The 550649-nt window shown below is 44.1% G+C and overlaps 2 protein-coding genes and 1 pseudogene across 2 annotated transcripts; 1 reads left to right on the forward strand and 2 right to left on the reverse strand.

Moving 5' to 3' along the window:
- Positions 1–46116: 46116 nt before the first annotated feature.
- Positions 46117–348391, reverse strand: ANO2 (anoctamin 2). Its single transcript, XM_090275378.1, has 26 exons — positions 348371–348391; positions 347541–347867; positions 287566–287664; positions 264192–264343; positions 261377–261431; positions 258831–258882; positions 247966–248021; positions 246771–246812; positions 239654–239718; positions 202460–202594; positions 197708–197868; positions 193082–193164; positions 190607–190618; positions 190283–190382; positions 183469–183473; positions 123672–123749; positions 116344–116539; positions 99078–99189; positions 96182–96239; positions 95912–96012; positions 83942–84087; positions 62569–62721; positions 62171–62223; positions 60042–60223; positions 49621–49726; positions 46117–47477 (listed from the first exon to the last, which is right to left on the reverse strand). The coding sequence occupies exons 1-26, from the start codon at positions 348389–348391 to the stop codon at positions 47205–47207; spliced, it is 2823 nt and encodes a 940-aa protein (XP_090131504.1). The 3' UTR covers positions 46117–47204.
- A 20665-nt stretch (positions 348392–369056) lies between these two features.
- On the reverse strand, positions 369057–493587 carry VWF (von Willebrand factor). The gene is made up of 52 exons (XM_090272686.1): positions 493529–493587; positions 492306–492360; positions 490911–491075; positions 482668–482770; positions 482165–482373; positions 478011–478132; positions 465397–465613; positions 463561–463683; positions 462554–462665; positions 461486–461532; positions 452982–453118; positions 452356–452494; positions 450554–450654; positions 446323–446518; positions 445498–445713; positions 441494–441734; positions 438447–438544; positions 435946–436106; positions 427863–427966; positions 426533–426671; positions 424940–425074; positions 422849–422995; positions 421547–421687; positions 421295–421408; positions 419454–419610; positions 418690–418848; positions 417919–418054; positions 414503–415881; positions 412992–413108; positions 412757–412897; positions 412310–412453; positions 409808–409972; positions 408826–408869; positions 408355–408532; positions 403272–403492; positions 401989–402181; positions 401451–401792; positions 400934–401133; positions 394653–394755; positions 394162–394236; positions 391411–391515; positions 390121–390326; positions 388916–389065; positions 384460–384570; positions 382033–382213; positions 381794–381834; positions 381148–381264; positions 373232–373330; positions 372457–372585; positions 371890–371929; positions 369883–369980; positions 369057–369380 (listed from the first exon to the last, which is right to left on the reverse strand). Exons 2-52 carry the CDS (start codon positions 492358–492360, stop codon positions 369192–369194), a joined length of 8442 nt encoding a protein of 2813 aa, XP_090128812.1. The 5' UTR covers positions 493529–493587; the 3' UTR covers positions 369057–369191.
- A 46166-nt stretch (positions 493588–539753) lies between these two features.
- Positions 539754–540255, forward strand: LOC150011247 (large ribosomal subunit protein eL6 pseudogene; annotated as a pseudogene).
- The last annotated feature ends 10394 nt before the right edge of the window (positions 540256–550649 follow it).

Genomic DNA, 550649 nt, shown 5'->3' on the forward strand with positions numbered 1-550649 from the left:
AGAACCCAACCAATTCTTACAATCTCCACTCCATCATCCTAGCACAAGCGATCAACACCTCTCATCTGGACTTTTGCAGAAATCTCATAACTGTTCTTCCTCCTTCTATCCTTCTCCCCTGCATTCTTTTCTCCTCAGCTCACAAGCCTCCGGTGGCTTTCTATCACACTTACAATAAAATCCATACTTCTCATTAGAGCCCACCAGACCACAAATGACCAGGCTGCAAATGACCTGCCTTCACCATCTCTCGAATCCCATCTTCCAGAAGTCTCTCCCTCACAACCCTGTTCAAGTTATATGGGTGGTTCCTTAACCCCACCAAACAGTCCCTTGCACTTGCTCTTCCCTCTGCCTGTGACCCTCCTGACCCTTCTCGTGGGTCATTTTCTCATGACATTTCAATCTCTACTCAAATGCTAACTCTTCAGAAGGAACTTCCTTGACCCCCTAGAGCTAAAATAACCCCCATCACCACTACCCCACCCCTCCTCCGCAATGTCCTTCCCTCGATCCTTTTACCCTGCTCACCACTACCCTATAGTATGTTATGTACATTGCTGAATGTGAGTGTCTGAGTACTGAGGTCTCAGCTGTCTTGTGTGTCATCATATATCCAGCACTTTGAACAGTCCCTTGGTCTTCCCAACAGTGTAATAAATGTTTGTGGAACAAGTGGCTGTGCTCACATTAATTCTAATATTTCTAAATGTTTCACTTTGTAATCAGTAAGTGAATTAGTAATCGCTAATGGGCGAGTTTATAATATAGCTCAATCATGACTCTTAGAGATCAGCAGGTATGAATTAAATCCCATTGCTTCTCTATTAAAACAAAACAAAATAAACAAGCATTTGATTTTCCTTCTTCAAATCATGCCTTCCCCCCTTCCAACCTAAGAGGTACTATAGTCATTTCCATTTTACCAATGAGGAAACTGAGGCACAGAGGAGGGAAGTCAGCTTCAGTCTTTGCTGTTTCGCCAAGAGGTCCGACATCTAGGATGCAAATTCTCTCCAGGAATTGTGGCCAGAGGCAGTGATCTGTGCATCACTTTTGAGGCAAAACCTCTTCACTTTGTGTTCTCAACTCCAGTAACAAGGGAGCGAAGTACCCCTTCCCCAGCCCGCCTCTGTCCCGCCTGTCCCTCACCTCCTAGGGCAGGCTGGGACTTGCCTCTGTCTATGAACAGTCACTGTGCATGCGGGTCTCTGGTTACTAGGAACAATGCCAGCCTCCAGGAGCCCAAGGCTGCACTCTCCAGCACCTTCCTGTCAGGTGCAAATAAACAGTTGTTAATGTCTTCCTGGGCGTATGTGCTTGATGTCATCACAACAAGGATCTCTGCACTTGGCACAGGCCAGGGTGTAGACACCCAAAGCCTCCAGGCTGACAGCTGCATGGGGTCATTTTCAATTAGAGGATGTCTTGGAAAAGAAAAAAAAAAAAAATAAAATCCAACATTGCAGCCTCTCCTGAAGCCTGCTTGCCCAAGGGCTGGGGACTCGCAGGTGCAGCTGCCCGCCACTCCTCTGCTTGCAGGGAGAACAGTCAGCAGTGTGCTCAGCTGGGGGCAGCTTGTAGAATCTTGCCCTGCTCAGGCTGCACTTCCAGACAGGAGGAGAAAGCAGAGGGGCCTCAATAGGCTGGTAACCTCCTGGAGAGTCTCATTTTTTGCAAGTCCTTGTTATCACAAGGGAGAGGCCACACAGCACAGAGGAGGGGGCAAGAACTCTGGAGTCGTACAGAATTAGATCTGAACCCAGGTTTTGCTGCATGCTAGCTGTGTGACCTTGGACAAATTCTTTGACCTTGTTGTACTAGTGAGGACTCCAACAGGAAGCAGAGGTACAGTCAGATTGGGTCATTTGAGGGGAGGTGTATGAAGGGACTATTTACAAAAGTGTGGGCATGAAGAGTCTTGAGCAACCTGGGACTAGTAAGAGCAGGGCACCCTCCAGGGAGGACCAAGATGGGAGTGAGCAGAAGGGGAGATGCCACAAAACTCAGCAATCCAGATCAAGAATATTGTTCAAAAATATTTTTAAAATTAATATTAATGTAAGACATCCATGGTGAATAAAATATCAAAATTATAAATGAAAACAAAGCCATGTCCAGCCATGTTGGAGCCTGAGGCAAAAGGGGAAAATAGGCTTTCCTATATAAAATACATGTGCATTTTTAATGGTTAATTTTTTCACAGAACACTCAAGGAGTTTTTAATTTTTTATCACTTTTTATTATATTTTATTGATTATGCTATTATAGTTGTCCCCACTTTTTCTCCCCTTTGCTCACCCCTACCCAGTCCCCTCTCAGGCAAGCACCACACCATTGTCAAGGAGTTTTTAAATATGGAAAATTAAAAGTAATTATATAGAATTCACACTATTTAAAGTATTTTATTCATATCAAAACCAGAGTGTATTGTAATTTTGATTTTCTGGCTTAAAATGAAAGCAAAATCATCAATAATGTTTTTAGAATCTTCTTGTTGATATATGTCATTTTCAGTTGAGAGAATTGCTATGTTTGACAATATCTGTTGACCAAGTGGCTATCTTAAATAATTTTTAATTAACTTCAAGTCAATAAAACTTATTTCACACAATAACACCAACAAGTATTATTAAAAAAATCCTCAAGCCCCATTCTAAATTTGGAAAAATTGCACTGAGCAAAATGTGTGAATCTGTTTTAGAAGATCCAAATACAATATTATTTTACATTATAAATGGTTACAACTATTTCAGATGAAATTTCTACACTGCTTAAACTGTCAGTATATTTAAGATTTATTTATCTTAAATAACTTTTACAGCTAAAAATTCAAAATCCAAAATTTGTTTAATTTGTTAATCTCCATTTTATCATATTTATTTATTTTTAAATAATTTATTTGTTTGTTTGTTTATGTTTAGAGAGGTGTGGTTACCTCTCACTTGTACCACCAACTGGGGACCTGACGTGCAACCTAGTAATGTGCCCTGACTGGGAATCAAACCAGCGACACTTGGTTTGCAGGCTGACGCTCAATCCACTGAGCCACAGCAGCCAGGGCTCCTATCTCCATTTTAAATGTAAAATTAGAACATTTAAACTCTTAATTTCTGTGTGATATGTATTAGAGGCACCCTAATTCATATCATTATTCATGGTTCAGGCATTTCCAGTTTTTTTACTTATTCTTTTATTTCTTTCTAAATTCAGAAAGTGTATTCATATCTCTTGATAAAGTTTTGCATTCATCAAATATTTTCAAAGTTATTTCCTCTTAGTTGTTATAGCTCACTACTTTCAGTAAAAAATAAGATAAGTGAAGAAATAGATTTTGAAAATATTAATGATGATTTGCTTCTATTAAAGCCAGGAAAATAAAATTATATCACATTTAGTTTAGAGTATACATAAGACATGTACACCTAAAATATTATGTTGTGAGTTTTAAAACACCTACTTTTCTGTTTTTCAGTATTTTTTCAACTAATGTTCTGGAAAAAATAACCATTAAAAATAATATATTAAAGCAATGTAAAAAAAGGGGGGGGCACTCAGTTTTCCTGTTGCCTCAGGCTCCAGTTTCACTCTGTAGGACACAAGCATGACCCCTGCTTCTTGGCCTGCAGGGGAAGGGGAAGAGCTGCTTACAGGAACCTGCAGACAGAGAGACTAATATGGAAAGGGCTGATTGACGGGAGCTGAGACATCTGCAAGGAGCAGCCAGGAGAGCATTCTGACCTCCCTCTCCTCCCCCTCACAACTCCTGCCAGTGTTCTCATGGATTGGACCCAACTGCATGCCAGCAGGCTTGGGAGCCCATTGGTGTGGTCCATGTGGGTCTATGTGAGTCACTGTTGCACATGGAGAAGGGTGGAGGACAGATCTGGAGAAACAAGTGGAAAATCTGCAGGACATTGTCTCATGTGCATATACTCAAAAATGGAAGATAACTTCCTTGCACGGTTTTCATATGGGGAAAGTAGGGCATTGCATGTAAATGCCCAAGATAAAACAGACACCCTCAACACTTGATCCAATATTAAGCTGAAATGAAAGTAACCAGCAACAGAGAGAGGAGAACAGGGGACTTACTGGGCAGGAAGGGGCCAGCCATGGTCCTATGGCCACATGTGATCACTTTGGCAAACTGACCCCAGAAGCGCCAGCTCCGCCTTCTGAGAAACAATGGAAGGATAGAAGAAGCTTTAACTCCAGAGCCTAAGTTTCCTTGTCTGCACCAAGAGTCTGATGGTGATAGAACAATGCCTACCTCGCAGGATTTTGAGGACTGAGAGATAATGCATGCGAAAATGCTTTGTGAACTATGAAACGTGTTCATTTTTGACTTGGGGTAGGAGAGCTGGTGCTTCTTTCACCCTCAAAACAGAAAACTACACAAAAGCTACAGGAACATATTGTCTCCTTTACTATGAAGTCAAATGTGGAAAGTAATTGCCATACTTTAGAAGGCCATGTGAATTGTCTTTGTCTGACAGACTAGTACCCTGCAGAAGTAAGGAATAAAGAGAATCAAATACCAACGTTCTCCTGTTTTGCTGAGATGTTTTACATCCATGTCCTCCTATTGTTTCTTGGTGTCCTTGGATTCAAAACATAGACTATAATACTCAGTTAAGGTCTTTATGCTTTGGAGAAGAGAAAGGAGTCACTTTAAGAATTCAAGGTTTTAAAGTCTGTTTTGTCAGATATAAGTACTGCTACCGCAGCTTTTTTTTTCTTTTCCATTTGCATGAAATATCTTTTTCCAACCCTTTTCTTTTAGTCTCTTCCTCCTCCTTCTCTTCCTCCTCCTCCTTCTTCTTTTCTTCTTCTTCTTTCTTCTTCTTTCTTTTAGCAAGCCCTTCAACATTTGTTGCAGTACTGACTTGGTATTAACAAACTCCTTTAGCTTTCTCTTGTCTAGGAACCTCCTTATTTCTCCTTCAATTTTAAAAGATAATCTTGCTGGGTAAGGAAACATTGGATGTAGGTCCTTGATTTTCATCACCTTGAGATTTCATGCCACTCCTTTCTGGCCTAAAATGTTTCTGTTGAGTAATCAGATGCCAGTCTACTCAGTGCTCCCTTGTAAGTAACTACCTGCTTTTATCTTGCAGCTTTTAGGATTCTCTCTTTGTCTTTAAGCCTTGTCATTTTAATTATTATGTGTCTTGGTGTAGACCTCTTTGGGTCCAACTTGTTTGGGACTCTCTGAGTTTCCTGGACTATGTGTCTTTTTTCTTCACCAGATTAGGAAAGTTTTTGGTCATTATTTCTTCAAATAGGTTCTCGATCCCTTGCTCATTCTCTCATCTTTCTGATATTCCCATGATGCAGGTGTTGTTCTGCTTCATGTTGTCAAAAACATTTCTTAAGCTCTCCTCATTTTTTGATGAGTGGATAAGACAACTATGGGACATATACACAATGGAATACTACTCAGCTATAAAAAATAAGAAAATTTTATCCTTTGCAACAGTATGGATGGACCTGGAGAACATTATGCTAAGTGAAGCCAATCAGATAAAGACAAATATCATACGATTTCACTCATATGTGGAATCTAATGAACAAACTGAACTAACATGGAAAATGGGGACAGACTCATAGACAGAGAGCAGGATGACAGCTAGTGGTGGGGGAGGTTAGGGGGTGGAGGGATTGAGCAAAAAGGAAAAAGGATGCATAGATAACAGTGTGGTGATTGCTGAGGGAAGGGGGGTTTAAAGGGACTAAAACATAATGTAAAAAAATACAATATAAATAAAAAGAACAATCCAAGGTTTTATTGAACTGAAACACCTGTCCCAAGAGAAATATGTATTCTACAATAGAATTAAAAAATATAGGAGAGAGGACTTCCAGCCAAGATGGAGGCCTAGACTGATACACTCCATCTCCCTCCACAACTAAGAAGGAATGCAACTACCGCGAAATCAGAAATAACCAGAAGTTCCAGAAAATAAAGCTACATGAAGTCCAACGTATGAAGTTATAAAGAAGTAGTGCTTGTCTGGATGGGTAGCAGGGGCAAAGCCGGGGTGGAGCAGTCAAGTGGTGCGGGCAGCAGCAGCTGCAGTGATGGCGGCGGGATGACAGTTAGCACAAACACCCATATTTAAGGGGAGGTGAGAAGCGCCTGGGGAGCACCCCCGGCTGCAGACCAAACCATCAGCTCTCAATTCCAATGCCAGGGAGGGCAGACCCCCATTGCCTCGGACTGTGAGGGCCAGAGAGTGTGGGGACAGAGAAGGAGATTCCCGGTCTCTCAGTGGAGAGTGAACAGCAATAATCCATCTTAGACCCCCGCCCCCACACAAAGCACCGCAGTGTGGTGAGAAGGGTCACCCAGTAGTGATGAGTGCATGCGGCTCTGCCCCCTATAGCATAGGAGGTATGACAGCCCCACCCAGGAGGAAAAGGTAAACACAAAACTGTCAGAATGGCACAGATCATGATAGAGATTCCAGTGATGCAACTGACCAGACAGCAAATATCTAGTCTAACAAAGCAGCAGATAGGAAATCTTTCTGAGGCACAGTTCAGAGCTTTGGTTATATGAATGCTTACAGACCTAACAGCAGATCTTAAACAAGACGGGGAAGAAATGAAGACTAGTCTGTTGAAATGAACAAAAATACATATGAAACTAGTGGTAAGGGCAAGAAAACTAGGGATCAAATCAACTAATTGGAGACTTCCAGCCAACATGGAGGCATAGACAGACATGCTGTATTTCCCTCCATAACTAAGAAGGAATACAACTACCTCAAAACTAGAAACAACCAGAAGTTCCAGAAAATCAAGCTGCATGGAAGTCCAGCAAACAAAGATATAAAGAAGAAATACTCATCCAGACAGGTAGGAGGGGTGGAGAGGATACAGTGTGATGGCAGCAGCAGTGGCAGCAGCAGCAGGCCAGCAGAAAGCAGAATCACACATTTTAAAGTCAGGAGCGACACCTGGGGAGCATTCCCAGCTCCTCACTGGAACTAGCAGCTCAGGTCCCAGCACCAGGGAAAATCAAGCCTCGTTGCTTCTGACTGTGCAGACCAGTGGGCATTGGGGTGGAGACAGAAACTGCTGGTCTTAGCAGAGTTCGCTTATTTAAAGGGCCCCCATGGTCTTAGAATGTCGGCAGACCCACCCACTCTGAGAAGAATGGCCAGGGCAGCAGCTAGAGGGGCGTCAGTCTGGTGCGGAAGTGGGAGAGGTTCCTGGAAAAGGGGCAAGTGCTGGGCAGGCAGCATTGTTCCCTGTTGGACCCCTCCTCCACATACAGCACCACAATGTAGTGAAACAGGTCGCCCTGTACTAATGAATCTCTAAGGCTCCACCCCTTACAACATAAAAGGAGCGATAGCTCTACCTGGGACATGGAGGCAAACAAACACAGAATCCTGTCAGAATGAGGAGACAGAGAAGTATGGCCCAAAAGGGGGAATGGATCAAGGTTCCAGTGGGAGAACTAAGCAATGAGGAGATAGCCAACCTGACAGATGAGGAGATAGACAACCTAACAGATGCGGGATTCAAAACACTGGTGATAAAGATGCTCACAGGCTTGACAGATATGCTTGAGTATGGCAAACACATAACGGAAGAAGTGAAGGCTATGCTAAGTGAAACGAAGGAAAACCACACAAAACTAATGGTGAAGGGAAGAAAACCAGGGTTCAAATCAATGATTTGGAACATAAGAAATAAAAAAACAGTCAACCAGTGAAGAATGAGAAAGCAAGAATTGAAAAAAATGAGGAAAACTTCCCAAATTTTGTGAAGGAGATAGACATACAGGCCTGGGAAGCACGGAGGGTCCCAGGTGAGCTGGACCCAGAGGGGACCACACCATGATCTGTCATGATTGAGATGCCAAAGGTGGAAGATAAAGACAGAGTCCTGGGGGCAGCAATAGAGAGGTGAAGAGTTGCCTACAGTGGGGTGCCTATAGGACTATCAGCTGATTTCTCAGAGGACACTTTGCAGACAGAAAGGTACTGGCAAGCAATATTCAATGTGATAAAAGGCAACTTGCAACCAGGACTGCTCTATCCAGCAAGGCTATCATTTGGAATGGTATGGCGGAGGTGCCTCACACACCCTAGGCTCGGTTGGAAGTTGCTCTGTCCAGCAGAGGCTTCGTGACCACGACAGAACAAACTTTTACCCAGGACATTTCATTATGTCTGGGGGAAGGAAGGTGACTGCCTCTATAGTGAGAACGGCAATTAGACCTTCTTCCCTTATGCCTTTTATTGAGGAGGATACACATGAGAGATACAAGGTCAAGATTCATGAATCATCAATAGTTTGGAGGCACTAGGGTTACAGCTAACAATAACAGATTACATGTATGAGTACAGGGGGCACAGTGACCAGTCTGTGTCAGGGTCTATCAAACATCTTGACGCCACACTGGCATTAGGTGCAAGGTTTCATACATTCCTATCTAGAGACTGTTTATGTTATACTACAGATTAAGAAAGCAGAGCAAGTTCTAAAGCATAAAAGCATAATAAATATTTTTCAAATCTAATTCCCACGGAAACCCTCTTAGTGGCTTTCGGGTATGTCTCACACGCAGCCTTATGTTGAGACTTAAAGACAGGCATGGCCAGAATGCTGGCAGCAGTCATGCTCTGGTCAGGACTACAATTCCCTAAATCACGAGGAGCGGTTCCCTACAGAATGGAAGGGCAGATGAAGTGCTTCCCAGACAAGGTGAAGCTAAAGGAGTTCATCATCACCAAGCCATTATTATAAGAAATGTCAAAGGGACTTAATTAAGAAAAAGAAGATCAAAACTATGAACACTAAAATGACAAAAAGCTCACAACTATCAACAATTGAATCTAAAAAATAAAAACAAAATCCAACTAAGCAAACCAGAATAGGAGCAGAATCATAGGTATGGGGATCATTTGGAGGGTTATCAGCTGGGAGGGAGGAGGCGGAGAAATGGGGATATGGTGCAGGGATTAAGAAGCATAATTGGTTGGTACAAAATAGACAGGGAGAAGTTAAGAATAATAGGAAATGGTGAAGCCAAAGAACTTACATGCATGCCCCATGGACATGAACTAAGGGGGGTGGGATTGCTGGAGGGAAGAGGGGTACTGGGCAGAGGGGAGCAAAAGGGGAAAAATTGGAACTACTGTAACAACATAATCAATAAAATATACTTTTTAAAAAATCAACAAATTGGAACATAGGGAAGGAACAAATAGTCAACCAGAGCAGAAAGAGGAAACGAAAAGTGAGGAAAATGAGGAGAAGCTCAGAAACCTCTGGGACAGCTATAAGCAGGCCAACATCCGGATCATAGGGTTGCCAGAAAGTGAAGAAGAAGATCTAAAAATTGAAAAATTATGTGAAAAAAATAATGAAGCAGAACTTCCCGAACTTGGGGAAGGAAATAGACTTACAGGTCCAGGAAGCATAAAGAGCTCCAAAAAAATGAGACCTGGGGAGAACCACACCAAGACACATTGTAATCAAAATGTCAAAAGTTAAGGATAAAGAGAGAATCTTAAAAGCAGCAAGAGAGAAGACAAGAATTACGTACAAAGGGGTCCCAATAAAACTATCAGCTGATTTCTCAAAAGAAACTCTGCAGGCAAGAAGGGACTGGCAAGAAATATTAAAAGTAATGAAAAGCAAAAACCTACAACCACGATTACTCTATCCAGTGAAGCTGTCATTCAGAATAGAAGGGCAGAGAAGGTACTTCCAGGACAAAGTAAAACTGAAGGAGTTCATCAGATCCAACCCACTGTTATATGAAATGTTAAAGGGACTTGTTTAGGAGAAAGAAGATCAAAACTATGAACATTAAAATGAAAACTGTAACACAACCAACAACAGAAGGTAGGGAATCTAAACAAAGACAAACTAAGTAGGCAATGAGAGTGGGAAAAGAATTATGGGTATGGGGAACATTTGGGGGGGGGAAGGTCAGTAGGGAGGGGGAAGCAGGGAAAGGGAGGGAGATGGTACAGGAATTAAGCATAGTAGGAGGGAGTGGAGTAGACAGGAAGATGTCGAGAAGAACTATATGCACAACCAATGGGCATGGACTGGGGCCGGTGGACAACTGGAGGGAGGGATGTCACTGGGTGGAGGGGAACAAAGAGAAAAGAATTTGGGACAACTGTAACAGTATGATCAATAAAGCACATAAAAAAATGTAGGAGAATGTAGACATATCTCAAATGTTCCAAAAATTGGAATGATGCAGAGAATTCTTTTCAATGGCTTGTTTTCCTGGAGGAAAATATTATTTGGAAAGATGCCAGAATTGGATCTCATGGGCAGAGCACAGCCCCAAGCTCCCTGAGCAGAATCAGAGAAAAGTAGAAACTGTATGGCTTCCCCAGTGTATGGATGAAAAATGGGACTTAGAGCTGCGATGTGATCTCAGAGGCCAACTGTGGTGGCCAGAGGCATACCTGTCATACCTGGAAGCCAAGAAGTGACTAGCTGCAGCGCAACAAGGATCATGTGTCAGTCAGGGGACCCCACTAAAGGTTTGTTTAGTTCTGCTATGCTTGGCTTTGACCCCGAGCCAGCCACATCACCCCTCAGCCCTCATTTCTCACCTGGGTGATGAGGTGATTAGGCTGGTCCAAGGGTTCTACAATCTGGGCGTTCAGGAGAATGACCTTGGAGTTTTAAAAAATCTACTTTTCTGGGCTTTTACCCCTAGAGATTCTGAGTTTGGACTTGGAGCACCACCCCAGAATTTGCATTTTTTGCAGGTATAGCCATATTTGGGAACCCCAAGTCTAGATGGCCTTTTGAGTCCTAGCAGCCCTCCTCCAGCACCCTCTGGAGTTTTATGGGTAGAGGATCCAGAGATAGTGGGTTTGGAGCAGAACTCCATGGAAGGACAGGGAGGTGAGAGAGTTTCTTCAGCACAGGGATGGAGCAGGGATGGCTGTGGTAGGCAAAGGTTTAGACTTTTTTTTTTTTTTTTCAGCTTATTCTGAGTCCTGGTTGGTTTTTATTGCTATCATCTTCTGATACTATTACACTGTCCTGACCATTTCCACACCTCATTAAGCCCAGTAAAATCCAACCTTAATTGATCAAAAGAGGTTATAATAATATCAACACCCAAAACATTATGTATCTCCTCTCAATCTGCTGATGATTTCTCTGTGGCCTGAAAACAATTTGTAAGGCACTTGCATTCAGCTCCAGGCTCCTCCTCAGATCGGCTATTTTGCAGACAAGCAGGTGACTCCAGAGCCTGCGTCTTCACATGAGGAGTGGTCAACCGGCCCAAGGGAGCCTGTAAGAGCTGAGGGTGGAAAGAGCCAATAGGAGATGGGGCAAAGTGACAGGCATGAGAGGAAAAGCTGAGGCCCAGAGCATGGATCTGGATGCTGGGGGTATGACACAGCCCTACTGGATAGGTCAGGCCACAGACCTAATCCAGGATGAGACTGGGTACTGCAGAGGCTGGCCCTTCAGGGGCATTAGGATGACTTACACACGAGGCCCGAGGCATACATCAGCTGGGCTCCATCCTGGAAGAAAGGAAGGTGGACAGGGCTCTAGACAGCAGGCAGTGCTGGGGGTCAGCTGCCCCATGAGTTCCATTCAGAGCCTCAGGGTCCAGCCTCAGGCACAAGAACTGGTGTGCTAGCTCTGGGGCAGAGTGATGGGGGAGACCAGGAAGGGGAGCTTCTCATAACCAGTCCTATCTTATGCCAGCTACTGCGCTGTGCTCCTCATTCCTTATGACACTCTGAAGTCATAGGGAAGAAATAGGGGACTGTGCCCCAAGACTGGAGTTGGTGTGGGAGACGAAGACCACATGGGTGCTCACTGGATCCCATAATCTTCTAAAATCTGGGTAGTGTTGGTTACAGAGAAAGCCATGAGGTTGGGTGAGGGGGCACAGGCTGGTGCTGGCTCTCTAGTCTCTCTCCATCGAGCTTGGTGGGTAGGCCTGAGTGGGGCAGTGGCAAAGATAGCAGGACCCTAGATTTGTCCAACCCCAACAGTTTGCAGATGAAAAAACTAAGGACCGAGACCTGCCCAGGGCTCCACCTAGCATCAGTCAACATTAACCCAGTGTCTGCAGGGAATTTTACCATAAAGGCAAGTTGCAGTCTGGAATAAACCCAGATATAAGGAGACTGCTGGAAAAGAGTGATCGTGATGAGGTTGGTGGGGGGTGATCAAGGCTGGGAAGGTGGAGAAGGACATGCCTAGCAGAGACCAGGGGAGATGTTTCGGGTTGGGGCAAGAATGGAGTGTGGGGTGGCTCAGAGATGGAGGTGAGTGAGAGGCAGGTGCTGGAGTCATGCCAATTCAGGTTCACATCCCAGCTGCCACTTGATGAGCTGGGTGATCACCGGCCAATCCATGACTTAGCTGAGTCTCTCTCTCTCTCTCTCTCTCTCTCTCTCTCTCTCTCTCTCTCTCTCTCTCTCTCTCTCTCTCTCTCTCTCTTTTTAACCTGTGAAAAAGGGAGGACTGACACAAATCTCTCAGGGTTGAGTCGGGAGGAATAAGTTACATCACATGTGTAAAGCATTTGGCACAGCGCTCGCCATGTGCTAGGTCTCTGGAACACAGCTATGATCGGGTAATTGCCGATGGTGCTGAGGTTCCTGGTAACCAAGGTGGGAGGAGAGACAAGGTGCAAGGATGCTGAGTGGGAGTTGATGAAAGGTCCTTTCGCAGAGCAGGAGACCATAAACAACATCACAAACGAGGTGCTTGGGGGCTGCCCCACCCGAGCAGGGGGAGCAGAGCATAGGGCTTGCAGCCAGCTTTACGGAGGTGGGCTTTCCATCCAGAGCACATGCTGACGGTCCTGCCTGGGCTGGTGTCTGCTCCGCTCTGAGAGGCTTGGGCTACCTACCTGCCTAGGCTTCTTGAACCGTCTCCAGAATGCCAGGCAGCAAGACGTGAGGTCATGTATTTACTATAGGGACCCATGCACCTGGGAGTGGGGGGACAGAGAGGCAGGGCTCATCTTGTTCCCAGCATTCCTGTTGAGGCTCAGGCTGCTCAGAGAAACTTGATCAGATGTCCTCAAGCAAAGCGTGCATTAAGTGCAGGGGTGAGAAGAAAGGGTTCTGCACCTCTGCCCTCCCTTCCCCTTCCCTTGTTTTCTTCTCACTGTCCTGGGTCAGGTGCCCCACCCCACCCCCACCTAAATGGAGCTCCTGAGCTTGGTGGCAGGTGTTGGCATGGACACAGATGACAGGTCTGACCCGTACCACATGAGAGCACCATCTGCTCAAGTTGCCTTTTAGTCACTGCTCCAACACCTCAGGCAATTGACACCCCCCAAGAAATAGCCCAGGGGAGGAAAATGTGTCCCCCACCTGCAGACATGGCCTCCAAGACTGAGAGGGGAGGCAGATCCATATGCCTGAAACAGGCAAGAGGCCAGGGAAAGGCCATCCCAGCAGACTGGGTCATGGGGCAAAGTGATTGAAGTCAAGGCATTGGAAGCGTTTCAGAAGCCACCAGACCCAGCCCTCACACTTCATCAGTGGGGAAACTGAGGCCCAGAGAGGGGAAGTAAATTTCTCAAATATCATGAGGAGTGAATGGCTGTAGAACACTGAAAACAGACCCCCCAAAGATATCCACACTCTAATATCTGGAACCTGTGACTATTATCTTATATGATGGGAAAGAAGTCTTTGCAGATGTCATCAAATTAAGGGTTTTGAGATAGGGAAACTATTCTGGGTTATGGGCTTAGGTGCTAAGTGCAATCCCATGTATTCTTATAAGAGGGAGGCAGGGAAAGGCTTGACACACAGAAGAGAAGGTCATGTGAAGGTGAGCAGACAGCAGTCTGAAGGTGCTAACCTTGAAGATTGGAGTGATGCAACCACAAATCACCAGGCCCTAGAAGAAGCAAGAACCCATTCTGGAGGGAGTGTGGTCCTGCCAACACCTTGATTTTGCTACAATGGCTCTGACTTCAGACTTCTGGACCCTAGAACTGTGAGAGAATAAACTTCTGTTGTTTTAAGCTACCAAGGTTGTGCTGATTTGTTATAGCAGCTGCGGGAATCTGATACAGTGGTTTACCAGGACCAGGTCCCACCCCTGGAGCCATGCTTTTTTATCATTACTGGCCGGACTGGTAGGAGGACGTGATGATGGGTGCCAGGAAAGCAGGAATCCTGATTTTCATTACCCGTTCTTTCTACCAGCACTGCTATGTCCCAAGGGATAAGAACAGAGATACACTATTTGGGTAAAGTGGGGTGGGCCTGTGAGAGAGGAGCCACAGGAAATAAATGGCAAACATGCGTTCATTCTGTCCTGTGTGTGCAAGGGAGAACTAGCAAGACCAGGCTGGAGGCAGGGTCTTAGACCAGCATCCTGCTGCTAACTGAGCCTTTAATGCTGTCTAAACACAATTTGGGGTATTTACAGTTGAAGTTGCTACTGTGTGGCATGAGCATTTTGGGTGGCTCAGCCAGCATCTTCCTGCAGGCCCAGGAGGAGTTCCTGGGGTTGATTAAGAACAAAGCTGTTTGGGGAAAAAATTGCTGGAGCTGTTTAGCATTTCCTCCCTCCTGGCTGAAGTCGCTCTGAAGGAGCCCTGCTTCTGCTGAGCAGGACAAGCTAGAAGCCCAGGCCCAAACTCTAGGGCACAGGCAAGGTGTGCTCCACCCACAAGCAAAAGGCAGAGATTGTTCATCCTTGGCTTATCTGGAGGTGGATAAAAAGATAGGAAATCCAACCAGCCCCTACAGCTGTGTGGCTTTGGGTGAGGCACTGGGCCTTCCGAAGTTGTAACGGTGATTGCGCATGTGTGTTGTGAAAGGGCTCTTGTAAGCTGTAGACAGCCAAGCTTGCAGGGCTGTTATTTCTATGCCATTAGCTTTGTTGGTTTTCCTAATAAGTTCCTATTACACCATGGTCAGGTAAGTTAGATAGGAGGGTGGGCAGGCTGCGATGCCAAGGCATGCCCAACTCAGAGCCAATCTATCCCACTAGCAAAAAAATTACAGAACATATTATCCTAGGGCACATATACACACATTTCCAAGGAACTGGAGAGGCGGGGGACAGCCTTATTCCTGAGAGCTATCAGGCTAGCAGGAGACACTGAATGCATACACGGGAAATGATCTTATTAGAAAGCAACAGATCTAAAAGTTCCAAATGACACAGGCCAGACAGACATGGAAATGCTGAAATGCCACACAGCTGGGGCAAGGCTAGGCTAAGCCAAAATTCTCTGCACTCTCCTGAAGTGTGGCACTGAGAAAGGCAAGGCCCCAGGCTGTGTGTATGCCAGGGCATGGGGGCAGGGTAGGGCTCTCTGGGAGGAGTGTCACTCATCAGCCTCAGGGCAAGGAGCAGGAAGGTCATCTCGTGCTGTGATCAGGGTGGTCAAGGTAAAAGGAGGTTCTGGGTCAGGGGCACTGAAGTCCCCTGAGGAGTAATAGGAGGCACGCATTCTGGTGGGAGGACCTTGTTGAGCTTAGCATTGGGTGGGTGGGATGGAGCAGGGTGGGCCTTAGTGAGAATGAGACTTGTCCCCCTGAAGCACCATGCTGGCTGGGACAGAGCTCATGTCACACCAGCCACTGAGTATCAGGTACCCAGCTTCAGGCAGGTGGCCTTGGACAGGATCAAAATTCCATGTTCTAGGAATTCCACAGCAGAGAGAAGCCAGCGTCTCCCAGACCAAGCCTGAGTTCTGCTCCTCACTGGGGACCTGTGTTTTAGTTGCTAATTTGTGTTTGTTAAACATCCTAAATACTAATCCTATGCTTATTTTTTATTATTGCAGATATGTTCTCTCAATATGTTGCTGGTGTATTATCTTTGACAGTGATGACTTTTGTTAAAAAGTTCTGAAAAAGTCATGGCCCTGGCTGCTGTGGCTCAGTAGATTGAGTGTGGGCCTGCGAACCAAGTGTTGCTGGTTCGATTCCCGTCAGGGCACTTGACTAGGTTGCACATCAGGTCCCCAGTTGGGGGCGTGAGTGAGAGGCAACCACACAGTGATGTTTCTCTCCCTCTCTTTCTCCTTTCCCCTCTCTCTAAAAATAAATAAATAAACAAACAAACAAATAAATAATAAATTTTTAAAATTCTGAAAAAGTCAAATCTATCCATTTTTTTATTTCCTTGTGATTTGTATTTTGGAGTGTTATTTAACAAATTCTTTTCTACCCCAAATTACAAATATGTTATCTATTTCTTTCATGATCTTACAATTTTACTCATCATTTATAGATCATGAATCTTCCAAAAGTTCATATTACTTTTGGTGAGGTCAGTATACAGTTTTATTTTTCTTTAATATAATTCTTCATGATTTTGTGGTGATTTATTCATATGTATTTAGAAAAGAAATATATAATGTTAATATAATCAGGGTTTTTTAAGCACTGGATTCTATTGCATTGGTCTCTTAGCCTATCCCTGTATCAAAACTACATTACTTTTATTGCTACATTAATACAGATATGTCCTATTGATTAAGATGACTATCTTGACTTATTTTTCTATTAAAAAATTTAATTAGACTTCCGGCTAAGATGGATGTGTAGACAGACAAGCTGGGTCTCCCTCCATAACTAAGAAGGAATACAACTACCTCAAAACTAGAGACAATCAGAAGTTCCAGAAAATCAAGCTGCATGGAAGTCCAACAAACAAAGATATAAAAAAGAAATACTCATCCAGACAGGTAGAAGGGGCAGAGCCTGGGCGGAGAGGACATGATATGGTGGCGGTGGTGGTGGTGGTGGCAGTGGCAGCAACAGGCTGGCGGGAACTGCAGTCACACATTTTAAAAAGTGGAGAGGAACACCTGGGGAGCATTCCCAGCTTCTGACCAGACCTCGCAGCTCACAGTGCTAGTGCCAGTGGAAATCAAGCCTCATTGCTTCTGACTGTGAAAACCAGTGGGGGCTGAGGTGGAGGAAGAAACTGTTGGTCTCTCAGCAGAGTACGCTTGTTTAAAGGGCCCCCATGGTCCTAGAACATCTGCAGACCCACACACTCTGGGAACGATGTCCAGGGCAACAGCTAGAGAGGCTCCAGTCCCATATGAAAGTGGGAGAAGTGCCTGGAAAAGGGGCAAGTGCTGAGCAAGTGGCACTGTTCCTTCTCTGACCCCTCCCCCACATACAGAACCACAACGTGGTGATATGGGTCACCCTGTACTGACAAATACCTAAGGCTCTGCCCTTTACAACATAACAGGTGCGACACCTCTACCTAAGATACAGAGGCAAACAAACACAGGAGTCAGTCAAGATGAGGAGACAGAGAAAATCAAGGTTCCAGTGGGAGAAGTAAGTGACGAGGAGATAGCCAACCTAACAGATGCAGAATTTAAAAAAAAAAAAATGGTGATAAAGTTGCTCACAGGCTTGAGTGATATGCTTGAGTACGGCAAATGCATAAGGGAAGAAGTGAAGGCTATGCTAAGTGAAACAAAGGAAAATCCACACAAAACCAATGGTGAAGGTAAGGAAACTGGTTTTCAAATAAAGGATTTGGAATGTAAGGAAGAAAAAAATAGTCAACCAGTACAGGATGAGGAAACAGAAATCGAAAAAAAATGAGGAGAGGCTTAGGAACCTCTGGGACAACTTTAAACATGCCAACATTCGAATCATAGGGGTGCCAGAAGGAGAAGAGGAAGAGGAAGAAATTGAAAGCTTATGTGAAAAAATAATGAAGGAAAATTCCCCAAATTTTGCAAAGGAAATAGACATACAAGTCCAGGAAGTACAGAGAGTTCCAAACAAGCTAGACCCAAGGAGGACCACACCAAGACACATCATCATTAAAATGCAAAGGTGAAAGATAAAGAGAAAATCTTAAAAGCAGCAAGAGAAAAGCAGAGAGTTACCTACAAAGGGATGCCTATAAGATATCAGCTGATTTCTCAAAAGAAACTTTGCAGGCAAGAAGGAACTGGAAAGAAGTATTCAATGTGACAAGATGCAAGGACCTACAACCAAGATTACTCTATCCAGCAAAGCGATCATTTAGAATGGAAGGCAGATGAAGTGATTCTCAGACAAGGTAAAGCTAAAGGAGTTCATTTTCACCAAGCCATTATTATACAAAATGTTAAAGGGACATATTTAAGAAAAAGAAGATAGACACTATGAACATCAGAATGACAACAAACTCACAACTATCAACAACTGAATCTAAAAAATAAAAACAAAATCCAACTAAGCAAACCAGAATTGGAGCAGAATCATGGTATAGGGATCATTTGGATGGTTATCAGCTGGGAGGGGGAAGAGGGTGAAATGGGGAAATGGTGCAGGGATTAAGAAGCATAACTATTTGGTACAAAATAGACAGGGGGAGGTTAAGAATAATATAGGAAAGGCTGAAGCCAAAGAACTTATATGCACGACCCATGGACATGAACTAAGAGGGGTGGGATTGCTGGGGGAAGGGGGGTATTGGGCAGAGGGGAGCAAAGGGGGAAAAATTGGAACTACTGTAACAACATAATCAATAAAATATACTTAAAATATTTAATTAGCTATTTATGAATCTATATTGTTTGTTACACATTTAGAATAAGTTTATGTTCATCAAAAATCCTTGAGATTTAAATTGGAATTGCAATAAACTTATAGATTACTTTGGAGAAAATTGACATTTACAATCTTAGGTTGACCATTCATGAATAAAATACATTTCTTAATTTACTTATATATTTCTTATTCACTCTAATTGAGCTTTTAACTTATTTTAATAAAGATCTTATATATCTTGTATAAAGCTAATTCTAGTTTTTGTTGTTATTTTATAAAGTCTTAATTTATTTTTATATTTCTAATATATAAAAATGTATGCAATATAAAAATGTTTTTTCAAAAATAAAGTAATGTTACTAATTTTTATAAACTAATCTTACATCTGTCAGTGTAGGTAAATTCATGTTAGTTCTGACAGCCTGGATGATGGTTCCATTGGTTTCTCTATGTGGATAGTTCTACCATTTGCAAATAAGTTAGATTTTTTTCTTCCCCTTCTATCATTATTTCTAATGTTTTTCTTGCCTTATTGCATTGGCCAGTCTTTCAGTATTGTGTTAAAAGGTAATGGTCATGCCTTGGCTGGTGTGGCTTAATTGCTTGGAGCATTGTCCCATAGACCAGAGGGTTATAGGTTTGATTTCTGGTTATGGCACACACCTAGGTTGCAGGTTTGGTCCTGGTTGGAAATCGATGTTTCTCTCCCCTTCTCTCCCCTCCCTTTCACTATCTCTGAAATCAATAAACATGTCTTCAGGTGAGAATAAAAAGAAAAGAGTAGTGGTCTTCAGGTGAGAATAAAAAGAAAAGAGTAGTGGTCATAATGAGCATTTCTTGTACTGAGCCCCAACTTAAACAGAACATGTCTAAAATTTCTCTTGAGAATAATGTTCACTGTGGGATTTTGACATATATTTTTAATCAAGTAAAGAGAATTATTTTCCTGGTCTTGTGAGAATTATTACTATTTTTGCTATTACTCTAAAAAGACATTGAGATTTATTCAATATGTTTTCTAAATCTATCAAGATAAATTATACATATTATTCTTCTGTGGTCCATTATTTTAGTGAAATACTTTGAATTTTTATATTAATTATTCCTAAAATATTCACTTCGATTATAATGTATTATTTTAAATACACAGATGGATTCATTTAACAAATAATTTTTTGTTGTTTGGTTAATCATATATATTTAAAATGAAATAAATATTTTGAATTGTTATTTGTTGGCTTTGGAATTAAGGTTATAGTAGCCTCATAAAAAAATTGGGCAGCTTTTCTCTCTCTCTCTCTCTCTCTCTCTCTCTCTCTCTCTCTCTCTCTCTCTCTCTCTCAATCTCTCTTGGAAAAATTTGCGTAAGACAGATTATTTATATATAGCTTGAAAGCTTAATAACACTCTCCTATAAAACTTTATGTGTTTAGGGATTTGTTGGCACACATGTGAATTTGGAGGGAACATTTAATGTTTAAATTTTTACACTTGATCTTAGCCAAAAGGCCGAGAAATGATAATGTTTAAAATAATGACTGCTTATTCAATTTTTCTAAGATTTTTTTTCTGCTGCTTTTACTTTTTCAGAATTTTATTCCATATACCTATGTTTTTAAATATTTTTCTAAAACAGTCCATGGTAGTTCTTTTGTTGTTTAAAATTCTCTGTTGTATCTCTAGTAATTTTTTATTCTTTCTGTATTCTTAAATTTGCATTTTTCCTCCTTTCTTAAAATATTGATGTCTTGCCAGAGATTTATCATAAATATAAACTTTTTCACAAAACCAGACTTTAGTCTTGTTAATTTTTCTTCTTTTCTGAGTTCATCATTTTGTTGATTTCTGCCCTCATCTTTATTTTCTATTTCCTTCTTAGTTCTTTGGGTTTACTCAATTGCTCTTTTTCTAACTTCTTGAGTTAGAAGCTTAGCTCATTTGTTTTTGTTCTTTCTTGTTTTGTGATAAATGTATTTGAAGCTGTAAATTTTTCTCAAAGAAGTGATTTTGTTGTGTTCCACATATTTTGACATGTGGTGTTTTCATTTTGTTCAGTTTTAAATATTACATACTTTCCCCTGTGATTTCCTCTTTAATCAAAGGGTTATTCAGTAGTATGCTTTTTAGTTTCTAGAAACATGGGATTTTTATAAACTACCTTTTTTGTTACCAAGTCCTGATTTTATAGCATTATGGTAATGTTTGTCCTTTGAAATTTATTGAGGCTTCCTTTGTAACCCAAATTTAATATTGACTTTTGTGAATATTTCATGTGTTCTTGAAAAGAGCATGCATTCTATATTTATTAGGTATAAACTACGTTAGTTAAGTCTTTTTAATGAATAGTGTAATTCAAATTTCCCATATCTTCCACTTCCCTCTTTTTTTTTTTTTTTTGATTGGTTTGCTTGATTAGGTTCATGGAAGAATGTGTTAAAATCACCAATTGCAACAAATTATTTATCTATTTATTTCAATAGTTTCAGTTTTTTATTTACATATCTCAGGGGTTTATCATTAGGTATATATTTGTTAGTGATTATTGTATTTCTCTGTTCTTCATTTCATTGATGTACATAGTATCTCTTTTTGGGTTTTTTTTTGGATGAAGCTTACCTCAAAATCCATTTTGTCTGATAAAACTGACACCTTGGCTAGGTTTGGGTACATATTTATTTGATATATTTTCCACACCTTTATTTTTGTATACTGAGTATATACAAAGGATATTTCTAACACAAAAAGAAGAGTGTAGAAATCAATAAAATATACTCATGAAGCCACTACCAAGCTCATGGTAGAACATTAATCCCTGTGTGCTTCTTCTAGATCTCATCGTGCTCCCTTAATTCCAAAGGTAACCTGAATTTTTGTCTATCATTTCTTCACTTTTCTTTGTTTTTCACATACTCATGTATCTCTACACAGTAAATACTTTTTCAGAAGCTCCATTTGATTTCATTTTCATATCTAGTTGGCTTATTTTATAGTCTTTGGTTCTTACTAATTTTTTCAAACCTTGATTTTATCTCTTTCATAGCATAGCAAACAGTTTATATTCTATACCTGATTTTTCTAATATCTAAGACATTTGCAGATGTAACTCTGATTTCTTTTTCTGGAGCTAGAGATTAATAAAAGAAGAGGCAGCTTTGTGAGATTACTTCAGAGGAATAGGCTTATTCCTGGAATTTTATTCATGCTATGGATCTGGAGGAGCTAATCTTAGGAGCCAGGCCTAAACAGAAGATACCAGGCCCTAAGGCAGGACTTCCCATACATCTCTCTTCCTATCTAATCCTCTTCTACAATCTACATTTAAAAACACAAAATGAACAGGCTAAGACTCTGCAATCCTCTGAAGAAAAACCCAGAAAGAAATGAGATCAATATAGTGTAGGATTACAATCCTTTTCTGCCCTGACCAGTGTGGCTCAGTTGGTTGTGTGTCATCCCACAAAGCAAAAGATCACAGGTTCAATTCCCAGTCAGGGCACATACCTAGGTGTGGGTTTGGTCCCCAGTAGAGACAACTGATCAATGTTTCTCTGTCACATTGATAAATCAATGTTTCTCCCCCTCTCATTCTTTCTTCCTCTAAATAAATAAATAAATAAATAAATAAATAAATAAATAAAATTTCAAAATATATTATATTGATTATGCCATTAGAGTTGTCCCAATTTTTTCCCTTTGCTCTCCTACATCCGATACCCCCATTCCCTCCAGCAATTTCCCCCCCTTTAGTTCATGTCCATGGGTCATGTATATAAGTTCTTTGGCTACTCCATTACCTATACTGTTCTTAACATTCCCCTATTTTGTATGTACCAGTTTCTGCTTCTTAATTCCTGCACCTTTCCCCCCATTTTCCTCCTTCCCTCTACCAACTGACAACCCTCCAAATGATCTCCATATCTATGATTCTGTTCCTGTTCCACTTGTTTGCTTAGTTTGTTATTTGGATTCAATTATTGGTAGTTGTGAATGTATTGTCATTTTAATGTTCATCATTTTGATCTTATTCTTTTTCTTATATAATTACCTTCAGCATTTCATATAATAACGGCTTGGTGATGATGAACTCCTTTAGCTTTACCTTGTCTGGGAACCACTTTATCTGACCTTCCATTCTAAATGATAGCTTTTCTGGATAGAGTAATCTAGGTTATAGGTCCTTGCTTTTCATCACTTTGAATACTTCTCACTAGTCCCTTCTAGCCTGCAAAGTTTCTTTTGAGAAATCAGCTAACAGTCTTATGGGAACTTCTTTGGAAGTAGCTCTCTGCTTTTTTCTTGTTCCTTTTAAAATTCTCTCTTTATATTTAGCCTTTGGCATTTTAATTATGATGTGTCTTGGTGTGGTCCTCTTTGGATTCATCTTGTTTGAGACTCTCTGTGCTTTCTGGACTTGTATGTCTATTTCCCTCACCAAATTAGGGACATTTTCTTTCATTATTTTTTCGAATCAGTTTTCAATTTGTTGCCCTTCATCTTCTCCTTCTGGCACCCCTGTGATTCGGATGTTGGTACATTTAAAGGTGTCTCAGAGATTTGTAAGCATATTCTTGGCTTTTTGAACTATTTTTTCTTCCTGTTTTTCTAATTAAATGCTTTTTCCTTTCTTCTGTTCCAAATTGTTGATTTGATTCATGTGTTCATCCCCTCCACTGTTGGTTCCTGTACATTTTTATTTATTTCACTTAATGCAACCTGAATTTCTACCTGGGTCTTTTTTATGCCATTGAAGTACCCAGTGAGTTCATGGAGTATCCTGATAACCAGTGTTTTGAACTCTTCATCTGATAGGTTGCTTATCTCCATTTTATTTAGTTCTTTTTCTGGAGTTCTCTTCTTTTATTTGGGCCATATTTCTTTGTCTCCTCATTTTGGCAGCTCCCCTGTGTTTATTTCTGTGTACTAAGTAGTTAAGTTGTATGGGGCAGAGCCTTCAGTAATTGCTAGGGCAGGGCAACATGTTTCACTACTCTGTTGTTCTGTGTGGGAGAGGGCTCACAGAGGGAACAATGCTGCCACCTGGCATCTGATATTTTTCCTAGGGGGAAGCTGTCCCTTGGTGATGAATCCCACAGTGAGTGGGCCTATGTGAGTCCTAAGTCTGCTGTGGGTCCTTTAAGAGGACAGTTTCCTGCCAGTATCTTTAGAGCTATGATAGAGAAATATCATATTCCTCACCTCTGCTAGGCAGGCAGCACAAAGAATCAGGGCTGGGAGAAAAGAGTTTTTTTAGGGGGAGCCAATCCTAAATGGAAATTGCAAGCAAACCTCATTTATTACCTATTCAACAATCACTTCTCCTTGGTACTTCTAATAGAACCTTAATATTTCTCAGGTATCCATCTCCCAAAAGCCTGTTCTTTGGGGGAGTCTGAGTTGGTTTCTTCATTCTTAATGAGAGATACAAGAAAGAGCTGCTTCTGCTCTTCTGCTGAATATTGTCATGTCATAATGAGATACCAGGAACTGCGGCAGCCAACTTGTGCCCACGAGAGGAGTCAGTCTGAGGATGAAGCCAGCTATTGGGAGAAGACAGCCAGGATAACTATAGGGTGAGGAACCAGAACCCCCCATACTGAGCTGTCTCTGCTTGAGACTTCTCATGTGAGAAATAAATTTTCTTACCCCTTAAACTCTCAAGTCAAGGCTGTCTGTAACTTCTAGCCAAAATACCCCAACTGAATCAGAGGTAGGAGAGAGTATTCAAAGTCACAGTCACAGAATGGAAGAGAGTTAAGAGTGTGTCCCGTGTTCTCCTTAACTTCCTACATAAGGAAACTGAGACCTGGGTCCATGCTAATTCCTGTCAGAGCAACAATGAATCCAGGTCTTCTGGTCCTAAATCATTCATATTTTCCGTGACTGATTGACTAACCAGCATTTGCTACAGTTCCCTAGTAGTCAACACCTGCTACTTTTTCTCTGCCCCAAGTTCCTTCTTTTTGTGATTTGCTCCTCACCCGACTCCATGTGATTCTGATGAGGCTGACAGTCAAGGGACACCACTAGAGTGGTTATCATGTGACCCATGCTGGCCAATGAGACAGCATTCTTACTCTGACTAGTTTGTTTTAGGATAAGCATGTGACCCAAATCTGGACAGTCAGAATCCTTTTCAGGAATTGTTACATCTGATAGGAGGGGTGGAGTCAAACACTTGCCTCCACCACAGGATTGTAGGAAAGTTCTAGGGTTCTTTACCTAAGTCTTTCCTTTAATTTTGATCTGATTTTAAATGTCACCTTCTCAAAATGGTCATGGGGATGTAAAGTACAGCATAGGGAATATAGTCAATAATATTCTAGTAATTAAGCATGGTGCCAAGGGGGTACTAGACTTATTGGAGGGATCACTTCTTAAATTATGTAAATGTATAACCATTATGCTATACACCTGAAGCTAATATAAAATAATATTGATTGCCAACTGCAATTGAAATAAATAAATATCACTTTCTCTGACAAGTCAAGCTAAAGTAGCCCACCAAGCGCTGTGTCTCATCATATTGCTTAATTTTCTTCATGATACTTACTATAATCTGATTCCTTTTGCTTATTATTGGTCTCTTTTTACATCCTTTTACACCTCCCACCATCAACAAGAATTTGGTAACTCCAAGAAACCATGAACCTTGTTTGTATTGTTCACTGCTGTATCTTCATTGCCTGACACAAAATAGATGATCAATAAAAGTACATTATGTCAGATGGTAGTATTGTCTCAAATATTTGCTGGCCTTCAGTACTCGGCCTTCTCTTACAGGTTTCTCCATTAAGTTCTTCCTTATAGGAAAGTATAATATCCCACCATCAGTGATAACAGCCAGATGTGACCATATGAGTATTTTGACCAATAGAAGCCATTGTAAGCATTTGATCAATGAAAGCTGAAGTGATATATGCTGCTACTGAACAGAATTTTGATGAACTAATAACTGCATGCTTCAAGGATGCTTTTTAGCTCTTTCACAAGACCAAGAGGCTACTTTCTCAATCTGGTCCAATAGTAAAGACTGATATAGAACAGAGAAGCAGCCTTCTTACCCTATGAAGGATGTATAACATGAGTAAGAAATAAACCTTTGTAGATGTAAGACACTGAGATTTTGAGTGTGGTTGTTACTTCAGCAAAACCTAGGAGAAGTTGATTATATATTGGTTACGTTAATTGATAAACCAACAAATCATTTTTTCCTTGAACTAGTTTGAACTGGGTTTCTGTCATTTGCAACTAAAAGGCTGTCATTAATGTATTATCTTATGTTGTTCTCTTTCCATTTGTTTATATTTCATCTCCCACTCCAGAATGTGAGGAAAGACATCATCTTACTCACCATTGAATCCTCAGAGCCAAAGATAGTATTTGCTCATTCCGTGTCTGTATTTTGATTACTTGGTCTCTGCCTCTACAGTCAAGCCATTCAAGACAGAGCCTGGGAAGGGAACTTTCTGGCCTTGAGTCATTCCAAATTAAGGGTATCCTTGGCCATCTTTATCTCTTATCTCCTATCCCATTAAAGTGAAGAAATAGCAAAAGTGGCTATTCAGGTGGTCTCAGGCCAAGGAGTCCTGCCAGTGGAACCAGAGAAGTCGAGGTGAAAAGAAATGACCTGGAGCAAATGTCTGGGATCTTCTGAAGTTTCCATCCGTCTCTTTATATGGGGACTCGACAATTTACTCATGTTCAGCTGAGGTACCATATTTTGTTTTTCTAAGTAAAGTTTTTTGGATCTAAAAAGAGGCTCAGACCTTCTGTGAATAACAGATGGGGATAGATGAGAAAGCTCATGAGGGTAATCAGTGCCAATGTAGTCCTGGGTGGATGACTGATGACAGGGCTGGGAAAATAGGCCCAGGAATAAGAAGTCCATTGACCCAGCCAGTTACTTGTGAGAGGAGATGGCTCCTGGTCACTACGTTACAGTATGGAGAAGACTAGTACATGATGGGTAACTATCTTCCAGAACTGCTGACACCAGGCAACCTGGTTTGGGGACAGAAAGAAAGGATCAAAGTTTAACCTGAAGGATAATATTCATGAAATTGATTTATGGCTTACTTCTGAGTCAGGAACACAAACATATCTACATGCATGTCTGGTACATACATGCACATGCACACACAAGACACAATGCAACATACATCTGTCTCTCCCAGATGGTTCAGAGAGGATTTGAGTGAGATGGTTTAAAGAAGGGTTTTAAGCCGCAGATCATTCTGACAGTCTGTTGAATCCCATAGACACTGTTACCAGACTAAAAGGGTTTGTTTACCTCCATGCATCAAAACCCAATAAGACACCAACAGGAGCTTGCAGCAAAGAAAGTAAGGGTTTATATTTAGGAAGTGGCCCATGCCTGTAGACACAGGTGAGCTAATGCTCAAAGACTTGGGTCCCTAATGGCTTCCAGAAGATGGATTATGTAGGAAAAACTTATTAATCATGGTGAGTAAGGGAGGTAAGATCATGGTCAGGGTTGTGGTCTCTACTGAGTGGTCAGTGGTAGGGAAGGGGGTAGCTGATCAGTACATCTGGTCCTGATGTGAGCCATGGCATTGCTTCATCTGGTTTCACTGTTTTTCTGTGTCTGTAGCTGAAACACAACTGAGGCCTAGATGTTATCGCTAGTTTGACCCAAACTCTGTCTCTGTGGTCAACAGACTGGAGGGTTTATTCCTAAGATTATTTGATGCTGACCAGAACCTCATTGTCCTGAAGGCTTAATGATTAAGGGAGTGATTGTGCAAGGGAAAAGACAGATGAGTCAGGATGCTGGATAAAGCCAGTTTGATTCAAAAAGAAAGTAGAAAAGGTCCTATTAAAGAAATGAAGTTTCTATGCAGTTATAATACTTCTCAGAATAATGTTTTTAAGACCCACATAACATAATGAAACACACAGGATTACAAAAAAACCAATGAGATTAAAACACAGTTATCAAAATATGATGACAAAATATAATTTAAAATATCAGTAGTATATTTAATAATAAGATATCACTGGTTTGGCTCAGTGGATTGAGCGTCGGCCTGCGAGCTAAGTGTCGCTGGTTCGATCTTCCAGTCAGGGCACATCAGAGAAGGAAAACTCTGACTCCAAAAAACCTCCGCTGCCTTGCGGCATACCTCTTCAGGGGAAGGGCTAAGGGAGTAAACCCCGACAGAAAATCCGGAGCCGGAGTCCCTAAGGCGGTTTGACGTTGTAGTCAACACCGGCAACTCCTGCGGCGCACCTGAAGCCAAGCTGTATTGACTCCGTCTTTCCCTTGGACCCTTCAGCTGCGAAGATGGGGGGGGGGGTCTGCTGCATGGGCAACAGCAGACCCCCCATATCACCCTGCCCAGGCTCTGTAGCTTCAGCTTCACTGGAGAGGTCACTCCAGCGTCATCGCAAGATGTTGATTCAACACGGGAGGAGACAGATACCGTGTCACTCCCGAGTCAGACTGCACAGCCATTCTCGGCGGTGCAGATAGACTCTTAAGAAGCTACACCATCGTCTCTCGAGACGGACGGCTGCCGACGACGACGAAGATATCACAAAAGTTCTAAAAACCCATATTTCAAAGTAGTGATGAGTATAGATATTTTGTGACATCTGCAATAACATGAATATGGTATGAATCTGTGAATTCTGTTGGTGACAATGTCCTCACTACCACTAATAGTAATGTGATTTGGTGCGTATGCTCAAAATAGAAGGACATGCTACACTTGTTAGAGGTTAGTTAAATAGAGTTGTGTTTTTTTCCATCCAAGGTCTTAGATAGGTTCTATCTAAACATACCTTGGGAGTCATGGAAACTGAGGTAAAAACCCTTCATTTAGAGATAGTTCACTTGAATTCAAAGAAAAAGATATAGTATTTTCTTGGGACCCCATCATGCCCTATCAATTTAGACCTAAACAACCTAGTTAGTGTTTGACTCAAGGAGGCAAGCTGTTGCTAGTTTTGTTGTTCGGGACCATTGTGCCAGGAAGCCAGACTGGGCTTTGAATATGTATGATCTGGGTTAGTGCTTGTCATCCTCCCAGAGAATCACAGAAGGCCTGGTGGCACAGATGGGGCTTGCTCTGTGCCCTGCAACTCAGCAGGCCTGGGAGCCATCCCAGAAGGAGCCATGGCTCCAAGCCTTCCCCCAACCCCCATCTTCGGGCTCTGCCTGAATCTATGTCCCTATCCACTCTTGTGTTCTTGAAGCTATGTGTCCATCTAGGACCAGCACATCCCGATGGGGGTAAGAGAAAGAAGGGGAAATGAACCAAGTCTAACTATGCACCAGATGTATGTGGGGCATTATGATCAGCACTTCACGTACACTGTCGCCACACCCTGTGACACAAGTGATATTATCTCATCTCACAGATGAGGATACAGAGGCCCTGAGCAGTTGTGTGAGTGACATCAGCTGAAGCTCAGATTCCTAGAGCCCATATTTCGCAACGTAATGCACAGATACCCAAAACTGAGAGCACACCATCTCTTTGAAATAGCTCGTTCAACCTGTGGGTAGTTCTGACAAAAAGTTCTTCCTTATTCTGTAAGGAATGGTTGGTTCTAACCATTAATTTTATTTAATAACAGAGTGTTAATTTATTCACTCAATAAGTTCATTGAGCACCTACGAGGTGCAGAGTAAAGCAAAGCCTTTTCCTTCTTGTGGAGAAGACAGGAAATAAAAAACAAATAAGTGAAATATAGGGTGTATTAGATAGTACAGACAACTCTGGAGAACAATACCAACAGGGAAGATATGCGTGTTAGGGATGCTCCTGTGGTCGGGATGGGCTTCTGAGAAGGCAAAATTTGAGCAGAGGTCTGGAGGAGTGAGAGGGTGAGCTTGTGGAGAAGAGCACCCACACAGAGGAAGCAGGAATGGTTGGCACATGGCAGTAAGGAAGCTAGTGTGGAAGGAGCAGAGTAAACAGGAGGAAAATGGTAGAAAGAAGGCTGTTCAGCCAATATGCACCTATATGGAAGTACTGATCATGAAATACTGAAAACCTTCCAAGCTGGTTGGTAAATAGGCACCGTTCCAAGCGCTCAAGTGCCACCCACTGCACCCTGGCCACACCAGCCCTCACCCTGGGAACTCCTCATATCCAGCAACCACAGGGGTAATGCCCAGCACAGCAGAACGCCATCACAACTTTCCTGCAGCCCTGTAGTGGGCACCCATTCAGACTAATCGGCACCCACGCTGACCCTTTTGTGCCATTTAACATTTTGAATATTGCCTTGTGTAACAGATGAAGTCGGAGAGGAAGTAGGAATTCAGATCAGGTGGTAAGGAGTTTATCGTGTTTTGTTTGTGAATGAGAAAGGAAGTCCCTTGCTCAGGGGAAAGGCATGGGCAGCTTCCAGGCTTAAATGGCTCCTCTGGCTGGGATGTGGAGAAGGCTGAAAAAAGACTATAAGGAAGCAAAACTGAAGCAGGGAGCCCAGCAGGCTATTGTCATAATCCTGCGGAGGTTGCAGTGGTTTGGCAGTGGTAGAGCTGGTAAGAAGTGGTCAGATTCTGGATATATTTTGAAAGTAGAGCTGACAGTATTTGCTGATGGCAAAAATACGGGTCATGGAAAAAGGTGAGGAGGCATGGATGATGCCAAAATTTTTGATCTGAGCAACTGGAGAGATGGAGTTTCCATCAACAGAGGTGAGAAAGATTGCGGGTGGCCTTTCAGTCCTGGCATGTGGATAGAAGAATGACCCTTTGAGTATGGCGCTGGAGGGGTGAGATGATGAAAGGTTCTTATTGACTAAATGATCGGAAAGCATAGTCGCTATATACTGTGTTGGGAAGCCTGCAGAAGGAATCTGGTTTGGGAGATATTAAAATTGAGATTAAAGTAGATATTCACATAATGTCCAATAGGCAGTTAGAGAGAAAAGCCTGGAGTTTGTACTTAAAACCCTGTTACTGGAGTAAGAGCAGGGAGAGGAAATAAAAGATGCCCTGGGGCAGATGTAAAAAAACAAACAAACAACAAAACCCAAAAACCTAGAAAAGGAGGCAGAGCAAGAACAAACAGTGAAGAAGGAGGAAAATCGAGGGGGAGGAATGCCCTGCAACCAGATGAGACTGTATATCAAGGAAGAGGGGGCTGCAACCAACTCTACGCTACTGGCTATCAAGTAAGATAAAGACTGAGACAGGTCGTGGACAGAGCTGCATAGAGGTCTTTGGTGGTCTCGCCAAGGAATGGGGACAGAAGTCAGATGATGAGGGTTCAAGAGAGAATAGGGGAAAAGTCCTCCTAGTGGATACAATTGAGACTTAGAACTCTTTTAAGGAAATTTGCTCTACAAGAGAACAAATAGACGGGACAATTGTCAGCAGGAGAAGTTCCCTTCACTTTTATTTATTTTTTTAATATTTTTAAAAATTTATTTTTAGAGAGAGGGGTAGGGAGGGAGAAAGAGAGGGAAGGAAACATCAGTGTTCGAGAGATACATCCATCGGTTGCCTCTCTCGTGCACCCCAACTGGGGACCTGGCCCACAACCCAGGCATGTGCCCTGACTGACAATCAAACCGGTAACCTTTCAGTTCACAGGCCGACACTCAGTCCACTGAGCCACACCAGCCAGGGCTTCATTTTTATTTTTAAGATGAGAGATATTTCAGCTTGTTTGTATGTTGATGGGGATGATCTACGAGGAACCGTGGTAATGCAGGAAGGGCTGGCTACCTATCTGAGAAGAAGAGAGAGTGTGGTCTGGGATGAAGGAAAGCGGCCGAGGTAGGAGCAGTGGGAGTACTCAGTGCCGGAGGCCAGGTATGCAGGCTCAGGAGCCATAGGTGGAGAGTGTGGGGACAGGAGTGGGTAGAGATTGTTATCTAATGGCTCCAGTGCTAAGAGTGAGCGAGAGGAAGATGACTTCTTCTCCAATTATTCTATGTTTTAGTATCAGGACCCAGGCTATGTCTTATATTTCTGAACCACCTGCACCTAGTACAAGGTGGGAACTCTGTAAATGATGATTGATTGATTGATGATAGCCTTTCCTCAGAATTTCTTTTCTAGAGCTTTACAAAGAACCAAGCCCTAATTCGTAATGTATTCATTGACTACCTACACTCTGCTTCATATACTGGCACTCACCGCTCAATCTAGCCTACCTATCTACTTCCTGGAAACCTGTAACCTCCCCACCCTGTTTTTCATCTGTAGAAAATCCAGTCATCCTTCTTGGCTCACTTCAAATGGCACCCCAACAGCTAACTCTTCCCTGTCCACCAAAAAGAATGCATTCACTAATTTGGCATTTGAAGTTGTTTTCTGAGCATGTTGTCTTTTCCAGTTCATCTGTGTAATTGCCCATTTAAATCGCAGTGTGGTCATGTCTCTGCATCTCTCTTAACACTTTGTTCCAAAGAAGGAAAAGATAAAATGCTCTGTGCAAACTTGACAACTAATGGTTTAGCAAGATTTGATACTGACGCAGAAAAATAACCACTGGACCAACCTATCTTCTGCCCTGTGTCCCTGGCCCAGGTACCAGCATGTAACTCAATAATAAGTGGAAGTCTTCTGACACATTCAGGCAGCACAGACAATAAGATTAGAATGTCGTTTTGTCTCCACCCCACTCACCTTATCTTTCCCTTGTCATCACATGTGAAACTCACAAAAGAACATCTGAGCAGAGAGAGAAGTTGGAAGACGGGATTAGACGATCTCCATGGCATGAGCTAAAATGTGTGTAGGGCGGGGGGGGGGGGGCAGGGGGGCCTGAAGGAAAAGCACTCATTCCACACTCACTCTGATGAGTGTCAGATGAAATCAGCTGGCTCCAGGATCAGAGGTTGGGAAGAGGGCAGAGAGCACACCAGACCTGAACTCCCTCTCCAGGGATCTTATCTAGGCAAACACAGTCCTTCGCTGGGTGCCGCAGCCACCTGGCTAAGAGCATGAGCCAGTTGTGCTGGAAGGGAGGCGGGTAACACTGGATGTGTGGTCTAGCAGGCAAGCCCCCACTTACACCTCATCTGTAAAACAGAGATGATAACTGTTTGCTATCATTGCATCCAGAGAGGCATGGAGGGCTAGTCCCTGATCTGGTGATCTGGCTTGCCAACTAGGGGTTTTATACTAAGTATATTCCAAACAAATGCCCAGAAATTATTGTAATCAGCTCTCTTGAGACTTCAGAATCCTGAACCCACCAATCGTGAATGTCGGCAAGACCTGAAAATTTCATCTAGATCCACGCTCTCATTTTGTAGATGAGACATGTTTCATTTCTGAGCACCCAGGTCATGTGCTACAGTTCCAGAGGGCCTTGCTGCATCTCTGCCTGGGGAACTCTGGGCTATCAGGGTAGGCTGCCAGGAACCAAGCTTACATGAGACTCTCAGACCACCTGGGAGAAATGGCAAAGGTTGGGAACTACATGCCAGCGTCCTGTGGGCCAGGTTGAACCTCTCTGTGATGAGATCTGGCTCATGTAGTAGATGATGCCCAAGACTACTGCAGGTGGCCTAGAAAAGGGCTTGTCGCCCCTCCCCCTTCCTTCTGCAGTCACAAATCAGCTATCCTCAGTCATACCCTCCTGACCTCACCCCACAGAAATAGAGAGAAGCAAAGAGAGAGGAGAGAAGGGAGGCGGGGGGAGAAAGGGGAGGAGAGAGGGAGGGAAGAAGACTTGGTTAAGTGTTTATGGTTCCTCAGCTCAACTTTATTCCTAAACTTCCCAGCTACACAAGTAAGGTTTCTGTCACTTGCAGTTTTGAGTAAAATATACTTATATAAGATTTTATATTTAGTGAATCCCTGATTAACTTGATTCTTGATTTTCTGGTCTTAGAGAATTAAAGGATGGGTCTCTGTCTATGCAGTCATAGCTGTGGCTCAAGGTAACAGAGGACAATGAGCGCCAAGCCTCTGGCTAAGGAGCCTGTCACAGCTGAGACACGTAGTTGGTACAAGCCGCGATTCCTCAGGGGGTTGCCAGGGATTCTTGGGGAAAAGAACTCTGTACAATGGAGTTGGAGCCTGATCTAGGCATTGAAGTTTCAAGTGCCCTGTAGGTTGCAGACATCTGGAGTCAAGCTTATTGCTTCCTTCTCTCCCGTCTCTCTTCCCCTCCTTCCATCCTCCCCATCTCCCCTGCAAAAGGTGTCTTTCATGGAGTGAGGTCAGGCAGCGTACGCCTGACTGAAGACCTGGTGACTGCAGAAGGAAGGTGGCATCACTCTCCTGATATCTACACACACACGCACTGAGTCCACAGCACTTCAGTCCATTTCTTTGCTTGCTGGATCTTAGAAGCACTCACCATGGGGTGGAGGTGGGGGATGTGGGGATGTGGTTGGAAGTTTGCAATATAACCTCTCCCCATCAGGCCTTGGAAGTGCTCACGGGGCCAGGCTGCCCATACTTCACAAGGTGCAGGGAGCCGAGCCTTCCTGTCCTCTCCACATCATCAACATCAGCATTCTTTCTGGCACGACTGTGGAATCTGACTGGGCTGGAGGATGTAGCCAGCCTCCAACCCTGACAGGCAGGCTTCTAAGACTGCTGTTGATAGCAAGAGGGCTGCTGTAGAGAACTCAGAAAAGGAAGAGACCTTTCTGGGGAAAGGAACAGGAGAGGTGGTGGTGAGAGAGGTGAAAGACCAGGGTGAGGATGGAGGATCTGGGGAACGACTGCAGAGCCCAGAGGTGGTTGCAGGTGGATAAGACCGTGTGTTTTAGAATCAAATGCAGATAGGAAGAAGGCTAGGCTTCACTACTTTCAATGTGACAAGACACATTCACAGCCTTAAGCTCTTCATCTGTAAAATGGAAACCATAAAATACACCTCATGGCACTGTTATTAGGATGAGATGAAATCATGTCTATAAAAGCATTTGGTTTCATGCCCAGCACATAGTGAGCTCACACATTGGAAACCATCACTGCCTAAGGCTTTATGAGCCACACCTAGAATCTCTCCATTACTCTTAGTTTGACATTCAAGGCTGGTTGTGATCTGACTCCTTCTTGTACGAGCAGCATCACCTTCCCTAATGCTTCTGTGTCATTCACTCTGAACTTTAAGCTGGACCTTCCTTTTTCCTCATTTTAAGGTCCAAGAGGGACATTCAGAAGGATGAGTGCAGAGAGTAATAACTGCCTATGAAAAATCTATTTTCCTCTTTTCCCTCACCAATAGAACCCTAACTTTGTTGAGAGATGGGACAATGTGCCCAGAAAAGAAAACTACATTTTCCAGGCTCCCTTTCAGATAGGGTGGCCATGTGACCGTGTCCTGGACAATAGTGTGTTAATGGAAGTTATAGGGTGGGGCTTCCAGAAAGCTCCTAAGGAGAGGAGACTACCTTAACTGGAAGTTTTTTTTTTTTCTTTTTAATCTTCCCCTTTACTCTTTCTTATTCCCCAGAATAAAGTAATGGCTGGAACAGAGGCCATCTTGCAGCTCTGAGGTCACCCTTGAGGAGCTCAGCAGCACCAACCCTCTTGATCCTGCAGGATAAGTCTTGCGTTTGCTTCCTGTGTCTCCCAGCCATGCCCCTCTCTACCCAGTGAAGAGTACACCCTTCTAGACTGCTTTGCAGATATGTAGGATCCCAGAATTTTCTGACTAAAGGGCCCCAAGACATTCTTATGTTGTCTGCTTTCTTCTCTGTGTTTGTCTTCCCAAGACTGGTCCATGTTACCAGTCTGTGCTAAGTTCTGGGTGGTCAGGGAAAGCCTCTCTGAGGAAATCATAGTTGAACAGAGAGACCTGAATGAAGTCAGGGTTAGGGTTAGGGTCAGGCATAGGACTGCAAGCACAGAGACCTTAGGTGAGAAAAGGTTGGTGTGTTTCTGGAAGCTGTGGGGCCACCCACCTCTGGGATATTGGCACAACAGCACTGGTCTCAGAACCTGCTCCTCCTGGTTCCTACCATGGCCACCCCATGCCGCTAAAGCATACTTCCTGTTGGCTATGGAACTCCATTTCCAAAAAAACAAGTTGAATCAGATAAATTCTGATTTTAAGTTCTACATAATGAGCCTTTGGCTCCCTCTCAAATGCTGTCTACACCATTCTTGCCCTTACCAAGGTTATAACAATACTGGCCTTGTGGCTAGACCTTTGGTCATGGGTAATGCGGTGTCTGAAGGCTGGTATGTATTATCTGTTCCAATTGTCATTCTCTCTTATGGAACATGGTTTCCTTTCATCTTGAGCTAATTTATTGCAGGCCCTGGGCTCCTTTTCCCATTTGGTCTTTGGAATACCAGTCTGGGATGAGTTTGACATGGTTCCTGGTCTGGGAGTGGGTGGATGAGCGAGGTGACTTCCAGAGGAATCCATAAGCCATGGGAATTATCAGTGTGTCTCTGAGTCATGTCACCACCAACCAGGCCAGAGTTTGGCACATTTTAGCATCTTGGAGGAAGAGAGGGGATAGAAATTAATTAAGTGTAGGCAGGCAAAATAGTTTGAATCTTGTCTTCTCTCTCCTGGAAAAGATTTATTACATGGAGAAGATAGCAGGTGTTCATTAAAATAGGGTTCTTTGTGTTTAAATCCATTATATACTGCTGAGAAAAGATAAGTTGCCTTGAATGCAGATGGATCTCAGTCACATAACTGCCCTTGGATAGGACTCCGGTTGGCTCAGAATATATTAACTAAAACTTGATAAAGGCAGCAGATCTCCAGGGCTTTGGGAATGTGATTAAAGGCTGGCTGTGATTAATACATTTCCTTGGGATCAGATTAGAAATGATAATTACCTCTTCCTTTAGGAAGAGACTGGCATTTGGGGAGGTCATGGAGGGGAAGAAGGGGGGACAAGAGAAACTGAAGACTTACAAACCTTTGCCTTTGCTTCAGTCTTGTCAGGAAAACTGGAAGGTCCAAACGTTTTGATAAGATTCCCATAGAGAAGCCAATTTGACAGGTGTGAAAGGTGTTCTTACCTTGGGTCTCACTTATGTTCTGGAATCAAGACAAAGGTAGGCAGCTACTCTGCTTGGCTTGTTTCTTTTGGAATGAACTCAGGCAAATTCCTTCCAGGTTGGCTTAGGTTGGCCACCTGCAGTGACTTAAGAACCTTGAGACAAGAGGGAACAACCTCTACCCAGAAGTTCTGAGCTAATTCTGATGACTTAAAGCTACTAAAGGGGAGTTTCTGAGGATAGGCTAGAAGGCAAGCAGAAATTGATGAATCCCAGGATTAGGCATCCAGAAATTGGTACTTCTAGGCAGAGATGTTTAAACACTTTGCAGTTGGTACAGCATGGACACCTACTGTTTAAAGGGTGTTGAAGTCTTGTGCTGTGACAAGCATGACTCCTTTATTAGTGTCAGGGTCATAGGAAGGACCAAAGGGCCTTCAGGGTGTAGCTGGAGTGGCCTGGGAGTATACTTGGGGAGCTTAGTGGGGGTGCGGAGGCTATTTATAATCTAATACAAAATTGTTTCAATGTTTTACTCTTTGGTATGACCCTGCTGGTATGTCAGTGAAATATGAGCTCTCATTCTTTATAATATAGGTATGGACAGTGAAGTATAGAAAGGGGAGGGCATTGGCAGGTCATTGCTGCTTTCCAAAAGAAGCCTTATTAATGACCCGCCTCCTAAATACAGCAGTGGGGACTCCAGTCCACATTGCTTCTTACTTCCCTTCCTCAGTTCCTGGTTTCCTTCCTTGTAAATGTCAATCTTTATTGAGGACAGACTATGTTCCAGCGACTGTACTAGATTTTGGGTCCTAAAGATAATTAACATGAGCCCATTTTCCTTATGAGAAGTCAAGCCCATGAGTGAGTCATATGTTCCTTTGCACAGGCTGAGTGCTCTAATGTTAAGGCTGCATATTTACAGGCATGATTGCAGTTTGGCAATAGAAGAATGAGGAGCGGAGGTTGGAGAGAGGACTGGCTCTATGAAATACAGTGGAAAGAAAAGGCCAGCAATTCAAGGTCTGCAGCCTCGGTGGGAACCAAGGGTGGGGTGTTAAGACCATGGGTTATCTGGCAGCAAACTAGAAATAAGCATTCCAGTTTTAGCAAAAGCCCAGGAAGGTAAGATGGGAATATATAAGAGATGAAAAGAGATGGATTTGGCCAAAGTTGAGGGTTTATGTAACTAAATCTTTGGGGGAAAATGATGGCAGGCTGGCATAAAGAAAATAGTACAGCCTCCAAGACAGACTTAGATTTCATTTTTGGCTCATGAACATATTAGTTAGGTGGCCTTGAGTAAGTTAGAGAATGTCTTAGAGCACAGATTTTCATTCATAAAATGGAGTTATTGTTACAGGTCATGTGAGGATTACAGATAATGACTATGATGAACCTGGTTCAAAACAGGCCCTAATGAGTGGTTGTTACATCCGTACATACTCATCCCCATCACGCTCCCTATCCATTCCCAGACCCACACTTTATATGTAGTTATGAAAATAATTGGGAGAGTGTTTATGAAGGGAGTTGGTAGAACTCTAAGCCTGAGCCCAGTGGGCATGACCACAATGGACCAGGAGTCTCCCTACCTGCCCTAAGAAGGGCAGGCTTTGGGGCAGGAGAGAGGCCGACATAAGCTTACAGGAGGAGACTTGGGCATGAGAATGAAGGATGGGCACAGATCTCAGCCAAGTGGGGATGGTGCAGGCAAAGAAAGGGGTCATGCTAGGGCTCGGAACAACATGAAACATAAGCAGTGTGAAAGGTTAGGCAGCTGGGAGCCACAGACAGCCTGAAGCAATGCTCCTGCTCAAACAGTCAAGAGTCATGTAACTCAACGGGTCAAGTTAGCCGCTTAGTGAAGCTATGTAGCCTCTGCTGTTTTAATAATTCAATGATTGATAATCCTTTAGTTGTCCATTCCTTGACACACTTTGCATATAGTTTCTGCTCTCTTTCTCCCTCTTGAGTAGTTGAACTAACTTATGTTTTATAACAGCAATTTCAAATCTCTTTTGAGAGTGGGTGATAGATAAAGAAACAGAAATATCTTCTGTTTTTAAAAAATCTTTACCAGTGAGACATGCTTTTATCTGACCCCTTGCTTTCCAAACCATATTCTACCACCCACATTCCCCACCAATAAGGGACAGATAAATGCTTACATAATATCCTTCCAATATAAATCCTCATCTGAGTCGGTGTTTCTCGGTATGCATCTGATTCTTCATTTTTGTCCTTGATGGAAATAAATTTGAATTGAAAAATTGCCACCAATAGATGGAAGACACTTTTCAGAAAGCCTAGTCTTGGTTGCCTGCTCTGAAAGGTGCTTTGACATTTTCTGGTTTAGTGGTCCTGGTACATAATTGCCTCCATGTGGCATCCTGAACAGGAGGTAATTTAACCAGAGCCGCCATCTTGGATTCTAAAGGAGCTGTGACACTGAGAAGTAATCATCCAAGGATCAGTAGAAAAGCCAGCTTCTTCTGAGGAAATTTCAATCTTGATGATGAAGCATTTCAATCTGGAGTCTCCCCTGCTCTCACAATAAACTCTTTTCTTTAGTAGACATTTATAAGGAACCACTTAAGGAAGCCACAATAACCATGAAAAATTAGTTTAGATTAATGCATTTTCTGAAAATCATGGTCTAGAGACTGAAACTTATACTTGGGCATCACTTGATACGTTTTTGATGGAGCTGATGCAATGTTTTTAAAAAACCGCGACGTACTTACTCGACGTCAAAGCAAGGAAGGTATTTCTTTTAAAAGCCAAGGCACATTAAAAGGATTGGGGGGCGTGGGAGAAGACAATACTTACTTAGCGAATCCTGGGCAATGACATCTCATCTGAGGTCCTCCTCCACAGTTTGCTCATCTGGAAGTGCAGCCCCAAATGGAATTTAGCAAACATGTTGATGTCGAGAGCTATAACCAGGCAGTGCCAGGTACTCTGCCAGCCCTCCATTTCCAGGCATCTGGGAATTGCCCCACCTGGACTTTAGGTTTACTGTTGGCAACAACAGTCTCTAGCAGTAGATCTCATACTGGGCCTACATTTCTCATAGCCATTGATGATAATTTCATCTTCTTAGAAACATAGGTGTTCATAATAACATCACTTCTTCATACCAATCTTGCGCTCTGGGGCTTCCCAGGGACAACCAGAGGAGGAAGCAGGGCAGAGGAGTATCGTTTTCTTGTTGGAGATGGAATAGCTCAGAGAAGGTATGGGGCTTGCCCTCCTGGGAGAGTGGGCACTAAAACTCAAGTCCAGCTGCAAAACAGAGCGCATTTTCCATTCGGGTAAGCTCCCTCAGCACTACCTGAAAGATTCTGTTTCCACAAGCACTTTACATGAGCATGGACTGCTGAGAAAAGCACCTCTCCTCTTTCTCCAATGTGCTCTGGGAAGAGGCTGACTACAGTCTCTCTCCAACTCGGTGATGTCCTCACTTTGGACTCGAGCAGAAGCCCCAAGTGCTTTCACTGTGTATGACACAATGTTAGTGTCCTCTGCCATCATCCCACACACCACCTCTGCCAGGCCAAATGAAAGGCTCTGGATTCAGGGAAGGCTGACACAGAGGTTTCCTTTTATGTAATGAAGGATTGCATTGCCCAGGGTGGAGAGAGAATGGATACTTTCATTGCTTAAGAGGCAAACCCTTCCATTCAGATTGGTTTGGAAGGAAGAAAATGGACTGATTCTTTTTGACTCTCTGAGACCCTCAACCCATAGTCCAAGGTAGGCATTTATCAGAGTAGATCAGTATGGCGGGAAAGACCACCAGGGCTCTGGAGATGATGTCCCTGTGTGGAAGGGGAATCGAGACTGGTGAACCTAGCTTAGTACAAATATTTTGGAGTTCTTAGGTTAGGGCTGGATTAGGCACATATGTGGTGAGGCTGAAAGAGCTTGGAGACATTCAGGGACCCAGGGCCTGTAGCATGATGGGAAGATACAACAGTGGGCAATAAATCTAGGCAAGGAGAAAAGAATCAAAGGAGACAGGTGGAGTACAGTGAAGTTAGGGGCTGGCGGTTAAGAAAACTAAGTTTGAAGTTAATAAGGCAGACAGAGAAAAATTTCTGAGAATGTAGTATGAATGAAGCTCATGGAAAAGGGTTGAAGAGGCCTATTTTAGAGGCCTCAACTGTTTCTCAACTAGCAACCTCACTCAGATCAAGCAGATATGGTTCTTGCTAGAAGTTGACATATACTTTCTGAAGAATTACATGCAGTACATCATGCTGGAAAAAAAGTTAGGAGCAGGTTATGATGTGGGATCCATGTCAAAAGCTTGCCTCTATCCTTTAGGATGTGTGGCTTCAGTCTTTTCATTGAGGAAGACATCCTGGCTTGGAAGCCTCAGTCCTCCACTCCTTGTCCTGTTAAGGACAACAGGAAGTGAGCGAAACATGGAGCAATAAAACATGAAGTCTCTCGAACTCATACAGAAAGCTGTGTTTTTCAGTTCCCATCAGACTTTTGCCCTGCACTTCCTTTCTGCAGATAAAGCTGCATGAGACATGGGGAGGTCAGAAGAATAAGTGGGTTCCACCGTGACTAGGTGAGAGTCCTGGTGAGAACATCTCTGAAGGAACAGGGTTCTGGGGGCACTGCCATTCACCGTTGTGCAGGAGAACAGGGAAGAAAGGGGAGGGGAGCAGGAGGCTAACCCAATAGGCAAATAGGCACTCTCAGGAAATCTGCTGTTTTCCACAATGTGTGGCTAAGCCTTGGAGGGGTGGGCATGGGGGTCTTCTGCTCTCTGGTGCCCTCTACTGTGGATGAGCAGATCGGATACCACTGGGGTGGGGGCAAGTATGGAAATTTGGACAATGCTTACATGGACAGAATTGGGTTAAGATACCCAAGACACAGATGTTCAGGGCCTGGGCTGTGAGAGGTGAGCAGAATGGTAACACAGAGCCATCAACACTCACCCATACTCTTTTTTTTTTTTTTTTTTTTTTTTTTTTTGCTTCCCTGTATCCTGCCCCTCCCTTCCCCCACATTCAGTCCCCACTCAGTTGCCCATGTCTGTGGGTCATTTATACATGTTCTTTGATTTTACACTTCCCCTTCTTACCCCCTTTTCTCCCTCCCCCCTCCCCCCTTGTTACTGTTAGTCTACTCCTTGTTTACATACCTCTGGTTCAATTTTGCTCATTTGTTTGTATTTTTCATTAGTTTCCTGTAATAGGTGACAGCATAACGTATTTTTCTTTCGTTGCCTGGCTTATTTCGCTAAGCATAATTCTCTCTAGTTCCATCCATGTTGTTGCAAATGGTAGAAGTTCCTTCTTTCTTTCTGCTACATAGAACTCCATTGTGTAAATGTACCACAGTTTTTTGATCCACTCATCTACAGATGGGCATTTAGGTTGTTTCCAGCACTTGGCTATTGTAAATAGTGCTGCTATGAACATTGGAGTGCATAGGTTCTTTTGAATTGGTGTTTCAGGATTTTTCGGATATAATCCCAGTAATGGAATTGCTGGTTCAAAAGGCAGTTCCATTTTTAGTTTTTTGAGGAAATTCCAAACTGTTTTCCATAGTGGCTGCACCAGTCTGCGTTCCCACCAGCAATGCACCAGGGTTCCCGTTTCTCCGCATCCTCTCCAGCACAAGTTGTTTGTTGATTTGTTGATTATGGCCATTCTGACTGGTGTGAGGTGGTATCTCATTGTGGTTTTTATTTGCATCTCTCTGATGGCTAGTGATGTTGAGCATATTTTCATATGTCTATGGGCCCTCTGTATGTCTTCTTTGGAGAAGTGTTTGTTCAGGTCCTTTGCCCATTTTTTAATTGGGTTGTCTGTCTTCTTGGTGTTGAGTCATATGAGTTCTTTATATATTTTGGAGATCCATCCCTTGTCTGAGATGTCATTGGCGAATATATTTTCCCATATGGTTGGTTTCCTTTTCATCTTACTGATGTTTTCTTTAGCTGAGCAGAAACTTTTTAGTTTGATGTAGTCCCATTTGTTTATTCTTTCCTTTATTTCCCTTGCCTTAGGAGATATATCAGTGAAAATGTTGCTACGTGGGATATCTGAAATTTTCCTGCCTATTTTTTCCTCTAGGACTTTTATGGTATCGTAGACAGCATATATGTGGGTCATTCTTTCTAATCCATTCAGCTACCCTATGTCTTTTAATTGGAGCATTTAATCCATTTACATTTAAGGTTATTACCGATAAGTACTTATTCATTGTCATTTTTCCCCTTTGTACTCGTGTTCTTCTCTGTCTCTCTCTATTTCTTTATCTTCTTAGAGCAGACCTTTTAGCATCTCTTGCATTGCTGGTTTGGTGGAGATGTATTCTTTTAGCCTTCTTTTGTCTTGGAAGCTCCTTATTTCACCCTCCATTTTGAATGAGAGCTTTGCTGGGTATAGTATTCTAGGTTGTAGGCCTTTGTTTTTCATTGCTTGGAATACTTTTTGCCATTCCCTTCTGGCTTGTAGTGTTTCTGCTGAGAAATCTGATGATAGCCTTATTGGAGCTCCCTTGTATGTTATTAGTTGTTTTTCTCTTGCTGCTTTTAGGATCCTCTCTTTGTCTTTGAATGTTGCCATTTTAATTATGATGTGTCTTGAGGTGGGCCTGTTGGGGTTCATCTTCATTGGGACCCTCTGTGCTTCCTGGACTTGCGTGACTCTTTCTCTCGTCATGTTAGGAAAGTTTTCTGTCATTAGTTTTTCAAAGAGGTTTTCTATCCCTTGCTCTTCTTCTTCTCCTTCTGGAATTCCTATGATACGGATATTATTACGTTTCATGTTGTCCTGCAGCTGTCTTAGAACCTCTTCAGTCTTGTTCAGTCTTTTTTCATTTTGTTGCATTGTCTGGGAGTTTTTGTGTAGGTTGTCCTCCAGCTCGCTGATCCGATCTTCTGCTTCCTCTAGCCTGCTTTTAATTCCTTCTACTGTGTTCTTCAATTCAGAGATCGTATTTTTCATTTCCTCCTGGCTCTTATTGATAGCTTCTATGTCCTTTTTCATGCTCACGTAATTTTCTGTGAGTTCCTTGTAGTTTTTCTGGAGTTCTTTGAAGCTTCCGCTGAGCTCATTCAGCTTCTCCATAATCCATGTTTTGAATTCCATATCTGATAGTTCGCTCCCCTCTATTTCATTTAGCACTCTTTCTGGGGATTCTACCTTTCCTTTTGATGGGAGGTTGTTTCTCTGTCTCCCCATTTTTTTGACTCCTATTGTTTGTTGGTGCTTCTTGGAATGATCTGCACTTCCTGAACACTCACCCATACTCTTCATTTTTGCTATGCTGTGGTGAACCTGTAGAATCGTACATGTCAGGACAGGAATGGAAGTTAGCGTCTGGCAAGTTCAACCTCTTCATTTACTAGCAAGGAATGTATCTGGGTAAACACATACTACAGGCAAAGGTAAGGCCAGCAGGAAGTTCAGAAGAGTAGGGTTATGAGGAGTTTAGAGGAAATCACTTCTCTTCCAGATTATCCATGAAGAATTCATACAAATGAGAGCTTAGAAGCTGCTGGAATGATATATTGGAGATTATACAGTAAGGCTTCACTTCAATAGTTCTTGGATAACGTGCCTTTAAGTGAAATGACATACATATAACGAAACCAGTTTTATCATAAGCTAATTGATATAATTTCAGAATATTTTTGGTCACAGAAGCATCACCAAACTTCTGAGTAAAGACCTAAGTATTTTTAATATTAACATTTGAAATACATGTGAGCTATACATACATTTAAGAAAGAATAATAAAAACAAGTAAGATCATCCTTTTCCAATCAGCTGATTCCATTTCAGGGTCACAGGTGGCCAGAGCCTATTTCAGCAGCTCAGGGCACAAGATGGACACCCACCCTGGACAGGACACCCTTCCATTGTGGGGTCACTCACACCCACACTTACTCAAACTGGGGCAATTTAGACATAGCAATTAACCTAACACATACATGTTTGAAATGTGGGAGGAAAACAGAGTCCCTGGAGAAAACCCACACAGACATGGGCACAACATACAAACTCCACACAGACAGTGGCCACAGGTGGGAATCGATTTTTTTTTTCTCTCAACATATCAAAACGACATTGAATGAAATAACATTATTTGAGGACCTGCTATAGATGGATTAATTCTGGTGGGAGGGGTATTTTGGAATGGGTGTGATCCTGAAGGATAGAACTAAAAAGTTGAAAAAGAAGAGGTGGACATGAAGATTTCAAAAACTGGAAAACCAATCTAAACCTCGTGGTTTCTTAAAGTAACCAAAACAGTTGGAATGGATACCCTGGAATCCATTCCTGTATTGGAAGAACACTTTTCAGAAGTGAATATGCAGATTGAAGCATCCCATTTCAGGCATATTATATAAAAGACAGTCCTATCAAGACATATTCCAGCGAAATTTTTGAATTACAAGAATAAATTTCAATATCCTATTAGCATCAAGCCAGGAGAAAACAAAAAGGCATGGTGGGGTCTTGAACCAGCCACGGGCAGCCAGTGGGCTTGGGTGTGGCTCACTCACTGCAAAGTGGGTACCCAGGTGATGGAGGCACCTCCTGACTGTGGACCATCCCTGGTTCCTGGAAATATCAGTCCTGTATATGCTAGCAGGAGTCACTGGAAGGGATATCTTCATTTTTATGGGCCTGGAATCTCCATGTCATTAATGTCCCTTGAAATGAAATTTTCCTTGGGCTGGCCACTTCATTCTCCCCAGATTAACAGAAGCCCATTGTAAGGTGATGCAATGTTTTTATACTACTGTAATTTGACTCTAGGCTCAAATGGCCAGTTTGAATATTAAGGTGTGATGTAATTAAAATGTATTATGGGGTTTCTTTTGTATGAGTGGCCAGGGACATGAGTGCCTATTACTCTTACTAATAACTCTATCTGTGCCCTGGTATCCCTTTAAAGGAAGGTCCCACTTTCCAAAGCAGGGGTTGGCAGCAGTGTGATCCTGCGTGTAGCCAGGAGGAAACAAGAAGCCATGGGGAGCAGCAATGATGACCAACTTAAGCACCCATGGGCCCTTACATCATGGGATGTGTTGAAATAGCAGAACAACTCTTATTTCTCTTCTGGAGCATGGGCCTCTTTGCTGCTGCCTTTCAGGCACTGAGTTAGACTCTAGTTAGATTCACCTGCAATACTGGGGCCAGGTCCAGAGGAAGAGGACTGTGCAGTTGGTTTCTGGGTAGCAGGTGGGGTTGAAGTGTGTGAAAGGCAATGATGAATGATGTTTGGCCCTTGGTTTTAAGTATAGTTGAGAGTCTTCTCATCACCAATCTCTGGGAGACTGGTACCAATCAATGATGTTAGCATTGCAAGATTAAGCTCTTAATCATCTTGGGTTTGAAATAAATTCATATATAACATGCTAAGGCCCTCACCTCCTGTGTTGTCCTCACACTTCCTGTATCTCTTATCCCTGTTGTTTCTCCATAGCTCCTATTAGCATACATTTATCAGCTTATTGTCTGTCTCTCCCCAGCACATAAGTTCCACGAGGCAAGGATTTTTGTCTCGCAGATCTCTAGTCTGAGAAAAATGCCTGGCACACAGGTGCTCAACAAATATTGGTTGGGGGAGGGGAGAGCGGGGAGAGAGAGAGAAAACCAAAGGCAGGAAGAAGCACCTTTATAAAGAATGTTTCAATTTATTTTATAATTTTAAATCTGAATCTCCATAAAATGATGGTCAGTTGCATTTAGCTCAAAGCATCCCTGTGACATGAACTGAAGACAAGCTCAGGTTTGAAACTTTGCAACTCCCCATCAGGTCCAGTGGCCACAGTAATCAGCCCTGTATCTTAATTTGCATCCACTGAAGCTCTGACAGTGACTCAGGATTTTCTCAGAGTGATGGTGGAAGAGGGGGAAAATGATTGCTCATGATGAGTGCTAGAACAGGGCCCTGACTATGCCTCTGTCATAACCTACAGCTAGCCAACATGAGAGCGTTCCCGCGGAAACATAGGGAAGGATCATGGTGATGTTACCAGAAACTCATGTTTCTCCTTGAGTCTACCTGCCTGCATGCACTGGCCCAAAGAAATGCATAAACAGAAATTTGCAGTATAGAAAGAAAAAAATAGTTTAATCTTGAATTGGCCAAATGGAGGTGGTGAGTTTTTTTTTGATGTCCCTTCGTCTAATCTCATGGGAGGGTAGTCAGGGGGTCAGTCCACCTAGGGCTTAAAAACTGAAGCATAACTTAGGTCAACATGTTATCTTTAGCCTGCAAGAGGTCCAGACCTTGTGACCATTAGTCAGGTCCTGGCCAGCGTCTTCTGCTGCCTTGGGAGTTGCTGATTATGGGGTTGTGGAGCTAGGTCTCCAAGAGTATGTATATATAGAGAGAGGGATATGATTTTTAGAGCTAGAATTTAAAACTAAATTTAATCAAAGTCATGAGACTCTTGGTTTCAGTGCCTGGGAACCTTAGGGTAGGGACTCAATTCTTTTCATAGATAACCTCGAAATGGTACCAATCTCCCAAAAGGCTATGTGGCTCAAAAGAGGACCTAAAAGAAACTTCATCTTGAAGTTTCTAAGAAGCAGCATCATTTCTCTTCCTCCCTGAGCATATTCATTCTCTCTCATTTTACACACACATCTTCTTCAAGACCCCCTCATGCCAGATCTGGGCAGATGACAGACACCACACAGTGCAGATGCACAGAAATGCTTGTGTGTGGTCCCTTGCTGCTGCAGCGCCCCTCGGGAATGGGGCTGGCTCACTCACACATTGGTGTGCTGAGAACCGGAAGATGCGATGCTGCCAGGCTGGCTCCGGCTGGAGGGTGCTGAGCTGGCCGCCCGGCTCCTCCTGCTCTGATGCCCCCCTCCCTGGCTGCTGGGGGCTGGTTCATCCATCAGCTTGAGCTTCTCATGCTCCTCTTTCAGGAAGAAGTCCACCAACAAGCTCTTCTCTTTTTTGATCTGGTCGCTGATGTCCGTGGGGATATCTGGGATCATCCAGTCCACAAGGACACTCAAGAACATCACAAGGTTCTGTTGAAAGCAAGGGACAGGGGTTGAGAGGGGAGGCTTGGCCTGGGAACACTAGTGCACCACTGTCTGCCCTTGATCGTCAGAGTGACCGTCTCAGCAGTGGGGCAGGCAGTAGCATGCAGCAGTAAAGAGCACAGACCCAAGAGTAGATACCTCTGTGTTATTCTGGCTCCACTACTAACTAATGAGTGATCTTAGCCATCAAGCCTAACTGTCCCTTAGTGTCCCCTTGTAGAAAGTGGCATAGTAATAGTACCTACCTCCTGGGGTTGTCTGAGGATTAAATGAGTCAATATCTCACACTGAGCGGGGCTCCAAAAATGTTAGCCATGGCTTCTCCCCCTCCTCCAGCCCATCTCACGTGTCTTCCTCTGGCTTCTTGGCCTCAAAGCCTCCAGGCTCCCTGCTCCAGAGCTCCTGGGAAGTGGCCACAAGGCCCAGTGGCCTCTCCAGGGCTTTACCTGGGCCAGTTTCCTCTCTCTTTCTTGCATCTGGCCCTCTGTCCTCCAGATCAGAGATGGACCTTTGGTTTCTGCTGGCCTCAACCGACCCCCACCCACTACTCACATCCACTGTATCCTCTTCTCCATTCCATTCCAGCCACTCTAGTCACACTGGTCTGTCTGGGGCCCCCTGCTTCTTCCTTCCTTCCTTCCTTCCTTCCTTCCTTCCTTCCTTCCTTCCTTCCTTTTTTCTTTCTTTCTTTCTTTCTTTCTTTCTTTCTTTCTTTCTTTCTTTCTTTCTTTCTCTCTTTCTTTCTTTCTTTCTTTCTTTTCCATCACTACTGACCCCTTGCCTCTTTTGTGGCCACTTGTAATTGGCTTCATCTTTCTGTCTGCTAAGCCACACCCCCTCCATTGTAAATACAGGTGGGTTAAGACTGTCTTTCCCTGGGAGTATTTTCTGTTCAGGTTGGTGAATATGTTATAACAGTGTCATCATGGCCCAATAACTGTCTGCTAGTTTGATAATCTGGTTCCCATCTATTTCCCAACCATGCCCTAACCCATACACTCCTCCAATTGTTGTGTTCTGTGCCTGACCATTATATGCTAATATGTCTTCTCCTCTCTGAGATACAGAGGACAGTGACAAAGGCCAGAATGAGATAACAGTGCTGCTGTCTTCCATGCTCTAAACCTATTCCCAGCTTGACCTTGAACCCTGTGTGCTCCTAGGATCCCAGGGGAAGACCTTGGGAACCAACTGCTGCTTCCAGAGGCTCCTGGATGCCTTAAGCAATCTAGAGTTGCTTCAAGTCATACACTCTCTTCTTTTAAACCAACCCCTTACAGTGTGAGTGAATGTTACATGTGACATATGGTAAAGTGAGGTGACTACTGCGGGTGGGGCAGCAGGGGGATGTCTGAGCAATTTTTCAAATATATCGGCCCATCTCTCCAGAGGAAGAATAGCTGTCTTCTTTAAGTGAAAGACTAGCCAGTGGGCTTCTCCACTTCCTGGGCTGGGGTCAGGGGCAGGATATTTTAGAGCCCTCCAGAGATCTGCCTTCAGGGAATACAAAAGCCTGAGGGAGCTAATGAGAAAAGGATCTGGGCCTGTGCTCCAGCCTTGCTTGAAGACCAGCAGGACCCCAAATGGGAAAGGGGGCCTTGTGCTCAGAGAACCTCAGCAGTGCAATTGGAGCTGCTGCTATTGTCAGAGATAGGGATCACTGGGTTCAAGTTTGCTATTCATTCAGGGATGGCGGGATGGCTCTGGCGGCCCTTCCCACCAGATGTCTCAGGGGCTAAAACAACACTAACAAAGGAGGGAGCCAGCCGAGAAGGCCAGAAGAAAGGTTCAGATGGGGCTGTTTGTCAGCATGAGAGTTGAGACTCTGGTTTCCACGACTCTCCTCACTTCCTTTTGTTGTCTTAGGTTGAAACAGGAATCTGTCTCCACCCTGCAACTTACTCCACATTTGTCTTGTAACCCTACTCTGTGTTTTAGTCTCTTTCTGCAAATCCATCCATTTATGAAAGCCCAGGGCAGGGAGCACTCACTGCTGGTCACATGCAAAGGCCCCTTGTATCACACTGTGCCATGAGAACCTGGAGATGAGGGGCAGGCACGGAGACATGGCTGTCTTTATTCTTGAAGCTTGGATTCTAGTTGACAATTCCTTATTCAAATAACTCACCTGGAAGATGATGACAAAAGCCAGACGGGCAGACAGAACAGACCAGTACTGTTTAGAAAACTCATATGGGTTCGGGGCCCATGGCGGTTCTCGATAATCCTTAAACCTGTCCAAAGAGAAATATGGTGTTAAGATGGAGGAGAGGTGGACGAAAGGGAGTATTGCTCTAGATCAAAGCAGCAGGCAAGGCCTTGGCTCTCCAGCTTGGGAAATAGGGCGTAGAGAGAGAAATCTATGGCCCAACCAACAGGTGTCCATGGAATAGAAAGACCAATGTCCAAAAAGCCAATGTCAGACTAGAAATCTTTTCCTACTCTCTCCAACAATCCCAAAAGTTTCCTCTGGTGTCTGGATTCTCCTCCCAGAGGAGCCCGGCAATTATGAGAGGACCCAGACCAGTGTATCCACCCTGGTTCCCACTAGCTTATGGGTCCTGGAGGAGAAAGGTGACCCCCACACCCGACCGTGGGCTCAGCGAAGGTAGAGGTATCAGCAGACAATCCCAGGTTTCATGCCCAGGCATTTTCTTTGGAACTATGACCCTGAGAGGGGCTGGCCTCGCTTGATGATGGCATTCTTGAACCCAAAGGAAAGTGATTGTGACCAAGTTGAAGACTCAGTGAATCTAGTGAGGGATGGCTGATGGTAATAGTCATGGTTGGTCAGCATCATCCTCTAGCCATCTTTATAAGTTGTTTATGTGGTTTAAGAAACAAAATGTCAGTGTCCTGACATGACCTCATGCCTCTTTCTCAGACCCATAAAGAGGTCCAGGAATTTTTCTCACTGTTGCATTTTCATCCTGGGATGACTAATGTTAAAAATGGCTCATTTTCTCAGGCTCACTTCTTTCCAAGTCTGGAAAAATGACAGAAGATGGTACAAGAAGACTTATGAATCTTCATGAAACTGTTTCCTCCATGGCATTCAAGAAAACTTTGATGCTCAGTAAAATCAAAGCAAGCCCTGGGCTGGAAGACGAGGTGGAATGGCATCAGGCCACAGTGCAGGGTATATGGATGTTGAGGAGGGGCTGGAAAGGGAATCAGGTAGTATGTGTCAATCCCTGAGCAGGGAGCTTTTCTGGAAGTTTTCTCATTTAACCTTCACAACCACATTCTCAAACGGGCATCGGTATCCCCAGGTAACACAGGAAAAAACTGAGCCTCAGAGGCGTTCAAGTACTTGGCCAAGGTCTCAGAGCCAACAAGAGGTGGAGTCAAGGCAAGAATCTAAGTCTGGCTGAATTCAGGCTTTTCTCCTATCTTCACAGAGCACCTTACCACCAGTAGCAGGTTGGAGGTGGGGGATTCAGAAGTGGGTGCTCTCTGTGGCATCCCCTACCCTGAATGTACCAACTGTTCTGAAAGATTCATGTCAAAGCATGGTGACTTCTAATTGTCCAAGGAGAGATGAAGGAAGAAAATTTTTAAAAACCTGAAAAGAGATGCAGATGAAAAGATAGGGAAAAAGAAAAAAAAAAAAAAAAAAAGCCTAGCGACGGAGTCAGCAACAGAAAGAGGCAAACTGAGAGGTGGACACGAAGCCTTCGACTAGGGCCGGGCAGAAGGCCAGAATCTGCCCCCTCCTCATTCAACTCCAGCAGCTGATCACAGCTGTTACAGGCTTGGTTTGACATTCGGATGAAAAGCAAAGCTAACTGCAGCCCAGCAAAACACCAAGGCATTCATCACATCCATCCGTGGCTGAGGACAGAAACACGGCCAGCTCCAATTATGCTTGCTAATGGGAGAGAGTGAGAGCGTGGCTAAAGGAATAAGGACATCTTGGGATGGGAAAAACTCAGCTCCCCACCCTCCTGCTGCACCCCCAAAGGACCCCATGGCAGAAGGGAATTGATCATACTCTTTCTTCTCAAGACCTCTGAGGAGGGGTATTACACACAGACGCCTACTCCTTACCACAGGGAAATCCTTCCCCAGGTCTAGTCTGATCCCTTCCGTTTCTCTTGTTCTCTAGCTCCATCTCTGAAGGAACAGATGTTCACTGACCTCAGTATGAGAGCCATTGCTCACCCTGCTTTTTTCCAGTCTGGAAAGAATCCATAAATAATCAAATTCTGGTCCCACCTCTGCTACTAACTCACCACAGCTTTTGAAAATGTCACTTTGTCCTCCCTGAGTGTCCATAACATGTTTGAATCTAACAGGCATATCCATCTAATCAAGGATCTGGGGAAATATTAGCATATAGATATGTCCAGAAAGCTCTACTTGAAATATGCCTAGGCCAATGGGCTAATGGTGCTCTGAGGAACTACAGGACAGGCTATCCATAGAAAAAAACAGTACGCAATTTAATGAATTATACATCTGTTCACATTTCTCTTTCCAAAGCTAACTTTTTAAAAACTGTGACCTACAATAGTAATACATTTTAAATTAATGCACACATAAATATATGTCACTGAAATTAAAATTACACAAAAGACACTCTTGCTGTGTTCAATGTACTGATATTTTTCTATTCTATTCTATTCTATCCTATCTTATTCTATTATATTCTTTGAAATGCTGATCATGACTCACTAGATTGATTTCATAACCTACTAATGAACCATGACTCATAGTTTGAAAAACATTGATTCCAGTTAGCCTCTACTACCAGGTAAATGATTGGTTATTTACATCGCAATATAAGGTTCAGATATCATAATTAAAAAATAAACTTTATCCTAAGAAGTTAAGCTTATCAAATGTTTTCACTGAATAGCTAGAAGACACTAATTAAACAAGAGATAATTAGTTTTGAGACTAGAAATGTCCACAAAAGACTAAGTGGTTAATAAACTTAAATACATCCACCATGGTGATGGTTGTCTGCTTTGTCTGTTTTGCTTCTAAGCCCAGAGCACAGAATTGGCAAAGGCATGGGCTTTGGAGTCAGGTGTCTTGATGCTACCTCCACCACTGCAGTTCCATGCCTTCTACAAAGTGGTCTAATGCTCTGATGGCCAAGGCCTCCGCCTATGAAATGGGCCTCGACTTTCACCATCTCACAGAGGTGTAAGGAAAATGAAATGTCAAGGAAGAGCACTCAGCACACCCCCTGATCTATCAGGTGTATATACCCAGTAAACAGTAGCTATTTATTCTCCTTTGACTGAAAGTAACCTATGAACTACACTCCTTCTGTCAAAAGAGGACAGAACACATGCATCCTTGCTCCCAGTTCCTCCTGGCTTTCTAGGAGGATTGCTGAGCACTCAAGCACAGATGCTTCAAGTTTCCCGTGATGTTGATATGGACCAAAAAGAGTCAGCCAATGCCACAACTGCAAGCGGCTTCTCTCAGCCTCAGGCTGGTGGGAATTAACTTCTTCTCCATTCCCATCAGCTCAAGTGCTTTTGGAAACCAGATCCTTTCCCCTGATTTAAGGAGCTTGGTTCTTCTGCAGCCCCACTAAGCAGCCAAGTCATGGGGTCCCCACCCCATATCTGGTCACTTCCTGAATCTGCTGGCTGGGATTTAAGCTCAGGGACATAATTTTAGGAACTGTTTCTAGATCTCACCCTCACCACCCTCAGTCCTTCATTTTCTTTGAGATTTAACTGCAATTTTGAGACTTCTCTTTAGTCTTCTAATAAGGAGAATCTTTCATAATGAAACAACTAGAGTGTCTAAAAAGCAAGCAAACACTTGGAGTGACTATGTCACTTACTAGCTGTAAGACCCTGAGGGAGTTATTTCACATCTCTGATCTTCAGCACTCTAATCCATAAAGAGGAGCTAACAAAATGTGTGTTGTAGTGCTGAATCCACAGCCGGTACACACTCCAGCTCTCTCATCCTAACCATGAATTAACAGATACATACATGTGTGTATGTGTGTACATTGAACATCAAAAATAGTCAGTGAGAATTAAATAAGGTAACACGTGTGAATATGATTTCTGGAGACTTCCACAGAAAATAGATACAATGGTTTCTTTTGGGCAAGAATGACCAGGGTAGGGGCTGAAAAGAGAGTCTATTCATTATATTTATATAAGTATATAATATATACATTAAAAATATATTTAAATTATATAATTTATATAATGTGTATTATATATACATACATGTATACATACATATATACATATATACACATACAGAATTAAGGGGCTGAGAAGAGAGCCTTTATATATACACATACATGTATGCATATATATATACACACACACACGTACAGTATTAGGGGTCTGAGAAGAGAATCTTTATATATACACTAACATATATACAGAGAAAATTACTTGTATAGTAAAAGAAGTTCATAATTTCACAAAAAGAATGTAATTAATAGTAATATTCAGTTGACTCAAGTACATTTTTATACTAAGCTTTCAGGAACAAAATTATAGTGTTAATTGAGACAGAGTCGCATATAATAAGTAAAACTGGTACAAAAATCAACATTATATTTTCACTTGAAGATTACATTAAGAATTTATCTGGATCTAACACTAAGAAAAATTACATTGAGTGAGTGGAATATACATATACTACCAAAAAAAATAAGGTTCCTATTAACTAAAAACATATTACAATTATTATAAAACAAACCCATGAAACAATACCTTAAAGGTTCTACTAGTTCCATTTAATGTAAATGCACGGGAAAATGTCTGAGAAAGATTCACACAAATGTATTACCCTGGTTACTGTTGGGATCAAGCAGGGGTCAGGGTAGAGGTGGGACAGAGTTGCAAAGGTTACCTGTAATGTTTAAATTGTTAGAGGAATCAATTAATATACTACATGTGTCATTAAATACTTTATTTTAAGCTGAGAAGAATCTTTGGATACTATTTATTTTAAGTCCTCATTTTTACAGGTGGGGAAACTGAGGTTTAGAGAGGGAAGAAAGACTCCTGGCTCAGGTGACCCCCTCCCATCCTCACTTACAAGGGTGACCAGTGACAGTGATATCTGCCACAGTTCACAATAACAAATCACTGTGGGCAGGAAGGTACCTGAATAGCAAACTGAGGAGTTGGTTATCAACAATCAGTAATTTTTTTTAATGAGGTTTTAGTTACATTACAAATTAGTTAGTAACTGCATTACTCAACTCCAAACACTGGAATGTAAAACTTTTTTATAGTCCCAATGGAAATTAGTGTTATATTAATGCTGAATACAATTATATATAATATTTCCATACCATCTGAGCTACTTAAAATTGCCTTCTGAAATTGGCCTTTAACAAGGGAAAACAGTACAGCCAATTAGGAACTAATGAGAACCATGTCAATCCAGTGGTTGATAAAGATCAGGAAAGGCAACACCCGGAAAAGCTGACTTTACCTCTAGTTTCAGCAAGAAGCAGATGAGAGGCAGCCATGGGCTGGAAGGAAACTCACCTCTTCAAAGAATTTTACAGGACCTCGGGATATGAAAGAACTTAGGCCTTTGCAGAAAAACCCAGCAGGAGCTACCCAAGAATGCAGTTTCTTCAGGCTCAGCAGCTCCAAATAGACCCATTGGGTTAAGCCTGCCCAGGTCAGCTCCTCCAGCTCTGGGACCCAGATCCCCAACCAGGCCCTGCCCTGCTGATCTCTCTGCTCCCTTCCAGCTGAGCCAGGAGCCCAAGCCATCATCCATCCTCCAGGACACAGTGGTCCTTCAACCTTGTCAAATGGGCGCTAATCATGCCTGCAGATTGACGTCACAGGACTGTTTACGGAGCAGCCCTGCCAGAGTGGTTAGATGGTTCCAGCCAACATTGCTCCAAAAATCCTGGGAATGCATCTCAAATGGGCAGTCGGAGACTTGCCTTAACTTTTATTGCTATTTTTAAGATACCTCTTCCCTGGCAAGGCTGGGTTGGAGCCAGAGACCTCAGTTTTATTTGACCACATTTATCTCCAGAGGTCACTGAAAGCTAAGAATAAGAAGGGTCATTGAGTTCCCAACGCTATTTGCCAGAAAATCAGGGCAAACTTCATTTCCCACCACAGAAGCAGTTTTAAATACAGGCTTCAGGGCTAACTATGGAATTCTCTCTCTCTCTCTCTCTCTCTCTCTCTCTCTCTCTCTCTCTCTCTCCACCCCCCCCCTTCTCTCCCCACCTCCCTCTTTCTCTCCCTTCTTCTCTCTCCCTCTCCCTCTTTTATTTCTATTTTTAGGCACTGACAATTCCTATCTTACAAAGACATCAGTAGGTTATGCCTCCACATCCTAAATGTCCTGAGAATTTGATGACCCAGACAAGTTCATATAGCGTACATTGAGTAGGACCCATCTGACATAGAGATTTCTATCAAAAATTCTCACCCATCTAGGACAGGTAGCCAGCAAAATATACCTATTTGGTAGGGTTTATCTAGATGATATGTTGACCCTGCTCTCTAGACATCTGCTCACACTTTATAGACTAGGACATCTCTTTATTTCTAATGTAACCTTCTAGTCTTTACACTGTAGTCAGAGATAACACCAAGGAAAGTGTGAGCTCATCACTGCTCCCTTAAACCTCCTCAGTGATTTCATGCTGCCCCAGCAGGGAATCTGTACACCTCCAAATGACCATCATACTCTTCTTGCTCTGTATTTTGTGCCTCCTTCCAGCCTCATCTCTTAGCTGACCTCTCTCACTCCAGCCCCAACCACTGAGCACAAACTCGCCCCTCCACCTGGAAACCACTGCTCTCCCCAGACCTCCTTCTCCATTTGACACCCTCTTTACCATCCACCATTTTTCTTCCCACTCTGCTCACCACCTAGGCCAGCCTGGTCATGTGAATGAGCAGTTTCAACAAGATGACCCTTCTGGCCATTCTTGTACTGATCATTCTTCAGGTTCCACCTGAACACTTAAGTCTGAGCCAGGTGCATGGCCTCTGTCCTCAGGGATCTCAGAGTTCCCTATATTGACACTATTGTAAAAGATTAAAGCTATATTTTAGCTGCTTACTTAGCTGCTCCTCTATTTAGACTCCTTGGGGGAGGCACTTTGTCATATTCCCTATCATATAACCAATGTCAAGCCTATAGTAAAGTCTCACAACCAGTTGTATTAGTGAACTTATAATCTCCACTAGTACAGAATAAAGAAAAAATAATCAGATGTTCCAAAAATTATTTTTGTTTGATTGTGGAATGATCTATTTTCTGTGAATAAATTTTCTTGGCATAAATATAAAATACACTTCCCAGGTATGCACCCATTGATAATTCTGCCACTCAGTCACAGAATTTTTTAAAAATAGGCCACAGATAAGCCATGATCCCATCTACTCCCATGGAAACAATGGAGGGAAGAGTTACTGGAGTTTCACAACTGGTTAAAAAATACAGTGATTCTGAAGGCAGATACAAGAAAGTTTGATCTGATCCATGGGTGCTAATACCTGATGTCCTGAGCACTTTTTGTTTTAGCTGAGTGATATCCATTCCTGTGTCTTCTCACTAGGGAACTACCTCCAACTCAGAGATCATGTGCTTCAGCTGGAGATGATTTCACCCCAAACCCGGTCCCAGTGGCCCCAATGCCATGCAGAGCATCACATATCTCTGGCTACAGTGATGGGTTCCAGTTAGGGCATGCATACTAATCCTAGTCAATTAGCTGCAATGAGACTTTCAGGGATCATTGGGAGGGAGGTATGGGCTTTTATCCCACTGGCAGTCTTACAGATCTTGAAACTATAGTCAGCATCAATTGGAATGGACTTGGAAAATGGAGAAAGATTTGGTTGGAGCAGACTTGATTGAATCAAACTTTGCCTAAACTTAGGCCTACCCTCAACTTTCGATATAGGGGTCATTAAAGTCCCTTTGTATTTAAGGCAGTTTAGGCCACTGATATATCTGGAAATCATATTCCTGGAAGGTCTGATGATCAAGGGCAATGTCGGAGAACCTCAGTGCTCTGGACCAACATGTGCTTCTAGACTAACTAAAGAAGCAGATAGTGTTAGCCTTGCTTCCCCACATGATAAGTCACACAAGTGTTGATCCCCCACTGCACATAGGGATGGAGGCTTTTGTTCTTGGATAGACATGAACTTTAGTTCAGGATCTGTCACTAGAAATCTCTGTTATCTTGTAGAACTCTTCAACTTTCTAAGCCTCAGTTTATTCTTATGTAGAATGAGGAGTTTCAGCAAGATGATTTCTGTGGTACCTCCCAGTTATTAAAACAATTGTATAATTCTCACCTTTCAGTGCCTGCTTGTTTAATATAAACCTGTTGACTGATTCCATGGACCCTGCTGGAGCAGATCTAAATGCTACCAGAAAAGGCCTAGAGTTGGTAGAGACCTTCTCTGAACAGAAGAGCTATATCTGTTGGATCCACAGACCAAATTCCAGCACCATGGACAGTCTGGAACTCCAGACATACAAAGGAGTGGCCCCTGGGTACCACTTTATTCTAAGAACCAGAGTCTTCAGAGGCCTGGATGTGAAAATTCCTAAAACATTGAGACTGCTATAAATTGATATTTATGAATAAATTTACTCTTCTGTTCTTAGATCTGGTCTCTGATATTGAGTCTTTTCTTGACTGGCTGGAGTCGAACCCTAAACTTAATGATCCTGGGTCTAGAATACCCTCCTATTTAAATCACAAATTAGTAAGGGTGTTTAACTGAGTCATCTGGGTCGGAAGCCCAATTTTTTTCCTCTCTTTTGTGGTCTCAGACTGTGAATCTGAACTGAAGCAGCCATCTCACAAATGGCTGATCTTGAATACCAAGGTGTTCCTGTGGGAAAGCATGACAGACATGCCCAGGGCCACCACTGCTGCAAACACAGCTGATACAGTGGCATCATCGACAGCTTTGACACCAGATACCACTGGGGATGCTCCAGGAGAGTCCTGTATTTTCCTAACAATATATTTTCCTAGGTTTTAATTTTTGTTGTAGTTATTCTTCTATCTTTTAAATTTTACTTATGAGATGTGATACTTGATTAAGACTTTCATTTTACCAGATACAAAAGTGTTAAATAATTTAGTCTTCTGATCTTCTCTTCATCTGCCCTTCTTGGGTAAACAGTGTAGAGTTTTCTATTTTTTTAACTTTCATGATCCCAGTATTAATGGTTTTTAATCATAACTCTAATCTGGACCTCTCTGGAGTTCCAACTTAGTGTGTCTAGGAGTTAGGTGAAAATTTCCCCTTAGATTTTCTACCATTATTTTCAATGCAATATGATTGAAATAAAATTTATCATATGTACCATAAAATCAGATTCACTTAGCATCTTCCCCATCTCTGTGAATGGACCTAGAATTTTCTAGTCCTCTGACTTTAGTCCAAACTTTGGAGATATCCTTGACTAAGACTTTGTTTCTTGTCATTAACTTTGCAATCTGTTAATAAAATAGCTCATTTTCTCTCTTCCTTCTCCACCACCCTGGTCTGTGCCCACCATGGTTCATATTTGAATGACGCAGCAGCTCAGCTGCCCTCCCTGAGTTCCCCCAATTCTAGTTTATCTTCCTCTCTAAGACCAGATCAATTTTCCTAAGCCTACCTTTATCCTATCATTCCTTGGCACTAAAAAGGTCAGTATCTTTCTATTACATCACATTAAAATTCTTGTAAGATTTCTGCCCTGGCTGATGTGGCTCAATGGCTTGAGCGCTGACCTGTGAACCAAAAGTTTGTCAGTTTGATTCCCAGTCAGGGCACAGGCCTGGGTTGCGGGCAGTGTGGGGGAGGCAACCACACATTGATGTTTCTCTCCTCTTCCTTCCTTTCCCTTCTTTCTAAAAAGAAATAAATAGAACACTTAAAAAAATAAAAAATAAATAAAATTCATGTGAGATTTCAAAATTTCACATTAACTACTTCATCATATCTATTCTAGTTCAACATTTTTGTCTTTTATTATCCTAAGAGTGTATATATACATATATATATTTCCTATATTATTCCCTATTGTTATCTCTTAAGCATTCTCTTTGCTAACTACGTCACCTAATTCCTAAATATTTATCTAACACCCCAGATTCATCCCCACCCCCATGATTTGCCCTTGCTGACTCCCCATCTAGGATATTCTTTTGCTGTCCTAGAATCTCTCTTGGCCCCTCTAGGAAGCCTTCTCTCTCCATTCTAGCCAGCATTGATCTCCCTCCCTGAATACTCACAATGTTTATGGTCCATACTAGATATAATCATTGAATAACCTGCTGTTTCCTATCTGTCCTGCTTGTTTTCTTCCCAACCAGACCATAAACCCCTTGATGGTAAAGATGAGGCTATATACTTCTTTGTCTGTTCCACAGTATCTAGCAAAAGGCACTCAATACTCAATAAGTATTTGTTGATTCATGGAAAGAGATTTATAGTAATTAGGGGTGGGGTAGGAGACAGAGGGAAAGGAGAATGATCTAAGTCTAGGTCATCCAGATAATTACTTGGATCTTGTAGCTTGTTTCCCTCCTCTTCATGATTACTTTACCTGCAGAACTGAACTTCCTGGTCAAACAGTGAGTTTTCAGGTTGCGTTCCCTCCTTCAGCTGGCTGATGTTGAAAAAGGAGAGGGTATGGTTGACAAAGCCGTGCAGAGTCCCATTGTGACTATAGGCATACTGGTACACAAGGCGGGGGATAAAGTCGGAGGTGATGGCAATGACAAAAGCCTGAGGAACAGAACCAAAAGTGCTTGATGAGAGGCCAGGACAGATACTGTCCAGTTGGCTCAGGGTTCACCTGGCTGAGAGATTGTCCCCTCTTGGGCTTCCCCTTCAGAGGTGCTGCTCTGATTGATACAGAAATCCTTATCTCTGAGCTCACATAGCTGACTTACCTGGCTTTTCCATCTTTGTTATGTGTAATTCATTCCACAAGACAGTGGCTAAGAGAGTAAGCTACAACTACTATGGCAAAAGATGCCAAGCCATTTTGAACTATTTGATGCTGGAGGGAATGAATCACCTCTGAGATATTTGGCATTGGCCAAGCCAAAGCAGAATGGAAGATTTTGTGAGAAAATTACCAATAGTGATGAAAACGCCACATAGGCACAATAGGCAAGGACTCTGAATGACCAGGTACATCTGCTCCTGAGTGACACCAGAAAGCCAGAAAGCCAGGAATACCAAGGATATGGTTCCTCAATTCCCTCAGTTTGACCATTACCTCTTGGCACTTTTGGCGCATTCTGTAATGGAAGTGATTCTTTCACTCATTTTACTTAGACAAAGTGAGACACAGAGGGGAAGTAAGTGGGTGCTGCTGGATGGAACCACACATAGCCAGCACAGTGTCTGGCATATCTAAACACTCTATAAATGCCTATGGAGCAAGCCAAATGACAAATGAATGATTACATGTTTGAACATGGAGGTGCTTTCTGCAAAGAAAATCTTAAATCTTTTTGGCAAGTGTTTATACTATATTCCACGCCCACAATTAAAGCCCTTTTTTAAAATGTAGTTTAGGTTTTGTTTTCTAAATGTATATATGAGTGTGAATGGCCATAACCATATTTGAGAATGAGTAACATACTTATATTAATCACAGCGACAACTACTGTGCACTGGATAGCTATCCTTTCATCATCCCATCTAACTTCCAGAATGATACTATCTGGTGGTACTCTTATTCTCTCCCATTTTTGCAGATAAGTGAAAAAGTCTTAGAGAGGCCAAGGAAGTATAATTTCTTTCCTTCTAATGTATAGATGGAAAGTGCTTAGTACTCAGGGCCTTTTTTTTAGTAGACACAACTCCCAATTAGTTATTGATCTAAATATTTTCCATATTGTACTTTCTTTCTTAAAATGTGTGTTTTTTACATCAAATGTTTAAAAACGCAATGAGCTGGTTCTCTCTGCCTTCCCTTACACCTCTCCAGCCATTTGTGTGTTCTTACTAGGGAACCAGGTCCCAACTAGAGTTAGCGTTTCTCTCCCAAGGGAAAATAGGCTGTGGATTTCTTGGTGTTTACTGAGCTGGCTGATATATTCTTGGGAGACTGGAAGATGAGGCCCTGCCTGGCCACCATCCGTACAGAAGGCAGAAGCAAAAGGAGCAGTTGGCTTGGACCCAGTAGCATTTCCTTTGAAATGTGGACATGTCTGGCAAGGCAGTTAAGGAGGTCACAACAGGTAGAACCCTTCTTCTTCCATGTCTCATCTTCACCTTGAGTCTGTGGGGATAATTAAGACTTCACAGTGACAATTTGGAGGAACTGTAATTAGGAATTGCAGCCTGGGCAATACTCCAGGTATTGTTTAGCTGAGGAATAGAAAAGAAAGAGATGGACAGATATGAGGAATTCCTTTCTCATTACACTTGGCTCTGAGCAAAGATCTGATTTTGACTTTTTAAGGCAAAGTTTTGCATTCTCGTGGGTAATTACCTTTCTTTCTCTTAGTGAAATTAACAATTAAGTGGCATAGCTCTGGCAACAGCATGATGAGTTAGAAAGGCTTGTATGCACTATTAACTGGGAGGCTGTCTTAAATAAAGCCCCAAATGGAAAAGGCTGAGAGGTAACAAGGGCTAGATTCCTGCTTGGAAGACCTCAACTCCTCAGGAAAGCCCTTCCCCTGGAGCTAGAGCATCATGAATGTAAGCACTTACATTGCTGATAACAGAAAACTTGCCGATTCCGGAGAGAATGTCAAACCAAATCCCTGTAAGACAGAAAGGAGAGCATCTGGCTCACTCCCACCCTTGGCCCAGTGATGACAACCTTACAGCTCAGGGTGATGCTTTGCAGGCATGTTACCAGGAAGGGTTTGCTGGGCTTCCCAGGAGTGGACTTGTCTGGAGATGCTCAGGTGCTTCCCTGTCTAGAAACCAGGGGACAGCTGAGAGTGAATAACGTAGCCTCTGAAGGCCTCCCAGTACCTGAAGATCTGAGTATGTGGAGCTCAGAGGGGTGAAAAGGCAAGGGTTTCCTCAACCCTCTGGATTTCTGACAGTGTGAGGGTGATGGAAGGGATGGGTCTTCCATCACCTCTAAGCAGGGGACATACCAATATCTTTGGTTCTCACAGCATCTGGCCGTCTCAGCTCTGTGACAAACTTCTTTGCATCAAGCCGCACCTCAATGACATTGTTGAGGAGGGCAAACACGGGTGCCAGAGGAAAGGAGGCCACAAAGAGGGTGACAAAGCCAAACTGGATGACTGAAAGAGAGCACAGGCATGAGAAGCTTCACCAAGAAGAAGTAGGACTTAGATCAATTCAGCCTTGTAGCTTAGAGCCCTGGTGTCTGCATTTTTAAAATTTGTTTGTTTTTTATCCTCACCTGAAGACATTTTTTTTCATTGCTTTTAGTGAGAGAGGAAGGGAAAGAGAGAGAGAAACATCAACTGGTTGCCTTCTCGTATGTGTCATGCCCTGACCGGAGATCAAACCCACAACCTATGTATGTGCCCTGACTGGGAATCAAACCCACAACATTTTGGTCTATGGAACAACTTCCAACCAACTACACCACATTAACCAGGGCCCTGGTCTCTTCTTATGGGGTCTCTTTTCCACCGCAGTCCCTTAGGCTCCCTTTTCTTCCTGCCCCACAGTCACGGGCATTTCTCAGTCCTTGAAGGCCTATGGGTCAATGCCATCATTTGGGAGCAAAGTGTAGTATTAGGCACAGTGAGGAGATAAGAGAAAAGGAAGTCTTGTCTCTTTCCTTTCCATTACTCTTTATCTCCAGTCACTAATCCTGGTCACCTAACCCAGACATCGACAAACTTTATCAGCAAAGGTCCAGAGAATAAACATTTTTGCATTTGCAGGCCATCTGATCTTGTCACAAAGAATTAACTCTGCCATTGGAGCATGAAAGCAGCTACAGATAAAACATAGGCAAATCGGGTTGGTTGGGTTCCAACAAAACTTTATTTACAAAAGCAGGAGAGAAGTAGGCTGGATTTGGCCTGTGGGCCGTGGTTTTCCAACCCCTGATGTAACTTAAAAATATCATCTCCAAAACTTGGCCTCTTCTCTCCATATCCATTGTCACCACCTTTATTTAGAACGCTTATTTATTCATCTCACATTTATTGAGAACTCACTGGCTATCAGGCATTGTGCCAAGTATTTAAAGAGGCAAAGGTCTGGTTCTGCCTTCAAGGAGCTGAGTGTAAGCAGAAAAGAGAAATGTACATAAAGATGTGCAACACAATTTTATGTGTGCCAAGGGAGAAAGAAGAATGTACCAGAGACTGCAGAGTGCCAAAGGAGGGAGAGCACAAGCCTCTTCAGGGTGGGCACTAAGGAGTATCTGTATCAGACACCTACACTTAGTCTGGAAAGATGGGCCTGTAGTCCCAGCAAGACTGGATTAAAGAGAGCATTCCAAGCGATGGAAGCAGTGGGAAGATCCAAGGGTATGCAGCCTGGGCCAATCAGATGGCTGTTAGAAGTCCAGGCCCTTATTTCCACCTGGACAGCTGCAAAAACTTCCTCACTGGTTTCCCTTTCCCCAGTCTTCCCAAGCTTCTGCCATCATTTTGGTCCTGATTCTGTCACTTCCTCACTCATAAAAGTTTCTGTTGGAGCCCCTCTGTTTACTGGATATAATCCAAATTCCTTATCTTGGGGTTTTATAGTCTGCTCCCTACCTGCCTCTCTCTAGCTCCATCTGCCAATATCACCCCCACCGCCATCATGCTTCTGCCTTCTAGCACTCTGAACTTCTTACCCTCCTGATTTTTCCCTGCATGCATTAGGTCCTTCCATCCACTTGTGCACAAGCACTCACTCCCCAGCTAGCAAACTTCTAGGCATGCTCAAGGTCATTCAAATGCCACCTTCTTGGTGAAGTCCATTACCCCGCCCCCTTTGCCTCCCACCATGTTTTGTGCATGCCTCTTGCAGCCATCACTGAGTGCAGTTATGACCATCTACTCACTTGTCTTTATTTACCACTAGAAAGGCAGTGGCTTCATCCATTGCAGAGGCTCAGTACATATTTGCTGATGCAAACACAGTCCCAAATCCCAGGAAGGTTACAATTTAATAGGACTTCCCCAGTTCTGACCAGTGTGATTCAGTTGGTCAGGTATGATTTGCAAAGCAAAAGGTCATGGGTTCGATTCCTGGTCAGGGCACATTCCTGGATTGCAGGTTTGGTCCCCAGTCAGGGCTCATATGAGAGGCAACTGGTTGATGTTTGTCTCCCTTTTTTTCTCCCTCCCTTCCCCATCTCTAAATAAATAAATAATACTAAGGACAAGTTATTTAACCTATCATTCGTCTCAGGTATTTCAACTGTGAGTTGATGATAATGATATGACCCATCTAATAGGGTTATCATAAGGACAAATGTTATTGCATATATAAAGTGCTTAGAACAGTGTCTGCCACTTAATAATTGTTCAATAATGTTACCTGTTATGTGTAATTTTACTCTTATTGGAATAAATATCAACACATACAGATGGCTGCAATGTACAAGGTCTGTCTGGAAAAATGTCAAACCATTGTTATTATAATGAGAATGGTTTGTGTAACATCGATGTAACCTGGCAGCCAAGGAGAGTGGGCTGGAATGAGCATGCGTGAACAATGACGACTTCATTGTACTAATCATCTGGGACAGTGGATGCTGTTAAGTGAGCACATGTACTGTGCAGCCATGGCATTCAAAATAACTGAGCAAGTAGAGCAATGAATCTGCATCAACTTTTGTGTTAAGCTTGAACATTCCTCTCTGGAAACTAATTGGATGATTCAGAAGTCCGCAGCTATGGGCAACTGGTGATTGGCAGCCTCATCAGGACAATGCACCTGTTCACGCATCACGTCTTCTAAAGAGTTTTTGGCAAAACATCAAGTCACCCAGGTGACTCAGCCACCCTGCAGCCTAGATTTGGTGCCCTGTAACTTCTGGCTTTTCCCAAAACTAAAATCACCTTTGAAAGGGAAGAGATTTCAGACCATTGATGAGATTCAGGAAAATATGATGGGGCAGCTGATGGAGATTGGGAGAACTGTGTGAGGTCCCAAGGAGCCTACTTTGAAGGGGACTGAGGCATCATTGTCCTATGTACAATGTTTCTTATATCTTGTATCTTTCCTCAATAAATGTCACTATTCTTCCTATTGTGTGGCTGGATACTTCCTGGACAGACCTCATATACTCCATATTTATGCTAAACAAACACCAATTTAAGGTGAAAGTACTGGACAAGAGTCAGGAGGCCTGACAGCTAGTCCTGGATAACACTGGCCACATGTCCTTGGGCAATTCTCTCTGCTTCCATGGGCTTCAGCATCCTCACTGATAAACTGAAGAAAAAGGGTAAATTCCCTTCAGCTCTGATTTGTTATGCCATGATTCTCATTCTCTTGGACAAGAATCAAGGTTTTAGAACACTGTGATGTTCAACCTTTTTCATCTCATGGCACACCAAAAAAGTATATTATTTTTTTTGCCAATCTGACAAAAAAATGTTTTAATTTTGATTCATTCACACCAGACAGCTGTCATTGTGTTGGCTGCTCTCACTTTTTTACTTGACACTCTAAGGGAAAAGAGGTCAGTGCCCCTGACTAAATGGTCAGATATTGCGTGTTTTAAAAATTCTTGTGGCACACTAGTTGAAAATCACTGCTCTAGAATATTCAAACAAAGAATGAAAAACCAGGATCCAAAACTAAAGTAATAAAATAAAAAAATAAAAGGTCACAGAAAGATAGCCCTAATCATAGTAGAAGTTTCATGAAAGAGAACACCCAGGGGAGCTTTACACACTGCTTTTGACCTGGCAGTTTGCTTGGGCCCACAGCTGTGTGTTATTTCTCTGGTACACCCCTGTCACTGCCATCGTCCTTGATGCCCAGTGAATGCTCAGCAGGCCCTAAGAGATTGACAGGTGCCAGCTGGTGGCAAGATGCACCAAAAGGCACAGATTTGTCAAGGTTGGGCCGTGGGATGATGGCCTGGCTAACTGAAAGGCCAAAGGGGATTCGGATGGGGTTGGGGAGGAGAAATCTTCAAAATCAAGCTCTGGGAGCCAGTTCAACATGCAGAATCTATAGCATCTTTTAAATGAGTCTTTGCCAAGGAATTTACTTTAAAGTTGGGGGTGGGGGTGTGGGCAGAGGGGGTGGAGGAGGATGAAATTAACAAGGAAAGCAAAACAGATGTTAGACTGCTTTTCTAAAACCTGTAAAATGCATGTCTATGTTTATGCATATGTATATGGCTATATCTTTATTTATAGAGTTCTAAGTGGATCTTGATTCTATGAGCTAGGTCTGTAGTGTAAATGTTCTTCCCATAAGTAACTTCCTCCAGCAAAATGCAAACTCTTCAAAATCCCAGCAAGGGCTTGGCAAGGTGACTGATGGGAGTGGGGAAGGGGAAGGTTACTTATGAGCAACTATAAATACATACAGCATGCCCTCATCCCACTCGTGCAAATGTCTCTAAGAAATCCAATGTCCTTCCAGGATTATAGGAAATATGGGACTCTCCACTCCTCTCTTTTCTTCCACTTAAAATGCAGAGGCAGACATGAGCCCTCTCCCCTGGGCTTGCCATGATGGTTTGTTTTCTTTTCTACCTTCATAAACTCTCCAGACACAGGCTTTCTTGATCCCTCTTCTGTTGACACAAACAATTTCTAGTGATGGTTCAATGCTAATAGTGTCCGTAAATTATCTCAACCCCACAGCACAATATCTCATCTCTTTCCCCGGCCATGTAAGTCTATGTGTTCAGGACTGGACAGCCTTATGGAAGGTGGCTCAGCAAAGGCCAGAGGTGCTGAGCCTGGAGTGACAGAACACTGCTGTCCCATCTTCTGAGGTCATTCCCTGGTCTTCTGGGTCAAGAGAAGCCACTCTCTGAAGATGTCCCATTGTTGTGGGTTTTGCCTTTTTGAACTGGATACCCTGAGCATTTCCATGAATCAACCCAAAGAGGCAGAAACAAATAAGTTTTGTTGTATCTTAGGAAGAAAAAAATAAAAAATAAAAACAAAACATAACCTTGTAGCATATAAATGCCAAATCCAAGACTCGCTCTTTGTACTCAAAGGTCTAAATATCATATCAGATGGGCGTCCTTCTGAGTTCACTTCAGAGGACACAATGATTCCGGCCTTCACCAACACCAAGATTTGCTTCTAAAAACAGCCAGCCTCCATTAGGATAAGAGCAACACCAGAAATCCTCAGTGCATTGCATAATGGAAGCCAGCTTGGCTTGACCAATAACAGGTTAAACCCGGCCAAGTCAGTTAAGGCAGAATCCATAGTTGATTTTCAACTAAATCTTTACAAAGTTGGCTGTAAAGTGCCCAAGAAATGCTGAGCTGGAAGTACAAGGACTGGAAATACTCCTGGGCACAAACCCCATTGGTTTTCTCTTCTCACTCCCAGCAGCCAGGGACTTTTTAAAATAACTACCAGCCCTATGTTGCCTGATGCTGGAGACAATTAAAATCTTGGCCTTGATTACCTGGACTTAGGTTAAAACAACAAAGAAGAGTGGATTAAACTAAACAAGATGGCATCCAGCAAGGATATTCCAGGACCATCTAGTTAAAGGGGGCGGTGGGGCAGGGGGGTAGTATATTAGGTGGAATAGAGCTAGGCCAGGACTGGTGGAAAAACTCTTGATAGAACACAATTCTGATTATTTATTTATTATTTAAAATTCCTCAATGAAAATATCTACCTTTCCATCTCTCACACACACACACACACACTCACTCATACAACACATGAGGAAGTTCAGATCCTTGATCTGGGATTCAAGACTCTTTGTGATCTGACCCTAACTTAGTTTTCCAGACACATTTCCTTTCACCTATGCTCTGGTTTCAGGGCTAATATCTAGCTGCTATGCTTGGAGATCATTTCAAAACCATTTGTACTTCCACAAACTCACCATGTTTTCCATATTTTTGAGCCTTTGTACATACTACTACTGTCTGTAATTTTCCTTCTCTTCTTGTCTGTTTGATGAATTTCTATTTATCTTGCAGGTTCAACTCAAACCTAACCTTCTCTAAAAAGAATGTCCTCTACCCTAGTCCCTACCACCTCACCCAGTGGGCACCATGGCCATCTCTTCTCCTCACTCCCATAATGCCTTGCACATGTCACTCTATTTGGTTATTTTACTTGCTTCCTGGACAAGTAAGCCCCTTGAAACCATGAACATATGTGATTCTTTTCTGAATCCTCTCCATTTAGTGTGGCCCCCATCCCAGTAGCAGATGCTCAGAGGTTATCTGTTTCATAAATACAAACTTATTTTCACCAGTTGTAAATACAAAATAAGTGCAGTAAGAAGCAGGCAACTAAACTGTATGAATGGAAAGCATTGCATTAGTGATGGTGAGGCAAGATGGAGACATGAAGTATAAATACCTCCCATCCACACAGCAGTACTCAGTGTAGGAATCTGCACAGAAGACTTTGAAGAAACTTGGAGTAAATACAGTCAGGAGAGTCTAATTCTAATGAAAATAACTATAACTTTGTTTTTAACTTTCTATAGTTTAGTAAAAGCAACATAGTCTGTTTAAGGAGATTTAAAACTAGTAAGCAATACAAGGGCATAATTGAGGGACATATTGCTGTGAGTTTGTCTTCTAACCCAGAAGGCAGATACTCAAAAGATTCAGCTAGAAATGACCCATTAATATAAACACTTGTGTAAAAATACAGCCAGGGAAAGTCATCACTGTTTATTTCATTAGCCCATATTTCAAGGCTGTGTCCAGTGTAAAAAAAAAAAAAAAATTGCAAGTGTTGATTGCATAAGATAATGAGAAGAAAGGCATGAGCTGGTTCTTCAGCATGATCCTCTGTTGCTTAGGAAAACAGTAGAAGTCTTGACAGAAATATAAGAGGGTTCTCAATATCCATCATTCATTCATTCATTCATTCATGCAGTCATTTATTCAACAAGTATTTATTGAGCACATTCTATATCCTGGACACCATGCTCATTGCTAGAAAACAAAGATCACTAGACTACTGGATCATCCTTCTAAGAGCTCAGAGTATGCAGTGGGAAAGATGGACATGTAAACAAACCCTGCCTGTGTCATGGAGTTAGAAATCTAAGGGCAGCATTAACAGTGTGCAGCAGACCACTAGGGCAGGAGTAACTCACTCTCACCATGGGTCCTTGAAGGCTTCACAGATTCTCCACTGTTGGGCTTGACTTGACAAACAAGTAAAAGAGGCATCTGAAGGTTTGCTATATGGTTTATCTTTCTTGAAAATTCACTGATCCAGGTTCATAAACTACTTAGGAAATAAAGACAATAAGTGAAATTCCCTTTCAGTCTCAAGTCCCCTGGGATGTATAAAATAGATCAGGCTCAATTCAGAAACCGTGAAAGTCATAACAGAAAGGAATATGCTTGAGGTTAACAGACTAAGTATTAAGAGTTTACTGCATATAGATCAATGTAACACTGGGACAGATCAGCATGACACATTTTCTTCAGTTCTTGGTGATTAAAGGAAACTTAGTCCTCACTTTTTCCTCATCCTCACTCACATCAATGATAAAATACTAGCTTCTTTAGAAGTAGAGAGGACAAATGACTTATAGAGAGTCCTGCTACTCAAGACATCAAAGTCTAGTTGTAACAGTGAATCTCAGGTTGACAGTGTGATACAGACCTGTCCATGAGAAGCCCTCTTCTCTGCCTTGGGAACAAGGCTAGAGTTATGGGAGCCATCAGAGATAAACCCTGCTGATGGCCAAAGAAAAGGGCAGGAGAATGTGGACAGGGAGCACTTAAAGACGTGGACACTACAGTCTTCTAGAAAAATCTGCCCATTATTCCCCTTCCAAGTCCTCTAAGCAAAACTCCAAACCTCAGAAATTATGGCGCTTCTTCCATCATGCAGAAGCTGCATTCTCTCAGGTTTATGAATAACCTTCAGTGTCAACTATTATTATCTCCATTTTAAAAGTGAGAAAACTGAGTATCAAAGAGATGAAATAATTTTCCCAGGGTCAAATACCTACCAATCGATGAAGCTGGGAAACAAAATAGTTTGTGATGCCAATCAAATTCAGTGTCCTTTGACCACAAAAGAATGTAAATATTCAACTCTAATGCAACAGTGTCCCGGCTCCTTCCTTCATTATTCTCACACATCTGAGGTTTCCTTATTGGATCTTCTATAATACAATCTGATTTTTAATCTTATTGTACAGATACTTTCATTCTCCAAACTGTCTTTATTTACATATATATGTCTTTCACCCCTACTATTATATTTTCTGCATCATTGCTCCCATCTGGCCTGCACTTACAACACCTCAAAAATCTTACCTCCATGCACCTAGGTTAGCTTCTTAAAACTAGAGAGAACTGAGTTGATAAACTCTACAGTTACATCTCTGATTTCCAGAGAACAGCATGATGAATTTCCAGTAAATGTTTATTGAGTGAACCAATTAATGACCTGGCTTACTCACTCTAGTTTACTTTGTCCACCCCCAAAATGGGAATGTGAGGGCCAGTAATTCATTCATCCTTTTCATCCATCCATCCACCCTCCCATTTACTTATTTGGCCTGTGGTCACACAGTCAGTAAGGTGAAAGGTCAATGAAAATAGTCATAATTGGAAAGATGTTCCCAAGCAACAAATCATAACTGAGCAGTTTTATTTGCCTTATTCCTTTGCCCTTACATCTTCCCAAAAGGCTATGAAAAAGTCAAACAAAAGAACACACAATTAGATTTATGAAATTTTAGTAAAAAGGAAATAAAGTACAGAGAAAGGAGGGAGAAACAAATATACAAACTCTAAGGACCATAATAGGGCTATAGTTGAGCAACAAAATTCACTCTGAGCTTCCTAGTTGTTAAAACAAGAAGAGGAATTGGAAAATGATGGAGTTTTCATTAAGTTTTAACTTAAAAGACTGCCTCTCATTCATTCATTCAACTCTCAAGCACTTACGGGGCATCTCCTGTGTCTCAGGAGCTTTCCATGGTACACTGAGCGGTGTGGTATCCAGATATACTCTTTCCTTTTCTTTTAAGTGTTTATGAGGAGAGGGACTCCCGAACTCCTATCACAGATAATGGCAGGCAATGTACACTTCAGAAGCAAAAGGACAGGGATGGCCTGTGACTCACACTACTTCCCAGAAATACTGGAATGCACCCTGGGATACTGCCTGAACTGCATTTAGGTGCCATTTGGAGAAGATGGCAGGTGCCTGATTATCCAGTGGGATGACTCAGTTTGTATAAACAGGATGACCCAGGGAAAGGAATTTCCTGGTTCTTGGAGCCATTGCCTTATAGCACAAACACTTGGAGTTCTGTGACAGAACATGCAGGCTTCAGTGCTGATGGTTGGGTAGATATTCTGGAATATTTTACCACCTACAGCTAAGGCACTGTTGGGACTAGTTTTATATATTCAGCTTCTGTGGGAAACTTGAAAATTACCCAGTGTGATCCCTACCACCCATGACCAAAGAATATCAGAATTAGAAGGAATCTCGGGTGTCACCTAAGTCATCACTCTATCTGAAGCCTCAGGCCCTTCTGTTCTTTCTGTAATAAGAGGCCACTTTTACCTGGTCATTTCCAGGGTGGGGTACTTAGTGATGTCTGGAGCCAGTTTTTCCATTGTTCTTTATTCTCTGTCTCAGTTGTATGTCACTGAGACTTTAGGGGTATTTGTTATAAAGTGTTACCATAGCAGTAGTTGACTATTACATGGGGTATTTTGCCAGAACTACCTAGACAATAAGTGCATTATTTTGTGTTGTTGTAGGAGAACTGCCCTCGTTTAAGAGGATAGCATTCCCTAATTACAAGCTCTTCAACATAAGAAATTTTGGCCACTGGAGGCCAGAAGGGGTGGAGGTGGAGCATAGTCTGTCCAGCTAAATCAGTACAGTCAGAATATCTGGAGAGTTCTGATAAACAACAATATCTATAAAGTCCAACTACTTCATATTCAAGGTCCTCACAAAACATGATCTTTTTCATTCTTTCTTTGCCTTCCTTCACCATTTATTGAGCACCTACTATGCCAGGGCCTGCGGTTAAGTGCTGTGAATAAATAAGACACAAACCTTGCCCTCAGAAGCTCCCATCACAATTGAGTGCTCTTAGTGAGCAGATGAGAAAAACTGGCAATCACATCACTGATTTATCTGATAAAATGCTGATAAAACTTTATCAGGAGAGTGTTTTGGAACTTGTCACTAAACTCTTAGAGGATTAAATTCAGGCTTATGTTTTTATACCAATTCCGCTCTATAAAAATCAAACTGCTGCAAGCGTCCAGATAACTTCACTTGCAGCTCTTAAAGCGACTGAAGCATTTCCTCTCATCAGGCCCCGAGGAAAACTCCGCAACTTTGAAGCCCCATTTTGGGGTTGGGGACAGTGATGATTAATGTCAAGGCTTGCTCCCGGGCCAGCATTCTTTCCTCCCCTCAGAGGTGGGGGATGGGGAACTACCCTTGAAGTCCTTCTTAGTAAGCTCTTCAGGAAAAGGGTTTGATATTGGAGATTCCCTCGAAAGCTTGCTGCTCCCCTCACAGGTTTTTCCAGCTTAATCCCTCACTCTCAGGTTTCTCTTTGTCTGGAGCCAGCCCATCCCCACCACGGATCCTGCCCAGAGGTAGTTCCCTCCCCGCAAAGCCCCCAACCAGCCTTACCCTCATTCCCAGCTTCCCCCTCCACCTCAGGGCCCCTCCCCCATGCCCATGGGCCCTGGGCCCCGGTTCCAGCACCATTTAGAAAAACGTAAATATAATACATCTCTCCCTGCTGCCTCCCTCAACTGATGACCCGCCTCACCATTACAACTGACAGGCTCCGAGTGGGCTCAGTGCACTTCCTGTCTGCGTGGGTGGTCCCGGGGATCAGGGGGAAGGAAGCTGACAGCTGAGAGCTGAGGGCCAGGGATCACCATGTGAGGCACACCGGAGGGAGTGGGCCACTTTGGTTTCACTGCTCTCATTTTTGCTCAAAGCCCAAGACAAGGGCCTTTCTGGAATTGGGGAGGTCTAGCTTGTTAGGAAGGAAGGAGAAAACCCCACTCTACCCTATCCCTTCAGTGAAGCCTAAGCTCCCACAGGTCCTGAATAGTCTGGAAAGGGGCTGTAGATTCAGTTCCACTGAGTCCTTGGGGTGACCTTGTTACAGAGTAGGGTCCCCCAAATCCCCAGAGCCTGCGGTTTGGGAGCCAGAGAAGGGGACAGCTTTCAAGAGGCCTTTGCATATTTATGGCTGGTAGCTAGTGTCTTTGTTATGCAAATGGATTTGGTATTTCCAAGGCCCCAAGGATATGGGAGGGGTTTTGACAGTAGAATGGTAAGGAAAGAGCAAACAGGCCTGCGCAAGGTTCTGCAAATGGTCAGAACCAGTTACCCTGCCCATTGTGTCACTGGCCATGGTCAGGGACTTAAAAATAAGGTGGCAGCCATTTTGCAGAGAGAGCACCATGTGGTTTTAGAAGGAAAGAGAGATCCGTGCGGCTTTGAAAGCTAAGAGGAGAGAGGAGAGAACCATGCGTGATCCAGTGCAACATGGCACATGTTTTGCTGGACCGTTATAAGGAAGCTGATGACATTGTACCCCAGATCCCAAAGGAGAAAGCTGGAAGATGACGGATGGGGGGTTATTGGGCCTGATTTTGGTTTATAGCCTTTTGGGGAGCAAGGGAAGTGCTGGGTCCCATGGGAGAACAGGGCCCTGAGCTGAAGGGCTCACTGCCCTCCTCAGGTTGGAATATTGTAAATAAAGACCTGTTTTCCTCAATACTAGTTGTTGGGTTTTATACCAAGGCACCACGTGAAAGAACCCCCTTTCGCTCAGTAACAACCTTAAGCAACTGGCATCATCTGTTAGGCCACTTGGCTTCCAGGAATTGTCCAGTCAGAACGTATAAACTAAGATACCAACACCAGAAGAGATCCTGGGGGTCACCTGGTGCAGTAGTTTGAAACATTTCTTTCTTGTCAAGACAGGCAATGAAAAGTGATTATGCATACCACTCACTTATATTGGTGTAGCCAGGTTTTGAAATTCCCCTTGCTCTCTCACTTAAAAATAATTTAGGAACGTGAGAATGTGAGGGTGATATTGACTGTCTTACTTTATATTTTTTAAATATATTATTATTAGTAGCACATTACTTGTGACTCATTACACAATTGATTATGACCTCAGTACAGTGGGTTGTATCTCTGCAAGGAAAAACTCATCATCTGGTCTAATTTCCTATACACTTGACACTTGAATAACACAGTTTGAACTGCACAGACTTTGAAAAAACTTAGTGGTACCAATAAATGCAGTATGGTACTCTAACTGTATTTTCTCAATGATTTTCTTAATAACATTTTCTTTTCTCTAACTTAGTTGATTGTAAAAACACAGTAGATAATGCATATAACATACAAAATAGGTGTTAATCTATTGCTTATGTTATCGGTAAGGCATTTGATCCACAGTAGGCTATTAGTAAAGTTTTGGGGGAGTCAAAAATTATGTGTAGATTTTTTACTGTGTTGGGGGTGGGTACCTCTAACCCCTGCATTGTTCAAGGGTCAACTGTAATGTCGAGGAGAAAAGTGAGGCCCAGAGTGGTGATTTGACATGCCTAAGGTCACACTGCTAGATAAAAGCAGAGCTGGATTAGCACCCAAGAACACCGTGGGAAAATAGGAAGAAGAGATTCTGCTCTCTGACCTCCAGTGATCAACTGAAGGTAAAAGGGACTTTCCCTTTGAAGACAAGGGGGCAGAGAAGTCGGAAGTTGTTCTCGTTGGCAGCCGTCCGTCTCGAGAGACGATGGTGTAGCTTCTTAAGAGTCTATCTGCACCGCCGAGAATGGCTGTGCAGTCCAACTCGGGAGTGACACGGTATCTGTCTCCTCCCGTGTTGAATCGACATCTTGCGATGACGCTGGAGTGTCCTCTCCAGTGAAGCTGAAGCTACAGAGCCTGGGCAGGGTGATATGGAGGGTCTGCTGTTGCCCATGCAGCAGACCCCCCCTCTCTTCGCAGCTGAAGGGTCCAAGGGAAAGACGGAGTCAATACAGCTTGGCTTCAGGTGCGCCGCAGGAGTTGCCGGTGTTGACTACAACGTCGAACCGCCTTAGGGACTCCGGCTCCGGATTTTCTGTCGGGGTTTACTCCCTTAGCCTTTCCCCTGAAGAGGTATGCCGCAAGGCAGCGGAGGTTTTTTGGAGTCAGAGTTTTCCTTCTCTGATGTGCCCTGACTGGAAGATCGAACCAGCGACACTTAGCTCGCAGGCCGACGCTCAATCCACTGAGCCAAACCAGCCAGGGCCGAAGTCGGAAGTAGTGGTATGATTACTGATGGGGGACTCAAATGTTGGAAAATTTTAGTTTCAGACAACAGCTAATAAGCTCAGTAATCAATATATGTAGGAAGGTATTGTTTCAGGAACTGGAGGTATGACCCACTTTGACTCCAGGAGACCATAAGCAGTTCCACCTTTATGCCTCAGGAGGACTGCAAGCAATCAGGATGGTATCTGAGCCTTTGTGCTCCAGGGTGAGATGACCACCGCCCAGGACACAAAGACCACCGCCCAGTACACAGATGAAAGAATGCTGCAGCTTTTATCCGATTAACTTTTCCTCTGAATTCCAAACCCCTTGCCTACACTTTTCGTCTCCTTATAAAAGAGGTCCGTTTATAATGGAATCGAAGACAGTCTATTTGGGTACAAACCCGCTATCTTCTCAAATCGCCGACCACCTGAATAAAGCGCCCGTAAAGATTCAATCTCTGTCTCTGCTTATTAGGTCGGGTGGATGACAAGCAGCATGAACACTGGCTTTTCGGGTTTCATTACTATCACCAAGTCTTATTTATCCTTGAGGATAGCAGAAACAATTGCCTCCAACTAAGTTTTGACATGTGTGGACTTCGGTCTTCTCTCCCACCAAGCTGTTTCCGAGAGCTGCTACCTATGAGCAGTGTGGATGGGTTCACATTACACCTTCTCTTATTTCCCTGGTTTCCTCACTGGAAAGGAGTTCATAATAGGCCTGGGATGGGGGAAGGGAGAAGGCAGCCGTGAAGGGAAAGAGGGTGAGGGGGAAGAAAGGAAGGGAGGAGGAGGCAGAGAAAGAGAAACAAGGATAACCACCATTCTTGGTAATCCCCTCCCTGGATTAGCAGCCCATTAAATGAGAAGTGATATCAGCATTACTAGAAGTGGGATGGTTTCAGCCTAGATAAGATAAAGGATGCTTGATAAACTATTGCCTCATTTTTTCAGTCATTCAGTGACTCCTTTACTGGTTTACCCAGTATGTTTCCAGTGCCCAGGTTGTGGTGGGTGCCATGCAAGGTCCTGCAAATGGGGAAACATGCCCTTGGGAAATTAATTACCAACAGGCATCACTGATTTAGGAAGCAGCTTGCCTGAAATAATGTGGGGGAGGGGCTGAAATAGTGAGGATCAGGGGAGCAGTGAGGTTAGGGAAGGGAAGGCACTCTGGGGAGGTGACCCAGAGCTGGTTTTGGTCATGTGAATGGAAGACACAGGGAATGCCAGGGCAAGGGGAATATGCAAGGTCAGGCAAGAAAAGAGTGAAATGTAGGCTGTGGGTGAGAAATGGGCTGCGGGGTTCACTGGGACTGGACCTAAGACACGTAAAAGGGTCAAGGGATAAGTACATTGACAAGATGTCCTGTGAAGGCCTTGTTAAGGCTATGGGACCCTGGGGGTTTCTGAACAATGGAGAAGACCAACACGCTGTCCCTCAGAAAGAATAAACAGGGCAGCAGTGGGATGGTGATGCAAGCAGCTGTGCTGAGGGTATAGTGGAAAAGGCAGCAAGTGTAGGAGGCTAAGAGGCTACCTGCAGGAGCAGCTTTCAGAGATATTCCAGGGGAGAGACCCACCTGCTGGACAGGACTGCGTGGAGACAGAAGGGCGAAGGCACAGAAATGCGGGAGTTTCTCAGCCCGGGGCCTAAAGGATGGTGGGGCCACATATGTGGCAGAGAACCCAGAAAATAGTCCCGGAAACTAAGTCTCCAGTCAGGAGGGCTGAGAAATGTTTTCCCGGAGATGGATTCTCTTCTTGGCCTTGTCTGAAGTCCCAAAACAAACCTGAAACAGTGGCTGGGAAATGAGCCTCTCCTTTCCAGTCCTGCGTTTGTGCTGCCTCAGTAGGAAGCTGCTAAAATCCAAGGGTGTTCAGTGAGTGGGCAATCACGGGCCAAAGGAACACGAGAGCAGACAGTTCTCTTTAACCCACCTCTGCTCGGTCAAACGAAAGCTGCAAAGACCTAACCTCTCTGACGCACGCAGTCAGCTGTACTTTTTCTACGACAATGAGATCCTTTCCGATAACTGTTCGCCCCTTTCCCTCTGCCACTAGATCCTTAGGACCTGCACAGCGTGGGCCCATTTGTTGCCTCTGTGTCCCCCGTGCTTGGCACAGGTCCTGACACCTGATTACCCTCAGGGATGGCTTGGAGAGGGGGGTGGTACAGAGAAAAAGACTTGAAATTGGAGTTGAGCTTAAATCCAAGTCTGAGTGAGAGCATTCCACTCTGTCCACTTTCGATAATGACTTGATCCCTGAAGGCAAAGGAGAAAATTAAAACCAGAAGTAACTTTTCTTTGAGGGAAACCCTGATAATAAACAGGGTTTACTTTGGTCTTGGGAGATGAAAATTGCTGCATATTAAAAATATATAAATTTATGTTCATGGTGAAAAGGGAGGCTGGCCCAAATATCATAGAATAAAGAGAAGTGGGGTCTCTATTTCCTGATGCTGAAGGAAGGGGATTTAAAGAGCCATTCATTCAAGAAATATTTTATTGAGCTTTTACTATGTTCGATGAACTGTGCTGAGTGTTGTGACTGCAGAGGAATAAGGCTCAGCCTCTGCCCCCAAAGCACTCACATTTTCTCCTATGAAAGAGAGGAACTGAGGATGGCTGAACCAAAAATGCTTCCAAGAGGTATGTTTCAGCTTGCACAGCTAAGTAAGAAGTTGTTGTGGGTAGATAGGCAAAATCAGACCTGGTAGCAGGAGAAAACCAGATGCAAATACGTGGCACCATGAAGGACCTGCAACAGGGGAGCCAGCTCATGGATGCCCTTATATACTAGGGGATTTACATTTTATCTTAAAGGAAGTCAGTAATATTGAGGATTTTAAACAGAAAAAATAACATGCTTTGGGTTACATTTTAGAAAACCCATTTTTAAAAGTGAGAAGGTAAGAGGGGAGAGGAAGCCAGGAGACAAGCTAGGAGGCATTTGCAGTAGAGCAGGGAAAAGTGGCAAGGGCTTCAATGGGAATCCAAAGTGCTTAGTAGAGGCAGAGACAGGGAGGTAAGGAGCCATAAGTCAAAAGACTCAGGATCATACTGAGGAGGGCCCTCCCCAACTAAAGGTGAGGCAGTCAGAGAGGAGGCATGGAGAAGGGCACAGGGTCTCTGTCAACTCATGGACGTTCCTCCTGAACTCAGGAGGTCAAGCTTACAATATCATGAGACAATCTGGATGCAGCTGCAGGGGTGTTGAGGTGGACCTGCCCATGCATTTCCATCAGCTGGGCAATTCTTACAGGTCTTGGTGTACACACCCAGAGAGCAGGGAGACTGAGAACCCCTGGCCCTTCAGAGTAGTCATCTGGCTTTCACTCCAAGTAAGTGAATATGTAGTCATCAACACACCTCCCTTTCTATTGCAGTTTGACAGGATGAAAACTCAGGACTGAGAAAAATGTGAATAACAGAAGAAATTCATCTCATTGCCCACATTAATGGCCCAAGGGCCCCACAGCTTGTGCTGCATTTAAGACGTTGGAGGAAGACTCTAAGGAGAATAACTGAATTCCTGAGGAAGACAATAGTGATCTATTTTTATGATAAGCAGAACAAAAGTTTGTGGATTTTGGATTAAAAGATGACAAAAGGAGTGCATTTGAGAAGGCAGACTTGTCACATAAGGGCTTGGGGTTCTCTGAAGGGACAAGCATCTTGGAATGTTTGTATCTCAGTCTTCTGAGGGTAAGTCAGATTTGCTTCGAGGTCAGGTACCCTCGATCTTTAATCATTACTGCCCTACCTCACACTCATGTGCTGGGAAGACCCTCCAGTCCTCACTACATTCAAGGGCTCCAAACCGTGTTTAGTCCATTTCTAGATTAAAGAGAAAGAAATTGGACTCCTGACAATAACAATGGTGGTTAATATTCATTGAGAGCCTATGTGCATCAAGCACATCTTTTTTAACCTACTTTATATACATCACTTATTTCTCAGAACCATCCTAATAAAGTAGGTGTTTGTTGTGGGCAGATAGGCAAATTCCCCTGGTAACAGGGGAAAACCAGATCTGAAATGTGGAAATTGGGCCCGGCTGACTTTAAACATCAAGCTCAGCATCTTGTAACTAGCAGGCTTACGATTCAAAGGCTCGTGGTTTGACTCCAGAACCCTCCTCTAACCACACTTAGTCTACCTACACTGCTATATGAAGTTGTTATTTGGTAAAGATTATTCTGCAGCCTTTGATTGTACATGGAAACACATACTCCCTTAAACGGTGAAGAGGATAATCCAGAGATGAAAGAAAAAAAAAAGAAAAAGAAAAAGAAAGGACTCTAACTCAGAACCATTGTCCTTGTGCTTATATAAAATATGAAATAAAATAGTCATGTCTCTAAAATGATTAACATCAAAATGGCCTACAGAATTCTGTGAGTGACTTTCCATGAACCCCAGCTTGGAAAACCCTGTGTGATCAGACTTCTTCCTCCAGACAAGACTGAATCAATATCAGTTAGATTGTTGACTAAATCAACATCAACTTGAGTTGTTGAAGAGACTATTCTGGTCTCCAAACTTGTTCCTCTAGGTGCTTAATAAATGTTGATGAATGAATAAATGAATAAGTCCATCTGTGTTTCCTCATTCCTTCCTTAGTCTTACTATCTCTCTTCTACACTTGCTGCCCAAGACAAACAGTTTGTCACAGCATTGACCAAGGTTTTGTAACTGTTCCCTATGACCTGGTGTGAAATGCAAACTTGTCTGGTCTTCAGGGTTCTCTGTTAATCCCAGGTCTTAACATGAACTCTCCCTACCCCAAAACCAAATATTTGCACTTGCTAGCTCTTTCCCTTGAAATGCTCTACCTTCCTCTTATTATTGATATGTAAATTCTCAGAACCAGAAAGAAACTTGGAGATCAAGTCCAACCTTCTACCTAGAGCTAGAAAACCCTTCAGAACATCATTGACCCACCAACAACGAAGCCCTGCTTTGAAAATGATCCTTTGTTTGCCACTTAAAGTTATAAGAAACTTACTTCTGTTGAGAAATCTTCCCTTATTAATTAATAAATTTATTCATTTATTTACCCACTTTTGTTTTTGTTTATCAGACATATTACCTGCCTTGTTATGTGCCAGGAAATATACAGGCTCTGGAGGATATGAAGATAAATAAGCCTTAGTCCCTGTTTACTCATCTCTGGAATCTAATAGACTGGGTTTGCTGATGAACAGATATGTGAGCACTATACCATGATTCTGCAAGATACACCATCAGTGTGTGTATCGAATGCAATACTGGGACAGAACAAATAATTAATGATTCCTCTCAGGAGAAACAGAGCTTCATCTAAGAAGACTTCACAGACAAAGCACTGTGAAAAGCTTAAAGATGAGTTTGAGATATTCAGGCCAACAAAGTGGAATGAGTTCGGCATAGGGCCTGGGAATCTCAAGCTTACTGCACACTGATAAGTCTTCCATGACACATGACTTCTGGTCACTGAATAATGTGTACTCACTGGAAGCGTGTTTTGTATATTGTCTGTGGGTAGGTGAATTAATCATTCAGAAAGCAATTTGGTAAAATAAATCAAGAACCATAGAGTGGCCATATGTTAAATCTAGTGATTACGTCTGTGGGAGTCTATCTTGAGGAAATAATACTATTTCCTATGTGCAAAAGATTATATGTATGAAGATAGCATATATTAGATCATTAAAATGGCGGAAGACTTGGAAAATGAGCCTACAAGGTACTTCATTGAAAGATAGGGAATAAACTATGGTACATTTATGAGAGGGATTATTTATTATGCAGCTATTTATTTTGAATATTATGTGACAACTTGGAAACAGTTATTCATAGAATGCTAAAAATAAGAGAAACAAATGTGTGAGTATGATCACAACTTTAGTTTTAAAATCATATATGTAAGAAAAAAGGGTCTAAGAAATAGCACCAAAATGTTAATAAAAGCTGTACTTGAATGAGGGAAGTTTTGGGAAATGATCCCTCCTTTTTTTTCTATTCTCAAACTTTCTCCTATATAATTGTTTTGTTCCCTTACGTTCTTATTCTGTAAGTGGTGTGTGTGTGTGTGTGTGTGTGTGTGTGTGTGTATGTGTGTGTGTGTGTGTGTGTTTATAGAATGAATTTCACTCTCTATACTCTTGGTGTGAATTTCTTCCAGAAATCACAAAGTCTTATAGAATTTGCTTTTTCTTATTATTATTAATTTGTAAGTACCCAAGTTCAAACACAGAGTGACTGTCTATTCGATGACATGATAGCTGACAAAGGGGAGCATATTTCCCTGCTCTCTGCCTTCCTAGGACCCAGGACATAAAGAGAAACAATACTTGACATTTAACATAATTTTAAGTGCTAGACACTCTTCTAAGAACTTCACAGACATGAATTCATTAAATACAATCCCATTAGGTAGATTTTTTTTTCAGCTAAAGCAAACTGAGACACAAAGGTTAGCCACTTACCCAAAGCTGCCCAGCTAGTTGGTAATAATGCCAGAATTTGAACCCAGGAAGAATGGCTAAAGGGTCTCTGCTCTTAATCATTCAAAATAGGAAGCTTTGAAATAGCCAACTATCTGGACAGACAACATGTAAAACCTACACAGATAACTGGGTGTTGGGGGTAGAGGACTGGAGTTGGAGGGTGGAGGTTGAGAGACAGAGCTCAAGGATTTCTCAAGTAAGCCCTTTCCCAGATGGAAGCCTCAATCTCTGGCAGCAGTTCCTTTCTGAGAGGATGGCAGGCACAGAATAGCATCTGAAATACCAGTAATCATCTCTGTGTAAATATTCGGCTGGAGAGGGATTAGAGGTAGCACTTAACTAAAAGTGAAAAGAATAAGAGAGCTATGTGTTTACATATACTGGGTCTTGATATTTTCTTTGCCTATTGTTCCTGAAGCAGACACAATGAAAGTTTCTTCTCTGGTGAGTTTATTTAGAATACAAAGCTCAGTCTTTGCCTGCAATTTTAGATCCCCAGGGCTACAGCAGAACTTTTGAGGTCATGTAATGTAGAACCTGTCTTCTCTACCCTTAACATACATACACACATTTTTACAAACAAAAGAGAATAAATATCCATTAGAAATAACAAGTGAAGTACTTGGTACCCAGAGAGGCATTGGTGACCCCCTATTAAAAGTGATTAACCAAAGGAGGCAGGAGTCATTATGGAAATACAATGATATTAAGTATTGAGTGATTATTTTATTGGATGTGACTGATGTTTCTCCAACACTCCAGACTAAGTAAATGTTAAGGTGATATATTTGACTTCTTGGGCCTATGTTTTTAATTCATTAGTCCCAAGTCTTATAAAGAGGCTTCTCAAATATCCACCTCGATAAAAGATCAGGATTATTCACAAGTAGCCAAGAGTCTGAAGGCAGTTGGTCTAAATTGGGACACTTTTCATAATGGAAAACTCGTGACTTCTGAACCACAAGTAAAACAGCCATGTTCTATCAGTCTATACTACATGCACCCATTTTAAAGCCTTATCCAAGAACAAGCAGAGGCTCAGTAACTAGAAATCTACTTCTCACCCGCTACACAAAACATCCCCAAGTTTTTTAGGGAAAAGTTAACACCTTACCCAGCCCTGCCTAATCAGAGTGGAGGACTCTTCTATATTCTCCATGTTGAAGATGTATATACCCTTGCCCCAAGTGTCATAGGACTACCTTACTTTTTCTTAATGGAAACTCTATCCTTAAATTTCAGACTTCACTATTTCTCTTTCAGTCTTATGAATTATAGAAGCCATGGGAAGGGGCTTGAGAGACCAAACGTCTCATTTCAAGATGTGGAGAAAAAGCCCAAGAAGAAGACATCATCCTAGTATCAACTTGGTAATAAGAGTTGCTCCTGGTTCTCATTCTAGGGTTCTTTCTGCTTCACACTCCTCAACTTTTATGTGGCACTGAGGGTGACTTTGTGTAACCAGGAAGCCCAGGAAGGTGCAGTGGCAGCCCTAGTCATTTCTCTAACCTCCTCCTCACCCCTCTCCCAGACTGCTTGTCTGCACCTGCACCAGGAAGGAAAGATCACATGCTCTTACTCATTTCCATGTACTCTGGAGTAAGTCCAGTGTATGGTTCCAAGCTGTAGTCTAGATCCCACTGTTCTGGATGCTTTGAATGGGCAGAGTCCACTTCTCCAGGTTCGGTCTCATCTTTCAACTTCCGAAATAGTTTTTTTAGCTTCCTGGAAAAGAAATGGACCAGTCACCAAAAGTTTCTGGAGGACAGAGTTAGTTCTGCAGACAGAAAGGAGAAGCAAAGTAAGTGTTGACTCTGAAGCCGTCCCTGATCCTAGAACAGATAGTGGGATACTAAGGAGCCTACTCTTCTCTTAAAAACAACCTGAGGAGGTCCCTTATCAGGATAATGAGAGACTCCCCCCAGAAAGGATTGGGAAAAAAACTGAATTCTTGTTGCTTTTTAATAAGCAACAAGAGAGTTAGCCCTTCCTGCCAATACAGACACAGTCTTATTATTTAATAGATGATTCATCCCCTCTCTTCATGGGGAAGAGACGGTGTCCAGAAAATAGTAGAAACATGCTCTTATCCAAACTCAAATATTTTCATGTCTTAATAACATAAACAGCATCATCTTTCCATTAAAGCCAAGCTAAACACCATCTACCACTACTATGAGTTGAAAAAATCCTCCTCTACAAATTTATATGTCAAAGCTCTAACCACCCCCCTCAAGTGACTGTATTTAGAGATACAACTTTGGGGAGGGAATTAGGTTAAATGAGATTATATAAGTAGGGTCCCAATCCAATAGGATTGGTAGTCTTATGGGACAAAGAAGAGACAGTGATTTCTCCATCTCTGCCATGTGACGACACAGTGAAGAGGTGGTCATCTGCAAGCCAGAAAGAAGGCCCTCACTAGGAACCAAACTTTGCCGGTTCTCCAGAACTCTGAGAAAATAAATTTCTCTTGTTTAAGTCACACAGTCTGTGACATTTTGTTATGCAGCCCTAGTAGGCTAAGTCAATCAGATGCAGGACATTTTTTGGTCTAGAATGATAACAAGACAATAATGGCCCAGCCTCTCGGGGTTGGTCTGAGGATTAAGTGAAAAAATGTTTACACAATTTTTAGCACAATATCTGGACATGGTAAGCATTCAATAGATGGTAGCTATTATTATTTTAATATTAAATGTTAAAATATATGCAAGGGTTATAGTCTTTTCATACTTCCCATTGATACACAATACATAGAGAATGAAATTAGGTGAAGGAGAAGGCTACCAATTCTGTTAACCATTCTATAAGAAAGTTTCTAGGAGATAGTTATGAGGAGAACTAACAGCAGAACAGACAGAATCATAGACTTGAAAAATTTAAAGGGATTTTGAAGTTCATGTTCCACTAAATGCAAGAAACTACCCCCACCTTCCACATTCCTCGCACAAGATCATCCAACCTCTGTGTAGCTGTTTATAGACTGTCACTCCTGTTAGCATGAGGCATCTCATTCTGTTGTTAGAAAGTGCTTCTGCTAGTTAATGAAAATCTTATCATTCAAAATTATGTTCTAATCAATGTCTGTCTAATACCAAGAAGACACAGTATAGTGTAACAGGTAAAGTCTGATCTTTGAGGTAAGGAAATAGTTTTTTAAAACCCAGTTTTACAACTCACCAGCTATAGTTTCTTGGACCAGTTATTAAAACTCCATAAGCTTTATTTTCTTATTCAATGAGAAAATGTCAACTAGCCCATAGTGCTAGTCAAAGGAGATAATCTATGTAATATGCTTCACTTAGGGCTTGGTACATGCTAAGAGCTCACTAAATATATCTGTCATTGCCCCTATTATCATTATCATCATCAAAGGAGGATTTAAAGAATGAGTTATGATTCATAGAAGCAGCAGTAAAATAAGATATTTTATAATAAATTAGCAAACAATAATTCTGTGATAAGAAATTGAGAAAAACTCGGATGGAGCCTGATGATTCTGAAGCCAACTAGTGTGTAGACCAGTTGAGACCATATCTGAGAGAAAAAGAAAAAAAGTTAAAAGAGAGGGGAAGAGAAGAAAAGAAGAAAATAATGGAGGGAGGGAAAGTGGAAAGGAGGCCTAGAACCAGAATTTAAATTGAGACTTTTTCTCCAGGTACCAGTAATCAGAAAACTTGGCTAAATCTTTAGCAAAAAATAATTAGTGGTTTTAATTAAACATGGAAAATTGAACTCATGTGTAAATCCCTATCTACTTCTGAAATGCTACAAAAATTACAGTGAATGAATTTTAAAATGTATAAAACCACAGGCTAAAGGAAATAGTCATGAATACAGTAGTCTATGAGAGTTGTAATGAATATCTTGGCAGATGAACAGTGGATGAAGGAGTTAGCAAAGCTGTTATGGTTGAATACCAAGTACCTATAGTGAAAGACAGCAGAGAAAAGCAAGTCAACTTGTACTGCAAAATCTCAGAAAGGCTCAGGCACCAGCTATCACCAAATGCAGCAGGTAATGACTGGTGAATGCCCTGTTCAAGGAATAGTAAGCCCTAATGTGTCTGTCCACCCATATCGCCTAAGTGACTACCACTTCCTAACACCATTAGGAGCATAAAGTTTATTTGAAGGAGAAAATGAACCAGGAAAATGCAAGAGTTGAAAGATAAATCCAATAAAATTTTATTTATCCAATAAAACGATAAGAAGTTAAAAATCAATTAACTCTCAGGAAAAACATATAGTACAAAAGACAAATAAATGGACAATAGAAAAGAAAATATAAAAAATTAATCACATCTATGAACTCAAACATCTAATAAGAAAGAGAAGACCAAGAAAATGGTGGGGAAGAAAATACAAAACAAATATGAGGAAATGTCCCAGAGGTGAAGGACATGCATTTTCTGATGGGAAAAACCTATTCAGTATGATGATAAAGTAAAAAAGGGACCTTCACCAAAGCACTTCACCATGAGATTTTAGAATTCTAAGAATGATGAAAAGGTTTCTAAAAGCCTCCCAGTCCAGAGGGACAAACATAGATTCTCTAAAAATTATTTGGAATCAAAACAGTTTTAAAATTCTCAACATCAGCCTTTGACACTAGAAAATTTTAGGGAAACGTATTAACAGTAAGGAGGCAAATGAGTTTAGCACAGGATTCTATACCTAGCCAAAGTATACATCAAGTGCAAAGGGAGAATAAAGATATTTTCACACATGTAAGTTTTCATAAAACGTATCCTTCTATGCGTCCATTCTCATGATATTCCAGAAGGATGAATTTTACCAACCAAGGATATAAAGCAAGAAAGAAAACAATATATAGTCCAGCAAACAGATAATACATCAACAAATGGAGGCATTAGATCAAACTCAGATTGACAGCTTTATAGGAGGTTTAGTGAACAAACAGTTCCAATTCAAACAGGAGAATGGGGGTTCTGAGCATATGCTTTCCATGAAAAAATAAATGAAACGAATAAGACATCTGATGTATTTAGTGAGGTAGTCCAGCTGGAAAAGTAACACTTGAACAAGTGTTACTAATAATGTGTAATGAGTATTATGAAGGACGGAGTTTAGGTAATTATGTGACCATAACAAAGAAACCTAACCTGGCCTAAAGCAGAGGAAGATTTCTCTCTGAAGGAAGAGATGTATAAACCAACTAAATGATGAGAGTTGATAGAAGAATGGGAAAAGGGGAGAGTGATATGACAGGTGAAGGTATGTTTCTGGCCCAGAAAATTATTTGTGCAACAGCGAAAGGCAAATGTGAGGATGGTTCATAGAAGGGACTGAAGGGATTTCAAAATGTTTGGAGCATAGAGTAGAAGAGAGAAGTGCCAAAAGAGAAGACTTAAAGGATAAGGCAAGTTCATGGCATTGAAGGCTATGTATGCCATCTTACACGGGGCTTCAGGTAAAAGATTATAGTAGCAAAGTCTATGGTGTTGCAATGGTTGTGAACAGACCTAGGAAGATTGAGACATGCTTAGGAGGTAGAGTTAAGAAGCTGGTGGTGAACCGTATGTGGGAAGGGAAGGAGGCTGAGGGTTGAAGGGTCTTTGGGCATTTGTGTGTAAGGTGACACAGTTTGCTAAGATAGGAAACACTAGAGAAGAGGCAGTTTTGATGAAGTGGAGGAGGAGTTGTTGAGGTGGAGGACACCATGAGACAACTAAGTAGGGATGTCTAGTAAGCAATTTTGTATATGGGTCTAGAGCTCTTAAAACAGGTCTGGGTTGGAGCTCAAGATCTGAGAATCATCATGGAGAGAACAGTTGAAACCCTACAATGAGTACCATGAGTGGATGGAGCAGAGAGGGGAAACTATCTACAGTTAAGGGACAGATGCAGGGAAAGGGGCCGTCAAAGGGCAAGGAAGGAGCTGTCATAGGAACAGAAGGCCGTCTGGAAGACCACGTGGTGTGGAAGAGGGCAGCAGAAGAGCCTCAACAAGAACTTTGTGTCAGTTGTGTAATACACCAGGGGTATGTCAAAAGCAATGAGGAGAAAAACCCACAAATAGTTCTTATGAACCCATCCTTCCCAGAAGTTTCCCTCCTTGAGATCTCAGTGACCATTAGAAAAATTAATGCAAAAAGTCCCTCAAGAGCAAGACTTAACAGGCATCCTGCAAGTTGTATAATACACAGATGGGACATTTGGAAAACTTCAGATTATGATTCCGACCGTATGATGCACTCGCTCGTTAAAATAACTCCTTTGATGTTACCCCCTTACCCTTTTCATCTGCTATTTTTCTGTCCCTTTTTAAATGACAAGTCTGAGAAATTCTGTCTGGAAGGCACAGAGCTTTTCCTTTGCTTGTGCCCCATGGGCTCAATCCAAGACCACGGGAGTGTCTCTCTCACCTGGGGCCTCCTGCCACAGGAATCTGGGCCACAGCCTGTGGTCCACAGACCCTGGCTCCACAGCCGCCACAAACCTCATTAAAGAAGGCACAGCCAAGCCCTGATTGGCCAAAGAAGAGAAACAAAACCCATCAACCTCTGAGCTATGTGTTCCTTTTCCTGACACCTGACAAGGTTCAAATTTGTTCCTTAGACTCCAGATTCATAGCCAGATTCCACTGTATTTGAGGAGAACACAGATGTCTTCTGCCTCTGATGGCTTTAAAGAGAGACTGTTCTATGTCTTGAAATGTAGTATTTATCACATTTACCCAAAAAGAGCAGAAAGTTTATAAAATTTTACTGGCTTTGTCTAGGGTTATAGTTTATATTCCAGCTATTTTGGGATGTGATCTTGTCTTTTTAGTAAAAATAGGGATGAAGGATGTTTTACCAGTGGAAGTATTGCTCTATCTGCTCTGTCCATCTCAAGCTGTGCCCAGGAAAGAATCTGGAACTTGGAAAAAAAAGTACCATTTACCCCTTCTCTCTATCTCTCTCTGTCTCTCTGTCTCTCTCTCTGTATCTCTCTCTGTCTCTCTCTGTCTCTCTCTGTCTCTCTCTCTCTCTCTGTCTCTGTCTCTCTCTGTCTCTCTCTGTCTCTGTCTCTCTCTCTGTATCTCTCTCTCTGTCTCTCTCTCTGTCTCTCTCTGTCTCTCTCTGTCTCTGTCTCTCTCTCTGTATCTCTCTCTCTGTCTCTCTCTCTGTCTCTCTCTGTCTCTCTCTGTCTCTGTCTCTGTCTCTCTCTCTGTATCTCTCTCTCTGTCTCTCTCTCTGTCTCTGTCTCTCTCTGTCTCTCTCTGTCTCTCTCTCTGTCTCTCTCTCTCTCTCTCTCTCTCTCTCTCTCTCTGTGCCTGTCTCTCTCTCTCTCTCATACACACACACACACACACACACACACACATACACACACATCTTTCTGGATGATACAAGGCCCATTTTCAATTCTGCTTCAAGGAATACTGGACCTACCTTGAGATAAAATTATAGCAAGGGGTCGGGATGTCATGTGGCATGTTTTAGAGACACCACACAGTTCAGCTCCAAACACACAGGAAGAAGAAAAGTGGGGTGAGGATGAGGGGGCTGGGGATGAGGGAAACCCCCCACAGTGGACTTGGATAACAAACAGCATTAAGTCAGACTCTGCCTTGCTGCTCACCATGACTCAAGTCATCCCAGAAGTCCCTGCATGATTCTGAGGCCCAGTGCTGGACCACTCAGCTCCTCTCCATAAAGCGCCTGCCACAACCCTGTCAGGCTTCGGGAGCCTGGCAGTGTGCGTGAGAATAGTCTGACGCCAGACCACACAACCCAGTTTTATCTGTGATCATGTCCTCAATAGTCCCAGAGCTGCCTTTAAAGCTCCTGGTGCCCATGGTTTTACTGCCTCCTTCGGAAGCACTTTGTTTTTCTATTTCCAGGGTCTCTGAATGAGGCTTAGCAAAAGTGAGACGTGCCGCTGCCTGCTGGCAGGTGCCTGCACAGAGTTGAGCTTCCACAGTGGCTCATCTGGACACCTGCCACATTCAGAGAGTTGGAGAAGCTTATCCAAGGTCCCAAAGGGCTCTGTGCAGGACTTGGACATGCCTGCTACCGGTGCCAGCCTCATGGAGACCTATGGGATTAAGAAGTGATAATATTCCTCTAAACCAATGATTCCAGCAAAGGATACAGTCCACTAGCTGTGCATGTGACAGACACCTTTGGAAGGTCTCCACACTTTGCCTTGCATCTCATTAGAGAATCCGGGAAAGTCATTTTCTTTTCTGCTCTCATTCAGTCCCACTGACTACAGTCAAAGAGAAAACCCCAGACTGCTGGCGGCATGTCATTAACATCTCCCTACATTTGTTCATCTTTCTTTAAAATAGAGAATGCAGCTCTTAGGCTAATGCCATTGGTGAATGATGCTCTGTTTTTATTGTATTTCTTTCTATTGTTATTTGTGGTAACTGATAGCACTTATTTTTCTACTTTCAGAAATATTATGGAATTAAGTAAAAATGAATTGGTTTAGAGAGAGTTAATATACAAATAGCTATCCATGTAGATATGAGAAAAAAGTTTTAAAGTTGGTTCATAAATGACTGAAGATTGGGAAACAATGTTCTAATCCAAGAAGCCTGCTGGACTGTAAGATTCTCAAAGGCATCAAAATTTTAGTTGTGGTACTTTCTGCAACACACACACACAGAACCTAATGAAAATTCTGTACCCTCAAGGGGAGAATAAACTATAGCAGACTATTTGAGCTACAATAAAGGTCAATTAGATAGTCTTCCACTTTTTAAAATTTTCTTGGGAAGAATGTTAAAAAATTGCTCTTAGAAGTAGGTGATAAATACTATAGACCAGTGATTTTCAACATTTTTCAAATCATGGCACACATAAACTAATTACTAAAATTCAGCAGCACAAAAACTAGGTATATCATGGACAACAGGGAGGGATATCATTGTGGGAGAAGGGGTGGGCTGGGTAGTGGGGAGCAATGGGGGGAAAAATGGGACAACTGTAATTGAAAAACCAAAAAATAAAATTAAAAAAGAAAACAACCTAGGTGTAATTTTGATTCACTCACACTAGGCGGCTATTATTCTGTTGGCTGTTGTCATTTTTTAATTTGGCAGTCTAAGGGAAAAGAGGTCAGTGCTCCTGAATAGTCAGGTATCATATGTTTTAAAAATCCTGTGGCACACTGGTTGAAAATCAATGATATTAACAGTCAATCTTATATTTTTTGCCCCAAATATTCTTATCTAGCATGATCACCTACCTAACTCCTCAGACTTGCTTATTTATATAAAAACCAGGTGTTGTCTCTAAGATTCATATTTATTTCCTTTGGGGAAAAACTTTGAAGCAGGCTCTGAAGGTACATGAGAGCTCCATTTTGAACCAAAAGCCACTGGGCCCAGAACAGAAGAGGAAAATCATGTTCCTGAGTTGCTCTTTTCAGCCTACTCCCTGGACTTGAAACACTTACAAAGCATCACTTGGAAACATATAAGTCAATAAAACTCAGCAACACCTTAGCCACCTGAACCCCTCAAGAATGTTTCTTCTTTTCTCAGATGTCCATATTTCCACTTCCTAGATAGCTGAGCATAGTATATCCAAACTGCATTTTCACATAACCATAGTGGATGAAAATCCTTCTAGAATAACTTGCCCAATGTCACACAGTAAGTATATTGTAAGGCCTGGATTTGAACCTAGATCTGTTGGATCACCCAATCTCTACCCTACAGTGACTTGCCACCTCCACCAAAGAACTAATGACCACTGAGTCTAATTTTCATAATTTACACTGCTCTTTCCTCACTGTCATGCTCAATTGTCATTTCTCTTCAAACTATAACAGACTCTTTTTTTTCCCCCATTGGTTATTTCAACTGCATCACATATAAGGATATTGCCAGGTGCTGAAGGCTGGATTGGATGGGTCTAATTTATTGAGAACAGATTCTGAGAGTGGAAAATACCAAATCATAATCATAGTGATTTCATGTGCCCAAACTCTAAAATACAACCTGTAGAACTATAAAGATCTTTGAAGATAAAGGCCCCTAGGGTTTGATGAAAGAACCTCTGTTCTACATCCCTGAATTTAACTTCATAATTATGTTGTGCGTACCCTTTAGGATAATGGAAACTGGAATGAGGAAAAATGTTTTGAAACAGAAACTTGTGTTTGGAATCATCGGTGACTAGAGGAGACAGGTTCATAGGATGTCTGAGCTGAAGTGGAAGCACCTTAGAGATGGTTATAATGCCATCATTCTCATCACGTGATGAGGACAGTGAAACTTAGAGAAGTGACTTGCCCACAGCTGTATGAGTTACTATGCAATTACCGTCAATTAACTGTGAAATATTAACCACACATCAAGCATAACACCAGAAAGTTTAGCCTTCAAGGCAAACAGCCGTGTGTTAGCTTCATCTGTTATGGAGCTGACGGAGTTGATGAACGGGGAACATGCCAACACACTGTCCCAACATATGCCTGTGTTCTTGCCTCTCTTACACTCTATAAAAAGCTTCTGGGTCCATAGTGAAAGAGCTAAATGGTACAGCAGATGTCCAGAAATTTAAAAATGGGTGTATGATGCCCACAAGCTATATACTATTCCATCCTGAGCAGAACAACAATATCCTGAAAGGGCAGATATCTTCCCCAGATGTTGAGGGGGAATGTAGACTTTCTACTGTAGTGGTGGTGGAGGGGCTAGTTTCATAGCATCACAGGGGCTAGGTGCTTCCTTGGTCTCTCTTTTTTTGGTCTGTATATTTTCTGGGTGTTTGTCCATAACAACTGTGGTCTCCCTGAGATGACAAACTAGAGGACAGGAACCATGTGTTTCACCAACTTCACTTGATGACTGTCACTGAGTGACTCTCAATCAGAGAGCTGGGAAACAGGGCCCAGCTTCAGAAGGTTCGGGTTCTCCATAATTATGATTTCCTGACTGAGAAGCAGAGACTATAGCCTAAGCAGGGAGGTGGAACCAAGATGCCCAGCTCAATGCTTTCACCAATCCTCCTCCAAGATAAGCACATGCTCAAGTGCCACCTGAGGTTGTCCCAGTGCGGGGACAGAAGACCATCCTAAGCATTCAGCCTAATTAATGGTGGCCAATGCTGAGATCTGTTCTGAGGACTGGCATGGCAAAGTTTTAAGAGGGATTGTTGAAGATTCTCATCCCTTTAAGTAGGGCTCTCATAAAAAAGGGTTTTCTTTCCAGGTTAACTACATTTTCTTCATTATAACTTTAGCTCTGTAAGTGTGTTTCTGAGGAAGACCAACGGTCTGGAGACCTTTCAGACAGTTATAGCCTCCCTATGGAAGCAGGACACTGGTGCAGTTTCCCATAGAGAAAGCAAGTGGATCATATATACTATAATGGTTCTATTCAGCCCAACCAGCCCAGGACTCAGGAAACTTTCAAGAGATTTGGAGAGATTCTGAGCTCTTGCCATGACCCTGACATGCCCTAAGACTTTGATCGGGGATATGTCATGTCCATGAGACTTACTTTTCTCCATTGGTAGCACCACCTAGGTCAGGGGGTGATTTTGATAAGCCTGAGCCAATCTGTTGTTTGTTTAGATAAGATAGCAACACCCAAGAGAAATCGTTTCTTTGAACAACATAATTGCAGGCCATCTTATTACACTTGATGATGGCAGCCTTCTTTCAAGAGTTAGACACAGCCTGGAAAATCCCTCAGCTTGGGAAGCCTTCTTTGACTGCTTGCTCCTAAATCCCTGACCTTTACTCACTCTGAATTCTGACTGAGTTTGCACCACATAGAGAAGACCATGTCACATACTATCTGTTTTGTCTCCCAAACTTAAAATATAAGCTCTGAGAAGACATGGATCATTTCATATATGCATTTTTAAATTTTTTTAATTTAATTATATATAAATCTTGTACTTAGTTTAAAAGAAAAGAAAAGAAAAACCAGCCAGGCTGTTGTTATAGATTGAATAATGGTATCTCCTCCAAAATTCATATGTTGAAGTCTTAACTTCCAACATGGTGGTAGTAGGAGGTGAAGCCTTTGACAGGTAATTAGGTTTAGGTGAGGTGAGGATGAAGGAGACCCCATGATGGAATTAGGACCCTTATATGAAGAGGAGGAGACACCAGAGCTCTCTATCTCTCCACATGCACCCAAAGAGGTCACATGAGCATACAGCAATATAGCTGCCATCTGCAAGCCAGAATATGGGCCCTCATCAAGAACCAGATCTGCTGGCACCTCAAGCTTGGATTTCACAGATTCCAGAACTATGAGAAATACATGTGTGTTGTGTAAGCCACCAAGTCAGTATTCCTCTGTTATAACAGCCCAAGGTTATGAAGACAGCCAGTTAAGTTCAAACTACAGTGTTTCTATATAATTCTCATTTTTGGTATACAATTCTCATCTTTTAATATCTGAGTCATGTGAGCCAAGAAATAAAGGCTGTGGTATTCCCTGAAAGCCCTCCTGCAGTGTGGACATTGTTATTCCTGTTATGTATCTCAGAGCCTGGCTCTCTGACCCTTAAAGAATATTCTGTTAGCTACTTATTGTTCTTAAATTCCTTTGCTTCTTGAACTACCCAGAGTGTATCCCAACGTCCATAACTAAGATGGCCAGATGGAAGAACTCAAACAAGTTTCTTTCTAGCGGGATTTCTCAGAACCATTACTACAGTGAAAGACAGTGTGGCAGTATCTTCAGCTAACCCATGGGGACTGACTATTGTATTCCAGAATAGTTAATTTTGCAAGGGGTTTGCAAAGAACTCTAGGCCTGATACAAATTGTCCATTCTGTCTTCCTAAACAGAACTGGCCCAGCCTGTAAGTACTGCCTCAGTCATCTTTAGCTCTCTGATGCTGGATTGCCTGAAAATATCACTTGAAACAGATTCTTTAATGCCATGAGCAATAGAAATGAAAGGCAGAATGGGTTACATTTTCTTTGACCTGAAGGTAGATTTTCACTTGCTTCATTCTTTTTTCTTTAGGTCTTGTGCCTGTGAGTCAGTGTTTGTTTTCATCACTATTTCAATGCAAAACTTCATTGACAGTCATCCTCCTATAAAACTGGTATAAACCCACCCAGAAGAGGAGAGAGAATCCATGTGAAAATCCATTCTGTGTTTCACCAGCTATGAGTTCTTCTCCTCCTAAGATCATATATTCCAGACTTTCTTAGAGACTTTTCTAAACAGTTATATTTGAAACTTTCATATTCACATATCCACCTTACCGAAAATCTCTTTTAATTTTGATCACTGGGAGAACAGATAGCATTAAAAATATTAGACACATTGAGGTCAGAGATACCTGATTCCTAGCTTTGACACTTACTGGTTATGTGTACTTAATGAAGTGCTTAATCTTTGTGAGCCTCAAACAGCCCAAATCAGATTGGCAAACCAGGCTTATGGGAGGAGCCCTGCTTTATGGGGAAAGTTATTGGCAAGTAGACAAAGGACTAAATAGCCAAGCTATCTGAGAAGAGGGGAGGCCATGAAAATCCTGCTGAAAGCCAGGCCCTGCTGAGCTAGGCCCTGGCTGCAAGGAGAGAGATAAGGAGCATTCAGTACATACGGGACTCCGATCTCAAAGATGTTGTTCTGGATCAACTGCTTCCCCAACATGATGATGCTGAGCTGAATGCAGAGCTCCATGAGGCAGCCCCCGGGAGCACACTGCAGAGGAAGAGACAAAGGAAGAGGCTGTTAGACCAAGTCAGCCCAGAGAAGCAAAGGCAGGAATTCATAGCCATGGTGCAAGGGGGACAAGGATGGGGCTGGGGATGGCAGGTGCCCATACAAATCACTAGCCAGGCAGGAAACACCAGTGGCTAAGCACACTTACCTCTTCCATGCGGTAACTGTTGAACACATAAACATAGCTTCCAGGTCTGCCCACAAACCTAAAATTGAGAAGTGTGGGAAGTGAGAGAAAGTCAGAGCTCTTGAGGGCATGCCTTCAGAGGAATAGCCACTGCTCAATGTCTTTCTTGAAAGTACTGTCCAGGGCAGGTGATAAATCACCCAGGGACAATTTATACCCCATTTTCAGCTAACAATCATCTATAACACCTGGGGTTCATCTTCAGGGGTTAGGGGGTGAGGCTAGTGTGGGGCTGGGAAGTTCCCACAAGGGAGAGAGAGTGAGAGAGAGAGATAAGAAAGAGAGAGGGGTGACTTCTGAGCCTAAACACAACAGAGTTTGGATTATCTGTAAGAGTACTGTGTGTGCATCTTCTTCTCTCAACTAGTTTCAAGAACTGAGTGTTTCTGATTTTGCAAGAAATGAAGGGTGAGACAGACTAAAGTTGTAAGTGGAGATTCCTGGGAACAGAAAAGAAAAACTTAGACATCCTACTGAAAGCATTTAAAGGAATGGAAGGCCGTTGACCGGAGACAGCCAACTGACCTGGAGTCTGCACGATCCTTCCCCATGTGGGAAGGCCACCCTCCCCTCCACACCCCCACTCTTATTAGGGTTTTCTGGACCCAAGGGTAGGTAGGACGACGACCATGTCCAGCTTGAAGCAGCTAGAGGAGCTTGAGACCTTCGCCCATTGTCCTTTACAAGATTACAAAGGGTCCTAATATTTGAGAGGGGGGGGGATAGTTAATTTTTACGAACCAGGGGTATGGACTTGGGGGGGGATTGCTGGGGGAGGGGGATGCTGGGTGGAGGGGAGCAAGGGGGAGAAAATTGGAACTGTCTTAACAATATAATCAATAAAAAACATTTAAAAAATAAATAAATAAAGGAATGGAAGAAGCCTACTTCATTCCTCTTCAAAGTGACATCAATTTTATTGTGGAATAAGAAGACTAGGCAGGTGGGAGAAACACAGAGGTAGAAGCTAATCATGGATCTAGACAGGTAATCAGAAGAATCCTACTTATCTGGAATGTCAATCCTGGATCCACCTGTTAAAATCCTATTCATCTGTTTAAGGCTCTGCTTAAACCTTTGCTTCTCTGTGCAGTCCCCTTGTGTCTCTTTTCATTTTATACCTCTTATTACAGCATTTTTTGCAGACTACAATGTGCTATTGCCAAGACTACTCTTTCAATATACCACAAAGTTTATCTAAGGTCAGGAGCCTATTTACAGTAGTCCCTCCCTGTATCGCAGTTCACTTATCATGGCCTCACTGTATCGCAGGATTTTTAAAAATATTATATTTAATTATTTATCGTGGATTTTTCACTATATCATGGGATTTTGCAGTACTGTATACGTATGTTGTTAATGTTACGCAGGTTTAAGAGTGCAGAATAAATGTAAGGTTCCTACTTCACAGGGGGGTCTAGAACATAATACCCATGATAAATGAGGGGATACTGTATTTTTCACCTAGAAGATCATATATAAGTATACCACTTGTTATTCATAGTAAATCCAGATGAAAAACACCCATGAAGAATATACTCATTAATATGAATAGTTACTCTGCTATTATAATTTCATAACAGTCAAGGACAGAGGTCCCGGGAAGGGGTTGTGGTTTGGGCCTGGGAAGGGGTTGTGGTTTGGGCCATAAACACATTTATAAGAAATTATCAAATATGGATGATGGCAGTTCTTGCTACCAATGTCTATTTGATGAGCATTTAGCTCTAGGGAAGCTTTCCTGACACAGCTGATGCTTACTGGGAAATCTCCTTGCAGGTAGTCAATTGATCTGACCACAAAATTATTTATCAAAAGTGACTTTACATCCAGATCTATTATATAATGAAGAATTTGACTGGCCTTTGTTGCTGGTTCCTGGAAGGAGCCTCTAAATCATTGGAATTTCCTGATAGGAGTGTCATTATTATTCTTGGTAGGCCCTTGGGACTATGCCTAAATTTATGCTAATGAGATCACTCAGGATGAAGGAAACTATGCCAGAAAGGCCAACCATGTGATTGGAGGGTTGGGGCTTTGAGCCAGGTAACAGCAGCCTGACCTCAGGGGAGGACAGAGGGACTGGAGATAGAGTTCAATCACATGGCAAATCAATCATACCTACATAATGAAACCTCAATAAAAACTTTGGACCCTGAAGCTTGAATGAGCTTCCAGATTGCTGGCACACATCAATGTGCCAGGAATCTGACATGTCTTGAGAACATCAAAGTTTTGTTTAGGACCCACCTAGACCTCACCCTAGTGCCTCTCCCATTTGCTGATTTGGATTTATATCCCTTTGCTATAATAAAACTGTAATTTTAAGTACAGTGCATTCCTGAGTTATGTAATCTGTTCTTGTGAATTACTGAACCTGAATGGTTAGTGATTGTAGGGGCTAGTTGTCCAAATCATGAGTGGCCTGGAAACCCCATAGCTGGTGGCTTAGTGTCTGAAGTGAAGATAGTGTTGTGGAAGACTGTGCCCTTAATCTATGAAGTTTACACTAACTCTGGGTAGTTAGCATCAGAATTGCATTGCAAAACCTAAGAGCCACTGGCTAGACCAGAAATTCTCTTCTGCCATATCCTCAAAGCTGGGAGACACAAATTCTTCTAAGACTCACTCTTCACAGCCTGGAGCCAGGTCCCTGTGAAGTTTCCCTACTTATCAGAATCGTAGTTGTTAATACTAAATGGTCCAGTGTTAATGCCCCTGCTTCAACAGCTGGGTGAGAGTGGGGATGGGGAATAGGGCTGAGGATGTGAACTGACAATGGGGACAGGCTGATTCTAGTGGAAGACCCAGCCTTAGTGACCAACTTCTCTCCTATATATGACACCAATATACTCACCTCCCCTTGAAAAAGGCCACATAGAAGATGGGTGAATAGGCATTGACAAACTTTAGCAAGAAAGCTTTCAGTATCAGGCGTTCTTCAAAAGTCTGTTCTGTTTTTGGAACCTCTGAAAGAGAAGAGCAAAGCTGATAAGACTGAGAGAGATTTCTCACCTCTCCGAGTTTTGACCTTGTGACATGAGCCATTGTCTCTCAGCTTACTCCTTCAGAGCAGAACCCAAGAGATTCTGTTCTGGCACATCGAAATTGAATTCATCTGGAAGGTCCCAAATGGCTTGTCAGGTAATATGTGGCTAAAAAAGGAGGCCCAGGGTACATAAGATCATCACCTTCCTCCTTCTGCTTCCTTCCTTTTATCTGCTCAAGCAATGGTTTCACATTGTGCTCCTCCAAGAGGGGTCTGGGCAAGCAGAACTTCCTCTTACCACCTTGACTCAAGGAAATTCAGCTTTTACCTGTGTAATTAAGATTTTACTTAAACAGAAGTTTCTGACCAAAGAAAGGGCTTATTAAAAACTGAACTAATGTGAAGAGGCAGCAAAGATTTCTCTTAAGCAAATCCTCAGCTATTGTTCCTCCTTTTCTCCTCCTTCATTTATAGCAGGGAAGCCCTCGCCTGTATGTCCTCTGGATAGGCTGAGACCTCTTGAGTTCACTCACTCAGATGATGAAGGGTCAACAGATAAAATAAGTGAAACAAACAGCCTAAGACTAATGTCTCAAACTCGGGGTCATAGTGCCAGTGTGTTTTATCAGGTCCGAGCAGAGGAGGCAGCCAGTGTTCCCAGAGCACCCTGAGGCACACTGAGCAGAAACCTCCCCGAGGCCTTCAGAGGACTTGAGACCCACGGGGTGCTCCAGTGGGCCGCTGTGCAGGGTGCTTAGTGAGGTCGCCACAGACCATGACAAATAGCTTAGCAAAGAAAAGAGATTACAGGGTCGCACTTCAGGGGCAAAAGGAAAGCACTAAGCCTTTGTCATGTGCACTGATAAGGTTAGCCCCAAAGTGTGCTGAGCACAGGGCCCAAGTGTCAGGGCCATGGGGCCATGGGGCCAAGGGAATTCTGTGTCCCTGTGAGACCTGAGTGAGTGTGGACCCGCCTGACTTGTCTGCCTGCCTGCCTCACACAAGGCTTTTGTAGGAATCACCATAAAAGTGTACACAAGACCCTGTTCTCCCCTGAAGTGCCTTTCTCTGACCCATCTCCTCATGTGCAAATCCTTCCCACCTTTAACATCCAGATCAAATGGTACACATAATCTCCTTCCCAAAGCCATCCAGAGGCCTTCAGCTGGTAGAAATCATCCTCCATTTTCTTTTCTAGTATTTTATATGTCTCTGTATTAATTACCTACATCCATGTCCTATGAAAAATCACAGTAATCATAGCTTTCATGGATTGTCTGTGTCTTAGTTTGGATTACCCTCTCAGTCAAGGATTTGGGAATCAGTAGTTTACTTGGAAGGTGACCCAGGAATTTTGGTGAGGGTGTAGGGTGCTGAGATAGCGAAGGGAGGGAAGACAACATGGATGTTTTCATGAACAGATTAATGCCACAGATAACTGGGACTCAGTTCCACTAGGGATGTTCTAGGAGACTGTGTGAAGCACAGTTAAGCATCATTATACCAAGGAGTGAGCAAGCAGGAGTGAGTCCCTCACTGGTTGAAGGTCACTGCTGGACTTGACTCCCTGGCACCTGCAGCTTGTCCTGTGCATGGACTGAGCATACCCCTGCAACCAGAGAACCCACGCAGACAGAGAGCTGCAGTGACCTCCAGGCGGCCAGCGGGATGTTCATGCTGCACCAGAGGCTTTGCTATAAGCTGTGCTACAGGGCACGTTGCACAGAGATGCGTGTGTTTGCTATCTCGGTTCCTCCTCCCCTACCTATGTGACCAGAGGTGGATTAAGGTCAGTTGAGGCGCCGGGAGCAGAAGAAAATACTGGGCCCTTAAAAGAAAGAGAGAGACAGGGAAAATAAAAATATTTATTTATATGCACAGAAAACTATTTTAAAAACCGTAAATGAAACAAGTACATATCCGCAAACTCATTTACATCCCTGCGTATTTGCGTATATCTTAAATCTGCACTGTAGGAGAACCTTTGTAAGTACAAAGTAGCAAATACGATTCTATTGCTCTGATGAGCGGTAGCGCAGCTGCGTGGGGCCTATGCAGCACAGTGTGTGTATAGTATGCAGCGGAGTAATGAAATAATGAAAATAAGCGAATATAAACATACTATCGGGTTTTACTGCTGATTGTAAACTTGTACATAATTAAAATTGCATGTGTGAAACCAAACTTGGTGTCATTAAAAAAAAAAGTGTAAAGTTGGGGTTTTGCAGGGCCCTTCAGAAGTCGGGACCCAGGGCGCATGCCTGGTGCGCCAGCCGTTAAATCCGCCTCTGTATGTGAGGGAGGTAGTATGTATCATTTTTTTGGATGAAGGGTACTGAGGCCCAGAGAGGTTAAAGCCTTGCTAAAGACCACACAGCCACTAAGTGACAGAGTTAAGATTGGAACCCAGATCTGCCTGCCCCCAAAGATAGTTTTTACTACCCAACACTTCAAAATCAGGATCTCTGATTGATTACTGTTTACATCACACATCCTGTCCCACCTCCCTACCCTTCACCCACAGCCTAACATGATGTACCTAAAAATATTTGTTCAGTTCACATTCATTGAACACTAGCTGTGTGCCACACACCATGCCAAGATGAAGATTTTATTACTTCATTCAAAGACCTGCATTTAGCAAGGTCTCTGTTGAAAGCCTTTTGCAAACATCTCTTCCAGATTTAGTCTGTGAGCAACAAGGTATCATCTCCCCTCGCATTATAGCAGGGGATCCTTGGGAAAAGAATGACACATTTCCACGTCCGTTTCCGCACACAGCACAGTGAGCCCCTCATTCATCTGCAATCCTAGAACATCATCTTGCATATGAGAAGGTGATACCCATCAGCAGTGGTTCAAGCATGAGCCTCTGCTCACAAGACTGTCGCCACCCCTCAGGAACCATAGCCCAAGCTTCCTGAGGCCCTCTGGGAAGGTTTGAAGAAAGCATAGCCTGCCAGGGAAGCTGGAGACACTGTCATAATTCCACAGGAGAGGAAGTTGGATACGTCTACCATGATAGACAGCTTTGTGGTTCTCTCCTCCTACCACACCTGAACAGAGGCAAGCAAAGCCCCATGAGATGAAAAAGTCCCAGGCAACTCCACACTGATTCACCCAATAAGCATTTGGATAAAGATATGTACTCACCACTGACAGTTAACACTGCCACTTCTGTTGGTTCTTTAGTTGATGTATGTTAACAAAGTCCCTCAGATCTGTAACCCCTCAGGCTTTTGCCCTCCCTGCTACAAATCCTGCCCTGACAAAGAGGTCAGTGCCTCCCTATTGATTGATGCTTACCAGGTCTTCCCTGAGCTTAGGACCAGGTCTTCCCTGAGCTTAGGACCCACGTCCACATCTTCAGCCTGATTCTTATTCTCTCTGACTAAAGGCTGAGGCCCAGGAGGAAATGCCTGCCATCAGTTTCTGAGGTCACTGTTAGTTTTAAGATCTCATAACTGAACTTCCATGTATCTGTGAACCCGGTCACTGTCCCCACCCTGTTCCACCGCACCCCCGCCATTGACAGTTTGGATGGCTTTTTATACAATGAGCACAGTCACAGCTGTTGCCAGGTGTACTCTTCTGTGCACATTGAATGAGTAAGTGAATGAATGAATGAATGAATGAGTGAACGAATGGCAGGGAAAAACATATTTTTGGAAGAGTGAAAATTTTTTTGTCATTTACTAAAACTTCCCTGTTACATTCTAAAGAGGGCAAATCCTGAGGAGGGACCTTCGTATAGTGAGCAGGAACATGCATATGAAGACACAAGAGAGTGGCAGTCAAAGAGAATTATATTTCCCTACATGAGATACGAGGTGGGCGTTTTGGAGTTAGATGTAGGACCCAGAAAACCCTAGAGCCAGTGCAACGGGAGTGGGAAGGACAGAGAGGGAGATAGGGGGGCTGCCACAAAAGAAGAAATGTAAGTGACAGGCCAGGGGACAGGGGCTTGGGAGACACCCAGTGGAAATTTTCATTAACTTCTACTGTGTGGCTCATAGTACATATAATCCTTTCATTTGCCTCTAAAAGAATCTTCAGTTAAGATTCATTAAAACCTGCTTTCTTTAGTAGTACTTGAAGAATTCTGGATTTGTTCTTCGGGGAGGGATGTGCCTGTGGTCTGAGTTCCACTTCAAGATGGGCACTGAGCATGAACAGAGATTGCCCATGGGGCCCTGTTAAAACTCAGTCACAAAGGAGAGACTGGGGAGAGAGAGGAAAGAGATGCAGAGGATAGAGACAGAGACAGAGGATAAAGGAGGGAATAAGGTGGAGTGGGGGGGAGGAAGGAAGGAAGGAAGGAAGGAAGGAAGGAAGGAAGGAAGGAGAGAAAAGAAGGGGAGGAAGGAAGGAGGAAAGGGAGAAAAAACTTCAACAGAAATTTGAATCTCTGCAGCAAATTCAATAGTAACTTAATTGCATCTCATCTCTAACCTTGTTTCTCACTTTTAAATACTTTATGGATAAGAAAATTAAAACCCATGTCACCCTAAAATAAGGAATTGTGTCTGAGGAGCTGAAAACTTGGAAAACTTACAAATGTAGCTATACGGGGATTAAGGAAGAGGTCTGGAGAGGCACATGTCTCTGATTTTCTTTTCTAATCTCCTTTGAACTCTTTGTACTCTGATCTCCCAATCCTGCAGGAATTTCCTGCAAGGTCCCTAGAAAGAGAATCCAGTTCTTTCAGAGCTCTTTGCTCCAACTGGAAATGAATGGCTGCCTGTCTCCATACTGATAAATCATGGGCCAAGTTATTATTTATTAGTTTTATTTTTAAAACAGCCTTTGCCTGTGCTTTTAGGGCCATGAGCCACCATAAATAATGGGCATTTCCAATAAACAATCCAAATCCACTTGATAGGCCACTAAATCAGCTGAGTGCTCCCACTTCAGAGAACCTCTGTGGCCATATCATGTGCTTTGCTGGGAAAGGAGGCCCTCAGGGAACACCTCAAGGGAGGGAGAGAATTGGGGGTAAAGGGGAGCATGAAAGCCCTAGATCTCCAGTTGGATTTTGGGATCTCTCAGTAGCCAACATAAGGAACCTCACCAGCCCATGGCAGAGATTAGATGACTAAAGAAATAGAACAAGTTTTCACAGCATCCACTTGGGGTGGGATGACAAGTAGGGTGATCTGCATGCAGGCTGCTGACCCAAACCTCAAAGGAGATCTGAATCTGAGCCCCATGAGAAAGTGGCCCAGCCTGGTTGGGCTTCATATGATTCCAAATACAGGGGTGTAAAGAGAACCAGCAAAGAGAGGGTGTAAGTAGGCAGAGGGCAACCCTTCTCCATCCTTCATGTGCTCCTGATATCCAGCAGCCCTCAGAAAGCCACCCCAGGTTGAGGAGAGGCCATCAGAGGGCAGACTCTGTCCAGGACAAGAGAGGACAATCAGATCAAATTCCTGTGCGGAGCCATTACCTACCCCCCTTTCTTTTAAGTGTTAAATCTCAGGGGCACTGTGTCATGAAAAAAATATATGGCTACAAATGACCCAGCTGTAAACCGCCTTGGAAAATAATTAGTATGAAAGCCCAAGCTAGTCCCAGGGGGCCACCTAAGAACTGAAAGTCTCCAGAGTGCCATTCTAAGCCCATGGAAGCAGAATGGCTGGCAAGGGGATGACAGCTGCAGAATCTGAATTTTGGACAAGCAGGTCCTCCTAACTGATGTCCCCAACAACCCAGACAGTAGATATATAATGATGGCGACAAGATAAAATGAGGAGACATCCAAGTCCCAGCCCTGGCACTACTCTGGGCAGAAGGAGGGCCTGAACCTGTGTGGCTGAGTCAGAAAACAGAGGCGCCTGCTCCTCACCCTGCCTCTCCCCCAGGGCAGATCAAGTCTTTGCAAACAACTATGTTTTCCGACAGCCCAACCATCTGGCCTTCCCTCCATTTGTGGGTGTGGGATGGGGAGGGGTGTGTGCCGCAGCCTCCTGTGTGATGTTGCCCTGTTTGTGCCATGGGAAGGGAATCACCCTAGGAAAAGCCAGCCAACTGGGTAATTAGGCAGCCAGTGCATTGCCTAAGGGAGCTGAGAGCCCCAGAACTGGAGATTAAGGATGGGTGTTCGTGAGATCCTCCTATAGCCTGAGGGAGGGTTTTTTTTTTGTTTTGTTTTGTTTTGTTTTTTTTTAGCACAAGGGATCCCTCCCTTAGAGTCAGGAAGATGGCTCTTGCTCCCAGATCAAGGGATATGAGACCTACTGTGCTATCTAGCAGCCTAGCCCAAGATGACAGCACCCCAGAAGCATCTCATTCTAAGGCAAAAGGATATTAAATAGAAAACACTGGGAGAGGGAGAGGGAGGTAGAGAGGAAACAGTGAAAGGGAGGGAGGATGAAAGAAGGGAGAGAGCAGTGTGGGTGGGACAGAGAAAGAGAGAGAAAGAGAGACAGAGAGACAGAGGGAGTTCTGTTACGGATCTGTCATGAAAACCCCATATCCTGTGCTCACTGCCTACCAGGTACTGTATAGGCACCTTACACGATTCTCCATTCGATTGTCACAACTGCCCTATGAGGATTTTCTCCCCTTGGCAATTACAGAAGCAGGGAGAGAATAGGTAACATGTCCAGTTCATGACCCTAGACACTTTAGGACACCAGGGAGTCACTTTGCAAATGAATACACTGGTCTGGAAACCAAGCACCCCGTGAGTAGGAATGGAGTAATTCCATTCACAGTCCATCCCTCATGTTTTCCCAGGGGAAGGCAACCCAGAGAAAAGGTTTTCACTTTTTCCATCATTATCATTTTTTATTCAACAAATATTTATCACGTGACTATTAAATGCCAGGTATTAGACGTTGGGGCTACAGTGGGGAGCCAAACGAATAAGCCTCCTGCCATGCAGAGCTTAGAGTCTAGAAGATGGAGGTAGACAAATAAGACCATTTCAGAGAGCAAGGAGCATTAAGGGAACATGCAAGGAGATAAGAAGGAAAAGAGGACAGGAAGACTCTTGTCAGAGTGGTCAGGTAAGGCCTCTGAGGAGGCGACCTCTCAGCACGGAGGAGCTGGGGAGGACGGAGAAGGTGGCAGCAGCAAGGGCAAAAGCCTGGGGTCAGGAGAAACCTAAGGATATACAAGGACCAGAGAGGTCTAAGTGACTGGAACATTCTGAGCAAGGAGAAAGTATAGGCAGTAGAGTTGGGAGGAAGGCAGGGGCTGGTTCATGGGGCTCTGCAGGCCAGAGGAAGGACCTCAGATACATTGGAACCACAATGCAAAGTCACGTTTGGGTTTTGGGCAGGGGAGAGGTAAGGTGATACTACATTTTAAAAGGATCAGGGAAAATGTCCTTTGTATGTGTGGTAGGAGGTAAGGAGTGAGAGATGACCAATATCAGAATAAATTTGTACAAAGTGGTGGGATCTGGGATATGTTTGAAGGTAGAATAGTCAATATTTAACAGCATGGATTCTAGGGGTGAGGAAAGAGAGAGAGAGATTCAAGATGAAGCTTGGGTTTTGATAGGAATATTTGAGTGGCTGGTGGTGCCATTTCCTGAGATTGGAAGAATGATGAAAAGTAACAGGTTTGGAGGAAAAATTAAGAGCTTGAAGTTGGACATATTGAGTCCTTGGATTTCTGGGCTTTTGTCCTTTCCTGAGCCATGCCCCAGGGGGTTGGAGTGGGGATGGAGCATTGTATGACTGAGAATAATTCATTAAAGTACCTGGCCAGCTTTGAGGAATCAGAACCTCTAGCAAGCCACAGCCTCAGTGTGGAGGCTGGACCAGTGATTCCCTAAATCCTTCCTCTTGGTCTTCTGTGTCCTATAGCACCAACAACAAGGCTACGACAGAATACAGGAAGACTCTGGGCTGGAAGCCAGAAGATCTTTCTGTCTCTGTGTCCCAAGGTAAGTGACTTACTTCGCTGAGCCTTACCATCCTAATTCCTAACATGGCAGCTTCCTGCAACATCTGTTGCGAAGACTGAGTGAAAGAAAGTATGGGGAGCGCCACACATAGTATAAGGTCTCAAACATTTGTTTTTATTATTAGAGTGTGGCAAGGCCTGCTATTAGACATTAATTTGTACACCGTTTCCTCTCTTTAACGGGAAAGGTACTAGCGAGTTACCTAAAAGTTCCTGACAGAGCCCTCTTAGAAGGTCAGGGGCGAGCACTTTGGCACCAGCTGGGGTGGTAAGCATCCCTTCTCTCAGAGAGAAGCAAAATGGGGTATCATGAGATCTGTGTTTTGAAAGTTTAAGAAGATAAGCTGCATGCTCCTAGGGTGGGTTTCCAGGGAGTCCTTGGATCTGGGCCTATGTGTTGGGTCACACCCTGGAGATGGGAGAAGAGGTGTTTATGTGCCCAGAAAGCAAGCAACCCTGATAGCTGGGGACCCTCCACTGAGCTTACTCTGAAAGAGAAGGTCATCCCTTCTTGGAGAGCCCAGGACCTGCCAAATGGAGAGACCACTGTAGCAGTGGCCCAGCCTCTTCAGTCAGATGGGACATGGCCAGTATCCAATAACAATGCTGTGTAGCAACAAGACACAAAGGAGTGAAGGGCTGGTCATACTCCAGGCATGTCTCTGTTTAAGTATGGATGCTGGGCTGACCCCCTCCATTTGTCTGGATCCCAACAGTCAACAGGATTCACCTCAGATGGTTCAAAGAATATGATTCTAATGAAGACAATCCTTACAGCAATGAAGGGACAAGAAGAAATGGTGTTACTAGGGCCCAAGAAGGACTATGAGGGAAGACCCATCCTGCAGAAACTATAATGAAAGGATGCAGCTTTGCCAGAGATGAAGAAGCAGAGAAGAAATAACCCCAATTCATGCTCCGTTTGCTCTCTAATTCCTTCCACTGCTTTCTAATGGCTGACCCCCCCCCCCAACCAGAGTCAGAGTAGGAGAGCCAGGTGACACAATCAGCTGGTCCTCAGGGGGCACAGAACACAGCAAAGAAGGTAGAGAGAATGGAAAAGAGGTCTGGAAAGGAAACATGGCAAACAGAGAATGACCGCTGCTCTATGTTTTCATGATTTAAGCCTCAAGTTCTTAGAAAGCTCAAAGGAGAGGAATATACTGGACTTCTTACTATTAAGAGGGATGGGTGCATTAGTGATGAACTGGAAAAATGAAAGAGACATGTTCATAGTTATAGCTCGAATTTGGGAAGGAATGTTTGCAAGTTATATTAAGTAGTAGCGTTACCAGTTATACATAAGCATCAGTGTTACTAACAATAGTTTCACATAACTGGAATAAATTGTCCCACAACATGGGCTAAAACCATGATCACAGTCGTTTTTATTAGTGGTAGCAGCCTGCCACCATCCTCCCTCCTTCCCAGACAACATTTATAATGCTTTAAAGCCAACATCACTGAGGTGTCCCTCGGGCAATGGCAGAATCCACTCTCCCTACAGCCTTCCTGGGCCTCACAGAAGGGGCAGGCAGGAGGTTCCTTCTCCCCAGTTGCCAGAGGCCACACAGGGAGTCAGGAGCTGGTGGTAGAGCGGGAATACAAGCCAGAAGACCTGACTCTCAAGCCAGATTTCTAATTACCAGCACTATGGTCTCCCCAACACCCCCAAGGAAGCCATACGTCCCAGGCTGGCCCATACACAAGTATACAAATCCACACACTCCCAGACAGATCCTTGCTCTGGAAGTACGTTCCTGTATAGGCTCCGTAAAGCTGAATCTCCGGGTCCCAGTGCTCTGAGCCAACAAAGCCAGCCTTTTACCCTGCACTGTAAAAACACACGTTGTCCACATGTGATGGCAAATTAGATCCATCCATATATACCCCCAAGGTTCTTCTTTAAAGAATTTTTAATGTCCTAGCAGCCTCTGGTCCCAGGTTTTCCCCTCCTTATTCCTTTCTTTCCTCTCTTCCCTCTGTAATAGTAATACATTGCCTTATGGTGAGGCTGGCTTAGAACTGGCACAAACTTTTAGACTCAGGACTTCCTGATAGCATTTCAATTTTTTTTTACTTTAACAAAGCATGTGGGGCCCCAAAGTCTATGAATCTATGGAGGATTCCTCCTGTACGGAGGCCTAGGAGGCAAGTGACAGTGTACTCAGAGCTTGTTCCCACTGAGTCTCCCTGCTTGCCCCCAGAGACCCCACCACCTGAAATTCACATGGGTGGGTGCATTGCATTTTACATCTTCTGGAGTCCCTGGTATGTTTTCTTCTGCATTTAGAATTTCCTGAGGAAGAAGGACACTCTACAGGCAGTAGAGTGTCATGGTCTGAGCAAGGACACTGAGGCTAGACTCACAACATGACCTTGGACCTGTTATTTACCTCCCTGTGCTTCAGTCTTCTCATCTTTAAAATGGGAGTGTTAAGACTGTTTTGAAGATTAAAAATACTGATATACATAACGTGCTTGGAACAGTGCTTGGGATGGTGGTGTGTGTGTGTGTATCTGTGTGTGTGTGTGTGTGTGTATGCACGCACAATGCATACACACATGTACTCACGTACATCACTATTAACCATGAGCCTTGGTCAAGTTTCTAAACCTCTTTAGGCTTCTCAAGAGTAGAATGCAAGATGACCAATCTCCAGCACTACAGTGAAAATTATGTGGGACAATTTATATACTATGCCCACCAGTGCCTGGAACATGGCAAGTGCTCAGTAAAAACCAGGTGCTTCTCACCACCCCTTCCTTTTGTTCACTTCCCTGTCCCCACTTCAGTAGCATCTGGGGCAACATCTCTGAGGAGGTCATCAGCAATATTTCAAGGAGTCACAAACACAGCCATTACATAAGAATGGAAGACTTTGATTTAACACAGCTATCGCTTTTCAAGTACCTACAATAGGCCCAATCCTGTAACTAGAAGAAGTTCAATAGAGAGTGAAGGGTGAATTGCACAGCTCCACACACAACTCAGCACTTTGCACATAGTTTTGAAAGGGAGGGGAAGAGGAAGCTATGGTGGGGGACCTGGAGTTAGAGGATGATGCTGATAAAAAACAAGCTGATGGCACTTTGATTATTCAGCCTAGAAGCCTGGTGTCAGCCCTGCCTCCTGCACTTGGCCCCTACTAGAACAATTTCCTACAGCCAGAGTACTCATAAGCCCCTTCCCAGACCAAGCCTGACCCATTCTTATGTCAATCATGGTGAGAGCCTATGGTTTTCAGGAGCACTAGACATCCTGCTCCTCAATGTGTGGGCTCAGAAACTCATTGTTTCAAAGGCACAGTACATCACTTTGTCTTGACCCAAGGAGAAACTGCTATGATCTGAATGCTTTGTTGCCCAATGTGATAGTATCAGGAGGTAGGGCCTCTGGTAGGTGCTCACTCATGAGGGTGGGGCCCTCATGAATGAGATTAGTGCCCTTGTAAAAGAGGCTCCAGAAAGACCTTGGCCCCTTTCTCTCTGTGAGGACACAATGAAAAGTCTGCAACCCAGAGGAGGACCCTCACCCAACCCTGCTGGCATCCTCATCTCGAACTACCAGCCTGTAGAGCTCTGAGAAATGAAATTCTGTAGTTTATAAGCCACCCACTCTGTGGTATTTTGTTGTAGCAGCCTAAACAGACAGGACAGAAGCACACCTTGAGCTGTTCTGCTTGGTGGCTCTTGCTGCCTGGCCTCCCGTGATACCCTGTCTTATTGGCTGGGGTGCCTGTGCTGTTGCTTGTTTCCTATGCCAGGAACCAGATCTTTTCCCTATATCCACCGCCTGTGACCCCTTCAGAAGTGAACAAATCACTGGGAATGAAGACAGTCCTTATCCTACCCATTCATTGGTATCTGCATAAACTTTAATTACTGGTGCTTGCTGAACTGGGCTGCATACTTTGTACAGTGAGCATTGGCCACCCAGGCCCCCAAACTTTGCTTCTTTCCTCAACAACCTGTCCCAGCACCGCAGGCTTCAGCTTGGTCCCTATGCCACCCATGCAGTGTAGTCCAGATTATAGCAGATTTTGTACCCAAGCCTATGAGTACTGTTATCATGGCAGCCAGGAGGACAGTGACTGTCTTTATCTACCACCACTGAGTCAATTACTCTCAAGGCATTTAACACATTCTGTCTTTTGTCATAACTGTTTGTGGCAAGAATGAACCTCAGGTAGGTCTGACACCTGGGCACATTGAAGGATGCTCCTAAGAAAGCGGTCATCCATCACCCAGCCTCGCAGGAGACACTTGGTAATGTGTTGGGGTTGTTTACACCAGCTGTTTGCACCTGGTGAGCAGAGCATGTATTCACAGCCTCCTCATCAATCAGGAGATCTGAGGCAGGGAGCCAGATGGGTATTAAACCTAGCGTGAGAATGGCAAAGGAAACCTCTAAGCCTGGCAGAATCTTCATTCTATTGGGTGGCATTATCCACAGCTCTATGTCCCCCTGGAGGCCTGGGGGACTCTGAAATCACCCCTTTGCCTGCAGGTATGCTAGTCATCCCCTGCTCTGTACAACCATCTCCATTAGTGCATATACTCTTTGTCATAAAGAAGAATTCAAGTCTTCTGATATCTCTGTTGCACCTTTTGGTCACTAATCCATTGTGACAACTTTGCATTCACCTTCTTCGCTGCAATATTTCCTCAAATCCTTTTGTAAGTAGGCAGAATTGAAATAACGAACACATAAACACTCGCTGTAGCCTCTACTGAGATTTACAGGATGCCTAGCCTGTGGATGCTCTTTGAAAAGAATTTTTTTGAAATCATCAATGATTTTATCAACAAATGTATGCTAAGATCTACCACAAAGCAGGCACTGTGTGGGAAAGAAACAGCAAGGTAAGACAGAGTAGAGTTCTCCAGGACTGGTAGTCTGGTTGCAGCAAGTAGCAAAGACCTTTCAAGTTCACAGAATATCCACCCATATTCACATATTTCCCAATGTTTTCATAATTAGGCTGGTCCTCGCCAGTGTGCCGTGAGCAGAGTAATGGATGACACTTCCAGACTGAAGTGTTTCACAGCTTCTGTGTGATTCCCCTCTTGCCCCTAGCTCTCTCCTTCCCTAACATTGTGTCCATGTGGACTCCATCAGTCTGCGTCTTTCAGCGACTTTGTGAAGCAGAGACCTGTCACACTAGACATGTAGTGTGAGCAAGAACAAATAAACAACTTCACATTATGCAACTGAGATCTTCAGATGAATTTATTATGCTAGCCCGGCCTTGTCTATTCTAATACTGGGAAACACACAAAAATACAGGGATGACACTGGGAACTACATGATCACTTCCAGTGAGCAGAGAAGAAAACACACTCCAAACTGGCTCCTGCCTTGCTGGTTTATAAGCCACCAAGTCTGGAGGATTGTGTCTGATCTGCTTTTGCCTTTGCTGTCAGGTCTCTGTGTGGTTGGTACCCTTCTGTTGTTCTGAACAGAACAACAGGCCTTTCCTAACCACCTGATCCAAAGTGACAACCCCAACAGTGATCACATCTCCCTGTTTTGTTTGCTCAACCTCCATGAAATGTTCTCATCTACTGTCCATCTTTCCCTCACTACAGTGTAAGCCCAAGCAGAGCAGGGACCGTGTCTTTCTTATTTACAGCTGTGCTTCCAGAATTGGGCCTGGCACAGAGTAGGCACTCAATCAGCATCAGAGAAGAATAAATGGGTGAATATTCTGTGGCCCAGACTTCAGAAGTGGGTGGCAGGAAACTCACGGAGGGCTGAGTATCCAGAATAGAATTCATGAGGAGGCAGGCCTTGAGGGGTCCTTTAAAGAGAGGGTCACCGGGGGTTGTTATAGTGGTTACAACGGCCTGAGCAAGCATGGGGTGGCAACGCACTGGCAGACGGCCTGGGGTGACTGTGAGTTGAGTGGGCTGGATGGGGTTGGGGAGGATAGTGGGAAGAACATCATGGAGAGCCTCAAATATTAGTTTATATCTGACCTAAGGGCAAAAGGAAGCTCTCTGTGGAGGCTAATGCCCCCACACACACATACACCAAACCCACTGTTTGAGAAAGGCTGAGTCTCAGAAAGAGGTCCATAGGAAAGAAGCTAAACACAAAGGCACAGTCATCAGGCTGTGACAACAGTCCAGATAGTGGTGATAATCTGTGGACAGGAAGGAGGAAAATGATAAAGGAGGGATCAATGAAACTTGATCCAGAAAAGTTTCCTCTGCCCAATGCCACACAGCTGGGCAGGGGAAGGACAAGGAGTCTGATCTAGGACTAACAGGTTCTTCCCGGTAGATTCTCTAATCCAGTGGTCCTTCCACTGCACAGCAGCACCTATCTGAGCCCCTGGGGATGTCCAGTCTAAGACAGACAAGAGCAACAGTCTGGGACAATGCCTGAGTGGGTTCCTGAGTGGACATCCAATACGCCACTTCAATCCAGGCAGTAAGAAACGTACTTAAAAATAGCACAAAAGACACTTGCATTTTAGAGGTAGAATCTGAGTTTGAACCTTCCTATAATGAGAAAATAATACTTCCTTTACTGACCACACATAGTTTTTGTGAAGATAAAATGGGATGCAGAATTTTTTTTTTTAATTTAAGAACAACTTATGAGTATTGTTATCACAAAGAACAAAATACACTTGCTAGAATTTCACCTCCATTCCAATGCACAAACTTTCTTAGGAAGAACGGGGCATTAGTTTAGCAGCCTGAAGGGGCCAAAACTTTTGGGGTGATGGAGTACCATTAGAAGCAGTGGATGTAGCTTCACAGTATGGAAACTATTCCGTGGCCCAGAGCAAACAGAATTACCCACCCTTGTACATGGGAGGTGCTCACTAAATACTTGCTAATGAGTTTTTGATTGTCAACCACTCCATTTCCATTCTGTCTTTACTACTCTCCGGAGCTGTGTAGGAAAAGTGAAATAAAGTAATGCAAATGGACAGCAGGCAGACATTTCTACATCCTTCATTCCCTGTTCCTCTCTTCCCTACTTCCTGCCCACACACTCAGCAATCTCCTTTACATTAGACCCTCCAGCCTCTCTCTCCTCTGGCATCCTATATCCCTGCCCCGGTAATTCTGAAAACACACAGCTCCCATCACATCACACCTTTCACAAGATCCTCAGTGGTGCTGGGAGCTATTGAGTCAGGAGCTGTTGAGGTGAGAATTCTTTCCACTGCTGGTATTTCTTCCATGTGGAGGGAGTGTGATCAGTTGTGATGTCCTGCCTCACCTCCACCACCTCACTCATTTCTCTTCTTGGGTGACAGAAGGGGACATAACTTATCTCAGTGGTCAGTCTGGAAGGTGACTCTGCACTCCTCTATCCTTCCTTTGGGGAGCAAAGAGCCCACAGGGAGCAGGTGTTCTCTGTGCCCCCCAACCTCTGCCCTAAGACTTTCAGGGTTCCCCTGTCCACTGATGCCCACCATGGGGAGGGTAAATCGGTATGCAATTCAGTATTAGGAAGCCTATTGGGCTCTCCTACTAAGATGCTTCCTCCAATGTAGCCTTTTCAGCATTAAAGTTGACATTCTAGCTTTTGTCTACATCTGCCTTTGTTTTATTTCTCAGCTAGTTCAGGACTCAGGCCAGGACGATGGGTACTTTTTCATTAGATGCCCCTTTGAACTCCTGCAAATACTTTTCCATTGTCTATAAAAATAAGCAAAGATCTCAGCTTGGCACTTAAGGTCCTCCACACACACACACACACACACACACACACACACACACACACACACAAACAAAACAAGAAGGTATCATCAACTTTCTGGGCCCAGTTCTCCACTATGCTGTGCACCACAGACCCCAGAACAACCTTCTGGGCTCCAATGGCTCCCTGGCAATGGTTCGTGTTTTCTTTTTCCATATGCTAAGCTCTGCTCCTTCGGCTCCCTGGTATCTAGGCCACCAAAATTCTACCCACCTACCTGTCATATAAACCCAGGCACATGCCCCTTCCTGTGTGCCTTTCTTGACCCTGAGGGATCTGATCTCCCTCTTCAGTGACGGGTTTCTCATTCTGTCTCCTCTGCCAGGAACCTTCTCCTCTTGGCCACTCCCTCCTCCCCTGCTTGTGCCTATCTGACCACCACTTATCTCTGAGCTTTCCGCCTGGAGGCCTTTCCCTCAGAAGCCCCCCCTGAGCCCAGCTGGTCCTCCTAAGTGCTTCCATAGAACCCTGTATACCACTAAATATGCGGAAGTAAAGCGCTCTGCCTACTTGTCTCAAGAAGTTTATGAAGGCATATAGATAACACTTACAATTATGTACAAACCTAAAGAGAGCAGAAGTGCCACTCCGGATGGTAAATTGCCTATATCCACATAGAAACCAAAAGTAAATGCTCACTGTGAACAGAGGCCCAGCCGGGGAAAGGCACTGAACGAGTAACTGGAATTAGTGAAGCCTTTCCGGAATTCTCTGGTCCTCCAGGGAAGGCTCTCTTGAAGAGGGGGTTACTCTATCAAGTGCCTAGCTTTTAACTGGTCAGTGAATTAAAGACATCATATCATTAATTCAACTTCTTGGAGGTGAACAAGAGGCAGAGACTCCTATTCTCCGGATTCAGCAAGAGAAAGGGGATGCATCCAGGCCACCCAGAATAAATTTGATGAGGAAAGGGTCTCGGCTCTCAGCCCTCCCCCATCTAATGAGCACAAATGCAAGAAAGTGGTGTGCAGGCAACAGCAGGTTGCAGCTCAAATGACACGTCTGAATATTGAGGCCACTGCATTTTTCTCACTGGCTTGAAGCTTGGGAAGTCTGATATGCCTCTTTGAAGTCTGCTCCGCGCACAGGGAATGTGTGGATTTTCTGAGGCCTCTGACAATGTGGGGATAGATAAGACCCTCCCAGGCTCAAGTATCAAGAGGCTTTCTCAACTTTATAAATGCTGCTGGGAAAGTGAGAAGAGCTAAAACTCTGAGATTTTTAACAGGAAGCATTGAACCTGGCTTGCTTCTAAGTTAGGCTGAAAAAAATGGACCCGTGATTATTCTTAGGGGAAAGTAAGGCAATTGACTTAGGCAGGAAAACAATTTCTGCCAGGGGAGCCCTCTCTAATTAAAATGCACTGAACAAAAGCTCTTGTTCCCATTCCCTTTCTCAGGGTTGGGTCATTACCACCAAAAACGTTGCCCACATTGACTTGATCACATTTAAGGAGGCCTAGGGCAAACGGGGGATGTGGTGGCACAGTACCGATTTGGGTGAGCCACTTGGCCACGGCACCATAGATCTCATCCAGAATGAGGATGACCACGAGGTTGATGATGACCGCTGTCGCCGTCACTGTCACCCGGACATTGGAGCGTGTGTCCTTGTTGAGAGACAGAGCAGCTGCAGTTGTGATACGATACACAATGACCGCAAAGACGATTGAGAAGGTCAGGGCAATCTGTAGAGGATAAACAGTGAGAGTCACATATCCATGGACAATTATTGAGCACCTATTATTTGTTTAGCCAACAGTACTAAGTGCTACATCAGGTATTATTAATCTGGAGTCCATTGGTGGGTAACAAGGAAACTGCACACCCTCTGAACTCATGCAAATTCTGCGTATTGGTGCAGTTTTCAGGAGAGAATGTCTTCCATTTTTATCAGATTCCAAATGGCCCATAATACACACAAAGAACTAGGAACAGAAATACTGGATATTATGGTGTGTACAGTACACATGATGTCATTTCTTTCATGAGAGAGCTTCCAACTTACTATGGAGGAAAGATGAATTCCTGTTAAACCACCATCAATAATCCCTGAGAATGTATTAAGTGTTAAGTGAAGACTACAGTTGTTAAAGGGACTGAGAATACAGAGGAACAAGTAGATCTGAAGGCTCCGGGACTAGTCTGTGGAGCAATGGGATTTAAACTGGGCCTCAGTGAAGAGAAATAGTGAGCCATTGAAAGTGACTAAGCGGAGAAGAGGGTGAGGGAAACCTTAATGGGGTGGGTGCAAGAAGGTTGACCAAAGAAGAAAGGGAGGGAAAACAAGAGTGAGATTTTTACACTGTCAGACCCCAGGGTGAAAAGAAAAGGTCACCCTAACTTTTCGACCAGGCAATCTGAAATGGAGAATTCAGAGTTTTCACTTGGTGCTGAAATCTCTTGCCGCTATGTTTAAAAGGAAAGTTTAGCAGTCACTTGCCTTTGAAGGTCCCCCTCCCCATTACCTCTTCCTAGAACCGATGAGTACTAAAACACTCTCCCAGACTGGCTCCCTCTTTTTTCCCATCACAGCCTAAGGAGGGCCATTTTCCTGAAGCACAAATGTCAGGAGGAGGAAGAGCCCTGAATAAACCTCTGAGATGAGGCAGAGGGAAAAAAAGAGTGCAGCCAGGTATTTAACCTGCTCAGAGAAAAATTATAATTTGTCCCACTCAAGTGAAGTCTTCTTTCTTAGAATTATTTTTGCAAAGGAGGCTGTTCAGGTCATATTTCCTCTGGGGGCAGGGATGGAGTGCTAAATAGAAAACATGGGGAGAGAAAGGATCAGGTATAAAGGTTCCCTCTGTAAAAACAAGCTTTCCAGGAATGTCCATTCTCTTCATAAAAATGAGGAGCAGGGAGAGGGCTCAGGCTCGGACTTTGCAAGCTGTATGAAACGACGCTCTGGTGGGCTGGAACGGGGAACAGGTTGCAGATGTGTCTGAGGTACGAATGTCTTCAGACCTCTGGGGCCGGGGTACTTGGAGGTGCTGGAACCTGGGGTGTACTGATGGTAGCCTCAGCGGTTTATCCCCCTGTGCTTTACAAATATTAGTGTTTGCCCTGCAGGCTGTGATGTGTAAAAGAAGCCCTCCCTCAGGAAGAGAGGATGGCAGTGTTCTCTGGGTAGAGGGAGGTGTGTATATGTGCATGCATGTGCACTCACACGTGTGTATGTCTGGGCAGAGGAGAGTTTGGATGGGAAAATCCCTCTGTGGGAGGCCCCTCTTCTGATATAGGGTTGGGGTGGGAGCAGCATTAACCCCAGGCTCTGGGTCCAGGGAAGAATGACTACCATCTAAGCTGGAAAAGCAGGACGAGACATTGCCGCTCTCCAACAATGTAGACATTTTCGCTTCCCATTCCTCTGGGATTGTCACTGCCAGACAGTAAGGGCCTGGAAAACATGGTGTGAGATTCTTTTTCCCCCCAAATCACTTTCGCAGTGAAGGTCAGTCATGGAAGTAATGATGAGGCGGGGGCAGCCAGGGCATCGAAGAGTGTGTGAGTGTGTGTGTGTGTGTGTGTGTGTGTGTTTGGGGTTGGGGGAATGACTGGAGGAAAAACAATGGCAAAAACATCCTTTGCTTTGGAGTCTTGGGGGTGACACATGGAGAAATGTGTGGGCAGGAGATTAGCTTCTCTCCTCCTTCTCCAAGAGGCCCAGCTGCTAAACTGGGGAAGAAAGAATGCTCTTCCTAACTACACCAAGTGGGATCCCTGGGACCGGCTCCATCTCAAGCATCGCTCCAGACCTACTGGTGCAGAATCTGCACTTTAACAAGATCCCTATGCAAGTTCTAGAGGCACTGCTCTCCTCACTTGGGAAATCCCTTCTTTCCACCCTCCCTACCTCCCCAGCCCCACCTCCAACATGTCCCTCCCCAGCCCTCTGATGCTGTCCTTTGTAATGTTAACTTCTCTGGTCTTGGTTTTCCATCCCCTTACAGAAATCAGGTTTTGACCTCCCCTTTTGTGTTTCCCATAAGCAACTCAAGATTCACAGTTTCAGGTTGGAAGAGCTTGGAGAGCACCAGCCCAGACCCATGACCATTTTGCAGATGAGGAAACAGGCGTGAAAATGGATTTGTTCAAGGTCACAAGGCATGGACTACTGCCCTGGTCTCCTGGATCATGGTAGGAATTAAAAGAATTTTAGCATTGAGGGATCATCTCTGTTTAGTCTCTGATCTCACATATAAGAAACTGAGGCCCAAGAAACAGCCATGTGATTGGTCCCAGGTCCAGAGGGTACATGGCAGAGCTGATATCGTCGTCGGCAGCCGTCCGTCTCGAGAGATGATGGTGTAGCTTCTTAAGAGTCTATCTGCACCGCCGAGAATGGCTGTGCAGTCCGACTTGGGAGTGACACGGTATCTGTCTCCTCCCGTGTTGAATCGACATCTTGCGATAACGCTGGAGTGTCCTCTCCAGTGAAGCTGAAGCTACAGAGCCTGGGCAGGGTGATATGGAGGGTCTGCTGTTGCCCATGCAGCAGACCCCCCCTCTCTTCGCAGCTGAAGGGTCCAAGGGAAAGACGGAGTCAATACAGCTTGGCTTCAGGTGCGCCGCAGGAGTTGCCGGTGTTGACTACAGCGTCAAACCGCCTTAGGGACTCCGGCTCCGGATTTTCTGTCGGGGTTTACTCCCTTAGCCTTTCCCCTGAAGAGGTATGCCGCAAGGCAGCGGAGGTTTTTTGGAGTCAGAGTTTTCCTTCTCTGATGTGCCCTGACTGGAAGATCGAACCAGCGACACTTAGCTCGCAGGCCGACGCTCAATCCACTGAGCCAAACATGGCAGAGCTGATATACTAATGGTAATAACATCATCATCAACAACAGCTCATCCATTTGTATCCTCTCTATGTCACATTTTCATTAGCACTAATCCTTATAATTACCACATAAGACATGCCTTTTGTAGGTGCAATTTAGTGATATGCAGGATTTGAACCCTGCTCTATGGCTGCAAAGTCTACAATCCCATCCTGACATTAGAACCCACATATTCTGGCCCTAAATCCAGTACTATTTTCACTATTTTGGCTGCATCATTGATTTTGCTGATTAAATTTAATAAATATTTTCTGACCACTTATTGTGCAAACCACTATGTTGGGTATATTTCACATTTGTGATCAGTCTCCCACAACTAGAGCTAAAGCAGGGCTTGGTCTTATGCTGCATCCTTTGCCTCCTGCCATTTCACAGAGATGCCTCAAGCATGGAATCTGTTTGGTAAAGATTTGCTGATCCCCTACACATGGCCACATTATCATGGTCCCTGTTGCTTTTGGTGTTTTAATCCCATAATTTACTTCTGGGCACAGCCAAATTGCAATGGAAGCCAGGCTACAAAGTCCATAGTCTTATTTGACACTCTAAGAGAGACAGGGAGGTGGGCAGGTCTGATCCCTACCCTTTAGGACTTGCATTCTGAAGCAAAGTGGAGAAAACCATTGCATACACAATGACTGTAGTAGCAGCTGGACAGAGTCATAGGCCTCATTTCATGAGCTTCTGGAGTGCTCTGAGCAGAAAGCAGGGGGATTAGTGAGAGGAAACTCCATGGAAGCAGCTTGGGGACTGTTTTCTATGGGAAAAGCTTGGAGGAAAGAATAAAGAGGAGTAAGTAGAAGTGCACAGGCAGAAGCAACCTCTGAGAGAAAAAATTACTGGGAGAGTGCTCAGTCTAGGGTGTGGCACATAATAGTAGCTCAATTTTTAAAAATACCCACACTGATGACTTTATCATTGACATAAGTTGTCTCTGGCACCTTCTTAATTTATTTTCTCCTTCAGTCATTCATAAAATATGTCTCGGGTACCTATTCTGTGCCAATTACCACTTTAGGTGTGTCTTCAGTACCTACTATGTGCCAGTCACTATTTTAGGTGTCAGGAATATACTGGTGAACAAAGATACAAATTTCTTGGATGTTTATCCTCTAATAAAGAAAGGTAGACAATAAACTAATCAATAGTTAAAATATATAGTATATCTGGTGTGATAAATACTATGGAAACAGATAAAGCAGAACAGGGTTATTGGGAAAGATTGTAATTTAAAATAGGGTGGTCAGGGAAGGCCTAAGTGAGAAGGTGACATTTCAGCAAGGACCTAATTGAGAGAAGGGAGAGCTGGAGTGGGATATGGGTGGTGGAGAGGAGGAGGGCCAGCCCTGTAATATAAAGATGTTGGTTCCACCTCTCATGAGATAAGAAAACTTCAGAGGGTTTTGAGCAGAGAAGCGCCCTTATCAGACCTGGATTTTACAAAGATCAGTAGGGGGACAGTGTAAAAGCAGGGGGATCAGTTAGAAAGCCATTGCAATAATCCAGGCAATGGAGGAGATTTTCCGATGGCTGATTCCCAATATACAAGTGTAAGCGACTATCTTGGGCATGGGAGGAGGTCTCAGGCTCCAAGCTCTAGAGGAAGGAAGGACACTGCCTGTGATAATCCCCTCTCATATAAAAAGAAAACCAAAAGAGGGTCAATTTGAACAGAAAAGAAACTTGAGCTCAACATACTGGGTTGGAGAAGAAGGAGAAAATTTATCTTTGTCCATGCAGGTCTCTATCATGGTGGGGAAGATGGGCACAGCATGTGACATTTCTTGGCTTTTGTCATCCTTTGAAAAACATCCCCAGCTGATCTGGCAGACTGGGATCCCTAGAACCGTCCTCATGGCTGTGGTCCTGAAATCTTCTGCCAAGGTTTGGTCACAGGGGATGGAGGAAGGAACGATATTTGATACTCCAGTTTGTTGCCCAAATTCCATAACAAACTACTCTTTTATAAACACCTCCCTGACCCCTTGACCTCAAGCTCCACACATTGTCCCAGGGTAATACTCTGGCACTCTAGTGTGAAGCCACAGTGGCGATTGCCCATGGCCATTTTTCAGGGACAGGCTTCCCTTTTTCTCCCTGTTCTACTTAGAACATAATTTTCTCTGTAGTCCCATAAATGGGAAATGGGGTCAGCTTAGTTTTATCATCTTTATTCTGAGAATGTAGCCCTTCAGAGTTCCAATTTAATTTGGTGAGGACTCCCTGTTAGAATCCCCACTTCGAGCTAGCCTTTCCCCCTGATTTCTACCTCCTTGCCCCCATAAAGCCAACCAAACCAAAGCTGTTGGCCTAGGGGGAAAAATATCCTCAAGGTAAAGGCACCTCCTGATTTTCCCTTAGGGCCTCACTATTCTGTCACCCCTTGAAGGCTTTAAGAAGATTGAAACATATATTTATCCAATATTACTTTTGTTATTTTCAGCAAGATAGGATGTTATAAATAACCTATTACTACTGAAGATAGAAGTATTTTACTCGACTATTTTCTTATTTATGTATGTATTTGTTTTCTATAAACTCCTTGAGGGAGGGATTATTTTGTTTTATTTTCTGCTCTACCCTCAATGCCTAAGAATAGTGTCAAGCACATACTTGGCACCCATTAAGTATTTCTCCAATGAATGAATAATCTCTAACAACAAGATGCATAGTGTGGGAGGCTTTGAAGTGCTAAATTAAACTTTATTTCATTCCAGCGTAACACATTGCAATTCACCACATGTTGTTGAATACATTCTACATGTCTTGTTCTTGTTAAGCAATGAGAAGATAACAAATGTAGACTTCTAAGTTCTGGCAAGGCACCCATCACCTCTGCAGTTCATCGGTGAAACAAATTGTTGGATTAGATGCTTCCTTCACTTTAAATTTCTGAGACTAGGACATGGTTCCTGTCCTCAGTGGTCAGGATGGCAATAATGATCTCAGGCCAGGATCAGAGTTACTTGTGGCCCGTAGGTCCAGCAAATTATAATCATTTCAGTCCCCCCCCCCTTTTTTTTTTTGAATAAGCCAACTCTGCTCCACCCCACAGCTAAGGTATAGTCCTGCTTTAAAATGCTATAGGGATACAACCCCTTTGTAAAACAGAAACTCCAGTTTTGAATAATAGAAGGAGTCTACCCATAAATATGTCTTAGTGGCCCATACCCAGTCCTCTGAGTTTCACCTTTTGTCATTTTCAGCAAGGTGGGATGTTATAAATATCTTAAGATCTTGCTTCAGTTACTGTTGGCTCACTCATCCTGGTTGCCAAGACCAACCTGCTACCACTTTATTGATATGACTCAAATATGAATCACAGACCCCTTCCTTACCTTCCCTGACACAGCTGAGACCATCTGGGTCTTTCAAAAAGGCCCTTTCAAACTCTCAGGGAGAACACAGAAATAAATACAGCGACTACAGGGAAACTAAAGAATTAGCTTAGAAAGGCCAGGTTGTCTGTCTCCTGTGGCTTCCAGACTCTGTTCTATTCCACAAGTCATCAGAGAGAGCCATCCCATAGCTTAAACAAGCTGCCATAATTCTGTAGCCATCTTACCTGATTAATTCTTCCAAGGTTTTGGTCTGCCTCAATGTGGAAGGTACCATATTATCACCAAACTACTCCATGTAGTTCCAACTTCAATTATCTGTGGTCAAGGCTGGGAAGATAAACCCCCTTCTACCCTCTTCTTTATAGAAAGATAGAAATTCCTTCAATAGCTACAGAAGGTCACTGACCCCTTCTAGGTCTGGTGTTCTGTCTGAGAAAGTTACCTTCCTCTGTCCAGGTGACTGATATCAGAAATGGCCTCACTAGCAGATAAGATCCTGTCCTTCTACACAGGGACTGTGGCTTCATCCTTACTAGCCTCCCATTATTCCCATAGCATAACAGAACAACATACCCACAGTATTCACTTAACAGGATCTAACAAGCTTAAGTCATAGGAAGGTGTTCCCTCAAGGAAATTACCATGAACAAGATGGAGACGAAGTTTATCAGGTAACCTGGGAAACGATCTCTCCAGTTCAGCTTATCTTCTTCATCATCCTGGGAAGAAACAAGAGATTAGAGGAAATCAGAAGGCACAAATAACAGATAATAATTTTCTCTTTATTTGCATAAACTTGCATATCATTAATCATTCATCATTTTATATAGTATTTTTCTAGTCTCTGATGCCTTACCTCCCATATTAACAACAACTCTCCTAATTTTGTGATTTCTAGATAGCCTGAAAAAATAGCCTAAATGTCCATCAGTAAATGAGTGGATCAAAAAACTGAAGTACACTTACAAAATGGAATACTACGCAGCAGAAAGAAAGAAAGAACTCCTACCTTTTACTACAGCATGGGTGGAACTGGAGAATACTATGCTAAGTGAAATAAGCCAGTCGATGAAAGATAAATACCACATGACCTCACCTATAAAAGGAGCCTAATGAACAGAAACAACTACTGAGCACAATAGATCCAGAGACATGGAAACATGAACCAGTCTGACAGCGACCAGAAGAGAAAGGGGAGGGGGATAATGGTGGAAAGAAGGGGAAGGGGCTAGACAAAGAACACATATGAATGACCCATGAACATGGACAACAGTGTGAGGACTGACTGTAGGAGCAGGGGGTACACTGGGCAAAGGAGGGCAAAAGGGGAAAAATTGGGACAGTTGCAATAGAACAATAAAATAATTTTTTTAAAAAAATCGGACAAGATTTGAGTTCAGCCTCATTCTGGGCTCAAGTTTTAAAAAGTTCAACCACCTACCAGCTGAGTGATCTTGAATGTCTTTTAACTTTTCTTACCCTTTATTTTTTCATCATAAAATGGGCACAATTGTAACACTTGCCTTGCCTACCACACAGGATGGTTCTATTTGCTTTGTTTTAATGAGAAACATGTGAACACGGTAAAGCAATGGACAAATGACATGTACAACCCAACCACAGCACAATATCCTAAAATAAAGCATTCTTTAAATAAAACATCAACCACAGGTCCTATTAAGTATATAAATTACCCACAATTTTTGTTCTTGAAAGAACCTTTATGCGTTGTCATTCGTTCACCCCAAAATGACTGTGTTCTCTCCTGGTCACAGATGCAGACATTTGTAGGTACAGGTTAAGCTGGTGCCTTGCAGTCAGTCTGGCTGAGACCCCTTTTCCCCTCAGACTGGGCCCAATGCACCCAGGCCACCCTTCTGAGACAACTGTATGTCTGGCTGCAGTTCTTCAGTTTACTCTGATGACCCTCATGGGGCCGGGTGATGCCAAACAAGGTATGTATGAAAGGTAAAAATCTCTGCCAATTCATTACTATGTAACTTTAGTCTGGGCACTCGCTAGAATTCTCTGAGCTGCAGTTCTATAAAATGAGAAGTGATACAGTGTTGGTCAGAAGACCATTTGAAGCCATGTTTGTAAAGATGCCACGAAAATGGCAAAGCACTCTATGCTGGTGAGGTCGGAGTCCTGCATTTCTGCAACGTGTCTGAGCCAAATTCAGCTGGGGAACACTCCAGGGCCCCCCTCCTCTAGTCTCTCTTCCCTCCTTACCACTGTTTCAGAATACACCTGATTTGGATCTAGCAACAGTGCCATCTAGCCTTTGAAAGCTTGTACTGTAGGCGAAGGGCCTTCTTGGCCTAGAAGACATCTTTCTAAAAACCATTGTGCGTCCACTGTGCACAGACCTTGGTGTCGGGAATGGTGGCAGACAGAAGGAAGTGGATATGACCTCTGCCCCTGGGGGCTTCACAGTCTAAGAAAGCAGAAGTGACACCCACATATCAAAAGATTCAGGATGCACTTGCCAATGTGGTAGTGACGATTATCTTGGGCGTGAGCCTGGGGGAAACTTGAGGAAAGAAATGTGTCTTTCTTACTGCATGTCTGGAGCTGAGCGCAGGGCTGAGCTGGCTTAATAAATGGGGGTGAACATGAATGTTAAGGCGGAAGTCATTCAATAATTAGCGTTTTCATTTACAGATGATGTAAACAAGGGAAACTCACTTTTTTATACACCTTGTGATAGAATCAGGTCTCTAAACTCCTAGCCCAGCAGACTTTCCATCGCACAATTGAGAACAAGGTAACTATAGGTTATGATCACTCTGGATGAGTGAGAGCATATAAATCTCTTTCTATGAGGACTAGCACAATACTCATTCATATTCTTCTACATCAGGCCAAACATGAAAAGGGAGTCGCACTTCTTTCTTTCTGCTTCAGTGTTAATTCTCAGTTTTACTCCCACTAGTGATATTTTCCTGTAAGATTTTGATAAGGAAAACTGAAGATGGGCTGGTGGATAATGGCGCTCAGTAGGGATTCTTCAAAGAAGGGAGTGCATGGCAGGGCTCTTCCTGAGGTCTCCCTCACTGTAATGGGAGTTTTGAGGATTCTTTGGCTCTTTCTCTGCTCTCTGGCTTAGAGATAAGAAGTTCTGCCTTAAAACCCAGCAAACCAGATGTGTTCTGAAACATCAGTGGTGAGTAGAAAAGAGGGAACTCTAGGTCATAGGTTGCATGTCACCAGTTCCTCTGTCAGGGGGCTTCCTGAGTGAGGAATAATACAAGGAGAGGTAGAAAAATCTGTGTTTGGTTCCTGAGATGAGGGGGAGGGGTGAGAAACATCTGTCAGTAAAGGTGAGATTGGGTTCAGGGTGCCCCTCAGGGCAGAGTTGGACAGTCCAGGAAGAAATGGGGGAAAGAGAAGTAGGAGCAGAGGAGTAGAAAATATGGCCCAAGATGACATGGGCCTAAATAATAAGTACAACTGTAGAAAATGATTAGTAACCTCGTGGAGGAGTCGGGTATCCAAGATGGTTTTGGTTAAGGCTTCCTGCCAAGTGGGTGTCCACCTTCTTCAGGCCAGGGGCCAAGGGGGGTGCGGTGAGATGTCTTTGGACCAGCCTCTACCCTGCAGTGACAGCTCTGTCCTGGAGAATGAGTTTTGGTTCAGTTCCACTCAACAAACATGGTCTGAGCACCTTGGAGGGCTGGGCTCTGCACTGGATACTGAGGACACAGAGAGGAGAAGACTCAGCCCTGCCCAGAAGGAGCTCAGAGACCACTGCAGAAACAAAAGGATTTCAAGGCTAAACCTGGCAAGGAAGGTGGCATGACTATTTTGCATAAAAATGAGACATAACTAAAAAGCAGTTGACTTGGTTGTCCTCTCAAAGCAGCTATCTTAAAGAAAAATACTCATTCTTTACATAGATGTTCTAGTGTTTGTTGACAAATCACCCCCTTTCATGTTTACATTGATAAGCCCTTTTTTCTGGAAGTTTCCATCTTATATATTGAGACACTATCCAAACACAAGAGGCCAAGTGAACCATGAAGATTACCGATTGCTTTCCAAGCTCCCAAAGTTACCGGTAAAGATGGCAGTGAGTAAAACAGACTTTACATACAATAACTGGTTCTGGTAATGGAAGTTAATTAAAACTCTCCATTCAGTGGCACATTAAAGATGTGAAGATACATGGCAAAATGCCATTAATTTCACTACATTCTGTGTGTAATCATCACATAAAAAGCCTGCAAGGATAATGAAAAAAGAAATAGCCTTGAGACCAGAACACCTAAGTCACCAGTCAAGTGACCTTAGGAAATTTCCAGAACCTCAGTTCCCTCATCTGTAATGATATTGCTTATCTGTAAGTGTGTAAAATTGTAACAACAAATTACATGCATTTTATATGAGCTGGCCAACATATGGAGAGGGCAATGTTAGTGTACCTGCACACAGAGGTAGGGGAGAACCTTAGTGCTTCCCTCTCCTTTTAAAACAGAGATGGCAATGCTTGTCCCACCTAAATGGCAGAGGTATTGTGCAGATCATGTGAGTGAATGCCTGGGAGACAGATTTGTAACTGTGAGGTGTCATACAAAAGTAAGGTATAATCAGCTTCATGATTCTATCAAAAGCAGGTGATTAGGAAGCACTTAGCTAATGTCACTATTGTTAAGACATGAGCCTAGCTGTCATCTGTGTTTGTTTCTTTGTCTCTGTTGTCTTGTCTCTGTCCCTGGACTGTGGTTCCTATTCCAAGTCTCCAGTAGCAAGTAGCACCATGATATTCACATGAAACCAATATTTCAAAATATTTTCTTTTGAAAATATTTATATTCAGAATACATATTCTCTGTACTATCTTTGAAGCTTTTCTTTATACGCATACACACACACACACACACACACACACACACACTTCACACCCAGTTTTCCCTACTACATTGTATGGGTACATTTTTCACAACCAATGAACAAATATTGTAAGGTATTATTAACTAAAGTTCATACTTTATTTGTATTTTCTAAGTTTTTACCCATTGGCCTTTTTCTGTTCCAGAATCCTATCCAAACATTATATTTAGTCATCATGTCTCCTTAGGCTCCTCCAGGCTATATCGTTTCCCAGACTTTCCTTGTTTTTGATGACCTTGACAGTTTTGAGCAGTACTGGTCAGGTATATTGTAGAATGTTTCTCCATATGGGTTTGTCTGAAGCTTTTCTCATAATTAAACCGAAGTTGTAGGTTTAGAGGAGGATGACCACAGAGGTAAAGTGTCATTTTTATCCCTTTATATCAAGGATGCAGGTTATAATATGACCTATCAGTAAGGATGTTAACCTTGACTGCTTGGTGGAGGCGATGTTTTTGTCAGGTTTCCTGCTGCATAGTTACTCTTTCTCTCCCTTCCATACTTTACTCTTTAGAAGGAAATCACTATATGCGGTCTACATTTAGGGAGTAGGAGTAATACTCTACCTCCTTGAGGGAATAATAGTGTCTACAGATTCCCCTAAGATTTAATACCAATTTTTATATTTTGGATTTTATATTTTGGTTAATACATTTGGCCACAAGCTAATAAGTTGCAGCTTTGGAATTGATGTGATCCTATGTGATGCTGCCTCTCCAGGGTCCGTCATTTAAAAAATAAGTGGACCAAAGAGCCGCCACAGCATAGGAAGGAAGCCAGCAGACAGTAGTGCCACGAATGCCCAGGGAGGGAAGTTCCAAGAAGTGAACACAGGTTTTCTTGAGGAGAGATCAAGTAAGTTAATAGCAGCAATGTATCCATTTGCATTTGCCATTAAAGTTATCTGCAACCTGTGAGATAGTTTCAAAGGAATGATGGAAGCAAAACCAAGACTGCAGATGATAAAAAGTAGATGGGAGGTGAGGGGAGAGAGCTGCTATAGTTTGCTTTCTTAAGAAGTTGGAGAGAATAAAGGGTTGAAGCAGAGTTTAATACTAATACTTCCCCATGCAAGACCCTCTTCCTGGCTAAAATCTTGGCTTTATTGATCCTCCACCTGCTGAGGACTCTCAAATCTTTATCACTAGCTCAGATCTCTCAGCTGAGTTCCAAACTCATTTGTCCAACCTCTTAGTGGACATCTCAAGTGGAATTTCCCAAGTTCAAAATGTCCCAGAAGAATGAATCATCTTGCCCCTTAAACTTTCTTCTTCTTCTCCTTCTCCTTCTTCTCCCTAACTCAGTGAACTGAACTATGACCCTTTGAGCAGACAAAGCCTGAAACTGAGGCATTCGCTTGGGCTACTTCCTCCCACACACTCATCTCAATCAGCCTCAGGGCCTATAGAGCCTACCTCCTTAAACATTCTGCTAGTCTGCCACTCCACTTTCTACCGCCAGTGCCCATGCCCTAGTTCAGACTCTACACATCTCCAGCCTCATTACCCTCCACGTCAGCTGACGATTTTCGTGTCTTTACTCTTCACAAACTGTCAGTTCCAGGATTGCAGACACCATGTTTGATTCATCTCCATGTATCTGGTGTTTAAGCACAGTATCAGGTACATGGTATAAGCTCAATAAATGTTTATGTAATCAACGTGTCTCCTATCAGGTTCATGGACCTCAACTCTGAAAACAATCTTGATGACCAGCTTCACCTGGGTCTCTCTCTGTGTCAGGAGGCAAGCAGGACATCACCTCAACATTATTAGAATTCATGAGGACAATGGTAGGTGGGAATAAGATTGATAGTTCTTTACCTATTTTCTCCAGCATACTTTGTCTGCCTTGATTTCTTGGGACAAGGGATCCAACCAATACAGTAGGTAGAGGTCATCTATCAACCTGGAGGTGACTGTCCCATTCCTCATGGTCAGGGGCAACACCATGGAGAACCAGAGATAGGGAGGGTTGGTAGTACCTGAATGGGGTTTCTGAGGGAAATCATAATGACTTGTGTGAATCACACATGGGAAGTGGTCCCAGACAGGGGCCTTATGGAAGAGTAGGATTGGAAGACTGACTTAAAACAGTTAAGTAGAAAGCTAAAGAAAAGTCTTGATCAAGGTTCAACTGTGTCTGAGTAAGGATAAAATAAGGGGCAAAATGACAAGGAAACCCCAAGTTTACTTTGGGCAATGCTTCCTACAGCACAGATCCAGAGGCCATTCTTCTTGTTCCAAAGCCACCCAATCATCCAGTGTGACCTTGATCTGCCATTATGATCCCACTCTCCCCTCAGACACAGCTACTCAGACATAGCTCTCTCTGCTGGGTGAGCCTTCAAGACCTCTCACAAAAAAACACTTACTCTAGAAACAGAGATCCTACCAACTTCACCATCTTCTCTCTCTCTCTTTAGTTCTCTCTCCTAAAATAGTTCCTCATCCTTCAGACAGCCTTCATGGCCTGACTTAGAAGTGTGAGACCAGTATTGGACTGCACACCCCTCCCTTCACTGAGCCCAGTATACCTCACAGCTTCTATTACCATCATGTAAGCCCCCAGAATGGTCTTGGTCCTCACAGCTCAAGCACACACAGTCTCTCAGACTGAGCCTCTAGGTCCTGCCCCTCAGCCCCATGACCAACCCTCAGGAGCTCAGGAGGCTGGCTGAGAAGTGTGGACTCAGCCTGGGCCCCACTGACAGCCCTGCCCTGAAGCCCCCAGGCCAAGCAGGGCCCCTGGGCAAGAATCACTGCCGGCATCCTGGAGTTATCTAAATAAAGACTTTTAGTAACAGAGCCTCAATCTAGGAGGATTGAGGCAGTCACGTGGCATAGCACCTAAGTCTACAGGCATGCCTGAAACCCAGGACAGAATGCAGTGTAATTTGTGGCTAAAATGGAAACCATTCTTTATTCTTCCCACTGCTTGGTTTTCCCAGCAGACACAGAAAAACAGACTCTGGCTGCCTGTCTCCCACCCTGAGGTCCAGCTTGCTTACTTGGCTTTCTCTCAGTCCCCAGACAGTTTTATGCTTCACTTTCTCTATGTCCTAGGAGGCTGCCCTGCCATTCTGGGTTCTACTACAGGGCTGAGCTTCTCTCCCTCCTTACACCAACCTTAACTCTTCTACTATGTGCCCTCCCTGGATTCAAACTGCAGGCAGACCCTCCCATTCAACTAGGATTGCTTATCTAAATCCTTAATATATAACTTTCCTAGATCATCACACAAGGCCTTAAGCCAAATGACCCTGGACTTAGAATTCATTTAAAGCCTATGCCATGTTCTCCAAGGCTTGACAGGATCTGGGCTCTAGCTCCTCTCAAACTTTATTTCCTACCATTCAACCCCTGCTTACTCCATTTCAGCCACACTGGCTTCTTTCCTGCTCATTGAACAGGCCAAGCTGGTTTCTGCTTCAAGACTTTTTGTAAGATTCCACTCCTATCTCTGTACCCAGCAGGGTCCTCTTTTTATTCTTCTGTTCTCAATTTGAGCATCATCTCTAGTGAGGTCTTTCCCAATGCTCCAGGTCAGGCCCTGGCCATTATAATTCTCTATCACAACACATCATTATCTGAAGTTATCTATTTATTTATCTCCTCTCTGTCTCCTTAAGGAAAACATAAGCTCCATGATGGTAGGCAGCCTCTAGTTGACCCCTGGAATGATCTCCAGTTGCTGGCCTCAGCCTGGCCTAGGAATTTGTCGGCATGTGTCTGAGATTCAGGGGTGACTATCAGCCTGGAAACAATAGCCCAGCTCATTGGGTATTGGTCAATGCTCAGAAGGTTAGGATTTAGGATTTAGTCTCTGGGTGGGTCAAATACAGTTTCACACAGGAAAAGCCCACGAAACAATTTTGTGCCACTGTCTCAGGTCACACACCAACACCAAAACCTAAAGGGAAAGTGTAAAAGGTTCATGGTAACCTTGCAACATTTTAAGAAAAATAGTCAAGTGCATGTTCCATCAGTACGTACCAATAAGGACAACTTCTTGAATGGAAAACAATACAGGGAACAGTTTTAGTCTGAGTAATACCCAGCTGTGTTCTGGCTAATCATGAAGACCTTTGGGACAGAGATTCTGCAGCCACACTGAGCTCCTCCTAGTGTGACTTGTCCCTTTAGGTAATATGTTATTTCTTAGTCTACCCTACAAGCCTCCAGCTTCAATGTTGGGCCTTTTCCTTATGTTCTATCCCATAGAATGGAGAACTGATCTGTAGAACATTTGTTTACAAACTTGAAGTTCTTTGTAAAATGCCTCCTTACTCTTGCTTTCTTTAGGCCCAAGATTCAGAATTCTTAATTTTTTCTACTAAGCAAACATAAAAGAAAATCAGTGGTTCTACTTTCCTGTTTATATCTATTCCCTCTGTACCATCATGACACTGTAAGGGGGTATCCACACCTCACTGTGCTGGGGAAGGTGGGGGGACTGGGAAGCAGGTGCTCAGCCCTGGAGAAAGGAAAGAAGAGTTGTTGGCTCTGCCCTCAGTACATGCTCAGGCCATGGAGAAGATAGGCTGCTACTGTGCAAAGGTGAGGTTGGACCAGCACAGCCAGGGCAATGTCATGACTCCCACCTTAGCCAATCAACAAAATCACTTAGGTAACTTTTCAAAATATGCTGATTTCTGGCTCTGCCCTAGGTCTAATAAAGCAGATTCATGGTGGTGAAAGAATCTGCGTTTTGCAAATGCTTCACAGGTGATGCTGTAGAGCAGCCCAATTTTGGAAATACCATTCTACAAGACTCAGCCCTCTTTTGCTGTTTTCCCTCCAGTTCCTATATTTCTGTGACTTGTCCCTATGTGAACAGATTCTCTGAGAGGTGCTCACAGGGTGGAAACAAGCTTGGAGACAATTCCCTCATGCACAGTGTCCACACAGAATTCGTCACATCAGCTGCATTGCTGGCCCAGCCCACTTGCCAACTGGCTACCATCCATGCTCCTTCCCCTCCTCTTTCCCCGCTAGCAAGCTAATTGTAGGCTTAGAGTAGGCACTGATCAAATTGGAGTCCAGGGATAAATTTCAGACCCACTTGGTAACTCACACAGTAAGAGGGCAAGAACTGAAGGTGACTCGCTGGCCTGGTCACCAACCATGCTTCGGAGGCAGCAGCCAAGGCACATTTTGATTTTTCAAACCATTTGTTTGACATGTCAGAGAAGGCCTAGGCAGTGTCTGATTATCTCCCTTAATTTATGAGGTTACCTTGAATTTTGTGAATGCATTGGGCTTTAAAATTTCCCGCTACACGCAGAGTACTCTATAACAGGCTCTATATTAAAAAAGAGATGGTCACAGCTCTCTACTCAAAAACAGAAACATCAGGCTTCTCGGTGTGAAAAATGGCATTTGGAAATATGTTGGTAACTTTTATTTAAACATTGTTCCCTTTGAAATACTTCACGTGCAAATGAATAAATAATGAATCTTGCCAACATCCATGTGTTCTGGTCAGAAGAGTAAGGTCACTTTGTTCATCGTTCTGTTAACAATATCCGTCACTTCTGGCCTCAACCCAAGGACAGAGTCATCATTGTTATACCACAGTTAGACAATACACATCGAAAATAGTGTTTGTTTTTAACTAGGAAAAACAATTTTCAGCAATTTGCAGCAACAGTAAACTGGTAAAGACACTGCAATTAACTCTCATCATGGTATTTTATAACACTGGCTTCTTTAACATGCAATGTTTGTTTGTTGGCTCAGTTTCAGATTTTGTTAGCTTGTAGAGAACAGTGGTAGATTGCCGTTCTTTTTCATTAAAAACAAGGGCCAGAACAGATGGGAAAGGACCCCAGCAAGCAAAATTGGCTAAGACAAGCAAAAGCACCTCCTACATCTTCAAATCTGGGTTCATGGTCAAGGGAAGTGTCCTCCATTACGTTTCATGAGAACAGAGTCTCCCAAGCTGGCCCTGGAACTTGTTGTAGACATACCCAGGCCATTGTAATACATATTGTTCAGTAATATGTTCAAAAATTAATTAGTGAAATAATCCATAAAAGGAATCTTCCTGCCTGTGAGGACTGTAGGTGAGGTGAGATCCTGCCCAGCCACTCACATCTTTTCTTTGGGTTTGCTGAGCAAGAGTTGGCTCTGTCCTACTATGCTGAGGATATCCTAGACAAAGCCACAGGACAGTGACAAAAGTCAGTGTCCTCAGCATGCTCAGCTTCCGCTGGGCATGGGCCTCAGCTTACCAGGCCTTGACACAGGGAGAGAAGTGGAGCCAAAAAGAGGAAGGAAAATAAATGAGGAGGGGGAAATGGAGGAGGGAGGGAGAGGATGGTTGCTCTGTGGCTGAATGTGTAAGTAGTCTCTGCACAGCTTTCTCCTTCATCACCCCCACACGGTCCAAGATGAGGCTCAGCATACAGACGGCTACTGAATGACTAAGAATGTGCAGGTCCCAGCATGGAAGGGTGGATGGGTCAACTCCACGAGTACAGTTGAAAACCCACAGCAGCTGCCGCATGTGGCTACCCACCACATCATGTGGTGAGAAAGGGAAGAGCTGGGGAGTCCAAACTCTTACCCCAGGCTGCTGATGGCAGAACCCACTGTGCTGCTGGAGCTCCCAGAACACATCTCGTCCCACTCTCCATACTCTGACCATGTCATCAGTTTTGCTGTCACTGTTGAGTTCAGAGGAAGTATTTTTGACACTCGAGAGGGCTTAAGATACACTAATAAAGTGATGGGGTCACGCCTTCCCAGACAATTGAGAAGAGGCACTGACAAGTCCTTTACAATGATTTCATAAGCATCTCCTATGTTCCAGATACTGTGTTTTGGCCTCTGTGCTCCAGGACTCTCGGTGTCGTGAGAGAGACAGATGGGCTGTGCACTGAAGGGATTGCTGTGGAAGCATGGTAGAGGAGCTCCTAACTTTCATGTCTTTGGAAAATATTCAGGGAAATTTAGGCATGAGGCCCTGCATGCACATGTGCATGTGTATGAACATGAATATGTACACACTCACAAACACACAAACTCATGCTTAATAGTCTGGGCGTGCCCCAGAACAATGACTACCTAGCTAAAACAGTGGTCCAAGACTGACTGTTCCATCCATCCATCCATTCATCATTTATTGTGTGCTTACTACATTACAGGCTGGTTTAGCTCAGTGGATTGAGCGTCGGCCTGCGAGCTAAGTGTCGCTGGTTCGATCTTCCAGTCAGGGCACATCAGAGAAGGAAAACTCTGACTCCAAAAAACCTCTGCTGCCTTGCGGCATACCTCTTCAGGGGAAAGGCTAAGGGAGTAAACCCCGACAGAAAATCCGGAGCCGGAGTCCCTAAGGCGGTTTGACGTTGTAGTCAACACCGGCAACTCCTGCGGCGCACCTGAACCCAAGCTGTATTGACTCCGTCTTTCCCTTGGACCCTTCAGCTGCGAAGAGAGGGGAGGTCTGCTGCATGGGCAACAGCAGACCCTCCATATTACCCTGCCCAGGCTCTGTAGCTTCAGCGTCATCACAAGATGTCGATTCAACACGGGAGGAGACAGATACCATGTCACTCCCGAGTCGGACTGCACAGCCATTCTCGGCGGTGCAGATAGACTCTTAAGAAACTACACCATCGTCTCTCGAGACGGACGGCTGCCGACGACTACATTACAGGCACTTTTCAAGATTCTTTATTTTTTAATTAATTAATTTTTTAAGAAGATTACTTTATTTTATTTTTATTTTATTTATCTGTTTGTAGAGAGAGGGGAAAGGAGAAAAAGAGGGAGAGAAACATCACTGTGCAGTTGCCTCTCACGTGCCCCCAACTGGGGACCTGACATGCAACCTAGTCATGTGCCCTGACTGGGAATCGAACCAGCGACACTTGGTTCGCAGGCCAACACTCAATCCACTGAGCCACAGCAGCCAGCGCTCTCAAGATTCTTTACATATCTTTTTTATTTCTCAAATAACTAAATGAGATAAGAATTATTAGTTTCATATTATACATGAGGAAACTAAGATCCAAGAAGTTTAGTTGTGTGACTAGAGTTACACTAGTAAGTGGCTGAGCTGGGATTTTAATCCAGATCTAAATAATCCCAACCCTTTTTTTTTTTAAACTCTCTTCTGAGTTCTTTACACTTTGTTCTTCAGAAAAATGGATTTTCCAGGTACTCACCGATGTGCCACATGCACAATCTCTTTCTTTTAGGAAATATAATATGCTAATGAATATTAGAGGCTCTGAGAGGACCTATAGTATCTCTGTTTAATCCTACACCCACAGACTCAATTGATCATGCAAGCTCTATGGTAGCCAACAACCCAGTTCCATGGCAGTTTGAGAAAAGTTAATTTACATCCTTACCTGATCTGGAATCACAACACAGTTTCTGACCCCCAGCCACGCACTTTTTTCTTCAGTTAGCAAATAATAATTTGACCTTAAACCAATCAAAAATCCACCCCTTTCCATCTCAGTGCTGTTCTCCTTCCACAGGCGCCCCACCTCTGTCCTCTCCCTGAGCTGCGGCATCCTTCCATGAAACGCAGAGGATAAAGGAGTCACTACAACTAACAGAAGTGATGGGCATGGTCTGCAAGTCAACCTTGAGCATACACTGGAACTTTCTCTTGCTGTCTCTTGGCTCTGAGTCTTAAACTGTTACTGGCCCAGGATGAGGGCCCATCTTCCTGGTAACTCTAGCCTTGTACGATCCCCTCAGACTCTATTGGACTTTGGACTGTCAGTTCAATGGCCTTGCATTCTACCCTTGGTCTCTCAATCCCCAGCTTCAGCATTAAGGAGAAGAGCTACATGTACTTATTTCCCTAGTTTCTCTTTCCATCTGTCTCATAGTTCTCTTCTTGAAAAAAAGAGACAGATTGGCAGGACCAACCCAGACATGAGAACTCCATGCCCAGAAGGGATTCTATTCATGCCCCAGAGAGAGAGAGAGAGAGAGAGAGAGAGAGAGAGAGAGAGAGAGAGAGAGAGAGACTGGCCCTGCCTCTCCCCATCTGGAACCAGGAACCAGGAGCCAAGGGAGAGACACTGGTGTGTCTGCCTGGGGGAACCCCCTCCACTCTGTAGCCCATCCCACATTCCTGTCCCCAACCCCAAACCAAGGAGTCAACATACATAATCTCTTTGCACTTGAGGCCCTGACTCATTGCATGGTTGGGACGTGACTGCCAGGGAATCTGCAGCCTCAGCTGCTCCAGCCAGGCTCCCCTCATCTGCACCACAGGGTACAGCCACCTCCCTGGGTCACCAGATAGAGGATTTTTTTTCCAGTAAGCTCAAGTCTTCCCAAATGCTTAACCCCAGGAGTGGCTGGAGTTGACCCCCAGAACACGTCCAAGACACCCTTTCCCTTAATGAATGAAATGCACAGGTTAACATGAGCTTGCCCTCTCCTGGGTCTCACCACCACTCCTCCATCTCCAGACCCCGGGAACAGGGCAGCCAGGGCTCTCTGGGCTCTCATAAGCCAGGTCAGAAGTGATGGATGATGCATTACATTTTGTTTCTGATACAGAAACAGAAAAGTGAAGATCAAGGCTGAGAAAGAGAAGGAAAATCTAACTTCCTGAAAATAGTAGGCAACCTGGAAGAAAGCTACCAGGACAATAGGTGCCTTCCTCTATTTTTCTCTTTTCTTTCCATTCTCATTTACCATGTAGGCAATAACTATTGATGGCAGAGAAGGAGGGGAGACAAAAGGAGGGAAAGAAGACCTCCTGTCGGGGGCATCCTTGCTGTCCTCTTCTCTCACTCCTTCTGCAGAGGAAACACCAGGCAGTTGCCCCAGGGCTGCCTAGAATTGAGGGCTCACCATCACCATGGGTTTGTGTTGAGGAAGAACTCTTGGAATTAGGTTCTAGACTCAGCTCTGCAATTTATTTGCTTTTTGACCTTTCATAAGCCAGAAGAGAAAATAAAAAGTTTAAATTCCTCATTACCAAATTTTACCCTGAAAAAGTCATATGATTTTCAGAACTATGTTTATTACTACATCCATCTCCTTTCTTCCCCTAAAGTTTCCAATTCCCCTCAAAGCTGGCCACTGATAAGTTTTCAAATGGAGCCTCTCCAGTGGTTATGTAGTAAAGAAATAACCTTAACCAAATTGATGTCTGGCCTTTTCCCTCAGTTACCAGGAGGTGATCTCTAGGCCCTTCAAATGTTCTACTGACGGTAGTGCCATTGTTTGCTTGGGGCATTTGGCCACCAGCCAGTCTAACAATGTGTCTTTAGGACACATGGTATTATTTCTCCTCCCAGATGGGCTGAAGACTAAAGGTCAGCCATATAGGATCAAGCCCCAATAAAAACTATAGACACCAAAGTTTAGGGGTGTTTCCCTGGTTGGCAATTCTTTGTGAGTATGGTTACACACTGATGCTGAGAAAGTGACACTGTCCCAACTTTATGGGGAGAGGACACTATAAGTCCTTTGTTTGATACTTCCTTGGACTTCATCCTTCGTTCTTCTTCCCTTGGATTGTTTCAACCTGTATCCTTTCCCTGAGACACACTGTACCGTATGTACAACAGCTTTCAGTTAGGTCAGTAAGTTCTTCTAGCAAGTTATCAAATATAAAAGTAGTCTGGGAGACCCTCAAATTTGTACCTGGTGTCGGAGGTGAGGGTGATCCTCCTAACATCACAATTGTCTATCTCTTTATACTTGACCCATTTAAACTTCCATGGTGGATAATATTGATTAAAAGATTAGGAAATAGTACTTCCACTGGTAGAGCCATTCTTCAGTAGTAGTCTGTTAAACTAACCTAATGAGGACTCTCAATTAATACAAAGATTATGCAGATGTCCTTAAGTCTAGTAGTCAGCATTCAGAATTGCATAAATGTAAACATAAATTGCCATGGTGCCAGGGTTGCAATTTTTGGAAGTACTGATAATGCTTAATGGAGGCAGCAGCTAAGAGTTAAACAAGCTCCCTCCACACACCCTCAGCACTTGGTCCATGCTGGGGGCATGCACTCACTGCTTTCTGCCCTGTTTGGTTATCTAGGTGTCTTGGTATACATGAGACTGTGAACTTCCTGAGAATAGCAATTGTATCTTATACATCTACTTTCTAGAGATCAAGGCAAAAAGTAATTCACTAAGTGTCTGATGGATTAAACTGGATTTGCTGATCCTGTGAAGACAGTAAGCAGTTGTGTGCATGGATATGTGGTTATTATAGTCCCATAAACAAGTTCTCTTTAAACTGTGAGCCCACATAAAATTTTACAAGTCTCCTGTTCCTCTCTAAGAAGATATTCGGAAGGAAAAACAACCAACACCAAGGCAGCAGAGCACAGAGCCAAGAGCACTCATGTGGGATGTGGAAGACCTGGGTACTAGTGATAGCCTCATATTCCTTGTTGGCTGCGTCACCTTAGGCAGATCACTTGACTCAAGACTAGGTCTTCTCATCTGTAAGACTCTGAGAAGTATTGTACCCTCAGACCTCTCATAGACATGCCAGGAAGTAATAATTATAAAGCTCACACTATTACAATTCCAGATTGCAAAGATGTTTTCTAAGCATCTGCTACCTGGTAGCCACTGTTTCATTCCATTAAATCCCCATATTCTGGTGCTGGGGATAATAATGGGGAGGGAATCTTGAGTATGGGTATAAGTGACACATGACTGGCCATGAGATAATAAGTATTGAACTTGGGTGAGGGAACATGAAGGTTAACTCTACCGTTTCCTGTTTTTTCTCCATGTTGGAAATGTTCTAATAAAACACATATTTAAAATAATCATCTTGGCAACTATGTGAGACAGGTCTTCTTAGTCCCGCTTTACTGAGAACCAAGGCACAGAACTAAAACCCATGTGGTTTCCACAGGATGTTAGAAGGAAAATTGGGTCTACGACCTGCGTTCCTATGTTCATGCAATTTCCCATACCCCCAGCTGCCCACCTCTGGGGAGCTGACTGTCTTATGCGTCTGGTATCTGCTCACCAGAACTTCACTGGCCCTCACAAATGTGTTCTTTGAAGGTCTAGGTTTGTTTGCAGGGGAGGTAGAGCCTGCAGAAAAGTGAAGAGATAAGGGAAACCAGCTTTTGCCTTCCTTTCCCATGTCAGGGACCCCTTTCCACACTTCATTTGAGAAAATCAAGGAATATAAGGTCTCCTCAAAGTCACAGGCACCATCTGCAAACATCAGTTGAGTCCTAAGGACACTGTACAGGCATTGCTGGAGACTCCAAGAGTGCATAACATGCAGTCCTGCCCCTCACTACTACCTCAGACCTGCTCACAATACTTTAAAATTTATTAGCAAACTGTACAAAGAAAAAAATATCACAATCGTCATCACCCTCAAAAGGATTTGTTCTAGAATAAAGAAAGAGGTTTGCCTATTTCTTCTGCAAAGGAAGAAACTGTGTGTGTGTGTGCATTGTGTGTGTATGGGCAGAGGGGGCAGATGGAGCTGAGCAATAAGAATACTTCACAAAGGCCACTCTAGGGACATGCCCATCTGCAGCTCTGGGGTTGGCTACAGCTTGCATTTGTTTAGAAGTTCAACCCTGGGATGTATACACTTTTCCCCAAATAACTCTTGAAGGAAAAAATAACAGAATGCAAGTGACACCAACAATACTCAAAAGCATGGAGATGTATTTAACCATTTTCTTTACTATGGCCCTATTTTTTCCAAAGCCCAAGTCCTAGAAATCTCTCCTACTCTGTTAAAAGAAAGTCACCAAATGGGTTGTGTTTTTTCATCCCATGTTTTAATTTTTTCTCAAGCTCTTGCAGCAACACATGGATTGGCAAAACCAAAATACACCAGGGAGCTTGGAAGACATTTCCTGGTCACCTCTCCAACCTCGGAAACTCCGACTGGTGCCTCTGGTGTGACAGGCTACTTCCACACATATCACTGTGTATGGCATTTCCCAAGTGTCTCACTCTGGCCGGGGGCTGGGAGGGGCAGCCCCTAAAGCTTTCCTTCATGCTTCCACCTTAAGTTCTGTCTTGCTATCTAAGTCAATGAACTCTTCAATCCATGCCCGAATTTCCCATGCACTAAGTTCTCCACAGCACCTCCGGGTTTTTCAAACAACCAAGAGGCAGTCAGCAGAGCAAAAGCTAAACCCATGACCAGGCCCCCACCCAAAAATATATATCAACTTTATGACACTGGAAATAAAAAGGCAAACCCAAGCTCTGTAATTGTGCACCATTTACAAAACATGTTGTATTGTCAGTGCATTCCTAGGGAGGTTGTTCATGCCTCATGTTGGCGGGGACTGTGAATGACAACGGAGGCCTTGTAATGCTCTGCACTCTGCGCCTTTCTGAACACTCTCGATTTGAAAAGCAGAATTCTTGAGTTGAAGAATCAAGTTTTTTCAATAAGTGCTGCCTTAGGCTCATTTTCTTTCAGCTTAAGTATGGGGCTAGTGTGAAGGACCCCTGGATGGCAGTTGCCTAGTGTAAAAGAGTCAGCATGCATGTGTGTGTGTGTGTGTGTGTGTGTGTGCGTGCGTGTGTGCGTGCGCGCATGCTCAAAAGCCCAATGTATCCATGGTGAGGAGTCTTCCTCCCATCTATGTCCTCATCTGCCCAGTTCTCACTCCTACCTCTCTCCATTCCGCAAAGGCAACCCCTATTATTATAAGTCTACAGAATGCCTTATGAATACAGAAGCAAGTACAAATGTGTGTGCACACTTATCCATATTTTCTCCCCTTATTAAAGAAAAGGAAGCACCCTACACAGCCTGTTCTGTACCCTCAGCAAGGTTTTGAGGAAGGCTGTGTTATCTTTGTATATAGATGACTTTGTTGGGGTGGGGAGAGAAATGGGAACTGGATGGCACTGTGTAGTGGCCGGGACATGGCAAAAGACCAGAAATGGTATCTAGTTCTGTTGACTTTCTGTCCTGGGTCCTTCTCATTTTATCCTGTCTCCTGGATCAGCTGTTCGTGCACACAAGAGAATACTTCTGAAGTCCTGGCAGGCTTCTCAGAAGCAGTTTGTCCTCTTAAGTGGTTTAAAATCTCCCCTGGCAATCTTGCACACACCACTCAATTGCTTACTAAACGTTTTTCTCATAGATCATGCAAAGGTAAACTTTGAGCCCTTTGCTCTTGAAATGACTAAATGACCTAACTATGTAAAAGTCCCAGCCCAGCACTTGGCACATAGTAGCCACTTCATAAAATAAATATTAGTTGAATCTGAATGATCACTAAATTCCAATTTAATAAAACCTAGATTAAAAAGATTAGTCATAAAGAAACAAGGAACTGGCTCCTTCAGAGCCAGCCCAGTGATGGTTTACTTTGGTAGCACAAGCTTTTCATAAGCCAGTGGTCACTTCCTACTCTCTTGCCAGAGAAGCAGAAATAATGCTTTCCTTGGTATTCATTCAATCCTCATTTTGGAGATCACATGGATTCTAATGGTTACTTGCCTGCAATACTCAGGCCTGCCCACTGATAGAGCTAAGCTGGAAGAGCAGGCAGGTCAAGTGCATGTCAAGTGACAGATCAAGGTTTGGGGAAGAAATGGAAAATCCTCTTCCAGGGCCACCTGCATTGACCCCCTCTGGTTCTCCAGAACTGTCTTAGTCCTTCACTCCTAGGGGTCCTCATCAACCAGAGGAACTCTGACCTATGATTACCTTGATCTTAGAAAGTCACATTTCCTTGGTGCTTACTTCAGTCACATGCAAAAGAGGGTGATCCCCTGGAGAAGAAAATATTTACACAGACTCCAAAAGGCAAGATAACTGCCTGGCAATTAGTTGCTGATTTAGATGTAGACTACTACCACTCTCCACTCACCAGTTTATATCATTGTAAATTTGCAATAACTAATGGGCAAAGGAAAGGAGAGAAAAGCAAAACTTTGTGGGCTGGTAACTTTCTGAATTAGTCTGCAAGGTAGACATCTATTCCAGGCCACCAGAGAATCTAAGTTCAAGGCCCCAAACAGTGAACTGGGCTCTCATCCTAATCGTTCCTTAGGGAGCCAACAGAGTCATTACTGTCACATAAACATGTCAACCCTCCACACACACAACCCTGGGACATCTCTCCCCACCAGCCAGAACTGGAAGTATTTAAGAGCTTCAGCAAGCAGCACCATCTCAAATACAGGCAATGGTTGCAGGAGGCTCCCTCCAGGGTCACAGCTTCTGTTGACTGTGGGGGTCACCTTTCCCTAGAAGAAGCCCCCTTGGAAAAAGTATAGCACTCTGTTGAGACAAAGTATTTCTTCTGTTGCCAGCTGCCAGCCACTGCCACCCCACTTCAGGCAGACCACGTTGAGTGTAGTGGTTACCAGTGCTGGGTTTAAATCCTGGCTCTACCACTTGTTCTAGGTCATTATTTCAGCTTCAGTTTCCTCATCTGTAAACCTCTGCTTGCTGGGGCAGTTAAAGGGAATAAATAAAATTGTCCTTGAAAATTGTGTAGTAGAGTACTGGTAGGTTGCTAGTGCTGGATAAATGTTACTTACTTTATCAGCATTAGATGGTTCCTAGGAACCAATAGCCTCTGTTTAGAAATCTGTAATTCATCCCCCACTACTATCACCCTCACTGCCTACTTCACCAGACTTGAACCCTGCTCCCTGGCTTTTAATTCCCTTCCTCCAGGCTTTCTCCCTCATTGTATTCCCATCCTATTTCCTTCTCTTCCTCATCAGCCATCTTCCACTCCCAAATACTGCCTACTAGCTCTTGCCCTCCAATAATAATAATAATAATAATAATAATAATAATAATAATAATAATAATGTAATCACAATAATAATCATAACAGTCTGCAGGTAACACTCACAAGTGCCTGGGTGATGTGAAGGGTACTAGGTATGCCTTCTCACTTATTCTTCATCATATTCATGTCACTTGCTCATGAAAGCCATGTGTGACGGAAGTCATTACTTCAGCTTTAAAGCTGAGGGATGAAAGGCTGAGTAGCTCAAGGTCACTCTGCAACCTTACTAGAATGTAATAAGCCCCACAAGAGCATGGGGGTGCCTGTTGTATCCACTCTTGTATCCTCCAAACCTAGAATATTCCCTGGCCCTCGATAAATATTAGCTGAATAAGTGAATGAGTGAGTGAATGAATCAATGGATGGAGGCGTGGATGGATGGATGGATGGATGCGTGGATGGATGCACGGATGGACAGATGGATGGATGGATGTAACTGAGAGACTAGAATTTGAGCCTAGGTCAGTGTGACACCATAGCCAGATGTGATACTCTTCTGCTACTACGTACATATAAATTCAATTTATCCTCATAAAACCAGCTTTTACCAAAGTCTTCTGCCTCCTGCAGCTCATTATTATCCATCATTTTCTATTATAGTTCCATAGCATGCAAAGTCTCCGCTACACATATATCACTTATTAAACTCTCTGAGGGAAGGGACTACTTTTTAGTCACTGAATTCCTTAGTCTCAGTCCTGGCTTAAGTCAGGCACTTAAGCAACACTTCCTGTTTGCCTGACTTCTTTTAGGAGAAAGGGTGATAGTTATCACCTCCTCTGGCTCCTACATCACTAAACCCTAGTCTTTCTTATGAGAAAGAGAAAGTAAACTGAGCCTTACTCTTAATGTTTTTCAAGGAGGAACCACACTTGTCCTTGGCCTCCTGATCTAATGTTTCACCGCGGGTGCAGTCAGTTCTTAGATCTGCTCTAACTCTGGGAGTTGGGAGGCCTGGTCCTAAGTCCCAACTGTCCTTGCTGTTAGTTGCCATAAGAACATCTTCATTCTGGGACCCAGTTTTCTTGTCTGTGAAATAAAGGTCTCCATGACCTCTACATTCTCATCTGTCTTGACCATCTATGCAACTCATGCACTCACCCCATCCTCAGGGCTATGGAGAGTAGAAAAGATCTACTTCCGATTGAATAGCCCTCCTCAGGCGGGGATGTTTACATCCCACCTCTCCTCATTCTGTAGTTATCACAGTGATTTCTCACCAGACCCTTCTCTGAGAGGGTGCTCCTATATCTAAAGCCATATCACTTCTTCCACTTATAGGCACCACTCTGCTGCCTTTCCTTATTGGGGCCTCTCCCCTTCATTAGTGAGCTGCATGGGGTTGGGGGAGCAAAAAAAAACAGGGTGCTTAGCAAGAGCTACCAATGACCTCTCCTAAAGAAGAAGCTCTCTGAGCACCTGGATATCATAGTAAGAAATACAGTTCAGAAAGGTGTCAGCCACAGGAAGGTCTCATGAGTGTATAGAGAGGAATGATAAGGACACTCAAATCATGGCTCAGCCAAGAGACAAGTATGCTGGACAATTGTCTTGTACACACAGGGGGAGAAAAACAAAAAGATGCCACTCTGATTTTAGAAGCACCCTGAAAAACTGGGTCACAAAATGTTCAGTCCATTCCATTTTATTTACACAACAGACACACAAATGCACATCAAGAGAAGAAAACAAAGCAAAATGTTAACAATAACCACTTTTTAAAAATGATTGGCAGCTATGGTTCCAGCACTGGGGAAATAAAGCTTCATTGCTTCTGACTATGAGAAACAGTGGGGGTTGGGGTGGAGAAAGAAACTGCTGGTCTCTCAGCCAAGTCCACTTGTTTAAAGGGCCCCCATGGTCCTAGAATGTCTGCAGACCCACCTACTCTGAGAACGATGGTCAAGGCAACAGCTAGAGGGGCGCCAGTCCCATACGCGAAGTGGGAGAAGTGCCTAGAAAAGGGACAGGTACTGAGAAAGTGGCATAGTTCCCTCTCAGACCCCTACCCCGAATACAGTGCCACAATGTGGTGAAACAGGTTGCCCCATACTGACGAATACCTAAGGCTCTGACCCTTACAACATAACAGGTGTGATAACTCTACCTAAGACACAGAGGCAAACAAACACAGGAGCCTGTCAAGATGAGGAGACAGAGAAGTATGGCCCAAAAGAGGGAATGGATCAAGGTTCTAGTAATAGAACTAAGTGATGAGGAGATAGTCAACCTAACAGATATAGAGTTCAAAACACTGCTGGTAAAGATGCTCACAGGCTTGACAGATATGCTTAAGTATGGCAAAAGCAGAAAGGAAGAAGTGAAGGCTATGGTAATTGAAATGAATGAAAATCCACACAAAACCAATGGTGAAGGGAAGGAAACTGGGGTTCAAATCAATGATTTGGAACATAAGGAAGAAAAAAACTGTCAACCAGTACATAATGAGGAAACAAGAATTGAAAAAAATGAGGAGAGGCTTAGGAACTTCTGGGACAACTTAAAACCTGCCAACATCCGAATCATAGGGGTTCCAGAAGGAGAAGAGGAAGAGCAAGAAATTGAAAACTTAAGTGAAAAAATAATGAAGGAAATCTTCCCGAATTTGGCAAAGGAAGTAGACATACAAGTCCAGGAAGCACAGAAAGTCCCAAACAAGCTAGACCCAAAGAGGACCACACCAAGACACATCATCATTAAAATGCCAAAGGTTAAAGATAAAGAGAAAATCTTAAAAGCAGTAAGAGAAAAGCAGAGAGTTAACTACAAAGGTATTCCTATAAGACTATCAGCTGATTTCTCAAAAGAAACTTTGCAGGCAAGAAGTATTCAAGGTGATGAAAAGCAAGGACCCACAACCAAGATTAATCTACCCAGCAAAGCTATCATTTAGAATGGAAGGGCAGATCAAGTGCTTCCCAGACAAGGTAAAGCTAAAGGAGTTCATCATCACCAAGCTATTATTATATGAAATGTTAAAGGGGAGTTATTTAAGAAAAATAAGATCAAAACTATGAACATTAAAATGACAACAAACTCACAACTATCAACAACTGAATCTAAAAATAAAAACAAAATCCAACTAAACAAACAAGAATAGGAACAAAATCATAGGAATGGGGATCATTTGGAGGATTGTCAGCTGGGAGGGAGAAAGGGGAGAAATGGGGAAATGGTGCAGGGATTAAGAAGCATAATTGTTGGTACAAAATAGACAGGGGGAAGTTAAGAATAATATAGGAAAAGGCGAAGCCAAAGAACTTGTATGCATGACCCATGGACATGAACTAAGGGGGATGGGATTTCTGGAGAGAAGGGGGGTACTGGGTAGAGGGGAGCAAAGGGGAAAAAATTGGAACTACTGTAACAACATAATCAATAAAATATACTTTAAAATGATTGATCTTTACTTTTTTAAAAGTAATTATTTGTCGTTTCAAAATTTTCTTCAGTAAACCAGGATTGTTTTATAAAAAAAAAAAATAGTAAGTTATTTTTAAATGATCCTCATCCTAAGATTTTGAAAATAAAAAATGCTAAAAATGAAAGGTTGGTCTTTTTTTAACTGTACTGCAAAGCAACAGCACATTGAAAAGAAGAAAACATGTGAGCTGCAGGCACTTGAGAAGAGATGGAGTTTCTCAGGATGAAGGAGAGTCATGGTGCAGGAAAAGGAAGAGGCTCCAAAAGACAGTTGGGGGAAGTGGGTTGGTGCCTGGAAGGTCCCAGCACTCCTGGGAAGAAAAATAAGGTATGGAAGACAAATCTGTTAATACAGAAGTCAGACCTACAGGATACAAGCATGAAATGCAAACCAGTATGTACCAGAAGGGAATAATGTCAGATTTTAAGTTCTGGAATTTCAAGAAACTATTATCCACTTATTATTTATTTATTCTTTTCTTATTTATTATTTAGGATCCTGTTAGTGTCTTTGTGGACCTGGTGTCCTCTTCTGAGCAAAAAGGAAGCTCACAGCATCCATGATCCCTCTCCACTCCTCCTCTTCTCCCCCTCTAACAATAGGTAACTTTACAGAAAGGGGAACAATAGATTTTCCAGTTCTGAGGGGGCTCCTCCTGGTTAAGTTTCCCAGGGAGTTGCACTGGGGAACATGTCTATATTGACCCCTCCTTCTGAAATTCAGAGGTCATGAGTGTCCTGCCTAGCTTCATCTCTCATGACACCATCATGCTGCCCATGTGATCTTACCCATGGTTGTCCTAACATTGGGAACAGGGGAAGGCTTGGCTACCCAAACTAAAGGCAATGGCCACCAGAGGATTTATACCTTTCCAAAGTATTTCATTCCTGGAAAGAGAGAAGAAACACTTGTCCCATCTTCCCTTCAATGAAAAATAGGCTCCTCTTCCCTAGAGCTCCTCTTTCCAGGATGGCAGCAATATCCCAAGACAGCCTCTCTTTCTCCCATAGTCCATACCCTCTTGGAATGTTGAGGAGGGTGTGAGCAGTGTAGAAAGCCATGAGGCACTTCAGAATGAATGAAAGGTCATGAAAACTAATCAGCACAGTGTCCATGAAATCAACAGGAATGAAGACCAGAAAGAGGAAGGGAATAACCACCACCCCCCACCCAGGAAAAGAGTGAGACTCTGGACACATGGCTTTTCTCCCTGAAGCCATCAAACCCCCAGGGCCTTGATGCGACCTGGCTCTTTGCTGAGAAGCTCCACTTTCCAGTCTCAGTGCAGAGGTATTGATCCCTGGATAATTGAAGCCAGCAGATTTTGACATGTATTTCCTGGGTCTGGCCTTGAAGATGTTCTGATGCTGATTCGGAAAGGCTCTCAGATTGGAACACTAGATGCATAGCTGGATCTCTATATCTCCACCCTCCACCAGGTGTGACAGGATCATTTATATTAGGAATTCTGAAGGGCTATCCAACCAGAGCCCTGAACTGGTGCCTGGAAGTTGGTTCCCAGCCCACCCATGTTTGAGCCAAAATCCTCAGGGCACCAACTAGGTGGTGAGGGTATCTCTAGGCTCCGCGTTAGGAAGCCAAACCATCAGTCCCCTCTCTGCCAAAGAAAAGACTGTCACATGTGTGACCACAACCTCTGTGTAAAAAGACATATCAAGGTTAACACTGGGGACTGAGGTTAAATATGTCAAAGGGATTTACTGGGACATATCACTGAGGTGGGCTGAACACCATCTTCTATGCAGGGATCTTCTGCACGACATGGAATTAGATAGACTTGCAATTGACTGAGTAAAAATACCCAAGACCTATTGACTAATGAAATAATGAAGAATGGTCCTTGATAGTGTGCCACAGTCCTTTACTTTCTCCTGGTCAATATTTTTTATCAATGATTTGGATAAAGACAGAGACAGCAAGCTTAAAATGTGCAAATATCATAAAGCTGGAAAGAGCAGATAACACACTGGTTGACAGAAGGAGTATTCATGAAGATCTTATCACTTAGCAAGAGTAAGACTGGCTGAAATGAACAAGTTGGGTTTGAATCAGACAATTCTAAGGACCTACATTTCAGTTCAGAAAAGCATGTGACTGAGTACAGCCCACCAGTGGTAGCTCATGGGAACAAGATTGAGGGGAGGGTTTGACTGCAGAATCTGAGCGCCGCATAAGTCAAAAGTGTAATGTGGACTCTAAAATTTGGATTATATTGACAAATATGTAATATTTGGAGCAAAGCAAACAAGTCCAACTATATCCACTTTTGGAGTTTTTCTCTGTCATCCTCTTTTTAAAAGGGACATTGATAAATGGGAGAAGGTGACTAGAATAGGAAAGGCTCTGAAAACATCGTTAAGTAAAGAATGGCTGAAGTAAATGAGATGCTGTGCTAGGAATGGAAGACACTTAAGTGAAGCAGGACAGCTGACTTCAGACATCTGAACTGCCCTGTGAAAACGGCTCTGCCTCTGTGGGCTCAGAGAGTCGCACTAGGACCCACTGGCGGAAATCGTGGGATTCCTGATCAAAAGGGGGTATAGGCTGCACTTTAACATAGTAAATTCTCCATCCCTAGAAGTATTCAAGCAGAAGCCAAATGAACATTTGTCAGAAACATGGTGGAAACCTTACTGGAATCCATAGGTTGTCCCTTCTGACTCTGGGGGCTCTGTCAATTCAGGGCCATGTAATGACCAAAGGAAAGGTCTCAGGGAATGATAAGAAGCAGCGCAGGTACACCATGGCTGGGCATCTGTTGTAGCTCTGGTCAGGTGGACCAATGGGAGGTGACTCACAGGTGGCCTCGGGGTAAAAGAGGGAGACAAGGTTAATTTCTTATAAGCACTAGCCTCTGAATGACAGACATGCTCTGCAGGGGAGGAACTTTCCTGCCCCAGGCTCAAGCTGAGACACACTCGGAATAGAGGAGACAGGCACCATTTGTCCAAAGCCCTGGTACCGCTGGCAGCACCCACGGAGCCTGCGTAAAGGGCTTTGCACCAGGGCACTACCTTGTGCTCCACATGCAAAGGTGAGCTCTAAGCAGAAAAGAGACCTCAGATAAACCCCGAACATCAGGCAGCATCCTCAACAAGAGACCTGGGATGAGGTCCGCTTGGCAGCCATATGACTTCTAGAAGGTCACTTCCCCTGTCTACCCTCTGTGTTGCCTTTTATAAAGAAACGTGGGGTGAGGGGTGAGTGCTACTGATAAGTAGGCTGATCTCTTCCACCTCTCACATTTGCTATGAATCCTATGGATTTTGTAACTTTTGCTGCAGTGACATCCAGGTCACAGGACAGAAGAATCACGGTGACGCAGAGTGCCAGTGGTGCAATAAATTTTCCACAAGAATGAGGCCAAAGCAGGGTGTACCTGAAGAAAATCTCCTTAGGGACAACTTTGGGAGTTGGGGCCAGGCATACAGGAGACTCAATGGCTAAGAAGTCCTGACCCCATTTATTTTCTCATTCATATCCTTGGGAATAATGTCAAAAGTGTAAATCCCAGTACAAATTAATGAACAAGTTCCCTGTTGCTCTTGGGGTCACTTCCACCAGGGAGGAAATTTACTCTCCCTTTCTAACCTTTTCCTTCCTTATTCAGCCTCAGCCTCTTCTTACTCCCTGGAGACCTTTACTACTTGTAAGCCCCTGTGGCTATTTCTTGAGTCAACAGTATATTTATTAAGCTCTTACAGAAGAGCCTTGACAGCTCTTCTTTTCTCTCATTTCCTCGTTCAACCCTCAAACCTACACTTCCTCTGATTAACCCCTAGGAAAGCAGAAGGGTCAGTCCAAGAAAGTTTCCTTCATGGGTCCAGAGAATAAGAATGGGCTGTGGCAGAAAACAGAGGCGTGGGAGGCATCGTTGGAGAAAATTATGAAAAAAGACTTCCATTGGTTTCCTTAGTAGGTTACTTACAAAATGATATCAGTTCCTTCTCCTTCATAGAGTTTTCTTATTTTCAAGGAAGAAGAGAGGAAACAGGTGCATAGAGATAAGTTTAGATCAATGGTTCTTGAATCCTTTATCCGAAGACCTGTGTGCCTCTCTAGGCTTCCTATTCCACTGCTTTGGATTCTTAAAATTTTTCTAGCTCAAATATTCATCAAAACCAAAAACTGGGCTGTGAATTCTGGTCTTTTGAGAATTTAAGAGATAACTAAGTGTTTTTACTGGACAAATATTTAGGCTCTTGATTGAGTTATGGGCTGTATTCATTCTCTCTGTGTGTGTGTCTCTCTGTCTCTCTGTCTCTGTCTCTCTCTCTCTCTCTCTCTCTCTCTCTCTCTCTCTCTCTCTCTCAGAAAAGGGGAGGAATGTGGAAGGTCAGAGATGACAATGGGGGCTGGAGGCCTGGGAGGTGGTAGGTCTGGGGTCAAAAGAACTGCTCACAGCAGCCTCGGGCACAGGCTGGAGGCAAAGCTAAGAGCTCCTGCAGTTCATGCTATTGAGTTCCAACATCTTGGGAACTTTCCATCCCCAGTTCAGGTCATGTCCTGCAAACCAACACTGTAGCAGGCACTGGAAGAGCCCAGTGTGTGTAAAGGCAGGTGACAGAGGAGAACTGGCTATCTCTTCCCCTGTGTATTAAGGATTTATTGAATCCTTAACATGTGTGTCTACTGCCATGTGGGAAATAAAACTTAAACTCTTTTCGTCCACCTTCAAGAGGCTAACACTTTGGTTGGTATCATCCTGGGGCATCCAAGGTACTCATCTGAGTAGAACAGGGAAAGTTTGGTCTTATCTGGAGGCAGATAGAGGGACAAGAAGGCATTGTGTTTTTCTTTTCCACACTACCAGGAGAAAGCAAAGAATAAGGATGACCTGTGGGAACGTGTGAGCAGTGGGGACTGTGATAATGTCACCAAAATCCCCTTGGGCTGTCGCCTCTCTGCTGAGCTCTTGGACCCATGTCTACTCTGTGTATTCTAAAGCATGTCCTCATCCTGGGTTGGGAGACATACTATCTTCAATTTCATGCCCTATTATCCGCATGAGTCTTCTCATGTACTTCTCTCTTCTTTACCCCACAATTAAAGATGGAAAACACAGCTCAGGCGAAATCCTAAATGATCTTATTTCGGGAAAAAAAAATAAACATAAGAAAAAGAAGAAAAATTCAGATGTCTCTATCCCTCTCTCCAAAGTATGGATGAACAGGCAGAGATCTGTAAGAGATTCAAAATGTACACCCTCATCTTTCAAGGAACTTTAATCTATTGTGGAGACAAGGCTTAGACTGTGAGGACTTTAAAAAACTAACAAATAACATATTTAAATAGGGAAATCAGGCATGGGAGAGGGGACCATAGAGTCATCTCTGAGTTAGTTACATACAGTAGATTTTACTGGACAGCTTTAATTTTAACATTTAGTCTCAATGGTAAATGACACATTCTGATTTTCAGTTCAGAAAATAGAGTCACTAGAGCTGCATGCCAAAGAGTCAAACAGATGATACATGTAAGAAAATTTCAGAGGAGGGACAGCTCAGCATGAACAGGGGAGGTCTGAGAGGGCTTCATGAAGGTGGTCCTTGGAGGGTGGTCCTCATCCTCCAAGCGAGCACACCTGCTAGTCCAGCTCTTCCAAGGCTTGGCCTCCCAGCTGACTTGCCTCCACTCCTACTTTCATCTCTGTTGAACCTGCTCCACTTGGGTTCTCCCTCTGCCCCTATGGCCCAGTGTCCCAACATCTATAATTCACTGTGGCAGATGTGTGCAGGGACAGTAGGGCATGGAGGGAGGGACAGTAAACAACCTTCCCCACCTGTTACACTCAAAGCTGAGTCAGGCCCCGAATTTGCCCTAGGACCCTTCATGCCAGGTGTCCCTCCCATAGCTCCACCAGGCCTTGGGGCTCTGGGGCTCACTGTGGCACCAAGATCTGGCATCAAGCAGCCCAGAAATGCCTGCTGCTCTGGGGCTTCTAGCACCTGGGTCACTGCCAGCAGTGGGACTACTGTTCCTCTCAAGGATCAGAGCACCAATTCACAAATATGCATTGAGTTCCTGCCATGGGCTAGACACAGACAATACAACAATGAAACAGAGAAGGTCTTTGCCTTCAAAAAGTTTGAGAATCCAGTGGGGAAGCGGTTGAGTAACAACAAATCGGTGTCTAGAGCCTGGGCACTGTGTAGTGAACTGTCCCTCTCAGGGGACCTAAGCCTGATGATCTTGGTTGAAAGTGAGCTGGCTTTCCAACTAGGACTATAGCTCTTCTTCAGAGAACAACTTTCTCCCAACAACTCTAGTTGCCTTTGAGTTTGACTTCAGTCTTCCTCGAAAATATCACTTCTCAGAAACCTATCTCCACTAATCATATTCCATTCTGAACTTCTTTGTCCCTCTGAGCATGTGGGACATGACATTGCACAGCCATCTCAGATATCCGATTTCAACCATAACTCACTTGAAAATAGGGTCCATATTTTTTATCATTTTCATCTTCCTTTGGAGGTGCTAGAGAGAGGCTGGTGCTGAAACTGTGGTTCGAAGCACAGGCTTTGAAGTCATTGGCCCTGAGTACAAAATCTGGCTCCATACTAATTAGCTTAGAATATGTAGGCACACTACCTACTTTGGTGACCCCCTATATTACCCTCTATTCAATGTATGTAATTAATATACTCCTGGGGATTATGTAAGGGGGATTAAATGAGATAATATAGGGAAAAGGTCAAATTCTGCATCAAGCACTGCTAGGTTCTCAAGAAATCAGGGTTCTTTTGGTGCCAGATCTGCATACAGCAGAGATTCTGTGTGACTGGGAGACTTCCTGTTCCCACCTTAGTTTGGTTATAAGGAATAGGCCATCTTCACACCTGGGCTGGCCCACAGGAGGTGGAACAAAGAACACCCAAAGTATTTTCTAAATGACCCCAGGAAATGGCCTGTCCCACATAGTAGTCAGGCACATGGGACTGTCTCTGCACTTGGCCATTTTGCAGAGGGCTGAGGAAGAGCAGTAGGAAAGCTGGTGACTCCCAGTGTACCACTGAGACTCTTGTCCTGTCCCCAAGGGTCTGTAAACATGGGAAAGAATGAGAGGAGCAAGGTCCAGTGACAGCCCACCCTTCCCGGTCAGATCCAGTTTTTTCCTTCACCAGCATCCCGCCCCCCTCCACCCCCAACCCGCCACCATTCTGCCTCCACCTATCCAGAAAGGCCTCAAGGGAGAGCCAAGGGCTAGACAAGATGAATGCCTATGGCAGCCTTCTCTCACCAGTGTGGCTTCTAGAAATAGCTGCTCTGCCTGCAGAGGAGCTGGCCATTTCCCCAGTCTTTCAGCTGGAGCAGCACTCCCCTCAAGTGGCAGATGAGATAACACTACTGAGACTAGCTTCTTCCCATCCAGAAAGAGACAGCTTTGGTACAGGCGGCAGAGATTGGCCAGCCTCCTAGACAAGGTGGAACAAGCTCTACAGAGTAAGCAGGTGGTCAGACTCCTGCAGCATCAGATTCTGGGGCAGCCCTCTGGAATGGCATAGCCCCACTTCCCCTCCCCTCCACCACCTCCCCACTTCTCCTCCAAGAAATGAAAAGCACATGTGTGCTCACAGCCATATCTGTTGATCCCTACAGAACTGCTACCTACATTGTCTGCATTAAAAAAACTAAAAATCTGTGTTAAACACTCATCTCCATGTGGTGCTAACTAGCTACCATGCACAGGAATTTCCAGAGCTCTCCTTACAGACTTCAATATACAAAATTCCTATATTCCTTCTTCACAAATATTTATTAAGCATCTACTACGTGTTAAATTAATGGAGAAACAAAGACAAATTAGACATGGTTCCCCCCATGAAGGAGAATATAATCTAAAAGGAGGAAAAGACTTATACCACAAAAATAGTATTTTTTTCCTTAGAAAAACCAGTTTAATGATAACATGCTATATCATGTGAGCGTACCACCCACACTGACCAGAGAATTACCCCCATACCCTACAGCCAGAACCCAGGACAGCATCTGACCCTCATGGGGACTCAGGAATGAGGATCGAAGTGCATCGTGCTCTTAGAGAATAGAACAGGCATGGGGTCCTGAGCCACGCTGGAGCCTCGAGGCCACGTTTGCATGTTGGTGCACAGCCATCAGGTTCACAGCACTTCCTCAGTGTCTACTGTTATTGCTAATACTAGAAATAGACTCAAGTCCTATGGAAGCACAAAGGGGGAGCAATTAATTCTGTTGAAGGTGTAGGAACATCTTAATGGAAGGCTGGAGGCCTTTACACTGAGGGCTACCCATCCCCATCCAGGGCCCTCTGGGAAGCTATCAGGTGACACCAAAACCTGGCAGCAAGCAGCCCATGCAAGGACACCAGCTGTTCTAACTTCCAGCAGGCTAAGTCACCCTCACTGGTGGGAACACTATCTTCCTGAGAGTTTGTAATAATTATAATACCAATTGTACAATATTCCTTCACTTCTCATGGGTATTACGTCCTAGACCCCCCACCCCCACCCCACAATAGGTGAAAATCCGTGATTAGGAACCTTACATTTATTTTAGTATTTATATATTTTTAAGGCTTTATAAACCCTTCCCACACACTTAAAACCATTCCCAGTCCCTTATTAATCTTTCCCGCTCCCTTATTAACCTTTTCCACACTTTTATAAACACTACTTATGTTCTTAAACATATTCTACACTCTTAAACCTACGTAACTTTAACAACATACATATCGTCGTCGGCGGCGGCGGCAGCCGTCCGTCTCGAGAGACGATGGTGTAGCTTCTTAAGTGTCTATCTGCACCGCCGAGAATGGCTGTGCAGTCCAACTCGGGAGTGACACGGTATCTGTCTCCCCCCGTGTTGAATCCACATCTTGCGATGACGCTGGAGTGTCCTCTCCAGTGAAGCTGAAGCTACAGAGCCTGGGCAGGGTGATATGGAGGGTCTGCTGTTGCCCATGCAGCAGACCCCCCCTCTCTTCGCAGCTGAAGGGTCCAAGGGAAAGACAGAGTCAATACAGCTTGGCTTCAGGTGCGCCGCAGGAGTTGCCGGTGTTGACTACAACGTCAAACCGCCTTAGGGACTCCGGCTCCGGATTTTCTGTCGGGGTTTACTCCCTTAGCCTTTCCCCTGAAGAGGTATGCCGCAAGGCAGCGGAGGTTTTTTGGAGTCAGAGTTTTCCTTCTCTGATGTGCCCTGACTGGAAGATCGAACCAGCGACACTTAGCTCGCAGGCCGACGCTCAATCCACTGAGCCAAACCAGCCAGGGTTAACATACATATACAGTACCACAAAATCCCATGATATAGTGAAAAATCCACAATAAATAATTAAATATAATATTTTTTTAAATCCTGCAATACAGTGAGGCCACGATAAGTGAACCGTGATATAGAGAGGGACTACTATAATAGCAATTCAATAAATAGCCTTTAGTTCCTTTCTTGTGCAGACAATGGAAATATAATGAACCTATTACCCTGTTATCTTGACCTCATTAGCTTCTATCAAGTCCCACTTAGTACTTCTGAAAACCCGGGTGTTTTGCAAAGATATTCTTGACAGCAAGGGTGAAAGATCCAAATTCAAGGAGACTCAAGGAACATGTAGTTGTGCATGCACTCACCCTCAGAAGGACAGAGGGAAAGGATGGTGGATACACCACTGAATGGAGGAGAAAGTAAAGATAAGAAAGTGAGGCCACATTAAAAACTTGAAAAACATTTTAACCAACTGAGTTAAGCACTTGGCATGTCTTAGGCTGAGAATAGTCAAGAACAATTGTTTTAATAAACTGAGTGAAGCTAGGTTATAAATGATTGGACAAGGCACTATCCCACCTCTTAGAATTATGCACAATTCATGCGACACACTTTCTATTTGCCTTTTTTACTAGATCTTCAGCTCAAAGGGTCTGTCCTGTTCACCACCTAATCCTGAGCCTGGCTGAGAATAGTGGGTAAATAAATAAGAATGAATGATCTGCAGTTCTTTCATCCCACTGAATACAGAACAAAAGAAAGTGAGAGTTACTGTAGCTCCATACTGGGAAGACTGCCCTAACAAGAGGATTTTTGAGACCCTGGAATAGGCTTCCCGCAAAACAGGCCATTTCCTTGCTTAAGAAACTGTATAAATGGTATTGGCATCGATCAGTTCCGGCTGGTCAGGCGGAGTCCTGCATGTAGCCTGGGGAACGGCCAGTCGCCTTTGCATGGCATGGATGCTGTGGCTCAAGGCCGAGTCCTAGCAGCATGTAAGGTGTCCTCTGCACGAGGCTGTGTTTTCCAAGAACTTGGAGTGCTGCACAAATACCCAACATCTGTGAATTTCCATAGTACCTTTCTCCAAGGAATTCCACACACTTATAGACATGAGCTCATTCATCCTCTCTTTCCCTCCGAGGCAGGGTGGGGACCAGCATGATTACCTCTGTTACACATGTGGGGGAACAAGCACAGAAAAGGAGAGAAACTTCCCCAAGTGGACACAGCAGCTACAGGACTGCTGAGAAGGAAACTGGGAGGTCTGGCCCAATGCCTCACGCTGGTTCCCACTCCTGCCTTTGTCTTGATATTATGCAGAGAGTTAATAGCATAAAAGAAATGCACATATCATGCAGACTGTTGTATTAACATCATGGATATCTGGTAAATTTCAACAAGACCACTAAAATATAGTATTAATCATTGCCCCAAGCTTACTTCTTCCAGGTTTCTACCTCAATGATTAGGACCCTGTAGGGGAAAAAGAATGAGGAATAAATGCAACTCAGGAACAACTGTAATGGGGAAGATGCCAAACTCTACCCCCAAATCAAGGCCTGAGCAGTGGGACTAACACATTATTATTTGCTTGAGGAGTGGGGATGGCCCTGGAACATGCAATGCTTTGGGAAAATAAGAAAGGGGAGGAAGCCTGGCCTGGAGGCAAAGACCAGCTGAGTGCTATCAGAGGCCTGGCAGCAAGGACAACCCCTCACCAGGAGGACCACTCACCCTTCTCTGCTCTAATAAGAGGACTCTCTTAATTAACCCAAAGCCCTGACTGTCACCATCAACAAGGGTTTTCTTTTAATCAGTCCTTAAAGCCCCAGCTGCTTCCAAACAAAGGCTTGACTCCTGCACTCCCTTTCTAAAGAGGCTTAAAGTATTGACTAATCTAATCCCATCTGCACCTACTCAAATCCTTGGGAACCCGGTTATAAAGGGCTGAGGCCCCAAAAGTGAAAATCTCAATTAGGCACGCTGCTTTATCCAAACCGAAGGCACAACAGCACACAGTCTAATTCAGATTTGCCTATTACTCTGCAAACAGGTCAAGACATAATGAGGCCTGGGTGGTGCCGGGTTCATCCAAGCCTGGCATTCTTTTGCTTAGTGTCTCTTGTTCCCTCACTTCCCTAAAGGGGAAACTCTGACCCATGGGTGTGCCCCTCCTTTGTCAGAGCCTTTCCAGTGCCAGGAAGGCACCATGTCTCTGCCTAACATATTTCTGGATGATCAACACACCAGTCTCCCAAATCCTGCACAGGAAGTGTAAGTCCTGAGGGGCCAAAGCCTCAAACTAGTCATTTGGTCTCTGGAGATGTGAAATGGAGATGCAGAGAAAAATGAGGGAAGAGAAAGTGAAGCCACGGGGTGTACGGATTAGGAAAGACACTAATCATGTCTTGAGTTTCAGAAGATTTGGAAAGGAAAAGGAAATGCAAGGTTATTAAAGGACAAATGAGATGTAAGGAAGCCAAGGTAGAAAGTTCAAGAAGAATGAAAGTGGGGAAAAAGGGAGATACTTGTACCAAGGGCAAGGGAGCTGGAGGGAGGGAACATATTTGAGAAATAATTTGATCAGGAGAGTGGAATCTTTGACCTGATTTTGGGGAGAATAGTTAGAGATTATAAATGTGAAAGAAAGGGGATCATTTTTTAGTAAAAGCCGAGAAGCAGACTGAGGGCAATGGGGAACACAAGCACAGAGACAGGTTTTTGCAGGAATAGGACATAGGCTTCATTCTGTACCTTCTGGGTGGAACCTGGAATCTACTCTTGTAAGTGGGGGCCTGCTTTTTCAGCTCCTCAGTAGGTATGACCTCCAGTGCTGGGCTCCCCAGTCCGCTAAGTGATGGAAATCCTGCTCCTAAGCTCTCACCAACTCTGGCCCACTTCTGTGACTGGCTCTTACCTTTCCTCCAACTTCACCTGGGATTTCTGAATTTGGCCACCCTATACCTCCGAGACCTGCTCCCCTCTAATCCCACTGTAACACACAAGCAGATGAATTTAGACTCCTGCTGGGATGCCTGCAACAATGGGAAGATTTAAGGAGAGATGCCCATCCTGCTGTGGTCTTTGTCTTCCTGTGGCCTAGCTTAGGATATGACCTGTTGAGTCACCAGTCCAGTGTCTGGCACGTAGTATAAACATAAGAAAGAGCTATTGAATATAAGCCTATTTTGCATTCTTCATCCTTTCTTTGAGTCTTCTAATGGGAAATGATTTTTCCCAACCCAGGAAGTTAAAATGTTACTTGTATGAGATGTTGACATAAGGCAGACTACCAGCATGGACAGTATGTGAGTTCGGCTGTGACCACTTGCAGAATCCAGCTCTCCACAGGCCCTAGTTCTAAAGTTACTCAAGTAGATCTTTGCTCTGAGACTCAATTGACTGGGTGAAGCTAATGATTAAGTCACTCCTGAATGCAGGCACTCAGAGGATTGATGAAGACACTGAGGGGAAGGTGGCGCAGGTCTCAAATTACTATGAATCTAACCCCACATCCCGGATCAAAACCATGGCTTTGGAACTGTTCACCTTTGAGCCTCACTCAGGATTCCCCTGAAACAACATATTCTTTAAAAAAAAAAAGAAAAAGAAAAGAAAAAACAAAAACAAAAACGAATAAGAGTGAGTGTTCTGCAGTTAGGAAATCCACAGTTGCTGCTGAGTTTGGATCTCCAGGAGCAAAATGAGACTGCCAAAGCTCTTGGCCAGCTTTATGTTAATGTAGCTTGTCCAGCTCTGTGGATTCCTGAGAGTCTGCATCCTCCACAGGGTGAAATTCTCCTGTGCTCTGTGCCTGGCTTCTTCTAGCTCAAGCTGGGGCATCAGCCAAGACACCCAAGAACAAGAATTCCAAAGAGGGATGGCCTGAGGTTTCCTCCTATCCCAGGAAAACTCCAAGCACCCCACGTATTGCCTCACCTTGGGCACTCGTCGGTGAGAACACATAGGATGGGCACTGAGGTGGCTGTACCCCATGAGTCTTACCTTGGGAAAGAGGGCACCTCACTCTCAGACTCAACTGGCTCAAAGATTCAGGCAGAATCACTAACTTTTCTTATAGTTGGAACAAGTTACTCCATCCTGAGCATAAAAATAAAGCCGAACACCTAATAGAAATCAGAAATTAAATCTAAAACTAATTTCATAAGTTCAGATTGTCTATCAGTCAGCAGACATTTATTAAACACCTGTCTCTCACATACAAAGAGGCTAGGGAATCAGCAAGGAAGTGAGAAATAAATAAGACCATTTCAGGTCTTGACTGGTGCTACGGGGAAGACCACCTGCGCTAAGACAGGAGGATCACTCTGGATAGCAAGGGCTGGGAAGGATCTGGCTGAGAAGGTGATGAGCTGAGACCAGAATGAGGACAGCGGGGAGCCAAAGGGAACATGGAGAAAGAAAATTCTGGAAGACGGAGCAAATCAAAGACCCTGAGACAGATATGAACTATTGTATCTGAGGGAAAGAAAAAAAAGAATGAAGGCAGCTCAAGAGTGGTGCCTAGGATGAAGTTTGGAGAGGGAAAAGGAGACCAAGGCCAGATCTTGTGGGGTCTTGTAGCCCACGAGGGGGAAGCCTCTGGTGGGTTTTATGTGGGTGACTGGCATGATCTGATTTGTACTTCAGAAAGCTCACTCTGGATAATGTGTGGAGACTAGGCTGCAAGGGAATGAGGCCACCAGACAGAGCAGGCAGCTGGTCCTTGCAATAACTTGGGCAAGAAGTAATGAGGTTTGGACTAGCTTGGTTTGCAGGAGTGGAGGGGGTGAGAGGTGATCTCATTAGGGATATATTTCAGTAGTAGAACCAAAGATAGTTATTGGTGCATCAAGTATTTGGTAAGAGGAAACAAAAAGAATTTAAAAAATGACTTTATTTTTGTCCTTGTTTTCTTTATGTAAGGTATTCAAGGAAGATATATGCTTAAGCTGAAGATTTGTAAGATAAGAAAAAAATTCTTAGATTCTTTAAGTCATTAACTTGTTACATGGTTGATATGAGGTTGGTAGTCAGTGCTAGATTCAATGATATATATAGACTCCAGAATTCGTGTTGCCACTGTGGGTTTACTTAAGCTCCTCTTCTAAGACATAGGCTCAAAGATCCTAGATCCAGGACTGGGTTTAGGCTTAGACTGCAATAATCTAAAATCAAGTCCTGGCTCACAGGACACACATGTAGTGTGGCATGTTCCTTCTGTACAGTTTTACCATGAAACTCCAGCATCCAGAGATAGCCTGGATCATAGCCAGATGTCAATAGCTTTGGTGGTCTGCAAGTGGTGGCCAGAAGCCATCCTCTGCGCCCCATTCGTGAAGCAAAAAGATCATGATGGCAGACAGTGTAAGGGAACAGCTCCGTGAGGACAAGAAGACAGACTGAGAAAAGGAGAATGAAAACTGACATTGCAGAGCATTAACCACACTGCAACATCCATGTCTGAGAGCAACAATGGATGCAGCCAGTGGCTTCTTCCTTCCTGAAGCATTTTCCTCACTTGGTCCTCTGGTATTCCACTTCTTCTTGGTTCTCTTCCTATCTCACTTGCTACTTCTCAGGTACTTTGGTTGGTCCTGATGAGGTTGGTCCATCATCTCAGTCTCTAAATTGTAGACAAGCCCAGGCTTAGTTCTTGGGCATTTCTCTTTTCTATTTACATTTGAGGAACTCAAAAAATCTCATGACTTAAAAATCACCCAAATTCCAAGAACTCAGCAGCCTAGACATTCCCCAGAACAAGGTCAAGTGCCCTCTCTTCATCTCTACATGGATGGGTAACAGTTGTCACAATGTATTGATAAGCATGCTTACCACAAAACACCTGACTTCCTCCCTAACCATTATTCCTCCAATTATTCAGACCAAAATCTTGGATTCAACCTTGCCTCCTGCCTTTTTCTTATACCTCACACTCACTCCATCAACAAATATTGAGGGATTTGCTTCTGAAATATAGCCAAAATATGAACACATGATGTCCATGAGTATGCCCCTTGTTCAGGCCAGTTTTCTCCCCTTGGACCACTACAATATCTTCCCACTGGTTTCCTGCACTGCCCTTGCCCCACCCCCAGTCTAGTCTCCATTAAGCAAACAGAGCCAACATCCAAAAAAGTTATTCTGATCATGTCAGTCCTCGCTCAGAATCCCGGTGACTTTTATCTCAGAAAAAAATCCAGGGTCCTCCAAAGGTATAGAGGCTCTCCATGATACAACCCCAATTACCTCCCTGCCTTCACCTCCAGCCATATCCTCTCCTAAGGACTCTGTGGTCCAACTCTGCTGGGCTCCTTGCTGTTCCTTGAGCACAGCAAGCTTGTTCTATATCAGGGCCCTGCACCGGCTGCTCCCTCTGCCTGGAAACCTTTCCCCTCACCACCACCTGGCCTGATCCCTCACCTGCATCATTTCTGCTCCATTGTCACTATACCAGCAAGACCACTCCTAACCGCTGCCGCTTCACTGTTTGCCCCCTTACTCTGTTTTATTACTCTTCATAGTACAGACCGCTAATGAACACATAATATATTTATTTGTTTATTCATGTATTGTCTGTTTCTGGCCAGAAGATTGCAAACCCCTTGAGGGCAGGGATTTTGTCTCCTATTTTCACCGCTGCTTTCCAGCACCTAGATCTTTGCTTGGCAAGAGTGGAGCCCCAATCAGCATGTGTTGCTGTTGTTGTTAGGATGCGCCAGGCACTTTACAAGTGTGCTTTCATTTAGTCCTATTAATATACTACAAGGTCTAAATCATTATGCCTCTTTTAATTAATTAAAAAAAAAAATGAGAGCGATTAAGTCACAGCCCAGAACAACAAAGCTAGAGGGTGTCAGGTCTGGGATTTGAAACAGTTCCATTTGGTTCTAAAACTTTCTCCCCTACAAAAGAACATGCCCTAGAGCCCACACCAACCCCCAAGCTTCCGTGATCTCTGCTTCAAGTCCTTAATGGAAGACCTTGCTCAAGAAACAGACAGACAGTTAAACAAATAGCCAGAGACAGAGGAGAAAGTCAAAGAGAGACAGAAGTAAAGTCAGGTAGAAGCAGTGTCCATGGATTCTCTTTGAGAAAGAAAGAGCTCTTTGGATGCATAAGCAGCCAGGGGGGCAGGCTTCCTATGGCAAAGCTGCATCACTGAACTCCCCAACATCTTCACACAGAGCTGACAGGAGGACAAGAGTCAGGGAATCAGATTTTCCTTTATATGTCATTAACTAATGAGCAAATCCCTTCTCCTTCTAACCTCTGTTTCTCCATCTGTAAAAATGAAGGGAATGGCGTGACAGTGACTATAGATCAGAATCAACCTAGAGACATGTGGAGAATATGGCTTTCAATACCTTCCCCCTGGAGGGATTTTGATACTGGAAGTTTGTGGTGGGGTGACAGAATATGTATTTTTCACAAGAGTTTAACATAAGATCTGTGTAGGAGGAACAGCTGAGAGCAGGGTTCCTGAGATCACAGGCTGCCTGAATTCAACCCTGACGCTGCCACTGACTGTTTCTGAGAATTTAGGACTTAATCTCTCTTGGCCCAGTTTCCCCATCAGAGAAATGGGAATAATAAATTCTGTCAAGGCGTGGTCCGAAGATTCATTGTGTTGGTATTTATAAAGCACTCAGGGAAGTGCCTGGTACTGACTTCAATGCTACATAAGTGCCTGTTGAATAATGACTCAAGAAGCTGGGTTGCAGTCTGTGGGCAACCTCTAAAGGATTTTTCTGGTTTTGATATTCTATGATGATCTGCCCCACTGCTCCCTAGAAGAAGAAGGGGATTAGTCCTCACTGAACTGTTGTCTTAGAGCAGAAAACACTCAAACACTACTCCTGACTCACTATTGAACCAGTCTCAACATGAATTATGACCTTTTAACTACGACTTTGAACAATATGTCAGATCAGGCGAAGTTATTGAGATTGAAGTGGAACCATTAAACTGCCAAGTTGAAAAGAATCTTAAGATCATTGGTTAGCATTTTTTTCGAGCACACATGGAACTCTAAAAAATAAAAATGAAAAGCACATTCCAGGTCACAAAGCAAATCTCAAAAGTATCCCAAAATCAATACACACCACATTCTCTAAATAAAATGCAAGTAAATTAGAAATAGCTAAGATACCAATTTCCCCATCGCTACATCCATACAAATGTAAAATACATTTTTAAGTAACTCATGGGATAAAGAACTCAAAATAGATTTTAAAAAATATGAAGGCAAGGCTTTGAGTTGTTTTGTCTGCTAATGAATCCACAGAACCTAGAACAATCCCTGGCACAAAAATACTTATTGAATTAAGGGATGGACAAATGTATGAACAAATTAAATGTTAAATTTATATGCTTTTATTAGAAAGGATATGACTGGGACTTCTGGCCAAGATGGAGACCTAGACTGACATGCTCCATCTCCTTCCACAACTAAGAAGGACTACAACTACTGCAAAACCAGAAATAACCAGAAGTTCCAGAAAACGAAGTTACATGGAAGTCCAACGTATGAAGTCATAAACAAGTGGTACTCGTCCAGACGGGTAGGAGGGGCGAAGCTGGGGTGGAGAGATCAAGCTGTGCTGGTGGTGGCAGCAGCAGCAACCAGTGGTGGGACTGCGGTAAGCACAGACACCCATATTTAAGGGGAGGAGAGAAGCACCTGGGGAGCATCCCTAGCTGCAGACCAAACCCATCAGCTTGAGCTTCCAATGCTGGGGAAGGCAGACCCCCATTGCCTCAGACTGTGAGGCCCAGAGGGTGTGGGGACAGAGGAGGAGGCTCCCAGTCTCTCAGTGGAGAGAGAATGGCAGGAATCCATCTTGGACCCCCACCCCCACACAAAGCACCACAGTGCAGTGAGAAAGGTCGCCCAGCAGTGACAAGTGCACGGGGCTCTGCCTCTTATAGCGTAGGAGGTGCGACAGCTCCGCCCAGTAAAAACTGCTAGGATGGCAGGGATAATGATAGAGATCCCAATCACGCAGTTGACCAGAAAGCAAATACATGAATTAACGGATGAACAGATAGATAACCTTTCTGAGGCTCATTTCAGAGCTATAGTTATAAGAGAGCATTTTCTTTAAGCATGCCTGAACTGGTGGTACAATAAGGAAAGAACCAATTCTAAATGAATGAAACCATCTACCAGTTCTAAATGAACAGGCAACTAACAACAATAAAAAATTGTTAGAACTACATGAGAAATGGACAAACGCAATATTTGACTGCCTTCATTAAATACCAATTACTTTCTCATTTCTTTTCCTACCTATGAGCTTTGGAGGAAATTTTTTTTTTTTAATTTCAAACATAAGGGGATGAGTTTGATAATCTTTATAAGTGTTTTTCTAAATTAATTGCATTGTGGTCAGAACATGTAATTTTTATAATACCTGCTTGGTATACAGTGAATTTTCAAAAATGTTCTACCCTAGGGGAGATGTCAACATAACATACTCTAACTGCTAATGGAAGACAACAAAAATTTAGCAGGTTACAGAAAACTTAAAACTACATTTAGCAAGGTTGACCTAATAAATCAATTAAGAAATTGCACCACTGCTACAGAACACACACCAGATCCATGCTTTATAAGTAAATTCTATCAATCAAAACAATGCCAATATTCATCATAGGATGTCATAGTCATAGTAACTACAAGCCATAAGACTGGGAGAAGCTATTTGTAATGCACATGAATAATAAGGACAGTATCCATAACATAGAGAATTTCTGTAAGTCAATAAACAAACAATTCAACAGAAAAATGAGCAAACTAGAAGAACGAACAATCACATGGCCAATAAATAAAGGAAAAGATGTTCATTCTTACTAGTAACCCCCAAAATGTTAAATAAAACCATCATAGAGAAAACCATGAAAATTGGTCCTTACTATAGTCTATATACAAAAAAAAAAAAACAAATTCCAGGTAGTTTCAAGATTCTTGTGGAAAAGTAATATTTTAAAAATTTTAGGGAAAAAATGGATTATCTTTATGATCTTGTGGGGTAGAGAAAAGTTTCTTAAACAAAACACAAAGAAGCACAAATCAAAAAATACATTTGACTAAATTTAAATTTAAAACTATAATGAAACACTATTTCATAATCAATTGGCAAATATTAAAATATGCTATATAAATGAGCAGGAGCTGGTGGTAATGTAGTAATTAGTGGGATTATAAATTGATGATAGCCTGTAGAGATACGTATCATCTAAGAGTAAGTAATTCCTTTCCTAGAGAAATTCTTACATAAATGTTCCCAAATACATGTAAAAGAGGATTCATAACTGCATTACTGGTACAGGAAATAGGGAATCAACTTCAATGTCCTTAAACAGAAAAAATGATAGATAAATAACAGAAGGCCAATCTAAGAAATATGGTAATTCAGTTTAAATGAATGCACTAGAGCTCCATATATCAAAATGAATCTATCCAATACCAATGCTGAGCAAGCAAAAAAAAAAAAAATATGTATAGTGGAATACCATTTCGATAGTTTATAAACATGAAAAAATACTGCATAGTATTTATATGCATGCATGTTCAGTAGACACAGAAGAATATCCATAAAAATGGTAAACATCAAGTTCAGAATGCTGTGTATCCCTAGAAAGGGAAGGAGCAAGGGTGTGAAAGAAAGGGTTACACATATGCTTCAATTACATTTGTAATGACACATTTGAAAAACAAAAACAAAAACCTGAAGCACATATGGCAAAATGTCCTTTGTGACAAAACTGTGTCATGGTTACATGGGTTTACATTAATTAATTCTTTAGACTTCTCTGTGTGCTCAGAATATTTCACAGCTTTAAAGCATATTATCAGTTTCCTCTAACCATTCAAAGTAGAAATTCCTCATTTAATGTTCCTGGCAATATCCATTTGCCTTCTATTTGATCACTTCCCGTAGTGGGGAGCTCACCACAGTGGAAAATTACCTATCTAGGATGCTCAGGATCTCACCTGACAATAATGAGTGTTTTTGTTTCTTTTTTTAATTTTTCAGTCTTAGAATTAAAAGAGCAAAAATATTTTAAAAGGTGGGGGTGGGAGATGCATTGCATATAATAACTTTGCACAATTGCAGTAAAATACCTCCAAGCACCAGCTACTTGTCAGAATACATAAATGTCTGAGACCCCTCGTGACTCCTGCATTATAAGATTGCCATCATCATTGATGACAATATATACCCAGTCCATCCATGTGGCTTCTGCAACATCACCCACCAGTCATTCCCAGCTCAGCAGGTCACATTCACCAGGTGCCATGACAGCAGCTCCTTCTTCGCTTTTCATAAAGCATGGTTTTTAAGTGGGCAGACATAAAATAAGGTGCTTTTTATAACAATCCTGTCATTGGAAGTTTCTGGCATTTACAAAGTCCTCGGAAAAAACAGCCTTTTACTGAACTTTGTGATGCAGCCAATTCTGTTGGTGTGCAGATTTGACTGTTTAAAAAGTTCTTCTCTAAGGAATCTGAAATCTGTCTTCCTGAAACTTCCACTACTTGGACCTGATTCTGCCCTTGGAAACCCCTAGAGTGAGCGTCTCTAGCAAGAATAAGTGTGTGTGTGAGCATTTTATATACATAACCTATATGCATTTCCAATTGTACCCCATGTCTCCTATGCTTTCAGAGAAAATTCTTCTATTTCTGAGTCTGCTGAGATTCAGATAGGAGTAAACTGCAAAGATACCTTAGGTTACAACGAGAATTATTTGAAAGACACAGACCTTAAGGTGGTTATGTTTTTAAGACTTATATATTTAAAGTAATTGAAATTGGAATATCAATTGCCTGTCACTTCTGGGAAAATCATACTTTTGGTTAAGATACATAATTTCACTAACAGATTGTTCATCATTATGGCTTTTATACAGTTGGAATCCAACAAAATTTCATTGAACAAAGTTATGACATTTTATTTTCTGAAGAGCTTGTGGTTTATGAGAACCATTTAGTAGGCATATAGGGTATATTTTATTAGTAATGAAGATTCTGTGATGATAGTTCCTTTAAGGGGTGGACTCAGAGCTGTGATACGTAGGTAGTTATCTTATGAACAATTAAAACTTTAATAGAGGGCAAATCGAATGTTGGTTAATGTCCTCTGCTCATGGCAAAAGAGAAGAAGGGAGAAAAAAAAGGAAACAGAAAAAAGAAAAGAGGAGAGTAGAGAAAAAAAAGGAAGAGAGTGAAGTCAACCCATCTTACACAGCAAAGATACAAGGATGCCAGACCTCCAGCCCTGGGTTCCCCAGGCAAGAACCACAGTGTGGCTTCCCATCCTGACCTTCCAGGCTCACATGAGACTATCCACACAAATGGAGGGCCAAGCAGAGCCCTTGCCAGATATAATCGTCTGTAGGAGATTTGTACCCCGATTCATGCGCTATTACATCTGCTTAATTCATGCCTAAAACTGTGTAAGCAACCGTGAATTTTTACAGATTCTTACTCCATTGTTTTTGTGCTACTCTGTGGCTTCCTAAATGGATATTAAAGTAATTCTCTGAAACCTATCATAGTTGTTGGTTTTTGCTCCCAAATTCTTATGTTTTAGCTTCTCTAGTCCAGCCCTGAGCAGAGATCTGTGTTTAATTTAGGACAATCTCTACTGCCCAGGACTGAACTGCCTTGAATAGTTCCAGCTCCTTTCTTTCTACCCATTTAAGATCACAAATTCCTGTAGCTTCTTCCAAAAGTCAAATGTTGCCAGGACAATGAGGTTCACAAAGCCCTTTGGCTTGGGAAAGAGAGTTTGAACTTGCTCAAGGGTTCAACCTGATCCTAGATTGATACTGCACCCCATGCTCTCTGAGGGAGTCAGAATGCCATGGAAAGAGGGGTGGCCTGGGGGTCAGGGATGCTGTGTTCTATTCTGGCTCTGCAACTGCCTAGCCAATTACATGACACTGGAAATGTTCTTGAACTTAACTTTCCGGTTCATAAAGCAATTTCTTATGCATTACCTCATTTGCTCCTTACAAAAACTCTACCAATAAGACAAATATTATCAATTATGTTTCTGTTTAAAACCCTGCAATCGCTGCTCATCTCATTTAGAATAAAACCCAAAGTCCTTGTTGTGGCGGATGAGGCCCTACAGGATCCTATCTCCAACCACCTCTCAGACCTCATCTCCTCCCACTCTCCCTTTTGCTCTTTATATTCTTTTCATATTGGCCTCCTGACTGTCAAACACATCAAGAAGTTTCCTGCCCCAGGGCCTTTGCACTTACTGTTTTCTCTGCCTGTATGTTGTTTCCCCAGATACCCACACTATTTGCTTTTTCACTTCATGTTGATGTTTGCTCAAGCATCACATTACCAGAGATCTTCCTTGTCCATCCTACTAAAAAATAGTGCATTTCCTCCATATCCTGTCTCATTTCTTTCTGTCTCCTTACTCTGTTTCATCTTCCTTTGTAGCACTCATCACCAACAATGCAGTACATATTGATTTGTCTGTCTCTGTCATTGTCTGTCCTCCTGCCATCAGAATGGATGCTCTTTAAGAACAGGCACTTTGCTTTGCTCACTGCTGTAACCCCATGGACTAGAACAGTGCCCAGTAAAGTTTTTATTTTAATATAAAAGTGAGATAATATTACATGTACAGTTTTTGATCTAATCCTACTTTTAAAAAACATAAGAGTATAATATAAGAATTTACTTATGACCTTAAATCTCCTCTAATGTCTGTTTTGGGAGAAGGATTTTTTTTTAATTTTTGTTAAATTTATTGGGGTAACATTGGTTAATAACATTATATAAATTTCAGGTGTACAAACTTATAACATGACATCTGTATCTTCTATTGTGTGTGAGCCTTTTTAAAAAAGACTTTAATATTGCATAAGATCGATATGCCCTAATTTATTAAAGCATTCTTACATTGGTCAGTAAGATTGTTTTAGAATTTTCAACATATTTGATAATCCTTTGATAAATATTTCTATGTTATCTTTGTTTAAATTTCTTAAATCTCCTTAGAGAATTAACTTTTATAAGGATTTTGGTTTATTCTACCAAATTTTTCTCAGAAAGACTATGTCAATCTTGATGTTACCGATAATGAAAGAAATGACCCTTCACAAAATGCTGGTCAACACTGAACCATTACTTCACTGTTCTGCAAAGACATTTTCTAATTTGTTAGCGCTATCTGTTTGTTTACACCCTCATTGCACCCCTATTTAGAAGGGCTCTGTGGCAGGAGCCAGAAACAGAGATCAATAATTACATTTCTTATTGTTTCACCACATATTATGTTTATTAAGTATATTTGATAAAAGAAAACAACATTCTTTATGATCCTTCACTTATGTTCTGATATTTGCATTTTGGGAAATGTTACTTTGAACCAAACCATACTACGCCATTGTGGATTTTCCTATACATCCTCTTCAGCGAGCTGATGAGTTTGCATCTCCCCCCAAGCAGAGGTGGCTCAGTCAACTTTGCAACATATCAGTCTGATTATCCAAATTCCACGTATCTTAAGGACTTATCTTTGAAACATTTTCCAACACTTCCATCCTTCCCAGCTTTCCACTGGTCTCTCCTTTCTCTGAAAGGATGGCATATATGGAATTTACACCACTCTATTTGATGCTGGTAAATTGTCTTATGTTCATTTTATTCTAAATGATACAGTCTAAGTAATAAGATATTTATTGACAGACAAGACATCCCTTCCAATTTTTTTACTTCCGTGTTTTAAATACCATCTAAATGCCACATTTATTTTGCTGGCCCAGACTTCTTTTCCAAGCTCTGGACTCAACTACTTCAATGACTTCTAACATGGACATTTTATAAATACTTTGATTCAATATGTCCAAACTTGAAATCATGACCTTTCTCCCAACTGCCTCTCTTCCAGCCTTCCCCATCTTAGTAAATAAAATCACTACCTCCCAGTTGTTCAAATAAGACAACCATATGTGGTTATTATCCCTTTCCCTAACCAAAACCAGTGAAGTTGACCTGCTAAGTATCTTGAGTTTGTATCTAATGCTCCTTCCTTGTCTTAGTAGATACTGTCATCACTGATGTCCATGCACATGTCCATCCCCAATACTCCACACAGCAGCCAAAGCATTTTAAAATGCAAATCCAATCGTGTGTGTCCTGCTTTTAAAATCCTTCAGTAACTTTTCATTGGTTTTAAGAAAAAGGCCAAATCCTTAACCAGGCCTACAAAGCTCTGGATGATCTGGCTATTCCTTGACCTTCACACTCATCTGGAGCCACTCCCTTCAACATTACACTCCACATGCAGACATGCTTTCTTTTCCTTGACCTACAAAGCAGCCAGGAAGCTGATAGCGAGGCAGTGAATAAAGAAAGATGTTAAAAAGTGGTAAGCAGTTGAGAGATTAGTGTGATTACAAGTTTTCTCTGAAGGTGGGAAGACCCCCATAGTCAGCTCTACAAAGAGAAGGAAGCCGGACATTCAGGACGCTTCTCTGTCAGGGACATACAGCAGAGATGACTGAGAACACTTAAGCCTTTGTATATAGTTTACCCAGAATTAAGAATGAGTTGCATCCTCCCTTTTAGGAAAAAAAAAAAAAAAAACATTGTAATTTCATAGGTTCTTCTACATACACAGTCTTGTTCAGGTGGCTTGGGGTGGGAGGCCTCAAAGAGCGAGGCACTGGTTAAACAAGAGCTGGAAGTGTCTTTTTGCATTTGCCTTCTGTAACCAAAGATGAAAACCCTCTGAATAATGTAAGCTGCCTATTTCCAAAGGACTATGAGATATTCACAGGATGGTTTTACTTACCCAGCCCTATGGATAAATATAGAGCCATATTAATCTCTTGCTGACTGATTGGTAGATGAAATTTTGGACTTCTGGGGCAAATTCTAATTACAAGCATATAAAGAAAATCAGGAAGTTTGGAGTTATGGTCTTATCAGTTCTGCTTAAAGAAAAAAGAAAAATTTACTGAGGCCCAGAGAATAAAAGTTAGAGGTCTCATAAATGTAGGGAACTTTAATTTACTGACCAATTCCCTAAGACCTGCTCCTTCCTTGAAAGCCAATTCCTCATTTGAAATATGGAAAATCCAGGCAATGCCTGTACATGCTCAAAAATGTTAAACTACTCCCTTTCAGCCATTTAGTAGCTTTTTAAAAAATGTGTACATAATCATCATACACAAGACCATGCACATTAGAATGTCGGTGAACTAGTTTGGGCCCCTCCCTACGATTTATAATATTCCAAGGTCTTCCTTTGGATATTTCTTGAAATCAGTTAGCCTAAAAATGTACTTCTGACCCAAACAAAACTGAAGAAACAGGTTTCCTGAGCTAGAGAGGCTTTCCAGAGATGATGTTGTCCAAGTTCCCGCCTCCTACCTTGACTATATCAGCCCAAGCTAAAGACCTACTATCAGCCCATAAATAGCTATTAAATTTTTTAAAAAGTCATGCTGAGATGAAGCTGGGTCCTGTGCTAGGACCTAAAGATACAAAGTCAAACAGAAGACCTTCCCTGAAAGACATTTCATTGAGATAGAGAGAGAGAGAGACAAACACAGAGACTGAGAAGTATCAATTAATGGAAAAATTTCTCCTAAAAGTTATAGAGTTCTATAGGGATGTGGTGGGTTGACTTGTGTCCCAAAATATGTTCAAGTCCTAACCCCCATAACCTGTGAATGTGCCTTTATTTGGAAAAAAAGATCTTTGCAGATGAGATCACCGTGGATTTAATGTGGGTATCTAAATCCAATACCCAGTGTCCTCATAAGAAACCGGAGAGAAGAAGTCACAGACACAAGAAAGGAAGACACATGAAGACAGAGGCAGAGAGGGAAGTTACGTTGCTACAAGCAAGAAATGCCCTGACCTACCAGAAGTTTGTAGAGGCAAGAAAGGATTCTTCCCTAGAGCCTTTGGAGGGAGTATGGTCCTGCTGAAACCTTTATTTTGTACTTCTTGCCTCCATAACCATGGGAGAATATGCCACCTAGTTTGTGAAAATTTGTTACAGTGGTCCTGGAAAATGAATGCAAGGGCTAACAGCTCAGTCTCCCTGGGAAGTAAGAAATGGCTTCCCAATGGAGATGACATTAGCCCTAATTTTCCAGGACAAGAAGTTTGCTAGATTAAAAGGGAGAAAGCATATACCAAGCAAAGAGACGTGCATATATTAAGCCACTGAGACATGATTCGGCAAGATGTACTCAGAGAATTACAAGTAGTTTGAAAATGCTTAGGACAGAGGAAATGGGAGATGAAGTTGGAGACCGTGTAGGGTAGGACCGTGTGGGTAAAGTCAAGAAGCTTGAAGATAATCCCAAATGCTCTAGAGAACATTAGAGGATTTTGAGCAAGGGAGCATCATAACCAAATTTGCATTCTGGATGGATCCCTCTGGAACAGCTGGAAGGGATCCTGACAAGGGGCAAGGAGACCAGTTAGGGGGTCACTAAAGGAGTCTAGGCAAGATATGATGAGAGGATAAAGAGTAAGCGATAAATACAAGAGATATTAAGTAGTTAGACCTTGATGGACATGGGTTCATAAGATGTGGAGGTGAGGGGAAGGGAGTGATTGAGGATTGCTCCAAAGTTTCTGGCTTAGGCAACTGAGTCTGTTAAAATTAGTGTTATTTAACAAGAGTAAAATATATGCATTTATTCTTGTTTTGCTTTTTTGCTCATTTGTTTAACCGAAGGATAGAGATATTAGGTAAATTTTAGCATTTTAACATCTCTTTGGGTTTCAAAGTACTTTAAACATTTCCTTCCTAAAAGCAAATGTCCAAGTCATGGTTCCCTTTTGGGAAAATTTTGGCAGATAGCTAAGGGGAAGGCTAAATCCCCTCAATTCCAGGTGCCAACATTATACTCAGCCTTGTGACAACACATGAATTAAATGGCCAAGAGGGGTCAGTGCAAAGAGGGAAGGTTTATGGAGCTTCTTGGAAGAAAGATGGGAGATGACACATGGCAGACTCTGGGGAATTGGGAACTCCTGGCTTGCTTACAGAGCCATTACCAAGTCCCCTATGGCATGACTCACACTGGCAGCTCAGTTACCTTTCAGATTTCATGTTGCCAAACTCCTCTGCTGAGTCCAAAACAAGTAAATCTCAGGCTGAATTCATCTTCTTCCACCCACCAACTATGTATAGGCTCAAAAAGCCTAGGGAAGGGAACATTCCCAGCTCTACCCTCCCGCCCATGGCTCAACTGGCCCAAAGACACTAATTGCAGTTTCTAGGTGACCCACCTCAGGCCCTCCTTCTATCTGCCAGCTCCCCACATCTGCCAGAGAAAGGAGACAGTGGGAAAGATGCTAAAACCATAAGAAACAAGATCCAATATCAGGATCTGGCCCAGAGTCTGCTGACTTTGAACAACCTCTCTACTTCTGTTGGCCTGCCAAAGTTCTGGCCTATTCTTCTCACTTTCCCATGTGTAGATTATGTGCCACTCTACCAGCTCACTCTAGAATGACCTTTATTTAAAGGCTCAAAAGGCACAAGATCATTTCAGCCAAATACACACTAGGCCCCAATCTCCACATACATGCTCAAATCTTGGAGTCCAAAAGAAGGTCATGAAGGAACCTCAGATTAGAGCTCACTCCACTTTCTGCCATCCAAATAGGGATTAATCAAGGACAAATATGGCAGAGAGGCTGGCTCCAGGACCTCCATCCAGAGCTGAGGCCATGGCAGTTTGTACACCAGGCCCAAGAAACATTAGCCAAACCCCCAGGTCTGGAAAGTTTGGAGCTACTGTCATCTTTCTTTCCTGCCTGAAACTCAAGAGATCTAGGAATATCCCCAACAACTCCATTTATGAAATAAAGGCTAAAAAAATATGGAGAATAGGGTTATAGCATAGTGTTTGTTGTTTCCATGGGTAGTAGTAACTATTGTCACTCCTTTTGCTCCTCCTCCTACTACTCTTCTCTTTGTTCTTCTCTTTTTTTCTCCTTCTCTCCATCCTACCTCTTCTTTCTTTTTCACAAGGACTACTTATTTTAACTCTAATAAAGAATTTATATTTTTAAAATTTCAAAGGGGCCTAGTTTAGAATCACAGTATGAACTTCTTAGGAGCCAATATCTTAAACTATATATAGTTGAAAGAACAGAATAGGAGAAAGTACAAAATGCATTCCAAATTCAAAGAGCCCTGTTAGATCAGTTTTGGGGCTAATACTGCATTTTTGTGATTCGTCAAAAGGGTGTGAAGGCACACCCCGGGTACTACATGGAGATAAAGTAACTATCAATGGAGAGTTTACAGTCCAATAAAAATTGGTACTAAAATAAATAACATCATATTAAAGCATTTATCAACTGCTCTTCGGTGGATTAATAATATTTTCTACAGGTCAACATTGTTTGTGTATGCATGTAGTAAAGCTTAAAAAAAAAATGGCATCTCAACAAGAGCCTGGCATCTCAACAAGAAAACCTTAACCTTTCTCAGAAGTCAGAGTGACCCTACTTGCCCTCTAAATTGTTTCCAGAAGTTTAAGTTATCAAAGGAAGTTTTATACTTTTTCAGTTGATTATTCACCAACCGGGACACATTTCATCTTGGAGCTAAAACCATAGTTCAAAATTTGTCTCACTGTTTCCCCTGCCAAAACCTGGCCTTAGTTCAACTGATGAAATATCTTCATTGGAGAAGCACTCATGATCCATCCTTTGCCCTAGAATCACTTTTCCATATTAGTGATGGGGTTGGAAGATGTGGACAGTCCAGGATTTGATACAACCCACCCAGCCATTCCCAGGATGTGATAAATGGCTCCCTGGCCAGAACTGGACCCCAGAGTCTAAAATAATGACCCACCTATGCTCCAGAACATCTGCTCTCCCCATCACATACGTATGAGGAACAAAGGCCTCCTGCTCTCCCAGAAGGGGAGCCCAAGTCAACAAAGGAGTTCCAGGACATGAATTAAGTGACCTGACCCAGTTTCAGTCACAGTGAATGATAGAGCAGCAGCAGGAGAGGCAATTACACTAAAGCTCCTCTACATACCAATCACATGTCAAAGGCTGTATCTATGTAGTTCCTTCACCAAGCACTAAAGCACATGCCATTAAGAAACCAGTAACTAAAGCTCTTGAGCTTCCAGTAATCTCTCCTACAAGTATAACCCCCTCCTGAAATAACCCAAACTCTCCTCCTCATAAAATAATGCATACAAGCATGTTCATCATATGTTCAACCACAGGGTAAGGACTAAAAAAACTATAATACATTCATATGATGTATTAACCTAAATAAACCATGTTAATCATATGTTAACTGTAGGGTAAGGGCTAAGAAAACTATAATATATTTATATGGTGATATATTATGCAATTATTTAAATGATGCTCGCAAATGGTATGTAATTAGATTTGGAACTTCTTATGTTCCAAGACTAAGTAAAAAAGTCATGATACAAAATTAAATATGTGGTATAATTCTTTCAACCTTGTGACAATATACATTAAAAAGGGGTTTATAGGAGACTTCTGGCCAAGATGGAGGCCTAGACTGACACACTCTGTCTCCCTCCACAACTAAGAAGGGATACAACTACCGCAAAACCAGAAATAACCAGAAGTTCCAGAAAATAAATGGAAGTCCAATGTATGAAGTTATAAAGAAGTGGTTCTCATCAAGATGGGTAGGAGGGGTGAAGCAAGGGTGGAGAGGTGAAGCTGTACTGTCGGCAGCAGCAGCAGTGACAGCGGCAGGACAGCAGTAAGCACAGACACCCATACTTAAGGGGAGGCGAGAAGTGCCTGGGGAGCACCCCCGGCTGCAGACAAGACCTGTCAGCTTGTGATTCCAAAGCCAGGGAAGGCAGACCTCCATTTCCTTGGACTGTGAGGCCCGGAGGGGGTGGAGACGGAGGAGGAGGCTTCCAGTCTCTCAGCGGAGAGAGACTGGAAGGAATCCATCTTGGACCCCCACCCCTGCAGAAAACATCACAGCATTGTGAGAAGGGTTGCCCGGTTGTGATGAGTGCACGGGGCTCTGCCCCCTATAGCCCTGCCCAGGAAGCAAAGGAAAACACAGAACTATCAGGATGGTACAGATCATGATAGAGATCCCTGTGATGCAGCTGACAAGACAGAAAATATCTAATCTAATGGACCGGCAGATAGATTATCTTTCTGAGGCACAGTTCAGAGCTTTGGTTATAAAAATGCTTACAGACCTAACAGCAGATCTTAAACAAGACAGGGAAGGAATAAAGGCTAGTCCTGCTGACATGAACAAAAACACATATGAAACTAGTGGTGAGGGAAGGAAAACCAGGGATCAAATCAACAACTCGGAACATAGGGAAGGAACAAACAGTCAACCAATGCAGAAAGAGGAAACAAAAAGTGAGAAAAATGAGGAGAAGCTCAGAAACCTCTGGGACAACTATAAGAGAACAAACATCCAAGTCATAGGGTTGCCAGAAGGTGAAGAAGAAAAACTAGAAATTGAAAAATTATGTCAAAAAATAATAAAGCAGAACTTCCCAAACTTGGGGAAGGAAATGGAATTACAGGTCCAGGAAGCACAGAGTTCCAAATAAACTGAACCCAGGGAGAACCACACCAATACACATTATAATCAAAATGTCAAAAATTAAAGATAAAGAGGGAATCTTAAAAGCATCAAGAGAGAAGGAGATAATTACATACAATGGGGTCCCAATAAGACTATCAGCTGATTTCTCAAAAGAAACTCTCCAGGCAAGAAGGGACTGGCAAGAAATATTCAAAGTAATGAAAAGCAAAAACTTACAACCATGATTACTCTATCCAGCAAAGCTGTCCTTCAGAATAGAAGGGCAGAGAAAGTGCTTCCAGGACAAAGTAAAACTGAAGGAGTTCGTCAGATCCAAACCACTTGTTTAGGACAAAGAGGATCAAAACTATGAACATTAAAATGAAAACTGTATCACAACAACCAACAACAGAAGCTAGGGAATCGAAACAAAGGCAAACTAAATAGGCAACAAGAGTGGAAAAAGAACTATAGATATGGAGAACATTATGGGTGAGGTCAGCAGGGCAGGGGAAGGGGGGAAAGGGAGGGAGATGATACAGGAATTAAGAAGCATATTAGGAGGGAGTGGAGTAGACAGGAAGATGTTGAGAAGAACTATATGCACAACCAATGGGCATGGACTAAGGGTGGGGGACAACTAGAGGGAGTGGTGTCACTGGGTGGAGGGGAACAAAGGGAAAAGAAATTGGGACAACGGCATAATCAATAAACATATTTTTTTAAAGGTGGTTTATAGATTTTTCTGGAAATTAAAAAATGGTTATTTATTTCTCTTCTTTACACCTTACTTCTCCTTTTAGTTTTTTTACACTTAGCACATACTACTTTTATATACCTGTAAAATAAAAGTTACTTAATTTGACAAAGCCATGACTTCAGGGGGCTGGTGCTGAAGACATTGAAGGAAGAGAGGATATGCTGAACTGAAAGGTGGTCGTGCATCTCCAGAGTTATTGTGCAAATTGCTGACCCTCATTTCTGACACTCCAAGCACTGAGGGTAGAAGAGTCCAGAGTGGTACCTGGCTCCATCCAGGGCCCTGTAGTCCAAACTCTCTGCTTGTGAGCAAGCTCTCTCATGACTCACTATAGGTCCCTGGGCTGGTCACCTCCCTTAAAATAATCCAGCTGGCAAAAAGTGTGCAGTGGTGTTGGGAGGCTTAATTCATTCATGTTTATAGACAAGCTCTCTGAGATTCTTGGTTGAGAGTAGCTCCATGCTATGGAGTGCAAATATTTAGCTAAGTACCTTTCTAGGACAAATTTCCTGTCACAAATTCTCTAAATTTAATTCAGATGCTCAAATTCAGCATAAAATTTATATGAGTTGGCTGGTAGAATGTGTACCATTATAATAAAAATGAATTGGATGTCAAATGTCTGCAGCCAACTGGATACCACTGTCTGGCCTTCCTGGGGAATCATGAGGTTGGGTTCAACGGGCCCAGAATTGGGCAAACTCTGGGCCACTGAGAAGCAGGACTGCTTGGCCTTGGGTGGGTCTTAACCCTTTAAAGGTTATATATTGTATATCTCCACCACAGGGATGTAAATGGCCCAAAGGTGCCATGAAAATCACAGGCCCACCAGCCCTAGACCAAGCAAAAATAAAATTATGATGCAGAAAGTCCTGGGTGTGACATCACAGTGCTAGTAAAGCATGTGTATTTTTGAAGAAGAGCAACAGTAGCAGCTCCCCAGATGAGGAACTGACTTTGGACAACCTGTGGATGAAGAACCATTCATGGAACGAGCCACCCCTTTGCGGGGGTGGTAACTTGTTTGACAATGCATTGGCTGCCTTCCCTTCTCTGTCATTTTCCCACTCCACTACTGGGGTTTCCACCTCCCAAATAAAGTTTGCACTTGAATCATTGGCTCAGGGTCTGCATCTGGGGGAACCTAAACCAAAGACTCTTTTTCCTTTTCTTCCAATTTCTTTAATTCTTCATGAAAGTTAAGAAAGTCATGTCCTGGAAGAACACAGGGTCCACAGCAGATGCTTTGGGTGAGAGGCCCTCGCTCACCGGCGCAGCATATAGATGGAGAGGGAGGTTCCTGCAGCCCCCTCTAGCTTGGGTAATGACTGCTAGAAGGGCACTCTTAAGACCTCTGTTTTCTCTGTCCATGAAAGAGCAATCCCACTCATTTTCTTTGACAGCCCCTTTTGACTATCGTGTCAAAAGAAGCACAGCGAGCCAGAACACCTTGTGACTCCAGAGGAATTATTTAAACCAACACTTTTGATTTTCTGGCCCACAAAGGGAAGAGCACAAAGGAAACTGAACGGCTTGTGTGTGTTTCCAGTGAATTCTAGGGAAGTGAAATAATGACCTTGGCCCAGACAGCAAAAGATAAATTTAATTTACATGCTTCAGGCCATATATGGAAAAATCATTTAGACCGAAAGAAAAAAAATCCAAACTGCAAGTCAATAGTGGCAAACATCACACATCCTAGTGGTATGTGCTGGCCTCCATTAGCAACTCAGCTGTTCCAGCATTCCCAATCATTGCACATATTTGGGCCTTGTGCTTTCCATGAGGGTCTGCTCAGAAATGCCAGCTTGAATTTGCCCAGCCTTCACTCAGAGCCTAGATCAGCGGCTGCTCCTCCCCCACTGCGCTCTCATGTCACTGGCTGCCCGGGCTCACTCTAGCTTCTCCTCCGTAACCCAGGCCTCAGTACTCTCCTTATTTGTAACTTCTTAATTTAGATGCAGGCCAGTAGAAATGTATACAATGAACAGAGGAGAAGGTCTTATTTTAGCCAGAACTTCTGATGCCGAGAATGGGCTGTCATTTGAAGAGGGCCAGAGACCCCCTCTGACTGCCTTGGCCACCCGAGCAGTTGCTCCCTGGTATGAATAATTCACATGCTCCACGAAGGGAGATGTTTATGGACACATTCTATGCTTCTCTGGCCTCCTCTCCATGAAGTCCAAGCCACCCTGGAGACAGTGAGTAAAGTCTTCTGGATAAGAAGTTGTTGAGTTTATTTTTAAATCCCAAGGATTTAAAAGAATGTCCATAATCAGAAATGCTCAGTGCTCTCCTAATACACACACACACACACACACACACACACACACACACACACAGATAAAGACACAGAGAGTAAGAGAGATAGAAAGAGAGACAGAGGGACCTAGTCAGACACAGAGACAGAGAGAGAATATGCTGGGGCAGATCAACTCTAAAGCAAGGGGTCAGTGCGGGCCCAAGAGCAAGTGTAGAAACAGCACTTTCCTAGCCAGTTGACTATTTCCACCCCCAAATAAATTCCTGCAACTTTGAAACTCACTATTCATCTTTGCCAACCTTTCTGCTCTTGGCTGCCTACTTTACTCTTCAATGTCCATAGACTTTTAGAAAATTCTTTATGCAGCACTTCCCAAACTTTCTCAGTTCACAGTACCCTTCATGTTTCAGGAATTTTTACACAATGTCCCTAGGCTCAAAGAAATACTTAACAGTTCCATTTATTGAATAGTTAAGTCTAAGTAGCTTAATAAATATCTATATCCTAACAACTTAGTAGCCATTTGGGAAAAAATACACCTAAATTGAAAGAAAAAATACTATTTTATTTTATTCTTAACCCCCGTTACTTACTAAGAGTGTGTCTACCCGTTGGACACTATCCAACTTCTCTAACTATGGAGTCAGATTGGACATGACCACTCTCACTTCCTGTTCCACAGTGATAATGTGCAGGACTGGCACTGCCTCCACTGGAAATTTGGCCACAACTAAGAGATGATGACATTGAAAGACATATTGTAAGATTTAACATCAACACTGCTTAGGTAGTACATGCAGTGTCTGACAAGCATCAAGTATTGCTGATATTTCCCAAAAAGATGTTTAGAAACTCCACAACACTTCTGAGAGTTCACGGTGGCACTCCGAGGTGCCCTGGGGCACAGTTTGGGAAACATTGTCTTCATACCTCAAGAAACTTTCTCAACATGTTGAAACCATATGCCCATGACTTTCTCCTTGACTTTTTATGCACGTGTGTATTAATAAACTCACAAACAAGACACATACAAATTCATATATTAATAAAAGTACATAAGAAACTGCCCAGAAGGATACAAACCAAATTGGGAACTGTGGCTACCTCTAGGGAGACAAATAACATTGAGAGGAGATACAGTCTAGGGAGATATTTATTTTATCTAAGATATATGGAATTTTCCTTGAGAATGTTTTCATGTATAATTTATATAATTATAAACCAAAAAACCCCACAATTTTAATGCACCTATACACACAAAACCCTTCTTCTCTTCTACAGAACAGTCTGTTAGCTCTTCTCAGTACAAGAGACTGATCCGAGAACCAAGTGGTCTGACTCCTCTGGAGTGTCCTTCCACATGGGGTAGAAACTGGGCCCCTCTCCCTGACAGACATTCCTCAGTCACCTATGGGTGTAGGAGAGAACAAAGGCCCAGAATGGCTCCAACACTGCAGAACGCAGCCCATAATAGTGAGAGTCCATGAAACACCCAGATAATAAAGAGAGAGTTTCAGAAATGGACATGGGCTTAAGGCTCACCATCGCTTCTCACTATGTGAATCTTTGACAAATTGAGTCCTTCTCTGTTCCCAGTATTTCCCTTTGCTAGTGAGGAAACTTCTTAATCCTTAAGAACAAACAGTCTGAGAGGATTACTTAGACTCATTTTTTTTAAAGACCCTCAAATAGCTATTAAGTCATTTAATGCCTTCAAAAGATAGACAGAGGGAATTTGACTCTGGTCCACTGAACATTCTGATAAATCACTGAGAGCCTCTGTGGGAAGCTTGAACCATATCCCCTTGGGCCAAAGTGAGAGCCCAGACAAAACCCCTCTATCCCTGCAGCCTGGGCCTCACTCCTCCCCTGTGCTTTCTGACAAGACAGTCCTGAGCTTCCTATTGCTGTCGTCCCAGCTTCCTGGTCAAAGGCCCTACAATTATGCATAATTTATTCCACATGTTTGTTGTGCGCCTGCCAGAGGCATCTGTCGTAAATGTTTCAATGCTTTAAGTTTAGATGAGTTTTCTTTTGAAATGATTGTCCCCAGGGTGGTGCACTGAACAGTAAATTAACACCCCTCCGTTCATGGGCCTCCTCTTGGCACATGTTCTAGCTTCAATGCTCCCCATAAAACATTCATTAAATGTAGCACCGCAGGCAGCGCCAGGCCATGACGGGAGGACAGGTGCCTGCACCCATGGATAAATATTTGGGTGACAACAAGCTCCATGAGGTAAACTCCCGGTAGTACTTTAACAGGATTATGTATTAAAGTCCTTTTAGTGATATGTATTATAGAAGAAGATTCTTTTCAGGCCACATTTGCTATTCTTCCAGCTTGCTACGTGCTCTGTTCCTTGACACAAAAATGTCTTCCCCTCTTCTTTGAAGCCTCCAGTTATCTGATCTGACCTGTGTAAGTTCAGTGACACCATCATACATGTGCTCTGCCCTTCACACACACACATACTAACACATCCTCTCAGCATGCTTATACCACTAACACACCCATCCCTGTGCACACAAACGTTCTCAACAACTCATTAAAGGTCTGAACAACTGACCATTCATGCACTCATTTATTAGGTCAGCGCTCAGTATTCTTAGGCCTTTTTGCCAAATTTTTATTACTCCTCCAACAAGGACCTGGCCTAAGTGATCTGTGCCTAGTAGATCCTAAAGTTATGCTGACTTACTGACTGGACTTTTGTGTCAGTCCACTTGTTCTCAGATTACTCCCTGCTTTTCCCTTCCTCTGTTCAATGTGGCAGAATTCTGACTCCTGAAAAACAGTATTTCCCAAAATAACTTACCAACTGAGTTTTGGTTACATTTGGCCAATGGCGGTGGGGGTGGGGTACTCTTGGAAGACTAGAGAGCAGAAAGGGGAAATTCATGGTACCTCACCTCTCTCTCTCTCTCTCTCTCTCTCTCTCTCTCTCTCTCTCTGCTCCAGATGACATGCCCAGAAGTGACTATACTTCATGAAGGATTCCAGCGCCCATTGGGTGGTCCTGGCTCCTGGGTTCCTTACAGTCCTACAAGTGGTAGAAGCTCCCTGCTGTTGTTAATCTCTAGGTTGCCTCACCATCCCGTTTGCCTCAACTTCCCCGTGTCTAGCACCTTCAAAATTAGGTCATCATAGTATTTTCCCTCTATTGAACTACATGGCATGAGCTCTGTTTCCTGATTATTCCCTAATTCAGTGATTTTCGACCTTTTCCATCTCATGGCAAATACAAACTAATTACTAAAATTCTGTGGCACACCAAAAAATATATTTTTTGCTGATCCGACAAAAAAAAAATAGGTATAATTTTGATTCATTCACATTGGATGGCTATTGTTGGCTGTTGTCATTTTTTAAAATTTGACAATCTAAGGAAAAAGTGGTCAGTGCCCCAGACTAAATAATCAGGTATTATATGTTTTAAAAATTCTTGCTGCAAACTGGTGGAAAATTGCTGCCTTAACCCATACAGAATTTATTGAAAGGAAAGGAGGGAGGAGTAGGAATTAGAAGGGACTAAGTGACCTGTTAGAAAGACAAGAGGAAAAGATCAGAATAGCTCCCCAAAACCGCCGTCTATAGCAACTTACCATCTATACTCCACTTAGAGCTTTATTATCTTGTATGCACAGAGAAAAATCTTGCCCTTGAGGGAAACTTGAGAAAATCTCCAAATATGCCGAGAAAAAACTCTTCCATAAAAGATTCAAACTAATCCAGGAACAAAAATAATGGGCCCATTCTTTTATTAAAAGTTCCAAACTCTATATTCTTCCTTGGAGACACAATAGATACCTGTATTTATATTCCAGAATTCTCCCTACTGTCTGTTGAGCCTTTGGTGTAAACTGAGCTAATTCTACTCACCATTGTCTCCAGTGGAAACAGAGCATCACCCACCAAAATGTCCATGAACTACTAAAGAAAAAGTAGGAAAACAAGTTTCTTTTACCCATCTTTCCAATAAATACCACTGTCCTTCCTGCCATTAGTATAAAGAAGAACCAACCACAATTTTCTAAAAGCACTTGAGGATCTGTCGAGGCAAAACAGTTGAAGGACAGAGGAGTACAGTGGTCAACAGCATTGCTCTTATGTCAGACCACCTGACTCACTTTCTGGTTCTGTTCACATTAGCATTAAGCAAATTATTTCTTTCTCTACACTTCTGTTTCCCCCTGTGTAAGCTGTAGATAATAAAATTTTGAGAGTTAAATTAAATAAAACCTATAAATCCTTGCACATAGTGAGCACTCCATAAATATTACTTGTAATTTTATTATTACCATTTTCACTATGTGCATACCCTTAAAACCATAAAAATAAATATGAGAATAGCCAAATTACCACCATCTAAGATAAAGAGTCAGTCTATCCCCCAAAGTTATGGGCTAACAACCAAAATCATCTCTCACATCAGCAAAGAAAGTCACAGACTCTCAGAACTACAGAGGCTATAATCCAGTCTACCCATGTAAAGACAGAAGCAGAAGGACTCAGCTTTCTGGTGAAAGTACCATGAGCCAGCCAAACTTTGAGCCTTAATTTTGTTGCCCCTCCCCAATGTGGACATGTAATTATCACCCCATTACAGTTAGAACATATCATTTCAGATCAGCATTATGTTCATGAAACATGAATTGTTCTCAGGGAAGCCTCATAGAATTAAAAAGTACTGCATCATAGCAACATCATACTTAATGATGAAAGACAAGTTTTTTTTTTCCTCCTAAAATCAAGAATAAGACAAGAAGGTCCATTCTTATCACTCCTTTTCAACATTGTACAAGAGGGTCTAGTGAGGACAATTAAACAAAAAAATAAAGTGCATCCAGATTGGAAAAGGAAGAAGTAAAACTATCTTTATTCACAGAGATAATCTTCTAAATAGAAAATCTTTAGGAATCCATTACAAACTATTAGAATTAATAAACAAGTTCAGCAAAGCTGTGAGATACAAAATCAATATGTAAGAATCAATTACATTTCTATGTGCTAGAAATAAACAATCTAAAGTTAAAATTAAGAAAGCAATGACATTTTGAATAAGGTAAAAAAGAATAAAATAATTATAAACAAATTTAACAAAAGGTGCTGGGACAATTAAATATCTACATGCAAAAAATTTTTTTGAACCCCTTATTTACTTCAAACACAAAAACTAACTCAAAAGGGATGATAGACCTAATCTAAGAGCTAACACTATAAAACTCTTAGAAGAAAACCTAGGAGTATATCTCTACAACAGTAGATTAGGCACTAGTTTTTTAGCTATGGCACAAAAGCACAAGTGACCAAAGGAAAACTAGATAAATTAAACTACATCACAAAACTTTGCACTTTACGTTATATCATCAATAAAAATTTTTAAATATCATAGAATAAGAGAAAAAAATTATAAATCATATTATCTGACAAGGGACTGGTGTCTAGATTATGTAAATAACTCTTTCAACAATAAGTAAACAATAATAAAAAGATAATTATCCGATTTTAAAAATGGACAAAAAGACATCTACCCAGAGAAGACATACAAATGGCCATAAGCACATGAAAAGACAGCTAACATCATTAGTAATTAGGGAAATGATCATTAAAACCACAGTGAAATACTACTTCACACAACTAGGATGGATAAAATAAAAATGGTAACAACAAGTATTGAAGAGGATGTGGATAATTTGGAGCCCTCGTGCATTGCTGGTTAGAATGTAAAATAGTAAATCACTTTGGAAATTAGTATGGCAGTTCTTCGAAATGTTAAATATAGAGTTACCATATGACCCAGTATTTCCATATATATGTATATGTGTGTGTGTGTGTGTGTGTGTGTATATATATATATATGTGTGTGTGTGTATATATATATATATATAATGCCCTGGCTGGTTTAGCTCAGTGGATTGAGCGTCGGCCTGCGAGCTAAGTGTCGCTGGTTCGATCTTCCAGTCAGGGTACATCAGAGAAGGAAAACTCTGACTCCAAAAAACCTCCGCTGCCTTGCGGCATACCTCTTCAGGGGAAAGGCTAAGGGAGTAAACCCCAACAGAAAATCCGGAGCCGGAGTCCCTAAGGCGGTTTGACGTTGTAGTCAACACCAGCAACTCCTGCGGCGCACCTGAAGCCAAGCTGTATCGACTCCGTCTTTCCCTTGGACCCTTCAGCTGCGAAGAGAGGGGGGGTCTGCTGCATGGGCAACAGCAGACCCTCCATATCACCCTGCCCAGGCTCTGTAGCTTCAGCTCCACTGGAGAGGACACTCCAGCGTCATCGCAAGATGTCGATTCAACACGGGAGGAGACAGATGCCGCGTCACTCCCAAGTCGGACTGCACAGCCATTCTCGGCGGTGCAGATAGACACTTAAGAAGCTACACCATCGTCTCTCGAGACGGACGGCTGCCGACGACGATATATATATATATATATATATATATATATATATATATATATATATATATATATATATATATATGAAAACATACATCCACAGAAAAACCTGTACACAAATATTTATAGTGGCATTATTTATAATAGCCCAAAAGTGGAAGCCATCCAAATGTCCATCAACTGATGAATATTTAAACAAAATGAGATATATTCAAAATACAGAGCATTACTTGGCAATAAAAAAAAGTGAAAGTCTGATATAGCTACAACTTCTATGAACCATGAAAACATTTTGCTAAATGAAAAAGCTAAGTACCACATTTTGCATGATTCCATTCATATGCAAGTCCAGAATAGGCAAATCTATAGAAAGTCAATCAGCTGTTTCCCAAGCCTTGGTGAGTACTGGATCTAGAGTTTCTTTGGGGGAATGATGAAAATATTTTAAACTTAGGTTGTGGCAATGACTACACAAATCTGTGAATATACTGAAAGCCATGGATTGTATACCTTAAATGGGTGGATTTTATGGTTTAAGAATTATATCTCAATGAAGAACTTTTTAAAAATGGACTTAATATCTTTAAAATTAAAAAAATAACAATAAAGCAATGGGCCTTAGGGATCAGGCAGAGCTGATTTTGATTACCAGCTCCCCAACTAGCTATGTTTTCTTCAGCAAGTTCCTATACCACTCTGGACCTCAATAAATGGTAGCTTTTTTATCACTTAAAAGGAAGGAAAGTAATGAAAGGTGGGGCTATGCAGCTTCAGGGTTACAATGAAGGCAGAGCCAAGGTAATCCTCTGGAATGAAAGAAGCCCATGGAAGACCATCTGCTAGACTTTGATTCTTAGTCCCTGTCTATTCCCCAGAGGAAGATGCCTTTCCTAAATATCCCAGAGCCCTGTCCTGCAGTGAGTAGTGACCATATCTCTTCCCACATGCTAGAGCAGCATCCTTCCCATCTGGCAACACAACGTGCCCCTCCCACCCTCATCTCCTATCTTTTGCTAGATTTGCAACAAGAATAGAGCATTTACAATATTAACAGAACTGAGGGTACACAGAAGGATGGAAACAATCAAATTCCAGGCCATTTTTATCTTACGCTGCTCATTTGGGAAGGTCATTTCCGCCCCCTCCCGGACCCCCATAAGGCATTAGATGCTTTGAGATTTGTGTTCTCAACAGTGTAATGAAAATAGATGTTGAATGCTAAAACATAAACATATGTATCATTCATAATGCATTCAAATGTTTTTCAATTATTCATGGTTCCTAAGAGTTACTTGACCTATCATGCATATATATCTAAACAATGTTTGTATTAGAACCACAGTCTCAATGTACGCAATTCCAGCTCCTTGGCATTCCCGTCTATAAAATTAAAATTAAATGAGTCAGTGGTCAATAAAAGTTACATGTGATTTCCATAAAGTTATCCACTGTATATTGCTCTGGGGTGGAGAAAGAAGGTTCTATGAAGTTGCCAAAGCTTATAGGACACCAAATGCTCGCTTTCGGGTGAGGGAGGTAGTGATGATTAGTCTTTCCTAAGAGTAAATTCGTTATTTCCCTAAATAATTTGTGGTCTTGGATTTAACTTTTTGTCTAGGAAAAAAATAACTCAAAGGTCCACCTCTTTCTCTTCAAAGTCCTGTTTTCTTTCTTTTCTTTTCTTTCTTTTTTTTCTTTTTTATTTTTTAAGCCAGTGTTCTGGGCTCAAAAACAACACATTCTTCTGTTTTGATGCTTGAATAAATTTGCATGTTAACATGAATGGTTTTAACTTAAAGAATGTAAAATTAAACAAAATTTGAATTCACATCCAAGATGGGGAAAAGATACATGCAAAAACAACAGATTTTCAATCTTGTTGATTTTTTTCGGGAACCAGATTAAGAAAGACATAAACACACACACACACACACACACACACGCACACGCACACGCACACACACCCAGTTTCAAAGAAGGGTGGCACTCAGAGGAGACAAGCACTGCCAAAGTGGAGCCCCCGCATCATACACCAAACTCACACACACTATGAGTATTAACAGAGCACAGCACAGATTCTGAAGCCCTGTTTCAATGTCTGAATGCCACCATAAAACTCAGAAATATGACTCAGAGGACATACTCACCATTGCATTCCTACTTTTGGAGGCCCACCCAGATAAGAGGAAATGTAAGGAATATTACATGAGTAGTTCAAGCAAATACAGGCATGAATTTGCCTCTGCTGGCCCGAGGAGCCATTTATTGCTTTATCCGTTGCACTTGAAAGGCAGTATGAAGAGTGGTTAAATGTACAGACTGTCAGTAATGGACCTGGGTTAGAATCCCAGATCCACCCACCACCATTTACTTGCTGAGTAACTCTGGCAAATGAATTTATCTGTGAACATAATTTTTTCATTAGTTTTCATTTACAAAACAATAGTGACAGCCTCATACATTTATTGTGAGAAAAAAATAATATAAGGCACTTAGAACAGTGCCTAGAGCAAGCATTCGATAAAGGTTAGCTGTCATTGCGTTGCTTGTTATGGTGGTGGTGGTGATTGTTATTAGATATTTAGATGATGGAGTCCAGAGGAACCAAGCCTGACAACTATTTTTTTGTTCTCCAAGCTGCTCTTCCATATTGTCCCAACACCACCCAGGAAAGAGAGACAAATCAAGTCATGGCAAAAGCCTGCTACCCACGAACTCTGACTGCAGGACAATCAGAGACATCATGCTCTCGTTCCAGCCTGTCTCACCCCTGTGAAGCCCTTCTCGAAGCCCAGTCTCTGTCCATGGAGTTCCAAATGAAATGGCAACAAGATCTTAAGACACAAAGAGGACAGTGAGCAACAAGCACTAGCATCTTACCTCATTCTCACCCTCAGTCGTGTTGGTCCCCAATTTCTGGACAACTGACTTGTCACTCTTCTTTAGCATTTTTTCTCGAACTTTGGTTTCATACTCAGGCCGGGAGTGTTCCTAAAACACAAGAGTCAAAGAGTGGTTAGTAAACAGGCAGAAGAGCAATGTTGGTCTATGGGTTATAACCAAACACTACAAGTACAGTAAAATCAGGGCTTAGGATCGGATTCTATTGGACATGAACTGCCACACCACATATAATCATGAAGAGTCTAGACCAGGAACACAATGTGGGAGAGAGACAGGACACACAACACTTGTTACCACACTGAAAACCAAACCTGGGCACGTTCCTAGGGATGGCGCCAGTGTTGAGAAAGGAGAGAGGAAATGTTAACTCGGCAGCTGATACAAAACGAAGCCACATGCTTTGCACAGCAGTTTGACTAAAGGCAGAGGGATGCATCTGTTCATCCCACCAGCTATCCTCATACCTCAAACTTTAAGTCTCAATGAGCCAGATCTCAGCTGGAGAAACAGATGTGCCCCACAGCTGGGAGTTAGGGCAACAACAAAACTTCCTCCCTGCTGCATTATTCTACAAGCTAAAATGGCGACTAATAAAAATCAAAGTTAAAGGTGACCATAGGGAATTTTAAAATTCACTTGCCTGGACCTGTTTCCTGTACAGCCTAAGTGATTAACTCATTGGCAAGTACACCAGTGCTCAAGAGACATCACTGAGCTGTTCAGCAATACAAACGTGAATAGTGAGTCACCAGGCATGGGAAAGCACACCTGAATAATCAAGACAACCATGGTCAAATCAAGGCAGATGCTGGAGCAGGAAGAGGCCTGAACTTACTTCAAGGAGAATTTAAGAGTGTACACCTGGCTTCATTGGCCACTCTTCCCTGCAGCATCCAAGGACAAATATCTACAGGTGTGAGGACTTCGTGTTCCTGCATCATTTACCAATAATTCCTAGGGAGGGATTATAACTCCATCAGAGATTACAGAAGCCAACAAGCTAGGCTCCTGGCCTGCTTTTGGCTCTTCCAAGATCTGCCATGATGTTGGAGAGGAGAAACCATGTATGTGACTAGTAAACATAGTGAGTACAATAGCAGACGGTGCTATTCAAGTGTTTTTAAAGTCCACCATCACCACTCAATCTCCAGGGAAGAACCAAAGTCAAGAATCACCACCCCCCCCCAGGCCAGTGCAGCTCCTGCCCAAGAGGCCTCCCTGTGCAACCAGCTGGACACCATGGAGAGACTTGTTAGAAGACTTCTTTGGGTCATGTTTGTGCTTGTTGCAGGGAGACCTGCCAGACCTCAAGAGTCTTTTGCTCAAAAGTACGGCAATCTTAAGTTCAGGGGGCTGCTCTTATCCACTTAACTCTGTCAGTCATGCCCTAGGTGCTCCTGCCTCATGTGAATACTCCATCCTCTCTAAAGGCAGATCCCATATCTATATTCTCTCATTCGTCATGGAATCCATAATGCTGTTAGTCTCAGGACATATGCTTAACGCAAAGGACTGGATAGAGTGAGCATATGTACTCAATATATTACCATGCCCGTATGCTCAAATGCAAGCTGACTAATTAGAGCACTAAGGAGAAGAAACCAAGTCACACTATAGATATGGGGAGCCACATAGGCTTGAGAACAAGACTAAATTTGGGATTTCACTTGCTTGGCCATAAAACATCAGGACCAAAAAGTCAGAGGTGCTGTACCCAAGGCAAGGCACGTCGATTACTGTAGGAGAGTGTGAAAAAGGCCTGCTCTCCATGTAGCTGCCGTATTGCTTGTGGCCATCCTTTGCAAGGGGGTACTTAGGCACTTGGAAGTGCCTCCTGGTCCTTCTAGATGCTGTCCCCACCACCACATCCTCAATGTCCACCATATCAGGGGCACCTATCTGATATTGACATTTGCTCTTCAATGAATGATAGCATAGTTATCTATTCCCATAGATAACTGTGAGCAACCATGTCACATTGCTCCTTGTCAACTGGCCAATATCAAGACTGGGGCCATAGTTTGCAGAAGAGCCTGAAAGGAAGAATGATTTGCTTTCATCCTTGAAATACAAGATGTGGCAAAAGTGGGTTTACAGTTGTTCATATGGAAAATAATAATTAATAAATAATAATGAAAGAATAAACTCTGTGTTTCACATACTCACAACTATAAACTTACTTTTGACCAACCCTGTATCATCTGTCTATAAAATTAGATTCTAGAAGAACCTACCCTTTACCCTTAGCTCATGCTCCAGTTTCACATGGTGTACTGGCTTACACTGTAAAGGTCTAGAGCTTTTCTTCTTCCATAGGCACCAAAAGCAACCAGCACCTGGTACTCATGCCTCTTTCTTGACCCTTAGTAGGCTCATAGAGGCATTCTGACATTTCCTGTCCTGGAAGTGACTCCTATTCTCTGTATTTATGGTCCCTAGAACCAATGACACGGGATATAGAAGTACGTTGAGTGAAACCTCAAGGCTATTGCAAGGCTTGCCTCTTGCGCCATTTCTTTTCCCAGAGACGGGCACTGGGACATCTGGTTACCCACCAAGCCCAATGTCTTATAGCTCAAGAGTAGAGAGGGAACTTGAATTCTTTGTCTCAGTGCATATCAATCATGGCTTAGTCCATGAAGTCAAGCTAGAAGAGCTGCCACAGTGAGACCCAGCCAGTGACTGGCTGATGTGACAGGACACGTAAGTGGTTATCTCACTGAAAATGGTCTATTTGCAGGGTCAGAGCAAAGCAAGAACCCAGAGCAGCATACAAGAGAACTCACTTCTTCCTCTTCTATGCCAGTAAGGTCCCAGAAGTAGCCCAGTCGCATCTGTAATCTCTTCCAGTTTTCGAGAAACATGGTAGCTTAAAAGGAAAAAAAAAAAATTGTTAATTTTGAAGAGTGGATTTTGAGTACTCTTTGGGTTCAGCAATGATAGTAGAGAATAAGCTCACAGAATTCAAATTTAGGAGCTCTCTTTAAAGCATTCATTCCTTTCCTCCTACTTTTATCTAGAAATGCTCTAAATACTCCACATCCTTAGGAGTCAAGTAAATGTATTTAAAGGGACACACACACACATCTTTCCCCGTGTCTAGGTTATGAGAAGAGGGTAAACACTGATCTCAGGAAATGAGGAAGAATGGCAGAATACAGAAAATAAGAATGAAAGAGTTTGTAGACTTTTCTGGATGAACCTCATTGTGCCTATGCATACCTCTTCCTGTATCTTCCTCAGTACTCTCACTTTTTTTCCCTCCTATTTGCTTTTCTGTCCCCAGCACCATTTCCCTTCTATGGCTTCTAATAATCACATTCTGAGGTTACGTAACAGTCTCCTAATGGTTCTACCTGACTCCAGAGTCACAGCCTTCTAAACCATCTTGCATGCAGCTTATAGACTGATCTCTCTTAAGTGGCATTCATTCATTTGTCCATTTCTTAGCCAAAATTTGTTGAATGCCTACCATGTCTACACATCAGTCAGTTTTCCTGCTGCAACCACAGCTCCTTGAAGGGTCATCCCAACATGCTCCAGAAACACCAACACCCTTTACTCTACAGCCATGGTTTATAATACCAAAATTAAACATCTGATCTTGAGCCTGCCAATGGACCAGACTCTCCTTCTGAAAACTGAAACCAAGAGACACAAAGAGAAGCAGAGAAGGCAGAAACCAAGCAGCACCTGAAAAAAGGAGAAAGGGCTGTGGTTTCTGATAGCAACTCCAGCTTCAGTTCCCCAGAGGCCTGGCTCTATTTCCTGCATCCATGAGCTTGCTTTTTGCCTTCTTACAATAAATCTCTTGTTATTTGAACAAACTTGAATGAATGAGGCCCCACTAAGGTATCTGCAATATACAAAACGGTTCTAGGCATGAAGGAGATGAGATGGCTCTGAGGTGGATTTTGCTCTCAAGTTGTTAATAGTCTATGGGGAAAGATTATAAATAACTATAATACAAAGTACAGAGTGACCAGGTCTTAAGAAGGACATGGATAAAAAGCTGTGGACATGCAGGAGAGGCATATGAGCTGATTCTTGAAGAACAATAGCATTCAGGCAATGAAGAAGGGGTGGGCAGAGGAAGGATACCAACATTCTCCCTACCCCACCTCTCACCGAAACTTTCAATGGCTTCTTATGGCCTAAGTTATCTCTAGATATTGGGACCCTGTATATCTGGCCAGACCCATCTGTCTAAATCAATACCCACCATTTATCAACATACACCTTACAGCCGCATTGATGCTGATGCTACCTCCATCTGCCCTCTTCATTCCCAACTTGTGCAAATTGCCCCCCTCTCCTATGCAAGCTGGCAATGCCTACCGTATGCTTTCCTGACCAGCACAGGTCCCACTTCTCCCATAAGATCAGGCTCAAGGGCACCCTCTCTTCCTCAGGGTCTGCTACCCTGGAAAGGGAAAAGACATGACCCTCCCTGAGGCCACACCTACGCCTCTACACCACATCCAATAGAAGCCTGGAGGCCCTTCATTGCCCACTGCACTGGACTGTTGGCTGCCATTCAGTTCTGTAGTGTAGTAACAGGTCTGTAAACTTTCTTGACTCCTAGCTGCCTGTGTTTACCTCGGGCACAGCACAGAACTGAGTATAACAAACACCATGGGCTGGTTAAATATGCAGTTACTTAAAGCTTCATTTGTTTTACTTGGAGCAACATGACAGTGCACTGATCTGTATGTTTTCTCCTAGGATTTGAGGCTTTTTCATGTAAGTGCATCCTGACCTCCCACGACTAGCATTGCCTGGGGGATGCCATGAGACTGGAGGATGTCACGCCTCTTCCTATGCTCTTCATGCCTGAGGAGGGCTTTGCACACAGCAGGGCTCAGAGTGCTTCTGACTGCAAGGTCCATGAAGGACAGAAGTCAGACTGTGGAAATGGACAAGAGGGGCAAAAGATTCATGGAAAGGGGAGCCATGAGGACAGAAGAACTGCTCATAGTTCCTGCCATGTATTATGTGCCAGGTACTGTGCTAAGTGCTTCCCACACATATCTCACTCACCTGTCATAGAACACTGCGGGATAGGTATTACTTCACCCATTTCACAGATGAGCGCTCAAAAGGTTAAACACCATGCCCCAGGTTACATGACACCTTGGTTAAGAGCACTGATTTTGGTGACACAGTGAAAAAATTCACATTGGTTTGCTATGGGATCCACAGCTGGAAAGGGCAGGATTGAGACACTCATCAGGCAATCCTCTAAGTCAAAGAGTTTAGAAACTCTGTTTCTTCATCTTTCTTTTCAATAGGGCTTCATTCTCTTTCCAAAGTTCCCTTGAGTTTGAGGCCAGAAGAGCAGAGTTGGGCCTGAAGACTCCAAGAGACCCAGGTCTTCATGACTAGTACCCGCCATGCACCCCCTGTCTTGGCAACCCCCACTCCCACTCCCACTCCACAATAGCCTGAGTCTCTGTGGAGAACTTCTCCTTCCCAACCTTATTCCTGGCAGGCACGGGCTCTGGCCCAGGTCCACCTAGCAAAATACCACTGATCATAATAATCATGGTAATGAGACGCATTACTATTATTTTTAATTGTAATTTGGAAATCATGCCCAGGGGTTCTTGGCTGCTGTAACCAAATACACAATCATATAAAACACAGCAAGGCTGTTAAAAAACAAAACCAAACCCTAACTTTTTCCAGGAAGCTCTGACACAATCTCACCCTTTTTGTTTTCCCTAGATTGCTATATGAGAGGAAGAAAGAGGAGCCAGGGGAAGGGGTAGTAAATTATTGAGGATCTCAGAAGGGGTGGGAGGTATCTGTTAATTATAGCTATTGAGAAAGAAGCTGCAGTTGTTGAGCCTTGAAAGTGGGCAAGTAAAATTGAAAACCAAGTTTCCCTACAACCAGGAATTATGCAGCCTGTCAAAGTTCTTAAGGGATCACAGACCCAGTGTTATTAAGCTTAAGCTATTTGTTCATCATGATATCTACAAGGCAAGTTAATGGCATTAGGGTTGCAAAAATATTTTTTAAATTAAAGCATATTACGAGTTCCAAGTCAGTTCAAGTAGATTTTGGAGTAATTACAAGATGCCCTTGCTTGACAAGAAGACAGAGCTGCCATGACTTCCCAGGTAACAAACTTCAACTACAGTTTGTTCTACTGACCCTCACTGTGAACACTTCCAGAGCTATATAGTCACAAATGCCATTTCCTCCTACTCTCTGTCCCCACTCTTATGAGCTGACCACTGTCCATGTGCCCTGGGCAGCAACTGTTCTCTCTGAGAGTAGAATGTCCTTGGAAATTGTCTTTGGTGGCCTAGGAATATAGGCATCTTTCCAGTCTGATTCTATCTCCACCCAAGTAGAAGTCCCTACAGGGAATGGAGAATGGTCAGTTCTCCCAGCACTGTTGAAAACAGACCTCTCCCTGTATCCTCCTCACACTTTCAGGGGTATGACTCACAGCCCAGCCCTGGCTGGTCCTCCAGGCCCCATGGAGTCAGTGATCAATCAAGCAGCCTCTGCAGCAGTATCATGGCCTTGCTGGTCTATGATCCAATGGGAAAGCTAAGGGCTTGCACATCTGTGATCAGTAAAAAGCAGGTGGCTACTCAAGATGGGCTGAAACATGTTGACTTCAGTCCCTTTTTGAAACACACATGGGTGTGTCTTCTTCAAAATGTTCAGTTACCACAAGGTTGTTATTCCAGGTTATCCCAGTTTGAAAATAGAAGAGAGTGTGTGTGTGTGTGTGTGTGTGTGTGTGTGTGTGTGTGTGTGTGTGGTCAGATGGCTACGATTGAGAGAAAGTTTATTATCCTGATACTCTGGGTGATGGGGGTAGGGGAGATGGAAGGGAGGGGATGGACAGTGAGGGAACTATTTGTTCTTTCCTTCACAAATCCCTTTGTTGGAAATACTGAAGACACTACTACTCTATTAAGTAAAATCTCTACAGTCTACACTATTGGTATCCTAGAAATTACACTGAACCTTGGAGTCAGGAGGTCAGGTTTAGAACCACCTTTACCACCAGCTAACTCTGTGACCATGATCCCACCACTCTGAGTATTATTTTGGACGATATCTATGACTTTACATGTCAGATCTTCCTGGAGGTGCCTCAGGGGTGGACTAAGGGTTTTCAAAATACACATTGGTTCAAATTCTGAATAAATCATACATGAGACTAATACCAGGTTGACATTACTATATCATATATAGTAACTATGAGAATATTCCTATTTCTATTTGCATATGAGTGAAGGAGATAAATCTTTTATTTCTAAAATATTTCTCAAGATACGAAGACTAAATGCTAAAGGAAGTAAACTAAAGGATAGCCATTAGAATATGGTCACTGTACCCATTTCAAGGTACCACTCCTATGAGCAAGCCTCATGATAACCACTTACCCCACAGAGCCATGAAGATGGAGAAGAAGACAGTAGCAGGGTTGTCAAACAGGTGGCTGGCCCGCGCTGTACCACAGGCTGAGCTGAGGTTCCAATAATCACAGGACTTGTCACACAGGGGACACATGGTGAAGGCATTCTGCTCGTCACACATCTCTTTGCTGTAGTAGACAGAGGCTACTGGGTCAAGTGGAGCTCACGCAGGACCCACCCCAAACAAATCATCCCCCAAAACATCTCCCACTTCTGAATCCATGGTTGAGCTTATCAACTCCATGCATAAGGTGTGTTTAAAAAAGGTGGGATTGGATATTTTTTTTTACCTTGAGAGTGTTATTCTTGTATTTTGTCCAAAAAAAAAAAAAATGGATGGGCCATCTTTTAAGGTACAGAGCCCCCTTTCACTAGAAGTATCTCAACAGAAAGTTAGTGACCACCTGTCAAAGATGTTATACACTGAATGATGCCTTATAAAGCTTCTCCAAAATGTGTGGAGTGTATGAAGTTGGTGGGAAGCACCAACAGTTGGGAATAAATCACCTGCCTGAAACTAGATTTCATCATTGTCACTCAAGCATAGGCTGTCTTCTTAAACCTATGGTCTGTCTCATGAGACTGGTCACAAGGAGAAACAAACACAAGCTCTTATTGCTGGGAGAAGAAACCATGTGAAGAAGAATGAAGTCAGATCTGGACTGGAAGACCTTTTCTAAATGCATCAGCTGCAAGACCGTTTGTAGATGGGGATTAATAATCTCCACCTAATGAGAATTATCATGACCATGAAATGGGATTAGGGAAAATGAAAAAATAAGGTAAATTCTTCCAAAGTCTAGATTCTGTGATCTTCGAGAGAGAAGTGTGAGTCAAATAACCATCACCTACATTCCAACCAATTCCTAGTACGTTTCTGATGAATATACTTGAAATTCCATTTAATCATTAGGTGATTATCTGGAGCCAATAAGCTTAAGCTCATATGAGTGCTTATAAATAAGAACCGAGGAACTGTCAGACCTAACTGGCCTCCCAATACCTATCCACACCATATATTGATCAGAAAATGCATGAACTTGTCACTCTGATACAATATTCCTTCTGGGCAATGGGCAGACGGTTAAGCTCATGGTTTTGGGGAAAAGGGTTGGAGAACTTGAGTTTTCATGAAAATGAAGCATTGGCTGTTCTTGGGAAGTAGCTACAGACACAGCGATGGGCAGGCAGGGGATCCCACGCTGAAAACCGCAGCTTTGTTTTCTCCGGAAAGAGGCAGCAGAGGGCGCTATAGAGTACGGCTGGCAAGTGGGAGGCCACGGCCAAGGTAAGTAAGCTGGTACCTGTGTGCTAAACAAGGCCTTAGATTTAACCCAGAAGTCAAAGGAATGCCTGGACCTAGTTTTCCGTGATTAAGAAGCTGAGGGTTTTACTGAAGGCTGTCACTGCCTGTCAAGCCCCAGCTTTCGGGCTTGTTTTTAATGAGCTACGAAGTCCACGGCAGGGAAAGGCCTTCCGTGTGAGAGAATGGAAACTCCAGGTCTCTGAGGATAAATCCTAGTTCCTCTGCTGACTTGCTGCTAAGCTCTCTATTGGCAAGTGTCAATAGCAGTGACTCATGCACATCGACAATATTAAACAGTAATATCTTATTAATCAGTTCAGCCGTGCTAGTTTCACCTGTGCACGTTCTTATTGCTCACTGGAGAGCGATGTTTAGTTTAAGTCTTCTGGGTCAGATAAGTGTTCACTGCATAGTTGAGAAGCAGTTGCTGCATTCTGAGAGGAGACTACCCTCTTGGAAAACAAATTCACAAGGAAAATTGTTGGTCTGTATACATTCCAGTAAAGCGCTGTGCTTTCAAGGCGTGTGTGAGAACATCTGAGTTCTCAGTGCTATACTTTAAGCATGTGTGTTAGGGTCTTTGTTGTTTAGAGGTTTTTTACACATAGACTGGGGGAGGGATAATCCTACTCAGCCTACTCCTAATCAAATCTAGTCAGTGCTAAACAGCCAGGAATGAAGAAGTATTAGCAACCAGCTTGGTGCAAAGCATTTTGAAACTTAACTGCTATGTAAATAACTGGTTTTAAAATTAGAGTACAGTCACGTATCAATCATGTGTACAAAGCGGCAGCCCTGTTGCTTGGATACTCTCCAATCATTTAAATTGGAAGTCAGAACGCTTCGTGTGCATTGAGTTGGGTTGTTTTGGTTTGGGCTTTGGCTTTGGTTTTTCGATGTAAGCAATTTGAACAGAATTCAAAAGAAATTCTGCCTCAGGATGACTTTAAAATGACTTTGTATTGTCTGAGAGAGGCTGTCTCTAGACAAGCTGAAAGATGAGGGCAGCTGACCTAGAACTGAAATCATGTCTAGATTATTCACTAGCTGCACAATCCATAGGTTTCTAGTTAGAAGTAGCTGTGGCTATAAATCTACTAGGGTATTTCTTCAATCTGCCATTCTGTCTAGAAAGCATAGGCTGATAAAAACCCAGAGTGAATGGTGTTCTTAATGAGTGACTCGCCGCTCACAAGTTAGGTGCTGGCAGAAAGAGAGAGGTGCAAGGAGGCAATTATTCGGGAAATTCAGACAGAACATCTGTTCCTAAGGTGCAGACCTAAAGTAACCAGTTTCTTTTCAATATGGTTTAGATTAATCAGCTTTTTAAAAATGCTCCAGTCTTTCCTACCCATGTAAGCAAATACCTAACAAATGGAACCAATCCCCTGGTAAGTAGAGGAAAGTTCTATACATGTATCATGCACATATGGAATTATTACTTATAAATGATACTTGTATCTCACATATCAAAGTTATTGGCAATAAAAGGTTCCATTTAAAGTTCCACGTAATGTGGATTTTCTGGTTTTGATATTGTACTGTAGTTATACAAGACATGACCATCAGAGAAAACTGGGCAAAGGATACATTGCAGTACTATCTTTGCATCTTGCCATAAACATTCGTATATCTAAATAAAATCTCATGCAACAATACTTCTTTCTTGTGATGAATACTAATATTATATTTCACTCTATTCTCTCCTATCTTATTCTAGTTTATGAACTAATAAGCAAAATAGAGACAGACTCATAGATAGAGAGCAGGCTGACAGCTCAGGGGGTGGTTAGGGGGTTGGAGGGATTGAGCAAAAAGTAAAAAGACTCGTGGACATGGACAGCAGTGTGGTGATTGCAGGTGTGGGGTATAAGGGGGATAAATAGTAATGGAAAAATACAATAAAAATATAATCATTAAATTGATTCTGTAACTCATGAATGGGTTTTAAAACATCACACACTCTGACAGGCAATGTAATACATCTGCAATGATAATAATCACATTTTACATCTGCACATATATGAGTGTGTGTGCATGTGCATAGATACATGTCTTTGCAGCATGTATATGCTAGGTAGGAGTTAGAAAATTAGGAAAGAGAAGGAAGGTAGGAAGGGGTCCATTGTTCTTAACAGAAAAGCAGCCCCAAATAATTTTGACTAACTGCCTCTGGTCATGTAGCTGTTTCACAATGGATGACCAGATGTTGCCCATAGCAGAAAATAAGGACCCATGCCTATGTTTAGGTGGTCACATCCTCTTGTGGAAAACCATGTGTGGTCAGCATCACCATTATGCACCATTCAATATGTCACTCCAATTCTCTAATGTCATACTAACCTTCACCCCATCCCACAAATTATATAAGTCCTCAGGACAAGGTGCCTATGCCTCTCTCACCACCCTTGGAAAGGCCTGTTCTCTTCCTTGAAGCTATACTAATAAACTCTGCCTTATATACTACTTGGCTTGCTGATCTGTAATTCTTTACTATGTTGGCAAAAAGAACTGAGCTTTCAACAACATAGAGACCACAGTCATTTCCAGCTGCACTGGTCACTGTTATGTATTCCCATACAGTCACGAGTTCTAAGTCCCACTATACTAGCATTGGTTCTTTAAGCACAGTATGGTGATGTCTAGTTTTGATCAACCTGAGGTCTAGCTTTCTAGGAATCACAACTGGGCAACGAAAACATTGGAGTTGTGTTTTCTGAGGACATATCGGACAAGGCCAGTTGAAGCTACTGGGCTGCTGAGGAAGATATGAGCCCTCTGGAAGACTTCACAGCTTATTGGAAAAAGTAACTTGTTAAATGCTTACTTTCTGTGTAGGTTCCCTCTTCCCTGTAAGGACAAGGCTTTGTTCCATTTCTCGGTTCTCCAAGAGCCCCACCATGGGAACTGTCACCTCCGAGTAGTTTCTGACTCCTGAACAAGAGGCTGAGCCCTCCTCAGTTCCAGAGATGCCTGCTTCTACAGATAGCCTCACAGCATTTTATCCCAACAGTGTTGGACCCATGGACATGCGATCTATACCCAATACGATTCAATATTTCCTACCTTAGATTTTGTGAGAAACCAGGGGGTGGGGGCATCATGAGATTAAGGGAAAAAAACATTTCTCAGGCACAATTTTTTCATCAGGCATTATCTACCTGCCCACCTCAGATGCTGGCTCTGGAGAAAAGCTTGAATAGGAAAGAAAGTGTCATGTTCAGCATCACTATGAAGCCATTTCCAGAATATGTAGCTCCCAGATCTGTCTCTGGAGACAAGTTACATGTGTAGTAGGGGAAGAAGAAGGATAGAGGACTTTGGAAGGAGATGTGTGAAATGTACTTTCAACTAAGATGAAACTCCAAACTACTAACATGGGAATCAAGTCTTTTTCTTTCAAATCGTCTTACCTGGGAATATCTTCTTCAATGGTTGCACATCCATAAAGAAACACAATCACCCCAATTATAGAAGATGGGATGAGGAACGATGTATATAATCCAAGCCAAGCAAAATACAGTCCAATTTTTTCTCCAAAATACTTTCTGGAAAAGAAAGTAGAACACATATTAAGAATATTATATACTTTCCTCATTTATGTTGGTTCTGAACTTGACAATGGGCCAGCATAAATAAAAAGGAATGGAAGTTACATGAGGAAAGGGGGACCTCAGCACAAGGAATCAACAACTGGACTTTTCTGAAATGAATTACATTCCATTGGAATAACATATACACACCTGTCCCGGCTGCTCGTGTGAAATAGCTACAAGAAGGAATCCAGCCCTAACAGCAAACCAAAAATATTCCATACATTTTGGCATCTTCACCAGAAAAACATGAATAACACATCATCATTTCATGAGTGCCATACTACTTAACCCACAGGAAAAAACACAGCTTTTGGAACTAGCTTATTTAAACAAAATACAAAATACTTGAGGATGTATTTGTATGTAGATAAACTAACATAAACATACTAAAAAAATGACTATAACAAATTTGATTAAATAGTAGTAATGGTTTCTTTAGTTAATGAAATTATGGGTAGTTTTTATTTCTTTGTTTTTTTAATCTTCCTGTATTTTAACACTCTACTTTGTTAATGAATTACTCTTATAATCTTTTAAATGGTTCGTTTTAAAAAGAAAATGTACTAAGTCATATCTTTTTTTATCTCCAGCTCATAAAGTTAGTAAATTATCACATTAAGCCTCTAAAAAGGGGTTTTCCCTTACATAAATATTGGTTATGGACACCTGATGAGAAAAATACAATCCACAGAGTAGTGTGTTCTATTTTGCAAGAGCCTCTGACATAAAATCCAGGAGGGAAACGGGATGAAGCACTAAGAGTGAGGAGAACAGTGAACAGGCTCTTTATCCACTACCAGAAGTCCTGCTCCCAGTTAGGATGTAGACAACTGCAAGAAAATGTAGCTTCTACCCTAACCACAAGAGAAATCTGGATAATCCATAAAATCAAAACTTTTCTTGAACCCATCAAGAGTGGAGGTTGCAAGGGAACCAGATGAACTAAATTTTAAAGCAAGAGAGAGAAGCCCCTCCAAGGAAAGATGGTCGAACACACAAACAGTTTCACATTTGACAGAGCACAGAAGGAAAAGTTGGTCACCATAAGACTGAGTAAGAAGAAACAGAGAAATTGTTTTTAATTTCTGGAAGGCTGAGTGTAGGTTCGCACGGCAGGTTAGGATACCTGGGAGCTCCAGACACAAGAAGAATGTGCACTCATTCTTAAAATCTTATCCGATGACCACCACCTGGTACTTATGAGGAGGACAATGGGCAAGGTAGGGAAATGGAGAGACCTCCTTTAGTTCCCCACGCAGCCATGAAAGCCCACCCATCACCCCACACCATCTCCCATTCAAATCAAAAGCCTTAAGCACTGAGTCAGCAGCTGGGGGAGGGGCAAGAGGGAGACCCCTCTGTGGCAAAGGACTGCTGAGAGTTTGATGATAGAAAAGGAACAATGAGAACAAAATCTCCAAAGCAAGTGGTGATGGCATCCTACTGCTGAAGGAATTTGAAATCTGTAGCACAGCGAAGGTGACTCTAGCAATGACAAAATCCAAGCCCAGCTCATCCTCTGACTGCATTGACTCCACTCCCCTCACTAACAGCCTGACAGAAGAGACATAAGCACATTTCCAGGGGTAAACACCATGTGCCTCAGTTTCTACTGCCCTTTTGCATGCAATGTCCAGAATTCGATTTAAAATACTAAGACACATAGAAAATAATAAATCAATTTTTAGGGTCAAGAAATAAGGAAATCAACAAAACCAAAGTTGATCTAGATGCCAAAATTATCAGACTTTAAAATAATTAAAATTAATATGTTAGGGAAGAATATCATGCAAAAGTTGAAGAACATGTGTGAGAAAATTGGGAATTTCCATAGAGAGGCAGAAATGCAAAAATGTAACATTGAAATGCTAGAAAATAAAACAACAAATGATATCAGACATGAAAACGTCTTCATTAGAGAGCCTTAGCAGGAGACTGAACACAGTCAAACACACAATAAATACACATGAATGTAAGTCAATAAGTATTACCCAAACTAAGACACAAAAAGAAAAAAGGAGTAAGAAAAAATTTTAGCAATCAACATCTGCAGGACAATATCAAAGCAACTGTCATATGTGTTATTGAAGTCCCAGAAGAATTAACAGAAACAGGAGTGAAAAAATATTTGGATGGATCATGGCTAAACAATTTTCCAAAATTAATCAAAATTATCAAAACACAGATCCAAGAACTCCAGAAAACCCTAAACAGAATAAATACGAAAACAAAAATAAAAACCCACAAACCTAAACACATCATAATCAAATTTCTGAAAACCAAAGGTGGAAAGAGAAACTCTTTAATTCAGCGGGGGTGGCAGGGGTGAAGAAGTATGGGAGCGGGAAATGAAGAAGGGGGGATGTAACACACAAAGGAACAAAGGGAGTATTTACAGCCAGGAGCCAGGAGGGAAACAAAGTGACCGAACAAGGCCAAACATGACAAACCAGAGTTTCTCCAGCGGAGAACTAAAGAGCACAGGTCCATCTTCAGGGAGCAATAACTACTCAGCTCCAGCAGCCCAGGGAGCCATGTGGGGAAATGGGACAAGTATCTCTAGATCCCACAATTTTACAAGAAAATTTAGAAATCTGCGTTTCTCCTAATTTTTCAATTTTGGCACGTAATTTGACTGAAATACAAATGTGCAAGCCAAAGAAAGAACATCCAAGGACTAGACAATGACCAGGGGCTATCAGTTGGTACCCTTTGTGCTGTAACAGATCAGAGAGCATAGGCTCTGCAGTGGGAAGAGCTGGAAATAATTCTGGCCTCTGCTGTTTCCTAACTTGGGAAAGTTTCTCAACTTCTCTCAGCTCCATTTTCTTATTTAAAAATATGTTAATGTAAAAATTAAATGAGCGAGATATATGAGAACATAGGAAGCAAGCAATAAATATTAATTAATGTTGATTATATTATTCTTACCCTGGCTGGTTTGGCTCAGTGGATTGAGCGTCGGCCTGCGAGCTAAGTGTCGCTGGTTCGATCTTCCAGTCAGGGCACATCAGAGAAGGAAAACTCTGACTCCAAAAAACCTCCGCTGCCTTGCGGCATACCTCTTCAGCGGAAAGGCTAAGGGAGTAAACCCCGACAGAAAATCCGGAGCCGGAGTCCCTAAGGCGGTTTGACGTTGTAGTCAACACCGGCAACTCCTGCGGCGCACCTGAAGCCAAGCTGTATTGACTCCGTCTTTCCCTTGGACCCTTCAGCTGCGAAGAGAGGGGGGGTCTGCTGCATGGGCAACAGCAGACCCTCCATATCACCCTGCCCAGGCTCTGTAACTTCAGCTCCACTGGAGAGGACACTCCAGCGTCATCGCAAGATGTCGATTCAACACGGGAGGAGACAGATACCGTGTCACGCCCGAGTCAGACTGCACAGCCATTCTCGGCGGTGCAGATAGACTCTTAAGAAGCTACACCATCGTCTCTCGAGGCTCTGTAGCTTCAGCTTCACTGGAGAGGACACTCCAGCGTCATCGCAAGATGTCGATTCAACACGGGAGGAGACAGATACCGTGTCACTCCCAAGTCGGACTGCACAACCATTCTCGGCGGTGCAGATAGACTCTTAAGAAGCTACACCATCGTCTCTCGAGACGGACGGCTGCCGACGACATATTATTCTGAAAATCCATGTGATCCACTATATTGAAATGAAGAACTTCTGTTCATCAAATGACAATACCGAGTGAAATGACTAGCAACAGAATAAGAAAAAATTTGTATACATCTATCCAACAATGGACTTGTATCCACAATACATAAAGAACTTCTACAAATCAGTAAGAATTAGGCAAATATTCCAATACAAAATGAGCAAAACACTCAAAGGGACCCTTCATAAAAAAGGATACCCAAGTGACCAATAAACATATGAAAAGGTGCTCAACTTCCCTAATCATCAGATCGCCAGAGAAATGCAAATGAAGTCATGATGCAATACCTCTACACATTCGTGAGAAAGGGAAAAGAAAAAGGGAAAATCTCAAGTGTTGACCAAATGTGGAGAAACCAGAAGGCCTCACATGGTGCTTGTGGGATGTATACAGATTGAGCCACTTTGGAAAAACTGCTTAGCAATATCTACTACAAGTGAGCATAGGCTTCCCTTATGATCCAACAACTCCATTCTTAAGTTTATACTCAACAGGAATGAATATATGCACACCCAAAGATGCATACAAGAACGTTCACAGCAGCACTATTTATAATAGCCTCAAACTGACATGCATGTCAATAATAGAATGGATCAATATGTTGTGATATATTTGCCCAATCAGAATGAAAAATTACAGGAAAATTACAAGAACATGCAACAATATGAACAAATCTCACAAACATAATGTTGAACAAAAGAAGCCAGACACTAAAGAATGTATATACTATATTATTCTATTTATATAAAGTTCAAAAACAAAATAACAGTACTAAAAGTCCAAATAGTGGTTAGCCTTAGGAAAGAAGTGACTGGAAGGGGAGTGTAGTGGGGGCTGGGGAGCACTTTGGCATACTAACAATGTTTTTCTTTTATCTGAGTACTGGTGGTATGGGGAGTGTTCACTTTGCAAAAATTCAGCAAGCTGTATATTTATTATATATACACCTTTCTATATATTATACTTTGATTTTAAAATGATTTTTAAAAGATACCATATGTCCTATAATCTGTAGGCCAGCAGAGTCCCTGGAGATCATCTAGTCCATTCTCTTGCCTTCAAACCAGACAGCATTTCATCCATGTCAGACATACGTAACTTTCAGGTGCAGTCTGTCACCAGAACTGAAGGGCAGTTTTCACTTGAATGAAGCACAAAGACCAAGCTAACAAAAGACAAGGCTTCCAGAACACAGCGGCCAGCCCTGAAATGCAAGTTGGCGTCTGACAAGCAGCCCAAGGCAGTGATGGAGGCCGAAGGATGTCAGCACCATTCCCAAATCGTCAGATCAGAAGCTGAGCAAGAGATGATTAGCGTGGAGCCAATGTGCCAGCAGACATGTTCCAGAGGAGCCAGCCCTGTCAGCTGGAGAAGGAAACTTTTGCTCTCAGCTCCTGCCAAGTCCACAACGCCTTCCTTTCTAGTCTCACAAAAAGCTGCCAGGCTTTCCCGGTCCCTCAGGAGGCAATGGATTAGAGGCAAACAGATTTGGGTGCCCGCAGCAGCATTAGGGGCAGGTGCCCAAAGAGAAAGTGCTGAGCCTTTAATTAAAGTTCACAATGGTTGTTCTCTGAAAGACAGCCTGGAATTTCCCAGCTACAGAAGAAGCCAGGCAAATCAGCCAAGGCCTCTCCTTACTGAAACTGTGAGATGGGGCTGACATGGGTTAAATATTCAGTCAATTCAAGGCTCAAGCGCCCTGTCAGAATGGCTTTTCCTATCCCAAGGGTGTCCCCACCACTATTCCCTCTACAACAGTGGTTCTCAACCTTCCTAATGCCACGACCCTTTAATACAGTTCCTCATGTTGTGGTGACCCCAACCATAAAATTATTTTCATTACTACTTCATAACTGTAATTTTGCTACTGTCATGAATTGTAATGTAAGTAACTGACATGCAGGATGTATTTTCATTGTTACAAATTGAACATAATTAAAGCATAGTGATTAATCACAAAAACAATACGTAATTATATATGTGTTTTCCAATGGTCTTAGGTGACCCCTGTGAAAGGGCCATTTGACCCCCCAAAGGGGTCGCAACCCACAGGTTGAGAACCACTGCTCTACAAGGTAGTATCCAGCCAAGGATGAAGGGTGGGGGAAGAAGAGGGGAGGGAGCTCCTGACACGAAGGCTGTCCCCTGGGAAATTCCTGATTTAGACCTTGGAGCCCTGCCCTGGTTAAAATTCTAATTTCCTTTTCTCCTGATGTTCCCCGTTTTGGCTTTGCTCCAACTCATTGGCCCCTTATGTTCCTCATATGCACCACAACTGCACCCACCTCAGGGCCTTGGCTGCGCCTGGACCACCCCCTTCCTCAGAGGTCACACTCACTTTTTCAGTCTCTGCCCCCCCATCGCCTCCTCAGAAAGGCCTTTTTTAATCACTCCACCCTAAACGTCACCCAACCTCTCACCTTGCTTCATTTTCCTTCCTAACACTTCTCATTGCCTAACATTATCTTCTAAATGTATCGGTGTGTTTGTCCACCTCTGCTGCTAGAACGTAAGCTTCATGAGAGCAGACGCATTTTCTGTCCTATCCACCACTGTCTCCTTAGCGCCTAGAATATACCTGGGAAGTAGTAGTGACTCAATAAGCATTTGTTTAAGGAATGACTAAATCCTCACAGTAACCCCATAAGGGGGTTACTAGGCCTCTCCCTCTTCTGTGCCAGGGGTGGAGGGAGCACAGCTCAGAGAAGTTGAGTAACTTGTGTAAGGTCACTTAGCTAAGAAAATAGAATCTGGACTCCAATCCAGGGCTGCCAGATTTCAAGTCCCGTGACTTATGTCTCTTAGGTCACAGGGTAGATGATAGTGCAGACTTGAGCCTTCCAGCCTGCAAAACATTATGATTAATTTTCTATTTTAATAAAAAATTGAAAAGAACCCTAAGGATCATCTACAACAAAATTCTCCACTCAGTGATTTACAAAGCCCTATAACCCCCAGAAGCGCATTCACATCAGCAAAGGCAGTGATGGCATGTGTTCTGATGTCTATTTGTTAAATACACAATACATAAAATGATTATTTAGAAAGTTTCTGTTTATTAATGAGCAGTGTGAGAGCTTCCAAGTACACAGCAGATGGTAATTAGAGACACATGCTCATGGCTCGTCCCCCAATCATTTATCACCTAGTGGTTTTGGCCATTTTACATTGCTTTCATTTCATTCTAAAATATTGTTTGGGTTTTTTATTTTATTTTATTTTATTTTATTTTATTTTATTTTTACCCATGACCAATCTTTAAATAAAGATGGAAACATAAGGAACACTGATGATGAAATATAGCATGCTAATGCAGAGCAAAAAAAAATGGCAAGAAAGAACTCAGTACATTTTCTTCAATGATGTTCACGCAGGTCCATAAAATGCATACAAATAATCAAAACTATTATATGACATATAGAGATATGTCATTACCAAAACCATTGTTAAGGGATGGAGCTATTATATTCAGTTATATCAAATTGGCTTTTTTTCTCTCTTTTTAGTTCTATGGTTGTTCAGTTACAACTGTCCCAATTTTTCCCCCATTGCTCTCCCCTGCCCTGCCCAGCCCCCTGATCCCACAGTTGATCCCCACCCTGTTATTTCTGTCCATGGGTTTTTTTATACTTGTTCCTTGATTAGACCCTTCCCCTTCTTTCCCCTCTCCTCTCCCCTCTGGTGACTGTCAGCTTGTTCCTTATTTCTGTGTCTCTGGTTCCATTTTGCTCATTTGTTTGTTTTTGTTCATTAGGTTCCACTTAAAGGTGAAATTATATAGTATTTGTCTTTCACCACCTGGTTTATATCACTTAGCATAATACTCTCCAGTCCCATACATGCTGTCAAGAAGCATAGAAATTCCCTCTTTCTTTCTGCTGTGTAGTACTCCACTGTGTAAATGTACCACAGTTTTTTGATCCACTTATTTAACTGATGGGCACTTAGGCTGTTTCCAGCACTTGGTTATTGTAAATAACGTTGCTATGAACATCAGGGTGCATAGGTTCTTTTGAATTGGTATTTCAGGAGTCTTAGGGTATAAACCCAGCAGTTGGATCCCTGGATCAAAAAGCAGTTCCATTTTTAGTTTTTTGAGGAAATTCCATACTGTTTTCCATAGCGGCTACACTAGTCTGCATTCTTACCAACACTGTACTAGGGACTGTACTAGGGTTACCTTTTCTCCACATCCTTGCTAGTACTTGTTGTTTGTTGATTTGTTAACACATTGCATACCAGGGTATTTAAATGCCTTTTAGAAATGTTGAGAATTCTTGCCACCCATAGGCAATGTGTTAATGATGGCCATTCTGACTGGTGTGAGGTGATATCTCATTGTGGTTTTAATTTGCATCTCTCTGATGGCTAGTGATGTTGAGCATTCTTTCATATGTCTATGGGCCGTCTGTATACCCTCTTAGAGAAGTATATGTTCGGGTCCTTTTCCCATTTTTTAATTGGATTGTTTGTCTTCCTGGTGTTGAGTTGTATGAGTCCTTTACATATTTTGGAGATCAAACTCTGTCCAAGGTATCATTGGAAAATATGTTTTCCCATACAGTTCGTTGCCTTTTCATTTTGCTGATGGCTTCTTTAGCCATGCAGAAGCTTTTTAATTTGATCTAGTCCCATTTATTTATTCTTTCCTTTATATCCCTTGCCTTAGGTGATATATCAGTGAAAATATTGCTCTGTGGGATATCTGAAGTTTTCCTGCCTATGTTTTCCTCTAGGACCTTTACGGTGTCATGACTTACATTTAAGTCTTTTATCCATCTTGAGTTGATTTTGATGATGTGAGTTGATTTTGATGATGTAAGTTGGTGGTTTATTTTCATTTATTTACTTATTTATTTATTTATTTTGCATGTACCTGTACAGATCTCCCAACACCATTTATTGAAGTGGCTATTTTTACTCCATTTTATGCTCCTGCCCCCTTCGTCAAATATTAATTGACCAAATTGGCTTTTTATTGGGAGATAGATTGTCCCCAACTGCCATGTGCAGTCTGCAGAAAAGCCCTTGCAAATATAACCAAACACTTTCTCTTTTAGCTTGTTATTTAGGAATAAAGGATAAATATTAGATAATAAACCAGCTAAATTTCTTACTTAAAGTGCTAATATACTGAATTTCAAGTCATAAAAGTGGTTTTTTTTTCTATTTTGAAGCTATAATATGATGATAAATTTTCACCTAATTTTTAATATATATCATTTCCCAGACCAAAGATGACATATTCTGCTACTTAAAAATGTATTTGTGGGAACATTTTTTTCTTGGATAATTTATTGTAATTATATAAACAGTGTGCACCACCTTTGTTACAATGGAAAAGGATAAACATCTTTGTGTATGAAGAATATTATAAAAGATTGTATGTAATAAATTTCATCATACAAGATGCATTAATATTTACTTAAAATATTTTTACCTAGAATCATTTCTTCATCATCATTGTCCACATAATACTGACTTAACAACAATTCCTAAGGGAGTTCATGGGATTAAACACATGCTGCTGTGAAGGTGCCTTGGGTGGAGCTGCAGACCCACTCTCCACCCAGCTCCACCAGGTCTGCACCCCAACAGGGTGACCTCAGTGGGTTGCGCCAACCAGGCCCCCTGGCTCTCTGCCTGCTGGGTTGGCCAATGGCAGGCACCAGTAGAAAAATTGAAGGGTGGTGGAATAAAGACTGTGGGGCACTGATTTCACCAGCTAGCTGGCTGCAGAGCCCTTGGTTAGCAGTGGGAGCCACAGCTCCTGTCCGAGGCCTCCCTGCACAGCAGCTTCAGCACCACTCTTTAGCTTCTGTAACTACAAGCTCCTCTTGCCCCTTCCGGCCTAAAGGTGCTACCAACATCCCACTGCTGCTGATCCCTGGGGTGTTCCCATCCCTTGTGGATTTCCCTTCACTCTCAATTACCAATTTGAGTGTGTTACCTAAACAATACAAGTCAAAAAGGGAAATGAGAGGATTTAGAAGTTTCTGATTTGTTAATAATCCTCTCATTTTACAGATCAGGGAATGGAGGCTGAAGGGCATTACCAGATTTGTCCAAAATCATCGCCAACAACTAGAGAGAGCCACAAGTAGAAATCAGAGCCTATTGTGGGGAAAATAAAGACAATACATCGTAAGATTGTTCGAAGAATTGTAGGAGTTAATATATAGTCAATCGCTTGAAACAGCAGTTGGCACATAGTAAATACGCAAAAATGTTAACTATTATCATCATGGTATGCTAATTCCCAATCCCGTTAAGAAAAAAGGGGATACAGACTTAAAAATATGTAATTATTCTACCATAAGGATTTTAAAATTAATTCTAGTACATGAAGAAACCAAAGCCCCCTTCAGTCTAATGAGAAAAGAGTTGCCAGGGTTCATGACATGATGAGAGCACCAGGTAAACTGATGCCCCCTTGGCCAGCTGCCCTGTTCAGCCAACAACTTGCACAGCTGTCACAGAATGGCCCCACTTCGAGGTCCCCCAGCAAGTCGGTGTCACTGTTAAGTGAAAATGACCTCCGTCTCACTGAGTTACAGACATCCACTGAAACAGCAAAAGAAAAGGTGGTTTTAAAATTCTACAATAGCACACGTTGCTCTGGCTTCCTGACTCCACAGTCTTCCAAAAAGAAAAAAGGCCCAGAGATTAGAATAAGAAGAGGCTGAAGAACAGTTTTGACTTTGCTACTCCATAATGTGTGCGGGTGGCAGAAAAAATAAACTTTTTCTGTATGACAAAAGAATTGTTCATCAGGTTTTTTTTCTCAATATTCTCAAGAGAAGGAAAGACCAGCACTATGACATGTAACAAATCTGCCAAAAAAGAAAAGTTACATTTATATTGAAAGGTCGATGAAGTAATGTCTTGATACACAGCACAGCTTTTACCAAAAGCTCATGCGCAATGTTGGCATTGATATTTTCGAAGAATACCTGATGCCATACTGGAACCTCTAGGAGAACTGAATTAGAGCCCAGCCCTCCCAGGCTACGTCTGCTCTTCCCCGAGACGTGGGCAATGCCCATCCTGAGCTCTGCAGCCCATTTCTTTCTCAGTTTTCACCCATGTGGAATCTCAACTGGGCCCTGGTTGTTTTTCTTTCAAATTCCCAGTGCATTTCTCACCTTAAAATAACCCTGTTTGTTTTGTTGCTGGGTATGCAACTTTTCCGGTGACCTCTTTTCTCAAATCTGCTTCCTTCTCATTCATTCACCAAGGAAGGGAAGAAGAAGAACATTTATTGAGCACCTATATGGCTTTTTACATACATAGATGATTTAATCACTACCCTATGAGTTTAGGAATTATTCCTCCTATTTGCATAGAAAAAAAGCAAGCCTCAAAGAAGTTAAATCCCATGCCAAGGTCCACATTCAGTTAGCTACACATTTGAATTTCCAAACAAAGTCTATCTTCAGAGTCTTTGATTCCTTCTACTGCCCCCCTGTTTTGCCAATTCCAAATCCTTTCTTTTCATTGCCAGTAGACTATGACTCCTTCCTCTACCACCAGACTATGCCCAATGGATAAGAGAATATGAATAATTATATATAATATACTCATACACACAGAGAAAAATAAATCCTACAAAATAGGAATAATCTCCCTTGTCTTATCTTGACCAAGAAAATCACTATTGCCCATATGGGTCATGTTAAAAATTATAGAAGAATAAAAATGAAAAACTTCCAAATTGTTTTTCAAACTATTAAGCATTAGCCTGAGCACCATAAACCTTTTCTTTAGAAGTTAGAATAGTTTTCTCCCTCTACTCTCTCCAAAGTGGACCTCCTTTGCTTCTGAGAATGCCCACTCCCTTAGCTGCAGCCTTTGGTGTGCTGAGCAGTGAATGATAATAAGAAACCAAGAAGCATTCAACACTTCAATATAAAAGCAGCTTGAAAAGTTGTCAAAGCTAACACCATCTAAACCATGTCCTCACATATCCGGACTGAGGGTGAAGATGCTTAGGCTTGTCAAGGCTACATGGGAGACTATCAGTCTTCCTCAAATCCCCTCCCATCTCTCCAATCAAACTGTTCCTTCCTCAGCCCCCTCACCAGCCATAAGCACTGTTGGCGGGTGTGTAGCTTCATACCTCGCCTGTTACATTCTAAAAATTAGTTCCTCTACATTGTGATGCTGCTCTATTATTATGATCAACAACCCTGACAATCCATACAGCACTTCACAGTGTATAAAGTACCTTCACATACCTTATCACATGCAATCCCCTCAACTACTCTTTGGAAAAGAGAGTGAAGGTCACAGTTTTAAACAACTGGCCCAGAGCCAAGCAGCTATGACAGAAGATGCTAGGACTAATGTTATGCCTTTTGCCACCATTGCCTGAACTCATTCAGCTCTGCTCTCTTGTTATTTAAGTGGTTGTGTCTTGTCTCCTGAGCCTTACTAAAAGCATCTCAAGGGCTTATATATCTTTTCCTCCCCACCTGCACATTATACAAGGCTCTTCCCTTTCTCAGCACATGATGAGTCCTTGTTGAATGCATGAATGATGGACATGTGTAGTGAGTACCTCTGTGTGTTGTGTAATGGCAAGTAAAAGAAAGCTTCAGGTGATTTGCATGGGAGCTACTTAGGAATAAAGTCATCAGAGGCAGGAATAGTCTCTGTGACCAGCCTGCTGATTCGCTGGAATAATGAACATGTGGGTGGCCTTTGTCATTGCTCCCACCCATGAGCTTCCTTCCATCATCTTTTAATGTAAGGACTAGAGGAAAAGGAGCTTCCTTGAGCTTAGATGCCCTCTTGTTCCCAGTGCCTTCTCTGGTTGGTATTCCAGTGTAGAATCCTAGCAGAACTTGAGGCTTAAGTCAAAGGCTGCATGTTTTCAATTCACGGGCATGTATCCTGAGGTATCTGAGCACAGAACACTGTTATACCCTGAAGGACCACTCCACAAATTTGAGGACAGGTGCTCCTTAACATTTCAGGCTCCAAAGAATTCAGCTTCCAGATTTTAGGGAAAGGTAATAAATTCTTTATCCAAACCTTCCCCAAACTTCTTTCAAAGCTTTGGATATATGACAGCAAATGCATTAAGGTTACACATCTCTTTAAAGTACACACAAAAAGATACATGGTCAAGTGGGACTCATGCCAGGGATGCAAGGATGGTATAATATTCACAAGTAATAAATGTAATACACCATATAAACAAAATGAAAGACAAAAGTCACATGATCATATCAATAGATGCTGAAAAAACATTTGATAAAGTACAGCACCCTTTTAGGATAAAAACACTCAACAAAGTGGGACTAGAGAGAGCATACCTCAACATAATAAAGGTCATATACAAAAAACCTACAGCCAACATCATACTCAATGGCAAAAACTAAAAGTTTTCCCCATAAGATCAGAAACAAGACAAGGGTGCCCACTTTCACCACTTATTCATCATAATACTGGAAGTTCTAGCCACCGAGATCAGACAATAAAAAGAAATAAAAGGCATCCAAATTGGAAAGGAGGAAGTAAAACTGCCATTATTTGCAGATGACATAGTGTACATAGAAAATCCTATAGACACCACAAAAAAACTACTCAACTAATAAGTGAATTTGGCAAAATAGTGGAATACAAAGTCAATATTCAGAAACTGAAGGCATATTTGTACACCAACAGTGAAATATCAGAAACAGAAAGTAGGGGGGAAATCCCATTTACAATAGCAACAAGAAAAATAAGTACCTAGGAATAAATGTAACCAAGGAGGTAAAAGACTTATTCTTGGACAACTATGTAACACTGAAGAAAGAAATCAAGGAAGATACAACTAAATGGAAACATATACCATACTCATGGATTGGAAGAATTAACACCATTAAAATATCCATACTACCTGAAGCAATTTATAGATTCAATGCAATCCTTATAAAAATACCAATGACATATTTCACAGATCTAGAACAAATATTTCAAAAATTTATATGGAACCAAAAACAACCCCAAATAGCCCCAGCAATCTTGAAAAAGAAGAACAAAGTAGGAGGGATCACAATACCTGATATCAAACTATACTACAAAGCCACTGTAATCAAAACAGTCTGGTACTGGCATAAGAACAGACACATAGATCAATGGAACTGAATAGAGAGCCCAGAAATAAAATCATGTCTCTATGGTCAATTAATATTTGACAAAGGGGGCAGAAGCATAAAATGGAGTAAAAATAGCCTCTTCAACAAATGGTTTTGGGAGAACTGGAATGGTACATCAAAAAAAAAGAATCTGGACCACCAACTTACACCACACACCAGAATAAACTCAAAATAGATAAAAGACTTAAACATAAGCTGTGACACCATAAAAGCCTAGAAGAAAACATAGGCAGTAAAATTTCAGATATCCCATGCAGAGGGCCCTTAGACATATGAAAGGATGCTCAACATCACTAGTCATCAGAGAGATGCAAATTAAAACCACAGTGAGATACCACCTCACACCAGTCAGAATGGCCATCATTAACAAATCAACAAACAAGAAGTGCTGGCAAGGATGTGGAGAAATGGAAACCCTGGTGCACTGTTGGTGGGAATGCAGACTGGTGCAGTCACTGTGGAAAACAGTATGGAATTCCTCAAAAAAATAAAAAATGGAACTGCTGAGATTATACATGAAGAATCCTGGAACACCAATTCAAAAGAACCTATGCACCCCTATGTTCATAGCAGCATTATTTACAATAGCCAAGTGCTGGAAACAGCCTAAGTGCCCATCAGTAAATGAGTGGATCAAAACGCAGTGGTACACTTACACAATGGAATATTGCACAACAGAAAGAAAGAAGGAACTCCTACCTTTTGCACTAGTATGGATTGAACTGGAGAGTATTATGTTTAGTGAAATAAGCCTGACTGCAAAAGGCAAATACCATATGACCTCACCTATAAGAGAAACCTAATGAACAAAACAAACAAACAAGCAAAATAGAACCAGAGGCATGGAAACAAGGAACAGACTGACAGTGACCAGAGAGGAGGGAGAAGGGGAGAAAGCAGAAAAGAAAAGGGGAAAGAAGGGGAAGATTCTAATCAAGGAACATGTATAAATGACCCACGGACATGGACAACAGGATGGGGATTGACTGTGGGAGTGGGAGGTGGGCAGGGCAGGGGAAAGCAACAGGGGGGAAATTGGGACAACTGTAAAAGAACAGCAATAAAAAATAAAGTACACACAAAAAGAATTGAAGTGAAAGAACGGAAATGAGCTTAAAAATAATCAGATGTGAAAATTGTCATGAGCTTGAAGAGAATAAAAAAGCTATAAGAGTTATGGGGTTTGCAGGAGTCACTTAGCTGTCACTTAGGATACCAACCAAGACTGCTCAGGATTGCAGATGATAAAAGAGATGGTCTCTAGATGGGGTATGAAGTCATGGTAGCAATTATTGGCTATAATTGTTGAGGCTCCAGAGAGAATGAAAATTCAATCATTTGTCTTTCACCTCATGTTGAGGATGCAGAGAAGAAAACAAGGTCTCAGAGATGAAGGCAGCAAGGAAGAGAATAAGAGAAGAAAGCGGTGTCCTCATGTGAACTTGATCCTCTCAGAACCTGGCACATGACAGCAAGGACTGAGAAGATGAAGAGACCAATGTGGGACTTATAACAATATCTCCTAAGTCATCCAAAGGCTCTTTCCCAACAATGCTTCCTTATTTCAGGGTAAATGTATCACATACACATGGATTTGATTGTATTTTCCTACACCCATCTTCCTCTCCCCATGCCAGAAAAACACATACAGATTTCAAAATGAAAAGGAAAACAGCTAAAGAACAGCAAGGGACCAAAATGCGTAGATGGTTTTAAGCAAGCTTGGAACATGTTAGGAAAATAAGTGTGTCTGGTCAACAAATCCAAATGGCAGTGGCACCCATCCCTGTCATTAACACTGACAGCCAGGAAAGTAACCGCAATTAGTAGGAGCAGATATGTGGTATGCCAGTGGGGACTAGAATGAAATGCCCCCCAAATGTCTGACACCTCCATGGGTAAGGTGACACATCATTTCCCTACAGTTTCAACACCAATGTGTAGGGGTGAGTCAACTTCTGTCCTCAGACTATATCAAAGGGCAAGTGTCCTGCTATTCTCCATCTACACTGGAAATAGAACAAAATGGCTTCCAATAGAGTGGAGGGAATGCAATTTCAACATGAAAAGGAATAATCAGTTGTAATTTACTCTTACAACAATGCATATTAATTGTGTGCCTATAAATCACTTTATTTACAAATATTTATTGAGAGTCTACTCTAATAAGGCCATTTTATAAATGAGGACTGAGACATAGGGGAATTGGATGAGCTTCCCAAGATCATAAAGGTAGGAAATGGTGGAATGTGGAGCAAGCTCAAGTTTATCCAATACCATTTTTTTTTCCTTTATTTTCTTGAATTTCAGCTAAGTTCTGAAGAGGATTCTTTGTGCCTGCCCACCAAAACTACACATCATTTGATGTTGAGTAAATGTTAAGTGAATGAATGCATGAGTATAAATGATGGGTTTTACCACCAATGCTCTCATACTATATTTCATCAATTTAAAGTATTAATGACATAAATATGTATTTTACAATAGGTAAGCTCTAAGAATCGATGAAATATGATCATCTCAAACCAAGAACAGTTCCACATGAAAGCATAATGTACAATACAGGACAGTGAGAAACTGTGATTTGTAAGAAATATATATATACATATATATTTGGTCATTTAGATGACCAAAATATATTTCTCAAATATAATTAGTCTTCATTCACAGTTCCTGGCTCACAGCTCCCAATCCCGTTGGGATTTCCTGATGAAGGAGAGCAGCAATGGTGTCTCTTAGTATGTTAGTGAGGTGACTTTGGACACCACCCAAGGAAGGGGGCTGGTGACACTAGAGCCAACCAAGTGGTTAGAGAATTGAAACTTTAAATCCCACCCCTGATTTCCAGGGAGGGGAGAAGGGCTTGCAGTTGAATTAATCACCAATGGCCAATAACTTTGTTAATCATGACTACATAATGAAGTCTCCATAAAAACTCAAAAGGACAACTTATTAGTCCTTTTCAGAGAGCTCCCATATTGGGGAAGAACACTTCCTTCCACATGGCACTATGCTAGGTCCCAGGCTCCACAAGGACAGAAGTTCCTTTGTCCAAGACTCGCTCTCTATATTTCTTCATCTCCCTATTGATTTGTTTCCTTTAATATCATTTGTAGTAAGTCAGTAATGACTTAAGTGTAATGTTTTTCTGAGTTCTGTGAGCTCCTCTAGCAAATTAATCAAACCCAAGGAGGGGCTCATAGGAACCTCTAATTTTTAGCCAGTCAGTGAGAAGCACAGGTAACAACCTAGACTTGCAACTAGCATCTGAAGTGGAGGGCGGTCTTATGACACTGAGCCTTTTACCTGTAGAAGCTGATTCATTTCCAGGTAGATAGTGTCAGAACTGAGTTGAATTCTCAAACATGTTGCTGGTGTTGGAACTGGGTCTGGGAATTCCTTCAGACAGTGACTCTTAAGTGCCTTATAAGGTGAGTGTCACAGTCCAGACAGAACAGTCCAAAAACAGTAGAGACAATTCTTAGAGACCAACTGATAAATCAGAGTACCTATAGAATTTTGATGATGGTGGGGAATGGTCATTTGAGGCATCTTGCTTAGAAGAGCTCTTTAAAGGTCCTTTAAAGGCAGGAGCCTCATCTGACCCTTTCTTGCTCCCCAAGTCCCCAGTTCTGCATTATGCAAGGAAAAATGGTGGTATCTCCCCTCTGTAAGTATCAAAAAGGATCGGAAAGCCCAGACCATCTGATGTTTCTAGTGATTTCTGTCCAGAGACAAAGGGTTGGATCAGATGGCCTCTGGAGGACCCTCCTAGATCCAGGATTCCATATCTAAAATAAGAAATGTGATTGGTTGCTAATTTGATTAATTATGGAAACTTATGGTGCATTGACAGTGACAAACCAAGTGCTCATTCATCAAAATTTTTCTTTACTCCTATCTCTCTATCCAAGCTTCCTTCTCCCATTTTCACACTTTTGCTCACTTCCCCCACTCCCCATATACACAAACACGGTCATTTAAAAGTACATTAATCTATCTTCTCTACTCTCAGTTTAAATAATCTAAAAAGCCTACTTTTCTCAGAAAGTACTTCATCGTTTTAAAGAACAGGGACCAAGCAGAGCCTTTGATAAGGAGTTTCTCCAGTCCTTCCTTCAAGATATTGTCTCAATAGGTACAATAACCTGACAAACCCAAAGTGAGAAACCTTTAACAAAATGATCCTTTTTAAAATGTCAATGTCACAAAAGATAAAGAAAATATTACAAGTTAAAGGAGACTAAACAGATATACCAACTATAAATTGAAATATTGGACATTATTCACACAATTTAAATTACAGTATGGATTGTAGAGTAAATAAATAATGATATAACAGCAATGTTAAATTTCCTGGTTTTGAAAATTACACTGTAAGGAAAAGTCCTTGTCTTTAGAAAATACACAGTTTTTAAGGGTAAAGAGGTATGATGTCTGCCACATACTCTTAAATGGTTTAATAATAATAATAATATATTCATAGGTATAGAAAGAGAAAATGAGAGAGCAAATATGGCAAAATATGAACAATTAGAGTGTCAACAAAAGGGAGTTCTTTGTATTATTTTTGAAAATTTTCTGTAATTTTGAAATTATGCAAAATAAAAAATAAACCACAAATAAAATCAGTGTCTCCTCATTTTACAGTAGTCATTTACCCCAGGCCCTGGCCTCTCAGCAGCAATGTCTGATTTCTTAGGCTCCAAAAGCCTTCACAGAAGGACACAGAGAAATGTCCATTAGCAGGTCCTACCTGTCAACATGTTCAGTCCTTCCTTTGACTTTAGTAGAGACTACAAGTGAACAAAGTGATAGTCAGAACTAATTATCTGAGCATAATACAAGTAGCGCGATAACCACAGAAAGTAAATAGCCACTTACATGGCTATGGGATGATCCTTCCCTTATAAACACAGCAGCGATGAACTACAGCTAAACCCACTCTCTGGCCTAAGGAACTGCGAGTCCTAAATCAAAGTTACAGGGCAGAGAGGGCAGTAGAGGCTTGCACACATTCTGAAGGAGGCTCTGAAAACAAGAATAAAGACATTCCTGGAAGCCGTTATGGAAGGGGAAAAGAAAACCTTGATGGCTTCGTGAGATATTGGAATAGGTTGCCAGGGGAGGCCAAAGGAAGTCCTTTCCTGGACATCTTTAAAAGAAGAGTAAACCATCCAGGAAAATGTTACAACGCATGCAATTGACTTTAAAATAATGCATCACAAAAAGTGTGAGAGGATGTGTCTTGTTTGACTGAAGTTATGAGGCAGGTGCCAGGCAAGACGGCCCAGGTGTTCAGCTGGCGCTCTATTCAGAAAGCCCGTGATCACAGGTGGCATTTCTGCTTTCCTTGTCTTTATCAACAAGCCCCGCTTGGTAAATTAGCATACTGAGTGTCAGAAATGGATTTTCATAGGTAAAAATAATGGTCTGTTGAGTTGCATAGCAAATGTTAGAAAAGGGCTCTCATTTGGTGAAACTGGAAGAATTCAAATAATGTGAAATGGCCAGATATATTTCAGACATACCCTCTTGCTTATAAATATCCATGGAGGCCCATGCCCCATGTCCTAGAGATGATGTCTGAGGCTAAATCCCTAAATAGCCCCATGTCCAGCTGAGTCTCTGGATTCTGTTTCCCTGACACTGGTTATAAAGGTGATAAAGTTCTGTTTCTAGGATTGAGGTTTTTGCCTGGAGTGAATCTTTCATGCAAGGAGATGATCAGAAAATATAAAAGAACAATAAGCTGGGACATCCTGAACAGGTCTTATGAACTATTTCTTCTTTCATACTTGCTAATAAATATCACTTATTTCAAAACTCCTTCAGAGGCTAACTATGTCTATGAAGAAAGAACTGTGCTTGACTGAATTGGCTTAGGTCAGCTTGCACAGATGAATGAAGTGCAGTCCTGCATAAACAGGGGGGGCAGGAGGCAAGATGAGACTTTGTTTTTGTTAATGATCTGTAGCTTAATCTCTCTGTGGTCTGAAAATGTATGCCATATGGCCTCAATTCTTAAGAATCATTGAAACTTGTTTTATGAGCTAGAATATGGTCTAGCTCAGTAAATGGTCCATGTACACATAAAAGTGTTTGCTGCAGTTTGGCTGCAGTGTTCTATAAATACCAATTAGGACAAGTTCATTCACAATGTTGTTCAAGTCTACCATATCTCCACTGACTGTTTATATGTTCTATCGACAACTGAGAGAGCTGAAATTGCCAAATATAATTGTGGATTTGTTTATTTCTCCTTTCTATTTTGCCTATTTTTGTTCCATGTATTTTAAAGCTCTGTTATCAGATGCACACAATCCCAAATAGGACTGTTACATTTTCTTAATGAGTTGTCCCCATTATCAATATGAGTATTACCTATATTTCTGATCATATTTCTTACCATAAACCTACTCTGTCTGATATTAATAGAGCCATTTCTGCTTTCTTTTGATTAGTGTTTACATAGTGCATCTCATTTCACCCCTTTATTTTTAACTTATCTGTGCATTTATATTTAAAGTATGCTTGTAGTAAGCAGCACATAGCTGGATATTGCTTTTTATACAATCTAATAATTTATACCTTAATTTTTATATTTAGACTATTTATACTTAATGTAATTGCCAAATATACTGGAGTTTAAGTCTGTCATCTTACTATTTTATTTTGCACTTATTTAGAACAACTTTAAGGATGACCTTGTTCTTTCAGGGATTCTCTGACTATTGTTTAATGTCTAAAAACAGATATTACATATATTTTAAGTAGTTGAGAGTTCTTTATGGCAGAAAATCTAGCCTTACACCAGATACTCATCATGATCATATGTGGAAGTAGAAAATGTGTATTTAAAAGGTTTCTCAAGTGAGTCTGGTGTGATGCTAGAATTGCTTTAATTCAAGGGTCACACGTTTAAGTGCGTAGGGTAAAGGCCATAACGAAATGTGAGTGCTGGTTATAAGACAATAAGGGATGTTGGAAGCTGTGGGGAACTAGAGAGCGTAGATTCAAAGATGTTTTTAAAAACATCTTTTGGACTAGGTTTAAAAGAAAGGTCTACTGGCCGAAATCTCCACCAACTTGCAACATCTATGAATCTTCTCAAGTGTCAACATACCTCCTAAAATGAGACACCTAGAATTGAGCACAATTTTCTATGGTGGACCGACCACTCAAGGGTGGTGATACCATAATTACCCACAATCTGTACCCCATGAGTTCATTACTTCAGTGTAAGACAAGTTTGTGTTTGGCAATAAACTGAGAGCTCATGTTTAGCTGTGGTCTACTCATCCCCCTTCTGCTCCCCATCTCTCTCACACAAGTGCCTGCCAAATCAGATTTTCTTGGTCCTATACTGTTATTAACCTGACTTTGCATTTACCATTATTACATTTCACCTTGTTGGTTTTGGCTCAGGGTTCCCTCTTGTCAAGAACATTTTGAATCTTGGTACTGTTATCTTTCAAGGCAACTACTTTATCCTGTTGTGTACCAGTGAAAAATCTGATAAGTAGGCCTCCCATTCTCAAGGACTCAGAACTAGGGACTAGACCCCATGATAACAGCCCATTGACTGATGCTGGCTAAGCAGTCCTGCCTTTGTTCCTCATAATCTTTACCCCCAAGGGAACAGAGAGTAGAAGGAGAGGAAGCACAAACATATAAATCCAGCTCTTAGAAAGCATCATGGCAAAACGCCAGGGTGATGGTGAATTTGCAATCTGCATAGATTTTCTATAAATGTTCCCATGAATATTGCTGCCACTCATTTCTACAGGTAACAGATAATGTTGAAAATGGAGAAGACAGGGCCACCCTAGAACAAGGTTGTGAGTTACTGCTCCTGTTTGGCTTTCATTCAGAAGCCCCAGCTCCCCTGCCAATTTGCACTGTGGCCTTGGGCTACAACTCAGTCTTCCCCGAGCTCCAGTTTCCCCCTCTGAAGTCTCCCTCTACAAGGACCCGGAAGAAACTTTGCTCAGGGGAGACAACTCAGTCGCCCACCATGGCACCCGCTTTCCTACTGGAGACCCAGACTATGTCTCACTTCCACAAGGCCTTGCTTTTCCCTGGCTACGCCATACTTCTGGGAAAAGTACTAACATTCTTCAAGTCTGATTTTACCAGTTTCCTTCTTAAAATCCTTGCACATCACTTGAGCTAAGTATTTCAGGCTGGCTTCATGATCTGATGTTCTCTACTTTTTTTTGCCTCCCGTCTCACCTTATCTCTCACATATATCTTCATTCCAGCCATATTCGGCTCCTTGAAAGCCCAAATGACTGTGCCGTGTGCGCTACTTCATGCCTGAATTCATGATGTTTTTTGTTCCTGGATTGCCCATCCCCTTTCCTCCACCCATCTGACATCATTTCTTTTTTAAATTTTTTTTATCCTCATTTGAGGACATTTTTTCATTGCTTTTAGAGAGAGGGGAAAGGAAAGAGGGAGGGAGAGAGGAAGGGGGAGAGAGAGACATTGATGCGAGAGAGATGCATCGATTGGTTGCCTCCCATACACTCCAGGACTGGGAATTGCAGGCACCTTGACTGGGATTGAACCCACAAGCTTTTGGTTACAGGACAATGCTCCAACCAACTGAATCCTATGGGCCAGGGCTGACATCTAGTCTTTATTCAAACTCAGTTCTGTCATTGCATCTTCTAGGAGGTCTCCTCTGACTGACCCAGGAGCCCTCTTCTGTCCCTCCTAGAGCCCACTGCTCATGTTCTGTCCAAACATTCATCACCGATCTGTAGTATTTGCTGATGTATTTTTTTTTCAAGTTGATTATAAGTTCCTTGAGGGGCAGGATATTCTCATCACCAGTGCCTGGGATGGTTCCTGCCATAGTATCGGTGCTTGTTGAATCAGTAACTATTCCGAATGTGCAGTGAATCAATGAGCAAGTCACAGCCTGTGGGAGATTGCAAGCTGAGTCTTCATCACAGCATCCTATGCTTAGGCTCCTGGGACTCTGAGTCACAGCAGGAATCTAAATGTCAGGCTCCCTGTGTGATTCCCCGGGCCATTCATTCAGCTCTCTACCCTCTTTCTAAATCCCCTCCCTTAGCAGGACAAGTTAAATCAAAGAAAGACAAGGAAATCTCTCCTTTACTCCTCTCACAATTGTCTCACAACCAAGGAGGAGCCACACTCCCAGATGTGCTGGCCAAGAGAGGTGCTCTGATGCCTGGAATCCACCGTCAGGGAAGCCTCCTGGAAAAACATCAATTGGAAAATCCATCTGCTGCCAGCCCTCACCAGGCCTCTCTCCTGCCAAGTTTGTTCACTGATTGAAGTCTATGACCCACTAGTTGTTTACGTTCCTAACCCTGAGTTCAAGGGCATCTGCAATTTAATTCGAACCATGGAGAGATGGGGCTGTTCTCTGTTAGAGTTCCAAGAGCATAAACAACCTTCCAGGCTGAACTCTGTGTGGCATTACCCAGCACCACTCTTACCCTGGCCTATAAATACTTCTATCACTTTCCAAAATCACCGTCAACAGGTCCAGGTGGGGTAACTTGCCCCCAAGCCTGCAAGACGTCACTAGGAGTAAACAGATATAGAGTAGCTGAAATGGGTGGATAAGTAAAGGAGATGGGAGGAAAAAGACTGAAGCCTGAGGGTTACTGGTGGAGGGAGAAGGAGAAAGTTCAAGGAAACCATAGAGGTTCAGCGGAAGATGCAAACAGCTGTGAAACCTGGGGATAGATCCCTCAGGCCCTGGGAGGATAGGGAAGGGCTAGGAGGCAGCCGCAGGGGAGCCATGAGGAGCTCTGAAGCTCCTTGTCAGGAGTCAGGCTTCAAATGAATGGTGAACAGAGTTGGCAAGGCACACCCCACATACACACTCCTCCACCCGTGAAAAGGAAAAAGAAAAGAAAAGTAGGGAAATTGCGACCGCAGCCCAGGACTCTGGGGATTAAAGGCCAACGCCAAGAGGGTAATGGCGAGCAAAGAGAACTGTGATCAAGGGACACAGGGCTGGGTGTGTTCCCAGCTCATTCACGATGGGAAGCCCACTTTGCATCTCATCCATCCACACTGTCCACTGGTCCTGCTGGTTGGCTCACTGGAAATGATTGTTACCTTTCCCAAACTGCACTGCTCTGCCTCTCTGCCCCATGTCACATTCATCACCCACTGTCTATGTATAGGTGACACACCATTGGTTTACATTACTGTGCAGATGTGCAGATAAGAGACCCAGTTACGATAGAGAGCAAAGCTCTGAAGACAGCATCCCATGGCAACAAGGCAGAGGGGTCCTTCCAGTCCTCTTACACATATATGCACACATATGCATGTGCCCACTAACATACATGCATAATTCTCTTGCACCAACTGCACGGGGACAACTCTAAGTCATTTGGAGCACCATCCCCAGGCTGAGCCTCCGGGCCTTCCCCAAACGTCAGCGGCCCTCATACCAGGTCCCTGCCATGCAGCTGCCACCCACCCTCCAGGCCAGAGGCCCCTGAGATGCCACACAGACTTTTCCACTCGTCCAGACCTTCTTAAGTGTCTCTGACATACACCATGTGTCCCAACAGGAAAACACACACTCATCAACTCTACAAAATGCTCCAGATGTGATCAAAGTCAGAGAGGCAAAAGAAAACAGAGATGGGAGTGCTCAGGAAGGGAGAAAGTAAAAGAGAAATCCAATATGTGGGGATAGATTGGGGCAGGGGTGTCCCAGGTGGTGGTGAGGCCAATAGACACAGTCCAGAACTGGGGTCCAGAATCCTGGGTTCCAATTCCTAGTTCAACTTGCCTCCTTGTGAGACCTTGGGTCTTGCCCCCAGACTGGTTTCAGGCTTGAGATTCTATCCTACAGAGTCCAGAAAGGTGACCTTGGATGAGGTATTATAGACCACCTGGCCCAACCCCCTTATTGTTAGGTGAGGAAGGTAGCAGGTAAGTCAAACTTCCCAGAGCATCACCCACCACCACTAACCCCACACATCCTTCTCCCTCTCAGCTCACCTCTGTACTAAATGTCAGCAGGTTACAGCAGCACAGACTAAATATTCCTGGTTTAGAAGTGGCCTCAAACATAATACTTCTGTCCCTCTGCCTCATTAGTTCTGTTAGAAGATTTTGGTTCTTTCTTTATAAAATAAAGGGATGATTTTCAGGGATCCCCAGATCTAAAATTCTTAAGTCCCCATGATCTATGGCAATCATATCTGTTTTATTCTAAAAGATTCTAGAGTCCCATCTCAACATCTGACCACATCCGTCCACTAACCCCCACCATCTGCCTTGGGCCTCTTTTAGGAAGCAGCCCATGTGTCTCACCAACATGGTTTTCCTCCCCCAAACTGTGACAAAATGGTTAAGATAATGGACTCTACAGTCATACTGTCTGAGATTGCAAGCAAGTGACTTATCAACTCTGTGCTGCAGTGTCCTCCTCATCTTGAAAATGGGGACAATGATTGTGCCATCACAGGGTTACCATGAAGATTCAACCAGATGGTACACACAAAAGGCACGGTGACGCTGCTTCACAGTGAGTGTGGGGGGAAGCACTATGTCAGCAATGGTCATCATCATGACCACTAAGACATTTGCCACTGGTGAACAAGGAGAGATGGTTACCACCCACTGATGACAACCTAGTGAGACTTGTGGGTTAGTTAGGATGTGAAATGGTGAGAATAAGAAAAGAGACTCTGGGCAAAGAGACATACAACCTAGAATGCCCACACATCCTCTCAGAAGGACAGAGGACATCCAGGAGGAAAAGTGGTTCTTCTCCCCAGGCTCCTCACCTCACCCGTCCATCTTGTTTGGCACAAAACACATAGTCTCAGGTCCTTGCTAGTGCCCCACACAGAAGAGCCTCAAGTCCTTAAATGTAAAAGCCAACAGGTCATGTCAATTCTGCCCCCACAAGTGCACCCCCATAAGCCACACCCACATAAGCCAACCCCTCCAGGCATACTCTTCCTTAAGATAAAGTTCAAAGTCCCCCAGGACCTGGTCCTTGCTTCACCCCAGCCTGGCGCCCATCACCCCCCCCCAACCTAATGCTCCAGCTCCCAGGCCCTCTCCTCTAGCAGTGGGGTAATACATACAGTGGTGAAGAGAACCAACTCCAGAGCTGGACCTAAAAGCCCAAATCTTACCTGTTACTAGCTGCGTGACCTTGTGTGACTTATCAACCTCTTTGTGTCTCAATTCCTCAACTGCAAAATAAGGATAATAGCATCTATCTCAAAGAGTTGTGATAAGTTAGCAAATGCAAAGGGCTGTAATGGTGCCTGGCACACAGGATGTACCACGTAAGGTCAGCTATTGTCACTATTCTACTCATCTTTGCCTGGCTCACCTTTACTTTCATTCGTGCATCAAATCTTAGTTCAAATGTTACTTCTTCATGGAAGCTTTCTCCAAGGTTGGATGGCCCTATATCTGCATTTTCATTCTACCCCACATCCCCTATTGTAATCCATGTACACTTACAGCGGACTGCATGTTTTCTATCTTCCCTGCTAGGTCATAAGTCACACAGGTACAGCTATTCCTAGGATGGTTCCAGTTTATACCTGTTGTTAGATTGTCATTTGGCAAAGGTTAAATCCTCTCCCCGTAAGAAAGGGTATACTTCCCAGCAGCATGTACTTGTGCCTGACCGTGCAACCACTTTGAACAATAGAATGCTAATGGCTGTGATGTCAGTGATGCCTCCTTAAGAGGCTCTGAGTTTCCATTCCCTTCTTTGTGCTCTTGTGATTCACCATGAGAGGAACATGCCCAGATAGCTTCTGATTTCAAGGGAGTGAGAAGATCTATGGAGATTTGAACACAAGCTGAAGCCCGGAGCCAATCCCAGCCAACCCTCGGTCTAAAGAGAGCTTTCCCACTCAGCCTACAAATACAAGAGCAAGAAAATGTTGTAAGCTGCTGACTTTGGGGTGGTTTGGTATGCAGCATTACTGTGACAACAGTTAACCAGTACACTTAGTATAATTATTACAGTGCTCACTTTCACTCTCGAGAGTGTCCCAGGTTAGATGATAAGTTATCTAATTACCCAAGGGTCAGTCCACATCTATCTTTTTCATCACTTTAACTCCAGTGCCTAAAACAGTGCCTGGCACAGAGAAGGTACTCAATAAATATACTGGGTTATATTGAACTGAGTTATATGTCCTCTTAAATCTCTTTTCCAAAACATTGAGTCTTCTTCCCAACTGGATGGTAAGAATTCTGAGTTTGGGGGTTCTTCCTTCTATACCTTTCACATTGTCCCCATAAAAATGTTTCTGGCTGGCTGCTGGATCATCAAAGAGCTTTACTTTACCCTCTACAGATGTTAAACCTTCAGAGAAGGGGTAGTATAGCCAAAGGGGGACGTGATTTCACAGAATGTGACAGAAAAGAGGATAGACCGTGGGGTAAGCATGGAGAATGAGCAAAAGTAAAAGGAAAGAGCTCCTGCAAGAGGAATCCAGGTGGGACTTCCAGGAGACTGACTGTCCCTGAATGGGGCCAACACACACCCTTAGTCTATAGCTGATTCACTTCTCTCCACCGAGCAGCTCGCCTTCCTGCCCAGAGGCTGAGGATTGGGCAGAATATCAGCCTGAAGAAATACTGCCATTTTGTTAGAATCAATAAGAGCTGGAAACCCTTCTCCACACTAAAATGCCCAGATAAAAATTTCAAGATCCCAGTCCTCCAAAATCCCCTCTCTGGCTCTCCTGACTTTGTTCAGTTGAATACAGATTCTATGGAAGAAACCGAGGAGGCTGAGCCAACAACCCGGAGTCCTGAGCCCTCAAGGAGGGTTTTCTGAGTCCCTTTGATGGGGCTGGGTGATGCAGGCGGAGCCCCACAAGCCCTCCACAGCTGAGCCAGCCATTCTGCCAGGGGAAGACAGCAATCCTTGGCAGTTACCAAACTGCCCGTGTCTTTGAATACCTTGAGATAATCCCAAGAAGGTAATGGAAGACAGCAGTCTCCCAGGCAGGGATCTTGAAGTTTTGTTTTGTTCTGTTTTATTTTTCTTGCTACGTCTGTGACTTCCAGACCCACAAAATGCTGTGGTTTTCCATTTCTAAAACAGAGGCATGTGCCTGTGAGAATAGCCTGGGTGTGCCGGGCTAATTAAATATAGCTATCTTGGGGTTGTTGTTGTAACGTGTGTTCCACTGATGTTATTCCATGTGTTGAGACGTTCTGTGTTTATGTTGGTTACATACCCATGTGGCGTGGGTGGAGAACATCACTCAAGGGAATATCATTAGCAGAAATGGGGAGCTTGGGGGTTCCAGAGACACGTGGTAAAACAGTGGCTCATGGGATCAAACAGTTGGGCCATGTCCATGGTAACTCCTAGTCCACATGCCAGTCCCCTAGTGCGTTCTAGGGCAAGATCCATCCCTCAGATCTACCTCAGGTTCTTGACTCCCACAGACAGGATTGCACCTGCCATCGCCAACTTAGAGCTTTTGTGGAGGAGATGCAAAGATTCCAACTTTCTCTGTCAGGCCAAAGGGACTGACAGGCTTGCCCAAAGTTTTCCAAGAGAGAAAAACTGAATTCCGCTCTCACCTCACAGCTGCGGTACATAAGTCCTGAAGCCCAAGCAAGCTTTGTTTTGCCACCTGCCTAAATTCCAGAGAAACCACTTGACAGCATCTTTTTGTTCCTGTTGTCATGATCTCTCGCTCTAGGCTTTCTACAAACACTGTCCCAAATATCTTCTCCAACCACTTCCCATAGCCACGGTGCTTTCTTCTGAGCCCAAATCTGAATCTTGTAAATCCCCCAACAGTATTTCTTCTCTCCTTCAAATCTCTGCTTTCTACTCAAAACTCACAGATCCCGTAGTCTCATTTTTCTCTCATCAACCACACTAAATACAGTTGTGAACCCCTTCAAAACCTTTCCCCATGACCTTGCCCTTCTACACAGAGCTGTGTGCATTACTTCCCTGTCAGGTACTCCTTTACAGCTCTGTGACCTCCATCAGAAGTGTTCTTTATGTCTCCTCATTACACTCTAAGCACCCTGCCTTCTTCCTTCTTTTAGCTTTGACGCTGTGGCCAGGACAAAGTGCTTTATCCAGGACAGCCTTGATGCAGGGACCCACTTTATGTTGTTAATTAACTCTGAGCTCTATTGCAAAAAAAATATCTTTTATAGTCTCAGTTTCTCATGACCTCCCCAAACAAGTAAGGAGAAGGAAATGTAGTTCTTCATAGGGAAGGCACCTGCTATATCATATTCACTCTGGTCCCATCTCTGAGGCCTAGTGAGCTTCAAAAACACCATTTCACTTGCACTGGGGAGACAAAAAGGAGGTATTTCCAGGACAAAAGCTGGGCCCCCACAAAGCCCCACGCATGACAGGAGCCAGATTCCAGGACAAGCTGTGGAAGGCGAGCACAATGCTAACTGGTCCATGCGTCTGGTTGCTGCACATGCAACTGAGACCGAACAGCTAATGGGGGTCAGGAAGGAAGCTACTCAGTCGACAGAAGCAAGAAGTGACAACTGACAACCTGACAACAAGGAAGAAGTCAGAAAAATAAAAGACTAAAAAAGTAAAAAAGAGAAATAAAAATCACGGCATTCTAGGGTCATTTAACAGAGGCACAGACCACTTCATCCAGCTCGTCAGGCCCCAAGAGTGACATGTCGCTCCCACTAAGCACAGTGGCAACTCCATGATAAAGCAAGGGTCGACTGTGGTTCAGTCAGCTCTGCTCACCCGCAGACCACACCAGTTTCCCCTCAGAGATTGCTAATTAAAGGGATTAACACTAGAAAACCAGCTTACCAGACACCCAGCTGGATAGAGCTCTGTGTCACCTTCTGCCACATGGCATAAGAGAAAAACCATATTTTTTAGAGTCAGATAGGCCTGGGTTTGAATTCCAGATGGGCTGCTCTGTGGCTTTCGGAAGCACATAATCTCACTGAGTTCAGTATCCTATCCATAAATGGAGGTAAGAAATACCCACTCTGCAGGGTCGTTGGGAGGTACAGAACTCACACCTGCAAAGTGCATAGATGCAGTGCAGTGATTTAAAATAAAAAACATAGACTTATGATTATACAATATTTGTCAAAATTCTTGAGCTAAAGAACTATATAAAATTCTGCTATTTTAGGGAATACTATAATTTTCCCCCAGGGAGCAGATAAATAATTACTTAACCAAACCTATGCCTATCACCACAGTATTTGTGCAATGCTTTATCACAAGCTTCGCAATAATATCATGGGGCAAGTAGGACAGATGTTGTGATCCCTGCTTCAGGGCTGAGGAAACTGAGGCCCAAGGGAGAATGGCTTGTCCAAACATTACATCAACTAGAAACAAAGCTAGAGCTAAAATTGAGTTCTAATTCTCAGCCCAGCTCCTAGGCAAGGACCTCAGGATTTGATAAACATGTGCACAGTCACTCTATCCATCTTTTAATGTAATAAGTGCAGGCTTTACTCCTTCTCCATTTTCTTCCTAGAGCAGGGAGCTCATTTGGTTAAGTCTGTCTTCATATGGATGCCTCTCTAAATCTTTGATCACAATGCTCTTCCTTCTCTGAAATATTTCCAGCCTGGCTGAGTTTGTCTTTGAGCATGACCTGAATTGGACATGTGAGGTTTGGCCATGATTTGGCAAATCCCTAAGTGATGTGGTCCTAAAATGTTTTCTGAGAATTTCTGGAATCTGTGGGTACTACAACGCATCACATGGCTGCTTCTAGAAAGAGTTAGTTGCCCCCAACAAACGTTGCCTAAGGCATAGCTGATATCCCTGAGCCCATCATCAAAGATGACTAATTTAGAGGGTCAAGTCTCCACCATGATCTTTTCCATATGATGTTTTTCTATATCCTCACAATTACTTTTATGAAAAATTTCTCCATCAGTTTGTTCCTTCATTTTCCAGAAAAGTCCAATGGTTATCCACAAACTTGGAGATCTGACTTTGAACTTAAGCTCCTTGAGAATGGGGTCCTGCTGAATCCATCTGCATACCCCAGCACCAGTGACTGACATATGGTCAGTGAAAAGCAGGGGTTGGCTTAACTACACCAGGTGGGGCGTATGGAAGGACCCTGCTCTGAGTTTCCCAGGCCAGTGAGTCCCGAAAAGGACAATCATGATGAGGAGATTGTTTGAAGAGTCTGTGCCACATGAGGACATGCACACAGGTCTAGGAGTGTTTTGTTCAGAGGAAAGAAAGCCTAGGTATATGAGAACTGTTACTGACATAATAGCTATTTTCAAATAATTAAAGGACTGGCCTACATGACAGAGTACTCTTGTTCCTGGAGCTCCAGGGAGCAAAAGTGGAACAAAAGGAGGGCAATCAGCAGAGCTCTGGCTCTGGCTCCACGACCGTTTCTAGTGCCTAGAAATGTACAGCAGGTGCACAAACTGCCCCTGTCGCAGGGTGCTCCCTACTGTATGAAAAGTCAAGCAAAGGCTAAGAATCTGCTAAATAAATATACTGTGAGAGGAACTCTTTGTTCCTTTATTCCAGGCCCAGGCACTGAAGAGGCTGACCTCTTAGCTCATTCCACCTTTGTGATGCCCTGGTTTGGTCCCAGGGGTTTGGGTAAAGTGAGAATTTATTGCACACGAGGGCCAAATGGATATGAAATATAAAGCTTGTCATATATTTTCAGTCTAATATCAGCTTCTGATCCTCCTTGGGAAACAGGACAAGCCATAAGAGAGTCAAGGAAGCAATGAGCTGGTGAGCCAGGTAACTCATTCCTTCCCTACTCTGTCCATGGATTTCTGGGTGACCATGTGCAGCCTCCTGGGGTCTAAGGATCCACCATATGACTGATACTACAGGAAGGACGATTTTAAAAGTTTGATCTAACAGGAGCCACCACCTATGGAAAGTTATTCCGAGGCTTCAGAGGCCACCCTCAGAAGACCAAGATGGCCTTTGGGTGCAGTCTTGGACTGGAGCTAAGAGCACCATATGCCTACTTCTTACCCACTGACCAGCCACAGACCAATGGCCTTCCCTCCAGGAGGGTGCAAACTAGAAGTGAGTGACAGTGGAGGAAGAGATAGAAAGGAGAATGGGATAGAGTCTCTTCACAGCTAGATTTAATAACAAGCCTGACCTATTTTTCTGATCTGTAAAATGGGCCAGAATATAATAGCACAGAACATTATTATCCTTGTTTCTGCCTTGCCTGAACCAGCCACTGTCTGCTTCTCTCTGTCTACTCTGCTCCCACCCCTCAGAGATAGAAGAAAAATAATCTTTGGGGTCATAAGATATTTCTTTCCAGCCTACAAAATACTTCCCAGCTAAATCCAATACTTCACATGTTGAGGCCTGTGTAATTACCATAGTACTGGTCCCACACTTCACATCTCCTTAGCCTCCTCTCTTGAATCCTGCTCACCTCTTTCGAACCCTGGATTCTCTGCTAACTTGTAGGACAGATCAATGTACATGGACCAGGCTGGCACCGAATCCATACCAGTGAAGTTTGCAAGTCAAGTTTTTTAATTTGCCACTCCCAATCAACAGAAGAATTGGACTTTGGGTGAATGTGATTTCTGGCTACCAATATCAAGCTAAACAAGAAATCCATACATAGGGAAACCCAGGCTGACAATGAAGACACATTCAGGACCTTTAACCTCAGTCCTTCAGAAAGCAACATTTCTAATTCAAGTGCCACCTCTTCCAGGAAGTCTTCCCTTATTGTGCTAGAACCAATTACTCTTCCTCTTTGTCCTATACTATGATGTTTATTCTTATATCATAGTCCTTAAAAGCCCTCACTTCATCCTTTCTTGCACGTCTGTCTTCCCACATAACTGATAGATCCTTAGGGCACAGACTTCACTTTATTTATTGCTGCACCACCCATGTTTCCGAGCACAGAGGCTTGCTCACTGTAAGCGTCGGTAAATATTTATTGCATTGAGCTGAATGGCCTTTATAAATCCCAGGGAAGGATCAAGGAGGAGGAAGCAGGGCTCAGGAAATTATTAATCACGGGTTGATTAACATGGTTTCCTCTCTATTCCCTCCCCCAAACCAGCCTGGCCTACTGAGAAGCCTGCTAAGAAAGAATGTGGCTCCCTCTTTGTCCCTCCAGGAGGTAGTGGATGGGTCACATTTCAGGAGGGTACAAGTGGGGCCCAGAGACCGACCAAGAGGGATGGATCAAGTCGCACAAACTTCTCATGGACATTCTGGAGAACTCTGGCAAGAACAAGGACAACCGACTTGCAGAAGAAGGAGGGAAAGCTGATTCCTGGGATGCCAGAGTACTGGATGGGCTCCCTGAAGGCAGGGCTGGGAGTCTAAGATGGTGGAGACACGTACAGGGGACAAGGCAGGACAGCACATGACACACTTGCTGTCCACAGATGACGCCCCAAGGCCCCTGAGATGGTATGAGCCCACAGACATCAATCTCAGGTTGTGGGAGTGTTCATGTCTCAAAGTTTCAAGCCCGAACATTTCTAAAAGAACTCCAGAGCTGTCTGTCACATGGACAGGTTTCATAACCAGGCCTGATTTTTAGGAAGCCTCACTCATGAAGTGGGCATCCCTGAAAGAGGTGGGCATGAGTGAGTGAGAGCCATTTACCCCTCTCCGGACTGTAATCCTTACTTGGTGCCATGCTTGCTGCCCGTGAATGACCCGCTTGGTGAATTTCCCAAGTCAACAGGCTGCAGTCCCCCCAAGCCTAGTAGACTTCTGGACCCCTCTCTTCCTCATGCTGTCTGTCATAGGCAGGCAGTGGCAGATGCTTAAAAATAAACTTTTTGTACATCAACTTCAGCAAAGTATAGTTAGGAGCTAAATCAAACTCAGATGTTTAAAGTCTGTTTTGCCTCATTCATATCAAAACCTCCAAGCTAAGAAAATCAGCCTGTGAGCAGACATTAATTTCAGTGAAAAGACAGGTCATGTTCCTACCAGATCACACCTGTACAAACCCAAAAGGCCCCAGGGCCCTGGGCTCCCCAGAAAATAAAGGCTGTTACCCTCCTGGGTATTGGTGTGTCAGCCCAGAGCTGTGCAGGCAGAAATTTACTCCCCTGGTGGCAAGGACCCTCATGTGGCTCCTACAAGACTATAAGAGCCATTTCCCTCCAGCTAAGACATCCTGTCCCTCATCATCTTAGTCACGAACTGTGTTTCTGCCAGGGCACAGGTGCTGCTTGGAGGTTTCCAGAAGAATCTACTGTGAGTGGGTCCCTGTTGGATACCTTGCTGGAGACCTTCCTAGGCAACCCTTACACACACACACACACACGCACACACATACACACACACAGACACACACACACACAGTCACACTTAGCGCAGGCCTGCAGGCCCAGAGGTTTCTAGAGCAAAGGGGGAGAGCCCTGCTTGGCTAGAGAGACAAACACATCAGCAGTCTCACAGTGCAGCCTGCTGGGCATGACTGAAGGTGCAACGGGAGCAGGCAGGGGTGAGGGGTGCAGAGGGAAGTGCGTATTGCCTCCCCTCTGCCCACTTTCACCACCTGGGAAAGAAGCCTCTAAACTCCAGATCTCAAGTTCAGGCTTGAAGGCCTGCAGAAGAAGGACACCTAGTCCTGAGACGTTCAAAGTGCAAACAGATCTCCCACCCGGCCAAGCTCTAAAGGCTTTAGAATGGTCCAAGGAATTGTCATGGGTGGGGAGAAGGCACTGGGGTTCCACAGGAGCCAAGTACGCAAGGTAATGGGGGAAATACCTATACCAGACCTTCGACTAAATTACACTCAGCCGTACCAGACTCCCTTGCTTCTGTCCATCTTTCAACACGGATCATATGGGTACAATTTCCATGTGAGGCACGAAGAGGGTACAATTCACATTAGTAAGTAGTAATGGAACGGCCCCGTCACAATGCAGGGAACGCAGCCATGGGCAGCCCTGACAGCTGGCGGCAGGAAAGGCGGAAAAGAAGTGAAGGAAGGGAGAGCCGCTGCTGAAGACACTCCCGGGGCCTGGTATCAGACTGGTAAGTGGGCAGTGAGAGTAAAAGGATGAAGGGGGTGACTTGACAGAATCAGAGAAAGGGAGACAGGCCATTCAGAAGAGAGTGTGGCATGAGGTTAGGGTGATGCCTGCTGGGTACAGGTAGCTAGCTGTGCACCCCAGGTTTCTCTTTAGGAGCCCTCCAGCTGCCTTTTCTTGGCTTCCCTGTCTCTGCCTACCCACCTTTGCCCCCAATGCCCCTGCCCCTTCCCTCTCTCCCCACCACGGTCACTCTCTTTCCAGCAGCGCCGTGGGGTCAGGGAGTTCCTTACATCACTGGGTAGGCAACTCCCCACACACACTACCCAGTCTCCCTTGCCTCCAGCCAATATCTGTTTGATGCCTGAGGCTGCAGCCTTCCCCCTCCTGGCCCAGCCCCTGGCCTTGCCCAAGGCTATGGGAGCTCCCTAGCCATCTGACCCGTGAGGAGCAGTGGCCAGCCTCCAGCTCCACAGTGCACCATGCCCCGTCTAGACAGATTGGAGCTCTGTGTGCTCAGGAACCGCCAGGCCCCAGAGCAGGGCTCTGCTCCAAAGGCAATTCTTCCCCTGCAGGTGAGGCTGCTTTGGTGGCCAAAACCGAGTGCATATTGGAACCATTTCCCACTTAGCTGGCGGTCAGTCACCTGAAGTCTCGGGGGAAAAGACAGGGCTCTCTGGTAAGGAGAATTTTTATTTTTTTAATCATATTTAAAAAAAAAAAACAAATGAGTAGTTGGAGAAAACAGGCGACAGAGTGGGTGGCCACTTGAGATGCAGAGAGGAAGATCAAAGCCCACCAGGCATGGAGGAAGCATCCTTGGTGTGGCCCAGAGAACAGTCTAGGTGGCCCTTGCCTCATAAAAGGCAGCCAGGGCCTGGGCAGTGCCGGCTGACGGAGCCTCGGTCACAGGCACCTAGTGGCCCTGCTTCCCGACCAACAGTTACCTGCACTTCGAATAACAGTCTTCAGATGGAACAAACACCTGTTGTCAAGAGACATCCAACCAAGCTCCCAGTTCCCTGGGAAGGCCCTCACATCTCTGTGTGGGAGGTGAACCTGCCCAAACCGTGGCCCCCAGGCTGCTTTCTTCTTCCAAGAAGAAGCTGGAATTCCTTCCTCTGGACTAAATCCTTCTGGCTGCTGCCCCTCTCACAGTCCCCGCCCAGGGCAATCAGCCAGGAACACTCTCTGTGTTTGTGTGCTGATTAATTAGTTTATTAGAAGAGCCACAGTGACGCTGTGGCAGTGCGTCCATTATTTCAGTCATGGGCCAAGAGTCATCTTTTCCAAATAAGCATGCTCTAGCAAAAACCTTCACAGATCCCTCACTGTAGTCTCCCAATTTAGGACGAGCAGATTCTGAAGACCAAAGAGGGACCATGACTTGCCCACAGAAACATAGAGCCCCTAGTGGCCAAGCCTGGCCAAAAACACGGTTTCCAGACTCTCAGCCCAGTGATTTCCCACTTGACAGTGTTGCCTCCCAATGTTCCCATTGAGAAAGAGGCTGAGCTTGAAGAACTCACTGAGTTTCTAGAGCCCTCAACTTAATTTATGCTAGCCAGATTTACTGCATTTTAGTAAGTTCTTTAAAAGAACTGTTCACCAATGTTCTGTAGAAGCTGAGGAAATTCTCAAGGTAACAAGACATCATTTTAGGGGCAGCACTGAAGGAAAGGATGCCAGGATCCAGTCTCCCCTCCCTTCTAATTTGGAGAAGCCATAAAAAGCCCTCATTCCCTCTCAGGCCAGCCAGCCTCTTTCTCATGTAATTTTCCAAGGTCTTTCCTTCTCCTGGTCAACACGATGGTCACTTGGGCATGACCCAAGGATCTGCTTCAACCAGGTCTTTCTCTAGGACAAATATGAAGAACAATAACAAGAGATATAATTCCATGTGTCCTTCCCTCCCCACAAAAGAGCAGGTAGGGAGAGACTATAGTACTGAAGGACCTCAAGATGGAAGTCATGGTATGTCCATCGACATTATCTGCTGTCCCATGCAACCTCTATTCTCCTCTGTCCCTGAGCTACTTCCCCTTCCATAAGACACAGCAGGGAAATAATACAACCTAGCAAAGCAGCTCTCTCTGCTTGACCAATGGTCTGCCAGGGGCTAAGAGAGTTGACAGATATCTTTCAGGATTTGCATCTCTGGCATCTTCCCAAAAATCTCCTCCCACATCTTACCTGATGAGGTCAATAGGTTGAAACTTATAGAACACTCCATAGCGTGCCCATTCTTGATATAGCAGCTAAATAAGAAAAAAAAAAAAAAGAAACAGATTAGAAGGGGACAGCAACTATTCACCTTTGTCTATCCTAACAAGTCAATATTTTATCCCCCCAAAGCCATCCTAATGGCTTCATTTGGATGACTAGCAAGTCAAAATTGAATTTCTAGTCCAGTTTCCAGGAAAATTCTCATGAAATATCCTCAAGGGAGATGTCCAAAGGCAGAAGGCAATAGAAGCTGACTTCTTCCTTAAATAAAATCACACTCCAAGGCAATGCTACACCTAGTCATCAAAATTTCATCTTCCTTATTCCCTTGTCTTGCTTAGTCCAGTGAAATGAGCTTGACATTCATTTATTCACTCACTAAACAAGTGTTTATTGAACATCTGCTGTGTGCCAGGCACTGTCCAGACACTGAATACAGCAATTAACCAAACAAATTTGATGCTTTCATGTAGTTTACACTCTGGTGTGCAGACAGATATAATATAAATATGTAAGACTTATAAATGTCACAAAGAAAAATAAATCAAGGTAAGAAAATAGAATATAAAAGAGGGGAGTGGGTTTGGTGCTATTTTAGGTAGGTTGACAAGGGAAGGCCTCTCTGAAGAGGTGACATTTGAGCTGACACCTGAAGGAAGTGGGGGAGTGTTCCAGGCAGAAGAACACTCTACTTGGGCAAAGATCCTGAAAAATAGTGCATGTGGTATGTCCTGGGAAGAACACGGGGAGAATAATGGGAGATAATGTTAGAAAGTATTGGGGTGGCCATTCAGAGGTTTGTAAGCCATGTTCAAATCTTTGGACTTTGAAAGAAGCCATCAGAATATTTGCAGCAGTGAGGGGGAAATGGTCTGATTTAGACTGAAGAAAGTTCACTCTGTTTGCTAGGCGAGAATAGACCAAGTGGTGGCAGAGGAACATGGAGGCTATTGTAATGGTCCAGGGAAGACTTGAACGATGAACCATGAAAGTAGTGGGAGAAGTAACAAGAAGTGGTTGATTCTGCTTCTATTTTAGAGGTACCATATAATCGATAAGATTTCCCATTGGATTGGCTATAGGGTGAAAGAAAATGAGAACTTGATGTGAGTAATTGTGTAAATGGTGATTCTATTAACTGAAGGGGGGCAGACCATGATAAAAAAAAATAGGTCAAGAATGGTGGAACCCAAAGTTCAGTTTGGGATGTATTTATTTGAGATGCCCTTTAGGCATCCACTTGGGGATATTGAGTAAGAAGCTATCTGTAAAAGTCTGAAGTTTAAAAGAGAGTTCAAGCTGAAGATACAAATTTGGAATTATGGGAGTTGAGATGATTTGTAAAGTCATTAAGCTGTGGGTGCAATCACCAAAGAAGGGAGAGTAGACACAGAAGAGGCGTGATGTCTGGGCCAGCACTCCAATGTTTAGTGATCAAGGGGATGATGAAAATAGCAAAGGAGACAGAGGAGGAGCCAGTGATGTGAAGATGAACCAGAGTGTGTGATGTCTAGGAAGCCAAGAAATAATGAGTTTCAATGCAAAGAAAATGATCATCTGTGCCAAATGGTGCTAATGGGTCAGGTAAGATGAGAACAGAGAAGCAGCTGCTGGATTCAGTGATTTGAAGATCACTGGTAACTTGGACAAGAGTGGTTTCAGTGGAAGGGTGGGGACAAAACTTGAGTGGAACACATTCTGAGGGATAAGGGAAAAAACAACACCCCAAACATATCAGTCCATGCCATCTTGTAATGTTTTCACAGCAACTTCAGCAGAACTGGCATGTGGACAAACCTGTGTATCAGTCCCAGGGGCAAACCACATTTTAGTTTAAGTACCTGGTCAGCGAGCTTCACAGGTCATCCACAAGTAAATGAAGTAATTTGGTAACAAACGATTAGTAGAAATCATCTAAATGGTCATGCTGAATAGATACTAGCACAGAATCAAATTATATGCCTGCAATTGACAGGCTTATACACAGTTACTACCTTGTTTTTCTCTATTCTTTATTCTCCTTATACATCACACCTCCTTATATATCACACAGAATTCACCTGGAATTCTTTCAAGGAAAAGCTACTCCTATCCGTTATTTTGTATATCCAGTTCAACATCAATCCTACAGGAAGTCATCCTTGCATCTAAGAATCTTTAAAAACATGATATGAAAACTGAAATAAGAATTGGCATTCCTACTTAATGGCTATAGGCTTTTATTGTTATAACCTCTCCCAACAGCCAAAAACAGAACAAGAAACTACACAGATCCTGGTAGAGCAAACTGCACCCACAGTTGCCATCATGTGCAAAGCAGGAAACCCAGACACAAAAGGGGGTTGCAATGTGCATAAAGGTCAGAGGAAGATCTGAATCTGTGAGTTTCAGTGATGCTCATTCTAGGTAGGTGGTATCTAGTAATCTTATTTTTATTATTACCTCTCCTTCTCCCCTCATCTTGGGCATTTCTACTGCCCTGGGTTTTTATTCTCTCTCCCCAGTGTAAACCCTGGACTCACCCGCACCTGGTTGTCACAGTGACATCATTTGTGGCCTGAAGGGAGGCATACCTGCGTCAGGAGATACAGGCAAGTCCTCCCTTGAGGGCTGAGGGATGTCACTACCTGCCTCAAAGGCTCTGTCCTCTAGAGAAAATTCCTCTCCAAAGTCACCTGTCCAGACAAAACCTGAGCCTGAGAACACCTACCTGTCACTGTCTTGGAGGGAAAAACTAAAAATACTCCAAGAAACCAATATGGCCCAGTTGACTCAGGCCCAAACTAAGAGCCAAGCTCACAGGCCTTACCCCTGGTGGATCCCAGGCTCACTATGAGAAACCTCCGTGTGGTACCCTCTGAGCACAGAACTGTATCTGTAGTTTGTGGAGCCAGTGAGGATGAGCCTAGACAGCTCTTTGAGCTCAATGCAAAGAGGCTAGATGGACACAGAGGAGGAAATCATTAGGTGGCCCCTGCAGGAGAGCTGGAGCCACAGAGCAGCAATCTGCGGCCTGGACACCCATGTGGCTCTGCCTAGGCCAGCTCCTACATCCTTGCAGGGGAGGCAGGGAGAGGGGTGCAGAGTACTATAGACCCTTCCCTACCTCTACAAACATTTAATCACACATAATTAGAGACCAAGTGGATTATGCTAAACCCCAGATTCCAGGGTCCCAGAACAGATTAGCAGTTAGGTGGAAGGAAGGCATGCTGTGGAGTCTCCACCCCAGAGGGATAAGAGTGGTGTAAGGAAAGTTTAGGACAACCACAGTGATTTGCGACAATCCCTTTAAACATTCAGAGTCTAAAATTTTCTAATGAATCTCTGAGCAAATCCACTTTGTCTCAGACTACAGCATGTCCTCTACACCAACTGGCAAAGCTAGAAGCCGATCAGGGAAAGTCTGCAGCTTATTCTCCATGGACAGTGCCTTATTTGGGGGGCTCCAGGGATCTTTTTCAGCTTGTCTGTCTGACCCCAGACCTCGATGGCAGGAAGCAACTACCCTCAGGGACCACCCCATCTGATGGATCGGTGGCCAGCCCTGCTCCCTCGGAATCACATTCAGCAGTGAATCAGTTGGTCTAAGTATAATGTTTCTTGAGACTATAAAGGCACCCAACTGTTAAAACCATTCACAATGCCAGAGCACTGCAAGGTGTTTGAGACTTGTGGCCCTCTCTTAGGCCACAAGCCCCTCAGAGAGCAGCTGGTCCTACAACAGGCAGGAAGATGCCCACTGCAGCCAACTCAGAGGCACTGATGGGTCAGGGTGGCCCTGCATGGGAGAGAATGGAATTCTACGCACAGATCCTGCAATGACCTATTTGAATTTTTGGGAACGCACTTCAACTACCTAGGTCTTTCCCTTTAATAGAACAATAGAAGTTGTACAGGATGGGAAAATTCAACTGTAACCAAGAAATCATGTGAAAACAAGAAAACTACTTTTTTTGTCAGGAAGACAGACTCTCTTCACACACCTTTTAGTGGGTCACTTTACAACTGTCTACTAGAGAAGATAATCATTTACAAAAGCTGAAAAATCCTGAACCAAGGGTTTAAAATCACTCCAATGTTGTGCTTTGGGTTCCCCCTCTAAGCGGATGAGAAGACACCAGGAGCCAGTGGGGCTCAGGCAGCTCTCAGAGGATGCTAACAGTCACTTCCATGGGATGCTTGAGAAAACCAGGCAGGTCTGGCTCATGTGGATGCTGGTAGCCAGGAAGGACTGACTCATCCATAGCCATGCTGCTCCTTCTTCCTGCTGCCCTGCTTTCTAAAAAGGTGGGAGACCCCTGCTCTCCAGAGGATGGAGCCTCTTTTTAATTACCCTCCAGAATTAGGAAAAGAGAGACCTCCAGGCTGAGTCCATTGAGACTGCACAACTGCTTGAGGCAAGCTGGGAGGGAAAGAGACCGCATTCTCAGGGGCCTCCGGGTGTGCCTGGAATCTGCCTACATAGGAGCCTGGGCCTCAGGGAGATAATGAGAATAGCCACAGATTGCAGGGGCGAGTGAAGGAGAATATCCAGGTGCTGGCAGGATAGGCAGCTTGAGATGCCCTTGCAAAGTGTCCCCAGAGAGGCCATCCCACACTGCAGCTTCCAACCCTTCTCCATGTCCTCCAGCAATGAAGTCAAAGGTACTCCCTTGCACTCAAACCCAATTCCCTCATGCCGCCCTCTTGACGAACAGTAGGCTATTGCAATGTAATAAAAACAAATATAGACTGTATATATTCAGCGATTTTGGCTCTTTCCTCTTTAGGATATCTTTAGGTCCCGCCCTCTACCACTGAAACTGTAGGAAGGAACATTCCTCTCACGATATACAAGTAGCTATATAGACCCACCTGTAGAACTTTAGCTGGGATTTTGACACCGAGGTTTTAGCCCTGACTTGACAAATATTCATGGACATGGAAACAGTCCCCTCACCTTGCTGGGTATCTTTCCCAATCCAAATGGACAGTAAAAAGCTTTGATTCTGGCTCATAGTTTCTCTTAACCCCATTACAGCAACACGTATCTCTTTAACAGTGACCTTGGCAGAGGAAATCAAGGACACCAGCACTTGCCAGCAAACCCAAGGGAAAGCCACAAGAAAGGATGAAAAGAAGGGGAAGGGTCTAGTCAAGGAACAAGTATAAATGACCCATGGACATGGACAACGGGGTGGGGATTGACTGTGGGAGTGAGGGCAGCGGGGTGGGTGGGGCAGGGGAGGGCAACGGATAAAATTGGGGCAACTGTAAAAGAACAATTAAAAAAATAATTTTTTTATTTAAAAATTAAGCTAACAAAAAAGAAAGGAGCCTCTTGTCTTTCAAGGACACTGGTCCACCTTTACTGAGCATACTTTAGACATAAACTTTGGGAATCAGACACCAAGATACATCATCCTGGCTGGCCTCTCCCTGCCTCCCAGATTCTGCCCATTCGACCAGCTGGGTTATGCGTTGGAAATAATCCTATTAGCATAAGGAAAACATTTTATGGGAGGAAAATGTTTTGTTAAAAGGTTTTGCTGTTAATAATAATATAATATCATTGCAAAGACAAATATATATGTATTTTGGATAGTATACAATTTGCTCCTCTCTGCCTCTGTGAAGATAACAGAGGGCTGCCTGATTTCTCCCACGAGCTGCTGTGTGTTTCTGGTCCCTGAAATGTTTCCATAAAGTGCTCTACCTTGGCAGACTGAGTCACCACCCACCTGGCAGGAGGTTTCTTAGGTGGGCAGTGGTGGTGATCACTCTTTAAAGGGGAGGAATGTGAAATTAGAGAGTGGGAGGACAAAAAATGGTTGGGGTGAGCGAGGTGAGATGTGGAGAGAAATGCTTCCTCTTTTTCCTTTAAATCTGATCCGGGACTTTTCAGGAAATTAAACACCGAGACTATTAGCATCAGATAGAAAACAGATGAGGTTAAGACATCGAAATACTAGAGCAGATTCCCTGGGCAGGCAGAGAGGGGACATGTGTAAGCAATCACAGCAGTATTTCTGGAAAAGACCTTTTATGTTTTTAATACTTAACACTTCATAACAGGGACTAATAGGCAGGATGAAAAGAAGGCTGCTCTAAAGGCAACTTGGGGGATGAATGATTTTCCAGACAACAGAATTGGGGGGAGGGAAACTTCTTGGGCTTCAATTCCTCACCCCTCTTGCCCTTGCCCACCTTCCTCTGCTCACCAGAGTCGCTGAAGGCTGGGGAAACCTTCGCGGAAGGATGGCAGTGAGGGGGTTGACAGCCAGATGGGGCAGTCACTTCTAAGGAGGCTGGGTGATCCTTAGAGCACCAGGCCATGGCAGGGAAGGGGGCATACCCACATTCCCAGAGCATCAGCAAATAGAAGAAATGGGATCTATGAGTGGTGGGCTGGGGAGAGAGCTGTCCAGTCAAGAGCCATGACTGACTGGCACAGGAGAGATCCTTCCAAACGGACCCTTTCCCTCCCCAGACTATAACCTCTAAATCCTAGCTGCCCGAATATGCAGCATGACTGAGCCTCCCTCTCCCTCAGATTTCTCATCTAAAATTTGGGATTGGCTATCCCTCACTTGTCGGTCTACAGGATAAGAAGAACTTAGAGAGGACCCCCACTCCCCCCAAAAGATAATGGCATGGGTAATGATACATTTTTAGCAGGATATGAGAGTCAGAGATATTGCAAGCCCTATTTATGTTTATTATGGCAGTGTTATCATGGGCCAGGTGCTCAATATTTCTGTGTGTCCGTTTCCCCATCTATAATTTAAGGAATTTGGACTTTCAGTGTTTCTCAGTGGAGGCCCTTTTCTCATCAGGGAATGAGATAATGTTTTCGTGTGAGATGGTTAGTATAGTTGGTCTACCAGGCACTAATTACCAGCAGTGCCCTCTGCACACAATCGTGTCAATAACCAGAAGTGGCCCTCATATTTCTAAGTGCCCAGAGGGCAGGGAGCTGTGGATGAACTGCTGAAAATGTATAATCAGAGAAATCGATCATTTAGGACATCTTTATCTAGTCCCACACCCATCCATGGTCTTCTATGCTCAAAGCACTCAATGCAGCATAAAGCCAGCTTACCTTTCTGTCATTCATGTCATCCCCTGGGCTGTCATATTCACCCTGTAGGAGAGAAAGAGATGCTGGATAAAGCCAATGGAATTATAAAAAACAGAAAAGTTTTTTTTTTTTTTTTTTTAATTTTCTAATGTCATCCCTTTTTCATTCTCATTTGAGGAAGATCAAAACCATGACATGGTAAGGAGCCAACGTTCCACTTTCTTAGTCATCAATGCTTGCAATGTTTCCTGTGGACAGCTTCTCAGACAGACACTCCCCTGAGATGCTCCAGAGATCAGCCTGTGCCTCCTCATAGCAGAGGCAACAGCAGCCTGTGTCTGTAAATGGTCGCATCTCACGAAATCACCCCATGCCATGCCCTGCTCACTGCTGCCCATAGCTGGCAGAACCTAACCTCACATAGGCCCATAGTAAAGATGTCAGTGAGAAATTGCCATCTGGGAAATTCTTTTAGGCATTCAGGGAGCCCCACCTTGGTCACCTCATTTGGGAAAACTTTGTGACATGTGCAAAAGAAGTCACTAATCAAACCAGTAGTGTAGCCATGGGGTATTTAGTTCACAGGCCAGTTAAGTTCTTCGTGTGTCATCTTAAAGAAAGTCATTGCATTATATCATGGGATGTTTATAACACGACTTCCAGTCAAGGAAAGCTTTCATTACAATCTGTTTTGTTTGTTTTTTTAACTTAACCAAATAATAGTTCAAGGAATTTTGAGAGATTTCCTTCAAAATATTAAAATAAAAGAAATTATGACACATAGTATATATTTGCATATTAAGGAGGAGGAATTTCACATCTACACAAAACTACCACACACGCTCTCCAGGCTGTGTATCATCCAGGCCATAGATCTTCCTTCCACCACTATCCACCCACCACCAACATCACCTCCCTTGAGCCATTTGGAGGCCATCTCTGGCTTCTCACTCTTTCCCCAAAAACAAAGGCAGGGAGTGTTGGGAAAGCTCAAACAAAACCAGTTCATTTTGCCATTGGGGAAAGAACTAGACGGACAACTGGCAAAAATCAAACCAAGGCTTATGGTCAGTTATGAGGAGTCCAGCACCAGTCAAGGTATTTTAATGCCATGATTCACTCCTGCTTCCCTTTGCATATATTCACCCATTGCATCGCCTGTGATTTTCAAGTTTTTTGAGACGACAGAGAGCATGCCAACAGAAATGGTACTTACGTCATGAAGAGGGTAGGCAGCCTCATAGATATTGTTTGCTATCAGAGAGTTAATACCTATGGAAGAAAGGAAGATGAAAATAATAACTTTAGGGCACAGGTTTCTGGATTTACCCTTTGCCTTTTGATACATATTCAACCCTCACCCACCTCTCAGCCAGAAATCACTGCGCTCTCCTCTATGGCCTCCTAGTCCACACATTTTTGTCAAACTTTAGTTCTTGGTGTAAGAGCAAAATTTTTCATTTCCCAAATACAAAGTTATGTTTTGATATCAGATATGCTTTCTCAAACTTTGTGCTTCCCCTGTCCTCACACATTTAGATCTCTCCAGTCCAATAACTCTCCTGCTCCACCACCACCTCATGGCCATCAAAATCAGTTGAGAATCTTTGTTCAATGATAGCATAGGAATAACTATATAAATTATTATAATTATGATCAATGAAAGTGTATTTCAGAACATCCCACAGCACTTTATCTGAACTCATTTCTAGATCCTTCCTCTTCCTTACAGAGCACTGCTTATTACTATCCATGATCAGTCTGAGGTAGGGGCAGTAGGGCTGTAGTTCTCAAAATGTGGTCAGGGGAACCCTGAGAGTCCCCCATGATCCTTTCAGGGGGTTCATAAGGTCAAAACTATTTTTTATAATAGTGTGAAGATCTTATTTGCTTTTCCACTGTTGTTCTCTCACGAGTAGACAGTGCAGTTCTGTGACACATGATGACATCATCCTCCTGGCAGCTAATGGAATGTATGTTTGCATGTCCTTGTCCTTTAAAAGTTTCTCAGTTTTAACTTTTAATATAATAAATATTGATCAATATAATCCACCCAAACAAAAGCCCTTTGGGTACTCTTAATAATTTTTATAAGTATAAAGGGATCCTGAGACCACAACATTTGAAAACTACACAACAAGGAATTCGTTTTTTTATCTCAATAGTATTTCACATCACTGGCTGGTTTGGCTCAGTGGATTGAGCGTCAGCCTGCGAGCTAAGTGTCGCTGGTTCGATCTTCCAGTCAGGGCACATCAGAGAAGGAAAACTCTGATTCCAAAAAACCTCCACTGCCTTGCGGCATACCTCTTCAGGGGAAAGGCTAAGGGAGTAAACCCCGACAGAAAATCCAGAGCCGGAGTCCCTAAGGCGGTTTGACGTTGTAGTCAACACCGGCAACTCCTGCGGCGCACCTGCAGCCAAGCTGTATTGACTCCGTCTTTCCCTTGGACCCTTCAGCTGTGAAGAGAGGGGGGGTCTGCTGCATGGGCAACAGCAGACCCTCCATATCACCCTGCCCAGGCTCTGTAGCTTCAGCTTCACTGGAGAGGACACTCCAGCGTCATCACAAGATGTCGATTCAACACGGGAGGAGACAGATACCCTGTCACTCCCGAGTCGGACTGCACAGCCATTCTCGGCGGTGCAGATAGACTCTTAAGAAGCTACACCATCGTCTCTCGAGACAGACGGCTGCCGACGGATTTCACATCACTTGCAGATGGTGACCCTATTAAATCTATCTAGAATGAATGAATGGCTCCATCCCTGTAACTCACAACAGAGAGCCTTCTGCTTAGCATGGAGGCATGGTTCTTTACTTGTTTCATTCATAGTTCTATTAGAGACTCTAAAGAGGTGTGTATGTTCTGTCTGACTTAGAAGAGTCCATCCTGGGTCACTGGCTCCCAGATAGAAGGGATTACTTCTCACCAACTCCAGTACTGAGGGTCCTGCCATATACCATGAGGCACGTTTAATCACCGAACGGTGGAGAAGGGGCAAGGCTCTGGTTCGCAGTGATTTCCCTCGTCTCAAACACACTTCCTGCCCTCAATCAATCAATAGTAGAGAAGAAAACTAGTTTTGGAGGGAAACACTTAGGACATCTACCCTCTAAGTAATCTGCATTTTCAGGGCTCTGGATACAGGGCAGGTTTGGGTAAAGAATCTAAACAGCAGTTACTTATTAAAATTCATGGCTTTCCACCTCCCATTCCCACCCAAGGCCCCACCTACAAGCCCAGAGACTGCAGAGGCTCTCAAAACAATCCTCTCTCCTCTGTCAGCCTCCTCTTCCTCGAATCCTGTGACTATTCACCTCAGTTGTAGGATGCCAACGCCGGAAAAACCAGTCCTGGGCCCCATGTGGGAGCAGAGGCCCTTGCGAGGCCACCGGGAGCGCTCAGCTGCAGGGGCAGTCTCCAGTGAGCTGAGAGCTGAGCATTTGGTGCAGCAGCGTCACCACGGGGCCAGTCCTTTTCCTCATTTTAAGTTTCCTCCTTAGCATGACCGTAAAACATCAGAAATAACTCTGGAGAATGGGGGGTTCAGAGGGTGGGTAGAGGGAGTGCAGGTGGGGGGAGGGGTGCCTCGAGGCTCAATGAGCTGCAGATTTGTCCTCGCAGGACTACAGTTTCACTCTGAGCATCATTAATCAGTTCAAGAGCTATAACCACAGCAATGTGAAGGCACCCTACAATAATCAGGGGAGGAGCCCCAGGTCAGGAAGGGGTGGGGATAGTTCAAAGCTACACAAGGGCTGTCAACATGGATAGAGGCTGAAGCAGCACAGGCGCACAGGGCTCTAACTAGACGGTACCCCACGCACAGCTCCACCTAACCCCCCCACCCTGCACTCACACTCCACGGTTGCCATGGCAGCAGTACACACCCTGAGAGAGTCTCAAAACTGCATGGGAAAAGTTAAACAGGTGTTGAACTCTTCCGCTAATTCTCAGCTTTGCTGAGCACAGTAGCTGAGTGTCTGAGAGAATTACGCTGACAACCTGAACTCCCAGGTCCTGCTGCAGGATCCTGAGAAAGATTTCAAATCATCGGAGGTCAGAAACTGTGTGCCCCACCCCCACCTCAAACAAAGCTGCCTTCGCAGGGAATGCCTAAAGCAGGCAGCTCACTTCATTTCTAGGACTACTTTTGCTCACGGTTTTGTGTCCCCCATCTATAAGGTACTTGATGTCAGAGAGCACTCCCCTCTCACCTTTGTCTCTTATTTATGGCACCTAGTTCCCCACTGGGAACACAGGAGGAATAACGGTTGTTAAGAGTGACCGATCACTCTGGAGTGAAACTTATCTCAGCGATTCTTCCCATTCATCACAGGCACCCACCTTCCTCACTATTTCAACTTTTGGCACTCTGTATTGATGAAGAAACTTTAAACACCAGTTCATTAGTTCACTTCCTAACAAGAAGCCCAACAAATGGTTCTTCGCCTGGGAGCACATATGATTTATGTCATCTTAACCCAGGTTACCAGAGCCTTCACATGCTGTCATGGACCTCCTCTTTTCCAGATGGTGTCATATGGGCAGCCCCAATCACTGGCTGCTGAGCAGAGGGAAGGAGCAGGACATAAAAGAAAGAGGAATGGGGAGGGAAGGGGCAAGTGGAGAAGTTACCATGCATCCACCACTTCACCCAAGAACAGGAATTGTTTTGGCCTCTTGGGTCACCCACAGACTTCAGAAACTGAGATTCTACCCCCAAACAAGCATGAAAATCAGTCTGAAAGAAGAAAATAATCAAACATGTTTTTTAAAAGAGTCTCTGCTTTGAAAATTGAAATTCTGAATTTTTTCCTTTTTTTTTCAGCAAAAATGGGTTAATTGGTTCCATCACACATCATCCATCTGGCCATAATGGCAAAGCTTTCTTCGTTAGGATCATATCTATAGTCCTTCCTCTCTGCTCTAGACCCAGAGAGACCCAGCTCCTCCTCCTTTACTCCCAGAAGGGCACCAGGGAGAGAGGAAATGTGTGGGGATGTTTTTTCTTTCCCTCTGGCTACAGAGAGAAGCGGCACCTCGGCTCAAAGCATAGTTCACTGGAGACATCCTCACTGATCCTTAAGTCCCATCAAATCACCAGGTATGTCATACCTATTGCTATTGCTATTAGAACTATAATCCCCAAAGGACAAGGTCTGTGCTTCCTCTGCTCAACACTGGCCACAGTTCTGCATAGCCTGATCCGACTAGGTCGAGCAATACTTGTCCCCTCTCTGCATCTATTGGATTCGGGCCAAGGGACAGAGCACAGTGGGCTCAGGCCCAGGACTGGTACCTGAAAACACACGCTCATAACACAAACCTGAGGCCTATCATTTAGCTTCTGAGACACCTCTAGTTTCCTGGACACAAAGGATCAGCAGAGTTTATGGTCTGCCTCCCAGAGAGAGTCTCATTAAATCTGCAAGTGGCATTTGGTGACAGGGACTACAGCTCTATTCCCTCCAGGTCAAACTCAAAGGAAACTGCTCTGTGTGGACAGGTACTTAAAGGAATGGTGCTGAACTCCTGAAAACCCATTTGGTTTTGATCCCCCCAGAACAGGGCCCACGCCACCCAGCATTCTGCTTTCATCCCTGTACTCCAGCCGGAGGTAAATCTAAACCAGAGCCCCCAGACGGTGCATTGAACAGAGACTATATTTACCCATCACCAAATTGTCTTGACATGTGTTTAATTACTTAAATGCCTTTAATCCAAAGCCTTTTCTTCTAACAAAATATAAACCAGTTCAGCTGGATGAATGATAAACCAGATGTTTACAGCACACAGCATGGTCTGGCTTTGGTCGAAATAATTAAGACATCGTCTCCTGAGTGGGGAAGGGAGATGCCCAAAGCATACATTTGTGTGAATGCTCTTACACAAAGTGTGTATGAAAATGTAGCTCCATCAATCTGTAATTTTCTGTCCATGAAAAGAAAACAATGACTTCCATACGGAGGAACAGGAGAGGTGTCTGTCCTCCTCTGACATGATCAAGGAGGCTTGGATTTCTTTCCATGGTAAAGTGCAATTTAAAGGCATTCCATGATGGCGTAAACTCCCAGGGCCCTGAAAGCTGACTTCACATTATGATTAAGGAGGCCTCATGGGGCTGGACCAAGTTTGTGATGACTCACATGTTACCGCCACCATGCAGAACCCAAACTCACAAATATAATTAGCCACTGAACATCATGTGTGCATTAGTCCGTAACCCCTCATGTCTAAGAGTAAATTAGAGAGAAATTCCCTATCTAGACCTTTGTAAATGTCTCTTTTAATATTCACACCCTGAATTATCCTGATGTCAGTGTGTCATTTGTTCCTGTTGTAACCCTAACTGATTCTCTGGAGTGGCCCCTGTTCTGTCTTTTATATTATTTGCTTTCTTTGCATGTACAGTATTCTCTCACTTATCACAGGTATTACATTCTAGACCGCCCCCCGCGAAGTAGGAACCTTACATTTATTCTACACTCTTAAACCTACGTAACTTTAACAACATACGTATACAGTACCGCAAAATCCCACAATATAGCGAAAAACCCACAATAAATAATTAAATATAATATTTTTAAAAATCCCGCGATACAGTGAGGCCACGATAAGTGAACGGCGATATAGAGAGGGGCTACTGTATCTCTCTTGCTAGACAGCCACATGGCTTATTTCCTCTTGTCCTCAAATGTTACCTCAAAAGTAACCCCACAGAGGCAGAGATTGCTGCCTGTTGTGTTGATTTGTTCCACTACTCTATTCCCTAATTCTAGGATATAAATGACACATACCACAGTGTTTAATAAAAAATTGTTAAATGAATGAATGGATCTAACATTGGGAAGACCTCAGCTTCCACCTCTCTGGGAAACCTTTCCCAATATTTATTTATTAATTGATTAAAGAGCTATGAAGAAGAGCCAAGAGACCCCAATTCTATGAATTGTTAACCTTGGGCACTGAGATAATCACTCTGCTATGGAATTAGTTAAAACCTGTTGAACCTACTTTGCATGGCAGTTTACAGGGTCAAATAAGCTAATGAGAGTAAAAGTGCTTTAAAAGCATACTACTACACACATGCAAGGGGTCCTTATTATTTGGTCCTTATGTATTGGTTACCGTAATACCTTATTTGCACAGACATCTCTTATCTGATTATATCAGCTCTCACACCAGAGCACCCAGAAGAAAAAGTATCTAGATCTCATAAAATCCATTCTCTAATGTTATGAACCTTAATCACAGCAGAATCCTTCAGATCCTCCTTCAGTGCATTTCCACTCTCTCTTTACCCAAAATTTTAATAAGCTTGTTTTTCTGTTTCCCAAAACAGCAAAGCAAAAAAGAAATAACCAAACTCAGGAAGGGAACAGAGAATGTGAGGCAAACAACTCTAGTAATATTTTGATAACCCTTGAAGAAACATTTTAAAAAAACTTATGTTCATGCCGATGATTCTGAATCATCCAGAAAAAGTTATGTATGCATTTATACAGGAAATATATGTTGATTTAGTATACATAAGAAAGCAGAGAATACTATGGAAGGTTTTAGAAAAAATTTTATACAAAAAGATGCCGCTGAGGACATCAAGAGCTAAACCACTAACCATATTCCCCTTTCACTTTGGCTCAAGGTCAAATTTGCAGCAGCCCAACTGCAGAAACCAGAGGGCCTTATGGTTTGAGTATTTATAGTCAGTCTATTTTTTTTCCTTCTAGTTTTGACATTCCACTTTAATTTGTGCTTTTCCTGTTTTTTATTTTTTAATTTATTATTTATATTATGCTGTTTTATTGTTTTTCTTGTAAGCCACCTCAAAAATTTTATGGAACAATATAGGAATATAAATAACTTAATACATACAACCTGTATACAGATCAATGCTTTGCTGAAAGTCATTCAAAACAATGGGTTTTCCACAAAGAAAAGAAGTGATGATACTAAAAATCTGAAACTATTTCTGAACTATTATAAGCATTAGTATATTTTCCATCTTCTATTTTTAATCTTTATTATCTTTCCCATCTTTTAATTTCCACTGTAATTGGGTACAATGGGAAAGGGAATAAGGCTTTGTAAGTTACTCACGAAAGTACGACCGCATAAAAGTTAATGCCAGGAGTGAAGCATCAACAAAAATACCTCAGAAAACAATTCTAAGCACTGCCCTATTCTTCTTTATTTCTTCTGTTGATGAAGCAATAATCATCTGGAGAATCTAAGTCAATTCTATGCCATTTGTGTTTCTCTATACAACCAGAGAGAAGGGCAAAAAAAATCAAAATTTACCCCATGGCTCAAAGCTCCATATTATTTTGAGGCCTCACAGTGTTTCCATATTTTTCATTCTTTCTGATCTTCTAAGTAGGATAGTTTAACATGGCCAGAGAGCTTAGAAAGTACATGATGTTTCTAGACAGAAGTCAAACAATGTGAAAACTGGCCCGCAGGGTTCTCCTCTGCTAGGAAGTAGAGAAGTTCAGTCATATGTCCCTTGTTACAAAGCTAATAAATCAGCAGCAGCTACTATGGAACTACCAGACATTACTTATTTTGGGGAAAGGGAGTTAGGGCTTCAATGTGTGAATCTGGGGCAGGGGAAACAAACATCAAGTCCATAGCAATATGCAACTATTAAGGAGTTTGCATTTTATTTAAGAGAAATGTGGATCTATTTTACCATTTCAGGGCCAGTGAAATAATCAGATTTGCATTTTTAAAAGCTCATACAAGCTGCATTTTATAGAATGTGTTAAGACACACAAAACTGGGGATAGGAAGATGTCTTAGTGGTTGGGAGAGTAGTTCAGGTAAAAAAGTGCAGTTGATGTAGACTAGGATAGTGGCTGCAAAGAGAAAAATTTACCAATTTCAGAGATGTTTGAAAGGTCAGTCAAACCAACAGCATTTGGTTATAATTTATGGCTTGAGAAATTGAGAGTTAGTATTTATCAAAGTTTGGGTTGCACAGATGGGAGCTGTGTGGTCTCTCAAAAGGAAACCTACATGGTCCTTTTGGTTCATATTATGGGATGGTTTTGCAGGGTGTCTGCATGAAGATGTTGAGTATGTAGTTGGGTATTTACTTTTGAGACTCTAGACAGAAAATAACTCATCACTTAATTTTCATAATGCTTACAACACAGACAATAGGGTTTTAACTTTTATTGTACAGTCAATTGCTTATTTAAGACTTACCTTAAATTATATTAAATAGCACTAAGGAAGAGACTTTATAATATCTGTTAGCCTCAGTTTTTCTTAATTTTTCATTTTTTTTTTTTAATTTTTCATCATTTTATAAGTGAAGGAAAACTAAGGCTAATAAACATGATATAGCTTGCCACAATCTAACAGAATTTAGTGGAGATAGAGCTTAAGCTCACTTCTCCACTTTTCCCTACCAAGGTCCTAACAGAAGTACTTTGGTGCCTCAGGACCTCAGGTTCATTATATGTCAAAAGAAGGTAGGCTATCCTTACCAATTCAAGAGTCTATAAATTGATGGCTAGATAACTATTGGATGTGGAGCAACAGACTTTAATGACTCTATCTAACTCCATTTCTGATTTGTGGCATCCCAAAAGTAGTAGAAATAGGAATAGAATAAGAAAACCCAAGTTGTACACCCAGTTCTGACAGTGACTCAGTACGGGACCTTGGACAAGTCACTTATCTTCTTTGTACCCATTTGTAATTGAGATGAGAATTACTGACACGCTTCTTTCTCTCAGGCTATGAAACTAATATTAAAAAAATTTACATTGATACTTAGATACATGTATGGAAGTTCATTGCTTCCTCCTCTGTGTTCCCTTTTCACTCTGAATGTGTCTTTATTATTGTACCTACCAGATTGCCTTAGAATTATCAGTTTATATGTTTGTCTGCATGGCTAAACTAAGAGCCCCTCAAGTGTAGAAATTAGGTCATATTCATTTTGGCATCTCTCAGTTTCTATAACATCATTTGACACATAGCAGCTGCTCAAGAAATGTTTTCTGAATGTCAAAAAAAGAAAAAAATTTTGAAAACTACTCAACAATAACAAAACCCTTAAGATGCTTGACTTTGAGACATCACCAAAAAATCAGATCCTCAAAGGGAAAAAAATCAGCGTTAAAGCAGAGGGTTTCTAATGATCTTTCAACACTCTAGAAACTGTCTCTCAAAATAAACTTAGTTCTTAGGGACATTACAGTTTACAAAACTAACAGCTTCCTATTTTATCTTTACAAAGGCTCTTCAAAGTAGATGTTATTATCCCCACTTTACATAAAAGGAAACCGAGTTGTCAAGAAGTTAAGTCATTTGTCCATGGACACATGAAGTCAGGAACTCAACAGCTAGTGCTATGAGACTAGCTGGGTAGTCATGTCTAATTAATTTATCAAACCAAATCAACTCAACAGAATGTGAAAAGCAGAGAGCTAGCTGTATTGGAGCATAAAGATGATTCAGACACATCTCAAGGACTAGCTTAAGAGTCAAAGCCATGGACACAGATAATCAGCAAGAAAAAAAATTGAGTCTGCTGAGTTCCAGAAAAAATGGCATTAAAAGAGAACTTGTGGGACAGTGATGTTTGGTCTGGGGATGGGCAAGAATGAGATCGTGGGAAGGACATTCATGTGAAGGGAAGGGCATGAGCAAAAATAGAGAGGCTAGCCATCATGTTAACAGGAAGAGAAGCAGTGCAGGGAGAATGTACAGGAGAGAGAGGGGATGAGATAGAAATGGAATATTTGATGTACTGATTTTAAGATTCTGGTGAACATCTCAGTGGAGATATCAATCCAGGATGAAATTGGTGGAAGAAACAATAAATAAAAATACATGGTTATGAGTCATCATTACAGGGAGAGAGTAAGGAGGACAAAGAAACATGAAGACGACATCTTCTGGTTGTCCTTATAACAAGGACAAATGGCTGCTCAAAACGAGGGCTTCCATTCGTTCCATGGAATTGAACTGGACTAATTAATTACCTCATTCACTCATGTCCTTGACTTATAAGCACCATGCTCCAGACAAGTAACATTTCATAGAAGATTTGATTTTTAAAACTTGGAGTGTTATTTGAAATTTCATAGCAAGATGAACACATCAAAGCAAGCTCAGTCATACATAATTGCCCCTTTGGGAGGTTCTGCACTGTTTTAAAAATGCGATCACTATACAAAACCTGCTCTGATTCCTGCTTCAGTACAGGTCCCCTGGTACGGAGGCAGCTTAGGAGCCCCATGATAACCTCTCCAATAATGGCTGTTATTACTGTCATCACTATTTCGACTTCATTGCCTACCTTATGCGCTAGATTTGCCTCTAAATAACTTTGGACTCTTTTCAATTTGAAGCTGCCTCAAAAACCACAGATTTGTCACCACAGAGTTTATTCTGAAGGAAGTTCTCTCAAGGGTTTCAAAAGCCATTCTGAGTGATGGTAGCACCTTTGGAAAGAGAGTTCAACCTGCAGAGTGTTTCATGTGGAAAGGACATATGCTTGTGTGTGTAAGCTCACATTTTTTACCCCTGCTATTACATGTGTCTCTGTCTAATCCATCAGCATCTGGACTGCCTGCTGTATACTACAAGTTCCTCACATTAAAAAAATAAAAAGGAGAAAGAAAGAAAAAAACTAAAGGCAATCAGATTCAGCCAGATTTGGTGACAATAATGCCAAACTTAAAAGAGGCACATTCAGACTAATGTGTGGCCCTACACAAGTCATTCACCCTCTCTGGGGGTCAGTTTCTTCATACATAAACTGAGGGGGTTGGACTGAAGGTCCTCTAAGATGTCTTTCTTCTGTAATGAAGATCTGGGAGAAGTTAAAGCAGTCTGGGAGCTGACCCAGCCCCACCAAGAACTGGGCACCCCCTGCTCCTGGAGGGCAAGGCAGGGTTTCCTAGCCTAAGTGAAAGCAGCCTCCTCCCCTCTGTGTGGGGCATTTGTTTGTTTTGTTCTTTGCTGCCCACCAACCGAGCTGTTGAAAGGACAGCTCTGGCCCCCTCAGCACCGCATCAGCTCTATGCCCATGGGTGGTGGAAGGGGTCCTTACCCATCGTGTTGTTGGCTCGAGAACAGGCTGTGCGCTTCAGGATCTCATGCACCTAAAACAGACGACAGCAGGGCTGTGAAGACCTGGACCACATGCGTCACCACATGGGGGGGCAGACAGGGGACCAGGCGGCTGAACCCATTTACAGGGAGAGGGAAGCCAAGCATGTGCCAAGCTCATGGACTGCTTGTCAAACCCACTCAAACTTGAGTGCTTTGAGGAAACAATCATCCCCCCCTCACACACACTGCCCACCCTTCACCCCACACTGAAAAAATTAGGAAAGGAAAAGCTATAAACCGCTGTTACAGTAGGTGAGGAAAACACACCAAGGAGCCAAGACCCCGTAGTGCCCCTGGGGGGAGATCAAGAGGAAGAGTGTGAGTCACACAGGGGGTGGGGTGTCTGCCTCCCTTGGGGGAACCTCACGGAAGACCAGGAGGAGGATGTCCTCACCACCGGCCCTGATTAGTGCCACACTGGGGAAAGCACAGGAAAAGGAGGCAGACAAATCCAGCTCTAGGCCTGGTTCCTAGCAGAGGGGTCCTGAGCAGGTCCGTGAGGGCTTGTGCCCGCCTCCGTAATGGGGCTGTCACAGAGCTGCTTTGAGGAACCAGGACAGTGCTTTGCAAACTGGAAAAGGACCACCTACATGTTGGCCGTTGGTACTATTTTTCTCTGTTTTTCTCCTGAGTCCTCATCTTGCCTCCGCAATCAGAATGTGTCAGACACTTCCTCAAGACTCCACATCTCCAAGCACATCCTGGGCCCCCCGCAGGCTGCCTGCTCAATGACCACTGCATGCTGTAATGGACCAAGCAAGCCTGACTATGGGGTTTGCAGGAGACTGCCCCTCACATGGGAGAGAGGGGCGCAGAGAGTACCCCTGGCAGAGAAAACAGGGACACAGGTGGGCCAGCATAAGCCTGCTGGCCCGCCACTATCCTCCATGGGTTCCAAGCCTGTGCTGGGCTATGAAGAGATGCTCAGCAAGAACGTCTGTTCTGGGACAAAGAGCTGTGCTGTTCAGATGCCCACAAAGAGGGGGTACAAGGAAGACATTTAGAGATGTGAGTGAGGTTCCCCAGGGCAAAGCAGACCCCAAGACAAAACTCAAGGCTTTCCCTTGCTCTCACAGTGTAGAGTGGACTGGCAAAAGGGCAGGAAGCAAAGGAAGAAGTTTCCAGAAGAGAGGAATGGGAGTAGTGATACTCCATCATCATTCACACTCCCATATTCCAGCCACAGACCCAGAGGGAGTGGTCAATAAATAACTTCTAGCAGAATGGGGCTCAGGAATGTTTAATTCATTTATAATACAGTACAGTAATTCAACAGCAATAATAAGAAGATTTATATGGCACTATTATTTTACAAGCATTTTGCAATTATTCAAGTAATCTCCACAATACCCTACAACTCCCTCATAGACATGAGACTCAGATCAAGCCACAAGAAGATTTAAGTGGCTGATAATAGCATCAACCAAAAAAAAATTAAAGGTTTATATTGTTTTTCCATCAAAAGATTCAAGAAATCATATACCTATTTTAAACCTTCCTAAAACACTAGGCCAGGGGACCTCAATTATTTTCTTGCCCATCCTACAAATAATGAGTCAAGGCCATGTGTTCAGCCTTGGAAATGTTCTGTATATTTCTCTAATCACATGTGCACTTTTATCCTTCTTATCACCCTATTGACTTAGAAGTTGTGCTAAGTGTCTAACCCTCATTCCTCCTCCTGTTGAAACTTAAGTTCTTTCTTAGGATCAATGGAAACACCCTGCCAAGTTTCCTCTATGGCATGAGTACATGTCCAGCATTCCTTAAGCTGTCTTTTTCTCCTCTGTTCTTAGGGGGGTAGAGAATAAACTGATCACTGAATAAACTGATCATCCCACAACTCAGACTGGGGCCACGGGGTCACAAGGCATATTACAGATTTTCACTGGAGTCCATCATTCTGCAAAATTCAAAAACTCAACTTCAAGTTTTTCAGGCAAAAAGATTGAAGAAGAACCTCTACAGTCATGAATTTTAGCTTTCTATTGAATGGGTTGATAATTTTATTCTTGGATAGACTGGCTAGTTCTAGCATTCCCTGTGACAAACGTGCACAGGACATCCTTGGGGGTGGGAGAAAGAAGCCTGGTGGTCCAGCAATGAGTCTTCATTCAGACTCTAATGATTTGTATGAATAATTTTTCAACTCATTGCTATGCAGAGCCTGTTTCCTGAGGAACTAAGAGTCCTTACCAGCTAGGAAAGTTCTGCGATTCCAAGAAGGAGTATAAGTGGAGAACTCTAATGAGAAGACATTCCTCTCAACCCTAAGTGAGGGCAGTTGTTTGCTATTTCTTTTGCTACTGGGATCAGAAAGCTCCCGGATACTTCTTTCAGTTGCTAAGCAACTCCAAACAAATAACAATAGGAGACAGCAGGGAGGGCAAAGGGATGCCCTGCCAAACTGGGTACTTGGTCTCTCCCCACCCCTTCCTGGGCCCACCACATCTGGTTGGGCACCTGGTTAACCTGTTTACTCACAATGCGGCTACGGGTGGCATTATCAAAGAAGGTGTCCTTATCCTGGATGTTGTACCTGGAGACACCAAGAAAGCAGAAGGTTAACTCATTTTAGTACCCTTGTCCTGAGACCGCTGTCACCCAGGCCCAGGGCAAACTTTCAGAAAACAACATAGCAAGATGTGTAAGACATACCCCTCACACACCCTCACAATATTTATATTCTTCTTGACCCAGTAAATCTGAAAACTTATCCTAGAAACGTATCAAGGGAAAATAAATTAAATAGAAGAAACAAGTTCCATCAATAAAAATGTTCATCATGAAATCACTTTTAATAAAGTTATGGAGATAAGATACAAACCTATACAATAAATTATTATGCAGCCATTGAAAATTATGACTATTGAAACATTATAAATAGAAAATTTTTATACTGTGATAGAAAAATACTGTACTATGATAAGTTATAAAAATAAAAGAATGTTAAAAAGATTACTGTGTACGGACAAAGTATAAGCACAACAATAACAAAAGAGAGTATAGTTTCAGGGTGTTGGGATTATAATTCTTTGTTTTTCAAAGGTTCATTTAGTGTTGTCACAATGTCACATCAGTTAAATACCAGACTCCTAATTATGCAAGGTCTATATCTATTCTAAACTTCAAATAATGACCTTTCATTAGGACACTGTTCTAGAGGATACAGAGATGCATTAGACATGCTACCAGCCATCCAGGAGCCCGGTCACTAGGGTTGGTATGTTTCCAAATAACTGATGCAGAGTAGAACATGATAATATGTAGACCATTGCTATGAAAACTCTGAGAATGGAGACCATATTTTTGTTGGAAAGTTCAGAGAATTCTTCAAGAAGATTTGAAGTATCACAGAAGCTGAATGAATGGAGTTGTATGGGAGTGGGCATTCGACGCCAGGGCTGGCATGAAGGCAGGCGCAGGGAAGGGGAGGCGTGGAAGAAACACAGAGTGCAAAAAGAACAGCATGCCAGGAGGTCAGCATGCCAGTTCCAGTACAGCCACTTAAGGCTGTATAATCTTAGACAGACCCTGGACCTTGGCTTCTTCTCTACAATAACAGGATAATTATATCTGAATGGCCACCTCACAAGGGATTGCCATACCATGATTTATAGAATACATATTTTGGTCTTCACTGTTTCTGGCTCATAACTCCCAAATCCTTTGGAATGTCCAAGCAGTCAGAGCAAGCATCTTTTGTTATGAAATTTGGTCTCTTGTCCTCAGTTCTTGAAATCACTTCACAGCCATAAAGATGAAATGGGTGTGTGTTATTCATAACAAGCCCCTTTCTACAACCACTGGGTTTACATCAATGAGCTGACTTTTGGAAAGCACCTTAGGATGGAGGCTGGTTGCCAAGGGAACTAACTGTGAATAGGGGTTGGAACTTTCAGTCCCACCCCCTGATTTCCAGGAATGGGAGAGGGGTTGGAGGTTGAATCAGTCATCAATGGTTAACCATTTGATCACTCATGCTTATAGAATGAAACTTCCATTTAAAAAAGGGGGGGAGGGGTTTCAGAGAGCTTCCAGGTTGGGAAGCCAGAATTCTCCCATGTGCCACCTGTCAGGCTCCACCTCCGCAAGGACAGAAGTTCCTTCATTTGGGATCTCACACTCTGCATCTCTTCGTCTGACTGTTGATTGGTGTCCTTTAATACCTTTTGCAATAAACTGGTACTCTAGTGAGTAAAATAGTTTCCTAAGTTTTGGGAGCTGCTCCAGCAAATTAATCAAACCCAAGGAGGGGGTCATGGGAACCTCTGATTTATAGTTAGTCACTCAGAAGCATAGGCAACAACCTTGACTTGCAATTAGCAGCTGAAGTGGGAGGAGGGGGAGTCTTGTAGGACTGAGCCTTCAGCCTGGGAAATTTGATGCTATCTCCAGGTAGACAGCGTCAGATTGGGTTAAATTGTAAGACACCCAGCTGGTGTTGGAGAATTTCTTGGTCATATGGGAAAACCCACAAATACATTGGAATTGGTGACCAGAATTGATATAAGAACCATAGGGAGGGGGGATTCAATGAGGGAATATGTGCAAAAATAACAGAATCATTAACTAACATGGCAAAGATGGGTAGGAGATATTACCCAATGACAGCAGAAGTACAGGTCCATGAACACTACCTCTTCAAAAGAGACAGATCCTTGTATGTTCTCTGCCTTTCCATACCCCTTCCTTTGTCTCTCTTGTTTAATTCTCATCATTCCCAATAGTATCTTATTTTCTCATTTTCTCCTAAAATGGAATGAATGCTTGACTGCTGCACCTGCCAATTCCCAACCACAACTCTCCCATTCAGTTTCCCAAATGACCATCCCTGTGAAGAGCTCTTATTCCTCTGTCCAGGGTGGGATGTGGGGAGCGGATCTCCTCAGAATCAATAAGTGCATGAGTAGGCAGCTGAGAATACAGAAATTCAGAAGCTTTATCTGCCTTCTCTCTGGTTTATCACAATATGTTAAAATTCTATTACATTGGAAACTGGGCAGAATGATTCCCCCACAGAAGGTAAACAGGTATCTGAGTTCTAAGGTTTATGGTCTTCTCCCTGATTCTCCATCCATCATGCAAAATTACTGAAATGGCAGGTTTCTCTATAAGTCACTGAACAATTATTCAGGAGTTATTCATGTTAATCTCATGTAGAGAAAGGAGACGCAGGAAATACTTCACCATGGAGATGCTTCCTCCCTCTCTCCCAGGCACAAGGTGTTGACTAAGTGGTGCTTGACTTTCTTTCCCATCCACCCTCACATCCCTGCCCTGCAGTTCTAATACTCACAGGTACATTTTCTCCCTGGAGAATGGGTAGGAGAGGTTTTTCATCGTGTTGTTACTATGGTCTGGAACTCTGGGCTTCAGAGGTGAGCTGAGCTTCTGCAGAATCTCATTGAACTTCATTGTAATGCAGCCTTCTGATTTGATTTCATACATCTATGAAAGGCAAAGCCACAGGTTTGAAAGCAGGCCACCCACATCCAACACTCAAAGAGGAGTGACTCACCAACCAAAGCTGCATGGGGCCCAGATCCTCTGGAGGAAACCATTCTGGGGAGAGGGGGAGACTGGGAGAAATAAGAAGTAGGGTCCTTCCCTTCCCCAGCTGATTTCATAAGGACTTGGGCTCTGGACTCCCTTTATTTGTGTAAATGGAGGTGACCAGTGTAAAGAAATTAGCGAGGAGTCCAAACTTTCTATATGACTTCGTTATATCATTGTAAGAGAAACAGAAGACCTACTATGAGAGAGTCACTATCCTGAAGCATTTTATACAAATTTGCTCCAAATGCACACAGCAATGCAGCTAGATAGAAAATATTAGTTTCATATCATAATGAGAAAATTAAGGCTCAGAAAGGGTCAGCAAAGATCACACAGATAGTGGGGGACTGCTTGGATTTAACTTATGTGAACCTAATCCAAAGTCCATACTCCACAACTACGTCATGCCCCTGTGTGATCATGTAGCATCACTTTCTTTGATAAATGAGTCTGCTTTCAAAGTATTAACCATCTAATGAGTATCTGCCTTGAGTAAGACATAGAGTTAGTACCAAGATAATCATTGGTATTCATAATTCATATAGCTTTTTATAATGGACAGAAAGCTTTTGCACACCTTATAGCTTGTGGTCCTTCTAACTTACAGATGTAGTCACCGAGACACAGAAGTTGTACTCATGGCAAAGTTGCAACAGATTAATGACAGGCACAGATTTTTTTTTTTTTTTTCAAAAGTGATGTCTCTATTCCACCCCCTTAGGTTTGGGTAGGCTCTGTGGCTGCTTGGCCAGTCTAGCAGAAGTGACTTCTTCCACTTTCCTCCTTTAGGAAGAGGGGCAGCTCTGCCTTGGTCTCTTGAAGCCCTGAGCCACCTGGAGGAAGTCTGCAGAGAGAACTCAGAAAGGAAAGGCCTGGGCTGAGCCAGTGTCCCGGTTGCCCTCCTGTCCAACATAACCCCAAGCCAAACACCACCAAATTACCTCAGTCAACACCACATGGAGCAGAAGTATCATCCGATCCAGCTCTGCTTAAGCTGCTGACTGAAAACTTATAAGATCGAATAAAATGACTGTTTTAAGTTACTAAGTTTGGGCTAATTCGTCATGCTGCAATAGATAATTAGAACAAGAGCCAACATCCAGATCTTTTGACTTGAAAGCTGGTTTTCTCTTCTATCATGATATCCTCAAATTGCTTAAATCTAGACAGGCAGTAAAACATGAATGGAATACTTATAAGATAGATGGAAGTAAAAGCCACAGAAGACATACAACGTGCTTGGAGGGTTCAAAGAAAGGAGACAGCACAGCCAGTTGAGGAATCAGAAAAATGTTTTATAGAGGGAGTAGTATTTCTGTTGACTTTAGCAGGAAGGTAACTTTCCTTTGTAATCAGTCTGTTCTTTAATATAATCATGATGAGAGGCAGGGAGGGAAAGAACCACCCCTTACTAACAACTGAAACAACCACAGTTCACTTCTTCTAATAAATTTTTCTATCCATTTTGATGTAATTTCAGTTACAAAATTAACACAGCTTTAGTAAACAAACCCAAACCACATATGTATATTAACTAAATGTCAAGTTTCCTTTCTCTTCCAACCCAATCCTCTTCAGAAAAAATCTCTATTAACAATTAGAGCATGTTTTATCCCAACTCTTTTGGAAATAAATGTACAACCGAATCCCTTTCTAAACTGTGTTTATATTTCACATCTTGTTCTATAATTTGCTTTTTTCACTTAGCAATATCTCACAGATATATATCTTTCCAGGTCAGTTAGTGTAGCGTTACCTTAATGAATGCATAATATTACACAGTAGACATGAATCCTAATTTGTTTAGTCATTTCCCTAGCAATGGGCATCTATTTTATTTTCTACACATATGTTATCTTACTTGATCACATTTCTATTAACATGACCTTATAAATACTTGTAATGAATAAGGCTTGAACAGATATAGGCAAAGACATTCCAGGCAAACAAAAAGGTTGAAAAGTTCAAGTTGGGTTTCAGAAAGATTAAATGGCCTGGTTTCTTTAGAGCACAAGGTTCTGATGGGGACATAGTGACAGTCACGGCAGAAAGGCAAACTAAGACCAGTGCACTGAGATCCTGCTGCACAGGGCAATGTGAAATCAGCAAAGGGCTTGAACAATGACAATCCCAGAGTGAGGTTGTGTAATAAGAATGAGCCAGCTTTATGAAACAAGGGGATTGTTTATTTCTAGGAACACATACCATTTAGTAAATATCTTCTGTGTGCCTGGCTCTTGATATACATTAGCATAAATCTGAAAGACATGCTGCAAAGCCAAGAGAAGTTAAGTATCTTGGTCAAGATCACACAGGTAGTACCAACCGGATAATAAATGCTGGAGCATTTGAACCCTCTGGCAAAGCCTGTGTTTTTAACTGCTTTACTCTCCTGCTTCATTTGCTAAAACATGAGTTATTGTGGGAAAACAACAGTGTGCAATTTACAATAAATATTGTCTCTGCTAAATCTCTCCTTCACACACATTGGTCATTGCAATGCAAAGACCCCACCTTTCGGCATCTTTGGGCCTGGAGGGACAGGATCATAAAGATGAGTCCCTCATGTTACCTCAGCACACATCTCATAGGCCATTTAGGGCAAGTTCTGATCGGGCCTGGGCCCTGTACTGAGACTGCAATGATGTATTAATCATACCCATAAGCATGTGCCTTTAAATGGCATATGCATGGAAATTAAGGTTTCAGAGCAGGAGAGAAGCTGATGCTCTGTCTTCCAGATGCCTTGGAACGACAGACTCAGACTGACCAAGGGTATTTCTTCTTTGTCCCTTTCTCTCCATTTCCACCTCTCGTTTCCTAATCTAAAGCACCTTCAACTACAGCAAGGACTGACCTCCTCATATCCTCCCTTGCTTATGGTTGCCAGAGCTAACAAATAAAATTCAAGATGTCCAGTTAAATTTGAATTTCAGATAAATAATAAATTGTTTTTAGTATAAGTATATCCCATGCCATATTTGGGACATAATTACACTTAAAAATTATACTTATAGCCTTGGTTAGGTGACTCAGTTGCTTGGAGCATCATCTTGTACACCAAAAGGTTGCGATCCCTGGTCTAGGTTGTGGGTTCAGTCTCCCATTGTGGCGAGTACGGGAGGGAGCCAACTGATGATTCATTTTCTCTCTCTCACTTCCTCTCTCTCTAAAATCAATAGACATATCCTCGGGTGAGGATTTATATAATATAAGTACATACACATATATATATATACATATATATATATATACTTATACAAGAACAACAATAATTTTTAGTATAAATATGCTAAATATTTGGGAAATATTTATACTAAAAAGCATTCATTGTTTATCCAAATTTGAATATAACTAGGCATCTGTATCTTATTTGGCAACCCTACTCTCGTCTCTCTCTAATTCATTCCCCATATTGCAACCAGAGAGATGTTTCTGAAGCAAAAGTCTGATTGTGTCACCTCTCTGGGAAGAGTCTTCAACAATTACCCATTGCTCTTACGATAAAGATCAAAATTCTTAATACAGCTCATGGGACTCTGTAGAAATCTCCACACTGTATTTCATGGGCCTAGATGCCTCTCTGTCATAGCCCTTATCAGTCCTAATTTTACATTTATTTGAGTGATTACTTAATTAATGTCTAGCTGCCCCACCAAAGCATAACCTCCATGAAGGTAGGCTATTATCCAAACTGTTTCTTGTCTTTGAATAAATGAATGGATGAATGAATGATGAATCTCTGGGGAACCAGCATTGAATGACAGCTGTTACTGCCACTGAAGGAGCCCAAGTGGGGGACAGAACATCCATAAGGTAACAGACCTTGATAAAAATAAACCAGGGTAGAGAAAAAAAGCCAAAAGCCTAAAGCCTCTGTCTGGCTAAAAGACTTCCCTTCCTGTCCTCACCAACTGAAAGGCAATCAGGAGCCCAACCCTGGCAGAGACCAAGAATGCCTGTATTCAGTTGGTGTAGAGTAATAATCTTGAACAATAACCTCAGGGTATTGTTCTGAACCTCTAAGAAGTTCTTGACCTTCATTTTGGCAATGTACCCAAAAGAGCTCATTAGAGAAAAAAGTCAAAGTGCATGGGCACCTGTCATATGTCTTTAGAGGGACCAAGAATGGAACCAGTATAAATTTTGACTTTTTTTTTTAATAACAGACTCAATTCACTTTATTTTTCTTATATAAAATTTTGTGGTGGCCACAACTGGAGCCTGGGTCCTCAGCACAGAAACTCTGGGGTAAGTCTTTACCAATGGTCAGTGAATTCCTGATAGGGAGATTTGGTGAACACAGTCTTTTTCCAGAGGCCAGAGGTAAGAAAGCTGTAGGTCTTAGAGACGGCATCGAAGGTGGCCTTGGCAAAGTTGTCCAGGGTGGCAGTGCAGCCCTTGGCTGAGGTATAGCAGTCGTCAATACCAGCCATCAGCAGCAGCTTCTTGGGCACATGAGGCTGAGACATGCCTATGCCCCTGGGAGCATGGATGAGGCGCACAAGCACAGAGCCACAGTGCCTGGTCACCTTGCAAGGGATGGTGTGGTTTAGAGGGACCAGGAATGGAACCAGCACAAATTTTGACTCTTTCTTGATGGGGGTAGGGGGGAGGTGCTCCAAATCACAGAGAGTAATACTGTCTGCCTTCAGAAAAAACAACATAGAAAGTGTAGAAGACCTGTGTCCCACCAGAAACCTCAAGGTAACCTGTGTTCCACAGCCCCGACCAAAACCCTACGTAAACATGCCCAGGCCCAAACACCATGGCTAACTGATGTTGGAAAGAGATTTCCCAGACTTCAGGGACTTTGGGGAGATGGATTCAGACACATACACACAATAAAACATGGGTGGATGGTCCCGTGACACAGTACCATGGACACCAGGCTTGGAGGACAAAGGACCTGCTTCCTACCTGCACGTTTTTGCATGTGTAGCATCTATTCCTAGAATTTCTCCCCTCCTTTTCCACTTGGATTACTTCTTCTCCTTCACCACTAGGTTCAAAGTATCGACTTTTCCAGGAAACCTTCCTTAGCCACTCACTTCCTGTCATGCTTCCTTAGTACCCTGGGAAAGAATACTTGGGTCATAATATTTGTCATGCTCTTCTCTTAGTCTCAGTTCACCCGTCTGTCTCCCCAACAGACTATGGACTTCGAGAGAGAACAAGGACCATATGCTGTGTGCCTGGAACTCAGCAGGAACACAAAATGTCTGTTGATTGAACAACCTGGGTCCTGGTCCTTGCTGACGCAAATGAGCTATGTGACTTTGGGCAAGTCACTTTCCCTCTAAAGAAATAGCCAGGGCACTTTCACTTTCCACACTCCCCACTGTAATGGACTACTAGGGACTAGATATACCATACCTGAAATAACCAAAACATTCAGACAAAGAACATGAGATAATGGTTTCTGTGGATTAAACGTTTATGCCCCCCCAAAAAAAATTATATATTGAAATTCTAATCCCCCATAGTGATGGTATTAGGAAGTGAGATCTTTGGAAGGTAATTAGATCATGAGAGTGAAGCCCCCATGAATGGGATTAGTTCTCTTATAAAAAAAAACTCCACAGAACTGCCAAGCCCCTTCTACCATAGGAAGACACAGCAAAAAGGCATCAGCTATGAAGTAGGCAGATGTCCCTCACCTGACCATGCTGGCACCCTGATCTCAGACTTTCTGACTCCAGAGCTGTGAGAGAAAAAAAATTCTGTTGTTGATAAGCCACCAGGTCTGTGGTATATTGTTACAGCAGCCTGAACAGGATAGGACAACAATTTTTCACCTACTGGACATGAGGAGTTCCTGGGAGACAGGAAACAAACAAGGTGAGGCTATGACTGCTCCAGCTCACCGCCTTGAGAGAGGTTCTGGGCCACCATGCAGGAAGGGGAAACAGGTGGAGGCCAGTAAACTCCCTGAGCTGCAGAGATTAATTATAAGTCTGGGGAAACCAAAGCAACTAGAGTTCATAGGAGAGCGTGCCCAAGAGAGAGAACTTGACAAAGAACCCAAGTGATCCGCAACAAGTCCCCTGAGTATTTGACAGCATGGGCATAAGAAAACTACCAAAGACTAAAAGGATTGGGAATAGCACCTATTCCCACCAGCCAGAATGGACGATCTCGTCATTGCCAGGGCATTGGGTAAAGTACTCACTCAGTAGTGGGGGTAATTAGCCTGAAACTGAGCGCTACTCAGACCCACCTAACCAACCATAACAGTGTGGACTGGACTCAATGGCTTTTAAAGTATTGTCCTCATCTAACATTCTACAGCTTGAAACATTTAATGAAAAAGACACATTCATTCACAGTACAAACATTTCTAGCCACTGCCTAGATGCCTGGCGCTGAGCTTGGTGGTTGAATGTCCCAAGTGCCCAAGTAGTACAAAGATGATGATGCCGCCTTCCGCAGACAGAACGCTCTGCAACGTATCCAGCCCTTCCACAGGCACCACTTAATCAGGGGCCACAAAAACTCTGCAAAGGGTATCTGTCAAGTAGTATTAGCACTGCTATTTTACAGATGGGAAAACTGAGACTCAGAGGGGCGGGGGGGGATTGCCAGAGTTCATGGTGAAACCAGGCCTGGAACCTGTGTTTCCTGACTTCCCTATCCAGGCTTTTTCCTTAAACCTTTGATCCTTAGAAGGGCTCCATGATCTCTTGAGAAGGAAGCAGACTGGAGCTCCCTTTCAGGCCCCACCAAACCCAGCAGCCCAAGCTCTTCTCTTGTATTCAGCAGGATCCAGGAAAGGCACCCAATCTTCTTTATTATTATTAATACAATCAGCAGCGGCATCTTTATTACTGTTATTCTTGGACATCAGAGAATTATGAACATCCTCAGAAATGGCAAGACACATGTTAGCCAGCTGTTCCCCATTATGCCCTCCCTGGGTACATGATACGCCTTTCATGTGCTTAAAATCATAAATAATTTTTAAAGTATGTTGCTCTTATTTTTTATTCCAGACTCAAATGTGGTTCTCATAAAAGCTCACTTTGGCCTCATTGTCACAGTCTAAGAGGTTTACTGAGATTCCTTCTCTTCTTACTTCTTTTTTCCCCTTGTCTTGCTCTGTCTCTTCCCTCCAGAGGCACACAGCAGTGTGGTCTGAGGGCTGATTTGTTTTTGTCTGCACTGGAATCATGTCCCTTTCTGGGATGCAAAGAACCAAGCCTACAGGGACATATGCATGTTACCATCCTCATTTTACAGATAAAGAAACCAAGGCACAGAAAACTATACTAACGTGCCCAATAACCTCAAAGATCAAGAAAGAGGTGCAACAAAATGACATATAAACAATATAATCTTAAGTACCCATGAGTCACTTATCTATAGTGACCTAAGAAGGTCTGTCTCTGTAACTAGTAGGAAAGTCAGCAAGAAGAACACAGACCAGGCAGAAAGATGGAGAGTGAGCCCAGCTGTGTACAGGTGTGCTGCTTACACCCCAAAGCCCAACAGGCATTAATTCAGCTTATCTGTCTTTGTTAATTTATTTGTGCTTTCCTCTGCTCTCCCAATCACTGGATAACTGAGGGTCAATCTCACTTATTTTGGGAGGCTGAAGGTTATCATCACACCCACCTACCCACCTTTAATGTCAAAAGGCTCAGATACAGAGAGAAGTCAATAGTGTAAAAGGTGGCACCATGAGCCACTAGCTGGACAAGGGTGGAAGTAGACTAAAGAAGTTATACAGAAGAGAAGCTAAAGATGCAGCAGAATTCATCCACTGTTGTTCATGTTGGTGCTGGAGAGGGGACAGAGAGGGACACACATACACACACACACACACACACACACAGGCAAGCACAGGACCAGACCCGAAGAGCTCCACATACAAGCACACTGACCCTTACAAGTGAGTGTCAAGCCATTCACCAATTAAATGCAAAGAGCACTAAGAGCTGCTAAGATCAGCTGCATTCTAGATCCCCAAGGTAGACTCTGTGCACACCAAGAACAGGAGCTGATCAGTGTCTTCATCCCTCCCTGTGCCTATAGGTCAATTTCCTGTCTAGAGCAATGCTGAATGTAGACAGTAACATATTTATAAAATACACATTGTCTGATGTTTAACTCTGCACTCATTTATGGTTTTTTATCCTGCTTCAGTAAGCCTTCTACACACGAATGAATGTTTGCCGACTTTAAAATGTGGGATAACATCCAAACTATTTGCATGGCTGACTGGGCCCCTACAAGCTGTGCCTCCTGCCTCCACCACAGCCTGGGCCCCCTCTACCCTTAGTGTCTGTGCTGCATGCACACTGGCACACTGGCCTCTCTCAGCTCCTCACTCCGGCCAGGGTTTTCTTACCTTGGGCTGCAGAACACGTCCTTCCCTCTTCCGGCAAATGCCTTCCCAGCCCTCAGGTCTCAGCTCAAGTGGCACCTTCCTTCACCCTGCCCCCACTGCCATCTAAATTAGATTCCTCTGGCTGGCTCTCTGTCCACTCCATTCTTTTTTGTCTGTGAGTGCCTCCCAGCTCATAACCAGCTATCTAATTTCTGAGTCCTCAACATTCTGAAGCCACATGAAGCCAGGGCTGCTTTAGTCACCACTGAGTCACCAGCCCACCGCAGAGTATTTCATACATCATGATACCCAGTAAATATTGATTGCATGGATGGGTGAATGGAGAGATGAAAAATGTGAGCTTCCAAAGAGCTATGAACCCTTATACAAAACCAAGCCCCATTCCAGGTACAATTAGGCTCTTTCTACATGTTTTTTGCTAACTAAAAAGACTGTTGAGGACCCAGATCAGGTGTGGTTACTATGGAACATGGACCACTATGATGCCACTCCCCATGCTTGCAACATTCCTTCCTAATGCCCTTGGTTGGAGCCTCGGGACCCATCTCAGCATCACGTCCCAGAAAGCCACCCCCAGTGGACAAGGTCTGCTGTGTGGGACCCACTCTTTCATTCATTAGTGAATACTGATTTAGTGCTTGCTCTATCTAGGCTCTGTTCTAGTTGCTGCCAATGCAGCCAAACAAAACACCTGCCGTCATGGAGCTGCCAAGGTAGTGGGGATCCAGAAAACAAACAAAGACACAAACATGTGACTCAGTATTGAGTAGCTGAGGAAAAAAAACAAGAGAAAGAGATGGAGAGTGGCAGGGCAGCCTGACTCACACAGGGTGGTTGGGAGGCCTGTCTGAGGAGGGGACATTTGAGCTGAGGCTCCAGGGAAGTGACGGTTATCTGGAGGAGGCCTCCAGGCAGGAGGAAAGACAAGCAAAGAGGCCCTGAGATGGAAAGATGCTTGGCATTTTGCAGGAACAGCAAGGAGGCCAGTGTGGCTGGAGCCGAGGGAGCAAGTGGAAGAGTGGTGGAAAATCAATTTCTGTATCAGAGATGGCAGATCCAGAATCTGTTTAGAGTCCCTGGCATAGACACTGTCATTTCCCGCCCCTCTCTGACTCACAGCCCTTTAATGCCCATGGCAGAAATCACATAACACCCTCAGGTTGAACCTTGCCCCAGGCATGGGACAGAGCTTGTCGATGGTCCCACCCAGCCTTTGCACTCAGTCCCCTTCTCAGTGCTCTCATCTATGAAGTGCTGGGAAACACCAATCTCTCCGGGTGGGGGTGGTCAAGGCTGTGAATTTGTAATGTGTGCTGATTTCTATGGTATAAATGTAGTGACCCCCACTTTCTTATCCACACAGACTATGCTCCAAGTCCCCCAATGCACATCTGAAACCACGCCGAGTACCAAACCCTAGGTATACTAGGTTTTTTCTTATATATACTTATCGTAGATTAACAATAATAACTAATAATAAAACAGAACAATTTTAACAAGATACTGCAACAAAAGTTATGTCAATACACTCTCTCTCTCTCTCTCTCTCACACACACACACACACACACACACACACACACACACCACAAAATATAATACTGGTAACCGAGAAGGCTGAGTAATTGATGGGCAGTGAGTGTATATAGTGTGGAGACACAGGACAAAGGGATAATTTGTGTCCCAGGCAGGACGGAGCAGGACAGCGTGAGGTTTTATCATGCTACCCCAAACTGTGCACAATTTAAAACTTATGAACTGTCTATTTTTGGAACTTTTCATTTAATTTTTTTGGACTATAGCTGACCGTGGATAACTGAAACCATGGAGAGCAGAACTGTGAGTAGGGAGGACTGCTGTATGCCCACCATGCACAGTTTCAAGCTAGCAATGGTATAAGAACCAGCTTCCAAAATTCCTGAAAATGGAACAACGATATCTTGAAAGCCATTGTGAGCCAGCCCATCTTCTTACCCTGGGTAAGAAGAGCTCTGCCTAGGAGCCCCAAGTGCCAGATGCTGCCTGACCCTGGCCACTGCTCTGCCTCTCCCCTCCTGCTAGCCCTTTCCCATACACCCACGGGGGCAGCTATGGCCAAGCTGGGCAACCATGGAAAGGGACCACATGTCCCAATTACTCGGGACAATCTGGATTTTCCACTGTGTCCTGGCAAAGTTATCCATTGCTCTTTCACTCCCAAAGGGCCCCACCTTGGATGATAAACTCAATGGTCAGCCTATCTACTGCCCTTTGCTCTCAGCCTCACCAGCACTGGGTCCGATATCTGGGTCCCAGCTGGCCCCAGTTTAAATAGATAAGAGTGAGGTTTTTAAAAAGAAAACCACCCCTTCTATTTCAGTTTTTTTTTTTTAACCATGAGTCAGTCTAAAAACAACTCAGTAAAAAAATCTAACTCAACCCCCATTACATTTTCAGCTTCACTGATAATGAAAACGTCATTACATTTTCACATTTCCAGCTTCCACATGATCTCACCAGGCCTGTATGCACGTCTAGAACACAGTCACGTGCCCTCTCAGGTTCCTTACTCAAACCACACCACTTAGGTGGCACCAGTTATTTTTCCTGATTTTTGAAGATGAGAAGGAGTACAAAAAAAACAAACAAATAAATAAATAAATAAATAAAATTCAAAATGCTATGCACTCTTTCCAGCCGATTTAAATAGCAATCAAAGAGTATGCATCAAAAGCCCGTAAATATATCAAATATAAACCCTACCCTCTCAGCTGGGCCTCTATTAAAAACAAATGTTTGGGACTAAGCAATGACAATAGGGGAAAGGCCCCACCTACAGCCAACCTTATGGAAACAGCAACATTCTTGTTCGTTTAAAAATTACTGGTGATAACAATAAAAGGAGTCTGTCCTGCAAGGCATTTTGAAGGCTGAGTACACAGTGACCCTCTGCCCAAGACTCAGGCTCTACAAGTTCTCCATCTTTAATAAAACTCATGGAATCTCACCTGCTTTTTATTTTCTGGTCACTAAACTAGCAAAATAGCACTAAATCACCGCGTGACAAAAGAAGGATTTGGTCAGGGTGAGGAGGGAAGAGAGTGTCTCTCCTGTTTGTGAATTTTTGTTTGGAGCTGAAATCCCTGCTATTACGCCGAGGATCACAGCCACAAGAAGATCCTAGGGCTGGGCAACAAGAGTTATTTGGCATCAATGAGTCAATCCCTCTAGTATTTACCGAGCATCTATTGGTTATGGAACACTATACTAGAGTTTACAGGGAATACACAGTAACATAAACTATGGTTTCTGTTCTTGGGGGTTATGGTACATTTGGAGATGCAAGAGTCAAGAGCCCAAAGCAGTTAAATAAAAACTAACAGGTAAGGAAAATACTGACTGTAAGGTGACATCAACTCAGCTAAATGAGCAGAGGAGGGGCTATTAGCAAAGTGATATATTTGGTCTGGGGCACAAAGGATGAATGTCTTTACTGTTTATTGTTTATTATTTATTGTTTATCTAGGGAGGATGGGGAGGTCACTCTAGGACCAGAGGCAACTATTGAAGCATCTGAAAAGGTCCAGTCCCTGGAAAGAGTCAAGTATTCTCCTTTTGACAAGAGTCTAAATCAGGGAGCTTGATGTAGTTTCCAGAGTAAGGCATACTTAGAGAAAGAGCAGTCCAGCATGGGCAAGAGAACTCAGAGAAAACCCAGCGATGCGACCAGGCTCACAGTTCAAAGGCAGCCCCAGATGAGAAACAGGCATTCACAGGCTAAGTCTACTACCTCATTTAAAACACAGCTTTGAAGAAGCAGCGGATGTAGGACATTTTTGCTCTTAGTTGAACACAATCAGCATGAATGACTTCAAAGGTTATCTGTCTCCAGTTCCCTCCACTAACATCAGTAACAGGGAAAGAATGAACAAATTCACAAATTGTCATTTAACTTACATGTGGGCCATAGCATTTTAAAGCTATTATAGAGAATTTAGGTTCTAACCTCCTTACTTTGCAGATGAGAAATCTATAATTGAGGACTGTTAAATAACTGAATAAGCTAGTCTGTGACATTGAAAAAATAAAAGCGTGTGATACCTCTACCAGTCCGGGATAATGTAATCTAGGATGGAATATCCCACAGTATGTTCGGCAGACCACTGGTTCCCAGGAATACCTGATAATATACCTATTAGTAACACATCAGTGTTCAGCAGGAAACAAGGTGAACAAAATTGAACCATATTCTTTACTGTAAGGCTTTCCAGGACTTTTAACTGGTCAGATAAGTTGTAATAATTAGAGTTTCTAGAGTTAGATTATGAAACTGTGGGTTATTTTATTAAAACAAAAGACTGTTATTCTGTAGTTTATGCTTCGAGAAATGCTGTTCTAGACTATGCTGCCTCTAACCCTAGTTATCGATTCTTAGGTAAAGTGAGAGGGTAGAAGCATGAGTTTGGAGCCAGACAGAAACGACTTTGAGTCCTGGATCTAAACTCTTCATGCTATGTGACCTTAGGTTAACCTCTCTGAACCTCAGTTTCCTCATCAATAAAATGGGCCAAGGTTAGTACCTACCTCATGTTAACATTATGAGGATAAAAACAAAATAATGCTTAATAAGGAGCACAGCACATAGGAAGTATCAGCTGTACTTAAAACAATTAATTTGATTATCTATTTATCAACTTATATCTTTGGTTACTAGTTTTTTCTTATTTTAAGGTATTTTGTTTTGATTTACATTGTTAAGAGTGCTTTTATGAACCTTTCTCCTTACAGTATAAAATGTGGGCAAGCTTTAAAACATGCTAACCTCCTTATTTTACAGATACCCTTCACTAAAGCAGAAGCTTTCCCTTAATCAAACCAATGATAATCTTTGGAAATAGGAGTATACATGATAAAATAACTGAAATAAATAAGCAGCTTTCTTGGTCACACTGGGTGTCTTTCCACCTTCCATGCTAAGCTGAGCCTCTCCCAAGATTCTCCCATCTCATCAAAGCAGGAACAGAATGTGAAGTCAATGTAGACATGCCAAAGTCATACAGGACGTTTGCACAAAGACTCCTCTAGACAATACCAAAATCCAGTATCAAGAAGTGAACAAGCCTATTTCAAGCAACCTTAGAAGATGAAAAGTAGATTCTTGGGATACAGAGCAAGCCAACAAGCTAACCAGAGCCCCAGGTCTTGAGTTTGTTTCTTGCTTTCTGCCCAGGGGAAAAATGTATTCATTTCCTAGTGCTGCTATAACAAATTACCACAAACTGGGGATGGGGGCCTTGAAACAACATAAACTAATTCTGTCATAGTTGTGAAAGCCACAAGTCTAAAATAGAGGTGTTGGCAGGGCTGTGTTTCCCCCATGGCTCTAAGGAGGAAGTTTTCTTGCCTCTTCCAGCTTCTGATGGCCCCCGACATTCCTTGGCTTGGGGCAACATCACTCCAATATCTGCCTCCATCTTCACATGGAGCTCTCCCTTGTGTGTCTGTGCATCTGAAAACTCTTTCTACATTTCTCTTAGGGTAGACTCATTGGATTTGGGTGCAGCCTAAGTTTAAGATGATCTCATCTTGAGGTCCTTAGCTAATTATGTCTGCATTCTCTCTCTCCAAATAAGATCACATTCACAAGTCCCAGGGTTAGGGTTTGGACATATATTTCTGGATGCCACAATTCAACCTACTACAAAGAGGATTATGGGCCTTAAAAGTACAAGCCTTGCAATGGTTAATTTTATGTGTCAACTTGACTGGGACATGGGGTGTCCAGATATATTCTGGGTGTGTCTGTCAGGGTATTTTTGGACAAGATGAACATTTGAATGAGTAGACCAAGGAAAGCAGATTGCCCTCCCTAATGTTGTGGGCCTCATCCAATCAGCTGAAAGCCTAAATAGAACCAAAATACTGACCCTCCTACTAGTAAGAAAGGGCTCCTCCTGACTGCCTGCTGAACTCAGACATTGATCTTTTCTAGCCTTTGGGCTCAGACTGAAACATTGGCTTTTCCTGGTTCCTGAGCCTTCCAGCATTTGGATTGGAGCTTTTACCATTGGCTCTCCTAGGTCTCCAGATTGACAGCTGCAAACCTTGGAGCTTCTTAGCCTCCCAAATGACTTGGGCCAATTCCTTATACTAAACATATATAATATATACATGTGTACATCCTGTTGGTTCGGTTTCTCTGGACAATCCCGACTAATACAAGCTTCCAATCTAGACCAGGTCCCTGGAGCAGGGTGGGCACCATGAGCCACAGGGAGGCTCTTCCAGTGGAACTTTTATAAAAGCCATGGTTATCAAACCAGAATCTCCAGAGAGGCAGTAATAGACATCTGAGAATGACTTCCAATAATTGACAAAGCTTAATGGAATTAATATTTCCCTCTTAAGAAGCCATTCGGGCTAATAAAAATGTCAAGTTTCTTTGCTTTTTAACTGGAATTATATTAGTTCAGCAAGGCAACACCAATATTCTCACACTGATCAGTAGCAGTTATATGTGGTTTCAGTTAATGAAAAAGAAAAGATAAACTATTGCTTAATATATGTAATTTAGTAAATTAAAATATTTTAAAACAGGAATTCTATGGAGAGAATTAAAGTATGATTGGTATTTCTGCTCCAACCTTTATCTTTTAATCAAGTTACCACATCAGAAATTTACCTATATTATTTTGTAGTACAGTTCTCTCTGAAATACAGTTCACCATTACATCCTCAGTTTTTATCCAGAGTCAATTAAGAAGTGGTTATACAAAGAATATTCTATCACCTTATATAAACTCATTACTGAAAATATGTTCCTTACATTATTCATGTCTTTTATACAGTAAGTATACTTTAATAACAGGAAAAACTTGCCTCCTCTGACAAAATAGATGCTCATTTCTATATGTGAGCCACAGTCCTTTCTGCCTTGGCCACCAGGAAACTCAGAATGAAATTTGACTCACTTGCTTGAATGAATCATCCTTGGTTTTTATTTCAGTTATCATTATTTCCTTATTTTTTCCTACTTCTTCCTCAATTACATAATTCTTTTTTATGTGTCCTTTTAAATGACCCATTTGTATATATGCTTTTGGTTGTAATACATCTCCAGTCCTGTTTTGGGAAATAGTCTAAGATATGAATCAACCCAGATTCATGGGGGCAGAGCCAGGAGTAGAACTCAAAGTCTCCACTTGTCACACCTGCTGTCTGTCCTTTGAACTGGGCTCCTTCAAGCTGTCCCTCCTGTGCTATGGGGCCTGCTGACTTTCCCAGTGACTGCACTGCAGACCTCGCACATGGAGCCATTATGTTTATGGATTCCCCAAGGACCTGTGCTGTAGGAAACAGGAATTCCCCAGCACATAGACCAAAGGCCATCTGTTCCCACCTCTTCACTGATTCTGTGTCTGGGCTTCTGGCTGCCTTGGCCGATTTAAGGCACTGGGCCTGTTTTTCCCCCAACACTACAGATGTTGGCTGTGAAAGAAAATAGCAGGAAGGACCAGCCCCAATCTGGTGCCAACTGTGCTGTCCAGCATATCATATATGAACAACAATACCAACAACAGTAATAATAGCAGTTATCTTGTGTTACATGTGCCTCTCTGCTAGGCATCCTAAATATATCATCACTGCTCCTAGCAGCAGCTCTCAGTGACATTTATTACTCCTGGTTTGGAGATGAGGGGAGCTCTGAGCCTCATTTCCTAAAAAAGGTATGACTTGCTGGAAGTTAACAGTATCTACTTGCATGGAAAGGACTCAAAAGCTAAAGTCTTTACAAGCTCCTGGGAATAGCATGCATGACCCCTATGATATTATTTACTCTATTAATAATAGCTACAAAAGCTGTGACAGATTGGACAAAAGTGATTTTCACCCATCTCAGACATGTCACGTCTCAATTTAGTGGACTCTGGCTGGATTGACATAACTTCATTGATAAAAATGGACTTGGTTATCTACCCCTCATCCATTCCTGGCTTTGTCTGTGCTATAGGAAGCACTTGGAGGATAAGAGAATGTTAAGAGGTAAGAAAGGAGGGTTTTCATTCATATACATGAAACTGAATAAGAAATAAACATAGATGATGAAAGTGAATTAGAAATAAACATAAATGTTGAACACAATCTAGACAGGCCACCTTGGTAATGAGTAGAGGTGAGAAAGCAACCATTTCAAACCTTCCCAGGCTGCTCGGGGCCAAAGGCCAGGCCTTCCCACCCTCTTCCTGTGCATGGATGAGTGTCCCTCACAAAATGCTGGCTCTTCTGTTGTTGTTTTTGGAAAACAAATGCTTCCTTCCAAGGTTCCCCCTCCCAGTTAATATCCGTGCTCTGGACTCTGAGTCCCTGGACGCATTACGGTGGATTTGTCCAGGTTTGAGATCTTGATTTCATGATTTCCTCCCCATCAACCTGGTCTCTCCTGAGCCCACTGAGTTATGACACAAGCTTCCGCGGACCTGGAGGATGCTTAGATGGTCCCATACCATGCCTCAGTCTTCCTCCACACTCCCCCTGCCACCAGGATGTGGCTCTCTGCAAATGTAGTTTATTCTCATTGTAGTCACTTCCCAGACCCATTTAACAAGGAGAAAAATGCCATTGAATGCAACATTTGCCCTCCACAGACTTCCCTGTCTCATCCTCTCCTCCATGATCCTTTCTCATCACAGGAACTAGGTTTAACCCCTGCCCCTGCCCTGGGATCAGGTCTCAAATTAACTTTTAAAAACACATGCATCCTATCCAGCATACCAAGTTATACTCCAGTCTCCTGGTTATGACACCTGCTGTGAGGTCAACAACAAGCCACTGCATTCTATGAACAAAGAAGATCAGGGTCATGTGACTAAATCCACTGAATTCACCTGTGTTAAGTCTGGGGCCCAGAAACTTTGGGGGAAAGTTGTTTCTGTTATACCTGGAGGCTGGTGGAAGCTACCAACTGGCTTTGTTCTCCTGACTTCCTGGCCCACCATATTTACAAGCAGAATCTGTCCTGTGTTAATGAGTTGCTATTTGACACACCATATAATTAGTGTTTTGATATCTGGGCATGTGCATTCTTCCTGTTGTGCCTTTGACTCTAAGCTCTCTGAGAGTGTGGATTATTTCTGTGTCCTTCAGGGTCTCTCCAAACTCCTACTATGGGATTGCCATCAGGGTTGACTGCCTTTTGGGTCAGGAGGGAAATTGATTGGAGGATTAGAATATGAATAAAAAGATTTGAGAACAGACACAAAAACAAACTCCTGTATTTCCATGTACTGGTTAAGAACTGGATTCTTATAATGACCTCCTAAGAAAAATAGGGCAGGTATTATTATGCCCATATCACAGATGAGAAAACTGAAGCTCTAAAAGATGAAGTGATATTCCCAAATCACACAGCAAGTGCGTGTAGAACCAAGGCCGAAAGTCTGGTCTTCTGAGGATTATCCAGAGAAGTCTCTACCACACTATGCCTCCAAAATAAAAAGGAAGGAGGAGTGGAAAAAAACCCTAAGTGCTCATCAGCATATGAATAGATAAAGAAAATGTGGTGCATATTCATGATGAAATATTGTTCAGCCCTGAGGAAGAAGGACACTTGCCATTTGCAGCAACATGGATGAATCTTAAGCACATTATGCTAAGTGAGATAAGTCAGAGTAAAAAAAGTATTGTATGGTATTACTTATATGTGGAGTCTAAAAATCTAAACTTTGTAATATAGAGAGTAAAGTGTTGGTTACCAGAGAATGGAGGGAAGAGAATAGGACAGATGTTTTTTAAGAGTAAAACTTGCAAACTAGTAGTAAATAAGCCCTAGAGATCTAGTGCAAAATAGAATGAATATAGACAGCAATACTGTATGATAATCATCAACTAGCCTAAGAGGCTAGAACTTATTCCAACAACCAAAAAGAAAAAATAATTCTGTAATGTGATAGAGGTGCTAATTATTGCTACAATGGCAATTATATTACAATAGATAAATGTATCAAATTAACATGTTGTACACCTTAAATTTATATGAGCTTATATGCTAAACATATTTGAATTATAAAAAATAAATGCAAAAAAATTTTAATGAAGGGAAACTCAGAGATAGCTGTGTTATAATATGTCCTTGCCTTAATCATCTCATCTACAAATTCAAGTGCAGGTGTCACCTAAAGTATAGATGGTAAGTTCCAAAGGGACAAATGGGGGCATATAAACTCTGAGAGCAGATAGGCTCTCTAAGGTATGAGTTTGTGAAAGGACAAACAGAGACCAGAGGGGCCAGAAGCAAGCACTACTTGGGAACTGAGTCTGGGAATGAGGAAAAGAAGAAAGTGGTAGAGATAGGACAGGTGTGGAAGGGTGTTCAAAGAACAAAGAGGAAGACTAGGAGGAGGCATCAGGAGAGAGAGGTGGGAGAGAGAGGGAAGAAGGGACAAAAAAGCACGGGAGTGAAAGAAGATGGGAAAAAGAGACAAAGAGAGGTGAGTAGAAGGATACACACTTCGAGACTTCCGGCCAAGATGGAGGCTTAGACGGACACGCTAGGTCTCCCTCTACAACTATAGAGGAATACAACTACTTCAAAACAAAGGATAACTAGAAATTCCAGAAAATAAAACTACACGGAAGTCCATCATATGAAGTTATAAACCAGCGGGGCCATTTGGGCAGGTAAGAGTTAAAGAGGGCAGTGCTGTTTGCGGTCGCACCCGGAGCGGCGGGCGGCGAGGAATCCCGGCTGCGCAAGCCCCTGGCGGTGCGCGACCCCGGCGAGGAGTCCGGGCGGCCAAGCACCTGGCGGTGCGAGACCCCGGCGAGGAGTCCCGGCTACGCAAGCCCCTGGCGGTGCGTGACCCCGGCGAGGAATCCCGGCGGCCAAGCCCCTGGCGGTGCGCGACCCCGGCGAGGAGTCCGGGCGGCCAAGCACCTGGCGGTGCGAGACCCCGGCGAGGAATCCCGGCGGCCAAGCCCCTGGCCGTGCGCGACTCCGGCGCTGGGGAGAGCGGCCGCCGCATCGCCTTGAACAGTGAGGCCCAGGGGGGCGGGAGGACGGATCCCGGTCTCCTAGCTGAATAACTGTGTGAATCCATCTTGGACCCCCGCCCCCAAAGAAAGCACCACAGGGCTGCGAAATAGGTCGCGGACAGGCAGGCGCCGGTCGCTAATTTGTGACGCGTACACAGGCACTGCCCCCGACAGCCAGCCCAAGAAAACAAAACGCATCTGTCAAAATGAGGCAGACAACTATAGAAATCCCGGTAACACAACTCACCAGGCAGCAGATAGAGAACCTGACAGATGAACAGATAAGAAACCTGTCAGAGGCTCAGTTCTGGGCCATTGTTATCAGGTGGCTTACAGAATTCACAAAAGAGCAGGAAAAAGATATGAAAGAAGCGAAAAACTTTCATAACGAAAGGAACAAAACTGCATATGAGACAGAAGGAAAGGAAATAAAATCCAGAGTTCATTTCAACAAACTGGAATATGGAGAAGGAACAAGCAGTCAACCAATGCAGCGAGAGGAAATGGGAAGCAACAATGAAAGGATCAGAAACCTCTGGGACAGCTATAAAAGGCCCAACATAAGAATCATTGGTTTGCCAGAGAATGAGGAAGATGAACTAGAACTTGAAAAATTGAGTGAAAATATAATAAAGGAGAACTTCCCAGACTTGGGGAAGGGAATAGACCTGCAGGTCCAGGAAGCAAGGAGAGTTCCCAAGAGACTGGACCCAGGGAGAACCACTCCAAGACACATTATAATCAAAATGTCAAAAATTAAAGATAAAGAGAGAATCTTAAAAGCAGCAAGAGAGAAGAAAAGAATTATGTACAAAGGGGTCCCAATTAGACTATCAGCTGACTTCTCAAGGGAAACCCTACAGGCAAGAAGAGACTGGCAAGAAATATTCAAAGTAATGAAAATCCAAAACCTACAACCACGAATACTCTATCCAGCGAAATTGTCATTCAGAATAGAAGGACAGAGAAAGTGTTTCCAGGACAAAATAAAACTGAAAGAGTTCATTAGATCCAAACCACTGTTATATGAGATGTTAAAGGGACTGGTTTAAAAAAAAACAGAAGCTAGGGAGATGAAACAAAGGCAAACTAAATAGGCAACGAGAGTGGAAGAGGAACTGTGGGTACGGGAAGCATATTGGGGGGAGGTCAACAGGGAGGGGGAATGGGGAAAGGGAGGGAGATGATATAGGAATTGGGGATCAAGGTAGGAGGGAATGGAATAGACGGAGAGAGGTTGGGAGGAACTGTATGCACAACTAATGGACATAATCTAAAAGGGGGGGACAACTGCAGGGAGGGGGGCCACCGGGTGGAGGGGAGCAGAGGGAAGGGAAATTGGCACAAATGTAATAATTTAATCAATAAAACACATTAAATCTAAAAAAAAAAAAAAAAAAGAAAAAGAGTTACGAATGAAGCTTGAAGCAGCTAGAGGAGCTCGAGACCTTCGTCCATTGTCCTTCATAAGACTGTAAAGGGTCTTAAGTCTGAGAGGGAGGGATTGTTATTTTTTTATTGTTAAAATATTTAACTAATTAATTATTTTTAAAAAAGAAGAAGAATATATGAAAGGGTGAGGCAGGAGAGCTTGGATGTACGACCCATGGGCATGGACTTGGGGAGGGGATTGTTGGGGAAGGGGGGTGCTGGGCGGAGGGGAGCAAAGGGGAAAAAATTGGAACTATTGTAACAATATAATCAATAAAATATACTTAAAAAAATTAAAAAAAGAAAAAAAAAAAAAGAAGGATACACACTTCTGTGTCCCTAGGTTTCCTGCTAACAGGATCGTCCTGGGGGACAGAAGCAGTCTCATGGGCATTAGAGTTTTACTCACCTTCTTTCCGTGGACCAGCCAGCAAAGATAAAAACATAGGAAGTAAGATACAAATAGAATGAGATTAACAGAACATTAGATATTCAGATAAGCCAGAGAAAGGAGAAGAAATATATATACTGAAGTTAGAAGGAAGACAGAAGAAAGAGAAGACAAGGGTTAGCCAAGTTAGGACACCATCAGAGAAAAGCAGAAGCCTCTATCCAAGGCTAAGGTTTGGATCACGTTACCAGCAAACTGGGAGAACATCAGTGGAGGCAGAGCAAAAATCTAGAACAAAGATGACACATTGAATTTGAAGACAGCAGTAATAGGAGTGGAAGATTCAAAACTAGGAGACAAAGAACGTAGCAGTACAACTGAGAGAGAAAAGATCACAGCATGGTCCTTATGAAACCAAGACACTCCAGCATGTGATCCCAAAACATTTTTAGGCAGAAGTTTGGAACTAATATTCATGTCTGTGCTTGTTCATTATTTAATAGTCATGTGTCCACCTGCCATGGAGGTATTATCTATCTTACAATTCTGTTAAAAACAGAACCCTCAGACTTTATCCTCCTTGAGTAAGGGATTTATATGACATCATACATGATGGTACTTGATGAGTGACTTTTGAAGGGAGTGGTAAATCTGTTGCTAGTGAAGCTAGTGTAAGCACAGCCAACAACATTAATCAGAATGGTGTTGTTGACTTTAAGGATGCTAATGATAGTGAAGATGGTGACAAAGGCAGGTGGTACAGTGGTACAGAAGGCAGCAAATACATAGTTCTGCAGTGATGGGGAGGGTGGGAATTCTGGTAGTTAGAATGATGAAGATGATCTCTGCAAAGCTCAATCACCACTTGTGAAATGACACTATGGGTGTGTGTGTGCATATGGGTGTGCGTGTATGACAAGGACACAGAGACAGAGAGAGATAGACAGGTAAAGAGAGAGATCACCATAGATCACTCATGGTTAAGCTCAAAAGTTAAACTAGATTATCTAGTTAAACTAAATTATCATCTGCTCAGGACCCTTCCTAGAGACATCTCAAATGGCCAAAGCCAGTACCCACACACATCCCCTAAAATGCCTAATAAAAAGAGAATGGTGAATCTGTGGCCATGTTTTTCTCTTTCTGAAGGTGATTGCTGAATTTTGTTTAACAAAAAGACTCACCTAGGAATTCCCTGGGAAGGTTTTTAAATTATACATAGACTATATCTGTTGAGAAGGACATAAAAAAATCACCTAACTGTGTGGCTCTCAACCCAGATAAGGAGCACAACCTCCTGGGGATTTTTTTCACAATACTGATGCCAGAGCCTCATTCCATACCAACCGAAAAAGTCTAAATCCCAAGGTGGGACACTGGTATGAACATTTTGAAAATATTCCCACATAATTTTGATCATCTCTTCTGATTAGCAGCTTTCTGTTTTGCAGCAGAGGCGAGTGAAACCCACCCAACACAATGCTTCGTGGCAGAGTCACAACGAGAACATTCACAGCAAGTTTGGTGCACTGTCCCCTGCGTGCTGCTGACCCAATCAGCAAGGCTTGCTGTCTGCTCCTACTGCTACTTTCACTCTAAAAAATATGCCTGGGAGTTTGGGGACCCCGAAGAGGGAAAAAGAAGGTATCATGGAGAAATCAAGAAGCTGGATCAGGGCAATGTGTGGCTTCTCATGGCACACATCCAGGTGGAGTTCTGAAGTGAAAGAGTTTCTGAAACCAGCCCGTCCCCCTACCCTAACTTCCTTTCCTGTCCCACCCACCTCATTGCCCCATACTTAGGGCCCCTGGGGAGGTAAGTGTGATTTCAACTCCACAAAATCTATGTCCCACCTCACCCTGTTCCCAGAGTATTCCCATCCACCCCATCCAGCCCTCAGAAGGCCCCCAAACCCAGAAGAAACATGTTCATACTTTCTTGGTGGGAACTTTGATCTTCAAGAATTCTGCCTCTCTGGCCAGCACCTGCCATGGGGCATGTATCCGGACAAAGATGGATCCTTGGCTTTTACTCTGTAATGTACAAAAGAAGGAGAAATGGAAACACTTATAAGAACATAGTTTAAATTTCTGGCTCCCCAAACTAGAAGGCTCAAGCTGGTGTTTCTTCAGTCTCTGGCTTTGGTTCTCTTTAAACTTCGCCAGGGACCAGTCTCCTACTATGCCATCCGGAAACGTTCTCATCAGCACGCATAGGGTGGTGTTCCCAGAGTGTGGTCCCTGGGGTTTGGTGGCTTCGGGGAAAAAGAAAAGTTAAAACTGTTGTGTTCACAGATTTGAAATGTGAGCAATTATGATTTTCATAAAACTTCAACTAACTCTTAATAGCAGTTATTTGCTTTACCTCTGCCAGCATTGAACGACAGCTGCAACTTGTCTCCATTCACATATTTTCACTGTTTGTCGTTAAGTTTGTATTTTTATTCTACTATTGTGCTTGGTCATAGTCCCAAATCACAGCAGTGGTTCACCTAAGCCTGACAGTAATTATATAAATAATAATGTAAATAGTATAATTCCAAATAGTAACATAAACATAAATCATGAACAGAGCTCCAGCACGAATGTAGAGTGTGAATGTATAAGTATGTCCCAGGTCAAGTGATTTTGTGAGTATACTGATTTCACCCAAAAATGAAAAGGAAAGGAAATGCAGTGATGAGTATTTGAAAATTAGGTCTTTTTTTTTAAGTTCTTATTTATTTATTTTTAGAAAGAGGGGAAGGGAGGGAGAAAGAGAGGGAGAGAAACATCAATCTGTTGCCTCTCGTACATGTCCCAACTGGAAATTGAACCAGCAACATTTCGGTTTGTGGGACGATGCCCAGCCAACTGAGTCCCACCAGTTAGGGCTGAAAATTAGGTCTTAATGACTCAACGATCCTTTTGTCCCTAATTGCATTGTCTGTTATAAATATTGGTCAGATTTGACATGAAGCCATCAGTTTCTACTCATCTTCAAATAAAACCTCAAATTTTTTTTTTTCACAACAAGAACACACAGGAAAAAATACCTTCTGACATTAACTCAATTAATTTTGTCCATAAAGAATGAAAGAGACCAGAACAAGTAGGAAAAATAGACAAAAGCCCTATCCTTTGTGAGAAGCACCTAAAACTACCTGACAAGTTAATCATGACCACTGTGTCCACAGAGAAAGTAGAACAAAATGATAGCAAATTCCTTCCTCAGATGACTGTTGGGAATCACCTCAGACCTGTACACCATAGTGGGAAGACCCTGGTGTGCTTGCCAGCATGCCACTAGGATGCAGCCTCTGAGGGACAGAGTGGGAATCAGGAACCTAGCGAGTGTGCTCTACAGAAAGATGTATTTGCAGATTTTTGTTCCACTTACCCCCTGAAAACCCATGCTACAGGAGAAAGGAGGTTTTTATTAAATTCCTGTGTATTTTGTGAAGCAGAACGCATGGAGACCGGTACTGAGAAGACACCAACTCTGTGTTCAGCAAAGATGTCACTGCTCACAGAAAACCAGCTGTTCCTTTTGAAAATCATCCCCCAGCTTGATTCACATAGACCAGTTGGTGGTCAGCCCCTTGCCCTCTGGTCTTGGCTCCATGTTGGAGATGAGAGTGGAAGCCATCCACACACAGCCTCTGACTGTCTGCCTTTCCCGTGTGCAGAGAATTAAGTGACAAGACTGTTTTCCCCACTGAAGTACACTGACTATGATGTTGCTCACTTACATTTTTAAAATGAGGAACAAAATAAAAAGATATTTTATGATGCTTAGAATGTAAATGAAGACTACTTCTATGATTCTAAATGATGGTTTTACAATATATCCAGTAATTCAAATATCTAGAACCTACCCCTTCTTCAGGAATAAAAGCTGATGATTTAGAAGGGAGAAGAATTTTTAAAAAGTCAGGATATCGCAAGAATATTGAACTATGATATGAAAGTCAGGGACAGTGTAAAGTTTACAAATGCCTGAAAAGCGTAGCAATAACCACGGTGCTTATTTACTGAGTGTGTATCCTGGGTCGGGACAGACTCGGGTGATTATGTGCTTTGCCTCACAGAATATCCACAGCCATGCTGTGAGGCAGGTACAGTCACCATCTCTACTTTACAGCTGAGGAAATCAAGGCAGGAAATATTTAAATAAGTTGTCCACAGTTACACAGACAGCATGACAGAACAGTATCTTAATCCCGGCCATCTATACTCTATCTGATGATTTCCTCCTTTCATCGAAGACAGGTATGACATGTTACTGACCACCGTTTAAAACCACATCCAAGGGCTGCAATAGGACATAAAGACGTGCTTTTTTTACTAAAATTGAATCAAAGCATGGCTAAAGAGTCTATGAGGCAGTCCCACTGAAAGTGGCCTTCAGCGAGAAATCTCCCCAATTTCTATATCCATCTATGGCTGCCCATAGAGGATGACAGGGCGCCCAAAACTGCGGTTCAAAGACATCTGCAAAAAGGACATGACACAATGCTCCATCAATCTCAACACATGGGAAGTTCAAGCAGACGACCGCCTAGCCTGGAGGCTCGCGGTCAGGCAAGGTACGTCACGTGCAGAGGCTGCGCGCAAGGAGGAGGCGGTCCAGAAAAGATCGAGGCGGAAGCAGCGTCAACAGCAGCAACAACGGCCATCTGCCTTCACCTGTAACAAGTGTGGCAGGGATTGTCACTCCCGAGTCGGACTGCACAGCCATTCTCGGCGGTGCAGATAGACTCTCGGGAAGCTACGCCATCGTCTCTCGAGACGGACGGCTGCCGACGACGACGACTATGGCTGCAATATCCAGAACTACGAGACAGAGTCACCGATCACTTGCTGCTACTTCTAACTGTAGTTTAAGGTTTTCTAATTTAGTGAAAATTAAAAGTAAGGAAAAAAAATCTGTAAAGCTGACCTACAGCCCAGCTCTTCATTATGGCCCAAGAAATGATGTTTTTGGTGTAAGATAGCAAACAGTACCATCCCTCTCACCAAGATGAAATCAAGACTACTATTGATTTTAATATATTTTGGTTTGTCTTTATTTTTAATTTGTGGTAAATGGTGTTTGTTTGTTTTTTAATTTTATATAGAATTAGTGGCTCAAGTGTATACCAAATGTCCATTAAGTAGCTACAATGTTCAAAGTTTGGAAAAGGGTTGGAAGGGCCAGAATCAAATCCCATGGCCTTGGTGGCAGACTACTAGCTGTCCCCTGACAGTCATCCTCCTTTTCTTTGTTTTTAAAATAAGCATAGGGCATCTAGAATAAAGACTATATATATCTCCCTTGCAGTTAGATGTAACCATATCACTAATTTCTGGCCAATCATGTGTGGGCGCAAGTGTTGTGAAGCACTTTCTGGCCATCCTCTTCAGAGATAGCAAGTAGATGATGCTTTTTGCCCCTTTATCTTTTTCCCTACCTCTAATCTACTGCCTAGAACATGCATATAAGCAGCTTAGACCTGGATATCAAAGTCAAGGTCAGAAACAGCAAGATATCAGGAGTCCTGATTCTATAAACTGTCACAGCAGCCCTGGGCTGTCTTCTGGATTTTTATGTGAAATTTAAAATTTTACCTTGTTTAGTTAGCCACTGTGAATTTTAGAAGCTCAACCTTATGCTAATGAAACATTGTTTCCCAGCCTGGGGACATCAGTTGCCTCCAGCAAAGCAAGCTTCCTCTCCATTCTCTTCAAATGGAACTTGTTTCAAGTGAATATAAAAGCTAGAATGCCATTGTGTGGTGCTAACATCTAGTCATCATGTTCCTTTATGCCATGCAACATTGTTACCTTCTCATAAAAAGAAAAACATGAGAGCTAATGTGAAATATTAGCTGGTGTGACTATGTCTCCTGAAGAAAAAACAAAACCCCCTGGGCATAATCATAACCAAATGCAGAAAGCCCTTTTCACTAACCCAGGAATCTGAAATTGGAGGTTAACACAGACTAAGCTTAAGAAAATAAGAAGAGAAAGAAGAAGGAAGAGAAGGGGAAGGGGAAGAAGGAGAAAAGGTAAAGGAGGAGGAGGAGGAGAAGGAGGAGCAGGAGAGGGGGAAGGGAGGAAGGGAGGGAGGGAGGAAGGAAGGAAGGAAAGAAAGAATAAGAAAAAAATGAAGAAAGAAAGGAAAGAAGGAAAGAAAGAAAAATTCCTTGTTCTCAAGGCCCAATGGACTTCCATTCTGCCCTATATTTGGATTCTTTGAGGCATAGTAGCAGGTAGAAAACAGTCAGCTTCAGATTCAAAGAGAGTTAAGATTTGAATCCTGGATTTTACAGCTGTGGGACACGGGCAAGTTACTTCACCAAGTAAGTGTCAGTTTCTTGATCAGAATAAGGAGAATGATATACATCTCAGGACTGTTGTGAGAACTGGAGATAAAGTATGTGAAGTCTATATTATATGGACTGCAATGTGGACCGTTCAATAGATGTCAGTCATTCCCAAATACAGTGACTGTTTCTTGCAGGGAATGTATCTGAGACTTCTTTTGTGTTCCTCAAGCATCTAGCACTGCACTGGACACAGAGTAGGTCCTCATTAAATTCCTGCAATTGACTGAAAAGGCTTAGAGAAAAACAGTTCCTGTTAGATTAAAATTGAGATAAGTAATCCTGGTTTACTGCCTTGAAATTTTGGGGGGGGGGTGTTTCTTGGGGGGGGCGGTTGTTTTTCCAATTTTTTTAGTATAATTGATATATAATATTATATTAGTTCCAGGTGTACAATATAATGAATTGACATACCTTACAATATGATCACTCTACCAAGTCTAGTAATGAGCTGTCATCCTAAAAACTTATCCCAATATTATTGACTATATTCTCTTTCACCGTTTTCACCCATCCCCCACCGCCATATTCAAAATGTCTCATAGACCCTAAAGGAATTCACAAGTTCAAAATATCTTCAGAATTTTAGAACAAAATCAGAAAACATTATTTTCTGAACCCATCAGAGCATATATAACTCATCCCTAAAAGAGATTTTATAAATAAGTAATCAATGTGATTGTGATCCAGGGTGAGTGGCAAAACAACTGAACCTATAAGAGCTACAAGGACTACCATGGAGATACTTAGTCCAACCCCCAACAGAGTTATGGCTTAGAACTGACAGAAGACCAGCTTGATCCAAAATGGCAACTAATTTCACCTTGCAGTCACCCCTGGCCTCTTTATGCGCTCATGTAATACATTAGCATACTAAACAACACACCCCGCACTGCCATAATCAGAAACAGAAAGCCCACATAAGGACACACTTTCAAGAAGTCTCCATCCCTTCCCTGGGAAAATCCTGAATATCCCTCCTCTTTATTGAATGCCCTACCCTTCCATTAAAATGAGCCTCAGTCAAAAAGGTAAATACCACTAGGAAAGGGCTGCTCTGACTGTGGAGTAGCCCCTCTCTTATCTCACTGCTTGACTAATAAACTTGCTTTCACTTTAAATTCTATGCTGGATCGTCTGAATTCTTTCATGGGAAAAGCCAAGAACCCACATTGGATCACGGACCTTCAGGTGCCCAGACGCCTGGACTACCTGCATCATCTTGAGAAGCTCCAAAATCCCATCAGGCAACTGAACTTTAAGTCCATGTAAAATGAGTCATAACATATAATTTGGTTCTGGTTGTCGGAGAAAGGAGAATCAGTGCACAAAGATTTCTCTGGGAAAGCGCAAGCACGTCCATCTGAGGGATGCAACTATTTCAGTGGCAAGAAATGTGATGTAGAGGACAGGGCAGAAAAATTTCTCCTGCTCAGCTGAAATGCCCAACAAACACTATGCAACTTCTTTCAGTGTGATTTCATTTTCATAAAACCCTACGAATTCTGTTTCTCCAGTTCCTAGGTGTCAGGAAGAAGGCACCCAAGAAGAGAGTGCGCGTACTCTAGTCAAAGGAAATAAATACTCCTCACTCATAACCTGACTCTCATCTTTCTCAGTCTCTTCTAAGTTGTATTATCAGTTTGCTTCCTAGACCTGCTTGAAGAGGCAAAGCCAGATCACCATCTCAAACTTGTGCCCTGCCTAATCCGTCTCTCCCTCCCTTCCTCTCTTCCTCTCTCAAGTTGCCTCAACAGCACATTCTCTAAGACGCTACTAGCACCTAAACCCCTCCTCCCTGGACTCCAGCCACACAGCCCTTCTCATTGGTTTCCAACTGCTCCTACCAGTTTCCCACCTTGGCACCCCCTCATCCAGCCAGCCTCCTGCTTCAGAACCTCCTCGAAGTCTCTTTCCTTCACTGAAAAGTCCCCGCACCATCCCGTCTCAACTGAAACATGACTTCTTCCAGGAGGCCCTTCCTGAAGCCCTTGGATCCCTCCTTGCCGGCATCGCTCCTGTCCTCCTTTTTCATAGCACCAACCACCATTGCCATTACTGGACGCAGGTGTTCAACATTTGTCTCCGCGGCTAGACCTTAAGCTCTAGGAGGAAAATAACAAAATAAAACAAAATGTGTTTTTTTCTATGCTTTGTCCTCAGCAGCCAGCACAGTACCTGGACTACAGTAAATGCTCAGTTATGTTTGCATTGCAACTTCAGTGCACATATATACCCTGTAGATTCTATTTGGATCTTGTAACAAATGTTTAAAAATTGGCTACCGTAGTCCAGAAAGTAATTGGTGACTTCTGGCCAACCAAATTTAAATCTAGTTCCATTTTAAGAGAATAATTAATTATATTTAAGTGTCATTGTTAAATTCTTTCTCATGCTGACAACTATAGTTATTCAGGTTTCCACCTAATCAGGAACCTTATGAAGACCTGGCAGAAGGGCTTCTCCATTCTTATCTGTAGTGCATGGTCCTCACAGCATTTGCAGATCACTGCTCCCTCTCCTAGAGACCTCATGCATCAGCAGAAACTCATTCTGGTGCAAAAAAAAAAAAAATCCTGAATTGAACTTGAACTGGGTATACCTGAAACCTCTGCTTTATAGGCTTCTAAGAGTGTTATAGCATTAAGGAGAAGGATCAGGGGTACTCTGGAAAGTAAGAGATTCAACTCTAAAAGTTTTTGGTATCTTTACATGCCAAACATTAGACTTCCAGGATGATATTCTACATCTCCATGAGGACAGCTCAAAGCAGAGCCGGCCGATGGGCACAGTGAATCTCAGAAGAATGAACTGGTTTGGCCAAAAGACTCGGATATGAAGAAATCTCCAAGGACACCAATACATATTTCTCAAGTAAGAGATGAAGACCAAGACCTCAAGAAGCTGAGTTGCTTGGGCTTGCACATACAGCTAGCTAGTACCAGAGCCAAAAATGGAATCCAGGTCTCCTGATGCCGGGGTCCATCCCATAGTGCCTGTGAGGGAATGACATCACACCTCCTCAAGGGTTTCTAACCCATCCAAGGGCAACCTGCAGCCCCTCCCTGCACAAGAAATTAGGTAGATGAGGGGTGGAGGAATGGTGATGAAAAGGGGTTAATTGCACCCCTAGCCACCTCTATCCAGTGCTCCAGCTACTGCTCAAGGCCCTCTGCAGGGACTAGAGGACACACGCTCCTCTTGGTGAGATTATCCATATTGTTTATGGCTTGCTGTTGTTATCCAAAGGTTGCATGTGGCTTCACAAGACTACGTCCTCCCTCTAGGGAAACAAGAATGAACAGGAGGCAGCCCCGGCCAAACACTGGAAACCGATACTCCACAGCCTCCTTCCCACACAGTCCTGCCAAGCCACCTCAACACTGACCCCAGACGCCTGAGTGTACTCTGGTCCCAGGCCCTGCTGTGAGCCCAGAACATCAGCTGCAGCACTTCATGGCCCGGGAATGGAGTTGCCAGAGGAAGGGTGGGAAGATGAGCACGTAGACCATGGAGAGGGGCAAAGCAGGGCAGGATCTTCTAAGGTATCAGCAACCCCAGTCATCTTGGATCAGCAAGGACCAATGGCATATAGTCCAACAGGGAGCCTGAGAGAAACCCCCAGGGATTCCCACGTGCTCAGATAATCGTGGTTGGTGTTCACACAGCTGGAAGAGTTAAACCAGGTGGTGCTGAGTTAATGTCCAGGGCAGCCATCATCACAGGCTAAGGAGGAGTGTAGGGTGTATCTTTGAGACTTTTGAAATGAAAGCAGGAAATAAAATGGTCCTCACAACTGCTCCATTTAAGGAACACAGTGTCCTACCTGTACCGTAATTACGACCAAAGTCTTCACTTCCCTTCAGCTATCAGGAATTTCCAACCTATGGCCAGGGAGCAGGTTCTGCCTAGAACCCCTCCTCACCACTCCCAGAGACACACTAACTTGGAACTGAGCACAGGAAAGAATGTCCTGACAGGAGGAGGAAAGATGAAAACTTGCTTTCCTGGGAGGCCCTGGATGAGAGCAACGGCCTCTCCTCTTCAGCACTCTCCCCACCAGGCCACAGTGAGGATGGGCCAATCATCAGCAAAGGTGAGAGGCAGGACCAAATGCCCACTGAACCTTGCCCCAGAGACCCAAAAATACCAGCAGCATCACCCCTCTTATAGAAAAGGCTTCACCTAGTTCCCAGCCAAATACTGGGACCACCGAACCAGGGTCCTGTGTAAATAAAAACTCAGCCACTCTTGTCCTATTTTTTTCAAAGCAAAAAGCTATCAACAAAGTTCCTGGAAGAGGTGGGCATTCTTGGTGAGAGGATCCTTTGGGGCAGCTACCAAAATGGGCAGGTGCCCAGAAAAGATTATCTCTGGACCTGCTATCACAGTCTCTACTCTATCCTTTGCACGTCACTGCACTCCAGACAAGAGCCGCCCAGAAAACCTCTGCTCAAAGCCCAGGTGAAGACAAACTGGTGACAGAAACATGGGAACACTTAGGACTCAGACCCTCTTATACAGCAAGAGCTGAAAGAACCCGCTCTCCACCAAATTCCTGAGCTGCAGTGGCCCCCCAAAGTGCAGCACAGCACCTTAGAAGGAGTACTCTATAGGGAGTCAGCAATAGAGTGGGACTAAGTGTTCTCCTGACTTCATTCTACTTCAAAAATCCCGCAGAAGAAATGGGGGGAAATCTTCACCATGGAGGATAGGTCATGGGAAAGCCATGGGTACTTGGTCTTCAGCCCCAGCTCTGTCACCGGCTTCACCATTTTCGATGTCATCAAAGCTCTTGAAACTCAGGGCCATGTTAAAATAATTATAATGAATAATAGCAACACCTATAGGAGAAAAGGAAGGATACATGGAATCCTTTGGGGGTAGAAGATATGTTCATTATCTTATTTATGATGATGGCTTCACGGGTGTATACATATGTCGAAACTCAACATATTTAAATATGTACAGTTCATTATACATCAATTATACCTTAATAAGGCTAGGGAGAAAGGATTTGCAAAAGCATAAAACAATGCCACACTTCTCACAACTTTTTTGTTTTGAAAACTATTGCCATTTTTCATTAAAATGTTATTATATTAAATAAACATTTATTTAACAATGTTTTATATTTTAGTTTTTAATAAATATTTAAAAGTTACTAATGATTTCATAATGTTTCAGAATCAAATGAAATTATATACATGAAAGTATTTTGCAAACAATAATATGTATACATATGTATGTATGTATATATATGTGTGTATGTGTGTGTGTATATTTTTTTTTCTTTTTCTTTTTTTTTTAAGAGAAAGCTCACAACAGCCACTTCCAAATCTCTGCCTTGGCAATCAAAGTGAAGAGCATGCCCTACCCTGCTCCTTGGACCACAGAACACATGCCCTTGACCACTATGGTGATCCTACCATGCTTCTTGGATCCCACCTGAGAAAAATCATAGCTGAGTCATAGTTCTTGGAATGTACCTGAACACTAAATGAGATTAAAGATAACAGAGAATGTTTCTCTTTGGAATTTACAATGCAAAAAGTAACAAGCTGAACAAAATTCAGGAGCCAGAGACCAAATTTCTACCAATAAAGAAGATAAAGATCCATGAGCACTGAAGATATTGGCAGAAAGGACAAGGCTCTCCCAAAACTAACAAAGGCTAGGGAGTTAACAACCAGGCTTTAGGCACACTGGCCCAGCCCTAAACAGAGGGGAAAAGGTCTTAGATAAACCAAGAGGAAAGACCAGAGGAAAATGTTGCCCTTTCCTAGCCATAACAGTAAAATTATTATAGACAGTAGACATCTGCAAGTAGAATCACATGCTGCAGAATGCTAACTCTCATCAATGTGTGTGCTTCCCACTCACCCCCGCCGGGACACAGCAAGCGTTTCAATGCCCAGAGGAATGGAAGGAAATGCAGAGCGGTGGGCAAAAGTCCCCTCTTTGGGTGGTTGATAGATACTTACACCAAGGATGAGCGATAGATCTTGGTTGGGCTGGGACAGTTCCAGTTTATTTCTTTGGCATCATCATCTTATCCAGTTTAGCATGTTAGCATTATCAGAAATGTCCCAGATTGGACAATAAATTATAGAGTCACCTGTGGATCAGCAATGAGTACCATTGAACTCAACAGCCATCAAACCTTTGGGCAGGAATGTGCAGTATCACCTTCCTGACCTTCATTCCTTTGGCCTATATGATAAATGTTCCACTCAGAGAAGCATTTCCAGGCATTTAAAAGCTCATCATATTACCTCTAAAAGTACCCATATCTCTAATGTCCCTCCTAACTCAAAACTTATGTGATTTTTTTATCTTGATACTTTTCTTTCCTCCTCGGGACCCTTCTATAAAACCTTCACGCTATCAGCAATTAACTCCCTTCCTCCACACACCCTGATGAGCCCTTGCTTTCTCTTAGTGGTGACTCACCTCTCCCCTAAGGAATACTTCCACTATTTGCTATGAATCACTCCTCCCAACATATTTCAATTCAGCAAGTATTTATTGGGGAACAACTGTGTGCTAAGAATTAAGGGTATATAAAAGAAATATAAGCCATCATACCATCATACCATCACACAGCTTTCAGTTGCTTTGGAAACCAGATAAATGATATCTAACAGATGAATAACATCATAACCGAAGTGATTAATGCCCAAATGGACAGGACCACTAAGCAAGGCTCATTTATTTGCTGTCTTCCTTTTCACTCATCAGTAATTGACAGATTTTGCTCTGAGAGGAATACTCCTCCTGAGTCTCAGCCATATGTTTTCATTAAAACTGACCCCACCACCAACTCCAGGACAGACCCAATTAGTTTGAGCCAATCAGCAAATCCATCCCCCCAGCCCAAACAATTGGCTCTGGAATGTGTTTGTAATGCTATCAGAACCAATAAGATGTAAAACTATGTTGGCCAGGATTTCTGGGGAAAGCAGCTTTCTCTTTCTACCAGTACTCTAGGGAGAATTGTCGCAATTTGCTCCAAAAAGGAAGGCCTCGGTCAGCCAAGGGACCGTTGAGTGAATAAAATGAAGTGCACCCTGAAAAAGGTTGAGTAGAAAGACAGAGAAATAGGGAATCATTAGGGACATCATTTGAGGATCAAGCCTTACCAGACCTACTTACTGGGCTTCCTGATTACGTGAGCTTATAAATTCCCTTTGTTGTTCAAGCCAACTTCAGTTGGGTTTTCTGTGCTGCAACCAAGAGGTCTCACTGACATAAGAAACCAGCGGAAGAGCTAGTTCTTAGCTAGGGGAGCCAGAAATGATGCCATGGAGGAGCGGGAACTAGAAATGAACTTTCAACATTGTGTGATGGGACTTGCATATGCAAAAAGGATTGTGAGTGGCACAGAAAAGGAGGAATAAGATGAGAAAGAATGTAAGACAGGAAGTGCAGCATTTGGAGACTAGCCTGCCTGTGCTGGCCAAACTGCCCACCATGCTGCTATTGCCCATGAACCTCACAATAGTGATCTTGATGAGTCAGCACTGCATGTTCACCTGGATGCATTATGTCTTTAAAAGGATAAAGAATGACAAGAGTCCTCCTTATCAGGGAACCCTAAGAGAATGCCTTCCCCCTTTCTCAGTGGTGCTCAAGTTGAAAACATCTTCCCATTCTCCAGGGAGGCCAAGAAATGCAATAATTGAGCAATGACTGTCCATCTGCTCTGGGGTTGATGTGAACTGTGGTCAAAAGAATAAAGGATCAAGCCTCCCATGTGCCATTGTGACCTCCTCCAGGTCAGAGGAGGCAGGTTTCTTAAAGACAGGGCTCTGGCTCTTCCTTCTAGGGTCATTAATTCTTTATAACAGAGATCTTATGTCAGAAGGCGGGGTCCACTTTGAACATGAACAAGGAAGCTGTAAAATCTTCTACAGCACTAGTTCTAAGGAACTTCAGCTAAAGAACCCTTCTAACCAAGGCACTACCCTAACGGAGCTTTGGAGGGCCAGTGTGCCACCAGCTCAACCTTCTCTATGTCCCTGAGATGGTCTCTGTGTCACCTTTATACAAACCACAAGAATTGTACCATTCCCCTTGGAAGTGGGTGGGAGCTTTTGATTCTCACAATGACTTAGGGAGTACCATGACCATGTAGTGAATAAAGGGAGGGGGGCCAAACATGCTTCAATGAATATGTTGGAAAGTCACACACAAGGAAAAATTATCCTTCCTGAAATATACTGTGCTCCATCAAGAATCACTGCCTTAGGGTGCAGGGAGCTGAAGTCAAAACCACAGTGCTGCCCACAGATCTATCAGCCCTGACACAAAAGCCAATGTTAGTAATTATCACAACAGTCCCCTACCCTTACCCTAGCAGACTCAAACGTGAAAGATATTATGGTAAAACATAAACTGGTTTATGAGTCAAAGGCTATTAAATCAGCTAAAATCTAGATCTAGAATCTAATATTAATGAGTTGACCAAAGACACTCAGGGAAAGAGCCATCACTATGATGATAAAAAAGAATAGAGGAGTTGATTATTTTGTGGGCTTCCAAAAATGTCCAAAATCAGCCCTTCTGCCAAGAGTGCTACACAAATAACCCATGGGCCTAGAGTGGTTTGTGGGCTAGGGAATGGAGTGAATGGGGTCTCAGAGAAGCAAGGTGCATTAAAGGAAGAGCTCAGAGACTCAACTTAAAATCCCATCTCTGCCATTTTCTCCCTGTGTGACCATGGATACATTATTAGTCTCTCTGAAACTCAGTTTCCTCTTTGGTAAAATAGAATATGATAATCCAGAAGAAACAGTGGCTTTGCAGACTGTTTGTGAAGACCAGCAATAATACAGGAAAGACAGTTAGCACAATGCCTGGTACATAATAGGTGCACAATGCTAATAATAATTGGATTTTACAGATGTTGTCTCTGGCCAAAGGAATTTGAATTGAGGGGGTTTGTGCAATCCAGTTTCCAGCATCCTCCCTTTTTTCCCAGAAAAACCTGGCTCCTGGCGCATTTTTTCCCTATATGAGGCGAGAGCCTGGTTTGGAACATGTCCCCTCTGCGCAGCCAAAAGAGGCTTTTCCACAGCCGTGACCCTGTCACACACACCACTGTGGAGCTGGCCCCGCCTGAGACCGCCTGTTCCTTCCCATAGCCTCTAGTCTGGAAGAAAAGGGATCATCAACATGCTAATTAAATCTGCAGATGATAACAAACTGGGCGGTGCTGCAAACAGCACCAGAGAGGATGGGGAAATAAAGGAGAAGGGACCTGGGGAGTTTAGAAAATATGGGACAGGAAATAACAAAATGAGAGTCAATGCAGAAGAATGCAAGCAACTAACTGGGGGGAATAATCAGAAACATAGATGCTGAGGGGAGCGGGAGCTGGAAAAAGGCTGAGGAGATGAAGGCTTGGGGTGGGGCGGATGACAGGTGGCAAGTGAGACAATGGGCAGCAAGACGGGAGCCGCCAGCAGGAGTGGAGAAGCCTAGAGGTGAAACCAAATGCAGAATGTGCTGGCCATGGCTGAGCTGGAACCCCGGGGCCCTTCTGACAGAGCCAGGTGGCACTCTCCAGGACTCATTTTCAAAGGCCATCCTCCATTCAAGCTCTAGCTCATGCCACAGCTTCCCCAAAAAGCTCTTCTGGATGCCTAAAGCGCATCTCCAGTGCATCACCTCTCATCTGTGACTTGCAGCACTGTGCTTGACTGCAGGCACCTTTCCAGGTCTTCTCCCTTATCTCCAAGGAGACAGAGACCCAGCACCACAGTGCCCCTCCTCGTATCCATAGGACAAAGACAAGAACCTCTCTCTAGGCTCACATGGGTCAAGATGATATATGTATGAGGCTTCCCCATCTCTAACTCAAAGTCCTCAGTGCCAGTGTACAGCCTAGTGCAAGGTGTCCCAAAACCAAATGCGTCATGTCCGTTTAACCCCTATGGAGATCAGAGCACACGCCAGAGATTGCTCAGGGTTCAGAGGGAAAAGGACAGATAACAAGTGTGGGGAACACAATGAAGCATGTTGTGCCCCCTCATGGGACAATGACTCCTCTGATTTAGCCATGACACAGGAAGTGGCTTCTCCAGTGATCTCCCTGAGACACCTGACTCCTTTCAGCTAAGAACTTCATAATTAATAGCAATTAGGAGAATAAGGTAAAACTCGTTCTCGGAGAACTTGAGGAAGACTCGCTGGCCTGGGAGAGAAATGTAACTACTGCTGAGACCACTGTCATGTCCTACAAGGAAAGGAGGGAGCCCCTCATAAGCCACGATTCTCATTAAACATGCATGTTTTAAGGAATGAAAGAAGCAAACCAAAACTTGCTTTGAAGCTCAGCCTACTTTCGCATTAGGGACAATAGGGGGAAAAATATTGGGTTGGCAAAAATGTCCATTTAATTTTTTTCTGTAAAATAAAGACATTTATCATTTTCACCAATAACTATATTGATTTGGATATTTTGACTATGTTGGCTCTCACCCGTGTGGTAGAACATTCATTGTTCTCAATTAATGTCTCAATTTGATCACTATCAACTTCAACTGGTCTTCCTGACCATGAAGCATCATCCATTGAGGAATCTCCAGCGCAAAACTTCACAAACCAATCGTCACACACATGTTCAATCAGTCACAGCACCTTCTCTATACACTGCACAAATCTTCTTTTGCATTTCAGTTGCGCTTTTACCTTTCTTGAAATAATAAAGTATAATAAGTCAAAAACATTGTGTATTTTCTTCCATCTTCAATATTAAAATGGCTACATAAAAATTCACCAATTTGGATGTGGGGTGTTTTGTTTTGTTTTTTTAACGCATGCTGATATGACAGCTGTCACAATACAATCTAACAAAATTGTTTTTGAATTAAGTTAAAGACAACTAAGCACTACTAGAGCCATCTCCAAAAACCAGATGAACTTTTTGGCCACCCCAATAAAAAGCCAAAGGTTCAGAGAAGTCCCCCTCAGGGAAGCCGATGGTTGGAGGTACTTTTACAGCGCCTTCTGTGCATATCGGGTTCCTTAGATCCCAAGGCAACAGGGCACCCCACTATTCTGAGAGGTCTCTGGAGAAAGAAAGCCCACAGTCTTCCCTGCTCACCTGTGCCCACACTATTCTAGTGCTGCTCAGCCACCCGGGGTAGTGGGCGAGAAAGGAACAAGTTTATGAAACACAGAGACCCAAGTCCAGGTGCCAGCTCTGCACTTCCCATCTGTGGTACCTTAGGGATGTCACACCTGAGCCTCCCTCAGCCTCTGCTTTCTGCTAACCTTTCTGCAGAGTGTTCTTAGCCCTTCAGCCTGAAGACCTGGTCTTACAGTTACTCTGCAACACACGTAATGTGATGGGCTGCAAAGCTCCTGCCTCCTGGGAAAACCCAGGAGCGAGCCAGAGCACAGGGAGTCACAGAGATTTTCACTATCTCCATAGAAGCATATTTCTTCTTCTCTTCTTTCCCAAAGGCTCCCACCCCTGTCTTCATACTCTAAAACTGGAAAGGAGCAAGGTCTTACTCGGGGTGAGGGCACTCAGGGTGAGAAATGCAGCAGGGACCAGCCAGCAAGAATAATTACTGACCTCCAGTCCTTGCCCCAACCAAGGGGGCCACATGTAGCTGTGCAGGTCATGCGCTGCACAAAGATGCTGCATGAAGGGGAAACCAACCTTAGGGAAGATATCTTAGAGTCTGTATATTTACTATGACAGTTTTCAAGCAGATGGCAGTAAAGTGTCTTGATCTAACAAAATCATCATATTAAGATGATTTTCCAAAAATAAAAATAAGACATCTTGAGAGAGAAAGACTTATTTCTAATTTGTACCATATGGCACAAAGATACCATATGGGCCAGCTGGGGTCCTAATCTTAACCCTGGATGCCAACCCACAGGAGAACAGCCAGAGATAAAGGACAGCAGCATTTAGAGTCCTTTCCATGGTCCAAAAGCAAAGCCTGATGTATAATACAGGAGTTGTAAATGGTTAGGGGGCCAAAGTAGAACCCCTCTCAGGGATATTTACATTGTTTAATGGCTCAAGTAAAATACTGATTTCTTCAGGACTGGCCTCTGTCTTGTTGATCGAGCGTGGAGGCCCCAGCACAGTGCCTAGTGCAGTGTAAGCACTCCAAATGGTTCACTGAAACAAATGGAACCAAGGAAGGAATTTCAGAACCTACCAGTGGGTAACGGAAAAATCCAGGTCTCCTAAGCCCTGGCCTACAAGAAGACCTACTGTGGCCTTGGCTACAAAGCCCAGAGTATCCCACTTAGTCTTTCACAGGCCTTGCACACAGGACATGCTCAGGAAGCTTCATGAATGTCTGAGACCAGAGAAAGCTGGAGATGTGCAATCTTCTAAGCTTGTTTTATTCATCCTACATTCAAGAGAGGCAGTCCAGAAACTAGTCCCACGATGTCAGGCAGTTTTGACCAGGTCCAGGTAGATAAACTCGGAGAAAAATAGGCTTTGGTTCTCCCTTTCCTGGTACCCAGCTGTTTCTGAGAGCTCCCCATTGGACCCTCCACCTGCCTCTGTCTCACTCTGACTGGTCTGTGTCCCTGGCATTCCCTCACCTGGCTTACCTGTCACTGAATCCAAATCCTGTCCAGCTCAAAAAACTCATAGTCTAACCTCAGGTTCCCTCACTAGGGGACTATCAAGTGACTAGCTGGTCAGTCCATGACAAATCAACACTTTGGGGGCATTAAAGGCTGGTGAGGATTCGATCCCACCCAGCTGAACTGTGACAGGGGCTTTGAATGCTCTATCCCGCAGTGACACACACAGACATCGGGCCCATGAGGGGGCTGATGGGAGAGGGGATGAAAGTCCAGGAGCCTTTGTGAAGAGGCTCGGTCACACCACCTAGGTGACGGTTGCACAACTTTGTGACAATACTAAAAACCACTGGATTGTACACTTTGGAAGGATGAATTTTATGGTATAGAATTACATCTCATTTTTTTTTAAAAACCATACTGTCTAGAACTCCATTTCTACCCACAAAGAAGGCCAACTCTGTCAGGAGTCTGGACAAGCCTCCTAAGAGTCCTTTTCCCAGGAAAGGGATGTGCCCGCGCACCTAGGAGGAGGCATGGTGTAATGAAAAGGAACAGGCTCCGGAAACAGACAGCCTTACAAATTTGTCTGTGTGGCCTTGTCAGTGACTGAACGTCTCTGAGCTTTGGTCTACAGAATGGAGTAAATGACATCCTTCATGGGGCCATTGTGAAGAGTTGACGTGAAAAGGGGTTAGAAACACTGCCCACTAGGGCATTCATACTACAGGTGAACGAACATGTTTGTTATTTCCTTTGGTGACAGGGTACTATTTACAATGGGGTGGGGGGCTTTTTTTTCAATATTTGGTAGCCTGGGCTGGACAGCAAGTAACTAATTTTTATGTTGCTATAAATGAATAAGACCAGATAAAGGGGATAAAGTGAGGGACTGAGGACTGAGGTGTTCCACCGGGATCAGAACTGTGTCATTTTTACCTGAAAGTGCCTAAGTCACTTTTTTTCTCTCTCATGACACCTAGTCTCCCCAGGCTCTTGAATTTTGACCTGTGTTATTCTCTGGCTCTTTGGTGGGGCCTGCTAGGCTGCTGACTCTGAGCAACTTTTGGATTGCTGTACAGGTAACAAAAAATTCTGGGACTCTCTGGGCAAATACTGTCCAACTAGCTTTGTTCCTGTGTCTGCTGCATTCACCTCTCTGTCCACATCCCTGACCCACCCCTGCCTCTCTGGAGGGATTGGGTTTGGGGCCCATCCAGCATGCTAGGGAAAGCCAAGGAGAGTCTGCTCAGAGCTTGAGGGAGGCCGGAGGAACATGTCCTGTAGATTAGGGATGGGCTGAGCAGGAGCGTCATTTCTGACTGCCTTTCCATCGACACCTTAGGACAGATGAGGTATTTCTGTCAACCACTAAAGAGGCAAGGCATCCCGACTGAGTCCTGCCTGAGCTCACAGGGCTGCCTGGGAGGCATTCAGCATTTAGAGAGGAAGCTCCTTGCTCAGGGGTGGCGAAGCGTTTTGGAGGAATGATTCTGCAGGTGTCCAGAGCATGTGTGACAAACTGCACGGGGAGCCGCAAAGCCAGTCAGAGCTCCATGACATCTTCACAGGCTTCTTAAGAAGCTTCTCGGTCCCATTGACACCAGCCATTGTTGTGGAGTGCACATCGCCCTGCCCCCACCCCAATTAAGGGATAGCCACAGAAGCTCAGACCTCCCATATGTGTGCTCAGGAAGACAGAAAGAACGGCCCTGATGCTCAGTGTTTTCATACATACCTCCCAGTGTGAGCAAGGAGGGCCTCAGAGAGGAGCCAGACACAGACCTGCCTCATGCAGCTTATAGACCCAGGAACCCTACAAGAGGTTAAGAAATAAGACTGGGAGTCGGGGGCTGCAGAAAATGTCAAAGAGCAGGAGGCTGTCAGGGAGAAGTTTGAACTTCACAGCCCTTTCCCCAAAGAGCTAGGTCATGGGGTCAGTGTCCTAGGACTCAGGTCACAACTGGGGAAGAGAGGCAGGACTTGCAGCTGATCTGCCCTTCGCTAGCTGGTTGAGCTTAGATAAGTCATCTCCCTTCCCTCACTTCTCTTCACTTACACAATCAAGGGTGGGGTGAAGTGTTGTCTGTTTCTTCAATGCTTTATGCTGAATCTGTGCAACCTCCCATTGTAATGACCCATTGTCCTTGCTTGCCCTTGGCCTTGGCCTCTCTCTCCCTCTCAGTTCTGCCGTGCACCTGTGCAAGCACCTATGGGCATACAGCTTCCTCCCAGCACCTCATGCCTCGTGTCTACCTGCCAGGCTTTCCGACATCTCACTTCCCAGGCAAAACCTCACACACGGCTCTGGAGATCTCCCCCAGCCAGCTCCCCAGTTTTTCTTTCTCCGAATTCTGTGTATTCATTGCACACACAAATCTAGAAAGCTCCTGAGAATAAGGTTTGTGTCTATTTTCTGTTTAGAACTCTTCCCAGTTGGCCCATTATCTAGAACAAGGGTCAACAAACTTTTTCTAAAAAAAAGCAGATGGTATATATTTTAGGTTTTGCAGGCCACATGGTCACTGTCACAATTATTCACCTCTGCAGTTGAATTGAACAAGCAGTCATAGACAATGCATAAATAAATATCACTGGATTCCAGTACAGTTTTATTTACAAAATAGATGGTGGGCTAGGTTTGGCCTGCAGGACAGAGCTCGCCAGCTCTTGATCTAGGGCAGGCCTTACTGATAGCCACACCTCCACCTGCCCTTCTCTCATTGCTATGATTGTTTACCTGTCTTTCTGCAATACTGGACCGTGAGCTTGAAAGCAGTTTCTCTGTCTTTCAACTCTCCAACCCCAGTCTAATATTATTTCTTGTATAGTGTAGGTATCCAACAAATGCTTGTCCTGTTAATGCTGTGATCCGGTGGTACATGTTTCACATCTCATGTATGACCTAAGGAGATCAGCACTAGGACAGACCATGAGCTATCATGAGGCAGACAGGCCCCAGTGGGAGGATGGCCCAGGGCTGACACTCAGCCACATGAGTTTGCACCGTACCTGCCAAAGAATGCAGGGGAAGGCAAACTGGCCTGCTGGCCTCAGCAATGTTCTTGGAGGGAGTTCCATTCTGCCACATCAAAGGGCGGATCTCCTGATCAAAAGTTTGAACCAGACACTCCACCTCCTGGATCCATCTCTCCACCTCCCACGCTAACTATCCCCGACTAATAGCCCTCTGGGGACTGGGATCAACCATGGAAGGCAGACATCTGTGGAGCTTCCAGTCCCTTTCATCTGAACCTGTAGCTTAATATCTACTGCTAACACATTCATTATGCTGCTCAGGTAAGAGAGCTCTTCCAGACACATTGGGCCACCTGAGTCACAATACCTTCGTGATCAAGTATGATGATCCTCATTCTGTAGAAGAGCAGAATAAGCTCAGAAAAGCAGTGACTTGTTCAAAATCCCTTCAGTGAGCAGTACAATCAGGACCAGGACTTGGCCACCAAAAAAAAAAAGTTCATGTGACCAAGGTTATATCCAGAAATGACAGAAAGGAAGACTCCCCTCTGTTCTCACTAATGCATTTCATGGGGCTGAGGGGGGCAGTGCGTGCAGGAAAATCAGAGACTATTATGAAGAGAGCATTGAGAAAAGAAAAAGAACTCATGGCCACATTTGATGAAAAATGGATAAAGGTATTTGACTAATTAGAGAGAAGTTCAGGGAAAAATGTGAGTGAGGGGTCATGGTATCTAGCCTGGGCAGGACCAGGGTCAGCTAAGAAGGAAGTAAGTATCCCTCTTAGTTTACTGCCTAAGCATGGCCCAAACAACAGTCAAATCATGTTCTAAGATATGATTAGGTTCTTGGAGCATTGTCTTAACCATTTCACCTGCCTTTTAGAATAAGACAGTAAATAAACATGCCTTCATCAATTCCCATTTTAAAGTAAAGAGCAAATGGTTATTATAGTGGATAAAATAGTCTCCCCAAAATTCATATCCACCTGGAACCTCAGAATATGACCATATTTGGACATAGGGCCGGTGTAGATGTAATCAGTTAAAATGAAGTCATACTGGACAGGATGGGTCCTAAACCCAATGACTAGAGACCATATAAGAGGAAAGGATCCACAGGGAAGAAGGCAATGTGAACACAGAGAAAGAGATTGAGGCGATGCTACAAGACAAGGAATGCCACACGCAGATTGCTGGCAACCACCAGAAGCTCAGAGAGAGCCATGGGACGATCCTCCCTCGGAGCCGCCAGACCTTTCCAAACCTGCTGGCGTCCTGACTTTGGATCGCTGGCCTCCAAAACCATGAGCAAATAAATGCCTGTTATTTCAAGCCAACAAGTTTGAAGTAATATTTCATGGCAGCCTTTGGAAACAAATACAGTTATTAAATTAGAAATATTACCTGAGCATTTCATGGAGAGGCAGTAGAATGTGGTAGTTAAGAGCATATAATAAGAAACAAGACTGCCTGAGTTCGCATCCTCAGACAGCCATTCACCAGTTGTGTGGCCGCAGGGAAGTTATATAACTTTCTTATGCCTCAGTTTCCTCTTCTAAAAAAATAATACAAATATCTACCTCATAATATTTTTGTAAGGATTCAATGAGTTAATATATGTAAAGCAGACACTAAAAAATAGCTGTTACTATAGCTAGAGAAGACCAGCTAGTTTGGTTTTTGTATTTTGCTATAATTACTAATGTAATAGTAGTCAGTAATTATGACTTGCTGTCTATTACATGTAAACCATATTATGGTTGATGTGTTTTGTCTCTAATTTTTACAATAATTCTGTAAGAGATATAGAGCAATCCTCACTTTATAGAGGAAAAAATTGAGGCTCAGAAAGGTTGAGGAACTTGTTCAGGATCACATAGTAAGAAGTGATATAATCAAGACTTACATTCAGTTCTGTCTGACTTTAATGCCCTTCCATATCATGCTGCCTCTTTGGGCAGGAACCAATTCTGTTCCCCACCATACTACCAGCCTTAGCATAAGAACTAGATAGTAGTAAGTGTACCTCAAACATTTAATGAATTGACTCATTACAATATGAATGCCTTGGATATTAGCATTGTTGACTTCTCTTAAGCATGGTCCACACAACATAGAAACAAGTACCCAATACCAATGAATTTAGGCAGTGGTCCCTACATGAGCCAATAGATTTATGGGAATATCACACCCCATGCTGATTTACATAACATTCTATGTGAATACATTACCTTGCTGAAAATGGTGCATTTTGTTACTGAGAATCCAGAGAAGGTGCCATTGAGATTTGGCACTCTCCTGAAGGAGCACACTGTCCAATAACTTCATTGAAATTTCAATTTCCATAGGAGATCAAGTAGGGGGTGAAGGCATACCTTCTAAAATTTGATCTTGAAGTCCATTGCTAATCAAGATCTGTGCAAGCTTAACATATGATTGGAAGAAAGAAAGTAGAATTGGCCATTAGAAACATTAAAAATGCAATGCTTGGTGCACCCATAGCATGGGGAGCCTATAAGAACATAGCAGTGTTTCCTCATCCTTCCCCATTGAAAATAGGGCTTGGTTTAATGCTGCTTGCATTTTCTGCTTCAAGGTTGGAAGATAGGGCAAAAGGAAGGGAGCAGGCAGGGTCAAGACCTAAGTGAAGCTGAGTCCATATTAATAATTTTCTCTTCAAATAATCAAAGCAGCAGATGAAGCTGCAGGAAGATAAAGATGAGTTGACTGTAGCCAAACATGAGAAACAAAGCTAATTTCATGTTTTCTGGTGGAAGAAAAGGATTTTCTTTAAAAGAAAAAGATAGAAGAAAACATCTAAACAGACAAGTGACTATGTACCTGTAGCTCGGATACAAATCAGAAGAGAAAAAATAATCTTAGGAGCTATATGGCTACCAACTGAGCCATCTCCTGATAGAGAACCCATGTGAAGAAGCACTAGGTAACAAGTAAAAGACACCATCCCCACTTTCCAGGAGTTCAAGGTCTATTGAAAAACAGACATGAAAACAAAGTATTAAAACATTTGCAAGGGGCAATAGAAGTGGGTAGGAAGAAACCTAGAGGTCAAGGAAGACATCACAGAAAAGACTGTGTCTGAGCTAAGAACAACACATTGAGGAAGGTAAGACCATTCTAGGTGGAGGAAAGAATGAAGACAAGAGCCTGGAGGCAAGAAGCAGCAGGGCAAGTGATTTGGTGTGAATGGAGCCTAGGGTGTGTGTCTGGGGTCAAGTCAGAGAATGGAAAGACTTACTGCAGGTATAGCAAAGACATAGGCAAGAGACTTGTTATCACATGCTTACGGGGTGTGAACTTCTTCTTAGGTGCTTAGAAGCCACTGAAAATCTTTAAACAAGGGATTGACTTGATCATATTTGCATCTAGAAAGGCCTGTCAGATATAGTATGAAGATTGTTGAAGTGGTGGGAGCAAATCTAGGGACCAGTAAAGAAGTACTGCAATAATGCAAGGGGAGATCATTGAAAAATTAGGATGGTGGCAACGGGGAAGGTGAGGTGGAAGCAGATGTGGGAAATCGGACAGACATCACTTGGTATCCAAATGGACATGAGGGGAGGGAAAAAATCTAAGACAGCTTTTCAGATTCTGGCTTCATTGAGGAGAATGGTTAGAACCATCTTCAATACAGGGAATCAGGAAGGTACACAATCGAAGAGAAGATGCTGAGTTCATTTATGAACATGTTGAGTATGAGATTTTCTTGACATCCTGGCATTTGTAGTCAGGAGACAGACATAAAAGCTTGGAGCACATGGTATAAGTACAGGTTAAATAAGAATATTTGAAAATCATCATATGTAGGTAGATAATAATTAGAGATAGTGACATGGATGAAATTGCCCAGAAAGAGTATTTAAAGAGTAAAGAAAAAAAAAAAAAAGAAAGCTGAAGACAGAACTCTGAACACAGATACTTCGATGGTAGATAAAAGGGAAAGAAAAAATGAGAGAATAAGAAGGATGTCCATAGAAGCAGAGGAATTGCCAGGACAAATCATGTTACAGACCCTGGAAACCTTAGGAAGAGAAATATCAAGTAGGAAGAAGTGGTCAAAATGTGTCAAATGCACAAGAAAAATCAAGTTTAAAAATAATTAAAATGGTCTTCTAGTTCCACTGAATACAAATACCAAATGAAATTAGACAATAGGGAGAAGAGTAGCACAGTCCATAGAATTTAGTAGATATTTGATAAATGATGGGCGGATGGATGGAATATTGACTATCCCCAATTGAACCCACTGTCTGCACAATGGATATTTGTAATGGTTCTTTCCAGAGGCAGGGAGTTGGACAAAGATTACCACAGGGAAAAAAAAAGAAATATACAGTCCACAGAATAACAAGAAAAAAAAAACAAAAAAACTCATAGCTATTTTATCAAGAAGGGTCTTTCAAAGGTCATTCCATCTATCCCCCTGCCTCTGGCAGTGTGTCAAGGAAATTTTTAATGCACGTTATTGATAAAATAAAGAAACTCACATACGCATGCATCTAAATCAGACTTTCCAGAAAGAAGGGAGGAGTAAGTTTGCATCTACCCTACCACCTCTTGCAACTGGCGGGGGGAACGGAAAAACTCGTCATCAGCATAGCTGTTGCCCCTGGAGCCAACAGCACAACCAGAGAGCCAAGTCTCTGTGAAACGCATCAGATCAAACTCAATGATCAATAATAAAATCAACAGCCTTCTCAAAGCCAAAGGGGTTGAAATTCAGAAGGGGCAATCCTATAATTTCTCCTGGGGCCATACAACACACTCATTTTCATGAGATTTATAGCTTTAACCAATTCTCTGGATGCAGGACAGTCCTTTTGACTAGGTAAGAGGCCAGGGTCAGGACAGTAAAGAACCTAACAATTAGAAGGACTCACAGACCCCTAAACTAATCCCCACCACCACCCACACAATCCTGCCAGCTCTAACAAGAGAAATGTAAACCATTTACAAGGGTTAACCAATCAAACCAGAAAATCCAACAGCCATACAGTTCAACTGGAAGAATGTTCCTTTGTTAAACAAATAATGTGTCTGGAATACTTCTGGTCTTATTGTTCCATTCTAGGCTGGAGACTGAAGCTATAGAAATAAATGAACAATTTCAATAATGCTCATCCTGGGCTGACTCTGCTGGCACATAGAGACTCCCTGGCTGGGGCTGAGAATGGAATTAACTCTTTCAGGCTACAGTTGGAGGTGAGGGGTCGGGTGGGGTGGGATGGGTGGCTAGGGTGGCAGAAAAAGAGATTTCAAAGTGTAAACAACTATTGAAAGAGAAAGGCTGGCCCTGGCTGGTGTGGCTCAGTTGATTGAGTGTTGACCTGCAAACTGAAGTGTCCCCAGTTCGATTCCCAGTCAAGGCACATGCCTGGGTTGCAGACCAGGTCCCCAGTTGCAGGTGCATAAGAGGCAACCACACACTGATGTTTCTCTCCCTCTCTTTCTCCCTTCCTTCCCCTCTAAAAACTAAAATAAATAAAATATTAATTAAAAAAAAAGAAAGAAAGAGAAGGGCTGAATGGCACTGAGAACAAATGTGGAGTCTTCAAGGGTCTTTAAGGATGGGAAGGAGAGGAACTGGCAAAAACATCTCATACTGAGGTTTTATGACAGCAATACTGGCAGACCCTGACCTGAGTCAACTCAGCCACTGCAGTGATCACCTCTCTTGTGGGGGGAAGAAACAACACCTCTCACTAATTTAAGCATCCATCCTAGTGTACCAGGAGGAGGTGGATATATATTAGGCTGGCAATCTGCATTTCACAAATAGGAAACTCAAGTTTGAAGTGATTTCCTGAGACTGCTTGACTTCAGAACCTTCTATCCTGCTCTAGCTCCTCCACTTTGCAGGGAAGGGAACTTGGAGAGCCATGGTCCTTCATGACAGCTTCAAACAGAAAGGCTAGGATCTGCACTCCTCCACACAGGCATGGCGTAGAGATGGTGCCAGCCTCAGGTCCCGGCCCGCTGGCCAGACAGAGGACATTCACAGTTTGGTCAGACATCAGAGGCACTAGTGGCCAAAGGACCAGAGCCATGTGACAGGTCTTCTTGTCCAAGGTTCAGAGGAAACCAACATCAAAGATAGGAGAGGCATTAGCTGGGTGGTCCGAGAGAGCAATTAGGGAAGAGCAAAGGAATAAAGAAAAGGCAAGCACCCAAACAGAGCCACAAACAGGGCTGTCTTTGTTGTCCTGACTCAAACCTCAGCAGCAGACAAAGGACCCAAGAGAAAAGGCAAGACTTGGCTCAAACTAAGGTGGGGGCATTGCCTAGTCCTGTCTGGGGAGTGCCGTCCACTGGAGAGGTGATAGACAGGAAGGCGGGCAGGCAAGAGTCAAAGGGGAAATTCTCCAGAAGATGATGTGGTTAAAATCCAGATGGGGAGACCAGAGAGCAGAGAAGGGTGCATGTGGACAGATGCCTCCTTGTGGTCTTCCTGCTCGGGCTCTGTACGAACCCCCTTATCATTCAGGAGTGTTAAGTGCCCACCACGCGCCTTCCTGGGAGCCAATAATACACACAGCTTGCGGAGGACGCCAAAAATCTCAGTGTGGCTCCATTTTCCCTTCCCCAACTTCCTGTCAGTCCCCAGATAGGGTACTGGAAACTGAGCTCCATTAAATATTTGGGGCTCATACACAAAGCCTGTGCTTCCTCCAGTAAAACTGAGGTTCACCCAGGAAGAAGACATATCCCCCAGGGACAGGTCACCTACTCTATTGCTGAACCAGACCTGGAGATGCCTTCTGACTTGGAGCTTACTCATGAAGTTACAGCCTCTCTGCACAAACACTCATGGAAATGTGACGTAGCTGTCTGCTTAATCCTCGGTAATTTCTCTTGTTCGGTCCTTTACGCCATCGACTGGAAAAAGCACAAACACTTGGGTGGGTTTGGATATGTGTGTATGTTGGATGCCTGCTCAGCTGCCAGGTCTCTGACTATTACACAGGATACTCTCCAAGCCTGGAGAAGAGGCCCCATGAGGAAGCAGTGTGAGCCTGGGCTCAGCACTCCAGTCTTCACTTCAAGTCCCTGCTCTTCTACTGCCTGGAATTGGAGCCTTGGCAAGACATGCCTGTCTAGGCCTCGGTGTCGCTGTGACATCAGAATTTTGAATGAGATGACTGAGGTGATAGGTCATCTCTAGCTCTGACATTTTCTGGCTTTATTTAATGCACTTTACATAGTGCCATGTATTTATAATTTAGTAACTACAATAGCAAACGTAAATGGTCCATATATTTTTTCCTAATCAAAAGGTTTGAGCTCTGGTACACCGCGCCTGCAACCGGAGAATTGGTTAAAGCTGTAAACCTTGTGAAGATGGGTACGCTGTGTAGCCCCAGGAGAAATTACAGGATTGCTCTTTCTGAATTTCAACCACTATGTTGCAGACACTTCTCTAAACACTTCTCATGCATTATCTAACTTAATCCTAACACCAGCCCTGATAAGTATATATAATAATCCCCATTTTACAGAGAGAAACTGAGGCACAGAAAGGTTAAATATGTTGCCCAAGGTCACACAGCTAGTGAAAAATGGAGACAGAAAACCCAGGCATCTATCTCCAGACCCTGGCCACTTAACTCTGACATTCCATGGCCCCTCTAGCAGGAAATAAAGGGAAGGGCATTTCGAATCTGGGCCTCTCACCAGTCAAGGTGCCAGGCAATACTAGATCACAGTAGCTAGAATCACTGCCCACAGGACATTGTAAAATTCATGAGGGAAGGGGATGAAATTACTAGCATCCGTTCAGAGCACAAGGCCAGCTTCAGTTTCAGAGGTGTCACGCTCACCCCATCTACCCAACCAGCCTCATCTGCAGCCTGAATATCAAGTGCTGACCTGAAAGCCTGTCATTGCACCCCTTCCCCACCACTCCTTCCTTCTGCTATAACCGCAAATGTCTCCTGATGAAGAACGATCATGATGAGATGGCAAAGTGGCCCAAAGGCAGGGTCAGATCCCTAGGCCGAGAGGCCATCTTTGTGTCCTGGCCAAGAACAGCTCACACTTGCTACACTGGTTCAGAGCTGGTGAGCAGACCAGTGCAACACCTACACCAGTAAGCTCAGTCTGCTTCGTGAAGGTGCTGCCACCTTGCCTAAGAATACAATTGGAAAGAAACAACAATCACTTAGATCTTTCTCTCCAACCCATGACCTAAGGCAACATGCTAGGTCTTCAACTTGCTCTTAGATCATCTGGAGAGAAAATGGGCCAAACAAAAATGAAGGGAAGCCAGCAGACAGACCCACAAACCCATTCTTTTCTCCCAGCGGTGAAGGAGGACAAACATAGTCCCAGGGAAGGGCTGCTAATGAAGAATACAGGGATCCCAAGGCATGAACACCACCTTCCCATCCACCACCACCATGTTCAAAAATCTGGTTCCGATTTGCTACAGCATCCATTGCCTGAATCCACCAGAAAGCACTACATTCTTGCTCAACTATTTCATCTCCCTCTGGTCCAGCCTGCTCTGGCCTCATGTCAGATTAATATTCCTATTCCGTGGAAGCCGGATGAAATTGCCTTTGGTGAGGTTGACCTCTCCAGTTGGCCCGGGCTGCCTGGAAGTCAGTGGCAGCCACCACTCCTTCCCCACCCCTGGGGTCTGAAAGTGTAAACACTCAGGGTGGCCCCTGACTCATACAGAAAGTTATTAGGAAGGAGTGAGGCTTTACAAGGTGTCAGAGCTTTCACCAAGCTTTTGGGTTGGGTGAGCTGATCGCGGGAATTTGCAGAAAGAGAGCGACTGAATGGAAAATACGCTACCAACACAGGCTATGTCTAAGGTTCGTGCTTACTAACTAATGAGCACTGCTGCACGGAAGGAGGTAACTGCAAGAATAAGAGTAGATAATAGCTAATATTTAATGAACAACTTACCCTATGTTAGGCACTGTACTATGGCCTTGAACTGCATTATCTCATTTAATTCTCTCAACAAACCCAGCAAGTAGACACTACCCTTTTTCCCACTTTACAGATTAAAAAAAAAAAAAAAGTGAGACTGAGAAAGGTTTGGTAACATGCCCAGGGCATCAGTAAGTGGTAGAGCCAAGACTTGAACCCAGACCATATAAATCCAGAATCCAAGTCCTTCACCACTGAGCAATACTACCAGCATGGCCTGAGTTCTTTGGAATGCTCCTTAGAACTAAACAATTCTTAATGAGTGACAATGGGAATGATTCTAAGGACTGTCCATGGCTAATAATACCCCTGAGCTAGTAGAGTCTAGCCTCCACCTGGTTCACAGACTCTCATCACAAATCAACACACATGCACTAAATAGGATCTTAGACTATCAGTGCATCATCCAGAAGTAACTGCAGATCCTATCCCCAATGGTGCCCAGATGCCTGGAGTGTGCCAAGAGGGTGGAGTAAAGTCCTGACCTCGGACTCAGGGCCTGAATTTTAAAGGAGGTGAGGCCCTAGACAGAGAGCCTCTCTCAGGCCCATCCAAGCCTACAAATCTAAGTCACCCTGACCCTCCCAAGAAAGTTTAACACGTTAAGCACCATGTCAGTCACTGGTGCCTGACACTATACTAAATGGAAAGGAAGACAAAACAGGCTTGGCGCTTAACGTGTTAAAAGTAGAGAGGAGAAGTCGAAACTCAAACAGATATTTATATATCTACGTTCATAGCAGCATTATTCACACTAGCCAAAAAGTAGAAGCAACCCAGGTATCCATTGACAGAGAATGGATAAACAAAAAGTGGAATACAGTGATCCCTCACTTATGGCAGGTATTATGTTCTAGACCCCCCCCCCACAATAGGTGAAAATCCACGAAGTAGGAACCTTACATTTTAGTATTTACTGTACGGTACCACAAAATCTTGCAGTATAGCGAAAAATCCAAGATAAATAATTAAATATAATATTTTTTAAAATCCCGCGATACAGTGAGTCCACAATAAGTGAACTGCAATATAGAAAGGGACTACTATATACATACAATGGAATATTATTCAGCCTTTAAAAGGCAGGGAATTCTGACACATCTTAGAGACCTTATGCTAAGAGAAATAAAAGGACACAAAGGACAGTCATAAAAAGACAAACATTGGACTTCCGGCCAAGATGGAGGCTTAGACGGACACGCTGGGTCTCCCTCTACAACTATAGAGGAATACAACTACTTCAAAACAAAGGATAACTAGAAATTCCAGAAAATAAAACTACACGGAAGTCCAACATATGAAGTTGTAAACCAGCGGTGCCATTTGGGCAGGTGAGAGTTAAAGAGGGCGGTGCTGTTTGCGGTTGCGCCCGGAGCGGCGGCGGCGGGGAATCCCGGCTGCGCGGGCCCCTGGCGGTGCGCGACCCCGGCGAGGAGTCCCGGCTGCGCAAGCCCCTGGCGGTGCGCGACCCCGGCGAGGAGTCCCGGCGGCCAAGCCCCTGGCGGTGCGCGACTCCGGAGCTGGGGAGAGGGGCCGCCGCATCGCCTTGAACAGTGAGGCCCAGGGGGGCGGGAGGACGGATCCCGGTCTCCTAGCTGAATAACTGTGTGAATCCATCTTGGACCCCCGCCCCCAAAGAAAGCACCACAGGGCTGCGAAATAGGTCGCGGACAGGCAGGCGCCGGTCGCTAATTTGTGACGCGTACACAGGCACTGCCCCCGACAGCCGGCCTAAGAAAACAAAACGCATCGGTCAAAATGAGGCAGGCAACTTTAGAAATCCCGGTAACACAACTCACCAGGCAGCAGATAGAGAACCTGACAGATGAACAGATAAGAAACCTGTCAGAGGCTCAGTTCTGGGCCATTGTTATCAGGTGGCTTACAGAATTCACAAAAGAGCAGGAAAAAGATATGAAAGAAGCGAAAAACTTTCATAACGAAAGGAACAAAACCACATACGAGACAGAAGGAAAGGAAATAAAATCCAGAGTTCATTTCAACAAACTGGAATATGGAGAAGGAACAAGCAGTCAACCAATGCAGCGAGAGGAAATGGGAAGCAACAATGAAAGGATCAGAAACCTCTGGGACAGCTATAAAAGGCCCAACATAAGAATCATTGGTTTGCCAGAGAATGAGGAAGATGAACTAGAACTTGAAAAATTGAGTGAAAATATAATAAAGGAGAACTTCCCAGACTTGGGGAAGGGAATAGACCTGCAGGTCCAGGAAGCAAGGAGAGTTCCCAAGAGACTGGACCCAGGGAGAACCACTCCAAGACACATTATAATCAAAATGTCAAAAATTAAAGATAAAGAGAGAATCTTAAAAGCAGCAAGAGAGAAGAAAAGAATTATGTACAAAGGGGTCCCAATTAGACTATCAGCTGACTTCTCAAGGGAAACCCTACAGGCAAGAAGAGACTGGCAAGAAATATTCAAAGTAATGAAAATCCAAAACCTACAACCACGAATACTCTATCTAGCGAAATTGTCATTCAGAATAGAAGGACAGAGAAAGTGTTTCCAGGACAAAATAAAACTGAAAGAGTTCATTAGATCCAAACCACTGTTATATGAGATGCTAAAGGGACTGGTTTAAAAAAAACAGAAGCTAGGGAGATGAAACAAAGGCAAACTAAATAGGCAACGAGAGTGGAAGAGGAACTGTGGGTACGGGAAGCATATTGGGGGGAGGTCAACAGGGAGGGGGAATGGGGAAAGGGAGGGAGATGATATAGGAATTGGGGATCAAGGTAGGAGGGAATGGAATAGACGGAGAGAGGTTGGGAGGAACTGTATGCACAACTAATGGACATAATCTAAAAGGGGGGGACAACTGCAGGGAGGGGGGCCACCGGGTGGAGGGGAGCAGAGGGAAGGGAAATTGGCACAAATGTAATAATTTAATCAATAAAACACATTAAATCTGAAAAAAAAAAAAAAGACAAACATTGTATGCTTCTGCATTTATGAGGTACCTAGAGAAGTCAAATTCATAGAGACAGAAAGCAGAATGGTGGTTGCCAGGAACTGGGGGTAGAGAGATGAGGAGAATAGGGAGTTAGTGTTTAATGGGTACAGGATTTCAGTTGGGGAAGATTAAAAGAGTTCTAGAGATAGTGATGGTTGCACAACAGTGTGAATGTACTCAATGCCACTGAACTGTACACTTAAAAATGTTTAGAATGATAAATTTTGTTATTTAAAAGTGTATGCTATATATATTCAAAATATGTATATTTAACCACAAAAAAATTATAGTAAGTGTTTTATCTCTTGAATCTAATAATAATTAAGAATTAGGCTTGAATGTTGGGGGTGGGAAGAGAAAGGAATAAGAATTAATAAAACTCACAGATGAGAAGGAGCTACATTCACTAGCCTAAAGCCCCAATGAAAGTATTGATGGATTAATTCATTGAAATATGGGAAAGTAAAAGTTAAATCTTCCAATATTAAATTATTTAAGTAAGTAACCCTACCTGCCATAGCAGCACCCTCAGTTAAAATGTATGATTCAAGGCAGATCACTCACAAAGGGGCCCTGAGACCGACCCTGGGAACCCACTGCTTCCTTGATGGGGATTGAGATTCCCAGGGGCAGCCCCATTCCTCTGCAAAACATTGCCACCAGTGTCCAGGGAAATGGGGGACAACTATTCCAGAAGACCCATGAACCATATCACTGAATCACAGCTGGTTTTCTCTGTTCAGTCATTTTGTTAGTCATTCAACTAACATCTTACACACACCTTCTCTGTGCCAAGCACTATGAGAAGGTCTGGAAGTAAGGGAGAAAGAAGGAAGCAGAAGAATTAACTTTTTGAGTACTTGCAATATGCCAACACAGAGGTAAGCTCCTTAAAAGCATTACCTTCCATAACTCACACATAAGCTCTGGAGGAAGAATAATACTGATATATCCATTTTTAAAAAATGAAAATGCAAAGTCTTAATGAGAAAGATAAAACTTTTGGCAGTTACACAGGGGTTTGAATTGTGTTTGGCCCCAAAGCATGAGTGCTTAACAGCTATTCTACCCTGCTCATCCCAAGAGATGTAGAGATTAATTCCACATGATGCCAGCTTACACATGGCTGGGAACAGTGGGACAAATAAGTAATTGCACTAAAGAAGACACCTACTTAAATATGGGCCAGTTTTGAGTGCCCATGAGCCCAGGCAGGGGGAGTCAGGACAGCTCCACAAGGATGGGACCCATCGCCTGTAAGCATCTTGCAAGTGTCTTTATTCCTTCCTAGACTGTGATTTTCTAGGGAGCCAGGACCATATCTCCTCTTCTCTACACAGTCCCCTTTGCCACACAGAGTGCTAGGGTTGGGTGTGCTGGCCACCAACCAGATGGACAATCAATCCAGGAATGACAAAATGGGATTTCCCAAGCAGAGGGAAAATGAAGCCTTTTCAGTTGGTGCCTGACATAGAAGTAACCTTCTAAACCTTTTATAGCTTGCAGGTTTCACTTAGCAAAGCGCTCCCACGGGGCTCTTTACTGCCTCCTGGTGGCTTGGAGGACTCAGGCAGTTGTGCAAATAATGCAGGCTCTTAGGGCTGAGTTCAGAAATGAAAGACAATCAGAGGAATGTGTCTGTGAACAACAAAAACAAGTACACAGAAGGAAAACAGCGCTCGTCAGGTCTGTGCTGTCTCTTATATGTGGCTCTGAGGCTTAAAATTCCACATTTTTTTTTCTTTTCTGCCTAAACTTGTGTCTTAGGAAAACCAGATCTGCCCAGAGGTGATAATTTCCACCAGTATTGAGTCCTTGGAACCCGAAAATTTCCCCTAGGGGTCTGGGGAAGGTAAAACAGACTCTTGTGGCTGCAGAGCTCATTCCTCCAGTATGACAGCTGCTCCGAGAGATGCTAGTGCCCTCAATGCCAGTCCACAAGCCAAAGCAGAATGTGCTTCAAGCCGGTCACATTGGAACAGCAGTAAGCAATGGAATAAGATCCTATCCTAAGTGCTTTGGGGTCATCAGAAGAGGGTCTTCCACCCTCAGCTCAAGGCACAGGTACACATTCAGAATAGATCAACAGACTGCTTTTCCTTTATAAATACCCTAATCTGAAGTTAATTATTCTTGAGACTATCTTCTAGCGCCTTCTTAAAGGCACACATCAACGTGTGAGATAGAAAGAAGTCAACTCAGCAAACATGTATCAAGCCTTGTGTTAGGGACTAGGGAGTGGAATTGAAAAAGACAGTCACCATCTTCAATGAGGAGATGAACATGTATTTTCATAATGCACAATTCTAATGAGGTATAAAATAAAGGTAAATAGAGGAAAATGGGCATCGCAAAGGTGAAACATCTGAATTGACACACCACTGATTGACAGTTAGCGCTGGGTAAGTATCTTGCATGGCCTCATGCAGAAATCTGGGCTCATGCCCCTTTCCTCCAGTTGATGGGGGATTCAAATGTTGGAAAATTTTAGTTTCAAGTAACAGCTAATGAACTTAGTAATCAATGTATGTAAAAAGCTATTATTTCAGGAACTGGAAGTTTGACCCACCTTGACTCCAGGAAACCAAAGGAGTTCCACCTTTGTGTCTCAGGAGGACTGCAAGCAATCAAAAAGGTATCTGAGCCATTGTGCTCCAGGGTGAGATGACCACCACCCAGGACACAAGACCAACACCCAGGACACAAAGACCACTGCCCGGGACACAAAGACCACTGCCCGGGGCACAAAGACCAGCACCAAGGCACAAGGACCACCGCCCAGGACACAGATGAAAAAATGCTGCAGCTTTTTCCCTGATTAACATTTTCCCTGAATTCCAAACCCCTTACCTATACTTTTCTTCTCCTTATAAAAAGGATCTGTTTATAATGGAATTTAAGACAGTCTACTAGGATACAAACCCACCATCTTCTCAGATCGCAGACCATCTGAATATGTTACAGAGTGGGGGTCCCCCAAAATCCCCAGAGCCTGCAGGCTGGGGAATGGGGAGAAGGGAACAGCTTTTAAGATGCCTTTGCATAACTATGGCTGGTAACTAGTGTCTTAGTTATGCAAATGACTTTGCTTCTTCCAAGACCCCAAGGAGATGGGAGGGGTTTTGACTATGGAATAGTGAGGAAATAGCACACAGAGCCTGCTCAAGGTTCTATGAATGATCAGAACCGGTTACCATGCCCATTGTATCATGGTCCATGGTCAGGGATTTAAAAATAAGGTGGCAGCCATTTTAGAGAGAGGAGAGGAGATCCACACAGTTTGGAGAGAGAGTAGGGAGTACCACATGGTTTACAAGAAGGGCAGAAGGAACCCCATGCAGCTTTGAAAGAGCAAAGAGAGAACCATGCATAATCCAGTGCAACATGGCACATGTTTTCCTGGACTGTTATACGGAGACTGATGACATCGTACCCCAGATCCTGAAGGAGAGAGCTGACAGATAAGGGAGGGGGAACTTCTGGGCATGTTTTTGGCTTATAGCCTTTTGGGGAGCAAGGGAAGTGCTAGGTCCTGTGGGAGAACAGGGCTCTGAGCTGAAGTGCTCACTATCCTCCCCAGATTGGAATATTGTAAATAAAGACGTTTTCCTCAACACTAGTTGTTGGGTTTTACACCAAGGCGCCACGTGAAAGAACCCCCTTTCACTCTGTAACAAATAAAGCACCCATAAAGATTCAATCCTGTCTCTGTTTATCGGGGCGGGTGGATGGCAGGCAGCACAAACACTGGCTTTTCCAGTTTCACAGTGACTGTCTTCCTCTCCAGCACAATGCAATGTCCAGCTATGCACTCACAGGCTGGATCGCTGCTATCTCCTTCCTCTGGTAGGGACACAAAAAACAGTTTCACAAGCTACAGCTCTTATAGGATGTAGATCTCCCTTACTCAATTCATTGTAAGTATTTGTCTTTTTATTTGCAATCAGGTCTCACCTTAGTCTACTCTTTCCATGTTTGGGGTGTGTCTATTTATAATCCTGAAAGGCTGTGTGAGTGCATTTCCTTTCAAATGCCTTCTCTGTCTTTGCCACCTACCATTCCTTATAACATTGTCTGAATTCCTCTCCTCTAAAATGCTGATTCCTATGATACACATTCAGATCATAGCTACCTTTTTTTATTTAAAAAATATGTACATGAAATATCTGGTACATACATCCAAGCATGCCCCATATTCTGCGCTTCCCTCATTGCCAAGATGGCATGAACAACTGGGTTCCTCTTTTGCCAGTCAGCTTTTTCTTATTATTCAGAATTGAGATCAAAATTTAGTACCTCTTATTGTCTCTTCTGTATTCAAAAATATAGTCTGTAAACAAAGAGATTTAAGAGTTACTAGATGTTCCATGATATTCTGCTTTAAGAAAAAATTATACTTAAAGCAGCTATCTTCATCATGGAAATTCCCCACCACAACATTTCCACAGGGTTTGAGTTTTATATTAGTAAAGCATCAACCGCAGTTCCTTTTTGGCCAAGTAATCAATAGCATACTCCACAATGTTTTATTCCGTTTCTCTCCTCATCTGCTCGACTAACAGATGTCCACTGTCCTTTTACCCTCTGCTTGTTAAATAGTAGACCATTGAGACCTTAATGTTATGAAAATGCAGGAACCTGACCTATAGTCTATCCTGGAGAAAGAGTTTTCCCAACTTTATTTAAGGACAGACTGTATCAGTGGTTCTCAAAAGTGACCTGGGATACGCAGCAGCAGCAACGCCTGGAACCTTGCTACAGGTACATATTCTCAGGCCCCACCTGAGACTGAGTCAAAGCCCTGAGGGTAGGGTCCAGAAGGCTAGGTCTTAGATAAGCCCTCCAGGAATGCGTACTCCCTGTGTCTTTTCTTTTGAATGTTGCTGTGTATTCAGTACAGAATGTGTGGGGCAGCTTTTTGAGAATTCTGAGGAATGAGGGAAGCTTGGGAGAAAAAAATGAAATGTGACCACCAAACTCATGTTTTTTTTCCCTCCTGTATCCCCCAACTTAGGCTCAACACAGTCCAAAACCAAGATGTAGGCTTCATCAGCACAGACAGAAGGAGCCCCAGGAGAAGCCCTCTAGTTCTGGCTCAAAAACATCAGGAATGAAGAAAAAGCCACAAAAATGGTAAATATCTGAGTAAATAAAACATACCATTTTTCTCTTCTTGAGTTCTTTAAAAATGTGTTTGACAGTTAAAAATAAAACATATAACATTTTCTGGTGGGTCTTTCAATTTATGTAACTGTAATACATGAGAAAACTATGAGACCAAAGGAAGTTATAAGGTGGTAAGGTTTCTACACTTCCCTTGAGGTGACCTTAAGCGGACTGTGGGAAATTAGTCAATCTATTGTAACCCCTAGAGCAACCACTAATAAAAGTATATGAGGAGGTATATTCATAAACAAGCTTTTCCATTTATTCTGATAATGCTCAAATTTGAGAACCACTGGACTACAGAAAAGAAGAACTTTAACTCTAATTGAAATTCTGATTAGCATTCACTTATGACACTGAAACTCCAGCTTTCAGAGATATAGTGGATGATTTAGGGCCTAGAAAGGGTCTCGAGTGATTATGATAAGGGTCAGGGGGAATCACAGGGCGTAAACCAGAACCAATAATTGAACTTGTGCCTAATTCCCCCAGTGGAGTAAAAGAGCAGCTCTTTCCTGCCTCTTTCCCTCCCCTGGACTAATAATACTGAAGGCTGGAGGTTGGACATTTGCACCTCTAGGTGTCTGAGGATCACTGATGTTCTCTATAAGGGGAGTTTGATGGGAAAAAATTGAGGAGTTTGTTGTCTAGGTCTGCCCACCAGTTGTAGTGGGAGGAATTCACTAGGTGTTTCTGTGCCTTCATTTTGCCCTCCTTTTAAGCCCCACCATTCCATATGGTCAGAATGAAGATGAAAACAGTAATGCTGAAGATGAGAGGTGCTTAATAAAACCCTAAGTGAGATGACAATTAATATTTTGTGGGGATATTACCGATCTCTAAAGAGAGCAAAGAAATTTACAGAAATAATTCAGGTAATTCTCCCAACTTCCTTGTGAATGAGAGAAATAATTCCCCCCAATTAGTAATTTTTGGCAATTGAATCTCAAAGAAATTGAATTCTTCATCCTAACTGGCTGGGATCTAGGTGCATAGAGAAGTGGGAAAGAGAAGGAAATTCTGGACTGAAACAATAATTCAGGAAAAGATCCACTGAGGAAAAATTCTGATTGAAGTAATCCATGGTTTTAAGCTCTAAAGAAAATTGTAACTGGATATATAAATTTGGGAGCTCTTACTCTAAAGCTGGCAACAGAAATGTTGGGAATAAAATAAGTCATCTTGAGAGTAACTGTAAAATGAGAAGAGAGCCTTGGAATGAGATTTGAAGAAGCCCAACATTTAAAAATCAGCAGAATAACCCAACCAAGGAGACTTTGAGGAAATAGCCAGAGAAGGAGGGAAAAATATCAGGCAAGTCTGGAGTCAGGGAAGGTAGTGTTTCAAACAGGAAGAAATGGTCAACTGTTCTGAATGTGGCAAACAGGTTAAGGAAGCTGAGAACTAAAAAAAATAAAAAATTCTGTTAGGTTTAGCACCAGCTGGAGGACCCTTGTCATCAATATAAGAACCCTTGGGGCAGAGTGGTGGGAACAGAGGCAGATTGAAGTAGCTTGGCTAAGAGGTAAAGAAATAGAAATAGTAAGTAAAGATACTTTGAAAGTCTATGAGATACTTACTATAAAGTGCAGCTATTAAGATAATGAGGTACTAGGAGTGCCCTTCTAGTTGTTAGGTGAGATGCTGCCTGATTCATCAATTGATTAATAAAGCCAAATAGATCTTCAAAAAATAATGATGAGTTATTAGGACAGGATAGTCAAGCAGAGAATGGAATAAATTACTCCAGAAAGCAGACAAACACACTTGATTTATGATACAAATAATGCTGCAGAGCAGTGGGGAAGGGTGGTTCTTGACATAAATGATGCTGGGTCAATGGGATATCCATGTGAAAAATAATATTAATCTTGACTCACACCTCATGATGCACAGACAAAAATCAAGTTTATGTGGATTATACATCTAAATGTGAAGGGTTAACCAAAAAAGGACCTGACAATAACATTAAGAATACATTCATGCTACAAAGCCACTGTAATCAAAACAGTCTGGTACTGGCATAAGAACAGACATATAGATCAGTGGAACAGAATAGAGAGTCCAGAAATAAACCCAGGCCTCTATGGTCAACTAATATTTGATAAAGGAGGAAGGAACATAAAATGGAGTGAGAAGAGCCTCTTTAACAAATAGTGCTGGGAGAACTGGATAGGGACCTGCAAAAAAATGAAACTAGACCACCAACTTACACCACACACGAGAATAAACTCAAGATGGATCAAAGACTTAAATGTAAGCCATGACACCATAAAAGTCCTAGAGGAAAACATAGGCAAGAAAATATCAGATATCTCACGTAACAATCTCTTCACGGATACATCTCCTAAAGCAAGAGAAATAAAGGAAAAAATAAATAAATGGGATTACATCAAACTAAAGAGTTTCTGCTCAGCAAAAGAAAACATCAGCAAGATGAAAAGGAAACCAACCATATGGGAAAACATATTTACCAATGACATCACAGACAGGGGACTGATTTCCAAAATATATAAAGAGCTGATACGACTCAACATCAAGAAAACAAACAACCCAATTAAAAAATGGGCAAAGGACCTGAACAAACACTTCTCTGAAGAGGACATACAGAAGGTCCATAGACACATGAAAAAATGCTCAACATCATTAGCCATCAGGGAGATGCAAATAAAAACGACAATGAAATACCATTTTACACCAGTCAGAATGGCCATCATCAACAAATCAACAAGCAACAAGTGCTGGCGAGGATGTGGAGAAACGGGAACCCTACTGCACTGTTGGTGGGAATGCAGACTGGTGCAGCCACTATGGAGAACAGTATGGAATTACCTCAAAAGATTAAAAATGGAACTGCCTTTTGAACCAGCGACTCCACTACTAGGATTATACCCGAAGAATCTTGAAACACCAATTCAAAAGAACTTAAGCACCCCGGTGTTCATTGCAGCCCTGTTTACAATAGCCAAGTGCTGGAAACAACCTAAGTGCCCATCTGTAGATGAGTGGATCAAAAAACTGTGGTACATTTACACAATGGAATACTATGTAGCAGAAAGAAAGAAGGAACTCCTGCCATTTGCAACAACATGGATGGAACTAGAGAGAATTACGCTTAGTGAAATAAGCCAGACAAAGAAAGAAAAATACCATATGATATCACCTAATACAGGAAACTAAAGAACAACACAAACAAAGGAACTAAATAGAACAAAGAGCAGAATAACAGTCAATAGGGGGGAGGGGAGAGGGAGAGAAGGGGGATAAGTAAGGGAAGGGTTTAGTCAAAGAACCTGCATAAAAGACTCATGGACATGGACAACGGGGAGGGATATGATTGCGGGAGAGGGGGTGGGATGGGTGTGGGAGAGAAATTAGGGGAAAAGGGGACAACTATAATTGAAAAACCAAAATAAAAAAAAAAAAAAGAATACATTCATGACTTAGATAGGGACAATTTCCTTAAACAGAACACAAAAAACACTAATCATAAAAAATAGATCAATAAATTGGACTAAAATAAAATTAAGAATTTCTATCCACCAAAGACACAATTAAAGAGTGAAATGGAAAACCACAGTATGGAAAGAAGGAATTTGCAAAATATATATTCAACACAGAACTTATACCAAAAATGAATGAAGAACTCCATCAGATCAGTGATGAAAAGACAGATAACCCATATTTTAAAATGGCCAATTGACTTGAACAAGAACTTTACAAATGAGGATATCCAAATGGCTGAAAAAGAAAAATACATATGAACTGGTTTTCATCTCATTAGCTATCAGAAATTACAAATTAAAATCACACTGAGATAGCACCGCACATGTACCAGAATGGCTAAAATATAAGTGACTGACAATACCAAGTGCTGACAAGTATGTAGAGAAACTGGAAGGTTCATACATAGCTAAAGGGAAGTATAAATTGTTACAAACACTTTAGAAACTATTCTATGACTATGTCTACTGAAGTTAAACATATACAGACCGTATGACCTAGCAATTCCACTCCTAAGTATATACCCACCAGAAAAGAATTCACCAAAAGATATGTAAAAGAATAGTCATAGCAACACTGTTCGTAATAGCCTAAAACAAGAAATAACCATAACATCCATCCACAGTAGAACGAATAGGTAAATTGAGGGACATTCAAATAATGAAATAAATACCAGTATAGTAGTAAATAAGCTACCACTGCACACAATAATAGTGTAGACATATCTCGCACAATTAAAGTTGAGCAAAAACAAAGCCAGACACAGAAAATATGCTGTATGATTCCATTTATATAAAGTTCAAAAATTGGGAAAAAACACATGTGTGATGGCAGAAGTCATGACCTTTGTGTTTGGGGCGAGGGGGGTGCAGAGCCTGTGGGGGCTGGAAATGTTCTCCTTCATCTGGACGGTGGTTACACAAGTGTGTTCACTAAGTGATTGTTCATGAAGGTGTACACTTATGATCTGAGTGCTGTTCTATGTCACACTTCAATAAAAAGTTTGGGTTTTTTTTTTTTTTAAGCCTGGCTATGAAGAGAAGTGAGCATGTCTTAATGGGCTAGGGTAATAGGTTTAAAAAGGTGTTTCTAAAAACGGGAAAAAAAGGAAATAAAAAAGGAGTATGTGAAAGCACGTTGCAGCCCGAGAGGCCTGCAGTGTCTTGCTGATGTGGAAGAGACTCCCCTGCCGTCTGCCTGAGTGGGACTCTGCTTTCTGCCCAGCAGGCAGCCGGGCACAGTAGGTGCTTTGTGGACTCACTGATGAGAATGTCCCTCCAGACCAGCGATCTTCAACTATGTGCCACCACAGACACAATAGGGTGCTGCAAGAATTTTTAAAACATGCAAAACCTGACTATTCATTCAAGGGCACTGACCTCTTTTCCCTTAGATTGCCAAATGAAAAAATGACAATAGCTAACAGAACAATAGCCATCGGTGTGACTGAATCAAAGTTATATCTACTTTTTTGTTAGATCAGGAAAAAATATATTTTTTGGTGGGCCATAGACTTTTTTTTTAATTACTTATTTGTTTGTTTGTTTGTTTTATTTTTAGAGAGAGGGGAAAGGAGAAAGAGACGGAGAGAAACATCACTGTGTGGTTGCCTCTCACTCGCGCCCCTAACTGGGAACCTGATGTGCAAGCTAGTCATGTGCCCTGACTGGGAATCGAACCAGCGACACTTGGTTCACAGGCTGACACTCAATCCACTGAGCCACAGCCTCCAGGCTAAACTTTTAGTAATTAGTTTATGTGTGCCATGAGATGAAAAAGGTTGAAAATCACTGCTCTAGACAGTGCTTCCAGCTTAAAGGGCCAGCAAATACCTCTTTAATAGTCATTTCTGACCACATCTCAGAGGACTACAAACTTCATGTTACTGAGAATTCTCACAACTCAGCCCAAGAGCCAAATTGCATCGTTTTCACCTTCAGAGGAGGAAACAGATGCATTTAGTGGGTCAGCGTCTACCCCACCCCGCCCCCACCCCTCACCAATGGATTCTGAGCTCCTCCGTCAGGTAACTCCACAGAACCCAGGGGAATAAGGCAGCAGTTCAGGGCCCAGCTCTGAAATAGAGTTCCAGCTTCATCTCTGAAATCCTCAGTTTCTACAAAATGGGAACAATAATTTCACAGTAACTGCTACTTCACAATTATTTGTTAAGAGAATATAAAAGTCTGGCATGTGCTCAGTTGACCATAAATGTTTGTTCCCTTTCTCCTCCCCACTTCCCTAGGGAAGGAGAATCGGTTCTCAGAAGGGAGAAACAGCTCTGTCTTGCAAAGAGCTCACAAACCAGAGATGCAAAGGTCCCTAGGATTCCAGATACGTGTTCTTAAGACAACGCAGTCTCCTGGCGCTGCATCTGCCAGTCTGCAGGACAGCTAATCCCTCTTCCTTTGCATAGTGGTCACTCAAATCACTCACATAATTCACAGAGTTTTCTGTGTTTCTACAGGGTTTGGGTGTGTGTGCTTTTCCTTGATCAGGGGAGGGTCCGCGGGGGAAGTAGGGGACATGGCAGCACAAGTGTGTGTTTGTGTTTCAAGCTGCAGCTGTTTATTTCCCCAGATGAGTTTTAAAATCACTCCAAATTCATGAGCATCTTCTGAGGAAGACTCCTAACTAGAAGGAACATGTTCAAAACTCAGGAGCAGTGGTGGGGAACTGAGGCAGAGAATTGGGGCAGGGCACGATGCATGAATAATGTTTGTTTCCTGTTCCTTCTGCCATTCAAGTTCTGACAGTCTCTCAGGAGCAGCATCCAGCTCACCTCTATTCACACCCTTGGATTTCAATTTAATCCTGATATACCAAGAGCCCTGGGAGGCTGGAGCCTACCACTGTACCCAACTTCTCCCTCTAGCCCAGGTTCAAGGTAAAGAGTGGGAAAAGGTGCGGGCAAGACAGGGTTGTTTGGATAGGCATCCATTTCTGAGCTGCTCCTAGGCAACGAGTTTTAGCTTTCCATGCCTAATACTCAGCACCCATCTGGAGGTCAAAGATCAAGGACCATTTAAAATACTTTTGTAAACTTGAAAACGTTAGTGAACTTCCTGGGTCTCCATCTGTCAAATGAGACGATCATTAAAGACTCTCAAAAGTCCCTTCCAGCTCTGAATTTCTCAGTCATCAAGGCTTACAGTAAAATAAAATTGAAAAAAATTAAAATAAAATAAACTTTCCCTTTCAAAAAAAAATGTGGGGTGGGGGGGCCCACATTCACTCTCCGTCTGCATTTAACTTGCGGTCCCTGCCACCCTGGCCCAGCCACCACCCTGGACAGGAAATGGACCCCCAACCAACCTCATCTAGAGCCGGGGTCACTTCATCTGCTGAGTATTTAATTAGAACTGGTGATGGCTGTTTGGAAGGAGCCAAGGCCAAGAGGGCAGGAGGTGTCTCCTTCTCAGCTCAGGAGACTAAGAGAAAGCCGGACAGCTGGGACAGGTCTCCTTCTAGGTCGTCCCCCTGCCAGCAGCATTTGATGGCTTTCAGTGTTCATCAGTTCAGATGTTCTCCTGGGGAGGGCCATGGACTTCAGATTGGGTGGGGCCCCTCTCAGCAGGGGAACCAGCTCTCCCCATCCTGCTGCTTTCATGGTTTGCTTTCTGAAGGCCAGAAATCTGCGTTTCCATGCCGAGCAAGCCTGCAGCACCGGCTGCAAAAGGGACCTGGAGATGTTAGCAAACCCAGGCAGGAAGTAACAAGGAGCAGATTCAACCTGGAAAAATGTGGCCGTTGCATCTGGGGATAAATAATCAGAAACACAAATACTCAGGTGGGAGGGAGATGCCTGGAACAGGAAGGAGCCAGACAACATTTGGAGAGGAGCTTGCAATGTGATCTAGTGACAAAGAAATTGCTGGGGGATTCACGAGCTGGATGCACTGAGGTGATACCCCAAAAAGAACAACGAAGGAACAGGGGCGGAGCCAAGCAGCTGTTCTTTGCCTCCCTAGAGTCCAGGACTATGTAGACCAAGGGGTTGAGATGGTAGCAAGAGAGATTCAAGCCAGACTCTAGAAAGAACCTGGTCACTATGAATGATAGGGAGATATTATCTGAGATGATGGAGAAGTGTCTGATAAGATGTTAGAAGCAATAGGACACAGGAAGCCTGTTCCAGAGGCAGGGTCATGGACAAGAGAACCTTCAGACATGTCATGTAGCCCACCAACAAGAGTGATTCTGCAGAAAACAGTGAGCTGACCTGCTTACAGATGCCACAGAAGACAAGAGATGCAAGAACCCCAAACAGCCCAAAAACACTAAAATGTAAGAGCTTGGGAAAGTCATGTAATTTGAGACAAAGCCAGGAAAACATCCAATCAGCAAATGGCCAGACTCCCTCCTCCTCCGGCCCACAAGAAAGATATTTTCCAATCTTCCCATTGGATCCACTGCCTAGGACATTGGAGCCTCAATATGAGGCTCCCAGGACAAATCCCCAGGTACATTAGACCCAGAGGGGCCAATCAAATGCATGCCATCTGACCTGTTCCTTCACCTTGCTCTGGAGGGATTGAGGTTAGACCTCAAGAAGAACTTCCCTCCTGAGTTTTGAGATATTGCCAGAACAAGCAGAAGAGGCAACTTATATTCTACTTCCTCTAGCAGCTTCATAAGCTAGATGGTGCTTAGGGTTGTGTAGGTGGAGACCCCCTTTGTAGCTAAAGCACAGTGAGAGAGGTACAGGTGTGCCTTGCTTCAAACAAACTTGAGATTAAAAGTCCAGGTTAGAAAGCAGATAAATTAGGCTGACTATTCACCTTCAAAAAGGACTCAAGTTGCATTAATACACTGAAAATTTGATGAGAATTTTAAAAATATTTGTTCAAGATAGCAGGCTAGACTTCTAGCTCAAACCAGGCACTAAGGTGGACAAACTGTTCACCAGCCCAATGATTACAGGTGAGTGAGTCTTCCTGGGGACCATTCAGCCTTCTGGTGAGGTATTCAATATGGGCTCTTAGCTCTTAAGTGAGCTTTCCAGAGACTCTAGAAAGAAGGAGGGAAGCAGCTGTCTTTGAGAGGGGCTCTCCAGGGCATCTGGACAGCAGATGGGTGTCAAGAGTCTCACACAGGTCCATCATCCAGGCCAGCAGAGGAAGAGAGATAATTAGGATGGGAGAATATCTCCCATTTACAGACAGGTACACCTAGAGACCAGAAAAAGACAAGTGTTTCAGGGATCTTTGGACCTGAGATTAAGGAACTAGAACACCAACTAAAACAGCTTCTGACATATGCCTGACATCAGGCATTGCTCTGGGTATTTTGATGTATGTTATCTTATCTAATCATTTGCTTCCTTGATAAATGTGAAGTACCCGCAATGTGCCAGGCTTCCCAGAAACAACTCAAACAGATCAGATAAGACTGCAGTGATTGGAGACATCCTATGATTTGCCCAATGTTATCCATCACTTGTTAGCTGAGCTGGGGTTTGGATTTCAGTCTGGGATTCTGATTTTGCTTTACATCAGACCTTTCTCCTTCAGGAAACCTTCCAGCCCTGCCCTTCTTGGTTCTAGTCTCCGTACCAAGACAGTTGGGATGTGGACAGACAAGGTCTGTGCAGGCGATTTGCAATTACCCAAACCAGTGGAGGTGAGTGTTACAGCAGATGAACTACCGCCCTTTGGTCCTGGAGGGAATGACACTCTGTGTTGGAGGGAGGAAGATTCCAGCATGTCTGTCTGATTCAGCTTGGCGTAAGCTAAGATTAATGACTGAATTAGGTTCCATTTCCTGAGCATCCTAACAGCAGGAGGGAGTGACCCAGCATGCAAGAGGCTGTTCCCGGATTAACCATTCACCCTCCATAAGCAACCCACACATGCAATAAACCTGCACATTGGCAGGGGTCATCCTGCATGACCCTGAGAAATCATCTGCCTTCTGTTTCCTTCATTAAATGCTGACATCTCCAAATGCACTGACCATGTCATTGACCTCCTCCTTCAGCCCGGGCCAGCATAAGCCTCTGCACATAAGGGGTGCTCCACCCCAAATGTTGCCTGGCTGCTACAGCATTAGGCTCCACAGTAAGCAGCTTATGACAGCTGGGGTAAAGGAAGGAGGGAGGCCTGTCTGGGGGCATGGGGAAAGGAAAGAGCCAATATGGTATGTTTCCATCTGCTGGTGCCCAATACACTACCCTTTGCCTCAAGCTTTGATCCCTAGTAAAAAGGCAAGGACTGCAAGCAGAGTTCTACTGAAGGGTCTGAGTGGAAGACCTCAGAGAGGATGTGAAGGAAAGTGATGGGAGAAGCAGGCAGAGAGGCCACGGAAGAAGAGCCAAGACTAATGCCCCCTGGTGCCAGCATGGTCCCTCCCAATGCCAGCCCTGCTCCCAGGGAGGGCTGACATTCCTTGTTGCCTCACTCTCTTCTGTACTGGAGCCCTAAGGTGGCTCCGGACACCACCCTGCACCCTGCTTTCTTTCTCCAATTCTTGCTGTGTCATCCCCCAGCCTTATTCTCCTGGAAGCCCCTGACACATCTCACCCCTGCTTGCTGGATCCAGATCCATCGCGCTCTCCCAGGGGTAGTCCTGAGCAGATTGACTCTTGCCACAAACACAACTCCTGGGTAATTAAGAGGTATCTGTAGGAATCCAGCTTTTCCCAACCCATAACCTCCCTCCTAGGCAGATAAGAGGGAAGATAAGGATGGGCAGAACAGGGGACAAAGATGGGAATAGAGAATACTCTCAGGTTCAGAGGATCTCTTCTCCCTCCTCTCCTGAGACTGCTTTAGCTGCTGAGGTGGGTAGTGATGAGAGTAAGGACTCCCCCTACCAAGCTGAGAAAGCAGAAGCCTCGGCCTTGGAGAACTGGGACATGCAGTGACCGGGAGCTCATACTCAGGGTCTGACTCTCTTACTTGCACCAGCTGTTTGGCCTTGACCAAGTTATTTAAACTCAGTTTTCTTATCTGCAAAATTAGGGCAGTAACAGACTTTATAGGGTTGTTACAAGGAATAAATGTACTTCATACAGTAGAGGTGTTTGTTGTCATTACTAATAACCTCAAAAACAACATTACGGTGCTCACGGAGGGAGGGTCCAGAGTCCTGAGGCCCCCGTGACAGGAGGGAGAGAATGGCTCTTCCTGGTGACAGGGAGAAGGAGATGCCTGGTGACCGAATGAAAGGAGGGTCCCAACGCCAGCGAGGCCTTCAGGAGATAGCCATGAGACAGTGCCTGACTGCTGTCCATGGGAAAGAGTGGCTGCGTCTTTTCCTGAAGGATTTTTAAAGTTCATCATGGAGACTAGCCTGGCATCAACACAAATATCACCAAGTCTATAACAACCTTAATCATCCTGGGCTGTACAATTTGTCCAGCAGTACAGAGCTACAGGGTGCTAAAAAAAAGAAGAGGAGAGAGAGAACTAGAGAGAAAGGAAAAATGGGAAAATAGAAAAAAAAAAAACAGAAACAAAAACTGCTAACAATCCCCAGGCCTCGACCTCTTCCCCTAGCAGGTCACCAAAATGCCCTCCACACTGGATCTGAGGGCAGTCTGTAAGGGCTCAGGCTCGCCACAAAACGTCTCTACACACACACACAGGCTCTCACACACACACACACAGAGCCTAACTCCTTATCTCTCTCTCCCCCCCTCCCTCCTTCCCCACCCCTCTCTCTCTGACCCCTAGATGTGGCTCCCCTCAGTCGTCTCTTCAGGGTGGGTGGCTCTGAGGGGGCTGCAGGTTGCTTTGGTATTTCCTTTGCTGATTGGGAAAGGAGATGGAAGAGCCAAAGCAAAGCTACTGCATAAGAAGCAGGAATGGGAGAGGATGCAAGCGGAGAGCAAGCGGAGGTTCCAGGTGCTGTGAGAGGGGGTGGGGCTGGGAGCTGGGACAGGCTTTCCACTTCTCTGCAAAGCCGTCCCTGCCAGCCCAGCTCTTGGCGATCTCTGCCTCCCATCAACAACTCTACATGCATTGTCTGCTACACGTTATACTTTGAATCAGTTCAACAAACATCATTCAGTATCTACTCTGTGTCAGACACTGCACAGAAAAAAAATAAAGAAGGAATAAAACGCAATTCCTGTTCTCGAACTATATTCAAACTCTACTGGGGGACGTGTGAAGTTCCAGAGGGTATACTATTGGGGTAATGTTGCCCAGGTGTGAAACTAAGAACACAAGATTATGGACATAAACAACAGAGCATCACATAACAGTTTTAAATAATGAGAAAGTCTCTTTTCTCCCTTTCTTTTCTTTTTTTTTGGGGGGGGGTGTCTCTTTTCAATTGTTTTGCAAAGATGAAGCCTCAGTTTGAAGCCAATATATCTTTAACCTCTTTGACACTGGTTAAGCTTCCCTTTCAAAAAATTTATTTTTTTTAATTGAGGTAAAAATTGACATATAGTATTATATCAGCTTCAGATGTACCACATAATAGGCTTCCTTCTCTGCAAGGAGTGAGCAACCCCCTCTAGCCTCAGACCTTCTATAGCCAATTATATCCAGCCAGAAATTAATGATGTTATTTTATTCCTGGTGCGATTTATTTTTGTAGTTACTGTTTATTTGTTGGCCAGGGATATTACCATTTTTGGTAATAATAATATGTTTCTTCTTAAAATAAATTTAAGTTTAAAGAGTGAGCCAATAACAGTATAAAAAGTAAATGTCTATGCCAAAGATCATGAAACTGGTAAGCAGTGGTATCCCCAAATCATGATCATGGTATTTAAATAACTGAAATTCCAAGACCTTTTACAAGGGGAGCCCAGAAAAGAAGTAATTAGCATACGTGATCCCGTGAGTATACCTCTCATTTCCCAACTAGTCAGTAAACCTCTGCATCGCCTCCCTTTGGGGTCCCCTAATCCATAATTGGACATTTTCTTTCATTCAGAAAATGGGAAGGAAATTCAACTCAGCTCATAGGGCATTTAAAAAACTGGAAATTAAAGCAAAATGTTGGGGAGTGGGGGATGTTGCAGGGCTGGGTGGAAAAGGTAAAGGGATTAAGCAAAAAGAAAAAACCCTCATAGACACAGACAGCAGGATGGTGATTACCAGAGGGAAGGAGGAGGGGGAGGGAGAAGAGTGTAAAGGGGGGACGAATGGTGGTGGAAGGAGACTTGCTGGGGGTGGTGAACACACAATATGATCTACAGATGATGTATTATAGAACTGTGCACCTGAAACCTATATGATTTTAATTAACCAATATCACCCCAATAAATTCAATGAAAACGAAAAAATGAAAACACATCATCATATTATTGACAAAAAATAAGCAAAACGCAGACAGGTGAGAGAGCCCACTGGGCCCACTGGCAAAGAGGGAAAACCCAGAGCAAGAGGGAGCTCCACACCAATCCTGAAAAGAACTGCAGAAATAATGACACTTAGTTTTACGAAGTTTTTCTACCCGTGGAAGGTGTTGGCTTCACATCTCAGATAAGAAGATAGACCCAGCATGGCTAAGAGACTTGCTCAAAGGTACACTCCACTGAATCCCACTCATTGCCCTCCACACACAAAGTTCTTCCCGCTAAGTCCTGCTGCGGGGAAGTCCGGATGACGGGCAGGAAGTAACTCCCACTGACAGTCACTGGTGTTCTAAACCTTCTGCTAGCAAAGCTGGGACGCCCCACCCCCACCCGGCCCCATTCGCAGGCTGTGGCCCAGGCTGGTCCAAGGGCCTCCTTTCCAACTCCTCAGAGCACTGTGAGTACATTACACAGCAACGTACATAGGGCTGTAACTATGGACGGGGGCGGGTGGGGTGTGCCAGGAGCCAGCAGTGAGCCCCTGCAGACTCTGATGGCCCCGTGGCTCCAGATGCAAACTTTTGGGGCTTTCAGTGTCTGCACTTGAGAAAGAAGACACAACAGAACAGCACACCCATCTAACTCCACTCCTTCTGACTTCCTGTTTCTGAAAAGGCACTAAAACCCCACAGGTCCTCTCTGGGGCCTGGGAAGCCTCGACCCTCCAAAGACGGCCTGTGGAGGAGCTGAGTGGAAGTTCCCTTGCCGGGAAGGGCTCCAAGCCAGACAAGGGAGAAACACGGCTTTGGCTAAAACAGCCACAGCCAGACCTACCCCACTTCTCAACACCTGGCGGTGATCAACCCCCAAGCAGAAACTCAGCAAGACAGTTACAAGAGTTATCAGCGGTCACTTAGTCCTGGCCCATACCCAATCCCTCAGATGGTGAAGCAAATGAGATTCCCAAACCAGCAATGCTTAAGGGACAGTGAGCACATTCTGGGAGACATCAGAATGGACCCAGGGTTCCCATTAATGGCAATTTCCATAAATCTCTCTGGGAAGATTAATAACGCTCTGGCCATGGCTGAGCTCCTGGGCAAGTCAAGCAGGATGGAGGGACAGGCAGGCAGGGTCTCCACAGTGCACTGTCCACTTCAGAAGACAGTGATATGGCTAACCATCCTGTCAGCTCTTCTTCCTTTTGCTTCTGCTGTACTGCCCCTTCCTCTCATGGTACACAGAGCAGGGAAGGCTGGGAACACATCGGGCATGTTGCTTTTGTCTATGCCCTGGATGTAAACGGGAGCATTATCTCCCCTGGAGAAAGGCCACAGCTCCGCTCACACTCGCCACTCACCCTTTGATCATCCAGAACAAAGGTCAGCTTTCCTAGCAGAATGCATCATGAGTGCTCAGGAATGTCCTGGCAGGCAGGGGCCTCGGAGCCCCGCAGGAACTGGCAGAACACCTCCTGGTCACAGCACTGTCTGCAGAAACTTTCACAGAGGTTCTTAAAACACCAGCATGCTTAACTCCAACATTCAAACAGGAACAATTTTAGTTGAAGAGCCCATAACATAAGCAACAGGAAAGCACAAACAAAACTAAGGTACAAAATGAAACATGATCAGCCAATTCTAAGTTTTCCCACTAATATCCTTTTACTTCTCATTTACTTTCTTTGCCTTCAATAAGTGCTGACTGGCAGATGAGGAATAGTAGCTTCCAAAGGTTTAAGGAGAAGATATATAAGAACAATTTTAAATTGAGAAGATTAGCTTTATCAATGCAATTTTTCAGTAAGTTGAGAAAACGACCCATTTTTATTTTAGCATAGATTACATGAGTCGAAGTCATGGAAAGCCACTATGTACTTTCAGGTGCATGGTTTGAGAATCACTGATTATGTCCCAACTTCTCCTCTTCCAGATGGGGAAGTTGAGGTCCAGAAGGGAGCCAGTTGGTGGCAGAATGGGACCTAGAACCCCGGTCTTTGATGCTCAGCCCAATCCTCTTTCTGCTCCATTTCCTGCTTGGGTTCAATCACACCATGGACTGAGCCACATGCTCCAAAATGCAAATAGCCATGCAGGCCCCAGGCAGCATGTAGAGGCTCAGCTGATGTCACAGCTATGCAGTCAACCTGCCCCAGGAATCATGCCCCTGCCTCAAGACTCTTCAGGACCCTTCCCTGAACCAGTTGGTCTCAAGATGGCAGCTGACAGAGGTCTTTATCTGGTATCCCTTCACACAGCAGGCAGGCAGGCTAGCCACTCAGAGCCTGGGGCTTCTCCTAAGTTTTAGGGGTTATGCCCAGGAATTAATCATCTAGTTTGGGCCATGGAGTCACAGAATAGTCAGATGAAATCGATGGATTCTTTCCTAGAGTGTTTTTAAACACATGAAATAATTATACAGGGTAATGAGGAGACTAAATATATAGAAATATAGTTATCAAAATATTTATACATAATGTGATATAGTAATATACATGCTTCTTTATCAAGACCTTAAGTAGCAAGACACATCTAAAAATTGCCATAATTCCAAAGTAGTGATAACTGTAAGTGCTTTGGATATTTGTGTGACAACTATAGGGTGATATGACTCTATGTGTGATTTCTATTGGTGACAAACTTGCAGGAACTCAGTAATATAGGTTTATTCCTGTATTCTTCATTGAAGTACATGCTAAGTTTCAGTTAAATGTTGGTGATGATAAAGTACAATTTCTACAACCCATGTTTATGAATTCTATCCCTGAATTTTATTCACAAAACCCACAAGGTTTAAGAACCCCTAATGCTGCCACATAGCCCCAGGGCTCATCAGGTATAAGGTATAGGCACATCCTAATGAGCTGCTGACAAGGGGTAGCAGGGAGACCCTGTCTGCAGTGACGAACAGGGACACTTAAGGCTGCCGTGGCCCCAGAACCATCCTTACCACCTATCAAGCAACAGACATGCTACTGGGTATCTCCAGACCTCAAGTCTCAAAGAAAGACCCTGTCACGTGCAATACACACTTCAGCTAAACCTTGCAAACATGCACAGTCCTCACCAGCATCCCCACCTGCAGGGGAAGAATCCTTTCTGGAGACCTGATAAGAGTAGGAGACACAGCTCATTCAATTCTGCTAGGACCCTGAGCATCTGGGGACAGGGAGAAAGGAGGTGATTTAGCCAAGAGCTTCAAGGCAGAGGTAAGACTTCTCCAAGTCACCAGGACCATCAGTCACTCTTCTGGAACTCTCTTCCCACGTCTGCTACTGCACTTTAGACCTCACTGTGTGTCCCTCTGTAGTCAAGTTCACTTCCCCTAATAGACTATGAGGTCCCTGAAAGCAGGGACCATGTCTTATTCACCTGTGTGTCATCACTTCTTTGCTTAGGACATGGCATCTACAGGTGCTCAGTAAATGTTTGCTAAATGAGAGGCAAGAGAGAGGTGGCCAGAAACAGAGCCATGGACCCTCTGACAGTCATACCAGAAGCACCAGTTAGATATCAGTCTCATGGGAAAATAACTTAACTATAAGAAAAACAGACCTAACAGAAGGAAGTTAGCCCATCTTGACTTATTTGTTTGCATGGACTCTCTATAACCAATATTTCATTTCCTTCAAGTATTAATTAGCAACATGAGCTTGTGCAAGTCACATCCAGTTCCAGTTCTCTGATGAAATTGAAAGAAATTGCACGCCCTTGTAGGTCTAATATCCTACGATCCCATTTTCTCATATGTCACAGATTGTATCTGGTAACAGAAACCCAGCAAAACAAATAGCCAGCAGAGCGGGGTACCAAGGCCAGAAGCCCCGAGCGAGGCCCATCACTGATCCTTGCCCTTTGCTACTGTAGGGTGAAACTCGCAAACAGTCGAAGCCCAGAAACTCTTCCAGCTGCTTTGGAGGAATCCTAGAGTCCTCTATTAGGCCTTGACAATAGATGAAGGAAAGACGCCAGACATGAAGGCCTTGAGAAGGGGCCATACCCAGCTCCCTGCCACCTCTAGTCAAACCTTCAGCCAGCTTTTCTCTCCACCCAACACCCAGTTTCTTTCATAAGCCAGGCAGTGCTTATTTCCAACGCTGGTTGACTGTGTAGCCCAAAGAGCATCCCTGGAAAACCACTGTAAGAGACTAAGGGGAGAAGTTAGGAGACCTAGTTTCAAGGCACAGCCCTGCTCCTCACCAGCATGGCACTTCGGGTTTCCGATGACAAGGAAGCAATATCTCCTTGACCACCTCAGTGGGGTCGCCATAAGCATCAAGTGAGAATGTTGAATGTTATTTTTTTTTAATCATAAACTCTTTGAAAAGGGAAATAGATATGTACCTGGTTTCAGGGTACTTGACTTCCTGTCCTTGCCTCTCTCTTTATGCCCACCCCCAGGCTTCCTCAAGGCCTCCTCTCAGAAACCAGAGCCAATGGCTCTGCTGTGCTATGCAGCCCCAGGAGCATGGCCTGCTAGGGCTTTGTTGTGTTCCCTAAAAATCCCTTGGGGTAGGAAAGACAGGCAGATGAGAAGCCCAGATGAGAAGCGCAGCTTCAGGGTGGGGCAAGTGGGAAAGGAACGCATCCAAAGCCAGGGGGAAATCATCGCATTTTCCACAGTCATTAGCACAAGTCAACAGCAGCGTGACTGCTACCCACAGGCGTGCGGGCATAGCAGCCATCACCAAGAAACAGTAACGACTGGGGCATCATTGAATTCCACATTTGTATTTTCCCTGCATTCTCTGTAGCCCTTCTTAAGAACGCAAACCGCTACCCCATTCCTGAAGAGGAAATAGACTAATTTTATAATGGCCTCAGCAGGGGTATGGGGACCCCTGCCCCATAGATATATACCACTCCCTTCACTCCAGCAGCCAATAACCTGCCCTCAATACCTGATGCAGAGCAATGGATAGGAAGACCTCCGGGGACACTGTCACCCTAGAAAACCAATCAGCAAGGTTTTTCTAAGGATCGGGACATTTGTTAAGTCCTGATTTTCCCAGCAGAGCAAGATGTGAGAGTTCTGAGAACACAAGTTCCGTATGGGGAAGAGAGGTGGGCAGCGGTGCCCGTCTCCACGCAGGTGGCCCTCCCTTGCCCCAGTCAGCAGCGAAGATGCAGGTGTCTCTGTCACCCATAGTCATCTCCAGTAATGTCTTTAAATAAAGTACTAATCTAAGAGCCAAATGTAAGAAAACAGAGAGGCAAACTGTGATTTAGTCACCTGAGGAACACTGTGTAGTCTTTAATTGGCAATGTCAGTACACGGAAACATGCACCCAAAATGAAAAAGTGCAGCACTGAATGGAAGGTAAGTACCAATTATCATCCTGTCTAAAGTGCGCCCAGTAGTAACTTAAGTTGGAAATGAATTCTGCAATATCCAATTAGAGTTTGGTGGATACAAAGTTTCTTTGATCTACAAGGCTGAGTGAGGACTTTTTAAAGGGTCTCTGAGAGAAATCCATTTTTCTTCCAATTACCGTAAAAGCAAAGTGAAACTGGAGCCTAAAAGACACCTCAACCCAGCAGGTGGGGCCACGGCACCTGCTCTCCAAACTGCCACCAGGTGCAGTCAAGCAATGTCCCTGCTCCTGTGAGGTGCCAGGTTCAGAATGATGCTCAAAGCCAGAGGTTGAGCATCCTGACACACAGAAGAATTGTTCAGACCCCAAGAGGCCCCGAGAAAGTGGTTCAGACCCGCACAGGCTCCAGCTAATGAATCTCTAACCAGTATTCACCACTATGGCATTGAGGGGTGAGGGGTTGGGGGACCGAGAAGATCATGGACCACTGGCCTTGAGGGAGGTGACAACTCACCTCAATCTTGTTGGGGTGACACACAGTTGGAGACAACCCGAATATCCATTATTGTTATGGGAGTGACTAGGTAAACTGTGGTGATTACAAGCTGTTCACCCATTAGGGGAAAAAAAAAATGGATTAGATGCACATGCCAAATGTGAATGGTCTGAAAAATACAGTGCCAAGGGAAAGAAATGGGAAACAGAATGGGCTATAGAATAGAGTACCTTATGTAAATTCAAAATGCAAACAGTGCTGAGAAACTGTCACCACCAGGAGAGCCTATGAAGACATGACAACGAAATGTAATGTGGTAGCCAGGATAGGATCCTGTGACAGCAGGTAAAAACTAAGGAAATCTAGATGAAGTATAGATTTTAATTAATGAGAATGAGTCAACACGGGTTCATTAATAGTGTCGTATGTACCGCATTTGTGTAGATGTTAATAATAACCAGGTACAGGGTATACGGGAACTCTAATATTTCTGTAACTCTAAAACTGTCCTAAACAATAAAGCCCATTTTTAAAATGAAAATAATAATAATAATAATAAAGCAAGAATGACACTATACATTTCCCAGAAACACAAAGAGCTGGAATGATGGCCTGTGGAGGGAGCAGGCAGTGAAGAGTGAGGGGGTATTTAAATAAGTAAGGAGAGGGTCCCTTGTGCAGACCAAGGATAATAATGCACCATGACTGGGAAGTGAGATTAACTCAACTCTTTGCATCAGAGGTCCCAAAACTAATAGCAATAATGAATTCTTAGAAAAGAGAGAGAGCGTGAACACTACAAGACAGCAGGTACTGATGGCTACATGAGTGGTGGGGGCTCTGATGACAGAAGGGGGCACCAGGGAAGCTGGGTGACCTGAAATAGCCCTGTGAAGGGGGAATTAAGTAGACCTGGAAGCCAGGGGTGGGGGGCTGGGAGGGAGGAGCTTTTGGTGCTTACACAACAGGGACAACAATCTAGAACCCACTTCACGGCCGCATCTAACACTGGTCAATCCGAAAAGCTCTCTCTAGTCCCTCCTCATTCCCAGCCAACGCCAGGAACATCCAGCAGCAACTAAAATGAAACGCTGGAGGGCAACAAAGATGGGCAGTGATATTAGTAGTAGTAGGAAAAGTCAACAGGACAGTTACTTTTGAATTTCAGATCGACAATGAATAGTTTTTTTAATATAAGTATATACCCAATACTACATGGGACATACTTATGCTAAAAAATTATTTGTTATTGTTCTGAAATTCAAATTTGACTAGGCATCATGAATTTTTACCTGCTAAATCTGGCAATTCTAAATAGTAATAATGGCAGTTAACACGGACTTGTTACTGTTCTAGATACTTTATTTAGTTGTCTATTCATAAAAACACAAGGAAGAATGTATTGTTATTCCCACTTTACAGACAGGGAAACTTTGACTCAAAATGATCAAGCTACTTGCCCAGGTTGTGAGGCTAGGGTATGCCAGGCCTGGGATGTAAACATCTATATTTGGGCTCCAGACTCCATGTCTTGAACATGATGCTGCTTCCCAACTGATCAGGGAAACAAGATCCAGGCCTCTGCTCCCTGACACCCACAGGCAGGAGTGTGGACTGCAGCCTGCCACCTTAGTGCCAGAAGTTTCCATACCGGGAAAATTGTAACAGTGGGAAATTGTAACCCACTCCACCATTCCTTCAACATTGTTTCTATAAGTGCTGACTCTGACAAATATGTAGCTTGTAGATAAACAGCATGTTTGTATAAGAATCCTAAGAACCAGTTTCAAGTTATAGACTTCAACCTTCAAGGCTCCCAGCTCCGGAGATTTGCTCACCTTCTACCATAGAGCCAGGATAATGTTGAAAACGAGATGACATGAAGCCAGGATGACTAACCAGGATGCTGCACAGCGCACTATCACTTGTCTTATCAAAATGGACTGTGCTCATCTGCACATCGAGAACTTTTCAGCCCCCATCCTTGATCTCTTTGTTCTGTTCCCCTTTCCCTCTTTATAAAAAGCCTCTGCCTGCACTGAGAGGTGGAGATTGGCTTTGAGACATGAGTCTCCCATCTTGCAGATGACCATTGTCTGCAAATAAACCATTTTCTTTTATATCAGCACCTGCCTCTTGGCCTTCACAGTGGCCAGCAGCCAGACCTGTGTTTTGGTTACATTCCTTGGCCCTGAAAACACGCTGGCACCTCAAAAAACCCTCCCACCAGACCCCAATCATAGGCACCAAGTAAGTGTTGGGTTTCAAAAGGTGAAAATCAGCATTCCCACAGCAAGGGAGACGCAAGTAGCCCTAAAAGACCAAACTGTTTTTATACTGGTGGAAAGAGTAACAAGAGAAGAAGCACAACAAAGGTCTGAGCCAGGCTACATGCGATCCTGCCTGGGGACAGAGAAATGAATGAATGACCTGGGGGGGTGGGGGGGTCCCTTCCAGTCTGAGGAGAGGATTAACTTGAATCTTACAGAACAGGTTTATGATGAGAATGGCCCCTCACCCCTCAGCATGACACCTCTTAAAAGAATCATAATGAGCATTTATTGAGCACCTACTATGTACCAAACATTGCTCTGGATGGTTTCATTGCTGTGGTCTAATGATGGGACATATAAAACTATAATCCAGCAGTGTGTCTATTACTTTGTAACTGAAGAACCTGAGCCTCAGGAAGGTCATTTATTTATTCAAATAACATTTGTTAAGCACCTACTACTTTATGGTTTATATTCTGTCCTAGGTGTTCAGGATAGAGCAGTGAACAAAAAAAAAAAGAAAAGGCTGCTGCTGGTGGGGGTCCAGATATAAATAAATAAATAAACCTCTCAGGTGATTTCAGGTAGCAGGGCTAACTGTGATGGAGAAAAGTAAAGCAGGATCAAGGAATAGAGTGATGAGGCAGAAGTAGTGTAGCCGAGATGGTCAGGGGAGATGTGTGGAAGGAGGGAGCATTTGAGCTGAGGTGTGAAGTAAGAGAGTGGGTGTGCACAGGTCTGGGGAAGGGTACTGAGCAGAGGGGACAACCAAAGGCCCTGAGGTGAGGGTGACCCACCATTTGGGGTTGACCAAAAAGTTCATTTGGTTTTTTCCACAAGATGGCTCTAGCAGTGCATAGGTGTGTCTTTAACTTTATTCGAAACAATTTTGTTAAATTGTATTGTGACAGCTGTCATATCAATGTGCATTTAAAAAGAAACTTATTCAAATTGGTGACTTTTTGTGTAGCCATTTTAATTTTGAAGATGAAAGAAATTATGCAACATTTCTGGTATATTATGCTTTATCATTTCAAGAAAGGTAAAGATGCAACTGAAACACACACAAAAAGACTTGTGCAGTGTATGCAGAAGGTGCTGTGACTGAGAGACATGTCCAAAGTGTTTTGCAAAGTTTCATGATAGAGAGTTCTTGCTGGACATTGCTCTATGGCCAGGTAGACCAGTTGAAAGTTGACAGTGATCAAATTGAAACATTGAGAACAATCTACATTCTACCACATGGGAGATAGCCGACATACTCAAAATATCCGAATAAATAAAGTTATTGGTGAAAATGAAAAAAATGTGTCTTTTATTATATGGAAAAAAAAACATATGAACATTTTTGGCCATCCCAATACAAGATAAGGCTGGTGGGCTGGAGCAGGTGAAGGAGGTGGGGAGGGGTAGAAAATGAGTTTGGAGAGAATGGCAATGGTTGGTCATTGTTAAAGCATCACTTTGGTAAGGAGAAATGGATGGATGGGACAGATATGTAGATAAACGGATTTCCATGGATTCCCTGAGGCTGGCTACTGACCAGAGGTGAGGATACATATAGCTTGCAAGTTAATAAAATGTGTCCAATGTTTGGTTCCCAGGTAATCAATTCCATCAGGGGGCCCCAGGCAAGCACATGCCTTAGTGAAGTAGATCCCCTACAGCACAATTTTGATCCCACCTTCAACAGGCAAACAGGGTTTTCATTCCAAGGACCCCATTACGGAGAAGGCTACAGGGTGGGGCCTGAGAGCACCAGGAAGAAATCTCTCCTAGGCGGATTTCCTCACAACAGACTGGTGCATACACACACAGACACACACACACACACACACACACACACACACACCTCTACTACTTGTGATCCCTTAGGTAGAGTCACTAACTATACCAAACTCTTCCTCAAGTCCTTGGGCAAGAAAGTCTGATTTTCCCACCAGAAAAACAAAAAAGCCACCTTCCAGAACAAAGCCAAAGCTCCCTGCAGGTGACTCTGATCTGCAGGAGCCCAGCCCCACAGGGCCATCCCATCCCCCAACCCTGTGACACCTGCCCAACCTCACCTCCAAGTCCTTCTCGAGCTCCAGCCCAGCCTCCATCAGGTTCTGCTCAAACTCTTCCCGCTGCTCGTTCCTCTCCTCCTCCAGGGCGTCCAGCCGCCCCAGCTCCATGTCATGAGAGCCCCCAGCATGGGGCTCCTTGCCAGTCTCCCCGTTGGAGACAATGGCCAGCGAATGGCCGGGGAAGCCGTGGCCAGGGTGCGCCCCACGTTTCCGGTAGTGGTAGGCGAGCACATAGTCAACCTTCCTTTGGTTGTCATGGAAGTGCGCGCGACTGAGACAGGCTTCCGAGGACACTGGCTTGTTGGCATCCAGGTAGTTGTTGATGACCTGGCCAAAGAAAACAGAGCAGGGACAGTGAGGCCTGGGGAGGAAGGGGCGAGAAACAGAGGAGGCTGACCTTGCTCTGGCCCAAAAGGGTGCACTAGGAAGCAAGCCCCTCAGGCCCAGAGGCCTAAACTGCCCCAGCGAAAGGACAGAGTGGCCTAAATTCATCTGCCACATCCAGCGCTCCACCCACCTGTCCACAGCCCAGGCACGGATGCCTTCACATCTGCTCCAGCCTTCATGCACACACGTATGTTCAGGTACACAAACTGTGCACACAGCAGCAAACCCCTGTCTTCACCCTCAGAGCCACAGGCCTGCTCCTTCACATGCACACAGTCACCTACACCCAGCCTCTGGGCACCAGCACTCTTGCGTGCACATCTGTGTGCACGTACATCACCCAAGTGCACTCTGACACAGACACGGCTCTCCACACATACAGCAGCACACCCACCTCCTTGCAGATGTGCCAACACGCATACATACACACACTGAGTACTCACTGGCAGGTTCTCTGGATCCATTGGAACAAAGGCCAATTTCTGGTCACCTGGTCCACCCCCACCTCCCACCCCACAGGGCTTCACTACACACTATGCCCTTCACAGCCCCGCATCCTCCTCTTTCCCGTACTCTCCAGCCTCTGGTGAGGACCCTGCCACAGATGGCAGCAGGAAGCTGACTCCTGCTCTCGTCCACCTGTGGAGATGAAGCATTGAAAGAAAAGGAGGAGGAAGAACGAGGTGGAGGAGAGGAGGGACCTGCCTCCCCTTTGGGTGTTCCCCTGTTTATTACTGGTTTGACGCCCAGCTGCCTCCGCAGCCACCTGAGAGGTCACCAGGGCAACCAGGCACAGGGGAAAGCCTCCAGAGCCACCACAGCAGAGGTGGGAGGGGAGCCAGGAAGTCCGCAGACCAACAGGTGGGATCACCTGGCCTCTCACACCTCCTCCTTCCCTGTCCTGTCCTCCTCTGACCAAAAGACTCCAGAGTGGACATTATGCTGTCATGACTTAGAGAGAAAAAAGGAAAAGGGCCTAATAAAATCCTTGGTCTCTCTCTCTCTCTCTCTCTCTCTCTCTCTCTCTCTCTCTCTCTCTCTCTCTCACCCCTGCCCCCTAAGTGCAGTGTCCTCAGTCAGGAGGCTCCCTTAGGGCCCCTACAGAGGGAGCTGTCCCCACTACCTCCCCGTACTCACGGAGCTGCTGTGGGAGTGCTCTTCACCAGGAAGTGGGCCAGTATCTTGGCTGGAATGGCCCTGCAGACCTGGGGCTCGGGGACCCAGCACCTGGAGGTGTTGCTGTCCTTCTTTGGGGCCCTGGCTACCCCTGGCCACTCCCCGAGGGCTCAGCCGGCGTGGGGAGCCAGGGAGCAGGGGGATATCTGTGAGAGAAAAAGACAAGGAGGCAAAGGCACTTCAGGTGATGGGAAACCAGGGACACGGAAACTGAGGCACAGAGAGAGAGACATGGGGGTGGTCCTAAAAATATGGTCATGTCCCCTTAGAGCCTTAGTGATCCAGGGTCACACTGGCCCCAGGGCAGAGGAGAGTGGAGAAGAAAGTGGGGGTGTCGGGTCTCACCCCACTAAACACACACACACACACACACACACACACACACACACACACACACCGCCTGGAGGTGCCAGCAGGAGCTTCTTTGAATGATGGCTCTCATGATTTCTTATAATTCCCTCACAAGAGGATGGCATCAAGTGAGCTAGGGTTGGTGGACACTGTTAGAGAGACACATTGAATTAATGCCAAAGGCTCAGGCTTTAGGGCATCTCCCGGGACAGCTAGATCAGCCAACAGCGCTCCTGGAGGAAAGAGCAAGGAAAAGCCAATGGTGGGCCGGCTGAGGGTAGGGGTGTCCTCTGATAGAAGAACAGCCTCTACTGCCCATGAGGGCTCCCCATGCACCTGCTGGCTCCACCAAGGCCTCAGAACTCCAAGGTCCCTCCTCGGCCCTCCTCAGAGAGCCCTTCTCACAGCCTGCAGCAGGATTGCAGTGCTATTTTAGAAGACTGCCAGCTCCACCTTGCAGGGAAAGGACCCCAGTCGGTGATGGAACTGCGTGGAGGATGGAACGGGACTGAGAGATGAAACACTCTAACTCCACTATGCACCAAAATCCCAGATAGGGACCACAAGTTGCCAAGGTCTCGCAGCTGGTCAGACTCAGTCTCTTCCCACCCCTGAGAAACACCTTCAAGCAGAACAGTATAGCCCAGTGCACCTGGACTCAACCCTCAGCTCTGGGCTTAGACCTCAGCTCTGCCATGCTGACTCTGAGACTCTATGAGACTGTTTCTTCAACTATAGATGAAGAGAATCCCAAACTTGCAGGATTGTAATAAGAAAGAGAACTAGAGCTGTGATACAAAGTACCCAGGACAGTCATTAGCCTATGTGCATGTAATAAAAGGTGGCTATTATAATTATTCTTATTATTTTCATTTTAAGCTCTGTGTAAGCAGAAATCACACCTTATATATCAAGCTCAGCCCTTAGTCTCTGCTGGATGAATGAGTGAATGAACAAATGAATGAATGGATGAATGAACAGCAGCTCTTCCTGGTCTCTTGAAACAGAGTTTCTGGCCAGTTACAAGGTTGTGAAGAAGCACCTTTGTGTCCAGCTCTCTACTGGGAAGTTCCAGTAAGCCTAGAACATTTGGTCCCTGCACTTGAAAAACTTAGTATCTTTCATTCAGAAAATACAATTATGACCAGCAGAGTGAAGCTTTTATAATTTATTTCTGTATTGTGTGCTCCAGTCCCTATTGGAGGAGACCAGAAAGCTAGGTCAAGGTAGGCTTCCAGAGGAATTAAGCTTAAAGCTGGTCTTGAAGGGCGGGTGTCTTCCAGAAGATACTCTCTAGAGACATAAAGAAGAAGGCAGGTATGGGCATGCATGCTGGTGGTGGGACGGTGGCAGGGGTGGAAGAGCGGGCTCCAGCTCAGGACACCTTGTGCATCTTCTTCCCTTTGGCTAGAACATGCTTCTCCATCTAGCTGTGGACCTCTGCTATTTCAGTCATTAGAGACCCAGAAAATCAAAAGTAGTACATCAAGGTGTAGGACAGGAATATTCAGATATTACTAATAAAGCTAATTTCCTTCCACCCCAGACATGATTGAAGTTCTACCAGCTGAGATGGGAAGGAGAGGGGGACCCACAAACACGTGTAAAGTCATCAGAGGATGGCCTCTGGGCTTTATCCAGTGGACTTTGGGGGTCAACAGGGAGCTACAGAGAGTGGGGCTCAAGAAGCAGCATTTACTGTCTGGTGTCACTGAGTAAAGAGAACCCATTGGTGGCAGCCCAGGTTTAGTCAGTGGGCTGTGCCCCTAAGACTTTGCCCAGATCCCCAAATGACCACCTCAAATGACAATCCCATATGTGACCAGACCCTCTTTCAATTATTCAGGACCCTCATAAGACATTGGAGCATTAGGGTTGGGGAAAGGAAAACCCTCTTCACCATCAAAGTGTAACCAGATGAAAATGACCGAGACCTCTGCTCAGTGTGGACAGAGGACAGTCCCACCTTGGTGACAGCATTTGCCCACATCCACATTTGCCCCCAGTTCATTCTCCTCATACACATTCAGAGCGGGTTTCTCAAATTATACATCGCATTATTCCACCTTCGCACTCAAAGCCCTTCAATGCTTCCCTATTGCCAAAGTATAAAATCTTTACCATGAACTAAAATATGCTGCATAGATTCTCCAACCTTGTTCCTGCCCTTCTTGGCATTCCTCAGCTCTTTGAAATTAGAGTTTCCTGAATATTCTCATCTGCTCCATTTGTGGAGACTTCGAAGCCTAACGGAGCCATAGGGACACTTGATAATGGGGCTGCATTTGTTGAGAGCAGGGAGGAAATGAAGGGAAAAAGGGCCATGTTCTGGCCTTTGCCTGCTGTTTGTTAGGCACCTACAGCCTGTCTGTGTGGTCCAAGGCCACAGTGGACAATCTTTGTCAGGCCAAGAATAAGAAAATCAGGAAATGCCAGGCAGCGATTTGAGACTAGATGGATATAATGCAGGGCTGAGCTCTACGCAAGGCCACCTGAGAAGCATGAAGGTTGACTTAACCACATGGTTCTCATTCCCGCTGCACAGCCCTCCCAGGACTAGCCATCAGCACTCTGCCAACAGCAAGCCCCTTCACAGAGCCAGGAGGGAGCTCAGCCATGCTGAGCCTCAGTGCCTAGTCTTGGCATTGCCGTAACTTTGGAAAAATATATACTTTCTCTGTGCTTAGTTATTCCTTCCATGACCTGAGGGGGGAGGGTGTCATTACTGTATCTTTTCCTCATAGGAGGAGCATGAGAAATAAGAGAAAAGAGCAACATTCCTTGGAAGTACATGAGCTATGGAAATGCAAGGGATCATATCAAATCCTACTTGGAGCTTCAGCGCCTGCCCCCTCCATCTGACTTCTCTGCTTCATTCCAGCTGCTCTGTCCAAGTGCCCAGAATTCCCTTTCTCTCCTATCCACCTGCCTGTTTCTTATTCACTCCCTCCTGGAAGCTTTCCTAGACAACACTGGAGAAGTACCAGCTGTGTATCCCTTGTTAAAACTAGGGAATTTATTTTCTTGCTCATCTGAGACCACCAAACACTTTTTTCTTTTTTTCTTTTTTGCTTTTAGGTCCAGTCTTGGTTGGTTTAGGCACGAACTCTGTCCCTTCAAGTTGGATCCAACTTCCACCATCCCACTGGGCTGCAGGCACCTTAGGTTGTGCAACAGAGGCAGGTGAAGGAACAGGATCAGAGACTTTGAGGGAAAAATAATAGAGCCTAAAGTCAAGGAGAAGCCCAAATCTAGATGAAAAACCAGGTGGAGCTCATTTTCAAAGTCCTGTCAACATCTGCCTTTTCACTGTCCCTTCCCTGAGCCTGCCCAAGGCCCCTCCCCAGCTTTGGTTCCCCCATATGCTATGCCTGCAGATTCCCAACCACCATCAGGGCCTTCAAGGCCCATTTCTTCCTTTAGCTGTTGGCTGTCATGGCTAAGAAGCTGATTTACACCAAAGTACAAATAGCCCATGTGGACATCTTGAGATAATATAAGTGAAATCATTTTGAAATCTTTAAAGGGCCCCTCAGATGTTATTAGCCCTGCATGTGTGCAGGGGCAGGGGTCTTAGCTGAAGGAATACGCTCTAATGGCGGGCACTGGTGCACTGTGCTAGGAGAAGGAAGAGATGTGGAAAGGCATTAGTTCTTCAGGGTCACAACAAAGGCTCAGAGCTTAGAGGGGCCTCTGAGTACAGAGGACAGATCAGGATGTGGAGAACTTGTTACAGTAAGAAATGCTTGGGTGGTAGGGGATGGGAGCAAAGGGACCAAGTGACACAAGCGAGAGGAAGCAGGGTTAGGCTGGGCAGAGGAAGAGCAGGACGTGGGTTTGCCAGGCATGGAGGAGGCTGATGTGAGTCATCGGGGCCCAAGGAGGTGCACTGAGCCTTCAGAAGAGAAGAGCAGGAAAGTCCTCCTGAGGGAGCTGGACTTCCAGGCAGCAGGGCTCTTCCACGAAGTGTCCCTCATGGCATCATTACTGTCTCATTACTAACCACTGGCAGGTGACATGTGATGTACCCTGGAAAATCAGGCAGCCTCAGTCACTAGCCTGTCAAAGCTACTGCTTCTGGTAAAACCAGATTGGCCAGGGCCACCCTGAAGGGAACCAGAGCATCCAAATTCTCCCAGGTCAAGAGCGAGACTGCAAGTGGGGCTCTACCAACAGGCTGGCCTACTTGGGAGCCTCAGAGAGATCCAGTCACTTTCAGATTTTGAAGGCAGTCACCCTGGATCCTGCCTGAGCATCCTGAGATGGATGGATTTCATTTCAGTTGGGGGTCAGTACTTACACTGAGGTCTCACCCTGTTTCTCTGCATGAATTTGACCCAGAACAACAGCCTATATTTGAAGCTCCAAGCTCAAAATTTGGAACCAGTGACCCTGGTAATCACGTCACCTCTTGCCCCATAAGTCCTGCTAAACAGCACCTTTCTCAGCCTCTGCTTGTAGCCAAAGAAACCAAAGGGACAACCCTTCAGTGCCCTCCACACATAAAGGATCATTTCAAATCTGCCTCCTCAGCTCTGCTTATCTTATAGCCATGGTTCAAGAACAGCCCTCTTTTTGTGAATAAATGTTTTCAAATTGCAGTATTATCCACAGTGGCCAAGACACAGAAACAACCCAGGTATCCTTCAATAGATGATTGGATAAAGAAGTTGTGGTACATACATACAATGGAATATACTCAGCCATAAGAAAAGATGTGATATTGCCATTTGCAACAATATGGATGGATCTTGAGGGTATCATACTAAGCGAAATAAGTCTGACAGAAAGACTTAAGAACCATATGATTTCACCCGTATGTGGAATATAAAACTGTAAGCAACAAATGAGCAAACAAGACAAACACATAAGCAAAAACTCATAGAAACAGTCAACAGTATGGTAGCTACCAGAGAGAAAGGGGGTGGGGGTAATAAAGGGTAGACAGGATCAAATATATGGTGGCAGAAGAAGCTTTGACTTTGAGTAATAAACACACAATGCAATATACAGATGAAGTGTCATAGAATTATACACTTGAAATCCATATAATTTTATTAACCAATGTCACCACAATAAATTTTTAATTAAAAAATAAAATCAAAAGAACGGCCCTCTCTCGCTCAATGCACAAACATCCCTTTCCTGGTGGTGACATTAGCACAGGTGTATTTTTGCCTTGAACGTGGAACTAAGAATTCACTGGCCTCCCTGCCACTAATCTTGCTCCTCTCGGATCCTCTTCGGTCCTCCCCAATCCTCCATCCTCCTCACACACTGCAGCTAGTACTATCATATTGAAATAATCTGACCAAGTTAATTCCCATTCAGTGGATTTCCACTCTTCTTAGGATGAAGACTGAACTGTCCCACATGGCATACAGGGCCTTCCACAATCTGCACCCTGCCTACCTATCTAAACTACTTCATCTCCTAATACCCATCCACAGCCTGCCTCCCCTGCCCCTCCTCCCTTGCACACACCATCACACCATGCTCCAAACACAACCGAACATTCCTGGGGTGGGGAGGGATATATATAATCTCTCACATCTCTGTTCATTCATGCCAGAACATTTTACTTCCCAGGCACTGTATAATACATTGGAAATATAAGGATAAATAGAACAGGCTACCTTCTACCAACCCCTGGATGCTCACAAGGAAGAAGGACTACTAAGGAGGATAGATTAGTAAGGAGGTAATTTCAGGAATGAGAGAAGTACAAACCTGGAGTATGAACAAGGACCTACAGAAGCAGAAGTCCTCAGCTCTGCCTAGAGCTATCAGGAAAGGCCTCCTAGAGTACATGAGGTTTGAGGTGCATCTAGAAAAGTAGGCACCTCCCAATGGGCAAGGGAGGAGTGGAGATTCTGGAGAGAAAGGCAATCATTTGCATAGACCTTTGCAATCAGGCACTGGGCTTTGCTATTTCTGATCATCAACCTCATGAGAGCAAAGAGTGCCTGCCTCCTCCTTTCTCCTTTTCCACCCACTTAGTTCCATTAGTGTCCATCTATGTGGTGGCATTGGAGGGGCACAGAAAGGACCCTCTGGTTTATAGTACACATGTTTAACATGACTTATAAGGCCCTTTATCATCTTTACTATCAATCTTCCTAGTATCAATCATCTCCTGCTAGTCACTACACACACACACACATACACATTTCAGAGAAACTGAACTACCTGCTTCTTCCAGAAGGTGACTTGCTTTTTCTTATCTTCGTTCTTTAAAAGTTGTTCTTCCTTCTTCCCCTAAGTATCTCTCCTCAATCCTATACCAATCCCAATCCCCACTCTCTTAACATGCAGGGTTCACAAGTTATAAAAACATTAAAGAATTATAAGCAGGAAAGCAATGTAATTAGAATTACATTAGAAAGATCACTCTGGCTACACTGAAGATAAATGGATTGTCAGGATAAGGAGATGGCTGAATGGTTGGTTGAAGGGATGGATGGATGGATGGATGGATGGATGGATGGATAAATCCCTAACTCCTTTGCTGCTATGGGTGACCCTTCATAAAACTTTTATTTCACTGGTCAGTCTGCCACTCAAAAACCTCCATTGCCCTGAGGCTTACAAACAAGTTGGCACTCAAAGACTTCCATAACTGACCATTTCATATCTCTGCTGCCTAATCTGTCCATCAGATAAGAACACTCCTCTTTAGCCAAACCCATCTCTAAACTGACCTGCACTCTGTGCCTTTGCCCACGCAGTCCTCCTGCTTGGAATGTTCTCTCTCCACTCACCTAAGTCTCATCCAGATAAAGTCCTATTCCTACACCAAGCCTTCCCCCACCACGTAGGGAAGTCCTCAAAATGTTCAGAAAATTTGCCTGTTATGTCTTTTTATTCCTAGCACAAGACTCTGGATGCAATAAAGGCACAGTAAATGTTTGGAGGTCTCGGCAGCCTTCCGTCTCGAGAGACGATGGTGTAGCTTCTTAAGAGTCTATCTGCACTGCCGAGAATGGCTGTGCAGTCCGACTCGGGAGTGACACGGTATCTGTCTCCTCCCGTGTTAAATCGACATCTTGCGATGACGCTGGAGTGTCCTCTCCAGTGAAGCTAAAGCTACAAAGCCTGGGCAGGGTGATATGGAGGGTCTGCTGTTGCCCATGCAGCAGACCCCACCTCTCTTCGCAGCTGAAGGGTCCAAGGGAAAGACGGAGTCAATACAGCTTGGCTTCAGGTGCGCCGCAGGAGTTGCCGGTGTTGACTACAACGTCAAACCGCCTTAGGGACTCCGGCTCCGGATTTTCTGTCGGGGTTTACTCCCTTAGCCTTTCCCCTGAAGAGGTATGCCGCAAGGCAGCGGAGGTTTTTTGGAGTCAGAGTTTTCCTTCTCTGATGTGCCCTGACTGGAAGATCGAACCAGCGACACTTAGCTCGCAGGCCGACGCTCAATCCACTGAGCCAAACCAGCCAGGTATAAATGTTTGGAGGTAAGATGTAGGAAATTAGGGGATTCGTTATTGTAAGTGAATTTTGAATAGAACGGCTTCCTCTCTGAACTGAGTATAGACCTGCCCTAATCATAACAGCATCTACAACAACACTAACAGCTGGCATCTTACATGTGCTGGACACTGTTCTAAGCACTTTATTTATACTTATATCAACTCATTCAATCTTCAAGATAACACTATGAGATAGGTACTATTGTTGTCCCATTTTACTGATGAGGAAACTGAGGCATAGAGTAGTCAGGCAAGTTTCCCTAAGTCACCAGCTAGTAAGCAGCACACTGACAGTCCACACTTTTAATCACGAGGTGATTCTGTGCAAAGTAAGAGAGACAATCAAGACAACTTGATAAGCTGGACTTCCTGAGTGGACATTTTTAACATGTCTCACCCCTTTAAAAAGGCATTTTAATAAATGATATTTACAGTCAATGCTCAGATAAAAAATCCTAAATGTGAAGACCAAGGGCAAGAAAAGAATAAGAAATTCATGTCAGGAAGCACCTTTCTCCATGACAAAATCCACAGATTGGGACTTGGATGAGTTGCCCAAATGAAACTACTCATTGGCAGCCCATTCTACAAGGTGTTTTGAAGTGTGGCTGATGAGATTAAATTATAAATGTCCCTCCCTCTATGATATAAAGAAGTAGCCAGTCAACAACATAATTGGTCAAAACTGTTCAATTAGCGAGTCAATTAGAACCTGTTTTGCAAGTACATTGGCAGGAAAAGCAGGATGATACAACAATGGTGAGCAAAATGTTATCCTCCAGCCCCTTTATACTCACAACATATACACATACATCCCATTTTAATGAGGTTAATTGACTCCTCTTCTGGGTGTGCTTAGGGGTTTTCTCAATGTTCCTTGCTTTCCTCCACCACCCACAAATATCTCCTATCTCTGACCTTTCTCCTCCTCCTGGGTGTAACCAAGATTGATTATCCCTTTTTTATTCCTATCTCTCCAAAAAGATGCAACAGATTTCTGTTGCCCAAAATAGACTGGGTCTAAGGTTCAAGCCCAGAACAGCTTTTCCAATCATATCTCCCCTATTCAGGTTGCCAAGACCTTTGAATATGGATGAACCTGAGAATTTCATAAAGTATTCCAAACTTCTATGTTATAGCATTCTTAACTGACATGAGTAAGTTCATATCATATGGACAGTAAGCTTTATCTGCTAGATTGTGCTCTCCTTGAAGATAGGAATAGTGCCCATCTTGCTCACCACTGTATCCTTAGCCTTGAACATGGGGCCTGGCAATGATCAACTTTGGGATCAGGTCCAGGGTCTTACCACAATTGGGAAAAGGGAAGTCACAAGAGCAAGCATCAACTAAGATGGAACCTCCAGGTAGAAGCTTGAAGAATTGTTCATGAATACACTTGAGACACCCCTAGAAACTCTCATAATTGCTGGGTCAGACTTAAGAGGGACTGAAGATCCCATAATAACTGGGGTTTGGGGGAAGTTTAAGAGACACATTTTTTAAAAATATACTTCTCCTAACTTCACCTCTCCTAGGCTGCTGTGATCTATCCAAATGTAGGTTGCTCTTACTTAAAACCAGATCATCCACATTTGACTATGAGCAAAGTCATGATCATAACATTCCAAAGGACAAAACTAGGAGAAGTAGTTCTGGAGAAGGAGAAACAGAAGCAAGAAGACCCGCTCTGTGAGGAGGAGGAAGTAGTCATGGGAAGCCAGGCTTAAAATACTGCGATTCGGCAATTGGGAAAGGTGAGAACAAATGGAGACATAAAGTTGTTCTTGACCTTGAATGCAGATTGGAATCACCTACCAAGGTTCAAATATTGGTGTCTGAGCTCCACCTCAACTTGTCTGGGGTGATTCCATTGTGCCACCAAGGTTGAGACCATTGATCTGTAGAACCACTAACAGAATCAAAAAGGTGGGCACAAATCTAGTCACAAGGTCTTAAAATACATATTAGAAGGAAGGAGAACCACCTGGAACTTGAACAAGGTAAGCTTAAGACAAATACCATTTTGCACAGTAAAGGTAAATGTTTAGAACTAGAGGCTTGCCTTGGCCTGGATGCTGCATGAATCCAGAAGCAAGGAAAGCCTGTCACTGGAGAAGAAGAAAAGCTACCATGCTTGACAACCCATGAGCATGCTTTGGCCCACTGGCTATCGAAATGTGTGCTTCAACCCTCCACTTGTGCAGCTTCGGTTTGGCTCCCTGACTTATAAAACATACTTTAGAACCTTGATCATAATACAAACTTGAGAGCCAGAGGAAATAGGAATGGGTATTGCACAATACAAGTAAACTCAAAGGCTAAATGTCATTTAAATGTAGTTAACATGCCTAAATGATTTGACATAGTTGATAGATGAACTGGAGGCAGGTCTACCTGCCTTAAAAATGAGAAGGCAAGCATGTTCTTCTAAACTGACAACAGAGATGTGAAATTCCATGGGGAGGAGCCTCAAGATATGTATATAAGACCATCATAATACAGCACACATTTGAAAAGCAACTTTTTAAAAAGGTAGCCTTTGGGTAGAATTTCATCATTTCACCTAACTTTAGAGGATCATAGTCAAATCTCATAACTAAGTACCTTGGTTAAATCCTTCATAATGGAATTTTTTATTAAAAGAAAGATTTTTAATGTGAAACTATATCTCTAGTTCATACATGATTTTTATAATCTATTTTTCTTATTTCTTTAACCCAATGTATTAATTTCATAATGATGTACACTTAAATTCATAAAAGGAATGAGTTCCACAAGGGGAAATCAATTTCATCTGTAGTGTACAAAAGAATCAAATTGCTTGGGTTTCAAGGACAAGTGAAGTATGTGCTTCACGTTTAGAGGACGACTCATAATGTCTTCACCTGCTTTCTCTAACTCATGCTAGCCAGATACCACTTGAATTAAAAATTTTCAATATTAAAAAAAGAAGCAACTGAATCTGTTGGCTAACTACAGTCACACCAGCTTACTATTCATTCATTCATTCAAAAACCATTTAACAAGTATTTACCACATCCCTTCCCCGACTTGTCCTGGGTGCTGAAAACATGAAGATCTCAGAGCCTACTAGGGGAGACATTTATGTAAGTCTGTAACTTTAACACAGTAAAATGATGTAAATATGCCACACCAAACATCATTTTTTATAGGCCCCTTATGACAGAGGCTACTATCTGCTACGAAAATCCATGTTCTCCTCTTCTTCCTGAACACACAAACAGACCATATTTCCTCATCTCATTTGCAATCAGATATGGCTATGAGGCTGAATTCCAGCCAGAGGAATATAAACAGAGTGATATGCGCTACTTCCAGGCCTGACCCGTAATAAATCTCCCTGCATACTCCTGCATGCTCCTGCATGCTCCTGCATTCTCTTTTCCCCTTTTAGATAACTGGAATGGCAACTCTCAGGGCCACCTTGGAAGTCATAGTTGAAGTTGAAGAACCTCTATTACCCCGGGTCCCTGAAAAGCCACATGGAAAAGAGCTACCTCACCAACTTACTTATCCACCCAAAATTCTTAGAAAGAAGTGAACTGTTATGTGTTTTACTCGTTATGTATTTGCAGTCTATTTAGCTAACTGAGCAATCCCTAACTAATACAGTACCTTTCATAATAAATGTAAATAACAATAAGTAAGTCCACTTATGAGTGGAGTAAGCCAGCCCATTGAGATACCATCCATGTCAAATACTCATACATAAGAGCCTTACTCAACAGAACCTTCCCTAAATTTCTCCCAATCTGATGGATTTACCTACCTCTCACACTTTTGCCCACCACAAGTGGATAGAGATACTCAAAAACAGGGACTGGATATCACCTTTGACCCTCATGGCAGCCTGGCTCATAGTAGCAGCTCAGTGAAAGAGTGAATTTTTTAAAAATGCTGAAGGATGAGCAGAGAGGGATTTCTTGGCAAGTCATCTCTTCTACACTTTGTGGTATAGAATTCTAGAGGTTTATGTTGAGTCAAGATAGAATACAGACCAATCAACAAGACTGGGGTTCCAGAAATGAGCCCTTAAATTTCAACAAGGGTAGCAAGAAGTGGGGAAATGATACTGGGACAACTGCATATGCACACACAAAAGAATGAAGTTTGGCCTTTCTTCATACCATAAATGAAACTTAACTTTTCCAAAATGTATTATAAACCTAAATGTAATAGCTAAGTCTGCAAAGTTATTAGAAGACAACATAGGAGTAAATCTTCATAACCTTGGGTAGGACAAGGGTTTCTTAGCTATTATACCAAAAATACAAATTTTTTTTAAATAAACAAATTGCCCTTCATAAAAATTAATAATGATTAAAAAGACACCATTACTAAAGTGAATATACAGAACAGGAGAAAATATTTGTAAGTCATATACCAGATAAAGGACTTGTATCCAGAATATATAAAGAACTTTTACAACTCAACAATAAAAAGACAAATAACCTAATTTAAAGATGAGCAAAGGATCTGAGTCAACATTTCTCCAAAGATATACATATGGCTGATAAGCACATGAAAAAAATGTCCAACATCATTAATCAGTAGGGAAATGCAAATCAAAAGCATAATGAGATACCACTTTACACCCACTGGGATAGTTATAATTAAAAAGGGTAATAACAAGTGTCAGTGAGGCTGTGAAGAAATTAGAACCCTCATACATGGCTGGGGAGAATGTAAAATGGTGCAGCCACTTTGGAAAATAGTCTTGCAGTTCCTGACAAACTTAAACATAGAGTTTCCATATGATCTAGCAATCCCACTCCTAGGTATACACCCAAGAGAAATAAACACATACGTACACACAAATCCTTGTACTTAGTTGAAAGTTCATAGCAGCATTATTTATAGTAGCAAAAAGTGGAAATTAAAATGTCCCTCAACTGACAAATAAACAAATGTGGTGGATCCATACAAGAGAATATTATTTAGCCATTAAAAGAAATGGAGGACTTATACATGTTACAATAAGGCTAAACAATGAAAACATTATTCTAAATGAAAGAACCCAGACACAAACACCATTTATATAAAATGTCCAGAATAGGAAAATCCATGGAGACAGAAAGTAGATTAGCGGTTGCCAGGAGGTAGAGGGTGGGGGGAAAGGTGAATGGCTGCCAGTGAGTGTGAGGTTTATTTTTGGGATGATGAAAGCAGTCTAAAATTAGAGAGTGGTTGCACAACTCTGTAAATATACTAAAAAATCACTGAATTGTACACTTTTAAAGGCTAATTTTTATGCTATGTGAGAATACCTCAATAAAGCTGTTATTTAATGGAATTCCTAGAACTGGAAATTATAATACCTAAAAAAGTTTTTATTGAATGAGCTTAACAGCAACTAGAGAAGACAGAGAAAGAATCAGTGAAGTTAAAGACAGATCAATAGAGATTATCCACTCTAGAGAATGAAGAGCTAAAGATTGAAAAAATAATTAACAGAGCCTCAGGAACCAATGGGACAACATCAAACAGTCTAACATACATGCAATTGGTATTTGGAAACAGAAGAGAATGAAAATAGAGCAGAAAGATACTTGGAGAAATGGCAGCTAGAGCCATGCTAAAATTTGGTAAAATACAATAACTGCGAGATTCAAGAAGGTCAATAAAAATGAGCAAGAAAAGTACGAAGAAAATCACAAGTAAATACATACATAACTGCCTAATTGCTCAAAACTAAAATTAAAAATAAAATCTTGAAAGCTCCCAGGTTAAAAAGATATTATGCATGAGCAAAAGAATGAATAAAATAAAAATATAAATGAAGGCGGACCTCATCAAAATTAATGGAGACCAATAAAGTGACACCAAATCATGCTGAAAGGGAAAATAACTGTCAACCCATTAGTCTACATCCACCCAATGAAATTATCATTTAAAAATGAGACTGAAATAAAGATGTTTTTCACAAAGACAGAAGCTAAGACAATTTGGCACCAGCAGGACACTTCAAGAAATGTTAAAGGGCATTCTTCAGGCTGAAGGGAAATGATAGCGTGGAAACTTGGATAAGAACTGGTTCTGATGGAAGTGTCTTGTACCCTTTTCTTACACAGGGGCGGAAAAAGAAATTGAGAGCCACCGGTCTGGAAGAACTATTAGTCATTGAGCTTTCTATATGCTGCAAGCCACTACTCAAATTGTAGGTGTAACTCATTAATTGGTTATCTAATGCTTTGTAAACAGCATTTAAAAAAATATGTTAGGGTAAAATGAACCAGAAAAGAATAAAACAGAAACACTCATTTAAAACAAAATCAGATAGAATATAATAAATGCCCATGTGATAAATAATATACTTTCTAAAAACCTATTAATAAAACTACAGTTCATTAAGTTGGGCAATGTCTTACATAAATATCACAAATATCACTGTGACATTCTTCTTAAAATTTAATGTTAATGAACTAGTCTCCTTTTATTAGACAATGTGATCCATGTAACTTATTGTCTCTTTTCCAACCTGCCTGTCATGAAGATCATAGATAAATTTTTACTCAGTTACAGTACCTATTCTTAGTCTAGGTCTTGTGAAATAGTAATATGCTCCCAGGCATATTATTCATTATTTGACAGTTGTTAATTTATCCTTGTAAAAGTTTTATTGTATCTAAGTTTCCCTTTCTTGTAAGATGTTTAATAACTAATAAAAATAAATAAAAAGATTTTTCTGATATAGGCAAAAATCTTGATGATTAAAAAGTAGATAGGGCAAAGAATAATTACTGAAATATTAAAAGCAAGTAACTTATTTTTATTTTATGTATTTGTACTTAAATTTTCCTCACAATGAACATTATTATAATTTTTTAAAGCTATTTTAAATTTTCTTATAAATAACAGGTATCAGGGAGAGTGGGATTTATTCCTTTGTCAATGAACAAGTCAGAAGATTTCATGATAGTCTGCTTTATTCTTATGGTTGCTAAACAGAAGAAGGATCTGTCACCAGGTAACTAAGAACGGCCATCCTTTAGTAGTTTCAGCAGAAGTTAACCTAGATGTAGAGTTGTCAGCCCGACAGAAATCTATTATTTTCTTTAAGTTTCTGGAGGAAGGGCAAGGTTGTCAGCAGGAGCCAAAGAAAGACCTCTAGTACATCTTCAAACACTAGAAGTATAGATAGGGCTAATTGCATCGCTGTGGTCTGAACAAGCCCGTGCTTGACCCGACCTCTTCCTTCTTGTATCCAACAACAGTGCATGTGGCTGCTAAAGTGTTAAGATCATCTTAGGATACCAAGAATGCAGAAGGTAAGGTCTATGCAGGCAGGTGTGTGCCTTTCTTGACCTTTGTAAGTCCAGCACTGAGCACAGCATTTGGCATTCAGTTGGGCTCCTAAGAGAAAATGATAGACAAGCTCCCCTTTAGGCCCAATGCCTCTGGGCCTCCAACCTTACCCCACAATGGAAGATGGCAGAGAAGGAACACACAGAAACTGGACCAGAACCTGAGGTTGGTGTTCAGGAACCGCCCCCCCCCATCCCCACCCCCATGCCTCACAATCAGCCAGCAAAGTGTCCCAGGTTCCCACAGAGAGGCAATTCAGAGAGTATAGGAGGTTGCTAGAAAGAACCATATCAGGTCCTTGGCTCCCAAAATGATAGATGCATGGTGAGACACAGTGAGAGGAGGAAATGGGCGCTGGGTGTACAGCAGCTGGGGAGGGTGACTGACAGACAGAGGTGATTGGCACAGTCCTCTGGGAGGGCCTCGACCTTGCCTAAGATTCTCCCTCCACCATCACTTGCCTTCGGAATTAGAACTAACCTTGCTCAATGGGACCTTCTATCCTGGACCAGGGCCCACATGGCTCCTGGAGGTGTCTCTCCACACCTGTTCACAAAGGACTATGAGTGACACCATCTTCCAGTCCCTCAGCTTATTGTTCGTGCCAACGGGGTGGGCAACACCCCACTTCATGCCTCTCTCAAGAACCACCAGAAACAAGACACCCAACAAAATCACTTTCCAGGCAAGGTCAGTATAATTTGCTTTTCTTCTAAGAAAAAAACGCTGGGAAAGACATGCCTGGGTTTCCCGCACCCTGCGATGCAAAAACCCTTGCTGAGGGAGGGTTGGGTAAAGGCTGGAGGACTTCCTAAAACTAGAGGGACACTCCAAAGAGGCCAAAGCCAAATGTGCTGGGGGTGAATCCGAACCTCTGTCCTCAGCAGACTGTTTCTGAATTAAACTCTGCTAGTTGTTTGGGCAACACTAAACGTCCAACAACTTGTAGCAAGTTGAGGCAAAGTCACTGAGGTAGGAATTGGTAATCCATCACCAAAAAAGCCCCTGCACCAATCCTCCGCCTCTTGTCCTACCTTCGCTCTCCTCCATAAAACTGAGAAATTGCTCGGGTGTCCCTCTGCTCCCCGACTGTGAGGGGCAAGGGACCTATCTGCTCCCCTCTCCACCTTCTCTCCGGGTTCACCTGAGGTCACGAATCCCGAATCCCGAAGGGCAGGAGTCAGGATGCCGACGTCTTCACCCCCAGCCCCTCTTCCTCCTACAACTTGCCATTTGTCCAGGACCTGGGTCCCCAGCGGGGAACACTCACCTTGCAGCCTAGGGGTGGCCATGGTGCTGGCACACAGGACGCCAAGCCCGGACTGCCCCTCTGTGGCGCTCGCCGCTTGACAGGCTTACTCCGCTGCGGGGCTAATTCCATCTCGGCTCAGCTGGGTCTGGACGTGCCCGCCCCTTGCCTGCTGCCGCCGCCTCCTCCCCGGTCCCTCCCTGAGCCACCCGGCCGGCCTGCCGGCGCCGCCGGAGGCCGCGGGACCCGGGCTCGTCCCGCTGAGCCCTGGGCGCGCGGGCACCAGCACTGCCACGTGCAGAAGAGAGCTCGTTCCGCCGGAGGGCTGAGTCTGAGGCACCTGGTTCATGGGGCTGAGGGGCGAGATGGTCAGTGCTGCCCACTCTCCCCCGCCGGGGGGGGGGGGGGGGGGTGCCTCGTAACCTGGGCCGGGTGTGAATATGCAGCCGGATTATCCTGTGAACCGTCTGGCTGATGAGTTTCCAATCCCACCGCAAAGCCTCCTTCCCTCTACCCTTATCCAGGGAAATGCCCGGGGTGGGGGGTGGGGAGCTCCCTGCACACCTGCCTTCCCTCGATCGCCACCAGCTGTCCCACCTTTCTCTAGACTGAAAGGAGCAGGAGTCAAGGAATAGGTACACAAGGGGCAGGTGGGACGGGAAGAGGGGCCGCAGGAGGCAGGAGGAGGGGTAGGTTGTAGAGCTTCCAAGTGAGACTCTGGGTCAGGGTTGAGGCGGGAAACGGTGGAAGCCAGGCCCAAAGAACAAGAGATGCCACCTCTCTGGAACAGTTAGGGACATGGCCATGGGCGAAGGGATGGAAGTAGGGCCATTCTTGATGATGGAATCTACAGTTCCAAGATGCTCCGGAGCTAAACAGATTCCTTAATACCTGGGACCCCCAAAGTGGAAAGATATGATGTTAAAGTTATGTGCTATTTATGCCTATGGACCTTTCAGTGTGAAGAATGTTATCTCCCCACTTCATAGATCAGGAGCCTGAGGCAGTCAAGGCGAGCAGACAACAGAGAATGAGCCAGGGACAGAGCAGAGGGAAAACCGTAAGTTTTAGGTCCCAATCCCGAGCTGTATTCTGCTCCCCAGGGGTAATCATAGCTCATGTTTATTATACAGGACTTCCTCTTCCTCAGGCCCCCTTCTCAGGGCTTTAACCCACAGCTACTACTTAATTCCAACAAGTCTATGAGGTAATTACGGCTATTATACCCATTTGACAGATGAGGAGACTGTGGTGTAAGAAAAATTGCCTCTAAGGATATACAGGGTCCCAAGGCAGGCAGCCTACTCCAGAGTCTGTGATCAAACACTTGGTCATTTGCCTTCTTTCCTTCCCAAACAATGCCCCCTCCCCCATTCACTCCCAGGAACCTTCTCCTTGTCTTTCAATGCCAAGACAAGTGGAAAACTTTCCACCGTAGTTCTTTTATCCATTCCCCTTTTTCTCTCCCTCTGGCACTTTCTTATCCCCTAGTCCCTGCATACTCCCTCCTCAAGACTCTCCCTAAAACTCTTACTCAGAAGGACTCAGTCTCATCTGGTGTGAGGGTGAGCAAAAAAAGAAAGTCGCTGAGACCGGGGTCCCTTGGAAGACCTTCAGAGTAAAGGAGGTCGGTGAAACACACCCCATGACCTCCACCAGTTTCTCTTTCTGCATCCTTTTACCCTGCTCCCTGCCATTTTTTGTTTTTAAATTAAAACATGCAGCCTTTCTGATTCAGTTTTTTTTCTTGACAGTGAATTGTCCTACCAGTATATAGGAGGAGAAATGCAGGCTATGGAGGGTCAGGCAGTCGGAAAATTGACACTTTACGCAAAAGAGGCAGCCTCTCTGCTGAGTCCGTCTGTGGCTAATGCCTCCAATAACACCTCATGCCCAGGTAGAGTGTTAGGCGATCAGTCAGGAGAGAGACAGGTAATGCCCTGCACTGGATCTGGTTTCCTACAGAGACCTTAGAGGCTACTCAATGTTGGAGGCAGGGTGATGGATGGAGAGATGACAACCTTTGAATTATTGAGTAGTTATATAAAACTTCTATCCATTCTTCCTTCCCTCTATCCCACTAAACTCCCCACCAAACCTATTTAACACAATCTGTGCCATTTGCCTGTACTGAGTATTCCTTTGAGGTCAGTCCCCAGAAGTAACAGAAGTGCTTGAGACCTGGAAATGCAGCAGCCACTGGTTCCCATGGTAGCAGGGACTGGATCTGTAAGTGACAGGGATGGTGTGTGGCATGCCCTAGAGTTCTTGCCTGGGTATGTCAAGGCACCTGGTTCTGAACGTAGCCTTAGGACTCAGCAGCTGTGTGACCTTTGGCAAGTCACTGGAATTCTCTGAGCTGCTTTCATCCTCAGTAAAGGGGCAGGGGAGGGGCAGCAGATTAGATGACGTCTAAATCCTTTCTGGCTCCATCATCCTTTCCATGAGTTCAGTCTCTCCTGTGTTAAAAGGATCTGGAATGAAGAGCAAGCCTCCATCGAATTCCTGTCAAATATCCAGACCTTGTCTTCATTCTCGTGGGTATCCTTTCCCCAATCTTCCATCATCTTGCCAGCACATACACAAAACTTTTCCCCTAAATTTTAAGGAAAAACACTCTCTTTGGAAGTGACAGCGCCTCTCAGGGATTGGGGACTGGGGGAGTTCGGTGCGATCTGCACCTGCTCCCCCTCCACTAAAGGGTGCCTGGAGTAGGCAGGGCCTGAAAGAAGCTCAGCCCTTCACCCCTCAGAACAGAAGAAATCTCCAGGGCTCTGATGCTGACAGGAGAGACCCTTCTTCCCCTCTTCAGCCTTGACATCCCCGTTTTTATTCTTGTCACTTCTTACATTACTATAGAGCAATTTATAGTTACCCCTGACTCTCAGGCTTATTTTATCCTCCCAACCCTATAAATAAGGCTCACATTTCTGTTTTCCAGATGAGAAAACTAAGTCTGAGAATCACTAAGGGGCTTAGTTGAAGCCACACAGGAGAATAAAGGCCTTATGTGAAACCCAGGCCTGCCCCCAAGTCTGGGGCTCACCACCCATGGCTGACCTGGGGGGTTGGGATCATGTTCCTGTACCTGTCATCACCCTGTCCCCAGTCCCCTCAGTCATCACCTCTCCCTCCCACAGGGGCCACAGTGGGTACATAAGAATTTAGTCAGCTAAGGGCTCAGAAAAACCCTTGCACACCTGGCAAACCCCTTCCCCAAAACACCAGCCACACTGGCGATAGCCATGTCTAGCTTAGCGGGAGTCTGGCTCCGAGCCCCTGGATTCAGAGACCGGAGAACCCAGTGGTCCTGAGCCAATCCCTTTGACTTCAAGCCCCTGGGCTGAGTCTCCCAGGAGGCCTGCCCCACCCCTCTGCACTGCAAGGACACAAAGGCACCACTTTGTCCCAAAGGTTGGCAGTGCCTCCCACAGACCCTGAGGCTGGAGTGATTCCAGATGGAGCCTGTGCTTGCTCCTCCAGAGCCAGCCTCTGCACTCACCCAGCCAACATTTGTCATCTCACCCTGGCGGACACAGTGAACCATTAGCCTTTTGCAAGACATCGGCCTTTATTGTGGGCCCAGGAGGGCACAAGAGCAGAGCATACAGAAGACAGACCAGGCAACTCAGCCCGGTTGGGCCAAGGCAGGCAGCAGCGGGTGTCCACGCAGCGGCAGCAGTGGCCTCACTTGCTGCACTTCCTGGGGGAGCACCTGCACTGCATGGCATTGAGGACCTCATGGTAGACGATGGAGCCATTGGTGCAACGCAGGGGCACCTGCATGGACTCTGTCCGCGTCGGCGAGCAGCAGGAGCACTGGTCCTGCACGTCCTCTGTGTTGATGGAGTACACGGCTTTGCTGGGACATTTACCCTGCAGCAGAGCAGAGAGGGGACAGGGCATGCAGATGGTGGAGAAGCCTGGGATACGGCAGACTCTGAGGCAGCCTGCTTCCCCCACCTGCCTTCCTCCAAGCAAGGCAGGCCAGGCCTCCCAGGAAACCCAGGACAGCGAGGCAGTTTCTAAAGGCAGGTCTCATGGAAGCCTGATATGTGCTGTGTCCTTATGCTGCAATTTCTACACATGTTTGATTGATCTTCAGAAAACATAGCCCCCCCAGCTTCTGTAAATAACTCTCCTTTCTCTTTGAAGGACTTGTTGAATCTTTCCTCAGTTTCTTTTTTTTTCTTTTTTTCTGGGGTCAAAAGTTCCCAGTTACTTCAATAAAACACTTCTTTAACATAAAATGCTTCCAGTTCTTTTCACTTCTCCTCTCTGTGAATTTTCCAGATCCTCTGAAATGTAACTAAGGAGATGTCCCCAAACAAGGGGACTCCCCTCCCCATTAGGCCTCATCAAAGTCAGGGAGCCTTACCTGGCAGTAATGAATGTCCACTTCCTCTTCGGACTTACAGTTTCCCACTTTGACATACTGCAGCGTGGCAGTGATATCCTTGCAATCAGGCTCCTCACCTGTAGGACGGGTGAGAGATGGGGCCCCGGGCCTGGCTGGGGTTCTGTAGAACACACTCCAGCTCAGTTCCCTCACAGGGCTAAAAAAACGATAACCAAATCACCAGCTCTAGCCACCGGGAAGGGACTTTTGTCACCCTGGTTCACCAGGTCCTTCATATTCAGAGATGTAGTTATTGCTGGCTTTTACTTACTGAACGGTGCAATTCTAATTGCAGCAGGAGCCTAGATTCGCTCTGCTTCGGTAATGTGGATTGCTGAGACTTGATTTTATATCATCGAAGACTCTAAAAATCATAATGACTGCAGCAATCCTCTTATGCAGTAACCAGAAGCTAATGGGCAATGAAGAAGCCAATAAATATAATTAATAGCTACTAATCCCTGCCTTTGGGTCAAGAGGAAAAGCCAATATCATGGCCATATAAGGGCGTTCACTGCTTCTGTGGGGTTCAAGAAGACCCTAGGAGCCCTTGTGGAATTCTCTCTCTGGGTATAGCTACCTGCAGGTCACTGGCATGGGCTTCCTTACATACAGGTGTTAGTGGCATTCAAATCTGAATGCGACCTGCTCATAGAGAATTCTAAGATTTAATGGCAGCTCACCATTCTGCATCTGAACACAGAGTTCTGCATTCTTGGATGGCTCCTAATCTAAATGAACCCTAACTACATATTAGCCTGCCTTCCAACTTCCAAATAATTTCATTTTAAAGTGAGAGCCTGCCAACTACATTAAGAGGATGAATAAGAAAAACATATTCAGGGGAACATACTATATTCTTTCTCTGTAGATTTAAATCTCTGATCCTGGCTTACTTTCCTTATGAAGGGTCTCAACCTCCTGAATACACTAACCAACAAAGGCCCTTTTTGCTCATTTTGCAGATTAACAGTCTCTTAACCAAATTCTTGTGCAGTGTGCTAGAGAGAATTTATCATCTCTGATGGTTTTTTGACTTCATGTTCTTAAACCATTCAAACAGGAATCATAGAAAGAGATGTTTCTAAACTGTTTCTTCAGTCCACAACTTGGTTACAGCAGTTACAGGCACTGTCAGAGTAAGCCGTCGAGAAACGAATGCTGAAGGTATTCATGTTTTCACTCTTCCTTTCTCCACCCCAAAAAGAACATGGACCTATGAGCCCAAAACAGAGCCCCACCCCACCCCCAAAAAAAACTAAACTTCAAAAATATTAGTCCAGGCAAGTAATTCTATCTTCAGAGTTGTGCTCATAAACACAAGAACATGTGGAAAGAACAGTGTCTGACATGCAGATTTGTTGAGCACCAACCCCCAAGCTGCTGCTGTGAGCTATTAGGACCAACCAGTACAACACAAACTGCAAGGTCAAGAGGGACCAAGACTGAAGAAGGGGAGGTGAATAAACTTACACCAGCCTTATAATCATGGAGAGGACTCCATGTTCTCTGCAGCCCCCACAGCTCACGATGGGTTTAATGTTAGCCAGTGATGGCTTCCCTTTCTCGCTGAGATAACTGTGTGACACTCAATGAACACATGTGTGTTGAGTGTCTGCTCTGTCAAGATTATGGATCAAGGGTGCCTGTATTCAAGGAGCTCTGGTGGGAGAGAGAAGGTATTCTCTCATGGCGGCATGATGAGCAACCCAAGACTCTATGAGGGGAGAAGAAGGTAAGAAGCTACAGCGAGTGAGGTGTTTGGAAGAATGGAGGAAGAGACCAATTCACAGGCATTTGAAAGGGGATTTGAGCAGGGGGCAGTCTGAGAACATTCAGAGAAGAGGGACAAATTCCTGCAGGATTAAGCATAATGACTGGCCAGTGATCAAGAAATATCTTTCTGGAATAAAGCTTACTCCAAAGAACAGTCCCTGGACTTGGTCTGATGGGTTTCAAGGGACAAGCTATTGGTAATGTACTTACATGTGTCACAGCAGGTGCCTGGAATTTTCATGATTTTCCCCTTAAGAAAACAGCAAAGTCCCAGATTACTCACAAATAGTACATAGTGGTCAGCTTTCGGGTCACTTCCAAGGCTAATTCCTGGCTCTGGACTCACAGCCTTAAGTTTAAGTCCCCAGATGTAAACTATGCTTTCCCACCACAAATGTGAGAAGAAAGACCACTCTACCTGACCAGGCGGAAACAATTTTGATTATTCTGAATTCTCTCCCAGTTGAGTCATCAGGAGCAACATTCTCAGGGAAGATTAGAAATCAGTTTGCTCTTTCACCTCCCATTTAAGGATCACACATTCAGTCTTCCCCAAAGGGAAGGTATTTTTTAAAGCATCATTTAGTGCAGAGAGTTTTGTCTGTCGGTCAGGCTTGATATTATAATTTTATTGATTTTTATACTAGGTCAGGGATCTCTCTTGAACAATGGAAAATCAGGCCAGAGCTGGATTGCATGCTGTTCAGAAGAACTCTGTTCTTAGTCAGAAATGGAGACAGTCAAGAGGAAAGCAGGGCCCGAGCTCCAAATACTCACTCCCTGGGCCAAACATGTGTGTTCATCAAAGGGTGGGCAGCCTGTGACCCTCTTCTCCCAGATGTACTCTCCTTTCTCATTGACCTTGCAGAAGTGACTGTCACAGCCATCCTGGTATGTCTCATCACGCTGAAAGCAAAGAAGGCAAATCTAAAGACAGTGTTTAGTTACAAAGCCACATCAAACCATGTTCTTTGAGTCCACAAAGTTGTTGAAACAACTTGGAAGACTATGGAACAAGAAGGAGACGGTATCTATAAAGTCTCCACACGCATAGTACGCAAAACAGGTAGAGCTCCTCTACAACTTATTAACTATAAATAGGGCTGCATAGATGTAGAGATCTCTGACCTCTTCTGACCACTTAAAAGCTTAAGGAATTAAGACATAGGAGGTAACCTGGCTAATCAAACAGAACTAGAGATGAACCGGGCATCACCTCCCAACACCACCAGTTAATTCTGGCTTTCATAGATTAGAGTTTATTTCACCCTGATTGCCTTTCCAGTCTCATAGACATCAGGCTGGAGAAATCTCTTGAAATTCAACCAACTTCAAATCATGGGCCATACAGCAACTTGTCAAGAAGAGTGACAAAGTAACTAAACCAATGAGACAGTTCTTTGTCTTCCATAGTTATCCATTTTTTCCTGACAAAATTAGAAAGACATCAATATTGACTCAGACTTAGTCCGTCTTTCTTTTAGAAAAAGATTCCAAAATAGGAAACCAGATGGTGATGCAAGGGAGACACTTGAGTTCAACTGGCTCCCACCTTCAGTATCATGATTTGTCCTCCCTTTAACTGGATGGTGCAAGCCACAGGCAGGCATCTCCCGCAGCATTCACCTTGGGTCTTCTCTTCCTTGTAACCCTGTGTCCGAGAGTAAAAGCAGCCTTAGTTAACCTCCCCACAACATCCCAGTTACAGCTAGGCTAAGTTTGTCAGCTTCTCATCTCTCCTAGAGTTCAGAAAGTCAACATCCAGCTCTAACTCACCTTTGTCAGTTCTCAATCCCCTGGATAGCATTTCTCCCCTCCACAGAGGTATACTTCACTCAAGTTCTAGCAGCCAGACCTATTAAATTAAACCTCTCTCCTGAACTCTAGACTTATAAGTTCAATTGTTCACCTGACAATTATATACCTTAGTCTCATCTTAAGACATTAATATATCCAAAAACTTGATTTTTACTCCAAATCCTATCTTTGTTAAATCTTACCTTTCTCAGTAAATAATTTCATTACCCAGTTTCTCAAACTAGAAATCTGAGCATCACCCTTGACTTTCCCCTGTTTTTATCACCCTGCTATCACCAAATCTTGCCGAAAATGCATCTCAAACTCATCTGCTGCTTGTCCTGGCCAGTGTCCTCTGTCATCACCTAGTCTAAGCAACCATCAACCACTAGACTCTGATATTAGTCTTAATTTGCCTTCCTACCTTCATTCTTGCTCCCATACTATAGGTCACTACACATTTGCTAGATAGACTTCCTTAAAATATAAGTCTAGTCATGTTACTCCTCTGCTTAAAAAACCCTCAATGGAGTTCTAGTTCTAGTAATGGCAGAGTAACTTATATTGGACTGACTCCTGCAGATGGCAACTTAAATTATTGACAAAATATTTAAAACAATTATTTACAGACACTAGATGGCCAAAATCAGAAATAAACTATTGGCTATTTGATCCTTGAAAGAGGGAACGATAGTGGACAAGAATCATGCTTAAATGGCTTTTCTCATGTGGATTCTGCATGGCGCTGGACAGCTGGAACTTGAGCTGAAAGTTATGGTTGCATGTGCCTGAGGAGTCGGAGGACAGAGTTTAAAACCCCTAGAATAGCTGATAACTAATGGGGGAAAACTCAGAAAAGAGGAAGTCAAAAAGGAGAAACCCCCTAATCTGCAAATAAATTCCCTCCAAATCCTTGATTAATCCCTGAATTATATATGCACGAAGGAGCCTATGAGGAGCCCAGGGACAAAACAACAGGTGGGACCTTAAAGAGCTGAGCAGAAATTTCAGCTCCCACACACCACAGAGGAACCAGGGTTTGCAGTCTGAAACCCACTAAGCTGAAAGAACTAATTAAACACCTCAGGTTTCCAATGAAATTTCAGAAGAGCCAGGCTTTAGGTTTAAGGACTATGTCATATAAGAACTATGTCACTCTTAGACTAAGAGAAATATTGAAATAGATCCTCCCTATATCAGTTTAAAATCTAGCTTTCTTTAGCTCAAGGTGAACCACCAATAATCTAAATTAGAAGCAATCTTAACATTCATCAGAGGAAACAGCAGAATTAAGAGTCTCTTCAACATACTTCACGCCAATGTCTAATACATAGTAAGAGAATTTCATACAAAGGAATGGGAAAAAAATGATCCACACTCAAAAGAAGATTGCTCAATAGAAACAGACACACAAATGACCTTGATATTGCAATCAGAAGGCAGGAATTTCAAAAAAACTCTGATAAAAGAGTCTAGAGGAAAAACAGATATAATGGGAAAAAGATGGGGAATTTCAGGAGCAAACTGGAAACTTTTTTTTTAATGGAAATCCTAGAACTAGAAACATGGTAATCTAATTTATTTTTAATTTCACTGAATTGGATTAACTGCAGAAAAGAAAGTATTGGTGAATTTTAAAACTGATCAATAGAAATTGTCCAAACTAAAGCATAGGGAGGAAAAAAGTTTGGAAAAAATATACAAAGCTTCAATAACAAGCAGAACAGTACCAAGTGGTCTAATCCACATGTAGAGTTCCAGAAAGACAGGGAAGAGAAAATGAAGTGAGAAAATGAAGCAAAATATAATAATAATAATTAAATAATTGCTGGATTTTTTTCCTGATTTGATCAGAAAATTAACTCACAGATCCAGCAATCTCCATGAAGCCAAAGTAGGAACAGTATAAAGAAAACTATTCAAAAGCATATACTCAAATTTTTAAAATCCAAAGATGAAGAAAAACTGTTAAAAGCAGCCAGTAGGAGGGCGTGTGGGGGATGCACATGGGAAAATAATAAAAATGGCAACTAATTTGTTGTCAGGAACAATACAAGCCAGAAGATGACGGAACAACATATTTAAAGTGATAAAAAACGTTCAACCTAGAATTCTATATTCAGTAAATGAAGGCAAAATAAAAGCATTTCAGATTAATGAAATCTGAGAAATGTAATACCTTTTGGATTGCACTATAAAAAAATGATAAAAGAAGTTCTTTTACAAGCTGAAAGGAAATAATATAACATGGAATTTCAGATATACTGGAAGTAAGAGCACTGGAAATTATAACTATGTAGATAAATGTAAAATACCACTTTTAGTTCAATAAAAGACAATTTACTGTCAAAAGCAAAACAGTAACAATGTATTGTGAATTTGCCTCTTAGTAGAAGTAAACCATGTGACAGCCACAGCACAAAGTATAGGAAAAAGAGTACATTGTACATGAAATGGTAATCGTTAAATCAAGGTAGACTGTGATGAGTGAAGGATGCATATTATAGTCTCTAGAATAGCCACTGTTATCTCTACATCAAAATATTTTCTATTTTTATTTATGATTTCTTTTTTGATTCATGGATTATTTAAAAGTATTTTATTTAATTTCCAAATATGGGAGGTATCTATAATACCTTGTTTTTACTAATTTCAATTTAACTTAATTGTGGTCATAGAATACACTCTATATGATTCCAAATTTTGACATTTATTAACTTTTTTTTTGGTCAAGATAGGTGAAAATTCCCTGTGTGTTTGAGAAAATGTGTGCTCTACAGTTTTAAAGTGTAGTGGTCTATCATTTTCAATTAGGTTACGTTATTTGACATAGTTTTCCAAATTTTCTATATCCTTCCTAATCTTTCCTCTACTTGTTCTATCAGTTACTAGGAGAAAAACATTAAAATTACCAACTAAAATTGTGGATAGCCTATTTTTCCCTCTAGTTGTGCCAATTTTTGCTTTGTGTATTAGAAACTTTGTTATGAGATGCACACATATTTAGGATTCTTGTGTAGTGAATCAACTCTTTTATCATTATAAAATTACCTTCTTTGCTTTTGGTAACATTCCTCATCTTAAAGTTTATTTTGTTTGGTATTAATATGCCCATCTTAGCTTTGTTATTCCTAGTATTTGCCTGGGATTTTTTTTTTTCATCCTTTTATTTTCAACCTGTCTCTCTCTTTCTTTTTTTTCCAACCTGTCTCTCTCTTTAAATTGAAAGTGCATCTCTTGTAAACATCATACTAGTGGGTCTTGCTTTTTTATCCAAGTCTGACAATCTTCATTTTTAATTGGGATTTTGTTTTGCCCATTTACATTTAACGTAATTATCCATATGGTCAGGTTTAAGTCTACCATTTTGCTATTCATCTGTTATCATCTCTGTTACTTGTTCTATTGTTAATTATTTTCTGTCTTCTTCTGGTTTAATCACATTGTTGTTTTTTAGTATTTTATTTTATCTCCTCTACTAGGATTTAGCTGTATTTCTTCGTGTTACCATTTTAGTGGCAAGAAGTTTTACATATTTATCAAACTTCAACGAACTATATACTTAATATCTGTGCAGTTTATTGTAGGTAAACTATATACCTCATTAAAAATAAATCTTACAAAAATTTTAGAAATAAGACCTTCTATGGCTTCCCATTGCATTTAGAATAATATCCAATCTTTTTAGCATGTTCTGCAAGGCCTGATATCAGTCTTTCCTAATTTCCTGACCTTGCTTTTTACAATCAAACCCTGTGCATCTTCTAAAACCATGAACATGGCCACCACCTCTTCTCACTTGAGGGCCTTTGTGTATGCTGCTTTCTCTACCAGGAAAGCTATTCCCCACACTTTGTATAAAGAGCCTTTTCTCATCCTTTAGTAATTATTTTAAATATCGTTTCTCAGAGAGGTCTTCCAAGATAAAACACACACACACACACACACACACACACACACATTTTGTAACACTTAGCACAATGGAAATGATCATTTGTCTGTGTAGTTCTCCATGAGAGACGTGCAAGTTTCAAATACCTTGTCTCCCTAGCACCTGACTCTCAGTAGCCGCTCCTATTGAACATTCACTGAAGAGATGAGGTCAGTTAGGAACCCTTGAGGGAGGCTTAAAGTGAGAGCCCTTCATTTATGTCTGCATTAGAAAAAGCAGCAGCTTCCAGACAATATGATTTCACTGTCTTGTAAAAATGCCCCCAAATCTGGGAGACAGCATAGGATAACCAACTTTTTATTTTGCACAGTAAAAGTATTTTAAACAATGTTAATAAAATAAAAACCAAAAAGATACCATCAGTTGTCTTATCATTGCATTAAAGTTGAAGCTCTTTTAACTTTCCCCACCACTTAAAAAATTTAAAAAGAACATAATCTCATTTTTTAAAAGAATAAATTGAGTTAAGTGAGGAACCAACTACATAGTCATTCTTTTCCTCGTTTTGCCACATTTAGTCGTGACCACTTAGATATTCCTCCACTGGGGCCCTGGGGCTTCTCTAACATGAATCTCCAGCAGACAAATATGGAGCCCCCAAACAGAAGGCCTGCTCCTCCCCACACCACTCCCTTTTCATTGCACGTGGCTGAATGTTCCTAACCAGCAGGAACAGTTAGGAGTGGGTAAGCTTGCTCAGAAATGAACTGAAACAATTTGCTACTCCTGAAATCAAGCTTCTGAACTGTATGTGTCTTCAAGGGGGTGGGCCATAAAGAAAGCTAGGGAGGACGGAGCTCAGCATGAACCAGGGCACCCAGGGCCGGGCCGCACATTCCTCTGGGAAGGTCACTGCTGAAGTGTGAGGCCCTCAGGCTGTCTTGCTGGTGAGCTTTAAACTGACTTTTCCAAAATGCACAATTCCTGGAATGGGGGACCGAAGTAAATGGAAGAGGAAGAAAGAGATGGAATAAACATCATGTGTGCATGTGAGCACTTACCATCAGAAGGAGGACATGAACTAGGGCTTACGTCAGGCAGGATTTCATGGGAGTGAGGATTGCGGCATCTTTCAGTGAATGGCGGAAGAGATAGGAAGTACCCTCTGCTCAATCAGGCCCAAGAGGAAGAAGTTGGACAAAATCTTTATGGAAGTGAGGGGCTGATGACAAATGGAGAAGGGGGGCTGCAAAGTGAAGGGACAGGGGCCATGGGGTCAAAATCCACATACCAGAGAGGCAGAGGGCACAGTTAAGCCAAAAATAAGGGAAAAGGGAGGGTGCTATGGGAGAAGAAAGAATGGGGCAGAAGGGGAAGGAGGGATACAGGGTAACAGAGAGGGACAGTGACTTCAGAGCTGTGGCGGAGAGCTGGGAAAGAGGGATGGGAGGAGGAGAGGGAGTCCAGCAGAACCCACTTAAGGGAGTAAATCGGTTCGTCTGCTGCCCTGGAACTCAAACATGCAGCTGCACCAGGTGACAGGGCTCGTTTGAGCCCTGCTGGGGTTCCCAGCCACTGTGGGCAGTGGTGTGTGTTCATAAGACACCACATATACACGGGCAGTGGTGTGTGTTCCATACACCGCCAGACATACACAGAGAAGGCTTTCGCGGGAACATCCAGTCACGTGGCGCCAAATATCGTTCTCACTCCCCTCAGGAGCAGCCAGTTCTCTGCCTGCCCAGCCAAGTCCCCCGCCAGCCACAGAGTTCACTCATTCTAGTCTGAGCAGCCAGTGAGTCCTGCAACCCCTGCCCTGTTATGCCCCTAAAACTCCTCTGCCTCATAGGGGTCTCATAGCCCCTTTCATGAATTGCGTCAGCTGTCGATGCCTGCCCCACCCCCATCCCGCCCCGTGTCTTCTGTCACCCCGCCGTCCATTTCTAACTCTTGCTTCTGCCAGCCTGCTCCCCATGAGCTTCCTGGAGGGTCCTCTCTTCTACATTCGCCCCTTGTTCAAGGTCCGCTCGTGGTCATGCCCCTGCGGGATGCCTGCTCGGTGTTCCACGGCAGGGTGACCTCTCTTCCTCATGCTTTCCTGGAGATGTCATCTGTCAGGCCTCATGTCTACCACCCACCAACACAAACCACCTTCTGCTGGTCTCCTTTCTGGTGTAAGCATTGGCTCCCCTGGGAGAAAATGAAGAGTTCACTTCCCTGCTGACGCTAACACTTCAGTCTGATGGAAGCAGTTCAAGCAGAACTACCTGACCTTCACTCACCACAGCGTCCCACACCTGCAGGAGGCCTGTCTGAGGCCTGTTGCTGCACAGGAGTGTCATAAGACCAGTTAAGGATGCTGAGCTAGAATGGGGGTACTTGAAGCCAGTTCCCATGCAGGTTGAGAGATACATGGAAGGAGGGCTAAGCTAGGGGTGTCAAGAGGGAGGAGGTGAGTACCCTTCCCTGCGGATATATCAGAATATTGGAGGAAATTGGGAATAGTACACAAACCAAAGGGGTCATGGGTCATGTATTTTTCTATGAATGCAGAAGAAATTACCCTACCACCTTCTGACCACCAGAGGGCGCTGTGACAGAGTTCCCAAACTCGCCCTCCAGAAAGCTGGCTACAGCCTCCTCCCGGCAGGACCGTGCTGGTGGCAGGGGATCTCTTGCTGCACTCACCAATGGCAGTTCAATGTACCTCCAAGATAAAACGGCAGCCTCAAACTCCAGAAAGCAGTATCTCATTCGTATTCAAGTCCAGTTCTATTCCAGAGGGTTGTGACACACACACATACACACACACACACACACACACACACACACACACACACTCACACACCCCTACACCCAAAACCCTAAAACATCAACTGTGATTTTCTTTTTTTAATAGCAAAAATGCATGCATCCTTAGTTGGCTTCTTTCTAATTGAGGAAGGAATGTTCTCGTTAAACCATTCTATCATAAATAGCTGTGTCTATTCCACATATATATTATTAAGCACTTATTCTGAGCATGACACTATACCAAGTCCCACAAAGAACACTCTCAGATGCAGAACACTCTCTGGTCCTCAAGCATGTATAAATCACCTTTGCGGGTGCCCCTTGTCCCTGTCCCTAAGCCCTTCAGACGACCCCTACCCCTCTGTACCCTTCAGGAAGGTCTCTTATGAAAGCATCCTCCTGAGCATTAGGTCCCACTCTATGATGGGGGGGCTAAGAGCCATATAAAAACAACAGAATTCTGGTTGTCATCTCCAAAACTAGAAATGACAATGATCCCTCAGAATCCACCCTCAGGAGGGATTCCTAACAAACATGGTCATTGTGACCTAGCATAAACAGGGTGAAATATTTTAAACAACCTAAATGTCCAGTAATAAAAGTATAGATTGTGGCACATCCATTCCAAAGAATATTGTGTAGATCTTTGCACATAGTAGGTGTCTGATAAATATTTGTTGACTAATTGATCTTTAATGTTTTTGAAAAGGGTAGTAATTTTTTTAAATGTTATGTTGTGTTTTAAAAATACAGAACTGTAACTCTAACATCACAAGCCTTGTAAATACTGTGTTTATCTAAACAAAAGTAATTTCTGAGAGATGAAATTTGGGTGGGTGACTTGGTCTCTTCATTATAGTTGTCTAATCAGAAAATAATGGAAACTTTATTCAAAACCCCTAATAAGGTCCCATGGCTTGGGTCCCACTGCTTGGGTCCCACAAGTATTCAGTCCATCCCCTAGGTCCTTCATGACCCTTGCTTACCGGGGAGCAGGCCTCACAGGTGGTCTTGCTGCACTCCAGCTTGAATCCAGAGATGGCCCCCACCTGGACGGTGCAGTGGCAAGTTGTGCACACATCAATCATCACACTCTTTCCAAGCTGGAACCAGAGGCACAGGGTCAGGCCTCCCAGCCCCTCGACCCCCTGGCTTTCCCACTCACCTCAGCCCCAGAAGCTGTCTGCTTTATCAGTGGGGGGCCAGCCTCCCATCACTACCCTGAGCTATCATTCTGACCCTCTTGCTGTCTCCCTTCCCTGCCTTCCCACCTCAAGTGTGGCAACGGTAAGAGTGGGGGCTTTCATGCCAGAGAAGGAGCCAGGGCAGGGGGAGTGGGGATGGACTGAAATGCTCACAATGACTTCGGAGCACTTCTCTGTGCACAGAAGAAAGGCTCTGGAGAAGGGGCTGGAGGTGAGTGCCCAACAGGGGGCCCAGCCCTAGAGAGTTAGGAAGACCTCCCAGGCTGGGCTCCAGGACATGGGGAAGCCCAGAAAGCAATGCAAGTGCATTGGGGGTAGGTCTCCCACGTTTCTTTCCTTTCCACATGAGAATGACTGAGCGGCCCACTCTTTCCACAGCACCCCTGCCCCTGCCCCTCCGCTCATCCTGGAGAAGGCAGCGGCTTACCCCGATGATGGTGTCGTTGAGCATGCAGGCCTCCATGGGTTCTGGAGAAAAGAGAAGTGCAGGGCGTGGGCGTGCAGAACACACCCTGGCAACCCGTGCCCCCCACACAGGGCTGACCCCTTCAGGGCCTTCTCCTCCTTTCCCTGCCTATTTCCCTGAGTTGCTAAAAAGGCAGAGAATTCAGGAGCCCTAAATGGAAAAGCACGCTTGAAGGTGGGCCCCTGGACAGCATGCCTTACCGCAGTGACAGGTGGGGCAGCACTCTGAGGTCTTACAGCTCAGCTGGAAGCCCGTGGGGCAGGTGGGGACATCCAGCTGGGGGCAGGAGACATTCCTCTGTTGCACAAAGACCTCATCCCTCATTCGGACACACTCATTGATGATACAGGGGTTTTCCAGAGAGGTCCAGTGAGAGCCAACCTGTCGTTAGAACACAGGAGTTGGGAAAGGCTAGGGCCACAGTCCCATTGGGAGTGTGCTGTTCCCTCAGGGAACTGGCTTGGGCCCTAGAAACATGCCCTGGCATAACAACTAAGTCCCACCCACAGGGACAGGGCCACAAAGGGAAACGAATGGGGCTCATCTCATCAATGAGGTCCTTCAGTGAGTCTGGATAAAAGTCACTCTGACCAAGATCTTAGCTTAGAAACGTATTCTCCTACAGACACAATCTTCACTGCCTGAGGAAGCAACTTAGGGAAGCTCAGGATGCTCCCTGCTCCACTCAACACTGGCTGTGAGCTGAGCTCAGAGACTCTGGGACTGGGCAACAACAGCAGAGTTGCCATAGAGATGAGGACTGAACCTCAGCCCACAGCCAGCCTCGCAATACTTCCCACCATGCAGGGAGAGCAGCAAGAGACTGCGGTGCTCGTGTCTGACCCCTGCAGCCCCGCCATCTGTCTCTGAGTTTCTAGAACTATGCATGAGTGGCCTGACCCCATGGGTTGGCACCAGAGACAAAAAGCATTGAATGTGTCCAGAGCATGGCTCAGAAAAGCCACCGTGAAGGTTCTGCCTGGAAGGTGTGTCACACGAGCACTGTCCGTGTGTGCCAGCTTCCAGATGCATCAAGGTGTACTCTCCCTCTGCCTGCTTCAGGCCCTGGCTTGCTTCTCTCAGCTCCTGCTCACTTCTTTTCTCTTTCCAGATAAGAAAGCAGAAAATGGCAGACCCTAGCAGCCACTCTCTTCACCCTGACTTCTGACTTATCCTGACCAAACTTTCCTGCTGCGGGCCTGGCCCCAAGCTCCAGACCTCTTCCCTCTGATTATTTACCTCCTGAGCCTTGGCCTTGGGCTACATCAAGAAGGACCCATCCCCACCCATCCCTGCTGGTCACTGACATATTCCTAGCAGCAGCGACAGAGCCATCGCTGACACCCAAATCTTACAGATAAGATGCAGAATTGAACTGGGGAAGAGAAATTCAGGTCCCCTTTGTTTTATAGTCACTGATGTGAGCCTGAAGGGAGACATGGGACTGGGTGTGAGGGAGGGAGGCAGGCACACCAAGCCCCAAAGGGGACCTGCTGTTGCCACCACCAGATGGAGCAGCCTCTAACCTGAGCTGGACCCTGGCCTGGGGAGGAGGAGAAAACCTGCCTGATTCCAGGAGGGATGGGGCCACAGGACAAATAAAAGGGTGGGAAGGAGGGACACAGGGTAGGAAAATCCACAAGTAACTCATGTCAGAAGAAGGAGGTGGAAACCCATGAGGAAAAACTCAGTGCGTCATTCTGTCGTCACTGAGGAAGAGCAGAGCAATGGGCCTGGGTAGGAGACGGGCAGGTTCAGGGCAAGACAATTAAGCCTTTGACTTCCTTTTTAAACAAAGTGCCTTTGGGTCTTACTGGAAGGATACAGAGGGGAAGGCCCATAGGGGGACCTCACACTCTTCTAACACCTGCCTCCTGAGCTTCCAGGGCCTAAACTCCCTACTTGATCCTAGTTAATTGGAGTGAAAGACTTGTTACCATCCTGACATCCAGACTAAAATCCCCCAGGAGGGAAGCCGCTGTGTGTCACAAAATGGCTTGATAAGCACCCAAAGTGAGAGCCTGAGCTGCTTTGAGAGGGACTTTGGCTGGGTGGGGACCTGGGCAGTGGAAGACAAGTATGGGGAGACAGAGGGCTGCCAATGTGGCACAATGCTGCAGTCTGAGATGCAGATATAGCTCGGGGACTTTGGGGACAGAAAGAGGGTGTGCCTCCCTGGGATATAAATTTCTTCAGTGGAACTCCCTAAACAGGTCAGAGGACCCTGCTGGAGTTGATGAGGTACAGAACAGCACTTGCAGCCCGTGGAGTTTGTGGGGGGCACAGGCCCACGGCACATGCAGGGCGGTGAGGCCATCCCTATACCGCTGCTCAGGGGAAGCAGGACTTCAGGTTCACAGGTGAATGGGAGAGCATAAAACCCACAGGAGTTCACTGAACTCTTAGGGAGCAAATTGGACTTTTCCCAAAATCAATGAAACTGGAAGTCTAAGGCAATCTTAACCAGCTCCTAAGGGGCAAGGTAAGCCCAGCTAATGTCTAGGTAACACCAATAGCTGAATTAACCCCTATGGGGAAAGCAGAGGGGAATGAGCTCTGATTTTACCGATGCAGCAAGGCTAGCACTACACCCCAGAATGGACATCCCATCCTGAGGCCCAACCTACATTCTTCCAGTACGACTGGGAGTCACCCCGCGGTGAGCCGACCACCACCTCACAGCCAGACGGCAGGCACCTTCCACAGCACTCGCCTTCACGGAGGATATAGGTGAAGCCCTGAAAACACACAAAGAACAGAGAGTGAGGTCAGCAGAGACACAGGTGTGCTTAACTGCTTCACGCGTGTACTGAGCCCTGGGGCTTTGCAGAGAGACCGCTGGACTGAACATTTGCATCTCGGTTATCCACCTGCCTCAAAACCCTGCTAAGAAGTGGCTGGAAAGCATCAACCATAGAGTCACTAAGTTAGTGACTCAGTTCCACCAGCTGAGAAGACATAACCCTGCCCTCTGAAAGCTTCCACCTTGAGACCAAGATCCAGGTGATGAAAGTATAAAACAGCCCTGAGTTCACTCAGCAATAGCTACCTGACTTGATCTTTACTGTGGCCAAATTTAGGGTACCTCATTGACTAGGGAAGACTATCCAAGATGCCTGGGATCTAGTCTCTGCTCCAACAGGGCTAACTACCTATACAAGATGAATACCTTGATCCCAAGACCTCTCACCAATGTGCAGAGTTTGGTTTCTCCAGCGAGCTACTTGACATAGTTTATAGGCCACAGTGAGATGAGAGGGCGCCAGAGACCAACCTTCCCCCAAATGCCTGCCAGGGAGTCCAGCACCCTGGAAGTCTGCCAGCCTATCTTGCCTCTCGGAGGTCCTCCAATCTGGCCAAAGCTTTAGGAGTTTGGATTGAAACCCTCCACTGAAAACTCTGAAGCAATATACAAAGAATAGGTGAAACACTGGTATGTGTGGTTGTCCCAGGAGCCCAGAGGAGAGACTGGGCTTTATCTTGAAGCTCTGTCCCTAAAGGAGAAGGCATGCTTGCAGCTGTTCGGGATGGGTATGGAGACCAAGCCTGCGCTCCACATTCACACACAGGGCCAAGTCAGAGGATGCACACAACACCTGGTGTCAGTCTAGTGGGGGCCTCTCTCTGGGGGAACACAAGCACTCCAGAGACTTGCTTTAACATCATACCATCTCCATGGGACCTACTTACATCCCAGCCCATGTCACAGAGGAGCCCAGTGAGTTGTCCCCAGTCTTTTATCATCTGAAATCCTAGTTACTTATTGTGCATCTATGACGTACAAGGTACTTTGGAGAAGCCAACAAGCCAATATAATACAATCTAGACATCCTCCACTCTAAGACAGCATATATATGCTGCCATAAAAGACTCAGGGAGCACAAAAAGATAGTCATCAATACCTGCAGGGACCCAGGGTCACTCTTGTGTGCCTCTCTAAGAGGGCTGAGTGAGCCGGATTGGGGTATTCTTCATTTTCTATTGTCTCCCAAGCTGGGAAAACACACTGTCGATACTGTGGATGACCACTAGGACAGATGCCTTGTTCCCAAAACCCCACCAGCTTCTCATGTTCAGGTCCTCCAAGCCATGCCTGCAAATTTCCTGGCTGCCATCTTTCTAAGATCCACTCCACCTCTGGCATCCTCCTTTTCCTGCTGCATAACCAGGGTTCATCTGATATTTACATCTCTCTTTCTTTTCTCATGCCCGTACAAGTCATCAACCTTATATCTGTTCAACATATACATCTCAGACCCCTCTCCTTACTCTCTTCTCCATCCTATTTTCATTGATTTCCCAATTAAGAATGGAAATAGGTCTAATATTCTCCTAATCTGAAGACAGATGCCAATGGAAAATAAATTCCTAATATAGTTAGCAGCACACTCCTTTAAACACAGTTGCCATCGTTGAAATGGTGGTGAGAGGCATGGAGCACTGGTCCCTTGTCTCTTCACTGGATCAGACGGTCCCTTAAAATGCTGGTGCTGCCAGTGTATCTAGCCTCCCAGAAGGTGCCCTGGGCTAAGAGTCTAGACAACCCCATGTCTGCTGGTTCAAATGAGCTATAGAGCTATGGCCAACTTCATTCCCTGTGCTAGTGCACTGCTTTTTATCTGATAAGTGGGAAGAACAGCCTTGCCATTCCTTCTGGAGGAGTATTATGAGGATGAATAAAATGTAATGCATTACGTTCAGTTCCTTGAACACAGTTCCTAACACTATGATTTAGTATGATTCTGGGGTCTAAAGGTGGTCATAAGTCTTCAAAAAAAAACTCCTCTAAAGTGTATACAAAAGAGAGGGTATTCCTCTTGCTGTCAATATGGAAGTAAGACCACAGGCAGGTAGGCACATCTGTAGCATCCTTTGGAAATCCAGCAATGCCCTTTGTTTGCTTTACGTAGTTATTCTGATGTAAAAAGTAGAGAGCTATGGAGGGGGTTGGGGAAAGTGTATTTCTGCAGACTATAGCGTCAGAAAGAAAGAATCAGAGGGTGATGGTGGTAATGTTTTTGTTTCTTTGTTTGTTATATTTCAGTCATAACCTAGACAACAAATGAATGAGGGTAAGTAAGCACAAATGTCTCTGGAGTCAGACCAGAGCCAATACTACCCTCTTTGAAGAATGAAGTCTGAAACTATCACAATTTACTGAAGCTCCCACCTCAGATCAAGACATCGTACAGACCAAAGTCCAGCTTCCCATATCCCTTCAGCTTTAACTAAACCATAAGGCCTCCTTCTCCTCCCCAGAAGGGGCAAACATCAGTCTTTAAGACAGGTCACTCAATTCTCTAGAGCAAACATATGGTCAAGAGTTCTAGAAATGTTGTCTCCTCCACTCATTCACCTGACCTCTGTACCTATTTTCTTTCTGAAATTGCCTCCAGCACCTCAGCCTTTAGACAGCCAAGTTTCTACTATTGACGTGCACCCTCCCTAACAGCTGACTGGACTAGACTAGGGACAGGACAGAGGATCCAATCCATGGGATGAGCTGAGCTCATCAGTTTTCTTCTTGAAAAGTTAACCTGTTGAACAAGTCACATTGGACAGGGATGACCCTGAATCTAAAAAGTCATGCTGAGTTGAAGCCAGATTCAATAAAGCCATGTGCAAATAAAATTTATGAGAAAGCAGAACTTCCTCCCAGAGGAAGTTGACCTGCTATGAGCAGCTGGAAGTTGGGCAGAGAGATAGACCAAAGTGATGTCTGAAGAGGGAAGAGACAGGAAAAAAACCAAGTCTTCTTTTCCAGGCATTTTTTTCACATTGCTGCTCAAACCAGCTCCGTAGTCCTCTGGGATCAAGACCATACGACAGACATGTCCCCTAGCCAAGGACTGAATTCCAGAAGGATGATGGGGGCTCATGGAGCAAATGGAGACAAATGTTGTATGAACACCTTTATATCCTGTACTTTATTCCTAGGAGTTTTATTTCAGCTAATTTGAGTAGCTTCTGTTCTTTGCAATCAAAACTCCCTACTGAAACACAAAATATATTGGGTGCTGCTTTCATAAAAATGACCTCTAAATAGTACTCTCTTTAGATAGCAAGTTATTCCCATTGCCCCCCATGACCTATGGAAGAAGATAAAAATAAATAATTTCTAAGACTTAGCATTCCCAGAAGACACACCAGGATACCATAGCATCATCCTCTCTCAAAGTTGCCTAGCAACCTTGCTCCTCCTCAGTACCATCATTGCAGGTAGAGCAGTAGATAAGCTGAATGGACTCCCTATTTCTGGAATTACTGATAGGCCCTCCCTTCCGTCATCAAACCATACATTTCCAAAACTGCATCAAGAGCATTATCTTCTCTGCTGTTAACATTTACAAAAGCAACCACAAGATGTATATTACTCTTCTTTTATCATCATTATCTACTGATAACACTCCAGTAATAATAATGATAAATAATAATAATAATAATAATAATAGCAACATTAAACCAGCAAGCAGAATTTTACTCCCAATTCTCCCTGCACAGGATTGCTTCATTTTTCTAGGGTCTTATTAGTCTTAAATGTGCAAGAATAAAGTCCCCCCAGAACACAGAGAAACCTTAGGGGTGAGCCAAGTGAGAAGAATTTAGAACTGAATTGGAGAACAATAACCATATTTTCTGTTCTTCGAATTATAAACACAGTCTGAAAAACTACCAATCTATGTGGAAACATTAAAAGACATTAAAACTGGGACAATCTCATAAAATTCAGAACATATGTCTATTCTAGGAATAGTCTAAGGTGATGGCTGAAGAGGCAAGATACAGGAAAAAAAATCAAGTCCTCTTTTCCAGGCATTCAATTCACATCTCTGCTCAAACCAACTCCATAGGCCTCTGTGCTAAAGACCATACAAGAGACATGTCCACTAGCCAAGGACTGAATCCCAGAAGATTGACATTGCAATCCTTCCTTCATGCTCCTTCCTTTTCCCCAGCCCCATCTCCCTCCTTCTCCCTCATCCTGGTCTTGAACCAGAGTTTACTAAAAGGGCTTTTTTGACTTTTCCTGGGATCCCCTCTCCTACTTTTATACACAGTGCCTAACCTTTCCATCCTCCTTACCGACTGGCAGCTCTCTTCACAGGGCTTCTGAGAGCACTGGGCTACATGCAGGCCCATCACAGCATCCTCCAGGTCCGTGCAGGTGCACACGTCACAGCCCTCCTCCCAAAACTGGCCGATAGGGTAGATAGTGCCTCGGTGGACACACACCTGTAGACACAAGGTTTCTATGAGTGAACTCATTCAGTTCACTTAAACAAGAGGTTAGAAAGCATCTGCTGTATTGGAAGTTGCTCTAGGTTGATCTGAGAACACAGCAATAAATAAATCAACATGGTCTCTGCCCATATGCAAGGATCCTTCTAAAGTAGATTTTAATAGGCATGAAATCTAGACCTGCTCCTGCTTCTCCAGGACCTGGGCACTCAGAAACCTTGAGCTGTAAGAGAATGCAGAAGGGACCAGAAGTCTAGAGCATTCAGGCAAATGAGCGTCTGCTCTAGCCCTAACAGGCTGCAGGGAAAGGTCACTGCAGCTTCTCTTTGGCATGCATTGCAGGGCTCATCCTGCATAATCCAGCAGCTGTGACTCTGCTCATGTCTTCCTGCTGCAACACTGGTTCATTTCAAGTTCTGCCAGTTAAACCTTTCATTATAGAACTTCTTGGTATATCCCCCTCCTATAACTGCTATGTGCATTTAATATCCGTACCACCTGTTGATACTTTGTTACATTCAGTGGATAGACTATCGTCTTATATATACTAGCAAGACCATAAGTTGAGTGCATCTTACATTTCTCCCATAGCACCTAAGACAATACCAGTTTTGGTAGAAGACAGTAGTAGCTTGGTAAATATTAGATGGATGGATGGAAGGGAGGAAGGAAGGAAGGACGAATGAATGGATGATAAATGGCTAGGTAGATGAATTGATAGCAATGAACAAATGAGTAAACTAAACTACTAAGTAGTCTTTAAATAATCCATGCAATCATATTATTTCCTTAGCTAGCCTACAGTTAATTTCTTTAAAGGTCAGACCATGTCTTATACTTCCTTTGTAACCTCAGCACCTAGCCATGCTGAGTACATAGTAGGTTCTCTACAAATACCTCCTGAGCTAACTAAATTCCCATTAGGCTGAGATAGTGTGTTGACTGCTCATCCACCAAGCCATATAGCAGTCGGTTTGGGCAGGAAGGCAAATCTTCCATGAGGAGTAGATGTCTGGCCATCATCTGAGCCACAGCTGAGCAGCCCCTACCTTGTCAGGAAGGCAGGTGGTCGTGGTGCAACCACAGTCATTGGTGATGGCTGAGGGCAGGTACCCCAGAGGGCAGCTCACGGTGGAGTTGACACAGTTGCAAGCACACTCATACTCATCACAGCACTGGGTCCTCCGAAGGGTCGGTATTCGGTGTGGGGGGCAGGAGGGTGGGGACTCCCTTTTGCACTCCTCCTTCCTGCAGGCTGAGGGGTGATACAAGGTGACACTCCAGTCCTGCCACACTGAGCATTGAAATCAGCCAGCTGTTTATAAATATTCAGCTGTTAAATAAGGATCCAGGGAACCCTAGACCTAGAATGTTACATTCAAAATGCATGTAAGCACAGTTCAGGGCCTACAGGTAGTCAATCATCCTAAAAAGTTAATCTTCGGAAAAGTAAGAACATTAGTCAAAAGGAGATATGTAAAACTAGGAATCTTAAAGGAGAAGAAGTAAAGGCTGTTCAGTCCCCACTCTACCACCTTCCAATGCACATCTGGAAGGGGTGGGGCCCTAGCAGCTATGGATTCTCAAGAGACGGCAGATGTAGAATCCCTAAAACCAAATAGGCCTAGCACATCATGAGCCGGTAAGCATTTTTATATGCTGGTAGCTTAGGTGATCCTATCCCCACCTCAATACCTAGAATACCCTACAGTTTCAGGTCCTCTAACGAGGTTGAATAAAACACTGATGGCAATTGGTCAAACCCACAATGGCATTGTATAAATACCAAATCCCATCCTGTGGCCTTTGCTTATTCACAACCTCCTTCAAATACAATGTGTTCTCCTCTCACACTCAAGGCCTCACATCTAGGAACAAAAGATAGATTCTAAATCAACAGGACAAGAACTCCACTTGACATAAAGTGGGTGTTCTCAGTAGCTAAATACAGAATTCAGTTTCTTGACATGTCTTACTTTAGTCCAACCCTATGCTTAACTTACAGCATTTAGTGATTAAAAATATAAACATACAAAGGGGGGAAACCTATAAATTTGTTTGGGAATAAGATCCAATGATGAGGACAAACCAAGGAAACATTCCCTCCCCTCGATGGTGTATGGGAGGATGGGAGTAAATAAAAATTAGATCTGCAGACTTTATCTCAGATCCAACTGCTTCCTGATACAGCCCAAGAGGGACACACCCGAGGCTGTGCCCACACCCGATACACCTTCAGCAATGTGCAGCTGGGAGGATTCAATCCGAGTGTGACCTTAACTCCTCTGTTTCAGGAAAGAGCAGCCGCACCATCCCCTCCTCATCCATGGAGGCCTTACCGCAGGTGAAGTTGGGTCTGCACTCGCCAGGATTGGTCAGTGTCGGCTGGAGGCCACCTTCACAGTGAGGTACCGGAGGCAGCTCACAGCTCACCAGGTCACACACTAAGGGACAGGAAAAAGAGACATCCACTCAGCATTCAGCAAGGTTACTCCTGTATTACCTGTGAGTGACATCCTCCATTCTTATTTATACAGACTTTTGTTTTAGGTAGATGGTGATAATGAGATAGAGGTAGAGATACAGATAGAGGTAGTGGGGGGGGGGAGATGGGTGATTGAAAGATGATAGATAAGATAGATCCAGGTCATACGATAAGTTCATATTGATTAAAATTATCATCTGCTAGGACTTCCAGGTCATAGCCAAGTCACTTGAACCCTCTAGACCTCAGTTTCATTTTCTGCAAGGTGGGACGTCAACTTCATAGAACTGGTCTAAGGATGTCATGAAATAATAAAGGCCACATGCCTGGCACACTGTAGAAGTGTAATAATGTCTATAAAATGAGGGACTTGAACCAAATGATTCCTCCAGTTCAATCTACTGTTAACATTCTCAGACCTATTTTACACAAGCTGTTCTCAAGTCAGATCTCCCTCCCCATAGGACTTCTAGTTATCCCTTATCAATCTCATCAGCATAAATAAATGTCTTAGATTATTTAATTTTATGTCTCCATCCATACAATTAATAAGCATGTTGGACAGGACAGGGATAGGGCATATGAGGTCTCCTGTCATGTTAACCATAATTCTATCAGCTCTGTATTTATTCAGTTATATCATTATTTAGCCCATTATTCACTATGCAGTTGGCAAGCCAATAATGAAACCCTTTGACAAATAACTTGCTGAAATCAAGGTCCCTGTGTGTGGCCTTCTCTATATCTAGCACCCTCAGAAAGGAAGAGGAAAATAGGTTACTTTGGCATAACTTTCTCTTTGGTAAATTTTTATGCAGTTCCCCCACCCCCATCCCTTGGTGCTAAGCCCTTTTTTTTTTTTTTTTTATGCAACATAACCCACAAACCAGTCTCTAAATCTGCAAGACTGTCTTATTGGAAAGACATCCAGTTGCAAGGCATTTGACATTCTTCTTGACTATAAATTAAGCATCTTTGATGATATCACAGACCTAGTTTAACTTTCAAATGAAAACAAGCTTTAAATGAAAATAAACTTCAAAGACAGTTAGCTGTACTACTTTTTAGTCTACCACTGAGCATTGTGATTTTCCTTGAATCACGATTTTTCTCCTTAAGATTGCCCTCCTTGTCATTAAAGGCACTGCATTAAATCCAGTTTTAATTTATCCTGTTTGTTTGCATAAATACAACAAGAGTAGCAAATGATCACATATGATCTTTACGTTTACATAAATACAACAGGAGCAGCAAATGATCACATATGATCTTTACATTTGCATAAATACAACAGGAGCAGCAAATGATCACATATGATTTTTACATCTGCTTTGCTGTAACTTACACAAGGAACCTTTACAGTGACTTTCAGTCTGCCCTTCAGGGCACAGAAGATGAGCCACATAGCTGCCATTCAGCCTTGACTGTAAAACATCTGTCTTTTCCAAGTCCTTTGGGTTTTCCATTGTGCCTTAAGGTCCCTTCTAGCCATCTTTCAGAAAAGCAACCTTTGTTCCTTCCCTGGAAAGACTGCCACGAACTGCACAACCAACCAAGGTACCAGGCCTTTTTTCTCGTGGGCTTTTAGGTAACAACCAGAGCCCAAGCATGTCTCCTTTAGGCATCACATTTCAGTCAAAGTCGTGGTCAACAAAACCTCTATTAACAATTGGTCTTATTAGTTTTATGCAAAGAACCTTATGTCATTACTTACTTCTTCAGAATGCCAAATTCTGGAGGGATCAGGTAGGGAGAAAAATATACAGTGTGAAGGAAAATCTCTGTCCTTCTAATATTCACTAAAATTGCATTTCCATACTTTTCATTTTCTTTTGTTCACTCTGCTACATGTGAGAGGTTTTTCTTTTTGGGGGGGTGGATTTACTGGCTCATTTATTAATTTATTTTGCTTTCATTTTTTTCCCCCACTAAAAATTTTTGTTTGTCTGTTTTTCTATTACAGTTGTCCCACTTTTTTCCCTATTGCTTCCCCACACCCTGCCCACCCCTTCTCCCACAGTCAGTACCCCCCAGTTTTCCATGTCCATGGGTTATTTATACATGTTCTTTGACTAGACCCTTCCCCTTCTTACCTCCTTTCTTTCCCTCCCTCCTCCCCCCTTGTCACTGTTAGTCTACTCTTTGTTTACATGCCTCTGGTTTAATTTCGTTCATTTGTTTGTGTTGCTCATTAGTCTCCTGTAATAGGTGATACCATATGGTATTTTTCTTTCATTGCCTGACTTATTTTGCTAAGCATAATTCTCTCTAGTCCAATCCATGTTGTTGCAAATGGTAGAAGTTACTTCTTTCTCTCTGCTACATAGTACTCCATTGTGTAAATGTACCACAGTTTTTTGATCCACTCACAGTCTATCCTTTTCTTAATGCTTTCAAATCTGACATTTAATGATTCACAGCAGAATTACTCTAGGAAGCAAATCTTATTTTCTAAAGGTTACTCTTTGCCTTTTTTAGAAAATCCATTTGGCCTTTGCCCACCTCCTTTAGCACACCCTGCACCCAGGACCCTGTGCCCACCACGGCACCTGCACCATTCCCTTGGGGCTTGGGCCCTGGAGAATGCCCAGGGCGGGACACATACCACACTCATACTCCGGGCAGCACTGGTCCGCATTCTGGTGGAGGCGGGCCACTTCACACGGGCCACATGTGGGAGCTGGGGAAGAAAGTCACCAGAGTCAGAGAAAGAAATAGTGGTACAGCCTGGAACAGGATTTAAAATGCTGCAGACTCTTGTCCACTGAAACCAGCATAGGCCCAATGTGGGAGGCCACGAAGTATCAGGCTATGGGACGACCGACGAATAAGTCTCCTGGTGTCCTGTTGATCCTTGAATGTGCCCTCCAGGAGACTGAGTCTGAGGACTAAGGCAAGACAGGAGGGCAGGATTAACTCTGATAACAGCTACTCCAGGTGCAGAACAACGGGAACCCCAGCTCAGAGAGGTAAAGAAGGGTGGGCTGGCCTGGGAAACACAGGCAGGGCTGAGGAAATCCACATTTGGATCTGGTGGCTCCAGGACCTGGAGGGAGCCCTTCTTCCTCCAGAAGCCCCAGGGGAGGATGAACTCACCTCTGGCCGTGGGGCAGGGATGTGAGGTGCAGTTGACCTTCCGCCCACTGAGGCACATGCAGATCTGGCAGGGTTGGTGGTCTGGGATCCAGGTTTCTAGGAACTGAGGGGAAACGAGGTTCAGAAGGGGCCCAGGACAGGAGGGCAGAAATCCCAGAGCACATGGAAGTCAGGTCCCCACCTCTGGCTCCACCTCCCCTGCGCCGGGACTCTGCCAGGGCAGCACAGGTGAACAGACCCAAGGTGAAAGGCGGGGTCAGGTTCTGAGAAGGCAAGCACTGGAGGAGCAAGGGCGCTGAAATAGGCGGCCCATCCTGCTTTGTAAACTGAGGGGAGTGGCCAGCTACAGATTTTAGGAAATGTGGACACTCTCAGTGCTGCTTTCTCCGATGGTGGTGCAAAAACTAAGCAAAGTAAGAAAGTGAGAATTCCTATATCCCAGTATCAGCCATTTCTGGAATTGACTTAAGACAATGGGCAGGGAGAGTTGAGGGGAGGTCTGCAAAACTGTCAGAATTGTCATAGTGTTGGTACTGGAAGTGACTGTAGAGGTCACGCTGTAGTTTTTCAGTAGGGGATTCACCCCGCTGGTAGAGCGGGTTTTCCAGAGTTGCCAGCATCCCTACTGCAGAGGGCTTTGAACTCAGGAAGACCCACGCCCATGAGGGCTCCGCTCCTCCATGCCTCGGTGTCCTCACCTGGGAAGCGAGGGCACCCAAGCTGGCCTCCCAGGACTGTTGTGAGAACTGTCACTAGCACACACGGGGACGGCAGAGCCAGGACTAGGTCTCCCTCTAGACTCAGCCACCAAGTTCAATCCAAAATTAAAATTAAATGCTGATTAAATTGTCCCTGAATAAACACATTATGGTCCAGTATCTCAAAGGCCTCTGCCAAGATTCCAGGTCAAGAAAGTCTCACTTATCCATCTGTTTCACCAAGCAGTCCTCCAAGAAGGAAGATCAGAGATCTCCAGTAAAGCCCGACCCCCCTCCCCCGCCACTGCCCAACCTCCTGCAGGATCAAACCTTCTGATCCTCCCCGACTCCTCCCACTCATTCAGTAAACAGTAAAAGCCAACATCTGAAGAGCATCTGCGCTGTGCCACCGTTTTAAGGGCTTTATTTAAATGACTCATTTAATCCTCACTGCAACCCTGTGAACAGGATATTTACACTACTACCCCCACTTGTCAAAGGAGAACGTTGAGGCACTTGCAGTGCCAGGACTGCAGCCACCGAGCTAGGAATTGAACCCTGAATCCATCCTTTTAACACTGTGCTCTGCTGCTTCTCAGTCATAATTAGCGTTAGATAGGTTCAAGCTATTTTTTTCCAGGGACTTTACATTTATTCACTTTATAGTCTTAATCATAACCCAAGCAGGCCAGTGCTATTATTATCCACATGGGACAAATGAAGAAATAGAGGCACAGAGAGGGAACGTGAGCAGGTGGCACACCCGGGACTTGAACCATGTGCTCTACTCCTGCCACTCACTGGCAGTCGCAGCACCCACCACAGGTGGGTCACACTGCTGGGGTGGTGGGAGTGACAGGCACCGAGCACATGCTGTCACAGCGCTCAGATGGCTGATGGTCAGCCTGAGGAAATGACTCATGCAGGAAAAGTTGCGTGAGATCAAGTGTGATACATCCATACCATGGAATACTACGCAGCCATAACAACAAACTATCACAGCACGCAACACACCAGGATGCATCTCAACAGTGCTATGCTGAGTGAAAGAAGCCAGGCCAAAAAGTAGTACATGCTACATGGTTCCATTTATATAAAATTCCAGGCAATGTAAACAAATCTATAGTGACAGAAAGCAGCCCGGTTTTTGCCTGGGGATGGGAGATGGGGGTCAGGGGATGTAGTAACAAGGGACATGAGGAAGCCTTTGGGGGAGATGAAAATGTTCATTGTCCTGAGTGCGATGACAGTTTTACAGGAGTATACATGTGTCAAAACTCATCAGTTTGTACATACATGTTATTAGGTAATGTTTATTATATATGAGCTTTATCTCAATAAAGCTATTTTTTTTAAAGATTTTTAATTATTTATTTTTAGAGAGAAGGGAAGGGAAGGAGAAAGAGAGGGAGAGAATCATCAATGTGTGGTTGCCTCTCCTGCACCCCCAACTGGGGACCTGGCCTGCAACCTAGAGATGTGCCCTGGCTGGGAATTGAACCAGCAACTGTTTGGTTCACAGGCTGATGCTCAATCCACTGAGCCACACCAGCCAGGACTCAATAAATCTTTTTTTTTTTTAATGAAAAATAAAGGGGCCACAGGAGGGTTAAACACTCATTCACCAGGGCTGAGGTGCTCGGAGAGGCTTCCAGGAGATGAGCCTGTGAAAGGTGGAAGAAGCCTGGGCCTGGGGGTGGGGGGCGGGGGGGAGAGAGAATTCCAGGTGAGAACAGAGGCGGGACTCTCTTTGTGGGCCAGGGGACAGTTGTAGAGGCCTTCTCTGCCCACCTGAGGATATCGAGCTTAACTTGGTAGGCCGGGGGCAGCCCTGAAGCTTTGCCAGCAGGACCCTGCCTCCGAGGGAGAGGGTTAATGAGGGCCAACATGGAGAAGGCAGCAAGACGGAGGAGGGCGGGACTAGGGGTTGCAGGGGCTGCTGTTGCAGTGTTTCTGAGGGGCTGGAAAGACCCAGGGAGGGGTCTAGGGTGCTGGCCTCTGAGGTGGGAGCAGAGTGGCGGGACAGAGGGGCAGAGGTGGGGAACACCTCGCATTTCCTGAGGCCTCTTGGACCTGGTGGTGATGCCAAGATATGGCAAATCGGGGCGTCTGTATTTTGACTTCTAAATGGCAGAGGTGGTGAGATGAGAAAAAAGAGGGTCATAGTTTTTATATGTTTTGAGGGGGTTTTCTCTATTTTAAAAAAGATTTTTTAAAGAGTCTCTTTTTTGTGGACTTCAGAGATCTAAATTTAAAAATAAATAATACAACTTTACAACTGTCCTGAGAGCAACACCACAATAGGTGACCAAAAGTAGGTGCTAAACCTCTCCTCCAGGGGTTTCTATTTTCCCAGGAAGCTTGAATGAGGCCTGCGCAAGACAGGAGACGACAGACTCCCTGGCCCCTGGAAAAGCCCTTTTTGCTACCCCTAAGGTTCTAAAAAGCTAGCGACCACCTCTGCAAGGGCCTAACCCGCCAGGTTATGCAGAATGTGGCCAGCAGATGGCGCTCCTGCATCAGCACAGGCCAACTCCAGGCAGCCTGGACTCACCCGCCAAGTTCCAGCGCCAGGATGTGACAATTCCTGGGACAGGGGAACAGATAGGAGAGCTAGCTGGAGTTAAAGATTAAATCAAGATGACAAAACAACGGCCTACAGAGAAAACAGCAAGGGAACATAGAAGTCTTTAAAATCCAAGGTCAGAGAAAGGATACAAGTAAGTCATCATGTACCACAGCTGGGAATTGGAGTGACGATGGAAATGAAATCTGTAGGTTACAGAACCCAGGGAGCGGAGACAAAGGGAGGCTGCAGGCGCTGGGATTCTGGGTTATGGGGGCAGTTCTTTCTGTGTGCTGAGCTGAAGCAGTGCTTGCCCAGCACATCGCCCCCGCTGCTCCCCAACAATGAGAGAGGAACAGCCTCTGGATCCCTTCTGAGACGGCTACAAAGGCTCACTTCTTTAGAGTGCACTTTGTACACTAAACAAGAGCTATGGAAACTGGTAAATATTTTGCCCTTCCAGAGTTACCACAAGAGATTTATTCCCTGGTTTATTTCCCTGAAGAAAAGAAGTCTAAGCTTTATTTTTCAGTTAAAAAAATTCACTTAATGGAAATATTTTTCATATTAGATTTTTTTTTTTTTAATTCTTACTCTACTTTGAAAGTAAAAACTGCAATTGCAGGTGGTTGGATATTTGTTTTCATCCATTTAAGATATATATTTTCTGAAATAACTAAGACTGGCTATGTCCTCTTCCTAGTTTTTGATTAACTAATTTTATGTTACTTGATTTTAAAATATACCTATAAGACATTTTCTATGTCAAAAATACTGCACTATTTGGAAGCATTCTTTATACATTGTAAATGCATATTCCAATGTATTGGACTGAAGCTGAGGGAGCAGTGGAAGAGGAAATAGGGCCAGAGAAGAGGAGTGGAGGAAAGAGTGGTAGAAACACTAAGAGAAAATTCACAAGCTTCCTGTTTTCAGTACCCTGCAGAGAGCTGACACTCATGGAGCCAGAAACACATTGCAAAGTTGAGCTGACTTCTCTTCACAGAATGCCAAGGAAGAGGGCAGAGACCATTTCTTCCTCCCTCTGAGAGTATCTTATGCTACCAGCAAAGCCAGTCTGAAATTACCACTGGGTACTAGCCCCACCCGTAAATGGTCACATCACTGGAGCCCAGCAGGCATCCAGGAGCTGCGCAAATCAAGGAGAGCAGTGTAAGGTTTTTGTCAACACGTTTTGGGAATATTGTGGTACAGGAAGTTACTTAAATTGGCAAGTTGAAATAAGACAGTAGAGTTTGACTGGGCTTCCCTCTAGTTCATCTGTTTCCACAGTGAAAATAAATGGGATCCACTGGGATAAAGCCCAACAACAAAACAGAGCAGCTGGAGCCAACCAGGTAACAGCCTAATGGATATGTTCACCTAGATGCCCAGTTAGTTCAGAGTTTAGCTCATACCTCCAATCAGATCAATGGCAGGGCTACAACACTACGGGATGACCTGGTGTAGTGAATAGGAATGCTTGTTTTATCACCTTGCATCATCTGAGCCTCAGTTTCCTCATCCATTCAGTGAGAGATATAATAATAACGCTACAGAGCTTTGGAGAAAGTCAAATAAAATGGTCCGTTTCCTGGCTTACAATGTCAGGGAGAGAATAATGCAGTTACTGGAATTGTTGCTTTCATCATTCCCCAATTTGGTTAGCTAGCCTTACTATGAGTCCTCCTAATTGTGATTAAACACAGTGGTTAAGTCACCAAACCCTATCACTTAGTGATGAAGGCCCTCCTTGGTGATGATGGAGATGTCAAGTCTTGGATGCAGCACATGAGCATAAAACACATTCTCCTTTGCTAGAAGCCAGAAGTACTCCTCCTACTACCACGCTCTGTAATATTCACTGTCAAGAATGAAGAACAGGACCACAGCACACATTCACATGTGCACAGACATACACTGCCCCAGATCCAACAGATATATATGTTGTCAACTTTGAAGGGACACGACTGCCCTCTTAGGATGGGAAAGGATCCTTTCAAAATATACTCAATTAACTCCTAACAGGAATAAAAGAATTGATTGCTTCCAGGCAAATCAGCCCAAAGAAGACCTAGTAAAAGGGCAATTTTATGCATTGGAAAGAGCAAGCTCTTTGGAGTCAGACACAGCTTCAAATTCTGAGTCCAACTCCCAACTCTATCACTTATGAACTGTGTCCATACGCAAGGTCCCAAGGTCTTTATGACTTAGTTTTCTCTTAGAGGTTTCGTGAGTATTTATAAGACTGTATAAGATGTCCAGTGTGTTCTGTGGAATCCTAGTCCAAGGGGATGCTGTGTGACACGTGAGGACATGCACATGTGCACACACACACACACATTCACTCATCCACCACACATACAAGTTCCACGGTCAGATCAGTTTGAGAAGTGAAAAATCTCTTAAATATTATACTTGCGATGTGTATTAATATATTAAAAGCTCTAAAGAGTCCTGCAATAAAGAAACCTGTTTAACTTGTTTAGCTAGTGTTCTTGAAACTCTTCTGACCACAGGTAACTGTTAATACCCTGAAAAACACACTTTTGAAAAATGTTGAAATAATGACTATACAGTGCTTAGTACAATGCAAAGTATATAATATATCTTAATAATGGTAGACATCACCTTATAAAGTATTCTTTCCCATCCCCTTCTGGGTTCCTATGACATCTCTTTACGTGGATATAATGATAAAACTAGTAGTAGTAGTAATAGTAGTAGTAATAGTAGTAGTAGTAGTAGTAGTAGTAGTAGTAGTAGTAGTAATGTATTAACAAAGTGTTGTTAACACTTTGGTGTCTGATCACACAACTAATACATGATACTCTAGATATGAACCAAGATCTGACTCAAAGGCCACCGTGTCATACTGCTTCCCTATCCCTCAATGACCCCCTTAAGAGTCGACCCCTGCTGCCAAAGTTGGATGGGATGAGTCACTGGGGAACACTTCATCCTACTGACCCCATAAAGAAGCAGCCTCGTGGGAGGTGAGAGACCAGGGTTCCTACCTGGTGCCAGACTCCATCCTCACCGACACACTGGGTGCAGGCCTCCTCAGGGACACAGCTACCTTCCAGCAGGACTTGGTGTGAGGGGCAGAAGCAGCCTTCCGAGGGATGGTCCCCACAGGAACTCGAGTTGCCCTCACAGTGCCGGGGGCAGCCGTGCTCACAGTGGTTGTAGACCAGCGATGGTGGACATGGCATAGCTGCGGACAGAGAAGGAGGTGACTCTGGATGGCTCACACCAGTCGGAGGGAAACAGAGGCACATCTGTGTCTAACACATTAAAATCACAGTTTTTCTGAACACTAGAAATACTAATGAAAATAATCATACTTTCATTCTACATTCAAACACCTTATACATCTACCGTCTCCTTTGATCCTAACTGGAATCCTGGGTAATAAGAAATGCAGGATCTTGATCCTCATTATCCAGATAAAGAAGTTGAGCCCCAGAGAAGTTGAGCAAGCCCACAATTAGGTGGTATTCACAATTTTTAGGCGGACTTATAGACACTCACCACAAAAATCCGTTGTCCTCCAGTCAACACAGACCCCATTGGTCCGACAGAGGTGAGCATAAGAGGAAATCACCTCACACACCTGCTCTGGGTGGCAACTGTCCTGCTGGCAGATGGCATAAAACATGGCTGGATCAAGGACCTTGTGGCACTCAGCAAACAGTGCTGAGAGGAGGACCTCGCAGTGGGAGGTGCTGGAGACAGGACACCCTTCCTCAGGAACGGGTTGGCACGTCCTCCCGGGTTGCTGCACAGTCCATTCCTGGATGAGCGTTTTCCAGTCTGTGGTGACCGTGCCATTCCTCAGCATGAAGTCATTGTCCCCGTTCTCATCACAGATTCCTAGAGAAACAAGGAAAGACAAGGTTGGTGGCTGTCAGTGCCAACACATTGATGCCAGAGACCTGGTCATTCTCCATCCCCACCAGTGTCCGAATCTTGCTACCAGACCCAGAAATACAGGTATCCAAGAGTCCTGAGAGTAGATCAAGGAAGCTTTACACCTATAAAAGGGGGAGAATCAAGAAGACATTCTTACCACAGAGACCATACATCTTTGAAGCAAAGGTCTTGGGGCTAAGCTGCAGCTGGAACTCATTGTTTTGTGGCGTGAATGTGAAGATGTGTCCATGGTGATTGAATCTGATCTCATACATGATGGCACCATAGACTCTGACTTCCATGTCCCCACCCACATAAGGGACAGAGACCAGTCTCCCATTCACTCCCACCTGCCCAAAGAAGAAAATAACTCATCAGTTGTCATATCAATAAGGAATTCTAGAATTTCACTCTTAGCTTTTCCCTGAAGTTATTAACAGTCTCCAACATTCACCACACTCAGCTCCAGTGTTATCCACAGACCCTGATATTTATCAGCAGCTCTTCTAAGATAAAGGAGTTTCCCAGAGTTTGGTGGGAGAGCAGACTATTATCATATTGTACAGAAATCCCTGGAACCTGAAAGCCCAGGGATGAAAGTACACCTTGAACTTTGAGTCTGCACTCTAAGGGGAGGACAGCCCCTTCAGCACAGGCTGGGAAAGTTGCTCTTTTGCCAGCTCATCAGTGTCTCCCCATCACACATCATATAAAACATATTAAGATGTAGTCGCATCTCATGATAAATATAATTTCTACTGTAAAATTTTGGAAGGCTTTTTCTCCTTTTAATTGTAAAATGTTTGTCTATGAGGTACTCATTTAATATATGACTAGCTATTATTTTTCAGCAATCACTGTGCATATTCAAGAATTCTTACAAAATGAGATCTAACCTATAAGTTGTTTTCACATAATGAAATATTTATTATCATTTCTAACTGAACAAGTAAAGAAGTTGGCATAATATAACCCTTTTTAGACATTTAACCAAACATTTATTTAAATCAGTTTTTGCAGTTTTCTTTTCAAACTTTGCAGCCATATATTTTGTTTAGGCCCTAAATATTTCCAAGGCCCTAAATGAGGCACTATTTTCCTTTGGAAAGCTAACAGGTCCTGGAGACTGGGCTCATAATGCCTGCTGGGTAAACAGTACTGGTGTCAACCCCAATTTTCTACCAGTGCCAGAAACTGGCACTAACTTCACCATTTAAAGCTACCTAAAACTGGTACCGAATCTGGGCCCAGAACGTGAGCTCACACCAAAACAAGAGGGATGGCAATAAGCCCCTCCTAAGAAGGAGGGGCTCTGCTAGTTAGACAGAAAGCTAAGTTCCTATTACAAGCATCTGCTAAAAGCAACTGCCGCCCGGTCCATGTGGCTGCCCAAGGGTTCTGCTGTTGTCTTGCCATGGGACCCACAGAGGCACCTCTCACCTCCATGTCGCTGTGGAGCTCAATTGAAAGGCCGTTGTGTTTCACCTCGATGGATTTCATGCATGCCTGCCTTGCCCCAGGGCTGCACGCACCATTATGGAGAACCACCTCCAGGTCCTGCTCCTTGTTTTGAAATAGAACATACGAACAGCTGCCAGTCAGCTTGAAGTTCCGCCCATCAAAGGTCACGATGTGCCGGGTAGAGCTGCCCATGCACACACCTGGACAGGGGAGAACAAAGGAGGGATGTGACATTAGGCAAACTCCATACATAGAAAGAAACAGTAAGTGTTACCAAGTTGCGCACAGATAAACAGAGTTGAGGTCCTACAGTTTAATTTCTTCCTTTTTACAGATTAGGAAACTGAGATTCTGAGAGGCAGAGGGCCTTAGGTAAGTAACACTTGGCCATTAAATAGTCTCCTAGCCAAGGCTTAGAAGGGCAAGTATTACATGAAAAACGTGGCAAATTATAGAACCATATTTCCAAAAAAATTGTAATGTGCAAACGGAATGCTCTCCTCTGCCTTGGCGTAGGAAAAAAGTTAAGTTCTAGGGGTGTTATGACTCATTGAACTCATGAGGAGCTAAGCAAACCATGAGCTCACGGTCTCATCGTAATGAGAGTTCACCTAAAAACACATGTGTCCTTTCAGCTGCCAAGTGACTAATGGTACAAGTGGCCATATTAACTTGATCCCTTAAGAGATCACACACAAGAAATATTTCTGAAGCCAAAACAAATGGTTGGGTCTCAGCACTCCCTCATTTGCCACTCTTTCATTCATATAATCAACAAATTCTCAAGATTCCTATTAAAACACCATTTGGGGATACTAATCATCTTGCATCTACGTGGGATAATTCAGTGAAAATCCTCCCATGGAAGGTACCCCATGATCTGAAAGCTAATTGTGGACCTCAGTGAAGTTGGAGATGAGCTTTCCAGACAAACCATAATCCCATCAATGGTGATGGGTAAATAAAAGCCCAAGAACTTAGAGGCAGCTCAGTGAGTTAGCGAGGCCTCTCTAACGTGCCTCACTCACAGAAAGGCCTGGGAAATCTCCACCTGCATGAAAGACCTGAACATCAAGGAAGCACAGCCACTGAAAAATGATGGGTCTGGATGTACCATCTGTTGAAGATAAGCAGCCTCTCCAAGAGCTCTTCCACTTAAAATCCCCCAAGTCCCTGAGCAGCCAGTCATTCCCAAGTGACCGTCCTGAATGCTCCTGGCCTATTGACGTCCATGCCGCAAGGGATCCCAATCTTTAGAAATCCAGCCCCAACTTCTAGGAGAGTGTAATATGTCACAAGGGAAAGAAATGGTGTTAGCTCACACTTGGCAAGTTAATGACAATGGCTCTGCCCACCATAAGATAAACTTTTACTGTGAAATGGGTACTTCAGAGCCAGCAGAGAAACTCAGGACTGAATTCCATTCCCTGCTTTCACTGTGACCTTGGGTAAATTACTTCACTTCTGTAAACATCTCTTATCTCACCTGCTCTCTTTGAACCAATAGGGAGGATTTCTAGGATATATATTTTAATCAGAAATAGCAAAGCTTATTTGTAAAGAAGGATAAACCAGAAATAAATGAAATTGGTTACCTCCAGGGAATAATAGGTGGGAATGAGTAGAAAGGATGAAGGAAAGGGAAGAGTAACATTTCTGAGTTTGGATGCTCCCTGACGTACAGTGGGGTTATACCCCGTAACCCATCGTAAGTTGAAAGTCTCATAGTTGAAAATGCACTTGATGCACATAACGTAATGAGCATCATAGCTTAGCGTAGCCTGCCCTGCATGTGCTCAAAACACTTACATTAGCCGACAGTTGTAGCCTTGCATAAGCAAAATCATCTTACACAATGAACACACTGCAAAGTGTCAGCTGTTGACCCTCGTGCTCGTGTAGCTGCCTGCGAGGTGCAGCCCGCTGCACTGCCCAGCATCACGACAGAGTGTCACAGATACTAGCCTGGAAGTGATCAACATTCAGAATTCAAAGTACACTTTCTGCTGACTGCTTATCGCTTTCACACCATCATAAAGTCGAAAACCTGTTACGTCAAATCACTGTAAGTCGAGGACTGTTTACTTTTTGGTAGTGTTCTGACATTTAAAACTATGATAATGCGTCACAAACCAAAAATAAATAAATAATTAAAAGTCAGCAAAGATGGGGGATGAGGGAAATCCAAAATAGAATACAAACAGAAACTAATGAAACTAATGGTAATGTATGACGTAACTACACGGAAGGGATCGGGCAGCCTAAATAACTTTGAAGAAAGATTTACTACATTTATTCAAAGATCAAAGACAAAAAGAATTGTACACAAATATCATATTCTCTAGTTAGTGGATTTGTTTTTCATAAAAGTATGGGTTAGCCATTCTGAAACTACTTTTTGTGCATTCTGGGATTAAACCAACATATAAATCTATTGTGAATACTGAGAGCCAGGTTTCTGTCTGAGAAAGGAAGGGATGTAGACATGCCTAAAGAATGTGTGAGCCCAATCACAAGGACTTCCTGTGCAAATCTGGGACCATTTGAGCAAGAAAATAAATAATGCTAGTAATTGATTTATCCCATAGAACAAACTAAGAACTCATGAGTCCATGTTGATACAAATAATTAACTGAGTTAATAAATAACAGAGAAGAAAATCTCTTCCTTTCAACAGAATTCAAACTAACAAAGATGGCAGGGATGGTGGAAGCTGAAAATCGCTATTTGGCAAACACCACAGCAACAACTGTTTCAGGCACGGATTGTCAAGGTGTGCTCAACTAAGTGGGTGGAAAATACATTGCAATAGTTTCAAAGTATCTCTGCACATGATAATTATTAAGTGCAAGAAGGGAAATAATAACACTTCAGTGAAGAAACCAGGTGAATACGTACCCCCTTAAACAAGCGATGAAAAAAAAAAAAAAACCACAAGTGATGATACTGAGCGTCCCTAATAATGGGGCAAAATGATATCATGTACCTCCTCCTGATACACCAAAAAAGACACAGTATGTCTTCTGGGGTATTCTTGACAAAGCGTGTAGCCTGAATTTAACCCAAATTAAGGAACATTCTACAAAATTACTAGCCATAACTCCTCTGAACATCAAGGTCATAAAAATCAAAGAAATATTAAGGAATTGTTACAGATTTAAGGAGACTATGGAGACATGACAACTAAATATAATGTGTGATTCTGGGTTGAATCCTGCACCTGAAAAGAAAGGACATCAGTTGGACAACTGGCAAAAACTGAATAATAATATTTTATTGATGTTAATTTACTGATTTGGATCATTATACTGTGATTATATAAGATACTACAATCTGGGTGGAAGTATACAGGAACTCTTTATACTATTTATGCAACTTTTTTATAAATCTGAAATTATTCAAAAAAAAGTTCTAAAATGTTTTTTTTTTAAAGCCAAAATCTAGTTTTATCATACCTAAAGCCTTTTGCTCATTTTAAGGTTATAAGAAGAGTCAGAGAGGTACCGATGGATTGCATTTAAGAAGAGATTTACTTGAAGAGAGCTGCTACTGTGTTGCGAGTCTAACATCCCCATGGGCCCCACCAGGGGCAAATGGGACACCCAAGCCTAATGAGCAGGACTTTCAAGAGGCCATTCCTAGAGATGGATTTGTGTTCCATGCAGTTAGGGACCAGTGTCTCACATACACCTGAAGAATCTAAAAGAGAGAAGCTATTGCTATTGGCCAGAGGTGACCAGGAAGCAAGAAGGAGACTTGCTACTGTTTAGGGAATTAGGTACATTCCACTCCAACGTGTATGTGAGTCCTGGAGACCAGATGTAGGACCTACAGAAGAAATAATGGCCTGGTGTTGTCCTAAATCTGATCCTAAGGGAACTTCTGCTAAAGGACAAGGAGGACCCCCAAAGAGACAGAACTTATAACAAGTTTAATGTCAAAAAATAAAAGACAAAGTACCAGGGAGATGCAGAATCCAGCCAAAGAATATACACTACTTCTTGCATCCCAAGATGGAGTATCAGAGGAGTATGAGGAAGCCTCTTAAGGAATCAGGAGACCTGGCAAGAATCAGTGGCTGCCTAAGCATCTGCCAGGCCAGAGAGGACAGAGCCTCTCACAGAAGTGCAGTCACATAAGAACCTCCTGAAGCTGCTGAAGGCCCTTCCAACTCCCCTCTCTCCAAGTTCCAAGCTGGGAAATAAGCTGACCTCACCCCTTTCCCAGAGGCAGGCAGCCCAAATGGGGATTAGGGAGGTGTATTAACTCTAACTCAAGATCAAGGCTTTGATCATTACATAGGAGAGGGCATCTAAGTACCAAACGGAGATGAATTTTTATGATTTAAAGGAACCATAGAACACATTATGGATAAATAGAAGTTATATGAGGTCTGGTAGAGTTCTTATCCAGTCCAGAGAGAAAATTTATCCTGCTAAATAAATTCTGAAGGCGAGTGAGAATAAAACACAGTTTTTATTGCATCCTACAAGTGTGTCTGTTCAACATAATAATTATGATCTATCCACTGCTGAGTAGGGATTATCATAAGCAGCCATTCTCCCAATTATAAGACAGAGCACTACCTACCCCCATGGATGAATGCTCTCCACAGGTTTGTATGAGGTGGAGTTGAAGACATCCTGCTCTTAAACCAGGCCACTGTGATGCTAAACTATGTGCACCCACCTCTGATGCAGCTAAAGGTGTGAAGGGGTTTTCTGGGGGCATCTCTAACTATTGCACTTCCAATGCATAGATTCCTACAGGCTAACTGCCAACAGCCAAGCTGAGCACTGACCCCAGAAAATCAGTTCTTCCTTCTGGTTACGCATAACCTGAGAAGTACCCTCCGAAGACCCAGGAAGAGAACAGGGATTCCTGGGACTGAACGAAAACCTGTCCTGAGGACACAAGAAGAAGGGAACGTGGGTAAAGGTGCATGTGGTAAGGAGGGAAGGGTGCTTCTGGGATGGTCAGCTTCTTGTCTACCTTTCTGCACAGCCCAGATAAAAGCACTGCCCCTTTAACATTGTCTAGGCTGGTGAAGCAAAGGACTCACAGGGACAGGTCCAGCGGCAGCCACAGGTCTCTTCCACTCTGATAGGGGCCTGGCTGTTGGGGCATGAAGGCCTTGGCCCCCGATCACAGTTGACTCGATGACTATTCAGCAAGGTCTGGCCATCTGGCAGGCAAGTCACTGTGTGGCACTGATCTGGCAAGGTCCAGATGTCTCCAGGCTGCAGAAGAAAGGACCAGTTTTAGGCAGAACGGAGGATGAAGCACTTCAGCTCTAAGCCCATCTACAGGACTCTAACATGGGCCTAAACGGCAAGGAGTCAGGACACAGAACACAAGATTCTCAGGTGGACCCATTCCTCCCCACCCCCACCCCCCAAAAAAACAGGAAGTAATGATAAGAAGTAGAACTGGACCAAGACCATAAGAAGGAAAGAAAAGTTAACAAGGAGGAACAAGGGCCCAAAATATACAGTTCTGATTTTTCCTTCAAAGTCAACAGAAGGGAACTTACCCTCTTCTCATTCCCATCCTCATCCATGCAAACTCTAACAAATCCTGAAACAAATGCAAATGAGGTCTCAGTTCCCATCTATCACCTAAAAGTTCTAAGCCATTCACAATGCCTGCTTACCACCAACCCCCCCACTCCCAGGCTAGCTCTTGAAGTCAACTTAACTCTGAAAAGAACCTGAGTAGATTTAACAGTGAGGATGTGTGTACACCAGATAAGAGGCAGGCATCCCATGGTTCTTCGGACTGTCTTTGTGATTATTTATAATTGTGATGATAGCAATAATGATAACATGGCAATAGCTATGGTTCATAAAGCTTTTTCACAGTTAGTATCTCCTTTTCCTCTTTCATAGATCAGAGTCTATGGGGGGAGCAGGGAGGAAATGAGGCAACATCCTGAAAACTTCAAAGAGATGTTGAAAATTCCTACCAGGAAGAAAAGGCAATAACTCTGTAGTAGGTTTTGACTCATTGCTAATTACATTAGGAAAAGATATCAAACCAGGTAAAAGGAAACATATATGGTTAAAAGAATGTTTCTAACCTTAAGTCAACTTAAACCATGGTGCTTTGATCTTAGATTCTAGGATATTGTATTTCGAAAGCCTTCTACATTCTTGCTGAGAGTGAGTACAGGGCATGGGGAAGAAGGCCATGATCTGCAGGATGCTGAGGTTCCCTGTTCTCTCTTCCACTTCTTTATCCAAGATCTCTGTGTACAATTAAGCATGGGGTTTTCTGCTAAAGTCTGGATGGGCAGGTAGAATGGAAAGAGCGCCATATGCACAGAGCTTTCTTGTAGGCCCTTGGGGGTTAATAGCACAAACTTTCCATGAGCAGAAACTTAAAGGTCCTGGTCTATACAACAATCTTCATGCAGGGTCAAATCTTATTCATGGGCACCCTCAGGTCTCTGAAATAGGTTTTCTTGCCTTTGTTTTGTGTTTTGGGGAGGGAAAAAAAGATATTACATGACTCACCAGAGCACAGCTTGTGGAAGAAGGAATTGCCCAGAGTGACCACAGTGGGGAGGTCTTCAATTCGCTGGAGCTTTATCACGTTGGAGCTGGCATCTGGACCTGCTAAGATTCTCAGCTGGGCTATGTCATACCGATCCCCAATTCCAATGGGGAACACTGTCACGCCTAGAGTCAGCAGAGGAACAAGAAAGGGTCCCTGTTAACCTGCTTTGGTCAAGGGGTCACAAAATGGACTAGCCTGAAGCTACACCCTGTATCTGTATAGAACCTCATGATTCCCAGCCTGGTCATGTACACATACCCGGGAGGAGGACATTCAGTCAGTCCACAAGCGTTAATGAGCTCTTACTTGGTGGCAGGTACTATTCTAAGCAATGGGGATGCAATGAGCCAAGCAGATGAAGTCCCTGTCCTCATGGGCTTACACTGGAGACAGACAGACAACAAACACACAACGAAACAAACATCTAGAATTAATATTTCAGATGTGGCTAGTGCTTAGAAAAAAACAAAATGGGATATGAGCGTGCTCAGAGGTAGAAGTGGGAGTTATTGTTTCATACAAGGTGGTTGGAGATGCGTTCAGTGAAGAGATGATATCTGAGTAAAGACGTGAAGTCAGGATGGAAGGCAGGAGCCAAGAGGATACCCCGAGCAGAGAGAACACAGAGTGCAAAGGCCCCAGAGAAGAAGTGTGATGCAGACCCCAGGGTGGTGGGAGCAGAGCAAACAGGAGAGGGAGGGGGGCACAGATCATGCAAAGCTTCATAGGTCGCTACTGAATGAAATGGGAAGCCAGCCAAGACTTTGGAGCAGAGGAGTGACAGAAGCTGAAGCATCACTACAGCTGTTGTGTTGGTCATGAACAGTAAGGAACAAGAGTGGAAGCTGGGCTCCAGTTAGACAGACATTACAATAATCCAGGTGAGGGAGAATGGGGGCTTGGATCGGGTGGCCTGGTGGAGGTGGCATGGTGTGGTGGGGTTCTCAATGAATTTTGAAGTTGTAGCTATAGTTTACCAATGGATTGGATGGAAGTATAAGAGGGGGGAAAAATCAAGGATGCTGGTTTTGGACCCGAGCAACTACAAGAATGGAATTGCCATTTTTTAAGATGGGAAAGACTGAAAGAGGAGAAGACTTGGGTGTCAAGGTCAGGAATGCGATTTATATTGACCTGGCTGTTAAAGCATCGAGGTGAAGTTGAAGTGAGAGATCCAGGCTGGAGATAGAAATTTTGAAGTCAGTGGTATATACATGACCCTGAATGAGACCACCCAGGGGGTGAGTGTGAGAAGAGAAAATGTCACAGGGTTGAGCAATGACTATGTGCATGCCCGTTTACAGATGAGAACCTGAAACTTAACCTTAAGTGGTTAAATGACCTGCTTGAGGTCACGTCTCTTACCCTCAGACCTTTCCTGATAAAAGTCTTTCTTTGGAGTCTTAATACCAGAGGGAAAAAGTCTCCATCCTGAAATACCTCCCACTGGTTCTCCATAAACTTCTAGGGAGTTGCAATTTGCTTAAGGTTAGAGCTGATTTTCTGCCAGCAACTTCTCAGCTCTCGTAATCTGGTTGTATCACCTGAGTAGCTATCCTTTTCCTTTTAGAGTCCTCCCACTAAAACAACAGATTTCATAAACCCATCATAAACATTCACTCAGCCACATGAAGTGGACACCTATTTTGTGCCTCATGCACAGATGATACAAAACTAAGTGCGCTTTTGCCCTTGCCTTCAAAGAACCACCAGTTTGTGCAGGCAACAACAACAACAGAACCACAATGTGACTTGCACATTTCGAGTAGTTCAGATACGGTCCAGTAAACAGAGTGACTGGTTCACAGGAAGCCGTCAGAGAAGAGACAACTCCGGAGTGAGGCCTGAAAGACGAACATTTCTCCAGGTGGCCGTGAGAGGCCTTAACCACCCACTCACCTGGCCCTCCCTCAGCACCGCATCACCTGTCTGGGCTCACATTCTGTGGACATCCATAGCTCAAACTCTTATGGGGCGCCACGGCTGGGTCATGCCTGCATCATCCCCTTCCTAAAGCAGCAGCCTTTGTCTCTCGTCCATCCTGCACCAGCCCCCAAACACAGTGGGCTGGTACTGGAAAAGGGCTCTGAATACCCAAAAGTCCCTGGTGTCTCTCAAGGCCCCCAAAGGAACCCCTCTGACCTCAGATATGTAAGAGACCAAGATGCCACTTTAAAAAGGAATGGTGTGAGGTATGACCCACCCATGGACACAAAGGGAACATATGGAGCAATTAAAGGTTAAAATCTAAAGAATTCAGACAAATGACTGGTAAACATACAGTTATTACTGCTTGGTTTCCAAGTTACACAGGGATTGGACAATTTCCTGCTGTTTGAAACCAGGCCACATGTGGGGGTTGAGCATTTAAATCAGCCAGGGCTCCGAAAGTAACACCTTCCCACTTCTGATCCTCTAGCAGTTTCACACAGTCTCAGGACTGGACACCGGACACTTACGGTTGGATCTGGCGGCATCAGCTGCTGCAGCCACCGAATCTGTGGAGACATCCATGACCAGGACGACCACCGCCTTAGAGGCCCCAGGCCTGGCTCCGTGAACTTCTGAAGTGACGTATCTCACAGCAAAGCCCAAAGCATCCCCTGCAAGTGGAGAACAGACCATGCCAAGTCAGTCTTGACTGCGGGAAATGGAGTGTCTGAAGCCAGCTGGGCATCCTGTCTCCAGGTGGATCCACAGGCCATCAAAACAGAATGATTCGGAGACTCAGAGAGTCTCACACACAGGTGAGATCTGGATGAGACCTGAAAGATCACCGAGTCCCTCACTTTACAGGAAAGAAAACTAAGGCCAAGAGCAAAGTAACTGGCCCAGGTCTCCGTCACTCATGCCAAGAATGAGGACCAGACGCCGCCCCTGCATCCCAGCCCATGGCACCACGTTACCAAGCTTGCTGGGGCCTCTCTCCTGCTGCATATAGTCCACGAGGCTCATCAAGTGGGTTTTCTCCTGGGCCACGTTCCATGGCACGTCAATGGTGGTGATGCTGCCATACTGCAGCACTGACACCTGCATGAGCTGAGGCCCTGGCAGGAGAGAGAACACAGAGTAGCGCTTTGGAGCGAGTGGAGCCCCAGGAAGAGCCCCTTTCTAACCTGCTCCTTCAGGTGCATCACTCACCTATATTGGCTTTTGAAATGAAAGCCTTGGCAAAACTCTTCATTTCGTCGAAGTAAGAAGCTGGAGAGCCGGAGGAGCCGTCCAGGAGGAGGACCACATCCAGGGGCTGGCTACAGTCTGCAGCGAGAGCAGGAAGGTGAGCACACAAGCGCTGGCAGGGGACCAGCCACTGCAGCAGACACCGCATTCGATGGGCAGGCACACAGCGTGCCACTGACCACGCGGCCCTGACAAGGGCGGGTGTCACCATTGGTCCTGCAGGTTGGCAAGATGGGCCACCGAGGAGGGCAGGGGGCCCATGAACACCCCACGTTTGGAGGCATTGGGAAGACTGCCGTGCCACACAAAGGCAACTTAAATGCTTCCCAATGAAAGCAAGAGGCATCAGCTCCCTCAGTAAGAAGTTGCAATTCTTCTAGAATTGAGAGAGATACTGGAGCAGCCAAACAGGGAGATGGCAAAAGGAAATGGAGCTGCAGCAAATCCCTGGAAAACGAGCTTGTGTGTCCTCGGATTTTATGGGTAGGTAAGTGCTTTAAAGTATTCTGATTATAAATGCCTCGTGCTCATGGTAAACACTGTTGGGATCATGATCTTACTGAGGAAACACACTCCAGACTACACACCATTCACTTGATAAGATGATGCTATCACTGTTCTCTGCAAAAATATAACAAGAATTTCAATAAATCTGTGGCTCTGGTTAAAACAAGAATAAAGAAGCAAAGGCACTGATACCAAGTGTGAGACTGAAGAGACATTAAAAGAAGGCTAGTTCTTCTGGGATGCTCCCAAACACACCAAATAAGGAAGTTCAGGAACTAGGAGTTGATTAGAAAGTAGTATCCATTAAGAAATTAAGAAAGCACTAGTCATAGCAGAAGTAGCAAGCACTTGCTATGTGGTGGGAACTATTCTAAACATTTTCAAGTAAGTACTATTACTATCGCCATTTTACAGATAGACTGATATACACAGAGCTACCTACCCAAAATTATTACCAAAAAAATTGCCCAAAATTACCCAGCCAGTAAGTGGCAGAAGTGAGATTCACACCAAGGCAGTCTAGCTACAGAATCTGAGGACTTAACCTGTTACCTGTCACCTAATTTCCCAGCCTTGCCCCAAAGAATGTCAGTTACTTATAATAATTGTATCCACCCAGTGTGGTCAAAAAGCTGCTAGTCACCAAATTTAACAGGTTACCTCCAAGGCAGGGAGTGGGGTTGGATGGTCTGAGGCTGTATGATAAACACATATTCTTTATTCTGTCTCTTCGGTATTATTTCAGTCTTAACAAAAGACTTGCATTACCTTTGAATTTACAAGAAAAGATCCTCCCCAATGAAGGATCCCAGCTGCATCTCCCTGCCTGGGAGGTGAGGATCCAGGCACTCTGACGACGGAATGTGACCGAAAGCACAGAGCAGGTGAGCCAGGATTAGAACCCAGGAATCACATCTCTGCCAAGGCCACCCCCAGCCTGGCACCTGTGCAAGGTGCCCACATACCTGGGACAGGGGAGAGAGTGGGGATCTGCAGCCCCTCTCCAGAACAGCAGCTCTGCAGCACCAGATCAGGAGCCTCCCTGGGGAGTGTCTCAAAGTCCTGGATGAGGATGGGGGCATTAGGCCAGCCGATCCTCTCCAGCTCCTGCACGTTGGCATGAGGGCCCACTCCAATGGGCACCACCTGGATGTCTCCGGGCATGCGCCTGATCACATCAGAGGCAGGGCTACCTGTAACCATGTAGACCAGGTTAGGTGCCTGCTCCCGGTCCCCCTGGCCAGCCGAGAAGCTGTTCTCAGACACATACTGCAGGGCCAGCCCTGTGTTGGTGCTGTTGCCACCCTGGTAGAGGATCTTGCGCACCCGCTGCAGGACGTCCCCCTTGGACTGTGTCTCGCGGAAGGTGGACTCCGTGGTCACCGTGTATGAGTACTGCAGCACTGTGACGTGGATGCTGTCCTGGCCCACGTCCATCCGTTGAATCACCTCCTCCAGGAACTCCCTGCTCCTGTTGAAGTTGACCTCTCCAATTTGGTCCGACCCTTCCAGAACAAATGCCACATCCAGAACCATGGTGTTCCTCTTGGGTCCCGGGGACGAAACCCCCAAGTGCTCCTGACCCACAGTGACTTGGGCCACAGGAGGGGGCTGAGTTGGGGCAGGCGGTTCGGGAGCAAGGTCACAGAGGTAGCTGATAATCTCATCCCTGCGCTGCTCCAGCTCGTCCACACTGCTGAGCACAAAGGCCTTGTTCTCAGGGGCCTGCTTCTCGATGAGGCGGATCTGCTTGAGGTTCACGTGGGGTCCAATGCCCACTGGGACCACGATGACCTTCTTCTTCTTCAGGCCCTGCATGTAGCGGACCAAGTTCTGAGCCAACTTCCGGGGCTCCTGGCTGGCCGTCAGGAGCAGGGCAATGCGGGAGGCCTCAGGGCGGTCCACCTTGCCGAAGATTTGGAAGAGTGTGTACTTGAGGACCTCACTGGTGGAGGCCACTGTGCCGCCCGCATACTTCACCTGGCTGGCAATGCGCCGCAGCTCCGAGGGCCGCTTCCGGTCCCGGAGCTGGATGTAGGCGTGGGAGCCCTCGTGGTACTCCACCAGGGCCACACGGATCCGCTTCTGGGAGATTTGCAGGCGTTCCATCATGTTCACCACGAAGACCTTCAGCACTTCGAACTCGGCCTCAGATAGCTTGGAGGAGCCGTCCAGCAGGAAGACCAGGTCCAGCAGCTTGCTGCAGTAGAAGTCATGCAGTGGCGGCTCAGGGGTGTCCTCCACATATGGGGTGGTGGGGATGACCGGGCCCTCTGTGGGGGGCACCTCTAGGCCCCCGGGTTCCCTGCAGGCTTCACAGGTGAGGTTGACACCATCACAGTGACTGTAGAAGAAGAGAAACAAAGATGGTTTGGGAAGAAGCGCTGAGCACTTCTCAGCCCTACTCAGGACCATGGCACGTATTTCCATATGCCCGCTGTCCTGGCCCACCTGAACTACAGAGCTGCCACAATCACTCTCCACCCACGTGAGACATCATTTCTTAACATATGTCCCCAGATAGCATTCCTACACACACACACAGAGCTTGATTCTACAAGCCAAAGCTGTACTCTGCACTAGAACCTGAAAAAGAATCTTTCTTTTGTCCAGGCCATCCACACAACCATTGAATGTTGATTTTTTTTTTTCAACCTACATCTCTAGCAATATAAATATTTAATGATAATCCAAACCTTCAGCCAAGTAACTCCAAAGACAAATATTGCTCTAAAATGTTGACACTGACCAGGACTTGTGAATGTTCTACTGAAGATAAATGTTTTACAGTATTTATTATATTATAACAGAACGTTAAATATATGAATTTTTTTACCATGCTTAATATGTTGGGCTTTAAGGAAAAAAGGAAAAACTGGACTAAAAACATGTTTGGAAAGATGAATAAAGATTCAAAATCCCAACTTTAGCTAGCAAAACAAAGCACTTGAGAGTAGTATGTGGGGGTCTCCAAGATGTTAGACAGAGGAAAGTTGGTGGCTCATTCATTCACTCCACCAGGGGACATATAGAGAGCCCCGATCGTGTGCCAGGAACTGGTGAGGCCCTGCACCCACCCCCAAGCCCACACCATGAGTCTTTCACAGAACAGGTGTCCCTGACACAAAGTCCTATACTACCAGTCTAAACTTCTAGTCCCTTCTTGTCACTTCTGCCTTTCACCAGTGTCCTGGAAAGTGGCAGGCTGTGCCAGACCCCAGATGAAATCCAGGCTAGGACTTCGCCTTTATGAACTCTTGACCTTTGAGGGAACTGTTCTCCAGCACCCTGGAAGGCTGCAAGGGCAGCAGTGTCCTGAGCCCTGGAAAGTGTGCTTGTGGCCTGCTTCCCAGGAGACGTTCGAGGCTGCTTTGCAACGATCGCCCACACCTGTTTGCCTCTGCAGTGTGTACACTGGCAGCTTCCCCTCCCTGTGTGCCAGCAGGAGAGGTGGGAGACGGCTCTACACTCTGTGTCCTGAGGCTCAGAGCCGCGTGCCAGCATTGGGTTCATTCTCTCTCCCTTACAGTCCCCCTTTCAGCATAGGGCGAGTGGGTAGGCAGGGTCTACTGGGGAGTTAATTCCTACCTCTTCGTGGTCTACACAATTTATTGCTTCCATCTTTGTTAACGGTGCGTGAGTGACATACTTTCTAGTTTCCTGTGTTTGAGAGCAAGCTCGCCCTGGGCAGTGTTCACTGCTGTTTATACAGATGGCTGCGGCAGGATCTGACTCTGGCAGCTGTGGCCACAGCCCCTTCCCTGGTGAATTCCAGTTCTCAAGTTTAAGTTCACATAAGAAGTGGTATTGAATATATCGACGTCCAAATACATGCTCCTTGCTTAGGAGCAGGACTTCAGAAAGCTCAGTATTCACCCTTGGGCACTCATTCCCCTCTCCCCAAAATCCCCATGTTCCCAGAGGCAACTGTGTGAGGGAAGCCAGGGAGCAGTGATGAGTGTCTTCCCTTCCAGTGACAAAGCCCTGTCCTGGGACCTCAATTGTAGCCCAAAAGTGTCTGTTTCCCTGAGAGGTCAGGGCTCTGTCTCACTTTCCTCCCCTGCTTCTCCACCTCCAGTAAAAAAAAAAAAAAAGGAAAGAAAGAAACCTGACTTTCATAGATGCCTATCCTGGACTAGATGTGACCTCCATGAACAGTAGGAAACCTCGTCCATCCTTCAGCAAGAAGAGAGTAAGAAGCCTAACTGTTCTCTTAAGAGATATTTTCTGGAGAGATGGTCTAGTCTGTTCTTAAAGAGAGAGAAACAAACTAAACAAAAACTACACTCACGTGGCAAGGAAGTTTTCCCAAAGCCCACCCCTCTGAGCAGGCCCCCAGAGAAGGTAGTAAAACCCCTAACTTCAAACCACCAGGTTTTACCAAATCTGGCAGTGCTGAGGGTCACTGGGGTTCAAGGTGATCTTCTTTCCAGAGGCTAAGCGCCGGCCGGACACCTCGCACACGGGGCAGTCTCCAGGGTCAATGCACGTCTGCAAAAGCTCATCCAGGATTTTCCCTGCATGACAACCTCTTGTTAGGAGCCAACACTCTCACCTTTTCCACAAGGAAGACTTACTGTTAACTAAAGGGACCTGTCCCAGAAGTCAGCTCTGCCTGCCTCCGCAAGCGTCACCCTCCCTGAGGGAGCCACCTTCCTTCTCTAGGAGAACTGATGTCCCCCTCTGCAGGGTTGGAAGGCGGAGTCGGTCACCCTACCTCACTGCCCCCAAGCCTCAACTCAAATGAAATCTTATCTCTTTTGAGGGTCTTTTTTGCTCCACCCAAGAATCATTTAGTAGTTCTAGATCTATGCCACCCGACACAACAGCCAGATTTAAATTTAAATTAATATTAAATAAAATTGAAAATTCAGTTCCACAGACACATGAGCCACATTTGCAGCAACTTCTGCCAGATCATGGGATTCTAGGTGATGAGCCCATTAACAGCCCCCAGAAGCATTGTCCAGGAGCTCAGCTGGACAAATGTCATCGCTGGCCAGGCTTGGATGGAACGGCACATGGAAACAGAACCCAGGGTTCTAGGGTCGGGGATGGGGCACCACTGGGCAAGGCTGAGATGAAGGGATTGCCTTTCCTGACAGCCTGTCCCATCCCCCCAGCCCACCCCCACTCAGGGCCAGTGACTGACCTGGAGGGCAGTGTGCGTGGCAGCCTTCCACGCACTGCACGGGGCAGGCCAGCGGCTCCGGGTGCTGGCACGTGGTAGGGCAGGCAGGAGCGCAGCTGTTATAGCGCCACTCACACTCATACCCATTCTCCCGGAGGTTCCTCTCCTCGCAGCTCTGGGCTGTGTGGAAGGACGGAAAGAGCACAAAACCATTCATCACAGCACAGGCAGTCCTGGGCAGCCTGAGGAGCCGGGGCTGAGCAAGGCCCCAGGCAGCAGTGGTGAGACATGGAGGTGTGGGCACCAGGGGAGGTGGCGACTAGACTGGGAACAGAGGAACTACAGGAGTCACCAGTGTTAGAGGCTCCTGGACTTTCAAAGCACCTAAACCAGGAACCTCCTGCTTCTGGGTCAGCTGCTTACGCCCAAGGAAGGAAGAACCTTACATAAATGAGTGAGTGGATCCCTCATAGGGGCAAATACAATAGTGTCCGATTAAAGATAATATATTCGCTTCCCTCTTCTTTTCAGCACTGTTCCTTCTTCTCCCTCCTCCATAATTTCTCCAGAATAAGGGTCTCCACATATGAATGTCTTCAACCCCCGTCCCCTGTCCCTCCTCACCCACATCAGTGTCTTAACTGCCCTCTGCCCTCTGCCATCATTCCCCATACTAGATCTCTGCTTTCTCTCCCATGAAGGTGTCATCCTGCACCCCATTTTAAGACCTTAAAGTCTAGATGCAACAGGGTTGAGGGGAGGTCACGGGGGACATCAAGACTCACGACACAACGTGGCTGTCCTCCAGGCCACCACCTTGCCGTGCTGGGCACACACATGAGCGTAGGCAGCAATGGTGTCGCAGAAGCAGGCACAGTTCCCAACAGACTCACAGGAGCAGGTGTCATAGATGCAAACATCCAGGAATGGCTCGGGGTCCACCTGCAGGGATACTCAGGGTGACCTAGGCCTGGGACTAGACTTAGGCACGCTGGCTCTCAGTCTGGGTGGGAATGTTCTGGGGGGTCACAGTAGGGAAAGGGGGGCTCCAGTGACATGTGCTCATCACTCTCTTTGGTGGCCTCCGTCCAGCAAGGAGAAAGAGGGAATATCAGGACCCACTCCAGTTGCCTCACTGAGGGGCAATGGTACTAGTACGCTGGACAGCAGGGCCAGCCTGAATATTCCTGGACTCCAACCCCAAACCTACATAAAGAAGTAGCCCATCCGCCATCCATGTTCAGCCACAAGAACCACTCCCATCTGCCCCACAAACATGCTAACACACACACATTGGCCTTTTTTAGGGCAGTTGTGAGGAGAATGAATGCAGACACTGAGCGGATTGTTCCCTCCAAGACCTTCCAACAAGCCTGACTCCCCTGCCTCCTCTCACTGCCTTCACTCTTCCAATTCAGACGCCCAGGATTTCCACCAAACCAGGGAGCCCTGACCATCCTTCAGAGTCCTCGGGGACTGAAGGTCATTGGATGGAGAGGAAGGGAACTGAGACGCAGGTACTCAGCCAGTCACACCCACCCTGCTGATGCTACACAGCAGCGTGCATGTGTTTGGGGAATTTCCTTACCGCCACTGGAGATGAAGACACAAAAACGAGCCATAAAATGAGGACTCAAAATCCCTGGAGTTAAAAGGGGATTTTTCTTAATCCTGTCTGCACTGCTGCCTCCTGAGACTCAGTGGAATGGCTGAACTAAGTGGCTGGAATACAACAAGGATGCCAGCCTGTTAAACCAAGCACGCCATTGCCCGGGGACAGCCAACTGACCTGGAGTCTGCACGATCCTTCCCCATGTGGGAAGGATCCTTCCCCTCTCTTACTAGGGATTTCTGGACCCAAGGGTAGGTAGGACGACGACCATGCCCACCTTGAAGCAACTAGAGGAGCACGAGACCTTCGCCCACTGTTCTTTATAAGATTATAAAGGTTTTATTGTTATAAAAAATAATTAATTAATTAATCTTTTTTTTTTTTTTTTAAGAATAATATGGGAAAGGCTGAAGCCGGAGAGCTTGTACGCTCGACCCATGGACATGAACTGGGGGAGCCGGGGGTGGTGGATTTCAGGGGGGGTACTGGGTGGAGGGGAGCAAAGGGGGCAAAAATTGAATCTATTGTAACAATATAATCAATAAAATATACTTTTTTAAAAAGTGCATTATAAAAGAAAAAAGTAAAATGGAAAAAGAAAGAAAAATAAGGGAGGGGATTTTTGAGACAAGACCTAAGAGCACAGGGTTTTTTGAGGGCAGAGGAGAGGGCACTCAGGTCTGAAGACATAGTGAAGTAACAGGAAACTGAAATTCCTGAATCTTGTGCTGGAGACAAGATAATTCACGGGGACACAAAACCCTAAGACAGAATGCCAGAAGAGAAGCAGATGCCCAGAAGAGAAGAGAAATGACTTGCAGGCAGTGCTTTCCTCACAGCCTGCCAATTACCCTTCCCGTTTCCCAGTCCGAAGACAAGAAAGGGAGGAAAGAGGCGACTCGATGCATCACTTCAAAGGCTCCAAGGCAACATCCGCAATTAGAGGCTCGCACTCTGAGCACCCAAGCCACTGGCCAGCCCTTAGCATTCCCCTGCCTCCCCCGCAGCCCTCACCAGCTTGTTGCAGTCCTGGAAGATGTCACTGGTGAGGATCCTGCAGGAGGAATCCACCATGGTCTGCTTCATGATGTTGTTGTGGCAGGTGGCAGGGGACGAGTCCAGCAGCACCTGGGGAACAGGGAAAGGGAATGCAAATAGACCCAAATAGTCAACCCAGAAGGGTCCAGGGAACACTTTTCAATCCCTGCCACCACTGCAGTGCATACCACCCACCACCCATGGCCCACAGGGAGACCCCAGACATACCTTCCTGGTGTCAGCACACTGCGGGTTCACTTTCCAGGAATTTCCAAAGTCCACGGGGTCTTCCTCCACTTGGAGATTGCTGCTGGTAAAGTCATTGTTCTGGATGCCATCAAAATTCCCACAGAGGCCACACACCTGCTCCTGGTGGACACAGGTTGAGAGCATGAGCATTGCAAAGCTCAGGGCAAGTTCAGATTCAGGGCAAGGAGCGCTCCAGGCAGCAAAGGAGGCAGGCTCATCTGAGGAAGAGGATGGTGGAAGGGGGCAGAGAGGCAGACCCAGAAGGAGACCAGGGCGATCAGCAAAGCCTTGCCCTTGCCAAGGCCTTTTCCTGGCTGTCCTCACTGACCTCATTTTAAAGTTAGAGAAAAAAAGATCATTCTCAAAGAGAGGCAACCCACCCATGTCCCATAGTTGGCCAAGGGCAAAAGTAGGAATTAGGCAGCCTTGGCTCTGGTGTCTCCAGTATATGCCATCATTCTCCCCAGTAAGGAAGGGCCTGATCAGAGACAGAACCTGGTTGATCATTGCATCAAGGAAAGAGGAGAGGTCTGAGGAAAGAACCCACTAATCCTGCTTCCCTATGTGAAAGCAGGGAATCCCTTACCTGGAGAACTGCAGCCTGTTCAGAGCAGGCTGACCAGGATTCTGTGTATACCAAATGCCACTAGGGCTGACATAATATCTTATTCACGTTCGTGTTCACCTACCATAGTGTTGGTACTCAAGTCCTAAACAAGGAATTACTGAGTGAATGGAAACTATGACCTAAGAGCTATAGGCGGAACTGGAAATATTTGGCCTGGAAAAGAAAAGGTACTCTGCTCTTACGACATAGTTGGAGCCTTATCTTGGGACAAAGAGATGTGACTTATTCTATTTTGCTTCAATATGGAGAATTTGGTTTGGTACAATGGGTATAAGTTACTGGGAAACATGTAAGACTGTACCCACAGTTGGACAAAAGGCCTAACAGCCCTACAGTATGGACCCTGTCTCCTCCCTACCCTGTTAACTTCCATTCTCCCCTAATCCCTCCACTCAGGCCCCAGACATCCTTGCTCAGACAACCCCAAACATCATCCACCCTACAGTCTTTGTGTATACCTACATTCGCTCATCCAGCTACTTGTGTGACTCCCTCCCTCCCTTCTCTGAAGATGCTGCTCGCACAGACCCTTTTCAGACTAAACACCTTCCCCTGAGACGTCAAGAGGGGCAGGGTCTATCTCCTGCTACTCATGAAGCTGAAGAAGGTCACAATGACAAGTCACACACAAGATGAGGAAGAAGGCCACCGACCTGGTATGTCTGCTTCAGCACCACAGAGATGCTCAGGTGGTGGTCCCAGACCACAGAGAGTGCCTTGCCCAGCAGCAGAATGACATACCGGCCAGACTCCACCACCTCAAAGTTAGTTTCATCCTTCATGGGCCTCTTCACGTTCACCTGAAGGAGGACAAAGCGTGAGACAGGGAGAGGGAATATCCAGCTCTCTGCCTGCCCCACAGCTGCACCTGTCTCCATGGCTCTCCAGAACCATAAGCCATGTGCCCCATAAGAGCTTGTCCCTTCAGGGCCAGCACCTGCCTGGACGTTTCCATGTCCATTTCGCCTACCACTCTCCAAGAATCCCCTGATTAAGGGACAGCAAGAGAGGTGGACACAATATCAAAATTATGAGATTAAAAATACAGCAAAACCAACTAGCAGGAGATCATCCATCATTTCACAAGAAGAATCTTTTGACACTTGATCTTTTAATACATGTGGCCCCTAAAAAGGTTTTTTAATGTGACAATGACTTTAAGCATCTCCAAGCAATTGATTTAAAAACATATCTATCCCTATGCAAAAATGAGCAGTGGGCTCTCTCCTTTCCTTCCTCCACCTCCCACTCCCCAGAGTCACTGTCATCAAGAGTGAGAGCTGACGGAGAACAGAGAGGCTGAGGAGTTTGGGGCTGGCGGCAGGAATCGCGGATCTCAGTTTGCTGGAGTCTCACTTGAGCCCTTGACTGGTTGGGTCATTGCCAGTGCTAAATCCTCCAAGCCCATGTCAGTGGCTTGGCTATCTAGTTCATAAAACTGAGGCAGATGCTGGCACCCCTTTGCAAAGGTCCTCTCCTTAGCAACACACAACATGCAGAGCTAGTCATCTGCGCACACCTCCTGTCCAACATCGCCACTGTCATCTGTCCTAAGTACAGCTCTCCTTCGAAATGGAGCTGATGCTGTTGACTCACAGACAGTAGACCCCACTTGCTAAGCAGTTTTCTTCCATATGGAGGACAATTCACCCCCATCCCCTGACATCAGTGATGGGCGTTTGCGGAAGGTCACAATGCAGGCTGAGGCCATGGAACAAAATGAAGATACCAGAACAGGTGTGAGCTCAGGTCCTGGGTCTCCCTAGTACTAGCTAGAGTCAGACCAGTGGAACCAAAACTGTGGTCTAGGGATGGCCCTCCACTGCAGATGCAGATTCCTGAGCCCTACCCAGGCCTACGAGTCAGAATCTCAGGTTGAGCCCCGAATCAATATCTTACACAAGATCTCCTTGTGGTTCTCATGTGCCCTCTGAGAACCACATCAAAGCTCTTACTACACAAGGACTGCAACAGGTTACTGCTCTTTTGAGCTCTTAAAAAAAAAAAGATTTAGAAATAAAGATTTAAAAAGAAATGAAAGAAACAAAAAAAGATTTATCTGGCCCTAGCTAGTGTGGCTCAGTGGATTGAGTGTCAGTCGGCCTGTGAACCAAAGAGTTGCCAGTTCAATTCCCAGTCAAGGCACATGCCTCGTTGCAGGCCAGGCCCCCAGTTGGGGGTGTGCAAGAGGCAACCACACATTGATGTTTCTCTTCCTCACTTTCTCCTTCCCTTCCTCTCTCTCTAAAGATAAATAAATAAAATCTTTATTAAAATAAAAGATTTATCTGAAAAGCATTGAAAAGATGAAAGTAAAAATCCCCAAAGCACCATTATTTCCCAAAATATACATATTTTATGTGTGTATATATAATATATATAATTGTATTTTACATATGTTATGTAAACTTATATACAAAAGGGGAAGTCCTCCTGCCCTCCAGCCTCCCCGCCCTCCAGAGGCAAGCACTGATTCTTCCTGTGCGCATGCAGATGGACTTACACACTCTCCACCCTACTCTGCACCTTACTTTACTGCAATGGAGTCACGTTATTATATGCATCTGTAACTTGTTCCTACAGAACGTGTCACAGTCAGACGACAGAGCTCCACCTTGTGCTCATTCATGGCTGCACCATATTCCATTCACACAAGTTCTAAACAAATGCTTGACGCCTGCTCTTCACAAGCCAACAAAAGAACAAAGGGGGCCTGAGGCGGAAGGGATGGGGCTGGCACTCACCTCCCCATCAAACAGTTCAATCTCTCCTCCTTCCACCAGGATGGTGACCCGCTTCATGCATTTCACCGAGGGGTAGCCGCATCCCTCATTCCCCACCAGGATCCGGAAGGTCCCAGGGTTATTGCCACAGTAATCCTGCAGAAAAGAGGTGCCCAGAGAGAAATATTAGTCCTACCACCTCTCTCCAGATCAAAAACTCTGGTGGTGGGTGGTAGAGATTCGACTGGATGGTGCTGTTGCTGGTGCCCAGCATGCTTTGCATGAGGCTGCCTGGTGAGGCTGCTCCCTCCCAGCATGCTCTGCACGTGGCTGCCTGGTGGGGCTGCTCACTCCCAGCATGCTCTGCACGTGGTTGTCTGGTGTGGCTGCTCACTCCCAGCATGCTCTGCACGTGGCTGCCTGGTGGGGCTGCTCACTCCCAGCATGCTCTGCACGTGGTTGTCTGGTGAGGCTGCTCCCTCCCAGCATGCTCTGCACGTGGCTGCCTGGTGGGGCTGCTCACTCCCAGCATGCTCTGCATGCAGCTGGTCAGTCCCCTTATTCACTCCCACCATGCTCTGCACATGATTGCCTGGTAGGGTTGCTCATTCCCAGCATGCTCTGCATGTGGCTGGTCAGAGCACTGCTGGTTCTGTCCCACTCCCAGCATTCTGGGCAGGCATGCGTTCTCAGTCACCCTCACCGCCTGACCCTTGGGGCCCTGCAGCTCAGTCTCTGGGGCTGAGGCTCCTACAGGTTTGTGGCCCTCCTATGGGACCACACCAACCCCACCCACCCACCCAACCCCCTCCCAAGACTAGAGACACAGAGACCACATTTGTTTAAAGCTTCAGAGAGTTGAGCTGTCCTGTCCCTCATGAGAAAAGACCCCATACCTCCTTGCTTACCCACTATGATGTCAACCAGCAAGAGAAATTTATAGGAAGCCATACAACGGGGCCCATGCCTTCACTCATCAGCTAGGATTTCCAGGGTTCTTTCTCATTCTGCTGGGCAGTGTGACTTTTCTGTGCCCCCACCCGCTTTCTGCCCATTCTGAACTGCACCCAGTTAGAAAAGAAAATGTGGAGAATGCAACAGAATCGTAAGGTGGAAAGCAAACTCCAGGGGTCACTTCAGATGTCCCCCTGTTCAGGGCACTGCATGAGGCTGTGTGGGTCATTAACTGCACAAGCGTGCTAGCAAGGAGGGTAAGCACAGCCTGAAATTCAGCCTCACTCCCCTCCCCACTGACTGAGGAGGCTGCGTCTGCCAAAAGGAATGATGCCTTCTTCTAATTCTGTTTTGACACTAATTTGGGAAGATGGTAGCCCTGCCCCATAACTTAATCCCAGTCAACAAATGAGCTTGCGTCCTATTTTTATAAGTCTCCATCCAGGTAAGCTGAAGGAAGATGGGCAATCACTGTGAGTTCAAGCTCTGACCAGGCACATCTTGCAGGGGCTGGACCATCACTCCAGCGGAAACCAGCCCCAGAGTTGTTCCTATGGGCACAACAATAGACTCTGACCTGGAAACCCCCAGATTGCAGTCAGCACTGCCCACCCCCTCCTAAGGACAGACAGCACCCTCCCCCTTCTCCATCCCTCTCACCTGCACCAGAACATACTGGCACTCCCCGGGGAACATATATTTGAGCCCGTCGAAGGTGATGTAGTGGGCCATGCCAATCGTGGAGCACGTGGCATCACACACATGGTCTGTGCAGTTCCACTTCCGGTCCTGGCAGACACTAGGAACAGTAATGGCAAGGATGGGCAGGTGTGAGAGATGGGCATTGTGGAATGAGGAAGTCAGGAAGGAACACTGAATGTTCCGGGTGCCACCCAACCTCACAGGAAGCCTCAAGAAGTGGAGGATCTACAGCCTCATTGGGGGTGGGGGTGGGGATTGCAGTCGTGAACTGACACATTTCTAAAGCACAGCCCAGGAGGAGAGAGGGAAGCCATTACAAGAGGGAAACTGAGGCAGATAAGGGACTAGGTGATCCAGACAGCCAAGGGAAGAGACCTAGGTCCTCTGTAGACCATCTGCTTGAGTCTGCAAAAGCTCAGCCTGCCTGGAAGTTGCCTGAGAGAAGACACAGGGTCTCATATGAAACAGACACTGAGGGTGCATACCATCTGAGGCTAATGGAGAAAACAAGGAAGAACAGCAGAAAAGTTCTGAGTCAGGAAAGTTGTGAACGTCTTCTGCCAGGAGAGGTTTTGTGTGTACATAGTTATATGGTTAAATCTACAGTGATTTATTGACTGCCACAATGCCCCATCCTACCACCCAGTAACCAAAACTGAGATGAGGAAGCCCACACTGTGCATCAGAGGGGGTTAGCTCAGACTTCAAGCCCAAGAGATAGCTCAGTGCCTTCCTGTCTCCGTCCACGTGGGCCTTTTCATAAAGCTGTGCACAGCCCCAAAATCAAAGGCACAGTTAGTGAGCAGAACAGAGGGTGATGTGAAAGATGACCAAGGAGAAGGGAAAGAAAAACCAGCCACCCACACAAGGTCCCTCTTCAAACTGTGCCATTACCAGCACACTGGCTATATGCTTAGGGGGCAACATAAGGCCAGGATGGACCCTCCAAACTCCATGCCCTTTGGCAGCTTGGCCACAGGTGCAATGACTGACGTGGGGCAAGGTCCTTATCTACTCCAGGCCCCATCTCTCTGAACAGGAACACTAACCTCTAGTAGAGCTTATGTGCATGTGAGCACAGGCAATGATCAAGATTCTCCCCACTTTACAGAGAGGAAAACAGAGGTACAAAAAGAGAAGAGTAACCACATTCCCTCAGGATACTGGAGGCAAGTGCCAGAGGTCCTTGGCCGTGTCTTCCCCCACAGCACCTTGGCTTTCATCCCCACCTCCGCTGACTCCAACTGCAATGTCTCAGTTCCCACAAAAGCCTCTCCCAGGGCCTCACCAAGTGTTGCAGTCAACCTTCACCGTCTCTCCAGGGGCATACTCTTTGCCCCGATGGAAGCAGGGACACCTTTCCAGAGCCACACATCTGTTTTCATGCCGGACCTAAGGGAAAGCAATCGACAAGTCTTGGGGGCCACAGTGAGTGATCTAGAGCCCTGCTGGGAAGACTAGGGAACCCACGGCCAGCTGGGGCTTGGTGGACATGGGCACCCATCTACATGGATCCTCCCAACCTCAGCTGAAGGCACTCTCACCATCCTCTGCCCTCATCCCCTGCTGGGGGCAGTGACCTGGGACCTGAATGTAGATTCTTTGGTAACATGTGTCAAAAAACCTTGAGATGCCCGTATCCTTAGGCCCAGTAATTCCATGCAGAGAATTTCTCCAAAGGAAAAAATAGTTATGGACAAAGGTCAGTATAGAATTACTTATCATTGCAAAAAAAAAAAAAAATGGGAGCAACCAAATATTCAACAATAGAAAAATGATTAATTCCATTAAGGGCTCACCAGGTGATGGTGTTCCCTGAAGCTATTAGAATGGCCCTTTGGGAGAATCTTAAAAGATGTGAGAAATATTTATGCTGTTAATTTTTAAACAAGGGAGGAAAACTGTATATGCATATGGTCCCAATTATGAAAATATATATATACATATTTCAAAAAAAAGACAAAGGAAATATAAAAGTTGCTTCCAGATGGTGGGCTAGGATAGGGGAATTTTATTTTCTTTTTTGATTTTAAACTTTTTTTTCCAAGTGTTCTTTAATAAGCATCTACTATGTTTATAATTGAAGAAAATGGACAATATATTTAATAAAATGAATAAATCAAGTATGAATGCACTTAATATCCTGGAGGTGAAAGTTTAATGCTGGCCATAGGCAGAGACAGACCACAACCAGAGTCTGGGGGTTGTTCAAGTCCCACATGCACCCTCCTCACCCAGTCCCCTGGGATTCTGACACACCCTCCACAGGGGATGCTCTACTTCCCTGCACTCCCCCCCCACAAAGAAGTTACTACATGAGCATGTTATACTCCTCAGATCTGTTGGGGTCAGGGAAAAAAAGAACTAAGACCTACTGGCCCCACTCTGACCACAGCTTGAGCAGGCAGCCCTGGATGTCTGCTTGGGCAGAGCCTGTCCCAGGGTGATCTATAAGAGCCCTGGGCCACCCTCAGGTCAAGGGACCATGGGACTTTGGTTCTAGAGTGACCTGAGGGATGAGAAACTCCTTGCCTGGATGGCTCAGGATCTATGTGATCCGGTCACTCCCCAGACAAGCCTGAGTTCCCAGGGCTGGAAACTAGACAAAGCCCTGGCAACAGGTGTTCTTGGGCTGAACAAAGGGCTTTCAGGCCAAGGATCAGAAGCTAAAATCGTGTGTGTGTGTGTGTGTGTGTGTGTGTGTGTGTGTGTGTGTGTGTTAGAAGGGGATGGGAAGAATAGCCTCTACTGCTTCGCCATCAGCTTCAGCCAGCCTCAGTTGTTCTCCTGAGTCCTTAGAGGCTAAGCGAAGGGGCAGGATTGGGGCAGGGCTGTAGAGAGTGAGGAAAGTACAGATCAACCACATTCTTGGTAGCTCTTACAGCCTAGGACCACTGCTCTTGGAAGACAGTGAGCTGAGGTGCCCAATAGGGAAGATGGCAGCTTGGTAGAATCAGGGCAGGAATGAAAAAGTCTGTCTGCCAGCCTTCATAGGCTGTCACCGTTAGGGTTCACTCCCACATGCCCTCAAGCTTTGCCAGCTCGGACTGAAGGCCGAGGCCTGCCACCTAGTGGCTACTCTAAGAGTAACATAAACATGCATCCACTGGCGAACACCAACACTCACTCCTACTGCTAATGGAGACCAGAAAATAAGCTTCATATCGGAAACATCATGTGAGACAAAAGCGATACAGGATGCCTAGGGGTGGATTCCAGGAAACAGAGCCCTCACCTCAGCTCAGCAGAACAGGTACCGTCTCATCGCCTACAGCAGGCTGGACTGAGGGCTCCCTGGGCCCCTTGGTCTGCATGTTGGCTGTTTTTACCTCTCTTCCAGATAGTTAACCCACTGACAAAAAGTCCCGCACACCAGGACGCAGGTAGCCCCTCCCCTGGCCCAAGGCTGAGTCCTAGGCAGCCAGCCCCCCTCCCGTGGACATTAACCTCGGATCCCAGCTTAGCCACGAGATTATGCTGCCAGCTCCTCTGTGCTCCTCTCTGCCCTGACTCATTTTAGTAAAAAGAGATTACTAATTGGTGGATTACAATACTAAAATAAGACTGTATGATTTTACTTATATATGAAATCTAAAAAACAAAACAAATGAATTTTTAAAAAACACACTCATAGATGCAGAGAACAAATTGTTGCCAAAGGGGAAGGGTTGGGGAAAGGAATTTTTTAAAAAGGTCAAGGGAAATAGGAGATACAAATTTCCAGTTATAAAGTAAATAAGTCAGGGGGTTATAATGTACAGTGTAGAGAATATAGTCGATAATATTGTAATAACTTTGTACATGTCAGATGGTTACTAGATTTATCATGGTAATCACTTCGTTAGGTGTCTAGAACTTGTGTAACTAGGCTGTACACCTGAAATTAATATAATATTGTATATCAACTCTATTTTAATTTTAAAATAGACTTTTTGAGTGAGGACCACTAGAAAGGTGCCAGGGCAATGGGACTAGATCCATAAGTCGGAGATGGGGGAAGTGGGGAGACAAAGCATAACCTCAAAAGAGAGGAGAGGTTTCCAGGCCACACCTCAGCAGGAGGCTCTGGACTTGGGAGAGGAGATCAGATAACACCTGTCCAGCCAAAATTACCCAGGGAGTCCTGAAGCATTGCAGAAATTCGTGGAGAGAGAAAGATAAAGGCACAATGCAGGGAGTAAACAGGATCTAGATGAGAACTGTCCAGACAGGAAGGACAGGTCCGTATAGCAGTCCCAACTGGATTTTCCATCAAGTTCCTTAAACTTCACGTTTAAAGTAAGAGAACCATCACTGCCTAGGGTTTGTCCCTTTGAGACACCAAAAAGATAAGATGAAGTTGACAGATGTCCTTCAAATGTCAAGTTGACAAGTGTCCTTCAAAGAGTTCAGAATAGGCAGAGATAGTTGTCATTATTGTTCACCAAGTCATGACATCTTCACTAAGAATGGTTCACACTGAGAGCAGTGTGATCAGGTCTTGATCAGCTCCCAAAAAATCATGAAGTAGAAAAAAATTGGTTTTGTTGCTCTTCTCTGAAAAGGCCCCATCTTCCCCCACCCTATACATGAACACCATACTCCAGAATAGTTTTTGCCTTTCAACCGTCCTTTATTCATTCTCCCACCCCATCAATATTTCCAGCTCAATGCGGCTGATTTCAACTATATGTCTGCTAGGAAGAAAAAAAAATCTGATGAAACAATTCACACTAAGGTGTGAATGGCTTCCCATGAGGATTTATGAGGTTGTGGGCTTTTTTAAAGCACTTGCTTGTTAACTAAAATGAATTTATGCTTATTACATTTCGGGAAGCCTGGTGAGCTGATAAATTATAGAAAGTGTAGGATATACTTTTAAGACAGAAGGGCTTTCTTGCAACTGTTTAAGTGATATCTCACAGAATTTACAATGCCCATATGTGAAGTCCGCTCGGGAGGGGCTCCTGAGCCCAAGCTCTATATTTGAAAAACAGTGCCAAAATTTTTCCAGTCCTCACTCTGGGCCAGTGAGAAAACTGAGCATCAAAGAACGAAGAAAAGGAACACACTTCCCTGTTGCCGACAGGTTTCCTCATACCGGCAGAACTGGGCACCAGTTTGGAAATGCAACCACTAAATTTCAAAAGGTAAGTGAGACTCTCCCAGAGTGGTACTACATTTTTCTCCAGAGCACCTCGTGGCCCAGCCTCTGAAGGATCCGGTGTGGGAGTCAGGAGACCAGGATTTCCATTATATAAGTATGCATACTGGAATGGTTCTGCTTTCCTCCTTCTTCAGTCTCCTCCTGTGAGATAGGAGGGGTGGAAATCCTGGGTGTTGGGGGTTCCTTCTCATCCTGTCCCTTGATGGTGTTTCGAGAGAGAATTCTGCCTGTAGCTAGAATGAGGACTGAGCAGTGGGCGGTAGGTTGTGCTTTGCTGCCACCTTGTGGTGAAATCAGGTAATATTTTAACTTAAAGGCAATTATTGTAGTTGACTCAAGTATCTTTAAAGAAAAAGACGGGAAATTTTCTAGTGTAACCCCCTTATTTTATTAATCCAGTGGGCCTCAGAATGTGGACACTGAAGTCTCAAAAAATTTCTCCCAGTATCTACTAACTTCCTAGAGCATCTCTATTCATAATATGATTCATGGTTTTCTTCCATGAACTTCTAATAATAGCCACCATTAAATCACCACTTACTAAGCAACTTCCATGCACCTGCCACTGTCATATCCAGTCCTCCAAACAACCCTTCAAACCCAATTATACAGGTGACAAAAACCAGACACACAGATTTTAAATGACTTGCCACTCGATTAACAAAATGCCAGGAGCCGGGATTCTAACCTAGAATTTTGAGGCTCCAATTCAATGCCTTTTTTATGCTGCTTCTCCACCAACTATTTATGAGGGTGTTGACCACTTATCAACAGCATGCCCACCCCCTTGTTCCATGCAGAGACTCTTGCACCAGTTGCAGGAGCAGACGGAGTTTGCAATTTGTGGGGTGGACTGGAAAACCTCTGCTCTAAACAGATGCCAGGGCTGGAAAAAATTGCAAAAGGGTGAACTCTCTCCCTGCCCCCAACATTTTAAAGCAGGTACTGCTGGCCTTACAATGAACATTGAGAGATGCTTTGAACAGCAGCGTTCAACCAAGAGCGGCGCTGCTCAGAGTGTGGTCCACAGGCCACTGTCAGTTTGTGATGGTGTGAGCACAGAAAAGGAGAGAAGTTGTCTAGAAAAGTATATGCCAATTTGACTGAGTCATATAGCGTGCCTATTGTAGCCAATAAAATTAGGAAGGTCATACTTTGTATATAATTGCTTTTTGTTTCATTTTTCTGATCATTCTATTGTATTTGTAAGAGCTTTGGTCCACAACAGATTGGAAATTTATGAAAACAGGCCTTTCATGAGTTTCTCCTGTGGACTAGAGGAGCAGATGGATGCAGCCTCTGAGACTGGCCCTCAGTTATTCATGAAGACAACAATTAAAGCTGTTCCTACGATTCTGTTGTTAAAAATGCTTTTTCACACAACTCCTTCAGGCCCACAGCAAATGTGGGATGAAGGCAGAACAGAAATTATGGGTCCATGTTACAGGTCAGGCAACTGAGGCTCAGAGAAAAAGTAACTGATTAAGCAAGGGTGAGGATCCAGAAAGTTGTGAAGCCTGGATGGAGAACATGGCCTTCTGACCTCTGTTCCTACTCAGGGGCTCTTTCTGCTCTTAGTAGATCTGCCCACGCCTCCCCAGGAAAGAAGTACATCCTCCTCCCCCCTCCCTTTTCAAGTCCTCAGAATTCCCTAAACCCTCAGTAACATGCCACAGCCTCACCACCTTCCACAGGGGACAGGCTGAACAGAGAAACACCCTTGGGAAGAATGTCTGCACTGTCAGATGAGCCCAAACAGGCTGTTTCCAGATCCTTTTTCTTTGCATTGTGTCCAGGAACATGTGTCCTGTGCAGCAGCCAACATGCTGTGCACTTAATAAATCACCCAGACTTTCCTGCTCTGCCAAATCTGGCCTCAGCAATTAGCACATTAGTCAGCATCACAATGAAGCAGTTGTGAAAATAACCCAACCTCTTATACCACGAGCTTTCAAGTTTACAATCCCCTGAGGGTGAGGTGAGAGACACCTGCTACATGACAGATACCCAAGGACTGCCTATGCCAGAGGCTTCAGGAATGCCAGCAAGCTCCTAACAGTGTGTCTACATCCTGTACTTGAGGTCTTGTTCTCCACTGGGGATTTGGGACCATAATGCAATTATTGTGGTTATTCATAGTTAAGACTATCTGTACTAGTCCCTTTATTAAAATTTAAAAGTTCATTGAAAAGAGTCCCTGATGCTGGACATAGCTCCTGAAGGATGTCTCTTTTCTTGCCAGAGCCTCCTCTGATGTGGGAGAATTTCACCTCTCGGTATGGTAAAGGGACAGTCAAAATAGGGGGTCCTTGGGGTAAAAGGAGCAAGGTAGAAGCTTGCACTCCTCTGTCCTATTTCTTGCTCTTCTCTTATTTCTCCCATCCTTATAGATCTCCTTGAATAGCCACCTTTTGCTAAGGCAGCAAACAAGACCTTCTAGTTTTGGGGTGCTCCCTGGTCAATCTCTAACTCCCTCATTAGGAAAGACAGTTCCAGAATCCTAAGAGGCCGAGACAGAGGGGAACACCCAGGGAGAATGAGCAACAGCTAGTCTCTCTGTCTTGGAGAAGAAAGAGTTGGTTGGAGGGCCACTGGCAATGGGTCCAAGTGCCCTCCACAGAACACCGGCAACACCCGTGGCCCAGGACACCTCTCCCAAAGCTGAGGCCTGGGCATCATTAATGCCCTTTTCAGCTCATGACAGCCATCCTGTCCCCTCCTATTTTGGTCTCTATAACCCCTGCCCCTCACCACTCACTTTGGGTCTGGGGAACTGTAGTCAGGGGAAGCAAGAAGGAAAGGTGCATTTTAAAAGGAAAAATCCAGAACCTTTCCTGGTTTTCAGGGTGATAAGAATAAGATGTGTATAATATTTTTAACTCAAAACAGCCTAAGATGAGGCTTGGGAGGAAGTTTAAGGAGTGTTGGGCATGCTCAGACCATTGTCACCACCAGGAGGCACATAGGAGCCAGGTGGCTGCAAACCACTGTGATCCCTGAGAAAGAAGACACGTACTAAGAACGGCTCCTCATGGCCAACTGGGTTCAAATTTAAAAACACACACCCAGAACCTAGCAGTCATTTCTACACAGGGGCCTCTCACACCAACTGCACTTCATGGAGAGGCCTGCACGGAACTCCCTGCCCGCACTATGCTTCTGTCATCTGAGCCAGCCCTTATAAAGGAGTTTCTGGAATTTTATTCTAACCAATAGGATTGAGGCTTTCCCCATCCAATCAGAGCTGCACAGCTCTGACCAACCAGAGCAGCTTTATTCTGACCAATCAGAATGGTGCCTTTTAGACCAATCAAACTGTGAGGATTTGGACAAACCAGTCAGGGACCAGGGGCGGGGACTTCTGTGCATATTAGCCAGCTCCCCTCTGGCTCAGAATGCACTCTTCCCTTCCACCAGTGGCTGAAGACTGTGTCTCCCTGGCTGAGCTGAAACACTGCAGATGTCTTGTGAGAACAGAGCAGAACGGAACAGAGCATCAAGGAGCAGAGCAGAGCTGTCTAGCTGGAGCGGGGTCTGGCCCCAGGGCCGCCTCACAGCCATGCTGTTTGCACTGAATAAAGCTGCTTCTTCCTCACACCCCAAATTGGGGATTCTTGTTGGCATTGAATTGGCACCAACCACCATCAGTTGACACCACCATGCCTTTGACTACACACGGAACCCCAGCCTCGGAATCGTGGAATGTTGAGTGGGCCAACATCTCACAACTCACTTTGCAGATAAGGAAAACGTGGCTCCGTGTGGGAAAGGGGTGTGTTGAACACATGGCTTGCTGATCGCATGGCAGGGACATCAATGTCTTCTCGTGAAATAGAAAGCTGTACACATACAGTATATGCAAATCATATGCAAATATGTGTGTGTGTTCTCTCATCTTCATACAATGGAATGCAGCCCTTGGGAAAATTATAATGGAAATGCCTATTTTCACTTGTAAGTATTTTCTGGAAATTCTTGCTTTGCTTCCTAAGGCACCTCTGCACCAGGTATTTTTGTCAGCTCCCACCAGGATCAAACCTAGCCACTTTTTTACCATCTCCCATCCTGATTTTGGCAGCTGACTCAGCCACAGAGGATCACAGCCACCCCTGTCCCCGTCAACACCACCACCCCTTTACAATCCAGATTTAACTCTTGTTTCTTTATCTCTCTGACTGCAGGAAAATGGAAGGTGGCCTACTCCTGGCAGCAGTGGGGGGCTCACCATGCCCGGGGGGCAGAGGCAGCCGGAGACGCAGCCTATGCTCATGCACTCCAGGTCGTAGTTCTGGCAGGTTTTCGCACACTCGAGCCCTTCAGCCCGTGGGTTGTCAGCAGGACACACCAGCTTGACCATGGGGGGCCGGCAGGACAAGCTCCTTTTGCCTTGAAGATTGGAAAATCAAAGAGGCCATCAGTGATGGAGCAAATAGACGTACCTTCTACACTGTTCTTTGGTCCCCACGTGCAATCACACAGTTCCAGAGACACAGAGCTTCCCATTCCCTGGAATGAGGTGCTGCGTAGCCTCCTGAGCCAGGTTCCCTGTGTGGGACCAAGATGGCAGCCTCATCTACCCCACTGAGCTTCTGACCTTCATCTACACCGAAGGTGTCTCTCCTGATCCCGGCATCCCTCTGATGGCCACACTCTCCAACCCCCTTAATCCTGCTATAGTGGGTTGCACTGAATCAGGGATGCATGGCAGAAATGTCCAGAACCAAGCTTTAAAGAACCTGGGTTCAGGTGCTTAAAAGGAACCTCTGTGGGTCCCAACAGGGCATTCCTAAAATTGTTACCACTAATTTAGTCACAAAAACTTTAAAGAGGCCTCTGCTAACATGTCATCCTTGGCTTAGCCATTGGCCATCCCAACGATTCTATTTACATTTGCAACATTCCATCCCTTGAGACTCCCACCTGCCCTCCCTGCTTTGCCATTCCCCACCTGATCACCATCTGATATCACCATCTGATAGACTATATATTTCACTTAATTTTTATTTCCCACTCCATCCCCTCCTCAACTTCACACACTAGACCATGTACTCTGTGAAGGCAGGGATTCTTGTCTACTTTGCTCATCACTATCAAATTTCCTGACACGTGGTAGGTATCAATGGCTGATTGAATAAATGATGACGGCAAATGACAGACACGGCACCTTTCTTCCAAAAATCCTGATGCACTTCATAGCATTTATATCTTACTATATATACCACTTACAATCTCCTGAGGAAAAGAAAGCCAGAATCTTCGGCCTTATTTTTATAGGGAAACTTCTGTTAGGAAACTAAAACTCTAGAAGGTGAAATGGCTTTTACCAATCACACAAAATTCTCGGGATTTCCTGACTTTGAGAAAGATGATCTCTTCCCATGACTAGACTAGAAGACTCTAAGCAAGAGGAAGAGAGACCCAAGAGGCAGGATAAACAGAGAGGGCAGGAGTGTGAAAAAGATGTTGCAATGAAAAAGCATGAGGAAGAAAGGCTTTAGTGACCTTGAGATTAGCTATAGGCTGAATGTTTTGGTCCCCCCAAAGATCTATATGTTGAAATCCTAACCTCCAATATGATGACAATATGAGGCCTTGGGAAGTGATTAGGTGATAAGGGTAAAGCCCTCATAAACGGGATTAGTGCCCTTATAAAAGAGACGCCACAGAACCCCTCAGTCCCTTCCCTTACGTGCAGACACAGTGAGAAGGCATCAGCTATGAACCAGAAATAGGACCCTCAGCCAATCAGGCTGGCACCCTGGTCTCAGATGTCTAGCTTCCAGAACTGTCAGCAATAAATTTCTGTTTATCAGCCACCCAGGCTGTGATATTTTGTTAGAGCAGGCTGAACAGAATAGGACAAGGTCATCAGTTTTGGTTTCAACTGTGAGCCACCCCGTGGTTGGGGTTTTGTCCCAGCTCCTGACTGAGAGATGGTCCCCAGTCAGTCACATCAGGGAACCAGACTTCTCGCCCATAGCAAGCTGGAACACAAACACATGGCACAGAGCTGGGCCACTTGGAGAGGGGGGCGTCTTGAAGAAAGTGAGAGGCAGAGAGAGAAGAGGTCAAGCTAGAGGTTGAATATAGCCCATTTATCTGTCTAAAGGCACTCTCGCCCTACTGGGAGGTCCTCTCGAAGCAAGGATGATCCTTCTGGGAGCCAATAAGGCCCTCCTGTCCATAAATGTCAATATGGTTCCACCAGTACCAGGTCAGCTCCTTCTCCCTCTGAGCCTTGTCCTTAAACCGTAGCAGCTATGACAACCTACAAAGTGAGAGCAATAGGTCCAGACTGCCCTCTTCCAAATCTTTCTGAGAAGCTTTCTAAAGATGTATCCTTGACAGCAGGTCCTTAGCAAAAGGAGGCCATAGAAGGTGGGTGTTTTCATCACATTCAAGGCCACCAACTCAGCCACAGCTGCTCACTGGGCTAAGGTCACCAAGGGAAAACTAGAGGTCTCATGGAGTCCATCTTGCAGCTAGTTCTGTCTTTCCCAGATCACAAAATAAAATTCCTCCTGCCTCAATATTGGATTTACACATGCAAAGAATAGCACGCCCGTCCTGAAAGTCACTCACACAAACAGAAACTGTGGCAATCCTGCCCCATGTCTGAATGGACATGCACATGAGATAGTAGCCCAGCTCTCTCCCCGTTTCCACGCCTCTCCATGCGTGAGAAGTCTGGGGAAAGAAGAGCCCTTCCTGGTGGCCAGTACTCACTGCGGTGAGGTGGGGAACCGCTGAAGACAGCATGCTGTGGCAACAGGCTTCCCGGGGCTCCACTCGTGGTACAGTGCATAAAGCCATCCTCACAGTAGCTGCGGAGGAAAAACACAGCCCAGCTTTGCAAGAGCAGCTACAACCTCCATCTCTATTTCCTCGCCTCCCACTTATTCTCCGGGTTCCCAGACCCATCACGCCTCTGAAACACAGCTTGCTATGGCCACCAAATGACCTCCATGTCACTAAACTCAATGGAACTGTTTGCAGTTCTTTTACTTGATCCCTTTCAACAGTATTCATCACTGTTATCTACTCTGTTCTTCTGGAAAAAGAAAAAAAAGTCTCTCCTGGTTTTCCTCCTACTTTCCAGGTCGATCCTCCTTAGCCTCCCCGTACTGCTCAGCCCCTCTGTGGGATCCAGCCTCGCTTCTCTCTGCTTCTCACACTGTGGGTCCCACACTGTAGCATCCACAACAGAGATGACTCACAAATTCACATTAGCAGCTCGGTTCTCCCTTCTGAACCTCGGACCCACATGTTCAAAGGCCTGTGAGATGTGAGAGCCACCTTTTGTGTCTCAGACACTTTACACTCAGTTTGGTCAAAACTGAACTCGTGACCCCACCAAGCCAGTCCTCCTCAGGTCTCTGAGTCATTGCATGACACCGCCGTCCATCACATCCAGAGTCACAAACGAGAAACCCAGGGATCAGCTCTGACACCACCTTCTCCCCACCCCCTACATCTGATTCATCACCAGGTCCTTGGACTTTGTCTCCAAAGTAGCTCTGGAATTCATTTTCACTCTGTCTCCACTGCCATGAGCCGCTGTCACCTCTCACCCAGACAATGCAAAAGCTTTCTAACTGATGTCTCCACGCATGTTCTTGCGTTTCTCAAAAACACACTCCTCTTGGCAGCCCAAGTATCTTTCTAAAACCTAGATCACAACCCTGTCTGGAGTCCTTCAATAACTCCCCCTCATTAGGCGTTAGGATAAAGGTCAAATCCCTACTATGGCCTCCCAGGATCCGTGTGATCTGACCCTGCCTACCTCTCACCTCTCCAATCCCATGGCTTTCTTTCAGTCTTGAAGTTGTATTGCTCCCTCCAAACACAAGGGCTTTTACACACACTGTTTCCTTTGATCTAATGTCACTCCTGCCCAACACACACACACACACACACACACACACACACACACACACGTACACGTCCTTCTTTGTCCCCTCTCCATTTCAAGCTTTCAGAGTCCAAATACTTCTTCCCCTAGAACTCACCATATTGTAACTTAACATGTATTTGAGTTTTTATTTGATTAACATCTCTCTCTCTCTGTCACTGGACTCTAAGAACCAGGAAGGCACAAGCCATGACTGCTCTTGCCCTCCATTATATTCCCAGCATCCAGCATAGGCTTTGCATTAGGGACTCAATAATTTTTTTTAATTTTCTTTTATTCCTACCCTCCAATCGCAATCTCATCCCCTAACATGTGTATCTACTTTCCTGGTATCTAGTCTTCTAAATGGCCCCCATGGGGATTGATGAGCACTCCTGGTGTACCAGTACCTCAGCTCCACCTACAAAGCCTGCCTCCCATCACTCCACCCCACCCCTGCTGTTAGAATCCTCCTCAAACTCAGGAGTTGCCCCTTGCCTTGAGTTTTCCCCAGTTCCTCCCAAATGAAAGCAATCTTTTCCTGTTCTGAAGAAGTAGTCTTTCCTGTCTCCGATATGGTGAATCTACCAAATATAGTTATTTCATCTCAAAGCATTGGTTGTACCTACTTCCTGCCAGAGCTGTGTTAGGTGTTGGGGATCAGGACCCAACATATATTATTTATTCTTGGGATGGTCACAGTCTAGAGGGATCTACTACACATGTCACTGAAATCCAAGTCCAGTGACCACAATTGTCTTAATACAAGTCTAAATAACCCGCTTTGGGTACATGAAATTGGGTGGGGCTGCAAATGAATCTCACTGGAATGATGAGGAAAAGCTTCATACCAAATGTGATGTGAAGACCTTGTTTGGATCTTGATTTGAACATACCAATTATAAATAAATATTTTGAGACAATCAGAAAAAAAGTGAACGTGGATTGAATGTTAGATGTTATCAAGGAATTATTGTTAATGTTTAGGTTTATAATGATATTACGGGTTAAGATTTTTAAAGTGTTTATCTATTAGAAATACATATTGAAGTATTTTCAGATAAAATGATAGAATAGCTTGGGTTTTCTGTAAATTATTCTAGCCAAAAAGAGGAGGAGGGAATAGATAAACTAAAAATGGCAAGGTGCTGATAATCACTGAAGCTGGGATGAATGCACCAGGGTCCCTTACACTATTCTCTCTCTTTTATGTCAGTTTGAAATTTCCCATAATCAAAACATCTTAATTGCTCTCCCTAGTAGACTGTCAGATGCTTTGGGGCCCACACTGTCTGGTTCATCTTCAGATCTCCCATCTCTAGCCCAGTACCTGAGGCACAGCAGGTGCCAGGAAGTGTTTGCCCAACAAAAGTTCTGCTACAAATGCCATCTGTGACCATGGCAATCCTTCTGAAACTGGCCATGACAGGTGAAGGGCTGCAAGAAGCAGGCACCATTTAGAGCTATTTCTAAGGAACACACACGAAGCAAGTCAGCAATGTACCACTGAGGCCACACTTCTGTGATGTATTTTCTCCTGGTTCAAACATTTCGACCTGAGACACTAATGAGAGGTGGAAGGGGAGGGAGACAAGGAGAGCTCCCATTTCCTGATCTAGAAAAGGGAAACTACAACCCAGGGCAGGGAAATGGGGGCCAATACATGGTAGTTGGCAATAAAGCTCAAGAACTCCTACCGCCAGCCTGCAGTTCTACTTTCCTGCGTAGTAAGAAAGTCAGAAGACCTAGGTGAAGTCCCACCTCTGCCCTGACTTCCTGTGCAACTCTGGACAAGTCCCTTCCTTTCTTGCAGCCTCAGCTTACCCATCCGTGAAATGAAGGACTCAGAGGACCATTTCCTTACCCTGGTGTTTGCACTTACCACATGGTGTGATGGTCTGAGAAGATGTCTTCGGGCTGGAAGATCTCACCATCATAGTAACAGGGGCACTGGGCCTTGGGAACGCAGTCTCCCCTCTCATCCAGGTAGAGCCCTGGGGGACAGAAGCAGCCCTCCAGGCAGACCTCATTGCATTCCTCATCCGGGTAAGAGAGGGAGCGGCAGGTCACGTTGCAGGGGGTCCCACACTGTAGGTACACCTGGTCCTGTGGGCAGCTCAATGCTAGGAGAGAGGGGAGGGGAAGGAAGGCCTCAGTGGAAACACTGAGATGACAAGGACTGTAGTTCTAGGGCCTGGAGTGCCACCCCACACAACTGTGACCCCCACTTACATCTGTATAGTCACTGCTTTTCTTTCCCACTATGAACAGAAGTGTATTTTTATGCTCACAAATGTCTGTTATAATTAGGGATGCACACATTTTTCTCTGTTTAACCAGAGAGGCCATGCTTACTCATCTCTGAGTTCTCAGAGCCTGGGACAGAGTAGAAATCCTGGTGGGCAGTGAAGCCATGGATATTTAAAAAAAAAAAACTAGAATTGATGGGCAAGGGCATTTTTCCCGTGGTGATAATAACAATAATGGCCATGATTTACTGAGTACCTACTGTATACCCTGCTCTTCATACAGGTTCTAAGCCTTTTATGCCTCTCTCGGTGAGTTAGATCTCATAACCCCCTTTCTACGGGTAAGAAAACTGACACTTAAGCTAAGCAACTTGTCAGGGTCATGCCCTACAGGAAGAAGCAGAGGCAGAATTTGAACCCAGCTCTCCGTGACTCAAAAGCTCATGCTCTTAATCATTAGGCTCTAAGAAGGAAACATTCCATCGGGAACCAAGCTTTTGAAGGCACACCAGTCACAAAGAGCAGAGACACTCTTACACCTACTCCAGCGAAGTGAACAGCACCTACCTACTCATGGCCTTCCCTCTCCCTGGCCTCCCACATGGAAATAGCACAACAGACAAAAGCCAGAAGGACGTGTAGCAAAGTGGCAAAGCAGCTAAGAGAGGGGGCTCTGAAACCCAAGTTCCTGGTTCAAGCCCCAGTTCTGCCATTAGTTAATGATGAGACTTTCCAGCGATTTCCTCCCTGGAATGTAATAACAACACCCACCTGGGTTGTTGTGACAGCTAAGTGAGCTAACATGTTTAGAGCAATGCCTGGAATGTGTTAAATGGTCCGCGCCGTTATTACAGTATGATTACTGGGGAAACATAGCCCCAGCTGAGCAGGCTCTAGATGGGCCTGGTGCTCCTGGGAAAGGTCTGGGCCTGAGAAGAGCTGGCCTTCCTGGACACTGGCCAACACAGAACCCACTTTCTGTGCTTACAGCAGTCTCATGACACTCCACCACCCCCAATGAGGAGATTCTTTACTGGGAGGTGTGGAGAGCAAAACGCTTTCCTGTTGCTGATCAGCAGTTGTCCAAGAAATGAGAACCTCGCTCTGGGGACACTCCTCCTGGGACCATCAGAATCCTTCCCCTCTCTGTTAGATTCTGTTTCCCCAGTGAAATCCACTGGCAGAACACTTCACAGAAGCTGTAAAAGAAAGCCCTGCCTTGAGCCTCAAAAATGAGGGTGGGGGCCTCTCCGGAGTCCCTGCAGCCTCCGCCTCCTGCAACTGCTCTGCGCTTGGTATTTGAAGGCAGCTGGGGAGGAACGGGTCTCTCTAACCATATTAAACATAGAGTTTTTTTTCCCTGAACCAGCAGAGAGATTGGGTCATTGTATAAGTATTCAGGGCAAGGGTGGGTTAAGATGGGGCGAGTTGGGCAATAAAGATGGAAATCACTTTCAAACCATCGAGACCATGATGATAAGGGCACATTTCACCCATTAAGGAGCAGCTGGACCTAAGCACTGCTTTTATTCTCTGACAGAGTGTCTCTAGGACTGGCTTGGAGCCATATTAAATTTTTCCTTCCCTAGAAAAATGCACATCTCCGTTTAGGAGACATTTAGTGTGCTCCCACTGCATACCAAGGGCTGTGCTCAGCTCGGGGATGCAGAGATGGTAAAACTTGGTCTCTGCCTTCGAGAAGCTTATAGTTCTGTCTTCCCAAAGGAAACAACCAATTTACAAAGAAAAAAAAATGTGAGTGCTTCTCCCGAATCTCCTCACAACATCCCACAAAGTAGCTACATGATTAGTTCTTGCTCCATGAGTAGTTCCCCAGTTAGTGTGACCTCTTGTGGATGGAGTCAGTGGTTTAGGGAGCTCTGTTTGTCTCTCAGGAAGAGAAACAATGAACCCAAGAGTCTTCCCACCCTCCTTGGGCTCAGAGGAACTCTGGCCAGCCTTTCCTCTGGTTCACCTCCACCTAAACCCATAGAGACAGATTCCTCTTCCCACCACCCCGCACTTTCTGCCATATCTGGAAGCCTCAGGAGTCAGGGCACTCTCTGACCCAACCTCAGTCCCGGCTAACGCTGCTATCAGTGGAGGTTAAGAACAGTTGCTCTTGAGCAATAAAGAATATTTCCGTAAGTTCTCAACATTCTAGGAGCATGTCCTAAACTAGGGAATCCTTTGGATGCTATAGTACACTGTTAATGCATAATTTCTAATATTGTTGGACAAGCAAAGCAGATTTACAAACATAACATCATTTACCCCTCATTAGGTTCCCCTGTTTCTAAACAGCAAACACTCTTGAGTACCTAAAGTCTGGACAGGCGAAGTGAAGGGCTCAGGGTCACATAGCTGGGAAGTCATAGGCAAGTAGCCAACAAGGGCTCAGCCTTGGTTCATCCAGCTGCTAGACTGTGACCTGCACCGTGCCAGAGCTAGAGGGGCTATGGGGCACAACTGCAGGCATCTGTCTACATGTCCCCTTTTGTCCTTACTTGTGTCTCTGCTCCTTTTATGTGACAGTGCTTAGCCTCAAAACACAAGTTGACTCAATAAAGCCCGTATCTAAACTTCTCTTCAAACACATAATATAAGTCCTTCCATCATTTCTCATAGCTCTTATTTTCCTGCTTTTGTCAAGATCACTGACATTTTTGTTTCCAAACACATCTACCTAGACCTAAAAATCAGACTATCCACTACATCTTATCCTTCTGGAATACCCTCCTCACTTCTACGCATCACTACTACTATTCCACCATTGGAAACAACTCCCTTCTGCCAAAGCAGGGGTGGGAGGGCAGTAATCTTTTAAAAGCCTAATTGAGTACACTGCCTCCAGAAAGCCTTCCTTGGTTGCCTCTTCAGTAGCCTAATTATCATTTCACTCAGTGTGATAGGGACCTAGTAGGAAAGCAGTCCCATCTGTGTCTCAAAAGGAAGGTTCAGATGCTACACAATTACCATTTCCTGACCACACTGGGCACTCAGCAAATGTCCCCAAAGCAACACCAGTTACAACAAAAGGTGAGCACAATTCAGTCACTCAAGGGACCAGAGCGTGGGGCTGATTCCAACTCTGGTGCCAGGAACTTAACAGAGCAGGTGAGACTCTAAAGTCAGCTGAGGAAAATGATGTCATTCCATTTCATATAACTTTATACAATGTCTGAGATATGGGCCAGGAGTCCATCGATGATTTACCTGAAGTTTAGAGCAAAGGATTGGTACATGCCTATGCCATTGCATTCACTGACCCTGCAGGGAGGCAGAGAGCCCCTCACTCAGCAGTCTGGACACACAGGTAGCCAACACTAGGTGGCAGCTGCTGGGCAGGGACATCAGTGTTCTAGGCCTCCAGGTAAAGGGTCCACCTTGCCCTCCTGAAACGGGTCTGGAAAGGCTAGACTGTCCTATGGGCGAGCCGGTCCCCACCACGGTGTCTTGCTGGAAGATGGGAAGGGAAAGCGGCTGCAGATGCAGATGAACTATTCGCACACTGCATGCTTGTCAGGACGCAGGAATGCGCAGACAGCGCTAAGAGCAAGGGCACGAACACGGAGGGCCTCCGCGGCAGATTCAGTGGGGTTTCCAGGAGGGGGTGGCAGGCAGAGAGGGCACCCACCGCAGAAGCTGGGCTCGCGCCACGCGACGTGCACGCCTTTCCGGGCACAGGCGGCGGCGTAGTTGGCCACGGCGTTGCACAGGCAGTCCCTGCCGTCGGAGCAGGAGCACACGTCGTAGTGACAATTCTGCAGGTAGGGCAGTGGGCTTACGGCGTGGTGACAAGCCTCGAACTTGGAGGACGTCAGGAGAGAGCATGCCTCCTCCGAGAACTTGGCTGTGGGGGAGAGGGGGAGGGGAGAGAGGGGCAAGCGGGGCTTCATGGGAGGCATGCTCCTCTGAAATCCTTATCCCAGCTGCTCCCTGGGCAGCATATGCTGCAAAACACCTCTTGGCTCTGGGACTCTGATTGATCTTCCAAAGCCAATGCCCTTTCCTAACTGCGTTGTCGTAAGGACATAACCAGCTGTACTCCAGGGTACGCCCCCCGACGGAAGGGAGAGTTGTTCCAGGATGGGCTGGGGAAGCGGGGGACGTTCAGGTATGGCTGAAATGCTGCCGCAGATAAATCTGCAAGTGGCCACGCAGCGCATTTGTCTGACGATCATTTAATTCAAAGTGTGGGGGATGCTGCCATGACCGGCCGAGAAGGTCCAGGGACGGGAACTCCAATATGTGCTGCTCTTTTCTTTCCGGGGTTTGGCCCGCGGAGGGCGCCCAATAAAGGGATTGTGAAGAATAAAGAACGGGCCAGGTGCAGATAAGCAAATGCCGCCGGTTAAAGCCGAGCACCTCCCCCACGCCCCCCAGCGGGGGCGCCCTGCCGCGTGGAATGCATCCAACAGTGGGGACCTCGCGGCGCTGCGGAGTCCCCGGGCTCGCGTACCCTGGCGCGGGTTGAGGTTGCACGGGTCGCTGTGCTGCTTCCGCAGGTCCTCGCAGTCCCCGCGCAGCTTCCAGGCGTTCCCGAAGTCCTCCACCAGCGGCTCCACCAGGCCCGCGGGCGTGCGGAAGTCGTCGCCCTTGTTGCGGTTGAAGTTGCCGCACAGGCCGCAGGTCCTCCCCGCGTAGACTGGGGACAGCTGCGGGGAGAACAGACCACCCTGGAGCCGCTGCCGGCAAAGGGGCCACAGCTTCCTTTCGCTAGTGAGATGGTTTTAATCAAAAATGCCCCCCGGGTGAAAGGTAAGTAAGAAGTTAGTAAACCGCCTGCAGCTAAGCCCTAGGCTGCAGAAGAAGGAAAGCTACGTGCAATATCCTTTACCACCAGCTCCATCCCCAGTATTGAATCTGTTAGAGTCAGAGACCTGTTGCTCCTGAAGGGATTTTAGAGAACACCCAGTGATTTACTGATGGCGACAGAGTCCCTGAGAGGGAGAGGGATTTGCCTGAGGTCACAGAGCAGGGACCAGTAGCCAGGTTGAGCCCCCTCGGTGTGCTCTCTGCCACCCTCTACTTTCAGAGCAGATACCTGAGCCAATGAGCCCTGACAGCCACCGGAATCAAGTGCAAAATCAACATCTTTATACTGAGCATTCCTATCCGTCACACATGTGGGTCAAGCAGGCTCGGGCGATTGTGGTTCAAGTCCTCTCAGAGCTCACATTTGGTGACAAACACCATCTCCTTATCTGTATTTATCTCAGCTCCTGAAAAGGCCATGAGCCAAGAGGACTCTAGAGGTTGTGATTGGAGGAGGTGGGGTCACTGAGCACTCTGGAGCAGTCTCCTGAGGGTGACCTGGAGGGACCTTGGGGTCAAACTCCTTCTGATCCCAAATTGCACACACAGGGACAACATTGGGAGTCGAGCCTGCCTCTCACACAGCACAGCTGGGGGCATCTGCTGGTGTCTGGAGAAAAGGTCTTGGTTCGAAGACAGGGCCCCAGAGTCCTGCCTCTGGCTCTGCGTGTCATTAACACAGCCCGATGAGCTCCCCGTGTTCTGAGACCCTCATGCACTTGGCACGGGCCCCATGTGGTCATTCTTTGTATGACCCCTTCCAGCTTCCAGCTCCAACTTAACCATATGCAGGATGATCAGTACAGTGAAAGGTCCCAGACCCATAAAAATGTACCCAGGTAAATGTCATTAATGGGGAAGAGAATGGAATAATGGTTCCCTGTTTGCTTCACAAATACCATGTTGCCCCCTTAGGCACCTGGGCCTTCCCTGACCACCCTATTTAAAATGTAACTCCCCCTGACCCTGGCACGTCTTGCCCACTTCTCTGCTTTATTTATCTCCCCAGGATTTGTCACCTTCTAATAAATGATATCATTTAGTTGTTGGTTCCGTTTATTGTCTATCCCCCCCCCATTAGAATTTAAACTAAATGAGGCAAGGATTATCTGTTTAGTTTCACTGCTGTAACCTCCGCCTCTCCAATAGCTCCTGTGAACATGCAACAGTAACATGTTGAAGAAATGAATGCTTGAACAAATGACTGAATGAATTCCTGAATGAATGAGGTTCTCCTCTGGACACAGGCTGAACTGCAATGCCCACAGTCAACATTGGGAATGATTCTTCCCACTCAGCCACAGCTCGGCACCCTCTCTTTCCTCCTCATTCTCAGACCCGCTGACCTCCTATCCCCCAAGTGCTCTCTTGTTCACTGCCCCCTGCCACCCCCCCAGGCCTGCCTTGACTCTCATCCCTTACTCTCTAAAATGACATCTTCTTCTGTCTCCTCGGCCTGTCTCAGAAGTCAGCTCACCGCAGATGAACAGTGTGAACACCAGGCCAGGGCTAGTTGCCAGCCCTCCATTAGCCCAGCAGCAGGGACTTAGAGAACACACTTGCTCTTTGAATAAACCTCAGATCAGTGACACTTCGGACAAGACAGTCAGAGGGTGCCTTCTACACCGCTCTGCCCAAAGCTGAGCTGGGTGCTGTGTCACAGCCAGCAGAACCCCACTGTCTGGACCACCCGGTCCTCAGACGCAGGGCTTCTATACCTCACCTGGAGAGAAGGAGAGCCGGGAGCGCCTGCAGCCTCCTCTCCGGCTTACTCTCTGACTGAGTGCACTCAGCCTGCTCCTCCCAGTGTCCTGCCTCCAGCTAGGGTCCTCCACTGGGCAGCACCCACAAACCCCAGGGTCAGCATGGTGATGCACCTACCTCCTGGCCCACCCACAAATGCCCCCTTTCCTCCTCCAGACCAAAACCCAGAGGATGTTCCCACAGCCACAGGTCATCTGCCCCTGTCCTGAATCTCAGCCAGTGAAGTCCTCTTTTTGTTAGCTAGCTGGACTGAAACCCACCCCAAAGATAACCCTGCATCCCACTCCCACAGAAAGAAGTCTCCCTCTCTCTCCTCAGAAGAGAGACAGAGCACAGAGGAACCCGAAGAAACCGCCACCTGGACAAGATGTCATGGGTCTGCGAACTCAGAAGAAATCATACAGATCAAGAGCACCCTCTGTGGGGTGGGGAGGCTCCTAAGGAAGTGAAGTTGCTAATGGGGCACCTCAATCAAGACCAATGAGCAGAAGATGGCATTAAAAACCCAAGTTCGAGTCCTCACTCTGTAACCAAATGACCACGAGACCTAGGGCAGATCGCTTTCTTGCTCCAGAAATGATGGATCTTTATTTCCAACTGTAAATGAGGGATTGACAAAGAGATCTCTTCTTGCTCTATGGTCTGTGGCTATAAGATTTTGTTTTGTTTTGTTTTGTTTTGTTTTTAATAAAAGGGGGAGGAAAGGTAGTTAATTTGGAACTTTCTCAAGGACTTGAAAACAAGAGAAAGAAGATGATGTCATAGGATGGAGGAAACCAGGATCTCATCAGGGACACCCCAGATGCCCAACACAGGATTATACCACCAGCCCTGTGGAACATGGGACCCAGGGACACAGAAGGGGATTCCCCAGGGATGCTAGGAATGATCTAGGGCAGCAGTGTGGTCTTGGGACCTACGGGGGGTCTCTGATGCCCTTTTGAGGGGTCCTGCAAGGCCAAATTATTTTCATAATACAAACATGTTATTTGGCTTTCTCCCTCTCAATCTCTTACAAGTGTGAAGTGGTGTTTTCCAGAGGCAACATGACATGTAATATTGCAAAAGACAGAATGCAGAAGTGGATGTAAGACCAGCTGTCTTCTATTAAGCCAGCCATTAAAGAAATTGGCAGAATTATAAAACAATGGTATCCTTCTCACTACTTATTTTTATTTTTGGAAAACATAGTTATCCCTCCCCCAAAAATAAAACATGTTGTTTATATTAACATGTGGTGAGTTTATTATTTTTAATTCTAAATGAATTCATAAATACATATTTTAAATGGCTCTGATTTAATTTCTAGTTTTTCTAGTCTGGTAAATATCAATAGATATAACCTTCAGAAAAGATCTTGAGGTCCTCAATTTTTAAAAGCACAAAGGCACCCAAGCACTGGTCTAGCGGGCAGGAGGAGGCCAGGAGCTGCCAAGCTCCACTGCCAGTCGGTGTGCAGTATTGGATGAGTCTCCCGCCTCCCCGCCCCCAAGAGCCCTGCTTGCTTTGTTTATATAATGGCAGCAACAATACCTACAAGGGAAATTTCCAGAGAAAAACTTATCTGGAAGTTCTGTGGAATATACAGATCGCTATCCAGATGTGACTCCATGACTCCGGAGAGCAGGGGGAAGTGCCCTGGACTGTAGAGGCCCAGGGCCCAGGGGAGGGATCTGGTGGTTCCCAGGGCAACCCCTCCCAGGCAGTGGGATGGCTTTGTCCCCCAGGGTGCATGACACAGTCTTGGCTGTGAGTACCAATCTGGCTCTTTCCTTGCTGCCCACAGTGGATACCAGGAGGACACCCCTGATCCCAGGACTTGCAGCCAGGAGGCTGGGCAGCAAATCTGCCCTTCCCAGCCCCTCGGGAGCCCATCACCTCTGAAGGCCCTGGGAGTACCCGAGCCTCAGACATGAGAACCCCCAGGGCGAACAAGGAGGTCCAGGCAGCAACACCAGCCCCTCATAAACAAGAGAAGCCTGTTCCTCACTCTGGGGACATGGGGCCTGTGGAGAAATGAATTCTCCCACACACAAAGCCACTCTGCCCAGAGCACAAGGGGCACTTTGTAAGGCTGGGCTGCAGGGAGGCCGTGATCAGAGGGGGCCTACCTTCACAAGCAGTCTCCCGCGGCCATCCCAATCCATCTGCAGGTCTTCCCCGTAGCTGAGGCGCACAGAGGTCATCACGGTGTGCTGGATGCGGAGGTCACCTAAACCGAGCAGGGGCAGAATTTAGGCTGAGATGGAGAGAGGGCAGCGTGGTGGCAGGCAGATGTATCATGGGGAGAGATGCGCTGTCTCACAAAGAACTGTAGCAATAAAAGCAATCAGTTATGAGGAAGATGGAGATGTCCATGAACCTTAAGGGGGTCTCAGGAGGAAGGGTGATCAGGATGGGTGAAGTGCAAATAGGATTCCCCAAGAAAGTGCCTCCTTCTTCTTGCAGTAGCCTGCCATGCCCCCTATTGCCACAAGAGGGCGGAAGAGGCTTGTGCATCCGAGGAGCACATGGGCGTCCTGAGCTAAGGCTGGCTCCCGTTGAACTAACACCTGAGCATTCCCTGGGCCCCTCCCTTAGCTAAATTACTCAGTCCTCACAGTTGAATGATACCGTGTGTCCTGGAGGAATATGTCACCTCATGGGCAGACGCACACAGCATTAAACTAATGTACAAGCATGCTGTGTGCCCACTGGCCCAAGGTCTCTGGCTGTGTGCAATACCAGGATAATGGGTCATGGGGTGGCCAATGGCCATGAAGAAAAAGAGAGAAGGGGTCTGAGAGCCACTTTGAAGGTGAAGGTTGAGATTATGCTAGGCAAAAAGGCACAGGGCAGCCTCGCAAATCATAGGACATGTAGGTTCTTCCCTGTTACAGGTCACAGGGTCACCTGGCTTTGCCCCATGATATCCTAGGGTTTTACCCATCACCAACCAACCCCCACCCCCACCCCTGACCTCTCAGTGATAGCCTCTGCTCCTTTTCCACCTCAAAGCAGAACCAAAAAACCTGAAGCCCAACCCTCCATTCTCCCCTTTGGTTCAAACTAAGTGAGAATCCTCTTGGTTCTGTTTCCCCTCTCCACTTTCTCCCAGGCCTGGAGCAGCCTCCTCTTTTCCAGCAGCCAGCCTCTTCCTCCATTTGTCCTCCTCCTCCAGGAAGTCTTTCTTTCTTACAGGATGCATGCCAAGGATACCCAGCCTGCCCTCTAAAGATAGCACTCTCCCACATTTCCACAGAAGAGGCAGCAGTGAGCACCACTAAGTGGTGGTGTAGGGGACTGCTTTGTGTGGTTTCTGGAACTGTAGCCCAGCTGCAAGCCAGGCACCTAAGAGCCCTATAAGACTTGACCGGAAAACTGGGAAGGCCAGAGGCAGGCATGACTCAAAGGCCACTCAGAGTGCTCCCATGGGAATTAGATTTAAAGAATGCATATTATGCTTTGAAGCTTGCTCTGTTTTTCTTATCTCTTAGTTAACTATAAACAGTGTGTAGCATCAAACACCTGAACAAATGTATGAAGCCTTCTACCTAGTGTCACTATGGTGCCAGGATGTCTCACAGACCCTGACCCAGAATGGCCACTGTGTTCCTTACATTGTTATCTGTAGTCAGTAATTATTAACTGTAACCCTAGCATTTGAAGCTGATTGGTAATTTATGAATCCTGATCTTGTATCCCCCAAATATCCTCCTCAATAAAAGGGACTAGGAGGGAAGATTCGGGGCTCTTCCCCTCTTGAGAGATTTGCCACCTCTTCTCCTTCCAGACAAAAGACAGTGTCTCGGTTACTTCGTTGTTTTTCATCTGCGATCCTAAAACCTCTGCTGGACAGGGAGTTTCCACTGAGCCGCGGTGTTGGGGGCAGTTTGCCTCAGAGCGGGTGCTGTGGTGAGGAGGAGGGACCCACCTTGTAGGAGGGGTATCTGGACATCCTGGCCATCTATGGCGATTCCTCCCCCGTGCTTCAGCTTCACCAGGCTGTTGTGCAGGCTGGGCAGGCGGACAGTGACTGAGCGGGTGCAGACAGCATCGGGGTCATCGGCACACTGCCAAAAGGGGCATGCAGAGTGATGTCACTACACCCCTGCCGGCCCAGGGCCCCAGCCCAGGACCCATAGTTCAGAGAAAGACTCCAACCCCAGACAGCCTCTGACTTTCTCACAGAGAACAACTCCATTCTCACATCTCGCAAATGGTGCCCCCTGGAGTTGTGCAACAAGAAGGCCCTGAGCCCAGCCTATCCCCCTGCCCAGCTTCCCATGGCTCCTATGTCCTTTCCCATTTTGGTCTGGTCTTTCCTAAGAAACTCCAGGCCTCTGGCTTGTCTTGTTCCTTGGGTCTATCATTCTCCAGCGAATCAGGGTCTTTGGACCTCAGGGGAAGCCCTGCGCATGCTGTACATCCTCACCTTAGTGCCATTGTCTAGAGGAAGGAAGTATACACGTGGACACAGCAGCTCAGTAAAGATGGACCACCTTGCCCCACCCTGCCCCTCCCCAGTCTGCTTCCTGACGGGCGCCTGGCAGAGCTCACCTGCACCGTCTCTATGACAATGGAGAAGGAGTTGTCCTGGCAGTCCCGGGCCAGCAGGTACTGGCAGACCCCACTGAAGGTGAAGTACCTGTCATCAAAGCTCTTGAAGTGGGATTGTCCTGTGATGAGACACTCCCCTGCAGGGACACAGAGAAGGGCGGGAAGCGGGAGGAGGAGAGGAAGTCTGGAGTGGCAAAGATGGAAGCCTGCACGAGGTGCCCCCTCACCAAAATGCCACAGACTGTCTGCGAGTTCTACAAGACTCTAAGACTCTCAAGACCGTGTTCCTCAAACCATGTGATCATTCCGTTCAATGCCTGATTTTATCGAGGCGGGTACCTGAGGGAAGTGACAGAGCCACACGCAGTCAGCAGCAGAGCCGGGACCAGAACCCGCGGCTCCTGGTTCTCAGCTCCCCACGACTCCCACCCACTCCCTTGAGCTCTGGCTCCACTAGGGTCAGGGCCCTACAGCCTGCAGAATACACCACCCAAGGAGAGGTCCTTCTCTGCACTGGCATTGTGGGGGCTCCAGGACGCGGCCCCACCTGGGAGAGCCCCTGAATGCAAGTGGGCAGAAAGGCCAGCTGGGAGGGCTGATGAGAGGGATGAGGCGGGGCCCTCTCCAGGCTCAGCAGTGCAGAAGTCAGGACCCCATCCTCACCCCCTTAGCTGAAGGGCGGCTATAAGGCCCCCTCGTGGACAAGTCCATGCTGTGACTTCAGTGGGGTCAACTGGGGGCCAGGAGGCCATGTGCCCATGATCTCACCCCACCCAAGCCAGCTCCTCAGCCCAGGCTGACATGTTTGTGGGTAGGGATGAGGACTCCCCTTTGTCACCCTGCAACTCAGGGCCCTCAGCTCACCCCCACCCAACCACTACTCTCTCCTCCCCCAGGCTCCATGCTGCTCACCCAGCACCCCTCAAACCAGAGATCACAAATTCTGGAGAGAATCCATGCCGGGGCCTCTGCCAGTGATGCCAGTGGTCCCCACTGACCCACCCTGGCTTAGGCAACCCCATCTCCAAGGCCCCCAATGACCCAATGAAGCTGAAGCAGGCATCTGGATCCTTCCCAACCTCTCTTGATGTATTTCCTCTCATCTTTGCTTCCTACTCTATAGAAAAATATAGACACACACCATGGCTGTTTCATAAAGTAGGGGGCCCTTGTTCCCCACCAAGATAACCCCTGACCTCCAAACAGCAGACACTTGTCCTCCATTGCACTGACCTACTTTTCCCTGGTGGGGGGGGGGGGAGCTCTATAGCTGCTGCTGGACGCTGTCACACAGTCAGGGGTCCCCAAAGGCCACAGGGAGATTCCAGCTGCCCATGTGTCAAAGACAAGCTCCACAGGCATTCCCTGCCTGCCACCTCATGCCCATATTTGCACTGAGAGGCAAAGCAGATGCAGTCAGGGGCCAAATCACACAGCTTTGAATCAGGTATGGCCCTCCGTTGGTATGTTTTGGAGGCAGGAGTTGGGGTGCGTAGCCCGGGCTATGTTCCTCTGCCTGGTCCTCGGGGCAGCTGACTCCTTCCAGCATGGCATGGACCAGAAGGGCACACTCAGCCCGGAAGAAATCAAGAGAAAGTAGGGAGGCCCCAGACCATTCTCATCAGCATCACCTTCTGTGATAATAAGAAATATATATCTGGTCTTTGTCCCTGGCTCCTGACATGCAGCTTCTAAAGTCCTTGGAACATCCTGAGTTAAAAGCATCCTTTGTTCTAATGAAGCCACTTTTAGTGGGTTCCTGCAAAGCTTCAGGATGGGAGCTGATTACAGAAAGATCAGGGCATGATTGGAGAGGGCGAGAACTTCCGGTCCTACCCCCAACCTCCCAGCTACCAGGGAGGGGAAAGGAACTGGAGATTGACTTCATATTGATTTAATGGGTCATACTAACATAATAAATCCTCCATAAAATCCCAAAACAACAGTTTGGAGAGCTTCCAAGTTGGTGAACATATCCACATGCCAGAAGATAACAGACCCCAACTCCACAGGACAGAGGCTTCTTTGCTCTGAACCCTTCCATACCTCACCCTACATACTCTTTATAATACCCAGTGTAACAGGCCCGTAACAGCAAGTCAGGTGTTTGCCTGAGTTCTCTGAGCCTTTCTTGCAAATTGTCGAACCTGAGGAGGGTATTGTGGGAACTCCCAATTTGCAGCCATGTCAGACAGAAGTAGGTACCCTGAGGACCCAGTACTTGTGATTGGCATCTGCAGTGGGCAGCAGTCTTGTGGGACTGAGCCCTTAACCTGCATGGTCTGTGCCAACTCTGGTAGTTACTGTCAGAATTGAATTGAATTGTAGGACGCCCAGTTGGTGTCCAGGAAATCAGAGAGGTAGTTGGTGGGGAGCGGGGGAGGAAATCACACATATTTGGTGTCAGAAGTGCTGTGAGTAGAAATATATAGATCATGCCTTCCCACTGCATGGGCCCCCACAAAGGCGGGAATGAGGGTCCTTGTTCGCAGAAGTCAGAACAGAACAGGAAATGAGGGTCATCTCAGCTGACTGTGAACGTGCTGGAACCCCAAACTCACTGAGGTCACAGGAAACCCTTTTGCAAATGGCTCTTTCTCAGAAACTACCACCATTCTCCAAACACGACAATACAGGCCTTCGTGTCAAATGTCTTGACCCCGTTGCAGTGAAAAGGGCAGGAATTTTTCTTCCAACCTTTCCCTGTTTTCTCAAGAGCATTCTTATCTGAGTAAGAAATTGGACTTCCCTTACCTTTGACCATGTCCAGGAAAAGAGGGGTCAACAAGAACATGTCCAAACATTCTAAAGAAAAACGCTCAGGGCTAGAATCTAATCCTCTAATCTGATTTCCTGCTCTGACCCCCACTGATTTGTGTTCTGAAGTTTCTCAGGAATCAGAAATCTAAATATTTTATTTAGCTTATCTCCTTGGTACAATTGAGGGATGAAGCTGCAAGCACAGGAAACCCAGGGACTTGGATGGGTGAGTTTCTGGGGAGTAGGTGGCCCTGGGAGGTGGAACACCAGCCAGAACAATGGGCCACGTGGCAATGCCCACCCATCCTCTGCCCCTGGCAAGCAGGTCACGCAAGACTTCCCAGTCAGTTAGTCAGCAAAAGGCAGCCCCAGTAAACAGCTGGCCCAGCATCAGCCAGGGAAGGTGGGCACCTATAAGTTTAGTGAATGGCCCTGTCCAGTGTGGTTCAGCGGGTTGGGCAGCATCCCACAAAGCCCAAAAGGTCACCCATTCTATTCCCAGTCAAGGCACATGCCTGGGTTGCAGGCCAGGTCGCCGGTCAGGGGCATGTGAGAGGCAACTGATTGATGTTTTTCTCTCATATCAATGTTTAGCTCCCTCTCTTTCTCCCCCCACCCCTGTACCCTCTCTCTAAAAATGAATAAATAAAATATTTTTTAAAAGATTAGTGAATGAATGAAAAGCAGGTGATTCTTAAAATAACATAAAAAGTAGAACAGCCAGAAGTGAAGTCATATCCACTACATGAATAAAGATGCTCCCTCAATAAAAAACAAAGTAAAATAAAATAAAATGAATCTTCTGATGAAACACATTATCTCTTCTAAACAAATCCTTTTGTGTGCAGCAAGGGAGCCTCCACGGGCCTGCTCTGCTCAGCTCGTTGGCCCCCATCCTTTTCCAGGCAGCTTCAGAAGCACCAGCCCACAGACCTTAGCAAAGCAATTCAGACTCCCTCCTGATGTAAATATTCACCAAAGCCTGCCTCTAAATCACAATCACATAATCCCAACCAAATGTACCGGGTATATTTCTAAGTGTTCTGTGGGTATCATCTCACTTACTGCTCCTCAGAGAAGGAAAACTCTGACTCCAAAAAACCTCCGCTGCCTTGCGGTATACCTCTTCAGGGGAAAGGCTAAGGGAGTAAACCCCGACAGAAAATCCGGAGCCGGAGTCCCTAAGGCGGTTTGACGTTGTAGTCAACACCGGCAACTCCTGCGGCGCACCTGAAGCCAAGCTGTATTGACTCCGTCTTTCCCTTGGACCCTTCAGCTGCGAAGAGAGGGGGGGTCTGCTGCATGGGCAACAGCAGACCCTCCATATCACCCTGCCCAGGCTCTGTAGCTTCAGCTTCACTGGAGAGGACACTCCAGCGTCATCGTAAGATGTCGATTCAACACGGGAGGAGACAGATACCGTGTCACTCCCGAGTCGGACTGCACAGCCATTCTCGGCGGTGCAGATAGACTCTTAAGAAGCTACACCATCGTCTCTCGAGACAGACGGCTGCCGACGACTGCTCCTCTGAGTTGGCTGGTCAGTATTAGCCCAAGTTTGTAGATAACAGAAGCTAAAGCACAGAGAAGAACTCACCCAGGGACCCAAAGGAGGCAAACAGGGATTTGTGCACGGGCATCTGTCTGGCTCCAGAGCACAAAGCACTTGGCACCACCCAATAGTGCCTCCTGGGCTGGCTCCTGCAGCTTCTCATAAGCCTGATTTCATGAGGCACAAGCCTGATGTCATTCTGATCCTGGGCCCATGGGAGCAACTGGGTCTGGCTACGGAGAGTGGAGGAAAGCCGTGGCTATGAACGGTGATGTACTGGCCTGACCCAACAGAGGTGTGAGTCCAGAAACCCCAGCATGGGCTGAGGCAGGCCACAGCACTTTCCATGATACCTAGAAATGCATGCTTCTCCTGGATATGCATGGGCCCTGGTTTACTCAGCTCTGTTAGCCAGGAAGGAAGTTTGCCTGTGTTAGAATACATTAGAAATGATCCAAACCAAATGTGTAACAAGTGTACCAATGCCCTACCCACCCCGTCATCCAGACAGAGCAGGCCCACGCACCTCCCACACCAAGCCCAAGGTAGGTTCTGGCTTGGTCTCACCCTCCTGCCCCACCTGCCCTAGCCACACCCCACCTCACACCACCCCTCCCCATTCCAGGCTGCTGTGGGCATGTGCCTGACCTTGCTTAATACAATGGCTGGGACTGGGAAGACGAAAATAGCTAACATTTATGGAGTGTTTCCTAGGTGTCAAGTCACAACGGCTTCCATGGGATGAAGCTGCTGTGAATCATCGCTATGTAACAGATTAGGAGACTGAGGTGGTACATGATTAAGCAGTTTGCCCAAAGTCACCCAGCTAATGAATGGTGGGATTGGAATGCCAGCCAGGCTGCCAGAGTCCCCAGCCCATGTTCCCAGCCCCCATCCACCTTTCCACACTCATAGGATTTGGCCCACAAATGGAAAGTCCTCCACTTACACCTTCCCAGTTTCAGAAAAGTACCTTCCATGCTCTTCCACTGGGACTTTGAAATTCCATAACCAGAGCTCTATTTGTTTAAGGAGTGGTCTCTATTAACAGGCACACTCCTTCCTCATTTACTCTAAGCAAGCATTTATGGTTCAATGAGAACTAAATTATCAGAGCTTCTCTGAGCAGGATGTTTTGCAGAGGAAAGGAAGAGAGGTTAGGGGCTACAGAAAGGGAGTCTGCAGGCTCCGGGGAAACCACAGTTTTTGCCTGGGGCTGCCCAAGCTCCCGACCGGAATAGAGGTGTGAGTGAGCAATGAAGATCTCAAGGAGCTTGTCACAGAAGCTCCATCCAGCCCCTCCCCAGCCTGACGGATGCTCAGCTGGGCAGCTTGTTCTCCCTCCCACTCCCCACACACAACACTTTGTGCTAGGCAGCTTCTAAGATGCCCCCTATGGTCCCCACATACTGTATTCATGTCTTTCTGTGTGTAGACAGACACGTTGACTTGTTTCTAGGAAATATAATACAGCAGAAGTGAAGGATGCCAGTTGGAGACCAGGGTTTTAAAAGACTGGCTTCTATCTGGGCTGCTCGCCCTCACTCTTTCTGACATCACTCATCCTAGAGGAAGTCAGCTGTCATGTCATGAGGCAGCCCCACGGAGGGACCCATGTAATGAGGGACCAATGCCTGCCAATCATTGCATGCGACAGCTTCAGAGTGATTCCCTCACCCCGATGGAGACTTCAGATAAGACCACAGCCCAGTCAAGAACTTGACTGCGGTTTTATGAGCAACCTTGGGCCAGAGGCATCCAGCTAAGCTACATGCAGATTCCTAACGTGCAGAAACACTGAGATAATAAATGGGTGTTGTTTGCTAAGGGTGGAGATAATTTGTTACACAGGAATAGACAACCAATACACTATCATCTCATTCCAGAGAATCAAAATCCAGCTATCTATTTCTAAGACTCACAATGTCAGCTCCTCCAGGGACTGCAAAGAAGCCCCAGTCTGCTCTTTGCTTCACTAACAGAGCCAAGAGTATCCCCTTCTAGGACCTTCCCATCAGACACTCTACCTGCAACATCACACTAGGGACATAAGATAGCCCCACTGCCCGCTGAATCATGGCACAGTGTATAAATATGCCTGTGTGATACAGGTTGACCTGGACTGGGAGGCAGCAACCAACTAAACTTCAGAACTAGAAATAGAAGGTCAGAGCCAAGGCTTTGAATATGCAGAGCAGTAGCTTAGTAGTGGGGTTGGCAAAATATCAAACCACTCAGTGGGCTGCACAGTTGAAGCTGGTTACCCTCCCATCAAAGCTTCAAGAAAATCTCTTGCATCCTCGGTAAAGCTATTCTCTAATTTTTGAATTGAAGACCAATGAATATTATTGTCTACCCCAGACCAAGCATTCTATCATGTATACAGTGGGTGTTCAAATAATTGTTGGATGGATGGATGGATGGATGGATGGATGGAAGACTTTTTCTATAGAAAGTGGTTATTAAGAATTCTTAATCTGGCCTGGCTGCTGTGGCTCAGTGGTTTGAGTGTTGGCCTGCGAGCCAAGTGTCGCTGGTTTGATTCCCAGTCAGGGCACGTGACTAGGTTGCACGTCAGGTCCCCAGTTGGGGGCATGAGTGAGAGGCAACCACACAGTGATGTTTCTCTCCCTCTCTTTCTCCTTTCCCCTCTCTCTAAAAATACATAAATAAATAAACAAATAAATTTTTTTTTTTTAATTCCTAATCTGATAGTCAATCTGACAAAACACAATGAGGCGAATTCCTAATTCCATCGACTGTGGCTCACAGATCTCATACAAAATATGCTCATTATTTAGGTATTAGAAGTTTTTTTACAGGTCAATTGCAGCAACTTCTTATGTCTTTCAAAAGGCACCGTAGGTCTTTCACAGGCTGTAATTATGTTAAATTGGAGGATTGCTACCACTTGCAAGAGCAGTCTTTCATCCTTCAAGAATTGCACAGAAGATAAACTGACTAGTTAGCCATCTTTGGGCCAAATTAATTGACCTATTCTTCATGCCCACTTTCCAGCCAGTCTCAGAATTTTCCCAATATAGCAGGCATTAGGTAAGGTTTTAAGTAACCCTAAAGCCACAGACCCCAAATATGATCCCAGTATCCAAGCTCAACCCCCTGTTAGCCCACCAAAGCCAATGTGGCCTCTTGGGGCTACAGGGAAGGAAGCCTGTTACCTGGCTGTATGCCTTGCAATTTTCTTATTGCACTTTACAAACATGGGGATCCACAAAGTAGAATCCACCATACAAATTGAGGCTGAGATGGCTAAATGTGAGACCTCTCTAGAGCTCATGAAGGATAAGAAAGATCCTCCTACAAAGAGATAAATCAAACACTAGTAGGGAAAGTAAAGGGAAGAGCAAAAGTAGAGGTCAGGCTGTTGTGAAATTGAGTCCTGTCTCTTGCTTAGCAGCTGTGAATCTTGGACAAATTATTTAACCTCTCCGGGTCTGTTTCCTCTTTTGTAAAATGTGAATAAATTATACCTGCCTCACAGGTTGTTGTGATGAGGCAGTAGATGTAAAGTGTTTGGCATATTGCCTAGCACACAGCAAACATCATATGAATGACCATAAAGGGAGAACAGTCAGGAAAAGAGCCATCGTCCTTGGGGGGTGAAGCAGAAGAGAGCTTTGAATGGGCAAAGTTTACAATAAATAGAATAGAATTTGGGGCCAAACAGAGGAGAAAGTAAAAGACAGAGAATATAAGACAATTCTTCCTAAACAGATTTTCCGTGGGAGGACAGGATAGGAAGAATCATTTGTTGGTCTGATTTTCCTAGTTCTTAGACCATGCCAAAGTCTTCATATCAGGCATTCCAGAAAATTCGAGAAGTTCTCACTTCAAGCTTAAAGAATTACCAGGCCCCCCTCCCTCTTAATTTTCCAAAGAATTTGAGTCATCTTTGTTTAGTCAACCGTGACCTTACAGTTTTTGTAGCTCATTCAACCTTAATCCTTTTCTCATGAGAAAAAGACAATAAAACCTTGGCCCAGGTGCATTCTCCCTCAGCTGGCCCCTGATTGGATTAGCCCAGCTGGTATCTGAAACCACAGCTCTGGTCAAGGGATTACATCCAGCCCATGCAGAAATGCCGCCTTCTCCCTGCCTTGATGTGTGGCTAGTAAGGGAGGACATACCTCTCCATTCAGAAAAGACAGAGAATGAGCAAAACATCACTTACCTGGACATTCTTCATTGCTGCAGATCCACAGGCCATTTCGGCAAATGCTGTTGGGGAGGAAAGCACAGGTCATGGGTAGTTCTGCAAACACAGGTGCATAGACAGTTTTGGCTCTCCCCACAGATACTACCACCCCCAAAGGAAGGGATCTGGGAGAAGAAAGGAGCGGATGAGGGTCTCTATGAGGGTAAAGGTGTACAGGACAGGGCTTTGGCCACAGAGGAACCTTGGAGATAGTGCCAAAGGGAAGAAACCCCGACAGAGAAATAGACAAACCAAAACAACTAGGGGATCCAATGCCCCTACCCAGGCACTAAGCAATCAAATTCCTCTCCCCAATCTTCCCAGGGCACATGTGCACACACACAGACACACAGACACACACACACACACACACACACACACACACACACACACACACAGAGCTCATGGAAGAGAGGAAGGAAAAGTTGTTGAAAGGGATAACACCAAGAATCATGTCCGGCAGTCTCGGGAGATTCCTGGAACACTGCCAAGCAGGGACCAACAGCAAAGAGAAGAGCACTGGGGACAAAATGAGGCGTTATATTCCCCGTGCGCAGGGGCAGGTGAAGTTAACCAGAGGAAACATCCAGAGGAGCTTCCTGAGGAAGTGATTTGAGCTGAGCAGAGACGGCAGCCCAGGCTAAGCCTGGCTGATTGCAGGAACCGTGGAGGCCACGCCGCATGAGTTTCCACGGGCACTGCAGCCTCCTTCCACCTAGGGGTAAGTGATCTCAAGGAGGGAAGAACTGTCTGTGGCTTACTGATTGTTATGTAGTCCCTCACCAGGAAGAAAGAGTCACTTATTAAAGCATAGTTTGGGGAAAAGCTTGTTTGTATGTAAAGTCCTTCTCTCCCTGACCCTGCTGCCTCTAAGCATATCTGTAAAATCATCCTTGCTTTCCATCATTGACTTCCTTGCCCTTCCCCTTATCTCAACCTCTGGTCCCCTCAGCCCAGATGAGGTCCTATTCCACCTGCCACTGCCCCTACTGACCCCACTTCTCCTTCGCAACCCCTGGGCAGCTGTCCCAGACCACCAATTACCAGGTGTTGCAGTCTTGCGAGAGGGAGGCGCCTGGAGGGTATCGCTTCCCAGAATGCACACAGGAACACTCAGTGCTTTCCACGCAGCGGTCTTCATCAAGGAGCTGTCCCTCTGGGTTCAAGGGCATCAAGGCACAGACTCAACCTTGTCATCATCATCATCATTACTCATCACATAACTCTAGAATCCCCATGGGTGATCATCATCAGCCTAGGGCTTCTTCAGAAAGCTCAAGAACTTGTTATGTGATGTTAATCTCTCACATTAGTGTAACATGAGGGAGGGGGATTGTTAATCTCCACTCTCCTGATGAAGAAATGGGGCAAGAGTTTTGTTCATAGTCTCTCAGTAAGGAAGTCATGAGTCTAGGCTGAGGACTTCTTCCAGGAAGCTCAAAGAACCCATGGGATGTTTGCCTTTCACATTTCCGCCATGAGAGGGAGGAAGATAATTCATCTGCATTTTACGGATGAAAACAAGGCAAGAGTTTTGTTCAAGGTCTTCCGGTAGGGACATCGTGAGTCAAAACACACAGGACTCACTCCTACTAATTTAACAGGGTTTTTCACCCAGACTCACAAAGTCTGTCCTGAGAATGACTTCCTGGTGCAAAGTTCTTTTTCAGCTAGGCTCACATGGCAAATCCAGAAAGCATTTTAAAATATCTTTCTCCCAGACCAGTTTCCTGACACTAAACTGAAAAACACAAAAAACTGCCATCAGATTGGGCCACATGCTCCCAAAACAAAGTCATTGTTGGCACCCAGATCGTCCTTCTGTTTCCTAGACACAGGTGCTTTCGTGGATACAGTACGACAGGAAAATATAAATTAAAAATGAATACCAGCTCAGCCCTGACCACTCTGTATGAAGACTTCTAAAAAATAAATAAAAGGCCTCTGATTTCAGTGACAGGGAACAAACACAAGGGGCATTCATCTGGCTTCCCTAAGCCAAGAGCCCTGGCAAGATCTCGGGTGGGTAAATAAACTGGGAGGTTTATTACCAGGGCAGCTGCAGCCATCCACACATTGCTCCTGACACACTTCATTGATGTACAGGCTCTGGCAGGTCCTGGTGCAAGGGGACACACACTCCTTGTACTCCATGCCCGCAGGGCATGCTGGTCCTGAAACAGAAAACTTGGGAGTCTCCCCAGAGCGGTTCCCTCCGTGCAGCATCTCACAAGCCACACGGTACTTATGCCCCTTGGTCTGCTCCCCTCTGTCTTCAGGGCCCCAGAGGCCATCTCCATCCCAGTGGCACCCCAGTGACCAATGTCCCTTCCACCCGACCACCCTTTCCCTGAAGGGGCATCCTTCACCTTGTAGAGCCTGGCGAAGACCCAGCAGGGTCATCTGGGACCACCTCCCCCCCTTCCTCTTGGTCATCTGTTCTCCATGGGCAGCTTGGCTTTCTCTTTTTCACGCCTATGCTCTGTTCCTTTCAGCTAAAACCCTCTCAAGGGGATACCAAGCCCCTCTAGGCTGAAAATGAATGGCCTCCTGGGGCCAAGCAAGGAGTAAATGATGCCCTCATCATGTTCTCCTCAGAGGGCCCATTTCTCTCATAAAATTGGCCCCAGTCAAACACCCCAGTACAGGGTCTATAGCATTCACATCCACCTTCCAGGTGTTCCTTTCCTCTGTGCTACAGGACTGCCTTCAGAGCTTGTCACCTAAGCATTTGTCCTCCCCTCTGGACCCAGCAACTCATGGGCAAGGGCTGGCTCTCCTCGTCTCTCTCCAACCCCGTGGCTGACTGACACTCAGGCCAACTGACGGACCAGAACTCTTTTCTAGGTTTCTTAACACCAAACAATTGCCCCAAACCCCCTCTCATCTAAGAAGTATCTAGTGTCTCCCCTGCCCTACCTCTAAAGATTTAAATGAAAGAAAGAAAACAAAACAAAAAACAGCCCCTCCACCTTACAGAGGAGAGCCCAGTGGCTAACAGCCACCTCTCTCATGTTCCACAGCAAACATGAAAAGCTCTAACTTACTTATAAGTGGAAAGAACACAGACTGAAAACTGTGTGTGTGGTGTAAAGACCTGGCTGGCTCCCCCTCTCTATCAGGCTGTGTGGCCTGTATAATTATGGCAGACCGGCTGTCCATCTGCACAGCTTTAATCAGCGCAAAGTGTGGGGAGAGAAGAGGCGTCCTGCAGGGTGACCGGACAAGCTCCTACTTAATCATGATCATTTGGGGACAGTGACACTGTCAATGACTAGGGACCCAAGGAGATTAGATCAAAACCACAGGCGCCATGAGGTTCAGTGGAAGGAATGGTGAGCACTGGCCTGGAGGGCAGAAGGCTGATTTAATGAAAGGGAAGCACTTAATAAAAGCCTGCCAGGATCTCCAGGACAGTTTGCCAACTCATTGCTCTTCGTCACTTCAGACAGGCAGTCGGCAAAGATATTAACTGACGTTGCCACGCTGCTGCGATTCTGGTTGCAGGCAGAGAACGTTTTTGGTGTCCAGGGGATGGGTTTTCCGAGGGGGTCAGAGGGAACCGAGTGGGGTATGACGTGAGAACGGAGGCAGGAGAAATGGCACAGAGACCTTGGGAAGGCCGTTCAAGCCTCGTCATAGCCTTGAAGAGAGGGGACTTCCTCTGTGGGCCAGCACTCTATGGCCAGGGGACAAAGGGCAGGAGCTGTGCAAGAACTGGGTCCAGGAATGTGGGGACTTGGCAGGCAGTGGCTGGCTGGGGTATGGTAGAAGGGGCACGATTATGACACAGACTGAGAGCTTCCTGAGGGACACTCCAGGACAGACACCACCCTTCCCCAGGCCCCGGGCACCTCCCCAGCCACGGAGGGTGGGCAGTGACTTACGGCACGTGCTGTGCTCGGTCCAGCCATACAATATTATCCCTTGCTGGGCGCAGGCCCGGGCGTACTCCAGGAGGGCCGTGCAGGGGCATCTCAGCCCCTGGGTGCACGTGCACAGAGTCCTTTCGCACAAGGCCACAAAAGGCTCGGGGTCCAGCAGCGGGTGGCAGCGGGCGAACACCGAGGCACGCTTCAGAAGCTGGCACTGCTCCCAGAGGCCCTGCAGAAACAAGACACCACCTCAGTGCGGGCAGCAGCCTGTGGCCCTGGCTCCTCACCGTGTGCACTCAGTGTCCTCCTGAGTGTGGCTCTGTGGCGACCTGGCCTTGCCCTGAAAACCCAGGAAGTTTCCGCACACAGGGGTGGTGCCTGGCACCTAGTAGGGGTTTATCAACAGCTATCAAATCAAACAGTCTAACAATCAAAGGAAAGATATCGGACTCTTGCCACGTGACGTGTACTGAGACTGAGGTTAGCTCCCAAACTGAGCCCTGGAAAAGCAGGGTCAAGGCCCTTGAACTGAGGTGTAGTCCGTGTCCCCGGAAGGGAAAGAGTCAATAAGGGGAACACAGTGAAAAGAACGCTGAACCTGGAGTTCATGTGGAACTCCATGGAAGGAATGCTGATCGGCTTCTGTTCTGCACGGACCAAGTCACCTCTCCTCCCTGACACTGGTCTTCTCCACTATAAACAAGGAGGTGGGACGAGGAGTTTTATAAAGTAGACATTCCTGGGCCTTACTCCCCGGGATGAGAATTCTGTGCGATGGGGATGGAGTTCAGCAATACTTTTTTTTTCCACATTGCCCAGGAGATTACTAGGACCAGACAGAACCAGTCCCCATCATTGCAAACAGGCTAGGGTTCTATGAACTGTCCTAGAAACTCTACCAGCCACGGGCTCTTTTTGGGCTTTAGCACTTTGCAGGCTCGGAGCTGTTCCCATCGATTACTCCTGTAACACGTCAGTATAAACAAACATTCCTCTGCCTTGTATTTGCAAACATTTCTGTGTTCTGTGTTTTAATGACTGTAGAGGCCCATCTTTTTCACAGTTTAACAGCTCTGAAATTGGAGTGCAGCTTACAATTGATATCACACTTGAAGTGCCAGCTTTTTCTTTCTTAGTGATGTTCATGGAATAACAGTGTGTCTTAGAATCAAGGTCTTCGATTTGACACTACGCAGTACTGCCATTGGAAATGACCCCCACTGGGGGTTTCATTTCTTCCATGCACAGGGGTGCTGTCTGATGCAAAGCCAGCAGTTAGTGAAAGGACATCAGCTAAAAAGACATAGGAGAGTATCTAAACAGAAGGACCGAGTCCTGAAGGGTAAACCAGAGCAAATCCAGTCCGCTCAAACTGTACAAAGGATGGCCAGAGCAGGCCTGCATAAACCAGGAGCCTGGAGCCCAGCCTGGGGCCTCATCTTTTGTGGCACAAGGGAGAGCCTGAAGGAATAGAAACCTGACTCAGGGCTGCTCACCATTCACAACCACCCTGGCAGCCCTAGGCACGGGAACATGCTGTTGCCCTAGAGCAGTGGTTCTCAACCATCCTAATGCCACAACCCTTTAATATAGCTCCTCATGTTGTGGTGACCCCCAAAATAAAATTATTTTCATTGCTATTTCATAACTGTAATTTTGCTACTGTTATGAATCGTAATGTAAATATCTGATACACAGGATGTATTTTCATTGTTACAAATTGAACATAATTAAAGCATAGTGATTAATCACAAAAGCAATATGTAATTATATATGTGTTTTCCGATGGTCTTAGGCGACCCCTGTGAAAGGGTCTTTCGACCCCCAAAGGGGTCACGACCCACAGGTTGAGAATCACTGCCCTAGAGAAACCTGTGTCCTGCTCACAGTGCCGCTGAGCTGGGGCCCTGACCCCACCCAGACTGCACAGAATCTGCCACCAGAAGCAGGCAGGCGGAGCAGAATGTCACAGATACACCCTGATTGCAGCAGGCCCAGAAGCGGGAAGGGGTTCAGGGGAAGCCCAGGGCCCAGATGGCCCAAGCACTTGGACATGGCTGGTTCCCTCTGCACCTTAGAAAGCTGTAGCTGCTGCAGACTTGCAGGTGAGAATGATTAGCAGCTCTGCCTAGTGGGGGCCACTGCTGACAGCAGCACTCCCTCCATGACCCACCCTCCTGACTGACTCCCTTCCGGTTGGAGACTCCACTCCCACTGTGTAGCTGAGAGAAAGCATAGGCTTCAGCCCAACTCTGCCACTTACTGGTGGTGGGGACTGAGACGCATCCTCACCTCACTAGAGAAGGGTGTCCTGAGTACAATGGGGACGTAACAGGACTGCCTCGTAGGTGGTGTGAAGATATACAGGCCCTGGTGCCAAGCAAGTTAACAAACGAGGACCACTCTTGTGGGTCCCATGACCACTGAGGTCTCGGGTGACGCATGCATCCTTCCATTTGCCACCCCAAGCATTTCACACAGGGGAAACTGAGGTTTCTGAGGACAATGCCAGGGAGAGTCCTGCCCTGGACTTGTTATGACTTCACAGCCTGGATCTGAGTTCCACCTCTTCCCCAAACTAGCGGTATGACCCTGAGCCATTTACTTAATCCCATCTCCTCTGGGAGATGGGGATGATGATAATTACAGTGACTACCTGAAAGGACTAACTGAGGTGAAGACTGAATGGAATACTGCATGTAAAAGTTTAGATTAATAAATAGTGCCCCGTATCATCATCATTGATACCCTGGCTACCAGAGAGATCTCTTCCACTATCCCTCCTCCCATTAGATTTATCCTCCAGAATGACGAGCAGGTCACTAGCAGTACAGGACATCTTTGTCCCCTTTCCTTGTCTCCATCTTTCTGGGCTCAAGAGGGATGAATGGTTGCCACAGCAACATTATCAATGTACTACTATCTTGGGGGCTCCATGATGAACAGAGATGCTGCTTTTGTTATTTTTTGATGTGGGGGGGGGGGGTCACACCCCTCTAGAAAAAAAGTGAGTTTCTTTCTAGTGGAAAGATGAGGGAGGACCCACCTTTTTGTAATAAGCCAGTCTAAGAATCTCCTGGGGTTCGGGGGGAGGAAGCCTCAGTCATACCATCTGCCCCATCAGAAATGACAATCAAAAAATGGGGTAACTGGACTCTTAAAGGCAGCTAAGGACCACCCTGAGAGGGCCAGATGCTCAGTTCTTGTCTACCTCTTTTCCCACCCACAAGTTAAAACCAGGGGGGGGAGGGGGGAGGCAACTCGATGGGTCTTTTCCTAGTAATTGCTGCCATCCCCTGGTCTGTAGGCCACTGGCTTGGGGCCGTCCCTCCACACAGGACTAACTCCTGCAGGGACACGGACCACTGGGCACCTAGGGTTCTCACTAGCAGGACACAGTCAAGCCAGCGGAGAGAAGAGACCCAGGCGTCCAGCGTCCCCTCCCCTGTCAGAGCAACGGTGGGAAAGAGTCCAGCACAGCCCGTCTCCAGCTGGCTCCAGTCTGTGTTTTTCCTGTTCAAAGGAAAAGTGGGAACAGGACTCCAGCACATTTCCGGGGAGGTCCCTTGAGGTATTAAATGGCTTAGAGAAAGCCCACCAAGCAGGGTGTTTTCTGGTTATTTGTCTGCAGGATGGGAGTGGATTTCTGCAGAGATAGCCACCTCCCTTCTTAGAATAATCCCTTTGGCCTCTACCATTTGCACCTGAAATCTGACTAGGATTTCTTTCTCAACAAAGGCAAAAGGAGAGGTCTGTCCCCCCCATCTTGCCCTCTGGTCTTCCTCTTCATCCCTGACCTGCACTTGGCCTACTAAAATGACCACAGTCTGGGGGTCGGGCAGAGCCGCAGCACGGCGGCACCCCCACTTCTGTCCCTGCCCCTCTGTCTTCTCTGTCCACCACAGGAAGCCTTGCAAGACCAGGCCAGTTGCCAAGACAAGATGTCTCCACAGAAATAAGTCCAAGTTGGAACTGGCACCGTGTCCTCTCAGACCCAGGGTGGAGACATCAGCAGGTAGAAAGAGACCAACACTTCACTCAACAAGCTTTGGCTGTGTGGCCTCAACAGGTCTCTAGCAGTGTGTGCAGGTCAATATAAAATAGGCAAATCTGCCTATGTCGCAGGGCAGCCTAGAAGGCCAAGTTCTGGCTCCTTAGAAAGGCAGCGAGGCCAGGCCTCCTAGGGTCTAGCCCTGGCCTCCCTCTGCAGGTCACCCCTCCCCACTCCCCACCTCCTGCATTTCTGAGGGTTTCCTGAACAGACTAGGTTGTTTCAGAGACCACCGTACCACCCACTCCCGCTAACTGACCCTTCAGCAGCCTAAAGACACCTTCAAAGATCCCAGACCTCCTCAGACAAAGGAGAGATAAATGCAGTCTTTCAGATTTGGATACTGAAGCATAGAGAGAGTGAAGAATTTACTAGGTCAGCAGTTCTAAAAGTGCGGTCCAAGAGCCTTTCAGGGGTCCATGAGGTGCAAACCATTTTACAACAATACTAAGATGTTGCTTGCCCTGTTTGATCGTTCTTCTGCAAGGACACAGTGGAATTTTCCAGAGGCTGCATGATGTGTGATGTCACAACGGACGGAGTGCAGAGGCAGAAAGGAGAATCCAGCTGGTTTCTCATAAGCCAGACAGTGAAGAGATTTGCAAAACTGAGAAGCAGTGCCATTCTTTTTGTTTAGAATTTATAGTTATTTATATTTAAAAGATGTTATTCATGTAAAGTATAAGGTACTGATGATTTTTAGATAAATTAATATGACTTAAATTTCTCAGTTTTAATATCTCATGTTGTAAATATCAATAGATAAAACCCACATAAATAAAATCTCTTTGGCATCCTCAATCATTTTTAAGAGTGCAGAGGGGTCTTGAGATTAAACCACTTGCAAACTGCTGAACTCGTGAAGGGGTAACCGAGCAGGACTCAAACCTGACTCCATCCAGAGGCCAGTCACCTGCCACCAAACCACAATTCACATGGTTTTTCTCGTCCTCCATGCACCTACCCCTCCCCACCCTGTTTCCAAACAATCACATTAGAAGACAGTGTATAGTTCAATGGGTATGACAGCGCAGGTTTGAGAAGCCTGGTTGCACTGGAGTCCCAACCCCCTCACTTCCAAAGCGCCTGACTTTAGGGAGACTATCTTGCCTCTCTGCACCTCTGTTTCCTCACCAGTTAAAGAGGGAGAGTGTAGAAGAGATCTGAAAGTCATCCAAGATCTATTCCTCCCTCCTTTCTTAGTCTTAGGTCCCTCAATTTTCAATTTTCCCCTGCACATAGAGCCACTGGGAATAAAGATTTCATTTCTCGGCCTCCCTTGCAGACGGGAGTAGCCAAATGACTAAGCTTTGCCCAACAGAATATAAGTAAAGGGTCCTGGGCAACTTCCAGGAAGTGTCCTAAATAGGAGAAGGTGCTCCGGCCAGCCTTCCCCTGCACCAGATCGGCTCTCCAGAAAAGCAAGCATCTAAAAATGACCGCAGAGTAAGGCAATGTCACCAGCACAGCTAAAGAGCAGTAAAATCGTCGCTGGGTAGCGGAAATGTTTTTCCTGCTAATTATAAGTCTCCTGAACAGATCTGCAAGTACTCTTTTGCACAGAGGAGTCTCTTTAAATTGCTGTAGTTTTATAATAAGTCTGGCGCCACCAAGCAAATGAACTTTTTGGTTTTTGGTCTCTGCGTTTCTTCATTGGTAACAAATAGGAGATGCATTTAAATTTTCCCAAAATGTATTTTTAAATATCAAATCTGTTTTCTTGGTTGTGACTCATTTTCCAATTACAACAAACCTTTAAAATTAAGAATGATTGAACAGGAGCAAAGCAGAAATCGTAAAAATATTGTTGATTAATTAGTTATATGCAACCAAATGCCATACATTTACATAATAATTTCAAAATGAAAAAAGAAAAGGTGGAGACCCTGAGTGGTATGGCTCAGTTGGTTGGGTGTCATCCTGCAAAGCGTAAGGTCGCCAGTTCAATTTCTGGTCAGGGCACATGCCTGGGTTATGGGTTTGATCCCCGGGTGGAGCATGCAAGAGAGAATGGATCGCTGTTTCTCTCTTACGTTGAGGTTTCTCTCCCTCTCTTTCTCCCTACTTCCCCTCTCCCTATAAAACTTTTTTTTAAGGGAGACAGTGCTTCTTTCTTAGTCCCCTCTCTTCCTACTGCTGGAATGTGGTTGTGAGGCCACCTGGGGCTGTGAAGTAGAAGCTTCATACTGATAACAACAGAGGAACAAGACAGAATGACGCTGGATCCCAGCACCATGCATGGGGTCCTGGACCTCTGACCCCGAGCTTCTTTACGTTGAGAGAGAAATAAGCATCTACAATGTGTGAACCATTGTTACTTTAGGTGTCCTGTCACTCTCAGTGGAATCTACTCCTAACATGGAATAGCAATACCTACTTTAGATGGTTGCTACAAAATAAAATTAAATAAGATTTCACAGGAAGGTTATCAAGTGCTTATAACTATTATCATTGGCCTGCTGTCCATGTTAGCCAAACAGTTCGAAAATGGCCTCTCCTCAGCTCTCTGCTAAACCATTCTGGCAAGGAGACAAAAGGATGGTCAGCTAATTTGCACACTTCCAGCATCTGCCTGGCTCCAATGCCAGGCATCAGCTCCTCTGTCTTCCTTCGTCTCTTGTCTGTGGTGCTAGAAGCTGGAGAGAGCTCCGGCCCCAACTCCATCAATCCATGACCTCACCCTGCCTGGGCGGGTGTGCAGCCCCACTTGTGGCCCATCTTAATCACATTTTCAGTTCATTACAGAAGGCCAGGCCTCTTCCCTGGAGACACCAGACCAGCTGAAGGAAGAGGGAGAGAAAAGAAGCACATCTCCCCAGTGGCAGATGGGGGAGGGGGAGTGTAAGGAGGAAAAGAGACCTGAAGCTTAGCTTCTGTGTTTGTTCCCAAACAGCTGACAAAGGAGAGGGGAGGGGGCATTCCTAGGACCCAAGCGAACAAAGAAAGAAGAGGCTAATATATAAAGTACAAGATTGTTCAGCCAGGCCCTGCCTGATCTTTCCAGCTCTGGTGTGGGTGCCCTACAACTGCCCCTGGAGGAGGTGTGGAGGCGCCTAGAGCCTGAACTGGTCCAAAGTAGTGGGTTCAAGAATTCATCCCTGGGCCAGGGCATTGTTTCTCATGGGTCAGCCTCCAAGGATGGATGGGGGAGGGTTCCCAAGTCTATTTATAAGTTTTGGCTGGCCTGGGATTCCCATCCACATTTCAATATCTGGTTCACAAAGATCCATGAAACTGGTTGATAGATTTCCACCAAAAGGATGGTTTCTGCAGAGTTAGACATTCCTCCCTCTGAGATAGTTGGAGTATAGCCCTCAAGAGAAGTAGGATAACTGGATACATCCCAGTAGTCCCAGCCTTCCAAAAAATCCTCCTCACCCTCTGCCCTGGACTCCCGGGAGGTCTCTGAGCAATTCTCAGGGCTCAGCTGACTGGGAGGACAAAGGCCAAGTACCAGCCCCAGATTCCCAGTCTGGGGTCTGCCTGAGCTCTGGAGATGAAACCCTCCACCCATCATGCTCCCAGTGAGGAGAGATAATCAGCTCTTATCACAGAGTTGATTCCCCTGAGCTGCCGTTACTCTTACATTCTTCTGGCAATTCATCATTTAGTACCCAGGATAGCACGTGTGTGGTTGTCTTTCATGGTTGTTCAGTTTCTCATGTGTGTCTTGTCCCTTGAACAAGACTGCCAGCCCACCTTCCACCCAACCTATACAATACATTTCAATAAATATGTAGTGGCGGGCACCATCAGATTCTTGCTCATTCCTGACCTCACCAAAAAGGAAGGAGAAGGGAAAGAGAGCTGCTTAGGAAATAGTGTGTTAAACGAAGAACTTTGAACTTGTTATGTTAGGGAGGCATCTGAACTGAAACCTTGAGTACTAGAATTTTATCTGCTCCACCTCGACAGTTTGTTAAATAAGCACCCTAAAGGGTCAAGTATTGCTTAACTTGAGGGAAATCTTTGAAACCTTGAGGCAGCCCCTGATCCCTGCCATAAGGCTGGACTCCCAAAGGCACAATGACCATGGTCACCCCGGCCCCACCACAAGCCCATGGGTTCACTGTCCCTCCTCCTGCTTTGCATTTAGGGGAGTGAATTTTCCCTAAAGGACAGGGTGCTTATACAGTGCTGAACAGAGCTCTGTTTACCTTGGAGAGGGAAGGCTGAGATGCAGAACAGGGACATAAGTACACGAAGACACAGAGGGTCAAGTGAAACCAAGGACAGCACCCGAGATTCTTGGACCTCAGCAAAGCACATGATATAAATCCTCACTCCTCAGCCTACATATCGCTGGAGAGAGACTTGAGAGAGCAGTTCTCACTCAGCAACATGGATAAAGGGGCAATGGTGTGTGCGTGTGCACATGTGCTTATGCATGCTCATGCTCATGCTAAAATATCAGTGGGACATAGTGGGTGGGCACCCTGTCTGTAAAACCAGGCCAGGTCATGGTGCTGTCATCTGACAACCAACTCCTCTGGGGGTCTTTGGTTACAAGGGTCTTTCTTGAGATTTATTGACCTTCCCTGGACCAGACTCTGACCATAATCAGTCTCTCTGTGAATATGACAATTCTAACAGGCAAATAAATGGAACAAAAGTCTTCCCAATCTCCAAGAAAAATCTGCTTCAGACCAGACACCCAATTTGGTGAATGAAAGAGCCAGGGAGTGAAGGAAGGGTGCCAGGAGTAGGCCTGGCCCATGAGCCCCCAGCTCTGCCAGGACTCTTAGCTCCTCTGCCAAGTCCTGTGCTTAAATTACCTCCCTCCTAGGCTGTGAGCTCCCTCCCAACATGACTGTGGGCAAAAACAGTACAAAGAACTGGGTACCTACTTTGCAGATAAAAGGCTTGGACAATATTTCATTAGGACATGAAGAGTGAATTGCATTGTCCTCAACAAAATGAGTATTTGCTGTGCCTCTTTGTGCTGTTGAGGAGACATGTTACGGTTATTCAAAGTACACATGAGTATTTACAAATGTTAGCTTGTGTGGGACAGGTGACTTCCTGGGGGGAAGAGGATTACCAGTGAACAGTGTGCTGTTTCAGAGGAGGGAGAACAAAAGGAATAAGGATTATGTTCACTGAATAAACACCAAATTTGGAGCCAGTGGAAAGTGGGCAATCTGGGACTGTTAGTGACTGACGGGAGTACAGTCAATGGGAACTCCTGAATAAGACCTGGAGAAACTAGACTGAAAGGGTCTTGTTTCCCCCAGGGTTCAAGAGCACTGAGATAGGGCTTTAGTGGGAGAAAAAGAAAGGAGAAATTTATCAGGGAGCCAAGATGGACTGCAAAGGGCTGAGCTCTGCAAGAGAGCTGGAAAGATCTCAGCAAGAATGTCTCAAAGATTTAACTCTTAAATCAAAGTTACAGAATCCCCTGTCTATCAGGATAGAACTTGTGGAGAGCATGCATGCAGTGGGCAAGGGGCAGGACTAGCAGAATCTCATCCCATTCTGAGTTATTATGAGTCTATTTCTAACACTGATGAAAAGAAATTTCTTCTGCTGCAGACACCTGCTTGAGGTTGATGCTGCTGACAGAGGATTCACCACCAGGGTTGAGTAATAATTGATGCACTCAGGCTTCTCAGGAAAGACCGGGCATCTTAAGGACCAACTATGAGTAGGTATAAGGAGAGAGCTGCGAGGACCAGAGGCACGAAGTGTCCTCACACTCTGACTGCAGCAGCAAAAAGCAGATGTCCTTCACACTTGGGAGCAGGTGATCCTCAGGAGGATGGTGGCAGGGACTATGCCTCCCAATGGAAGCGAGGCAAGACCATTGGCATCAAGTGTAGTTCTGCAGGTCATACAGTGCACAGTGGCAATTCACCCAGGAGGCTACCGTTTGCATCGCAGAATTCATCTATGTACCTGTACATGCTGTGTACACTTATACTGTTTATGATGGCAATTTCCCAGCAGGTGGTGGTAAAGTGTCTTAAGGAAGGGCTTCCTTCTTTTATTAACAAGAGCACTGTATGGACTAGGCCAGCCCCCTGGAGCCATGGCCTTCACATTGCAGACAGGAGTACCAGACAAAGACAAGATCTCTTCATTACATTCAGCCCTTGCTGACATTCTCCAGACAGACAAAAAAAAAAAAATTAATTAATTTCTTATTGCACGGTAGAGTTCCCTGAAAATTAGCATCAATCATTTGAGCACTTAGAGCTTGAGGGGTTTTTATTACCAGGACTGCTCCCTGAGCTCCAGACTCCAGCAATCCTGCCCTTTGTTTGAAAAGCTGAGAAAGCTGCAAATTTGCATGCACTCAAACAAGCCATTATCAGTCCCAGCAGACAGGCTCTGGGTTTTGTCGGAGTAACAAGGAAACATTCATTCCTGGGGTATAAGTAATATGCCAGGGCTCTCAGAATGAGTTCACTCTTTGCTACCACCTTGGAAAGATAGGGAAGCATCAGAGAACGGGGAGAACGGATTCTGCCAGCTCTCAGGGAAAGTTCCTAGGTCAGTGGAGTCTGCCCCACACAGCAGTCTGCCACCACGCAAGGCCTTGGAGTCACACTGACAAACACTTGTAAACGATCCCATTTACCAGACCAACTTCTGATCGAGAGGCCCAAGGGGACTAAGCCAGCAGTTCCAAATATCAGGTTAATCACCTCCCAGGAGAGGAATCATGGTATTTCTCAGCCAATGAGAGCAACCCAGTCCCGGACAAACACAGCCTGGTTGGCTAAGACAAAGCCAGCCTCGCTGCTCAGGTAAACAACCTGAAACCTGGGGTTCTGAGCTTGGAGAAACTTGTGCCTTGGGAGGTCTGGCGTGTTTGGGGGCCTCTGCCCAGCACTAAGACCTTGGTAACCAGTTTCTTAAGCTGCTCCCAGGACACTGGTTAGTAAGGACTTTAACGCACCCCGGAGACAAAGTAAGTAGCAAGCTTGCAGCTGGAGCCCCCTTAAAAGCTACCCAGGGAGACAAATAAGGTTTCTGGTGGATTCTTCCTCCCTTCCTCCCCCTCTCCATCTCCCTCTCCTCCCCCTCCCCTTTGTCTCTGCGCTCAGTTTTCCTCCTCTACTGGGCCTCAGTGTCAGGTTCTCCGTTGGAAAATCCTGTCTTCACCTCCCACTTCTATGGATAAATGAGACTATTCCTTTGTACTCCAGGGCTCGGGGGAACATTTGTTCAGCACCGAGCTGGCCTGTGTTTGCAAAATGAAATGTGACAGAGCCCACATATCCTCAAAGAGCTGATTTGGTGTAAGAGGTACATGCGTGGCCCCCACCCCACCCCACCAGCAGGGGCACGCCCACCCTTGATCTCACCCCTGCCTAGGACACATTCGAGTGCGGGGGGTGGTGAACCACCAGCCAGCCAACCACAGAACTCTTAAGTTTGTTCAAACACCTTGTCCTTCTAAACTCAAGCTGTGCTCAGCTCCCCAAAAGGAATGGGATGACAATAGGGAGGAAAGAGAAGAAAAAGAAAGATTGGGGAGCTTATGTTGAAAGTGCTGTGTGCTTGTGTTTGGCCTCCCTCTCCCCACGTCCCTCTCAATGTGGGGGCACTCTAGTGGGAACACAGACAGAGGGAGGACACCAGGTAGTCTTTCCCCACCTAAAGTGTCATCTGCCCAGCACCCCACACAGGGGGCACAAAGGTCATCTCTACTTGCACCATAGTGTTGCCCACATCCTCCCATGTCCATCCACTTCTCTCCAAGGGGGCATCTCTGAAGGGGAAGAGGCTGTGTGTGGAAAGTGGGAGGTGACCATCTACAGTGAGTCTCAGGGACACAGGTGCAGGAGGTCATGTGACCACAGAGGCAGCGATGGAAATGATGTGACCACAAGCCAAGGAACACTGTAGCCACCAGGGCTGGAAGAGGCCAGGGGAGAGCACTCTGAGCCTCAGAGGGGGCAAGGCCCTGCTGACACCTTGGTCTTGGCCCAGGGGAAGTAAATTCAGCCATCTGACCTCCAAAACTGAGAGAAAATACATTTCTATTGTTGTAAGCCACTAAAGTTAAGATAATTTCCTACCTGCCACAGCCTCAGGAAACTATTATAATGCCCAAGCTGGTCACTTCAGGCTCACACCCACCCCCTCCCTAGCTGCCCCCACTATAAAGTAACCCCCTTCCTGGTGATGTGCTGGTAAGAGTTTGGGGCTTTCTTTTCCTATTCATACTTTAAACAATCCTTACTGAGCACCTAAATAGGAAATGTTTTCTATTGGCATAATTTCAGACAGGGGGCAGGTGAGGATGGCGATATTTGGAGACAAGAGAGAGGGCCTTGGGTATAAGGCAGAAAAGTAGTCACTCACTACACCAAGTCATTAGACCAGATGCATTTTCAGGGTTTCAAGCCCAGAACAGCATTAGAATTAGAGTTAATCAGACTCTAGCCACAGCTGGTGTTCAGGAGCAAAGGGACTCAAGGGAACCCTCCATCGATCAGCCAGAGGGACCCACAGAGGTAGGCCCACTGCTCCCCTAGGTAGATGACCTGAGACCAGATGTCCTTCTGCCTCTAAACTCCAGAAGTCCCTCCACATCGAGACCATGTCTAGACTGGGCTGTACCCACCTGCATTTCCTCAGAGGAGGCGTTGCAGGGGCTGCTGGGAGGGGACGTCCGTTTGCACCGCTGTTCTCCACTGCTCAGGGCCCAGGAGTTGGCAAAGTCATAGGGGTCCGAGGTCAAGGTCCCTGTGGAGAAAAGTTTCAGGAAAATGAAGCCACAGTTATATCTAATCCAGGACTGCTGAGTGAAAACTCTAGGTTCGTCATTTCCTAAACCACCTTCCAGTGGATTCGTACACAGGCCTCAGAGGGGAATACTTTCTGTGCAGCACTCAGCATAACACAACTGAGCACAGATGTCAGAGCTCAGCCAGGGTTGGTGAGGGGCAGCTGGATGGATGGCCAAAGTGAGGAAGGCAACAGGAAAGATGAGGGATGTGCCCATCCATTTCCCCCCTCCACACCTTTGCATGCCACTCTCCCTATGGGGGATGTTCTCCTCCCCCTAACTGCCTTGACTGTCTCCACTCATTCTTTGAGATGCAGCTCCTGAACCACTTCCTCCAGGAAGTCCTTCAGAACTGACTCTGCTCCCCTTCTACCCCCCTAGCCTGAGATGGGTGGGCCCCTTCTCTGTGCTACTTCAGCACCCTGGCCATCTCTCTATCAAAACTTTCATCATCCTTTGCATTGGCATCTATTTTGCTTCTAGTCAGCCCCCCACTTAACTCTGAGCTCCTTAATTCAGGGCACAGGCTGTTTCTTATCTCTAAATTCTTATCTGGGAGATTGTGCATAGTCAAAATACTTTTGACGAACAAAGATAAAGATGTGACATGGAGACTAAGCCCTCCAATCACTGCATCCGCCACACTCTGACAGCATCTGTGCCTTAGTATTTAGAACAATCCACTACTGTCAGCTACTCACAACTTGCTGTGATGGCCTCATGAGCCTACATGGCACGGTGCACAGTAGGTGCCTACTTTATGTCTCAGGCACCGGCAGCACCAAAACACCACTGAATTGTCATTTCAAAGGAACTTAATGAAGCATTGAGGCAAGCAGCCTTTTACACAGCCAGGTCTAGAAGAGTGAAGCATATTACAAGTTCAAATAATGTACTTGGGAATAGGAAATAAACTATCCCTGGGGAAAGAAAAGAAGAGCAGAACCTTAGAAATATAGTCAGTTGGCATGTGGGGTGTGGTAAGCAGAAAAAAAAAAATGCCCCACCAAAGATATATTTACTTCCTCATTCCCAGAACCTGTGGCTATTTCCTTATATGGCAAAAGATGTGATTAAATTAAAGATCTTTAGAGGAAAAGTTCATCTTGGATTACCTGAGTGAGCTTTAAATGCAATCACACGTATCCTTAAAAGAGAGGTAGAGGAAGAGCAGAGACCCACGGAGAAGGTGATGCGAGGACAGAGGCAGAGAGAGGATGGATAGAAACCCAAAGGTTGCTAACAGTGACTGAAGAGGCAAGGAACAGATGCTCCCATAAGGCCCCAGGAGTACAGTCCTGCCAACACCTTGACTTTGAACTTCTGGCCTCCTGGAATTGTGAGAGAATAAGTTTCTGTGCTATTCAGCCATCAGGTTTGTGGTAATTGGAGGATAACTGCAGGAAACTAATACACGGGAGAAGCCAAAGCGAAGTGAACTTAAACTTGTGGCGTTTCTGATGTGCGCCTGGCATGGTGAGAGGTGCTGCTCTCTGGGTTCTTGGTTGCTCCATGCCACATATGTGGCTCACTTTCTAATACACCATATTAAGGAAGAGGCAGAAAAGAATCTTTGTTGTTGGGTGGGGAAAGCCCTGGTCTCAGCTCTCCTTCCATCACCCTATGTGATCTGGGGCTGACCCCACCATGCTTTTGAGCTCCATTCTTCACATGTAAAATGAGGAGTTAGACTAGATGACCTCCAAGGTCGTTCCATCCTGATCTTCCATGAAGTGAAACTCTAGGACCTCGATCTGAAATGAGGCCTAAGGATGTCTAATAGAATTACAAATATTCCTGCTAACAGAAATGTCTCTGCGGGCCAAAGTTAAAGCCCAGCTAGGCTGACTCTCATGATGTCAGAAAGCAAGGATAACTGTCTGGAGACAAAAATTGTTGAGTCTTTACTAACCAAATAGAACTAAAGCCCCAGTCCTCTGAGGATGATCTCCAAGATATCACCAGAGCCCTGACTTTTTGCCAATAAGCACCACCTTCTCCCTAATAGCACAGGCCCCATTTTTAGTTTTTTAAATCTGAAAGCCTAGAATAAGAAAAAGATGTCTTAGGCTGGAGTTTGATTTCTTATTATACAACAGATTTTTTAAATCTTTAAAATGTGCCACTGCAAAAAAAACAAATATCCTATTGATTTCATGGTTAATCACACACACACACACACACACACACACACACACACACACACCAAAAAAAAGTACAGGGAATTAAAAGAGACAAAAAAGGAGAAGGAGGAAAGGAAGGATAAGGAAAGAAAGCTGAGAAACAGAACTGTCAAGTGGGGCTTGATGTTCTGACTGCAGGGTACTAGAATGAGGGTAAAAATCTTGCCAATCAAAGGGCTTGAGCTTTAACAACTCTGTGGAGATGGGAATGGGTCCGGAGGCTGCATGATGTGGGGAGTTGGGATCAACACCCCTTTGTGAAGTTGAGACTCTTGAAGGGCTGCACCCTGCATAAGAAAGTTGACAAGAAAAAATCCACTCTGAGAAATAGGGAAACAATAAAAGTTTGTTTCTTTGATCTAGGTTCTGGTTAGGAGAGAAAAAGTCTCCCCTTAGAATTTATAGTAGTGGGAAAGCGTTCAAGTATGACTGAGATTCCAATTTATACTTTTTATGAGATTCAGTAACTTCATACTGAAAAACTAACATAAGACAACTCTAAAGATGAACTCACAATCCAAAATTATTAAACCAATCCACTTTAGCCCTGGCCAGGTGGCACAGTCAGTTGGAATATCATCCCATATACCAAGAGGTTGAGGGTTTGATTCCCAGTCAGGGCACATACCTAGGTTGCATGTTCAATACCTAGGGGGGCATATGAGAGGCAACTAATCAATATCTCTCTCAATCTCTCTCTCTCTCTCTCTCTCTCTCTCTCTCTCTCTCTCTCTCTCTCAAATCAATAAGCATGTCCTTGAGTTCAGATTTTTTAAAAAAAAGGACATAGATTTGAATAACAAAATTAACAAACTTAATTCAATGAGTACATATAGAATCCTACAGCAATAATACATTTTTTGGAGCATACATAGAACAATTGCAAAAAAAAAAAAAAAAAATCATGTACTAAGCCACAAACAAATCTACCCAAATTTCTAATTTAATTGAGAAATAAATTTGGTTATAAAAGATGAGTAAAAATTCTAAACATTTGAAAGTTTTTAACATATTTTATAGGTTAAGAAATAACTCAAAATGGAAACTGGAAAATTCATAGAACTATATGAAAATGAAAATATGCTACCTATCAAAATTGGTGTGATGCAGCTAATGTAGTACTTAAGGAAAATTTATAGCCTTAAACATAGCTATCGAACAACAAAAAGTTTGAGAAATCAGTGCTAGAGAAAACAGAAACAAGTGATCTTATCATTCTTCAGCCCAATGAAAGGAACAGTCAACTGTTTCTCTACACTCTAATCCCTTAATCAGAGGGTACGGAGGTGATAAGAAAAAAGTAGGACATACACAAATGTACAGCTTTTTCAAGGGGCATCTCTAATTAAATAGTTATGTAATTGAAATTATCATAAAAATGTTATAGACTAGTAGTGGTTTTCACTTTGTCCACATTATCTTCTACTGCTGTGAACACACACACGTAAGCTGGCCTTTGGGGTCAGTGCTGAAGCCTCTGTTTATAGATTTCAGCCATAAATTTTCATTGTAGTGGTTCAGGAGGATTTGTTCAAACCATCCTGCTCTTACCAGCCATCCACCATGTATAAGTTGCTATATGGAATTCTGAGTTGAACCAAGCCAGGTTTGAGGAGTTCCAAGATCAGGTGTGAGGGGCAGTCTAGGCAGTGAGATGGAATGCTAAGAGACCAGGGTGGCAGGATGCATTGAGGTGAGGTCACGGGGCAACGGGCATGCCCGGGAAGGTGCCAGAGTGAAGGTTTGTGAACACTGAAGCTACAAGCATAACCACACCTCCAGGAAATGGCCCCCAGAAAAGCTTACCCTCTTGAGTCCTAAAGTCATCTTCAGCAAAGACGTTAAAGTTGCCACACAGCCCACAGGTCTTGTTGAAGTATCTGTCTGACAGCAGGACTTGGAAGCTGCCGCTGCCATCGATCCTGGCCACAAAGCCATAGGCCTCACTGGACAGCTTGTAGTACCCAGCCTCAGTTTCCAGATACAGCCCTTTGGAGGCGTAGGGCATGTTGACACTGGAGGGACAAGGTTAAGTTCAGGCAGTGGGCTTCTCACATATTTTCTGCCTGTCCCTCCCACCCTTCAACCCCAACCCCAGACTAAGGACTCAGACTATGGTGCAAAGTGGCTGAGGGCCTAGACCAGCAGTTGGAAGCCCTAGCTCTCACCCAGGCCTGATACTGGCTTCCTCGGGACACATTTACTCCCTCTCCCTGGGCCCCAGCTTCTTCGTCTGGAAGACCAGACAGTGTATTCAAGGGGAATTCCCAAGCTTTTTTAAGTTCAGACATTTTGGGCTTCTGACTTACCTCTGGCCCCCCTGCAGCACAGTACCATTGACAAATAAATGGATGTCAAAAAACTCCCCGAGATACACAGAGAGGCTCGCTCTCTTGCCATTTTGGAAGTCTCCTGAAAGACAAGAGTCAGTAGCGGTGAACCCTATCCAAAAGAGTTAATAAATTGATTCATAATCATCATCTCTACAATCTTATCTCAGTGGAATACTTCTCCCCAAAGACATAACAAATGGACAGCAAAAATCTCCCCCAAAATATCATTGCTCACTCATCTTCTTATTCACCTAAAACACTGAGCGTCTTCTGGATACATAGCCCTCTAGTAATCCCTTATATTTCTCAAAAGCAAAATGTGAAAGCATGACCTCTTTCTTCTGGGAGTTCACAGTCTAAATACAAGGATCCGAGGAACATGCAACTATTGAAAACACTGTAAGGTAGCAACTAAAAGCAACAAAGTGAGTTCTTGCTAACAGGTGCTCTAGCATGTATAATTTAAAGTGTCCTCTGAGGTTAGCCCTAAACAGGTGCTTTGTTTAAAATGAAGATTTGTGAGTCCCACCTCAGGTTACTGATTTTTGATTCTCTGGGAAAAGTTCAGAGAATCTATAGGTCAAGTCCCTCATTCTGTGTAGGGAACTTAATAAGGACGTGATAAATAATCAGTTTTGTCCTTAGAGATGTTTGGATAGTCAAACACATGATAAAATAGTCTCTGACTACGTGACAACCGTTCGGTTGTGAGGGACAAACAGACACAGGTGGCGGCAGTGACATGAAAGCAGCAAAACCGATGGAGACACATATTTGCATCGTTATGAGGACCTCGTAATCCCACAGCTAGTCCCAGACGCCTGTCCCTCATGCACAGCCCTTGGAATTCCAAGAGGACTGATTGACCATGGAGATGGAGGAGGCAGAGGAACAGGGGAGAGTCTGACCTCAAGCCCTAGAGACAGAGAAGCTGATGGAAACAGGGAAGGCAAGTGTGGCCAGTAAGAACAGAGAGAGAGAAGATGCTGGGAAAAGTGGGGGTAGGTGAGGAGTACAGTGTCTTGGGGTTCCTGTAGAAATGGGGCATAGGGCCCAGGTGGAATGTTAACCTTGGGAATGAGGAAATGTGCCTTCCCCTAGCAGGGTCAGGGGAGCGTGGGCTCCGGCTCCTCCGCAAAAGAGGAGGCAAGAATGTCTGTCGAACAAAGTCCAGGAAACTTGGGAGGTTTGGTGACGTGAGGTCCTGCTGCCACAGCTGGGGCCACTGATAAGGAGAGTGAGGGAAGGGGCCGCCTCAGTCACAGCCCAGCAGAGGTCTGCGAGCAGGGGAGTTCTCCAAGGGGAAACTGAGGACTGTGACCACCTGGAGCCCACACACACTCCTCACCAACCAGAATGAGCCAGAAAATGGCCTTGTTTATGGTGAGATTTCAGTAAGAGTCATCACAGGTGAAGAACTAGCCCAGCGACTTGCAACCTTTTTCATCTCATAACCCACATGAAATTATTACTAAAATTCTGCAGCATACCAAAAAGAATCAGAGAAGGAAAACTCTGACTCCAAAAAACCTCCGCTGCCTTGCGGCATACCTCTTCAGGGGAAAGGCTAAGGGAGTAAACCCCAACAGAAAATCCGGAGCCGGAGTCCCTAAGGCGGTTTGACGTTGTAGTCAACACCGGCAACTCCTGCGGCGCACCTGAAGCCAAGCTGTATTGACTGCGTCTTTCCCTTGGATCCTTCAGCTGCAAAGAGAGGGGGGGTCTGCTGCATGGGCAACAGCAGACCCTCCATATCACCCTGCCCAGGCTCTGTAGCTTCAGCTTCACTGGAGAGGACACTCCAGCGTCATCACAAGATGTCGATTCAACACGGGAGGAGACAGATACCATGTCACTCCCGAGTCGGACTGCACAGCCATTCTCGGCGGTGCAGACAGACTCTTAAGAAGCTACACCATCGTCTCTCGAGACGGACGGCTGCCGACGACGACGACCAAAAAGAATAGATGATATAGATATAGATTTTTTTTTTATTTTTTTGTTTGTTTTTGTTTTTGCTGATCTGACCAAAAATAGGTATAACTTTGATTCATTCACACCAACGGCTATTGTTCTGTTAGCTATTGTCATTTTTTTATTTGACAATCTAAGGGAAAAGAGGTCAGTGTCCCTGACTAAATAGTCAGGTATTGCATGTTTTAAAATTTCTTGCAGCACACCAGTTGAAAATCACTGAACTAGCCCATTCTAAGAACAGAGTCTTGAATGATACAGTGTTAGCAGCTCAGAGACCGCTAGGAAAGGCCCAGAGCCCAGCAACCACATTCTGCAGAGCTCCAGACTAACCGTCAGGAGTTACAGGAGATGCCAGCCAAGGGAAAGGGCTTTCAATCTTTTTGACAAATGAGTTTTGACTGCCCCCATTCCCACTTACAACAGGATTTGCAGATAGCACGTCTTTAAAAAGTGGAGCAAACTTTCTGACAACCAGAAGTTAGCCAAAGAGAAACACACAAAACTAGACCAAAAAAAAGAGTAAAATGTGGATGGTAGAATCTGCGTGGTGAGTATATGGGCCTTCGCTGTCCTGTTCTGTCACCCGTTCTGTGTGTTTAAAAATGTCTGTAATAAAATGTTGAAAACACAAACAAATGGAACAGGCTCACAAAAACCTCCAGTTTGCAGCAAATCAAAGACTAAATCTCTTCCTGGGTCTCTGCTGGCAGCTTGGAGGGAGCTGGCTCTGCCTACTGGAGGGGACACAATGACCCCAAAGGGTCAGAGTGTCTGGGTCCTTAATGACCACAGAACCGATCTCCTTATTGGTACAAATCTCCCTACCATCTACCCCAGGCTCAGAGCAGATGGACAGTGGTTCTGTCCCTGCTTCACTGTGTAGCTCCCCCAGTACGTGGCCTCTGAGCCAAAAGCATCTCCTGGAAACAAACAGGAGAGTTCTCCCTGTGTGCCTCTGCCTTTAAGAGGCTCTCCGTCTCCTTCATGGAAATTCAGAAAGGACCCTGAAAACAAGTCAGCCAGGAGTGTGTAAGGGGAGGGTGGGTAAGGAAGGCTTTGTACACAATCCAGCAGCTTGAGGCAAGCCACTGCCCTGCAGCTACAGATCTGTCACTCTTCAAGGCTTTCCAGGATATAAAGTCATCTAAACAATCACTTGCTCCCCAGGAGACAGAGCTGAGCAGATGCACAGGAAAGCCCAGGGATCACTCACTATCAGGTGGAAAGATAGAGCCGTCAAGGCTGGACAAGCCAAGAACGCAGCAGAAACAGAAAGTCAAACGAGAGGGGACCAGGAGAACGTGAGACAGAGCCCGAGGCTCCTACTGCAGGAGCTGCATGGAGCCCCGACCCTGTTCTAGGAAATGGTGAAGGCAGCCTGGCCCCACAGAGCATGGGACTCGGGGGCCACCCTGGTGGCTGACACTCGGGGTACCTTGCCCTTCATCACAGAGCTAGTGGGTGATGACAGAACTGGGATCAGACTGGGTGCTGGTCTAAGTATCTGGAGGGCCAGCTCTGCAGGGCCCTCGGAGAGATCAGCATCAAGGAGCGGAGGAGGCAGACTGACTGCCCACCGAGCGCTGTGCGAGGCAGCGCCTCAGTGGGCACATGGGGTCGCTGCGGAGGATCATCACCTATCTAGGGGCAGGGGTGGGGCTGGGGGCTGGGATCAGAATGGCTGAAGCCCTAAAAGTAGTCCATCCTCCTCCGAGGCAGGGGCGCAGCAAGAGGATTTTTGGAAGTGTGTCCTGAAAAAAGTCTTCAGTTCAGAAAAACATACTGTGGCAGCACTATGAATCTGAGAGCTCAACAAAACAAGGGGCTTTGAAACCTTTTTTTCCCAGAAGACAGAGTAAAAACACAATCTACTTTATGACCCAGGATGGACACACTCACACATCTCACATAACAATATTTATCTTCACCGGGTGCCACACGGTGTGATACTTTCTGGTGTCTTCTATTTTATTCCATTTAATTTGTAAATGCTGGTTACAACCAGTAAGTTAATTTTGTCACTCATGAGTTATGACTCGATTTGAAAAACACTGATGTAGACTGGCTCCATTTCACAGGTGAAGAAAACCTAAGTTTACAACAGGGTTGCGCCACCTCGGCACCATGGACAGCCAGGGGCCAGCTACTTCTTTGGGGTGGGGCTGTCCTGTGCATAGTAGGATATTAGTCGCATCTACCCCCCAGCAGCATCCACCCCCAGCTGTGACAACCCAAAATGTTCCGGACACTGCCAAATGTTCTCTGGGGGAAAATCACCCCAGTATCACCCCAGTGAGAATAGTTGGCTGACAAACTGTTAACTCAGGGCAGAGCCCACACCTGGGTTTTCTGACTCCAAGTCCAAATCTCCTTTTGCACCACAAAGTTGCCTAACAGGGCATCTGAGTGCTGTTTTCAGTTAACTAACGCTAATGCAGGGGAGAGCTCTAGCTTCTATTTTATTTGCTTCGCTCCCTCCCTGCAGAACTCAGGGGAACCTGATAATGTGCAGCAGTTAGGAAAACAAGCCCTTAGAAATTGCCAGTGAGCCTGGGGGAGGGGGAGAGTATGGAGGGGCTACTCCCACCCTGCACCCACCTGCTGCTTAACACTTCCTGTAGCTCCTAGGAGAAGATGGGCTGGGTCTCCACCCAAGAGACTAAAGCAAACCAGGGACACTCTCCCTGTGGCTCCTGAACTCAGTGGCTAAGTGGGGAACAAGATCCTCCACCCCCTGCATGTGGGAGAGGCAGCAGCCTGGAGAGCAGGCTGGCGGTTGGAGTGTGGGGGTCCCTAACCTGCATTCCTAACGAACGGTTAGTTCACCCTCCACTCCTATGATTCTGATACAGCTGATCATTTTTTAAACACTGAGAAACAGAAATGTGGTCTGATACCGTTTACCAACATGGAGACTAAGGCTCAAGCTGGGGAAGTGACTCAGCACGTTGGTGGTGGTTTCTGGCTCTCTCTCTCTCTCCCCCCGGGCTGGCTTGGGCGCCAGATGCTGCAGTGTGGCTTAAACAGAGCAATCTCTCTGAGCAGGACTCCTGCCGCCTCTTCCTTTTCCCCTGTGCTGGTGGCCTTGGCCTGGGACCCTGGAGCCTGCGTCACCAGAAGGGGCCTGGTCAAGGAAAGGGCCTCCCCTTTGCACCCGGTGGTCCTTCTGGCTGAGCATAAACGCTTCACTCAGGATGTGTACAAGGTCCACAGACACTCAGAGAGGAATGGCAATTTGTGAGTTAGAAATGAAAAAACAGGATGTCATTGGAGAACAATGGAGCAGAGATGTGTGCAAGGACACAGTCATGCTCACAGGACCGGACCTGCAGCAGCCAAGCCCACTGGACCCCTGCGCCTGGCCCTGGTGCCACTGAAGCAGCAGGGTCAGCCCACCCTCCCCAGGCCCAGCCTCCTGGGACTACTCTCTCCTCCAGTGCCCCACCCACCCACCACCTCCACCTCCACCATTCTCTCTGAGGCTAGCAGCACAATTGGGGGTGGGAACTAAACCAGTCTGCATTAAAATGATTGGTCCATAGCCTGGTCTAAGCCAAGAACCTGCTTGAAAACTGACACTTGACATGAGCAGGATGTTATATGAATAAAGACTGGGGGATGGGGGGGTAGAGGGAGGACAGGGGGGTCCCATTGAAGCGTTTTGAGATAGAGGAGCCTTACACAGCCCTTCAATTCCTCCTTGGCCACGAAACCCAGAGGATGGCCAGAGAAGCAGGTCTCCACACAAACCCACATGGATATGTTGGGGAGGGGGTTGATGTTACCCTAACCTTGATAGAAATGCCCCCAAGGACCCAGCAGTCCCTCATCTTCATGACGTTCACATCCGTCAAGTGCACATCCTGTGTTAAAGTGGCTGCTTTTGATGATGAGGGTCTGGGGACCACTTCACAGGTAAAGTACAGCATCTCCCTTGATCCTCACAGAATCTGCATTTTAAAGATGGGGGCGTGGAGGCTGAGGGACACTATGTGACTCCCCTAAGGACACTCCATGAAGAGGGAGAGCAGAGAGCACAGGTTTTCTGATTCCAACTCTAGTTCTTTCTATGCCTCTGTTTCCTGCTGGGGACTGAGCTCAGGTCCTATGGGACCAAAAAACTGCCAGTCAGCACAAGCGGATGAGCCCAGGGCTGCAGAGGGCCAGAGTGGTCAGAGCAGGGGTGGGGGATGCGTCCTGGAGGAGGTGGCAGTGACAGCCCAGAGACGCCAGATAGCTTGAGTTCCTCTGACTGGGGGGGTTACCCTTAAGGGGGAGGGGTCCAGAGTTGGGTTTAAGGAGGGAAAGGGGCTTTTCCAACATGCTGCTCAACCCCCGGACCCCAGAAAGTGAACTCTGTGCCTGGTACTAAGATTTCATTGCTTACGCACCCATCTCCAGGGTAAGGAGTCTGCAGCAGAGCTGAGCTAAAACACTATGAAGCTGAAACAGCAACCCTTCAAGGCACCCCAGGGCCTCCATACGGTAGAGAGGATGTCGTTATTTCCTTCTTTCAAAATTTTTCTCCTTACCCTCCATTTTCTTTTTTTTTTTTTTATGTTTTTTATTGATTATATTGTTACAACAGTTCCAATTTTCTCCCCCTTGCTCCCCTCCACCCAGCACCCCCCTCCCCCAGCAATCCCCCCCAAGTCCATACCCCTGGTTCGTAAAAATTAACTATCCCCCCCCTCTCAAATATTAGGACCCTTTGTAATCTTGTAAAGGACAATGGGCGAAGGTCTCAAGCTCCTCTAGCTGCTTCAAGCTGGACATGGTCGTCGTCCTACCTACCCTTGGGTCCAGAAAACCCTAATAAGAGTGGGGGTGTGGAGGGGAGGCTTACCCTCCATTTTCAATGACAGCCCCAGAGCCATCTCAAGTACAGGGTCTGCACCATCATCACTATGATTTTGATTGATTGATAGATAGATACAAGAAAAAGAGGAAAAAAGAAAACTGTTTTTCCCTTGTGATGAGAACTTTTAAGATCTACTCTCTTAGTAACTTTCAAATACACCATACAACAGTGTCGACTACAGTCGCCATGTTATACATTATATCTCTAGTACTTATTTATATTATAACTGGAATATTGTACCTTTTGAACCCCTTCATCCAATTCTCCCACTCCCCACCTTCCACCTCTGATAACCACAAATCTGGTCTCTTGCTACTGTGAGTTCGGTGGTGCATTATTTTGTTTTGCTTTCGAGTCCACATATAAGTGAGATCACACAGGGTTAGTCTTTCTCTGTCTGACTTATTTCACTTAGCACAATGCCCTCAGATTCCACCCATGTTCCAGCAAATGCACCATGGTTTTTAAGGCAGAGAAATCCATGTAAAATAAACATTGGCCCCACCTGAGGTAGGAGGACCTCAGCCTCCAACTTTCTAGGGAAGGTGGGGTTGCTTTTCTTCTCCCCAATGTGGGTCTGTTCATTGCTACCTCAGCCACCCCAAGGCTGAGGCTTCTGCCTTTGCTGTGTCATGAAGCATCCCTCAGTCATGCACCTCCCATACCTGATTATTCTTAGAGTGGGAAGGTCACCAAACCACAGTTTTCCATCACTGCTTCCAGCCTCATCCCCAGCCTTGGAAAGTGCCCTCTATCCCTAGTACAGAGGAAAGTTTCTTCATCCTGACAAACCCAGGATCAGAATCCAGGTCTTGCTTTTACCATCTGTCAGCTCTTGGAAGAATCAGACAACCTCCGTGAGTTCTGCATTTGGAAACAGAGGTGACTGTATCTGTCCCTACAGCTCAGAACTGCTGGGCAGGGGGGCAGGGGGGATGGCATGGGCACAGTACCAGCACTTTTCCAGGAACACAGGACGTGCTCAACACTGGCATGATGCTGTGAATCCTACCAAGAGCACGCAATGACCCTTCCCTTCTACTGGACCTTGGCCTGTTACAAAGCACCTTCTGAGTCATCATTTCTCTTGATGCTTTGGAGCTCCCAGGGTGTTACCTGGCCCCAGAGCACTGGACACAATCACTGGAGAAGCATGAAGACTCTCTCCATCACACCAGGTTCCCATGGAGAGAGACCCAGGGAGAAGTCAAGGGGAGCCCCGTGTCATGGAAAGACCATTCTCCACCATGCTCTCGCAGGGGTCTCCAAGATCAGACACTGTTGTAAGAAAACTCCCCTACCCCCTCACACCCCCCACATGCCAGGGCTGAGCTCGGCCAGCTCCCGCTCTGTATTGCTCCCTTCAGTGCCCCAGACTCACCTATGAGCGAGAAGGAGTGCTTCTGGCAGTCCCCGGCCAGGAGGTAACTACAGTCTCCGGCAAAGCTGTACATGCTCTCATCAAAGGTGTTGATGAAGTCATCTCCAAAGAGGCTACATCGGGCCATCGATGGCCTGCCAAGAGTCCCTTCTGTGCAGAGGGTCCCTGGAGAGAGAGGTCATGGGTGAGCCCTGCTGGGACCACCAGCCCAAAGCACTCCAGCCTTGTAGAAATGAGGCTGCACCTCACAGAAACTGAGCTGTGGGGAAGTACTTTCCATCCTAAATGAAATTGAAGCTGTTGTTTTTAGCCCCCAAATATGACCCAGGACTCATAGCAACAATGATCAGTGTTTTTCAGGAAATCTATTTGGTTTAATGCCATTGATATATTCATTTAAAATGTGATACATGGTTACTATAAAAATCTTGAAGAATACAGAAGAAAATCATCAAAAATTTAAAATAGTCTGTAACCAACATTCAGCAATAAGTGAAGTTAACATGTTAGTATTTATCTTTCTATTCTGCTTTACAGCATATACACAATTGTGGGTGTTTTTGTTTTTGTTTTTACAGAATTGTGATCATCCTGTGCAAACTATAACCAGTTTCTCAATACAGTATTGTCAAGAATTTATCATGCCACAGTGTATACTTCCAAAATATGATTCCTAGTGGCCGCATTACACTTTGCATCTAAACATATATGGTATAACCTCTTATTGTCAGGTTCTTAGCATTTTTCCAAATTTCCCGATGAAGATGTAGAGTGTGTGACCCATGTATATTTTGTCCCAAACTAACCTGTGTGCAGCAGAGCAGATGCTGCCGGCCTGAGTGGTCCAAGTGGAGACAGGCCAGGGTCAGAAGAAGGTCTCTTCTGCCATTCACAGACTCAGAATGTCAGTGACAGAAGGAAGACAGGGCAGCACAGTGAAAAGGGCTCACCTGGGACCCAGGAGAACTGACCTTGGATCTTGGCTCTATGTGACTCTGAAACAGTCATTTTCCTCTCTGAACCTCCGTCTCTTCATCTGTACTATGAGAGGTTCAACTAGATGACCTCCACAACACCTTCTAAAACTAGTCATCTACCCTAGTCTTGGATTCCTTCCTCCCCATCCTCCATGTGGCCTTCACACTTCATTCCCCAACTGGAGAAGGCATTTGCACGTACCTGCTCCTTGGAAAATATAAGTCAGGGGCAGGGGGCTCTGCAGAACCTTCACAAGAGGCATTAGCCAGGCAACCAGTGACTCTTGCAGGGCCAGTACAAGCCTAACACAGGTCAGATACACAGGTGAGCTGCAGACACACCTGCTTATGTCTGCAAGAGGGTTGTTTCTAGTGGCCCTGGGTCAGGAGTGAAGAGTAGGAGCACTTTGATACCTACCTAGCAAGGTGAAGGCCAGAGCAAGCAGCACCCTCGTAAGCCTGGCAGGAATCATCTGCAGAGAAGCAGGAGAAATGAACTGGTGACCACTATCCACATAGATAGCTGCTGGTGGATGCTACTGTCTGTTCATGAAGTGGGAAGAACATTATTTTTTAAGAGAAAATATTGATCCTCATTGGTCCATGTTTGCCTTTGAACATGGAGTGCTGATCCCCCTAAAAAAAAAAAAAAAAACCTTGGCCAGGGTCAGGCCTAAGAGTAACCATCACTGTGAGCCAGGAACCGCAGCACCCTCTCCCAGCTAGCAGTCTCCCAGTGGCAACAGAGGAGGAGCACTCTGCCTTCTCTGTATGCCTCCAGGCCAGGCTGACCTCTCTCACTTCCTGGCATGCCTGCAGAAGAGAAGAGCTGATGTACACCTAAATCCTTCCTGCCTCTCCATCTTTCCACACGTGGCAGCAAACTGAGGAGTTGGAACTGTCTTGTGCTTTTGTTCCTACTCCAGACACCCCGACTTGGAGAACACTTAGGAACCATGTTTGCTAGTCAGTTATCACACAGAACCGTGAGCACCTCACTCGCCTCCATCCCCGGCACCCAGAAGACGTCCAGACAGTGTTTGCTGCATTGATCTGATAGATGCGCAGGAGGAGTCCAGCAGCCCTGGGCCTGGACAAGGGCACCCGCTGTATGGCCCAGCAGAGAGGGACAATTGGTCCTGGCTGGCAGAGCACACCCCATGCCCCTTAGGGCCCCTGTCACAGCCATCTCCCCTGGAAAAGTTTGCTAAATTAAGTGCAGAATCTGTCACTTGAGAATCACAGAAGGTGACTCCTTTCTTACCCAATGTCCCATTTGGCCAGAGAAAGAGAAATAAACCCAATCTGTTATACATCTGCAGAAGGAACATTTTTATATCAGTTATGGCCAAGTCTTGGTCCCACAGCAGATGCCCTCTCCTATAGCTTCCCCACACATCCAGCTGCTCCCAGTAAGGACCAGAGCAGTACAACCAGTAAAGCCTAGGCAGGAACAAAAGCAGCCACAGGACACCCGAGAGGCAAGTGGAGTAGGGGCATTAGGATGGTCCCTGGCTTTGAATCACCCTCTACACAAAGCCCTTCTAGTCTAGGGAGTAAGAATCCCAACTCCCCAAAGGGAGGGATCAGTCCTGATCTTTATCCCACAGCTGACCCAGCCCTCCTCCCAGAAGACCGTACCTTCCCCTGCAAATGGACTGCAGGTATCTCCAAGGTGCTTGGGAAACTCAGCCACAGTGGTGCCACCAGTCCTAGGCCATGCTCCCCAGCAGCTGCTGCACTGACCGCTGATGGGACTGCTTACAGCTCTGCCCTGGCTTGCTGCTCAGTGACCCAGGGGCTGCAGACTTCCCGTGGCCAGGCAGATAAAGCCCAAGTTGTGACGTCCACCAATCCCCCCCTTTTTCCCACCACAATAGCTGTGAACTGCCACACAGGAGACTAGCCTCCTCTTAATGACCAAGAGGAAACAATGAACGGAAATGTTATTAGAAGTACCTCCAAGCCGATAAGGCTTTGAACAGTTTGGTGGGAGACCTCTTGGCAGCTGCCGTAATGAACTGCCTTACCCTCACCATGCCCCTTGACACCCCGTCCCTGGTTCTCCCTATATAGATGGGATGACCAGGCAAGCTGGTCAGGCAAGGTAGGGATCCAGACCAGATCAACAGGCTTTGGGATCCAGCTTCCAAGGCCAGATTTTAGAAAAACATAGAAAACACCTCACCCTGAGCCAATTTAGCCGCCATATCTGGAGGAAGGAGAGAACTAATGCTTCCTGTCCACGTTAAGCATGAATGATCCAGTTGTGATCCCTGACAACAGTCCGTTTGGGTCCTGGCCAGGGTTAATGGACAAGTTAAAGATGAGGGGCCAGGTCACCAAGCCCAGGCCTTTGTAAAATGATGGCTGGGATAGTTTGATTCTAACAGTCCTTCCAAAGATTCTTTTGCTACTTGGCCCCTGACCTTATACGCACACACACACAGACACACCACATACACATACACCGAACACACCACACACACACTACACACACCAACACACACTATACCACATACACCACACCACGCACACAGACACACACACGCCAATTCTTCTTCTCAACCTCCAGTTCCTAAGAGCCTAATTCTCAACATCATTTGCTAAATTCATTCCTTCTGAAAGAGGTAGTTGATAAAATAGGGAAGGAAGGTGACTCTCATGTGGGATTCCAGGCATGACAACAGGCAGCCTGAGACATATTTAGGTAAGGAAGCCCACCTCATGCTTCTCATGTGACACCACCTGCCAGAAGACTTTGGGAAACCGTTATGTCCCCACACATGTCCCTCACACTCCACCACTCCCTTTACCAGCCCAGGAGAGAAGACAAACATTCCCGAGAAAGAAATGGTAGAAGAGGAAGAATTGATGTAATATAGCAAAAAAGGTACTGAAGAATTTCCATTTCCAGCTTTTTTGAAAACTAGGTAACCTGAAAATTCATCTACTATAAAATGTCTTGAAATGCTATGTGAAATAGGAAAAATGTTCTTTAAATGCACCACTAAACTGGGAGGAAAATAATGAATACCTCCAAGGACCCAAATGCACAGGAAGCAGCGCAGTCCTATGCGGTTAGCCATTCTTGGTTCCCCCCAGGCTTGAGGCCCAGCCTTGCAAGAACAGGAAATGAGGCTTTGAGCCTGACTCCCGAAGAGCACTGGAACAAGACTCCTGCAGAAAGCTGACCCCCTGTAAGGAACCCACCTTCCAAACAGTGGACTAGGAGACAAATTCAGCCACCAACATAGAAGATAAGGAACTTGTCTGTCTCCATCTGTTTTGGAGGGGGGAAAATTAAGTCTTTCCCTCGTATGTTTAGCCATGGGCCTGTATGCTCATGTAGGTTTCAGGTTCACATTGATATTACCACATGGTCCGGAAATTCCCAAGCTGAGAAAGTGACACAGAAGTTCGTCTGAGGTCAGTACCTAGGGTTTCTGGAAGAGGTAAATATAAATCTGTCTTAAAGGAGAAAGCTTCTCCCCAGGTCACATATGACAGCCACAGATAAAGCTCTCTAGAGGATGAATTCAAAATTGCAAATTTTAAAACAATTCACCATGAACAATAATAAACAGCCACAACCAAAAGCAGGATTAGATCCCCCAGGAACACCAGATAATAAATTGATCAGATAGTGATGAGAAAATAAGAGAGTTTAAAACTATCATAAACTAAAGAGCAGGATTTGAAAACATAAAAGAATAAGATATCGTGAGAAAAGAACAGGAAGACTTTAAAAAGAACTTTTATAAATGCAAATATATGGTAAATTAATTGAAAAATTCAAATACAAAACTAGACATTTCTAGAGGAAAGTTTGCTGGAAGATAGATCTGAAGAAATTATTCAAAGAGATAAGGAGATGCAAAAAATGAGAAGTATGTTAAGAGACATGATAAAATTAGGAAATCCAAAGAGAATTGCTGAGAAAAAGTCCTTTAATGTAGATTTTATATTATATAATATAAATATATATAATATAATATGATATAATATAATATAAAATACTAGCTGCAGTGCCTTAGCTTGAATGCTCCCAAAAGCAGGCCCTGGGAATTTTAGTGCAGATGATATTTGGGAGAACAGGAAACACTGGTAGGGAAGTGGGGACATGATAAAGGGAAGGGAAAGCAGCTGATAGAACATGTTTATTAAGCTAGCCACCACATGAGCAACTGAGCTTAATCTCATGAAGAAAGTCTGGCAAAAGGGTAAGACACATGCCTCAGAATTACCCCGCTCTTGGGTTAAGAAAGCAGGGGTATCTCTATACCTACACCGGTCAGTAACTGTCAAGGCTTGCTCCTGGGGGTGTTAACTCCACAACACATCTGGCCCTTGGCACAAGGTGCAGACAAAGTCATCTATGAGAAACACAGAAAGAGCTAAGAGCAGAGGGATATGGGAGAGTGACTGTAGCATTTGCTCTACCTAGTGAAATTAAATTTTTCAGGTGGGGGGTGGGGGTATTTAACATTAACAGTCCTTTCGGAAAGAACTAGTGAAGAAGTTACTTCAGGAAAAAGGAAATTAAACCCACATAGAAGGTGCCAAAAGACAAAGTAAACAAAGAATACTGTGGTAAATTTGAGCAGGCAGTAATTGCATAAAAATAACAATAATGACAATAAATTGGAGAGTTAAAAAATAAGAAGGATCCAGAATACCAGAGAGCAAAAGTACCTAACTGGAGGCATGATGAGAGTGAAAGTGTATTAAGGTCTCTATATTGCTAAGAAGAAGGAACGAGGTGATAACTCTACACTTTGGTAAGGCCAGAACGCATAATAAAATTTTAAGAGAGGCTACTAAAAGAATAGAATTGAATGCACATGTTCCAAACCAATGGGGAAAAACAGAAAATAAGGAAACCTGGACTGACCTGGGAGAAAACATGGAAAAAGCAGGACAAATAGCATAAATAATATAATAAAAATCTAACCATTGATAAACAACAACAAAAAGTAAGAAATTATCTGATTGGTTGTCTTTAAAAGACACACAATTCAGCAATGTTCAAGAGACAGGCTTAAAACTTAAAGACAGAAAATGTAAGGAGAAAAAAGCAAAAGGCGAATGATAAGCAAGAGAAAGCTGGTTATACTGCTATCAGACAAAACAGGCCTTAGGAGAAAAGTCATTATTAGAGACAAAGAGGATAAAAGATGATAAAGAGATGAGTGTGCCAGGAAGATATAATTAAAGATTTAGATGTACTTCATAATATAAGCTCAAAATGTATAAAGAAAAAATTATTAAATGATAAGGCAAAGCAGAGAAAGCTTTGAGTAAAAGTCAACAACATCCATTTATGGAAAACACGCAAACAAAAGCATCTTAGTAACCTACAAAAAGAAGGGAATGTCCTTGACCTGAGACAGAACAAACTTCGCAATTATGGTAAATAGAAGCCACTCCCCCTGCTAAAACCAGAACAAAACGAAGATGGCCAATATCATCACTGCTAGTCAACACTAAAACAGATGTCCTGGCCAGTAAAAAAATAAATAAGTAAATAATGAAGAAAAGAAAATATAAGGTATGCAGCTTCTAAAGTAAAAAGCAATAATTATTTGAAAATATGACTGTCTACATAGGGAAATTTCAGAGAATTTTACATAAAAGAATCTACATAAGAGAATTCTATGCAAGAGAATCTTATGAGTCAGCAGTTTGTTAAAACAAGATATATTTTTTAAATCTGTTATGTTGTTATATAATTATAAAGCACAATCTTTAAAGTGTCCTTATTAGTAAAGGAATACAATAAAATCTGTATAATACTATATGCAGAACATCATAAATTTTATCACAAGACATTAAAGAAAACCCCATGGGAAGGTACACTGTGTTCATATTAAGTCACTATTGTAATTTTACCAATTATCCCAAAATTAGTCTATAAATCAAATGCAATAATAAAATGTAACAGGGTTTTTCATGAAACTAGGTAATCCGATCAAAAATACATATGGAAAAAAAAGATTAAGAAAAGATCAGACAATTTCAAATTTGATTGTGAATAAGAAACAAAAAATGGCTATTATCAAAAAGGCAAAAGTAACAACTTTTGGTGAAGAGATGGAGAAAAGGGAATCCTTGTGCACTGTTGACGGGAACATAAATTGGTGCAACCTTATGAAAAATAAAATAGAAGTTCCTCAAAAAGTTAAAAATAGAACTACCATATGATTCAGCAATTTCACTTCTGAGTATTTAACTGAAGGAAACAAAAACTCTAACTCAAAAAGATATATACACTCTGCCCTGACTGGTGTAGCTCAGTGGGTTGGGCATCATCCCACAAACCAAGGGGTTGCCGGTTCCATTCCTGATTGGGGCACATGCCTGGGTTGCAGGCCAGGTCCCTGGTTGGGGGTGTGCAAGAGGCAACCAATCAATGTTTTTCTCGCACATCATATTTCTCTCTTTCTCCTTCTCCCTCCCTTCACCTCTCTAAAAATAAATAACTAAAATTTTAAAAATATATATGTATATGCACTTGTGTTCACTGCAGCATTATTTATATGGGAACAGCCTAAGTGTCCATCAATGAATGAATGGAGAAAATGCAGTCCATATATACAATGAAATATTATTCAGCTATAAAAAAGAATGAAATCTTACCATTTGTAATAACATGAATGGAACTTGAGGGCACTATACTAAGTGAAATAAGTCAGAGACAAAGACAAATACTATATGATTTCACCTATACGTGGACTCTAAAAATTAAAATAAAATAAAAACTGAATTCATAGATACAGAGAACAGATTGGTGACTGCCCGGGAGTGGGGGGCAGTGAAGAAGGTTAAAAGGTACAAACTAAATAAATAAGCCATGGATGTAATCTACAGCATGGCAACAATACTGTGTTATACATTTAAAAGTTGCTGAGAGTAAATGTTTATAATTTTCATAACAAGAAAAAAAAATTTCCTAACTATGTGTGGTGGTAAATGTTAACTAAAGTTATTGTGGTGATACAAATATCAAATGATTATGTTGCACACCTGAAACAAATACATTATATGTAAATTACTTCTAATTTTTTTAAAGAATTTTAAGTGGATAAAAAATGCAGTGGCCATAGAGAAGTGATGTGGAACGGTAATTCACAGAAAAGAAAAAGTAAAACAATTGGCCAGTAAACATATGAAAAACCATTCAACTCCACTGATCACGAGGGAAAGCCAAAATAAAACCTCCATGAGTTATCGTCCCATCAGATTGGCAAGGATGTGAAGCTACTGGAACTATTTGCTGTTGTAAGAACAAATGGTATATTACTTCAGAGAAAAACATGGAAGTAGCTATTAAACTTAAATATACTCTTTCCCGCGTGCACAAAGCAACTAGCACACAATGTTCACTGTAGCACAAAATACGTAAACAACCTAAATATACTTCGACCACATGAACAAATAAATTAGGGTACATTCATCCTATGAAATACCAAATAGCAGTTAAAGAATCATCTAGGCTATATATACCAATATGGATAAATCCCAAAAATAATGGTGAGCAAATAATAAAAGCAAGTATCTGTGATTTCTACAGCATGATACCTTTATGTCAATTTAAAGACCATGTAAAATAAAGCTGTATTATTGCTTATAAATATGTTTTATTGTGGGAAAAGGAAACATGCAAACAGCGATAACCACTAAGTGCAGGATAGAGCTATCTCTAGGTAGGAAGAAAGATGAAGGGATCCAGAGAGTTATACCTCTTTAGGTATGTTTTATTTATTTAATAATTTCAAAACTAAAAGGCAAATATGGAAACATATTAAGATGGGACCAAAATGGCTAGAACCTCTCTAGTTTTCTATACTGTTGAAATTTTCATTTAAAAGATACAGCCCTGAAGCCAATGGCCTGCCACGATGCCTTAAAACAAATTCCTAGTTGTAAAAAAAGAAAGAAAAATGGCTGGGTCAAAGGGCTCCAGAATTGTTAAGACTGTTATACATCCTGCCAAGAATTAAACCAATTTCCCTTCCATAGCATTTTTTTTAATTCTTTTATTTTACTTTCCCTTCCATAGCATTTTATTATCGTTGTGGACGGAACGTTTGTGCCTCCCCCTCCAAAAAAAAATATTCTTATGTTGAACCTCTAACACCCAACATGATAGTATGAGGAGCTGGGGCCTTTCAGAGGTAATTAAAATTAAATAAGGTCATGAGGGTGGGGCTCCATGATGGAATTAGTTCCCTTATGAGAAGAGGAAGAGACACCTGAGTTTTGCCTTGGCCACAGGAGGACGCATCAAGAAGGCAGTCATCTGCCAGCCAGAAAACAGGCCCTCCCCAAGAACTGAATCAGAAAGCACGTTGATATCGGCCTTCCAGCCTCCAGAACTATGAGAAATAAATGTCTTTTGTTTAAGCCACCCAGTCTATGGGATGTTGTTACAGAAACCTGAGCTGACAAAGACAGTTATATTTTTTATTGTTTGATAATTTAATTCACAAACGCTGGTATAAGCTTATTGTTTTAATATGCATCCTTTTAACTATTGGGGAAGGTTTTCTAATATTGCCCCCCCTTTTTTTTTTTCTTCTTTTGAGAATTTCTTGCTTGGGTCTTTAGCTCATTCTCAACAGAGATGTTTATCTTTTCCTATTGGTTTGTAAAAGCTCTTTATAGATTAAGATAGTATTCTTTTTTCTGACATTAGTATGTGAATGTTTTTCTCAGTTCTGCACTTTAATTTTTATTGATGCTGGATTGGTTTTTCATGTACAGGAGCTGGGAGAATAGTGTAATGTTCTTTTGGGGCAGGGTGATGGGGGCTAGGAGACACAGATGCAAAATAAAAGCACAAAACACAAAGTGAAGGAGAGGATTCACAGTGAAAAGTCAAATCTCCCTTTCACCCGGGAGAATAACCACTGTCCCAGTTTGTCCTGAACTGAAGGACTTTTGGGGACATGAGATTTTCATTACTAAAACTGGGACAGTTCTCAGCAACTGGGACAGTTGGCCACCCTATCGGCCCCTTAGTTTCCTTCTCAGAGGCAATCCTGTTACCAGTTTCTTCAGAAGTGAAGATACCACAGAAGTTTTAAATATTTATCTTCAAATCTGAATGTGAATCACAGTCTATAAACCTGCATTTGAAAATTTTGTCACATCACTTAATTACCTTTTTTTTAAGATTTTTATTTATTATTTTTAGAGGGAGGGGAAGGGAGGGAAAAAGAGAGGGAGGGAAACATCAATGTGTGTTTGTCTTTAACATGTCCCCAACCAGGGACCTGGCCTGCAACCCAGGCATGTGCCCTGACTGAGAATCAAACCAGCGACTTTTTGGTTCACAGGCCAGCACTCAATCCACTGAGCCACACCAGCCAGAGCTTCACTTTATTTTCTTTAAATCATATTAAACCTAACCTTCTTCACAGGCAGAAGAACACAAGAATCCCGGGGGTTACAGAGTGCTCAGAAAACAAAATCAAAGATCTCACATCTTTGGCCCATTCCTCTTGTTGCTTCCTCCTTCCCAAGCACAACTCCTTTAAAGTTCAGCCACTTCCAGGCCCTGTTGGCATGACCTCTGGGTCCAGCAGCCTCTGGCTTCCCAGACCGCTGCTTCAGCTCCATCATGAGCACCAGGCAGGTACAGCTGAAGTGCAGAAACACCACCAGAGGAAGGCAGCAGGGGAGCCAGGAGCTCTACCTCTTCCGTTTCCAGGCCCCCTCTTCTTGAGACTCACGCCCAATAGTCCATACACTTAACGACCTGCTGGGTCCCTGTTGTGCACATGCCCACCCTGATACCGCCATGTCTGCCCATGACACTGCAGAATGTCTGCCCATCTCCCACCTCCTGTGCTCAGCTCCCCAGACCCCTCCTGTGCTCAGCTCCCTTGGCTCCACTGACTGAAACGTCTTCCCTCTCCTCTCACTCCTCCTCTCTGCTATTCACCTTTCCATGACTCTCTCCTGTCCTGCAGAAAAAGAATTGGTTATCTGCTTCCTATACCTTTTTTCATTCAATCCTCCTGTATTAGTTTCCTGGGGCTGCTATAACAAATTACCACAAACCAGGTGGCTTAAAATAACAGAAATGTGTTCTCTCAGAAATCTAAAATCCAGGTGTCGGCAGAGCCATGCTTCCTCCTGAGCCTCTAAGAGAAAGAGTTTCCTTGCCTCTTCCAGCTTCTGGTGGCTCCAGACATTCCTTGGCTTGTGGGTGCATCACTCCAATCTCTGCCTCCATCTTTACACGGTTTTATCCTCTTCACCCTGTGTGTCTCCCATCTGTGTGTCTCTTATAAGGACTCTTGTTATTGAATTTAGGGCCCAGCTAAGTAATCTAGGATGATCTCACCTTGAGATCCTTGACTTAGTGACATTTGCAAAGACCCGTTTTCCCATTCAGTTTCTGGGGGTGAGCATGTGGACCTATCTTTGGGGGGGGGCGCCATTTCACCCACTACACCTCCTAAAAACCATTCATCTGAGTTTGGGTGCCAAGACTCAGATAGACTTAGCCACGTGCATAAGATCCCAACCAGGCAGTGGAGGTGTGGCTGCCGCAGTGGGAGGAGCCCGGGGCTGAGAGCACTCACCGCAGAGGGCCATCTCTCCAAACCCTGACCCTGAACTCCGCACATAGTCACGCTGTCACCACAAAGACCATTTTCTTAGGGAAACCCCAAGTCAGAGGTCAAGCCATCAAGTCTTTCATTTGACAATTTAAGCCTAGTGATTTTAACAGATATTTTATTTATAAATTGAAATTGATCAATTAATAAATTTGAAAATTGCCCAGGTAGCCTTTCCTGGGTGAATATTTCCACTGAGTTTGTTGGTCTTCCTGGGACTAAATGAAGTTCTTTACATAGAAAAACATGGTATTTGAAATGAAAGCATTAGCATTATCCAATGGCCCTGAGCTACGTGAGTGTCCCAGCTGAATTTATGATATATGTGCAGGCTGGGGCCTAACTGCTTTGACCCGAAGCTGCAACACTCCAGAGCACGTCTCCTCTGCCGGACCTGTGGTAACCTCTTCCTCCTATGACCTTGTAGTATTCATTTGGCAATGACTCACAAGATATCTTTTAGCAATTTTTGTATATTTTTATAAACATGTGATGTGCCAGTGCGTGCCTTATCTCTCTATTCACACCACCAGTTCCATGAGAATAGGAATGGAATTTTTAAATCAGCCTCCCTTCCCAGACTACACCCCACTCCAGCCAGACACAGGGCCAGGACCTTTAACAAAAGGACCCTCCAAATCACTGAGCCTCACCCGACCTCACACACCCATGGCTTCCTACCATGGGTTGTGGTGTGTGGGATGTATAAGCAATCCCAAGGCAGAGAGTAGCCCTACAGCCTTACACCATGGACAAGGAGTTTCACACCTGCAGCTTGTCTATGGTGATGTCTTAAATAAAAATAAGGAGGACGATCTACTTGAGATGCAGAGGCAAACAAACACAGGAGCCTGTCAGAATGCGGAGACAGAAAACTATGGCCCAAAAGGGGAAAGAGATCAAGGTTCCAGTGGGAGAACTAAGCGATGAGAAGATAGCCAATCTAACAGATGAGGAGATAGACAACCTAACAAATGCAGAATTCAAAACACTGGTGGTAAATATGCTCACAGGCTTGACAGATATGCTTGAGTATGGCAGACGCATAAGGGAAGAAGTGAAGGCTATGCTAAGTGAAATGAAGAAAAATCCACACAAAACCAATGGTGAAGGGAAGGAAGCCAGGGTTAAATCAATGATTTGGAACATAAGGAATTAAAAAAGAGTCAACCAGTGCAGAATGAGGAAGCAAGAATTGAAAAAAAATGAGGAAAACTTCCCAAATTTTGTGAAAGAGATGAACATACAGGTCCGGGAAGCACGGAGGGTCCCAGGCAAGCTGGACCTAGAGGGGACCACAGCAGGATGCATCATAATTGAGATGCCAAAGGTGAAGATAAAGAGAAAATCCTGGGGGCAGCAAGGGAGAGGCAGAGAGTTGCCTACAGGGGGCTGCCTATAGGACTATCAGCTGATCTCTCATAGGACACTTTGCAGGCAGGAAGGGACCAGCAAGCAGTATTCAATGTGATGAAAGGCAACCTGCAACCAGGATTACTCTATCCAGCAAAGCTATCATTTAGAATGGAAGGGCAGATGAAGTGCTTCCCAGACAAGGTAAAGCTAAAGGAGCTCATTGTCACCAAGCCATTATTATATGAAATGTCAAAGGGACTTACTTAAGAAAAAGATCAAACTATGAACACTAAAATGACAACAAACTCACAACTATCAACAACTGAATCTAAAAAATAAAAACAAAATCCAACTAAACAAACCAGAATAGGAACAGAATCATAGGTATGGGGATCATTTGGAGGGTTATCAGCTGGGAGGGGGGAGGGGGAGAAATGGGGATATGGTGCAGGGATTAAGAAGGATAATCAGTTGGTACAAAATAGACAGGGGGAATTTAAGAATAATATAGGAAAGGGTGAAGCTTAAGAACTTATATGCACGACCCATGGACATGAACTAAGAGGGGTGGGATTGCTGGAGGAAGTGGGGTACTGGGCAGAGGGGAGCAAAGGGGGGAAAAGTTGGAACTACTGTAACAATGTAATCAATAAAATATACTTTAAAAAAAATAAGGAGGGTGTTCTAAGAGCCTACAAACAGTGGTGGAAGGTCAATAAAGAGAGCACTCACCTTTATCCAGGATGATGGCTAGGCAAGGCCTTAGGAAGGGGAGGAATTTGAACTGGCCCAGATAGGATGGGTAGAATAATTTTTTAATAATTATAACTACTTTTTTATTATCATAAAAGTAACATGTGGTCAATGGGGGGGGGATGAACAAATAAAAATAAGAAAATAAAAATCACCCCCTTAATGTGACTACCCAGAAACAAGCAACATCAACAGTTTAGCATGTTACTTTCTTTTTTAAAGAAATGTATATATAATATAACTTTAAATAAAATCATCCTATACAGAGGGTTCTGTAATGTGTTATTTTGCTTTTGAATATATCATAATTATCTTTCAATTCATTAATACTTCCGTATTTTTTTGCTTTTGTTCACTGTGTAATATCTCCCTTTATGATAGTCACAATTTATGTAACCAGTTCCATATTGTTGGATGTTTACTTAGGTTGGTTTTAATTCTTCTTTTTATTAACAATGCTACAATGGGCATCTTTGAAGCTTTATCTATGCATGACCCTCAGGGATATTTCCATAGTCTGAAATTCCTGCATGTGGAATTTCCTGGTGCACAGTCGTCCACATTTTAAAGCTCAATAGGATTTTAATAGATGAAATGAGAACAAAGGGCATTCCAGATATAAAGAAAAAAGTGATGGCATAGAGACAGAAAAGTTCTGGCATGTGAAAATAAATAAATCACTGAACTGACTGTTAGTTAACATGTAAAGTTAACTAGTGGGAGATAAGACAGGAAAGAGGGTAAGAGAATTTACCAAGGACCTCGAGCCAGGTTGAGGGGTTTGTGTTTACCCAGCAGACTCTGGGTGAAATAATCTGGCTGTAGTTGACCTGGATTTTAGAGGGGCCGGATGGATAAAGGGAGACCGACCGATCAGGTGGCTAATTGACTTTTCCAGAAGAAGCACAATGAGGACCTGAAGGGGACCATGAAGTTTGATATGAGAAAAGTAGATACAGACAATCACATAATGACCCAAAATGTCCACATCCTAATTCCCAAAACCTGTGAATGTCACTTCACATGCAAAAGGGACCTTGTAGATGTGATTAAGTTAAAGCTTGTGGAGATGCAAAAATTATCCTGAATTATACTAGGTGAACCCAATCTAATCACAAGGTCCTTATTTGAGGAGGCAGAAGGGTCAGAGTCAGGGAAGGAGATATGATCACAGAAGCAGAGGTTGGAGTGGCAGGGGCCACAAGCCAACGAATGCATGTAGGCAGCCTCTAGAAGCTAGAAAAGGCAAGGAACCAACTCTCCCCTAGGACCGACGGAAGGAACACAGCTCTGCCAACACCTTGATTTTGACCCACTTCAGACTTCTGACCTCCAGAGTTGTAAGATAATAAATGTGTTGTTTTAAGCCACTAAGTTCGTAACAACATGTTACAGCAACTATTGGAAACTTAACTACAGGCAGAGACAACATGCCACACAGCCCTGCTCTCCTGGAAGGTGTCTCAAGGCAGTTTTGCTAAATTAGCCTTGAGAGGACAATAACTGCTATAAGGCTCAAGGAGAAGGGATCCCTGGGGGCCAAGATGTAAGGGCCTCTAGAGCTGGGCTTGAAAGATGAACTGATGCAGAGACTAAGCACACATGGGAAAATGAGACTGTTGGAGGTACTAGGGACATTGCTGCCCAGAGGCGGGGGGATATATGAGTTGACCTCTGCCTACCTATGAGCAAGTTCTCCAGGGTGTAACTACTAGTGCAAATGCAAAAGAACCTCAGGGGAGGAAAGTCTTAGCAGGGTTCGTCTTTGCCTTTTCCTTCTATTTTTGTAGCATCTCTTCTCCTATGTGAACTCCACAGGAAAGGGAACTTTCTTGGCAGTGCATTCCAACTAAACACACAAGATTTCCCAAGCCAGGCTACCAGCTCCCATCACATACTGCCAGCACTTCGGCAGAAGGGAAGCCATCCCCCTCTACTTCCTCTCTTCTAGGAACACAGCCATATGTGGGCGACATAGTATGCTCACTTCCTTCCTTCACAATCGCCATCATGGTGATGACGTGCTTGCGGTACAATGTCAAAAGAGTGGCGCAGCTTCAGACTAATCTCACGTTCTCAGTAACTATGATACCACATTATTGTTGCCATAGAATTAGTGAGGGTTCAAACTACTCTATCTTGTGGAATTTCTGGTCCTAGTAGCAGAGTAGGATTCCTGAACCCAAAACCACACTATTCCAGGACATTGCGTTCTAAATTTATAGACAGAAAGTTATAAAAGTTCTAAATTTCTATGCATTTTATGAAATAGCTTCAAAATATATACCTTGATAAATCAACATCAATGTCTTTCTCAATTATCCATAGATTAAGCAAATAAAATTGACAAAATAAAGATTTTTTTAAAACAATGGTTAAACCCAGTAATTGCATTCCTGGGCATTTATGCCAGAGAAATGGAAACTTCAGTTCACACTAAATCCTGTACGTGAATGTTCATAGCAGCTTTATTTGTAATCATCGAAAACTGTAAACAACCTAAATGTCCTTCATTGGGTTAACAATTAAACAAACTGTGGTCCATCCATACATGAAATACTGCTTGGCAATAAAAAAGAACAAACTAGTGCCCCAACCAGTGTGGCTCAGTTGGTTGGGCATCGTCCCGCAAAGCAAAAGGTCACCAGTTCAGTTCCTGGTCAGGGCACATGCCTAGGCTGCAGGTTCAGTCCGCAATTAGGGGTATGTACAAGAGGCAACCAATCAATGTTTCTCTCTCATATTGATGTTTCTCTTCCTCTCTTTCTCCATCCATTTCCCTCTCTCTAAAAATGAATAAATAAAATCTTTGAAAAGAACAAACTACTGATACTACAACATGTGTGGATCATGTATGTGGATCTCCAGGGAATTATGCTCAGTGAAAAAAAGCCAACCTGAAAAGGTTACATACTGTATTATTCCATTTGTGTAACACTCTTGAAATGACAAAAGTATAGAAATGAACAGATTAGTGGGGAAGGGGGAGTATAAGGGAGGTGCTTGTGGTTATAAAAGGGCAACGGGAAGGATCTTTGCTGTGATGTTCGCATCTTCACATGGTGGGGGATACACAAACCTACATATGTGATTAAATTGTACAGAACTAAATACACACACACACACACACACACAATGTGTACAAGTAAAACTGATAAAGTCCTGATAAGACAGGTAATCTGCATAAATATCAATTTCCTGGTGGCAATATTCTGAAACTGTAAAGGATATAAAGGACCACTCTGTATTGTTCCTTACAATTGCATGCAAATCTATAATTTTCCAAAATTAAAAATTTAATTAAAAATTGTTTTTAAAATACCATGAGTAAGCTTGATCTAATGTATTTATTTAAAACTCTGCACCCAATAATTTGAGAATCCACGTTATTCTCAGGTACACGTAGGGTAACCAACTCAGCCCAGTTTGCCCAGGACTTTCCTGACTTTAGGACTGTAAGTCTTTCATCCCAGGAAATCCCTCAGTCCCAAACAAACTGGGCTGGTTAGTCACCCTCACACTTACACAATTGATTATGCACAATTCTCAGCACAGTTCAAAGAATAATATACACCATATTCTCTGGCCATAATACAACTAAATTGAAATTTTAACTTAATCAATTCAAATGATTTATTTCTAATCCTCATACATTTGGAAAGTTTAAAACACATTTCCAAATAACTCACAGGTCGGAAAATAAGTCAGAAGAGAAATTTTAAAATACTCAAAACCAAACAGGACAAAGAGACACTGTAATAAATAATATTCAATGTGAGTGAAGATGCAATAAAATGTGTGGTCTTGTGCTCTCAGCTCTTAAAGCTGCTGGCACCTTTCTGTACAGCAACACACAACATGGGATGCACCAGACTCCTTTAGTGTTCAGACTCTTGATCCAGTAAATTCCACTTCTAGGAACTAACTTATCTACAGTGAGGACAAAGATCTGCATCCAAGATAGTTGCTGCAGCATTGTTCCTATTGCCAAAATGAAAGTGCAAGCATCCTAAACGTCCCAGTTCAGGAGATGAGTCAAATAACTTTTGGCAAACATATGAGATGGATTATCACGTAGCCAGGAAAAACAATGTTGAAGAACAGTTACAAATGGCATGAGGAAATACATGTAGTATAATCTTAAATAAAAGGAGCTACATATGAATAGGCATATATAGTACAATCTCAACTGTGGAAAATAGAGAGAGAAGAAAACACTGGAAAGAATATGTTTTAACATGTTTTCACGATTATCTGAGGATGGCAGGAAGTACTCATTTTCTTATTTAAACTTCTCTGTCTTATATTTTCCAATTTTTTTCCACAGTGTGCTTAAATAGTATTTAATGCCTTTAAAATGATGTTTACTTTTTGAATGTTACCAAAAGGGAGAGAAGGAAGAGTTAAACACAGAAAGTTATTGAGAAGTCAGCTTTCAAAGTAGGTTGCAGATGAGAGCCAAACTTAGCAATATATCTATATATTTGTAATAGGCCCATGCCTCAAAGTGCCCAAAGTCCACCAACAGCAGAATGGATACATCCATTGTGGTCTGTTCACATAAAGGATTATATAGAGTAATGAGAATGATCTACACCCACCCCACACACAGTAGTATGGATGAATCTCGAAAATATAATGTTGAGTGAAAGAAACAAGACCTAAGAAAGTACTTCCTGGCTATTCCATTTGCATAGAATACAAACATTGGCAGAACTAATCTAATATGATATTAGAAGTCAGGAGGGTGGTTTCCCTTGGGGGAGGGGTTTAGAGACTAAATGGAAGCATGAGCGGAGCTTCCAGGGTGCTGGTAATGGTCTATTCCTCAACCGAGCTGCTGGCGATGAAAAGGGTGCTTAGTCTGTGAAAAAAATGTATTTAACTGTGTAACTATGATCTGTGTTACTTTCTCTATGAAAATTATACATCAATATAAATTTTTCAAAATAAAAAATATTATGACGCTTGGAAGTACACTTGGCATTTCTCTTCCATTAATTGGATAAAGGTTCTTAAAAAGCTACTTGGCTTCCTACAATTTGTATTAATAATTCAAGTCTCCCAAGCAGTGTCCCAGACAGAGCAGCGCCTACCGACACATCCTGTGACCCTTGTTGTGAAACTCACTTCCTGCACTGGCTGGCTGTTTGCCTCTCCTGATGGACGTGGAGGCATCTCCTGCCTACCACTAATAATTAGTTGCTGTAATTTGATGCATATGATAAATGTGGACATCAACATGACATCACTCAGTGGGACACAGCTTGGCCTAAAGGGAGGGGAAGAAAAGGTACTAATGTAGAGTTTATTCTATTCACAGGAGAGACTTTCCTTACTGGGTTTCCTCATTCTGAGTCAGGGTCCTGGAGATCAGAGTCTACCTACTTCCTCCTCCACCTTGAGAAACTGACTAAATTTCTCTGGCCCTCACTTTCCCACAACATGTCAGATGTGTCCATATAACTCAGTGTGTGTGTGTGTTTCATTTACGTATGTGTGTTTAAATTTCGAGTCAATGTTAAAAACTTAGGGTGTTTTACATTAAAATGTGGATTATCTGGACTCCCTTGGACAACTGGCAGGACTTACATCACTGGGTTACCTTTTCACGAGGGAACCATGCGCTGGAGATGAGGGTCCTCTGTCTTTGGATGGGCATGTTCTCTCCATTTGCCAGTCCCTTCCACATATTATTATGTCTCCAACAATGAGGTCCAACACCTATTGCTATTTATCATTCCATGTGCCTTGTCATTTTTTAGGGTACAGAAACATTTCTTTGTAGCCACTTCTCCATTTAAAGTGGAAAAAAAATAAGACACACCAGGAGAGTTGAGTTTCAAAATAAGCAAAGAGACCATATTTCTTTGTAGAAGCTGAGAAGTACTCCTTTGCACTTGGTTAGCTTCTCTCAGTGGTTCTAGCTCAGGGTCTCTCAGATGCTAGCAGGGACCCCAGTCATCTGAAGGCTTGACTGGAGCTGGAGGACCTGCTTCCTGGAAGGCTCACTCACAAGGCTGGTAGGTTGATCCTGTTTGTTGTCAGGGGGTGCTGGTGCCTTGCTGTGTAAACATTTCCATAGAGATGCTTGAATGTCCTCATGACACGGTGACTGGCTTCCTACAGTGCAAATGATCCAAGAAAAAGAAAAATGAAAGATGCAATGTCTTTTATGACCTAGCCTTTGGAGTCAAACTCTGTTATTTCCACGATATCCTATTGGTTTCACAAGTTAGCCCTATTCAGTGTTGGAGTGGACTACACAAGAAAGTGAATCTGGGAGAACGATCCGTTGGGTTGTCTTGGAAGCTGGATGCTGCATAATTCTATGATGTTTACAGGAGACCTACCTAAAGTACAAAGACATGGAATTGTTTGAAGTAAAGTTGGGGTGGCTTTATTAATATCAGACTTTTGAAAAAAAGCATTATTATGAATAGAAAATGAAATTAAATAATGTTTTTAAACACTCAATTTACTAATAAGATATGATTATTATAAACCTAATAAAATAAACTTAATAAAATAGTTCAAAACTACATAAAGCAAAAAATTAATAGAACTCAGGGAGAAACTGACAAATTCATCATTGTACTGGGAGATAAAACCTCTATTATCACTACATCAAGGAGACAAAATTAGAAAAGTCAAAAAATTTAAACAATAAGTTTGATTTATTGGACATATGTAGAATTCATATAGAGAATCAACACAATTAGGGATGACACATTTGGAACATTTATAAAAACTCACCAGGTACTAAACCAAAAAAGAAGCCTCAACAAATTTCAAAGAATCAATATCAATGTGTATCCCAGTATAATCCAATTAATAAGTAAATAACAAAATATAATTAATTTTTGACCCTCATACACTTGGAAAAATTTAAGCACACTACTAACTCATGGGCCAAAAAGGAAATCATCATGAAAAATGTAAAGTTCAGTCCATTATACTACAAAGCATGTTAAATTTGGAATATCATTAGTTTAATATGAAAGTCATGTTGGTTCATATGGTTTAAGAGTAAGCTTTCTTACAATTGAAGAAAAATTCTTTAAAGATATTTTTAAAAGCTGAAAATGTTTCATATTGACATCCTTTCATGCAAAAATTGTCTGGTTAAATGACTTCAAGAACTGACATTTTTCTTATGTAAGGCTTCCAAGACTTAGTAGGGAGAAGAAAAAAGGGGAAGTCTCTCATTAATACCTTAAATATTGATCATGTGTCAAAATGATACTACTTTACATATATTGGGCTAAAATATATTATGAAAATGAAAAAAAAAAAAAGACTGACATTCTTCCACTATGTTAATGTATCTAGAAAGCTGCAAATGTAGATCAAGAAGCAATAAAGATACTTCTCTAATCCTACCTCAATGTAAATATATGTATTAAGAAATCTATAGGCCTTGGCCAGGCAGCTCTGTTGGTTAGAGTGTCATCCCAATACACCAAGGTTGCAGGTTCAATCCCTAGTCAGGGCACATACAATAATCAACCAATGAATGCATGAATGAGTAGAACAACAAGTTAATGTTTCTCTGTCATTCATTCTCTCTCTCTTTCTCTCTCTCTCTTCCTCTCCTTCTCCTCCCTCTCCCTCTCTCTAAAAATAAATCAATAACAAAAGTCTATATACTAGATCATATTTTTAGTTTAATGAAACTAGTCACTATTAAAAACAAATGCTGTCAAGGACCAATTTCTCAAAGCAGGAATCATAAATCTCAGGATTCAGAGCTATAAAGAATTAACTTACTATGGTGCTGATGAAGGGATACTGGTCAAAATTAATCACATGGGGGACTATGATGGACTGAAAATATAATCTTTAACTATGTGTCTAGCTAAAAATTACAGTTCTGTTGTTAAGAAAGAAGGTCAAAATAACTATTAGAAAAGCATCAGCAGACTGTCATAGAAAATCATTCCTGGGGAGTACTGGGCAGAGGAGAGCAAAGGGAAAAGAAATTAGCACAACTGTAATAGTATAATCAATAAAATATACATTTAAAAAGAAAAAGAAAAAGAAAGAAAATAATTCCTAATTCAGACTATGAATCCAATATAACTTCGATGCCAAAACCCGACATGTGAAAAGAAAATCGCTGGCTAGACTTACTCATGATGATAGAGTAAAAAGTAAAAGTAAAAGTTCTACACAAAATATTAACAACTGAATCCAACAGTACATAAAAAGATAATACATTATAACAAAGTTTTGTTTATTCCAGAAATTTAGGAGTGCTTTAACATTAGAAAACCCATCATTATGATGTACCACCCACTAACAAATTAAAGGATAAAACAATGCGCACCTCCACAGTGGCTGCACCAGTCTGCATTCCCATCAACTATGCACAAGGGTTCCCTTTTCTCCACATCTTCACCAACACTTATTTCTTGCCTTTTTTATAATAGCCATTCTGACCGGTGTGAGGTGATGCCTCATTGCGGTTTTGATTTGCATTTCCCTGATGATTAGTGATAATGACCATCTTTTCATGTACCTGTTGTCCATCTCCATGTTATTTTTTGAAAGATGTCTACTCAGACATTTTGTAATGTACAATAAACTGATTCAATTACAGTGGTCCCTCTCTATATTGTGGTTCACTTATATGGCCTCACTGTATCATGGGATTTTTTTTAAATAATATATTTAATTATTTATCGCAGATTTTTTGCTATATCGCGGGATTTTGTGGTACTGTATACATATGTTCTTAAAGTTACATAGGTTTAAGAGTGTAGAATATGTTTAAGAACATAAGTAGTGTTTATAAAAGTGTGGAAAAGGTTAATAAGGGAGTGGGAAAGGTTAATAAGGGACTGGGAATGGTTTATAAGTGTGTGGGAAAGGTTTCTAAAGCCTTAAAATATATATAAATACTAAAATAAATGTAAGGTTCCTACTTCGTGGATTTTCACCTGTCGCGGGGGTGTCTAGAACGTAATACCCACAATAAGTGAGGGAATACTGTACTATGGAAAACAATATGGATGTTCCTCAAAAAAATTAAAAATAAAACTACCATGTGAATCCAGCAATTTCACTTCTGGGTATACATCTGAAAACAAAACAAAACACTAACTCAAAAAGATGTAAGTACCCCACATTCATTGCAGCATTATTTACAATAACAAAATTATAGAAACAACCTAAGTGTGCACTAATGGATGAATGGGTAAAGATAATGTGGTATATATATAATATGTAATATATCAAATATAAAATACTGTGTATACATATAGAATATTATTTGGCCATGGAAAGAATAAAATCTTGCCATTTGTGACAATATAGATGCACCTTGAAGATATTATGCTAAGTGAAGTAAGTCAGAGAAAGACAAATACTGTATGCATGACCTCACTTATGTAGAATCAAAAACAAAACAAATGAACAAAAAAACAAGCTCATAGGTATAGAAAGCAGATCAGTCATTGCCAGAGGTGGGGAGTGAGGGATGGAAGAGATGGGTGAAAAGAATCAAAAGGTTCAAACTACAAGTTATAAAATAAATAAGTCATGAAAATGTAATGTGTAGTATGGCTACTATAGTTAATTTAATAATACTGTATTGCTTATTTTAAACTTGCTAAGGCAATAATTCTTAAAAGTTCTCATAACAAGAAAATATTTCTGCAACTACATATGGTGATGGATGTTCACTAGATTTACTGTGATGATCATTTTGCAATATATACAAATGTTGTACACCTGAAACTAATATATGTTGTATGTCCATTATACCTCAATTTAAAAAATAAGTAAATAAGAGCCTCTCAATAGATACAGAAAAAAGACTTGACAAATTTACTCACTTACCATAAAAACTTTTAGGAAACTGGGAACAGAAAAAAAACTCTTTAACCTATCTAAGATTAACTAACAAAAACCTATGAGATACATTATTTTAATAAGGAAATGCAAGATCAATTCCTTTAAAATAATAAATAAGATAGGATACCCTCTCTTAGCACTTCTGCTTAAACTACATTGGAAATCCTGGCAGATGCAATGAGATGAAAGAAATAAATTAAAGTCATAAAGATAACAGATAAAGAAATAAAACTATCATAAATAACATATGATATAATTGTTCCAAAAGTATCTACAGAATGCAACAGAAATTTTGGCAAGGTAACCAAATATGAGATCAATATTTAAAAATCTACTGCATTTATATACACCAACAACAGAAAATATAATTGTAAAAAAAGAAACTCATTTAATATAACTCAGAACTATAAGCACATAACAATGAACAAAAAATGCTCAATACATGTAAAAGAAAATAATAAAATATTATTAGAAGACATTAATCAAGACCTACATAATTTGAGAGTTTTATCATGAATATTTACATTTAATATCATAATCATGTAAATTAGCACAATCACTTTGAACAGCATTTGGAATTATCTTGTGAGTTTAAACATTCACATGCCCTACAATGCATGGGCACCAGGAAATATGTGTAAAAATTATCATAGCATATTATTTGTAATAGAAAAAATCTACATAAAATATGACACCATTTTCACATATGACAACAAAGTTTATTTTTTTTAAAGCAGGGAAATAATAAACACAAAGTTCAGGACAGTGAATACCTCTTGAAGAGAGGCAGGCACATGGAATAGGGAAGGGACACACAGCAGGCAGATGCAACCATATTCTAATTCTTGGTTGAGGCAATGTGTTCACAGATGTTCATTTTGTTAGTATGTTTCATAACATGTATTGGTACACTTATTATTTTATACATAAAATTTTAAAAGAAAAAAATTTCCTGCCAAGGGAACAGACACCCTTTTCCTAAGGAATAGATAAGGCCTTTGTTATAGAAGGTGAAAGACTTAAGTTTGTGAAGTGAAAAGAGTTCCAGCCAAATTTGACTTGAGCTGATAGATTGAACTGGAAACCTGGCTTGGCAAGATGTGAAAGTGAATCAGACCAGAAGGTGGAGGGACATTCTGTGCCCTGGGAAGTAGAATAGGTAGTGGCCTGCTCAGTGCCACACAGCTCCCTGATAGAGAGTCAGGGTTCATGGACCAATGGGCAACATGCCAGGAGCCAAGAGGGCAGACGTGAAGGCCGATGTGCAGCACCAGGGCCAGCCATGCAGTGAAGCAAGGCTTGGGGCTAGAGCCAGCTCTGGAATGCATGACAAGAATAATCACAATTGGATTCCTGCCAGAGCAGAGGGACCAGGGACAAGCTAAAGCCTTTCAGGTCCAGCTGAGCCTGAGGCAGGAACCAACTGATAGAATGTTTAGCATCTTTGGGGATCAGGGTTCCTGGAAACAAAGGACACAGAGACTACACCTGGAGATAAAAAAGAATGGGAGTGAGGGGGAAATCTCACTTTCAGGTTGTTGTGAAGAAAAGGGTACCTACTACACTTAGCCAAATATTCCCTGGCCTCTGGGGCTCTCGTCTAGTCCCATCCCCACCTCTACCAACCATGAGCCTAAGGCTGATGGTATCATCTCTGTCTAGTGGTGCAGTTTGAGGGCCCTGGACAAGTGAACACCTCCCCACTTCTGGTTAATGCCTCTAATGCAACCAGTTTCTTAGTTGTTTGTTCTTCTCTATTTTCTGTGTTCTTATAGCACCAAAGCTGCTTGTAACTGTCCTGTCTCTATCAGATGTAGCGATGTAATTAGAAAGATCTATTTGGGCTTGTCCCCAGTTCCTGGCAAGAAGCTCCTAAAACTATTGTAATTTCCTGAGTGATGGAGCATCTTTTGTTACAATGTTGGGTCTTAGTCTTTGGTCCCTGACACAAGAGCTTCTAAGACCCTTGGAATCTCCAGAGCGGTAAGAGTGTCTTTTTGCATGCTAATGAGATGACTGATATTTGAGAACTCCTACATAGCTGCATGATGGGGACTGATTATAGAAAGCCCAAGGCATGATTAGAGGTTTGGAACGTTCAGCCTCATCCCCACCCCAACCTCCAAGGATGGGGGAGGGGCTAGAAATTGAGTTGATTGCCAATAACCAATGATTTAATCAATCATGCCTTTGTAATAGAACCTCCATAAAAACCCTAAACAATGAAGTTCAGAGAATTTCCAGGTTGGTGAACACATCACGTTGTAGAAGGCATGGCAGCTCCACCAGACCTTGCCCTGTGTATCTCTTCCATTGGCTGTTCCTGAATTTTATCTGTTATAATGAAATAGAAAAATTAAAGTGTTCTCCTGAATTCTGTGATCCGTTCCAGCAAATTATCAAACCAGAAAATGGAGGTTGTTGGACCCTCCAATGTATAATCCCTCGGCATCTGAAGTAAGGGCAATCGTGTGGGACTGAGCCCTTTAACTTGTGGGATCTGATGCCAACTCCAGGCAGATAGTGTCAGCATTGAATTAAATTGTAGAACACTCAGCTGATGTTGGGGAATTGGTTAACGGGGGCAAACACCCACATATTTGGTGCCAGAAGCATTCTGTGGATAGAAACAGATCATCGTATATATTCTCCCCCATTTTAACATTACTGTGTACATCCGCAGACTGCATTACCTTTGCTAGGCTGTCAGCATTTAAGTTTGGGGCTATATCTAACTTTTTAATTACTGTGCTATGTTAAACTAAAAATCTTTAACTTCCATGACTAAGGTCTTTTTTTAAATAAGATTTTATTGAGCCAAAAATGCTAGCCAAGGAAACCAGTCTTGGAGACTGGAGTGTAAACTACCAGCAGCATAGCTAGGTGGAAAAGACAGCATGTTAGTCGTCCCAGAGTTCTGCAAGTGTTTTTGTATATCAAGTAGGGGGAAGGGGAAGAGAGGGGTAGTCTGGAAGAATTGACATGAGCTTGAGGGAAAATGCAGCCAGCTTTGGGATAGCAGAGTCCACATAAAGAACTGCCCACTGCTGTGGAGCGTCTGTGGGCAATAGTCCGGAAAGCCCACGGCTCCTTGAGTTTGACGGTGCCTGGCTAAAATAATCTGCGGAAACAGACACCTGGAAATTAATCCGAAATTCCAACAGGCAAAACAGGAATGTGAGAAGTCTTTTGTTAGCTGGCCCACAGCCATTAACAGACTAACAGTTCTATCTCTTTCTCTCACTCTCCAGCAGCTATAATTTAATTTAGAACATCTCATATTTTTTTTCTTATCACCTATCAGCTTTCTTAGAACCTTATGCATAAATATCTCAATAAACATTAATAAAACTTAAACTTTTAAATCTGGGAAAGAAGGAAGACACTTTGAACTCTTATCAGCCTCTCATCCTTTAGTATAAATTTGCAGGACTTCTTAAAGATGTATTTTGATAAAGGAATTGAAAGGTAAGGAAAATTTTTTTTCATTATGAGGTTTCTTAAAGCAAAAGGCAGAAATAACATATGTCCATTCAGAGAGTTTTTTTTTTTAATTATGATTTATCCATGCCCTAAGATACCATGGAGACACTAAAAAAACTAGATCCCTATAGATGACATGGAAGGCTATCAGACATGTTATTAGGTGGAAAAATAAACTTGTAAAACATTTACAATGTGATTTTACTTTTATTAAAAAACAAAGCAAGGGGCAAGGGTCTAGTTAAGGAGCTAGTATGGATGACCCATGGACATGGACAGCAGGATGGGGATTGACTGTGGGAAAGGGGTTGGGTGGGGTGGGGGGAGCAATGGGGGGAAAATGAGACAACTGTAATAGAAAAACAATAAATAATAAAAGACAAAGCAAAACAAAAAGTTACAAGCATTTACTGAGAGCAGTAAAACTACTCTGTATGTTACTATAATGGTGGATACATGTCATTATAAATTTGTCCAAACCCACAGAATATACAACACCAAGAGTGAGTCCTAATGTAAATTAAGGGCTCTGGATGATAATGATGTGCCAATGGAGGTTTATGAATTGTAACAATTGGATCTCTCTGCTGAGGCATGTTAATATTGGGGTAGGCCACGCATGTGTGAGGACAGAGGGTACATGGGAAACCTCTGTACCTTCTGTTCAGTTTTGCTGTGAACCTAAAACTGTTTTAAAAAATAACATCTATTTTTTTAAATTGCTTATAGATAAAGACAGAAAAACATCATAAAATGTGTATGCATCTGTGTTATGAAAAAGGTCTAAAAGATAGAAACAAAATTATGAACAGTGGTTACCTTGAGGGCCACATTTCTCAAACTCCAACCTGCGTACAAATTACCTGAGGATATTGTTAAAAGTGTTAAGATTCATATTCAGATTCAGTAGACTGGGACTGGATCCAAGAATTTTTCATCTCTGACAAGCTCCCAAGCATGATAAGCTGGAACCAGCACATACTGGCTTGCAAAAGCTGATGGTTACATTTTCAGAAGTTTTGTGGCTCCGTTATTCAATATAGTCATTATTTAAAATTAAGTTATATCCACTTATAATTAAATAAATTATTTTTAAAATGGGAAATAGCCCTGACCAGTGTGGTTCAGTTGGTTGGCTGTTGTTTCCCAAAGCAAAAGGTTGCCGGTTCGATTCCTGGTCAGGGCACGTGCCTTGGTTGCAGGTTCAGTCCTGGTCAGGCTATGTATGACAGGCAACTGATAGATGTTTCCCTCACACATTGATGTTCTCTCCCTCTCATTCTCCCTCCCTTCCCCTCTCTCTAAAAATAAGTCAATAAAATCTTTTAAAAATAAAACAAATAATAAATACTCAAAACTCATCATTTCCTAATTATTTCGCATTTTACTGTTATCTATACTCTTGAGGTTCTCCATACAGACTGTTGTATCTGTGTGGCAGAAATACTATATAATGGCGTACTACTGTGTAAACTCTTCCCAATTTTACATTCAGGAACATCACACTGGTAGCAGAAAATGTTGCCAGGTGTAGCAATGATAGGACATCATCATGGACATCAGGGATTTTTTTCCAGCAGCGAGTTAAATACAGTGATCTCTCACTTATCACAGGTATTACATTCTAGACACCCCCACCCACACGATAGATGAAAATCCGCGAAGTAGGAACCTTACATTTATTTTAGTATTTACTGTACAGTACCGCAAAATCCCACGATAGAGCAAAAATTCCACCATAAATAATTAAATATAACATTTTTTAAAATCCCGCAGTACAGTGAGGCCATGAAAAGTGAACCACGATATAGAGAGGGACTACTGTAGTACCAGCACACCCTTGCTCTCAAGCATGTAGCACCGGTCTAGGGCACAGGACTGACAAGGAAAAGGTTTTAAGAGCAGCAGGAGGAAAGAGTACAGAACAGGGAGGCTATGAACAAAGAAGGCAAAATTTTGCCACACTAAGTTTTCCTGTATTCCGAGCTTGTTACTGGCATCAATGTTTAATAAATGTTTGCCAGCTATATGAACAAATGAACACTGAAGAAGGACCAAGAAGAGTTTCCACTGGAAAACACAGGAAGACCCACTTCACTTCCCACAGCGGCTGGGAATGAATGAGTCGGGTGTGTACTTCTGGGGGCCCCTGGCAGGGGAAGCCCAGGACTGGTCCTCTGGCTCCCTTCCACCTTTCCTGTATGATTCTGGTTCCCGTATCTGGGAGTCAGTGTTTACTTAACTCCTCCTCTGGAGGTCAGCAAGAACTATTCAGCAAGAAAAACCCAAGACTGCCCAAACTACTGGCCAAGTAAACAAACAGCCAGGCCTGGAAGTGGACAGCAGGCACACCAACAGACTCCAGCAGCAAGGATTAGGCAAGAAATGGTTGCGGTAGACAAGGATAAGAGTAGAAGAGGGATTCTGGTTATAGTTTGAAAGTAGATCTGACAAGACATACTGATGAATTCTTCATGGGGTATGAGCGACAGCGAATAGTCAAGGATGGCCTGAGGTTGTGACCTACCTAAGTCTGTATCACATCATGCCATGAAGGCAGGACCTGTGTCTTTTTCCTCCTCGCTGTACTCCTAGGGATAGGGAGGGGGTACAGTGCCTGGCCAACAATAAAGGAGAGAGGAAGTCTGGGGATGCATAAGTAGAAGAGAGAGTATTCATGACATTGATATCCCCAAAATCCTGCTTCCCCCATCAAAACTCCCCAGTCTGACCCATATGGGGCTGGCAGCTCTCTGGGTCCTCCTCTAAAAATTCTCATAGCCACCTGCCCTCCCATTTTCCCAGCCCCACCTCCCATTCTTGAACAAAAGCAATGCATTTGTAACTAGTCTATTGAGAACTAGTTTACCACTTTTCCTTCATCACTGGATTCACCATCACTTGGTTAGGCTACAGATTTGACTGCTGTAACAGGTGACCCAAATAACCATGATATAAATGAGATAGAGAGCATTTCTCCCTCAGGTACTACCCTGGATATAAGTAGTCCAGGCTGCTACAGCAGCTCCACATGGTGGAAGCCAGGCACCATTTATTTTTGCTCTGACATCCCTGGGCCATATCACAAGGTCTCAGGCAGCTTATCACCAAATTTGTGCTCTGGACAGCCAGGAGGAGGAAGGAAGGGGGAGGTGGTGTAAAGGGGGACATGCCCAGAAATTGCACTCACTCTTCCAGTGACCAGAACTTGGCAGAGTGGCCGCCTTGGCTGTCAAGGAACCTGGGAAATAAAGACTTCATTCCGGGAGATCACATCCACAACTAAAATTCAATGACTGTGGAAGAAGGGAAAGAGAATGTGGAGGACAAGCAACAGTTCTGCCACGTGGGTATCCAAAGCAGTTTGGGATGACCCAAATGTCAAGTTCCTGTTCCCTGTGTGAGCATCTCAGGATAGAGCCCAGTTCAAATCCTTTCACTTTATGTACAGAATTTTTCAACATATAAAACATGTCCACTCATAATTAAATTGCATGGCAGAGCTCTGACAATGCACGCGATGTGAGAGGCACTGCTAAGGCTCTCTGCATGTTGCTTTACCTACTACATAAGCAACCATCTGGCTTTGATCCCAGCTCTGTCCCCCAGAGCTGTATGGCCCCGGACAAATTAGGCAATGTCTCTATGCCTGTGTCCTCATCAGTAAAAAATAGATGATAATGGGAGCTCTATCTAATAATGTTGTAATGATGGCATGAGTCAATACAGTTATTCACGGTAGTGATGTTCTATTATAGTGTGAACACTGATGTAGCAAATATTGAACCATTCATTGCTCCTAGGACAAATACACTATTCTTGGCGAATGGTCATATCTTCAATCAATCAATACATGACCTTGTTTTATGTGTGTTTCTGTTTAAAGACACTTTATTTAATATATAGTTAATTCATTAACATTGAACGCACAGCCAATAGCACTATAACTCATGCCTGAATGAAACTTATCAAACACACATACATCTCCCTAAGGTACATCACAGCATTCTTGCTCATAGGAACACTAGACAGCACTTCAGCTCTACGCTTGGGGCCATTTTGGACACTAAAATCACCAAGAAAAAGTCCAAACATGAGAAAAATGTGGCACCAAATAAACCATAGAAAGAACAGGATGAACACTAAAGCAAGAAACCCTGTTTGACCTGAGCTGGGATCCCATACATCAAGCAACTATATTTTTTCAGCGCTCTGCCCATGTCTCGAATGACAAGGAGTACTGATGTTGGGATTACAAATAAATTTTAGCAAGTAAACAAATTTAAAAATACCAATCCACAAACAGTGAGGATCAACTGTATATAGATAGAAGACCCTTAGAACAGTGCCTAGTGTGTAGGAAGCATTCAATAAATAGTGTTGCTTTCTAAGCTGTACCACACCTGCTGAGGTAGGTCTTGCCATTCCCATTTTCTAGATGAGGAAAGCGAATGTCTGAGAGGTTGAAGAAATGGACCCAGATCACAGACCTGGGCTGTGGTGGGGTCAGGACTTGAACCCAGGTGCAGCCTGACTTAACTATTTCCTGTGCTGCCTAGAACCCAGGACCCCTACTCTCCCCGTGTGGTCTCTGCACAGGCACACAGGTGCCGGCAGAATGTGATATACACACAAGGCAGGCCACACACACACAAACAGAATCCCCTGTGTTTACACAAGAGCTTCCTTTCCCAAACCTCCTCAGCTCTGACACGCCTGAGCAACAAAGACATTTCCTAGCTTCCTCCTGAGGCTTCGACCTTCTTCCCTGCTGGAGGAAACCTTCTCATGCTTTCCTGCCCCTTCTACTTAGGCAGCCTGGCAAAAAGGCTTGGAGACAAGTTGCCGATCATGGATCCTTTCGACTTGCCTTACCCATCTGAGTACAGAAGTCCCAAGAGAAAGGAAAGCAAAACAGCAGAGCGAGGCCGTAGAGAGGCCCAGCCCCGTGAGCTCCCACAGCGCTCCTCGCAGAGCTGGCTGGGCAGACGGAGGCCAGGTGTGAGGGCATGGCTGACTGCCCGTCATTGCAGGCGCTGAGAGAGGCCCTGGTGCCACATTCTACTACGTCTTCGGTAAAGCCAGCATCTGCCTGGACCAGATAGGAAACCCTGCCACCCTCCCAGACCCAGGATTCTGAGTGGGTTTTATGTCCCCTCTGACATCTAGGAAGATGTGCCATTTTGCAGCACTTCGCATTTCAGTTTATAAGTTATCAGAGATCAGTAAGCCATGGCCTGCAGGCCAAATCCAGCCAGGAGCCTGTTGGTGTATAGCTCACTGACTAAGAATGGTTTTACATTTTTAAACGGTTGAAGAAAGAGGGAGGAGAAAGAGGACAGGAGGCCATGAGTCACCCACATGTAGAAAATGCCTGCCAGCCCCTGACCCAGACTGACCTAGATGTGAAGGCCCTGCACCCACTTATCCCTGGTCTGTGGGGTGGAGGCACTAACAATACCTATGTCCCAGAGCTGTGAGAATTAAATCAGGTTTAATGAATGTCAAGCCCTCAACATAGACCCCCCCCTGGGCTTCTGCATGTGACAGTGTGTCAGCTGATGGCAGCTGCGGCAGTGGCAGTAGAGGCACAAAGTATGTGGTGGGAGGACAAGAAAAAGGTCCCATCCTGACTAACTGATGGTCCCCATATTACAGTGAAGTGGAGAAACTGAATCATGGGGTGGGGGTGGAGGGGTGACTCAACTGAGGTCACCCAACTATAAATAGGATGTCACCAGGACGGCTTTCCACAGACTCATGAAGGTCTGTGGCACCTCACTTCCACGGGCCCCGTCCTGCTCTCCACAGTCCTGCCCACCGCCTTTCTACGCACTTCTGTCTTGGGTCCCTCTTTCAGAGGAGGTCACTCTTTTCAAAAAGCTGATTGACTCCTTCTGTTGTATTAGTTATTTCATATCCTAGGGGTATTTTCATTTAACAGGTAGCTCGGAGACCTCTGGATATCCAAAGGGATTTATCTCTAGTTGTTTAATGTCAGCCGGAGTGACAGGCTGATGTACACATGCCGCTTCAAACCAAAGCATTCCTTCATTTTGCCAGGTTAGTCCCAACATTGGGACCAAAGCCGCCTAGATCGGCTATCCAAGCTCAGTCCCACTTGTTTTGCTCACACTCTGAAACAGACAAATCTAAGCACATGGCTTGGCCACAGAGTTCAGCTCACCTCTGGGCCCGCTGGCCCTCCAAGTCCTCTCGGGCCCCCAATTCATCTCTCACCAGCATCCTGGTGCTTGAAGGCAGCAGAATCCCTCAGTGGTCTTGTGAGAGGGCCCAGGCCACTTCCTTCTTTTGAGATTACCAGTACATGTGCTATAAAATCAAGAAGTGCCAGAACAGGGTTACAGAACTTGTGATCTGTGCAAAATTAGCACCCTCACTCCAAAGTATAATGCAACTGAGTGATGCTAATCTAAGAAATAATTCCAGGATTTATAACAAATACAGTAGTCCCTTGCTATATTGCAGTTCACTTATCGCAGCCTCGCTGTAGCACGAGATTTTTTTAAATATGATATTTAATTATTTATCGCAGATTTTTTGCTATATCGCAGGATTTTGCGGTACTGTATACGTATGCTGTTAAATTTACGTAGGTTTAAGAGTGTAAAATAAATGTAAGGTTCCTACTTCACAGGGCAGTCTGGAACGTAATACCCATGATAAGTGAGGGGATACTGTATTCATTTCTCCCAACAGTGAGCTAGATGGGAGTTTAAAGTTGAACAGCACACACTCCCTTTCAGTCCTGTTGGTGTGTCTCTGTGTCTGATTATAACTTCAGTTTATTGACAGATGAAATTGTGAAAATAAGACCCAAGCTAAGTGGTAAAGCTTCTCTTGCCTGGCTCTCCAGGGAATGCTTAGATGGTTTTCCTACTGCTGGGCCATGCCATCACCCTGCTCTGCCTTCTCTCCCCTCTCTCTGCTTCTAGGAGAGTCACCAGTTTCTTCTCCTCCTAGTGCTCAAAAAATAACTGTTAAGTACAGAATTACAGGGGGCCCTGACCAGGTGGCTCAGTTGGTTGGAGCATCATTCTGTACACCAAGAGGTTGTGGGTTTGATCCCTGGTCAGGACACATACCTAGGTTCAGGTTGCGATCCCTGGTCAGGGCGCATACAGGAGGCAACCAATTGATGTTTCTCCCTCTCTCTCTCCCTCTGTCTCTCTCAGAAAAAAAAAAAAAAATCAATAAACATATCCTCAGGTGAGAATTTTAAAAAGAAAAGACAGGAAAGGGAGAGTAACTCCACAGTGGACAAACACTACCTCAGTCAGGTGATCCAGGTCAACATCAACTGTCATAGGTCATGTTGATTCTATATACCCTTGATATGTAATGATAATGGCACTTCAGCTCTGTGATCTTCCTCCCAAAAACCTATAACCACATAACCACAGCCTAATCATGAGAAAAACATCAGACAAATCCCAGTTACTACAAAACCACTGACCAGTGCTGCTCAATATTGTCAAGGAGCCTAAGGAGAAATTAAATGTAATGTGGTATCAGGGAGGGGATCCTGGAACAGAAAAGGGACACTAGGTTTAAAAAAAAGAAAAAAGAAAAGAAAGAAAGAAATCTGAATAAATCTTAACAATACTTTATTGAAATTGATTCATTAATAGCATCATATGAATCATATTAATGTAAGGTGTCAATAATAAGGGGAACAGAGCATAGTGTATTCAGAAATCCTCTGTACTATCTCTGCAAAACAATTCTGCAAATCTAAAATTGTTCTAAAATAAGTATCATTATTTAAAAAAATGATCACGAATAAATGGCTCTGTTTCATCCTTACTCACCTCCAAATCACATAGCATCAGGCATATACATAGAGGGCAGTGTGATGCAATAGTTAAGAATATGGGCTTCTGCATCAGATACATGAGGCCTGAGATCTTGGTCTGCCCCTTACTGCTGGTGTGTCCTTGATGGCACTACTGGGCCCCTCCAAGCTTCAGTTTCCTTCATATTAAAAGGATGTGGGTGATAGCAATGCCATCTATTTCATGGACCTGTTGACAAGATTAGCGTGTAAAGCTCTTAAACAGTGCCTGAGTCAGAAAATATTCACTGTGATATTCATACTTTGTGTGGTCAAAGGATAGCATCTGGAAGGGGGGCTGCCCATCAGAGGGAGAGCTGTGTGGTCAGCGGCCTTCCCACACCCCTCAAACCATACCACAAAGATGGCGCTCCTCCTAGGATGCAGTCCAGGAGAGTAGGAAGAAGGGGGTGTCTGGACACCTCACTCAGGAGCCTCCTTGGAATGTCCGGGGGAAGTACAGGGTGTTGCTGTGACTACTACAAAGGCATCCTGGTCTCTGTGTTCATGTTCATGACCAGGGCACTGGTAAGCACAATGGCCGGAAGAGCTATTCACAGCCCAGGAAAACAGACGTCTGCTGCCTCCCCTCGCCACCCAGAAGAGCTAGTCACCAAATCCTGCTGAACCATCCCCCCCCCTCCACCAGGAATGCTGATGCACCACTGGCCAACTAACCACTGGGTAACTTGGGCCTCCAGCGCCCCCTCCAGCCAGGCCACAGCAAGACCATCTCAGAGTGGCCAGGACAGCAAGGCCCTTGACAACCTTGTTTCCGCTGAACCCACCCACCCCTCAGCATTTACGGAGCACCATCTGGGAGCAAGTTCCTCAGGTACACTTGCTTTCCTGACAAATGGAGCAGGGGCCTGTGCTGGGCCTGAACTGGAAGTCATAGAACTTGGGTGTGAGTCTGCCACAGTCCCCCATTTGCTAGATGGCCTTGAGCAAGTCAACTTCCCAATGCCTCACTTCTTCCTCCATCCCTGGGAGAAATGGTGACTGTCTGAAATATCTCACAGCCTAGGGGAAATCATGTGGATGAAGGTGGTGGTGAACTTTGAAGCACCACAGTTTTATTACTCACCCAGCACCTTCCAAGCAGGACTTGCAAGGAAGGCAGCCTTGTGGCTCTAAATCTCTGCGCGTGATGCAGCAAGTGCACTCTTCAAAGTACTTGCACACAGAAGCCATGGATATTTACAAGGAAGGATCGACCCTCTTTGAATGATAAGGTAACTGAGACCCAAAGTCACCCAGGAGGTCGGCAACGAAACTTACCCTGGGACCAGACTCTGCCTCCAATGTCTCATCATCACCTCAGAGAAGCAGAGCCTCACTGTTGGCTTCAGCTGATCCAGGGCACAGGATTGCTGAGTGTGCTCCTGGCCAGTTGCCTGATCCTTCACTCCTGTGACTCCATTTTCCTTCTCTATAGTATGGGAAGCACAAGCACAAAGAGCATTTAATATGATTCAGAAAAAAGATGTACCCGTTTTATGTAGCACCTGCTTTGTGTGAGGCACTTTAGCAATATCCATGGTATATATAAAATGAAACAAACAAAAAAAAAAAAAAACAGTCCCTGCCTTCAAGGAGTATATAATACAATAACAATAACTAAAATTTGAAGAGCACTTTGCTGTGTATCTTTATTTTTCTCGGTTTCCTTCACAATGATAAGCAGGTGTTCCTGGCATTGTTCTACAAACATGGCCTTGAGGTGGGAGGAGCTGGGCTAAGTGGGGAATCGTGGGACCTAGTCCCCATTACACTTCGCACCTGGGGCCCTGTCTCTAAACAATAACAGAAGACAAAATTTGATGATGACTATTGTTTCATTTAGAATTCTCTCTCAGCTGCAATAACAACCACAAAACAAAACAGAAAAACCCAGAACCCAAACATGAGCTCACTTAAATGAAGTCTAGCGAGGGGGCTGTCCTGGCTTCCGGTGCAGCCTCAGTGGGGTTTCCACTACCACAAGGACATGGTTTCTCTCCATTTCTCAGCTCAGCTTTGATTTCCATCCTGAGCTGATGTCTTCTCAGGCCACCTGTGACGACAACACAGAGACCGTGGTTCGTGGTCTAAGCCCATCGGGGAGGAGCCCCTGCCTCTGGCCTAGAAACCTCAGCTGAAGTCTCATTGGCTCTGGTTGTGAAGACACACTGTGGCTTTGGCCAATAGGGAGGGCTGATCATACAACAGGCTCAATCCCTCCAGACCAGAAGGGCAGTGGGTGGAGAAGGAGGGTTTCTTAAAGGAAGTCTGAGGTACTGTTTTACCCAAAGGGCTATTGGACGCCAGATGGTTTGACTATACACATGTGTCAACATGAATTAAACACTGTAATCTGCCTTGTCTGCATCCAGTGGCTTTGTCTCTGATTCTCTGAATTTCCTGTTGTTGGGTAACAATTTCACACTATTAGAATTGAAACCACAACCCCTGGAGGGTACCTAAGAGTTTTCAAGATAAGAGAAGTTAAGTAAAAAGTTCAGGGTCCTGAAATATCAGATTGTATGGCTTGTTATGTGGCAATTGCTGACCGATATTTTCTGTCTTCTAAGCAGGGTACTTACTAGAGGGCCCATCTTTCCCTTCTCACGTCTGCTATCTACCCAGTGTCACCAAAAGTTGACAGTTCTAATTCAGAAATGGCTCTTGGCTCTGGCCCCTTCTCTCCATCCCAGCGGCCACTTCTACAATGCCGCCCACCAACCCTCACCCAGACTTTTAACAGTGTCTTAACCCGCATCCCTGCCTCGGTCTCTCCCCAATCCAGTCCACACCCTCACCACTAAATGCTGACTAAGCCACACCCCTAGTGCATTGGGCAGGCCTCCAGAGAGAAACAGAGGGAACACCCTAACTGGTTTTCTAAAGAGAGTTTAATGCGGGGCTAAGTGAACCCACAAGGGGCAGAGAAGCCTCTACCTCCCCAGGCCTGAGAGCCAAAGAGAGGAAGCTTTGTCAACAGAGCCAAGGAGAGCTAAAGCCACAGAAAGGGGTGTTTGGAAGAAGCTGTAGCCACAAAGGGACCACTGCCTGGAATGTGAGGAGGGTGGGGATAAATGCCCTCCAACCAGAGGGCCGGAGAGCCTGGGTGAAGCAGTGTATGGAGGTCAGAGGAGGGTAGAGAATGGGTGGGCTGACAGGGAGGGATACAAACAGAAAATAACCAGCACCCGCTCATGAAATCTACATTTACTCCTCTCGCTCTTAGGAGTGGGTCCAAGTTCTTGAGTCTGGTATTCCAGGAACTCTAGCCACTCTCTCTCTCTCTATGACCTCAGGTCTCATTAGTTGCCTCTCACTGCCCCCATACCCAAGCCCATTACCCTAGACCAGTATAGCCCCTTCACAACTTCCCACCTTGCCAGGTGCTATTCCCTCTGCTTGTACGATGCTTTCCCTATTTCCCATCCCTTCCCCTTCTTTATGTGTTCACCCTTCAAGGCCTTTCTCTGATGGCACCTCCTTCATGGAGCTTCCGCCAAGTCCTGCACCCAGAGTGTCTTCTCTGTTCCCACTGCCTCCTACATAGACCCCATCAGAACAGCCGTGGGCTTGTTCTTGGACAGTTTACTTGTCTGTCTCCCTGTCCAGACTGTGAGCTCCTTGAGGTTGGTCAATAGGTCTGTTTGTCTATCTATTCTTAGCCTAACCACAGTATCAGGCAAACAGTCAGGACATAAATATTAATAGAGTCTATGAATAAAAGATAAAGAGAAATCTTTTTTTCCTTCTAATCTTCCCCTATTTTTTTGTTCCCACAACACAGAAGCAGAGTAGAGCAGAAATAAAGAGAATATCTACCCTGTACTTTTCTCTCCCAATGCAATTCCTGGCTCTGCCTTACATGACATGGGGAGTCTTTCTTCTTGGCCTATTACTGGACAAAGGCTAGGCTTGAGTTGAGGGGACCTAAGGAAAGAGCTTTATCCACCAGACCCCTGCCATGCCCCCAGGGCTTCAGTGATACCTAAGCAGCTTCCGCAGGGTTTTCTGCAATAGCACCCACCCCACCCAGGAGGGGCCCTAGCCAGCTGACATGGTCACAACAGGAACTCTACTGCCCCTGCTTGTTATAATCATATTTGGTCAAAGTATTTCTGACCAGGCCCACAGAGACAAGACTCACTCCTTCCTCTTTCCTTCATGTGTTCATTCATTGAGTGCTTCCAGGGGGCCAAGATCTGAGGACACAGCAGTGAATGAGCATAGAAGGTCCCTAGCTTCCTGAACCTATAGTCTAGTGGGGGAAACAGATACTGAACAAGTAATAGTAGTGTAATAAAACTGTAGAGAAGGAGAGAAGGGGAAGGAGGAAAGGGAGAGGAGAAACCAAGAGAACAAGTGGAACAAAAAAAAGGCCAAAAGCAGAGAGTCATCACAAATCAGCTGCCCTCTTCTAACATGAATTCCAGAAATTAAGGGACCTGGAGAGGAAGCGTTAATGAGCCAGGAGAGGTATTGTACAATAGTCCCCCACCACCACCACCACCACCATTATTCATGACTTTACCTTCTCTCGTCTCGTTACCTGCAGTCAATCATGATCCAAAAATACTAAATTATCTGAGCCATTGACATCATCTGCTCCTGATATCTAATCATAGACATTGTCCTGCTCAATAACCCAAGATCACCCAAAGCAGACGATCCTCCTTTTGATGTCTCAGTAGAATGCTACACCTCAGTGACTGCATCATTCACCGCACTTCATGTCAGCACACAGGCAGTGTATCATCTCACATCATCACAAGAAGGGTGAGCACAGTACACAAAGATAACTTGGAAGACAGAGGAGAGACCACACTCACATAACTTGTAGTATAGTATGTTGTTATAATTGTTTTATTATTAGTAATTGTTGTTAATCCCTTCCTGTGCCTTTATCATATGTAGGTATAGGGGGAGAAACATAGTATATATAAGGTTTGGTACTATCTGTGGTTTCAGGCATCCACGGAGGGTCTTGGAACTTATCCCTATGGATAAGGGCAAGACTACTGTATTCATTTCATGGGGCTGCCACAGCAAAGTGCCACAGACTGGGGGGCTTTAATAACAGGAACTTATTGTCTCACAGTTCTGGAGGCCAGAAGTCTGAGATCAAGGTATTAGCAGGGTTGGTTCCTTCTGAGGACCATAGAGAGAATGGTCTCATGTCTGCTCTGGTTTGCTGCCAATCATTGGTGTTAACTTGGCGTGTAGATTGCATTCTCTCTCCGTCTTCACAGTGTCTTCCCTTTGTACCTGTCTATTTCTCTTCACACAGCATTCATGTGTGTATTAAAATACACATAACAAAAAAATGTACCATCTCAATCACTTTTAGGTATAGAGTTCAAGGGCATTAAGCACATTCACAATGTTTTGCAACCATTACTACCATCCATCCCCAGAACATTTTTATCATTCCAAACTGAACCTCTGTACCCACTAAACAATAACTTCAGATTCCCCTCCCCTTCTAGCCCCTGGCAACCACTATTCTGCTTTCTGTCTCTATGAATTTGACTCTTCTCAGTACCTCATAAGTGTAATCATACGGTGTTTGTTCTTTTGTGTCTGGCTTATTACGCTTAGCAAATGTCTTCAAAATTTACCCATGTTTGCATGGCACTCTTCTTATAAGGACACCATCATGTTGGATTAGGGGTTCACTCTACTCCAGTATGATCTTAATTTAACTAATTTTGTCTGCAATGACCTGGTTTTCTATTGCAATCACATTATGAGGTATTTGGGGTTAGGACTTCAACATATGAAGTTGGGGGGGACACAATTCAACCTGTAACAGATATGCACTAACCAAGACAGAGATAGGAGATACAGAAAAGGCAGCTCTGGTGGGCAGAGTGGAAGGTGTGGATGCGCGAGTCTTTGTTTTTTTGACCCCTAACCCTGTTGTACTCCTGGCAGGAATACTTCCCTGGCTCATTTCCACAGCCTGTCTGACTCATTGGACAGGAAGACAAGGGTGGGAATGGCTGGCTGCTGAGCCAGGGACCCTTCACCTCTAGCCAGGCCTAGCATGGCCTCCCAGGGAGCCCCTGCACACCAGCGATCCCCACTCTTTGTGTCCTGCCTGACTAACAGGTGGCCACTCAGCCCTCAGAGGAGGTCAACTGGGCCCCAATATCCCTTGACAATGCCCTTATCCAGGGCCCAGATGTTCTGGCCGATAGGCTTCCACTGCAAGTCACTCATCCATCCACACATATGAGCACCTGCTTCCCTTTCAACAAATAAAAAATTAACATCAACAGTGGGCCTGGGCTATAGGCCCTGGAGATGCAACAGCAAACAAAAGGAAGAGCCATTGCCCATCCCCATGAAATGTACATTCAAGTAGAAGGATATAAACACCAAAAAATCAACGTACACCATGTCAGGAGGTGATAAGGGTGATGGAGGGAGCAAGGCAGGGAAAGGAGCTCGGGGATACATTGGTTGGGCCGGGCTGTGTCATATGTAGTCAAGAAGCCATCAGTGAGGGTAGGTGTTTTCACTGGAGCAGAGGTCCCAAAGAAGGAAGGATCCTAGGGCAAGGGACCCAGGCTGAGAACAGCAGGTACCCAGGCCAGAGGGGGAGTGTACTTGTTGGTTTTAAGAAACATCCAAGAGTTCAGGTATGTGTGTTGGAGGAGTAGATGCAAGATACCTTATATGGTAGTGTTATCTGCAAGACAAGGTGACCTCAGTTCTTGTCTTCTTTTTTTAATTAATTTTAATTGTATTTTTTGCCTTAGCCCCTTTATACCCTCCCCACAATCCCCACACTGCTGTCCATGTCCATGAGTGCTTTTTTTCTTTTTGCTCAATCCCTCCGCCCCCTAACCTCCCCCACCATAGCTGTCATCCTGCTCTCTCTCTGTGAGTCTGTCTCTAATTTGTTTGTTAGCTCAGTTTGTTCATTAGATTCCACATATGAGAGAAATCATATGGTTTTGTCTCTCTGACAGGCTTATTTCACTTAGCATAACGTTCTCCAGGTCCATCCATACTCTCGCAAAAGGTATAATTTTCTTCCTTTTTACAGCAAGTAGTATTCTGTTATGTAAATGTCCCACAGTTATTTTATCCACTCATCTACTGATAGACACTTGGGCTGTATCCATATCTTGGTGATTGTATCTTGTCTTCTTGAGGAAAGATTTCAGTCAAGAGACAAAGTGCAGTAAAGCAAGCAGGAATTTATTGGCCGCAGCAATAACGCACTCAGGACAGAGAAAAAGGGCCTAGCATAGGAGGCCACAAGAGACCCCAGGCTGGGCTTCTGTCAGCTCACTGGGAAGTCAGACAAAAGGGGGCCTTAGAGCCAATTTCAGGGGGGTTAACCCAGGATGAGCTGCTACTGACTGCTGATGCCCCAGTTGTAAGTCTTGTGGGGTCCCCTAGAGATTAGGAAATGCATGCTTCTGGGGGAAGAACAGGGAGAAGGGAAAGGCATGGGCATGTTCCCCAGAGGGAATTATTTTGAGGGTTTTTATTTCTCTCTTGCAGGTGGCAGTCTTAGGGGATGTCTCACAGGAGGCTCTCAATAGAACATTCATCAACTTTCCGGGTGTGTCCTTTCAGGATCATGGTCTCCACTGATTGGCTGGCTCCAGGGCAGGGAGTCATTAGTCAGCGCAGCTAGTGCTGAGGTCGGCCATGGTGTCCTTTGTCTGATTTTGCTGCTTTTCTGGGCCTGGAGCTAAAATACAACTGAGACCTAGGTGTCATCTTTAGGGAGAAAAATTCAGGGGGTCTAAACTACATGACCAGCAATATGAAAGGTCAGGGTGTCCAAACCACATGCTAGAAGAAGAAAAGTCACCCTGGGGGGCAAGGTCCTTGTTGTCCCTATTTTGACCATTGCTAGGCACCTGGGCCTTCCTTCCCCCTACACCCACCCACCCTGCAGTGACCCGTTGTAATTGCTCTGCACGCTTATGTCTATCTAACTGCCTATTACAGTAGGCCCTAAGGAATCTGACTTTTACCCTGAGGAACTAGGGGTAAAAAAGGGAGGAGAACAAAATGTCCCATGCCTTCAAGGGACTTCTCATCTAGACTTAGAAGTGGAGCAGTGCCCAGAAGGAGCTATGCTGGCAGAGGAATTCATCCTAAAGGTGCTTAGAACCCAGCTGACCTCAAAAGAGATGAATGTACTGGCTCTGCCAGGCCTGGGGAAACACTGCATGCCTGGGTTTCTTTGTCAGTGTTGGCTTAAGACCCTTTGTTCCAAAAGGAGTTGTTTGTTCATCTTAAATTTAAATTGAGAGGGAAAATGTAGTAATCTCTTGGTTAACCACTTTGGCCTCGGATAAAAGGCTGATCCGGCCAAAGTCAACCCCATGTTGCAGAAGGCCGGATACAGAGTGTGGTGTGTGTGTGTGTGTGTGTGTGTGTGTGTGTGTGTGTGTGTGTCTGTGTGTGTGTGTCTGTGTGTGTGTGTGTGTTTTGTGGGTGCACAGGGAGTTGCATAAACAAACACATCCTCCCCAGTTGGCCTAGCAGGCCAAGAAGCCAATAAAGTCTCCTTCCCACCAACTTCCCTCGTCCTCTCCAGCTTTTGGTTTCCCTGGAACTGTTCCTCTCTGCTGGAGGGAAGGACAGTGGGTGGGTATGGGAGAGGGGAAGAGCAAGTATCCGCTTGTGAAAAAGGAATGAAAACACCTACGTCTCAGGATCATGGTGGGACCCTTTGGAGAGCATTTGTGGCAGAAACATGTATCCAAGCAAATGGGGTGACAGGGGTGACAAATGGGGAGATGTGGGCAGAGATCATGTAAATGTGATCTGAGCACATTTCCGTGGCTCAAAGGATTTGGGAAAGCAACTTACAGATCTGGACAAGTTCATGCTGAGAGGGTGCAGTGTGTCGAATGGAGCCAGGGCTAAAAATAAGTTGGTGTTTGTTTCTAGGCGTAACAAAAGCATTAGCATCTGTGGCTTTGTATGGCAGGGAGAGGAGAGTCCCAGACCACCACCAGACACAGTGAGGCCAGAGAAGCAGGGAGGGCGTGGCTGTGCCTTGGTCTTCAGCAGTGGGAGAGTATAGTACTTCCTCCAAAGAGGAGAGAACGTGCCCCAGCTAGGAAGCCAAAGTGGAGAGAAGGCTTGACGTTGGGCAGGAAAGGACTGAAGACTAAGACTGTCCTGCACTCCCAAAGTGGCAGAGAGAGGGTGGGGCATCTTCCAAGCCTCCTCCCCAATAAGCAGTTAAGGACCCCAGGACGTGTGGCCTGGAGCAGGAGGGAAAGGAAGCAGGATGTACTGAGTGATCACCTCGTATGGGATCTTTTCCACAGTGTCCCATGAGGACCCTGAAAGGGAGGTGTTTTTATTCCTTTTTTACAGGTTTTTGAAGACAGTGTTCAAAAAAGACTGACACCCAGCCATATAAGTAGCAGAGTAGGGACTGGACCCCATATCTCTGCCCTTCAAGTCTACAATCCTGCCACCCCTCACTCATCTAAAGGCAGATGGGCTGCTACTGGGAAGGGAAGGCTGACTCATTCCATGTGGCCCCAGAGGGCAGAACAAAGACAGGGTGAGCTGAGAAAGAACCATTCTAATAACCAGAACTGCCCAATAGTGGAGTGTCCAGCTTTAGGAGGGGGTGAACTCATGCAAAGGTAGCTGTTGGGGACATTGAGGGGGTCCTGGAGGTCCCCATCACTCTGAGAAGCTATGTAGGAGCAGCACAGGAGCCTGCCAGGGTCCAACTGTATCCTTGACATGTCCTTAGCACAGCAGGGAGGGAACCTCAACTTTGGAAAGACTGAGAGAGCAGCCCCTCAGAAGCTGCCTATTAACACATCAATCCCTCTCTCAGGTGGTATGCAATCCTAAATGCCCAGTGCAGAGACATGTGAACAAAGCCCCGGCCCTCACTCTGCTGACCCCTGACCAGGGAAGTGGGGCTTGCACATAATAGGAAGCAAGCTCGAAGCAGGGGGTGGGGGAGGCGGTGTTTTCTGGAGAAACAAGGGCTCCTGGAAGCTGCTGAGACCTGGAGAAGCCAGGGAAAGTTCCTTGTTATGATAATAATAATATTAATGGGATTATTATCAGCTGTCTTTTTTTTTTTTTTTTTTTTTTTTTTTTAGCATTCATTATGTGCCAGGAAGTATGATCAATGTTTTGTATGCATTATATGGTTTAATCCACGGATCAACCCTATAAGACAGGTGCTCTTATTAACTTTTTACAGACAAGGAGACAGGCTCAGAGAGGTAATGTAAATCTCCCAAAATTGCACAGCTAATATATGGCAGAACCAGGTCTCAAGCCCAGATCTGTCACACTGCAGACCCCATGTATAATTAAGAAACTAATGTTTCTGCAATCCTGCCCTGGTACAGAAGTATCTCCAAGATATACTGTGGTCAATTTCCATTGCTGCTGTAACAAATTACCACAAGCTTGAACAGACATATTTATTATATTACATTTCTGTAGGTCAGAGGTCTGACACATGAGTCTCACTGGGCTAAAATAAATGTGTCGGCAAGGCTGTCTTCCTTCTTGGAGACTCTGGGGCAATTGTGCTTCCTTGCCTTTTTCAGCTTCTAGAAGCTGTCCTCATTCGTTGGCTTCTGGTCCCTTCCTTCAGCTTCAAAACCAGCACTGTCTTGTCCCTCTGACCTTTTGTCACACGTCTCTCTCACCGCAGCCAGGTAACACTCTCTCATTTTAAGGGTCCACGTGATTGAGACAAGGTCTACCTGGATAATTCAGGACATTTTCCCCATCTTAAATCCTTAACCTTAATCACACCTGCAAAGTCCATTTTGCCACATTAAGTAACAAATTCACAACTTCCAGGGGGTAGGATGTGGACATTTGTAGGAGGAGGGGGAATTATTCTGCCCAGTGCATATAATAAAGGGGGAAAGCAAGTGCATCAGTAGCAAGGCACTGATAAAAGGAAAGGAGGGAGAAGTGAGTAATGATATACATTAGTATTTGCGTAAAAAAGGGTACAATATTGGTTATTAGAGAACCAGACGGATGGAACAAGGTTGGATGGAGATTTTTTATTGTTGTTATTGTTATAGAAGTGTTCACATGCACAAAAGTAGAGAAAATAGTATAGTGATCCCTTTACCTATCACCCAGCATCAACAATACCATCATTTTACCATGCTAATTGCTTACAAAACTTTTTTCAATAATTGGTCTATTTGAATCCAGACACAAAAAGGCTCACATACTTCACTTGCTTGATATGTCTCCTAAGTCTCCCTTTATCTGAAATAATTTCCAGGAGGGACACGTTCCCTCTCTATCTTTTAAATCCTTATTTTCAATCATATAAATGAATGATCTACATAAAAATTAAATTTAGAGGAAAATGCATGTAGAACCAGCCTTCTAAAGGGCCCCAAAGGGTGGTGGGTGAGGGAAAGCACCCCAAGCAGTGTGGACTCGGGGCAGAAAGGATGGTGGTGTTGGCGGAAGTCCACACCAAGTTCTAGGTCATAGACAGAGTTGGGGAGCCCAGGGGCTGGCACTCTCGGGGATTTCCTGGCCTGTGTGGCAGAGGTGGGTGAAAGGATGGTGAGGACATCAGTGACAATCTAGCCTGGAGCAACCTAAGGAAAGTCCCCAAAGCCAAGGATGATACAATTGTTCTAAATGTGCAAGGTGGTAAGAAACCACAGGAAACCCGCCACCCACCAAACTGAGCCAAATGTTACCCTAAAGCACACCCACACTGAACAAGAGAAAAAAGTGGGAACCGGTAAAACACAAGGACAGAGAGAGCCAATGACACCAAAGCCAGGAGACCCGAGTTCTGGTTCTAGCTCTGCCACCAGCAGCCTGCACTGTGCCGTGGAAGTCACATGTAGACACATTCCCTTGAGTAACCTTAGCTGGGAGAGGGGGGAGTGAGTACTGATATATGTCAGTGTTTACTTGGATTTGCATTAAGAAGGATATGTAAAAACCAAATGAAAGAACAATGAGATCCTGAGTACGGAAGGGGAAGTGGCGATTCTCCCCACTTAATATTGCTGACATCCAGGTCCTTAAACGCCACTCCTACCAAGTTCCCCACCTTAACACTGACCTTAAGGACAGTTTGCTGCAGGATGAATAAGAGTTGGCTGGGAACAGGAAAGTTACTGGAGACAAAAAGAATGACAGGGTCAAAGGTGGAGAGACAGGAACAAAGCTCAGTGAATTCAAAGAATTAAAAGGAATGCAAAGCAGGATCTTTGATTAGGTTCTGGAACAAAACAAGGACGTTAGTGGAAAAACGAGTGAAATCTGAAAACGATATGCAGTTTAGTCAATAGTACTGTACCAATGTTTTCCTTCTCTGAAACTCAGAAGGAAAACTCTGACTCCAAAAAACCTCCGCTGCCTTGCGGCATACCTCTTCAGGGGAAAGGCTAAGGGAGTAAACCCCGACAGAAAATCCGGAGCCGGAGTCCCTAAGGCGGTTTGACGTTGTAGTCAACACCGGCAACTCCTGCGGCGCACCTGAAGCCAAGCTGTATTGACTCCGTCTTTCCCTTGGACCCTTCAGCTGCGAAGAGAGGGGGGGTCTGCTGCATGGGCAACAGCAGACCCTCCATATCACCCTGCCCAGGCTCTGTAGCTTCAGCTTCACTGGAGAGGACACTCCAGCGTCATCGCAAGATGTCGATTCAACACGGGAGGAGACAGATACCGTGTCACTCCCGAGTCGGACTGCACAGCCATTCTCGGCGGTGCAGATAGACTCTTAAGAAGCTACACCATCGTCTCTCGAGACGGACGGCTGCCGACGACTGTACCAATGTTAACTTCTCTTTTGACGAATAAACCATGATTACGTAAGGTGTTAACATTAGGGGTAAGATGTACTATCTTTGCAACTTTTCTATAAAACTAAAATTATTCCAAAATAAAGAAGTTACTAAGAAAGAGAGAGGAGGAAAAGAAAAAGAAAAATAGTGCAAAATAGCTACAGCATTTAAGGATCAGAAGGGGGGAAATGGGTGACAGATACCAGCAGAGGCCAGATTACCAGGGGCCTCCTTCCTGTGCCATGCAATGGGGTCCAGACTTCATTTATCTGCAGGCAATATTCTCCCTCTCTCTGAACCCTTCCTATGAACCCTAAGACCTCCCTTATACCCCAAGCCTTTAAAAACTCTCAAAATGAAGGGCTCTGAGTTTGTAAGGTTACTGTGCAGGCCTCCCCTGGGCTTGTCAGGTTTAGTACGTGGCCCCTTTTTCATTCATAGTAGTTACACCCTGGGCATATAACTTTAGTAAAAGGTTTACCTTTGCCTTAAGCAAGCCCTGTCCATTCTTTCTGTCCACCTAAATTCACACACCTTTCGATAAGGGAACTCAAAAGTTAAAGATTTTAGTCTTAATTGATAGTCATCAGGGATTAATGCATGTGGAAGGCTGTTATTCCAGGAACTGGAATGCATGACCACATGACTCCAGGAGGTCAACAAGCAATTTAACCTTTGTGCCCCAGGTGGTCTGCACTCCAGGAGACGGTATCTGAGCCATTATGTTCCAGGGAGGGAACGCCCATAATGCAGATAAAGAATTGTTGATTGTTCCTTTTCCCATCTTGCAAGATGGCAGGTGAAAAAAACTGAGAGGCTGGTTACTAAGGAGAAGAAACCTGAACCCAAGAAGGCTGATGCTGGTGACAAGGTTAAGGAGTGTAACCTCAAGGCCAAGACCCCTAAGAAGGGGAAGCCCCACTGCAGCCGAAACCCTGTCTTAGTTAGAAGAATTGGCAGGTATTCCCGGTCAGCTCTGTATTCCCAGAAGGCAGGCCATGTACAAGAGGAAGTATTCACCAGCTAAATCCAGGATTGAAAAGAAAAACGAGAAAGTTCTTGCTACGGTCACAAAACCAGTTGGTGGCGACAAGAATGGTGGTACCCAAGTGGTTAATCTTTGCAAAATGCCTAGATACTATCCTACTGAAGATGAGCTTCAAAAGATGTTGAGCCATGGCAAGAAACCCCTCCGTGAACATGTGAGAAAACTGCAGACCAGCATGACTCCCCAGGCCACTCTGATCATCTTCACTGGGTGCCACAGAAGCATGAAGCAGTGAGCAGTAACTTGCCATTTGCGACTGGCCCTCTGGCCCTTAACTGAGTTCCTCTGCGTAGAATGCACCAGAAATTTGTCATCGCCACCTCCATCAAAATTGGTATCAGTGGTGTGAAAATCCCCAACCATCTCACTGATGCTTACTTCAAGAAGAAGAACCTGCGCAAGCCTAGACACTAGGGGGGGAGAATGAGAAATACAAGATTACAGAGCAGCGCAGGGTTGATCAGAAAGCCATGGACTCGCAAATTCTGCCAAAAACCAAAGCTGTTCTTCAGCTCCAGGACTACCTCTGCTCTGTGTTTGTTCTCACAAATGGGCTTTATCTTCACAAAATGAAGTTCTAAATTTCTTCTAAAAAACCTAATTAAATAACTGATCTGTTTTTGTTTTTAATGTTGATCAACAGATAAAGAAGTACTGGGAAAATCTTTGCCTGACTGCAACTCTTATCCAATTAACCTTTCTCTGAAACCTCTTACCTACCCTTTCTTCTCCTTATAAAAGGTTGGCTTGAAATGAGATGTTAACACAGTTTTTGAGGATACAAAACCTGCCATCTTCTCAGATTGCCAGCCATCTGAAAAAAAAGTGCCCATAAAGATTCAATCCTTGTTTCTACTTGATACAGAGAGATCTGATCAGATCACTGGGGAGGAGGGGGGAGGAGGAGGGAGGAGCCATAGGAGGAGGTTGCCCAAGGCAATGGTAAACAGCCTAGGATGGGATTGGCTGAGACCCTGAACACCTCCAGAACACACTGAATTATGGGCCAGAAGATTTAAAATAAAAGAAGGGCAGAGACTGGCTCTTGGGCTCTCTTCCTCTAGGATGCCTGGATGATTGTGCTGCAGCTGCCTGCATTTCCCAGCGGACAGTATTTTGGATGGGAAGGAACTTCAGGTGCAGCCTAGGATCGGGCTGGCCTGGCAGAGTGGCAGGGTTATTCTCCTTTGAGTGTTCTAGAGGGGACAGGCTATGAGACAGAAGCCTGCCATTCTTCCAAAATTGTGTAGCTTTTGTATGTTATGTTGTTTCGGTTTGTAAACTAATCCTATAGAAATAAGATAATTTAAAACTAACAGGGAGAATGATAGGAGAACTCAAGTATTAAAGAGTTTAGCCTTAAACTTAAGCTTAAGTGACTGATGCATGTGGAAAGCTGTTATTCCAAAACTGTGTAGCTTTTGAACAAAGACTCCTTTCCTTTATCACCAAGACTTTGCCTCTGGGTATTTTGCTTAGAGGGTGGCAGTGGGCAACAGGATCCCACTTGCTGTTTGGTAACATACTTATTGGCTCTGGTAGTGACAGGTAGCACAAATGCCGACTTTTCTGGTTTCACTTTGAAATAGCCACCCTCAAGAAAACACAATATTTTTAACCCTCCTGTAATCCAATCCCTGCATTGCTTTCCCCCCCTCCATGTAAACTTTACAGTCCCTCTTTAATTTCAAATGCATAAAAGAAGCTGCAAGCTATTATTCAAGGGAGGATGTACCTCAGTTCTGGTGTGGTCTTGCTTCCAGGTGTATCCTCTTTTTGACTCAAATAAACTTTTATAAAAATTCTCTACAGGTGTGGACAGTTCTCACATCTACAATATTAAATTACAACACCTCCCTGCCCCAGTATTCTAAAGAAAACAGATCCTAGAAAGCTGAGGTGGTGGGATACGAAGGATATAAACTGGAAATACCAAGTTGATGGGGGAACTCAAGACTTAAAAATGTTTAGATTTAGCCTATACTTAATAGGCTTAGTGATTAATGCATGTAGAAAACTTGTTCCTGGAACTGGAATGTATGACTAGACCTACCCTGACTTCAGGAGGCCCATGCAATTCAACCTTTGTGCCCCAGGAGGGCTGCAAGTGATCAAGATGGTATTTGAGCCACTGTGCCTCAGGGAGGGTACACCCACCAACCAGGATGCAGATAAAGAATCACTGGGATGCTAGGAAAATGACCAGACTGCAACTTTTATCTGACTAACCTTTCTTGAATTCCAAACCCCTTACTTACCCTTATAAAAAAGGTCAGCTTGAGATACAATGTTAAGATGGGTTTTAGGGTAAATAACCAGCTGTCTTTTCAGATAGCTAGCCATCTGAATAAAGCACCCATAAAGATTCAATCCTTGTCTCTACTTATTGGTTCTGGTAGTGACAGGCAGTATGAGCACCTCTTTTCCAGTTTCATATCCTGGCTACTCCTTCCAGAACAGTTTTGGGACTCTCTGGAAAGTCTGGGTATTTGGTGAGGAGTCCCGTTGGCTGCCTGAACTGGAGGGCTGTGGGATGTGAATTTGGAGACTCCTTAGTAGCTGCCAAGTGCACTAGAGGACTCCCCTTCTCTGACTCTCAGCACTCCCCATCACCATCACTTTCAAGTAAATCACTGCACTTTCTATTTCAGGAATACAGTCCCATGTTACAACTTAGATCAGTGGTCAGGAATTAAGGTGCCTTCTGGTTTGTGTGATATTACAGAGCTCTGCCTGGTAGAAGTGATGGGAGCTTCCATTCCAGGAAACAGCCCTTTAGGGAAAATTTTGGCTGATTGATCAACCTATGCTTATGAATCTATGACTAAAAATAAAATGATTTGTTATTGTAATACTACTTGGCTTTTGTATAGTCTGGATTCAGGAGAGCACTGGCCACTTAACAGGTCTTTAAATTACTATACTATACTGCAATTAGAGTTATTTTGTCAAAGATCAGGGAAATGGAATAAAATACTTTATGTATGGGCTTTTATGACTTTATAGAATAAAGATGCAGGATTAAAAGGAAGTAGATTAATGGTTCAGAGAAAATGGAATTTGCCTGTGGCAGGTAGCAGAAGCTCAGAAGAGAGAGATCAGGAAGATCGGGATATTATGGCTCTGTGAGCATGGTCAGGATTCCCATGGTCCCTCCAGTCCTGGGGGAACTTCTCCCTTACTCAAAGAAGGTGAGCCTGAACTGGTCTCTCCATCCTGAACCCATCAAGGAACCAAATTCAGGGGAGGAAAAGCCCATACAGGGGCAGAGCAATACCCTTTGCAAAGACTTCCAGTGGCAGTAGGGCCAGAGGTCCAGCCCACTCTACATTATTGGGCACATACCTCATTCTCTACATTGGATCTGTTAAACTTGAAAAATTCAACCCCTTCTTATAGGGATGACCCTACTAAAATGACTGTCTTAGTTACATCAATTTTTGCCACCCACCATCCCAGCTGGGCAGACAAACAAGACTTTCTGAATATGTTGCTGATGGGGGATGAGCAGAGGGTGGTATTGGATAAAACAAATGAAGTGGCTCAGAGATTACACCAAGAAAACCTAGATGGGACTATCACCCTACCAAGGCAATACCTTTAACCAAGCCCAGATGGGATCCTAAAGAGAAGGGCCTTCCTCTCTTAGAGCATTATAAGAGGTGCATCCTTGAGGGACTGAAGAAAGGAGTCCCTAAGCAGAAAAGTCTGAATATAGTACAGGCAGTATAACAAAAGCCCGCAGAGGGCCCCTCTGAGTTTCTTGAAAGAACCTACCAGGCATATAGAAAATATATTGATTTGGATCCACAAGCCCCTGAAAATATTAGAATGGTGAATATGATCTTCATCGTTCAATGTGCACCTGACATCAGAAAGAAACTTCAGAAGTTAGAAGGAAGAATGGGCATGAATCCTTCCCAGTTAGGAGACATTGCCTTCAAGGTTTATAATAACAGAGAACAGAAAAATGTTCAAGCAGCCACTATCTTTTTGGAACGGACCTCAGGGCAATTCCATCAGTGGGCATGAGGCACCCAACCCTGGTCTAAATTGCTTGCCACTGACCAATGCAGTATTGCAAAGGAAAGGGGTACTGGAAATATGAGTGCCCCAGGTGAGGGAAAAGGAAATCAGAGTCTGAGAAGTTCAGAGTTATGCTGGGAAAAGAAAATTACTCTGACGATGAATGACAGGGCTCAGATGTCCTGTCATTACAACAACCTATTAAAGTTACCGCCTAGGAACCTTGGGTAAAAGTAACAGTGGAGGGATAAATTGTAGACTTTTTTATTGATAACAGAGCAACATATTCTTTGGTCAATAGACCTCTGAGTCCTCATGGCAGGCTGTAACTATAACTGGAATTTCTGGAAGCCCTGAAAGTCAATTTTTCTTAAAGCTATTAGAATGTGCTGTGGGAAATACAGTTTTAATTCATAAATACTTATATATTCCTGAGTGTCCAATTCCTCTATAGGAAGGGACCTACTGTCCGAACTTTGTGTTCAGATCACATTCTCGCCAGAAGAACTACAGGCCACTACAGGCCCCTCCAGAGAATGCCTGGTAGTTCCTTATAAAACCATGAGAAGAAGAAGAAAACCAACCCTGGCCAGAAGAAATTGAGAATCAGGTAAACCTCATTGTGTGGGCTGTCAGAAAGCCAGGAAGGGCTAAGCAAGCCTCCTCTGTTAAAGCTGACTTTACACCAGTGATGAGGACTCCCAATAAGAGGCAGTATCCCTTGTGGGAAGAGACCCTAGAGGGAATACACTCAATAATTTAGAAGTTTCAGGAATATAGACTTATTTGGCCCAGGTGCTCTCCATACAGTACACCTATATTGCCTGTTAAGAAACCTCACTCAAATGAGTATTGGTTTGTACATGATTTAAGGGCCATAAATGACATTGTACAGGACATTCAGCCCACTGCCCCAAATCCTTATACTCTGGTGAACATTATATCTAGGGACAGCCTGTGGTATTCAGTATTGAACTTAAAAGATGCCTTCTTTTGCATTCCAGTTGATCAAAACTCTCAACCATTGTTTGCTTTTGGATGGCAAGACCCAGAATCTCAAGTCAACGCTCAGTACTGCTGGACACTCTTACCATGAGGTTTCAAGAACTCCACATGATTTAGGGGAGACCCTGAGCCAGGACTTAAAGGACCTAAAACTAGAAAGAGGAACTCTGTTACAATATGTAGATGACCTCTTAATTACCAGGACATCATTTCAGCAATGTTTAACTGATACCATAGCTATCTTGAACAATTTGGCATTTTGTGGCTATAAAATGTCAGCACAGAAAACCCAGATTTTCAAATAAGCAGTAAGGTTTCTTGAGTTCCTGCCTGAACCTGGCAAAAGGAGTCTTATTGGAAACAAAAGGAACCATGATTCAAATGAGAGTTCCCAATATCAGGAAACAGTTAAGAGGATTCCAAGGAATGGTGGGCTACTGTCACACTTGGATTCCAAACTTTGGTCTCATTGCTAAACCATTGTGTGAAGCTCTGAAAGAATCAGAATATAGCCCTTCAGAATGGACTAAGGAGGGCACTCAGGCTTTTGAGTCCCTGGAGGTGCACCTGGCTTATGCACCAGCCTTAGGGCTTCCAATCCTACTAAAGCCCTTTCAATTATATGTTCATGAAAGGCAGGACATCGCCCTAGGCATTCTCACCTAAATGCTTAGTGACATTCCGCAGCCTATCCCATACTTGTCAAAGAAACTAGATTATACTGTCCAGGGGTGGCCAGCCTGCTTGAGAGCTGAGCAGCCACCTGCAAGATTTTACAGGAAGCTGAAAAGTTTTCCTTGGGACAGTCTATCATCATTTATGCACCCCACTGAGTGTTGAACCTGCTAGAGCAAAAAAGAAATTTGTGGCTCACTGCTGGAAAAATGGGCAGGTACCCAAACAATTCTTCTTGTCAATCCCAACGTCTCCCTCAAAACTGTAAGTAAATTAAATCCTGCCTCCCTTCTCCCAGAGCCTGACTCAGCCATGCTAATGCATGACTATGCTGAAATAATTGATGAAATTTATTCTAGCAAATTGATTTATAGGGCCATCCTCTAGAAGAGGCAGACTGGACTCTATATGCAGATGGAAGCAGTTACATGGACAAAGGAAACAGAAAAGCTGAATATACAGTTGTGACTCTTGAAGGAGTAGTAAAGGCCAAGGTCTTACCACTGGGAACCTCTGCTTAGAAAGCTGAACTGATTGCATTGATGAGGGCAGTGGAATTGTCACACAAGAAGAGAGTGAATGATTATACTGACTCGAGGTAAGCTTTCCTGATTTTGCATGCAAATGGTTGGATCTGGAAGGAAAAAGGACTATAACCTCTAATAAAAAAGAAACTAAACATATAGCAGAAATTTCAAAATTATTAGAAGCTGTCCAGGTACCTTTACAGGCGACAGTTATGCACTGACCTGGGCATCAGAAAGAGGACACTGAAGTGGCTACAAGAAACAATATGGCCAATCAAGAAGCAAAAGAGGCTGCTAAAGGAACATTTATAATGCCTTTTAGTACCTGTTCTAGACTTGTCATAAATTCACTCCTGAATATTTGACTACAGACTTAGAGAAAACTAAGAGCTGGGGTTTTGATGAAGAAGGTCCCAATAGCAAATGGAGAAAGAATAAGAAGGGAGTTATACCACTTCCTGAACATTTAGTAGAGCCAGTCATGAAGCATTTGCATGAGGCCATTCACTATGGAAGGGATACATTAACCACCTGTATTAAACCATGACTCACAGGTCCTAGAATTCCTAAAGCCATATGAAAAGTAATAGTTAGATGTATTGTCTGCCAGAAGAACAACCCTAAGACAAATCCCCATCAAAAGAAAGACAGGAAACAATGCCAATAACAGTGCCCATTTGAGAACTGGTGAATGGACTTTACCCAGATGCTAAGGGTCCAAGAGTGGAAATATTTGTTAGTCTTTGTTGACACGTTTCCAGGATGGGTAGAAGCCTATCCTACTAGAACTAAGAAACCCTCAGAGTAGTGAAAGCCCTACTGAAGGAAATAATTCCTTGCAGCATCCAGAGCAATAATGAACCTGCCTTTTTTTTTCTTTTTTTTTTTTTCAGAAATTACACAGAAAGTTAGTACATTTTTAGGAATCAAGTGGAGACTCTACACGGCAAGCAGCCCTCAGGCTTCTGGGAAGGTAAAGAAGATGGATCACACCTTGAAGAAAAATATACCCAAACTGTGTCAAGAAACTTTTCTCCATTGGGATCGCGTTTTACCCCTGCTCAGGATAAAGATGGCTCCTTAAAGTGGGATTCAATTGAGTCCTTATGAAACAGTGTACAGGTAACCATTTCAGGCTATGATTGGGGTGGGAGACATGTATATAGATCAAGAAGTGAGGGTAAAGAACTATGTACAACATTAAAGTCATACCTTAGCTATAATTAATGACCTTCCTTGTACTAGAGGTCTCTCCCCAACCGGTTTGCTACAGCCCTTTGAACATGGAGATAAAGTGCTACTCAAGACCTGGAAGACAAGATCCCTAAAAAGTTAACTAGAAGAAAGGTGGACTGGACCCTGGGCTATAGTTCTCACCACCCAAACCGTGGTGAAACTGGCAGGAATAAAACCTTGGATTCATCACACCAGAAAGCACCAGAAGAACAATGGATCACCTAACCAGCAAGAAGACCTGAAAGTCATCTTTCAGAAACAATGATTTATATTTTTTTTCACTACTCTTTGTTTAACCCCATGTTATGACGTACTTATTCCTTTCAAACAAGATAAAAATATTTGGGTATATTTAGCAGAAAATGCTCTAAATTTCTCTGACTTTTGTCTTACAGATGGAACCTATGTCAACCAAACTTTCATTTCACGTCTTGTGGGTGTCTGCATGCCCCTAGAAAGCCTTTGAAATTAGATTGTTTTAGCATATCAATAAGGGCATAACCTACTTTGATATTTATAACTGGGAACCTTTCATAAGTCTAAAGGACAGGGAAATGTTTTCCTTAAAAGTCACTGATGTAGCCCTGACTGCTGTGGCTCAGTTGGTTGGTCATCATTCCATAAAGCGAAAGGTCATCAGTTCAATTCCCAGTCAAGGGACATGCCTGGGTTGTGGGTTCAGTCTCCAGATGGGGTGCTTATGAGACAACTGTTTGATGTCTTCTCACATTGATGTTTCTCTCCCTCTCTTTCTTCCTCCCTTCCCCTCTCTCTAAAAATAAATAAATAAAAACTTTTTTTTTAAACAGATAAATGGTAAGAGTAATGAGTGCTCAATGAGAGAGCTGAAAGAGGGGCACATGGACAGAGGAGTAGAGTCTGAGGAAGACCCACTCCTTGCAGTTTTCCCACACATGTCTGCAGAGGGCCAGTTTCAGACCAGCAAGAGACTGGGTGCTATGGAGAACTCAGAAATGAACCAAATGCAAGTGTACCATAGAGGACCTCACCACCAAATTGTGCACACACAAAAGAACATGATGGAGGTCAGTGAATCACACATGATAGAGTCAAGGTAATCCATGGAGGAAAACACTGAAGAAAGGCTTCACAAAGTGGTGGCATTTGAACTCAGTAAAAGGAGCAGTAAAGAAATTTCTAGCCCTGACCAATATGGCTCAGTTGACTGGGCGTCCCACAAAGTGAAAGGACCCTGGTTTGATCCCTGGTCAGGTACATGTCTAGGTTGCGGGTTCAGTCCCTGGTTGGAGAGCATATGAGAGGCAACTGATCAATGTTTCTCTCTCACATAGATGTTTCTCTTCTCTCTCTCCCTTTCCTTCTCTCTATAAATAAATAAATATAAACAAACAAATAAATAAAATAAGTTTCTAGAAATAAACGGAGTGAACCAAGGGAGTGTACCAGAAACTTTGAGGGAGAAGTGTCTGAAAAGGGATGGTCAGCAGAGTCAAATGCTATAGCAGCATCAAGGAAAAAACAAGCCTCCAAATGGCCCTGGTGTGGTGGGTGGGAGGACCTTGGTGGCTTGTGGTGGCTGGGAGCGCCTTGGTGGCCTGCGGTGGCTGGGAGGGCCTGCCTGTTGCCTCCCACAGCTGCAGGGATGAGCAATTCCATGGATATGGAGGTAAGGGGTCTTAGCTCACCCGTCCCCTGCATGTTCAAATATTACCACCAGAGGGCGCACAAGAGCAAAAGTGGAAGGACCCTCATCCTGAACCACGGTTTTTTCCAGAAACAGGATGCCCCGAGGAAAGGGAGGGAAAGTTTTCCCACTCCAGCACCACAAAGCCTGGAAGGCCTCATGCCTCCATGTGATCTCTGACTCAGGGGCTTACCCAGATTTTCCCCTTCCAGCTAAGGCAAAGCATATTTTTTCCATCTCTCCTTTTCCTGGTTGACTGTAAAACTAAACAGCCTGTAACAAACACAATTTGGTCCTGAGGTTTATTGCACTGGAGAATGTCAGAATGGAAGGGACATCTAATTCAAAACGCTCATGGTTCAGGTGAGGAGACTGAGGCCCAGGGAGAGCAAGTGACTTGTCCAAAATAAACAAAGAGTCCAACCAAGAACAGGACTCAGATCTCCTCACTCACTCTATAAGGACTCTTTCGAATGTATGTAATTTGTTAACTATAGCCACCCCCACGATTGTTTCTTGAGTGTAAGTAATAACAATAATAGCAACAGTAGCCAACATTCTTTGAGCATTTCTGGGGCAGGCACTGTAGTAAGCCCTGATGTTGATTTCCTTGTTCCATACTCACAATTACCCTAAGAAGTAGTTCCTATTATAAGCTTAAACATTTACTAAATTCCTCCCAACTGTGCCTGTTAATGGAGGGGCCAGGGAAGTAGAATATAAAAAGATAAAATATTTTCTTTCCTTAGACCTGTTCTCCCAAGATGGGTGAACTCTGACTGTTCAGTACAATGGAACATTGTCTGCTTTTCTACCTCTTACAGTGCCTCACATACTTTTGTGCCCCAGCCATCCTCAGTGGCACAACACTTCCTCTGCTTGGCTGCTCTTGACACTAGGCAACATTTAAGGGACACTGTTTTCTCTGCTCCTTCCTCCTTCTCCTTTGTTCCCAGTCTTACCCACTATTGGTAGTTTCCAGGCACAGCCAGCTGCCTGTGGCTTCATGCTCTGTGCCTTCACACAAGTTCCTTCTGCCTTAAACTCCCTGCTGGGTTTATGTGCAGACTTGCTCTCCAAAGTCTGTTGCTGGAGTGTCCCCTGCACTGGGACACCTCTCTTCTGACTCAGGCAGAGTTGGGGACACACCCTGCGCCTCTACATGTTCCTAGGCCACATCTTCCTATCCCCACCCCGATTATCCACCCCCAGCAAAGATGCCATGGGCTTGTACTCACCCACCCTATAACTGAGAGTCTTACAGGGGAGATAGAGGTCATTTCATCTCGGCATACGGTACAATACATGAAACATGGCAGGCACTCAAGAAACGGCTGAAGAAGCATAAATGAACAGAGTTCTCCATAATCTGCTTCCTGCTGCTCTAACTCTGATGCCCCTTGTCCTCTCTTCTGGTTTTGCTGCACTCTCTCTAGTCCCATCCCATTGCCCCACTTTAGTTCACTTCTCTTTGTTTCTCACCTGAACCATTCAACAGCCTCCTAACTGATCTCCACTCCGTCTTCAGCTCCCCTTTTATCTCCTGCTCCTTCTCTCACATCACCAGATTGCAGGTCCCCAGGTGCAACACCTCGACATTCACCCTAATTCACCAAAGCCCTGAGCCAGGGCCTGGACATACAACCAATGGTCCTGACCCTCAAGGGGACAACTGCCTTCCCCTCCTGACCTCCTTCAATTCAACTAAAGGCAGGGATTGAACTAAATCACACAGCTCTTAAACCTTTCAGTGGCCCCTCACCTCAAAATGCAAAGTCTAGGACCAGGAGACTCCTCTGCACCCTACCCCACCTTCACCTTCCCATACACCTCCCCACAC

This window comes from Furipterus horrens, unplaced genomic scaffold, assembly GCF_987537825.1.
Source record: "Furipterus horrens unplaced genomic scaffold, mFurHor1.1.pri manual_scaffold_4, whole genome shotgun sequence".
In the NCBI taxonomy this organism is placed as follows: Eukaryota; Metazoa; Chordata; class Mammalia; order Chiroptera; family Furipteridae; genus Furipterus; species Furipterus horrens.

Bases quoted from the DNA above. Each gene is read 5' to 3' on its own strand.
- VWF (XM_090272686.1), bottom strand. From the start codon at position 492,360: ATGATTCCTGCCAGGCTTACGAGGGTGCTGCTTGCTCTGGCCTTCACC. The intron at 421,409-421,546 runs GTATGTCTGGGG...CCTGTTCCCCAG, and splicing joins AGTGTGCTGACACCAGGAAG to GTGCTGCTGGACTCGTCCCC. The intron at 394,756-400,933 runs GTAGGAACCCTG...GTTTCCCCTCAG, and splicing joins AGGATGGAGTCTGGCACCAG to TTCCTAGAAACCTGGATCCC.
- ANO2 (XM_090275378.1), bottom strand. From the start codon at position 348,391: ATGGATCCAGAGAACCTGCCA. The intron at 264,344-287,565 runs GTATGAACATGT...TGCCTTTCATAG, and splicing joins TCAAAGTTCCCACCAAGAAA to ATGTATGAAATCAAATCAGA. The intron at 47,478-49,620 runs GTGAGTTATTTG...TGCTTTCAACAG, and splicing joins CTTTTGTCATCATCTTCCAG to AACCTTGTGATGTTCTTGAG.